Source organism: Notamacropus eugenii, chromosome 1 (genome assembly GCF_028372415.1).
Source record: "Notamacropus eugenii isolate mMacEug1 chromosome 1, mMacEug1.pri_v2, whole genome shotgun sequence".
NCBI lineage: Eukaryota > Metazoa > Chordata > Mammalia > Diprotodontia > Macropodidae > Notamacropus > Notamacropus eugenii.
This window is the reverse complement of record NC_092872.1, coordinates 106979928-107508358: the sequence shown is the minus strand read 5'-3', so window position 1 is coordinate 107508358 and position 528431 is coordinate 106979928. Positions and strand designations below refer to the sequence as shown.

At 36.5% G+C, this 528431-nt stretch overlaps 4 protein-coding genes, 1 long non-coding RNA gene and 2 pseudogenes across 11 annotated transcripts; 5 read left to right on the top strand and 2 right to left on the bottom strand.

The window, feature by feature from the left end:
• Positions 1-7250: 7250 nt before the first annotated feature.
• Positions 7251-19213, bottom strand: DIRAS2 (DIRAS family GTPase 2). The gene is made up of 3 exons (XM_072611746.1): positions 19098-19213; positions 18625-18725; positions 7251-8015 (listed from the first exon to the last, which is right to left on the bottom strand). Exon 3 carries the CDS (start codon positions 7976-7978, stop codon positions 7379-7381), a length of 600 nt encoding a protein of 199 aa, XP_072467847.1. The 5' UTR covers positions 7979-8015; positions 18625-18725; positions 19098-19213; the 3' UTR covers positions 7251-7378.
• A 119444-nt stretch (positions 19214-138657) lies between these two features.
• Positions 138658-400412, top strand: MCC (MCC regulator of WNT signaling pathway). Of its 5 annotated transcripts, none has more exons than XM_072611670.1 (17): positions 138658-139222; positions 279952-280065; positions 286777-286919; positions 292259-292401; positions 303299-303462; positions 309447-309653; positions 332954-333100; positions 334053-334142; positions 335255-335403; positions 339370-339510; positions 341372-341472; positions 344368-344551; positions 367126-367360; positions 376082-376288; positions 386941-387041; positions 397812-397934; positions 399312-400412. In XM_072611670.1, the coding sequence occupies exons 1-17, from the start codon at positions 139166-139168 to the stop codon at positions 399490-399492; spliced, it is 2487 nt and encodes an 828-aa protein (XP_072467771.1). In that variant the 5' UTR covers positions 138658-139165; the 3' UTR covers positions 399493-400412. The 5 variants fall into 5 exon arrangements, with proteins under 5 accessions (XP_072467771.1, XP_072467763.1, XP_072467756.1 ...); XM_072611662.1 differs by having other exon boundaries at positions 332939-333100; XM_072611655.1 differs by having other exon boundaries at positions 138658-139237.
• On the top strand, positions 157994-158583 carry LOC140505589 (large ribosomal subunit protein uL29m pseudogene; annotated as a pseudogene).
• Positions 260900-261810, top strand: LOC140505579 (kidney mitochondrial carrier protein 1 pseudogene; annotated as a pseudogene).
• An 11816-nt stretch (positions 400413-412228) lies between the features above and the next one.
• On the bottom strand, positions 412229-474223 carry DCP2 (decapping mRNA 2). Of its 2 annotated transcripts, none has more exons than XM_072611691.1 (11): positions 473656-474223; positions 467989-468140; positions 456745-456872; positions 456072-456170; positions 438092-438244; positions 437777-437889; positions 437586-437693; positions 424060-424195; positions 421245-421358; positions 418801-418852; positions 412229-413535 (listed from the first exon to the last, which is right to left on the bottom strand). In XM_072611691.1, exons 1-11 carry the CDS (start codon positions 473706-473708, stop codon positions 413372-413374), a joined length of 1272 nt encoding a protein of 423 aa, XP_072467792.1. In that variant the 5' UTR covers positions 473709-474223; the 3' UTR covers positions 412229-413371. The 2 variants fall into 2 exon arrangements, with proteins under 2 accessions (XP_072467792.1, XP_072467801.1); XM_072611700.1 differs by having other exon boundaries at positions 412636-413535; positions 424060-424192.
• A 34-nt stretch (positions 474224-474257) lies between these two features.
• LOC140505596 (uncharacterized) lies at positions 474258-517348 on the top strand. Of its 2 annotated transcripts, XR_011967574.1 has the most exons (4): positions 474396-474512; positions 476247-476345; positions 513824-514003; positions 516149-516606. It is a non-coding gene; the product is annotated as an uncharacterized lncRNA (long non-coding RNA). The 2 variants fall into 2 exon arrangements; XR_011967573.1 differs by lacking the exon at positions 476247-476345 and having other exon boundaries at positions 474258-474512; positions 516149-517348.
• Positions 517349-521783: 4435 nt separating this feature from the next.
• LOC140505231 (large ribosomal subunit protein eL43-like) lies at positions 521784-524575 on the top strand. The gene is made up of 2 exons (XM_072611053.1): positions 521784-521800; positions 524252-524575. Exons 1-2 carry the CDS (start codon positions 521784-521786, stop codon positions 524553-524555), a joined length of 321 nt encoding a protein of 106 aa, XP_072467154.1. The 3' UTR covers positions 524556-524575.
• Positions 524576-528431: the final 3856 nt, after the last annotated feature.

Below are 528431 nucleotides of genomic sequence, written 5' to 3'. Positions count from 1 at the left end.
AAGAAATAAATGCCAATTGTTGACTGACTGTGAATATTTTGTTCACTAAGATAGGATATTGTAATAAGAATTAATGATTAAATATGAGGTAGGTTGGTCTCTATTGTTATACTCAGTGTATGAGTTGAGAAAATGAATAAGTATAATAAATAAGGATATCTACTTGCATATTTTAACATATTTATTTACTATGCTGCAAAATGAAATAAGAAACCATTATCTAAATAAATAGCATTTCACAAGTCCTTTGACAATACCACAGATCTAAGCTAGAAAAATATACTATTAGGCTAATGGGCAGAGTGCTATGTCAGAAATTCAACCAAAGTTATTTCTAAACAGGATGCTTATCATAAACTCAGTCCTGATCAGAAGTCTAACTGTTCTTCAATCAAAAGAGCAGTTACCACTATTAGACACCAGATAGCAAAGCAAAGAAGATAAAAACATATTCACTCTTCCCCAACTACAATTTGCAAGTTAGAGCCCTAGAGAAGAGATGCAAAACTCACATAGCAGAAATTTCTTTTCAAGAAACAAGTGGCAGTCTTCCTAAACATCAGGAGTTAATTTAGGTCATTTCACTGAAAGGTACAAAGGACCAGTGTAATTACATCTATTAGCCCATCCCTTTTCTACGCAGACACTCATTTCTCTTAAACAGTTCCTGGTCATGTTGTCCTGCACTGGGTCCTACAAATCACATTCGTCCTCTCAATGAAATGCAAGATCTTGCTGCTGTCCCCAGTCTCCATGTTTAGCAGCCGGGTACTTTGAGTTTTCCCCCACTACTGACCATGATGAACACTATTGACTATATCAAGAAATCAAACTCAACGTCCAGAATTAATTTGAATAGGGTTAAACACAATCAAATCAACAATCTTTAAATATACCTCGTTGAGGACTCCATTTCTGTAGGCCTTTCTGTTGTAAGCAATATAAAGTGTAAATAAATATATTCTAAAAAACTTATATGTGGATTAAATAGGAAAAACCAAGTAGAATTTAATCTTCTGTTAGAGAATTAGATAAAGAGCTGGCCTCAGAGTCAACATGACCTGAATTCAAATTCAGCTCTGATTAATACTGACTGTGTGATCCTGCCAAGTTACTGCCTTCTCAGTGATTCCAAACAACTCCCTAAAGCTAAAGTTGCAAATCAGGTGCAACTCTACAGTAGTGGGAATAAAAAGTTCCAGTCCAAAACAAATTTTCAGTCATCCAGGAAATATATTATTCTTTGAGGATTTATTCCAAAATGATAAACTACTAAAGTATTTAAAATATGAGGAAATAGTTCAAATATGGAATTAATCTATAAAACGAAAGGATTATACTAAATGATCTCTAAGATTCCATTAATTATAATTTATACATCTGATATTCAAATACAAAATTTTTCTTCCATTATTTTATTGTTATAGCTCAAGTACTTGGCAAAAAATAGGCAGATGGAGGCTGAGGGGTAATGTTTTTATTTTTGTTTCATCTATTATACTTTTTCACCTACTGCATTTTAGCTAAAAGCAGACAATTCAATCGTCTTATAAAGAAATAAATTTTTGTCTAACTGAATTGCTAATTAGCAGGAGAAAATAATTAATAAGAAATTAATACCAGAAATATAACATGACCCAATATAGTTCATTTTCTCAGTCTTGCTAGAAATTCAATTGATAATCAAAATGATCTGAAAAGCAATCCTAAACTAGATGCCCATTATCTTCTTTTTTCAGCTGATGAAGTCAAGTACAGAAAACACAATGAGTCATCATTCTTTCTGCCCACACAACTGTCACCATAGAAACTACTGTAGCAACTTGAACATTTTATCAGACATTATAATTGTTCTGTCCACTTTAAGCAGATCAGAAATCTGCTTAAAGAAAAAAATCCTAGCTGCAGTCTTTCTGGAAACATTTCAAATATATTATAATCATATCTGACATTTAGCTATATGTGTATTATCTTATTATTGATTGTTGTACTTAATGTATATGAATTAACATAATAAGGATGTAGATAAAAATGCCTGCCTACATATTTAGACATATTTAATTATTATCCTATGAAAAGGAGTTGCCCTGGTAGGTATCATTTCCAAAAAGGAGTATGCTTTGTGTATATATAATCCAAACAAGAAAGATTATTTGCTTAAGATTTTAATATTGCTAAAAAGCAAAGGAGAAACAATAACATTTTTTTTACTTTTTTTCAAGAGCAGCGTTTCACTTAAAATCAGTGTTAAGTCAAATGGAGCCCAAGAAACATTCCTGAAATATATAGTAAAAATAAAAGAAATAGACTATGATCTTAAATGAATTTTATTATAGTTATTTCAGAAAAATTGTCAAAAAAAAAAACCTTTCAAATTCTTGTTTTAGAAAATTTGAAAGGTGCTAATGTTAAAGAGTAATTTTCCTATTTGTGCTTGGCTTTAAAGAGAAGAACTAAGGGCAACAGGTAGAACTTGCAGAATGACAATTTTTGACTTGGGGGCAGCCAGGTAGCGCAGTAGATAGAATACCAACCCTGGAGTGAGGAGGACCTAAGTTCAAATGCAGCCTTAGACACTAGCTGTGTGACCCTGGGCAAGTAACTTTACTCCAACTGTCTCCCCCTTCAAAAAAATATGAAATAAAAATAAAAATGTACTGAATCCACAATTATAGGAAGTCATTAGGTAGAGGTGGCTTGACCATCCGCTATTATTGTAGAATGATTTGGTTAAATACGATCTGGCTTAGAGGACTTATGAGGTCAATACCATCTCCTCATACTGTCGTTCCTTTCATCTCTGAGATTATATAATTCTGCGACTTAAAAATTCCTGCATAAGTTTTGACCATTGTGAAATTGAGTAAAGATAGATCAACACTAATTTCATTGAGAACGGAAAGTGGGAGCATTTTAGACTGTGAGTAAGTGTACCCAAAGCATTTGTGACCAAAACTTTATTTCAAGAAGTACAAACATGCCATATTTTCATAATTTAAAACTTTATTTCTTTTGGTCTTCTCATAATCAGAACATCACTGGAAACTTATAGGCACAGATAATTTATAGCTATAATCTGAGTTAAATATAATAGACAATAAAATTACAACAATAAATATATCTGAAAGATAAATATATGATTGGTTTCCTAAATACATGTCATCTTCTTTGAATACCAATTCATACAATGTCTCTATGAAGTATTGCATTCCACTGAAGATCTTTGAGGTTTTACGTGTGTTCTGGTGCCTATGTGCGTTTTCAGAGAATATGTGTCCATTTCAAAATAAATCACATGTAACAAAGCAATGTAGTTTCCCCCTCCCCGCCTTGTTTGTCCCACAAAATAGATAATTGTTTCAGAAACTGCAAAACAAATATTTTATCAGTCTACAGATAAGATATACATTGTTAACCTTCAATGAGTGCAAGGGTATACAATACATATTTAGAGTGAATGACTATGCTGCTTTTGTACTATTCATGCTTTATTCATGCAAGCTTTGAACATAAAAAATTACTTATCATATTATGGGAAAGACATCAATGGCAGAGCAAAGTAAATGATTCTTGAAAACCATTTCACTTTATTATCAATACTTGTTTCTTATAACTCATGCTGGACTCTTTTCAGTGTCCTGGCACTAAGCAAGGCTGTATCTCATGGCAGTTGTATACATTCTGTATGCAGAATAGCTACCAAATGTTTTGGTTAAAAATTCTGTTTATTTGTGGGTAGATTCCTTGTCCACTAAAAACATTTAATTTTGTGGTGTTTTCCTCTTTGGAAACTGAGACTATTGTATGGTGTAATAGACCAGTTTAACATGAGATTATACAGTCATGGCTTCACTTTACCAAAAACAAAACAAAAATATTATGTGTGTATGTAAAATGTGTGAGAGAAAAAATTTATCATATCTGTTAATCATTATCAGTCAAGCCAACTCAGAACCTGGAGCAAGTGGTGGGAGATAAGTTGGTCTATTAAATTTGAAATTTTTAATTGGATTTCACTTGTCAGTGTCTGTTTCTTCATAATCTTATGATCTATAAATTAAAATTGTTCTGTCATTTCATTTTCTACCAAATCCATCAACTCCACCTGAATTCCCCCATTCAAATATTTTAGATTTATGTGTAGCTACAGCCTGGAAGTTCTACAACCACTTCTTGGCAATTATTGTTAGCTCCAATACATCTCCAAGGGACTCCTTCTTTTTATAGATTATCTAAATCAGGAGTTCTTTGTTAGTTTTAAGACTCAATCTCTCTACTGTGCCCAGGCTGAAAGTACAGAGGATACCCACAAAGCCAGTCTCACTCAGCATGGGAGCATTTACTTGCTCCATTTCTGAAGTGGACTGGCTCATTTCTTACATAACCTGGTCCCCCTCCCAACCTGGGAACTCATCATAACACTTAATGTGGGCAGCAGATCAGCTTATCCTACTGTAGATCAGAAATCCGGAGCTCAAGAGATCTGCCAACTCCAGTCTCTCTGGTTCCAGAGATTACAGATGTGTGCCCCCATATCTGGCTATCAGGGATTCTTAACATTTTTTTTTGTGTCATGGAATCCTTCCAGTGTCTGGTGAGATCTATGCATTCCTCAGAACGTTTTTACATGCCTAAAAAGTGAAAATCACTATGGAAGTCAATTATATTGAAATACAGTTATGAAATTGTGAAGTACCCACAAAATCATGGACCCTGGGTCAAGAACCTCTATTCTAGATAATATGAGAAACTTCACAGCTCAGCACTAGAAGGATCATGCATTTATGTTACTTAAATCTCAGCTACAACTTTTAAAATTGATAATTATTTTTCAAAAGTCTTCTTACAAACCTTACCTAATGATATAAAATGGTACAAAATGTTTTCTCAATTTTACTTGTAAGTTAATATTTAGATGCTCTTTTGGCTGATGAAACACTAAATTTGATATTAAGTGGAATATCAATGAATGGATAGAAAAAAGGTGATGCTGCTAGCCAAATATATCTTTTTGATTTAAAAAACTAATGGAATTCTCTTGCTTAAGAGCAATATACATGGGAAAGTCTAAAAGGTTTTGAAAAGATTTAGAAATATTTCGATTTAGAATATTTATTCAATCTCTATTGAATAGATCTATAGAGAAATTTAAAACATATATATTTCTATATCTTGTTATTGTCTTTATCTTCCCTTTCCCTAAACCCTTCCAAGAGTTATATATGATATATGAGAAGCTTTAAATACCCTCAAAGATGAGCACTGGAAGGGACATAATTAAGGATACTGGCAATCCACAAACTAGAGAGATCGCTGCATAGAGACTATATACATGCAGCCACTTAAAACTATGCTCTTCATTATCAAAAGGTCCACAGAGTCTTGTTACTTAGAGGAGGGGTAGTTACCTACACAGTGTGATTTGATGAATGCCAGACCAACCACTTGAGAAAAAAATCTCTCTCACTGGTCCTTAATAAATCCACCATCCGTCCTTCCTCGCCAGAAATTCCCACCCTAGGCATTGTGCTGGTTTAAGTGAGAGAACCAGGGAATATTCTTTAGGAAGTCATTATAAAACTATGGACTAGTTCCCTCTTAAAAATGAATTATCACTCCTATCAGACACTTAATAAATGCATTGTTGTTGAATTAAAGTAATCCAGATTTACTAACCATTACTAAAGGCGTATGAAAAACATTTAAGTAATATGTAGAGAGGCCAGGATTAAAAAGCATACTGATGTGGGGGAAGTGATTCCCTAGGCAGCTAGGGAGAGAGCCTGGGAATATCAGGTACCTGGAAAGTATAACTCTAAGGAAGGGTGGAAATGGCAGGAACAAAAAGGATAGAAGACAGACCTTGTCTCCTTTGGGACTTCTGGAGAGATTCCTGGCACTTCATTTTCTTACTTGCCAACTTGCAAACAGGAAATATTTTTGAGAGGGACATTTGAAATTTTTTGTCTAGCATCCATTTAACTGTATTGAAATTAAAAGAAGCATTAACAGATTCTGCTGAATGGGAATTTTCAGAGAGAATGTCCAAATAAATACAGTGATGATGACCAAAACAGGATTGAGTGTCCTCAGCCTGGAACAGAAGATATTAATTGCAATGTCTACCACCCCATTAGCACTTTTGAAGAAGCAGCAATATCTATAATTGAGTTTGGAGAGTGGAAGATACTCAGGAAATCATCTGAAGAATGTGGTAATTGTTTCTAAAGTGAATACTACAATTGACAAGTTTGAGAAGGCATTTGTAATGGAATATGCTGGCTAATTTGCTATCAAATGATTCTGTTTTCCCGTAATACACTTCTGAGATACCTTTTGCCAAAAAGAAATTGAACATGTTTTTTAAATTTCAAAGCATTTTGAAAAATAATTGTGCTTCTTTATCTTGGTTGATTTTTATGCTTTTGTCATCTAGGAGTATATAGCTAGAGATATTGATGTGAAGTATTTTTAAAAGTTCCTTTAATTTTTTTAGCCTGAAGAAAAATTATTGCCCTGTAGGTCAAACTAAGGAATTTTTAGTATTTTTTTCAGTCCTTGAACTGAATTCAAATGCAACAGGAAATGGAATTTCAATTCACACATATATTAGAACAATCTGATAATAAAACCAAGAAACTTCATAAAAGTGCTTATCACTAAATATTAAATCTAAAAAGTCCTGACTAATAGGAATATCCAATTCAAGAGAAACATCATCACTAGCTATTAAAACTCACAACAATGCATTTAGTCAGCCTCCAGCTAGAGAGGCGTTAATGTGAAAATGAGAATCAAGCACCTTTTGGAGAGGGATGGGTAGTGTATATCATTCTTACTCATTAGATGACACAATATCATGCTTTTTTCTTCACTCTAAACCCTACCATGAAAATGAGGGCTCCATATGCTGAGCTGAAAGAAATGCCCATGTTGTAGGGGGCAACCTTGAAATAAATAAATGTTACCTTGCTTTGACATGTATTTTAGATATTTATATCAATTTGTATAATCATCATTTCCATTTTTCATCTTTAGAATTTGAGAATCATTATTCTAATTTAAAATAATAGTCCTATGTATCTGTTTCTGGAGCATACAATTAATTAACTAGAGTATTCAATCTTTTTGGTTTCCTTTATTTCCTGACAGAATTTGTGATCTTGCAGAATGATTAGTTGTTATTTATGTTATTCATGAAGTCAATTACCCTCTTTGTGAAAAAGAATAGATTTCTGTTAAAGCAAACATTTTTAGTCAATGGGCATCTTTAATCACTAGGTATTTTTATCTTTAAGTTTAACATAGACATCAGTGAGGATTGGGGAGGGGCATGTAAAAACAATAAATATAGACTTGCTTGAAACAGGCAGGGCTTTCACATGACCACACATTTACCCTTCAGTTTCTCTTTCCTTTTCTGCTGCTTACTCTTCTTTCCATCAATCTGAAGACTCACAGTCCTGCGTTTCTCCAGGTTTAGTAGCTCTTGAAAGAGTTCTTTGACATTATGATTCATCTTGGCTGAGGTCTCCATAAAGGCACACTTCCATTTCTTCGCCAAAGCTTCACCCGCACTGCTCTCCACCTCTCGGTTTGGACTCTCGTCATTCTTGTTCCCCACTAGCATGATTGGAATGTTTTCCACATCTCCTTTGATCTGACAAATTTGTTCATAAATGGGTTTGAGTTCTTCCAAGGACTGTTGACTTGTGATAGAATAAACCAAGATAAAGGCATGGCCTTTGGAAATAGAGAGGCGCTGCATTGCTGGGAACTGATGGCTACCTGTTGTGTCAGTGATCTGCAAAGTGCAGATACTTTTATCACAGCTGATCACCTGGCGATAGGTATCTTCAACAGTGGGGATATAGCTCTCTCGGAAAGTGCCTTTCACAAACCTCAACACTAAGGAACTCTTGCCAACACCTCCTGCTCCAAACACCACTACTCTATAATCATTGCTTTGTTCAGGCATGTTGTTTGACAGCTTTAATGCTCAACTTGGAAAATACCTAAGGAAAAAAAGATATATTTGACACAGTTAATCAGATTCTCCCGAGGAAAAAAAACTTAGCCATTTCTGAAAAAGCAAACAATTAAGTTCATTGATTAAATGTAGTGAACTCTTAGTTTTAATAGGCTTATCCAAGGGTAGGTTGGCAGGTCCAACCTTAATTTCATTTTTTTGTTGCTCTTGATTCAGGAGCTAGAGACACTAGGACCAAAGCAACAATTTTATCCTTGGTGGTTACTTGGTCTGAGGTGTATTACTATGTGAAATTCTACTACCCTATTTAAGAATTTCAGGATATAACTTCAAGACTAATATTAGTTCTTTCTGGATTTGAATCTTGGGTTTCTAACTTTCTCCTAATCCTTCTTTGGGAAGAGATTTCTAATTTAGGGGACACAAGGTAACCTAAGGCACAGTTTCACAAAAGTAGCATGAAATTGTTATCTTTTCTGCTTAGAGAAAAACAAAGTTGAAGGAGATGCAATGTGGCACAGAAGAAAGAGTAACGGCTTTAGAGTTAGAAAACCCCAGTATGAATCCCTGCTCTCCTATTTATCTCTGATGTCTTGTGGTACGGTGATAGGACAAACTCTTCCACATTTTTCAAAATCACGTTACCAAATGACATTGGATTTGAAAATTACTTAGAAAATGTCTTCCTTTTCCCTTGATATTCTCAGAATTCTCCTAAGGTTTTTCAAAAGCAAACAGAACAAAGTGGTTTCTGACTCAATATACAAAATAGAAACACAGAAGGTGAAGAAAATAAAGGGCTAGTAACACACGCAAGACATAGCTAGAAAATTACACTATACAGATACCTAATTCAACAGCATTAAATAAAACTTCATGGCACATGAAAATGCCTCCCAGTACAAATGATGCGTGAGAGAAGACAATGTTCTTCTTATTGAATTAAAATATTAAAGTCATGTAATTTGGGATTTTTAATCCAAAAGTACATTTAATCCCAAAAGTACATTTTTAATGTACTTTCAAAGGCATCCATAGAGATTCAAAATTAAGCATTAAAATATAAATTAAACATACAGTAAGCAAAACCTTTGCACACTATATCAACTATATTATTAACTATCTTGGAAGTATCAAGTCAGGAAATTGTGCAACTCCAGAAGACTATAAGTTGTAGAGAATTTTCTGATCCATACTGGCAGAGTAAGTTTCCTCCAATGCAATAACAGCTCCAGTTAAAATAAAATTGGAGTTATATTTAGTGTTTAGTCCTGAAAATGCGGAGGGCAAGAGTGAAAGAGAATATATGTTAGACTAGGTGGTTAGGGAAGAATAAGAATCAGTAAGCAGATGAAAAGCCCATGGACATGCCATCTGGTACTTCATTTTTGACATTCTTTCCAAATTATACCTGGGCTGGAACTGGGTAACTCTGAACACAGACGATTTCAACCAATCCTGAACCAAAGTCCTTAGGTTCTCATAAATAGCTATGGAGCAAATCCAACTGTAAGTAATTGGGGGAAAGGGAATTAGGAAAACTTTTCTAAAAGCCCCTCAAGGTATGCCAGAAACCAGATACTACAGAAACAAATCCAACGTTTCACTAAGCCAAAAATATTAATCAAATTAATGACACTCGTATTTATGTTAGGCTTTTGCTCTTTGTACCATTTTGATGTTTAGGAAGTTCCATTTGCACTGAATATATTGTAATTTTTTTTATAAATGGAAGTATTCAAGAATAGTTGGAATTGTGAGTCAGTAAATGAGAATTCTGATCCCACTTCATCTAGAGCAGGAGTTTTTAACCTTTTTAGTATCATGAACCTCTGATCGTCTGGTGAAGTATATGACTCCCTTGTCAGAATGTTTTTAAGTAAGTTAAAATACAAAGGACTATAAATGAAAACAGTTATATTAAAATATAATGATCAATTTTTTTAAAGCTCAAAGACCTCCAGGTTAGAAAAACTTGATCTAGAGCTAAGGGACTCAGAGCAAAATACTCATTCTCCTTAGGTCTCAATTTCTCTGATAGGGGGTTCAAGTAGATCATCTCTAACTTCCCTTAAGCCTCTAAATCTTATGTTTAAAGACCAGGGCCATTTTTTTTAAAAGGAAATATATTCTTAGGATATAGTTACACCCCTTTCTTTTCTAATCACAAACTCATTGTGTGAAAGGTGCTGAAGAAATTAACATAAAAAAATAATTGCTGCTCTAAAGAAACTTACATTCTATTGGGAGGAAATAAAATGTACACCAATAAACCACTTTAAAAGGTATGCAAAGTGACTGGCATTTACTTTAAACCCAATCTTACACATAAGCATTCTTTATAATGATAACCTTTTTAAATCACTTTCGATCTTAAAATTAATTTACCAAAGATTTCCTCAGCTTCCTACCATCTGGGCTTTGGGCTTGCTTTTCTCTCTAGAAATCTCCAATTGTCTCCTTTTGAGGCAAACAATGCAGGGGATTAAGTTCTTTTCTAGTGCTACTATGCCTCTCCCTCTGGCTCATAGGATAAGAGAACATGAGAAACAGAAGGATCTTCTGTCCAAACACAAACACAAAAAGAATCCCCACTATGTAAGCAAAGATTTTTGCTTCCTTTTTCTTTCCACAAAGAATCAGGAGAATAAAAAACATCCATGACTTTGAAAGGTACAAAGCCCATTGCCTCTTTCTACTGTGTTTTTCTGATTCCTTCCTTTCTTTCATTTGACAGAACTCACTTCTCTCTCTTCCTTTCCTCCAGTCTCTGCTTGAATAGCTGTCCCCTTGCCAAGGCCAAACCTTTAAGATACAACTTTCACTCCATCCTTTCCACCAGATTGCTCCCTTAATTATTGTACCTCTCTCTCTATTTTTTAATCTCTTCCAGTCAATTGATTCTTTCCCCACTTACTTCAAAAATGTCAGGTTAAAAAATCTACACCAGGCCCTATAATCCCCTGAAGCTATTATACTATATCTCTCCTGGCTTTCTCAGTGACTGAACTTCTACAAAAATTTATCGGTACAGTGCTTATTCCCCCTCCCACTTCCTCAGCTTTCCCTTCTCATTTGAAGATGACTTACAGTTCTGTACATCCAACCCCAGTTTGAGTTCCAGTCTCACATCACTAGCCACCTATTGGGTATTTCGATCTGGATGCCCAAGAGACATCTCAAACTAAAAATGTTCAAAGCAAATCTTTTCTCCAAAATCCTACCCCTTTTTCAAAATTCCCTATATATGTCAAGGGTACCACCATTCTTCCAGTTGATAAACTGGGAATTATCCTTGACACTTAACTCTCCCTCACTCTATATATCCATTCAGTTGCCCAAACCTGCCATTTCTCCATCTCCTTCAAAACCATCTATATCTGACTCCTTTCTAGTCATACAGCTGCCACAGTTGGATTACTACAGTAGCCTGCTAATTGATCTCCCAGCCGTAAGTTGTTTCTCCCACTCAATTCATCCCTACACAGCTGTCAACGATTTTCCTTAAGAGTGTATCTGACTATGTCATTTCCCTATTCAAAAGCTATAGTGATTCTCAATGATTTCCAGGAAAAAAAAATGTCCATTATTCTATTTGATTTTTCAAGCCCTTCAAAACCTGACTCCAATCTGTCTTCGAGTTTCCCTGTATGTTATTCCTCTCCAGACTCCATTACCAAAACAACAAAAATTCTGAATATTTATAATCTGGCCAAATTTTCCATAACAATCTCAATTTTAAGAAAATATAAATAAATCTACCAATATATATAATATACATAACATATATAATATAAATGTAATGTATGTATGTGTGTATATATACATGTATATTACATATATATCATTTTTTTTTAATGAACCCATAGAAAGAATATTTTTCATTCAGTGAAATGCAGCTGCTGTGGCTGTAGAGGAGCCAAAGAAGATTATAGAAGAAATACATTAGCAGCATGCTTTTCCACTGCTGTGGGCTACACCCCAAATGAAGATTCCTTTGGACTTTCAAATGTGTATTTAAATCTGGCCCCCATTTTAGTAGAGAAATAAAGCTTCTTTCTCTTTTCTCTTTAATGATTGCTTTCATTAAGTTAAACAAATCTACTTTAGTAGCTGAAAAGAAATATATTTCTCCAAAAAAAATGGAATCTTGTAAGTATGAAAGTAGCTTTTCAAAATCTAATTGCCTTTGACAAAAACAAGGTCAGGCCAAATTTTTTTACTTAAGACATCTAGCAACATCGAGTGGCTTCAAAGAAAGTAAAACTACTGTAGGAAAATACACATTCTTAACAATCATTTAAATGTATTAGCAAACATGTAACTGCTCTTGCCAGGACAACGGCATTGTGGCATCATTTAATTTGTCCAGTTTACTCCCTCAAATTCATAGCACCTGGACTGATGAAAGAAAGACTACAAAGAGAATGCGTTCTGGAAGGCAAAATGTGGGGAAAGCAGAATTAGGTGCCCAAACTGCTTACCATCCTCAGACTTTTCTGAAAACAGAACTTTTGAAACAATGATTCAAGAAGACACAGTTCAAACAGAATTGCTAATTGTTGGGAGACAAAACTCAGTGATTTGATTGATGGATTCACACATATACAAGCACAGTCCTATATACATAGATGCTTGAACATTAGGATGACCCACACTGATGGCACAGCTAAGGCGTGACTGACAACCAGCAGCCCTGACAACTAAAATAAGGGGGACAGGTAGTTGTGTTTGGTTGATATAGCAACCTCTAGAGTTGGGTGATGGTCATGACAAATAAAAAAGAAGTTGAGATGATAACATTTCCTTCCCTTTTTCTTTGTGAAGAAGGAAGGGGTGGGGGAAAGGCTAGAAGATATTATGGAGCGGAAAACATTTAACCATCATAATTGTAACTATGAATGGAATTTATTTATTAATAAACTGGAAGAAGATAGGAAAATGGATTCAAAAGTAGACACCATCAATATACAAGAAACATACTTGAAACATAAAAATTCGTAGTTTAAAATGAGTGGCTGAAGCAGAATTTATTTTTCTCAAGCATGTCCCACTGTTACAGAGTAAATCATTTCTCATTTTTATAAATTGCTAAATAGCTAGGTGGTGCAGTGGTTAGAGTGCTGGTCCTGGAGTCAGGAAGATCTGAGTTCAAATCTGACCTCTTCTGCTTGCTAGCTCTGTGACCCTAGTTCAGTCATTTCAGTTTCCTCAAGTGTAAAATGGAGATAATGAGTATCTACACCACATGGTTGTTGTAAGGATCAAAGGAGAAAATATATTAAATAATAGACACTATGTAAATGTTATTCCCTTCTCCATCTAGCACCCAAAAAATACCACAGAACCAAAAGATTACTGGCTGCAAATACCGCATATTTTGCATATATTGCAAATATGCTAGAATAAATAGTGGCAAAGGAATGGACAGAAATCATGGGAGAAAGAGAAACCACTGTGAGCATACATTGGGTGCAGCCAACTGCCACAGGAACCAGGGCTTTTCCTGTTTAGACACCAAAAGTGGGGCATAACCGAGAGACTTTCTCCATAGTCAGTTGGAGGAGGAAGAATGTCTCTGAGAAACAATTTCCTTATTCAGATATATTAAGCACTGAAATGGCTCATCATCTTCAACACAGATCACCCTCAGCAGTAATCACTTCATGGTCTTTCTTAATGAACCAGGCTGTGTTGGTGCTAGGATCTCCCCATGAGTTCTCAAGGTAGAGGACACACTGTGCCTCCTCACCCTCTGTCTTCTGGCATTTTTCTCTCAAATCACTCTAAGAACAAGCCAGCAGCATTTATACAGTTCATGACTAGCAGCCAGTGAGATACTGGGGAACTGTCCACACCTCCATGACAATCCTGACATAGGCACAAATTTCATCATGTTACAGTAGTCTAAATATTACTCTTATGGCTAAAAAAAAAAGCTGAAACTCAGCCAACTTGAATCACACAGCTTGGAAACAGTAGAATCAGGAGTTTATTTCAGACTTCCTTTTTCACTATACCATGAATTTTCATCTATAAAGTGAGAATTTTGGATTAAATGATTTCTTAATGCACTAAAAATAAAAGTACAAACTTTGTGAGGATTTTGAAGACTCTGCTCTATATCCAAAGGATGAAGCTTACAACATGCCACTTCCTATTCTCCAGAGAAGTCTGTGTGTGTGTGTGTGTGTGTGTGTGTGTGTGTGTGTGTACTGTTTACTTAGTATATATAATGACACTTCAGTATATAGGCAGAAAAGTGTGAAGAATATAATCCTTACTCCCAACGCAATACGTTATAATGTTACGTACATTTAGGCAGCTAGGTGGTACAATTGATAGAGTACTGGGTCTGGAGTCAGGAAGACTCATTTTCCCGAGTTGAAACACCTCCTAGCTGTGTTACCTACAGCAAGTCACTTAACCCTGTTTGCCTCAGTTTCCTCATCTATAAAATGAACAGGAGAAGGAAATGGCAAACTATTCCAGTATCTTTGCCAAGAAAACGCCAAATGGGGTCACAAAGAGTTGGACAAAACTGAAAAATAATTGAATGGTATATATTCATATATGTGTGTGTGTGTATACATACACACACATATATAGTGTTATATATCTAAATGCCACAATAATGTTATGCATATAAATGTTATAATGAAAACTCTTAGGTGCCACATCATTTGACTCTTCCTTTTTTTTTCTTTTTTTCTTTTTTTTTTGACAAACTGGAGTCACTGAAAACAAAACAAAGCAAAGAGGAAAACGACAATTTTAGAAGGTTGGATACAATTTAATGTAGCCTACTATATGTCTTCTAAAAACTCCATGGAAGTTCATGACATGCTTTGAATCTTACAGTACCATATTGTCTGATTCCTTTTTCAAAAATCTGATCCCAAAATGCCTTTCTAATCCTCTTTTTTTTAAATAAGCAGACCAAACCACAGGACTCAAATTAAAGCAATTTTTAATTAAATAGAATAGTAATGGCAGCAAATAATCTTCTTTCCTTTCTCCTTACAATACAGATTCACTTTCCTACAGATTGCCATCTGGAAGAGGGAATTTGAGTAGCTTGGATAAGTCATATTCTGAAGGCATAACCCAGCTGAAGCATTCCTCTGATATCATCAATATGATATTTCTGGGAGCTACTATTTAAATTAACTATGACATTCTACCAGACTTTTTGGCCTGAAATTTCTCCTCCATTTAATTTCTTACCATATAAACAGTTCAAAGAACCTAATAAAGATAAAATGGAACAAAAAATATGATGTCATTTGAAAGTGTTTACAATCAGTTTCATGGCCTCAGATAGCATATAGCCTCAGGTACATTGAAAATAATGTCTAAATTAGCTTTAAAAGAATTTTGTGTGCTAATAAAAATGTGACAAAAATAGAAACTATCAAAGATGTCAATGATAAGATTATTTAAAAGGAACAGATTGAGCAGGGATTTTGTCAAACCACTGTTATATAGTTCCAGCATAGTCTTATATAACCTATGAGCTTTTGAAAAGTGAAAGAAATATAGTGGAGAGGAAAAGAGACTAAGGCAAATACCCCAGCATAAAAGTAAGCTGGGAGTTCAATACCCTCACCTCAGTCAGTTAGTCAACTAACAGAACTGATTAGATTTTTAATTTTTTTTAAAGGTTCCTATCTGTGATCCTTTTATCAAGTTTAAATTCCTCTTTATTTGGGTTAATAAGAGAACAGCTGATTGGCTAACCAAACAGGTTAACTATGGATCTGAGGGCTTAACATGGTAAAGAAATTTCAGCCATTCAAAGGGGTCCAGCCAAGTGGTGAAAAATAGGGAATTTTTTTCCAGCATGGAAATTAAAGATTACAAACGGAGAAGAAGCCATTCTTGAAAGGAAGAGGGAGTTTGTACCTGTCTCTCCTCCTTTCCCACCATTGACTTTCCTTGTAGAAAAGGGACCAACAATGTATAATGAATCCAAAAAGGAGTAGACAAGTACCAATGACAAACACAGATAAATATTAATACAACACAGGAGGATAACCACATTATAGAGGAAGAAATATGACTTTTTGGTGGAAAGAATGCCAACTATCAAAAATTCTTGAAAGGTATCAGTTATCAGAATCTAACAGACCTTCAGAATCTTAACTCTACGAAAAGAGAACAAGACTTCTCCCCACCCCCAGTGCCAACCAAGATTCATAAAGTACTTCTTTATCTTGTGTTCATTACACATGTGTCTCACAACTATTATACCTTTAGTTTGTGCCTCTCTCCCCAAGGACCTCCTGTTTTCCTTCATAGATGAGTATTTGATTATAGGAACACTTTTATACTGTAACTAAGTCTCCACACTTAAGGAACAATTAGAAATAGAGCTCCACAGGATGATGTCATTTTGTCTCCCCAAGCATTTATTCCAAAATAAAGACAGTAGGACAGAAATGCCTATCTTAGAAAAAACAGATTTGATAGTTATAATTGAGCAATAACTGTGTTTTTAGTTCATATTTTTATTGATTTCAAAAATTCCTTATTTTCTATACCTTACCCTTTTCAAAAGAGATAGAAAAGCTCCTTCCTTCTCCACCTAAAATGATTCTGTAAATTTTTTTTAAAAAATAAATTCACTGATCTTGAATAATGCATCATTTACCTCTGGGAAATATGATCCTTTTGTCTAACATTTTGGTTTGGAAACATATATTCTTTTATAATTCGTTGGTGTGGCACCTTTGGCCATAAAATACAGAAAATATAATATATAATTCCCTTGTTGGTAGAAAGACTAAACATATTTTGAAAAGAGGGTCTGTTTTCAGTAGGCCATCAATAAGTGTATAATATTAACAAGGTCAGTTTCGAATCAGACTGAGTTGAGAGGTTCATGACCAATAGCAAATTTATAAAACAGCTTGTTTTCCTCTCCTCACTGAGGAATGACATCAATTTTTCGTTCTGTATGAAGTCTCTTCAGCAACCCAGAATTAGATCTGTGCTTTCTGATGATGCTACACAACCATCTTAAAGCTGTAAGAGGAAAGGAGTCCCAGGATTTCTATATTTGCCAGCAGTGACAGAAGAAATTCATAAAAACAACAGTGACTTCTGTGGGAGCACTTATTTACCCATTGTCACGGTGGGCAGAAATAAAGCCACAGCCAAGAGAGGCAGCATCTCATCACGCTGAGTATGTGCTAGGAGTTAATAAGAGAATCCCCCTTTTTTTCATTTTACAAACTGGTTCATCTACTTTCTTCTCCAATTAAAACTCAATGTGCCAGATTTTAAGTGGGTTATCAAAATTTCCTTGCCTTACCTCAATTTGCTCATCTACAAAATGGGGGAAAATCATACCTGTAATACTAACCCAACAGGGTGTAAGGATCAAAGGTGATATAAGTCAAAATGGCTTGCAGATTTTAAAGCTATAAGTATCAGATTTGTAAACTGATCAATTCTGGGTCACTTTGAACTCCAGTCCATAGGATCAGTGCACACACTGATCAACTAACCCCTAACAAATTGCTTTAATTCTAATTCCATTCTCCCACTTTCATTCCCCCTTCTCTGGCCCAGATTCCATTAAAGAAAACACTCATTGGTATGTTTATGAAAAGTCATGTTTCAAACCTTCCTGGGATAGAGGTGTTAGACAGAAAATTTTTAAAAATAGGTTTTCTTTCAAAAAAAGCAAGCTGATGAAAAAGGCCAGCTGAGACACAAATACAAATTTATGAAAGAAAATCCTACCAAGACAGTTATATCTTATTGTTGTCTTTCTTTACCCAAAAGAGCTTATAGGCTCATTTTCACCTCAACAGGCTTGAAAACCTCTCAGATTACCCAGGAAATAAAATTAGATGTAGTGGACAAACCATACCTCAATTTTTCAAAAGGCAAATATCAATATATTTCCTTTTCCAAGGGCAAAGAACTAGCATGGATCTACATTCCTTAAGCTCTAAATAGCATATTTTTTTAAAAATCAGTTTAAAGGTCTCCTTTTTTTGTCTTCTGCACTTACCTACAAGCCAAAAGAGATCTATTAGTCTACCTGTGTGAACATATAGATAGGCAGAGAAGAAATACTTTTAAAAGGAAATGAAATATTTGAAAAGAGTAAGGATTAAGGAAAGGTATCTGAGGGGGGGAATCCAATTAAGCTTTGATTTCTGCATGTCTCTACATGAGTACAAATGGCATGTTCTATTTCTGTACTGGCAAGCTGTTCTGTATCTCCCTTTTGGCTATGGTTTTTAGTACCTTTTTTTTTCAACTGAGTAACTCAACTTCCTCATCAGCAGGAGCAACTGTCCACAGAATGTGCTTTCCCAAAACACTAAATCTTGTTTTGGAAGGAACAGCATTGGAGATACTCTCACTTTTCCTCTGTAGAGTATTTTTCTTTTTTGAGACAAAATGTTTTGAGAATACCAAATTATAAGAAATGCAGTTTTTAGCTAGATAAAACTCGTCACTATATCCCTGACCTGCCTTTTCAGATTTCTAAATGCATTTATTTTAATGTAATCACTTGGAAAAAAATATAAAACATTTTATCATATACATATACAGTAAAACAATAGTAAAATGATACAGTAAGACAATAGTAAAATGAATAAGAAATTATTTACCTGAGAAGGAACACACTGTTAAAATATTCTTCAAGATATTTCTCGCATAGCAAAGAAACTCTCCCCTAACCCTCACTGCACCCCTCCAAAAGCAAGGTTTCCTGTAAAAAAAACAAAAAACACCTCAGTTATGTGGTTTGATTTTCATAAAAATGTAGCCTTGGTTGCTGCTGCTGCTGTTGCTGCTGCTGCTGCTGCTGCTGCTGCTGCTGCTGCTGCTGCTGCTGCTGCTGCTGCTGCTGCTGCTGCTGCTGCTGCTGCTATGAACCTTCTGGGTACCTAGTCTCGGAGGATCCTCTTCAGCTGGTTTCCACAATGTGATTCTAGCTTTCACTCCTGCACTTGGTAAATGCTCCTCTCACTTTCTGTGTGTGGTCTATAGTCAATCTTTTTGTTGGTTTATTTGTATTCTGCCTCTATAATTCCTCATTCCCACCTTTCTTCCCCTTCCTCCCTCTCTTTTCCTTCCTTACCTTGGCCCTCCTTTCCCATTCACCGTTTGTTTCTTGCAATCTTTGTGCTTTCAGGAAAGGATTAACTGTAACTGCTGCTTTTGATGCTGTTTTAATGGCGACTGCAAAGCTCAGCCAAGCTTTCAAGTGCCACCTACTGAATGTTTTAGGAATATTTTTTGAAGAACTGGAATTTTTTGGTCATGTAAGCAAAGGTAATCATTTCTTTGCAAAGCATTTTACTTATGTTGACTTCTTTATATTCATTATGATGCATCACTACCTTTATGTCATGATTGTTTCAAATATTTCACAGAAACGCGTACCCCAATCTTCCAAAAGGCAGATATCACGTAGAACTATCCTTATTTTATAACTGACTTTAACCACACGAGCTTTCTTTTCTGTTTTCAAATATGGAATTCATGCCCACTCTTTTATATGGCACATGTTACTCCATTAAGTATATAATTAATAAATATGATAATCCTTCTAAAGGAAAATTGGGTAGGCTAAGATTAATAGAATGACTAAAGCTAATAGTACTAAAAATTCCTCTCCATTCAATAGCTTCACAGTAAAATTGCTAGAAAATGATAGTAGGGCATATTTTTTAGATTCTATTTTTGCAGTCTTTTATCACAAGAAGATTTATTAAGATTCAGAAATATAGAAAGGTAGTCCTATTTATGAAAATTTTTCCATGGTTAAAAATATTACCAAAATACATAGCCCAAATGGCAGAATTTTCCTTTTTTGTTAAAATATAACCTCCTTTAAAAAAATCAGTCAACATTAAAGTATCACTGAGTAGCCGTAACAAGTCTTTGCTATTACAAATCTGAAGGTAATCCACAGTAATCAAATAAATCAAATCAGTTGTCAAATTGATTTGATTAATAATTTGATAAATTAATTGATAAATAACAATTAATTTGATAAATAATTAAATTGATTTGATAAAGAAATTATTTTTCTTTACTTAACCCTTTCACAAGTTAGTTTCCTGATCATTTTTAGATCAGAAATGAATATTTTCTTGACTTTTTTAACTTACAGCTTTGCATTTTCTGTACCATGATATTTGGGAAGGCAATCAATAGCCTATTAATTTATCACTGTGTCAGGAATACATAGAAAGACAAAATACAATACCTGATCTCAAGGAGCTCAAATACAATGTCAAATGTGACATGCCAACACACACACACATACACACATACACACACACACACACACACACACATAGAGAGAGAGAGAGTCAGTCAACAAACATTTATTAAGAACCCACTATGTGCCAGGCACAGTGCCAAGCCCTGAGAAGACAAAGAAAGATACTAGTATCAAAAGATAACAGAATACATAGCATGAAGAAATGAAAGGTGGGAAGGGTCAGCTTATGAAAAGCTTTAAAAACTAAACAGAGTTTTCTATTTGATCCCAGATGTGATAGAACACCACTTGAATGTATTAAATGAATGGTGATATGGGCAGACTTGCCTTTTAGAAAAATCTGTTTGACAACTGAGTAGAAGGTAGGCTTGGAGTGGGGAGAGATTTGAGGCACAGAGACCAACCAGAAGGCTATTACAATAGTTCAGGCATGAGGTGGTGAATTTTGTACCAGGGTGGCTGCAAAATCAGAGGACAGAAGGGAGCACATGAGAGAAGAGATGTAAGGGAAGGAAGAAATAACAGGACTTGACAATTGATTGGATATGGGATGTAAGAGAGAGTAAGGAGTAGGGAATAACACCTAAGTTGCAAGTCAAGGTGACTGAGAGGATGGTGGTGCCCTCAACAGTGATAGGAGGGTAGGAACTGAAGGCAAAGATAATGAGTTCCACAATATTGAGGGAGAAGACAAAAGGACTCAGGACAGAATGTGAAGGAAACCTGTGGTTTAGAGCCTGGGTAATGACCCAGCCAAAGAGACTAAGAAGGTGGGGCAGTTTTGCCAGACTGTTAGGCATCAAAAAAGTATTTATTAATTAAAGTGTTATGTATCAGAGAGTGTGATAAGTGCTGGAGACACAAACATAGGCAAAAAAAGTCTGTCCCCATCATTCTGGAGCTTACTTTCTGATGAGGGAAGACAGCACATAAATGGGAGCTGAAAAGAGGCAGGGATAAGACAAGATGTCAACTCTGAAGTAGAGCCAGGAGGAGAATGAAGGATGACCGGCCTGAGCCCTTCTCCACAAAAAATAATATAAAAAGCTTCAGAAGGAACTTACCCACATGAGAAGGGAAATGACATGGCAAAGGGAAGTTAGGGTCTGACAGAGTCAGAGGCATAGACAGGAATGGAACAAAGGACAGAAAAGTTTCATGAAAACTAGTAGAGAAGAGAGTATCTTAGAGAAGAGGTGATCCACAGTGAGAAATATAGAAAAATATACAGCAATTGAGATATCATTGTTAGTTTTTAAGAGAGCAGCTTGACTTGAATGATAAAATCCAAAGGCCAATTGCAGGGGGCTTGGGAAATGAAGAAGAGGTACCTAGGGCATTTAGTTTTCCCAGGGATGTTAGCTGATCATGGCACATGAGCTATAGGATCCCTAAAGGATTTTTCAAAGGTGGAAGAAATGTGAGTTGGTAGGTAGGTAGCAGGGAAGAATTCAGTAAATAGGGAGACATTAAAGATAAGAGAGAATGGGATGATAATGAGGGAAATTTGCTAGACATTTTAGGATAGAATAGGAAAAAGGATACATATAGAGTGGTTTGCTTTGGCAATGAGAAGGGTCAATTCTTCACATGAGAGAAAAGTGAAAGAGGAGATAATGGGAAAAGGCACTTGAGTGATGTAAGCAAAGTAGGAGGAGAGAATTAGGAGCTCTTGGTGAAAGGCCTCATTTTTGCAGGGAGGGAGACTTAAGGTCCTATTCTTAATATCTTTTCAAGATATCTTGAGACAACAAATTGTCGGGAAAAGAGTTATAGAATAATTAAAGTGGAGTTAGAAAGGAACAAGCGTTTATTAAGCGCTGACCATGTGCCCGACCTTGTGCTAAACACTTTATAGTTATTATCTTGTTGATCCTCATAACAACCCCATGAGGTAGGCACTACTGCTGTTGTTCAGTTGTTTCAGGACTCTTCATGATCCCATTTGGGGTTTTCTTGGCAAAGATATCAGAGTGGTTTGGCATTTCCTCCTCCAGCTCATTTTACAGATGAGGAAACAGTGGCCAACAGAGTTAGGTGACTTGCCCAGGATCACACAGCTATTAAGTATCTAAGGCCAGTTTTGAATTCAGGTCTTTCTGACTATCCACTGTACCACCTAGCTGTCCAATGCTGCATTTGGAATCAGAAGGCCTGTATATAAGTTCTGAGTCTGCCACTGTTTCATGGGTAGCTAGGTGGTACCCTGAATAGAGTGCTGGACCTGGTTCAAATCCACCCTTAGACCCTTACTAGCTGTGTGAACCTGGGCAAGTCACTTAACCTTGTTTGTCTCAGTTTCCTAACCTATAAAATGAGCTAGAGAAGGAAATGGCAAACGTCTTCAGTATCTTTGCCAAGAAAACCCCATTTGGGCTCATGAAGAGCCAGACAGAACTGAAAATGAGTGAAGAATGACAATAACAAAGGTGTTTCATTTCAGAAGTCTATTTTAAGTTGTTTTCTTCAGTGGATTTTTTTTTACCTCCTTTTCCATTTGGCCCATTATACTTTTTAGGGAGTTGTTTTCTTTTTCCATTTTTTCATGCTTCCTTTTCCAAACCCCTGACTCTTTCTTCATGATTCTCTTGCATAACTCTCATTTCTTTTCCCATTATTTCTTCTGCCTCTCTTATATGATTTTGAAAATCCATTTTGGATCTCTTCCAGGAAGGCTTTTGGGGTCTAGGACCAAATCATATTTCTCTTTGATGCTTCAGCTGTAAATCTTTTGACATTGTTATCCTCCAAGTTTGTGTTCTCATCTTCCTTGTGGCCATAGTAGCTTCGTATGGTCAAAGGTTTTTTTTTTTTTTTTGCTCATTTGGAGCCTGTTTTGTTGCTTTTAAAGCTGAGTGCTGCTTGTAGGGTAAGGAGGAACTGTCTGAACAAGGAGTCAAGGGGATGGTCATTGGTTTGCTGTGTGCCTTTGGGGTAGGCAGTTCACTTGACACGGTGGAGTCACTTGGCCTAGTCTAGCAGGCTGTGCCAGGGCCCTCCACCAACCTGCTGCACTGGGGCTGGAAGCCTCACAGATGACCCACTACACAGCTGGCCTGTTGAGCCAGAAGCACAGGGCTGATCCGTGCTGGTACTAGGGGACTCCTGTTCACTTGCCTGGACACTCACTGCCTATGCTAGGCTGCACTTCCACTTTACCTAAGTAAAACACACCTTTCTTGCAGTCCTTTTAAGTTATCTTAGTCTGGAAAATTATTTCAACACATCCTTTTTGGGTTCTGTCACTCCAGGATTCATTTTGAGGTGTGATTTAAAGTTATTTCAAGGGAAATTGGGGAACATTTGGGCAATTTTCTACCTTTTTGCTACCATTTTGGCTCCACCTCCTCAGAATCTATTTTAACATCTGTAAAATGAAACTGATAATCCTTGCATTACTTCTCTCAAAAGACTATTGAAAGGCTTAGTAATGTTATCTTGCCCTACAGGACAAGAGAGAAGATGGGGATAAGAGAAGGGAGGGATGTGAGAAGGGAGGGCACATTGGTGGAAGGAGCAATCAGAACGCAAGGCATTTTGGGGTGGGGGAGGGGAGAGATGGGGAGAAAATTTGGAACTCAAAATTTTGTGTAAATGAATGTTGAAAACTAGAAATAAAAAAAAATTTAAAAAAAGAAAGACTTAGTAATGTATAACGTATGCAATAAACACAAAAGTACTTTCAACAAAGACACAGCGGCACTTAGATTCTGTAGGCATGTCTCTCCTCATCCCCATATGGGAATGAGTCTGCTCAGCCAGACAGAATGTGGTGATTCCTGTAATTTTCAGGCATTCACCAAGTTGGAGTGTTCTGGACTACACATGTGCTCCCAGAGAATCAAGAAGTTACATCAAAAGAGGATGGAGCCAATCAGATACTGGGGGCAACTCTGTTGCCTTTAGGGAAAAGCACTTCCTGTTGCAGGTGGGAGAGTGAAAGCCTGATAGATATTCACTCCCATGACAAGATTACTAGCAATATTTTCCAGAATGAATTTACTACCTAAGACTCTTATACTGACTTGTTCCAGTGTTCACTGACATTAGACAATCCCGATTCTTTTGCTTAGTATTAAAAAAAGTAAAGGGAGGATGGGATAAAATGCAGTTTATCTACAGTTTGTAGAAGCTATTGAATACTTATGAAGGCAGCTAGGTGGTGCAGTATAGCACTGGACCTGAAGTCAGGAAAGCTCATTTTCCTGAGTTCAAATTGGCCTCAGATACTTAATAACTGTGTGACACTTAGCAAGTCACTTGACCCTCTTTACCCTCAGTTCCTCATCTTGAAACTGAAATGAAAAAGTTAATGGTAAGGCACTCCAGTATCTTTGCCAAGAAAACTCAAAACGGGGTCATGAAGAGTCATACAAGATCGAAATGACTGAAAACCTACTACTGGGTAACTATGTGGTTAACTCAATCACCTAGGTCATCCCAATCTACTTAAAGTGTCAGTATGTTATCACTCACACTTAAATCAAGTGAAAATATTTCTCTGCTGAATCAATCATTATAGATTGGAAACTCCCTTGATCAATTTAGATGGACTTAAATAAAAGCCATTGGATCAATTAGTGTGATCAGATCAGGTGGAGAAACTTGGTCATACCCTGTGAGTTGCCCATAAAATATTAGACCAGTTTGGAGCCCAAAGATTTAAATATGCAGCACTAGCAATCCTGGTTCCCTGAAGGCCAGGTAGGTTAGATTTCACCACTCCCCCAGAGTTCCCTGCTAGTTATCTAGTTCTTTCCCTACTTTCTCAGTTAAAAATTCCATTAAAATCCACTTCCTCTCCTTCTATTCAACTGTTTTGTCTGTTAGCTTTTACAATTCATTGTCTGCTCCTATTTCTAAAATAACTTTTGAAATCAGTTACCTTACTTTTTCTTCATGTTTTTCAATCTTTTGATACTTGGATTCAGTAGAGTTGACTAGAAGTAATTCTTTCTATTTCTTACTAAAGAGGTGCATCTGTAAGCCAAAATGGAGTTTTTGTTGGGGATCTGGGATGCTCTGCATCCTAGAATGCCAACATCTTCCCATTCTCACTAATTTTGAATTTTTCCTAATGGTGGCTTCCTTGTTGCCTACAAACACACCCATGTCTCTCCCATTAAAAAAAAAAAAAAAAAAACCACTCCATCCAACCACTTCTGCTAGCTATCATCCTGTATGTCTCCTCTCCTTCATGGCTAAATTCTTGGAGAAGACCATCTACGATCAATGTCTCCACTTTTTTTCCTCTCGCTAAATTCTTAATTCCCTTCAGTCTGACTTCAGACTTCATCATTCAATTGAAAATGCTCTCTCCAAAGTTACCGGTCATTTCAAATCTAAAGCCCTTTCCTCAGTCCCTATCCTTCATGATTTCTCTGAAGCTTTTCCTTCTTCTAGAGTTGTTCTTGACCTTGTGGACTTCAAAACTATGCTCCCACGTGAGGTACCTTCATCTCTGACCTTCTAGATTTTAAAGTCCATTTGATGTATTGTCTCCTCCAATCAGAATGTAAATTCTTCGCAGTCAGGAACTATCTTTTTGCTTCTGAATCCCCAGTGATTACTTAATGTCTGGTGCCATTAATGGAAATAGGGAAAGAGTAGGTTAGGGAGGAGCCAGATATGAGATCCATTTTATATTAAATTTGAAGTACCTTTGGTAATTCAGTTATAAATATTCATTTGTGTCTATATATGTGTCTAAATATCCCCTGTGTCTAGCACATAATAAACACTTAATAAAACTTTATTTCATTCCTTCCTTCATTCCCTTCTTCCTTCCCTTTTCTCCCTTCTTCCTTCATCCTTCTTTTCCTCTCACCTTATCTCCTTCCTTACTCCTCCCCTCCCTCTTTCCTTCTTTCCCTTATTCTAATATTTCTTGCCATCACATAAAGTGGTTGATTCTGTTTAATCCATTATAGTTTTCAGGGCATCTATTACATGAACAAGTTTTACAATGTTCTTTTCTATTTAATTTCCCATTTTTTTCAAAAGAATTTTTACTTCATTTTTTATCATTGTTTCTTCTGAGTATTCCGTAGTCCTTGTAGAAAGTTCATTTTTCTCCTTTGAGTCACTGCTACAGTTATGGTGAAGTGATCCATTCCCTCTTTGGGGGGCTAGCTAGATCTAAAAAAATCTTATGTTGGTTAGTATTTCCTTTGATTGTCTCCTCTCTGGTTTTAGTTCCTCAATTAAAGTTTTGTAACAATGCTCTGGTCCCTCCTGCACTTCTGGATGGTGATAAAGTTCAATATAACTTATATTATCTAATATCAACTGGCTCTTTCCTATGATACAGTGATTTTCTTAATTCTTTCAGGATTGAGACTTAATCATACTCCCCACAATATCTATTCCAAATCTCATCTCCTCTGTCCCTCTACAACAACTACTTCATCTCAGCTTAGTTCAAAAGAAAAAGCCATCCCCAGAAGGCAATCTACTCCACACCTTAAAATTTATAGCCAATGTCCTCCATTTTCTTTTCATTTGCTCCTGAGGAAATGACAAATAAATATTTATAACTGAATTACCAAAGTTACTTCAAACTTTATATAAAATGGAACTCATATCTATCTCCTCCTTAACCTACTCTTTGCCTGTTTCCATTGATGGCACCAGACATCAAGTATCCGAGTTCAGAACTTTAAGGTTATGCTTTGATTCTTTTCTCTCTCTCCCCTCCCCTGCTACAGCCAATGAGTTATTCAGTCTTTCTGATGATAGCTCCGTAGCCTCTTTAAATTTTCATCTCTTGGGCCACATAGGCACTACTGAATTCACATCCTTTTTACCTATATTTTTTAAGAAAAGAAATCCAAATATCCAAGTCAATAGTAAAACAGAAATCAGGAAAAGTAAACATAAAAGAATATATACCAAATGATAGAGTGTGAATGAGCTCTCTCCCAAAGGAGAAATTCTATGCAAATCTCTAGTTTAGCAGGTGGTAGACAGGGATATAGTAGAGAGTGACATCTTCTGTCATATCTCCTTTTCTTCCAAGTTGTTGTTTTGGTTTTTTTGTCTTCATGGTTCTAAAAAGAAGTTGGAATCCTACACATATTCTCTTTTACTGTCGGAAAGTAGTAGATTCAAAGAGAATGAAGAGAATGAATCTCTTCTCCCATCAATCACGAAGTCTGTCCCACTCTTCCCCACCCCCAACCCCTCCCTGGGACAAGTTCTGAGCATTGATCTCCATCTAGGAGGAAAGAGTTTTGTATGAATGGGTTTTGGGGCTTGGGTTATATTTTTCCCCTGGGGCCAAAATTCTTTGCCATCCCTAGCAAAGCTCAGCTAGGGCACCCCAAAACCTGATGCAGTAGCCAGGGGCTATTTCCAAAACCAAGCACTGAGTGGATCTGTTGTGTTTTTTTTCCAACAATATCTACCTTTTCCCCTCCACCACCTACACACACACACACACACACACACACACACACACACACACACACATACTTTCAGCACTCTCAAAATGATTGTTGTCCTCTGTTCTCAAAGAGGACCAAAATGACATCACCATGATAAAGTGAAGTTTCAATGTGTCTGACTGTGGCTGATCAGACCAATATGAGTTTGGAATGCTCTACCACAGATTGGGCAGATAATCTACGTGAACATTTGAGGTGGTTACTCCAAATTTGCGCATCCTATATTTCCTTTGTGCTGTTTCAATTCTGCTTTGCTCATAGAGCACAGCACCTTTTCTGATGTGGGCACACCATGCTGAGCGGTTCTGTGCCAGTGTCTCCCATGTCCTACAATCAAACCTAAAGTTCTTGAGAGAGACCTTGAGAGTGTCTTTGTATCCCTTCTTCTGACCAGCATATGATCACCTGCCCCATGCAAGTTCTCCATACATTTTGCATTTGAAAAATGTGGCCAGACCATCAGAGCTGTGCTCTCTGAAGCATAGTTGGCAGTTTAGTTTGAGCAAGGACTTCAGTAATTGGTACTTTATCCTGCCAGGTGATCTTCAGAAACTTCCTAAGGAGGTTTTCTAGCATGGTGCTGGTAGATTGTCCTTGTTTCACAGGCATACAGAATCTTCCTAAGACAGTTCAAATGGAAGCAATTCAGTTTCCTGGCATGGCTCTGGTAGACTCTCCTTGTTTCACAAGCATATAACAATGAGGTCAGCACAATGACTCTATAGACCTTCAGTTTGGTAGTCAGTCTAATAGTACTTCTTCTCTCCTAAATTTTTTTTCAGAGCCTCACAAACACTGAACTAGCTCTGGCAATGTGCGCATCAACCTCATTGTCAAGACATCCCTGGAAAGTACGCTACCAAGGTAAGTGAACTTATTCACAGCATTCAAAACTTCTCCATTTGTTGTAACCGATACAAACTGATATAACCACGTATGGATGGTATAGTGTGGTATAGGCTGTGTTCAGGGAGGTATGATGGCTGCTGAGCCCTTTTCAGGGCTCTTTCCATCTTTGGTGTCCACCTGTTCCACTCAACTCTCACCTGTGGCTCCAAGAATCTGCAACATGTGCAGTGGCCACACCCAGGTAAACCACTTTGGCACATGGGCCAAACCAGGTTGAGAGTAACCAATGGGTCTCAATCCCATTGGTGAGTTAGGGGGGTGTCTACCCCAAGCATATGAAGACTTTTCCTGCTGGAATGGGTGGATAAGAACTCTCCAAATAATCATATAGTTAAGGCCATTGATGTACAAGTTTTATTCATCAGTGTAGATGAATTAGAATATAAATAGGAAGTGAACAAAATAGTTAATGAGGAAGAGACAATTCACAGTAAGAATGCAGCGGCTGATTTTTTTTTATAAAAGGGAGCAGGAAAGCCTCCTTACTTAGCTATAGACAAGGGTAATGCATCAGCACCTTCTCCTCAACATAGCAACTGGCTGGAAAATGGTTAACAACCCAACAAATGGGTTGTATCACCCAACCAAATATAGTTCATAATGCCGCAGTAATACCACAGAAAGCATCTCTATGATCATTGTCTCTTACCATCCCTCTGAATGCAGTCACTAGGAGGATATGTCGGGGATATTAAGGAGATTCACGTCTCCTCTTAAGATGAACATCATTTGCCTTTTGAATAATGTCTTTCCTTCTGTCCTTTTCTTTTCAGGAATCAGTCTCTGCAAAACAATCTTGTCTCTGTCTCTCTCTGTCTCTGTCTCTCTGTCTGTCTGTCTCTCTCTTTCAATGCACACAGACACACAGACACACACACACCTCAAAAGCTTAGGGAATTTTTCCACAAAACATCTTCTGCTTCCCATCCTGGAATTGCTGAGCCTTGTAATGCAGGGATTATATAAGATCCTAACTTTGCTTTTCTTTTAGTAGCTAAGCTTCTGGTGTGGTTTTTTTTTTTCCCACTACAAATGCAAGGCTGCTATTCTGGGGAAGTTCATCTTTGAGGAAGTTTTTCCATTGACATTTAAAAGCATATTACATGGAAACTGGCAAGGGAGAAGAATAACTCCCTTGACGTCACAAAAGGAGGTCTTTGTGTGATGAATACATCAAAAATATGTGTTTGAGATAGCAAGCAGTCTTTGGTGCACTCTTGCTCTATTATCCAGACAGAACTTCTTTTGTTCTCCAAATAAGCTGCTTTCTGAAGGTCCCTCAGTTATTCACAACAACAAAAAAATATTTACCAAAGCAAAAAGTTGGCTCCCAGAGGGCTGATGCCCCTTGCAATTTTTCTGTCTTTGGACGGACTGAAAAATTTTAATCATTGAAACATCTGAAGTTACCTTGAAAAAATAAGACAGAACTCAGTTGGGAAGTTCTATTTCTGGGCCAGTGGCCTGAGAATGCCTATAAATGTAGGTGCAAATGAAACACAGATGGATCTACCGAAAGGGTTATTTTTGGCACATACAACATTATGTACCCAGGCTTGGGATGTCACATCTCCCCTTCTGGCTATATGCTAGGTGAGCTTAACAGTAGAGAAAGTGTGAGGTAGAAAACATATTTCCAGCATTCTTCCTCCACACTCAAGAGAGAATTTTTGGGTTGCATTCAAGTCATTGGATGTAGGTTGCACATTCTCACTACTCCAGAGCAGGCAATTTCAAGAAAAGTAATTCAGTCTTGGATTAACTGGATCACTGATAAAAAAAAAAATTTAAAAAATTTTAAAAAAAAAAGACATCTAGACCATCCAAATACTTCATTTGTTAGGTGAGAAAACTGAGACCCAGAGAAGCACCTTGCTCAAGATCAGCAATGAGATAATTTGTGGCATCTTAGTTCCAAAGAACTTTATGGATAATTAGGATCTTAGAGCAGTGGCTGAATAGTAAAGCCAAACTAGTTTCTAGGCTGTTTTGGGTCTCAACATGACAAGTTTTCATATTGTATTCTCTATATAGATTGAAAAATAAAAAAAGTTTAACTTTTTGTGGCTAGTCTGATGAGAATAGACTTTAGTTACTCAAAGACAATATCACTTCTTTATTGTTAGAAGTTATGCCTCTCTTAATGCAGCCCAGGATTGCATTTCCTTTGGGGGGGGCTGTCACATCAAACCACTAACTTACTTTTAGTTTACAGTATACTTTACCCCAAGTATCCATTACCCTACCCCTCCTAAAGAGTCACCCATCTAAGAAAAAGTATTTTTTGTAGAAATGAAAAAAATCAGCATGATTAATCAATACACTGAAAATGTCTAACTACTCTGGAGCTCCCACCTCCATGATAGGGTAGGTTGGGAGTGTCTTCTTATATATCTTTATTGGAGTTCTGCTTGACCTTTATGAATTTGTTAAATTTACTTTTGATTTTTTGTTACGTGGTTGTTCCTTCCATTTATATTGTTGCTCTTATTATATACATTGCTTTCTTGGCTCTGCATCAATTCATTTAGATTTTTCCAGACTTCAGTTTTCTAGGGGGCACAGCTAAGAGAGGTCTGGGCCTCAAGTCAGAATAGACAATTCGAACTCAGTCTCAGAAACTTAGTATTTGTGTGACCCTGAACAAGTCACTTTAGCCATTGTCTAAGTGCCTAAAAGGCCAAGATTTCCCAGGGCAAACTGGGCCATCTCCAGTCATCCTGAGGAATATCAGGTCACTGAATTCAGATGGCTCTGGAGGAGAAGTGAGGCTGGTGATCTGCACAGCGCTCCCTCACTCAAAACAAGTCAAGTGCAAGTCATGTCATCATTTCTCTGATGTCATGGTTTTCTTTGACAAAGAAGGTCAAACACGAAGTGATGGGCATCAACTTTGTTTCCAATTCTTAGCTAGCACAAAAAGTCCTACTATAAATATTTTGGAGTATATGATGACATTCTCCTAATTGATGGCTTCCTTGGGGTATAAGCCCAGTAACAGAGTCCGTAGTTCACAAGGTATGGATATATTTTAGTCACTTTATTTGCACAATTCCAAATTGATTTCTGAAATGGTTATACCATTTCTTTTTACCAGCAATATTTTAGTGCACCTAGCCTTCCACAACCCTTCCAATATTGACTGTTACCATTTTTTGTTATTTTTACTAATTTTCAGAGAGTGAAGTGAAACTTCAGGGATGTTTTTATTTGCATCTCTCTTATTAAGAGTGATTTGCAGCATTTTTACATGGTTGTGAATACTTTGCAATCTTTGGAGAACTATTTGTTTATATCTTTTGACCACTTATCTCCTGGAGAATGGTTATTACAGTAGTTGGTATTGCTACTGTTTTTGTCTTTGATACCAAACTCTTATCAGAGAAATCTGATATAAAGATTTTTTTCCCATCCAACCATTTCCCTTCCTATTCTCGATGCATTAACATCTGTGCAGAAGCTTTTTAGTTTCAAATAATCAGTTCTCTATTGTATCTTTTGTCATTAACTTTATCTCTTCTTTAGTTAAGAATACATTTACCCATGATAGTGAGAAGCATATGGTCTGTTTCTCCTTTCATTTTTTAAAATCTGTGTGATCTTTAATATTAAGACCAAATACCTATTTAGAGTGTATTGTGGAAAATGGTGTAAAGGTATTGGTCTAAGCCTAATATCTATCAGATTTTTCAATTTTTTCCGAAAGATTTAATCAAGTAGAGAGCTTTCCCCTTAGGTAATTTGTGTTTTCCACTTTATCAAACACTGGATTATTGAGTTCTATTGTTATTGAATCTCCACATTGTTAAGGAGTATTGTAGCTTGGCTTCTGATCTAGAAAGTGAGAAACCTTCACTTTTTTGTTTTTATTTTTTGTTCATAAGTCATTTTGAAAAATGGGTTTTTTCTTCATTTAAACATTTTTAAGTTTCAAATTTTCTCTCTTTCCCTTCCCCCCTTCCTAAGCTGGTAAGCAATTTGATATGTTATTTATGTGTAAACATGTAAAACATATTTGCATATTAGTCGCATTGTGAAAGAACAGACAAAAAATAAATAAAAATGGAAATAGAATGATGCAATCTGCATCCAGACTTCAGCAGTTTTTTCTCTGGATGTGAATGGCATTTTTCCTTATGAGATCTTTGGAACTGTCTTGGTTCATTATGTTGTGGGGAATAGCTAAATCATTCATGTTTGGTCATCTTATTTCTGGGGGCAAAGAATTAGAAACTGAGAGATTGTCCATCAGTTGAGGAATGGCTGGACAAGTTATGGTATGTGATTATGATGGAATATTAATGTGTCATAAGAAATGATGAATAGCATGCTCTCTGAAAAACCTGGAAAGACTTGCATAAGCTGATGCAAAGTGAAATGTACTGTGTACAAAGTAATAGAATCATTGTAAGATGATCAGGTATGAATGATTTAACTATCCTCAGCAGTACAATCAATGATCTAAGACCATTCTGAAGGACTTACGATGAAAAAAAGTTATTCATCCCCAGAGAAAGAACTGGTGGTATCTGAATACAGACTGAAGCATAGTGTTTTCTTATTTTTCTTGAGGTTTTTTTTGTCTATGTTTTGTTTCACAATATGACTATATATGTTTTGGATGACTACACATGTATAACCTATATCAGGCTGCTTCCTTTCTTAGTGCAGGGTGGATTGGGTAGGAGGAAAGGGAGAGAATTTGAAACTCAATGTTTTTAAAATGAATGTTAAAAATAGTTTTTACATGTAACTGGTGAAATTTTTTTTGAAATTAATTTAGAAATAAATATTCAAAAAAAGAAAGAAAGGAAGAAAGGTAGAAAGGAAAGAAGGAAGGAAGGAAGGAAGGAAGGAAGGAAGGAAGGAAGGAAGGAAGGAAGGAAGGAAGAAAGAAAGATGCTATCCTGGCTCTTTTTTTGCTCATAGCCTTCAGGCAGTCCAGTACTTCTTAATTTATCTCTCCTGGGTATATTTTCTAGTTCAGTTGTTTTTCCAATGAGGTAGTTTACATTTTTCCATATTTTTGATTTTTTGTTTGTTTGTTTCTTGACATATCATAAAGCTATTGGCCCAATTCTAATTTTTAAGGAATTATTTTCCTCAGTTAACTTTTGGATCTCCTTTTCCATTTGGCCAATTCTACTTTTTAAGGAATTTTCTTCAGTGAATTTTTGTAGCTCTTTTTCTGTTTGACTAGATCTGCTTCTTAAAGAGTTGTTTTCTTCAGTGGATTTTTGTACATCTTTTTCCATTTTTTTTTTTGTGCTTCCTTTACTAAGCTATTGACTTTTGTTTCATGATTCTTTTACATAACTCTCATTTCATTTTTCAATTTTTCTTCTTCCTCTCTTATTTGATTTTTAAAAATCTTTTTAAGTGCTTCCAGGAAGACTTTTTGGGCCTGAGACCAATTCATATTTCTCTTTGAGGCTTCACGTACAGGCATGTTGATATTGTTGTCTTTTTCTGAGTTTCTGTTTTGATCTTCTCCATTACCATAGTAGTTTTGTATGGCCAGAGCTTTTTTTTATCTTTTGATTTTTTTTCTCATTTCCCAGCCTATTTCATGACTTTTAAAGTTGAGCTCCACTCCTGGAGCACAAGAAGCACTGTCCAAAACTTCTTTCATCAAGATGTAGGGACCTGGTTGCTGACTTGCTTTGTCAAAGTCTTTGGGTCTGGTGGCTTGCCTATTGCATGGTTAGGGGTCTAGAATTGGTGGCTCACTTGTTGCACTGAGAACTCTGGAGCTGGTGGTTCACCTGCTGCTTTGGTACTGGAAGCCTCATAGCTGGCTTACTGTTTCATACATATTTCTTACATGTGTGCTTTACAACTATTATAGCATAAGGTTAGGTTATTCTTCCCATGGATGCTTGTGGGAGGAATGAACCAGATTTTTAGGATATTGTTTTGTATTAACTGTCTTTACTGTGCTGTTTGAGCAATATCAAATACCTTTGGTAAAAACTAATTGAGATTATTAGGTGACTGTCAATTGAGACTACTGACTTTGTCACTTATAGTCCACAGTAGGAGAAGTATAGTATCTGACAGTTATCTCTGGAACTGTGAGAGCAATAATAGTTGTGCTTCAGGAACCCAACTTGGCAATTCAAGCAGAAACTGGGAATGCCTTCCTCTTCTTCTTCTTCTTCTTCTGCTGCTGCTGCTGTTGTTGCTTCTCCTCCTCCTCCTCCTCCTCCTCCTCCTCCTCCTCCTCCTCCTCCTCCTCCTCCTCCTCCTCCTCCTTCTCTTTCTCCTTCTTCTTCTCCTTCTCCTTTGCCTTCTTCTTCTTCTTCTTCTTCTTCTTCTTCTTCTTCTTCTTCTTCTTCTTCCCTCAACATATGTTCTCTTTCTCTCCTCTTCAGACTCCATATACTTACAGGTGGGCACTCTGTCCATAGGAATACAATTTTTGGTCAGTTATATTTCAAAAGATATTTTGGACTTCGAGGGCTGGATTTTTTTCTCAAAAAAACTAGGCAAATTTACTTGTTATCATGGGTGGCTTTCATTTATGATTTCTTGAAATATAACAGGCTTTAAAAAGCCAGACCTTTAAACCCAAATCACTCTGGCTTTCATTGAATGGTCATTGATAGCCTTTGTTGCTCATTCTTTAGGTTTTAATGGTTTAGAATTCATATAAATAGCAAGTGTTTGATCTTCTGGCTCCAAAATTTTAGGAGTTTTCCTCTCTCAGATTTATATTTTTGTGATGGTATCATCTTATTTTTCAATTTTTGCCTAACCCTTATTCATTGAATGGCCATTTCCTCAAACAAACTGACACCTAAGAAACCCCTTAATTTAGAAAGACTAATGTCACCCACTGTATCCTTGATCATTGCCAGATTCATTTCTTATAAATATTTCGATCCTTAGTGCTTTGCACTATAGACTGAGATTCAGTAGTATTAAACTCCCTTCATCCACATTATTTTTCATAATTTCTCTTGTGATTCTCATTCTTTTGTTTCTCCAGATGAATTTTGTCATTATCATTTTTCTAACTACACGAAATAATTCTTGGGATTCTGATTGGTTCTTGACTTTTGTCTTGCCAGTGGACTTCAATGAATGTGGAGAAGAGAGTGAGGTTAACAACTTTGCATGGCTCTGCCTCATTTAAATCCAATTCATGATCTCATTGGTTCTTTTCGAGAACAAAGGATGAATAACAACCTTCTATTTTTAAAATGTTTTTGATCATTTGTGTAGCATGGTTGCAAATCTTACCTTTTTGAATTCACTTGATGCATGGTAATTTTTTTTTCCATTCTCTGTTTTTTAAATATTTTTTAAATGTGTTTTTTTGTGAACAACAGATTGTAAAGCTTTATTTTCTATGCAATCTATCCCTCTTTTTCATTTTATTGGATTGTTTAATCCATTTATATTTAAATTTATGAGTTAGATTTATATTTTCTTCCATATGTCTCCAATATTATTTTTCAAGTTATGATTCTTCCCCTATTCTGCTATAAACACAATATTATGTTCCTTAAGTTATTTTACTTTTATTCCTTTTTTTTAAGGTGGCCGTATTCCCATTGGATCTCTTTGCTCTACCCCTGATTTCTTCCTCTCATTTGTTACCCCTTCCCAACTTGGCATTTTTTTTAATGTCCATTTTTAAAAATTTATTACTTGCTCTTCTTTTGGGTTTTTCTTTTTTGTTTATTAGTTCCTCTTTTTCTCCTGAGTTTATCACTTTCTGTAATTCTCCCCCTGCTTTTTCCCCTCAGTTATGTAGATTCATTTTTAATTTCTTCCCCTTCAATTAGTTATTTCATTAATTTTCTAAACTTCTTTTTTGTTACCCTTTCCAAAACAGAATTTCTCTCATCCTCTTCCTTATCAATCTGTTCCTTCTATCTGCTCAAGGCCTTCATTCCCTAATTTGTGACCTCTATAATTATCTGGCTTCTCTCTTTTTTCCCCTCTCCCTTTTCACATACCCTCTAACATTGTACTTTAGTCTAACAAAAAACAGTGATTTCACCTGTAGACAGGTTGTTGCTAGGATCTGTCTATAATGTCCCCATCTGCCTTTTCACTGTTATCACTACCAGATTTGTATCTTCACTGCTGTCTCTGTGTAGATTTAGAAAGAAGTCTCTTACTGTTATTTCTGTTTTCACTCTGTTATTGTCCTTGGATGATGAATTTAATAATTTCTCTGCATTTCTGCTGTATGGGACTACTCAAGAAGCAAATAATCACTTCACTTCTGGTTTTCTGTCTAAAAATGTTTCCAATTATTTATTGTTAAACATCCCTCTTTTTTTCATGTGTGGTTAAGCTTAGATTTAAGCTCTTCAGAATATATTAATCCATTCCTTTCTATGTTTCCTAGTAGGCACAGAGAAAAGAAAGAAAGAAAGAAAGAAAGAAAGAAAGAAAGAAAGAAAGAAAGAAAGAAAGAAAGAAAGAAAGAAAGAAAGAAAGAAAGAAAGAAAGAAAGAAAGAAAGAAAGAAAGAAAGGAAGGAAGGAAGGAAGGAAGGAAGGAAGGAAGGAAGGAAGGAAGGAAGGAAGGAAGGAAGGAAGGAAGGAAGGAAAGGTTGTGTTGCCCAACTGGTCAGTTCCAGGGGGCAATTCCTACTATAACTCACAGAGTTTGTTTTTTGTCCTTTGTTCTCAAAGTGGATGTGATGACATGACATGTAAGTGAAATGGATTTAAGTGAGGGAAGGCTGTGTAAAGTCACCTGCCTCACTTTCTCCTCCAGAGCCATTCAGTAGCAAAATATAGATCAAGATGACCCTGGATGAAGTGGGAGAACTTGACTTTTTTAAACTTAAGTTTTCAAGAGATCTCAGTTTTACTGAAGCAATGTCCATTCAGTGATTAAGGCTAGGTAAGAAATGAGGCAGATAATGGCCTCTTTTACTGAATTAAAAAAAATCCATCTGGGAGGGGAAGACCCTCAGGGTTTAAAGAACTCCAAATCACTTTCAATCTCATTGACTGGTCAACAATAGGACCCAGGCTAAACCCCACTTGGTCTTTCTTTGGGCCCTGGTTGTCCCAGAGCAAATGTAAACAGAAATTGCTTCTGTTTGAACCAGAAACCCTCAGGTTCTTCCCCTCTCAGATTGTTTTTTTTTTTTCCTTACCAGACAAAAGAGGCTATTTTCTGCCTCATTTCTTACCTAGCCTTAATTACTGAATGGATATTGCTTCAGTCAAACTGAGACCTACAAAAGACCTTAACTTAAAAAGGCCAAGGTCTTCCACTACATCAAGGGCCATCTCCAGTCATCCTGATCTATATCTTGCCACTGGCTCCAAAGGAGAAAGTGAGGCTGGTGACTTTGCACAGCCCTCCTTCACTTAAATCCAATTCACTTGCAAGTCACAGAATCACCTCCCTGATGTCCTGGTCTTCTTTGAGAAGAAGGACAAGCAACAACAGTGGGTGCAGAATATTCTTGCGTTATTTAAATGTCTTTTCCTTTGTATTTCAAGGTCTTTACCTGATCAATTGCAGAACTTTTTGTTTTTGAATTGAATTGTTAACTTTAACCAATATGTATTTTGGAGTTTACAGCCTTGTTGTTTTTTCCCGTGAATGTCATCTGTGAATTCTTTCCACTGGAATTTTATTCTCTACTTTCAGAATTTCTGGGAAATTCTCTTTTATTATTTCCTTTATTATATTGTTAAGATTTTTTGTTCCATCAAGTTCTTCCATGAGACCTATCATCCTTAGGTTGTCTCTCACACTCTGTTTTGCTTGCCCAGTGAGCATATTTCCTCTAAAGTTATTGATTTTTATTTGTCTCCTGATCATCCTTCACTTCTGTGTATTGTGCTCCCAAGCTGTTGTTCTCTCTTTTTCCTTGGTAAGGCTTACCACTGCTGCTTCCAGTTTTCTATAATTCTGTAATAGCAATTTAAATAGAAACATCTTTCTCACTAATTAATAGGCCCATGGGATCTGTTTAAATCACTTGGAAGTCTAAATTACATGTAGTGGGAGGAGCTTGCTGAAGAGGCAGAACAGGAAGGATGGAGCGGAAACGGGAGGAAGAGAATGAGTGGAGTCAGGTTGCGGGGGAAAGAATGCAGGCCAACTGACACTGTCCAACTGACACAGTGTGACAGCTGATAGTGAGAAGGCCCTGGCTGAGGGAGGGGAGGTTTGAGAATGGCTTTGCCCCCTGCTGTGATCATGCTTGTTAACTTCTTGGTCACCATGATGGATTTTGCTTTCCGGTTCTGGGATTTGGCTTTCTGGTGTTTAAATAAATGTTTTTCTTCTGCCTTCTAAATGGAGAGTCTTTTATGCTTGACAATTGAGAACTATGCTGGCATATTCATAGTCACCACCAGCACTATGAATATTGCCTTGATGATACACATCCCCATAATTTTACTGTTGTCTACTCTAAAAACAAATGACCAAGATGTCAGAGAGGTTAGGCAACTGTTATTAGCTTTGAAAATACCAAAGAGCTCACGCAGGTTGTTGTAACCATCATTAACTCTAAGAAATAAAACAAAACAAAGAGTTAACAGTGGTCATAAGTACAAAGCTTTATTTTGTTAGAGGAAGGAAACTAGACACATGTTCTGGGGCCTTCTCTAGGAGAAGACATAAAGCTAAACCTTGATTATATATGTGTGTATATTTTGTATATATTTGTGGCTAGGCAAAGAACCAAACCATGTGGTCTAGCAACAGTGGTGAGGCGTATCAGCAGCAGTGAAATGAGATGGCCTAGTTAGAAAAACCCCATTAACAGTAAGTCCATTAATAGTAGGGCTTCATGCCCAGGCCTGCTGGTGCTTGTCTGAGCTCAGGGACCTATCCGTTCTGTGATTTAGTTGCAGCAGAGTTCATCCAGAGGATAAATACAAAGGATTGTTTTTATGCCAAGCTCAGGGTGCAGCTTGCTCGCTGGACCTTAGCTTTGGAAACAGGGTGTCTCCTAATAGTAAAAAGAGAGGAGTGAAAAAAGAGAGGTGTGGTCTGGGCATGAGGATCATAATTCTCATTTCCCTTTAGAACCACTCGGGAAGAATGCATTTTGTTCCATGTTCATCTCAAATTCCACTGAGTCCTTTCAATGGTTGGATCATCTTCCTTTGTTCTTTAGCATTTTTTTTATAGATGCCTGAACTCGTTTACTAGAGCTAGAAGCCTTGTTTCCTTCTGTTGTTACTATTTTTTCCTGTTGATTTATCTGTTATGTTTAAGGTCTTTTTAGTTTTCTTATTCCTGAAATCTTTCATAATTTCAGTGTTTTCCCCCTCTTATTTTCCCCTAAAACTCAATTTCTGATTTCTTACCCTCTGATTGTGGTTTTCTTGGAAGGGTTGGATCTCAAAGCATTTCAGCCTCTTGCCACATTGGGCAACTCATGGATGACCAGCATGGGTCTCTTCTTCCAGTTGACTTTTGAGTGGACAGAACTAGACCCAGCTGAATGTTGTGCCCTTTCCCTCAGACTTGGTAGCATGCACACACACACACATACACAACCCCTCTATACATACACATCTCCTGGTATCTTGTCTCTCTGTACTTTGACTGACACTGGCAGTTCAAACCATTGCAGCACAAGTACTGCAAGGTTTTAGTACTCCAGCAGGCTTTTGTTTCTAAGAGGCTGTGACTGCCTGGCTGTCCTTCAAAGCCAGGACAAATTTCTGTAGTCTAGAGCTAGGGGTTCCATAGTAGTGAAAAGTGGAGGGGGGACTAAAGTGTGGAAGTGTTTTTTTTTTAATAACCCTGTGTTGTATCTTGATTCTACTTGTTCAAGCTCACTGCTGGTAGCTTTGGAAGTGATGGGGTGCTGAATGAGCTCAGAATCCGTGAACATTAATTCATGGGGTTTTTATACCTTCTTTTGGATTCTAGGTGTCCCAGACTTTGGAGAGAGCTGAAATCACTTTATATTTGATACATAATTTCTTTTTTGTAGAGATTTAAAAGGCCTAGGGTCTAGTCCTCCATCTTCTTTTTCAAATGATCCAGAAGTCCCCACACATCTTTTCCAGAAAAATTGCTGTCTAATTTCTATGGGCTGGTCCTGATTCAGTACAATCTCCTAGTAGTTTAGGTTCAATATTGGAACAAAATGAGACACTCTTAGATAATTCAACAGTTAACAAAAGGAGATTTACTTGGTCATAACAGGACACATATTCAATGGGAACAGACATTAAGCACTTATTGAGTTGATTCAGTTGGGCAAAGTTTCCTTGTCTTAGTTGTTTATCATGATCTGCCAAAAACTTGGAGTTCCTTGAGGCTTAAGCAACTAGGAAGTGACATCAGCATCCTGAATCTTTAGTTCCCTGAGTCTATCAAATCGTAACATAGTCTTAATACTTTTTATGGAAAAACTACTCTAATTTGCATGGGAGAAAAATTGAATATTTCTCCCATACTAACCATACCTTTGACATTGCCATACATGTAAAATTGATTTATGAATACAAATATAAGAAGATCCAATTAGACATTTGGAATTTCTTCTTAAATTTCCTTCAAAGAATCATCTGAAAATTGTATAAACTTTATATACTTTTATATACTTTATATACTTTAACTTTATACTTTATATGCTTACTTTGACTTTAACTTTAACTCTATATACTTTAATCCAAGTCATTGAATTTTTTTAAAGTTATACATTATAGGACCACGTACAAGTAACTGAGCGGAGGCTCCTACCTATGCATATTCTTGTTCTGGTTTTCCAGAAATGGCTTCCATGTGCTTAACTAACCTTGTTAAGTTAACTTTAGGAAGGTGAGACTATCACTGGCTCCAAATCAATCTCCTTCTCCTGCAGCACTCTTTGTAAGTACTTTACAGTCTAAGAAGCAATAGAAAAAAATTAGTTAACGCTGAGGGTTGTGAAGTACCTTTTTGGTATTTTTTCGGGGAACCACACCATTAATGGATTCAGAAGGTCAAACAGAGAAATGAAGTCCACATCCATGTGAGAGGATGTAGATGAAAAATGACTGAACATAAAATTACTTGACGCAAAAGAAATGATGCATTTAATACACACTATGAAATGGACTTGGAGCTTTTTTTCCTTTTTTTTTTTTGTGATGAATTTAGATTGAACCACTCACCTATTTATCAGTGTTGAACCTACAAAGTAAAAAAAAAAAAATGGCCTCTGCTCTTTACTCAGATCTGCTACCTTTATTAATTGTCCATCTAGAAGATCTGTAAAGGTGAAAGAAATTAGAACAGCTTCATAGGATTGTAGATCCAGAACTGAAAGATACCTCAGAGGCCTAACTCTTTGGATAAGTGAGAGTCATGATTTAAACAGAGCTTATATGATTTCAAGGTCAGTTATCTTTCCATTATGCCACAAAGACAACTAATCCCCTTATAAATGAACTTATAGTTTTTTCCACTTTCTCCATTTTCTCACCACATGAAATAGCCAGCCAGATTTTATTGGAATGTTCTCAAATTTTGTGTAACGTTAAAGGACAAACGGAGAAAATGTCTATGGTAAATGTAGGGTAGCATGAGCAATGGTAAGTGGCAGAGAGAGATAACTACCAAGGAAAGAGTAAATGGGAGATGAAGGTTTGCATTGTATAAATGGGACACTGTGTTTTAAAAAACTGGTTCATTTTAGTCCCAGTGTTAATATAATGGCCCACAAAGTCCATGTGTTTCCCTCCTCCGCATTTACTTGGGAGTTTAAAGTTATTAACTCAATCACAATTGCTCTAAACTCCTATTTGGGAAAATTTCTAATATGGGAAAAAGTTGAGCTCTCTGTCTTATTACATTTCTGTGGATGTCTAGTTAACCCCTGGCTTCTTTGTCATTGAGATAAAATCTAAATTATTATGAATATGGTAACAAAAGAGTAGATTATATATCTGTGGATAGACAAGCAATGGAAGGGAAGTTGAGAAAGAGCAGATGTTTTCTCGGAAATTTCCTCAGTCCTTGGATAGGTGGCCATATTACTCATCACCAGCCCAAGTCTTCTACTCCATTTGTCTGCAGATCGGATGACGCTCCTCAGTATCACCCTTCTCTGCTTCAGCTCGCTCCTACCTTCTTTTTCATTGTTGATTACCTTTGCCTTGCTGGTTGTTTCTGGCACAAGTTATGTGACTTAGATCGTTCCTCTCCACTTCCAAACTCTCAGAATCGCTACCTGGTTCTGATAAAACTCCTCTTTTATACAAATTCCTCCATGAATGACTATGTCTGTCACATGATAGCTTTGATTAATTCAAAAAGGTGTTTGACCTCTGTTCATAATCAGTTCTGATTGATTCAAAGTGATTGCTTTTTTAGTGGAGCAGAATACTTACTGAAATCCCCTCCTTATTTTCTGAAGTGTTAATATTTGCTATCCTTATCAAACCTAATGGAAGGTTTAACAAAGTCCACAGTACCTAATTCTTGATCACTCTGCAGTGAAATGAAGAGGTTCTATGTTATTTTTTTGATTCCCTTCCACAGTACCTAAAGGTACTAAAGGCCCTCAAGAAAAGGCTGGATTCATAAGAAAATCTAGCAATGAACATTTTTCCCTCTCCAGTAGACTCCTACTATAGCAGAAAAATGCTCTGCCATCCAATTCCAATCCCAAGATAGCTTCATTTCTTCCAAACTGGAGGAAAAAATAACCCCCATAATCTTAGGTGACAGCAACTCCCTTGAAAGAAAGCCAGTTCAAGTCATGCTTACATTCAAGTAAGAGCATTGGCAGACTATGAAAAATAGCTAGGTTATGGGCACATAGCTAGCACACTGAGATTAACCCACTAAGGACAATTAATTCTACAAGCATGACGCTAATGACAACAACATACCAAAATTTGTAGGACACAAACAAAGGAATCCTTATGGGAAAGTTTATATCTCTAAACACTTTCATTAGCCAAAAAAACAAAAAACAAAAAACAGTAGGGGAATCATCTGATTGATCTAATTGAGATGAAATTAATTAGAATATCAACAATTTTTTTTTAAAAAAATCAAATTTAGCACCAAAATAGAAATCCTGAAAATCAAGGAAGAAATAAAATTGACAATCAAAGCCCATTGAATTAAAAAACACAATGAGGAACTTTTAAAAATTAGATTAATCACTATCTAATTTGATTAAACAGAAGAAAAAGGAAAGTCAAATTATCAAGATTAAAATTAAAAAAGAGGATTCATAACAAATGAGGAAATAAAGAATATTATTAGATGTTATTTTTCCAACTTTATGCAAATAAAAATAACAAAAGAAATAATCGAATATTTATAAATTTCCAAATTAACAGAATAAGAAATAAAGAACTTAACCCAGTTTTAGAGGAAAAAATTGATCGCCATAAATAAACCAAAGTGAGAGAGGGAAGACACAGGACCAGATGGATTCGGAAGTGAATTCTATTAAACTTTCAAGGAATAATTCAATTTCATTTCTTCAAACTGGGTAGCCACTGATTTTGTTTTTATCTTGGCAAATCTTTGCTATCAGTTTTTGGACTGACTTTTTTTTTTTTTTTAGCAACTCAGAAAATTAGCGAAACGTCACTTTCACAGATAAATCATATTGCAATCCAACAAACATTTATAAAGTTATTTTAACCATTTTGCCATACTTTTTCTTGTAGTTGTATTGGCATAACAATGGTGCATGTACACACGCATGCACATTACAAAAATGTTTGCAAAAATACCAAAAAGAGTCTTAAATTCATTCCATCTCACACACACACACACACACACACACACACACACCAACAAGAGTCAAAAGAGAGAAAAACTACAGACTAATACCTCTAGTGAACATTGAGGCCAATTTTTAATTAAATACTAACCAAAAGACTACAACAACATATCACAAAAATTGTATACAATGACAGTGTAAGTTTAATGGCAGGAAAATTTCTAATGTAATATTAAAAATGAAAAATCACATAATTAATTTAATGTATACAGCAAAAGAAAGCTTTTGACAAACTATGACACCCATTTTGGGTTGTTGTTTTTTTTTGAAAGCTAGAAAACAAGAATAAAATAATAAATTGTTTATATCTAAAACAAAAAGACATGACCAAAGTTGAACAACTTTTACCTTTTCTATATAATGCTGGTTATAGCAATAAAATAACAAAAAAGAATTGTGGAAATAAACACAGGCAAAGAAGAAACAAAATTACTGATTTTGTAGATGAAATCATATTTAAAGGAAGCCAGAGGGTTTCTTTGTCAATAATTAATAACTTCAGCAAACTTGCAGGATATAAAATAAATCCACAGAAATCATCAGTATTTCTGTTTAACACCAAGAAAACCCAGCAGGAAGGGACAGAAAGGGAAGTTCTGTTCAAAAGTACTACAGTATACGTGAAATACTTGAGAGTTTACTTACTAACATAAATATAATAATTATATAAATACAACTATTAATCACTATTTACAGATATGGACTGACCTAAATAGTAGATAAATATTAATTGCTCATGTATGCTGTCAATATCATTAAAATGACATTACCTAAATTAATTTGCTTATTCAATGTCATATCAATCAAATTGCCAAAGAATTACTTTATACATTTATTTAAACAATAATAAAATTCACACGAAGGACAAAAAAGTCAAGAATTTCAAGGGAAATAACTTTTAAATGTGGAAACAAAGGGAACCTAGCAGCACCAGATCTCAAACTACACTACAGATCAGTAAGTCTCAAAACAATTTGGTACTATTTATAAAAGAGAGTTGGATCAATGAAAGGTAGTAGACATACAATATACAGAATCAAATGAACTTTAGTAGTCTATTGTTCAACAAACAAAAAAATCTCAACTATTGGGATAAGGACTCACCATTTCAGGTAAAAATAAACTACTGGAAAAATTGAACAGCAGGATGGAAGAACACTATGATTATTTTTGACTCAAGAGAGCCAATGGTGCTGCATGTTATTCACCTCATGAAGGAGATATCATGGACATAGTCCAAAATGAGACATCTACTTAATGGACGAGATCAGTGAGGAAATGTGTTTTGTTTGACCGTGCATGTCTCTTATGAAGATCTTTTTTCTTTTTTTTTTTTCTTTAATAGGGTGGATGTGGGAGGGAGAGAAAATAGATTTCTGTTAATTAAAAAATTAATTTAATTTTTATAAAAGTAAATAAACTGCTGAATACTACCACCTTGTGGGTAAAATGTAACATAGAAGACATTATCAAGCTCATGCATAATCAAGAAAAAGGGGTGGATTGATCTTGTAAAAGATAACAAACAGGAAGCCCCAAATTGCCATGAAATATTAAAAGACCCATAGAACATTCTTTAGTGCATGGGTTAGAATCTCTAAGGAAGATTGATTTAAAAAGACATGGAAAAGAAATTCCACATTGTTGAATTAAGCTTCTAAATTTATGAAAAATGTTAGTGCCCATGAATTGGCTATGAATTTCTCCCCAAATTTATACTTTTATTTTTTAATCCAAGTGTAAGATATGCATATTAGTAGATCATTTTAGTTTGTCAAGTTCCATATTTTGTTGTTTAATATTAATTATCCTTTAAAAATTTCTGTTTTTAAAATTGGATGTCATTAAAATCTTTCTTCAAGTCATAGATAAGAAATTGATAATAATAAATGAATTACATGCATACGTACATACATATAGATATATACATATACATATAGATACATACATATATATATATATATATATATATACACATGCACACACACACACACACACACACACATATTTTGCTCCCTATAGATAGACTCTAAAAAGCTCTACAAAAAGTTCAATGTAGGCTTTGGGAAGTTAGAATAGCAACTAACATATTTAAAACATATAATACTCAATACACAATATGTTGTTATTTAGTTGTTTTCAGCTGTGTCCAACTCTCCATCATCCCATCTGGAGTTTCCCTGGCAAAGATACTGGAAGCTGTTTGTCATTTCTTTTTCCAACTCATTTTACAGAGGAGGAAACTGAGACAAATAAAGTTAAGTGATTTGTCCAGTCACACATCTAGTAAGTGTATGAGGTCAGATTTGAACTCAGGAAAGATGAGTCTTTCTGACTCCATTCCAGGCACTGTCCACTGCACCACCTAGCTGGGCAAAATATAATATACTTCTCTAAATACTTAAGCTTATTAACAGACCCATTCATTTGTTTAGCTTTATTTCATTTTAAAACAGCAATGTCTTTCCATTGTGAATGAGATATTAAATCCTTTACAATTCTCTGAAGAATCTGATCAAGTAGAGTTCCAGGTCATGTTGGAATGATGCAAATACCCTGAAAATATAGTGCTACCTTTAGAAAGATAAATAAACAACAAGAAAGATCAATAAGCAACATTCTCCAAATTAAATTAAAGGTCTGAGCACACCTGTTTCTCCTCAATTGGTTTTGCATTTTTCATTGCTATGTTGTATTCTTAAATCACTTAAATTTTCCCCGTATGTTTCAAATTTCTCCTTCCAGAGAGCCATTTCCATTTATTAATCTGTGCCTCTCACTTCCCCCACTCACTAAGCAAATAATGCATAGACGGGAAAAAACAAATTCCCACACAAGCCTTGCCTGAAATTACATGCCTTTTGTTGCATTGTAAATTCTTCACCTGTCAGAACAGAGGTAAGGTGTATGGAGGCCTGGCTTGGGATTCATTGCTTATCGTTGCATTGATTGGACATCTCAGATCTTCAAAAGTTATTTTCTCTTTAATGTTGTTACTATTGTATCAATTTTCTCCTAATTATGATCATTTTGCTCTGCATCAGTTCATAAATGTAATCGTAGTTTCTTTTGAAACTATCCATTTTGTCATCTATGGTGACACAATAAAAGTTCATTATAATGATCTATCAAAATTTATTTAACCACTTCCCAATAGAAGGATAACCTTTTGGTTTCCAATTTTGGGCTACCACAGAATGTGCAGCACCACTAACGATGTACTAATTTGGCAGTTTTCTAGCAAGCCTTGCAAAAATCTCTTCTCTCATCTGTGAGAATCTGATGGATATGAAGAGGAATCTCAAAATTAATTTGTATTTCTTTAGTTATTAGTGATTTAAAATATTTTTATATGGCTGTTAATAGCTTAGATATCTTTCTTTGAAAACTGCCTGCTCTTGTGATTTATCTATCAGGGAATGTTTCTTAGACTTAGAAATGTCAATCAATTCTGTGTTTATCTTGGATTATTATAGCTTTATCAGAAAAACTAGTTGCAAAGAATTTTTTCCTGGATTACTCATTTCCCTATTAATTCTAACTACATTAGATTTGTTTCTGTAAAAACATCTAATTTTATATAATCAAAATTATCCATCTTTTCTTGATCTCCTCTATCACTTGTTCAGTCATTGATTCCTTCATATATATACAAAAGATATTTTCAAATCCTTGCTCCTCTCATAATTTTATGATGTGACCTTTTATATCTAGATCACGTATATATCCCTTTGGAGCATATCTTGGTATACGGTGTGATTAGTCTAAACCTAATTTCTTCCAGATTGCTGTCCCATTTTCTCATAATTTTTTGTCAACTAGTGAGTCCTCTCCATTAAATGGGTTTGTCAAACACATGGTTAATTATTATTTGTTTGCTTTTGTATGCTATGTGCCTAATTATGTTAGTTATTTAGTTGTCCTCTCTCTTTTTTAAACCAATATCACATTGTTTAAATGAGTACTGTTTTGTAGTACAGTTTGAGATGATACCTTTTCTTTCCACATTTTTTATTAACATCCTAGAGATTTTTAACCTTTTGTTCCTATATATAAATTTCACTATTATCATTTTCTAATTCCACAAATATTTTGGGAGTTTGATTGGTACAAAACTGAATAAGTAAAATATTTTATAGCATTATCATTTTTCTTATTTTGACTCAACCTGCCCCATGAGCATTTAATTTTTCATTATTTATCAGGTTTCTATTTCTGCAAAGAACATTTTATAGTTAAATGTATATAGTTCCTAGAAGAATTTTGTAAGATATGTTACCAAATGTTTTATGGTTTTGATTCCCTACCCTTCTGGTGTTATTTTGAATAGAATTTCCCTATATTAAATAGTATGGACAATGATGGACAACTTTGCCTTACCACTGATTTTATTGAAAAAGTTGCTAACTTATTTTTATCATATATGCTTGTTCTTGGATTTAGAAAGATGTTATTTGCTATATTAAGGAAAGATCCATTTATTTCTATGCTTTCAAGTGTTTTTAAATAGAAGTAAGTGTTTCCCAGAGAAAAGAGAATACATACATAAAGAGCCTTACTGTCTCAAGTCTCCAAACCAAGGTCTGCTCTGTCATGCTCTGTTCTGCTTTTGCATTAATAGGCTATCCAAATGGATGGTTCTTCTCACAAGTGTCTCTTCTCTACAAAGTCCCAGCTACTTGAATTTTCCTGCGGTTATCTTCAGTCACTTAAAATAGAAATAGGTGTTGGATTTAATAAAAAATCCTTTTCAGCATCTTTTGATATCATCATGCTGTTTTTATTATTTTTATTAGTAAAATTTATTATATTTGTAGTCTTTGTTCTATTGAACCAACCTTATATTCCTGACATAAATCTAACCTATCCTATTTGATAATATTTTAAATTATTTGCAATGAAGTACTTCAAGGATTTGTGCATATAGTGCAATTTTTCTTCTTTGTCTCTCCTTGTTTTAGGTATGAACAAGCTATTTGTATCAAAGAAAGTGATTTAAAGTATAATTTATATGTCTATCTTTACAAACAGTTTTTGTCATATTGAAATCTCTTGTTCTATAAATATTTACTAGAATTTATTTATAAATCCATCTGGTCCATGAAGATTTTTTTCTTTGGTACTTTGTTTATGGCTTGTCCAAATTCTTTTTATGACAATGGGTAATGAAATAATCTATGTATTCTTTTGTTAATTTGATATTTTATATTCTTACAAGTATTCACTGATTTCCTCTAAGTTATCAGTTTTGTTAGTATAATATTGGGGTGAAATAGTTTCTGATAATTTTCTTTAGGGTGCTAGAATTATCACAGAGTCCCTCATTAAAGGAAGAAACATGCATGAAAAGGAGATATAGTAGTATGTCATATGTGTGAAGTAAAATATATATATATAAACATAGAGGAATCAGTGGTTGTAAGAGTCAAGAGAAAGTTTTTAGGAGTTACAAATATCATTTTCCCATGTAGGAATGTAAACGGTTTAACCTTATAGAACCTTTGATGATTTTTTTCCTGTTTACCTTTTAATGCTTCTCTTGAGTCTTATATTTAAAGGTCAAAATTTTAATATAGCTCTAATCTTTTCATCAGGAAAGCTTGAAAATCCTCTATTTTGTTGAATATGCATTCCCCCCCCTCCCCCAAAGAATTATACTCATTTTGCTAGCTAGGTGATTCTTGGTTGTAATCCTAGCTCTTTTGTCCTCTGGAATATCGTATTCCATGTACTCTGATAATTTAATTTAGAAACTGCTAAATCTCATGTTATCCTATGACTCTATGATACTTGAATTGTGTCTTTTTGACTGCTTGCAATATAATCTCCTTGGCCTGGGAGCTTTGGAATTTGGTTCAGGTAGACCAATAATTCTTTAATTCTCTCTCCTGGATCTATTTTCCAAGTCAGTTGTTTTCTCAATGAGCTATTTCATATTTTATTCTATTTTTTAATACTTTTGATTTTGTTTTACTGTTGCTTGATATCTCATAAGGTCAGTGACTTCTACTTACCCAATTCTAATTTTTAAGGAATTATTTTCTTCAGTAAGCTTTTGTACCTCCTTTTCCTTTTAGCCAGTTCTACTATTTAAAGAGTTTTCTTCAGTGAAATTTTGCATATCTTTTTATTTTCCATTTGATCAATTCTGTTTTTCAAGACATTCTTCTCTTCATTGGATTTTTGTACTTCTTTTTTACCATTCTCCAATTCTGTTTCTTAAGGTGCTATTTTCTTCAGTAATTCTTGTGCCTCTTTTATCAAGTTGTTGACTCTTTTTTTCATGATTTTCTTCAGCCATTTTCATTTCTACTAGAAAGAAAAAATTTGAGTATTGTGGAAATACAATCAGAATAACACAACATCTAGCAGCTTCTACATTAAGGGATCAAAGGGCTTGGAATATGATATTCCAGAAATCAAAGGAACTGGGATTGAAACCAAGGATCACCTACTCAGCAAAACTGAGTATAATACTTCAGGGGAAAAAATGGTCGTTCAATGGAATAGAAGACTTTCAAGCATTCTTGATGAAAAGACCAGAACTGAATAGAAAATTTGACTTTCAAACAGGCGAAGCATGAAAAGGTAAACAGGAAAGAGTAATCATAAGGGACTTTCAAAAGTAGAACTGTTTACATTCATACATGGAAAGATAATATTTGTAACTCTTGAGATTTTTCTCAGTATTTGGGTAGTTGGAGGGATTATACAAAAAATACATACACACACACATATATGTAGATAGAGAGCACAGGGTGAGTTGAACAAGAAGTGATGGTATCTAAAAAAATAAAATTAAGTGGTAAGAGAGGAATATAAGGGGAGGAGCAAGGGAGAAATGGAATAGGGCAAATTATCACTTATGAAAGAGGCAAGAAAAAGCTTTTTCAATGGAGTAGAAAAGGGAGGAGGTGAGAGGGGAAAAGTGAAGCTTACTCTCTTCATATCTGACTTAAGGAGGGAATAACATGCTCACTCAATTTGGTATGTAAGTCTTTCTTACACTAAAGAAAAGTAGGGGAGAAAGGGACAAGTGGGTGAGGAGGAAGGGCGGGCAAATGGGAGGAGGGAGTAATTAGAAGTAAACACTTTTTGGGAAGGACAAGGTCAAAAGAGAATAGAATAAATGGGGAAAGAATAGAATGGAGGGAAATATAGTTAGTCTTACACAACATGACTATTATGGAAGTCTTTTGCATAACTACATATGTATAGCCTATATTGAATTGCTTGCCTTCTCAGTGGGGATGGGTGGGGAGGGAAGAAGGGAGAGAAGTTGGACCTCATAGTATTAGGAACGAATGTTGAGAACTGTTTTTGCTTACAACTGGGAAATAAGAAATCCAGGTAATGGAGTTAGAAATCTATCTTGCCCTACAAGAAAAGAGAGAAGATGGGGATAAGGCAAGGGAAGGGTATGATAGAAGGGAGGTCATATTGAAGGAGAGGGTAATCAGAATGCAAGGTGTTATGGGATGAGGGAGGGGAGAGATGGGGAGAAAATTTGGGACTCAAAATTTTGTTGAAATGAATGTTGAAAACTAAATATATATATCTATATATCTATATATCTATATCTATATATATACATATATACACATATACACACATACATATATAATAGTGAGGGAACTCAATGTGTAGACATAGACAAATTTAGATCAAATATAAACCAGAAAGAAGTTAATGACCTAAATAGAACCTTTGAATAGTTAGATATCTCTGGAAATTACTGAATAGAAACAAAAGACTTTACTTATTTCTCAACTGGGACTTGTATCTATAGAAAAATTGACAAGGTGTTGGGATAACCTTTTGAGAAAATGCAAAAAAAAAAAAACTTTTGCTGACCAGTGTGCAATCAAAATTATACTAAAAAAAAAACCTTTGAAGAAAAGTTTAAAAATTAATTGTAGACAATTCAATCCTAAAGAACTAGTGAGTCAAAGAACAAATCTTAGACATAAGAGAAAATGTAATCAAAGGAAACCATAATAATGAAACGGTGCACCAAAACTTATAGGATGAGACTAAAGCAAACAAATCATAAATTTTAAAAAGAAAGTAAAAAAATAGAGAAGATTGTGCTCTTAGTATTTGCTGGCTACAGGCATGGATGGGGTGAGGGGAGAGGAAAGGTTAGAAAGCTAAGCCATTACTGAGCACTCAGTGATGCCAGTCCATTCCAACTACCCCCAACACAGTGTTTCCCAAAAATACAGAGGCTATAACTACTGAAGCCATGCATGCAACACCCGGAGTCTAGTCTGTGAACTTGCAAATAAAAAAAATGTTTGTTGGGACCTTCCTCTCTATCACTATTATTGCATATGAATTAAAGCTGATAATAGTATCAGTCCCTTTGTACAGGAAAAAAAAAAGTTTATTGTCTAAGATTACAATTCCCAGAATTCTAGATCAGTTTTCAGAGCATTTCCTCGTTCTCAAGGAAATCTTTCTGAATACATATTTATCTTCTGATTTAAATGGTTTTAAAGTGCATGTTTACATGTTGGCCACAAGGTGGTACTAGACAGCAAAATTTTGCTCTTTTTGAGCAGGTCTTCAATCTCTGAAGCAACTGCTTTGGGCATAATGCAAACTGTGGTTATTAATAGTCGTAATACTAACTGTTATGGTTAGGTTAGTGGGGAAGAAGGAAGTTAAGTGTAATACAGAAATAATGAAATAATAAAAGAGTCACTGCCTTCAAAGAGTTTATAAAGAGTTAAAGGAAGTTTACAAAGAATTAAAGGAAGAAATAAATAAATATTTATTTATTATATATCAGACATTATGCTAAGCGTTTGGGGGGACAGAAAAAGAATGATTAAGAACTCTCACCTAACTACTATCGTTTGTAAAACAATAGTTAAATTATACACCATAGAGATATAAAACTGGAAGAAGAGATAAATATAAAACCACCATATCCTTCGATTTGGTTCAACAAGTGGGCTTTGAGGGCTACTATGTTCAAGGTAATCTGTTAGGGATAAGTAGACAAATATAGCAAATGATGCTTGTTCTCGAAGAGTTTACAGTTTTCCCAATCTGGCTTGGAAAAATGAAAACTTCTCTTGGAGAATATGGCATGTGAGCTTGGCCTTGAAGAATGAATACAAATTAAACATAGATGGGAATAAATGGCATTCTGGGCAAAAGGAACAGCATGAATAAAGACAAGGAGGTGGGAAGCAATCAAATGTATAGAAGGAACAGCAAGGAAATCATCTAGTAGGGGTATAGGTTACATGACAGGAAATATTGAAAAAAATTAATCTAGAAAAGTAGTTTGAAGTCAAATTGTGGAAGACATAAAATGTCAAGAGTTGGAAAATTCCAATATTAATGGTATAAGGAATACAAAGCATGAAATAGTATAAATAAAATAAAAATCCTGTGAAATAAATCTTATTGGTATTGGATAGTAATTTATTGGAAGTAAAATATTTATTAAAATTTTAATTTTAATAAAATAAAAATAATAAAATAAAATTAATAATTTTAATACTAAAATTTATTAAAAGTAAAATAGAGATTGGGACAGCTAGATGTCACAATAGTTAGAGTGCTAGGAAGACTCCCATCTTGAGAGTTCATATCTGACCTCAGATACCTACTAGCTATGAGACCCTGGATAAGTTACTTAACCCTATTTGCCTCAGTTTCCTCAACTATAAAATGAGCTGGAGAAGAAAATGGCAAACCATTCCAGTACCTTTGCCAAGAAAACCCTGATAGGATCATGAAGAGTTTGACATGACTGAAAATGACTCAACAAAAATGGAGATTATGAAATGGGAAAAATGTGGTCCAACTCTGAATATTGCTTGAGAAGGTCTGCATATTCTTTACTACTATTGTTACTGAAAATGCTCTTAAGTCATAAGAGTTTTATTTAGATGAGAGTAAACTTATAGGTCAGTATCAATAAAGTCCAAGATTTTTTTCCCCTGCCTTTGTTTTTCCCTTCTTTATATAAGTTGTATATTGGTCCCTAAGTCCATCAGAATTGTGTGGATGATGAGTTAGGCTAAGAGTTGAACAGTAGGAGGAGAATGAACTTCATTACTTTGGGGAATTGCAGAACCTTAAGCTCCCTCTAAAAGCAAAAAGGCTATTTTTAAAAAATACCAACTTTTTTTATGGTTTTTGCCATTTGGCACAAGTCAACTTTTCCCAAAAAATTACAAATGAATATCACAAAGAGGGTATGGTGGATTGCAACATATGGCCAATGAGGAGCTCCAAAGAAGAACAGGAATATATAAAATATAATATCAAATATTACTAATATTTGTGCTAATAGGAATAAGGAGATGAATTAGACATATGGCAAAAGCAAGAAGTGAACAGCCAGTGTTCCACTGGTACCTTTAAGATGTCAGAAGAGAGAGTTCCAGCACATTGCACTGACCCACTGTGGGAAATTTATCTGAGGATACTATCAAGAGTTTACATGGAATTGGCATGAGATCTGAATCATTGGAAGGACTCCTCAAATAGAGGAGATCATAGATCCATTTGAGTATTTAAAATGCTGAGAATCAGATAATTTTATTACCTTTGGTTACACCCTCTCCTTTGCTTCACGTAACCATCAGTTGGTAAATCTTATCTTAGTAGTGCTTATTGATTGATTGATTGAGAGTATTCAATAAGTGGTAGTTTTTATGGTACACACCATATGGTACAGCATTGTAGATGAACAGAGAAGGAGTTCACTGAAGGCTGGAGTAGTTAGAAAAATCATCATGAAGAGGAAGGACTTGAATTAGGCCCTAAAGAACTCTCATTGTGTAGACAGAAATAAAGAAGCGGTAGTATGGCATTTCAAGTGAGTGGAGCAACGTTTTTGTACATTGAGCTTGTCCTGACAATAGAAAAGAGAATTAAAATTCTTCATTAAATATTTCTAGAGGCAGCTGGAGGTGCAGTGGATAGAGTATTGATCCTGGAGACAATAATACTTGAATTCAAATCTCAGACATTTACTTAGATATGTGGCCCTGGACAAGTCATTTAACTTCTGTTTGCTTCAATTTCCTCAACGGTAAAATGGGAAAAGTAGTAGCAGGTACCTCCCAGAGTTATTCTGAGAATCAGATGAAATAATTATTCCCGGCACATAAAATAGGTGCTTGTCCCTTTGCATATATTTTAGATTGAAGTAGCCCATTGTAGTTGAAAGAAAACCTAATGGGGAATAAGGAGACCTAGGGTTATAGTTCTGTCGCTAACTTGCTGGGTGACCTTAAAGCAATCATTAAGTGTTTGTGCCTCAGTCTTCTCATCTTTAAAATAAGGGATTGAATTTGATGATTTTTTAAAAATTTTAAATTCTCTGTCTTTATATATCAGTCACATTTCAATGACTCCTCTATTCCATGGAATCCTCCCTTGTAACAATGCAGCAAAGTTAAGTAAAACCTGTTTTCTATCTGTGGTTGAAAATGTGTAAGTCGTTCTATACCTGTGGCCCATTATCTCTTTCCTAAGAGACAGATAGCAAGCTTTACCATCAGATATCTGAAATCATCATTTCCCCTACAAAGATCAAAGTTCTGAAGTCTTTCAGTTTTGTTTTGTTTTGTTTTTACCATGCATCACTGGAGTCATCTTTTAAATTTTGATCTAGACAATCCTTTAAATCAGTCCTTTATCTATAAGGTTTCATGATCTCTGGTCTTTCCTTTTGCACATTATTCTGGAGCAAGGGACTTCTACAAATTGTTCAATAGTTATATTTCAATATCATTAATATCCTTTTTAATCCTATATATTTTATTTTATGGATTAAAAAACATTATTTTGAGAGAGTCCTTCTGCTTCACCAGCCTATCAAATGGATTCAGGGTGAAAAAAGGTTAAGGACTCTTGTTCTAGAGGTAACTTGACCCCTCAAAGGCTTCCTTTTTAAAGTAAAAGTATACAATTTTACTTTTTCAGGAATTTTATTTTGCAGCGTGTTTTTAGTATTACATCATTTAAAATCTAAATATGGTATAATCCTACATTTTGATTTGCACCAAACTCCTCTAAGTTCACTATTCTTTAGGTTTCCTTTTTGTCTCCTGTAGAGATTTAGAAATGTCAAAAAAAATCAGTGAGAGTGGCCATCTTTATTCTTCCATTCAAGAATGGAAGGTGAATTTTTTTTTCTGATACTTTTTATTTTAATAGTTTGCACAGGAGAGATGATTTGCTTGAGTTTCAAGAGCTGCATCAGTTGGGGAGACTCTTGTTTTTAAAAAATGAAAATCCCTTTTAAATATTATTTACAAGTGCAACTGTATCATTAGAGAATCATTAATTATCAGCCTTTAATAATTATTACAAAGTGTCGGCTTAAGTATGCAATCTAATAATATCTAGGTTCATGTCTTTAATTACTGATGACCCTAACTACTGGGAGGTAGAAAAAACTAACTGGAAGAAAGATTATTGTAGGAATTGAAATTTGAAGTATATGTATTTGTCAAAAAATACAAATCTGTAAGATAAAAAATTGCTAGAATAGAAATTAAATCTATCTCTATCTTGGACAATGTATATAAAATTTGTGAAGAGGTTGCCATTTTTGTGCTTAGGTACAATGGGAATTGTTATATGCATAGCTATAAAATAATAATGTTAAGCAGCTACAAAATAATTATTAGCAGAATCAAAGCACAGGTAAACTTTGTATTTTAAGAAGTTCAGGAAGAAGAGATGAATATGACTGAAAATTATTTCATTATAATTAAGCAACATTACTGAATGACTTTATTGACTAGGACACATTATCTTGCTTAATAATGTGAGGTGTCACAGTACAGAAATCACTAGAGCATGAGTTAGGAAAACTTGACTTCAAATCCTGCTAATCTCGATCATCTTTTTTTTAATTTTCTGCTTCCTCCATTGATTATTTTTTTATCATTAAGTTTTCAGAGGTATAAAATTTCTTTTGATGACTGCTGTTACATTGTTTCATTATTTTAATTATACTTAATGTAATTGCTTATTGTTTGTGGTTTCAAGTCCCATCCCTGACACTTTCTGTTCTAAGCTTTTCATTTTCAATACAGCATCAATACCAGACACACATCAGCTACCACCACCAGCTCCAGCTCAGCACCAGGTAAGCTACCAACTTCCAACTGCCAGTGTCTGAGACCCCAGCAGACAAAACCTATAACCAGGATACTAGTCTCCAACATGAGAAGACTGGGACAGTGTCCTTGTGCCCCAGAAGCAGAGATCAACTTTTAGAGTCACAAAAAGGTAAACAACATGAGCAAAAAGCAACAAAGAAAAACAATATGACCAAAGAGAAGTATCTTGGTGACAAGGAAGATCAAAACACAAATTCAGGAGAGGCAACATTGTCAATATACCCACATCTGAAACCTCAAAGGGGAATATGAACTGGTCTAAAGCCCAAAAAGCCTTCTTGGAAGAGCTCAAGAAGAATTTCAAATGTCAAATAAGAGAGGTAGAAGAAAAACTGAATAATTCCTTTAAAAATACAATCAACAAAAGGGAGGGAAAATACACCAAATAAGACAAGTCCTTAAAAAGCAGAATTGATCAAATGGAGAAAGAGGTACAAAAACTAACTGAAGAAAACAATGTATTAAAAATTATAATTGGGCTCTCTATGAGAAATCAAGAAATTATCAAAAAAAAACAAAAAACAAAAAAAAGCCCTGAAAAAATAGAAGAAAACATAAAAAAAAACTTTATTGGAAAACCAACTGACTTGGAAAATAGATCCAGGAGAGATAATTTAAGGATTATTGGTCCACTGGAAAACCATGATCAAAAAAAAAAAAAGAGCCTGGACTCCATCTTCCAAGAAATTATCAAGGAAAACTGTCCTGAGGTTTTAGAACCAGAGAGTAAAATAGTCATTGAAAGAATCCACCGATCACCTCCTAAAAGAGATCTCAAATTGAAAATGCCAAAGAATATTGTAGCCAAATACAGAATTATTAGGTCAAGGAGAAAATACTGCAAGCAGTCAGAAAATAAAATTCAAATGTTACTGAACTACAGTCAGGATTATGCAGGACCTCGCAGTTTCTATATTAAAAGATTGGAGGACTTGGAATATGATATTCCACAAGGCAAAGGAGCTTGAATTACAACCAAGGATCAACTACCCAGTGAAACTGATCATAATCTTTCAAGGGAGGAGATAGACATTCAGTGAAATAGGGGACTTCTAGACTTCCTTAATGAAAAGTCCAGAGCTCAATGGAAAATTTGATCTTCAAATACAAAACTCAAAAGAGATATAAAAAGGTAAACAGTAAAGGGGGGAGATGTTATTCAATAAGGGTAAACTGTTTACATCCCTGTATGGAAAGATGATATAATTCTTGAGAACTGTGTCCTTATTATAACATTTAAAAGGCATATACTTAGACAGAGGGGATGGGTTTAAGGTGACTTTGATATGATGATAAAAAACTTAATTAAGTGGTAAAAAGGGATTCTAGTGGGAGAAGGGGAAAGGAAGAGGCAGAAAGGGGTAAATTACATCACATGAAGAGGCAAACAGACATATTACAGTAGAGGGAAAGAACCAGTTCCAATGACAGTGAATTTCAAGCATTGCTTGCCATACTCCCCATTTTCCCCACCATTGTAAAAGTTCTTCCTTGCATGATTCTTATATGTGAGAAAATTTTCCTAATTCTACCTTTCCCTTTCCCCTACATTCCTGTACTCTCCGCTCCCACTACATTCCTCTTTCTCACTCCTTCATTTTTTTGGAGATTATTCCAACATAATCAACTCACACCCATGACCTCTGTTATGTAATGTCCTTTTAGCTGCCCTAATAATGATAACGTTCTTAAGAACTACATGTATCATTTTCCCATATAGGAATGTAAAAAGTCTAATTGTGTTGAGTCCCTTATGATTATTCTTTGATGCTTATCTTTTTATGCCTGTCTTGAGTCTTGTGTTTGAATGTTAAATTTTCTATTCAGCCCTGATCTTTTCATCAGGAATACTTGAAAGTTCTCTATTGCATTAAATATCCATTTTGCCCCTGAAGAATTACACTTAATTTTGTTGGGTAGGTTAATCTTGGTTGTAACCCTAACCTAACCCGTTTGCCTTCTAAACTATCATATTCCAAGCCCTTCATTCCCTTAATGTGAAATTACTAAATTTTGTGTGATCCTGACTGTGATACCACAATACTGAATTGTCTCTTTCTGGCTGCTTGAAGTATTTTCTTTTTGATCTGGGAGCACTGGAATTTATCTATAGTACTCCTGGAAGTTTTCATTTTAGGATCTCTTTCAGGAAATAACTGGTAGATTTTTTCAATTTCTGTTTTAACCTCTGGGTCTAAGATATCAGGGCAGTTTTCCTTGATATTTTCTTGAAATATGATGTTTAGGCTCCTGTTTTTTGATTTCAAGTAGTCCAATAATTCTTGTTATTTCTTGCTCTTCCCTGCCACCATAGTAACTTTTTATAAACACATTCTTTATTATGGTTGTTTGCTCATTTTCCCACACTATTTCTTAGCTTTTAACTTTATGTTAAAATTGGGCTTTGCTCACGTAATGGTGGGGAGGCACTGTCCCAAGCTTTAGCCTTTTTGTTTTTCTGTTTTCAGCCCTGGCTCTAGAGTTCTGTAAGTTTTCCATGTTTTTAGGGTGGTGTGATCTGTATAAAGGTATAGGAAGTGCTCTCCTAATCTGTACTCTGGTCTTTACCCAGGAAGGACATCAGTCTCCTACAGCTGCAGGGGCTAATGCTCCTCTCTGTTTTTGTACTGTAACCAGAGCCCTGCTCCCTTGTGACTGATCACAGACTTTCCTCTCTGCCTTGAAAATGCAACCCAGAACTGCATATTGGTAATAGAATTGGCAATCAGCACCAGTTACATGAAGTGCCAGCAAGGGGTCCTCTGTAATATCTTCCTGAGCAGTTGTCTAATCCCTTTGCCATCTATAGCCTGAGAACTCCTGAAGTTGTTGGTGCAGCAGCTGCTATTGCCACTGACACCATGTGGGGGCTCTGGACAGATCTCCACAAAACCTCCACCCCAGTATCCCATCTACCTAAGTTTTCTTATGTAAGAAAAACCTCTCCCCCCAACTTTTGTTGGCTCTGATGCTCCAAATTTTTATTTGAGGCTTTATTTTAAACTTGATTGGAGGGGAACATTGGGAGAATAGAGCTGGATGACTGCTCCAAACCTGCCATCTTGTTATCCTCTCTAGAAAAGCTCTCAACCTTAGCTTACACATCTACTTTGCTAAATAGTAAACTTTTAGCCAGAATAGATCATTTTACAAGTCAGATCCTCATAAATTCCATTTAAGATTTTTCCTTCAGCCTATTGTTGGCAGTGTCGACAGAGTTTAGATGAAGATAGAAACAGATAAAGATAGGAATGGCAGTTACATAGTGCAATGGATAGAGTACTGGGCCTGGGGTCAGGAAGACCTGAATTCAAATCTAACCTCAGACCCTTACTAGGTGTGTGATCCTGGGCAAGTCACTAGATGAATTTAATCATAAAATAAAGATAAAAGAACTTAAGGAGATTAGTAAAATTTTAGCATTTCTACATATTACCAACAAATTCCAGAAGGAAGAGAAATAGACTTTCCATTTAAAATATAAAATACTTGGGAGTCTACCTGGCAAAGCAAACTCAGGAAATATAGAAGTGAAATACAATTAAAAAACATTTTTCATACAAATAAAGTCAGATCTAAACACCTGGAGAAATACTAAGTGTTCATGAACAGGCTAACCCAATATAATAAAAATAATAATTCTACTTAAGGGAATTTGTTTATTCAATGCAATACCAAAAAATTATATTATAGAGATGAAAAAAATAATAGTAAAATTCATCTGGAAAAACAAAGGGTTAAAAATATCAAGGGAATCAAAAATGTGAAGAAAGGTGGTCTAGCAATACTAGATCTCAAATTATACTACGCAGCAGTAATCCCCAAAATAATCTGGTAGTGGCTAAGAAAGAGTTGGGCAACAGTTTAGGTACACAATACACAGTAGTGAATGACCATAGTAATATAGTCTTTGATAAATGCAAAGATTCAAGTTTTGGGGACCAGGACTCAGTTTGACAAAAAAAAAATGCTGGGAAAGCTAGAAAGCACTATGACAGAAATTAGGCGCAGACCAGCATCTCATACTATACACCAAAATAATTCAAAATGGGTACCTGATTTAGACATAAAGGGTGATATCATAAGCAAATTAGGGGTGTGGGAAATATCTTAACTGTCCGATCTATGGATATGGGAAAAATTCATGATAAAATAAGAGACAGAATAACAGAAAATAAAGTTGATAATTTTATTACATTAAATTAAAAAGGTTTTCCATAAACAAATTCCAGGCAACCAAGATTAGAAGGAAAGGAGAAAATTGGCAGGGGAAAGGGGAGGGAGGAGTTTTGCAGCAAGTTTCTCTGCAAAAGGTCATTTCTCAAATGTATGGAGAATTGTGTCAAATTTATAAAAATATAAGTCATCCCCAGCTGATAAATGGTCAAAGGATATAAACATGCTGTTTTCAGAAGAAATAAGAACTATCTATATAGTCATATGAAAAAAATGCTCTAAATCAATACTGCTTAGAGAAATGTAAATTAAAACCATGCAAAAAATACCACCTCACACCTTCAGATTGGCTAATATGGTAGAACAATAATATGACAAATGGAGGGAATATGGGAAAATTAGGATACTAAGGCACTCTTGGTAGAATTGTGAAAACTGAACCAACTTTTCTGGAGAACAATTTGGAACTGTGCCCAAAGGGCTATAAAAGTGTATACCCTTTGACCCAGCAATACTTTTACTAGGTTTTTATCCCAAAGACATCAAAGGGAAAGAAAAAGAAGCTATGAATACAAAAATATTTATAGCAGCTCTTTTGTGGTGACAAAGAACTGGAAATTAAGAGGATGCCCATTAATTGGGTAACCGCTGAACGAGTTGTGATATGTGATTGTGATGGAATACTATTGTGTGATATGATGAGCAGGATGTTTTCAGAGAAACTTAAAAGACATACATGAACTGATAAAGGAGGACATTGTACAAAGTAACAGCAATGTCGTATGATGATCTGTGAATTACTTAACTGTTCTCAGCAATACAATGATCCAAGACAATTTTAAAGGACTTATGATGAAAAATGCAATCCATCCCCAGAGAAAGAACTGATGTATATGAACACAGATCAAGGCATGCTTTTTTTTTAACCTTCTTTATTTTTCTTGGGGGTTTTTTGTGTGAGGGGGTGGTTAGTCTGTGTTTTCATTTGCAACATGTTAATATAGAAATATATTTTTCATGAATGCACGTATAGTAAAGGATAAAAGGGCTTGGCATGTCTATGGGGTCATGAACAGTCAGACATGATTGAATGTCTGAATAACAACAAAACTTGTATAATCTATATTAAATTGCTTGCCTTTGCAAGGAGTAGGAGGGGATGGAGAAAGGGAGAGAATTTGAAACTCAAAATATTTTTTAAAAATGAATGTTAAAGAAGTATGTTTAATTGGAAAAAATAAAATATTAAAAAAAATAAAAGTTGTTTTTACACGTAATTGGAAAATGTATTCTAGAAAATTTTAAACAATATATGTAAGTGTTGGAGGTATTTAGGGTTAGAGTCAATAATAAGAGAAATGAAAGTCAAAACAACTCTGGGATTTCACCTTTCACTGAGAAAATTGGCCAGGGTTATAAAATATGAGATTAGTCCACACTGGAGGAATTATGGAAAGATAAGTACTCTAGTATACTCTTAGAGGTTCAAAATAGTCCATCCATTCAAGTAAAACAATTTAGAAGTATGCTAAGAATTAATATTAAAAAGAATTAAAATGAAGATGGGGAGAAAAATCAGGGACTTACTTAAGTTCTCCTTGAAACTCTTCCAAAAAACTTCAGGTAATTCCTCAAAACAAACTCTGGAGTGACAAAACGCACAAAAGGATGGGGTGAAAAGATTCTCCAGTCCTAGAAAACTTAAAAGATCAACAGAAAAGGTCTGTTGCACTAGATTAAGAGTAGGATACAGTCTAGCACAGTCCACACCCCAGCGAATCAGCAGTAGGTCTTTGGGACAAATGAATCAATGGAGGCAGTGGTGGTTTCCAGAGCTGTCAGTCCATAGACAGTAAGGGAATCAGAAAACTGGTCAGAATAAGATTACAGGAGTCCCTTTGCTGGCTCTGGAGGCAGGACTCTATTGCACAGACCACGCTTAAATTTGAGTTGAAATCCTGGGTCTTAGTTTCAGGGTTAGGAGGAACACTAGCATACCATAGCCTGTGGCCACAGAGGAGGTAGGACCCTTGTAAAAGCCTAAGAGTGAAAAGTAGTGCTTGTTGTCACTCACAGACCAGAGCACTGGCCAGGGGAGTAGTAAATACACCTCTGCATACCTCATGCCACCTTGGAGGACCTGAAAATTTGCAGGTCCCCAGAATTGTCTCTGAAAACAACTTCACAAAAAACCTGATGCTTTGGACAGTATCTCCTCCACTAGAGAAGCAGTACTCTACTTTAGCATAGAGTTAAAAGTCAAGAAATAAGCTGGAAAAAATGAGCAAATAGCAGAAAAAAAGGATCCTGACTATAGAAAGTTACTATAGTGAGAGAAAAGATCAAAACACAAACTCAGAAGAATATAACAAAGTAAAAATATTACATCCAAAGTCTCAAAGAAAAACATGAATTGGTCTCAGACCATGGAGGAGATGAAAATAGATGCTGGTATTTTATAACCAAGTAAGAGATGTAGAGGAAAAATTGGGAAGAGAAATGAAAATGGCTGAAGAAAATCATGAAAAAAAGAGTCAACAGCTTGATAAAAGAGGCACAAGAATTACTGAAGAAAATAGCACCTTAAGAAACAGAATTGGAGAATGGTAAAAAAGAAGCACAAAAATCCAATGAAGAGAAGAATGCCTTGAAAAACAGAATTGATCAAATGGAAAATAAAAAGATATGCAAAATTTCACTGAAGAAAACTCTTTAAATGTAGAACTGGCTAAAAGGAAAAGGAGGTACAAAAGCTTACTGAAGAAAATAATTCCTTAAAAATTAGAATTGGGTAAGTAGAAGTCACTGACCTTATGAGATATCAAGCAACAGTAAAACAAAATCAAAAGTATTAAAAAATAGAATAAAATATGAAATAGCTCATTGAGAAAACAACTGACTTGGAAAATAGATCCAGGAGAGAGAATTAAAGAATTATTGGTCTACCTGAACCAAATTCCAAAGCTCCCAGGTCAAGGAGATTATGTTGCAAGCAGTCAAAAAGATACAATTCAAGTATCATAGAGTCATAGGATAACATGAGATTTAGCAGTTTCTAAATTAAATTGTCAGAGTACATGGAATATGATATTCCAGAGGACAAAAGAGCTAGGATTACAACCAAGAATCACCTAGCTAGCAAAATGAGTATAATTCTTCAGGGGGAGGAATGCATATTCAACAAAACAGAGGATTTTCAAGCTTTCCTGATGAAAAGACTAGAGCTATATTAAAATTTTGACCTTTAAATATAAGACTCAGGAAAAGTATTAAAAGGTAAACAGGAAAAAAATCATCAGAGATTCTATAAGGTTAAATTGTTTACATTCCTACATAGGAAAATCATATTTGTAACTCCTAAAAACTTTCTCATTATTAGACAATTTTATATGAAGAGGGAAGAAGCATGAATTGAATATGAGGGGATGAGTATCTAAAAATAATTAAGAGATAAGAAAGAAGAATGCACTGGAAAAAGGGAAAAGGTGAGGTAGAATGGAATAAACTATCTGACATAAAACCTGCAAAAGAGCTTTTAAGTGGAGGGGAAGATCTGGGATGTCAGAGGGAGCAGTGAAACTTAGTTTCACCAGATTTAGCTCAAAGAGAGAATAACATATACACCCAGCTGGGTATAGAAATCTAATGTATAGAGGAAAATGGGAGGGAAAGGCGATAAGAGAAAGGCTGGGGTGAGGAGCACTGCTGATAGAAGGGAGGTAAAAGTCAGAAGCAAAATATTTGAGAATGGACAGAGTAAAAGGACAGAGAGAGAGAGTAGGATAAAAAAGAAGGAAATAGGGTGGAGGAAAATCCATAGTAATCATAACTATGAAAAAAATTATAGAAATTTTCTCTGAAAAGGGCTTCATTTCTAAAATATATAGAGAAATGAGTCAAATTTATAGAAATAAGAGCCATCCCTCAATGAATAAGTGGTCAAATGATATGAACAGGCAATTTTCAGATGAAATAAAGCTATCAATAGACATATAAAAAAAAGTCCTACATCACTTGATTAGAGAAATTCAAATTTAAAGAACTCTGAAATACAACCCCTTAGTTATCAGATTGGCTAATATGAAAATTGCTATTACTGTTACATACTAATTACTATTATATACACACATACATAAAATTATTAATATTAAATTAATATGAAAATGTTAAAAAAAGAAAAAGTACAGCTGTTGGAGATGATGTGGGAAAATTGGCAGTGTTGTTGGTAAAGTAATGAACTTATTCAACTATTCCGGAGAGCAATTTGATACCATTCCCTTTAACCAAGTAATAACACTATTAGATCTGTATCCCAAATAGATTTAAAAAACATGGGAAAGGGTCTACTTGTTGTAGTGCCAACATGATATTCACAGAGCCTTTAGTGACCATGAATATCCTGGCACAATTCTGAATCGCAAAATCCAACAGACTATCCACATGGAAGACAGAATCAAAACTTTTATTCAGAAACCAGAAAGTCAAATCCATCATAATCCATACACAATAACAATGCGGAGGACAACATCATCCCCAAGTCTTCCCCATGATAGGTTTCCCACAAACCAGTTCCATTAAACAAATCACAAATAAGCTCTTTCATTCATGCAAGCCAGCTGCCTTCTTGCCTGCATCCTTCCTAGGCGTGACTTCTCTCATGACTAATTTCCTCTCAGCTCTGCTCTAGCTCTGCCTCTTCCTGTTTCATCCTTCCTGTTCCATGTGACTTAGACTCATATGACTCAGACTTCCATGTGACTCAGGCAGGAAAGATCTTCCCATTTAAATTACCATTACTTGTACAAAAATATTTATAGTAATTCTTTTGTGGAAGCAAAGAATTGAACATCTAGGAGATCAACTGGGGAATGGACGAACAAGCTGTGGTGTATGATTGTAATGGAATACTATTGTGCTATAAGAAATGACAAGCAGGATGCTCTCAGAAAAACCTGGAAAGACATACATGAACTGTCGAAATGAGTAGAACCAGGAGGACATTGTATATAGTAACAGCAATATTGTTCAATGAAGAACCGTGAATGACTTGGCTATTCTCAGCAATACAACAAACCAAGGCAATTCTGAAGGACTTATGATGAAACATGCTGTCTGTCCTAGAGAAAGAACTGATGGAGTCTGAATGCATTTCTCAAATCAATTTAGCACATGTTTTCATATGATTATAGATAGCTTTTGTTTCTGCATCTGAAAATTGCCAGCTCATATCTTTCGACCATTTATCAATTGGAGAATTACTTGCATTCTTATAAATTTGACTCAGTTCTCTGTATATTCAAGAAATGCAGCATTTATGAGACATTTGCTATAAAAATTATTTGTAGAAGGTGGGAAACTTTTAGATTCAAATTGAAAACAGCACAATGTGGAAACTGAGTAGAGAAGATCCTGTCACTTTTTTCATAAGGTCATCTTCTCAGCCTTCCCAGCAACTTACATTTACCAGGTGGACTAACATTTGGAAGTACAAAGATGCTCCTACCACATGCAACACATCATGTGAGTAGCTATTAGCATCTTCCTCTCAGAAGCAAAAACATTTTACCTGGAGTAAAGTTCAGACTAAATCAAGATTGCAGTCCCCCAAAATTCTGTCTTATAAAGCAAACTCCACTGTTTACATCTTAAAGTAGTGTTCAACTGTTTCTTAAGTGAACATTAAAGCCTTCAAGTTCATAGCTTGTGGCATAATACTTTGCTGTGGTTTGTCCTTCATTCTTGAAGAGGAACAATGACACCAGGAGGGTGATATCTTGAGTTGCAAGTGAATGTTTAAGTGAGGCAAAGACATCAGTCATCAAAGACCAGAGGCAAGACAAGAGTCAAGATGACTGGTGATGGACCATCATGTAGCCTTTTAATATTAAGCTCTTTCCCAGGTCTCAGTTTATCTGAGGCAAGGTTCATTCACTGACTAGTAGGTAAAAATTGGGATAAAAAATGGCCTAGGTTATCATCACAAAAGTATTAATCTGACAGGGGAAGACCCTCAGAGTTGCTGGCCAGAACAGTAAACAACTGTCTTTTGCACTCATTCTAAACTATAAAAACCCAAACAATGAGCAACAAAGACTTGAGCTGGGGCTTATCATTGGCCATTCAATGAAAGCTGTTATGATTTGGGTTTAAAGGCATAGTGAAATAGCTGCATTTGAATCATAACGGGCTTCTTAAAAGCCTGTTGTTTTTTTTTTTTCAGAGCTATGCTTCAAGAAATCATAAATGAAAACTGCACAGAACAAAGAATAAATTAACCCAGCTTTTGGGGAAACAAAAAATAATAATAAATAGAAAATAGAAAAGTTGCATTGTTGTTTTTTTAATCTAGCCTCCAAGACCCAAGATATCTTAAAAAAATATATAATCAATCAAAAACCATGTTACTTTAGACAGAGCACCCAACAAGGTATAACTCCTGTAGTATAGAAAGGGACTACATGTGGTGTGAAAAAAAGGAGTAGGAAGAAAAGAAGAAAAAGGAGGAAGGAGAAGGAGGAGGAAGAGGTTGAGGAAGAAGAAAAGGAGAAGGAGGAAGAGGAGAAGAAGAAGAAGAGGAACAAGAAGAAGAAGAAATATTGCTCAACTTGAACTGGGGCATAATACATAAGCAGTCATTAAACATATGCATACTTTGTTTAGGGAATGCATTATAATAAATCAGTTTACAAAAGGGCTTACACAAACTACTTTCTATTTCTATTTCTTACTAGTTCAACACTCTGAATCTTTAGAAATTTCAAGTTAGTTAACAGAAACTGAATACTGGAGTTCCACCGAGGAGCAAGTCAGCAGCTATATTGTCTTCACACAAATGAGGATCTGGAGCCTGAAAAGTCCAAGAAGACAATGATTACACCACACACTTGAGTAGATGACAGAGGAAAGTTTATAATTCCCTGGCCTGAGCCACCCCTGTGATCCATGAATAACGCAGTGCGCAATACCTAAAGCATGTAAGACAGGCTACAATTGTACAAGACTGTGACAGTCCTTTCTAGAAGTGCAGAGAACATGACCACACCATAAAATTCCAGTTTAAGAATGAGTAAAAAAAAAAAAAAAAGAACTCATAAGAAAAAAGAAACAAGAATGTGTTAAATATCGACTAACTACTAGACATTATGCTAAGTACTTTATAATCATTCTTTATTTTGTCGTAGCAACTCTAGGAGGTAAATGCTACAATTATTCCCCTTTACAGGTGAGGAAACTAAAGTAAACATAGGTTAAATGACTTTCTAGGAGTCTCATAGCTATCAAGTATCTGAAGCTGGATTTCTACTCAGATCTTCCCCACTCCAGGGCCAGCACTTTATCTACTGTGACACCTAGCTGTTTCAGGCATTTCCAAGGCAAACATGTGCTTGAACAACTCCAAACACCCACAAGCAAAACTTCAAAGGAATACACAGCTTGATCACAATGTCAATTAGAATTCCTAGAAGAAATTAAGCAAGAGCTTCCAAAATAATTTTAAAATGATGCTGTAAATTAGATGAGAATACTAGAGGAAAGAATTGGAAAAGAAATGAGAGTTATGAGAATGAATAGCTTAGCACAAAAGATACAACATCTTACCCAAGTTATATACTCCCTGCAAATTAGAATGAGCCAAACATTATGTTAATGATTCCATGAGATAACAAGTATTAAAACGAAGTCAAAACATTGGGGAGGGAAATAGAATAAAATGTAAGGTGGTGGTTGTTGTGGTTGTTGTTCAGTTATTCAGTCATTTTTGTCTCTTCATGACCGCATGGAACACAGAACACCAGGTCCTTCTGTCCTCCATTATCTCCTGAAATCTGTCCAAGTTCTTGTTCATTGCTTCCATCTCATTCTCTGCAGTCCTCTTTTCCTTTTGTCTTCTCCCTCATTCAAAACAAAGTCAAGTGCAAGTCATGTCATCATTTCTCTGATGGCGTTTCTTTGGCAACGAAGGACAAACATGCAATCTTTCTCAGCACCAGAGTCTTTTGCAGTAAGTCTTGTCTTCTCATTATGTGGCCAAAATATTTAAGCTTCAGTTTCAAACTTCAGTGAATTTGATCTCTTTGCTAACCAACAGACTCTCAAAAGTCTCCTCCAGCACCACAATTCAAAAGTGTAGATTCTATAGTGCTCAGCATTCCTTATAGGCCAACTCTCACAGCCACACGTTGCTGTTGGAAAAACCATAGCCTTGATTATCCAAACCTTGGTCAGTAAGGTGATATCTCTGCTTTCTAGTATGGCTTTTTTATGATAGCTTTCCTATCCAAGAAACAAGTATATATGGTTGTAGTCACCGTTTGCAGTGGTCTTTGAGCCTAAGAATACAAAATCTGACATTGCTTCAATTTCTTCTCCCTCCATTTGCCAGGAGGTGAAGGAAGTAGTTTCCAAGATCTTAGGGTTTTTTTTTTATGTTAAGCTTCAAACCAGCTTCTACACTCTCCTCTTTCACCCTCATCAAGAGGCTTCCTAATTCTTAAATTTCTGCCATCAGAGCAGTATGATCTGCATATTTAATATTAATATTTCTACCAGCAACCTTGATTCTGGCTTTTGATTCATCCCACCTGGCATTTTGCATGATGTACTCTACATATAAGTTAAATAAGGAGAAGATATCCAGCCTTGTCGTATTCCCTTCCCAATCTCCACCAATAAATTTTTCCATATTCAGTTCTATCTTGCTTCTTGACCTGCAGACAAGTTCCTCAGGAGACAAGTAAAATGATCTGATGCTCCCATTTCTTTGAGGACTTGCCACATTTTGTTGTGCTCCACACAGTCAAAATCTTTAGTATAGTCAATAAAGCAAAAGTAGTTTTTGTTTTTTCTGGAACTCCCTTGTTTTCTCCATGATACAGCAAATGTTGGCAATTTGTAAGTTATCTCTCATCAGACACAGCTAACCTGGAAAACTGACCAAGGAGAGAAAATTTAAAAATCACTGCACTACCTGAAAGTAATGACCAAAAAACAGCTTTATCATCAAATAAAACTCATGAAAGAAAACAATCTCAGACATATCACAAGAGGGGAAAATGAAAATACAGCAAATCCATGAACATATCACCTGCTAAGGGAATCTCTAAAAGGAAAACTCCCAGGAATGTCATAACCAAATCCCAATCTAGAAAGGTATTCTTTTAAGGTTAGTCCAAATGTCTCATAAATCACTCTTTACAGCAACGTTTAAACTACAATCTGTATTCAAAGTTGAAAGTCTCCTGGACTTTAGTCTTTTGTGATGTCCTTCTCCCAGAAGACCAATTGCTATTTCCCTCCTCAGTGGTATGCATAGGATATTCTAAATGTGACATTGTAGACTAAATCTAAATTAGGCTACTCTTATGATTCAGATTCAAAATTAAAATATAATAAGTATTCATGGACTATAAAATCCAATTAAAATCAAGTTTACTAATTAGGACATACTCAAAGGACATACTCAAGTCAACTCAGGAAATTCAAGAGACCAACCTAAAAGGCAGTAAGATCTCAGTAATCACCATGGCAACCAGTCAGCTTAGTTTTCCCTGAAAGTAGTAAATACTCAGCACTATTCTCTGACAACAATTTTTCCCAGACTTAACCTTTTGCTGGGGGAAGAGGGAAGATAAAAATGAAAAATCTTGTCCTCTTAAAGACTTAGTCTAGTTCACCTGCCAGTATATGCCAGACGTGGAGAATGCTGGGTGGAGCTATCTATTAAAAATGGGAAGGAAATGTAAAGGCTTAGGGGCAAAAGGAAAAGTATGAAGAAGTTCTCACCTCATGAAGAGTGCAAAATGCAGCAATACTTTCAACAATGTGCCAGTATCACAGCCCTGCAGCTTCTCTCTGATAACAGTTTTCAGCACAAAACAAATATTCCTACCCTTGCTCACAAAAAGCTAGAATATTTTCTCACATCAAATGAAAAACATACAGATGTGAAAGTGGTCTGCTGGTAGGTTTTCTTGACCATTTGTCAACATCAGTAGTAGATGAGACAAGAAAATTTTAGTATAGGCCAAATTAATTGACAATATATCCCACAACTGTCCACAGATTCCATAATGATCAATAATCACAATAACCATTACTCAGGTAGTTCACTATTTAAATAATTTATTTACTGCATAAACAGTAAACAGACTTTACATTATGAATGTTTTACACTACTTCTGGGCTCTCTTTCAAGTCATTCTTTAGATATGTTTAATGTTCTATAATTATCTTCTTTATCGTAGACTCATCATCTTCCATTTGGCAGACAGGAGATGGTATGAAAGTGTATATGGTAACTTAAAGAAAAAAATTTAGATCCCTATTTAAGTACATCACTTTACACAACTCATGTTGACTTCATACAAAACATGAAATCTAATTTCCTATTTATTATAGCATACTTTTTTCCGGATTGAAGATTCACAAAGGCTTTCCTTGTTCCTGTTCCTATAGATCTATCTTGAAGAGTGTATAGCATAGTATGGTATGGTATGGTATGGTACGGTATGGTAGGGTATGGTAAAGTACAGTATGGTATGGTATGGTATAGATAATATAGTATGCTTTTTCAGAGTAAGCATAATGAAGTCCTACATTCATTGAAAAGAAAGGGAATCTTACGTAGCGTATCTCAGTGGTGGTGGACTTTCCATACCCAGATATCATTTCTCCCTGGCTGTTCCTCAGGCAGGAGCCATCTGTATAGCAGATCACCACACTGGAGCTTTTGAATGGGGTCTCCTTCAAACCCTCCCTAGGTTGAATGGGGTTGTGATATTGGGAACAAGTGGTGTCCTAGTAATAACAATGGTGTTAATGGCCCATAAATCATAAATAAGTAGCCATCCTTGACCCCCAGCTTCTGTACAAGGTAGATGGGGGTGTTATAAGCAGTGCTGGAGACAACACGGCCCTTGGAAAGGTAGGTCTCAATTAAGAGGTCAAACACCTTCAATTACTTCAGGATGCAGGGGACATTGTTTCAGTGATGGTAGGGACTTAGAGAGGTCAATTTCTACCATGATTATGCATTGTGAGCATTATAGATGTGTCCTATATCAGCAAAATTGACAATGGAAGGGAGGACAAAATGGAATTGGAAGAAGGGAGCAGAGAGGAAACAGCTAGGAGCAGGGGAACACTCTCACTATAACTGACTAGTTCTTGAAGTGTTAAGAGAGCTCTGTACTTTGAGGAGAAGGAGATGTAAGTTTGAAGTTGAGTTAAGAAGTCCCTTCCAAGCAAATGAGCTGGGGAGTGTGGAGCCAGTAGGAAGGGATCATACTAGTTATCCCTCCCAAGAAGAAGGTCAAAGGATCCAAGACAGGAACAGTCATAGGGTGGTTGGCTATCCTCACAGGAAACACAGTCTGGGAACTCCAAGGAATACTAGATGGAGTGTTTATGGGGTTGAAGGTAGACAGGGTTGTTCCAGTGTCCAAGTGAATACACACTGATAACAGCAAAGACATGGGGAGACAGGCATTTTGGAAAGGTTGGAGAGTAAGTGGAATGGGATTGACCCTGAATGTCCCCCGCTGAGCCTGGATGATTGGAATTCACATGGAGAGGCAATGGTTTTTATTTTATGAACTAAAGATTTACATTCATATTTCTAACAACCAAGTTTTTTACCACAAGGATACATCTCAGATTTTAAGTCAGAAGGTGGGCAGGGGGCAGATGGCTTGATGTTTCATTGATTTGGGGAATGTGTACCGCATATGAGTAAGTTAAAAGGTCAAGATTTTGCTGTTGTAGTTTTATCCTCAATTTCTTTTTATCATCTTCTGCTTCCTTTTTTATGACTAATAAAAATTTTGAAGCAGTGTCTAAGAGTACTGCAGTACCAACTATCTGTCAGTCAAGGACTGTAAGTTTAACTTGCTTAGAAATGTAGGGCAGGAGGGTATTGACAAACAGTGAGTGAAATTGACTCTAATGTTAGCATCAAAAATTTGAACAAACCAGTTGAAAAAATCATAAGCTGACTCATCAGCTTGTTGTTTGGTACTCTGAACCTTGGAAAAATCCACAGGGTGTGGAAAAGCCACAGGTATTGAGTCATGAAATTTCCTTCCCACCTCCATGGCCAAGCAATAATGGTCTTGGCTCTTAGCCTCACTTTCCCAATCAACTTGCAGAGCTTCTTCTGATTTTCTCATTCTACAACTCTACACCAATACTCTGCTTCCCTGGGACCAACAAACACTTAAGTTAACTAGAAAAGATTGGAAAAATCACGTTTATATGAGTAGAGTATTATCTGAAATGGATGGGCAAAGTCTACAGGCTCTCCCCAGGGGTTGGGGAAGTCTGGCTAAAGCTTGAAGTTCTGATCTAGTCTGTGGTTTGTAGGAGTAAATAGTAGCCTCTTGGTGTGCAGTGATTATGGACCTTGAAGTGCAGTCTCTGGCTTTGGGAGGCCAGGATAAAGGGAGTCAGTGTGATGTGTTTGGGGGTCCATGAGGGCTTGGTTCACTTCTAATAACTTTTAAGAGGGACTCAACCTGAATATGACATTCCACTTGCGACTTGTAACTCTTCTTAATCTGTTCCATAAATGACTCTAATTCAGATTTGTGTTCCGTTTCTGTGGCCTCCAAGTGTCCCATTCTGAAAATTTTCCTTTTGCCTCAGATTCAGGTAATTTAGTCTAAGGAATGGGAGTTTATCCCTATCAAAAGATCCCCACCAAGACCAAGATAGGTGGGCATTTCTTTTTGTTAATTCTAACCATTTAGGACCAAAACTACAAAAATCATTCCCATATTTGCAAGACATTTTCTGAGCTTCAGTGTTCTGAGGTGAATTGTTATCTGCACTTGCCCTCAGGCTGATGAAAAGCCTTTACCCATAGCAAAGCAGTGATGATCAAAGGAGACATCTTAAATCTTAATCCAAAAAGTGTCAGAAAATGGGAGTACTCTTACCTAATGGGATCCCCCTAACAAGATCCTCCCAAAAGCTCAGGTCAAAATCTAAATGATAAAGCACATAAGAGAGTCGGCCAAGGTTGGAGTTTCAGAATTGAAGTAGGGAAGGACAGCCAAGTCACCAGGCCAGGGTGGATGTTTTCTGAGACAGATCATGGGTCTCTTTGATCAGTTGGGGCAGACATCATCCATCTATTCTGCTGTCCAATCCCACTTCTGACATCATGGACTGTTGACCAGGAGTCCAGGAACCTTGAATCCTCAGTTCAAGCCCCAGGAATGGACCAAAAACAAAAAAAACAAAACAAAAAAACCCAAAGTCAGAATGCCAGGGAATCTGAAACAGAAGTCAGCTTTATTATGCAGGAGAGGTTAGCTTGCAAGTGGAGCAACCCAGAACCTAGTCTGAGAGCTCAATGGGTGGGGATTAAAGCTAAAAACCACATTGTTGGTTTATTCTAGATAACGGTTCCCAAGAGCATGAAGCCTTCAAGTTTTTCTAGATACGTGTAACCAGGGTGTTGAAAAAGCTGGGACTTTCCAGTGTTGCAAAACAGCATGGCGCCTAGTAACAGGTTCAGTCTTGTGGTTTCCACAACAGTCTTGCAAAGGATCACTGGTATGTCAAGCAGTACTGTTGGTTTATTTAATATCTGGATAATAGGGAAACTCAAGCATATGGTTAAGATTAGTGGGGTCATATTCACAGAACTTATAAAGTCCCCCAAGTAAAATTATATAGAGGAAAGAGAAAAATTCCAGGACAGATCCTTGGGAAACAATCAAAGTTAGTGGGAATAGTATAGGTAAGGATCAAGAAAAAGAAACTAAGGAACTTTCAGATAGGTAGGAGGAGAAGTGAGGGAGAACAGTGTCAAGAAAAATAAGAAAAGAGAGAATATCCAGGAGGCTAGGGGGAACTATTAGTTTCAAATACTGCCATGAGTTTTAGAAAGATGACACTGAATTCCTAGCCATCCTTTCAAGTTTTGGTTTGATGTTCAAAACCCCTGACTTAATTATCCTAGTGGGAAAGTTATTATTGTTGCTGTAGATGGTCATGTAACCCTTTGTAAACCAGTACATCTCTAATCTATGCTCTCAAACTAAACGTTCCATCGTTCTGTTGTTGAGCATGCTTTGCCAAAAGCAACCCTGGGTTATACTCACCACCTTCCACTCCTGTTCCTATTCATGTGTTGCTAAATGTTGCTGTAGAGACTACGTTGGTCCAATACAGAATGAAGTTATATAATTTTGACAGGGTCTGAGAGAAAATTGTTAGTACCAAATACAACATCAACTGTCACTATCTCTTAATTATCGTAGCAATGTCAGAATCCAGCAATGCCTTTCATCATTAAAAAGTGATGTGAGAAAATCTATGACCCTGAGAAGAGGAAAGTATGGTGGAGGACATCAGGGTGAAGATCAGTGTCAGAACATTCCATAGCTCTGGACAGAAGGAAGGCATTGGTCAGAAGTTTAAAGGAAAGATCATGAGTCAGACAGATTTTTCCGAAAATATCTTGCTCATCATTTTTGTGGCACAATAGTTAATCCTTCCACATTGTGGGGTTTAGGGACATGTGTCCCCATGATTGGGAAAATCTGCATAAAAGTTTTTTGTCCCTTGCTTCATACTGGAGAAGTCTGAATTTTTTTTTCTTTTATGGGGTGGTTACAGTACCTTACTGTAAAATTTGGGTTGATATTACACTACACTATACATATATTTTATGCATTTCTGAGTTTCTAAGTTTTTTCTATGTCATCTGCTGGGCTTTGTGTATTATCTATGGCTTCCACAAAACTCCCAAAAGAGTCCCATTTAATTTTCTTATGCCAACAAGCAATATATCAAAACTGCAATGGGGAAAGTCTCAATGTAGAAGGGATAACTGTAGTATTCCATCACAGTCATACACTACAACTTGTTCATACATTCTCCAATTGATGGGCATCCCCTCAATTTTTAATTTTTTGTCATGACAAAAAGAGTTTCTATAAACAATTATGTACATATATACATATATGTATATATATGTGTGTGTGTGTGTGTGTGTGTGTGTCCTTTCCCCCTTCATACACATCTTTTAAAAATCTCTTTGGGATATAAGCCAAGTAGTGGCATTGCTGGGTCAAAGGGTAGTCATAGTTCCAAAGCCCAGCAATGGGTCTAGGGCTATTTCCCAAAGATATCATAAAAATGGGAAAAGGAGCCACATGAACAAAAATATTTCTAGTACCTCTTTTTGTGGTGACCAAGAACTGGAAATTGAGGGGATGCGCATCAATTGGAGAACGATTGAACAAGTTGTGGTATATGAATGTAATGGAATGCTACTGTGCTATAAGAAATGAACAGGAGGACTTCAGAAAAACCTGGAAAGATTTATACAACTGAGGTAGAGTGAAGTAAGCAGAACCAGGAGAACATTGTACACAGTAACAGTCACAGAGTATGATGACTGATTTTGATAGACTTATCCTTTCTCCACTATGCAAGGACCTAAAACAATTCCAAAAAATTCATAATAGAAAATACCATCCACATTCAGAGAAAGAACTATGGAGGCAGAATGCAAAGCAAAAACAAACTATTTTCTTTTTTGTTTTGTTTTGTTTCTCATGGTTTTTCCTAGTTGTTATAACTCTTCTATGCAACATGAGTAATATGAAAATATATTTAATAGGAATATATGTGCAAAGCCTATATTAGATTGCATGCCATCTTGGGGAGGGAAGGAAGAAAGAGGGGGAGAAAATGTAAAACTTATGGAAAGTGAATGTTGAAAACTAAAAATAAATAAACTGAAAAATAAAGACAATAAAAGACAATAAAAAGTATAAAATTTTAAAAATGCTCTCCAGAATGGTTGCATGAATTCACAACTCTACCAGGAGTGCATTACTGTCACAATTTAACCACATCAATATTTGTCATTTTCCCTTTGTCACATTAGTCAATCTGATAGTTATAAGGTGGTACCTCAGAGTTGTTTTAATTTGTGTTTCTCTAATCAAGTGATTTAGATTTTTTCAAATGACTATAGATTGCTTTGATTTATTCATCTGAATTGTCCCTTAATTTTTAATCTCTCCACCTATGAGCCTTTTGAAAAAAAAAAAGAAAAGATGGGGGGTGACTTTTGAAATTTTTTATCTTCTATTTGATTTCCAACATTATGCTGAGTTTCAATGAATGGAAAGCAATACCAGTTTGCAAAATGATTCCTAATATTGGTGAATATGATAGTCATTCAGTCAATTAATAAACATTAATAAACTAATATTGTGCTAGTCACTGTCTTAAGCACTGAGAATGCAAAGAGGCAAAAGAGAGTCCCTTCTCTCAAGGATTTCACAGTCTAATAGAAGAGACAACGTTCAAATAATTCTACATAATCAAGCTATGACATATTTCAGATTAGAACACTAATACGGTTGCTATTCATCCATTCTGATGTTCTGTTTTTTGACATGAAGTGATTACAGATCCATCAAACTCCGAAATGAGGAATTTTGTGCTTGCTGTTTCCATGTGAAAGAATCGTTAGTTCATACTACCAAGCTTTCAACTTCCAGACAGGCTGTTTGTAGTCATCCTTTTAGTAGAATCCATCACTGGATACCCCCTAAAAGAACCTCAGACACAGAAGTAGCTCACTTAATCGATGATGAGAAGCACAGCTCTTCATTTGTCATGTGATTGTGGAGAAGGTGAAAGAGTTAAGGGGGAATGAACAATTAAATAGCACCTATTACGTGCCCGACTCTATTCTAAAAGCTTTACGAATATTTTCTCTTTCTATCCTCAAAACAATCTTGACAATAAAGTGTTATTATTACCCCCATTTTACAGTTGAAGAAACTGAGGGAAGCAGAGGTTAAGTGATATGCTCAACTTCTAAGTATCTGAGAACATCTTCCTAACTCCAGGTCTAGTATCCTATTCTGTGCAGTCAAGCTCCCTGTAAAAAAATCTTGAATACACTATATTGTGTGAATGCAGTCTCCTACTCTTTAGGTTTTGTGTGTTTGTTTGTTTACTTGTTTGGGGGGGTTTTTGTTGTTTGTTTTGGCTTGTTTTGGATCAGGAACCAGTGATTTCATTTCCCATTGAGGAAATTCTACTGGATCAGCAACTGGTCTGTCACTTGTAAAATCTTGGAGAATTGCCTGGGGATTCTTTAATATTTTGCATGAACTTTGTAGACTGAATGACTGAATTGCAGTTATTAATGTACATAGAATAGTTTGAAGCATTACCAATGTTTTTCTTGATGTAGCTATTCATAGTTACTACAAACAATGATATACCCAATGCTCTCCCCAAGCCTTCTCGTTCAGTCTACCATGTCACAATACAAGAAACCATTTTACTCTATTTTCTATCTTTTGGAGAAACTGCAAGAGTTTATATGAGTTCCAATGTATTAGGATGAAATCATGATTAGCTTTCATTTGCATTTCAGCTTTTGTATGCTTGGCTAGTCTTAAGATACTAGAAAAATAAAATTCTATTTGGTTTTCCAGGGCCAAGAGCCTAAGAAAGGAGTCTCTTCATCTCGCTCAGAGCTTGCCCAAAAGTCTCAAGTCCAGACTGAATAATGCTGTTAGTTTGCAGACTAGCTGAAATTTAGGAGAAGTTACTTGATTATTTATTGTAGATGAAATTAAGGTATTGGCATCTATTTAACACAGCTTAGTTAGAAAATATCATGATTCTGATCACTGAATGTCTTGTTTTGGCATTTTTTGGTATTTTGGGCTTTTGCCAGCGATACATTTCATAAATATAGTGACTGCTTGACATACATTGCTTCTCCCATATTAATTCTGTGATAAAAATGAATTTGCAAAACAATTTTTATTAAAATATCCTGAGGGAAAGTTCCAAATGTTCACAATAAAAGTGAACTTTTTGTAAAAATACCTTAGATACAGGGGAAGGGTGGACAAAGTGAATTCACAGCAGGCCAAATGCCTCCAGATCCATACCACATTTATTTTCCAGGATTAGACAGAAAATATAGTAGAAAACAACTGAGAGAATACAATTTGCAACAGTTATGTGTGCTTGGTATTTATAGAATACTATAACCCCTAGATACGTTAGGAACCCTAAAGCATTCAAATTTATTTTTAAAGGGTTTGTAGAAGTTATTGCAGAGAGAATTGCACTCTTTGATTGTGTGTTGTGTGATGGCCTTGTATGCCCAAGGGACAATTTGGGCTTTAATAAAGCTTAAGTTGTTTCATTCCAGGAAGGCAGTCTCCTGACTTGCAACGGAGGTTAGTGTGTAGTTATCCCCTCATCGCCATAATCAGACTTTATTTTCTTTAGTACCAAAAAACCAGATTAATCAGGTACCTTTCAAAAACAAGAACAAAATGTTCCTTCTTTTCTCCATCTAGATAAATTTTTACAGTACTTCGGGGGATAATATATGAGGATTTAGGCTATAAGGAAGACTGTCCAAAAAAGACAATAGAAGTAATGTTAAGAGTAGAAAAAACTGGAAGCCATAAACAGGTTCGTTCGATTTTTTCATATTGCCTAAGCTGGTTTTTCCAACATTCACCTCTGATGATTTAAGAATCACAGACTGCTTTAGGCTACAATTTAATCATGACCTTAGTCAGCTTTGATTTTTTTCAAGCTTGTTTAGTCATGGAATTACCTGGCAGAAGTGAAATGAAAATAATAATATTTGTACACGTGTACCCCACATGACATTTTCTCAAAAAACAGTTTCATAATGGTATGTAATTAACAACACATTATAATCTCTACTTTGAAGTTTCAAAACTCTGTGTTGTATGTAATTTAAATGTAATTTATTTGTAACATATTTGTAATACACCCCTACGCTGGCTTCTACTATCTGAAGGGTAGGTATGCTAGATATCACACACTACCTCCAGGTTGCTCTGGGACCTTTAAGGAGGCTTGGGGCATACCTAGGCTCTGCTATTGGCTCCAGTTCCCTCTAATGATGTTCCTTTGATTGCGTGGGTAGGTCCCCTGTATCATAAGTCTGATTTGCTTTTACAAAAGAATATTTATTTGAAGAGCGTAATCAAGGGTTAAATCACCCCTTCATTATCTGGGAGGGGATGAGTATCAGGTTCCTAGCTCAGCTCTTTTCCTGTAGAGCTCAGTCCCAAGTCACAAATCTAAAGTTCCCCTTAGTCCCAAGTTCCAGGCATCCTGCCATCTCATGGCTTCCCTGCCAGGCTAGTTGGATACCACATCCCACATGGAATCCTGATTTTAAACTTGCCATGATTTGATCTCTCATGTCCAGTAGGGCTTATTTCCTGCACCTAGAAACTGAGAACAAAGTGAAACAAGACAAACACCCCTGTATTCGTGAGGGCAGGGAGGCATGTATCCTTCCCAGGTCAGTTCATGGTATGCATACTTTGGGTAAGCTGTATATGATCTCTACCATCTGGGAGAAGGATGGAGGGTGGCAGGGTGCCTCCATGTTAGGCAATCTGGGCATGCTCCAAGCAAGCCTCATTACATATCTATAATATTGTTATTATGAAATTTACTTCCCCATCTAATTTCTGTTCTCCTAATATGGTACTTTCTTGAAACCAATTAAAATATTAAAAGAGTATACCTGAAATCTTTTTTTTCTTATCTTCTCCATTTTTTTAACCCATTTGTCATTGGGATCTGACACAATGGACTCAAATACAATTTGGGAAATTTTTTTATAAAATCTCTCCAGATCATCTTAGGAAAAATCATTGTCTACCTCAAGGCTCTCATGAAATGAAAAATCTTTACCTTAAACCCTGATGTAGGGAAATTCTAGGAAAAATTACAGTAGCTCATTTATTTTATGCTCCCCAAAGAACCTCCCACTTCTATCCAAGCATTCAGTTTGACTGAAGTTAGGTGGTGCAGTGTCTCCTTCATGAATAGGGTTACCTTAAACTATAATGGCAGATAGAAGGATGTGGCCTTAATGCTTTTCCAGCTTTGAGTTTGGAATTCACTTAAATTAGATTCTATTTACACTCTAAACAGCAGATCTCCCTCCTAGGTGAGTTAGGTCCCACCCAAGATTAAGGAGCTTGTTCCAAGAAAATAAGGACAATCTCATCTATCAGCCTTGTTCTTCAAAAACTGGCTGACTGACCTATGGGGACTGGTCCCAGAATGAGAAAACAAAGAGAAAAAGCCTTAATCCTCTAATAATTGGTTATTAATATAACAGAAAAATAATTTCCCTCACAACTGAACATCAGCAAAATGTATACTTTCTCTGATTTCTGTTTTTGCAAAAATAGAATAACTATCTGGATAAATTGGTGTAGCACCAATGCAATATTCACAGTGCCAGCACAACCATGAACATCCCAGCACAATTCTGAATTGCTTAATGCTGGGGATGGAAGCTCAATTCCATGTGGACAGTCTCAGGCGGGTAAAGGTGGGAACTTCTAAATCTTAGAGTTCTCACGAGGCCCCCCATAATAACAACAGGGAATCAAGGAGGAGACCGAGCTATCTCGTGTATTTCCACCTCTTCCCGTGAGATACGTGATGGGAGGAGCATCCCCGCTCTCGAGGCTGTCCCGGATCTGGGCACACCCATTGTTACCTAACAGGCACGGTATTCAGATGCAAACTATGCGGCTGGAGAGCTTAATTGGAGTCAGGAAAGCCTGAAAGTTCTCTTGGGCGGAGGGGCCACGAGTGTGGACAGAAGGCTCAGCATTTCCTCTTTCCTCTCTCCCCTCCCCCTCTCTCCCCACTTACACTTCTATTTCCAATCTCTTATTGTAAGATCTTTGCCTCCTTAGGAGATCTTTCACTCTCCCTCCTAAGGAAGAATTCCCCCTGCACTTGTAACCAGAACCCTGAAATAAAGCTCAACCCTTGTTCGACTCTGATAGGTCTCTTCTCTCATACAAGTATCCGGTTTGGCCAGCCGAAGACCTCCGATAGAGGTAAGATAAGACTCGGGTAGCCCACAGGCCTCTAGGCCTGGCAGCTTAATACCACAGACTCTCCACATGGAAGGCAGAACCAAAATATTCAGACACCAGAAAGCTGAATCCATCACAGTGACAAAAATCTATACACAATAATAACGCAGAGGACAACACCATCCCCAAGCCTTCCCCCTGTTAGACTTCCTACAAACCAGCTCCATTAAACAAAATCACGATCTCTTTCACTCATACTAGCCAGCTGCCTGTATCCTTCCTAGCTCTGACTACTCTCAAGACTAATTTCCTCTCAGCTCTCCTCTAGCTCTGCCTCTTCCTGTTCCACCTTGCCAGCAAATTTCTCCCACCATGGGCTCCACGTGACTTAGACTCATGTAACTCAGGCTTCCATGTGACCTAGGCAGGTTACATGGGTCTATTAATGAATATGAAAGATTTTCCACTTAAATTACCATCACAATTGGTTTATTTGATGTTTGCTATGTGTGTTCATTGTAGAACTGGGCATCTTGTGGGAAGAGAGTCAAACTTTAGATAAATAGCTTGGTATACTACATCCCCATTTAGGAATAACAGTTAGAAGTATAGCTTGAACCCAAAAATTATTTTTCTTAAACTAACAATATTTAAGAGAATATAACTTATTAAGAGATATAATTCTGGCCAGGTACCCCTTCTCCATGAGCAGAGCAGAGTGACTCTCACTCCAACCTCCTGTTTCCTTTCCTGACAGGAATCAAAGAGAAGGGTAAAGGAGGATCTATTCTGGTCTCTCAGTGAACCGCATCTAGACAAATCCTAGTTTACACAAATAACATAGTTTATATGGACACATATAAACTACATGGGCAAAACAACACCACATATGTCCCTACAAATATACACAGACAAGATATATAGATCAGAAAGACTGGAGATGGTCCTGGATGCAGTAAGAGATGTTGGTCTTTTTAAACTAAGGTCTTTAAGAGGTCTCAGACTGAGGCAATGCCCATTCAATGATTAAGACTAGGTAAGAAATGAGGCAGAGAATGGTCTTTTTTGACCTAGCTAAAAAAAAAAATCAATCTGGGAGGGGAAGACCCTAAGAATTTCTGACCAAAACAGACACAGTTGCTATTTACATTCATTCTGAGCCAATCATGGCCCAAACAAGATTAGGTGGGCCTTGGCCTGGGACCTATTTTTGGTCAACCAATGAGAGCCAGAGTGATCAGGGTTTAAGACATGGTCCTTAAGAAAAAAACTAGTCCATAAACCCCAAGACCTTGGGAGGTTTCAGGATTCAAAATTTACATTCCTTTGGGCAGAGAACCTACAGATAGGTATGATATCCTGTATGGACAGAAGGAAGGGAAGGGAAGGGAAAAGGAAGGAAAGAAAAGAAGAGAGAGAAAGACAGAGACAGAGAGAGAGAGAGAGAGAGAGAGAGAGAGAGAGAGAGAGAGAGAGAGAGAAAGAAAGAAAGAAAGAAAGAAAGAAAGAAAGAAAGAAAGAAAGAAAGAAAGGAAGGAAGAAAAAGAAAGAAGGGAAGGAAGGAAGGAAGGAAGGAAGAAAGAAGGAAGGAAGGAAGAATCCGTGTTGCCCAAATGACCCATATCAACTGGGTCCCCAGTGGGACAGCTCTTACTACTACTTACAAAGGTTGTTATTTGTTCATTGTTCTTGAAAAGGACCATGACATCAGGGAGGTGATGCCATGACATGCAAGTGAAGTGGATTTAAGTGAGTAAGGGCTGTGTAAAGTCACCAGCTTCACTTTCTCCTCTGGAACCATCTGAGTCCAGTGTCAAAATGCAGATCAGGATGACTGGAGATGGCCCTGGATGAAGTGGGAGACCTTGGCTTTTTTAAGCTTAGGTCGTCTACAGGTCTCAGTAATGACCTCTTTTACCTAGTCACAAAAAAAATTAGTCTGAGAGGGGCAGACCCTCAAGGTTTAAACCCAAATCAGACTCTCATTTATTGGCTAACAATAGGACCCAGGCCAAGCTCCACTTGATCACTGCTTGGACTCTGATTGACTCAGAGTGAATGTAAACAGCAGTTGTTTCTCTTTTGACCAGAAACCCTAGACCCTAGCTTCTCAGGGCTTTCCTACTAGTCTGGCTACAAAATCTGACCTAGAATCCTGGGTCCCAAGATCCACCAGATTGTAAACGCCACCATTAGATTATAAGATCCTTGAGGGAAGGATTAACTTTTGCCTCTTTTCATATCTTCAGCACTTAGCACAATGTCTGGCATATTGCAGTACTTAATAAATGTTTATTGACTAATTCTTATGGCTTAAACTCTCAGGTCAGGAATTCCAGTCTCCCAGACAAGAGCAAATGAAACAAGACTGAAACCTGAACATATTTGTTGGGGCTACATTCCTTAAAAAAGTAATAGTCTTCACATGCAACCCTTCATGGTGTCAGTTACTTATATAAATGAAAGGGTCCCCTATGCTCAGATGCAAATGCTGGAAAGAGAATGACTGTCCTCTCAGATAGATTGAAAGATGACAGTGTTTCTGTCAATGCAGCCAGTGAAAAGAGGCTTCTCCCAACCACATAGTAGACCAATGTAGAAAGTCCACTCATGCACCGATTTTCTTGTTTTTCAGAAGCAGATCTTCAGAGCCTGCCAGGTCCTGACTACAGCTAATCACCGGAGCAAGAAGTGGTCCCAGACCCACCTAAAAGGGATTGCTTGACCTTATACAGGGAGCATGTAAAGGTACCAAGTGGAAACTCTGTCATTCACTACAAAACTAGGTCACCTATCCAGGTTAGACTAAAGAGAGGATTTGTAGGGTCATTAAGGGGCAATAAGTAGTCATCTACTTAGGCTACTAAACTATGTACTAAAAAAAAAAGTACAGAAGCAAGCAATAGTTATATGACTGACACCAGGAAGAGTGGAGCAGAGATTTCAGTTTCACCCTCCAGATTACTCTGAAACTGGCAATAGAAGAAACAGGGGAGGAGTCACAGACCAAAGGGGAGCCTGTAGTTCTGTCATTCTGAACCTGCAGATCTTTTCATCTGGCTGATAATGGTTGAGTCCAGAAGCCCAGAAGTCCATTATAGCTCCAACCAGGGGAAAGCCCACAGGTGTGCTTTTCAGACCCAAGTCCTCTTCAGGAATACAGAGCTCAGATCAGAAGGGCAGTGCTCAGACTTTGCCTTGGATCATAACATTTTGGAAGTACTGAGAGCTTGTGGGTCCCATGTCTGAGCTGTTTCTGAGATCCTAGGATATCACAATACTCCATATCTGAAAAGAGCAGAAGCATAACCCAAAATAACATAAGCATAGCTCGGGCATTCTATCGAGAAGTGTGCAGAGTCTGACCCAAATATTAAGTCCAAAATCAGGAAGAGAGCTGAGAGGAAACACGCACAAAAAAAATCCTACCATAAAAAAGATATACTGACAGCAATACTCAAAACACAAACCCAGAAGATAAGGACTCTAAAACATCTACAAGGAATGCACTTTGTGCAAAAGTTCAACTAGAATGCCTGCAAGAGATAAAGGATGAGATAAAAAAAATTAATATCTTCACAAATGAAATGACAATTTAGAGAAAAAGTGGAAAAGAAATTTAAGGAAGAATGAATTGAAAAGAAGCATAAGGTACAAAATTTTATCCATCTTTCTGAAAATTAGAATGGATCAAATGGAACACAGGGACTTCATCAAGATAACAAGAAATGTGAAAACAAAGTAAAAAGACTCACAAAAAGAAGAAACAACTGACCAGAAAAAAACAGATTGAAGAGACTATCTGAAAACCATGACCCTCCTTGCCCCCACAAAAGAGCCCAGATATCTAAGACATCGAAAAACCAGAAGTCAAGAGGGAAATAGAGAGAATCCATTGCTTACCTATTGAGTAAAATTCCAGAGGTCAAATATAGTGCATTTTAAACAAATGGAGAGGGTGGGAATATGGTACACAGGAACTTCAGAGCCCTGACTTAGAGAGCCAATCAATCCTACAAGACCTCTTGTAGTATGAAATAAATTCTATGAATCAGCAGGTTTCTGTGCAGAGATTGCATATGTGAGCTCCACATTGTGGTAACTCAACTGAAGAAAGATATTTAAAACTCACCAACATCAAGTACATTTTCTCTTCATAGTATATATCTTTGGATTATTAATTTTTAGCATGAATATTTCAGTTATACTTTTGTATCATGGACCACAGGGGACCTATTAAGCATTATAATTTTCACTTGGTTGAATGCCATTTCGTTACTAGCTTTACAGATGAGAAAGCCTCTACAACTGCTAGGACAACTGAGGACTTTATCCTCAGCAACAACGAAAGGGTAAACTCCTAAATGGTGCTTCAACTTCATAACTTAAATACTGAAACACTTAAAAAAGGCATCTACTTAAACTGAACAAGCAGTTTGGCACCATAGGTTACATATACACTGAAACCCAGGGTATTGTACCTCTCCCTAATTTAATCAGTATCGCTGAAATAAGGTGATGGAAAGAATTACTCTTCTGTATGTTTCAGGGTTTTCCTTTACATAATTATACTTTTTCACTAATTCAACAAATATTTGTCTATGATGTTCAAGGCACTGTGCTCAGTAGGAACTGTGAGAACAATAGTAATTTTGAGTATTTTATTAAAAGCTAATTCTGAACTTGCCATTTCACTAAGTTCGGTTCTGCGTTTCATTTACATGGAAGTATTGCTTCAGTACAGGGGTCTCTAGAGTGAAAAGCAATTCTTTAATAAAATACCAATTCCATTGGGAAGAGAGGTGGAGAGGGATGTTGGAAAGGGTAAAGAAAAGGGTGGGGAGAATGCCTCCCCAGGACAAGTGGCTGAAACCTCAAGTAGAAAATTCACTTGGAAGATGGCTGGAAGTTAAATGATCTTTCTGTGACAACAATAAGATAGGGAGAACTGGAGCATGTTGAGACAACGTCCCCATTCCCCAGCGATTTTGATATTGACGATGTTTGAAAGGATTTCTTTATAAAGGTCTTCTGGTACAACAGCCCCTTCTTAGTACTCAGAGTGAAGAAAAACTTTAAGGGTGCAATAAGAGGGGAAGGTGTGTGTGCTCGTCCTTCGTTGCCAAAGAAGATCATGCCATTAGGGAAATAATGACATGATTTACACTTGATTTTGTTTTGAGTGAGGGAGGGCTATGCAGGTCCCCAGCCTCACTTCTCCTCCAGAGTCATCTGAATCCAGTGACCAGATATTCATCAGGATGACTGGAGGTGACCCAGGATGAGGCAAATGGGGTTAAGTGACTTGCCCTAGGTCACACAGTTAGTGAGTGTCAAGTGTCTGAGGTGAGATTTGAACTCAGATCCTCCTGACTCCTGCACTGATGATCTATCCACTGCGCCACCTAGCTGCCCCAAGAGGGAAAGGGCAAAAGGTAGGAGAGTGTTTCAGCCAGTTTTAACTGGGCTTGTGAGAGCCAACTATGAAATTTTGAGCATAAGCATTTATTCTTTAGAAAGTAGCAATTGCTACAAATTAGGGCTTGATTCATTGCTTTGTTAACTGTCACTCTAGACTTAAGAAAGTGTTAATAAGGCAGATTAAACTTAAAAGTATGTGAGTGTGTCTATGTGCGTGTGCGTGTATTTACAATGAGCCTGGTTGTCAAACATTTTAGCAGTAAACCCTTGTATTAATCTATAAACATTATTTGAGCTCATCAAGAGTACAATAGAAGACTGGGGAAATTAAGTCATCACAAGACTGGAGGCCAGGTGACTGAAGTCTAATAATATTAACAACAACAATCATAATTGCATTTATAGAGCATGTTAAGGGTTTTTTTTCAAAATTTATTTATTTTCAATTTTCAACAATCACTTTCATAAGTTTTAAATTTTTTCCCTCTCCATCCCCAAGACAGCATGCAATCTTATTAAGAACATACATTCTTACTAAACATATTTTCACGTTAGTCATGTTGCATAGAAGAATTAAAACGAATAGGAGAAATATGTTAAGGTTTATGAAATGCTTTACCACCATTATCTCATTTATGTCTCATGACACCCATAAGGGAAGGAGGGAACGTGAAGTAATAACAAAAGATTTTTGAATTATTTTGAATACAACTCTTTTTCAGTGAAAACAAAATATATGTAAAAGTCAATAAAAGCTGGACAAATGGCAAATTTGTACATCTGACGTTGAATGGAGTGCAATGATTACTTAATATAATTTGTTCAAAAGAGGTAAAAGTTGCATTAAATCTCCATAGGGGCATAAACTGCAACAATCAGAGACAGATAGGCTCATGAGACAGGTTGTTTTGTTATGCAGCTGGCAATGTTTCAATGTAAAGTTGTAAATTCTAAGTTAAGTAATTTTTGAGTGGAAGTCCAAAGTATCATAATATCTTTTACATTTCTCAACATCCTGCATTTTGGTTAGTAGAAAAAAGAAAATGGTTTTCAAAAAATCTATAACCTCTAAGCAGTTAAAACAACTTAGGAATGATTTTGGATAATGTTTGATGTTTTCCACAATACAAATTAAATTTAAAGCAAATATAAAAGAGTGAAGTATGGTATAGATATAAAACTAGCCTCAGAGTCAAAAAGACCCATGTTCAAGCCCCATTCTTGCCACTTTCTGGTTGTACGACCATGAACAAATCATTTAAGCTTTCGGTGCTCCAGGAAATTCTCTAAAGCTAGAAATTTTTGCAAAGGTATGCTATACATGGGTAAACTGGGAATTCCCTTTAGTGAAGAAATCAGAGGTCCAATAAAAAACAAAATGAATTAAATTTTTTTTAAGTTTTATAGCTTCTCATTTTTGAAAAATTAAATAATATTTCTTATTGATAATTACATAACAAGTTGGAAAAGGAAATCCATTATTCAGCTGCAAATATTGCAAGCACACAAAGTAAAAAGATCAGATTCAAAGAATATGATCTACAATATCATTTGGATTCACAAGTCATATTGTTGAGGAGGAGGAGGAGGAGGAGGAGGAGAAGGAGGAAGAGGAGAAGGAGACTGTTCTGATTTAACTTTCCTCTATTTATATTGGGAACCCGGTAGTTAGCCACTTCTATATAACCTTTACCTCTCTTCTTGAATCAGCCTCTTGTTCCTTTATCCTGTTGCCACTCTTCTCAGTTCAACCTTGGATTACTCCCAGAATCCATCTCCTCTGCTCCTATTTATGAGCTACTGACTGAAGTTGAGGAAAGTTCCACATCTGTGCCACCTGGATTTATTTAAAATTCATGTTATCAAGCTTCAACTGGGCTGTTGGAAGACAACGACTTTGGAAGCATAAATGGATAATTGGAAACAAAATAATCTAATCTTGAAGAATGAGTGGGTCAAAGAACAAATCATAGAAACAATCAATAATGTCAGTAAAAAAAGATAACAATGAGACAACATACCAAAATTTGTGGGATGCTGCCAAAGCAGTACTTAGGGGAAAATCTCTAAATGCACACATCAGTAAAAGAAAAACCAAATCAATGCACTGGGCATGCAACTAAAAAAAATTATATAAAAAAAAAAATCAAAACCCTCAATGAAACACCAAAATAGAAATCCTAAAAGTCGAAAGAAAGATTAACAAAAATGACAGTAATAAATTCATTGTGACTAATAAACAAAATGAGGAGCTGGTTTCATGAGGGAGATAATAACAAAATAGGTAAGTCATTGGTTAATTTGTTTTAAAAACTTGTTTGTAATTTATAGAATAAAACAAGCATTTCCATAATAGTACAATAAAAAAGATGATTGCTCATCAAAGTAACAAATCTACTATGCACAATTTGCAATGCAGAGGGTAACACCATCCCCAAGCCTTCTCCAGCTAAAGCCTTCTCGTAAACAAAAAACTCACAGACAGCTGCCTACTTCCTCTCTCCCTCAGTTCTGACTACTCTCTGACAAATTTCTTCTCAGCTGTGCTCCACTCTTTCTGTTCCATCCATTCAGCAAACTTCTCCCACGACAGGCTCCATGTGATTCAGACTTCCATGTGACCCAGGAAGGTCACATGGGCCTATTGATGAATGGGAAAGATCTCCCCATTTAAATCATCATAACAATGATATAAATATAGTTTTGGTGCCTAAACTGGGGAAAGCCAAAAGAAGAAAAAAAATCTAGAGGCCAATTTCCCTAATGAATATTAGTGCAAAAATTTTAATTAAAATACTAGGAAGATTATGACAATATATCTCAAAAATCACATGCTACAACTAGCTGGGATTTATACCAAAAAATCAGGATTGATTCAACATTAGGAAAACTATAAACATAACTGACAATATTAGCAATAAAAATGACAAAAATCATATGATTTTTATAATAGATGTGAGGAAAGCCTTTGAGAAAACAAACCACCCATTTCTACTAAAAAACTCTAGAAAACATAGAAATCAATGGAATCCTTCTTAAGATGATAATATTATCAATTAAAACCAAGAAGAAGCATTATCTGTAGTGGGAATAAACTAGAAGCTTTCCCATTAAGATCAGGGGTGATGCAAAGATGTCCATTATCACTACTATTATTCAATTTTATAGGGGCGTATAGGTGGTACATTGGTGGTACATTGCATAGAGCATAGGTCTAAATTTAGGAAGGCTCATCTTCCTGAATTCAAATCTGACTTCATACACTTACTAGCTGTGTGACCCTGCACAAGTCACTTAATCCTATTTGCCTCAGTTTCTTCATTTGTGAGCTAGAGAAGGAAATGTCAAACCACTCTGATATCTTTACCAAGAAAACCCCAATGGGATCATGAAGAATTGGGCACAATTGAGAAACAATTCAACAACACTTGATATTGTTCTAGAAATGCTTAGCTATAGCAATAGGAGAAGAAAAAGAAATTGAAGGAATAAGAATGGTCAGTAAGTAAGCAAGCTATCACTCTTTGCACATCATATGATGATAAATTTAGAAAACCCTAGAGAATCAACTAAAACATCAGTTTAAACAACAACTTCAGCAAAGTTGCAGGATGTAAGATAAACCCACATAAATCAATATTTCTATATATAATGAAGAAAACAGGAAGAGATTGAAAGTGAAATCCCAATATAAAATATTTTGGAGTTTGCCTGCCAAAACAAACCCAGCGATTATATGAACACAATTACAAGACACTTATCACGCAAATATAGACATATCTAAATAATCTAAGAAATATTTATTACTCGTGAAAAAGCCAAGCACATAATAAATATAATATAATTAATACAATACATAGCAATACAATATATAGTATAGTATAGTATAATATAATATAGGAATCTACCTAAGTTAATTTACTTATTCAGTGCCATACCAAATTACTAAAGAATTATTTTATAGAGCTAGAAAAAATAGTAACAACATTCTTCTGGAAAAGTAAAACATTAAGAATATTAAGGATTTTAAAAAATATGAAAGAAGGTGGCTTAGCAGTACCAGATCTCAAGCAATATTATAAAGTGGTAATTATCAAGACAATCTAGTACTTGCAAAGAAATAGAGTGATGGATCTATGGAATAGATTAGGTACACAGTAGCAAATGACCGTAATAAATTGGTGTTTCATAACCCAAAGATCCATGATTTGGAGATAAAAATTCAACATTTAACAAAATATTGCTTAAAAAACTGGAAAGCAATTTGGCAGAAAGTAGGCATAGACCAACATCTGACACTATGATCAGGTCAAAATGAATAAATGATTTAGACATAAAGGATAATATTATAAGTAAATTAGAGAAACATGGAAAATGAACCTTTTAGATCTATGAGATGAAGGAAAAGTTTATGACCAAACAAGAGATAGAGAGAATTACAGAAAATAAAATGGATAATTTTGAGTAGATAGAATCAGAAGGCTTTTGCATAAACAAGAAACTAATGGAGTCAAAATTAGGATTTTATGTAAACTGGGAAAATATGTCTACAGCAGGTTTCTCTGATAAAGACCTCTTCTCTCAAATATAGGGGGAACTGAGTCATATTTATAAAAACAAGAGCCATTCCATCATCGATAAATTATCAAAGGATATGAACAGGCAATTTTTAGGGAAAGAAATCAAATCTATCAATAATTATATTTTAAATCACTATTGATTACAGAAATACAAATAAAAACAACTCTAAGATACCACTTCACATCTATCAGATTGGCTAACACGACAGTAAAGGAAAATGTCAAATGTTGGAGAGGATGCGGAAAAATTGGGACACTAATGCACTGTTGGTGGAGTTGTGCACTGGTCTATTTCAGGAAACAATTTGGAACTATGTTCAAATGGCTATAAACTGTACATACACTTTGTCCTAGTAATACCACTACTAGGTGTGTATCCCAAAGAGTTAGGCATATGATTGTTATGGAATACTATTGTGCTATAAGAAATAACAAGCAGGATGTTTTCAGAAAAACCTGGACAGAGTTACATGAACTGATGCAAAATGAAGGGAGCAGAGTCAGAACATCAAGTATAGTAACAGCCATATTGTAAGAATGATCAACTGTGAAAGTCAGCTAATGATCCAAGATACTTCCAAAACACCCATGATTAAAAATGCTATTGACCTCCAGAGAGAGAACTGATGAACTGTGAATGCAGATTGCAGCACACTTTTTTATTTTCTTAAATTTTATTGTTTTATTTTGTTTGGGTTTTCTTTTGCAACATGACTAAAATGGAAACATCTTGAATGACTTCACATGTGTAATTGATGTCAAAATGCTTGCTTTGTCAAGAAGTGAGAGGCAGTAGAGAGGGAGAGAATTTTGAACTCAAAAAGTTTTAAATGATTTGAACATTTTCACATTTAACTGGGAAATATTTAACAAAACAAAAATAATTTAAAAAAAACAACAAAAAACAGAACCACTCCCAGGCCCTCTGTCTAAAGACAATGATAGGATTCTGAGGGCACACATGTATCATCTCCCCTTATTAACCAATTTATTCTTAATTGGTCCCTTAAGATTGTTCAGAGATGTTTGTCTTTTTATGTTTCCCTTAAATTCAATGTATGAACTTGAAAGTTTCTCTACATCCAAGGTTTTATTGGAAATGCTTGAAAACTCTCTATTTTTTTAAAAGTTTATTTTCCCCCATAGGATTATGGGTAAATTGTTATAAACCACATAGGATATATATTGTGTGTATATGCATATATATACATACATATGTATGTATATGTATATATGTGTGTGTATATACACACTCAAATGCACATATATAAACACATATATGTAGATAGATAGATAGATAGATAGATAGATAGATAGATAGATAGATAGATAGAGAGAGAGAGAGAGAGAGATAGAGAGATAGATAGATAGATAGAAAGAGATACTTTGCCTTCTGGAATATCGTATTCCAAACTCTCTGTTCCTTCTTACTGTGGCTGCTAAACCATGTGTGATCCCAATTAAAGCGACTTGGTGCTTGAATTATTTATGGAACTGCTTAGAGCTCTTTTACTTTTACCTGGAAGCTCTAAATTTTGGATATTAGTTCCTGGATATTTTCATTTTGAAATTTTGTTCAATTCTTTTTATTTCTGGCTCATAGGGATCTGCGCAGTTTTCTTTGATCATTTCTTGAAATATGATGCCTAAGCTTTTTGGTTTTTTTTTTTTTTTTTGGTCATGGCTTCAGGCAGTCCAGTGATACTCGAATTATCTCTGCTATTTTCCAGATCAGTTGTTTCTGCTATGAGGAATCTTACATATTTTTCTATTTTATTCATTCTGTTTTCTTTGTTTTTATATTTCTTGTCTAATGGAGTCATTATCTTCTATTTATTCCATTCTAATTTTCAGGGAGACTATTGGTTGAATAAGGTTTTGTACTTTTGTGCCAAGCTGTTAATTTTATAATTCTTTTTTTCATAGTTTTCATTTATTTTCTATTTTTTATCTAGCATTCTCATTTAATTTATAAAAATATTTTAAACTCTTATTTTTAGCTCTTACTTCATCTCTTCCAGAAGTATTCTTTGAATTTATATACAAACAGAATTTTCCTTTGAGGCTTTGCTTGTAAATATTTTAGAGTTATTCTCTTCTATATATGTGTCTTGAGCTTCCCTGTCATCACTATTACTTTTTTTTTGTTTGTTCATGCTTTCAGACCTTTTTTTACTTCAGATTTTATATTTCTTTATACTCTTTATACTTCTAGATAGAATATCTGCACTGGTCCTGCTGCTTGTTTCTTGTGGGTATTGGATTTTGATTTATTCCAGGATCTCAGGGATACCTCACACTGTGCACCTGCAAGCCTTTAGCGTTCCCAAAGTAGTTTGATTCAGGGCAAATTAGGATTGCTGCTACCTAGTCTTAATGAAGAGATGGGAGCTGGACCTCTAACAGGAAAAGACTATGTCTGTCCTAAATTATCCCACACTGGTATTTTGCTGGAGGCATCTGGTCCATCCCAGCCTACCTAGATACTCAATAATCCTTTTAAAATTCCTTTCCCTGCAGTTCTCTCACCCAGGTCAGACCACTTAACTCCTTTCATTGTCTGCACTTGGCCCAGCCCAGGCTACTTGCCACTCCTTAATCCCATCCAGATCTTCTCACTGTCTTTTCTTATATTATAAATACCAATCTTACTCCCATTAAGGGTGCAGATTTATTAGGAATCTTTCCCACTCCTATTGGCATTACAATAACACACGTTAATTTAGAATCTAGCCCACTTCTATTGGTGTGACAAATAAACCTCGCTATTTTGAGTGAAAGAAAGCATGAGTGGTCAAATTCTTTCAAGACAGAACCCCTATACTCATGCAGTTCGGGATTCCCAGCACCCCAAACCACAACATTCTGACTTCTGCAATTTTCCTGACCTGATTTGGATCTGAGCAACATATCTTTGTCTGTTTTTGGAGTTTCAGTGGCCTCCTAGACTCAACCACTATCAGTTCACTGGAAAGTTCTTCTGGTTTGATTTAAGAGAACAGGCTGGGGTTCTTACTCTAGTTATTCCATTATATAGTTATTCCATTGTAAGACTTGGCTAAAGACTGCATCTGCAATCCTGTTCTACTCTTTGGGTCAAAATCACACAGCTACTGCTTATTTCTGTTCTTACTTTTTTCTGGCTATATGCTGAATATTACTTTATTGACATTGTCTGAGAGAATATGCTTATTATTTCTGCCTTTTTGGGATGTTTCTATGACTTAATACATAGCCAGCTTTTGCCAAAGTCCCATGCACTGCTGAGAAATCCTTTGGTAGTCACCATCCAGAAGATGTTACAAATCTTTTGGCCCCAGATCCTATAAACTATATTGCGCAATCGACTCAATTCTCTATTTTCCCTTCAGTTTATCTTTCTCCCATATTTGTCAGAAACTGAGAGAGGGACATTTAAATCACCTGCCACTGTATTATTACTTTCTATGTTTTCTTCTAATTCAGTTAATTTTTCCTTTATTAATTTGAGTTCTAAGGCATTTAGAGTAAAAAGTATAATATATATGTGTATATATAATACGCTGTCTCAGCCTTTGGTAGTTTCGTTGTTTATCTTTATGTGTGAATTTTTGTTTTTGTTTCTTCTGATAGTTCAATTCCAATACTTGCTTTGGCATTATAATACATAGTAACCTTTTTCTAAAAGTAAATATTTCTTTTCCTTTGTCCTCTTCATTATTTCTCTTCCCTTTCTATTATAGGCATTTATTCTGTGATTTATAGCCTTTATTCTTATTTCTTCCTTCTTTAGTCTCCATATTCCTCATGGAATTAAAGCTTCTAAGTTTCCTTTTGTAAACAATTTCTATGTTATTGACTTGTAGATTTCCCCTCATCTTTTATTCTGTTGTGCCTCACTCTTAAAAGCATCAATTCCTGAAGGAGATAGCAAAGACAGAATTATTCTCATAACAAGAATATCTTGGTGTCCCTAATTGTGCAGCTCATTATTACCCCTGCTTTCCCCATGAACATTTTTCCCCTTTTAGCATAAAATCTCCTCTGTCAGCCCACGACATCTCACTCTTCTGAATGACAATTAAACATAAGAGATCTGATTTTCCTTCTGAGAAAGGATAGAGTCCATGCAGGCAAAACACTCTCTAGTGATCTCGCTAAACATTAAATCTTTACAAATTTTATTCACTGTAAGGTCCTCCAACTCTAATTATAGAATTTTCCCCTTCCCCATTCTTTCTCCTTGTTTCCCTTTGCCAAATTATCCATTCTCCAGTAGGTATTCTTCTGCCTGAGATATTATATGACATTTTTTTACTCCCTTCATTTTTTATCATTATCTGAATTAAGGTCTCTTCTGTCTTCTTCCTCCCTGCCTACTTTTTCTGTGCCCTTCCATTATGTAACTGAGTCACACACACACACACACACACATACACACACACACAACCCCATTAATTCATCTCATCTCCTTGTATTAGAAAGAAATCTGTTCTTGGTCTTTCTGTTGTTATTTGGATATTGTTTTTAATCTCATACATGTCTGTATCTTTCTACGGTTTCTCCCTACTCCCCTACTCCTGTGTAATTTATTTTTACTATTTCTGCTTTCCGGGGATGATATATTTCTTTACATTTCTAGTATTTCAGTTTCTGGAATATTTACAAAGTAAATAATCTACTCACATCTGGTTTTCTTTTTCGAAATGCTTTGAATGCCTCTTTTTATTGAACATCCATCTCTTCTCATTAATGGTTAGACTCCAGTGTGCAGGGTTCGTCATCCCGAACTCCTTTGCTCTTTGGAACACTATTTCATTGCATTCTGCAGTGTGGAGGGGGTGGGGGGAGGGTCTCGGGTTATTTAAATTTTGTTGTTGAAGGTTTTATCTGGTTGCTTGCAGAATTTGTTGTTTTTCACTGAATTATTTAATTTAGTTACCGTGGGTCTTGGAATTTGCAGCACTTCTTTTTGACTCCTAGAGGAATCTGTAGAAAAGATTCTGTTCTTTTGATTGGAAATCTGTTTTCTTTGTTCAGAACTTTTGGAGAGTTTTCATGTGTTATTTTTTGCATTATGGTGTTCAGGGTTGGGTGGGTTTTTTTGGGAGAGGGGGTAATTTCTCTAGAAGCTGAAGTGTTAGGCTTTTGAAGGAGAGGCTGCTCCATGAGTACATTAGGGATTAGCAATTAGCCTTCTCTGCTCTTAGTTCATTGGATTATTACCTCTTTAGGAATTTTAGTGTTTAAAGCTATAGGGACAGCTGCAATTGTTTTGTCTCTTGTGCATAATTCATATCTGACCAAGAAGTCTTAATAGTGATTCTCCTTTAACTACTTACTGACCTTGGTCACATTTGTTCATTGAATTATACTCATTTATTCATTAAAAATTTTCCTGTAAAGGAAAAAATCTATTGTCAACTATGAAAACAAACGGCCAAAGAGTCACAGAGGTTTTGCAACTGCTGTTAACTCTGAAAATATCAAAGAGCTCACACAGGTTATCACAACTACAATTGACTCTTAAGAAATAAAATAAAATGAAAACATAAGAAAACCAAAAGCTGATAGTAGTCATTAGCAAAAAGTTTTCTTTATTCTGTTGGAGGAGGGAAACTAGGCATGTGCTGGAACTTCCACTAAGGCAGTGAAGCTAAACTTTACATATATCTGTGTGTGTATACACACACACACATACATATGTACATATATACATACATATGTACACACATACATATATGTTCATTACATGAGGAATCAAACTCTGGTGTATCAACAGTGGTAAGGCATAACAGCAATAGTCAGGTAAGGTTGCCTAGTGACAAAAAGTCCATTAATAGCAGGGTTTCATGTCCAGGCCTGCCGGTGCTTGCCCAAGCTCAAGGACCATCAGTCCTGTGATTTAGTTGCAGCAGAATTCATCTGGAGGGCAAGTTCAAAGGATTATTATGCCAAGCTCAGGGCACAGTTTAGCTCTGGAAAACAGAGGGTCTCCTAACAGTAAAAAGAGAGGAGCAAAAAGAGAGGGGGTGGTCTTGGCATGGAGATCCTGACACTATAAACCTAACAAATTATTTAGAGATAGAGGATCTTTTTTTAAAGATGCCCCTTAGAAACAATATTTCTTAGGGAGTCTTGTGGTCTTTTTTTTTTTTTTAGAATATTACATTAAATATTTAGCTAACTTCATAGATAATCATCCCCCCAAAATAAAAATTTTGACTTTATTATATGTAGAAAAATACTGTATTAGAGACGTCGTGGAACACTAAAAGCATAGGTTCTTTCCCTTTAGAAACCAATACTTCTAAAGGGCAAAAATTTAAATATGATACTATGAAGTAAATTTTACCTTATTTTATCGTTTTCATTGATGACTTACCTGAAATGTTCAGCATTCATTCACCTCTTTGGTTTGGTAGTTCACCCAAGATCATCTTTGTTTTCCATGAAATTGGATAAAACACTTCCAGTATTTAAAGTAATCACAAGAAGAAAGCAATCTCTTCTCTATTTTTACATTTTCTTCTCTTCATTTAGCCACAAAGGTAAGCTTATAATTCTCCACACAATAGAAACACATTTTGCAACTGAAATGTTTTATGAATACTTTAGCTTCCTGACGGCACCTTTCTGTCATTGCCTATAATTAGGTATGTTGCCATTAGTCATTGGATGACGTGTTTTGATATTATGTCAGAATTATTAGTAAGATATTGGAGGAAAAATTTACCCAATTTATATGGTGAGTTTTGTTTCCTCCATTCGAGAAATTGTGGGTTGAGATACTAAAAATAAGGCAGAATTACTTCAATAAGGCTATATTGTTTCTTTACAGTTCCAATTCTCATATTGTTTCAATTTTCAAAGCTCAATCAGCTTTGCGCTGTATTAGAGTGTCTTTCTTTGTATTAGAGTGTCACCTTTATCTATTCTTATACACTTAAGTGCACTTATTGTCCAATGACTCATCTCTAGGTAATGATGAAGTTGTCACATTTTGGAAGAATTTGGAAGGAATAAATTTTAGGAAGCAGACAGGTGACTCAGCCAAAATAGCACTGGGTCTGGAGTCAGGAAGACCTCAGTTCAAATCCGGCCTCAGATACTTCCCAGTCATGTAACTCAGGGCAAGTCAATTAACTTATATTGCTTAATCCATCCAAGAGGGAAATGGCAAACCTCTCCAGCATCTTTGCCAAAAAGACCCCATGGACAGTATGGTCCACAGAGTCACATAGAGTTGGATAGGACTGTATGACTTATGAGGAGGAAGCTTCTTCCGAGTTGGATTAGGGATAGGTCTAAAGAGAAAGGGCAAACTAAACTGATAAACAGATGTTATCTGTTATTGCTGAAGTCAATAATATATTACACACATATGCTGTTCCTTTCCATGGAAGGATTAACTATGGTCTGTGGGCTCCATGTAGCTCTCCTTTTCCAGTGACATAGAGTTTAACTATAACGCTACTTTATTTTGTCTCAAGGGAATTTCTACCATTGAGAAAGGAGGCACCATCACTTTTCATGCTAAAGGTAGTTATTAATTACCCTAGTTACTTGATTGTCTAGGGGTGGTGCTGTGGTGGTGCTGTGGTGGGGTGGTGCTGTGCTGGGCTAGTGAGAAACTTTGCCTGGAGGCTGACAGTTTCTCTTCCTTTTTGCCACCATGGTGTGGGTCACTAGGGGGCCAGGCCTGGATCAGTTCCCTTTTTTTTCTTTCTCCTTCCTTTCCCCTCAGCAACCCCCAGGGTGTACCAGTTAGAAACAGCCATAATAGGGTTCTTCTTTCCCTAACCTTCCAGTCAATGATGCTTTTTCTTTCCTTCTCCTGAGTAAACAATGGTCCCTTCATCCTTAGTCCTATAGGAGGGAAGCCAGTGAGATGAATGCAAAGTCTTAGAGACATCATTTCTAGGTAATTAATAAATAATTTATTAATTAGGCTAGTAAACAAACAATAAATTGACATCAGTGATCTCTCTTATAACTTCCATGGAAGTCATTAAATGTTCAAACACCTTTGGAAAAGCGGATGTCCCTGAGGGTGAAAATCAACTCTGATTGACTAATAATTAATGAGGAGATGGACATATTAATGAGGAGGTAGGCAAAAATCCTTTAGCTCCTCCTGCTAAGGATGTAGCTTGATGAGGTTCAGCTATCTCCAGCTATTTGGACAATGGAATCCATTTTCACCCAAACCACTCAAGCTGTTGAACAATGTGCCTGAATTCACTTATATTAGATTCTCCTTACCCTTTAAACAGCAATAAACTCTCCCAGTTAGGTGGGACCTCACCCAAGGTTGAGGAGAATTTTTCATTGCCAGCCCTGTCCTTCACAGGGACTGAGCTTTGAATGAGGAAGTAAAAAGAGAAAAAACCATACTAATAACTAACCTACTAATAACTGGTTTTTAATAATCAAATAGAGGATCTTTGGGGCCCATGTGGAAAATTGGTTATTGATATAAGAACATAATCATTTTTCTAACCAGAATTCCCACTTAACTCAGTCATTCAGTCCTATTCTTTATTTTCAGGTTAGGGAGAGCTAAATTGTTCAAATCTACCCACGTGCCTTGCAGAGCAAATGTGACTGCTCACACAGCTTAGATGAGCTTGAATTTACCAACAATAACCCTTCCATTAAGTTAGAGGACTATCAAGCTTTACCACATGTACTATCACTGTGTCCTAACAGCTTTCATGCCTTACTATCTACCCTAGGACTATATGCTGCAGATTCTTGCGGACTTTCCATCTGACCTGTCAGTGCGTCTTATTGACCACTGGTCCTCGCTAGCCACCTTATCACTGAACTCTCTTATATTAGTTGTCTCCCCCAATCAAAAGTAAAATCATTGAGAATGGAAGCTGCATGATTTTTTCTGTTGGTATCATTAGTGCTTAAGACTGTTTTTAACTCATAGCAGAATAAGGGTTTTTTACTCACTCATCCATTCATTCATCTTTGTTTTACCCTAAACATATACTGGAAAGGCCTCTAGCATTTCTCCAATACAGATGTGCTGGTTGGTTGGTTGTGGTCTTTTGTACTTGAAGAGTACCGAAATGACATCTCTATGTTGGGTCAATATGCAGTATGTCCAGCTGTGGCTGATCAGACCAAAAAGGATCTACCAGTGGTTGGCAACAAACAGTCTGTATGAGCATTTGGATTGGAGGTGTTTCTAAATTTGTGCATCTCATTGTTTCTTTTGAGTTACAGGCATTTCTACTTTGCTCATCAAGTGTGTAATGCAGGGACATCTTGCTGGATGGTTCTGTGCCAGTGTCTCCCATGTCTCACAACCAAAATTCTTCAGAGAGCTTTGCTTCTTCTGACCTCCAAGTGGGCACTTGTCTTCTGTGAATTCTCTTTGAAATAATCTTTTAGGTAAATGGACATTTGGTATTTGAACAATGTGACCAGCCCATCAGACTTGCACTGTTGCAGGAGGATTTGAATGCTTGACAATTTAGCTCAAGAAAAGACCTCAGTGTCCAGTACTTTATTTTGCCAGGGAATCTTCAGAATCTTCCTAAGATAATTCAAATGGAAGCAGTTCAATTTCCTGACGTGGTGATGGTATATAGGGCATAAAACAATATCAGTATAATGGCTCTGTAGGTCTTCAGTTTGATAGGCAGCCTAATACCTCTTCTCTCCCACACTTTCAGAACCTCTCAAACAGTGAGCTAGCTTTGGCAATGCATCCATTAACCTAACTATTTTATGTGTATATCTTTCCAAGTATACTTCCAAAGTAAGTGAACTTATCCACAGCATTCAAAATTTCTCCAACTGCTCAATAATCTTCAGTGATTCCTTATTGCCTAGAATATAAAATTCAAACTCCTTTACTTGGCATCCATGGTCTCCTTGTACCTAACACCACTTCTTTGCAGTCTTATGTCATATTACTTCTTCCCTGAACTTATCCAACTCAACAAAACTTTCAACTCTTACATTTTCCTGCTTTTGCTCAGCCTTTTACCTATATCTGGAATGTCTAATTTCCCTCTCTTCATCTATTGAATCTCTAGACTTCTTTTAAAACCCAACTCAGATGCCTCCTAAGAGGCCTTCTCTGATCCTCCTGGTTGGCAATGATTTTCTCTCTCACACTTTATATTTAATTTTATTTTATTGTTGCTATTTCTAATAAAATGATTTATTTAAAAAGAAATATTTGACTGTATATTCCCAGCTTGGGAATGAAGCAAAACTCATGAATATTAACAATGATTGTTATCTTTCTGCAAGATATATTTTTTAAATTTAGTTATTTTTAAATTTATTTATTTTTAGTTTTCAACATTCACTTCCATAAGTTTTAAATTTCCTCTGCCTCCTTCCCTCTTTATATTTTATTTTTAAACTGTCTAATGTACTTGTATAACATTGTGCATCACACCTCTCTAGCTCAGTGCCTTGTTACCTCAATAGAGTGTAAGGTTCTTGAGAGCAAGCACCTTGCTTTGTATCTTCCTAATGCATAACAGCACTCTATATAGAGTTGGTGCTTAATAAGTCTGGTATATTTTCTTGTATATCTGTCTCTCATTTTAGGGCAAGGGAGCTCCAGAATCGGAGGGAAGTTCCAGGATAAGCTAGCAGTAGAAGGGACACAGTTTTGAAGTACTGTACAGAAAAAGTCAGGAAGAGATCAAGAAGAGAGAAAAAAAAAAGACAGGAACTGTTTTTCTTTTTGCTTGTATTTATATCTCAATTGTTTACCACAGTGCCCGCATGGTAAGCACTTAATAAATGTTTCTTTCCTTCCTTCCTTTTAGAAGGAAGAATTATCTTTTGTTTATTTAAGTTAGACTTGAATTTTAATCTTAAAATAGATAATCATAGATATTAGCTACTCTGCAGTTTTAGCCAAGTGTAATGTTTGACCATAATGGAGAAAACGTTTTGGTTTTTTTTAACATAAAGATTAGAGAAAGAATTCATGCTCATAGGAAATTTAACTCATGTGAGTTTATCAAATAATGAATTATTGTTATTACAACAAAGGATACTACAAGAAGATAGGTAAATCTGAGACTAACATTTTCAATCTCGATTTGGGGCATTCTTAAAGTGCAGGAGGTTCTGTGGTCCAAACAGGACTTAGTATCCTCTTTCAGGAGTGCAGATTGACCACACTGGGTTCTTAAATATTGGAGCTTATTTTATTTTGTGGGCTATGTGGTTGTTGCTGTGTGTGTGTGTGTGTGTGTGTGTGTGTGTATGTGTTTTAATTAGGAATAAATAAGAGTTCCTTACACATATATCCACCTAGGAATAAACAGAACCCTGGCATCTTTGAATATTTCACTTAAGGATAAGTTAAGGTAGGATGCATACAGATAGTAGTAAAATATCTTTATTCTACTTTAAAGTGTTTAGAATTCAAATCTGAAGGTTTGAAGATGCTTCTGAAGATGGAAAAAACTTTGTTTTTTTACTTAGAGACTCTAATGACTTTAAGAGTAATTATATTACTACTATTATCATTATGACTATTAGTAATAACATGGCACATTGAACCCCAATTCATGAACTTGACTATCGCTCTCCCATTCTGGAGTCTTCAGTCAGATATCTATTCTGGTATGCTATTGGACAATGGGAAATAACATTGAACTTGAAGTCAAATGCCCTGTGTTTGTCTTTGCTCTATACTTTAAGCTGAATCACTTAATTTCTCTGAATTTTAGTTTTTGATTAATAAAATTGTGATAATGATACACCTACTACATAAAATTGCCATGAAGAAAACTCTTTGTCAACTATAAAGCAATTGAAAAGTCATTTTAAAAATTATATATTAGATTACCTACATATAGTATATCTTAAAAATCCCAACTCTCACCAAACCTTTCCAGAATTCAGTTCTAATGATTTATAGAAGAGGACTTAAATGATATATTGTCTAACCCTCTCATTTTACAAATAAAGGCCCAAAGAGACAAAGTTAGAGATATTATTTCTATCCACATCTTCCCATTCCTGTTCCACTCTTCTTGCACCCCCTTCCCATTCAGTATTTTTTCCTGCCCCACACTGCCTCAATCAACCCTCTGTCAAATTTACTGATCATCTAAAGATACTATGTGATTGATATACAAAATGCACACAAAACTGATTGTTTCCAGTGCCAAAGGAGATAGGTAGAAGATGTGGAGAAATAAAGACAGCAAAGCAGGTAGAATTTCTTAATATGTTGACAAAGGATATTTAGAATCCTTTCAGATACATATTTCCTTACCATTTGTTCCTTTAGTTACAATTGGCAAATCCCTATTGAAGTCATATTCTCAGTCTTTATCATGATAACCCTATGAAACATTGGCTGTGCCAGTGTCAATTGTTAGGATCATCCATGTAAGTCCTAGGCACTTCTGTTTCTTAAGGTCTTTGTTGGAAGCATGTTTAGCTTCATCATGTGAACCGTGTACTTAACCTGACTACACATAGATAATCTACAGGTTGTAAAATATATATATATATATATATATATACATATATATATATATATATGTATATATATATATATGTATGTATATATATATACACATATATATACATATATATGTATATAGTATATTCAAAAAAAGATATTTATGACCATCTTTATCACACAGAATAGAAAAAGAAAAAAATAGGATCGATTTTTTTCCCCTTAGATCCTAAGTAAACTTACTTTTGTGCCTTTTGGATAACATCCTCTAACATGGTCATACTGGACAGCCTTTCCTTCATGGTTGTAGAGATTGACTGTGTCACCCAGTTTAACTAAGTTTGGAGAGGGAGGCTTATTACGAGAATGTTGGTCGCCAACATTGACCACAGCAACTTATGAAGACCATTTACAAAGGCATAGAAGGATTTCTATGTACATTTATGAAAATATTATCAGCGACACTGAGTGCTGAATGAGTACAATTGGCAAATTAACATAATTTTTAGGAGACTTGTCACATCCATTCAAACACTACTTCTTAATAAACATCTCGTTATGGATGCAATTAGATGCAATTGAACTTGTTTTATCTGTCTCAAAAGAGTCCACCAAGAGAAATGTGGACATAGTATATGATTATAGTTTTCAAAATTTTAATCAAGAGCATTTCTCATTATAAAAACATATCTAAAAAAAAGTTTATTGTAATTTCTCCTTATCATCCATGAGTACAAAAAACTACTGTTGATTTCTTTAATCTCCAGTCATTGGGCATTGAAATGCATTCAATAATAAGGATCACCCACTGATTTGTCATGAAAATCATGACCCCTAATTAAGAAATTGGTTACAATATTTGGTGAAAGTTATCTGTAGCACCAATGCGATATTCACAGTGCCTATGGCATCCATGAATATCCTGGTACAATTCTGAATCCTGAAATACAACGGATTCTCCACATGGAATACCAAACCAAAACATTTATTCAGATACCAGAAAGCTATATCCCAACACCAGAAAGACATATCCCAGCACCAGAAAGCCAGATCCATCATAGTAACAAAATCTATACAAAATAACAATGTAGAGGACCACACCATCCTCGTCTTCCCCTTGTGAAGCTTCCCACAAACCAGCTCCCTTAAACAAATCACAAACAAGCTCTTTCACTCACACTAGCCAGCTACCTGCTTGCCTGCATCCTTCCTACCTCTGACTGCTCTCTGTCTAACTTCCTCTGAGCTCTGCTCTCACTTTGCCTCCTCATGTTCCACCCTTCCTGGTCCACCTATACAGCAAGTTCCCCCCACCACATGTGACTTAGGCTTCCTTGCAATTTAAGCAGGTCACATGGGCCTATTAATGGATGGGAAAGATCTTCAAATTAAGTAAAAAATTACACTAACAATAGATGCATTTTCAATTCACTATCTAAAATTATATTTAATGCAATTATTGTATTTTTTAAGCAAGTCTGCAGTTTCTCAAATGTCTAGAAGTGGGAACTGTGGTTTAGAGATTACTTATCTTTTTCTTTAACAGCTTCCCTTCAGTATAATAGGAGACAGAAAACTGAGCGCTGCTGGTTCCAAGAGCCATTCCTTGAAAATTTAAGTTCATCTTTAAAAGGCTATATCTGTTACCTGTGGTCTTTCAATCCATATGTACAGTGTTCTGTATATTTCTTTTTCTGGAGTTCTGATTTCATTGGTTCTAAGAATTCCTAGTGAAGGAGTTCCAGACTGTCATCTGCAATGTCATTTGTAACCTGAAAGAGTTGCCTAGAAAGATTTGCCAAAGGTCAAACAACCTTGTGTCAGAGGGAGACTTCAACTCAGGTCTTCTTGATTGCAAGGCCAGCTGTCTATCCACTGCACTCATCACTTGGATATAATGGGGCATAATAAATGTTTGCTGAATTAAATTGAACTTGAAGGTCTTACTTCAGTCTTTTTACAATGAATTTTCACTAAAAATTAATATTAAATGTGTTTCATGAGAAGTATATTAATTTCCACTTTGAGTAATGGAATAGAAAGGAATAGAAATTCTATACTTAGAAAATTTAGTAAAAATCATAATTGCTTTTTAAGTTTCTTTCCCCAAAAACATTTTTGCTTGATCTAGAGCTGTTTCAGTATGAAGCAGAGATGGTTACTGATCCTAACATATATTTACATAAAGTTCTTTTCCTTTTAAATAATGATTTCACTTTGGAAAATTGGAGGTGCTATCCAACAATTCTGTTTAATGTTTTAAGCTGCATCTTATGAATATGTAAGGAACTGTCTTGAAAACAAGTAAGAAAGCAATATAAGTGTTATATTGAAGCCATGGCAAAGGGATAAAAAAAAGCTGCTTGTTGTTCATCTTTAAAATACATACCTTATAGCTTTTTGTGATTTTAGGTCTAGTTATATCTTCATTGTGTTCAAGGATAGGAGCCTCATGTCTCAATTGCTCCAACTAGCTGTGGTTTTAACAGCAAATTAGATAGCCCTATTCCAAAGAATTCACTATTTTCTAAAAGCAGAATTTTATTAACAGAGTCCACTTTATAAAGACATCTCCCAAAGAGTTTTATATTTTAAGTATTATATAGTCCACACAATTTTGTCAGCAGCAAAAATATTTGGAACAAGTAAAGGCTACAGAGAATACTAAGTTTGGGTTCTTTTTTTCTTACCATTTTCCCGAGGAAGTCAGTGACTCTTCAGTCTTTCATCACCATGTAGAAAATCTTCTTGATACCTGTTCTGAATTTATATTTTTAAATTTCCATTTGAACCTCAACTAGATTCCTTTGGCCTCCTCTTTACCAACATTCAATACTATATAGAAATAGAAACTATGTTTATACTATAGATGTGCAATTATGTGTCATGCATATAGTATATTTAAATATGTATACAACACACACACATATATATATGTATGTATATAAAATCAGGTGTGTTAATACTAGTGACTCAGATTCTTGCAGATGACCAGCCACATTTGGAAATTTTTAGCCAACACTAAAACAAAGAGTTTTTGTTGTTTTCAATAAGTAATTTCAGTCATGACAACTCTCTGTGACCCCAGTTGGAGTTTTCTTGGCACAAACACAGAAGTGGTTCTTAAAATGCCTTTCAGTAATTTGCTTTGGCATCATCTCTTTCATGCCTAGAGGCAACTTGATGGATAGAACATTGGGCTCAAAGCCAAGAACTTGGTTCAAGTTCTACCTCTAACACATAAAGCTGTTTGATGCTGGACAAGTCACTTAATCCCTCAATTACCCCTCAAAGACTACAAATTGCAGTCCTTAATCTGATTTTATAGCCTTTATTTTTAATTATTTCCACCAACAGTCATTACCTACTAATGATAAGATGGCATTACTGTGCATTTTGCAAAAGTAAGGAAAATCAATGAATTTAAAGCATTTTTGGACACTTGAAGAACATGTTTCATTTCATATCATAGTCTTCTTCAGAGTTTGTCTGGGAAAAAGAGATGCATTACTGTTAAAGGTAGAACCTCCAAGTAAGGAAAAGCAAGGGAGAGAGGAAGACATAAAACAAAAGCAAATCACCTCAAGCAAATCTACCAACCAGAAGAGATACAGGAACTATATACCAGTAGGATATACATGTATGGGTAGCTTTTCTCTCAGTACTTAAATATGACTCTAAGGTACTGCTTGTGGAATTATGGAATTTCATGAAGTCAGACAAAGAAAACTTGATCTACATTCCTTATAACTGTGCTTTGATTTGTTTACAGATTGATTGATATCTCCACCCCACCCACCCCCCCAGTATTCCCAGATCCACTACTTAGAATATCTCCTTCCCTAAGAGCTTTATTGTTAATCAACAGTCAACAAACATTTATTAAGCACCCACTATGAGCCAGGCACCATTAAGTATGGGTATACAAAGAATGGCAAAAGATAGACCCTGCTCTTAAGGAGTTCAGAGTCCATTAGACTGTGAGTCAAAATACAAACAATTATTTACAAACAAGATATTTGGAGGTAAGTAACTGATGAAAGGCACTTGTATTAAGGGAAAATCTTTTTGTAGAGGGAAGTCAGGAGGCAGAAATGATGAAGAAGAGAATTTTAGGTATGGAGGGTTAGCTAGTGAAATTACGTTGAGTCAAGAAATGGAGGGTCTTAATCAAGAAATAACAGCAAAGAGGCCAGTGTCACTAGATAGCAGAGTACATAGGTGATTAAAGTATAAGTAGAATGGAAAGGTAGGAGGAGGCCAGTTTATGAAGGGCTTTAAATGTGAAAGAGAATTTTGTATTTAATCTTAGAAATAATAGAGATCCACTAGAACTGATTCAATAGGGAGGTTATGAGATCAGACTTGTGCTTTAGGAAGGTCAGTTTGAGAGCTGTGTGGAGAATGGATTGGAGAGGGAAAAGACTTCAGGCAGGGAGACAAGCCAGCAAGTTACTGCAATAGTCCAGGTGTGAATTGATAAGGACATATACTAGAGTGGTGTTAGTGTCAGAGGAGAGAAGGCAGCATATATGAGAGATGTTAAAAAATAAAATCAACAAGACTTCACAACAGATTAGATATGGGGGAAGGGAAGGGGAGAGATTGAGGGGGTCAAGGATGAAATCTAGTTTGTGAGCTTGGGTGACCTAGAGGATGACGGGATGCTCAACATAGGAAAACTAGGAAGGGAGATGGATTTGGGAGTTCAGTTTTAGAGATGTTGAATTTACACTTAAGGGACTGGGTGGAACCAAGATGGTGGAGAGAATTCAGGAAGATGTCTGAGCTATCCTCAGTTTCCCTCAGAAACAATATTAAATCAAGCCTCTAAATGAATTCTGGAGTGACAGAACACACAAAAAGAGAGAGTGACACAATTTTCCTGCTTAAGATAACTTAGAAGGATTTCAGGAAAGGTCTGTCTCACTTAGGTAAAAGGGGAATGCAACCCAGCACAGACAATATCCAGGCAAACTAGCAAGAGCTTAACCAAAGCACAGATCAGCAACCAAGGGCCCTCAGTCCTGGCTCAGTAGGCTAGTGTCACAGCAGACTAGCTGTGAGGTCTTCAGACCCAGTACAGAAAGGAATTTGCCACTCCTGGAACAATGACACAACAGGCACGAGTAGGCTGAACCACCCCAGAACAAGTCATAAACACCTGAGACTTCAGCACAGAAAGCTAGTGACCAGACCCCTATCCCCCAGGACACGAAGCTTAGTACAATTCATCCTGAACCACAGGAGCATATCTCAACTTTTCAAAATGAGCAAAACAACAAAAAGAGCCAGAAGCATAGAAAGCTACTGTGATGACAAGGAGGATCAAAACACAGACTCAGAAGAAGACAACCATGTCAAAAGGCCTACATGTGGAGCCTCAAAAGGGAATAGGAATTAGTCACAAGCTTTAAAAGTCTTCTTGGAAGAGCTCAAAAAAGATTTTAAAAATCCAATAAGAGAGGTAGAAGAAAAATTGGAAAAAGAAATGAGAGTTATGCATGAGAATTATGAATACCAACAGCTTGGTAAAGGAAGTACAAAAATTGACTGAAGAAAATAACTCCTTAAAAATTGCAAAATAGAAAAAACATCCGATAAAGAAAACAACTCCTTTAAAAGTAGAATTGGCCTAATGGAACAGGAGTTACAAAAACTAACTGAAGAATATAATTCCTTAAAAATTAGAATTGGGCAAGTGGAAGCCAATGACTATATGAGACATTAAGACAGTTAAATGAAATCAAGGGAAAAAAATAGAAGAAAATATAAAATACCTCATTGACAAAACAACTGATCTGGAAAATAGATCCAGGAGAGATTTTGTTTTTAATTTAAAAATATTTTGTTGCTAAAAAATGCTAACCATCATCTGAGCTTTCAGTGAGTCAGGGAAGGTCTTGCCTTGCTGTTGATAGCTGCTGACTGATCAGGATGGTAGTTGCTGAAAGTTAAGGTGGTTATGGCAATTTCTCTTTTTTATGATTTTTAGAAGTTTTTTCACATTTCAATTTATTTTAACTTTCCATATTCATTTCCACAAGATTTTGAGTTCCAAATTTTCTCTCCATCTCTCCCCTTTCCCCACCCCATGACAGTGTGCATTCTGATTACCCCTTCCCCCAATCTGCCCTCTCTTCTATCAACCTCCCCTCTTCACTTATTCCTTTTGCCTTCTATTTTCCTATAGGATGTGCTAAATTTCTGTACCTCATTGCCTGTGTATCTTCTTTCCCAATTGAATGTAAAAACAATTTTTTAACATTCACGTTTTCAAAAAACTTTGAGTTTCAACTTCTCTCCCTTCCTCCCTCCTCATTCACTCTGATTGAGAGGGCAATCAATTTGATATCAATTGGAAATGTGTAGCAAAGCATTTCCATTATGAGAGATAATTTAAGAATTATTGGACTACCTAAGAGCAATGATAAAAAAAAAAAGAGCTTGGACAGCATCTTTCAAGAAATTATCAAGGAAAACTGCCCTGATATCCTAGAATCAGAGGGGAAAATAGTTATTGAAACAATCTGCTGATCACCTCCTGAAACAGATGCCAAAATGAAAACTAAAAGGAATATTATAGCTACATTCCAGAATCATCAGGTCAAGGAGAAAATACTGCAAGCAGCCAGAAAGAAACAATTCAAATACCAAGGAGCAACACCCAAGATTACATAGGACTTAGAAGCTTCTACATTAACGGATCAGATGGCTTGAAATATGATATTCGAGAAGGTAAAGGAGCTTAATAACAACCAAGAAACAACTATCCCAGAAAACAGATAATAATCTTTCAGGGGAAAAGAAGGACATTCAATGAAATGGGTACTTTTAAACTTTTCTGATGAAAAGACCAGAGCTGAACAGAAAATTCAATCTTCAAATACAAGATTCAAGAGAAGCATAAAAAGGTAAACAGGAAAGAAAAAAACATGCTATTCAATAAGATTAAACTGTTTCCATTACTACTGAAGAAGATGATACTTATACCTCTTGAGAAATCTATCTCTAAGGGCAGTTAGGAGTATGCATAGACAGAGGTTGTAGGTGTAAGTTGACTCTGGAAAGATGATAAAAAAACTGAGGAGTGAGAAGAAGGAATGTACTGGGAGAAGAGGAAAGGGAGAGGCAGAATAGGATAAATTAAATCACATGAAGAGGTGCAAAAAACCTTACTACAGTAGAAAAAAAGAAGAGGGGATGAGCATTATTTGGACGTTGCTCTCATTGGATTTGTCTTGAAGAGGGAATAAAATACATACTCAATTGGATATCTTACCCTATAAGGACATAAGAGGGGAGAAGGGATGGGCACTGATAGATGAAAGGGCAGAAAGGAGGGCAGAAGTAGGGGAAAGGGGAAAGAAAAGGGGGGCTGATAGAAGGGAGGGCAGATTGAGGGAGATGGTAGTCAGAAGTGAAATACTAATGAGAAGGGACAGAGTAAAAGGCAAGAAAAAAAGTATAAATGGGAGGGGGGAAGAAGCGGTATAGCATCCATACTCTTAAAGAAGTTAAGTGAGTTATAGGAAGAAATAGTAAAACTGTATTAGTGGAGAACCTCAACCTCCCCTTCTCAAAACTAAATAAATCTAATCACAAAATAACAAGGAAGAAGTTAAGGAGGTGAATAGAAAAGTAAACCATGAGAAACCTCTGAGAATATGAGGATAGAAAGGAATATATCTTTTTCTCAGTGGTACATGGACTCTACGCAAAAACTGACCACATATTAGGGCATAAAAACCTCACAATCCAATGCAGAAGGGCAAAAAAAAAATACATCCTTTTCAGATCATGATGCAATAAAAATTATGTGTAATAAAAGGCCATAGGAAGATAGATTAAAAATTAATTGGATTTAAATAATCTAATCCTAAAGAATGAGTGGGTCAAATAACAAATCATAGAAACAATCAATAATTTCATCAAAAAGAATGATCATAATGAGACAACATACCAAAATATATGGGATACAACCAAACCAGTTCTTAGGAGATATTTTATATCTCTAAATGCTTGCATGAATAAAATGTAGAAAGAGCAAATCAACTAAAAAAGCTAGAAGAAAGAAGAAATTTAAAATCCCCAATTAAACACCAAATTAGAAATTCTGAAAATCAAAGGCAAGATTAATAAAACTGAAGAAATAAAACTATTGAACCAATAAATAAAACTAAGAGCAGGTTTTTCTGGTGAGAAAAACAATAAAATAGATCAATTTTTGGTTAATTTGATTTTTTTTTTTAAAAAAAAGAAAGAAAACAAAATTTCCAGTTTCAAAAGTAAAAAGGGTGAATTTGCACCAATGAAGAGGAAATTAAAACAATAATTAGGAGCTAGTTTGGCCAACTATATGCCAATAAATCTGACAATCTAAGTGAAATAGGTGAATATTTACAAAAACATAAATTGCCCAGTTTAACAGAAGAAGAAATAAAATACTTAAATAATCCCATTTTACAGAAAGAATTTGAAGAAGTCATCAAAGAACTCCCTAAGAAAAAATCTCCAGGACCAGATGGATTTACAAGTGAATTCCACCAAACATTTGAAGAACAATTAATTCTAATATTACATAAATTATTTGGAAAAACAAACAAAGTAGGAATCCTGTCAAATTCCTGTTATGACACAAATATGGTGCAGATGCCTAAACCAGGAAGAGCCAAAACAGAGAAAGAAAATTACAGACCAATTTCCCTAATGAATATTGATGCAAAATTTTTAAATAGTAAATGGATCCTTTTGCATAAGTAATTTGTATTTTCTATTGCCCTGTTGTGAAAAGGGTAGAAAGTTCCTTCTACGTAGATAGTAGGATTTGTGGATTTGAGAGAGATTGGTTCTTCTCTTGATCCAGAAATTCTATGCGAACTTCTTGATGGTGCATACTACTTAGAGGTCTGTAGAGGTCAAAAGGAGGATGAGGGTGAGAGTGATGAATTTTGTAAAATAATTGAATGCTGAATACTCAGGGAAATGAGCTTGATGATTTTGAAGATTGATGACTTTCTTAGTTACTTTAGGTCTTAAATGATTAGTAAAGGGATGAAATACAAACTAAAAGAAAGATTAGGCTGCTCAAAGACAAGGCTATTTTAAGTGCATTTAACATTTGAGGGTGACAAAGCCTGAAGAAGGATTACAGTGCTGAAAGAAAATCTCATTACTTTATGAAATGAAGTGTTAATCTAATTGACACAATGCAATCCAGACTTCTTAGGGTACAAATTTTCACCTTGAATACTTTTTCATTTAAGAAATAATACCACTTATCTCTTAAGTGGTATTAAGACTCCTTATTTACTTGGTTGTTGAAATTACACATCCTAAAATATACTGCTTTCTTAATTGAAATGAAAAACCCATAGTAACCCAAGAAATTCTTGGGTATTCAACAAGAAACAATTACTTTTTCCTTTTGTGTCCTGAGAGCAGTGTAGGTATTGGTAATGAATTGCATCATTTTGAAATTTGCCAACTGGAAAAGGAGATACAAAATTGTAAAGAAAAAATGGAAAGGGATTCAAAAATCAAATAAGAGAGAACAAGGAAAAATTAGAAAAAATAAAAGCAGTAAAAGAAAAATTATGAAAAGAAAGTAATCAATTAGAAAAGGAAATACAAAATCTTAAGGAAGAAAATAACTCCTTGAAAACTATAATTGGGCAAGAGGAATCAAATGGAGTAATAAGACACCAAAATATATTAAAAGTGAAAAAAATAGAGGAGAATCTGAAATATCTCATTAGAAAAACAACTAATCTGGAGAACACAGAGAGAGACAATATAAGAACTCTCAGTCTATCTGAAAGCAAAAAAAAAAGAATCTGGATACAATATAACAAGAAATTATTAAGGAAAATTGCCTTGAAGTTCTAGAACAAGAAAAAAAAGTAGAGATAGACAGACTCCACCACTCACCACATAAAATAAATCATAGGAAGAAAACCTACAGGAAAGCCATAGCCAAGTTTCAGAATTCCCAAGTTAAAGAAAAAATATTGTGAACAACAAGAAAAAAAACAATTTAAATACTGATGAAGAACAATCAGAATTTCAAAAGACCTAGCAATTTTTACACTAAAGACTATATATCTTGGAACATTATATTTTGAAGAGCAAAGAAGCAAGGGTTTTATCTAAAAATAATTTATCCATCAAAGTTGAGTAATATTCCTAAATGAAAAAAAAATGGACATTTGAGGAACTGAAAGGTTTTCAGGTATTTGTAACAAAAAGACCAGAACTCAATAGAAAATTCAATATAAAAGATCCAAAAGAAATATAAGGAAATCATTAAAGACTAATTATAAGGTAATGATTAAGGTCAAACAGTTTACTTATGATATATGAAAATGTTATTAATATTAGTAATTACTGGTATGATAGCATCCTTAAAACCATTATCATTACTAAGGTCATTTGAAAAAAAGCTTTGACTGAGTTGTGTATGATGGGATGATTCCAAAAAAAACCCTGAAATTGGACAGGAAAAGATAAAAAGGAGCAATTATCCCATAAAATGGGGTGTGAAAGGAAGAATTAATACAAAGGATACAGGTGGATGTAGTATTAGAACCTAACTCTCATCCAGGTTGAAGAGGGGGGAAATGAACATTTGAAGAGATTTAGAAGTTTTCTGAGAGAAAAACTGGGGGATAAATTGGGGTAAGGACTTTTAAAAGTGTTTATAGAATAAGATTAAGAGGGTGAGGGGAGAAGATAAGGGAGAGAATTTTAGAAGAGTGGGTAAAATAAGGAATAAGAAGGTAAGGGGGAAAGATAAGGTAATGAGGATAGGTAAAAAAGAGAGGCTAAGAAGGCAAATAATGAGTAAAAAATAAGATGGAAGGAAATTCAGAAATAGTAATTATAAATTTGAATGTGAATGGGATGAATTTACCTATAACATGGAACTGCATAGCATAATGGATTAAAAATAAGAATCCAACAATATGTTGTTTGTTTACAAGAAACACATTTAAGAATGAGATACACAGAGTTAAAATAGAGGGTGGGAGTAGAATTTATTATACAGCAATTGAACAAAAAAAGGCAGAGGTAGCAATTATGATCCCAAATAAAGTTATGGATAACAAGGTAACTATATTTTGTAGTACTATACACAATAGTATAGTATGTACACAGTAGTACTACTACATTTTGTAGGTACTATAAATAATGAAGCAATATCAATATTGGACCTATAGGCACCAAATATTATACAATCTAAATATATTTAAAGAAAAGTTAAATGAATTACAGATGAAGATAGATAATAGTACTGTAATAGTAAGGAACTTAAATCTTCCCTTCTAAGAACAAAATCAATCTATACTAAAAATAAATAAGAAAGAAGTTAAGGAAGTGAATAGAATTTTAGATAAACTTGATATGATAGATATCTAGAGAGAACTAGAACACACCTTTTTCTCACAGTTCATGTTACCTTTGCAAAAACTGACCATATAACCATTCTGGAGAGCAATTTGGAACTATGCCCAAAGGGCTACAAAAATGTGCATACCCTTTGACCCAGCAATATCGCTACTAGGACTATATCCCCAAGAGATCATAAAAATGGGAAAGGGTCCCACATGTACAAAAATATTTATAGCAGCACTCTATGTAGTTGCCAAAAACTGGAAGTCAAGGGGATGTCCATCAATTGGGGAATGGCTGAATAAATTATGGTATATGAATGTAATGGAGTACTATTGTGCCATAAGAAATGATGAACAAGAAGACTTCAGAGAGGCCTGGAAGGATTTATATGACCTGATGCTGAGTGAAAGGAGCAGAACCAGGAGAACTTTATGCACAGCAACAACCACAGTGTGTGAGAGTTTTTTCTGGTAGACTTAGATTTTTGTAATAACACAAGAACTTCTTACCAAAAAAAAAAAAAAAAATCCCAATGGAGGATCTCAAGGCAAAATGCCTGCCACACTCAGAGAGAGAAATATGGAAGTCACTCACATATTGTAGCAGATCATGTTTGTGTATGTGTATGTGTTTGTGTATCATGTTCTGATTTGTTATACGATTTCTTTCATTTATCTTAGTCTGACTACATAGCATGACTATAGTGAAAATATACTCAATAGGAAAGTATATGTAGAATCTATACAGAATTGTATGCAGTCGTGGGGAGGGGGGGGAGTGGGGGGTAGGTGGGGGGGATAAAATCACAATTGTATGGCAGTGATTGTTAAACATTACAAAATAAAAAAAAAAACTGACCATATATTAGTACATAAAAATCTTATAGTTAAAAGGAGAAAAGCAAAATATTAAAAGCATCCTTTTCAGATCACAATGCAATAAAAATTATATTTAGTTAGGGATCAAAGACACATAGATTAAAAACTAATTGGAGATTAAACACCCTAATCTTAGAGAATGAGTGGGCTAAAGAACAAATCATAGAATCATTAAATCAATTATTAAAGAGAATGATGATATCAAAATCTAAGAGACACAGCAAAAGCTGTGATTAAAGGAAAATGTATATCTCTAAGTGCTTATATCAAGAAAATAGAGAGAGAACAGAATAATGAATTGGTTATGCAATTTAAAAAACTAAAAACAAAAACAAAAAAATTTTAAATCCCCAATTAAACACTAAATTGAAAATCCTAAAAATTGAAGGTGTGATTAATAAAATTGAGAGTAAAAAAATTCCATTGAATCAACAAATAAAAACTAGGAATTGGTTTTGGGGGGAAAAAAAGAAAATAGATGAACTATTGGTTGATTTGATTTAAAAAAGAGAAAGAAGAAAGTCAAATGACTAGTACCAAAAATAAAAAGGGTGAGCATACCACTAACAAAGCTGAAATTAAAGCAATTGTAAGGAATTATTTTGCCCAATTATGTGCCAATAAATTTAATAACTTAAGTGAAATGGAAGAATATTTACAAAAAATATAAATTGCCTAGATTAGCAGAAGGGGAAATAGAATACTTAATTAGACCTGTTTTAGAAAAATAATTTGAACAGGCCATATATGGGCTTCCTAAGAGAAAAATCACCAGGATGAGATGGATTTACAAGTGAATTCTATCAAACATTCAAAGGTCAATTAATTACAATATTAAATAAATTATTTGGAATAATAAGTGAAGAAGGGACACTATCAAATTCCTTTTATTAAACAAATATGATAGTTATACCTAAACTAGGAAGAGTAAAAACAGAAAAAGAAAATTATAGATCAATTTCATTAATGAATGTTACTAGCTAAAAGATTGCAACAATATATTACAAAAATTATGCATTACCATCAAGTAGGATTTACATCAGACATGTAGGGATGGCTTGACATAAGTAAAACTACAAACATCATTGATTATCTCAATAACAAAAGGTTAAAAAATCATATGATTATATCAATACACAAAGAAAAAGCTTTTGGAAAGTTTAACATTCATTTTTATTAAAAACACTTAAAAGTATTGCTGTAACTGGATTTTTCCTTAAATTGATAAAAACCATTTATCTAAATCCATCAGCAAGTGTTATTTGTAATGGGGGTAAACCAGAAGCCTCCCCACTAAGATGAGGTGTGAAACAAGGATGCCTGTTATCATCAATAATACTCAATATTGTATTGTAAATCCTAGCAATAGCAATAAGAGAAAAAAAAGAAATAGAAAGAATCAAAATAGGGAATGAGATAATAAAACTATCTCTTTTTGCAGATATGGTGATATAGATGGAAAATTCCAAAGATTCAACTAAAAAGTTGGTTGAAATAATTAATAATTTTAGCAAAGTAGCAGAACATAAAGGAAATCCACATAAGTCATCAGCATTCCTATATGTAACAACAAAACTCTGCAAGAAGATATAAGCTAAAAAATACACCCCATTTTAAAAAACTTTAGATAGTATAAAATAACTGGGAATACACCTGCCAAAATAAACCCAGGAACTAGTCAACCAAATTATTTTTTTTTAATTTTGTAGAAGTAAAATCAGATTAAAATAATTTGAGAAATATTAATTATTTATGGGTATGCAGGGTCAATATGATAAAAATGACAATTTTATTCAAATCAATCTGTATATTCAACACCATCCCAATTAAATTACTTATTTTTTTACTGAATCATAAAATAATATATATATTATATAATAACATAAATAAAATGTATTTGGAAGAACAAAAAGTCAAGAATATCAAAGGATCTAATGACAAAGAATGTGAAGGAAGGAGGTTTAGTAGTAGCAAATTTTAAACAATATTTAAGGCAGTAATTATCAAAACTATCTGGTTCTGGCTAAGAAACAGAAAGGTAGATCAATGGAATAAAGTAGTGTAAAGGTAATTTAAATGGGAAGATGTTTCCCATTCTAATAAGCCCATGTGACCTAAGTCACATGTGGTGGGAGGAGTTTGCTGAACAGGTGGAATAGGAAGGGTGGCACGGACCTGAGAGGAAGTTGGCCAGACTGGTCAGAATTGGGAAGGACACAGGCAACCAGGCACAGCTAGGCTCATGTATTTATTTGTTTGTGGGAAGGCCTGGGGCCGGGGTGGGGAGGGAAGGCTTGCAAATGCCTTTGTCCCCTGCAGTGTTAATATGTATTAACTTCTTGGTTACTATAATGGATTTGACTTTTTGGTGTTGGGATTTGGCTTTCTGGTGTCTGAATAAACGTTTTTCTTCTGTCTTCTATATGGAGAGTCTGTTACACTTCATGATTTAGAATTATGCTGGTATATTCATAGTTGCCTTTGGCACTATGAATATTGCCTGGGCGATACAAGTAGACATACAATTTACAGCAGCAAATAAGCATAATAACCTTGTATTTGACAAGTGTAAAGACTTACAAGTTTGGAATAAGAATTCATTATTTGGTAAAAAAATAAAATTGTTGGGAAAACTGGAAAGCTACGTGGCAGAAACTGGGCATAGACCAATATCTTATACCATTTATGAAGATAAGGTCAAAATGGATGCATGATCTAGATATGAAGAGAGATTTTACAAGAAAATTAGAAGAACTGGAAGCATATTACTTATCAGACTCAAGGCTAAGTGAGCAATTTATGAACAAACAAGTTTAATGTTTATAGCAGTTCTCTTTGTGGTGGCAAAGAACTGGAAATTGCAGGGATGTTCATCAATTGGAGAATGGCTGAACAAGTTGTGATACATGATGTTGGAATACTACTGTGCTATTGGGAATGATGAGTTCAATGATTTTGGAAAAACCTGGGAAGACTTGCAAGAAATAATGAAGAGTAAAATGAGCAGAACTAGGAGAACATTGTATACAGTAACAGCAACATTGTTTTAAGAATGGTTTTGAGTGAATAAGTTATTTTGACTATTACAAACACCCAAATTAACTATAAAGGAAATATGAAGAAAGACTCTATCTATATCCAGAGAAAGAACTGATAAATAAAAGTATATATAGAATAATTTTACATATGTATATATGTGTGTATATGTGTATATACACACATATATGCATATATGTGTATATACATACATATATATATACACATTTGTGTCCAATGGTAGCCATCTCTAGGGTAGAGGGGGAGGAAAAAAGAAACATATGATAATTTCTTTTATATTTGAAAGAAGTAGCAAGTTGTGCATAATAGATTTTCAATTCCATGTACAATCATCTTTTTTTATTGTACTATGTTAAGGAAATATGTGTTTTATTCCATATATTTAAAATCAAATAATCCCTCAATTTTTATTTTCAAATTATCCATTAGGTTAACAAATTCATACTGACCAAGTCTGAAATTACATATTTTACTCTTTGCTTCTAGTCTATCACTTCTCTGCCAAGAGGTAAGAAGCTTGAGTCATCATTAGGCCTTTGGAGTCATTTTTGGTCACTGTGTAAATCATAGCTCTTAAGTCTTTCACAGTTTTTTTCCCTTTAAATAAATAAATAAAAATTTAGGGAATTTTAAACACCAACAAAGTTGTAGGTAATTTACTAAATGCTAGAGATACCAAAAGGGTCAAAAGATAGTCCCCATGCTCAAGGAGCTCAAAATTTAATGGTGGAGACACCAAGTTAACAACCTGTGCAAATTATACATACATACATACATATATATATTTACACATACATATACATACATACATACATACATATTTATATCATAGAAATGATCTAGTCTTATAAATTCTCCTACTAGTTCTGTTCATTTTATTCTTTATCAGTATCAAAATTCTCCCCAGTTTCTCAGAATCCAACTCTTTAATTCTTATAGAACAATAATATTCACACGAACGTACCACGAAAGGCAATATGTTTTAGTGGATAGAAAATTGGTCTTGAAGTCAGAAAGACTTGAGTCCAAGTCCTATGTCTAACAAATATGGGTTATGTGATCCTGGAGTAAGCAATTAACCTCTCAGTATGCCAGGCTTTAAGATCATAAATTACAAAGAAAGTGTTAACTTGAATTATTAGAGGATATTTCTGTATGTGGGAGTTTCCTATATCAGTTAAACTACAGGTCTAGTCCCTATTTATATACTACATTCATATATGATAATTTTTTGAATATTCCCCAATTGATGCCTACCTACTTTTTTTTACAAAGACATTTCTTCACTGTAATAAAAAGTGCTGCTATAAAGATATTGGTATATTTAGGGTTAGGCTTAGAATCGCTCTTTACCTCTTTTTAAAACATCTCTCTGGAGTATGTGCCTAACAGTAGTAATACTGTGTAAAAGGATATACATAGTTTATTGACTTTTGAGGGATATTTCTAAATTGCTTTCCAAAACAGTAAGAACAGTTCACAGATCCACTAATAGTGCACTAGTGCAGCTACCCTCCTATAGACTCCTGAACAATGTTGGTATATCTTTTTTACATCATGGTCAATATGATTGATATAAGGCAGACCTTAAAAGGTGTTTTGATTCATATTTCTACTATTATTAGGGGGTTGAAGAATTTTTTTTATAGTTGACTTTTTTATTTTTTGAGAACTGCCTGTTCATATCCTTTGATAATTTTACAATTGGGAGGGGGTATAAGTCTTGTGCTTTTATATTTGAATTAGTTCTCATATCTCTTCAATGTATGTGATAAATTTTCTTAATTGGAGAAATTTGCTGCAAATATATTTCCATGAAATATTTCCTTTTTGATTTTAACTGAATTGCTTTACAATCTTATGCAATCAAAATTCTCCATTTTATCTATGTGATCTCTTTCCCTTGTCTGGTGATAAACTCATTCCCATCTATAATTGTATAAAGAATTTGGGTAGAATTGTCATTTTCATTATGTTGGCATGACCTAATTATGACCACTTAATATCTCTCCAACTATTTAAATCTATCTTTAATTCTATAAAAAAGCATTTTGTAGTTGTCTTTTATAATCACTGAATGTGTTTTGGTAGCTAGACTCACAGATATTTGTAGATTGTGTATTTGTTTTGAAAGAAGTTTAAAATTAAAATAATCTTTTTTTACTCTCTTCTCTTTATCAAGCCTCAATGCCTACTTCTGATTCTTATTTTTTCTCATGGAATTCCCTTCTACAATCCACCCTTTGAAATTGACATTTTTCTGTTGTTGTTGTTGCAATTATTCTGTGTCAGACTCTGCTTTCCCCTGCCCTTCTTCCTCTCCTTTAGACCTGTGTCTACTACTCCTCATATTATTTATTTATACAAAATATTCCATTTATAACCAAGGTAGATGCTTTCTTTAGGGAATTTAGATCTTTCTCCCCAAGGGGGAAAGATACCCAGAGAATGCAAAGGTCAGTTCTTGATATCCAAATCCCCTTTTTCCCTAAAGGAAAGAAAACCAGAGTAAAAAAAAAAATGTTGATGAAATTAAAGAAAGATTTTTATTAAGCAGGAAAGTAAAACATGCACATGGTGACTGCCAGCCTATGCTGATAGCCCACCAAGTAATGATGTGGGGAGAGAAAGAGAGAGAGAGATAGAGAGAATGTGTGTGTGTGTGTGTGTGTGTGTGTGTGCGTATGTGTATATATATATGTATACTTATATGTATATATATACACATACATATATCTTTTAAACAAAGGCAAGGAATTTGGGATGAAGGTGGGCTTAGAAAAGAATGAGTCAGTGAACCCCATCTCCAAGTGAGGGAGGAAATGAGGAATTCCTGGTGTCAGAGCTGAGGCTCTTTGATACACAAATCAGAATGCATTCTTGGTGATAAGCAGTTCATAAGTTCAAGTTAAGTTCAAGGCTTAAGAAGCAACAGTAAGATAACAACATTTAAAACAGGATATTTCCTAGAGCCCCATAAGCAACAATTAGAGGAGTCTCTGAAGATAAGCCTGTGTCTTGAAAGTCCACATTAAACATCAAATGACTCAGGGTCTGCTTCAAATCTAGTATGAGTTTTCAGCCTGTTTTACTCTTGGTCACTGGCAAGGATTGTTGGTACATCAAGCTGCTTATTCTGTCCCTTAGTTAATACAGCCAGTCCTCATACAACTCTTCTTGATGACCTGGATAACTGAGGAGCTGAAGCACAAATTCCCTTGAACACATTCAACTTGGAATAATTTTAGGTGCCCATTGCATTAGCAACTGATGGGTGTTCTAGATGGTAGAAGGCAATAGAGTGGTAATATCTTCTCCTCTTTCAGAACTCTAGAAATAACAAACAGGTATTTAGAATTAATTTAGCATGTCCAGTTTCTAGTGAATCTCTTTCATGAATCCATTTTATATTTTTTCCCTTCTTTTTACTCTGAAGGATGATGAATATTGAAGGTGATCATAGGAATATTTTATTTTCTTCTTCATTTGCATTTTTAACCCTCTAGATTCTAATATGGGTTGTTTTCCATTTTTAAAATTTTTGTTTTTCATCAGAACAATAGATATATTTTGAGGAAAGTTGTGGAAAAATAAAGTTCTTCTTAATGCTAAATGGATGGCATAAATGCAAAAAATATTTAGTGCTCAGTGTTTCTGATAAAGGTCTCATTTCTCAAATATATAGAGAACTGAGTCAAATTTATAGCCATCCCTAAATTGATAAGTGGTCAAAAAATATGAACAGGCAGTTTTCAGATGAAGAAATCAAAGCTATGTATAGTCATAGAAAAAAAAGTGCTCTACATCACTATTGATTAGAGAAATGCAAATTAAAACAACTCTGAGCTACCACTTCGTACCTTTCAGATTAACTAATATGACAGGAAAGAAAAATGATAAATGTTAGAGAAGGAGTGGGAAAATCGGAACACTAGTGCCTGGTTGGTGGAGTTGTGAACTGATCCAATAATTCTGGAGAACAATTCGGAACTGTGCCCAAAGGACTATAAAGCTGCATATCCTTTGATATAGCAATACCACTATTAGGTCTGTATCCTAAAGAGATCATTAAAAAGGGAAAATAAACGACGTACAAAAATACTTATAGTAGCTCTTTTTGTGGCAGCAAAGAATTGGAAACTGAGGGAATGCCCATCAATTGGTCAATAGCTAAACAAGTTGTGATATATTTGAATGTAATGAAATACTACAAGAAATGGTAAATGGGCAGATTTCAGAAAAACCTGGAAAGACTTACATGAACTGATATTGACTGAAGTGAGCCGAACCAGGAGAACACTGTACACAGTAACAACAACATTATGTGATGATCATCTTAGCCGTTCTTAGTAACACAATGATCCAAGATAATTCCAAAAAGCTTACAGTGGAAAATGTTATTCACATTCAGAGAAAGAATTATGGAGTCTGAATGCAGATCAAAAAATACTATTTTTTACTTTGTTTTGTATTTGCATGTGTGTGTGTGTGTGCTTTTCCTCTTTTATTCTATTTCTTCTTTCACATCATGACTAATGTGGAATTTATTTAACATGATTACACATGTATAACCTATATCAAATTGTTTACTTTCTTGAGGAGGGGAAGGAAAGGGAAAGGAAAGAGAAAAAAAAATTTGGAACTCAAAATCTTACAAAAATGAATGCTGAAAACAATTTTTATATGTAATTAGAAAAAATAAAATACTATTAAAAATTTGGTGCTCAAAGATTGATAGCAAACAGCCCAGAGGCTATTCAATAATGGTGTGATCTTGGCATCATCCATAACTGTGACCCTCAATAAGACAGGAAACTTGTTGATCTATAAAATTATTTTAGGTTGTCTGAAAAGTTGAATTCTGTGTATTAGGTAAACAGGAATAGGATACTTTATTGCAAAATCTACAGCTTTTCTGCCTTCATTTTGAATTTATTTAAAATTTGAGGAAAGAAGTCATAAATGAGAGATGTGTTTTTATTAAATTCACTCCAATAAGCTTTTACAGACTATACACAGAGCCCTGAAATTACAAAAACAAAACAAAACAAAAACAATCTAATAGCCTAATTACTTGACAGATATTTTTCCCTATCCTCACCTAATTTGATTATGATATCATCTTTAAATTATGTACCCATTTTGACCCTATCTTGATATACAGTGTGAGATATTGGTCTATGCCTAGTTTCTGCCAGACAGTTTTCCAGTTTTCCCAGAAGTTTTTGTTGAACTGCTTGGCCCAATAGCTTAGATCTTTGGGTTTATCAAACACTAGATTATTGAGGTCACTTATATCTGTATATTTTGTATCTGATCCATTCCACTGATCAACCATTTATGCAATAACATTGTTTTGATGGTGACCATAATGAAGTATAGATTGAAAACTGATACCATTGGGCTGCCTTCCTTAAGTTGTTCTTTTCCCCATTGTTTGCATTAATATTTTTGACCTTTGGTTTTTCCAGATGAATTTTACTATTTTTTCTAGCTCTATAAAATAATTCTTTGGCAATCTGATTGGTATGGCATTGAACAAGTAAATCAATTTAGACAGAATTGTCCTTGTTATTATATTGGTTCAGCTGACTGTAATGTTAAGGGAATCTGAAGATCTTCCCTGCCCTTTACTAGGCCAATGTAACCTGCTTTGAGCCCTGGCCCAGGTCACAGCTTGAGTCACATGAAGCCCATGGTGGGAGGAACTTGCTGAATGGGTGGAGCAGGTAGGGTGTAGCAAGAAGAGAGAGTGAGGTGGAGTTGAGAGACAGGGTACAGGCAGAGCAGAGCACAGCTGCTAGCAAGAGTGAGAGAAGGAGTGATTTTGCCTAAGGGAGCTTGTTTGTGGGGAGGCCTGATGGAGGGAGGAAGGTTTGGGGATGGCCATGCTCCTTGCATTGATAATGTGTATAGATTTTCTTGTTACTATGATGAACTTGGCTTTCTGGTGTTTGAATAAATGTCTTGGTTTTGTCTTTGAAGAAGAGTTGATATTTTGCGAATTTACCCTGGAAATATGCATGCATATACATAATGGCTGCTGTGGGTATCACATTGGTGTTACACTGACCTGGAAACAATTAATATTTCTCCAGTAGTTTGGATCCATTTTTGTGTGAAAAGTGTTTTGAAATTGTGTTCTTATAGTTGCCTACATAGGTATCTTGGCAGGGAGACATTCAAATATTTTATACTATTTGCCTTCATTTTAAATAGACTTTCTCTATCTCTTCTTGTTGGATTTTGTTAGTAACGTGTAGATTTGTGCGAGTTTATTTGAAATCCTGCAACTTTGCTGAAGTTGTTAACTGTTTCAATTAGTTTTTTAGTTAGTTGTCTAGAGTTCTCTGTGTATATCATCTGCAAAGAGTGATGATTTTGTTTCCTCATTCCCTATTCTTATTCCTTTAATTTCTTTTTCTTGTCATATTGTTATACCTATTATTTCTACTACAATATTGAATAATAATGTTGATAAAAGGCATCCTTGCTTCACCTTGGATCTTATTGGGAATATTATCTTCATCAAAGCTGTTAGCTTTAGATACTAATTACATTACATAGATACTACTTACATTAAATTACATTACTACACTTACATTGACTGTGCGACATGGGAGACACTGGCACAGGACCGCTCAGCATGGTGTGCCCACATCAGAAAGGGTGCTGTGCTCTACGAGCATAGCAGAATTGAGACAGCACAAAGTAAATGTAGGATGTGCACATTTGGAGTATCCACACCAAAAATTCATATGGACTATCTGTGCCCAACCTGTGGTAGAGTATTCTGAGCTCATATTGGTCTGATCAGCCACAGTTGGACACATTGAAGCTTCACCTTATCATGGTGATGTCATTTGGGTCCTCTTTGAAAACAAAGGACAACAACCAACCACCCACCCAACCATCATTTAAAAAAAAAAAATTTCCATTGATTTCTACACTTTTTTTTTATTAGAACAGCTGTTGTATTTTGATAAAGGCTTTTTCTGCATGTACTGATAGAAGTACATGATATTTACTGTTTTATTATTGATATGGTCAATTATGGTTATGGCTTTTCTAATATTGAGCCAAACCTGCATTCCTGATTGCTGCGGCTTCCTTCCTACTGCTTTATTTAAAGTTTTTGCAATAATATTCATTAGGAAATTGGTCTGTCAGGTTCTTTCTCTGTTTGTGCTCTCCCTGGTTGAGGTACAAAGCCATATTTGTGTCATAGAAAGAATTTGGTAGGACTTCTTTACTTATTTGCTCAGTTGTTTATATAGTATTGAGATGAACTGTTCTTTAAATATTTGGTAGAATTTGCTTATAAATACATCTGGTCCTGAAAACTTTTTTCCTTGAAGAGTACATTTGTGGTTCATTCTATTTCTTTTTCTAAGAACGGGTTATTTAAGTATTCTATTTTCTCTTCTCTCAATCTGAGCAGGCTATATTTTTGTAAATATTCATCTATTTTGCTTAGACTGTCAATTTTTCTTTATAATTGGGCAAAATAGCCAGTTTTTAATAGCCAATTAAAGCCAATGCTTTAATCTCCTCTTTATTGCTGGTGAATTTATCCTTTTCATTTTGGTTACTAGTAATTTGGTTTTCTTCTTACTTTTGAAAAATCAAGTTAACCAGTGGTTTGCCTATTTTGTTAGGTTTCTCTCCCATAAAACTAGCTCCTGGTTTTATTTATTAGTTTAATAGATTTTTACTTTTAATTTTGTTAATCTCTCTTTTGATATTCATGACATATTTTGGTGTTTAGTTGGGGATTTTACATTTGTACTTTTCTGGGTTTTTTGTTGTTATTGCATGCCTAATTAATTTCCTTTTTTTTTTGTTCACATAAGCATTTAAAGATACAATTTTTTTCCCTAAATATTGCTTTGGTTGCATTCTACAAATTTTAGTATATTAAGGTTTCTCTACTAGTATGGTTTGACTGTCTTTCCTCCTGTAATTCATTTAGCTTTTCTTGAATGCTATGCCATTTAGTACATATACATTCAGTATTGATATTACTTCATTGTCTATGGTACCTTTTAGCAAAAATGTAGTTTCCCTGATTATTTCTTTTAATTAGGTCTACTTTTGCTTTGTCTGAAATCATGATTGCCACTGCAGCCTTTTTTTTTTTATTTCAACTGCATCACAATAGATTCTGCTCCAGTCCCTTATTTTTATTCTATAGATGTGTCTTTCTATTTTAAGTGAGTATCCTATAAACAGCATATTGTTGGATTCTGGTTTCTATCATTTTTCTGTCTCCAGTTTTATAGGGAGGTTTGTCCCATTCACTTTCATAGTCATGATTATTTACTGTTTATTTCCCTCTATCCTGTTTCCTTCTGTTTAACTTTATTGACTCATTTATTATTGCTCTTTCATGTTACCTTTTTATATTTCTCTTGAGTCTTGTATTTGAATATCAAATTGTCTATTTAGTTCCAGTCTTTTCATCAGGAATGCTTGAATATTCTCAATTTCATTATATATCCATTTTCTTTCTGCAGGATTATACTCAGTTTTGCTGGGTAAGTCATCATTGGTTGTAATCCTAGCTCCTTTCCCTTCTGGAATATCATATTCCAAGCCCTTCAAATTTTTTTTGACATGGAAGCTGCAAAATCTTGTGAACCTGAGTGTGGCTCTGTGGTATTTGAATTGCTTCTTTCTAGTTATATATAATATTTTCTCCTTTACCTGGAAGCTCTGAAATTTGGCATAATATTGTTGAAAGATTTCGTATTAGGATCTCTTTCAGGAGCTCATCAGTGGATTCTTTAAATTTCTATTTTACCCTTTGGTCTTAAGAGGTTGGCACAATTTTCCCTGATGATTTCTTGAAATATGATGTTACTGCTCTTTCTTTTTTGGAGGGGTAGGGGATGGTTTATGGCTTTTGGCTAGTCCAGTAATTCTTGAATTATCTCTCCTGGATCTGTTTTCCAGGTTGATTGTTTTTCTGATGAAATATTTCACATTTTCTTTTATTTATAGTATTCTTTTGCCTTTTTTTTTTTTTTGGTTTATTTATGTGTCATGGAGTCATTAGCTTCCATACGACTGATTCCAATTTTTAAGAAATTATTTCTTTCCATGAGTCATTGTATCTATTTTTCCACTTGGACAATTTTATTTTTGAAAAATTATTTTCTTCAGTAAAATTTTATGCCCTTTTCAAATCACTTTATTAATTTTGTTTACAAGGAGTTCTTTACTTATTTTTGTGCATCCTTTATCAAATTGCTAATTTTCCTTTCATAATTTTCTTACATTTCTCTCATTCCTTTTCCCAGCTTTTCCTTTACTGTTTTTAATTGCATTTTTAAAATATTGGCTTTTTTAAAAAAAAACCTTCTTTAGCTTTTTCTAGGAATTCTTGTTAGGACTGTGTTCAATCTGAAATTTTCTTGGAGGCTTTTCTTGTAGATATTTTCATGTCATTGTTTTCTTCTGAGTTTATGGTTTAAGTTTAAGTTGGATGACAGCATCTAAGAAGGTTCTTTTGGTCAGATTTTTTTTTTTGTTATTTGCTGATTTTCACCAGTTTTTTCTTGACTTTGAGCTTAATGTTAGAGTTGGGCTTTGCTTACCTTGCATAGGGGTGAGTTATAATCCCAAGCTTCTGGCTTTTTTGTTCTGCTGCTTTAACAGATAGTTTTGGGGTCCTGTAGATTTCTAAGGTAGGTATGGTTACTGCTGTCCCCCTGTGTGCTTTTGTCCTTACCCAGGTAGGGCCCCTGCTCTCTGTTGACCACATCTCCTCTCCTCCCCAGAATTGTGACCCAGAACTAGGTCCCCAGTTTCCTTGTCACTGTAAGAATTACTCTCCCTCCTGGAACTGTGATTCTAAACTAGGTTATAGGCAACAGAATTGACAAATGATATCCAGTCCTATGCCCAATGCTAGCACCAGGGAGCTCTAGAATCTTTTTCTGACCAAGAATTTATTCCACTTAGTACTGCTACTGCTGCTGTCACCACCTCAAAGGCCCACAATTGATGTTGCCACCATGCTGCCCTAATGGCCAGCTCTAACCCCTGTGCCATAGTCTTCTCCTTTTCACCTCTTAGGTTTTCCTGGGTTGGAAAAAAATCTCTCACCCTGACATTTTTTTTTGGACTATGACACTTTAAAATTCAGTTAGATGTATTATTTTAAACTTGTTTAAAGGGTAATGTGGAAAACATTCAGGTGGAGTTAGTTCAATTGAGTTAGTTCTAGGGCAGGCTCAGTTATAGTGAGTATAGTTTCTATAATTATATCAAGAAAAAAATTCCTCAACTCACCCATGGATATCTGAATTGATCTTCTGATAATTAGCCTGGGGAAATATCAATCTGACATCAAGGTAAATGAGCAAATCACAATAAAACCTAGGAGGACAAAGGTGGGGGATGAGTCTGTTGAGAGAATGAAGGAAGTTAGGGAGCTAGATTGGGGAAAATGTTGTAAGCTTAAGGAATGGGGAGGCAAGGGAAAGTAGAAAAAGTTGTTATTAGGTCATCATAAAAATTACTAATTTTTAAGCTCCAGGGCACTAGGGTAGTGGTTTTTCTGACATCCATAAAATATTAGAAGGCTTCTCTATGCCTTACAATCTGTACCAAATTTGAGATTTATTTATAAATATCTTTTTTTGGTTCCTATCAAGATAGTGGCTTGAATGGGTCATTTTTTTTTAAAGGAAAAGTCCTAGGAATGTCATAGCCATGATTCACAGTTCCCATATTAAAGGAAAAGAAAAACTTCAAGCATTCAGAAAGAAGCAAGTCAAGTACCAGGGAAACATATATCATCTGCTTCAATTCTAATTTCTTTTATGTAGTTTGATCTTTAATATTATACTCATGTATCCACTTCGAATGTATTGTGAAAAAAGGTCTGAACATAATTTCTGTTCTCTAGCTTTCTCATAAATTTTTTAAATTTATTTTTAGATTGTGATATTCATTTCCACAAAATTTTGAGTTCCAATTTTTCTCCCCATCTCTCCCCTCCCCCCACCCCATAACACCTTGCATTCTGATTACCCCTTCCCTCAATGTGCCCTCCCTTCTATCACACCCCACCCTTCCCTTATCCCCATCATCTCTCTTTTCTTGTAGGGCAAGATAGATTTCTATACTCCATTACCTGTATTTCTTATTTCCCAGTTATATGCAATAACAATTCTCAACATTTGTTTCTAATACTTTGAATTTCAACTTCTCTCCTTTCCTCCCTCCCCACCCATCCCCAATGAGAAGGCAAACAATTCAATACAGGCTATATATATATATATATATATATATATATATATATATATATATATATATATATATATATATATATATATATATATATATATATATATATATATGTCATTTTGCAAAAGACTTTCTTAATAGTCATGCTGTGTAAGACGAACTATATTTCCCTCCATCCTACTCTGTCCCCCCTTTATTCCATTCTCTCATTTGACCTTGTCCCTTCCCAAAAGTGTTTCCTTCTAGTTATTCCCTTCCCCCATTTGCCCTCCCTTCTATCATCCCCCTCACTCCACTTGTCCCCTTCTCCCCTACTTTCCTGTAGTATAAGATAGATTTTCATACCAAATTTAGTGAGCATGTTATTCCCTCCTTAAGCCAAATGTGATGAGAGTAAGCTTCCCTTTTCCCCTCTCACCTCCTCCCTTTTCTCCTCCATTGAAAAAGATTTTTCTTAACTCTTTTATGAGAGATAATTTGCCCCATTCCATTTCTCCCTTTCTCCTCCCAATATATTATTCCTCTCTCACCCCTTAATTTTATTTTTTTTATAGATATCATCCCTTCTGATTCAACTCAATCTGTACTCTGTGTGTGTGTGTGTGTGTGTATATGTGTGTGTGTGCATGTGTGTATAATCCCTCCACCTACCCCAATACTGAGAAATGTCTCAAGAGTTACAAATATTATCTTTCCATGTAGGAATGTAAACAGTTCAGCTTTAGAAAGTCTTTTATGATTTCTCTTTCCTGTTTACCTTTTCATGTTTCTCTTGATTCTTGTGTTTGAAATCATAACTTGTTTTTTTTTTTTAAACAATGAGGAAGTTCTTTCCTAATTAATTTGTCTTCTGAAAAACTGAATACTGGCTTATTGAGCTTGATTGCTTCTGATTCTCCCTTGGATAGTCTAATCCATTTATCTACTTCTTTGCCTCTCTCTCCACTCTTAACCAATACTAAATGGCTTTGATAACTATTGCTTTATAATATAATTTGAGGTCTGGAAATTATAGTCGCTGTTTATCCCAAACTTTTTGTAAGTTATTTCCCTTAATAGTTTAAATCAGACCTCCACAAATTGACAGTAGGTAGGGGCCAGAATGAAAACAGGCTAAACTTCTTGGTGCTACAGATAGGTTCTCAGTGGCTCACTTTCCAAATAAAAGTATAATTAATGATTAAACTAATTTGCAAATAAACCATATTTTAAAAAGGGAAATTTCAATTAATATTAAATGAATATCAATTAATTTTATTATTAATATAATATATAATGTGTTATATAGTATACTATATCAATTATGTAAATGTATTATGTATATTTATATATCTATGTATATATGTATATTTAAATATATATATATTTATATGTGTATTTATATGTATATCATGTATTATATGAAATGTATGAAATATAATATATAACATAATTAATATTATTACTTAATGATCAATTAAGTCATTGACATCAATTAATTACACTTAAGATTTTTATTTGTCATGAAATCACTCTTAGACTAGAGATAGATGAAGATGATTGGTTGCTGTGGGTCATATGACAAACAGGAAAGCAGGTGCTTAGCTACCTGCTAAGGTATGTGATAGGCACAAATAGTGACTAGTGGAAGGTGGGTTAAGTGGGGCATGGACAAAGCCCTCATTACATCTTTACTTTCTTTAGCATCCTCTACATTTTTTGTGGGCCACCCAAAATCCTTTGGTGGGCCATAAGTAGCCATATGTTGTGCAGGCATAGTCTAAATCTTTTGTTTCTCCAAATGAATTTTGTTATTATTTTATCAAGTTCTGCCAAGTATCCATGTGATAATTAGTATAGCATTAAAACTGTAACTAATTTTTGCAGTTTTGTCATTTTTTTATTTAAAAACTGTAACTAATTTTTGCAGTTTTGTCATTTTTTTATTTAAAAACTGTAACTAATTTTTGCAGTTTTGTCATTTTTTTATTTAAAAACTGTAACTAATTTTTGCAGTTTTGTCATTTTTTCATTTTATTGGCCCACCCATGAGCACTGAATGTTCCTCCAGCTTTTTAAGTTGTTCTTTATTTCTTTATGGAATATTTTGTAGTTGGCTGCACGTAAGTATTTTGTCTGTTTTAGTTGATTGATCTCCAAATATTTTGTATATTTTGTAGTTATTTGTACTGGTATTTCCCTCTCTGTTGTTTACTCTTGAATTTTATTATTATCTAGAAATGCCATTGATTTTTGTGGCTTATTTTGTATCCTGCAGCTTCTGTGAAGCTACTATTGTCTCACTGATATCTTTATTCATTCCCTAAGATTTTCTATGTAAACCAGGTCAGCAGAAAATAAGGTTATATTTATCTCTTTTTTGCCTATATTTTTTCTTCTTGTCTCACTGTTATTACTGGCACTTATAAAACTATGACAAATAATATTAGGGATGGTGGACATGTTTGTTTTAACTTAGTATTTCTTGGAAAAGCTTCTAGTTGTATTCCCATTGTATATGATACATGCTTTTGATAGCTGTTTTTAAATATAATTAATTATATAAAAAGAGGCTTTCAATGCTCATACTCTAAATATTTTTATTACTATAAATGAATGTTATCTTTTCTGCATCTATTAAGGTAATCATATAGTTTGTGATGTTTTTATGCCTATGTGCATATATGTGTGTGTATGTAAGCATGCATGTGTGTGTTCTTTCCTTTAACCAGTTCAGATGAGAATAAGGTTATCAATTTGTCATATACTTCTATCATTCCCTCCTTGTTTATATAAATGTCTACTGTTAATGAGATAATTTTCCTTAACTTTCCTTTTTCACCCATCTCTCCAGGGTATTCTTTTTTTCTTCTCTTTCCATTCTTCTATTAAGATCATCATGACATAACAGGACCATTCCCAGGCCTTGTCTAATTAGACTCCCTCTATGATCCCTTATAATGATAGGTTTCAGAGGAGACATGTATCACCTCCCCATATTTGAATGTGAGGAATTTATCCTGGTTTAGTTCCTTATCATTATTCATTTGTGTTTATCTCTTCACTACTACGTTTGAATTCTGAAGTTTCTATTCATCTCAGATCTTTTCATTAGGAATGATTGGAAGTACTTTCATTAAAAATCGGTTGTTTTTTTTTTTATTCAATAGCATTAAACTAATTTTTCTAAATTATTTTTTGCTCTGTCCCTTGACTTCTGGAACACTTCATTTTTTACTCCTTTACAATGGTGGCTGCTAAATCATTTGTGATCTTGACTGTACTTCCTTGACAATAAAATTTTTTCTTTCTGGCTAGTTGCAATATTTTTTCTTTGGCCTGGAAGTTCTGGACTTTGGCTATGATAATCCTAGGTGCTTTCATTTTGTGTTTTGTTTAATTTTCCCCAAAAGTGACTGGGAAAGTCTTTCTCTCTATTTACTTTCTGATTCTAAGAGACATGAACAGTTTTCTTTTAAGATTTCTTGAAATAGGATGTCTAGGTTATTATTTTTTTTGTCATGGCATTGAGAGCCCTTTGATTCTTCATTTTTTTCTTAGCAATCTGTTTTCTAGGTAAGATGTTTTTGCTATGAGAGTCTTTAGTTTTTCATTTTTCCAATTTTTGATTTTGTTTTATTATTTCTTGTTATCTTCAAGGAGTCACTGGTTTCTAAATTGGGGCAATTTGTTGCTTGGGCAAAGTTCATTCCAAGACATTAATTTAATTTCTGTTTCTCTCTTCCATAGCTCTCATTTCATTTCTAATTTTATTAAGAATTCTCATTTCATTTATTAGAAAAAAATTTAACTCTTGTGTGATACTTGCTTCATTTGTACCAATAATTCTAGTTGAATTTGTGTCCAAGCTTTTTTTCCCTGAAGCTTTGATTTTAGATGTTTTGTAACCAATCTCTTCTGGGTTATTTTGTTTGTTTGCTCTTTTGTTCATTCTTCACACTTATTTCCTAACTTCAGACTTGATATTGGAACTAGGCTTTGCCACATTTCTAGAGGGCTTGTTCATTTATTGCTTTATTGAGCATTATATTATTCCAGGATCTCAGTGACCTGCAAGCTTTCAGTATTTCTCAAAGGGACATGATCCAGGGCAAAGTTTGATTGTTAGCCCCACCCTCACCCTTGTCTAAACTTTGCATGTTCCTGACCTGGATTTGGATCTAAGCAACGGTAGAATGCTGCTGAACTCTGCTTCTGTCAACCAGTTGAAAAACTCTTTCAGTTCTGACCAACAAAACTGTAGGCTTCCTTTTATCTTTGATTCCTGCACTGAGTATTCGTTTGTAAGCTTGGCGCTGTAACCGAAATGCCATTCTGCTCCTGGGGTCTGAGCCACATTGCTGATGCTGGTTTTTGAATTTCCTTTTTTTCTTGGTACATTATCCAAACCCTCCATAACCAGGAACTGGAAGATCATCTGTGGGTATGGATTATCTTCTTAGTCCACCCTGGACCTGTGATCCAGAACTAGGTAGCAAGTAACAATGCTGCCAGTTGACATCAGTCCCTTTTGTGGTATCCCAGAATGGGTTAGGGACATCTTGCCCTGGTGGCTAAACAAATTCTTGGACACCGGAGCACTCAGCATGCATAGTGCTGAGATGGTCTGACCAGTGTTTGGAGATTTGTCTGTCTCTTCTATACAGACCTTTGACAAATGATCACTGTGACTTTCTCAATATCATCTAACAGAGTTCAGTCATGCTTTTTCTAGGACCATTTGGAGGAGTTTTGTGTATGGGATGGCTATACAGCTTGATACCACTTATATCACCTTGATTCCTCCTCCCTGCCCCTTTCAAAGCTAGGACTGGTCTTTCACCCCAAGAACCAGAAGCAAAATTGTTAGTCCACTTGAGAAGTAAAGGTTTAAGAGGATGAGAAACCCCACCCTTGAATGTTCTATTGTTTTACTTGGAAGAGTCAGAAGAGGAAGGGTTGTCTCTAGAGCTGGCTTCTTTCTAAAAGGTAACTATCTCTTGATTAATGAGGCATCTCATTCTCTGCCTCTAAGCATTTGCTATTTTACTCTACATTAGATATTTTTCAGTCTCCCTTGTTTACCTACCAAAGGGAACTGATTTCATGGAGCTAAAGAACCTTGTACTAGCTTTAAAGACACTAGGCTAGGGCTAACCAGTTAGAATAAATATCTTGGAGCATGAAGAGTGATAGGTTTGGTTATGACTAGTTATAAGCTTGGTCTTTCTCAAGGTGGAAGAAAGGAGGCATTCTCTCAATGTGGGTAAGCAAAGTTGCAATGCTTAAGTGTAATGTAGCAATGCTTCTGCTCATCAAAAGGCACTCCCTCCTTCACTTGAGACTGCATAGTTCCAGTTGAGATAGGTGCTTTTTTTTTTTCCTGGGAGGAGGAAGAAGAGGCAGTTGTTTATTTGGGGGAAGACTAATAACTTATTTGATTTTAATCCAAGTAGAAGAAAGACTGTTGCTGTAAATAGGCAACAGAGGAAGTTTTGTCCCCATAAGATAAAGTAAAATGAACATCTGGTTATTATCCACATAATGTGGCAAGTGTAGACAAGTGTCCTGAATAATTCATACACAAAAATAAAAGTTTTCACTTTAATTTTCTTCTGTCAGCTTAAATAAAATTAACTTTGGGCTTCCTTTATTTTTAACCATGGATAACTTTTGGAATAACAAGAAAAACAGCACATATTTTATGCTTTTAAAATTTTGGTACAATGAAGTTGTCTTAACAATTGAAATTTGAGAACTGTCCAAATGAATCCTTCAAAAAAATCTGATCTATCTGGAAAGAAGCAGAAAGACCTATCTCTGGCACAGCCTGAGTTACATTAGACAAGACACTTGACTTGCTTGGGCCTCAGTTTCTTTTTTTTGAAAAATGAGGGGATGGGACTAGATGTTATCTGAGGTCTCCTCCAGCTATGCTCCTCTGTGCTCCTATGATCTATACATGGCTGATTGTGTTAACGTATTACTCTGTCTATTCCATATCTGCAGCACTGTGTTGGCCACCCTGAGAAATGGACGTAATGTCAGCAAATGAGAGCAATAAAATCAAGTTCAAAAAAAATTCTTTTTTATTTTTGATCCACACTCATCTTCCTTATATTGGTCTCACGTCTGTTGCTCTGTAACGTCCAAACCATTGACCTTAGTCCTACGCTTTGGAGCCACAGAGACAAATTCAACCTCTTCCACATATCTTTAGATATTAGAAAACAGCTTTCTTTCCTAAATATAGAAAATGTGTTCCATCTATGGAATAAAGAGGGAAAGTAAATACACACCCTGGATGGACAGTCACAAAATTATAAATTCGAACCCACACTTCAATAGGAATCCCTTTTACAATATATTCTACAAGCATCTAGTCTTTGGAAATTCATTCTTTTTTGGGATTGTGTTAAGAATATTTTTTCCTGCCACAAGTTTTAAATCTGCCTCTGCAACTTTCACCTGTTGCTCTTCTGGGGCCAGAGAGGCTCATCAGATGACAGCACTTCAAATCTTTGAAGACAGCTGTTATAACCTCTTCCACCAAATCTCTTTTCTAGGCTAAATATCATCAGTTCCTTCAAACTAGTCTTCCACTAATATAGTCTTCACTCCCTTGGTCATCTGGCTTTGGAGGGGTTTTCTACTTTGTCAACGGTCTTTTAATTCCTTACGGTTCTTCCTTAATATTTCTTTTTGGGTTGATCTGAGAAAAAATCTGCCTCAAGTCATTGTAAAACCTTAACGTAGCTCATGAAGTGCATTGACTGTCTAAGTTTTTCTGTCAATACCTTAGAGGGAAGGACTTTTCATGACTTCGTGCAGTCTATACCCTTTCCCTTTCCTCTCCAAACCCCAAGTCCACCTCTCTTCCTTGGCTGTTTAAGTGGCTTTTCCTGTTTGTTTTTTTTACCAGGACAGTTTTAGGTACTGTAATTGGGATTACAAAGAACTGGAAAGATGCCTGCAGTTCCAAAATGCTCTCCCTGTCCTCCTCCCTCCTCTTCTCTGCAGGTCCCGCCCCTTCTGCTCACCCTTTAGCCAGCAGCAAGACAGCTGTGTTCAATCAGAAACCACTTACAACTCCAGGCTGGAGAGCAGGGGGAAACTTTAGCGTGCAGCGCGGCGCAGAGCTCCGTGCCTTCGGAGCGCTCTCCTGCTCCACTGGCCCCTCCGCTGGGTCGCTTCTCGGGGGCTGAGCTCCCCGGGTAGGTGCCTGCCCACCCAGCCGAGGAGGACTGCGGACGAGGCATCGCTGGGGCGGGTATTTCGCGTGGACTCTGGGCAGTTTGGAAATGCCGAGCGATCGCTCCCTTGTGGTCTGCGATCGGGGCCGCTGGGTGCTCTGCTGCGTTCGCGAAGCTTTGGCAGCAATGTCTCGCTGCTGAGACGAGAAGCAATCCGAACGTTTGCATCAGGATGTCGGGTTCACAAATTCCTGAGTGAAAATGGCTGTCTAGAGCAAAATGTGCAAAAAAGAAGAAGCGAGGAGAGGGAGTGAATGCTGAGCCCGAGACACAACTTTCCGTGCATGAAAGGCTGGCGCAATAACCAAGCCCCCCAAGCACAACCATGAATTCTGGAGTGGTCCTGAAATACGGGAAGGACGCCTCTGCGGAGCTGAGCGAGGTAAGGGACCTCCAGGTTCGTGCCTTCCTCTGTGTCAGGCGTTCGGGGTTTTTGAAATTGTTTCTCTTTCCCGTCCATCTCCCTCCTCCCACTCCACCCCCTGCGTTGCGCTTTGCAGGCTGCGGTCCTGGCTAGGAAAGATTCATGGATATTTTGTATCTTGTTGTAACTTGCAGGGCTGCTCAGGAAATGACCTGAACTTACTTGTACTTGAGTTGGCAGGCAAGGCTAAGAAAGAGAAAAAGCTGTTCCTCGCTTTACTAAGGATTCCCCTCCCCTTCCTCCCCACCCCCCACATTCCTTGTTGTAGTAGGTAAAACACACAAGAGAGATCCCAGCCGAGATCACGCGGATGGTAACTGCAATTTGATAGAAAGACAGAGGGTGGAAAAGCAAATAACAGCATTAAACAGCTTTGGTTCAATCCATGTGAAATTCGGATTAAGTTCAGCCGAGGGAGTCGTGCTTCTCTTTAGATGAGTTTATCCTTGTTGGGGGATGGGAGGGGAAGGACGGGGAAAGCCATTTAGAAGTTGATTTCCTGGCTGCATGGTAGGACTTGGATTCCATCAGTTTTACCCTTGAAAACACATTGGAAACTCCCAAGCTAACAGAGGCTTTGGCCAGTTGTGTTTAAATAGATTTTAAATTAAGTCACACAAAACGTTATGCAAATATTACAGTAGTACACTGCTTTACTTTGCTTTTTTTTTAATGGCTGTAGTAATGCCTTGGGCACATCTTGTAGTGTTTTTGAATGGTGAAAAGTGGTAATAGGGTTTTAAATGTCCATTTGAGGTTAGGGCATCTTTATTACTAGGTTTTTAAAATGAGAAGGCGGGTATGCAGCACATTTTTTTTTTTAATCCCTTGCTCGATTTATGCACAGCTATAGTCTGCTGGAAGGAATAGAAAATGTGCAAATATAAAGGTAACCCAAAGGCAACTAAGTAGATTTCCAAACTAGTCACATCGATGGAAAATGAAGAGATATAGCCTTCCAGGGGTTAGCAGGATGGGGGCTGGTGATTTGAAAGAACTGGAGGGGAAGAGGAGGAACATCAGAAAGGGAAACCTGAGAAGGTTTAATGTTCTCATGCATAACCACTTACTGCAATTGGCCATGTAGCATGCTGCTTTGATTTAAAGGCCATTCTGTTGTACTGCATTCTGTTATTTTGGTGGGGGAGAAGAGAGGAGAAAATAGAATTGCATCTTACATTTGTAGACAGTTACATTAATTACTTAAGCTAAAATACTTATTCACAATATTCATTTAGGTAAGAGGGAGAAAAAGAAACGGATAGTGACATCAGAATTTTGTAGATGAAGACTTGGGGACAGAGTAATTAAGTAGTGTGCTAAATTTACAAACAGGAAATTATTACTATCGTAGAAAATAAAAGGTGGTAGAAAAAAACAAAGGCACACATTTAAATCCATAGTAAGACTCTAAACCCGTTTCCCCTCTTCTGTCCTGTCAAATCCTTTTGAAATTTTTCTTTATTAAATCATGTCAGTGACAATATTGTATGATAGAATCTTCACTAGGCTCCCTAATCTTGCTGGCAGTATCTCTGAATATCATAAGTTTTTCTGTGCCATCTAGTTTTCTGGGCTTTAAACTTAAATAGTAACAATTGTAAGAGGTTTTCTAAACTGGGACTTTTGAGTAAGCCATCATTATCTACTGCAGTGGTGTCAAAACTCAAGTAGAAATGGGGATGGTACATTGGATACTACATAAAGATCCCTCAAGGCCTCATAGTGACTTAGTTTTAAAATGTAATATTGTCTATGTTTTATTGTATCTTTATTTGTTAAGTATTTCCCAATTACAAGAATTTGGTTTGGGCAGGATTTGATGGCGTGATGAGCCATGTGTTGAGTTGAGAATTTTCACCAGAATCCCTGTACACTTTGATCCCTGAACATAAATTTGTGTGCTGTCTCAGCAAAATTCTTCATATAAGTTCTTAATTTTTGCCTCAGTAGTATCAGTAATTTACAACTTTTTTCAAAAAGATACAAAGAACAAACAACTGATTTGATGTGCTTAACACCCTGCAAGAGTCAGAGCTACAATTTAAACTTGATCCCAAAGCAAAGATAGTTTTGCACTGCCATCTTCTAGATTTTTCTTATATCTTTTTTAGCATCAAGTCATTGTTTATTTTTATTTAACCAATCTGAGTTCCCTGGAGTTTGTTCCTCAAACATCTACCCACTTTCATTTTATTTTATTTTTGAAGTCTGCATCAGTAGGTTTATTCTCCAGGGTAAGTCATTCATTGTTAACGTAATTTAAGTTGTTTTTAAGTATTTTGTAAAAGGTTGCGCTGCCTTGAAAAACCTCAATCCAAAATCAATTTATCCTAGTTGTTAAAAAAAAAAAGATTTTATCTTTCACTTTGTATATACTTAAAAAAAACTTGAAAGTTTGTGTACCAGCCTAAAAATATGCATTTCCATTTTTTCTTAGACTTTCTCCCATTAGATACCTCGGTTTCACCAAGTGTATATGGTTTTTCTTCATCTTTCTCTCCTTTTTTAAGACCTTTTCTCTTTTTAGTAACTGGTAGAGCAAACTCTATAGAGAAATTGCTTTTTAAAAAAAAAAAAATCAGGGCTGAGCCAAGATGGCAGATAAAAAGGCCGGGACTCAATTGACCTCTCCCAAAACTTGATACTCATTGGAATTGGTTCAAAGAGGGAATTAGGGAATTAGCATACATATTCAGGTGTTATAGAAGTCTAGTAGAAGGGGAAGGGGATAAGAGAAGTGGGGAGGGGGTGGGAGAAGGGAGGACAGATTGGATGAGATAAAAGTCAGAAGCAAAACTTTTGAGAATGGGCAGTGTGAAAGGAGAGAGAGTGGTTTCTTTGAAAAAGATCTAATTTCTCAAATATATAGAGAACTGAGTCAAATTTATAGAAATAAAAGCTATTCTTTAACTGATAAATGGTCAAAGGATATAAATAACAATTTTCATGTAAGTAATCAAAGCTATTTATAATTATATGAAAAAATATTCCAGATCACTATTGAATAGAAAAATGCAAATTAAAAAAACTGAGCCACTACCCTACACCTATCAGATTGACTAATATGAGAGAAGATGAAAATGACAAATATCGGAGGTGATGTGGGGAAATTGAGACACTAGTGCAGTGTTGGTGAAGTTATGAACTGATTCAACCATTCTGGAGAAAAATTTGGAACTATGCCCAAAGAGTTATAACGCATGCTTTGACCAAGCAATTCCATTACTAGGTCTGTATCCCAAAGATATTAAAAAACAAAAAAAAACTTAAAAGGAAAAGGACCTACTGATTCAAAAATATTTATAGCAGCTCTTTTTGTGGTGGCAAGGAATTGGAAATTGAAGGGATCACCATCAATTTAGTGTATGTTGGGATGCATCAATTGTAGTATATCATTGTGATGGAATATTATGTGTCATAAAAAATGACAAGCAGGATACCCTCAGAAAAACCTGAAAGACCAGTGTGAACTGATGTGAAATGAAATGAATAGAACTAGGAAAACACTGTATACAGTAACAACAATATTAGATGATGATCAACTGTGAATGATTTGGCTGTTCTCAGCAGTACAATGATCCAAGACAGTTCTGAAGGATTTGTGATAAAAAATTATATCCATCTCCAGAGAAGGGACTGGTGGAGTCTGAATGCAGATTGAAATATGCTTTTTCTTTCTTTTTTTTTTTGTCTGTGTTTTCTTTCACAACATAACTAACATGGAAGTATGTTTAACATGACTGCACATGTATAACCTATCACATTGTTTGTGTTCTTAATGTGGGGAGGGAAAGGAGGGAGAAAGAGAATTTGGAACTCAAAAATTTTAAAAAACGAATCAAAAATTATTTTTACTTGTAACTGGGGAAAAATAAAGTAATGAATTATAAAAAACAAACAAACCTATATCCCAGGGTTCTCAAAATTCTGGCACAAGCAGAATTCTGGTATGGACCTTCATTACCTCTCTCCTATATTACTACAATAGTCTTCCAATTAGTTTTTCTGCATCTTGCCCCCTGAAATTTATTTTCTATTTAACTATCAATGTCGTTTTCCTAAAGGTCCCACCTTAGCTTGGTAAACTTCAGTGACTCCATATCATTTTCAGAATCAAATGTAGAAAAAAAGAAGAAAAAATAAATTTTCATGATAATTTTGTTGTATATTCAAAAGGAATAGCAAATTGTGCTTCGTAGATTTGCAGTTCATCTACAGTCATCTTTTTTTTATTGTACTGTGTTATGGAAATGCTCCTTTTATTCCATAAATATGTATTAATGTTAAAAAATAAAAGGAAAAAATTAGAAAAATTTTAAAAATCAAATGTAAAATTCTGTGTTTGGCATTTAAAGACCTTCACAACTTGGACCTTTCCAATCATCTTATCCTTTATTCTCCTTCATGCCTTCTAGGCTAGTTACACATTCTGTACTTCTTCATAGTTAGCACTCCCATCTCTCAGAGCTGTGCTTTTTCACTGACCTTCCCCCACATGGTTCCTTTCTCACCTCCATCTCTTTGCTTCCTTCAAGACTCAGCTCATATTCCACCTTCCTGGCACCATCCTCCCCAGTGCCTTCCCTTTGAGGCTACCTTCCATCCACTCTGTATATCTTGGTTATATAGTTATTTAAGTAGTCTTTCCCATTAGAATGTGATCTCCTTGAGGACAGAGATATATTTTTGCCTTTTGGTATTTCTCTAGTGTTTATAATAATGCCTGGCATAAAGTAAGTGCTTTATGTGTGCTTGTTGGCTAATTTTGAAAATTCTTCTGTGGCATAGGAATGTATCCTCAAACATTCATCTGTTTACACACTGGGTGTCAAAGTGTGAATCATAGCTCTGCCACTCCAACTTGGTGGAATTAAAAGTATTGATAACTATGAAGCCATGTCTAGCTTGACTCCGTCTGGAATTTTCAGTGACCACTGATGTTGTTCTGGATATCATAAGTTAGCCTTGCCTAATTGGTGTTGGGCCTTGGTAATGACTTGTCAAATTTAATTCTTCAAGTGCCTCCCAAAGCATTTCTGTAGCACTGAGACAGCAGAAGTGAGACTGAATGAAAATTCCCGTTTATTATTGTTGGTGAAAGAATTAGGCTCTTGTCAATAGTGTTGGATACTTACTAATAATACTCAATAAGACATAGTATCTGACTTCAAATGGGTTGCATTCTTAAAACAACAAAAAGGATTGATTCAAACAGTAACCCACAGTAATGAGTCCAATATGTATGGAGATAAATATTTTATTTTAGGAAAAAAAAACATAGAATGTTTGGTATATATGCTATAGGTACCTATGCTAAAATTTCATTCCATATTATTTCATATAAGTCTTTCCAAGTTTTTCTGAAGTCCTCCTGTTTGTCATTTCTTATAGCACAATAGTATTCCATTACATTCATATACCACAACTTGTTCAGCCATTCCTCAATTGATGGGCATTCCCTCAATTTCCAGTTCTTGGTCACCACAAAAAAAAAACTTCTATAAATATTTTTGTACATGTGGGTCCTTTTCCTATTTTTATGATCTCTTTGGGATATAACCCTAGAAGCCGTATTGCTGGGTCAAAGGGTATGCACATTTTTGTAGCCCTTTGGGCATAGTTCCAAATTGATCTCCAGAATGGCTGAATCAGTTCACAGCCCCACCAACAATGTTGGTGTTTCAATTCTCCCACATCTGCTCCAACATTTATCATTTTCCTGTTTTGTCGCGTTAGCCAATCTGTTAGGTGTGATGTGGTATAGCCTTCATTTTAGAAGATGAGCAGTTTAAACCTGGTTCTAACGTGTTATGGCTGTGGGCTAACTAATTTTTCTGTGTCTTACTATTTGATGTATAAAAATCAATCAACAAGCGCTTATTATGTCTCTATTGTGATCCATACACTGAGAAAACAAAGTAAAAAAATAAAACAGCCCATTAGGAAAACAAAATATACACACACACATACATATGTACACACACACATATATGTATAAAAGTATTTTTAAATTACTTTGGAGCAGGGAAGGGTACTAGCAATAAGGAGAGAGGGGAAGTACAAAAAAAAGGCTTCATATAGGAAATGGCATTTAATCAGAGCTTTGAAGGAAGCTAGGTATTTTAAGAAGCAGAAATGAAGACAGGACATGGTGCGCTATCTATGAGGAAAAGCAAGGAGGCCAATTTGCCTCAGTCATAGAGAGGTATAAAGTGGTATAGAAAGCTCTGATAAGTAATGTGGTTATTATTAAGGGAGTGATTTGTGAGACTTAAAAATACTGTATAAATGTGAATATGCGTTAGTCAGTAAAGACTTATTAAATACCTACTATGTGCCACCCCTGTGCTAAGGTCTGGGGGTACAAATGTAAGAAAAGAAAGATAGTCCTCAGGTTCTTCAGGGAGCTTCTAGGTGAATGGAGGAAGAAAACATCGAAGGAAGCTGACAAGTGGTGGGCTTGAGGGAGGGTATGAGACTGCTGCAGCTGCTTAGAAATGAAGTGATCTGAACTGAAGTTTTGTAGTTCATGGCTCTACCCTCCAGTTAGGGCAGAGGGTAGTGTGAGGGGGAATCCCAAGGATGATGAGATCTTGCAGGGTGATTCATTCCTAATCATGAACTTCCTGAAACATGAAGAAGTTAGAAGGCTAGAAGTAATGCATCAGGATGAGAAGTGAAAGACAGGTATCCAAAAAATGTCCTAGATAAGTGCATCTCTTATGCTGATTTTTAACTTAATATTTAGTTAGTTTTGTATCAGCAACTCAGGTGTGAAGCACTTGTTACTTTTGTAGAAAAAATACCCGCATGAATTCTTCTCAACTTCCTACAGTATTGAAGTAAGCTATGAGCAAACACCAAACACATTCATAGGGAAAAGCAGCATTTTTCTTAGGGCTATTTACACTTAGGTGATGAAGAATGTTCATCTCATAGATTCATAGGACCTTGGAGTTGGAAGAGATGACTGAAGTGTTCTATCAGAACAAGAATCCCTTGATAACATTCTCAAGATGAGACCATATATTTTCCACTTAAAGATGTATAGTGAAATCCAGAGAAAGAGCTATGAAGTCTGAATGCAGACTGAAGCATACTGTTTTCTCTTTTATTTTATTGTTTTTCTTTTTCATTTTTTTCCCTTTTGTTTTTATTCTTTCATAACATGACTAATGTGAAAATGTACACGTATAGCTTATATCGGATGGTGTGCTGTGTTGGGGAGGGGGAAAAATTTTGGAACTCAAAACCTGATTAAAGTGTATGTTGAAAACCTAAGATAATGTAATTAAAAAAAAAAAAGATGTCAAGTTAAGGGGCCCCTATTCACTTGTTAGTTTGGTGCCTTAATTACGTGCATCTATCCATGAGCATTCTCTGAAATTTGGTTTCTTGTGAAATGTAGACAGTGGATTCAGATTATGGTTGTCAACATTTATATAGCATTTTAAGTTTTCAAAGTGAATTTTGTCCACAACATACCTGTAAGGGAGATAGAAATATCTATTTATCCAGTTTATAGACAGGGACACTGACGCACAAAGAAATTAACTGACTTCTTCAAGGTCATCCACTAAGTAACAGAACTCTAGGCTTTCTAATATCAAAACTGTCCTCTTCCACTGTAATAGACTGTTCCATATTTTTTCATTTATCCATGATCACTAATGATCTTAAGGTAAAATCTGCACTTTTAAAGCAAAATGATAATCCTTGCCAATAGAAATTTTACCAAAATCTTAACTAGTCAATTGACTAATTATACTATCTTTGACAGTTTATTAAGTGATGGTCTCAAAGAATGAATTCATCAAGAGAATTTTTTAATATTTCAGGTACCTCAGTTATTCAATCACTAAACGTTTATTAAGGAGACATGTTGGAAACTTTGAATATGCTATTTTATGATTTTTCATTCTATTCATCAAGAAGAAATACTATTAAATTGATGGTGGCATTATAGTCTTGAAAATCTTATAAGGTGAAAAATTTTATACCTCTTCTTTCAGTAATTCTTCTCTGTTGGTTTTATGGGCAACTATTGCCATCACTGATCGTGATAAAATTTGTGTATAGTTTTGTCTTTCCTAAATACTACAGGTACATCTCTTGGCTCTTCTAGGAAACGTAGTATGGTGCAGGAACAACTTTTAAGTAAGAGCAATAAATAAGGCAGTGACAGCCCACTAGTTATTATTCATTGTTCACATTTATGTAGTACACCTCACATTTAAAAAGCACTTCACATACAACCTGACAAGATTCAGATGAGGAAACTAAGTCTTAAGTGTTTTGCTGAGATGAGTGATTTTTCCTTAGGCAAAATTAGAATAGTAGAGGTTAAGTCATGACTCAAACCCAGTTTAATGCTTTTTCTACTATACCATATAACCAGGCTATCATATATAAAGATTTTTACTGTGCTTCAAAATATTTCATTTTATTTTCCCTTTTCTCTTCTTCCCTTAAAGATACTGCCTAGATAAATTGGTTCAAAGTCCCCTTTGTCAGGTTTTACCAATTTTGCCTCTAAGTTCTTCTCCCAGATTATACCAATATAGTCTTCTACTTTGAATTCACCCCTTTTTTGTTGCATTAAGCAAAATAGATAGAAATACTATCTAAAACTTACCTTTACTAATTAAGAGGTAGCAATTTTCCCCCTTATTTCAGTCCTTCAATGATCTGGAATCATGGAATTACACAGAATGAAAGGGGTCTTCAGTGAATATCCCACATTAATACCACAAGTTGTAACATAATGTAACATTAAACATCCCACAGTGAACTACCTTCTTTGCTTATACGTATTATGAATATGTTGTTTGAGTTGTGACAAAATCCCGTGGTTTGTACATGGGTTAGCAGAGTTGATGGAGTTCTAGACTTTGAATCAGGAGGTTCTGGTACCTGAATGCAAGTTCTACCTCAGACATTAGTTGTATAGCCCTGGCCAAGTTGCTTAACCTTGGGCAGCCTGTTTTCTCATCTGTAAAATGGAGATAAGAGGACTGCCCTCACAGGGCTGTTGTGAGAAGCAAGTAAGTTTGCCAAGTACATTGTAAACTTTAAAGTGCTACTTAAATATTTATTAGTAATATAAATATATTGGAAACTCCTAGACCTGTTGAATAGATGTTTTTGATAATGAAAAGTGGAGATAGTTAGAAATTAGGCAAGGTACCATTAATAGCTCCCTCTTGAAGTCACTTTTTATCCTACTGTCTTCCAGACTTTCAGGTTGTAGAACTCGTAGAATCTTAAAATAAAATCTAAAGCTCATATAGTTCACCCACCACCTGAATTTTGGGTCAGAATGGCCTCCAATTCTGATTGAATGAAAAGGGTTGTGTGGTGGTCCTAGTTTTGTCCTTTGGTTATTAGTGTCCTCTGGATCCTCAGATACTCCTTCAGTTTCCATCTGTAATTAAAGGGCTAGTGAACCACAGATTCTATTGCTTTTCTTTTGGTCCCTGGTCAATCTCTTCTTTCCATCCTTGGTTAAAGAGATATTCCGATGATAGACAAGTTTTGTCATTTAATGGGTATTTGGTAAGCATCTAATATGTGCCAGGCACAAAAGCAGAATAGTCCCTGCCTGCAAGGAATTGATATACTGGAAGTGGGAGGAAATAATGTGAACATAAAAAAAGCACAAAATATACAAAATATAATTTTGGTGGGGGGATATGATAAGGATAGACTCCTCTATGGGGTCGCATTTGACTGAGCTTTGAAGGAAACTTGGGATCCTTTGAAGAGGGAACACATTCAAGGTATGGGGGAGAGCTTCTGTCAGTCAGTCAATAAAGATTTATTAAATGCCCTCTCTGTGCTAGGCACTGTGCTAAGTGCTAGATGCAAAGAAAGATAAAGATCCCTGTTCTCAAAGAGCTTGCAGTCTAATGGTGGAGGTACGATGCTGACATGTATAAACAAAATTTGTACAGGATAAATTAGAAAAAATTAACAGAGGGAAGACACTGAATTAAGAGGGATCAAAAAAGGCTTCCTATAGAAGGTAGGGTTTTAGTTGAGACTTAAGGAAGCAAAGAGAAGGAAATGAGGAATATCATTCCAGGCATGGGGACAGTCCATAAAAAATGCATAGAGGTGGGATATGGAGTATTATGTCTGAGAATTTCAAAGCAAAGAGGCCAGTGTCACTAGATGGCAGGATATAGGGGAGGAGGGAGCTTTGTAAGGTGTGAGAAGATTGGAAAATGAGGGGAGGTAAGTTATAAAAAGTTTTGAACCCCAAGCAGAATATTTTATATTTGAAATTAGAGGTAATAAGAAGCCACTGGGGTTTTTTGAGTGGGGCAGATTACATGGTCAGACCTGGACTTTAAGAGGATCCCTTTCATAACTGAGTAGAGGATGGACTCAAGTAGGAAGAGACTTGTGGCAGATAGACCAACCAGCGAACTATTGCAATAGTCCTGATATAAGGTGCTGAAGGCCTTCACTAAGGTGGTGAAAATGTCAGAAAATAGACTGGGAAATAAAAGAGAGATATTAATAAGGTAAAATTGATAGGATTTAACAATAGGTTCAATATGGAGGGGATGAGAGAATGAGGAGTCAAGGATGACATCAAGGTTCCCAGCCTAGGAAGGGTGATGGTACATTCACCAGTGCTAGAGAAATTAGGAAGAGGGGAGTGTTTGGGAGAAGGGAAAACAGTAAGTTCAGTTATGGGTGTGTGGGATGGCTCAGGTCCCTACATAAATCAATTACTCAGAGGCCTCTCAAAGTGATGACAGAAAAGAGATTTATTCGATTCTCGAGAAGCGGGGCTCACCTGTAGAAGTAGGAAAGCTGAAGACAAAGAAAAGGACAGTGATTTATATAGACCCTAACGCAAGTCCCTCCTCCCCCCACTGACCATTATCCTCATTAGCTGAGAATATGGTCTTACATTCTAGACACGAAATCTAACCAATCCCTTTTGAAATGAAGACATCGAGGAATTATGTAAGTTTTGTCCAATCTCTGAGACCCTAATACACTACACAGTTTTATATCCTTATATGGAACTATTCTATTCTAAAAATATTGTAACCTTGAGCCTTTAGGCCTTACCTCACCCCTTGGAGAAAAATTACAATCTGAGGAGTCTTCACAAAGTCTATCCCACTCATGGGCATGTTGACTTTATGGTGTCTCTGTTTATCCATTTCAGCATGTAGATGTGAGACTGAGAGTAGCAGAGGGATTAGGGTTGGTCAAGTAGACTTGAGAATTATCAGGATAGAGGTGATAATTGAATCAATGAGAACTTTTGAGATCACTAAGTGAAATAGTTTTAGGGAGAATAGAAGAGAGCCTAGGATGGTAGGAGGAGAACCATGAGATGATAGTTTCCTAAAACCTTAGAGAGAAGAGAGTTTCAGGAAAAAAGTGTCAAAGGCTGCAGAGAAGTCCAGAAAGATGAGAATTGAAAGGGCGGAACCAAGATGGCAGAGTAACAACATGGACTTGCTAGTGCTTGCCCCACAAACTCAGCCAAATACCTGTAAAAAATTACTCTAAATAAATTCTGGAGCTGCAGAATCCACAGAAGGATGGAGTGAAGCAAATCTCCAGCCCAAGACAGCCTGGAAGGTTGTGGGGAAGTGTTTATCCTGCTGTACTGGAAGCAAAGCACAGTCCAGCCTGGGCCGCAGCAGCACAGGCAAGCACAGACTGGACCTGAGCAGGCCTTGGGGTACTGAATCTCAGGCACCTGTGGCAGTTTCCAAACTTCATGACCCCAAAACATCAAGGAGAAATTGGAAGGTCAGTGGAAAAAAACTGTGGAACCTGCGTGAGACAGTAGAATGGTCAGGCTCCAGTCCCAGCGCAGTGGAGGGGGTGGAGGAGCCCACTGAGGAGGAGCCCATAGCAGCACCAGCAGTAGCAGCAACAGCCAGCGACAGTGACTGTGTCTGGAACTCTAGGGACACAGATTGTGGGGGGATCAAGAGGCTGACAGTCTACCCATCACCCCCACTGGAAGCAGAGAACTATCTTGACAAAGAACTCAAAAGTCAAGTAAATAGCTGGGAAAATGAGCAAAAACTGGAAAAAGAATCAAACTATAGAATCTAACTTTGGTGACAAGGAAGACAATCATATAAACAAAAGACAACAAAGTCAAAGTTTCTCCATCCAAAGCTTCCAAGAAAAATATGAATTGGTCTCAGGCCATGGAAGAGCTCAGAAAGGATTTTGAAAATCAAGTAAGAGAAAGAGGGCAAAAATTGGGAAGAGAAAAGAGAGTGATGCAAAAAAAATAATGAAAAACAAGTCAACTGCTTGCTAAAGGAGAACCAAAAAAATGCTGAAGAAAATAACACTTTAATAAGACTAGCCCAAATGGCAAAAGAGATCCAAAAAGTCAATGAGGAGAATACCCTAAAAAACAGAATTGGTCAGATGGAAAAAGAAGTCCAAAATCTCACTGAAGAAAATAACTCCTTAAAGCTTAGAATAGAGCAGATTACAAATGACTTTCTGAATAATCAAGAAATTATAAAACAAAGCTGAAGGAATGAAAAAATGGCAGACATTGTGAAAAACAACTGACCTGAAAAATAGATCCAGGAGAGACAATTTTAAATTTATTGAACTACTTGAAACCATGATCAAAAAAAGAACCTAGACATCATCTTTCAAGAAATTATCAAAGAAAACTGCCCTGATACTCTAGAACCACAGGGTAAAATAGATACAGAAAGAATCCACTGATTGCCTCCTGAAAGAGGTCCCCAAAGGGGATTCCCTAGGAAAACTCCTAGGAATATTGTAGTCAAATTCCATAGTTCCCAGGTCAAGGAGAAAATATTGCAAGCAGCCAGAAAGAAACAATTCGAGTATTGTGGAAATAGTCAGGATAACATAAGATCCAGCAGCTTCTACATTAAGGGATCACAGGGCTTGGAATGTAATATTCCAAAGTTCAAAGGAACTAGAATTAAAACCAAGAATCACCTACCCAGCAAAACTGAGTATAATACTTTAGGGGGAAAAATTGTCTTTCAATGAAATAGAGGACTTTCAAGGATTCTTGTTGAAACAACCAGAGCTGCATAGAAAATTTCACTTTCAAACAATCAAGAGAAACATGAAAAGGTAAACAGAAAAGAGAAATAATAAGGGACTTTCTAAAGTTGAACTGTTTACATTCCTACATGGAAAGATAATATTTGTAACTCTTGAGACTTTTCTCAGTACTAAGGTAGTTGGAGGGATTATATACATATGGATAGAGGGCACAGGGTGAGTTGAATAAGTAGGGATGATATCTAAAAAAAATTCAGGGGTTAGGAGAGGAGAAAGGGAGAAACAGAATGGGGCAAATTATCTCATAAAAGGGGCAAGAAAAAGGTTTTTCAATGGAGGGGTAGAAGAGGGAGGTGAGAGGGGAAGAGTGAACCTTAGTCTAATCACATTTAGCTTAAGGAGGGAATAACATGCACACTCAATTTGGTATGACGATCTATCTTACACTACAGGAAACTAAGGAGAAAGGGGATAAGCGAGGTGGGGGTGGGGATGATGGAAGGGAGGGTAATTAGAAGTAAACAATTTTGAGTGGGGATAGGGTCAAAAGAGAAAATAAAATAAATAGAGGGGGCAGGATAGGATGGAGGGAAATATGGTTAGTCTTTCACAATATGACTGTTATGGAAGTGTTTTGCATAACTACGTGTATAACCTATATTGAATTGCTTGCCTTCCCATTGGGGATGGGTAGGTAGAGAGGAAGGGAGAATAGTTGGAACTCAAAATTTTAAAAACAAATGTTAAGTTTTTACATGCAACTGGGAAATAAGATATGCAGGCAATGGGGTATAGAAATTTATCTTGACCTACAAGAAAATAGAGGGGATGGGGATAAGAAGGGAGGGATGTGATAGAGCTGGGGAAGGCAGATTGGGGGAAGTGGTAATTTGAATGCATGCTGTCTTGGGATAGGTAAAGGGGAGAGATGGGGAGAAAATTTGGACCTCAAAATCTTGTGGAAGTATCTGTTGAAAGCTAAAAATAAATAGACATTTCTTTAAAAAGAATTAAAATTGAGTGAGCTAGAAAAAAAAGAGAATTGAAAAAAGGCCATTAGGTTTGACAAATAGGAGGTTGTTATTAACTTTGGGGAAAGCTGTTTTACATTGATTGATGAGGTCAGATATTTAAGAAGGCATGAAGGCAGGAGATGCAATATTATGTATAGGAAACAGCAAAGATTCCAGGTTGTCCAGAATGTAAATTTCATGAGAGTATAATAAGCCTGAAAAAATATACTGGAGCCAGATTGTGAAGAGCTTTTTGAACAGCAAAGTGATGTGATGAGACCTTGTTTTAGAGTTATCAGTTTGGCAATAAATAATCAGTTTGGAGAGGAGATGGACTGCCTTCAGAAAACTAGATATTTAATGTAATTTATAATCATTTGTATCAATGGAAGGGACCATGGTACAGAGCATTTATAATATGCCAAACTGGGTGAGGGTTCTAACCAGTCACCAGGAATGAGTTTCTATTTTCTTCAGAAGCTCTATAACTTCTATGTCTTGTATGAATAATTTGAAACAAAGAGGGTCCATATAGAGAGATGAGGGTCAAATTTATATTTATTAAAACTATAAGACCTTCATCTTTTTTCTAGTAGTTCTAAGGGAAAATTGGTAATAAATTGAGGAAGGAATATTTTAAAAGGCATATATTTTCATGAGGAGTAATACACTATTCTAAAGCTCTTTGAATTTATATAAATTATTAGTATAATTTTATGATAATTATAAAAATCAATAGTTAGAAACCTGGAAAGAGAATTGTTTTAGGAAAATCAAGAATTGGTTGCTATTGATTGTCTGTGAGGAGACACAGAAAGGTATAGGGTAAAGTTTGTTAATTTGTAAATGAGCAGTAAAAGCCATTTAATGTGGTTAATTATATTATCAAATAAGCTACTTTTTTCCGTGATTGGAGAGACAGCACATTCTACAAAATGATTTGTAGAGTGAATGTGATGTACAAATGAAATATTGGGCTGAAGATAGATATACAGTAACAGAAAATGTGCATGAAAATCTTTGAAACTAGAAAAACATGAAACCTCTGTATGGGTATATTTAATTTAAGGAATTTCAGCACACAGTCTTATGCCAGGCCTAGAGGCCTGAGGGCTACCCGAGTCTTCCCTTACCTCTATTGGAGGTCTTTGGTTGGCCAAACCGGATGCTCGTATGAGAGAAAGGACGTTCCAGAGTCGAACAAGGGTTGAGCTTTATTTCAGGGTCTAGTTACAAGTGCAGGGAAATTCTTCCTTAGGAGGGAGTGAAGAATCTCCCAAGGAGGCAAAGATCTTACAATAAGAGATTGGAAGTAGAAGTATAAATGGGGAGAGAGGGGGAGGGGAGAGAGGAGAGAGGAAAAGCGGAGCCTTGTTGTCCTCACACGTGGCCCCTCCGCCCAAGAGAACTTTCAGGCTTTCCTGATCCTACTTAAACTCTCCAGCAGCATAGTTTGCATCTGAATACCGCGCTGTTAGATAACAATAGTGTGCCCAGATCCGGGACAATCTCGAGGGCGGGGAGAGCTCTCTCCCATCACGTTTCTCACGGGAAGAGGCGGAAATACACGAGATAGCTCAGTTCACCTCGATTCCCAGTCGTTTCCTGGGGGGGCCTCGTGAGAACTCTAAGATTTAGAAGTTCCCACCTTTACCCGCCTGAGACTGTCCACCTGGAATTGAGCTTCCATCCCCAGCAGTCTTATGCCATGAATAACTCTGAAATGATTTAGAATGTTAACTTGGTGTAGAAAGATAACTGTGAAATTAAAATAAAACAATAGGATTACTCACATGGTTGTCTTCATTGTCTATATTTTCTGGTATTATAAGGGAGTGGCCATTGAAACTATGACAGATTTCTGTTCAGGTGAGGTGATTGCAACATCAGCCTAATATTTTATTGTCTATATGAAATAGTCTGAGCCTTGTAACCGTATATGTAGCTACAGTTTGTCTTTGGTGTGAAAAAGAAAAATCAGGATGAATAGCAAAGAGAGGAAATGCTATATGATTATGTTTTCTTTTACAGGGAAGTAAGATTCATCTTGTGTAAGAAGAAAATATATTTCTCTGATAAAATCTCATGAAATGGATTGGCCTGCAAGGGAGGCGGTGTCACAGGGGGAGTAGGGAGGGAGAAGTATGGTGACGAGCATTTGGACAAAGAAAATGGGAAGGAAAACCAGGAGATTTTGTGGTGGGAGAATGCTGCAATTCTCTCAGCCAGAAGGAGGAAATGGTTGATGAGTTCTAGAAACTTACAAAGCCTGCAAAGAGAAACAGTGTAATAGTGATAGTGACTCTACCTGTGTGAACTACTGCTGGAACTCTCTCCTCAAAACAGAGTCGCTAATAATTTCTTGAATTGTCTTTATTATTACTTCATTTTCCAAAAGGCACAAGAAGCAATGATTTACTATTGTGAACTTGATTCTGACTAATGAGGACCTGATTGTTAAATCAAAAATGATGAGAATTTTGGAAAGAGACTCATCCACCTGCTAAGTTAGTGATGAAAAGAGAATGTTAGATGCATTCTGGCAAGATGAATTAGACTTAGGAAGAGAAGATGGAAGAATTTAAAGGAAGAGAAGACTCCCATGGGCTGAAATCTCATGAAAACAGTCAGCCCAAGCTAGATAGGATGCTTCATGGAACACAAAATCAGATTCCGAGGCCAAAGAAAAGGGATATTTGTCTAAAGAACTCTGCATTTTTTGTCTTACTGGCACTTTATTTATTACTGCCACATCCTGATACTTCCCTACATATAACAGTGGTATAAATGGCCAACATCCTATGGATACTTAGGATTGTGAAAAAGTTTTTACTTATTTTTAAATTATGTTTGGGGCAAGAAAGGTCCATGTAGAGATAGGACTTCTACTTGGGATAAGTAAGTCAATAATAATTGACAAAGGGTATAAAGTAGAACTACTTAATTGTTCTTTTTCTACCAAGAACAATGATCTTCAGAGTGGTAAGTATAGAACAACAACATTTAATTGGGAATGAAAACAAGTTGTTAGGTAATTCTAGAACACTGAGTTCAAGTTATGAGACTCGGATGAATTGCATGCTGCAGTGCTAAAACCTCAAAGATAGCACAGGAGGGGTATACTCCAACTTGCAGAGTAGGTCTCCTATACCAGTCAGTCAATATGTACTCAAAACCAAGTTCTTGGGCATCAGTCAATATATTTATCTTAATTATTCAGCCAGAGGACAAAATTAGTTCAAAATAAAGGCATGTAATGAAATTCCATAGGAAGAAAGACAACAATAAACATTTTCTGTAGAGATATTCTTCTAACCCATTAGCTTTGTGGAGAGAGAAACAGTGAGGACTGCAGGTTAACACCACAATTTTAAATCAGACAGAATGGAAAAATTGTGGTGTCTTTGACATCAATAGGGAAGTTAGTAAGGAGGAAGGATTTGAGGGGGAAAAAATGAGTTCTGTGTTAGACATGTTGAGTCTGAAATTTCTCTAGGACATCCAGTTTGAAATGTTCAGTAAGCATTTGGTGATGCAAGATTGAAATTCAGGAAAGAGACAGCAGCAGGAGATACACACATACACACACAGCATGCGTGTATGCATGCTGGCGTGTTTGGAAGTAATCAGGATAAGGATGGTAATTAAGCTCACAGGGGCAAATGGCATCACCAAAAAGTATAGAGATGGAAGAGAGCCCAGGAAAGAGCCTTAGGGAATACCTACAATTAGTGATGATTAGCTAGAAAAGAGACTGAGAAGACTGGTTAGACAAGTAGGAGAATGGAAGTATGACGGAGGTCTGAGGGTGGATGAGTAGTGTTCTGTGCAGCAGATTGGCCTAGAAGAATTTTCAGTAAAAGATAATTGAGATAATTGGTAAATTTGGAATGCACAATGCAAAGTATTGAGTGATAGAGGCATCAAAGTATATAATATATAGACAACTTTTTCCAAGGAATTAGGCTGAGAAAGGGAGGAGAGATAGGAGATGATAGCTTGAAGGAATGCTATGATCTAGTTAAGCTTTTTTAAAGATGGAGTCAACATGAACATGTTTCAAGGCCAAAGAGAAGGAACCAGTAGATAGGGAGAGGTGGAAGATTAGACATTGGAAGATAAGAGTTTGCAGTCCACTGGTGAAGATTGAAGGGCATGGGATCAATATTACCTTTTTAAATTAGAATCATTTTGTAAGAGGCTAGGGAGCCTGAAGGATAACATCAAAAGGTTTTGAAATGAAGAGAAAGGGAAGTAGAGGGAGTTCTTTAAAAAAGGAAAGAAGATGGGAAACTTCCAGGTAAGAGGACAAAATTGTACATTTGTAATGCAGACAGTCATTATCAAATGAACAAACAAATGAAACAACATAGACAACAGAAAAGAAAGCATCGCGTTAGAAATAGAGCAGTATAGGTGACCGTGGCCGCAGGGTCAGCTAGTTTCTTTCTGTCAGGGCTTTGTGGCCACCTTGAAGGTCCTGGGCACGTTGAAGGCCTTGCTGACCCCCATGGCCAGCCTGGGTTTGTTAAACAAGAATACAACCAGCATTGCACCCGTCCACCAGTATAAATTAATTCGTACTATTTTGTCAAGGAAAGGACTAGAAGAATTTTTTGATGACCCAAAAAATTGGGGAGAAGAAACAGTTTAGTCTGCAACTTTATGGACCTGTGAACAGTTAAGGTACAAGAGGAACGAAGATTTGCTTAAACTTTGATATGTCCTACTGATAGAAAGAAATATGCTTCTCACCTTAGAGCAGGAGGCCAAAAGAGAGGTATTGCCAGTGCCAAGTCCCGAATGATTAGACAGAGTCAGAGTCCATAGATGCTTTGGATTAAGTTATTCAGGAAAGAGATGATGCTTTGAGACTTCTTCAAACAGATCAAGAAAGACCAAGACCAGGCGGTTGGAGAAAAGACATTTTTGGATGTATCATCTGGCATAAGTACAGGCAGTGACCAATACCTTGGTACTTAAGCAAAAGATACAACAGGAAAAAGTTTTATGTAATGCCTTATGTGGAATATTTGGCATACTGAGGCTTGAGAAGTACTTATGTGGTGAAACCAAGAAGAAAAATTTGCAGAGGAAGAAACAGAAAATGCTTCAAAGAAAATCTCCACATGTGTCTGCAGAAGCCCCAAACTGAAACCTAACCAAGGATACAAGGGACTCTTTTCCTTTTCCTAGTACTATTTCACCTTGGTAAAATTGAGCTTTTCACAAGTTGTAATTGCAGGCTGGCTGGTAAATATGGCAAATTCATGGTAAGTGGTTTATCAAAAAAAAAAAAAAATTCAATCTTAAAAAAAAGAGATAGGGCAATACATTAGAAATGTGCTGATTTTCAAAAAGAGGGAAATAAAAAGTAGATTCTTCAAACTATGGGACATTGGGTTTGGTTGAAATTTCAGGCAAAACTCCAAAATGTATTGTCAAAGAGATTATTTATTTTAGGATGTCATGTACTTATTGTAATATATTATTAAGTTACGTTTTATAGCTTTATTATAGGTGGCTTATTTAGATGCCCTCTGTTTAGTGAGAAAATGAGAAACTACAAATAAATAACTGTCATGGTCACAGGCCAAGACAAATAAAATTTATTGATTTCTTTTGATAATCTGTGTTCATGGAAAATACTTATGTATAGGTGATTCAGAATTAGACCCTAATTTTCGAATTTCCAACCCTGCCATTAAGTCATTGTCACTTTAGGCAAGCCTTTAATTCTACGTAGGTTCATAGAATGTAGAACCTACAAATTGCCTTTAAGATTATCTTGTTCTCTAGGTGTTTTTAACCTTTCTTTGTTTTAGCTTTTGCAGTCTGGTGAGGCCTATGGAACCCTTCCCATAATCATGTTTTTAACTTCATAAAATAAAGTACATAGAATTTAATATTTTGTCTTAAGATAGTTCACCTTTGGATAGATGAGTATCTTTGATATAATTTTATATCTAGGAAGCAAATTGTTATGAATCCATGATTCAGTTTTAAAGCCATCAAGATAGAAATAACTTTTGAAAAGTTCTGAAGTCCAGATGTTTGCAGATTTCTCTTTTTAAAAAAATTGACAGAGAACTTTGTAGTTTAATTCTGTCTTCCTGCAGCATTTGAAAGTTTGTAAGAATATTGACTTCTCCTTACATATAAGAAGGTTAGCCAAGAAATCCTTTATATTTTCAGTAGCTTCCGTAACATTGACTTCAGGACCTGAAGTTGAAAGACTTATCTTATTCATATAATTAACAATATCTGCTAACCAAGCTATGTATAAAATTGTTTCTTGCAAAGTGTTCCAAGAGTTCCTTTTCTTCCAGAAAAATGCAGAAGTTTCTGCCTGTAGTTCAAACAAGTGCTTTAAAACTTGTCCCTTTGAAAGTGTACTAGAGAAGTTCTTCATACTCTCTTCCCGTTTATTGACCAAATCTTTTAAAATGTAGTGATTCAGAGATCTGCTTTTGATAAAGATGATTTTATGGCTGGTGACAAAACTTCTTTTAAGTTGTTAGAAGAGTCTGTTGATGGTGCATGTTTGTGTAAAAAAGTTAATGAGTTAAAATGAAGGGAGGAGCTAATTTAAAAAAATTTAATTCCTTAGTTTTATTTTTAAAAACATCTATTATCTAGTACTACCTCTTTATTAAAACAATAATTTACCAAAAAAAAAAAAAAGATCACCCTCACAGTAAGTACACAGTCCAGCAAAACAAATCCCTACATTGGCCATGTCCAAAAATGCTTGTCTCATTCCTGTCCATCACTTCTCTGGCAGGAGAGCAATGGTGTGATTCATCTCCATTCTTGGTTTATTATTGCATTCATCAAAATTTCAATGTTATTCAAAGTTTGCTTTATAAAGTTGGTGGTGTTGTGTAAGTAAAGTAAAATATTTACTTTTAAATGAAAGAAATAAAATAAATAAAAATACTTTAAATAGCTCCTTTTACTCAGTTTCTTCTGAAACTGTCCATTCCATTATTTCATATGAAAAAATAATAATACTCATATACCACAATGTGCTTATAGATGATTACCCCATTATGTTGTCTTAATCTACTCATGAGCAACTATAGTTGGCCAACTATTTGAGTCTGTCTTTATTTCTTCAAGAAGATTTTTGTATTAGGATTCATATCATTCCTAGATATATACTGATAAATACACTTTTAGATATTTTTATGCATTATAGAATTAGCTTGAATGTAATTTCTCTTTTTAGCTGTCCTGCTTTTTTTGGGGGTGATATGCAGGAATGCATATGATTTTATATGAATTTACTTTATATCCTCTAGTGTTGCTAAAGTTATTAGTTATTTCAATTAATTTTTAGGTTGACTCTTTAGGGTGTTCTGAGTCTATAATCATCATTTGCAAAAAGTGATAATTTTGTTTCCTGTTTGCCTATAGTTAGTCTCTTGAGTTCTCTTTCTTTTTCATTGCTATGGCTACCATTTCTAGGACTATGTTAAGTAGTAAAGATGTTGATGGGCATTCTTACTTTACTCCAGATCTTACTGGAAAGGTCTGTAACTCTTTGTCTATTACATGCCATGTTTAATCTTAGTTTTAAATGGATTTATTTGTTATGTTAAGGCACAATCCATTTTCCTTAAGCTTTCCAATGTTGACAGGAATGAGTGTTAGATTTTGTCAAAAAGCTTTTTTCTACATCTAATGTTATAATCATGTGATTTTTATTACTTATGTATATAGTCTTTTTTATGTTTAATCAGTAAACGCCTAACCTGGTTATAGTATATTATCTTATAATATGTTGTTTTAGCCTGTTTGTTAATTTAGCCGGTTGGCAGGAGCATACAAGCGTTGACCAGTAACTTCAAACACATCTGACATTGGAGATACCAGTTGAAGTGTTATTTAAAATAACTTCATAATATTGCTAATGAAATGCAGAGTGATACAAGATCATTTACTGTATTATATTGTTTTAAAATTTTCGTGTCAGTGTGCTTAGGAGTAAAAGTTTATAATTTTCTTTTTCTGCTTTATCTCACTGTGGTTTAGCTTTTAATACCATATTTATATCATTTAAAGTGATTCGAAGGAAGCCCATCTTTTCCTGTGATACATAAATATATATATGTGTAAAAATCACTTATATTATATTAGAATGAATTGTTCTTTGAATAGTTAATATAATTCTTTTGCAAATGCTTCTAGTCCTGGAGTTTTTGCTTTTTCTTGGGAGTTAATTTATCACTTGTTCAATTTATTTTTCTAATATTGAATAAAATACTCGATTTCTTTTGTTAACAGATATTTTAGATTTTTTGCAAATATCCATTCTTCTAGATTATTAGTTTGTTAGCACATAATGTAGCAAAATATTTTCTGATAATTTTCTTTATTCATATTGTAAGTTCTTTTTCATTTTTGACATGAATAATTTGTTTCCTCTTTTTTTTTTTTTATCAAACTATTATATTAATTTTTCCAGGAAATCAATTTACATTAATAATTTCAGAATTGGGGATTTTTTTTGCTTTTAATTTTGTTAACCTTTTTGATTTTGGAATTTCTGTTTTGTTGTTTAGTTGAGGTTGTTTAATTGTTTTATCAGGTTTTTTTTTAGTTGCATGCCCGTTTTGCTGATGTTCTTTTTTCTCTTTTATTGATAAAAGCTTATATATGTAAAATTTCCCCCAAAGTTGCTTTGAGGAACTTCCTTTTTCACTTAAACGTTAAAACCTGCTATATTAACAAAGTATCAAGGAACTCTAGCTGAACAAAGAGTATGAAGTCTTTCTTTATATGGAAATTTTATTTTTTTATAATTTCTAAAACATTGATAATCTTTGCTTTTTCCAAATGAGACTCAAAATAAGAAGTTTTCTTTGGCATCAACTTGCACATATTGTACAAATACAAGGAGCTGGCTATCCAGTTGCATATTGAAGGAAAATGATGAGGCTGCCAGTTCCTTCAATGTGAAAAGAAAAATCAAGGATTCTACTATCACCTTCTTTGACAATGGAACCAAATCTAATTTGTTCCAATCCACAAGTGTCCAAGGCACATGGCTTTACTAAAGTCTATCTGGTTGTGTGCTACGTCTTTCATTTGGTTGTAAACCACTTTATAGCATGCTCCATACAGGAGGCTTTTTTCACTGGAAGAGAACCTAAATTTTTTTTCATAATTAATTTATTTGTTTTCAGTTTTCAACAATCACTTCCATGAGTTTTAGATTTTCTCCTCCTCTCTCCCCTGTTGCTCCCCAAGACGGTATGCAGTCTTATATGGAGAACCGGAATCTTTAAATATATTTTTGAGACACATGCAAGGCAGCCTTTCACTTTTGCGGGCTTTGTACTTCTATTCACATGAATTTTTTCTGCACTAAGAATTGTATGACTTTTGTGTCTCATCATGTTCATAAAATAAAAATAAAACCGTATAAATGATTTTCCTTTTATTTTTTGACAATTCACCTAAATTGTTACTGTAAGAAATAAAATAAAGCAAAACTAAAATACGTGATTCAATTAATATTTTGAAATGGTTTTATATGTTAAAATGATTTATTTCTAAATCTGCACAGAAATTAAGAATTTGTATGTTAAGTAAGGTTTAAGATAGTTAATAAATTTATATGACAAGTAAAATAAGGCAGATTTTATAATTTATCCAAAGTTTTAACACTTAATGGTTTTTAACTCTTGGATGTATGTTTGATCATAGCAGCAGTATCCTTCCTGGCATTTGGTTATCATTGTATATGTAGTCAGATGGCTCTTTGTCACTTCCTAGAAACAAGAGTTCATTTTTTTATTTAGTTCAAAATTTTATTAAGAAGATATTTTCATGGAATATCAATATTCAAACACCACTTGTATGAAATATTCTTATACATTTCTTTACTTCATAAATCAGTATACAAAAAGAGACTATGAAAAGAAAAAGCAAAAAACCTTGCTATTCACAAAATTTACAAAACATTGATCTGTATCACTCTTCATTCTGTTAGCAATATTAAGAAGTTACTTCAAATAAACTTCAAGACGTATCTCAAATGTCAGACATGTTTGTTTACATTTGTTGAATACTGCAGTCTGCTTAACAAATACTGTCTTCTGGTAAGTTAAGTATTATCATTTGAACTGCCCAATTTTGCAAAACATAAACAGTGAAAATTACTCACCTCCTTCCATATGTTGATCAGCCACCACTTGTATGTCACCTTTTCTTGGTTAAAAGACTACTAGGGGCTACCATGCTGGAGCATTTCCTATTACTTGAATTGGGCAGCTAATCACTGGGAGTATCTGTAAATGGATACACTGTAATCCCTCTCATGTGTCATCTGTGGGTGGTTCTAATAACTACAGTAATTTAAAAGTAATGTTTAATTAAATAAATAATTAAATTTATTTTATAAATTTATTTAATTTATAAATAAATTAAATAAATGGTATTTCAAGATATCTGATACTATAAGATATCTTTACAAGTGTAATGTGATATGAAGATATTTATGATTTCTATACATGACAAAGTATACATGCCTTTGGTGCCCAAAACTTAGGAGATTTTGTATCTGAAGATTAACAGTCCTTGAACTTTTGTTCAGAAAGGATTCCTTTAAGTGCTAGTTAAAATCCTACCTTCTATGGGAAGTCTTCCCCAGTCCCTCTTAATTTTAGTGCCTTCCTTCTATTAATTATTTCCTATTTAATCTGTATATAGCTTGCTTTGTATATATGTTTGCATGTTACTCACCATCTGATTGTAAATTCCTTGAGGACAAGGACTGTCTTTTGGCATTTTGTATGTCCAGTACTTAGCACAACAGCGCCCAGGACATAGTAAGTAGTATACTTAATAAGTATTGGTTGATTTAAAGGAAGTATTTCCTTTTTAATGGGGAAAACAGAAAGACAGAATGTGAATGTTCTAACAGATGAATCACGACTGTTTATTTGTTTCATTCATTTTGATATATACAAGCTCTCCAGTGTCTCTGATCTCTAAAGTTTCTAGGTATTCTCAAATTCTAACATTCTGTGGGTTGGAATGAAGGTGAAGGAAATGGATGAAGGAAATTAGGATAAAGGATTTTTGATTGAATTACCTGCCATCCCTCTGTCCCGAGAGCAAAGTTATTGCTAAAAAGCACAATGTTCACAAGGGCTTTTCTTGATTAATTTATAGATTTATGGAGCATAGAACTGTGGAAATCATCTAGTCCAGTCTCCATATTTTACCAATGCACTCAGAATACCTCATCTTTTAATATCTCACAGGGCTATTGTAGTTTTATGAAGTGTTTTATAAACTGTAAAGTGTTATACAAATGTTAGGTAGTGGTGTTTGCATTAACTGAAGTCAGCCAAATAGATCAACCACCCTAATCTCAGTCCAGGTTCCTAACAACATAATTAGTAGTTAACTCATTGGAGGGCTAGGCTTCAAGGTTTGGACTTTTTTCTCTAGATGAGTTCCAAAAGATGGCCTGGGACTGACTGGATAAGAACTAACTGGTGAATTCGGCAGTAAAAGGATTTCTGAGATTATCAATGAGGAAGGGAATTGCATGGGCAAGGCAGTGTCTTGAAAAATGACTCCGATTAGGATTTCAATATGTGATATGGTTTTAAGGGATTATTGGGAAAGTCTATATGACTCATGAGTTCTCTTTTCACTGTACCCCCGGGCCTCAAGATTCAGGAATTAAAAATTCATTGGAGTTAAGTAGTCTGTTTTCAAGTGCATATACATATGCCTGAAAAGTGCTGTAAATTCATTTTTATGTCATTTTTCTCTTAAACTCTTGCTCAAAACAGCAGGGAATGATGGTGGGAGAGAAGTGGTAATTCTAGACAAATGACTCAGAGGGTACTGGTTTATTTTTCTGTTAAGTAGAGGGTCACAGTAAATATGGAATAAATGAATGTTAGAGGGTGGCCCAATGTAGGAGAATTTTAAGAAATAAGAGTATATTCAGCAGATGATGTGGAGTTCCAAAAGGTAGGAAAGTGCTGCAGAAAGGGAGGGGAAGAGGGTACTATGGACAAATTTAGCATGCTTTGAAATTTTGCCCAGACCTGGCCCTGCTTGTCTGTTACAGAAAGCATCTGGGAAAAGATGCCTGTGGTCAGAAAGGCCTCTAGGAGATCAAGAGATCTTTTAGAGAGGGAGTGGTATTCCACAGACTCTCTACTCCAATTTTCTGCTTTGGTAAGGCTGACTTTTAATTGGAATTTGGGGGAGTGGAGGAAAAAAGGAGAAAAGGGTATACCAAAGATAAATTCTCTAGTTCAGCCTATGAACTTTATACTGGTTCACCCATTGAGGAATCCTGCTTACTTTACAATGCATAGGCTGTGTAAAAGTTGTTTGGAGTATTTTTCTCTAGTTTTTGATTGTTTGAAAAAGACAAAATGGTGTAGTAGATAAAGCTAACTTTAGAGTTAGGGAGACTTGAGTTAAAGTTCAGACTGTGTGGTCTGACCAGAGCAGGTCACTTAACCTTTCAGTACCCCAGGAGACTCTGAGTTATAAAAAGTTGTTGATGTGTCAAGTGTCCACAATGGAAGTTGTATAGCAAATGTGTAATATATATTTATAAAATTGCAGGTCTGGAAACAGATAAAATAGAAAAAACTCATCTTGGGTTTGTGAAACTCTTAAGTGCTAATTAGAAATAGAATGCTGTACTTAAAGTCAGGAAATTTAGGTTGGAATCTGGAATTTAACATCTATTGTGACACTTGGTAGTCTCTTAATCACTCTAAATCTTGGGTTCCTTAATTGTAAAATGGGTATAATATTTGTACTTTCTGCACAACGGAATGGTTGAGAGGAAAATACTTTATAAACCATGAAATAAATGTGAGCTATTATGAAGTGATAAAGTAGAAATATTCTTAAATTTGAGTTTGTACCTTTAAACAACAAAATTAGAATTCTTACCTAAATTACCTAGAGAGTAAGAGCTCTCTACCAAAGCAGGGAAGTTATTCCTAGAGAGCCAAATTATGTTTGAAATTATAATTACAAAATTGAACTAATAAGCATTTTTTCTTGCAGTATTTCAATACATGTAAAATCAAATACATAATATGCCTCAGAAAAGTATTCCCTCTTATTAGGCACATTTAGAGAATTTAAGGGAAGAAAGGCTATATATTAACCAAGTTATAAAAAAAGAAGAAAAATAAAGAAAATTAAAAGAAATATCCTTCAGCATGCATTCAGAGTTCATCAGTTTGCTGGAGGTAAATAGCATTTTTCCATCATGGGTAGCAAGAGTATTATTTTTAATACAATAAAAATATCTCACTTGTTTAATGATGTTGAAGACTAATTGCCCTTCTGATATTTAATTGCGTATAACACTACTTAATATTACATTAAATATATTTTTGACCTCAGATATTCATTTGATTGACCAGGATTAAAATTATTACTATTCATTAGAAGAGAATTATCATTGATTTTTATTAAGATCTATTTCCAAATAAGAAATAAATTCTGGTTTTTGAGGATTTGGGGGTAGGATGAGACAGGACTGAATTAAATGTAATTGTGCCCATAAGAATAGACATAGTATCTTTATAGATTTGGTTTCTTGATGTATTCTACACATTAATATATTTCTTTATATAATTATGGGAACCCACAAAATTGAATTCAGGTATCTCTTTGCTAAGGCAAAAATGAGTTGTTATTTGGGGTGGGGTGCAGGGCTTGGGGTGTGGAAAAGGAGTATTTCTTAATTTGGAATGAGAAGAATTTAAATTGATTTCAGGAATTGGGGTTTTGAAATTATCAGAGGTCTCTTATGTGAGAGTGAGTAGTGAATGTTTCCAATTACAGGTCTACATTTACCTATTAGCATTTAACACTGGAATAGGGGAATTTCTGTTTTCTACTACTATGGTTTGGCTACTATTTTAGTGAGACACTTAATCTTAAGATTCTTGCTTGGTAGGAAGATTTTTGCACATTATGCAAAGTAATAAAATTATTTAAAGGAGGTTACAGATGTTACTCATTGTAACAGTCAGGGTCAAATAACTAATCTTATCAGAAATGCAGGGTTATGCAGTTTGTAACTTAAAACCTGTGTTTTTATTCATTTCTGTTCTCACTGCCAAATACGTCATTTAAGGCTTTGAGAATGATTTCCTGAATGTTGTTATAACTTTATAACTTTATAAAAGTTATAACTTTTCTTTCTCTTTGAGAATTCCTCAAGTATTTGACTGGTTTAAGGCTTTGAGTCAGTGACTCTACCTCTCTCTTGGCCTCAGTTTCCTTATCTGTAAAATCAAGAAGTTTGACTAGATTATCTTTCAAGTTCATTTTTAGCTCTAACATTGTATGACTCCTAATTGAGTTTTATAAATACAATTTTACATTATAAACTTAAAGCAGAAATCGAATCTGTATGGTTTTCTTAGTACTTACCATAGTGCTAAGCATCAACAGAATTTTAATTCCCTTAGAAGATGACAACTAGTGAATTTCATCTATTGTCTGTGAATTTGAAGGAAATGACTTGTTGCTGCCTGTGATCGAGGTGACATGACAACTCTGAGCATCCCTTTTTTGAAGGAAGGAACTGAGTTAGATTTATCTTTTTTATCTTTGTGTTTCCATGGCTTTTCACTTAGAAACTGTAAACACTAAATTGAATTGAATTCAATGAGTTGAAAAGCAAGGAACTTCATACACGGTAGCCAACTTGTGCTCTAAAAGTAATTTATTCAGAAAATTACCCAAATAGCTCAGTGTTCCTATCATGGATGATGACTTGACTTCTGAGGTTCCTTCTGTTTGTTTTAATGATTTGTTTTCCTTGATATTGGCCTGGAGACCTACTCACGAACAGTACTCTTGACAGTAGGATAATTAGAGGATGATAAGATTCAGTTAGCTATTTCTGAATGGAGTGCTTGCCATTTTTTTCTAGAGCTTCTATCACTGTATCATATAATTAAGAAATACTATTATTAAAGTGCCTAAATTTTGCTATGTGAATTAATAGAAAAGTAGGTTGGAGGAACTGCATAACTGAAATGTCAGGGGATCCTGGAAATTAAACACCTTGTCACTCATTTTGCATATGAAGAACTTGATTCATTGTAAGGTGTTACCAGAGGTCCTAAACAAGTGAAAGAGCTTAGAATCAAAGCCAGGACTATTTCCCTGTGTCAGATCCTCCAATAAAACAATTTGGTAATTAGAACAAAAGCTCTAATGAGAATTCTCACAATTATCATGCCAAGTATTAGAGCTGTTATTTTTTTTAACTTGATAGCTGGCTTTTCAATGGATATTTAAGAGGATCTGTCATCATCATTCTAAATTCTAGAGCAGTTCTTAGGACAGAAGAGTTTTCCAGAGGCTTCATGACCTGTGAATTAAAAATTTACCTTCAAACTTGAAGAATTGTACTTCTGCCTTAGACATGGAGAAATTTGTAGACTTCACCGTTTTCCCTTCCTTATGGGAATGCTTGGCAGCAAACACAAATGGTGCTACAATATTCAAAGTAATGAATAATCTTTTTGAATTTTGTGTTTTGTCCTGGGACAACAGTGTTGATACGCATGTGTGCTGGTGATTCAAAGATGTTCATGGGTAAAACTGTTGGTGCCTTAAGCAGTGATGTAGGGGCATCCCAGCCACTGCATTCTCTATCACCCTATACTCACAATAAGAAAAGAAAAAAAAAGCCAATTTCACTTAATGTCCTTGATGAGTCAATCAAAATTATTAACTTTATTAAATTCCTACCCTTCAGTACATCATTCTGTGTAATGAATTGGAGAGTGAGCGTAAAACTCTTCTGCTACATACCAAAGGAAAAACACTTGGGGGTTTGAGTTGAGCTTTTCATGAAACACCATTTTTACTTGAAAGTAGGACTGACAAACTAAGATTATTCAGACCTTGGATATTTGGCAGATACTTTCTCGAAAATGAACTAAGTGAACTTGTCACTTCGAGGAAAATAACTGACAGTATTTGTTGTCAGTGATAAACTTTGAGCTTTGAAGTGGAAATTAGATTTTTGGAGAACTTGTATTAACCATCATGAACTTGACAGCTTCCCAACACTTAAATATTTTTTTTTGAAGAGAAAAATAAGTGGAAAAAAATCACAGATCCATTGATACTAATGAATGTGTTTTTAAAAAATATTAAATAATAAAGTGTGTCATCTTTCCAAAGGACCATTGCATGATGTTACAAAATCACACAGGGGTAAAGCATCCATTCAAAGCTCAAGAGAGACCAATGGATTTTACTATAACGGTGTATGAAAAGTTCATCTATATAATATTGATTCCACATTGCAACTAACCTTTAAGAAATTACCACTTGTTGAGTTTTGGTGTAGTATCAAAGAAGAATATCCATAATTTTCAGAAAAGACTATTAAAATACTCCTCCATTTTCTTGAAACATATCTGTGTGAAATCAAATTTTCTTCATATTCTTCAGCTAAGAAACCTATAACAACAGATTAGATATAAAAAGAGAGGCAAGAATCCAGTAGTCTTTTACTAAATGAGATTTACAAACATTGAACATTGCCATTCTTCTCACTAAAATTTTTGTCTTGGGAAAAGTTATTTTTCATGAAAAATGTTTTTGATGTTAATATATAATACATTTTTGTTATTTTAAATTAATAAATATTTCAAAATTTGTCATACATTATTTACAGTACAGTAAACATCAGTGGATATAACCCACATAAACAAAAGCTCTTTGAGGTCCTCAATTTTTTAGAGTGTAAAGGGTTCCAGAGACCAAAAAGTTTGAGAATCTCTTCCCTAGACAATAGTTTTCTAACCAAACCCCTGCTAAAGAAAGAGGAAAAGGATTCACAGAATAAAAGATTATAGGCATATGTGTGCTTCTGAAATGAGAGAAAAACAATCATAAACATCTTCTAAAGGTAAGTGTTTGGTCTTGAAAGGAAAATATGCTAAGGGTTTAAAAGCAGAATCTATATGCCAGAAAGGCCCTTTAGAATAATGCACCAGGTGAAATAAATGGCTAGCATCTGTTGTCTCATCCTAAACCCTTTGAGCTGGTCTGCTGCCTATTAATTATTTAGGGATTTCCTAATGATGGCACATGTATTGCCAGTGATCTCTGAATATAATAATGGAGGCAAAGTAGAGAAAACAGAAAACTTAAAGATAAAATAAAATAATGGTAGCACTCTACTTGCTTTTCAGAGCTATTCTGAGATCACATCTCTGTTTTGAAGCATGTACCTTGACTAGAGTATCGTAGTCCAATGGGATTCCTAAGAGCTCACATTTGTTTGTTTGAATCCGTTAAAGCTTTTGTGTGAAAGGCTGAGTCACACCCTGAGCCATTTGTACAAAAAGGAATTAGCTGGAGAAAGACTTTGAGTGCATGGATTCAGAGGTTAGAGCAAAGGGAGGATGAAGTTGGGAGAGAAAAGGGAGATATTGAAGGAAATCATTGACTCTAGAAGCAACCCTATTATGTCTGTCTGTTTGATTAGACTCATTTAGGTACTCTCAAAAGCTTGACCTAGAAGGTCCATCCAATTTGTCTGGAAGCCCTCCTCGATTTTACCTGGCATCTGGAGGGGTACTTAATGAAACACTGGTTATTTGGGTATCATCTGTAAGGAGATGATAATTGAAGCCATGAAAGTATAAAGATGAAAGTAAAGAACTGGGCCTTGAACAATGCTCACAATTAGACAGCAAAGGTAGAATAGGAACCTCAGAAGGTGACAGAGGAGGAGCCACAGTTCTGGGTGGTATGTACAACAAACGTATTGATTTAGATCAACAGAATGTAAGTATTACCAAAACAGGGTAATAACTAATCTTTTGACTACCCTATTAGACTGACCCTATTAGAATAAGGTTGCTTTTCCTATTCATGTAAATTTGGGAGCATTTTCCAAGTGGCATAAAAGATATCAAATGTTAAAAAATATATATTAATATAAATTGCTTTGCAAATCTTAAAGATGTATTATATCAATCATCAAGGACACGTGCTACTTGAAAAGGAGACTGGTCTTGTGGTCATGAAATGTTAAAAAAACAACAGCGTATAGCTTTTATCACATAGATTGACTAAGGAGGATTTGTAGATCAGTTAAAAAGCGTTTATTAAACAAACAGTACCAATAAAGCTAAACTTAGAAGATAAGTAGGAAAATGGGGGAGGGGAACCTTTAAGACAATTTTTTTTTTTTTAAAATAGGTCTCATTTCTAAGATATATAGGGAACTGATTCAAATTTATAAGAATAACAGCCATTCCCCAGTTCATAAATGGTTAAAGGATAGGAACAGTTTTCAGAAGAAAAAATCCAAATAGTCACATGAAAAAATGCTCCAAATGACTAATTTTACAGTAATATGAACTACTTTACTGGGTGGAACTGTGAACTGGTGCAATGATTTTAGAAAGCAATTTGAAAATAAGTCCAAAGAGTCAGTATAATCTCTGACACAGTCTTAAGACTACTAGGTCTGTACCCCAAAGAGATCAAAGAAAGGAAGTTACCCATGTGTACAAAAATGTTTACAGAAGCTCTTTTTGTGGTGACAAAGAATTGGCCTTATAGTGGCAAGAATTGGGTGCCCATCATTTGGTGAGTAACACAAGTTATGGTATGTAAATATGATGGAATACTATCATAGTCTATGAAATGATGAAGAGGATAGCTGCAGAGAAACTTGGGAAGACATATATAAACTGATGCAAAGTGAAATGAGCAGACTAATGTATATAATAATAGTATACTAAAGACAAACAACTTTACCCACCTCCTCATAGAGAGATAATGGACCAAGGGTACAGACTGAGTACAGTAGAACCTCGGTTTACTAATTTAATTCCTTCCGAGATTCTGTTCATCTTGCGATTTGTTTGAATTGCAAAGAGAATTTTCTCATAGAAAGTAATGTAAAGTTGGATGATCGGTACCATGTCCCCAAGAATATAAAAATAATTATTAAAATAATTATTATATAATTATTTATAATTTTAAATAAATTTTTATTTTAAAAATAATTATTTATAATTTTAAATAAATTTTTTGTCCCTAATGTGCCTGGAATGCAATGACAATGATTAGTATGCAGTATAAACCGAAAATAAAATAAATTAATGTGCACTTTACCTTTGAAAAGAGTTGTGGAATTGTGGCTGGTATGAGGGAGACCACAGAGGGGAAGAGGAGGAAGGGTTATTGCTTGGAAGGAGAATCTCCTACTCTGAGAACACCCAGGATCTCAATGTCAGAAATGTTCTCTCTAATACTACTTTCACTAAAATAAGACTAACACTACTCCCTTTGCTTATTTTTCGTTCTTTAGAATCACATTCAAGTTTTGACTCACTGATTTTTTTTCTTTATATTCACTTCTGACTAGGAATCTAACGAACTTGTTTTTGATGTTTTTTAAAAAATTAATGTTTTCAATTTTCAGCAATTACTTCCTTAAGTTTCATATTTTCTCCCCTTCCATCCCCCCACCCCCAGACAGCATGAATCTTATAAAAAAAAAACCATTGCCCTGGTTGAACATCATCCTTTTGCAAGCCATTCAAGTCCAAACATGATGTTTGTACTGCAAATTTTTGTTCATTCTGCAAGACAAATTTTGTGAAAATTTTTTCCTCATCCAGTGAAGCATATGTAAATCAGGTTACTTGTAAACCGAGGTTCTACTGTACTTTAGTTTTTTTGGACAAGATTGAGTATTGGAGTGAGAGAGAGAAGGTGGAATTAAATTAAAATTAAAAAATAAGCATTTTTTAGGCATCTGTTATGCTTAGAATACAAAGCCAAATAAAAGGAGTTGGGGAAAATAACCCTTATTTTCAAGGAACTTACATTCTATTGATGAAAACATGTATGTATATACAATTTATATGAAGCATAAATGGAAAATAAATATCATTCTCTACTCTAGTCCACCTTCTATGAGGTGACAAGGTGACTTTCTTTAGGTGCAGTTCTGACTTGGTCATTTCTCTAGTCAGTAAACCTTCAGGGATTTCTCTCTTTCTCTAGGATAAAATGTAAACTACCTTGTCAGATTTTTTAAAGTCCCTCACAGTGTAATTCCAACATATCTTTCTAGACTCATCGTATCCTTCTAGCACTCTCCGTCCCCAACCCTTTGCCCTCACCATCCCCATGTCTGAAATGTACTTCTTTCTTAGCTCTACGTCAGTCTCTCACTTTCTTTAAGACAGAATTCAAGTACTACCTTCTGTACAGTTCTGTTCCTAATCCCAACTGCTCTCCCTCTAGCTACACTATTCTGCCTTTCTTTAGCTATCGTTTTATAAAGAATAATAATAGCCTAGTATGTTGGAAAGAGCTTTGTACTGGAATGGACGTCACAAGTGTGCATGAGTCCTGGCCCTGCCACTTAGGAGCTATGTTACTTTTGAGCAAATGGGGCAGTTAGTTGGTTCATTGGATAGAGAGCCACATCTGAAGTCAAAAAGACTCATCTTCAAGTTCAAATCTGGCCTCAGACATTTACTCGCTGTGTGACCCTAGATAAATCACTTAACCCTATTTGCCCTAGTTCCTCATCTGTAAAATGAGCTGGAGAAGGAAATTGCAAACCACTCAAATATCTTTGCCAAGAAAACCCAAATGGAGTCACAAAGAGTTGGCTGTGACTGAGCAAGACCTTGAGCAAATCCCTTAATCTCCTTCATCAGGTGCTGGGAGAAAAGGGTTGTCTGTATGCTGTATCTCAAAACTTAATAATGTACTTAAAGCAAATTTTTGAATAGGATTTTGAATTCCTGATACTAGCTTCTGTTCCATAGCATCTATTTAAACTTCCTTTGCATATGGAAGCTGTGAGTGAATGCAAAGATTAAAGGACCCTTGAGAAGGTGACTTAAAATCAGGGGTGACCTAGAGCCAATTCATGCAGGCTTGTGAGAGCCCGTTGTTAAATTTTCAGCGTGAGCGTTTATACCTGGGAAACTGGCAAACTACAAATCCGAGCTTGACTTACTGTTTTGTTGATTGCTTAATACTGAAGGTGCTGGAAAATATGTTAATAATGCAAATTAAATGTAAAACTTGGTATGTACATTTCTTTTTTTTTTTTTGGAAAACAACTTGCTAAATATTTCCCAGTACACCACTTTTAAAATCCTTCCTTTCTTCTAATTGCTTCAGTTCCCTGAGATACGATGTTGCCCTATGACTAAGAAATGTGGTAGACTTAAGTATGATGAGGAAGCTCTAAATGCTGATGTGCTTTTATGCTGCATTAATAGAAAATAAGTGTCTAAAACAAGTGGTAACAGGGTCATTCTACTTTTATTGTGAATTAGCCCAAATCTGGAGTTTTTCATTCTTTTCTGGGTGCAACATTTTAGGAATGTTCTTTAACTGCAATGTCCTGATGAAAGTTATCCAAATGAGGGAAGTTTGAATCACACTTTAGGTATATTGGGTTGAAGACACGAGGGAGTGGTTAGATGGGATTAGATGGGATGCTAGAAGACTTTGGGGGAGAAATGAGAATTGACCTCAGATATTTGAAGGGTATTGTTTGGAAGAAACATTAGACTTGGCTCTTTTCAGCTTCTGAGAGGAAAAGAAGGATTAAATGGTGGAAGTCACTGGAAAGTAGATTTTTACTTAGCATAAGGAGAAGTTTTCTTACAATATCCAGTTCTTTAAAAAAAGCTTCTAAACTGTTCATATCCTTTAAAGTGGGATTCTAATACTTTCTAAGAGCAAGAAAAGACTAAATACTATACAAAAATTATTTGTTATCTATAGTAACAGAAAAGATGGAAACAAAAAAACTGTGCCCATTGATTTAGGAACAACTGAATAAATTGTAACATTAATGTAATAGAATATTATTATAATACAAAGAATAATGAATTTGAAAATTTCAGGGAAATATGAGAAGACTGACGTGACAGAATGCAGAATGAAGAAAGGTAGAAATTGTACATCATTTCTGCAACGTGAATAAGAACAACACTTAAAGGCAACAAAATTCACTTTGAAGACAACACTATTAGCCCTAAATGATTCCAGCTAAAACACATACATTTGCAGATGGCTTAAAACTAGGAGAGATCTCTACCCCACTGAATGAATTTTTGGAATTAATCCAAAAAGATCTTGACATGGGCTAGAAAGTTGGGCTAAATCTTATAAGATGAAATTCAATAGGGATAATTGTAAAGTCTTAGAATTCGATCTAAGGAACTTCACAAGTACAAGATGGAGGAGAAATGGTTAACATCCATTTGTCCAAAAAATATTTGAAGGGATTTAGTGCACAACAGGTCTAATGTGAGTTTAGAGATATGAATGTCCTGCCACTGACACATACTGGTTATGTGACCCATGTGGTCAAATCACTGAATCTAGTGGTTTTGAAACTTTTTTTGCACACAGCACCATATTCTATTCTGTGCAAAATCATTATATGCTGCAAGATATTTGGAGAATTCCCCATGTGAAAATTGCCCATTTGATGGGCTGCACACCTTTTGAAAAACTTTGACTAAAGCTGCTTAATGACTGTAAGCAGTAAGTTACAGAATGGTTGTGGGTCTGCATTGGTAGAAAGAGTTTAATTAAAAGGAGTTCTCTACACTTATAAAGTCATAGGTCTAGGCTAAAAATAATTTGGAATTTAGAGGTGATAGTCATAGCCCTAGTTCAGGCTGTCTTTGATACATCTCATGTGGAGTATGGTGTTTATTTCTGGACACCACATTTTAATAAGGGCTTTGGTAAATTGGAGAGAGCCAAGAGGAGTCCAACTTGAGAAGGGCCATTTAAGAATTGGTAGAAGGAAATGGAAAGATGTAGACTGAAGGAGAAAAAGAGAAGACCCACGTTAGTGTTCTTCAAGTACTTGAAAGGCTATCATGTGAAAGAAGAGTTGAACTTGGACTGTTTTGTTCTAGGGCAGAACTACACGCAATGGGTGGCAGTTGTAGAGAGGCAAATTCAGGATTGATGTTATGGAAAACTTCCTAATAATTATAGCTGTTCAAAAGTAGAGTGATGCCTACCTGGAGAGGTGATGTGTTCTTGCTTCTTGGTGGTCTTCAAGCAAATCATATTAAAAAAAAATTATTAAATGCCTTCTGTGTGCCAAGTACTGTGCTAAGTGTGGCAATACAAAGAAAAGTGAAAAGGGGATGGGAAGGGCTTCTTGTAGAAAGTGGGGCTTTAATTAAGACCATAAGGAAGACAGGGAAACTGGGATGTAGAAGTGAAAAGGGTGAATATTTTAGGCATGGAGGTAAAACGTGAAAATGATAAAGTGTCACGTGAGGAACAGGGATTGTCATGGGATTGTAGAGTATGTGGAGGGAAGTGAGGTGTAAAAATGAAAAAGCAGGAGGAAGGCAGGTTATGAGGGACTTTAAAAACCAAAAAGAGAACTTTATATTTGATCCTGGAGGTAACAGGAAACCACAGGAGTTTATCAATAACGTGATCAGATCTGTGCTTTAGGCAGATTAGTTTGACAGTTGAATGGGGGATGGACTGGGGTGGGGAGTGGTCAGTTTTCTGGAGAGGATAGAAAGAAAAGGGATCATTTGTACATTTAGAGGAATTTTCCTTGGCAAGAAGGGACATTTTTTCATGTGAGATAGGAAAGAAGGAGACTGTGTCTGACGGCATCTGAGTTATGGGAGATGAGAAGGAGAGGAGAAGAGGGAGTTTTTGGCAAATGGCCTCAGTTTTCAAGTGAAATAAAGGCATGATGCTCAGCTAAGAGAATGGAAGTCGTAAAAGTGTGAGGGGGGATGAAAAATTTTGGAAAAGCTGCTGTAGTGAGTAGGATAACGAATCAATTAGAGAACTTTAAAAGAACTGCATTTCTGCAATGAAGACTGACGTGAGATTATTTAACATACATTTGTAGTGGAACCAGAAAACACAGTTTTGTTATTTTCCTCTGCTTTGTTTAACAGACTGTGAGGAGGATGGAAGGCAGAAGGTGGTGGGGTCAGTGGTAGTTTAAGGGGACAAGGGACTCAAGTGAAGAGGACAGTATAGAGATGAACTACTTAATTACCTGGGTCTGTTGTATATAATGGGAGTTTTTTTTTTTTCAGGTATGAGTTAGGTTAGATGCCTGGTGAAATGCTGAATTTCTTTCTGTTAATTCAAAATAAGTAGAAAGTAGCATGCATTCTTAGTCACAATAATTATTAGGTAGATTTAGGCAGATTATACTTGGAGTGGGATTGTTGGGTGCTTTAGAAACAAATCATCTATAAAAGTAATTATCACAGTAATTATTCAGAATTGGAGTGGACTGCATCCTAAGACAGTGAGTTTCCCATCCCTTTAGTTGTTACAGCCTAGGCTGATTGACAGTGTATCATGGATGTTGTATAGAGAATTAATGAATTAAGAATTTTGCTTGGAAGACTTTCAACTTCCCTTCCACTTTGGAGACTGTGTTATTCTATAGCAAATAGACATTTGTTAAGTGCTTACTAAAGTACTGAGAATGCAAAGGCAAAAGAAAGTGGGTTTGACCTCAAAGAATTTACATTCTGGGGAGGGAATCATGTACACATACATGCATAATTATGTACATAGGATATACAAAGTAGTTTTGGTAGGGAATGTATTAGCAAATGAAGGGGAGGTGGGGGATCAGAAAATGCTTCATGTAGAAAGTGGCACTTGATCTGAATCTTGAAGGAAACCAGCATTCCAAGTGATAAAGGCAGAAAGGGAGAACATTCTCAGACAGAGAGAGATCTGGTGCTCAGTTCTCAGGAAGTGCTGGTTGAGATTCAAGTAAAGTGATAATGTGAGATAAGGAAAGAAAAATAGACTGAAGCCAGAGAAGTGAATTTGAGGACTGGATGTTTATATTTTATTTGTTAGTCAATATGGATGAGTGGTACATTAGGATGAATAACTTTTCAAGTAATGGAGATACAATATAAAAGATAACATGTGTACAATGTTTATATATGTATTTGTATATAAGTAGTCTTCATATTTATATACACACTATGTACATACATATATGCATGCTTATTTACATGTGTAAATATAAGTAAATGGACATATACAAACAGCACAGAATATTTTTCTTATCTTAATACTAAAAAATGTATAGGTTACATATTAGAGTATGCAGTAGAGGCTCCTGCATAGATGTTTGTTTTTCAGGCAGTTTTCTTCAAGACTGGGAGCTCTGGGAGGTTAGTTTTTCAGAGATGGTTAAGCATGAGGATTTTCCTGCTTGAGCTCTTGTTTTCCCATGACCATTGTAGACTGGGGTGCATTGTAGACTGTAGACTAGATTGGTCTTTTAAAAGGATTCAGCATATTTTGAAAATTGTCACATGTATGCAAAAAGAAAGTGAAAGTGATTTGCCCCCTCCACCTTTTAAGTAATGTGTCTATTTTTGAACTTCAAGTTTAAAAAAATTGTGTGATAGAACTGATTTTGCCATTCTAAAGGGTGCAGTTTTTTTTCATTTAAAAGTGCTATTTTCCACCAAACTCATAAAATGAAAATCTGGGCTTATCTTTTCATTAATAGAAAGTTTGGGGATCTGATTTGTCCATATAGAAGAGTACAACTTTCTTAGGATATGTGGTCCACCATTTATCTGATGTTTAGTTGATAATTTCACCCTTTTGTTGCCCTTTTTGAAATAAATTTAAGCCTATGTAATTTACTGTGGGGTTTGGGTCTCACTATTTTCCCACTTATGTTTCTATGACATTTTGAGACTAGTCATTGAGACTAGTTTTGAGACTAGCTCCTGCACCCATAGTTGGCTTCTGGGCATACTTGAGTGGCAGCTTTATACCTCAGTTTATTTCCTTAAGAAAGAAGTACAATATGTCCAGAATATGTTAATCTTCATTTGGGACTTCAGGCTTTTTCTTAGTAGGCTCCTTTTGGAGCAGAAGACAAGACTAGTTTCTCTCTGACTCTTTGTTTTTCCCTTTCTGCCTTTGGGAAAGTATTCGCTAGAATACGCAGAATGCTGTTATTGATCATGCAGTGTTTGTGTGTTTAGCTTTTAATGGTTTGTGATAAGCAGTTTGATAGGGAATAGAGATTGCTGAGTTGGCGTAAAGAGAAAATAGAGAGGTCATTCTCATCCTCTCATTCAAGTTTAGAATTAGGCTGCATTTTCGTTTTCTTAAAGGACCAGCTGGACCATATGGAAGTTTTCATTTTTCTTATGGGATGGATCATCCCTAGTACGAGTCAACAGGAAGGCAGCTAAGAAAATTGTGCTTACTACTTCATTTTAAATGATGATGATGTGTCAACCCTGATCTCTAGCAAATAGCTTTCAAGAGCTATAAGGAGTTCTATGAGTAAAAGGTTTCTTTTTGAATAAAAAAGGATTTCCTTCCTGTTGAGTCAAAAACCTATTTACTGTTTTATAAACAATGAACACATTTTGAAGGAGAAAGCAACTAGATGTGACTGATATAATTTATAGTTAATCTTTTTTTTCTTCTTTCTGTCATTTAGGTTAAAATGACTTCTTGATCTAAATCTAATGTTTAATTAAAAAGACAAATAATGTATTGAGTAAGATTTTTTTCTGCTAGAAAAATATTTTCTAAGTTTGGCTAAGGTTAACATATGAGTATGTGAATATTGCTTTTAAAAGATGATTTCTTTTTCCAAGTTTAGTCAGTACTTCTTCCTTTCCCTTTTCGTTCCATAATTTGTTAGAAACAATCTCTAGAATGGTGTCATTTTCTTAGGTATGCCTATGTCTAGTACTAATTTCACATAGTTTTGAGGATCAAATGAACTCATGTACTTAAAGCAGTTTGTAAAAAGCTAAAATGCTACGCAAGATTCAGTAGTAGAAGTAATAGCTGCAGTCATCGTAGTGATGGTAAAATGTTGCTCTAGAAAAGTTAGGCACAATGGATTCTAGAGCTGGCCATTTTCTGCTGAGTACAGGAAGAGCTTAGTTCCAATCCCAAAACATATTGTAGAGGCATTGTGGTGTACCAAAAAAGAAGTATTATAGCCGAACTTGGAGTCAGGAAGATACTGTACCTGACAGTTACTAGATGAATAGTTGCCCATGTGATGATTCAGAGTCACTTGCTGTCTCTGTTTCTTCATTTGTAAAGTGAAAATAGCATCTATAGTACTTACCACACAGGGTTGCCAACCTTAAAGTGCTACACAAATATCATATAATTGTTATTGTGGTAATATCATTGTTTTTATTTCCTTTGGTGGTTATTTCATGGAAGTAAATAATAACAAAAACCACATCCTTAAAGTCCAGCCTACTATCCAAATCCTGGGGAGGGTGGGGGGGTTAAGGGTAGGTAATGGCTACTGAGGAGAGTGTTCACTAAGACAATATATGGCAGAAAGTCATGTGCTCTAAAACAACATTATTTGTGAAGGTCTAGCGGGGATCCTGAAATGTTGACCAACTGGGCTATGATGATATGACTGATTGGGTTAACACCCTAGTAACTACTTCTAAGAGTCAAAAGCATAGATGGGGAAGCTTAGAATTGTTGACTGGTGCTCTGACATAGATATTCCACAGTTGGACTTATCTATCCCCCAAGGAATTCATTGTTAAGAAAAAAGTTCTTATACACACCAAAATATTTATAGCAGTACTTTTTGTTGTAGTGAAGTATTGGAAGCAAAGTAGGTGTCCATCACTGGGCAATGGTTAAACAAGATTGATGCATGAATGTAATGGAATATTATTGTGATGTAAGAAGATGACAATCAGTACTCAATAAACGCTTATTAAATGAGTACTATTTAACAGTCAATAAGCTAAGCTCTGGGGATACAAAAAGAGGCGAAGAGACATTCTTAGCCTTCAGAAAGCTCACATTCTAAAGGGGGGAAACAACATGCAAACAAATATATGCAAAATAAGCTTTATTCAGGATAAATAAGAAATAATTAATAAAGGGAAGGCACTGGAATTAAGAGGGGGTTGGAGAAGTTTCCTGTAGAAGATGGGCTTTTAGTTGAGATATAATAGACACCAAGCAAGTCAGAGCAAAGGAAAGAGAACTTTCCATGCATGGGAGACAGAGAAAATGCTTGGAGATGAGAGATGAAATGTCATGTTGGAATAGCCAGGAGGGCTATTCCATCAAAGAGTTCATGTTGGGGAGTAAGGTGTAAGAAGACTGTAAAGGTAAGAGAGGGCTAGGTTATGAGGGACTTGTTAGTGCATTTTGGATTTTGCTCCTAAATGCAATGGGAGCTTATTAAACGGGAGTTTATTGAATGGGGAGATGACATGATCAGACCTGCATTGAGGAAAATCACTTTGATAGGTCAATCGAGGTTAGAATAGAGTAGGGATAAACTTGGGGCAGGCAGACCACAGAAAGATTTCATGATCTGAAGGAGAATGAATAAGTAGAACCAACAAAACAAAACAATATACATGACTCAAACAATATAAATGGGAAAAAGAGTCACGAAACAACCCAGGTGAATGTTTCAAAATTACAAAGTATAAGCATGGCTCAAAAGAGAATTGAGAAAACACCCCTTCTCTATTCCTCTACCGAGGTGGGAGATCTGTGGGTATGGTACATGGCACATATTTTCAGACATTTTTCAGTGTATTGATCACTTTTACTGATATCTTTTTCTTTTTCCCCGCTAAAGATTATTTTTGTAATGTCTCTTTGGATGGGATGAGAGGGAGGGAGAAATTTTGATTATGTAAAAAAAAAATAAAAATTTTCAAACAAACTTTTTCATTACTGGCATTTGAAATACTTTTAACTTCAATGTTTGTTGTTTTGATATTTAAGTATGTATAAATGCATGGTTTTATACAATAAGTAAAATAAAATCTACATAAAGTGAAGGTTCTGGGGCTCACTTTCCCAAACTACAATGATTCTAATGATTCATTAGAAGATGCCTAGTTAGTGGTCACCTTAGCTTTCTAGGGGGTAGCCTTGGTTATTTGGAGTTTATAATGATATTACTCACTAGTTCCCTTTTGAGTTGTTCTGTCTCCCAATGTCATTTAACCTGTGAACATATCCTTAATATCAATTAACCATTTACCATCAGCTTGCTTTATAAAGGGAAGGATAGAGAGAACAAAGACCCAAGTACAGCAATATTCTCCCTAACCCAGGTTTCATTCTGTCTTGTATATACCCACTTGGTCCTTGCGGAGATTAGACTCAAGCTTAAAGTTTTTGCTACAAAATCCCACTCTTCATTCCTCCAGAAAAACAGGTACTTCCTGACAGTGTAGGCAATTTTTTTTCCCTTTGTGGAGTCTTGTCAAATTCACTTTTGAATGTGAAACACCCAGTGGAGAGAAGTCACTTCTTTGTAGTATCTTGACTGCTGAGATGATTCATTGTTACATTGGGTGATGTGGTGGACTTAGGTGTGGTCCTTCACTAGACTGAGCTGTTATTGCTACTGGCTCCAGTTGTTGAGGGGACCTTTGGTGGCTTTTGAATCTCACAAGGTCACAAGATCTTAACCTGATCTGTTCCATTTCTGATTCAGTCATCTTTGACCAAGAAAGAATTAACAAAATGAGACGAAAGAAACAGAAGCGTGATGTGTTCATGGCTACGTGACTGCTGCATAGGTACATAAAGTAGTCATGAGAGGCCATCCCTGCTACTACTTACTTAGCCTTTTACTTGAAGGTCCACAGAATTTTTCTTTTCTTATAGGAAAGTGAGAGATTGTCCTCCCAAACCTTTTATATGTGTATATACACATGCACGCACATATTTATGCATATGTGTATAACACACACACACATAAACACAATTTTGACTCAGGAGCCAATTAAAAAGGCCTTTCATCACCCCTCGATAGGTCAATAGGAAACAGATCACCTACTTGTATGCTTTGAACTGTACTCATGAATTTCTGGAAATTCTGGAACTGGTTCAACAAGTCTCCCTGTGAATTGGCAGCAGGAAGCATTTATTTTACATACCTTAAAAACTTGGTCTTCATTGGCCAATCCCTCTCATTTCATTAAAAAAAAAAAAGTGATTTTTTTTCCAAGCTTATGGTCCTTTCTAATTATCTAAGTTTGATCTTCTGACCTAACCTAATCGATGGTATTTTGGGCCTGTCATTCATATGTTGGGGTACCATACTGACGAAACTTATCTTAGTCTGTAGTAAATTTTGGAAGTTTAAAATTTAATGAAATATGTAGCCAAGTGTAATATGTAATATTAAATTACTTACACTGTTATTGTATGTTAATGCTGAGAATGAAGTTTGGATTGCATCATTGAAGTATTCAGGATAGCATTTTAACCTATTATATTAAATAGCAAAAGTAAAAAATCCTTTTTGTAATTTACCCTTTAGGGAGGATGTTGTGGTTTGAGACGTTTTTTTTCTGAGCAAAATGCCCAGAACTTACTTTTGGTTCTGTCATTTTAACATCATTCTAAGGAGAGTTCCATCTACGCATGGAGTTTAACCTTGAACTAACCTCAAGGCTTCTAGTCTCTGGGATATAGGAAGTGGATGGTATAGCATTACATGTGCTTGGAACTCTGCCACATAACAAAGCCATATGTGCTTTTCAGTATTGGATAAATGCCTTAGTCTCAAATATTGAGCGTTTGAAAGAGTTGAGGTCCCCAGACTTCATCTTAGCAAATATTTCCATTCATTTCCTAGGAAATGTGCTTCATAAATTCTTGATTAAAGTCCATTTTTTCAACAGCAAAAGATTTTTCTTTCCCTGAGGTTTGTAAATGATACCAGGTTGCTGGCAAAATGTCAAAAAGGAAATATGTGTTCTTCATCTTTTTGTTCTTTAAAACTAGACTTATAGTATCTTAGAGTTGGGGAAAATCTTAGATGTTGTCTAATCTAACCACTTGCTAATTTAAAAATGAAGAAAGAAGCTCAGAGATTAGGTGACTTTGCTAATAGTTAGTGGTGCTCAAGCTAGTATTAATTGACTTTTGTAATGAGAAAAAATTTTCGATTTTGGGAAAAGATAAAATTTTGTTGAATTCAGGAGCTTTAATGAAATTTTTTTAGGATTTTTCCTTTTTGGGCTACAATTCTATGTATTGAAATTGATTCTGACTTACGACCTAACTGAGTTAGGGTGCTCCCTTTGTCCCTATCAGCCAGTGTCCTTGGGATTAATCATCCTATGCTAACTGGTAGAGATGGTCAATCTTAAATTGGTAACAGTGTTGCATTTAAACCCTTTAAGGCACTACCCTTTCTTCTGTTGCAATTTGGTGCCCAAAGGGACAGAAAAAGAGTTTTATATATGTAAAAAAGAATTAAATCAACTTTTAAAGGATGCGAAGTATTGCCTCTTCCAGATGTGAAGAGTGGTGCTTGGAAAGAATAAAGAAAAGATCTTTAATTTAAAAAACACTGCTAAAATCTCTTTGTAAAGAAACAATTTTCGGATAAACTATGAATAATTTAGTTGCAAAAGTGATGGAAAATGATTTTGTGCATAAAGAATCACCTTACAAAGGATGTATATGTTTTATATATGTATATATTTTGTATATATGAATGGTTTAGTAGTTTAGAAGGGCAGAAATAAAATTTATTAAAAATAGATACATTTGAATTTAGAGAACACAGTTGCTATTGGTTTGAACTGTTTATTGAGAACCTCTTTTAAGACTACAAAATGACAAGCTTCAGCACAGTGTTTCCTAAGCTTATTTGCCTGTAACTGTGTAATGGTAATTTAAATGGGAAGATCTTTCCCATTCATTAATAGACCCATGTGATCTGCTTAAATCCCATGGAAGCCTAAGTCGCATGTGCTGGGAGGAGCTTGCTGAATAGGTAGAACAGGAAGAATGGAGCAGAACTGGAAGCAAGTTGATGAGAGTGGTTAGAGGCGGAGGAGAGAGGACACAGGCAGGCACACCTAGTCTTGTGAGTATTTGTTTCTGGGAAGACCGCAGCAGAGGGGAAGAAGAGTGGGAATGGCTTTGTCCCCTTCAGTGCTAATGTGTATTGACTTCTTGGTTACTATGACAGATTTGGCTTTCTGGTGTCTGAATAAATGTTTTTCTTATGCCTTCTATACAGAGATCCTATTATACTTTGCAGTTCAAAACTATGCCAGCATATTCACAGTCACCGTAGGTGCTGTGAATATTGCCTTGGTGATAAAAACTGTCCTGAGAATTGTGAGGTAGAAAAATCAGATGAAATATAACTGATGATTGAGATGATTATAAAAGGACTGTTGATTTCATGTGCAAAGGAAGTGGCAGTCAGAGCAGGTAGTTGGCAGAAGACTTTAAGTTATCTGTTGTTCTTTGGGTGCTTCACAGAGTTTGGTAGATATGAACTCTTAGAAATGTATTTGCACACTGTTGCTATGCTGGGTTTTAGGTGGAAAAATGAAAGAGCAATACAGATGTGTCAGCTGTTTTATCTGTTTGATTTAAACTGATTGAATGATAACAAATCTTGATCAGTAAATAGCTAGCTAGCCTAGAGAGCCAGTCTGATGAGCCTTGCAGTTATCTGGCTTAAAGGTATTGCTAACCAAATTAACAATGCAACCCTTCCTCAGTACCCTTTCTAGTTTGATAGTAGAAGAGAAGATTTGCTCAGCTAGAAAGAAGTGAGGAGTTAACCCTAGGACCTTTGAGAGAGTGTGAGTGTACATGTGTGGTAAAGGTCCTTCTCTGGAAACCTAGACCTACCATGGTGAAGGCAACTGTTGGGGTGAGTGGATGCCCACACTCTCTAAAAGAGAGTTGTGAGGTACTCCTTGTGAATTAAGACACCCCACACATGCCCTTCATTTTGGAGTTCCATGACAGAGACAAGTCACATAAGTGTTAGACCTGTTTATATACAGATAGTACCAGAGCTGAGAGTAGAAGCCCAAGGACATTTCTCCTTCACCAAACCACTTTTTTGATTTCACGGTTTTAGCTTATTTGTAGATTATTCAGACTTTGGTCTCTTTCTTTCTATGCCTATTTTTTGAACATTTTACTTCTCACTGTCTCCATCAGGGGGAGGATAAGAAAGAGGTGAACCAACTTGTTCTCCAGTTGAACATCTACTCTCCCTTAGAAACCTTCTGTTCTTGAATTCTTTAATATGCTATATTCTTCTGGGTCTTCTTCTGTATGTTATACCACTCCTTCTGTCTCCTTTTGCTGAATTCATTTCTTCCTCCTACTGAATTTTAAATACATGTGGCAGTATTGTATAGTGGAAAGAGTATTGTACTTAGAGTTAGGAAAGACCTGATTCCATGGGGATGAATCCTAACTCTAAAACTTATTATGGCTATGGGCAAGTCTTTCAGCTTCAATTTTCTTATTTGCAAAAACTGAGCGTAGTGCAACCTATTCCACCTACCTTGCAGGGTTGATGTAAGAATCAAATGAGATAATTTATGTATACCCCTTTGTAAACCTTAAAATACTGCCTAATTGTCAGTTCTTGTTGAAAATTATAACCTTAACCACCCCCATACCTCACAAAGTTTGGTTGGCACTGAAAAAAAATATTGGTGGAACACCCAAATTAAACCAACTGGGGGCATCAAAATTGTGAGAGTATAAGAGGGATCATTTCTCAAGTTATATAAAAGAGAGAGAATAGCAAAGAATTGGGAAAGCATTGTTTTTTATTTTTATAAAAAGGGAGGGGGCAACTAAGGCCATATGAATTCTAGGCCTGTTTATTTTCCTAATTCTAAAAGCTTTTTATGAAACTAATGTTTGCAAACCTTTCTCCCTATCTGTCTTTCCCTCTCCATCCCCTTAGACGCCCAGAGCCTCAGAGCTTTGGCTCGAGTACATACAAGGAGGCTTCTGGGGCAGAATGGTGTTGCACTTAAGGTTGGAGAGAGTAGTGGCTCTGTTCCTTGCTATAGGGCTTGCTGCTGAGTTTGGCAGCCTGCTCTGTGATGGACTCAGAAGTGTCAGAGGTCCCTGCCAAAGACAAGTTGGCTGAGCCGTATAGGTTTCAGTAAACACTGGTTCCTGAGTTCCATGACTCAAAAAATTAAAAAAAAATTTGTGCCACTGCTCAAGTGCTGGGAAAACCCATGAAGTCCATTACATGCTCCCCAAATGCCAGGGGATCCCAAATGCTAGTTCTTGTGGCCCGCCATGAACATTTTTTGATGGTTTCCCTTCTTCCAAACTCTTCCATCAAGGACCCCCATATCTCCAAAGCTTCTTCCTGTGGTACTAATTGTCAGTCCCACAGGATATATGTTAACCATCCTATGGAAATTGTTTCCTTGCTTTTGCCCTCTCACAGGGGGCACAATCATGGGGAGTTAAGCAAACTTAAACTGTTTTCCAGAACTCCTGGTTCCAGATTGTTCATATATCTGGAAGATAACTAGAATTTAGGAGAGGGTGTTCATCTTCTTGGTAGAAGTTTTATTAACCTTAACGCTAATCCTAACCCTGACTCCAAAGATGAGAAACATGAGACTTATATATGTTAAATAACTTACTCTTGGTCAAGCAATTAGTAAGTTTTGAAGTTGTCAAACCTAGCTATCCTGATTTTAAGTCCAGTGACCTTTCTTTAAAAAATAAACAAACCAAAAAGTCAGGTTTAGCAACCTGGAAAAATTTACCCAATTCTTGGAATTGGCAGTAACCAGTAAGTTTCAAAAAAAAAAAAATGGGAATTGAGAAATCAGGGGCAAAGTAAAGCTTTCTCTTGGCTTTTGAATTAAGGTAATACTAAGGTTGTTGTTGTTAAGTCATTTCAGTTGTGTCTGACTCTTCATGACCCTATTTGGGGTTTTCTTGGCAAAGATGCTGGCATGGTTTGCCATTTCCTTTTGCAGTTCATTTTGTAGATGGAGAACTGAGGCAAATAGGGTTGAGTGACTTGCTGAGGATCACATGGCTTCTAAGTTCCTGAGGCCAGGTTTGAACTCAAGAAGATGAGTCTTCCTGACATCAGGCCTGGCACTCTATCCACTGTGCCACCTAGCTGCTCTAATAGTAAGAAAGGCAGAAAAATAACGAAGACCCAAGTTTTCAAAAATTATATTTATTCATATCTGAAAGAGATTTGCTCATTAGCAGTTTGTCAAAAAAATACTCCAGCTTATTAGGCAAACTTTCTAGATGATTCAAATACAATTGATTTTTTAAAATCTAACACAAGAAGTTGATTTTCATCCACAAGACTGTCTTAATATGCCTCATTTTTAAAGATACCAACAATTAAAATTCAAAAGCTTGGGTATGCCAGCAAGTATAATGTTATATAGAGAAGAAATTCCTTTGGCTTTTCCAATTCAGGGCTGCACATGTGTTTCTTGGACTGCTGCTAATACAAAAGGAAAAGCTGAATATAGCTGCCTAAGTCTTGGTGTCACATATTAATTTAACAGTCAAGAAACATTTTTGCTCTGATTAGTACTGAAGGGAGGGAAAGAGAAGTGAGAATTAACAGACTGGACTTCCTCTTTCTTCCCTTCCTTTTTCTGTCACCTCCACTCCACTCATGGGATTTTTTTTTTAATTGCTAGGATGCTGAGGAATTGTGATCATGGAGGAGGTACAGGACAATCATAGTAAGCTTTACACTTAGCTTGTCTCTTGAATAATTGTATCTTTTGCAGTAGTTAACCGTTTACATCAAAACAGCACACATACACACACACATATATATACATATATATGTATATATATATATAAAGTTTTTGTCTCCCTGGGTTCTCTGAGACAGTGCAGATGGGTCTTATAAACTACAGAATTAGTCAGGAATTTTTGTTGAGCTGAAGATTGACTGGTAAAATAATGCAATCTTTTATCTCAAATACATTCCTCTTCTTGGAGTAAGTAAGTATGGGTGTACGTGGTTTCTCTAAATCATATTTTCCTGTTTTTTTTTCTTACTTTATCATAGGTGTGATAAATGTGTGATTGTTTCTTCTTTGACAGCTTACGTTTCTCAGCTATGCACCTTTGTAGAAACTGACCATCTACTAGGGCATAAAACCTCATAAACAGATTGAGAAAAGCAGAAATGTTAAAGCATACCATTTTTTATTGACTACAACACAATAAAAATTATAATCAGCAAGGGTAAATAGAGAAGAAATGGAAGCCATGTCAGATTTTATATTCTTGGACTCAAAAATCACTTGTAGACAGCAGCTGTAGCCACGAAATTAAAAGATGCTTGCTCTTTAGTTGAACCAAAATGGAAACAGAACCCATAGGATCAATGCTTTTGAATTGTGGTGCTAGAGCAGACTTTTGAGAGTCCCTTGGTTAGCAAGGAGATCATCATTCAATACTTAAAGAAATTAATTCAGATTATTCACCATAAAGTTAAATACTGAAGCTGAAGCTTAGATACTTTAGTTACGTAATGAGAAAACAGGACTCGTTGAGGTGGTGAAAGATAGAAGGACTAGGTGTGCTGTGGTCCATGGGATCACAGAGTCGGACATGACTGAATGACTGCGCTACAAGCAATAAAAAAGCCTTGGAAGAAAGTATTCAAACATAAATGGAAAATAAATAGTTTAATCCTAAAAAACCTGTTGGTCAAATAATGAACCAAAGAAACACTAGATAAAATTATCAAAGAAAAACAATGAGACAATATACCAGAAATGTGTATCTCTAAACACATTTGTCTACAGAGAGAAAGAACTGATCAGTGAATGTAATATGCAATTAAAAAAAAGAACGATAAATAATAAAACCTAAACAGACAACGGAAGAGAAATTCTTGAAGCCAAAAAAGAGGTAAGTAAAATTTAAAGCAAAAGAAAAAAAGCATTGAATTGATAAAGTAGCAGCTGGAATGGGAGAGGGGAAACTAAATGCGATTCCTTTTTCCACCCAGACTAGTGAGAAATCTGGCTTTGTTATTATTACTTGATTAATAGTCTTTAGGAGAATTGACTTTAAAGGGAAGTAGCTGTCACTCTGTAACTAAGTTAACAAAATTGTTTCCTTTTTTTTACTTGATGGGGAAAAAAGTTATTTGATGAACTTTATTCTTTCCTTCTGCCCTGATATTAAATCCTGAGAGGGAGTCAGCTCTTGAGTCTAAGATAGAGGAAGGAAAGGAAGAATCTCCCACTTTTCATATTTTTGCCTGAGACGACCTAAAATATGGAAATAATGATAGCATTTTTTACCTGGCATAGTTGCTCAAAAACTACACAAATGAGTAGGAAATAATTAACAGTTACCATTTATATATCACTTCACGATTTGCAAAGTGCTTTACATATATATTAAATCATTTGATCCTCTCACCAAACATGAGAAGTAGTACTGTTATTATCTGCATTTTACAAACATGGCCACTGAGGCTGAGAGATATTTAGGACCTTGCCCAGTGTCTGAGGCAGGATTTGAACTCAGTTCTGATGGATTCTAAGTTCAGTGCCCTATTCACAACACTAGATAGGCTCTACATTAATAATCGTATCCTGCTACAATTTTAGGACATTACTTAGGGAAAATACAAAGCGCAAAACTGATGAATTTTAAGTATTTTGCTTTATATTCTTTTGGAATTTAGCTAAATTATTAGGGTTATTGTCCTTATTCTTATGGCAAAAAGCCCAAGAATCTTTTGAAAGTGATCAGGATCTTTTCTTATATGCCGTCATAAGGTTTTAATGTCTTTTTTTCATCTCTTTTTGGATGGGAGTAATATTTCCCCAATTAGAATTGCCTGACTCGTGTACTCACTGCCTGAAGGGATCTGTGGCTGTTTTCAGCCAGTTCTGGTTTTCTTTGCAACCTCTATATCCGGAATCCATGAAGAAGTAGGGTATTATTTTCAAGGCTGGGTGGGGGAGAACTGAATTTCCTTCAGGAAATGGGTCAGAGATGAGTCCAGTTACAACTGTTTTCTATATATACCTATATCCAGTGCAGTACTGCTTCATTTTACTGCTTGTTTAGCCTTCTAAATGAAAATTGAAAACTATGGGAAGAGAATTTTCTTAGTTTTTCTTTAGCATTTTTCAATTTTTAAGAAAACTGTACTGGCATATAGCAAGAAAAATATGCTTCAGCATGTACTTTTATTCTGATCTGATAAAGATTTGGGTTCCAAGGCACAGTCCATGAAGGAAGAGCTTGGTAAGCTTTGGGTTATTCCATTTTACTGATTTTTTTTGAATTCCTGTGTTCTCTTAAACTGCATCTTAATAGGAAGCAAACAGTATCAAAATATATATGTTTTTTAAAAAGTATGCCAAAGTGTTTCATTTGGGGGCAAGAAAGAGACTCCCTGAATCTTCATCTCCTCCTCTGTAAAATGAAGGTATTAAAGTAGATGAGTTGATGACTCCTGAGAGCAGGGCCACTTCAGTTCTACATGTGTGATGTGTTGTTTTGGTATTATTATTACTTAGGGTTTTTTGTGAGAGTCAGAATGCATCAATATAGTTGACTGCATGTGTTTGGTCATGGATCACAGAAGCAGGTACACTTTGAGGGGTGGTTTTGTAAATGTGGTGGTACGTCGGTATTAGTGTAATAGTCATGGTGGACATTTAGCAGTTTTTCCTTGAGGATTTTGCAGTGGTTACAAGGCAGTGTTACTTAATGAACCATCATAGCATTTTTGAGAAATAAGCAAACGCCATTCAAGTTAAAATTAATCATTAACTGCCCCAGTCCATATAGCTTAAAGTAATACGGGCAGTGCTGAGTTGTTTCTCTCCTTTTAAAATTGAAGTGGAGAAGGTTTACTCTTAATTTTCATGTTGGTTTTTGCTTGAAATATATTTCTATATACACTTCCATAAATATGTCACATGTCTTTTTTTCATTCTTTTTCTTTCTTTTGGCTAACCTTCCAGTGTTTATACTTACCTAAATATAAGAATGGATAATTTTTTTTTTACTGATATATGATCAGTTTTGTTAGTGTCTCTGTGACCATGGGCAGATCTATGGGTCTCCAGTTACTTCTCTGTAAATAAGAGGATTAGGTTAAATGATCTGAGACATGTTTCAGTCTAATATAGTAGGGATAGGGACCAGGATGTTTGTGGTTTCTCACTATATCACTAGGGACAGGATCACAGTCATTGGGTAGTTGTGACCATGATTCTGATATTTAGCTATATGTCCATGGAAGTATTATTTAACCTTGAACTAGTTTCCTCACCTGTAAAATGGAGATAATGCTACTACTCGTAGTACCTAGTAGAATTTTTAATACTAAGAAGGTCAGATAAGATAATGCTGTCTGTTGTTAGCATCATTAGTATTCTGTTTTTAGAAAGTTCTGTTTTCAGAAAAACTCTGAAATTACTAAAAAAAAAAAAAGGTTCTTATTACAGTTATTGATGCTTGTCACCTTGATGGCATAAGAAATATTATTTCTTACATCAAAGTCCCCTACTTAAAACAAAACAAAACAAAACTCCCCGTATTTTTAGTTTAGAGACCTGTTACTGAAAATTTATAAGTTTTATTTTGCTTTTTTGAAGATGCAAGGTAGTTATAATGCATCTGAACAGGAAACAATAAACTATTTGATTATTGTGTTTTATGGTTTATTAAACTGCTTTATGGTGAAATATAAAAAATGTATACTAAAATTAAAGATTATATAAACTATGGAATTTGCTTCTAGCTGATATAAATTGTTGAGTGTATTTAAAAACTAGAGATTACTGAGGAAAGAGTTGACAGACATTATTTCAGACTATATCTTGGATGTTTATAAGCTACATTGACCACATAAAATAATATTCAAGAAGATATAGGACAACTGAAAAAAAACGGTCTATGATTACTAAGCGAGGAGTTCCATATACATCTATTAATCTCATTTTTTTCAAGTCATAGACATTGACAGTAGCCATTATATAAATGACATTACTTTCACTTTGCACGTGCAGTGGCGCATGTGTACCATTGACAACTTGCTTTTCCTATTTTCAGAGCTGTTTTGCTTTGTCTTTGTTTCTAAGTAATACACCTTCTGAGCAGTTTAAAAAAGTGCTTCAATGACCATCTTTTTTTTTTTAACCCTACTGATTTAATCCTACCCTCCAGCTCCCATCCTATTCCTATTGAGAGAACGAAAAGCAAAACCTTGTATCAGATATCCCCATTGTCCATATCTGAAAATGTCTTGCGTTCTATACGACTTCAGTTCGCCAGCCCTCTGTCAAGAGGTAGACAGGATGCTTCATTGAGCAATCTTCTGATAATTGTGGTTGGTGATTACTTTGATCAGATTTCTTAAATTTTTCTCAGTTGTTTTCTTTAAAAAGTTGTTATTATTTAAATTATTCTCCAGTGTTTGCTCACTTCGGAATTCGTCAGTTCATTCAAGTTTTATTTTATATCTTGAACTGAAACACCAGAAAACCCCAAAATAAGATTTTTTAAAAGAAACTATTAACTGCCATTTAATGCTGCTTGCTTCAAAAAAAAAAGGATATAATGATTCCATGCAGTATTTTTAAAACAGTTCTCCTTGTGTCTTTTTACCATCTCTAGATAGTAGTCTACCCAGGCGTATAAAACAAACAGACAGACATCCCTTTTGTCATTTCTTACAGCACAATAACATTCCCTTACTTCTGTGTGCCATAATGTGTTCAGTCATTCTCCTATGGCTAGTGACCTCTTACTTTCTGGTACTTTTTTTCTCTTTTGAAAAGTTATTTCTTTCTTTAAGTATTTTCCAGTTGCTTGTAAATTTTTTTAAACAATCATTTAAAAAAATTTTGAGTTCTAAATCCTCACCCTCTCTTATGCCCCATTCACTTCTGTTTTATGGGTGAGTTTAGGCCATTTACATAAAATTATGATTGCTGTGCATTTTCTTCTGTGGTTATTTTCTTTTGTTTATCCTCTTTCTTGTTCTTTATCCTATCCTTCTTCTAAAAACTATTTTGCTTCTGACTGCTGCCTTCTTTTCTCTGCCCTCCCTTTTATTGCTCCACCCTTTTCCTTATTCTCTCCCCCTCCCATTTCCCTGTTAGACAAGATAAATTAATATTATCAATTGAGCATGTGCATGTGTATGTGCATATTTATGTATGTATTTTACATATATATATATGTATATTTCCCTCTTTGAACCAACTTAGATGTAAAGTTCAAGCATGGCTCACCTCCTTTTTCCCCTCCATTGTAAAACTCTTCCTTATGTGAGAATTTCACTATCATATTCTTGGAAGTTTCATTTTGGGATATCTTTTAGGTCGTAATTGGTAGATTCTTTCAATTTCTATTTTACTCTTTGGTTCTAGGATATCAGAGTAGTTTTCCTTGATAATTACTTGAATTATGATATCTATGCCAATAATTCACATTTTCCCTCAATCTGTTTTCCAGGTCAATTGTTTTTTTTCCAGTGAGATATTTCTTTAAATAGTTGGTAGAACTCACTTGTAAATCTATTTGATCCTAGTTCCCTCTGCTCTTTACGGAAGTCATTTATGGATTGTTCAATTTCTTTTGCTCTGAGATGGTTATTCAAATATTTTATTTCCTCTTCTGCTAATTTGGGCAATTTAATTTTTATAAGTATTTTGCTTATATTGTAAGCTTTATTGGCATATGATTGGTCAAAATAATTACTTCAGTTTTGTCTTCATTGGTAGTCCATTCACCCTTTTCATTTTTTATATTGGTTTTGGTTTTCTTTCTTTTTTTTAAAGATTAAAATGAGCAATGGTTTGTGTATTTTCTTACTTATTTGTTTGATTTTTTTTTTTTTTAATAAAACCACATCTTGGTTTTCTTTATTTGTTCATTTTTTTTACTTTCAAATTTAGTACATTTACTTTGATTTTCAGGAGTTCTATTTTAGTGTTTAATTGGGGATTTAAACTTTATTCTTTTTTATGTTTTTTTCTTTTTAGTTGCATGCCCAATTCATTGATATGCTTTTTCTTTTTTAATTGATGTAAGCATCTAGAAGTATGCATTGTACTGCTTTGGCTGCATCCAACAAATTTTGGAATATTGTTTTGTCATTACCCATAATGAATTTATTGATTGTTTCAGTAATTTTTTTTGACCTACTCATTCCTTGGGATTAGATTTTTTTAGCTTCCAAGTAATTTTCAATCTATGTTTCAAAGGGCCTTTATGGAATTATGGTCTGTAAAGGGTACATTTAATACTTCTGCTTTTCTTCATTTGGTTGTAAGGTTTTTATGTATTCTCATACATGGTTACTTTTTGTTAGGGTGCCATATCCCACTAAGAAAGTTATACTCCTTTTTATTCCCATTCAGTTTTTTCCAAAGTTCAGTTATATCTGTCTTTTCCAAAATTCTCATCTCCTTAACTTCATTTATGTGTGTGTGTGTGTATACATATATATATATATATATATATATATATATATATATATATATATATAATGATTAGAATTACTAATAGTATAGTTTTGCTGTCTATTACCTTCTATAATTTGTTAACTTTTCCTTTAAGGATTTGGATGCTATTTTATTTTGTGCATGTATGTTTAGTTTTATATTAGATAATTGTCTATGTTATATTTTAGCCAAATAAAGATTTTATTAGATCTAGTTTTTTTTATCCCTTTTAATTAGGTCTATTTTTTTTTTTTTGCTTTGTCTAAGATTATGACTACTACCTCTACCCTTTTTTTACATCAACTGAAACATAATATAGTCTGCTCTAGTCCCTTATATTTTAACTCTATGTGTGTCTTTCTGTTTCAAGTGTTTTTCTAATAAACATTATGCTGTTGGATTCTGGTTTCTAATTTGCTATCCCCTTCCTTTTTATGGGTGAATTCATCCCATTCACATTCACAGTTATGGCTACTAACTGTGTATTTCCCTCTGTCTTATTTTCTTCTCTTTATCCTTCACCCCCACTCCCTTTTTTTTTTTTAACCCTACACCACTGTCTTGCTTCTGACAGCTGATTCTTTAATTGGCCTTCCTTCTTATTGGTCCTCCTTTCTATTAGCCCCTTCCCCTCCTACTTGCCTTTTGTGTAAGATGGATTTTTGTATCCAACCGAGTGTGTATATATATGTTTCTTCTTCCCTTCTTGACTCAGTTCAGATGAGAATATATTTGAAGCTTTGCCAGGTCTTCCTGCATTTTCCCTTCCACTGTAAAAACTACTCCTTGTGTACTTATTTTATGTGGAAATATTTTTCCCTATTCCATCTCCCCCTTTCTCTTTCTCCCAGTGCATTCTTCTTTCTCATATTATTTTTTCATATTCAACTCACACTTGTGTCCTCTGTCTGTATGTACTCCTTCTAACTTCCCTAAAAATGAGAAAGTTCTTATGAGTTACAAGTATGATCTTCTAATACCGAATATAAACAGCTTGACATTATTAAGCCCCTTCTGATTTCCTTTCCTTCTTACCTTTTTATGATTCTGTTGAGTTTTGCATTTGAAAGTCACAATTTCTATTGAGCCAGAGCTCTTTACATCTGTCTTTATATCAGGAATATTTCAAAGTCCTCTACTGCATTAAATGTCAACTTCTTCCCCTGAAAAATAATACTTAGTTTTGGTAGGTAGGTGATTCTTGGTTGTAATCCTAGCTTCTTTGCCTTTTGGAATATCATATTCCAAGTGTTCTTATCCTTTAACAGAAAAACTGCTAAATCTTGTCTTATCCTGACTGTGGGTCAGTACCACAATATTTGAATTGTTTCTTTTTGGCTACTTGCAGTATTTTTTCCTTGACCTGAGAGCTCTGAAATTTGGCTATAATATTTCTGGGAGATTTCATTTTTGGACCTCTTTTAGGAGGTGATTGGTAGATTTTTTTGATCATGGCTTTTAGAAAGTTCAATAATTCTTCAGTTAACTCTCCTGGATCTATTTTCCAGGTCAGTTGTTTTTCTAATCTCACACATTCTTCAATTTTTTTTTCCATTCTTTGGTTTTGTTTTATTGTTTCTTGATGTCTCGTGAAGTCATTAGCTTTCACTGGCACAATTCTTATTTTTAAGAATTTGGTTTAATTTAATTTAATTTTGTTATATCTTTTTCCATTTGGCTAATTCTGCTTTTCAAGGCATTCTTCTCTTCATTGGATTTTTGTGCAGTGTTATTTCCTTCAGTACTTTATGTGCCTCCTTTACCAAGCTGTCGACTCTTTTTTTAATTATTATTTTCATGTGTTACTCTCATTTCTCTTCCTAATTTTTCTTCCACTTCTCTCACTTGATTTTAGAAATCCTTTTTGAGGTCTTCTGTGGCTTGAGGTCAATTAATGATTTTATTTAAGGCTTTGGATGTAGCAGTTTTGACTTCATTGTCTTGTTCTGAATTTTGTGTTTAGATCTTCCCTACATGGTAATTTTCTGTAGTCAAGCTCTTTTTGTGCTGTTTGCTCACTTTTCTAGCTGATTTCCTGACGTTTAACTCTATGGTAAAGTGAGGTTCTGCTTCTGGAGTGAAAGGGGCACTATCCCAAGCTTCAGTGTGTTTGTGTAGCTCTTTTCAGACATAATTCTGGGGACCTGGAAGTTCTCAGTTCTTTCAAGGTGGCAAGATCTAGGGAGAGGTGTTTAGTAATTTCCTGTTTTGTGCTCTAGTCTGTGAGTGACCACAAGCATTATTTTCCACCCTGGAACTATGACCAGTATCCCAGCTCTCTTGTGGCTGCAAATTTTGGTGTGCTGGAGTCCCTCTTCACCCTGGGATTGAGACCCAAATCCAAGTATGTGCAAAGCCAAAGAGTCCTGCCCCTGATGCCAGCCCCTGTAATCTCCTTCTCTCCCTCCCTCCTTCCTTCCTTCCCTCCTTCCTTCCCTCCCTCCCTTCCTTCCCTCCTTCCCTCCCTCCCTCCCTTCATTCCCTTCCTCCCTTCCTTCCTTCCTTCCCTCCTTCCTTCCTTCCTTCCCCACAGCCACATTCTACCCCATGCCACTATTCTACTATCTTTTCCACAATTCCCCAAAACATTCTAGCAATTTGCTTGACCTTCTAATATGTTTCACTTAACCTTTATCTTTCCTTGTCAAGTACCTTTTCCTTCTGTTCTTATTTCTTAATCCTTCTTGATCTCCTTTTCTCCAGTCTTTTCTTACAGAAGAGGGAAGTACAATCAGGACCTAAAGGTTTTTATCCTTCAACTTTTCCTCTCTTTGGTTTTTGCCTCCCATAGTTCAATTTCTGGCCTTCTTTATAAGTTCAAAGTCAATCACTCTCCTTGTTCAGCTTTATTTCTTCTCCCTTCCTCTGCCTTTTCTTCCTTTTTACTTTTCCCATAGAAGCTGTGAAGTAGTAACCTATAATTTCTTGCCCATTAAGGTATAACCGCTTTCACTTTCTGTGATATTCAATGCAATTACTTTTAGTGCCTTCCAGCTCTTTTGAAGAAAATATTCAAGATATCCAGATACAAGGCATTAGAGTGATAAACAAAACAGACCTCTTTCATTTCTTAATCTTGTCCTTATTAGAATTTTAGTGTACTTTCTTGAAATTTAGCTTTGAAAAACTAAGAAATATATTTGCTGATCCTTTTGTGCCACCAGGAAATGAGATGCACTCTACATGAAGCACCTCATTATATAATATTCTTAAAGAAAAATCTTTTTAAAATGGAATAATTTAAAATGTTTTAAGAGATCTTTATGTTTTAAAGATTTTTTTGATGAATCTTTTCTTTTATATATATATATAAATAGATATAAAAATATATATAAGACCATAAATCTTTATAAATCTTTATAAATTTATTTCTATTTATAATATTTGTTTTAAATATGTATAAATATATAAATATAGGTTGCTTATGTATACATATATAAATGAGTACACATATATATATACACACATACATATGTATGCCGTTGAATATGTTACTTTCAAAGCCATCCAATTTTTCTGCATTTATCTTTGGAGTTGCTTCTTTTCTCTTTTGTGCTTTTAAAAAAATGCTTCAGTGACTTTTATTTCCTTTTTCCCCTTACACTTTTATCAATTCCCTTTCTGGGAGTGGATCCTTCCCCCGCCACACACACAGCCCCCGTTCCCCAAAGACAAAAAACATTGTAATAAATATTCTTAGACAAGCTAAATCAATGCATACTTTTGCCTTGTTGAAAAATGTGTGGCTTTTTCTGTCCCATGGCTGCATCAGGAGAATGGGTAGCATGTTTCATGTTAATTCTTTCATAATGGGGAAAATCTCCCAATACTTTATCTGTATTATAAAACCTAGATTTTTATGTTAGGTTTGTTTAAAGTAAGACAGTTTTGGATAATGAAACTGTCTCTCTCTTTAAGGTTTGTATTATCTTAATGGAATAAGAGGATTTATGAACAGAGGGTGTAAAAGCAACTAATGCACTTAACTGATTATCTTGACCCACCTTTTGCCCTCTGGTTTTAGTCTATGACAATGTCAGTAACAAAAAAAAAAAAAAAGTAGAGATACTCCCATCCTATTGCCCTTTCACCTTCTTGACATCCAAACTCAGTTCCGTGAAGCATCCCCAGCTTTTTCACTTCTGTGCCTGTAGCAAACATTCTCAACAAGACTGGAGTAAGAGACAAGTGAAAAGGTATCCTCATTAACTGTCAGAAGTTTTTGAGATGCTGAAATCTATAGATCAGCCAGAGAGCCCTGAATAGTGGAAACCTTTCTTCCTGGTTGGTTCCATAGCCCAGAAAGATTTCATTACAGATTTATATACATTACATGGAATGGCAGTGTAGTGTGTTCAGTGGAAGAAGCATTTCAAGATTTATATACACATCAGGGGATTGGTGTAGTCTAGTATTTACCAGGCTATGTAGAGCATTTTATGAATCCCTGTACTTCTTTCCTCCAGCTGCTGATAGGAGGAACACAAGGTAAACTCATTAAGGATAATATTCTTTTCTACTCATTCTCTCTTTAAAGAGTCTTTAACCCTGATTTGGGAGAAGTGATTCTTTTTAAAGAAATTGTATAAAAGACTTGACTTTTTTTTTTTTTACCACTACTCTGTTAATTTCACAGATCACAAACTTTTAAAAATCTGGTCCTTCTTTGTATTCTAATATTTGCAAAATCTGGTTTTGATATGGTATGAATTGGGGAAAGAACTAGAGAATTCTGTTTTTTGTTTGTTTATTTCCTCGTCACATAAAATAAAAAGAGTGTCTACGTATGTGTGCATCAGACCTGTTCTCTCAGTGTTACTATTCTTTCAAGAGGATGGAAAGGATAATGCTTTCATGTCAGATGATGCAATATACTGCCACTAACTTTTCTTCTTTTAGTTGGCAAAAGAAAAGACAAGGCTGATCTTATCATGTTCATGTGATGTAATCAAAACTTCACTTTGAAGGCTAGATACAAGACAGAGCTCTCATCCTCTTCTGTGTACTCATTGTGCCTCAATCTTTTGCATTTTTAAGTGCTAGTTGGTGTGTGTTTTTAGTTATCTGGTAGAAACTTTTTAAAAAATGAAACAATTTTTGCACTGAAGTAACTCAGATAGTTTGAAGGCCAAATCTGTAAAATGACTAAACCCTTAAAACTGAATTTATAAACTACCCAAGTGTAGCACAGTGCCATTTTCTAAAAGATTTGGGCCCTGAACACTGACTTTGTGTTATGGTGAAAAAGCAAACAGTTAAAAATCTGTCAGGTAAGAAAAATTCACAAATTAGACTTTGATCTGTATTTTTATTCATTTGTAGTTCTAGTGCTTTTTAGTTGGTAGGAATCTTGACTACCATTTTACTAATTTAATTAAGTCTTTAGCAAATGTAGGGTAATAGATTTAGTTTTTCTTAAATATCTCCCTTCACTGTCAGTAATGACCTGAGAATCAGGATGCCAGAGGAGAGGATAACGATGTTCCTCCCTTACATCCTTCAATTGTGAAGAATAGTTATTTGCTAACTTATGGCCTAAGGAATCTTTGAGCTTCAGAAAAGAACCTTAGAGATCTTTTATCCCACACCTTTAATTATTTTTATAAGGAAACAGCCCACAGAAGATCTGAGTGGACTTGTCCAAGAGCACAGAAGATAAGTAGATGTCCATAGTGTACGAATTATCTCAGTACATGAATTGATTTTTCTGAGCTTTGATTCATACTGGAAAGTGAAAAATTGAAATTAAGCTCAATTCAACAAATGTTTGTTCTGCCTATTTGTGCAAAGGACTATGCTGGGTGTATTAAGTTGAAAAATACCACTTCTAAATTAACGTTAGTAATGGAGGGTGGGGAGAAGAGACATGAAAAATCTATTAGTGAGAACTCATGTTATCATTTACTCTTTGGGGTCTTTTAAAGCATATTTTTACTTGAAACAAAAAAATTACCCTGACAGTAAAATTATAAATAGAAATCTATACTTGACTTTGCTAATTCTTGTTCTCTGGTCTACTTAGTGAAGGTACATTTATAAAAATGCATACTTTGCAAACATTTGTGTTCCAGTTAATAATGAATGATGCATCCATTCCCTAATTTTGTATACTGAGATTAAATGAATTTTTTCTTTATACTTTACTATAAGCTTTTAAAATCTATAAACACTCTAAAAGTATTCATCCTGTTGGACCATTGGTTATGTGGTCAGAGATTTCTTTCTTGTTAAATTCTGATTTCTGAAGTAAAAAAATGAGAAAAATTTAGGGTTATAAAGGTAGAAGAGAACAAGCTAGACTCTATTTTAAAAAATTTCACAGCATTTAAAATTATTTCATGCTGCTCTCTAACAAATCCATTTTTAAGACCATTTATTCTCCTGGTGATGTTTAATGACTGTAAATAAACCATGGAAGACCATAGTCTCTGATGAATTGAAATTACATCTGACCCAAAAGGCAGCAAACAGACACATTATGGATATTATAAATGTGTACTTTTGTGCAAGAAGAGGTCATCATGGGTATAATAGAAGAAGGAGGTAGGTGGATTATATAGCAAGAGAAAAAAAGACGGCCATAGTGCCATTAATGTAGCTCTTGCACTAATACCTCTGAAACATAAAAAGGCTTTAGATATTTTGGGTAGATTCTCCTTGAAGGATTTGTGGGACTATATGAATGAGAGTTATAGAGCATGTGAGGGTCTGAATGAGCCTTCGGGAAAATCAAAAGAATTTAGTGCCATAGGGACCTTGGAAATCATCTAGTACAACCCCTTCATCCTATGAATAAAGACACGGAGACCAAGAAAGTTGAAGTTACTTGTCCAGGTTCTCAAAGTTAGAGGGCACAGATTTGCAACTGGATATTCTGAGATGAAATTCTTTGCTTTCCCCATCATACCATACTTCACTCTTTTAGAGACTGAAGAAAAATATTACAAATGATTAAATGTAAACTTCATCAAAGAGGGAAGGTAGTATTCCTGATGATATAATTTTTGTAGATATTAAATTTTAGTGTATTTCTCTGTTATTTGCTACTATTATTTGGCAATTCCTCCAATACCTGTAATATGGAAAGATTCATGTTGGTTCTACAGTATTCCAACTTCTGGGAAAAGCCTCACAATTTTGTCGGCTAATTCACACATATATTAATTGTATAAATTCAAGTTAATCTTCTTTTAACTCATTGGCCTGGTTATTTACTTGTAGTGAAAATGCGTGGGACGGTATTGCATTCTAAAATCATGTTCTTGAGAAAGGAAGATGAATTGTTGTTTTGACTAGGTCTTACTCAGGCCAGTCTCATGGTTTAGGATCAAGACTGAAACAAAATAAGATTCTCATAGACCATATAACATTTAACAAAATAGATTTACTTAATGATAACAAGAAATTCAACCAAGAACTTAATTTGGTTCCACTGAGTACAGTTCCCCTTTCCATTGCATTAACTTCCATGACAATGGGACATCAGCTAAGTCTATATTGTTCCTACCCTGGGCTTTTTCGTTCCATAAGTAGCAAGAAAGTTGCATCAGGAGTCCAAGCCTTGCTCCTCTGAACCAATTACGTGTCCAGGAAGATTTCATTATCTTTATAGCAAAACCAGGCTGGTTGTCAGAGACTATTCAATTTACTTCTACCACGGTTGGTAGGGCAATAAGCACCTTTAAGTGATTGGAGCATACAAAGGGATACATGAACTTATCTGTTTTCATTCGATCTTTTAAGAACAAAAGTAGAATTGGCATTTGCATGCCCTGCAGGAGCTCTTTCTCCCCCTCCCCCTTATTAAAGTTTAAACTGGCACTTATGCATCACTTTTGAAGTAAATGAGTATAATTACTTTTTTGTTTTTAGTTCAGAATAAAACCAGAGGTTAAGCCTATACTAGGGGTTTGATTCGCATCCAGAAAAAGAAGGGAATTCTGAACCAAGGAATAAATTTAGAGGAGGGGTTAAGTTCTCTCCCTACATAAACTGGTAGAGAATTTTTGGCATTTATTCAGTTTTCTCACATGAAAGATTACTCAGTGCATTGTCTTAAGTGAGAGATTGGGCTCTGATTTTGAAAGGTTAACCATCTAAGTAAATATCAGAAGGAAATTGGCAAATCCTGAAGCAGATGCACTATATTAAGTGCTCTTATTTTTTTTTTTCAGAGTCCTTTTCAAAGTAATATCATTTACCCATGGGTCTCATATCTTTGCTTTCTGACATGCCTTAACCCTAGATATCAGTGAGCACTTAGCACCAGGTCCATTGTATCCACCACTTTGCTACATTACCGAACGCAATGGTTATCTTCAGATTAAACCTTTTGACTTTTACAACAAAATATCTTAATAGTATTGCATTCTATAAAATATCCCTACAAAATGGAAAATGATAGCAGAATGTATTAGAAAGATAGAATATGTTGTTTAACCAGAAACATGTTTGAGCACAAAGATTCAGAGTTAAAAACAAAGTCTGTACGCAAAAGAGGTAGCAATCATGATTTCTGATGAAGCTACAGTAAACACAGATAAAATGAAAAGAGAGAAGCAGGAATATTATAGTATGTTTATATGATGAATCAATATCAAAACTTAAAATTTATGCACACTTAATGATGTTGAAAGGAGAAATTAATTGAATTTGAAGGAAAAATAGATAATAAGACTACAAAAGAGGAGATCCTCAGCATACCCTGTTCAAGCCTAGACAAATGTAACCAAAAGATAAACAAGAAAGAAACCAAACACTTGAAAAGACCTTTAGAAAAGTTACAGATGATAGATCTATCTGGTGGTTCCTGAATGGGAAGAGAAATGAATTCATATACTCTCAACTCTGTATGGCACATTAAAAAAACCAAACAGCTGACCAATGCATTGAAGTATAAAGATTTCACCAAAAGACATAGAAGTACAGATATACTAAGTATAACTTATTGGTCACAATTCAAGAAAATTATGTTTTTAAAAGGCCGTTAAAGAAAAACCAAAAAAAATTAATTGAGGACTAACTAAATTGTTATAAGAAACGAGTTGGTTTAAAGAACAAGTTATTCAAACACAGAAAATTACATTAAAAAAAGATGATATTGAGATAATATACCACAACTTATGAGACAGAACTACAGCAATTCTGAGGGGAAAATTTCTATCTCTAAATGCTTTCATCAACAAAAGAGAGCGGATAAGTCAATGATTCAGGTGTGTAATTTAAAAAAAATGAACAATAGTCCTACCAAATTAAGAAGTAAAAATGCTGAAAATTAATGAAGATGAAAGTAAAAAGACAGTTGAACTGATAAAATCATGTGCTAACTTTTCAACCACTAAACTAATAAACAGTTACCTAACTCAGTAGTTATACACAGGCTTAATGCCAGCACCCTATTAGTTGGAATTCAATGTTAGGGCAACATTAGGCACTCCCAAGTCATTGAACAGTTGAAAAAAAAGAAAGTTTACTTTGTCCTAACATAACAGGATATGCAACAAGGATACAGTGTTCCTTAGTTTCTCTGCATATCATGAATGAGTTATTGTAAATTAATGTAAATTAGTCCATCCATTTTAGAGAACAGCTTGAAAATATGTCCAGAAAGTTGTTAAACTGTGTGTGTACCCCTTAAACTTTTATGTACAAAAAATATTTATAGAAACTTTTTGTGGTAGAAAAAGTTTGGAAACCAAGGTATATCTTCCTATTGGGGAATAGGTAAAATATTGTGATGTTTGAACACAATGGAATATTATTGTGCCATAAGAAATGATAAAATGGTCAATTTCAGAGGAAACTGGGAAGACTTTTATGAACTTAAACATGGCAAAGTGAGCAGAAGTATGAGAATATCATAGAGAAAAACAATTTTTCAAGTCTTTAGAACTTTAATCAATGCAATAATAAAACAGGTCAGAAAGAGTAAAGATGATACATTCCATTTGTCTGTCAAAAAGGTGATAAATTTGTAATACAGAAAGAAATTACATTTTTGGACATGGGCTAATGTGGGATTTTGGTTTTGGTGGATTATCTTGTTGTGTTTGTCCTTTGTTTTCGAAGAGGACAATGACACCAGAGAAACGATGACATGACTTGCACTTGACTTTATTTAGAGTGAGGGAGGGCTGTGCAGGTCACCAGCCTCACTTTCTTCTCCTGTGCCTGGTAGATTATGTACCTAATTTTTTTAAGGGATTTGTTTCTTAGATTTTTTTTTTTTTAATTGTTCAATGAGATGAGGAGGTAGTAAGAGGAGCAGATTAAAAAAATATTTGTTATAGAAAAAATAAAATTACATTAAAAGGGGGGAAAACTTTCTAAAGAAGACTCATTAATGTAGCTGGTCTTATTTGTTCCCAGTTTTTTCCAAAGCAGTCTCTTCTCCTACAGGTTTTGGAGCCTCATATCTCCCCTGACTGACATGCATTAACACTGGATGTCAGCAAGCACTGTTAAATAGCACCACATCCATTTTCGTACCAGTTGGCTACATCACTGAAAGCAATGGTTTTCTTCTGATTAAGTTATTTTACATTTATAAAAACAGATTTTAATAGCACTGTGCATTTTACAAAGTGTTTAAGATGAATATTTATTATTAACATTTGCTGAAAGCCACTGACAAAAGAAAATGACATTTATCAGACTGTAAGAGATGGATCCAACAGAAGAGTTGGCAATCCAGTCTGGGGAGTCATCAATAAACTTCCGAGGCCCCTGGGGAGAAATGGCAAGTTTGCATGGGAATAACAGAAGTTTCAGTTTTCATTATCCCTTTTTGTACAAAAGAACCCTGACTTTTTTATACTAAGATTTAAGTCAAAGAAGAGTTTCAGGAAGATATGAGTTTTTAATGGGGATTTTAAAAGGAATATTAAGTGGCTCTGTTCCTTGATGACTAGCAGATTGCCCCAGGCAAAGGAAAGGAAAGTAGCATTGACAAACCCATGATAATGTGGTTAGAAAGAATGAGAAAAGGCTTCCTTCTCTTTGCCTTATAATGTCATGTGATTTATTTATGGATACTAAGATATCTTTATATTTTAAAGCTGCCTTTACCTTCATTTATCCAAAATTATTGTAGAGTAGGGAGTTAAGGTTAATTGAATATTGTGATGAAATAATAATTACAGTATATGTAATTTCAAGGACTTCCTGTTTTCAGAGAATTAGAATACAGTAAATTGTGCTGAGCCTACTTTAAACTTTCTTAGATTGTTTAGATATTACATTGCCTAAGAGCCATCGTTAGGGCCAACAGTTTATTTTCATTGTATAGACTATGCAATAGACACTTGTGCTCCTTAGCTATTTAGGTTCTGGGTGAAGGACAGTTTTCGATGTTGTTTAAATTTCTAAAAACTAATGCATGGTTATGGCATCAGTCTTTTCTCTAGCACCTAAAACTTCATTCCTTTTCCATTGCTACTTAAATGAATTACTATTAAATTAAAAAAAAAACATTTAATAAATTCCTACTTTGTACATTCCACTGTGGTCAATGCTGAGGAAACAGATATGACTATGCCCTCATACTCATTTCTGCCACCATGCTTTTGCCTATATTGTTACCCTTTCATCAAAATTCTGTCTCGTTTCCTTCACCTATCAAAACCTGTCCAGGTAAGTCCAGTTTTTTTTTCACAAAGCATTTTCTATCTGTTCTAACCTCCTTTTCTCTAACTCCTAAAGCATTTATGGTCTGATCCTCACATAGTGTGGCATATTTCTGGTGTGGCACTTTTGTTTCTTGTATATACGGTGTCTTCACCAGTCTCAGTCAAATTACTTCTTGTCTAAAATGAAGGGGTTAGACTAGATTGCCTCAAAATGTCTCTTCCAACTCGAGATGTTGACCTATGATCCCTTTCCTTTGAATTCCTATAACTTTGGATCGGTATCACAAAACTTCACAACATAACTTTATGATCAGTATTAATTGTTGGATGTCTCCCTAGCTACCTCCTCAAGAACAGAAACTGTCTTATTATGATTAGCAGTTTAATGTTTAATGAGGAGAACATAGCTTCAAATTAATGCTTGGTGTTGCTAATTTTAAAGGATTTAGAAAAAATGTAGATAAGTTACTTGGGTAGGTGTTTTGGTGTCCTAGATGGAGCCATTTGTCTGAAAAATCTTGGCATGCTGTTAAGGGCCTAATATTGTAGCATCCCTGTTCCTGTCTTTGTCACTGCGTTTCCTGCACCGATTTACCCTTCTGTTAATGCCCAACTCTGGGCTGACTAGTCTTAGTGAACTTAATAGATCAGATCAGATTACTCTGACTGGATAAAAGGAGGTAAAAATCATACACACACACAACCATTCATCTGAGTGTCTTATAATAAGCAGACCAGTAAATCGAGTGTGAACCATGCCTTTGAAATCCTGACTCCTCTGAAATGTGACCAAGAGAAAGAAATAAGCTGAGATAACATTTCCAGAAGTCACTTGACTTGTTCAGCAGTGTGTGTAGACGCCAACATCGTTTTGCTGGCTCGTCAGTTTTCTTGTTTGTACCTGTAGAACAATATGGACTGATGCATTCTGATCAAAATATGGTGTCACAGGAAGAGATTGTGTATGGTATCCCTGCTGTTGAATCATTCAGAGCAGAAAGGGCAAATACGTCAGCCAGAATAGCTAGCTGCATCCCAATATATCTAAGAAAGCAACAATTACCTTACTCTTAATCTGGGCTTGGTAGAAATTTTCATGGTATAGGGAAAAACTTGTTGGATAGGTTAATATAATAAAAATAATATAAAATTCTTTCCAAAAGGATCTTTCCTATTTGTCCTTTAAAAAAATTAATCCATAAAAACAGGGAAGTACCTAAAACATGTAGGAAATCAAGATGCATTTTTAAGAAAATTCCTTTTCTTTCCTTTCTATTTTTTTTTAGTGTCCATTGAAATCTTCTCATGGAGGAAAGCAGTACATTTGTTTTAGGCTTAAGTTTTCTGTCTTTCAGTAGGGGGGATTAGGAAAGCAGGTTGCCAGTTATTTACATGTAGATGGGTAATCAATGACATTTGAGAACTGGAAGCAAATTTGGAGCCCTAATTTTTAGTGGCTACTTCTGAAGTATTTATGCAAAATAAATTTCTATGTGACTGAGTAAATACGTCCAGTTTTAGCTAAAATTAGATGTGCTGTTCTTGGAATGAGAACTTATTAGAGAATCTTGAAGGGCAAGTTCCACCCCTGTCTATTTTGTACTTGTCCTTATCTGTTTTTGGAATGAAGATAATGCCTTAATAAATCTCTATAAGGTTACCAGAGGAATAAAATAAGGGGACAGAGGTGTGGGGTTGAACAACAGACTAATGACCTGAGAGACAGCATGGTATAGTCAGAAAAGGAGCAGACTGGCACTTGAGAGGCTTGAACTATAATCATTGCTCTTCACTTGGCCACATTACTTTGGGCAAGTCACTTTGGTCCTTTGTATTTAAGTTATTTCACCTGGAAAATGAGACTTGAGTTTAATCTCTAAGATTTATTCTAACTCTTATTGTGCAAATACCTTATATATGCAAGCCAAAAGTAGGAGAAACCATATAGTGTCATAGTATGTCAGATATGGATAAGCACATCTAATCTAGAAAATCACTTTCAATGAGGAAATGCATCCTTCAATCAGTCAGTAATCAATAATTAATTCAGCTTCTACTCTTTGCCAGTTACCATGCTTAGAGTATTTTGGAGCTACAAAGACTCAAGTGAAACAATTCTGACCTCAAGGAACTAATATTCTCTTTATGTGTGTGTGTGTATATATATATATATATATATATATATATATATATATATATATATATATATATATAGAGAGAGAGAGAGAGAGAGAGAGAGAGAGAGAGAGAGAGATAATATACATATAAATAAATACTAAAGATAAATAGTAAATATACAATTATTTTCAGGGAGCACTGATAGCTGGGATGGAGAGGAAGGGAAGGCTTCCTTTCGGAGGTGGGATTTGAACTGATCTTTGACGGGAGTTAAGAATTCTAAGAAATAGAAGTGAAGAAGGTAGACATTCTCCCTGTATATAGGCAGGAGGCAGGAAGTGGAATGTGTTATCTGAATAACTGCTAGCACGTTAGTTTGGCTTGAATAGAAAGTTTATGAAGGGAATTTGTATGTAATAAGCCTGGAGTGGTAGTCTGTAGCTCAAATGTTAAGAGCTTTAAATGCCAAACAGAGATACTTACATTTTATCCTAAAGGCAATAGGAAGCCACTGGTGTTTTGTGGGGAGGGTTGGATCTATGCTTTAGGAATATCATTTTAGCAGCTGTGATCTGGATGGATTAGAGAGGGAAGAGACCTGAAGCATGAAGATCCAATAAGAAACTATTGCTGTAGTCCAAGTAGGAAGTAATGAGGGACCAAACTAAGGTGATGACTGTATGTGTGGGGAGAAGGGGAAAACTGTTAGATGTTTTGTGGATGTAGAATCAAAATGACATGGCAATGCATTGGGTAAATTGGATGAAGGAGAGGGAAGAGTCAGAGATGATTGAGTTTGGGAGCTTGGGTGATTGGTAGAATGGTGGTACTCCTAATATGAAATTTGGAAAGGAATGGGTTGGTGGGGGGAGGATCAGTTGAAATTTGGACATTCTGAGCTTAAGATGTGTGAAGAACATTTTCTAGTTGTTTGGTGGTGGCTGTCCTTTGTTCTTGAAGTGGACCAAAATGATGTCACTCTGTTAGAGTCAAGTTTCAATGTGTCGATTGTGGCTGATCAGACCAATAGTTCAGGATGGTAAATTCTTCAACTTGAAAAGGCTACAAGCCAAGATCAAAGTGGAGAGAGTGTTGCTGCATCATGATTTTCTGTTTGCAGATGATTGTGCACTCAATGCAGCCTCTGAAGCTGAGATGCAACGAAGTATGGATCAGTTCTCTTCTACTTGTGCTAATTTTGGTCTAACAATTGATCTAGATGTCCAAAAGGTAGTTGGCTAAGTCTGGAAATCAGGAGAGAAGTTATGTGAGGTGACGTTTCATTTTTGAATTGCTTTTGGGAGATAATAGGTAATATCTATTTCTATTAAAATATTTCTTTTTTTCCCTTTCGTTCTAAGAAATCTAGGCTGTTTTTATTGAAATACAATATGTAGGGTCTTTTTGTTTATGGCTTTTAGGTAGTTTAGTGATTCTTAATGTGATGATTTGGTCACAGGTTTGAGAAGACAGTTTCTGAGTTTAATAAAAGGATGGCCATTTGGCCATCTCTCTTAGATCAAAGACAGTTATGGTGGCTGGCTCACAGTTTATATACCTTTGGAAGAGTAGGCATTTCCTTGGGTAGGAATCAATCCTGATTAGTTAACAATTAATGATAGAAGGACCAATGCAATGCAGGGCCAAGAGTGACATCTTGTCACCATTAGACAGAGAAACTATCTTTACACCTAGACCATCCCCAGCCTTGGCAATTAAGCAAAGTGGTCTGTCTCCACCCAAACTTGCTTGAATGGAATTCATCTTAGACTAGAGATTCTGTGTAAGGTTGGGTTTGGTCCAGTTGAGTCCTATAGAGGAGAAGTTTAGCTGACCTATAAAGACTGAGTTCTTGAAGTGAAGATAGAGAAAAGGGGGAACTCTGGATCTTTCTAAATCATTGGTTATTAATAATAATTTCATTAAATAATTTCTCAGTTTATTTTCCACATCAGTTCTTGTTATAAGATTTCTTATGTTTTCTTCTAATTTTTTTTCAGTCTTTTGACTTTTGTTTTAGTATTTCTTTTTGTCTTATGGAGTCATTATTAACTTGTTTATTGGTCATTTGTAATCTTCAAGGTGTTTAATTCTTGGGTAAATTTTTGTACCTTATGTTCCAGTCTGTTAAAATTTCTTTCCAAATATTTCTTCAGTAGTTTTCATTTACTTTCCCATTTTTTCTCTGGTACTCTAACTTGATATTTAAACTTATATTTTAGCTTAAAAAATCTCTTGCTTCATCTCTTCTGGGAATTCTAATTGAATTTCTCAAGCTGTTTTTCTTTGAGGCTTCACTTATAAATAATTTGGAGTCATTCTCTTCTGGGTTTGTCTCGAGCATATTGTGGTGACCATATCACTGTAATATTGTGGGCTTATTATTTTTTATTTGTTTATTCTTCCAGATGATTTCATGTCTTTGGACTTTATATTAGGGCCATGGTTTGCAAGCTTCGGGGAGAATATCTAGGCTGACCATTTGTCTTGTTGGATCTCATTGTTGCTTTCCTGGGAGTACTGAGTATTGTGCTGTTCTAAGCTCTTGTAACTAAACTCTGTAACTTAGAAAACAACTTACTGGATCTCCAAGCTTTCAACTTTATCAAAGTAGTCTGAGCCATGGAAAGGTCTGGTCATTGTCTTCCTCTTCTGAGGTCTGCAAGTTACTGACCTGAGTTTGGGTCTGAGCAACTCATTTCTGGGCTTGCCGCTTGTTAGAGTCCCAGTAGATTGATGCTAGACTCAGCCACTGTTATCCATCTGTAAAGCTCTGCTGGTTCAGAGTTGCAGGTATTCAGGCTTTGAAGCTTCAGACTGGGCTGGGGTCACCTCACTCAGCAAAAAGGGTCAGAGCCACACCGCTTTGTTTGTTTCTGAACTTATTCTTCACTCAGTACACAATATGGGGCCCACAACTGTTCCTTATTCTGTAACCTCTCCCCTTGGCACAGGTCCCCTCTTGAATCCACCCTGGACTCAGAACTAAGTAGTGAACAACAAAATTGCTGATTGGCACTGTTAAGCTAGAGTGCTCTGTTTGTTGGGCACATCCCCAGTGCTGAGACCTCCCTGTCTGTCTCCTTGTGCAGACCTACACTGGAAACATGGTTCATTGAGATTTTTTTTTTTAATTTCATGATCAGCCCTGGGTCTGGTGCTTTTTTGAGATCTTTGTGTTGGACAACTCAGTTGTAATTCTTGTCTCTGCTGTCTTTAACTCTTAAGATTTTTATAAAGGTAATTTATAACGATCATATCCACTTTCCCTTCCCATTCCCCCTACTTCATGGAGAACTAGGAGTTTTTTATCTGATATGCAGTGATTTATAGGGGATGCCTCCCACTCAAACCTCAGTATCTTTCCTTGTCCATGGTGGCTCTAAGTATGTATGTGTTAGGAATTGTGGAAAGTGGGGCAGCTCTGGTTGGGCAGCTCCTGAAAATACTGGCCCAGAAAGTTCTGTGGAGTGACTGAGATATGTTCTTTCAATAGTATTTTTAGTGTGCTGTCACCCCAGAGCCTGCTGAGCCACTGTTTTCTAATAGGTTGTAGTGTTAAAGCCAGTTTTTACTAAATTATTATAGATTTTAATTGTCATATTAATGATGTTAATGCAAAAACAGTGTAGATCTGGGTAGCTGTTCATTTGTTTGTGAAATTTTGTATGCTAAAAAGTACTTAACATTTGTAATCCTTCCAACAATCCTTTAATTAGACAGGAAAGTAGTATTGGGATAATCTTTTATTTTCACAGAAGTAGAAATTAGCCTAGAAACATTTAAGTGACTTTGGGCTAAAACCCAGGTATTCTGGTAAAAGCCTTTTGCAGCTTCCAGAATTATATTTTGTGTCTTTCTCTGAGCACTGAAAAAATAGATTAGTATTCTCTTCAGACAGGGGCAATTTAATTTTTGCCTTTGTATCTCCGGTAGCTCACAAATTGCCTAGAACTTAATAGGCCTTGGCTGTTTAATTAATAGTCATATACATGGTTCCTAGTACTAAAATCTCTTACCATGATTTCTACTTTGGTAAAATGAAGATTGCTTCAATAAAAGCTGCCTTATTCATAACAAAAGGTGATTGTAAGGATCAGGGCTGGAAAATATTTTGTAACTTAGAAAATAACTTAGTTTTACAAATACATGAAGAAACTGTATTTACAGCTACCCAAATGAACAAGTTTTTTTTTTTTAATAGCATAATTAATACACTAATAGAGGCTTAAAACTTATTCTAACTTGGAACTACAGAATTCTCTTCACTTTCTGACTGGTGAAGGACAGAATCAATACACCTGGGAACTTAATCAATAGGGGCCAATCAGTCTGAACACACTTGTAATGTGTTTTTGTTTTGGAAGTTGTATTATTTAGAGTTAACCCATTCTCCCTCTGGAGGCGCATAGCACTTTTTATCATGAGTCCTTGGGAATTATCTTCAATCATTGTATTGCTCAGAGTAGCTAAGTCTTTCACAGTTGATCATCATTACAATATTAGTATATACAGTGCTCTCCTGGTTCTGCCCATTTCACTTTGCATCAGTTCATCTCAGGTTTTTCTGAAAGCATCTTGCTTGTCATTTCTTATAGCACAGTAGTAGTCCATCAAAATCATATGCCACAACTTGTTCAACCATTCCCCAATTCATTTTCCAGTTCTTTGCCACTATAAAAAGAGCTTCTGTAAATATTTTTGTACACGAGTCCTGTTCTAAGTTCTTTTTTTGATTATGGTTTTCAGGAAGTCCAGTATTTCTTAAATTATCGCTCTTTGATCTGTTTTTCAGGTTGGTGGTTTTTCTGATGAGACTTCACATTTTCTTCAATTTTTCTTCATTCTTTTGACTTTATTTTATTGCTTCTTTATGTCTCATAAAGTCATCAGCTTCCACTTACTGAATTCTGATTTTTAAGGAATTATTTTCCTCATTGAGCTTTTGTACCTCTTTTTCCATTGGCCAATTTTCCTTCTTAAGGAGGTTTTTTCTTCAGTGAGGTTTTGTACTTCTTTTACCATTTGGACACTTTTTTGAAGATGTCATTTTCTTCAGTATTTTTTGTGCTTTTTTTAACAAGCTATTATTTCTCCTCACAATTGTCTTGCTTTGCTCTCATTCATTTTTTTTAATTTTTTCTTTGTCTGATACACAGTTTAAGTCAAGAAGCACTTACTGTGTGCCAGGCAAATATTTTGTGTTTCTCATATATATATACATATACATATATGTATATGTATATACATATATGTATATACATATACATATATGTATATGTATATGTATGTACGTATGCATACTTATACATATATTGTATAATTGTATCATAATCCCTGACCACATTATTGATGGGGCATCAGGATATGGCATAAAAGGCTAACAGTATACTAGGTAAGAAGAATGGAGAAGACCTCTTCCTGTTGACCTTCATCCAATTCTGGTCTTTTAATGACAGATAACTGAAGTCCTCAAATGACTGCACAAATTTTAAAGGCTCTGATAGTATTCCTGTAAAGTAAGTGGTATTCAATATGTTACCAGAAAATTTACATGGAACAAAAAAGCAAGTCCTGAGTCTTTAGGAAAAACCACTAGCAGCACTCTCAGATTTTAAATCTCATGTTATCCTGGGATTTAATTGTTTTTGCTTCATTGACAAAGTGAATTCCTAATGTGAAAACTCCCTTCATAGATGCAGATAAATAACTCATCTGTAACCTAAGAGGGTGAGAGGTTATGGGATTTGTCCATAGTTCATACATTTATTATGTGGGAGACAGAACTTGAACCAGATCTAAATCACTCAGAGGTGTCCCAGGACTGGCGGCTCTCTCGAATTTCATATGCAGTCATTAAAAAAAAAAAAAAGATAAAGGTACACAAGAAACATTGTATAATACTAATATGCAGTAATTTTCCATATTAATTTACATAAAATTTTGTATGTTTTCATATCTCTCTGCCTTTTGTCATTTCATGTAGCTGGTTGAATGTTGTTTATTGTGCCGTTTTGTTAAAGCCTTAGAAAACAAACCCTCATCACACTAAGCAGTATAGCCAATAAAGAAGTTTTATTACAGCATTCTGTAAATAGTGTCTACTTAGGGAATATTCTTTGGTCCCTGGAGGAGGTCAACAGAGTGGTATTAAGACACAGAGTACTCTGGTCTGAGTAATGCTGAAAGCTCTTATTGATATGAGATTAGTCTCAATGGAAGCATCCTGCTGTCACTAGCACAAGCACATCACACTAATTGAGAGGAGGGAGAAAGGGATCAAGGAACAGGAAAGTGAAGTTGAATTAGACTTACTTTAAGTTCATTAAAAGGCTGATACGATATGTAAGAATGAAGGGAAAGAACCTCCAGAGTAACCCACTGCTGGTTCAGACAGTAGATAAGGTTTGTTACATTGTTTCAGAAGAAATAAAGCTGTCCTTTATAAAGTAGGAACACTGTCTTTCAGAGGTAAAATCCTAGAAACTTTATTTTACACTCTTTCTATACTTTGTGTGTGATTGAAGTTGTCCCCTGGACAAGATCAACACATGCGTTGTCAGATTGAGCAGCTGGAATGTCAACTGGCCTTTGCACTCCCTCCAGTCTTTGTGTGCCTGTATTGGGCGTGTCTGTTTTTGAACAAAAGGGAGGAGAACTGATTACTAAAGGTTTCCTGATTGTGTGTGGATTTGCAGTAATAAAAGGGAAATAGAAGGAAAAAACGTCACACAAAACAAATGCAAACCTTAGTAAGGACAAGCAGGGTTTGAGCTGTATAGTAGGCAAAATGAAATTTTGATAGCATTTAATCTCCTTAATATATAAACTGTGCTAAATACTGAAGATGACACTGATGAAGAAGCAGCAGACTAGTTCAAGTCACTGTTCCTTAAATAGATTTCACATTCTTAAAAAAATGTCTGTCCACAGTTCATAGTCCTGAAATTTACAAAAATGGCAACCTGCTTTTCCTGTATAGGGGGCTGGGGGGAGTAGACAGAAGAGTCCTGAGGCAAAGAATTCTCTTTTTCTTTGAAGCATGACAGGAGTTTAGAGTGGATCTGATGGAGTAAGTAGATCTTTTCCCTTTATTGTCTCTTCTTTGCTTAGTACTCTGCTACATTCTTGTATGCACACAAACCATGTTTGTGCCTTTGTCAGTGTCTGCAGACACAACACAAAGGAATTTGATTAGACAGTTTCTAAGGTGTATTCCAGCTTTACTATTCTGTGAATCTTTGAAAAGGTATGTGTATACATGTTGGTGCCAAAGTAATAGCTATGAATAAATTTCACATATGTCAACTATACGTATCAAAATGAATTGAATGCTGGTGGTTAGAAAAGGAAAAACCTTTGAAGATAAACTCACATAAGGAAATAGGGAGCTAACAACAGGACTAATGCTTTATTGCTTATTTCCTTAATTAATAAGGAAACTGATTTAGATCATTCATATCTGGGATTTTGTTTGGTGAAGAACAGGAATAGATATTGTTGCAACAAGAAATACTTATCTGGTCTAAAAGGGAGCTACCTGTATGAGGCAAATCTGTCAATTTTTCTGGAAGTAGTGAGTGTCATTATTTCCTGTTAGTCCTCTCTTTCTATGTGAACTAAGGCACTTTATGGGTTTCTTTTTTATTTGTTTGTTTGTTTGCTACTTTATATTGCTTTTTAAAACAAAGGGCAAAGGAGAAAGTCTTATCCAGAAAAAAAAAGTTTTGTGGCTTCTTTTGTTTGTAGTTTAAAATGACCAGTGAAGGTATTGGCTGAGCAAAGACAGCCAAAGAACTTATGAGAAAAGGTATCAATAAAGGAACTCTCTTTAGTCCAATAAAAATTTGGTGTTTATGAGGATGAGCAACTAGCAAGAATTGTGAATGGGGCTGGGGGAGGCAGAGAAGAGAATTAGCTGGTAGTATAATTAATATTCTTCTAACCAAGAGGAGATAGGGATAACCTCCTTTTCAGTAAACTGCTAGGGTCAGCTTGTGCGGGAAACCACTTAATTCTCATTTTGCCTTTTTGAACTTTACTGTAAAAATCGGAACAACCAACCATCCTAAAATATACCATACCATCTGTTACTTTACCTGATTAAAACTTTCCCATTTTGAAGAAAAAGTAGTGTCTGTTTGGACATCAACAAACCTTTCCTAAACCACCATTCTGTGTAAATAAATTGGATACCTGTAGATTTAATAAGATGCCGTTGAAGGTCATCAAAAATTTAAGAAAGTTAGTTTCATCAAGTGCTAATAAAAGTTTACTTGTACAGCAAGCTTCCGTGTAAGTCAGATGAAAGAAGAAACCTCACAGATTTTCTGTGATTGGATGTTACTGAATCACTGCCATAGACCACAAATTTTGACCTTATCTAATAGGGAGCTTGTCTTCATAGTGGGGAGGAATGTGAAGAAAGTAATGGTATTTTGACTCTTCAATGATATTGAAGAGTTCTGAATTTGGATGATTTCATGCTCACCCTGGCTCTTATTAAGTAAATGAATAAAAACAACCAGGGTGAGACTACATATACACACATGTACTCGTATATGTATATATAAATATACATATCTGTGTATACATGCATACACATACATACACACATGCATACATGCATGCATCCAATAAAAAAACAAGAATCTATTCTGTACTAGGCACAATGTTAGGCACTGGGCATATAGGAACCATCTCTTTTCATAAGATTACATTCTAATGGGAGAGATAAATGCATATATAAATTGTATGGAACAAATATAAGGTAAATGTGTGTGTGTGTGTGTGTGTGTGTGTGTGTGTATGTGTATGTGATAAGTAGGACACCAGCAGTTGAGACAATCAAGAAAAACTTCATGCTGAAGATGGTGTTTGAGCCATGTCTTAAAGGAAGAAAAAGACTTAGTGGCAAAAGTAAAGAACAAATAAGTTCCACATGTATGGGAACTGTCAGTGCGGTGGCACTGATAATGTCATATGTGTAAGGATCAAAGAGAAGGCCAGTTTGGCTAGGTCTCAGGGTATGATAGAAGGAGTGATGTCCACTGAGGCTAGAAAGGCAGGTTGGGGCCAGTTAGGTAGGACTTTAAAAGCTGAACAGAAGAGTTTTTATTTTATTCTTGTTCTTCATCCTTCGTTTTTGGAGGATTGATGACATCACTGGATTATGTCTTGACTTGCACATGAATTGGATTTAAGTGAAGCAGAGTTGCAAAAATGGTCAGCCTCACTCTTGCTTCCAGAGTCATTGAAGTCCTGTGGTGAGACAAAAGTCAAAACAACCACTGAACACCCAGGATACGGTGGAAGAACTTGGCATCTTCCATGTCTGAGGAGGCTCTAAGTGCTCCAAGGTACCTGCCTCACCTGCCTGTAGGCCATTGGAACAAATTGTTCTTATCCACCCTTTCTGCCTGGGGAAGTCTATATTCTTGGTAGACATCCCCTAAATATATTTGAGGCCCATTGGTTACCCTCAACCTTGTTTATCTTGTCTACTGAGACAGTTTTATTGGAGTGTGGCTGCTGTACATGCTACAGCTTCTAGGAGCCACAGGGGAGAGCTGGATGGGAGGTAGAGACCAAAAACGGATGAGCAGCCCTGAAAAGGGCTTGGCAAGCCTTCACACCAGAGATGCAGTCCTCCCTGAACATCGTGCACCTGAGTGACATGGTACAATAGGAAGAGATCTGGCTCTGGAGCCAAGAGATCTGATTTCAAATCCCTCCTCTGATGTGGACAAGACTGGTATTTTATGCTAGACAAAATAGGAAGCTATTGGAGCTGATAGATATAGTTCACATATGGCCATTGTTTCTGTATGTGAGCCAAAAGAGAAAATTATTCTATTTATTAGCATGTGTTAAAGTCATTTAGGAAGATTTTAATTTAGTAGCTTGTTTACTAGGATAGACTGGAGTTTGGGAAACTTGAAGCAAGGAAATCACTTAGAAGGCAAGTGCAGTAAATTAGGTAAAAGGTGAGGGGGACCTAAGCTAAGGTAATAGTTGTGTAAATAGAGAAGATGGGTCAGATTTGAGAAACATTGTGGAGGTAGAAATGGTAGGATTTGGCGATTGGATTTGTGGGATAACCGAGAATAAGGAGTTGAGCATAATGCCAAATATATGAATCTGGGAGACTGGAAGGATGGTAGTGTCTTTGTCAGAAATAGTAAATTTTAGTCATTTTGTCTTTTTCCTCCATTGTTATGTTTGCCAATATGATGTGTGAAGTGGGACTTGAGTTATTTTCTTTTATATTTCTTGAATTATTAGTTATTTGGAACATTTTTCCTGTGATTGTTGATGGTAGTTGGATTTCTTACTTTGAATACTGTCTATCTAGTAAGGAATATCTCTTAGTCATATATTTGAATCAATTCCTTATACTTTGGATTTGAGAACTTTATCAGAGAAACTTGTTGCCAAGATTTTCCCCCAATATGAGCTAGCGTTGAAATTAATATTTCAAAATAATTTTATTGGTATGAAACACTTTTTAATTACTCTAAACTATTAATATTGGAAGTAAAAATCATGTGATTCAATACACATAATTATTTTTAAACTATTGGGCTAAATTGATTTTAATGGTTGTCAGAAATGGAAAGGATTTATAGATGATTATCCCAACATGCACAAAATATCATTTTAAAGGAAATGGTGTAATTGGTAGATTAAAAGATGTTTTAATTCACTTCCCTGTTCATGAAATCTGAAATTCCTTTATCTGATCATAATCTTGTCATTCCCCCACCTCCCTTTCTCTGCCTTGTATCACCTAACTTATAGTGAGTAGCCTCACTATACTTTCCATTTCTTCCAATTTTCAATTTTTTCCCAGGTCATTATTGGGAAGTGTAGCTCTGGCAACACTCACCTTTCCCTCTTGACTCCTTAGAGGACCTCTTTAACTCTACACTGTCCTCTTCTTTCAAATCCCTTGCCCCTTTCTCCTATCAAAGATCTTGTCCTGCCAACCATGAACTTTGGAATACTCCCTCCATTTACTACCTTAGCTTCTACTGATGTGCTGCTGAAAAAAGCTAGAGAGAAATCTCTGAAATGTGATGACTGAATCCACAACAAATTTATGTTACATAACGTCAACTGGACCTTCACTGCAGCATGGTGATGTTTTTATACTTCTGTAATCCATTTACTATTCATTCCCCACAGCAACTTTTCCAAACCTTGTCATCCCTTTCATGGTTCTCCCTCCACCCATTCCCTCACCTCACCCAACTCTCTCAGCTGAGAACCTTGCCTCATATTTCACTGAAAAAAAAAAAATTGATACTGTTTTCTGAGAGTTCTCTTTTGCATACTCATTGTCTTACATAACTCTGATGACTTCTGCTCCTTTACCCCTGTCTGACATGAAGGGGTACTCCTTGCCCAATCAATCCTCCCTTCATGCACAAGTGATTCAGTTTCATTCCATCTTCCATAGCAGATGGTTACTTCTATCATCCTTATCCTTTCTTTTCTTCATTCAATTCCTCTCCCTCTCCCTCCTGGCTGTTCTCCTGCTGCCTACCAATATCCCCATATCTCCTCCATCCTCAAAAAAGGCACTTGCTTCATCCATTCATTCCCAATAGCTATTATAGCTCTCGTTTATGGACTAAACTCCCCTAGAAAGCTGTCTGCAATCAATGCCTCCACTTCATTTCCTCCCTATCCTTAACTCTTAGCTTCTGATATTCAATTGAAACTCTTCTCACTCCAGTCCATCTTCCACACAGCCATCAAACTGTTCTTCGTAAAGCCCAGATTCTGACCATGTCACTTTCTATTCTGTAATCTCCAGTGGCTCCCTGTTAAATATTAAATCTTTTATTTGGCATTTAAAGTCATTCATAAACCTTCCACTAACTCCTTTTTCATTCTTTTTATGCTTAACTCTTCTCTATGGACACTGTGATTCCTTCACAGTAGCCTTCTTGCAGTTTCTTTCACAAGATATTCTATCTGCCATCTCTGAGCATTTTCCTTCACTGTTCCTCATGCCTGGAATGCTCTCTCTACCCCCATCTGCCTCCTTACCTCCCTGGCTTTTTTCAAGTCTAAAGTCTTCTTCAAGAAGCCTTTCTCACTCCTTAATCTTCTTATGTCTCCTTTAAGATTGCCTCCAGTTTATACTTTTTATATTACATTTTATACACAGTTCTTTGCTTGTTGTGTTTACCATTAGACTGTGAACTCCTTGAGAAAAAACACTATCTTTTGCCTTTTGTATCCTTGTCTAGACCTTGTCACATAGTACTGGGCAAGGATACAAAAAGCAAAAGACAGTCATAAATATACGTACATAATTTTATTATGCTTATTGATTTGTTGACTTTTACAATCCATCTCATATCATCTAGAACTCTAATCTTAGAATCTCCATGTCACAGTGGGTTTTTCTTCTGTCCTTGTAGAAGAAAAGTTTCTTATAATTGATTTTTTGCAAGTCTTTAATAATTTTCGTTTGCTATCCTCCTTCCCTCTTCAGTACCCTTGATTAGTTGGATACCTTGCCAAGGTAGTTTTAAAAGCTGTTTTTACTCTCCATTGCTTCTTTCTGCTTTATGAGAAGTTACTGCTCATAATTTTCCATCATCCTTCTTCCAAAGATTTTGCAAATGAGTTTATGTTGTAAATTGGTATTGCCTTTGGCAGCCATCCCCCTCAGTTTGCACAGAGCAAGTCATATATTTTATGACTGATTGTTTTTGATATCATTTTTTGGGCTATTAATTTCTATTAGTTAAACTTCTATATAAAATTTTTATAATTAGTGCAGCCATTTGTTATTCACTTCCCATTGAAAACAGGGTATATCTTTGTTTTATTATTTTTTTTTGTCTTGATTAAAAAAAACCAACTAATTCCAATCCTTTCTCTGATAAGGCAGTGAATCGACTATACACAGACAGCTGACTCAAAGTTAATTTCCACATCCTGTCCAATTATTGATTTCATTCTTGTGATATTATTTGGTACTTATTTGGTTATTTGGTACTTACCAAGACTAGCATGTCACAGTGGCTAGAAAGCCAGCCTTAAAGCCAGGAATCAATCAGTCAGTTACCAATTATTAAGCACCTACTATGTGTCAGGCACTGTGTTAAATTCTGGAAATACAAAGAAACAGGAAAAAAAAAACGTTGCTTCTTTTGAGGAGCTCATAGTCTGATGGGGGGAGACAATATGCAAACAACTATATACAAACAAGAAATATGCAGAGTAAATTGGGGGTAATCTCAGAGGAAAGTTACTACAGTTAAGAAGGATTAGAAAATCCTTCTAATTTGTTGAATAACAGCCTTGAAGGAAACTAGGGAAGCTAGGAGTGGAGATGAAAAGAGGCATGGGGGATAAGCAGTGACAATGTTCAGAATCAATTGAGGACTGACTCATATTCTTATAGATTTGACAAAGTTTTTTTATGTATTTGACATGAGATCTTTATCTGAGAAACTGCCTATAAAAGTTTTCCTCAGTTTTCTGCTTTCCTTATTACCTTATCTTCATTCATTTTATTTGTACAAAACCTTTTTAATTTAATGTAAACAAATTATCCATTTTATACCTAACTTTGTTCTCTGTCTCTTGTTTATTTGTCAATTGTTTGCCTATCTACAAGCCTGATAAGTAATATATTCCATATTCTTCAGATTCTTGTAATACCTCTAATTATATCTAGATCATTCATTTTGACCTTACTGTGGTAAATGGTGTAAGATGCTGGTCTATGCCCAGTTTCTGCAATAGTGCTTTCGAGAATATTTACCAAATAATGAGTTCTTATCCCAAAATCTTAAAGCCTTACGCTTCTCAAATACAAGGTTATTATATTTATTTGCCATTAAATTGTATTTCTACTCTGTTCCATTGATGTCGCTGATTTCTATTTCTTAGCCAGTACCATGTAGTATTGATAATTAATGCCCTATAACAAAGCTTAAGATATTTTACGAAACCTTCTTCCTTTACATTTTTATTAGTTCTTTTGATATTCTTGAGTTTTTGTTCTTCCAAATGAATGTTGTTATTATTTTATCTATTTCAGTAATTTTTTTGTTAATTTAATTGGAATGGCATTGAATATATAAATTAGTATAGGTAAAACTGTTGTTTTAATTATATTGATCCTGTCTAACCATGAACAATGAATATTTCCCCAATTACTTAAATCTGATTTTATGTGTATAAAATTTTTTTAAAATATAATTTTGTTTATATAGTTTCTGGGTTTGTTTTGGCAGGTGTAATCCCAGGCATTTTATACTGTCTAGAGTTATTTTAAATGGGGTATCTTTTACTATCTCTTCTTGCAGGGTTTTGTTTGTGATATATAGGAATGCTAATGATTTATGTGGATTACTTTATATCTTACTACTTTGCTAAAATTATTGTTTCAGCTAACTTTTTATTTGAATTTTTGAAGTTTTCCAAGTATATCATCATTTTGTCTACCAAAAGAGATTGTTTTATTACCTCATTCCCTATTCTGATTCCTTCTATTTCCTTTTCTTCTCTTATTGCTGTTTCCAGTACAATATTGAATAATACTAGTGACAGTAGACATCCTTGTTTCTCACCTGATCTAACTGGGGAGACTTCTAATTTATCCTCATGACACATAATGCTTACTGATGGTTCTAGGTAAATGCTTTTTTATCAATTTAAGGAAAAATCCATTTATGCCAATATTTTCAAGTGTTTTTAATAAAAGTGAGTGTTGTACTTTATTAAACTTTTTTTTTCTACTTTGATTTGTATAATCACTGAGATGAGTGGCCATGATGGAGTAGAAGTATATTAATCACTGAGGACTGGGGCAACTAGGTGGCACAGTGGATAGAGTGCGAGGGCTTGAGTCAGGAAGACTCATCTTCTTGAGTTCAAATCTGACCTCATACACTTACTAGCTGCATGACCCTGGGCAAATCACTTAACCCTATTTACCTCAGTTTCTTCATCTGTAAAATGAGCAGAAGAAGGAAATGGCAAACCATTCCAGTGTCTTTGCCAAAAAAAAAGCCGCATGGATCACAAAGAGTTGGACATAACTGCAGCAACTGAATACCAACAACAATTGAGAAATGAGTTTAGCTAGATTATCATTCTCCGTAAGGGTTTATTCTAACGTGGTGATCTCCCATGGCTGAGATGGAGGAGTAGTGTCTGGAGAGGGAAGCCCTGGGGAGCTGCAGATGACTGGAGAGGTTGCCTATTTAGAGCAAGATGGAAGGGCACAGGTAAGGCAGACCCTGTGGAGCTGTAGGTGTCCTCTTTAGGTAGGTAGGTGGCACAGTGCTAGAACTTTGGGTTTCAAGTAAAGTAGATCTGGGTTCAAGTCCACTTCAGATGCTTATTAGCTACTAGATCTGAGGCAAGTCACTCTGCCTCATTTTCCTTAACTGTAAATGCGAATAACACCTATCTGCCACAGTTGTTATTTTTTTTTTAATTTTTTTATTTTTTTAATGTTTAACAATCACTGCCATACAATTGCGATTTTATCCCTCCCCACCCACCCCCCACTACCTCCCTCCCTCCCCACGACTGCATACAATTCTGTATAGATTCTACATATACTTTCCTATTGAGTATATTTTCACTATAGTCATGCTATGTAGTCAGACTAAGATAAATGAAAGAATCCGTATAACAAATCAGAACATGATACACAAACAGATACACATACACAAACATGATCTGCTACATTATGTGAGTGACTTCCATATTTCTCTCTCTGAGTGTAGAAGGCATTTTGCCTTGAGAACCACCACTGGGATTTTTTTTTTTTTCAGAAGTTCTTGTGTTATTACAAAAATCTAAGTCTACCAGAAAAAACTCTCACACACTGTGGTTGTTGCTGTGCATAAAGTTCTCCTGGTTCTGCTCCTTTCACTCAGCATCAGGTCATATAAGTCCTTCCAGGCCTCTCTGAAGTCTTCTTGTTCATCATTTCTTATGGCACAATAGTACTCCATTACATTCATATACCATAATTTATTCAGCCATTCCCCAATTGATGGACATCCCCTTGACTTCCAGTTTTTGGCAACTACATAGAGTGCTGCTATAAATATTTTTGTACATGTGGGACCCTTTCCCATTTTTATGATCTCTTGGGGATATAGTCCTAGTAGCGATATTGCTGGGTCAAAGGGTATGCACATTTTTGTAGCCCTTTGGGCATAGTTCCAAATTGCTCTCCAGAATGGTTGGATGCGCTCACAGCTCCACCAACAATGAATTAGTGTTCCAACTCTCCCACATCCTCTCCAGCATTTATCATTTTCTTGTTCTGTCATGTTTGCCAATCTTATAGGTGTGATGTGGTACCTCAGAGTTGTTTTGATTTGCATCTCTCTAACCAATAGTGATTTAGAGCATTTTTTCATATGATTATAGATAGCTTTAATTTCTTCCTCTGAAAATTGCCTGTTCATATCCTTTGACCATTTATCAATTGGGGAATGACTTGTATGATTAAACATTTGGGTCAGTTCTCTATATATTCTAGAAATGAGGCCTTTATCCCCGAGCTTAGCTGTAAAAATTTTTTCCCAATTTACTACATCCCTCCGGATTTTGGTTGCATTGGGTTTGGTTGTGCAAAAACTTCTCAGTTTAATGTACTCAAAGTTATCCATTTTGCATTTCATTATGCATTCTATCTCTCCTTTAGTAAAGAATTCTTCCCTTCTCCATAGATCTGATAAATACACTATTCCTTGCTTCTCCAGTTTATTCATGGTATCAATCTTTATACCTAAATCATGTACCCATTTGGACTTTATTCTTGTGTACGGTGTCAGGTATGGGTCTATGCCTAATTTCCGCCACACTGTTATCCAGTTTTCCCAGCAATTTTTGTCAAACAATGAGTTCTTATCCCAGAAGCTGGGGTCCTTGGGTTTATCAAACAGAAGGTTGCTATATTCCTTGCCTACTGCATCTTGAGTGCCAAGTCTATTCCACTTGTCTACCTCTCTGTTTCTTAGCCAATACCAAGTGGTTTTGATAATTGCTGCTTTATAGTACAGTTTAAGGTCTGGTAGCGCTAGGCCACCTTCCCAAGCATTTCTTTTCATTAGTCCCTTTGATATTCTGGACCTTTTGTTTTTCCAAATGAATTTTGATATTATTTTATCCAGCTCTAGAAAGTAATTGTCTGATAGTTTAATTGGTATGGCACTAAATAAGTATATTAATTTGGGTAGAATTGTCATTTTTATTATATTAGCACGGCCTACCCATGAGCAACTAATGTTTTTCCACTTACTTAAATCTGACTTTATTTGTGCAAAAAGTGTCTTGTAATTGTGTTCATATAGTCCCTGGGTTTGTTTTGGCAGGTAGACTCCTAAGTATTTTATACTGTCTACCCTAACTTTAAATGGGATTTCTCTTTCTATCTCTTGCTGTTGAACTTTGTTGCTAATATATAGGAATGCAGAGGATTTGTGTGGGTTTATTTTGTACCCTGCAACTTTGCCAAAGTTGTTTATTAATTCAAGTAATTTTTTACTTGAATCTCTGGGATTCTCTAGGTAAATCATCATATCATCTGCAAAGAGTGATAACTTAGTTTCTTCTTTGGCTATTCTAATTCCTTGAATATCTTTATCTTGTCTAATTGCTACAGCTAACATTTCTAGTACCATATTGAATAATAGTGGTGATAATGGACAACCTTGTTTCACCCCTGATCTTATTGGGAATGCATCTAGCTTATCCCCATTGCATATAATGCTTGCTGAAGGTTTTAGATAGATACTGCTTATTATTTTATGGAAAGTTCCCTTTATTCCTACGTTCTCCAATGTTTTTAGTAGGAATGGATGTTGTATTTTGTCAAAAGCTTTTTCTGCATCTATTGAGATAATCATGTGGTTTTTGTTAGCTTTGTTGTTGATGTGATCGATAATGCTAATAGTTTTCCTAATATTGAACCAGCCCTGTAGTCCTGGTATGAATCCTACCTGATCATAATGTATTAATCTCGTGATAAGATGCTGTATTCGTTTTGCTAAAATCTTATTTAAAATTTTTGCATCTATATTCATTAGGGAAATTGGTCTATAATTTTCTTTCTCTGTTTTGTCTCTTCCTGGTTTGGGTATCAAAACCATATTTGTATCATAGAAAGAATTTGGGAGGACTCCTTCTTCCCCAATTTTCAAGAATAGTGTATGTAGTATTGGAATTAACTGTTCTTTAAATGTTTGATAGAATTCACTTGTGAATCCATCTGGCCCTGGAGATTTTTTCCTAGGGAGTTCATTGATGGCTTGTTCAATTTCTTTTTCTGAGATGGGGTTGTTTAAGTATTCAACTTCCTCTTCTGTTAATCTGGGCAATTTGTATTTTTTAAAATATTCATCCATCTCGTTTAGATTGTCGAATTTGTGGGCATAAAGTTGGGCAAAGTAGTTTCTAATTATTGTTTTAATTTCCTCCTCATTGGAGGTGAGTTCACCCCTTTCATTTTTAATGTTAGTAATTTGGTTTTCTTCTTTCTTTTTTTTGATCAGATTAACCAAAGGTTTATCAATTTTATTAGTTTTGTCATAAAACCAACTATTGGTTTTATTTATTAATTCAATAGTTTTCTTTATTTCAATTTTATTAATCTCTCCTTTGGTTTTCAGTATTTCTAATTTGGTATTTACTTGGGGATTTTCAATTTGTTCTTTTTCTAGCTTTTTCAACTGCAAGCCTAAGTCATTGATCTCCTCTTTCTCTATTTTATTTATGTAAGCATTCAGAGATATAAAGCTTCCCCTAATAACTGCTTTTGCGGTGTCCCATAAGTTTTGGTACGTTGTCTCACTATTGTCATTCTCTTGAATGAAGTTGTTGATTGTTTCTATGATTTCTTCTTTAACCCAATCCTTCTTTAGAATTAGATTATTTAGTTTCCAATTGATTTTTGGTTTCTCTTTCCATGGCCTTTTATTACATGTAATTTTTAATGCATTATGATCTGAAAAGGATGCATTGATTATCTCTACCTTTCTGCACTGGATTGTGAGATTTTTATGTCCTAGTACATGGTCAATTTTTGTAAATGTTCCATGTACCGCTGAGAAAAAGGTATATTCCTTTCTATTCCCATTTAATTTTCTCCAAAGATCTATCATATCTACCTTATCCAGAGTTTTATTTACCTCCTTAACCTCTTTCTTGTTTATTTTAAGGTTGGATTTATCTAGTTCAGAGAGGGGGAGGTTGAGGTCCCCCACTAGTATAGTTTTGCTATCAATTTCTTCCTTCAACTCCCCCAACCTCTCCTCTAAGAATCTGGATGCTATACCACTTGGAGCATACATGTTTAGTAATGATATTGCTTCATTGTCTATGGTGCCTTTTAGTAGGATATAGTTTCCATCCTTATCCCTTTTGATTAGATCTATTTCTGCTTTTGCTTTGTCTGAGATTAGGATTGCTACTCCTGCCTTTCTTACATGAGCTGAAGCACAATATATTCTGCTCCATCCTTTGACCTTTATCCTATGTGTATCCCCCCGTTTCAAATGTGTTTCTTGTAAGCAGCATATTGTTGGATTATGGCTTTTAATCCATTCTGCTATCCGTCTCCGTTTTATGGGAGAGTTCATCCCATTCACATTCACAGTTATGATTACAATCTGTGTATTTCCCTCCACCCTCTTTCCCACCATTTGTGCTTTTAACTCTCCCGTCTCCCTTCCCCTCCTCAATAGTATTCACTTTTCTCCCCCTCCTCCTGCAGCCTTCCCCTCCTTCTTTTAGCCCCCCTCCCTTTTAGTCCCCTTTACTCTTATTGCTTCTTTCCTCCCTTTTAGCCACCCTCCCCTTTCTTCCCCCTTCCCCTCCTACTACCTATAGAGCTAGTTAGGATTATCTGCTTAAGGTTATTGTTCCCTCCTTTGAACAAATCAGATGAGAGTACCTCTCAAACAATGCTCATCTCCCTCCCCTCCTTCCCTCTACTATAGTTTTGTACTTCTTCCTGTGATATAATTTGCCATTTTCTGCTTCCCCCTTTCCACACCTCCTATTACATTCCCTTCTCATACTTAAATCAAATTTTTACATGACATCATTTACTTTATGCCCGTTCCCTCTACATATATCCCTTTTATCATAATAGCTGCACAGTTCTCAAGATTAACAGGTATCATCTTCCCTTACAGGGAGGTAAACAGATTGCCCTAATTGAGTTGCAAGTTTTTGTTTTTGTTTTTTCCGCTCTGTTTACCTTTTTATGATTCTCTGGAGACCTGCATTTGAAGATCAAATTGTCTATTGAGTTCTGGTGTTTTGGTCAGGAAGCTCTGGAAATCCCTTATTTCGTTGAATGACTTTCTCCTTGCCTGAAATGTTATGCTGAACTTTGCTGGGTAGTTGATCCTCGGTTGGAGTCCCAACTCCTTTGCCTTACGGAATATTGGGTTCCAATTCTTTCGATCTTTTAATGTAGAAGCTGCAAGGTCCTGTGTGATCCTGACTGTGTGACCTTGATATTTAAATTGTTTCTTTCTGGCTGCTTGTAGTATTTTCTCCTTCACTTGATAGCTCTGGAATTTGGCAACTATATTTCTTGGGGTTTTGAGTTTGGGATCCCTTTCCGGTGGGGAACGGTGGATTCTTTCGATGACTATTTTGCCCTCTGAGTCTAGTACTTCTGGGCAGTTTTCCTTGATGATTTCCTGGAAGATATTGTCCAGACTCTTTTCTTCATCATGGGTTTCTGGCAGGCCAATAATTCTTAGATTTTCTCTCCTGGATCTATTTTCCAGGTCAGTTGTTTTTCCAATTAAATATTTTAGATTTTCTTCTATCTTTTCATTCTTTAGATTTTGTTTGACTGATTCTTGTTGCCTCATTGAGTCATTAGTTTCTACTTGCCCAATTCTAATCTTGATCGTATTGTTTTCTTCAGTTAGCTTTCACATCTCCTTTTCCATCTGGCCAATTTTTCCCTTTAAGGAGCTATTTTCTCCATTTAATTTTTGTACTTCTTTTTCCATTCGACCAATTTTCCCAGTTAGGTTTTGGGTTTCCTTTTCCATCTGATCAATTTTCCCTATTAGGTTTTGAGTTTCCTTTTCCGTTTGATTAACTCTTCCTTTTAGGGAATTATTCTCTCCAGTTAATTTTTGAACTTCCTTTTCCATTTCTTCAATTTTCTTTTTCAGAGTGATGTTCTCATCAGTGAATTCTTTTTTTATGGTTTTAAAATCATTGGCCAGTTTTTCTTTTATATCCTTCTTCAGACGTTCCAGGTAATCTAGTTGTGCTTGCGAGAAATTCATAGTCCCATCTGAGGTTTCAGATGGAAGTACAGTCTCAGCTCTGACCTCTTTGGTGTTTGTGTTTTGGTCCTTATCCCCATAGAAAGATTCTATGGTTTTTTCACTTTTTGTCTGCTTTTTCCGATTCATGATGTTGGCTGAGTGTTGTAGCTTTTGGTTCTTTCAGTCAGAAGATACAGATCTTTTAAGTTGAGTTGATGTTTGTCTAGGCTGAAAGCAGGCTTTTTTGTTGTTGTTGTTGTTTCCCAGATCAACCCTGGGGTTAGCTTGATAGGTGTGTGGGAGGTGTGGTCTGGTCTCAGGATATCTCCTCAGCTGGCCTGAGGCAAAGGCAAGGTCCGGGGATCGTGATCCCAGCTTCCCTATTGTCTTCCCTTTCCCCTGGAGGGCTGGGGCACGCCTAGAGGCTAATGCGTGTTCCCGCCCCTCCTGGGGCTCGTCTCCCGGGCTGAGGCTTGCTTGGGTCTCAGTGCGAATTTTCTCTGCCCTGGGTCGTCTGTCCCTCCAGATAGCCTCCACCACGGTGGGAAGAATCCCCCTTTGCCACTTTTCCAGCCTCTGGTGTTATGAGACCACCCGCCCCCTTCTGCTGCTCCCACTGATCCAGGATCAATCTGGGGAAGAATTTTATGGTTCCCTCACGGTCATCGGGGGGGAGGGGAGAGCACTTACTGATCACTCTGGCATCCCAGCTTCTGGATGTTCAAGTAGTGACCCACTGAAGTCCCGTCTTTAGGCTGAAGATTTCAAAGGCTGTTGCGCTGATATCGTTGGCTCGGCCTGGCTTATCTCCTGCTCCGCTGGTCTCGCCCGCCACTCTCGGGCCCCTCAGGTCCCCTTCGCCCTGCCGCGCCGACTGCGCTGCGCTGTGCGCCGCGGTCTTACCCCCGCGGAACAGATCCCTCCCGTGGACCTTCCAGTCCAGCCTGGGCCCCGAATCTGTCAAAGTCCGTCTCCCACTGGATTCTACACCTCCAAAGTCTGGTCAGACTCTCCCCCCAGATATATCCAGAGGAGTTTTTCCAGGAGCTTAGGTGAGTCGTTGCTTTCACTCCGCCATCTTGGCTCCGCCCCCCCCCCCCCCCCCCACAGTTGTTATTAAGAGCATAATATTTGTAAAACGTTTAGCATAGGCACTTAATAAATACTTGTTCTCTCCTCTTCTTCCAGAGTGGGCACCTGTAATACAGTGTTTTTAGTGTAGACAAAACAATCCCTGTGTATGTAGGAAGACCTAGATTCAACTTCCACCTCTTAGGCATACTGACTGTGTGATAGTGGACAGGTCACTTAACACCTCAGGGCTCTAGTCACCTCTGTAAGCCTGTGCGTTGCAGATAAGATGTTGAATTGCACTGCTAAAGATTCCTCACCTGGGACCTGTCCATACTAAGGAAATTACATTTTTAGTCCCCCCATCCTTACCATATTTGGTTTTTATCATATTCAGCACATGAAAATTATTTTTTCCCTAAAGAAAGTGTTCATGATGAAAAGCATGAGATTTAGCTGTAATCTAAAAGTCTCTGGAGTTTTCATTCTGTCTTCATGAACTATACTTTTCCCTATGTTTCCCACCTTTATCTTTTCACGTCTCTGTTGAAATTACCCAGTATCAAAAGTCTATGTTGATTTAATTTGAAGAACATAATCAAATTCTTACTATAATTTCTTTAGCTCCTCATACTCAGCAACCAATGTTTTGTGCACAAATTGTAATTATTGTCATGGAGGTCCTCTTGAAAATACTAACCCTTTAGCACAACATATGATCCCTCTGCCAATTGACAACACTCTCTCGCTCTCTTTCTACACACACACACACACACACACACACACACACACACACACACACACACACACACATCTATATCTACCAAGATTACAGAGAGAAAGAAACAGCTACATGGCTCAGTGGATAGAGTTCTAGACCGGGAGTGAGGAAGACCTGAGCTGAAATCCAGCATCAGACTTTAATGACTGTGTGACTTTGGACAAATCACTTAACCTCTATTTGCCTTAATCCACTGGAGAAGGAAATGGCAAACTGCACCAGTATCTTCACCAAGAAAACCCCGTGCAGGGTTATGAAGAATTGGACACAACTGAATGACTGAACAACAAATTATACATACTCTACCAACATTTATATACATTTATGAAATTTCCTACTTCTCTCCTATATATACTACCACCCATTGCCATCTCTTCTCACCCCCACTCCAACTGCATTTAATCCACTAAGGATGCACAAAAATTAATATTTAAATGAACAACCAAATTGTCTTAGAGTAGCAGTTCCCAAACGTTTTTGTTTCCAGACCTCTTTATACTCTCAAAATTATTGAGGGCCTCTTCCCAAAACTTTTGTTTATATATGTTGTATCTCTCACTGTGTACTATATTATAAATGAAAAATCTAAAATTTATCATTATGAAAAATATTTTATCATGGACACCCTGAAAGGATCTTCTGGACCCCTAGGATTCCCTAGTCTGGACTTTGAGAAACTGATTTCTTTTGAAACAAATGACAAAACAGAAAGAGAATTTTAAGGAATAAAATTTCATGCCTTCCTTGAACAAAAGGAAAGAGCGGAAGGGAAAAAAGTATGAGAATAGGAATCACTAGTTCATTTCTCGGATCACCATCATTTAGTTTCTGTCTTCTTGTCTCATCATCTTCCTGTTCTTATTCCCTAGAATGCCCATGTCCTGAGATCAGGCATGGAGATTCAGACAGGGGCATTAGTAGCAACAGGTCTTACTCTTTCTTTCTTGAAATGTTAAGTGTTGAGTTATTCCAGCTCAGGCTGAGCACCTGCATGCTTTCAGTGCTTTGAAAGTGGTCTGACTCAGGGCAAGGTCTGATGTGTGCCCTCCTAATTTGTGTTCTTCAAACCTAAATTTTATTTGAGTCTGAGCAACACACCTGCATTCAAATCATTCACTATTAGGAGGCCCAAAAGGTATTCATGTTCAGAACAACTGAATTGCAGGTTCCCATTCTGGTCTAAGATACCTAACCTGGTTATGCCACTGAAAGCTTCAAAGTGGTCTAGAGGCTAGGACTGAGACTTTCATACAATTTCTGAGGTCAGAGACCACTACTACTTGCTTCTGAACTTGCTCAGTACATTGCCTAGGGTACAGAACTTCTTAACGCAGAATGTCACCCTTTGGTGGAGGTCCTCTTCTCATTCTACTCTGGATCTGTGATCCAGGTTTGGACTTTAATGGATGGAACTACCAGTTGGGACAGAACTGTCAGTTGGTGCCTGTTTCTGAATCTTGCACATGGTTAGACTCGTCTGTGCTGGTTTAATGTCTTTTTTCTTTGGTATACAGATTCTCCCTACGTTAGAATACTCTAGCTAGACCACTACCCCAGTGTCCACAGACTTCTCTGATTCCCTTTGCTGACCTGGGCTGAAAAACAAATTGATCTTTGTAATTTTAAAAGAAATTTTCTAACCAGAACTAGGTCTAATGCATTTTCTAGATCTCTGTGGAAGAGATGTGAAGTCCAGCTCATCTACTCTTGCTACCCTACCATCTTGACTCTACTTCCTCAAGACAATGCTGTTCTGTACCAAGCTACTTCCCAATCAGAATATGATTTAAAGTGAAAATTGCTATTTCAGTTCAGTCAGCTATTTAAAAAAAATCATAAGAGCAATAATAGTTTCATGGAATCACTGCCCTTATTTGTCACTCAGTTTTATCCTTACCTCTCCTGACCCTTTCTTTTTCTGTCCCTCAAAGACCCTGAAGAAGACATCTTCCAGATGGTTTCCTGTTTTGCTTAGTCTTTATGTGAGTTTAACCCAGCCCAGAATATATGTGGGCTCCAGTCTTGTGGGTCAGTGCTAAATTTCATGTCTAATTTGCAATGCATTGAAAGTAGTGTATTTATATTTTTAGGAGAGTACAACTTGTCATACAGATGGGAAATATGTCTGAGGCAGCAGTAAATGATGTTGGACTGAATTTGGTAGTCTGTTTCAGACAAGACTTTAAGTATGATTCTTAACTCTGTTCCTATTAACCAATTTTCACTTTGTAAGCACTCACATAAAAAAACTTTTTACTCTTTCAGTAGGTTTATGAGGGAGAGTTAACCGATTTCAAAGGCAGTATGCTTAAAAAAGTTGTAGATGAATATTTATTAAATTTCAACCTAGGCTCAAAGTAGTCCTTATACCAATATGATTGGCAAGCTGTCTAGAGTTGGCTACATTTGTACTGCTGCTATAAGTTTACCTACTAAAAGAAGAGGTTTGTAGATCTTGATGTAGGTACATAGTACTTATTTTGAAAAACCATTCTTTACTAACTTTTGAGGTAGGGCAGAACTTCTGTTAGTTGGAATGATCCAGGCCCATTTTCATCTGTAGGTAAATTCGATTTCTTTTGAGGATTAATCCACCACAAGCACTTTCCCATTGCTGTTTCAGTACAAAATGGTGAACGGGAAACCCAACAGATAGACTGTGAAAACTGGCAGCATCTTCAGTCAGCTGTGCTGGCTTACCTTCTATTTTATTTGTTTATTGAGTTTGTAACTATTTTAGACTTACTTGAAATTTCTGTTGATGTTCTGCTTCCCAGATTTAGTTTTAAACTGCTGCAATAGAAATTACTTTTGATGATGGAATTCAAAACATTGGAAATGTTCTGTATTAATTACTCGTTGTTCAGTCCCATGACAACAAAAAGTCTTTGGAACAAAGACTCAGGCAAGGCTCATGTAACCTTTTCCTCAGTGGCCTAAGGATCGTAATGGGATTCTGATGTTTTCCCCCAGAAAAATAATATTGAATGGAGAGGAATACATTCTCAGTTATTGATATTCTCACCTTGACAAATTCACCAATTAGAGTAGGAAGGAAGGTTTCAAATCAACCAGTTCAGTCCCTTCATTTACTGAGATCCCGAGAGACTAGGTAACTTGTTAAAGATCTCATAGTTTAGTAGTAGAAGTGAGATTTGAAACTAGATCATCTGATTCTCCTGAATTGGTTTGCCTAACCAAAAAAAAAAAAAAAAAATTAATAGGATACACTGCATTGTATGGATAGGTTTGGGTTGGCAATCTTATCCCTTTGGAGCTGGTAAATTGCTCTTAGGTAATACCTCTATCTTTCAATGTCTGCTAATAGGTAGATAGGCTGATCAAACATGTTTTACTTGAGTCTAGATAGCTGAGAGAGAAGAGTATCATATAAGATTTGGTCAGTTGGTAAAATAGCATAAATTAAACACAGCTGATGCTTTTGTTGATTTTTTTTTAAAGATGATTCAATTTACAGAAAGATTGAAAGAAATATAAAACCTAAATGCAGCCTGATATCTTGCTGATCTTAATTTCTTATATTTAATTTTTTTATTTTCAACTTAACAGTCATCAACAGATATTTAACAATAGAAAGAGAAGATACTCATGAAAGAAACTGTGAACTTCTGCTCTGCATAGCTTTTTAAAGAAATTTGTATTAATTTTAATGATATAGTAATAATTGCTCTATTTGTATTTTTATCTGCACTTCTTTTTTCCTGTTTATTAAAAAGTTTTATTGATAATCACTTTTTTATGTCAATCACACCTCATTAACCTAGTATCACTTATCTACCTTGAAGAACAGAACTCCTTTTTAGCAAATATATATACTCAAGAAAAAACATCTACATATTGGCCAAGTCTAAGAATACATTTCACTTTTTACCTCTAATCCATAACTTCTCTGACATTAGGTAGGAGAAAAATTTCATCACTCTTTTGAAGATATGATTGGGAAGTTTTGGACAAAGATGGGCAAATTGGAAATTAATTCAGCCTTATCTCATCATAAAACAACCTTATTACTAAATGAATAAGCAGTAAATATGATTCAGATTCCCTTAGGTGTGAAAAATTTCAGACCTTTGCTATAAGAAAATCCTTGTAAGAAGAAAATGAAAATGAAAGACTTTGCTCTAAAAGCTGCAACTACTTCAGAAGGAAGAAATATACTGAGAGATGAAAGTGAAATTGACAGATTTTAGCTCTAAGATTTAAAAAAGTCTGGTATGACCCCAGACCTTTACTAGCTCTGTTGCAATCCGCTGGAAAAAAAATGGCAAACCACTCCAGTATATTTACAGAAAACCCAATGGACAGTATTGGCATGCTCATGCTAATGAGCATGACAAGGTCATGAAGAGTTGGACACGACTGAAACACTGAACAGAAGGGGAAAAACAAATCCTAAGTGAAGGAAAAGAAAATGTCTCCACTAGGGCTGACAGATTAAAAAAAAAAAAGATTGTGGAAGGAAAAGACCTCAACTTCCCTCTTTCTCTCCCCCTCAAGGAAAAGTCATCAACTAGTTCTCTCTCACCAGAGGAGTCAAGCTCAACTCTAATGATTAAAAAAAAAAAAGACCTCCTCCAAAGGCAAGGGCTTTATGTGAGGATGATTACAGGAGAGAACTGTTGTGTCTGTGATGAAGGCCTAAAGAAAGACCACAGAGATTAAGGCAATGTTCTCAGTTTGATTTTATCCTCAGAGTAGTGGAGAACTAGAACTCAATTTCTGAGATCTCAGCAATAAAAATGATGAGACAATTAAAAAGAGATTTTTTATGTTAGCAATGACAGTGACTCAAACCTGGAGAAGAATGCAAGACATTCATAATTAGAAGCATAAAGAAACACAGCTTGCCCATAAGAACAATTAGAATTCTTTGAAGAAATGATGTAAGAGTTTCAAGAAGATGTTATTTTAAAAATGAGAGCTGTGGAGGAGAGAATTGAGAAGAACTCTCAGGATCACATAAGATTTAGCAACTATCACTTTAGAGGAGTGGGGAATGAATATGGAAAAAGATATTCCAAAACTCAAAATACAAAGCTCTGTAACAAAGAATAAGTCATCCAGAAAAATTGAAACAATCCTACAAGGGGAAAAAAAGGAGCTTTAATGAAATAGAGAATTTTAAAATATTTCTCATGAAAAAACCAAAGCTGCAAAGGAACTGAGTCATTTACAAAAATAAGAGCCATTTCCCAAATTTTGGTGTATGATATTTTAAAATATCTTAATATAGCCTCTTTGCTTATATTTTATTCAGTATTTTCCTATTTATATGCACTGGAGATATTGTTTTCTTCCTCTGCTTTATCTTTCCCTGCTCTTGAGTTTTAGAGTCATATTTCTCTCATAACAGGAATTGGTAGGAGTCTTTTTTTTCTCTACTTTAACTCAACTCTAGTATTCTCATAAGGATATATTGCAAGCATACCCTTGATCTTTTCTTAGAGTCAGAAACCTTCCTGGCTTTACTTTTTCATTGATGCTTCTTAAATGCCTCTTGCATATTAAGTCTTTTACCTAGCTACTTATCTAAGTAGATCCAAGTACGTATCATTCATGGTATTTATTTAGTTCAACACAATGATAGTGTTGAATTTGTGTTTATAAGACTCTGTGCCATCTGAAATGGATAGTATGCCATTAGGTTTCTTTTTGTGTGTTTCACTTGATATAATTATAATTAGTTATAATTAATAGTTAATAATTAATTAATAATAATTAATTAAATAAAATAATAATAATTAATTAATTAGTTAATAATCTATAATTAGTTTCTGTCACCTTAACCATCATGTTGAAAAGAAATCAGAAAACACTTTACTCCACTTCTATAGTCTTTGAGTTTATTTTCTTTATCATTCTTCCTGATGTAGACCATAATGAGACTTTAGAATGCGGAGGTTCAAAGTGAAAAGCTTTGACTGACTTTCTTTTAAATCAAATGGAGTTTAATAAAGACTCCTCACTCCTCTGTTTCCTCTCTTTACCTTATCTTCCTCTCATTGTTCAACCATACACAATTATTTGTTGTCATTTATCTGGGGTGAAATACTTCCCAGTGAAAGTGGATGGAGCCAAACAGTATTATCCTGCAGGTTCAGTTTGGATCGTGTTCCATCTTGCCCGGCGCTCGCTCAAGGAGAAGGGAAATTTAAAAAAATGATTAGTACAGTGTACAGAAAACAGAGTGACATTTTTTAAGTGGGGGAGGCCTAACTGATATTACATAAACAGGTTATGAATCACTGACTGTAAAGCTGAGTGGATTACAAGCATTTAATAAGGGCTCTTGAAACATAAGATGCCACTGGAGTAATTGCCAGAGAAGACTTGGTATCCATTTCCAGAGGATAATACAGATAGAACGCCTTTTCCCAAACAGTTAATAATTCTGACATCTATGCTGACTATGGGAAGAAATCAGGAACATGGATACATAAGTTGTCAGCAGACTCCTACTTAGCGACATTTGAAAAATGAAATATCTGTTGGAGAGAATAGGGAATGAAAAGTTTGGTGGTACCTATTTCCCACTACCTTAGCCTCAGTTTCTCACGATCTGCCCCCTAATTAACACTGAATTTGTTGATGAAGTGTAGGATCATTGAGACCCTTTTCCTATCTTTATCTCTAAGGAAATTTGACTGTTTCTTTGTTTCTCCGAGTGAACGAGTCTGTCTAGAAGAAGTTAGTTGATCATTCTTACCTGAATGTTTTCTCTAGGGATCAAAGCTACGAAGTGTTACTTTGATCTCAGTACGCTTCTAAAAACACGGTAATTGTGATTTTCAAACAATTTAAAATATTTCTTTAATTGTTATTCCATCTGTTCTTGGTAAAAATGACTAGAAAGATATAGGAGGTCCCAAAAGACAAAATAAATAATTTTGATTACATAAAATTGAAAAGTTTTTGCACAAACAAAACCAATGCAGCCAAGATAAGAAGGTAAACTGTTTATTAAGAGTGTTAAAGAGAAACCCCCATGAACTGTTAAATCGAAGGAACCATTCCCAGGCTCAAAAATGGGAACCTAGAATGAACCAGAATCTCATCACAGTTTACACAGATGCATTTATTGCCTGAGAATAAACTTGCAAGCTGGAGCAGTGTCTTTTCTGACATATTCAAGGCCTAGTTGGAAAGACTATGTTATTTATACTTTTCAAAGAAAGGGAGACAGGGAATGTGGGGAGGAAGGTGGGGATTAGTCCCTGTTCTCAAGGATGAGGAGATCCAGGAGGGAGAGTAAGGAATCCCAGGTGTGAGATATGAGGCCCTTTGATATACAAGTTAGCCTGGCAGTGCAATGCTTGAGCACAGACAGTAAGATCATGGGATGTGAAACAAGCAGTCTGCAGATAAGGATGTCTCTAGACAGTCCTTAAGCCACCAAATGGCTCAGAGTCTGCTTCAAAGCTGGAATAAGCTTAATTGATTTCGGAGTTGCTGATTTTCTGCATGTCCAGTTAGCTTTAACCTGTTACCATAAAGGATTGTTGGTATGTCAAGCCAATATAGCCAGTCCTCATACAGTCCTTCTGGTTACCTGGATAATTGGGGAGAAGGGGGCACCCACAAGGGGAATAGCGTGACATAAACCTCTCCAATGAGAGTCTGATATCTAAGATATATATTCAGTTTATACAAATATATGACCAAAAGCCATTTCCCAAAGGATTGGTTGTTAAAGGACAAACAGTTCTCAAAAAAAGAATAAAAAATAACTTTCCCTTTTTCTTCCTCACCTATTCTCCCATGGTTTCTCCTCTCCCTGAGAGACCAAAGGAGTAATTTTCCCTCTGTTCTTAAACTTTGACTTGATTAAGGTATGTCACACATTCCCCGCTAACTTCTTCTTCCCCTTCCCTTTTTACATTCTCTTATTTTGACATTTTGACCTCCCAAAAGACATTGATTCACTTGTAGATAGGGTGCTGTGAGGTTGATTCCATAATATTTCCTGTGTCTTTTCCCACCATTATTTCTATTTGCCTTCTTTTCTCCTTGTGTGCATTTAGAAAGAACACTCTTAATGCTCTCTCTGTTATTTTGTTTTCTCTATTGCTGTATTTGTTTACCCGTCTTATTTTTCTGTTGTCTAAGGTTTTGCAGAAGCAGTTACTTTCTTCAGGTCTAATTTTCTTTCTAGGAATCTTCCCAATACTTTTATTTATTGAATGTCAATCTTTTTTCTTTAATGTGTAAGCTCAGATTTCCCAAGTAGATCACTGTGACATCTTTAATACCTTTTTAGGAAAGCATTATTCCATTTCTTCCTATAGTTTCTGGTCAGTATGTTCTGAAAAATAATCTTGTGTTATTCAAATTTCCTTTCTTTTATAGTTGAAGGTTTTTCTTCTAGTCACTTGCAGAATTTTTTTGTTCCAATCCCCTTTATTGAAGTATAATTCTTTTCGCATTGTGATCAGCAAGGAATGTTTAAGTTTTCTACATTTCTTTGTTACATTTTTATTCCTTAGCACTTGGTCCATTCTTGTAAAAGTGCCAACATAGCTGAGATTGATATTTACTTTTTTAGGTTCTGATTCAATAAGTGTCATCCATCTCTCATATCTAACTTTTAAAACATTAGTTTAAAAAGTTTCCACATCTTTAAAAACTCCTTTCTTTCTTTTTTCTTCCTTCCTTCCTTCCTTCCTTCCTTCCTTCCTTCCTTCCTTCCTTCCTTCCTTCCTTCCTTCCTTCCTTCCTTCCTTCCTTCCTTCCTTTCCTTCCTTTCCTTCCTTCTTCCTTATCTTTTTTTTATTCTTTGGATTTGTTTAGGTCTTAAAGGGGCATATGTAGGATCCCAACTATTATAGTGTTTTTTTTTTCCTATTTTTGGTATTTAGATGTTACATCATTAGGTACATATATATTAAACACTATTATTATTTACTTATCTCTGCTGCTTTTGATCATATGTAGTTTCTCTGCTTGTGTCTCTGTCTCTCTTTGCCCCTGTTCTTTCTGTTTCCCTCTGTGTCTACTTATCTAACTCAAACTGAAAGTGCAATGGTCACTCAAAGACTTGGTCCTAATGTTGATTGGCATGGAAATTCTACCCATTCTGTTTTTCCCACCTGAGCCTATTCACCCCCATTAGACATTCTGGCGTCCCTTCCCTTGGCTCACTATATTGATGCCATATTTAGTGAGGACATCTTATTGATTTTAGCTCCACATTAGCTCAGAATTCCTGAATTTACACAATTCATCATCCTCAGCTTCCTCAGCAGCAGGAACTAAAGGCATAGACCCCCCACCCCCACCCCAGACCCATGCCTAGCCTCTGCCTATCTTTTTTAAAATTCCTTTTACTGTTGCTTTGTTCAATATTATGAATTCTATCCTAGCATTTAAAATTGTTCTCGAATTGTAATACATCCTTTTTCTGCCCCTCATTTTACCTGTAAGAATTTTTATTATCCAAAAGTGTTTCTTATAGATAGCATATTGTTAGATTTTGCTTTCACTTCAGTATACTACTCTCTTCTACTTTATGGATAAGTTCAGATCATTCATGTTTGTGATTATAAATGTTGATTATATCCCCTCATCTTAACTCCATACACACACACACACACACACACACACACACACACACTCACACTCTTTCTCTCTCTCTTCTTCTCCCTCTGTCTCTCTCTCTCTCTCTCTTCCTTCCTCCTGCTTCCTTTTTACAAAGAAGAAAAGGGATGGAGAAGAAGAATGAATGTGTTCAACACAAATAATCTACAATTGAAATGACTTGTTCCTGTTCTTCTGATTCTTCTCTCTTCCCCAAGCCCAAGCCCCTATTTCTGGTTCTTATACTTTCTTTTTTTTTTAATTTCCTCATTATGAGTGTCTAAAATTGAAGTTTATTTTACTTGTGACTATTGTCTCCCCAGTGCTTCTCTCCTTCTTAAATTTCTTCTCTGTTTCCACTTTTTCTGTGTATGTGACCATGTGTTCAATTAAGGTTGAGGTATACTCCTTCCTCCACGTTTATATGCACTTTTTGCATCCTCAATTATGAGAACTAGTAATCCTACCCATACCCTGTAGTGGTCTTTTTTTCCCCTTGTATCAACTTGATTTCTATGCCACATGCCTATGGAGAAAGAACATAGGCAATTGCCCATTAATCATTACTTTTTCTTTCTCCATCATTGCCCATCATTGTGATTGTTGATACTCTGAAGTTAATGGAAACTAAAACCCTGATGAGGCTTGGAGCATGCTAAATTTATTGATTAAGTAGCAGAGCATTACATAGAGGACAGGAGCTGATAAGAGAGACCTAGGTTTAAGACCTACCTCTGACATATGGCTTGTGACCTTGGTTGAGTCATAGGATTGCTATTCTCTAGGCAACTCTCAAAGACTGTGAGTTGCAAAGATGGTACAGACCTGCATTGGTTAATGGTGCTTACTCACCAAGGAGTTCCCCAAACAAGTGAAATTAATGGTCCTTTTTCAATACCTGTCTCTAATTTGGTGACTGGCGCAGTGTTAGACCAAAGATATAAACTGAAATGGTTTCTTGCTCTCTAATCTCATAAAAAGACATATAAACCCCCGAACATGTTATTGTACAGTACAATGAGTGTTTATTTTTTTATACCTACTGTAAAAAGAGCATGTACCAAATAGTGTTTGTTAGGTTCTAGTGTTATCATTTTTAAACTGAGAGGAAGAATGTAGTTTGTCAACTGGTTCTTTTTTTATGGTAGCATCAAGTCACATGACTTTAATGTATAGAAATAGGGTGTTCTGAAAAGGCCAGAGTTCTGAAAAGGCTCATGGGAAAGGTATACAAGCTGCAACTAACATACTATAACTATAATGTCAATTCCCATCTGAATCCCTTTCTTAAATATAAATAATGGATAATTCTTTCTGTGTCTACTACTGAAAGCATTGGTACTTGGTGGGGCTTGTTTATGTCTTGGTTTAGGATAATGGGATCTGGCTCAAACCTAATGTTAGGCAGAATACACTCTGCTTAGCTTTTGTTAGCTGAGTATAGTGGCTATTAGTCTTCCTTTATTGGGGGAAATTCTAGTCACTATACCTTAGGAATGAATCTGAGGCAGGGTTTGGTTGCCTAGAGATTTGCATTAAGTTACTACCCCTCAGTTGTGTGAAACCAATTGTTTTAAGTTTCCTAGAGTTGGCACCTATCTGTGATAACCTACTCATTTGGAAAGGATCAATATTTTCTCTGGGCAGATACATTTATTTTTCCTAATATGCTTTCTGCTGCTATAGGAATGACCGGAATAAATGACCTGAGTAACATACATTACTAGAGTTATTAGAGGCTGTACAGAAGATAAAATAACAGTATTTGCACAATTAGCTTTTGATTAAAATTATAACCCACCAAAAATTCTATATATCTTGAAAACTGTAACACACAAATAAAATATAGGATGATTAATCTTAGGATGATTCAGTCATTGATCCTATTTACAAAAATTGAATTATGTCAATTTATTCAATAATAGAAATTCTTCAAAAAATAAGATGTGTCAGTATCATTGAGTGTATATTTTGCTAAGTGGGAAAAGCAAAGAAAAGTAGGTTTGACTGATGAGAATGGCAACTTATTCATTTGGGAACCATTTGTCACTGAAAGTTTGGGAGCTCCATGAACTCCCACTGATGTGTTTCCCTTATCTTTAATTAGCCAGAGGACACTTCATTGAAAGCAGAGGCACTTAATGAAACAGCATAGTAATATTGGTAATAGAGCATTCTCCCCTAAAACTTAGAACATAGTCTCCCCCAATTCTACACATGATCAGTGGAGTACATGATATGAAGACGCATAGGAATACGTATGCAGGAAGAACATACTCTTGTAACATAGGATTCCTGATTCTTTCAGGTCATATCCTGCTGTTTTCACCAAGCCTTTGCCTTGATTTTCTGCAAGCGAAGTTGATCCACTGGTATCTCTTTATCCGTGTTGATCTGGCTGTTGGCCTTCCTGTCTTTAATGGGTTCTTGTGTATTAGTTCTTCCTTTCACTCCCCATTTTTGTGAGCAACTACAAGATGCTGTCTTAACTGCAAAGCAATTTGAACCAGAGCAGAACCAAAGCTAAAGGAGTAAGGTCTGTATTCATTCATCTCGCGAATTCCTGTCTTTGTTGTACAAGTTTGTTAGCAGCAAAGCCCGAATACTTCAGTGCTACATTTTTGCCAGTCAAAAAAATTCTTTCTTCCTATGTCGACAGTTTCACATATCTCCCTATTGAAAATCACTAGATGGCTGAGGTTGCTAGGTGTTTAACTTTGGGATAAGTGTCATGTGTATAACAGCTCTTACTATTCACATTCTCTTCTTACCCCTGGATTTAACTGAAATCTATATGACAGTTTCTGAAGATTCCTCTCCCTCACCTCTGCCTGTCCAAATGTAGTTCTTTTAGGTTGACCTTGAGATAATCAAAGGTAATGCCCTTGCCAACATCTTCCAAACCCCTTTAGAAAGGCACAGGGAATGGGGTGGAAAGGTTTTCAAACCATAATTTAATGTCTAGGGAACTCCCAGTATGGAAATTCTCTATTGTGGACATGGCCTACTCATCTGTAACTTATAGCTTCAAAGAGGGGGCATGGAGAGGTCAAATTAATCATTGGACATTTATTGTACACTGGGGATAGAAATACAAAAGTGAGGGATAGTCATCCTTGAGTTTGGGTTCTAATGAGAAAATGGGGGTGGGAGGAGGGGAGGTACAACATAATCATATAATAGCAGGGGTGCGTTGATAAATGTTTAACAAATCCATCTCTCCCTTTAAAGTTTAATTGGCGTTTTCAACTTTTTTTTTCCATCCCTTTCTTTAGTCTAGAGTGACAATCAATAAAACAATAAATCAAGCCTTACTCAATGAGAACTTACTCATTGGCCAGCAGTTTTAGCTGGGTCCAGCTCACTGCTGATGTAAATAAATATGAAAAATAAACATGCAGTGTCTGGCAGGTCAGAGCTGGGGTAGGGTTGATGATAACAACTAAGCAATCACTGGAGACAGCCTGTGTGAAGGCACAGAGATAGGAGATGGAATGTCATGAGTCTGGTATGTGGGGTGGAGGATGTAATATATTATGTGCCTGGAAAGCTAGAGTGGAGCCAGATTGGAAAGAACTTTCCATACCAAGGAGAGGAGTTTGTATTTGAAAACAGGGGCAGGAGATTTGTGAGCAGGATTCTGATATGATCATTGCTGCGCTTAGGACTATGAGGTAGCTTTGTGGAGGATGGATCAAAGAAGGAAACCCGTCAGGGAGACCAACCAATTATGTAGTGTATGATCATGATGGAATACTACTGTGCTATAAGAAATGAGGAGGTCATTGATTTTATACAAACATGGATAGCCTTGCATGAAATAATGAAAAGCAAAATAAGCAGAACTAAGGGAATATTGTATACAGTAACAGCAGTATTGTTTTAAGATCAACTGAGTGACTATGAAGGAAGATGCTGTCTGTCTCCAGAGAAAGAACTGATAAATAGGAGTATGTATAGAACGATTTTATGTGTGTTTATATATATATATATATATATATATATGTGTTTATATATATATATATATATGTGTATATATATATGTATATGTATGTATACGCATACACACATTTATTTCTAGTTGTAGTCATTCATAGGGCAGGGGGGAGGGAAGAAAAAAAAGAAATTTACATATTTAAAAGGACCAGCAAGTTGTACATAATAGATTTACAATTTGATGTGCAATCATCCTTTTTTATTCTGTTATGGAAATGCTCGTTTTAGTTAATAAATTAAAAATGAAATAAATATAATTTTTAAAAATGAGAATGTAGGCTTGAACTAGTAGAGTGGTCATGGGACTGGAGAAAAGGATGTTGTGGAGGTAGAGACAGTACATAGCTACTAATTGACTCCAGAGGATTAGGGAGAGGGAAGAGAAAAGTCAAGAAAGACTCTGAGATTGAATCTAAGTGAGTAGAAGGATGGTAGGACCCTAGTCAGAACCCATTTACACAATGATTTCTTAAGACAGGGTTTACATAATAGCTGCTTCTTCCTTGTTTTCTTAGGGTTTCTTTGTTTTTTGCTGAACCAGCAAACCAATTAATACTAACCCTGTAACAAACATGGAGTTTGTTACAAAGATACAAATCGCAAAGAGTGCTGTAGAAAATTGTATTTTTTCCAGTATTTAGAATTTAATTTGAATCTCATATAATGTGGCAAATAAAGATTATTTTTTATTTGCACATGTGTTTTAATTGGTTTAGAGAATCAGTAACTTGGAAAGGCCTTCCACTTATACCTTAGTTGATTGAAGAACAGGGACAGTATTTGACCTTGATTGCACTGTTAGTATGTGTTAGATGCAGGATTTAAACCTGGGTCTTACTGACTCTGAGGCCTATCTATTGTCATGTCACTATGCTCCTTCATAAATCATAGAGTTGTTAGTAATTATGATTATTCTTTATTAGTGATTATTCTTTATTATAGTAGTTTAATAATATAAAGTGGGGCAGCTAGATGGTGTAGTGGATAGAGCACCAGGGCAGGAGTCAGGAGGACCTGAGTTCAAATCTTACCTCAGACACTTGACACTTACTAGCTGTGTGACATCCTGGGTCATCTCCGGTCATCCTGTTGAATATCTGGTCACTGGTTACAGATGGCTCAGGAGGAGAAGTGAGGCTGGTGACCTGCACAGCCCTCCCTCACTCAAAACAAAGTGAAGTGCAAGTCATGTCATCATTTCTCTGATGGCGTGGTCTTCTTTGGCAATGAAGGATGAACACACAATAATTCAAAGCACTTTCATGTTATCTTCTTATCTGATCCTTATAAAGATTCTGAGGTAGTAATGTAAATATTATTCCAAATTCAGTATTTATAATTTGAGTTTCATTTTATAGATGAGAAATTTGGGAATTAATTCAAAGTGAAAGACACACCTAAGAAATGGTAAAATTATTCTTCTGACTCTCAGGCTATGTATGGCTGAGTTGTGATGAAGACTTCCTTTATCTTTTAAGTGATAGGAAGAGAATCCTTTCTCATCCCAGACATTCCATTCTTTATAGAAAAATCAGGAGTCAGTATGGTATAATGCAGACCTGCAAAGCTTGGCAGTAGCTGGGGCCAAAAGTAAAATGGGCTAAACTTCTTTGGGCTGCAGATAGGAGAGACTGGAGATAGACAGATGTTGATTGGTTGCTGTGGGTCACTTGACAAACAGGAGAGTGTGCAGTAGCACACCTATATTTTTGGCTAGCTGCCTGAAATCTTTTGGTGAGCCATAAGCGACCTGTGGGCCATATGTTATGTAGGCCTGGTATAACAGAAAGACATTTGGCCTTTGGACTTCCTAGTATATGATTTTGGACAAGTCACTTAAACTGTTTGGATAACAATTTACTCATATTTAAAATGAGATGGTTGAACTTAGAAGTCTGAGGTCCCTTCCACTTCTATATGTGTGATCCTATGATCTAATATAAATAATATAAAATAATACCCACTTTGAATTACTCCTTGTTTTGCCCAGGCAATATTCACAGCACCGAAGGCAACTATGAAAATGCTGGTGTAGTTTGGAATTGCAACGGATAACAGACTCTCCATATAGGAGAAAGCCAGATCCCCAAACCAGAAAGCCAAATCAGTCATAGTAACCAAAAAGTCAATACACATTATCACTGCAGGAGATAAAGCCATTCCCGAGCCTCCCTCCATTGCTGGGGCCTTCCCACGAACAAACACTCATGATCCTTCTCACCTGTGCTCTCTCTCTCCTTCCTAAATGCTCTCGTTCACTTCTTTCCAGCTCTGCTCCACCATTCCTGTTCCACTCATTCAGAAAACTCCTCCCACCACATGTAGCTTACTTAGGCTTTCATGTGATTTAAGCAGGTCACATGAGCCTATTAATCAGGGGAAGATCTTCCCATTTAAATTAGCATTAAACTCCTCCAACTTGTACTTTCACAACCATTCATGAATTGGATCCATAGAAAGGTGACTGTAGTCACCTTTGTCAGAACTATTCTATACAGCTCACAAGTTCCCACCTGTGTGTTTCCCATTAATTGCTAGCCAGGAGACTCAATTAACTCTTCAAGCAAAGATAAGTAAGATGGTATAGTAAAAAACAGTAGCTATAAAATATTCCCCTCTAAAATCCAAGGCTCACTCTTTCACAAATACAGATAGTATCCATAGGAAGAATTTAGAGTAGTGCTCTCGTGGGTGTAGCTTTTCCTTTTTCTCTCTCCCACTGTGCCTCCCTGCACCCCCAGTAACAAACATACATGGTCAAGAAAAACAGATTTTTGCATTGTCCATGTCTAAAAATATATACAAATCATTCTGTCACTGTCAGGAGGTAGATAAGATGTTTTGTCCTGCAGCTCTGGAATCATGGTTAGTCACTGTGTTGATCAGAGTTCTTGAGGCTTTCAAAGTTATTTTAAAATATTGTTCTTGTTGTATAAGTTGTTTCCCTGGTTATGCTTACTTTATACAAATCTTATGTTTCTCTGAAACTGTCCCCTTCACAATTTCTTATAGCATAACATCAACACATTAATATTACTATAACATCCATATACCATCACATTTTACATGCCCTAACTTATTCAACCATTCTCCAACTGATGGGCAATTCTCTTAATTCCAGTTCTTTGTTGCCTCCCCTCCCCCTCCCCCAAAAAAACCTATTATAAATATTTTGTGCATGTGGGTTCATTTTCTCTTTCTTCGATTTCTTTGAAGTATAGACCTGTAAGTGGTATCACTTCGTCAAAGAGCATGCACGCACAGTTTAATAACTTTTTGGACATAGTTTCAAATTGTCTTCTAGAATGACTGGACCATTTTATAGCTTCACCAACCATTCAGTAATATCTGTATTTTTCCATGGCTCCTACAGCATTTGTCTTTTTCTTTTTTTGTCAACTTTCCAAATCTGATGGGTATAGGATGGAACTTTAGAGTTATTTCAATTTGCATTTTTATAATATTGAGTGTTTAAAGCTTTATTTCACATGGTTTTTGATAAATTAGATTTTTCTAAATGAAAACTACGTCTTCATATCCTTTAGCCATTTTGAGGAATCTTATTCTTACAAATTGGAATCAGTTTCCTATGTAGCTTAACAGTGTGAACCTTTATCAAAGAAATTTGCTGCAAAGATTTTTTTTTGGCGTAGTTTCTTCTCTTCCAGTTTTAGCTGCATTAATTTCATTTGGTCAAGTATAGAGATATCACCTTGCCCACAAAGGTCCATATAATCAGAGCTATGGTTTTTCCAATAGCAAAGTCTGACTCCAAGAGTTGGGCTGTAAGATCCACTTTCCCTACGTTTTCAGGGTTGTTGTTGTTGTGTGAAGGAATGTGTATTGCATCTTGTCAGAAGCTTTTTCTGAACTGATTGGTATGATTTTTGTTGTCCTTGACATTAATATGGTCGATTATATTTATAGCTTTCCTAATATTAAATCAACTGTAGATTTCTGTATAAGTCCAAACTGATCATAGTATATTATATTTATATGTTGCTATAGCCTTCTTGTTAATATTTTATTTAACATGCTTGAATCAATGTTCATTAAGGATATTGGTCCATAATTGTCCTTTTCGACTCTCCCTGATTTGTGTATCAAGATCATATTTGTGTCATAGGAGGAATTTGGGAGGATCTCTTCTGGAATTCTCTAGTGTCCTCAGACTCAGTTTCTCTCTCTTAGGTGACCTGGGCAGGAAAAATGATTCATTGTCACTTTCTTTACATTTTCTGATCAGGACTGGGTGTGGTGATTTTTTAGTTTGAAATTAAAAAATTTGACTTTAAATGTTGAAAAACATTTAAAGAAGGATGAAAAGAAACATCATTTATTAAGTGCTTACTGTGAGTCAATCATTGTTCTAAATATTGTGGCTACAAATAAAAGTAAGAATAAAAGATAGTCCTTGTGGTCAAGAAGTTTGTCTTTTAACAGGAAAAGACAAAACACAAAAAGGAGCTAGGAATTTGGAAAGGAAGCTATGAAAGAGAAGGCAATGAATGTAGGGTGTGGTTCTGAAATCCAGAGGAAGACAGGCTAGGGCTGGAAGGAGACTAAAAATAGTTTAACTTTGCTTCTCTCTCCCCCCCCCCTTACTTCTCCTTCCTCCCCCCTTACTTCTCCTTCTTTCCCCTCCTCTCCCCCCAAAATGGAGGATCCAGGAAGAACTCATCAATGGCAGAAGGGGAGGGGGAAAGTCTTTCAGTCTTTCATGATGAGTGAACTGTCTGAACCATTTGGGTTTTGGTTAGATGCCTAAGAACAACTTGGGAGTTAGGTCCTAATTTTACAGTCCTTAGACCTCCATGTAATTTGGTACCAAAGGAATCTTGAATGTTCTTCCTTTTCATTTAACCTTAATTTTGTAGCTAGGTAGGCATGATAATTCAATAGAGTTCCAGCCAAGGATTACAAACTGGGATAAATCACTCAGTATTTCTGAGTCTCTTTTTATAATTATTTTCTTGATATCCTTATTTAATTGCCTTATAAATATTAATTTTAAAAAACCTGCCCTCCTAGAGAGAGCAAAAGGAAATGTAGGTCAGAAAAAAAATTGCTTGCATATTAACCAGTTGTAGTTGAGGTATTCTGAATCTGTTCTTGATAGCTTGTTTAATGGTTAGAATTGGTCCAAAATTTCTAATATGTTCATTGAAAATAAATGAGAACTTACATGTGCAAACTGTGCCTCTTTTTTAATAGCAACAGATCCATAAAAACTTCTGCTTGATGACCCAAGCTCCTCACACAAGAGAACTTTTAAAAGCAAGTTTGTTTTTTGGTTGTCTAAATTCTTGGTGGCTTTTTAAGATATGATTCTAATGGGCCATAATCATTTTGTCTGCGTCAATTGTATAAACATAGTTTAACATCTCCTTTGGGTCTACTTCCAGAACTTCCACTCACATGGGCAGGCCACGGCCTTAGAGGGTGGTTTTTACTACTCTGTGTGTGTTCTAGAGATAACCTTGGAACTGATGGAGTTTCTAGTACTCATGCCAATGCGCTCCAGCTTGTATACTTCCTATTCACTGTTAACTGGTCCTCTCAGTTAGCTTTTAGTAAAAGAATTTGCTGAGATGGCATAGTAACAGTAATTGGTAGAAATCTCTCCCCTACACCCTAGTCTGGGACACACTCTTTCACAAGTACACCCAAATCATGGGCTCTAAGTATAGAGTACAATGCTGATGAATCACACATACAGAGAATTCACGTGGCAATTACTGGGAATACTTTCTTGAGTTCATAGCTATCATTCTTTTCTGGTTCAAAGCCCCTTGCCATAAACTGCTTCATCCCTTGGGTGTGCCTTCTTTTTGTATTTGTCTGTCTGTCCTATTTATTCTTAATATATTTCTCTGTGCTTCCAGTAAGATGCATGGCTACGTCCTGTTCCAGTCTCTCCAATGACATGGTCGTGGAAGAAGGGAGATGGGTTAGCAGTATATACTCCTTTTGGGCTCATTCTTTCCCCTGACCTTGCAGCCCCTTGTTAATGGTATAAAGCCTGCGTACTTAAGGAATTCTGGAAACCAAAGCTCCCAAAGCATGATTGTTTCACTAAAGCTGGACTTCCGCTAAATTTCTTCCAGTAATTAAAAAACTCCAGAGGTACACGCAGCCAATCAACTGTTCCTTTCTTGACAATGCAAGTGGTTCACATATTATAAAGAAATAACAGAGCAGTTTAAAAAAGAAGAAATAGCAACATGAACATTTCCACATTTAAAATTTTACAGGATTACATTATATTAAGTGAGGTAGAGTTGCGGAAAATTTCCTTTCAATAGCAATCAGAGTTTTGAAAGAGATCTTTACAACTTACACTAAGCAGACAATGATTGTCAAGTTCAGTTTCTCTGTAAATGATAGTGTACATCTGTAGCTGCTAATGTTGGAATTCTGAATGATGCTAGTTTGCTAAGAAACTTAAACATGTGTGGTTCTCACAGAGCAAAGTCTTGGGAGGAACAGAGACTCCTTATGTTTCCTTTCCAGTAGGAATTTTTCATAAAAATATTTAGTTAACTACCAACAAGACAATAATACTTGGTAACTAAGTACTCTTACTTTTCTTTAGTTGTGGTTTTAATAAAATTGAAGTGGAGGGCAAGATCCAACTATTATCCCAGTTGCTACTTGTGGGACAGTCATTTGCAGTTATATATGTGGGTCTTTCTAATTTAATTTAATTAATTTCTAATTTAATTAAGTAAATTTGCATGGTGGAACATTGTATTTATTTTTTCATCAGATAACTTTAATACCATTCCTCTAAAGAACTCAAGGTACTGCTCTGAGAAACTGAATTTGTGTTATTAACAGAGTAGGAAACTGAAAAGAAAAACTGGTCGAAGAGAGTAGTTTTAGGCAGATGAAGTTTACATAAGATTTATCATCTCACTTTTGGAGGGCAACAAATGGCAAGTAAAAATGGACCATAAGAATCTCCAGGATAAATAGGTAGGAGTGGCAGAGGGTTATTAGCAACATTTCTAATCTTTGGAGAGTATCTGGTCAAGGTTTCATTTCCTTGACTTCAGTAGGGACATCACTGGTGAACTAAGTGCATGAAGTCACTTTTGGATTCCTTAGAGTCTGAATTTTAGAAATGAACAATATTCATGTAGAACCAAAAGTTTAGAACTAAAAGGAACCTTAGAGTTCATTTAATCCTCTCATTTTACAGATGAGGAAACTGAGGTCCAGAGTTAGTGACTTTTATTAAGGTCACCAAAATTCCAAGTGCCAGATCCAAGATTTAAATCCTAGTCTTCTGAGTCCAAATTTAGTAGTTTTCATTGTGTCCCATGTGGATCCTTTTGAAGCACACACTTCAGGCAGAGTATATTCTGCCACTCCTTATTCTGTAAGAATTAATTACTATTTGTATTTTGAATCTATATGGTGTATGCTTATAACGTACCTAGAGCTTCCAGTTTGGCTGTTAAGTTGAAAATCAGCAAGATTCTCTTGAGTGTGGTTGTTCCTGTCAGAAGCCAGAAAATATGCCATGATATTTTAACAATCAGTAGAAATGCCTATATCCCACTCTCCTCTTCTTCCTGCTTCAATATATATATATATATATATATATATTTTTCAGGGAGAATGTTCTTTTAATCCTCCTGTTAAAGCAAACGGAAAAAGAAATCTAGCAGGTAGTCACTTAGAGTGCTGAGTGTTGCTGGCTAGGGTACTTGCCTCTTAACAGTATCTCAGAAGACAAATGTTCCTAGTGCCAAGCAGAAAATAGATTATAGCAGTGCTGATTCTCCTCTGTCGAGACAATTAACATGAGCAAAATATTTGCCCTACTTAAAGCAGAGGAAGAGGAGGAGGGTTAAGAGTGTTATGTTTTGCTCTTTTAAAGATTAATGCTCCTATAGGGATAGCCCAGTCCAAGATTTATTCCTGAGCTGTGCTTAGATTTACAGAAGTGGTGTCAATGAGGGCTAAAAGGACAAGCCTCTGTACATAAAGGGACTCTAGTGGTCTGAATGAGATTGAAAAGAAGGTAATGAGACTTGCAGACTCTTGTGTTCACCTTTGATTTTTTTGTTTTGTTTTTGGATTCTGTGTTACTGGACTTAACTGGTACCCATATTAAAGAATTTATATTACTCTTAAGAGATTATTTGATGATAGAAATATGTACTACTGGTTTCCTTCCTGCCACCTGCAAATGTGCCCAAGTTTCTCCATCTTCAACACCTTATCCTTCTTGACCTTTGCACACTTTGACGCTGCCCATCACTCTGTCCTAGATACTCTTTCCTTTATAGGTTTTCATGACAGTGCTTTCTTTTGACTCTCCCCTTTGATTTTGCAATACTGCAACTAGTTCTACCCTAAAGAGATTAAAGAAAAAGGAAAAGAACCCATGTATACAAAAATATTCATAGCACCTCATTTGGTGGTGGCAAAGAATTGGAAATTGAAAGGGATATCCATTAATTGGGAAATGACTCAACAAATTGTGGTATATGATTGTGATGGAATACTATTGTGCTATAAGAAATGATGAGTAAGAAACTTTCAGGAAAAAAACCTTGTTTTTCATGAACTGATGCAAAGGAAGAAAGCAGAACCAAGAGAACATTGTATACAGTAGAACAGTATTGTGTGGTGATCAACTGTAAATGACTTTCTTGACAATGATACTGGACTGGTTTTCCATTTCCTTCTCCAGTTCATTTTACAGATGAGGACCTGAAGCAAACAGAGTTGAGAGACTTGCCCAGTTTTGTTTCAGAGGACTTTATTACTGAAACAACAAATAGTTGTAATCATCCCTAGTAATTCTACTGTGAAAATTGCTTTAAGGAGTGAGATTTACCTCATTTACTGAATCATGTGGACTGAAATTTTATTGGCATTATTTATATCATATCAAACTGAATTAAGCTGACTTCTAAACTCAGTCATAATCATTATGAAGGCAAATGTATATCACTTGTTTATGATGTTTATTGAACAGTACTCATTCAGAACTAAGCTTCTCTCTCCCTGTCTTTCTTAAATTTCTTGATGACTTCCTTTTGGAATAGCCCTTTTTCATATACGTGCCTTGATGAGTTATTACAAATGTACCTTCTTTTTCCTTTCAAAGTAAAACTTTTTCAAAATAAATTTTGATATGTTTTATTCTTAAATTCTTAAATTGCATAAATTCAAGATACATCACTCTTCTTTCCCATCTCAGTCTATTAAAACCTTCAAATACTTTTCAGACAAGTGATATCTAGCCAATGGGTGGTGCAATGGGTAGGGGAAGGTGCTTGTCTTGAGTCAGGAAGACCAGAGTTCTAATCCTGCCTCAAAGACATACTAACTGTGTGAACTTGGGTAACTTACTTAAGTTTTCTCAGCCTCAGTTTCCTCATATGTAAAGTAGAGATAATAACAGGATTTTTTTTTCAGGGTTATTGTGAAGATCAAATGAGATAAGACATGTGAAATGCTTTACAGACATTTAAGCACTACGTAAAAAAGAAGAGAAAAGAATAGGTCACGTTAACTCACTGGTTCAATTCAAAGAGCAGCTGTTAATGGTTCAAAGGCAGTGACAGGAAATAACCAGCAAAATATCCCAAGGATCTGCCCTTGGCCCTGTGCTATTTAACAGTTTTATCAATGTTTGGATAAAAGCTCTGGGCCAAGTACGGATTTCTAGGATACTCCACTAGGAGCTTCATCAGTTTGTCTGAAAAAAAAAATGGGTTTTGATATATTACAAGGTCAATATGAGCCAAGGTCAGTCAGTTTTTCATTGGTATACTTTTTTCTTTTTTTTCTATTTTTGCAACACTATCACTACCCATTTCTGTGCCTTGTCTAATAAGCTGGTGTTGAACTTTGTCCTAAGAGAGAAAATAAAAGCTTCTTTAACTGCTTTTCTCAAGATAAACAAGTCATACAGATTTAAGACAGAGTTCAAGTGAATGGACACTACTCTGGGTTAGAATTTTATTTTAAAAGCACAGGACAAGAATGTGTGAATAGATGTGGTTGGAGATGGTCACAAATGGCATCCTGTATGGTCTCACAGGGCAGCATACTGTAGGCATTTGCCTGGAAGAGTGGGATATGCCCTCCAATCAGAGGCACAGAGCCACTGGGGCTCTAGATTTTAGGATTTTCAGATAAATGGTCTGCCATGGCAGCTGTCACATCACCTGTGAGGGCCAGACATCATGTTCCAGTAGCAGAAGTGGAGGAGATATGTCTCTAAGAATTAGCCGGGAAATTTTACTGAGGATGAAAAAGGTGTAAATAAAACTGTCACCTCAGCAAGCTTGCTAGAGGATTTCAGCAATCAGTTCTGACTAGAACGGGGTGCAGCTTAAACCTGAAGTTTGCCAAAGTTGTGTAGCAGGAGACAGCCCAAGTACAGATTAATCTGGCTGTTCTGTCTGCTCCCCTCCCCCAAACCCACTGTCTTCACCCACTTCAGCATAAGCCTTACCATCAAGGTGATTCACCACAACTAACGAGACATCAAATGAATGAGGTAGTGTCTATTCCATACATCACAGGACATACTGTACCAGCATTAACACTGTGACATTGAAGATGAGGATTAAGGCAGCTCTGATGGTGAAGACCTCTGAGCCACCCCCACTGCCTCAAGAGTTTAGCTTGGAGTAGGAGGAGACAGCTTATGGCTCTATTTGTTCAATCTTAGCCATGTGGCTCGTTTCCTAATATTTTTCTGACATTCTCCACCAAAAGCAACAGAAAGTGTTGCAGGGTACAAGATGCCACCTTTACTAGCTAGCAGATAATCCAGGGCATTGCTATGGTTGAAAACTATCAGAACCAGGGAATTTAAGGCTTCCTTTCCTGAGTATTTGCCTTTTCAGTTTCATTAGCTATGAGGGCTGCAGTGACTGTTCTGAATCATGCATTACCACAATTAAAATCTGTGGTAAAGAGAAACTGAGACACAAAGTTCTGAGCATGATCAATTTATTAGCAAGGCTAGCAATTGCCAATAAAAAGGATCAAAGACTCTTCAGTAGCCAAGGATCCACATGATGGAGTAGTTCTTTTATGTAGCTAAAAGGGTAGCAGTACCAAAAATAATCTTGTGATGCAAGCTAAACTAAGACTGATTGATCTGACACAGAAATAGAGAATTGGCATATGCTTGGCCTGACTCCTTAAGACAGAGTTCAGGTGAATGTCAGAGGAGGGATTTCCTTAACCCTTCCATAAACATCCTCTGGAAAGTCATCCATCCTATGACCAAGTAGATTCGTCTCCTGCCATGGTCAGCAAGTTCACAGATTAGAGTTACATGCTTAAGGGAGTTAATGTACCACATAATAAGTGGTATATTCAGAGGAAGGCCAAAGAGTAGTCATATGCCTGCATGAGTCTGTTGCCAAGCAACAGGCATCTACCATACATAATGGATTGATTAATAATACATAGTGAATTTACTAAGCCTTATTAAAATAATGCAAAATAAAGCAGGATATCAGTTTTCAGTTTCTCAGTAGGAAGACCCTGACAAATCTGTGGAATACAATGTTATCATATCCTTCTCCACTCCAAAGATAACTCTTAAAGACCCCATGTAGACCAATATGTTTAGATTCAGGGGGCTCTTGTGTGTGGTAAATGGCCTGTTCTTGATATTGGGGGTACAGTCCTCAATAGGGACTAGTGAGGGGGGCAGGGAAGGCTATGACATCAAAGAGATACATTTCCATTAGGTTCTTGCCAAAATTGAGACTTTGCATTAAAACTAATATCTGAGGAGGGGCATACCTACACGATTAGGGGAAGCCTCTGCCTGTTCCAAACATTTGGGATTAAGCATCAAGCAGTTTTTTAAAGGTGCTGTTAAAATATCTGCCAATCTCCAAATGGGTACATGATTTAGGTATAAAGATTGATACCATGAATAAACTGGAGAAGCAAGGAATAGTGTATTTATCAGATCTATGGAGAAGGGAAGAAGTCTTTACTAAAGAAGAGATAGAATGCATTATGAAATGCAAAATGGATAACTTTGAGTACATTAAACTGAGAAGTTTTTGCACAACCAAACCCAATGCAACCAAAATCCGGAGGGATGTAGTAAATTGGGAAAAAATTTTTACAGCTAAGCTCGGGGATAAAGGCCTCATTTCTAGAATATATAGAGAACTGACCCAAATGTATAATCATACAAGTCATTCCCCAATTGATAAATGGTCAAAGGATATGAACAGGCAATTTTCAGAGGAAGAAATTAAAGCTATCTATAATCATATGAAAAAATGCTCTAAATCACTATTGGTTAGAGAGATGCAAATCAAAACAACTCTGAGGTACCACATCACACCTATAAGATTGGCAAACATGACAGAACAAGAAAATGATAAATGCTGGAGAGGATGTGGGAGAGTTGGAACACTAATTCATTGTTGGTGGAGCTGTGAGCGCATCCAACCATTCTGGAGAGCAATTTGGAACTATGCCCAAAGGGCTACAAAAATGTGCATACCCTTTGACCCAGCAATATCGCTACTAGGACTATATCCCCAAGAGATCATAAAAATGGGAAAGGGTCCCACATGTACAAAAATATTTATAGCAGCACTCTATGTAGTTGCCAAAAACTGGAAGTCAAGGGGATGTCCATCAATTGGGGAATGGCTGAATAAATTATGGTATATGAATGTAATGGAGTACTATTGTGCCATAAGAAATGATGAACAAGAAGACTTCAGAGAGGCCTGGAAGGACTTATATGACCTGATGCTGAGTGAAAGGAGCAGAACCAGGAGAACTTTATGCACAGCAACAACCACAGTGTGTGAGAGTTTTTTCTGGTAGACTTAGATTTTTGTAATAACACAAGAACTAATGAAAAAAAAAAAAAATCCCAATGGTGGACCTCAAGGCAAAAAGCCTTCCACACTCAGAGAGAGAAATATGGAAGTCACTCACATAATGTAGCAGATCATGTTTGTGTATGTGTATCTGTTTGTGTATCATGTTCTGATTTGTTATACGGATTCTTTCATTTATCTTAGTCTGACTACATAGCATGACGATAGTGAAAATATACTCAATAGGAAAGTATATGTAGAATCTATACAGAATTGTATGCAGTCGTGGGGAGGGAGGGAGGTAGTGGGGGGTGGGTGGGGAGGGATAAAATCGCAATTGTATGGCAGTGATTGTTAAACATTAAAAAAAATAAAAAAATTAATAAAAAAAAAAAAAAAAAAGAAATCTCCCTAAAAAAAAAAAATATATATATCTGCCAATCATATCTAAAACTTTCCACCCCATAGGAGATGGTTCATTTGCCATCAAGTTGCCAGCCTATTGGTTTGACTTTCCAATAAGGAGTCAAAACCTCCATGTTAAATGCTTCTCTTGAGTGGGGAGAGATGAACCCTAAATGGTGTTAAATGGAAACCTTGGATCTGTCCATTGGGGTTGGAGGAGAAGGGAGACGTTTAGGCTATAAGGTTCCCAGTTGGATCAGTCTCACTAGTATATTCTGGTTTTAAGACAGATCCCTCTAAAGAGCCCAGACCAAGATTGTCTCAGGAGTATCATAATCTTCCATGCCCTTTGTTCTAGTAATGTGAAGGTGTAGTCTCCAGTAGAGAGGCAATAGGAGGGGTCACCAATCAGGAAAATCAAGGCAGCTATCAAAAGGAGGGATCTCAGTCAGTTTCTGTAGTGTGTAGGTCCAGTCTGTGTTGCTATATGAAGAGAAAAGCAGAGGAGACTCAGACAGGACTCATGACTGGGACTGGTGCCTTCCTGTTCCAATAATCTGTACCTCTCCTCTCCTTTCTTCATTATCCACAGGGTATTGTCTATCCCTGGTGCCAGGAACTTAACTATCCCCTGCAGTTTTTCACAATATTGCTCTACCTGCCTCTGAGGGTGGAGGATTATGTGCAGGTCTCGATGTCCTCAATAGTTGCATGTGTCTTGTGCTTTCCCTGGCTGAAGGTTGGGTGCTTATGGAAAAAATTAACTGAATTCTGAGGAGAGAAACCAGATGCCTGTCCTCCAAGAGTGATTATAATAAGGTTATTGGGAGGTTTCAAGATGTCTAGGTTTGTGTTTGTGGGACCTACTATAAACAAAGATCCACTTCTCCCCCCCCCCCCACCCCGCTTCCTTTGTTGGTGTGTGTATGTGTGTGCGCGCGCATGCAAAGAGGGGCATATGGCTAAGGATTTTTGCATGCAGAAACAGCTGTCCTCCTGACTGAATTTCATCATTGGTAATGTGTGTGTTTTCCCCTTCTCTTGTGTAGTGGATATACAAGGAGATGGGTGAGGGATGACTCTCTCTTAGTATTACTGTGTTGAAGGTGAAGACTGCTCTTGGGAGTCTGTCATCTTAGTCTTTCAGACTTTGCTTAGTATCCTATGCTTTTAGAGCTTGCTTGAGGCAGTCACTGGTCTATCTTTCCACAATCCCTACTGCTCATGTATGATATGGGCCATAAAATGCCCATATGAGAAACCTGTGCCATAGTCACTGGAGCTCTAATCAAGGTATTCATTCTAGCCAGAGGTCGATGTCCTTTTCTAGAACTTTAATGATGGACTTAAGCATTAGGGTGATCACATACCTTGGGTAGGTATCCACACCCATCAGAATATACTAGATGCCTCTTTAGCATGGCAGTGGTCCAAATAGTCCAAATACTAGGAGTGTGCTGATTGCATCCATTGTGAGACTTCTTAGGCAGGGGGATTTATATATGGTATCAGATCTGACAAGTTTCAGTTTTTGCAGGTCTAGGTTGATTCATCCTGGGTGATGCAGAGACCTCTCCAAATTCAGGGACAGAAAAATGACATCAAAATTAAGGAAATTTGATACTGTGGAAGATCACATGCATGAGTAAAGATATGCAGAGAAGACTGATTGGAAGCTTTGTACTCTGGTATTGCCCCTGCAGTGTCACACCAGGCTTCTTATGGTATAAGGAAATCATTTATGGGAGCATGAAGAGAATTTTTTTCTGATCAACCAAAGGATGATTTTTAACCTCCTGTTAAATGTCCTACGTGGCATTCTTCCTGGATTATTTCCTCATCCATTGCCATGGTAAAAGGTGTTTTGAAAATAAGAAAGCAGGCTCAGAGCAATATGATTTAAAGAGAAAGGATAGGCAACTTCGTCACCATTTACCTGTGAGGGAACAATAGCACTGTGGACGGGAGTATCCCTTACTGCCCAAAGAACTGTCCTAGGGGTAGGAGTACAACTGCCAGTCTCTGATATCACCAAGAAACATCTAATCCCCTCTGGTCTGATGGGAGACACTGTTTATTCACAATTTCTGTCAAGGTTTACCTGTGGTTTGTTTACCTGAGGCTTTTGCTTCAAACTCTGTTGATGTCGGGAGAATATGTATTATTCTGTATGTTGGGACAATATGTATTATTGGGAGAATCAGTCTTACAGATGAAATATTGTGGTTACAAAAGCACCCTGGATTGCTTGTTACAGGCTGCTGTTCAGACCTTCTCTGCTATATTATGAAAACCACTTCAACTTGAAAGTTCGCTCTACCCCTGAACTTTACCCACTGGAAGTACCCTCCACCGCTCAGTTTTTCCCTCCAGTGTGTGGCTGCTTCCAAATTATCCATTTTCCCCCCAAATGTATGTTTCCAGTTTTTAACATTCACTTCCATAAGTTTTAAATTTTCTCCTCTTCCCTCCCCAAGATGGCATGCAATCTTATGCTCTACACATACATTCCTATTAAACATTTTCATGTTAGTCATGTTGCCTAGAAGAATTATAATGAATGAGAGAAACCATGAGAAAAACAAAACAAAACATAACAAAAGAGAAAACAGTCTGCTTCATTCAGTGTTCTGACTCCGTGGTTCTTTCTCTGGATGTGGATGGCATTTTGCATCATGAGTCCTTTTTAAATGTTTTAGGTCCTTGCATTACTGAGAAGGGCTAATTCTATCAAAAACAGTTCTCACACATTGTGACTGTTACTGTATATAATGTTCTCCTGGTTCTGCTCCCTTTAGTCAGCTTCAGCTCATATAAGACTTTCCAGGTTTTTCTGGTCTGTCTTTTCATCATTTCTTATAACACAATAGTATTCCATTACATTCATATACCACAACTCGTTCAGCTATTCTGCAATTGATGGGCATCCCCTCAATTTCCAGTTCTTGGCCACCACAAAAAGAGCTGATAAATATTTTTGTACATTTTTGTACAAAATTTTTGTACATTTTTGTCCTTTTCCCATTTTTATGATCTCTCTGGGATACAGCCCTAGAAGCGGTATTGCTGGGTCAAAGGGTATGCACATTTTTATAGCCCAGATCATCCATTTTAAGGAGGATTTCCACAATAAATATATATTCGTTCCTCTCCAGGCTACGGTCCAGACTCTCTGGACCACCCTCCTCCCACACACATCCATTAGAATGTAAGCTTATCTTTTTTCCTTTGTATTCCCAGTATTTGCACAGTGCCTGGCGCATAGCAGTGTGTTAGCATAACTAAGAACAGTGCCTGGAACTTAATATTTTGTTGACTTGACTTGATTATCTCATGGGTCCATTACTGCTTTGTTTTCTCTTTACTGTGAGAAGAAAGCACAAATCAGCTATGCAATTGAGATTGTTTCAGCTGCATAGGCCCAGTCAGCATCCTCTTTCCCAGTGATTCTTCTGAGAAGGTCCCTTTCTTGTGGGCAGGAGACATGAGTTACATAGAATGTCCAATTGTTGAGCTTGGTGGCAATGCTTTCTCATTTGGGAGGCTCACCAGACAGGTGATGAGTTGATCATCAAGTCAGTAGACTGACACTGGCCTGACCATTTAAGCAAAACCATTAGCAACCACCCTGAAGCTGATGAAGAGAAATATGTCCTTTGCAGTAGACCATTTAAGCATGCTCAGAATTCAGCTTATTAGGGAGAGTGCTATTGGTAGTGTAGACTGCTCTGTCTGCTGCCTAAGCTACTGTGGCATTCCAATGAGTTTGGCCATTTTTGTTGTAGGCTATACCACCTGTGTCTTCTCCTCTTGAGAGTTCAGCAAAGTAAGGGACCCAGGTTAAAGACAGCGTTTTATTAGAGGCCCACCAGAATAGGATTGGTAGATGCCTGTTGCTTGACAATACCCAATTCACTTTCTTCTTATTGAAGGTGGAACTCGAGAGACAGGAACTTGTTTTGATTTTCTTTGCTTAATTCTCTTTTTCATAGGCAGCTAGGTGACACTGTGGATAGAGAACTGGATCTGGGGTCAAGATGGTTTGAGTTCAGATCCAATCTCAGATACTTATTAGTTATGAGAGCCTTAAAAATCACTTAACCTCTATTTGTCTCAGTTTCCTCAACTGTAAAATGAGGATAATAATAGTACTCACTTCCCAGGGATATTGTGAAGATCAAATAAGATGACATTTGTAAAGTGCTTAGCATAGTACCTAGCACATAGTAGCACACATGGAGACTGCTGATAGGTCCTTCCTTCCTTCCTTCCTTCCTTCCTTCCTTCCTTCCTTCCTTCCTTCCTTCCTTCCTTCCTTCCTTCCTTCCTTCCTTCCTTCCTTCCTTTCCTATTTTAGTAGTCAACCAGCCTGAGTTTATATAGTTTTTCATTTCACTTTTACCAATGCTAACTGGGAATAACTCAGCTAGAATTGGTTGAAAAAGAGAGAGCCATCTTTGGTGCGTACTGCTCTTCAAGGATAGAGCAGAAAAATTCTTTAAACTTGGAGTTCCCATAGCAAAAACAACTGCTAAATGGTATCACTTAGTAAATTATCCATAGCATGTTGACAAGTAGATGTCCCTGAAGGCACCAATACTGCTTACCAACACCTTACAGCTTTGAGAGGGCCCCATTGTCACAGCCAGCTGTGTTGCTCTTAGTCTACTGATAGGTACCACTATTATCAAAAAGTGATATGGGAGTGGAATTGATGTTCCTACAGGCCTGGTTGGAGAAGTTCCTAATATTTTCTGTGGTTTTTGTGTATATGTGATCTAGTTCAAACAAGACATTCTATGTAGGGCAGGGACATGTTAGACTAATACTTAACCTTTTGTGTACCCATCAAATCAGTGGCAGTTCTGTTTTCTCTTGTACTGGTAAGAAATCCCTATTTTCTTGAATTCAGCACATAATTAAGAGGAAAAACACCTCTTTTGATTTCCTGGTCTTGACCTCATAACCAGAATGTAGGTTCCTGTACCTCTTTTCAGAGACTCTTGTGGTCAGGCTGTGTTCTCCTCTGTACTCCACCAACTAGGCCCCTGACTTTGACAACGAAAGAGAAATATAGGCTCAGGTAACTCATTGATTTTCAACAAGAATCATCTGAGTTTTTTCTTTCAAGTTTGTTTTTCCTTTCCCTTCTGTAGGCTTTATTTTCTAAGTCTCTGAAGAGGATCTTTCCCAATATGAAGTATGTCTGAGGATTCTAACCTAGAAGAACCTGAGGAAAGGGGAAGGGAGTAAGCATTTATATAGTACCAGGCTTTGTATTAAGCACATTTTCAAATGCTTTGCTCCTCATAACACCCTGAAAGGTATATATTGAGGCATGGAAAGTAAGAGTATTTAACTGAACTAAAGTTAATGCAGACAAGTTAAATTAGAATGGAAACCAAATCATGTATGCCATTCCTTATAACAGTGTGTGTCCTTTGACTTTCCCATCTTCAGAGTTCCCTCCTGCTCTCTGAATTGCTGCTATTAGAGAAATGAGGCATTTTGTTTTCTAGACAGCTTCCACTTGTTCACTGTAAGTATATGAGAAGTGAATGAAAGAGAATAATACATAAGAAGGGTGGAAAGGTAAGTTGGAGCCACACTGTGAAAGGCTTCAGATGCCAAACAGAGGAGTGTATTTGATCTTAGGAAACTCATATTTATTGAAGAGAAGCCTGAGCTGGTCAGGACTGTCTGTGCTTTAGAAATATTAGTTTGGGAGCCCAGGGAGTTAGACTTGAGAAGGCAGAGAACCCAGTATAAATGTGTAAGAGGTGAAAATTCGTAGATCATAGGGTCATTGATATAAAGCAGGAAAACCATCTTGTGCAACCTCTCCTTGTTGTATTTTCCTAAGGGAATACATAACATTTACTCTCATGAATGTCTTTTCTGGAAAAATATTGGAGGAGAGGAAAAGGCTTTTTTTTTTTTAAAGATAGACAGGACTGAGTAACTTCTGAATCATATTAGATTATCTGAAGACAGTTACTTAAAGGGTCAGTTGGTGGTTCTGTGTTAAGTATTTATTCCCCAGGGATTGTATGAAGCGAGCCTTTTTTTAAGGGAACTGGCCTGTAGTGACAGGTTTGAAGAGATGATGGTGTCTTCACTTTTCCCATTCTAGCACTCAGTATTCCCAAGTTAAAGTGAGTCCCAATTATGTTGCATAAGTATTTTCGTGGATTATTGTATCAAAAAAAAGAACACTAAAATGAATTATGAAAGTGAAGATAAAAATTGTAGAAGGGAACCATTCATTTATGTATCCATCACTTTAAATCAGTGTCCTGAAAGACAGTATTTATTTCCTACGCATTTCTCTCTACTGTTTGTAAATACAAAAATAGAATGTCCAGTGACATAGCAGGGACCAAGGATGTGATATGAAGTATAGTTGTGGATAAATGGTGTTCGTAAGCTTTTTGCTTGTTTTGTGTTCTCTGTCTGTCTATTGAGTCTGCCCTAAGTCATTTTCCACTGTCTCTCTTCTGTCACTTTGTTACCTGAAAGAAATACCTTCTCCAATTGCTTAGTGGAATATCTCATGTCCTTGTTCATAGAGTGTGTTAATATAGATTCGTAGGGCTGGAGAGGATCTTGAGAAGTTTCACATTTAGGCAGGATGATCGCTGTACCGTTCCAGTCAGGTGAAGACTGTTCATATCCTTTCACAGCTTACCACAGAATGGCTTAGGCTTATATTTTGTCACTACATTAGGATATTAGACTTTTATTGGTGATATCTAATACAAATATTTTCCCCACTCTACAGTTTCTCTTATTCTATCCAATTGATTTCATTTATGCAGAAGGTTTTGCATTTTATGTAATCAATTTTTTGTCTTTTATGATTTCCATCCTTCATCTGAGAATTCTTTACCCAGCTATATTTGTAAAACAAACAAACAAAAACCCCCCAATTTCCTTTTGTTCTGTTCTAATATTTTTTGGTAAGGATATAACTTTTTATATTCAGGTGTCATATCCATTTTGGGCTTGTGGTATATGGTATGAAATGGTGATCTAACTCTAATTTCTGCCAAAATTATTTCTAATTTTTCCAGCAGCTCTTTATCAGAAAGGGACTTGTTCTACTAGTTTTTAGGTTTATCAGTTGTTTGATTCTTGCTCATTTAATTTCTTTTGCTCATCTAACTTCAGTTTTTTTAACCAGTAGCAATTCTTTTTATTTTTGAAAAATTTTTATTGATGTTTTTTTAAGTATCACAGTTTCTGAATTTATTCCTTCTTCTATTCCTATCTATTACTTTTTTCCATGTAGGAAAGAGATAAAAGGAAAGTGGGTGAACAGGTTAGCAAAATTAACAAACACATCCACCACCCTTCACCTCTTTAATAAAGGGAAGAAAGTACATTTTCTTAACTCTTCTCCATTGCCTGGCTTGGTCACTGTAATCACAGAATGCACATTTTCATTTTATAGTTATTTCCATTTTCATTGTTATAGTCCTCATGTATCTTAGTTTCCTGGTTCTGCTTATTTGAAATGTTTCAGTTCTGACAGTTTCTCAAAATTCTTTTTATTTCTCATTTCTTATAGACTGGAGATTATTTTTAAGTTGCCCCTTCCTCCCTAAAAAACATTGGGTAAATTTTAGCAAATTATAAAACCAAAATCACATGTAGTAATGTCTTATAACTCTTGCAGTTATGATCTCCAGGCAAATATGTATGTAATTCATAAACTCAAATATAGCCTGTCTGGCATCCGTTCATTATATTCATGCATCACAATATAATGAAATTAATATTTTGGTATATATGGGACTTTTCTAGGACTTGCTTGATGTATGCTTGATAGTGGGATCCCTTGATTAAAGGGTATAGACATTTTAGTTTATACACTTTAGGTTTTGGGGGGCATAATTACATTTTTTCTCTAATGGTTGTACCTATTCACAGCTCCAACAATAGCATACTTATGTTCCTATTTTTCTTCAGCCCCTCAAATATTGACTACTCCCATCTTTTGTCATCTTTGCTAGTTTTCTAGGTATTGGGGAAAGGTGTGATAGAACAGGAATAGCCTTGTGCAGAACGTGATGATTAAGGTAAATCTTGAAGGAGACCAGAGATTCCAAGCAAGGGAAATGAGAAAGGAAAGCATTATAGGTATTATAGACAGCTAGTTTGAAGATCCAAGAGGAAGATGGAATGGAGTATCACATGCAAGAGAGAGGAAGGAGGTCAGTTTGTCTGGACCATACAGTGTGGAGGGGAATAATGTATAAAAAGGTTAGAAATTTAAGATAGGAGCAATATGTGAAATTTTTAATGCCAAAGGCATTTATATATGATATATCACCTAGAGATGATAGGACATTATTGAAGTTTAAAGGGAATGGGGTAGGATGAGGACAGTAACATGGTCAGACTGGGTCTACTACAAATTTATTACACAACCTCAACTGAACCCTCACAGTTGCTAGAGCAATCCTCTTATACTTCCCTTATCAACTCACAATCCTACTCTCCACAATGGCTCTTCCAAACCTTTCATCCTTCCTCAAACCTTCTATGACTCTTCCCAACACAGGTGAGAACTTACCACATGTTTTACAGAAAAAATTGAGGTCATTCACCATGCACTCCTTCCCTCAACCTCATTTCCTATAATTCAGATGCCTCCTCTTTCACCCCTGTCTCACATGATGAAGTAGTCTTTCCTTACCGAAGTTAACTCCTCTACTTCTTCAAGTGATCCCATTCCATCTTATCTCCTCCACCATATTGCCTTCTCTGTCACCTTCATTTTCTCCGTTATTTTCAGTCTCTTCTTATCTACTGGCTCCTTCCCTACTGTCTACAAATACGCCCACGTCCATCCCATTCTCAGAAACCCCTCCCTTGATTCTTCCATCCCTGCTCACCATTGCTCTATATTTTTTCAGCTCTTTGTAGCCAAACTCCTCTAAAGGGCAGAGCCTCCACTTTCTCTCTTCTTACTTTCTTCTTGACCTTTACAATCTAGCTTCAGACCTTATTATTATACTGAAATGACTCTCCAAAGTTACTAATAATTTTTTAGGTGCCCAATCCAGTGGCCTTTTTGCAGTCCTCATTCTTCTTGACCTCTCTGAATCCTTTGATCACTCCTCCTTAATACTCTTTTCTCTAGATTTTTGGAACATCACTTTCTCCTGACTTTTTTCCTACCTCGTTGACCTCTCCTTCTCTGTGTCCTTTGCTGGACCCCCATACAGATCATACCCTCTAATTACAGGTGTCCTCAGCCTTCTCTTCTTCTTCTATACTGCTTTGTTTGGTGATCTCATTAACACCCATGGATGGAATTACCATCTTTATGCTTATGTTTTTCAAATCCACCTTTCCTGCCCTACCTGTCTGCTGACCTCCAATCTTACATCTCCTGTTGCCTTTTCAGACATCTCAAACTGAATGTTCGGTAGACACTTTAAACTCAATATATCCACAGTGAAACTCATTATTTGCTTTAGAGGGATACACCATCCTCCCTCAGGTTGGCAGCCTAGGAGTCATCTTGGATTCCTCACTTTCTCTCCAACACTCCCCCTCCAATATCTAACCCATTGCCAAGGCTTGTCAGTTTCACCGTTGCAACATTTCTCTCTTCTGACATTGTCTCCACTCCAGTTCAGTCATTCATCCCCTCATGCCTTGATTATCGCAATAGCCTGCTGATGAGTCTGCAATGCTGAATCTAATCCTACACTGATTTAAAGCTTGCTGCTCTTTGAGCAAAGTTCTCTATAAAATAAGAAGGAAAATATTACTGTCTGTAAAAAAAAAAAAAAAGACTTCCGCTCAGTGAGCACTGCTGTAAATGATATTCAATGATTTTCAAGTTACCGTATTATAACTGTACTTTCTTGTAATACTACCCAGCAGATGCCACCACTGGGAGTTCCAACACTGCATTGTGTTTGATTGCTTTACTATTTGAATAGTATGGATTTTATCCTATTTCACTAATTAATAAATAAATGTCTGTGAATTGAATGGGATTCCTTGGGTGAGTTTCATGTTTTCTGCCTCTGAGGCGCAGGAATTAGAGGTTACCTTTAATTTTTTTTTGTTATTTTGGGGGCTCTTCAGTTTCAGCAGGGCATTTTGTATTAGAAGAGAAAGAAGGCTGAACTGAGAGTTAAGATCCCTGTTTCTTAGTCTTGGCTTGGTCTAGAGGTGGGGAACCAGCGGTCTCAAGGCCACATGTGGCCTTCTAGGTCCTTGGGAGTGGCCTTTTGACTGAGTCCAAATTTTACAGAATGTAAGAGTTAAACATAGCACACAGGAGGGCTGCTGGCACAGGTTCACTCCTGATCTGGTCAGACGGGAAAGATACTAAGACAGCTTCAAAGGGTTAATAATTTTACTTTATTCTAGTCTAGTTTTCTCAGAAGAGGATTGCTGATAATGGCAGGACAAACTCCTGTAGCACTCCCCAATCCCAGGTTACTCCTATGTCTTCCAGTTTGGTTGTTAAGTTGAAAGGCAGCAATATTCTCTTGAGTATGGCTGTCCCTGTCAGAAACTGGAAAATGTGCCGTGATGTTTTAATAGCCAGTGAAAATGCCTAGGTCATACTCCCTTCTTCTTTCCCCTTCAATACTTTTTTTCAGGGAGAATGTCCTTTTAATCCTCCTGTTAAAGCAAAGGGAAAAAGACGTCTACCAGACAATAGCCTCACAAGTTTACATTACCTCATCTCTATCTCGCTGCGCAGTTGCAGTGGCTGTTTATAATTTAAGCATAAATGTTTATATTATTTGCCATTATATTACTCTGCACAAGTGTGGTGATGTTTTGAACCATAATTGTGGAAATTCATATCTGATATCTGGGAACAAGAGATTGTTATGACTATGCATCCTGGGAAACTGAATTCTAAGAAGTAATAACAAAAATCTGCTTTACACACACTACAATCCACTTTACTTACACAGAGCAAATCCTTTTATTAAGGGGATTTGTTCTGTGAAGTTTGGATTCAGTCAAAGGGCCACACTTGAGGACCTAAAGGGCCATGTGTGGTCTTGAGGCCTCAGGTTCTCCATTCCTGATCATTAACATACTATTATCTTACACAGTTTATTTAGCCCCCCAGGTCTTCAACATGAGGTCTATATTTGCCATCTGCAAATACAGATATTTACTATGGTAGTATGGTGAGACTAATTAGTACAAAACATGCCCCCAAAAGTCTGTGACACACTCCCTGACCAGCATGGAGAGAATTCAAGGAAAGTGGGCTCAAACTTAGAACATGGAAGTCCTTTTGGATAGCCTCTGGGGAGCCATCATGACATTCCACTTAGGGGTGGTGTGGCTTTCAGCTGAGTTCCTTGTGGATACCTAAGGCTGCTTTTCCTTAGCGTGTCTAGCTTGGCATCAGCTTCCAAAGTAGACACTTCCACAGTTGTTTCAGGGATGCCGGTGAGGATGCTGACGGGAAGTCCAAATCATCCAACTGGTCAAAGGTCATAGTTCTCTTTTTGGAGGGGGGGGGGGGGGACAGAAAGTGACATAGACTCGTTTTGTCCACTCCAATCAAGTAATTTACCTATACTATTTTCTTGTCTAGATTTCCAGATACTGAGAATCAAGTTCCAAAATGGCTTACTCTTACAAGGTCCACAGGGTATGATCGAATCTCTTTAGTCAATCCAAGCAAACCTACTATGTAGTGTTACTTTTTCCTTCAATGGCTTTCATATCTTCCAAAGTGATCAAACATTTCTCAATCTCAAATCTTTGAATGATTGATTCAATGAAAGTGTTGTCACCTGGTTAAAGTGGCTAATTTAAGTGGGGTGAGATGATTGATTCCTAGACTGTGATTCTAAGTAAGTTCTTAATTAAATGCTAGAGGAAAATATATTGTATTTATCTTTATTTTAAACATAGTTACTTCTTTATTATCATGTTTTTACCATTTTTATTCTTTACTTTACTATTATATTTCAGTGGGACCTCCTCAGACTTGTAGAATAATCAATAGGTAAGCATATATGCAGACAGGGTCAGTAAATTTAGTTTCTTTGATCAGTGCATGGTATCATTGATGTGGATGTTCCCTTTAATGGTACAGGTGGCAATTTGTCTTTGCTTTCCCACTGAAATTGCAGGGCTTGAAGTGGGGATTCAGGGACTCCCCAAAGATCGGAGTATAGGATGGGGTTGTCTGGAATGAATTCATGGACTCAAGCATTCTTGAAGTCAAAGTGGCAAAAATTTATTGTTATACTTTTCAACAGACAAGAGTTCTTAGGGAACCTGCAACCTTAGAGGGATACAATTAAAGTTTATATAGGCTAATCTATAGTAAAACATGTGCCAAATATGCTAATTAGGTAATTCAGAGTGGGATTAGGGAATGGTTAAGAAGTGGTCATTTCTTAAAGGAATATGCACATTTAGTATCTACTACCTAGGTGTTTTGCTCAGAGTTCACTGGGAAATAGTCCAGGTGTGAGGGCTTATAGGGAGGTGTGGTTTTGGACCTAAAACTAAGTCATCTAATGGGCTAGCTACGAGGTACCTAGGCTGCTCTCCATCAATGTCTTGTTAGATGAGATAAACCAAGGGAAAATATACATATATCTAAGTCTAGGATACATATAATGAGAGGTCCAGTATACATAGAATAGGGCAATGACTAGTAAGTATCTTTATGGACCAGAGCCAGTTCAAACTAATAAATTCTATAGGTGCAACTGACTACTGTATCAGGAAGAGAGAGAAATGTTTTGCTAGGGCATGCTGTTCTAGAGCTGGGGAAAAGCTGCCAGGGATAGTGTTTTGAGGCTACGGAGAAGTGTGATTTTGGAATTGGGGTCCAAGCACAGGCCCCCAAGCATCCCATCATTATGAGATCTTTCATATGTTTCTCCAACTCTTTGTGATTTATTATAAAAATAGCTTTACAGCAAACTTCACATACTTCATTTCATGTGCTCTTCATAATAATCCAGTGAAATATGAAGAATATTAAAATACTGGTGGTGTGACCATTATAACAATTTAACACAGGTGTGAGATGCTTGAGGTGGCTTTTGACATGGATTCCCACAGTGTCACTCTTTATATAGGTTACATAAACACATATTAACTTATTTGATTTGTTTTCTCATTCTAATATGTGAAAAAGAAAATGCTAATCTAATCCCAAGTATAATCACAAATACCCTCCTTCTTTCCATCTTCCTTCCTTCCTTCCATCTCTCAAGGCACATCTGGATTTTTAAAAGGAGAAAGGGAGATCTGCTTGAGAATGACCTTGTTTTTCCATTGTTGTAAACACTTGGCATCAGCTGTCTCAATTAACTGGGAGCTATCTTAATAAGGGAGTGAATCTATGAAATGTTCCTACTTCCTGAGAAAGGAAGAAAAATGTTCTTGTTTCTTTAGCTGTACTATTTCTTTTTTCTCCCACCCTCTAAATCTATTTCCACTTCAGTTTTATTGATTTAGCAACTATATAGAATCTTTGTTTCATTATGACTGATAAGAAAGCTGAGATCTTAGAAGTTCATGGGGGTTTTAAAGTTCCAAGTGAAGTATTGAGGAACAAGAATTAGATGGTCATATCTAAAGATTCATCTGGCCAAAATAAATGTTCATCATATTTCAGTTTTCAAATATGCACGTGATTTCTCATTAAAAATTTCACACTCTTTAATCATAAAAAGATATATACAAATAAGCTGAGGACTGCAGTTTTAACTTCCCAACAGCATCATTCAACACAACTCGTGTCCATGAGCTGTAGTTTTTTGTGCTCATGTTTTTCCAGTTTTTAATAAAATAAATAAATAAATGAAGCCCTTTGGTTTATATTAAGCTGTTCCTGTACTGATAAAAAAAAAATCTTTCTCATCATTCACAAGGTGAATTTGAGTCTTTTTGTAGCACATTTCATTTTTCATCCTAAACTTCTCATTTCTTATTGGAGAGCTGTTTTCCACACATATATTTTTACAATTTTTATTAAAATATCAGGCATCAAAATATTCATGCATAACAGTGGCAATGCCTTATGTCTTTTCATAGTTTATTTAAATCTTTTCCTTTACAAAAAGTACACTTTTTAGGCACTTTTCATCACTAAACTGCACCATATGAAAAGAACCTAAAAGGTAGAGTACAATATTTATTTTCCCTGTTTTACAGATATGCAAAGCAAATCCTAGAGGAATGGTGACTTTTCTAGCTTTTCAAAGCTAATAAATGTTAGAGATGAAATGTGAGTCCAGGTTCTATCTTTAATTACAGTTTTCTTTATACTATACTATATTGCCTCTCAACATATTAGAAGCCTTATTCAGGTTCCTTCAGTATACTACAAGTCCTACTTGGATTCAGGTTACCTACCTTTTCTTTTCATGCTCTACATGTTTTTCCACCTATCATGGCCATGATGTCAGACATGCACAAATAACATAACTCCAACCATGGATTTTTCTGCTTGAATCAGCTGCCATTTTTATCTTCAGAGCTGATAATATCCTGTCATTCACAGTTACGTAGAATCATCTGAAGGACTTGGGTATTAAAACAATAATTTTATTAGAAGCAGGCCACTTAGGATAATTGGGCACAAGTTGTGATTCAGCTTGATCTGTTACTCCTATTCAATTCTGAATCAAGTTCATTAGCAGTGTTTGTGATTGTTTGTTTATATCTACAGACATGCACATACAATCAACATATGATTTAAAAATAAATCGTTGGGAATTAATAATTATGTACACATACATATGTATACACATATCCATCTGTCCATTCGGCCTCAGACTAAAGGGGCCAAGGTCTCCCACAGCATCCTGGGCCATCTCGAGTCATCTTGATGAATATCTGGTCACTGGATCCAGATGACTCAGGAGGAGAAAGTGAGGCTGGTGACCTGCACAGACCTCTCTCACTCAAAACAAAGTCAAGTGCAAGTCACGTCATTATTTCTCTGATGTCATGATCTTCTTTGAGAATGAAGGACAAACACAACAACAACAAAATTGTATCCTTTGGACTAAAATTGTACAGTGGAAATTAGTGTTGGAAGGATAAGAAAATCTCAAGAATGAAATTCTAAAGACATAAAAGCAAACAATTTTAATAAGGAAAAATAAGCGCTGAAGAGCCCGATATACATACACAAGGAACTTACTGATCAACTTGCATTTTAAAGATGGAAGGAAGGGAAGACAGCAGGATAAGAAAAGAGGGAAGCATTTATTAAGGGCCAGGTACTTTGCTAAGCACCTCACAGATATCAACTCATTTGATAAAACCACCCTGGGAGACAGGTGCTGTTATGATCATCCTCATGTTACAGTTGACCAAACTGAGGCAGACAGTGATTAAGTAACTTGTCCCGTCACATAACTTGTAAATGTCTGAGGCCAGATTTGAACTCAAGATTTCAGATTCCAGAACTAGGACTCTGATCTACTCAGTAAGTAATATATAACTAGAAAAGGCCAAAGACTCAGTTTTTTTTTAAAGAAAACAATCTTCAGCCTTTGAATTTAATTTGTCAGTGTAGTTAGATTTTCATGTTTTACAGAATATTTTAGAGATAGCTTGAATTTTTATTCCCTGGAACTGACCAAAACCTAGGAAAGACATTTTTCTCTATCTGAGGGATAGCTCAAAAATCACATTGTTTCCAGAATTATATAGATATTTGGTTCATTACAGGCGATATGACACTGTATTGCCAGTTGAAAAGTGAAAAACTCAAACAATTGTCTGTTTGCATTAAAATAGCAACTATAATTGAATTTTTTAAAACGTTGAATTGGCTGATTGCTTATCTATAGGTAGAGCCTGAAATAAGACATAAAAACAGAGTACTGTGGAGGGAAGAAGCTTAGACAAGAGAATTATTGCTTGCTTTTACCTCCAGAGACTTAAGTTTCAGGTTCTGATTTATATCTATGACTACCTCTGCTGTGCAAGATTTAATGGAAGTAAATTTCAGATCCTATCCCGACCTCCATACATTCCCATCTTTCAAGGTTTTGGATACTGTGGACTCTTTAAAATAAATGAGACATACAAAAAGATCTGACAGAGCAAGGCTGTATCTGTTTTTGATCATTTTCTTAGCTTTTGAGGAGGACCATGCACTCAAAAGATTTCTAAGTGATGAAAAAGAAAGAAAAAAGTAAAGAGTTTCAGTAACTCTGTGTTTCTGATGCCTGTTCTTCCGTCAAACCTGAGGGAAACCCAAGTACTTAAAGGACTAAATTAGGAGTATAACACATCCAGAAAAAAATGAAATCATAAACTGCGTTGAGAGGCATGGGTTCTAGGTCTAGGTTAGCAGTAACCTCATTGTAGCCTCACTCAAAATAAAGTCAAGTGCAAGTCACGTCATCATTTCTCTGATGGCATGGTCTTCTTCAGCAACGAAGGACGAACACACACAGTATGACTTAGGTATTCCTTGACTTTGAATTTCTGAAGCAATTCCTATCTCTGCCTTTCTTTGTAACTCTGTGAGAGGAAGGAAGATGCAACCCATAAGTGAGGAACATGGTGTCATCTCTTGATTGTTCTTAATGGTGGTCATGGAGAATAGGTGAAGCATGAAGCTCATTTTCATCGTTGGTGAATTACTGCCTCCTAAAAAACATCCCTTATTAGAATGAGACATATCTCAAATCTTCAAGTTGTAAACTCCTCAGTGATAGGGAGCATGTCTTATACTTATTTGTATTCTCCACAGTACCTTGAGTATATAGATCCTGTAAGTAAGGAGGTTTTGTTGTCCTTTTTAGTTTGGTTTATAGATTGCCATGGCAATCTCTTAAGTTTCCAGGTGTTAGATATAAGTCCCAGAATAGCTCCAAGGATCCTAGAGAGTAATTTCTAGAATCATAGTGATAAACAGTCCTAGTGCAACTGCACAATGAGATATGGGATGACATAATGTGATGTTTACTACGCTTGAACAGAATGACAATATTGCTAAAATTAACCTGTCAGCTCAGTGTTGGTAAGTACCTTTTTTGTCTGTTGCCCTATAAAGCTAGTGGACACTGGTCAGTAAGTAGGGGAACCCATTTGGGATTTGGGTAACACATAGAGGAATGCATATACCTGTCTCCACTGAGGCTTGAGAGGATTTAAGGGAGTGCACAAGCTGGAAAGCTGTGCCTGTCTCAATTGACCCTCATTGAGATGTAGGGGTAGTTGCCCCCGCTTCCTGTTGCCCTCTAGTGAGAAGTGTTGTTAAGAAATGCTGTAGGAGTTGATGCTCCCATTATCAACAGCTCCCTTTGAGAAGACTAGACTAGAATAAAGTAAGATTATTAGCCCCTCTGAAACTGTCTTTCTGTCTGACCAGATGAAGAGTGAACCAGTTAGAGGCTGGAGTCCAAAAACTCCAGTGCTTCCTGTGTGTTATTTGTGAAGCAGATCTTTATTCTGTTTTGATAATGTAATATTAAGTAATTTAATTTAATTTTATTTCTCCTGTATCACCTGTCAGAACTGTTTGTGACAGTGAACTCAAGAAAGCAGTTAGAAAACGAAACCCTGGATAATCTCTTCTTGTCGTAATAATGATAACACAGTTGAGTAGCACTTAAAGCTTTTCTTACAATAACTCTGTTTAGTAGGTAAGGTGGTACGTCCAGTATCACCATAATATCTGCCATACAGGGTAGGTTTTTGGCCACCAGGAAGCTACATAAGTGGCCTGACCCTTCATCGCCTGAACCAATTTAGTCTCAAGAATGTTTTCAGTACATTTTGAGAAAAAGCTAGACTAGCCTATTGGCCACATGGTAGTTTACATGGTATTACTTTAACAGTAGCACCCAATCTTTGCTTTTTAAATGATGAAATAAATAAAAGGATATGGAATTGGAAGGTTGTCTATACATTCTTCTTTTCCATTCTCTTCTGTTCCTTACCACTTTCAAATCTGCCCTTTGTCAAAAGAGGACACAAAGATTTTATTCAGTGAATAAAGGTACAGGTACAAGGCCAGGTACACATAGCTGGAAGTCCTTCACATCCCTTTGTTTCTTAAAGATAAATTACTTTTTTATCATTGTATCCTTCTTCCTAGGAAATATTACATTTTCTCATGAGATTCAAATAAGACAGGGTATTCTGCCTTAGTATCTGATATTGAATGAATATATTTTGACTGAATTTGTGTCTGAAAAGGGGAATCCTGCCATCTTGTACTCCACCCTGTAGGATCATTTGGCTGAAGTGAATACCGAATAGTTAATTTTCTGAGAGATTATTCACATTAAAAAGAAAGTTTTCTCTAAAACCCAGTCATCTCCTTTGTCAAGCAGCCATAGCACTGTTTGAAGGACATGAATATTATCTTTTCTTCTTTAAAACTGAGACTCCTGTGCTTTTAGGTCAGCTATTGATTTGTTGTTTTGCTGTGCAGTATAATTACTTGATTTGAATCCCCTCTAATATTTGAATGTATCAGTAAATAATGTCTTTTAAGGCCTAATCTCACTCCCAATGTCTTGTTTTTCCTCTTTTCCTCGCTCAAATTGTCATAAGATTTTATCAGTTGAATGACATTAAAAGAAACAGGTTCACACGGAGCATTTTTCTTCAATATGAAGAGAAAACTCTTTAGTGTTTCTTAAACTATGTATATCCTTGAAGATCAATTTCATTTGTTTAATCAGAATTTTTCTGATACTTTCCATAGTCATAGTGCAGAATTTTAATTGGCAGATATCTTTTTTACTCTTCACTTCTCTCACCTACCTACACATAAGATGTGGGATTGATACAGGGCTTTAAAAAAAAAAATTGTATCTAGTTTGGATCATGAAAAAAAAAGGAAGATAGTTGGTAAAAGATTCTTTTCCTGGCATTCTGGGAGGCTTATAATGTCCTAAAAGTTACCCACTTCAGTCTGCTGAAAAACTTCCAGAAAAGGTAATTCCAAAATATTTTCTGTGTAGGAAGTTTAGTTTTCAAAAAATTAAGAATAAGTGAGTTGTGATTCTGAACATTCCTGAGCTCTGAGGTTCCATCACAGTCACAATTATTTTGGAAGGGCAGAAATGTCTCATCCAGTAAGTCTGAATTGTATAGTAGTATTTTTAGTCATACTATATGATGACTTTACGATATCAGGTATTCCCTCAAGCTTTAGATGGAAGCATAGGTCCTGAAAAATGAAAGTTGGGCAGGGGAAGTTGTTAGATGGATTTTCAAATCTCAAAGGAAGTGGGAAGAAGCCTTCCAAATAAAGAACAAAAGAAAGCTATTGGTTCTTCACAGAGAATTTCTCTCTAGAATCAGCTTTTCTTCCTTTTAAATTAGTTCCTTGAAAATATCTGACTTGCCTGACAGCTTGATACTATGACAGAACCACAAGTTATGTATTATGCATTTATTTCGTTTTCTAAAGTTAACAGCTAATTCTGTATTGCCCTTCTTAACAGCCTATGAGAGTCAAAAAGCTGGAGTATCTAGGTTCCTCATTTCTCTGTACTTTCTTATACTGTACTGTGAGAAATGTGCCTGACACTGAATTTCAGTATCAAGATAATTTTTATTGAGAGAGTCCAGAGGATAGATACTCCTGGCCGGAAGTGGGCAGTGCTCCTCTTCAGGAGAAGAGAGCACTGAGGACAGAAGGGAGAAGGCTTTTAAGCAGTTAGCTGGACGAGATTCCTCCCTTCAGACACGGACCGGATTGGTCCAGCTTCTTCTGGGTTACAAACTTTTTTATACTCCCCTCCCGTGTTCCCTCCTTAATATGTGTAAGCATGTCACTCCCATCGTATAGCCCATGTTCAAAAATGGTGGCAATCGCTGCCTTTACGGTGTGTCAGTTAATATTAATGGAGCATGCATAGTTGCAATTTGAGCTAGTTACCTAGTTAGCAAGCATTCATTCCTCAAGGAACTTCCTATCATTGTGCTGACTGTGGGAAAAGTTTTTGTCTGAAGTCCAACCTTCTGACCCACCAACAAACCCACGCTGGAAAGAGACTATATCAGTGTCCTCAGTGTGGGGACAGCTTTGGGGATTACACCAGTCTCCCTATCCATCAGAAAAAAAGATCACTGTGGAGAAAGGTCCCACACCTGCCCAGAGTGTGGAAAATGCTTCAGTGGTGCTACCATTCTCAACACTCACCTTAGGGTTCATACAGGGGAGAAGCCCTACCAGTGCCCCGTGTGTGGGAAATCTTTAGCCAGAGCTCTGGTCTTATCCAGCACCAGAGAACCCATGCTGGTGAAAAGCCTTGATTTTGAGGTCAAAGCAAACCCACTAACTTTAATTTGATTGGCTATAGGCACCTGCAAGGAAATGGTTTCTTTGTGTTGGAAAACACCTGTGGGTGCTCAACCCACATTTATATCCTATCTTACATTCTGGACTTTAGTCTTTTCTGCATACACTAATGATTTTTTTTTAACTGTTGCAAAAAATAACACAAACATTTTGGGGTGGGGAGTACTATGGTTTAACCTTGTGTTTTTTTGTTTCTCTTTTTTGTGTTCCTGTCTCTACAGCTCCATTTAGCAGCCCTGGCATCTCTGAAAGGAGACATAGTGGAGCTTAATAACCGTCTACAGCAAACGGAAAGAGAAAGAGATCTCTTGGAAAAGAAATTGGCGAAGGCACAGGTGGGTGATGGAGAATGTTTCTGAAAAGTGTTTATATTTTACAATCAGAGTTTTAAATGTATCTTAATTAGCATTCATAGAGCGCCTGAAGGTTTGCCAGTTCAATTAAATGACTATTTATTGGGGACCTATGGGGAAGGCGCTCTGCTAGGCACTAGCATATAAAGACAAAGCCATCAGTGCTTTCAAGGAACATATGTTCTACTGGTGGAAATAACACAAACAAAATAATACAATGTAATTTCAAGAGCAATAGCCCTAACAACCAAGAGAGTGAGTATAAATTTCCTGTAGGAGTGTGGCCCTTGATCTGTGCTTTGAAAACTGAGGTAAGATGGGAGCGTTTTCCATAGTTGGTAGGTCCCCTATGCAAAGACAGAGGAGGGCAGTGCAATGTTTTTACAGGGTATGGCAAGCTTGGTAATTTTATTAGAAGAGAGCTGATATTCACGAGGACTGTGAATTATCTGAAAAGGAAGGTGGCAGCCAAACTGAGAATTATGTATTTTGTCCAAGAGGCAATAGGAGCAATTATTTGTTGTATTTACAAAGTACCTTATGTACGTTACCTCATTGGTGCCTCACAATACTCTGAGAAGTAGGTACTACAGAAATTATTGGTTCCCATTTTACAAATGGGGAAGCTGAGGTTCAGAGACATTAAATGGTTTGTCCATTGTCACACAGCTTAGTAAGTATCTTTTGGCTCAAGAATTCTTTCTAGTGGAAGCCAGACTTCAACATTTTACTAGTAAAGAAAATGATGTACAGAGGGAGGAAGAATGTCTCCAGCATTATACTATATTTATGACAGCTGGGATCCAGATCTTTTGACTTCCATCCAGTATTGTGTTTAAGAAAAAAAAGTTATGATGAACATAATAACCACCATAAAAACAAATAAATATTTAGTATATCTGTCATATTATCTATATGGAAATCACAACTCAGTCTCACTTTTTTGCCCTATAAAGTTATTACATGTCATGGGTACCAGTACATATCCAGGCTATACTTCTTTTATCCCGAGGTCTCACTACTTGATACACTCATCTACTTTTCCAGTCATATGTTTCTGAGATAAACATTTCTACATTGCTTATATCACCTCTTGAATGTAGGTTATCATATTTTACAGCTTTCTTATGCCCCACATATATCTCATCTTTGCTCTGGATAAAGGACAGCTTTTGTTTTCTCAAAGACATACTATTTCAAGATTTATAACCAGTCAGTATCATTGTGTTGAGATTTTTTTATGTAGGGTGTAATAGATGGGTGTATCGCCAAGGCAGTGTTCACAGCACTATGAATATGCCAGCATAGTTCTCAGCTGCAAAATATAAAAAACTCTCTATATAGAAGGCAGAATAAAAACATTTATTTAGTCACCAGAAAGCCAAATTCCAGAACCAGAAAGCAAAATCTGTCATGGTGCCCAAGAAGTTAATAAACATGATCACCACAGGGAGTAAAGCGATTCCCAAGCCTCCCCCTCTCAGCCGGGGCCTTCTCACAAACAAACACTCACGAACCTGAGCCTTGCCATGCGCTTGCCTGCCTGCATCCTCTCCCCTCTGACCCAACTGTGCCTCACTCATTTCCTCCCAGTTCTGCTCCACCCCTTCAGCAAACTCCTCCCAACAAAGGCTCCATGCAACTTAATGGGCCTATTAATGAATAGGAAAGATTTTCCAATTAAATTACTATTACATTGGAGTGTGACTCCAAGTTTGCTTAGCTATGGCCAAGAAAAGATATCTAGCAAGGATACTGCAACACTTAATTTGATTAGATTCAACCTCACTCCTGACCCCTCCATTTGGAAATGCAACTAGTCAACATGAGGGGAGAAGGATGGTGTCTCATTGTGGTCTCATACACTGATGGCCCTAACTTCAAATAGGTGGACCTTTTATGCCTTTTGTCAGTATGGCCAAAGTCTACCTAGAAATTGTGTCTGGGAATGAGCAACTCTAACCTTACCACCCTTGACCAGTTGCCTTTCAGGAAAAAAAAAAACAAAACTAGTTTACCCATGTGTCAGAGAGGGACAGTCCTAGTCTTCTCACAGAGAAGAGCATCTTGTGATCTTTAAAAGCACTGTTCTTTCCCAAATTCAATGTAGGCCAATGTATACCGATTTCAGATTTTTTTGTTCATCTTCATTGCTTGTGCCTAAGATTCATCCTCAGGTAGAACATCCAACTGAACATCATAGGATGGATAAGGAGCACTTATTTTTTGTGTGGCATATGATTGTGATGGAGTACTATTGTGGTATAAGAAGTGGAGCGCCAGATATTGTCAGAAAGACTTACATGAAATGATGCACGTGAAATGAGTAAAGCCAGGAGAGCATGGCACGCAGTAACAGCAATATTAGAAGATGACTTAACTATTTTCAGCAATCCAAAGATCCAAGACAATATTGAAGGACTTTTAAATGCTGTCCTTTTCCCGAGAAAGAACTGATGGAGTCTGAATACAGATCGAATTATACTTTTAAAACTTTATTTTTCTTGGTTTTTTATTTGAGTCTATGTTTTCTTTTACAACATAACTAATATGGAGATGTTTTGCATGATTCCACATGTATGAGATATATTAAATTGCTTGCCTTCTCAAGTGTGGGGAGAGAGTAAATTTGGAATTTGGAATTCATTTTTAAAATGAATGAATTAATTTTTAGTTTTCAGCATTCACTTCCATAAGATTTTGAGTCGCAAATTTTCTCCCCATCTCTCCCCTCACAGCACCCCAAGACAGCATGCATTCTGATTACCCCTTCCCCCAATCTGCCCTCCCTTCTATCACACCCCTTCCTTCTCTTATGCCCTTCCCCTCTATTTTCTTGTAGGGCAAGGTGGATTTCTATACACCATTGCTGGTATGTCTTTAATCCCAGTTGCATGTCAAAACTTAACATTTGTTTTTAAAACTTTGAGTTCCAGCTACTCTCCCTTCCTCCCTCCCCACCCATCCCCACTGAGAAGGCAAGCAATTCAATATAGGTTATATTTGTGTAGTCATGCAAAACACTTCCATGACAGTCATGATGTGAAAGACTATGTTTCCCTCCAACCTACCCTGCCCTCTGTTTATTCTCTTCTCTCTTTTGACCTTGTCCCTCCTCAAAAGTGTTTATTTCTAATTTCCCCTCTTCTGTCATCTGTCCTGACCCCCACTTCTCCCCTTCTCCCCTACTTTCCTGTACTGTAAGATAGGTTTTCATACCAAATTGAGTGTGCTTGTTATTTCCTCCTTAAACCTAATCCAATGAGAGAAACATTCATTCTTTCCCTCACACTGCCTCCCTCTTCCCTTTCACTGAAAAAGCTTTTTCTTGCCTCTTTTATGTGAGATAATTTACTCCATGTTATTTCTCTGTTTCTCCTTTTCCAAATTTATTCCTCTATCACCCCTTAATTTTATTTTTAAAAATATCATCCCTTCATATGCAACTCACCCTGTACCCTCTGTCTACATATATAATCCCTCAAACTACCCTAATACTGAGAAAAGTCTCAAGAGTTACAAATATTATCTTTCCATGTAGGAATGTAAACAGTTCAGCTTTAGAAAGTGCTTTAGGATTTCTCTTTCCTATTTACCTTTTCATGCTTCTCTTGCTTCTTGTGTTTGAAAGCCTGATTTCTATTCAACTCTGGCTTTTCTTCAAGAATGCTTGAAAGTCCTTTACTTCATTGAATGTCCATTTTTTTCCCCCTTAAGTATTATACTCAGTTTTGGTGAGTAAGTGATTCTTGGTTTTAGTCCTAGTTCCTTTGACCTTTGGAATATCATATTCCAAGACCTCCAATTCTTAATGCTGCTAGATCTTCTGTTATCCTGATTATGTTTCCACAATACTTGAATTGTTTTCTTCAGCATTTCTTTGTGTTTTCTTTAACAAGCATTGGCTCATTCTTCATGATTTTCTTGCATCACTCTCATTTCTTTTCCCATTTTTTCCGCTACATCTCTTTCATGATTTTTAAAATCCTTTTTGAGCTCTTCCATGGCCAGACACAGTTTCTTAGAAGGGGATTAATTTTGATACTGCTATATGAGACAGACTGAACAGCATGACCCATAGCCCAAAACACAACACATTATTCCTAGGAATGCTTAGGAAAAAGCCCCACAGCTCTCACTTTTTCAGACATTGATGCTTTACCAGAGATCTCTGCTTGCTATAAAAATATCCTTCTGCTAATGTAAGATCCTTATAAAAAGATATAGTTTTGTTCGTTGACTGTCTTTTATTTCACTCATGAGTGGATGCTGACACTATGAAGATCATTCATTTAGAAAGTCAGTGGTTGATCAAGGTCATACATGAGGGAAGGGAAGGGTATTCATTAGAGATGGTCCCAATAAAGCACTGGCAGGTAAGGGAGGTGAGTGGGAATAGTGAGATGCTTCAAGAGAGGAGGCTGCCATTTCTGTCTGGTGTGTTTGATTCCAGTCCAGAAGACTAGATTCTCTGTCTCTCTCTCTCCCTCTGTCTCTCTTCCCATAAATATATATATATATATATATATATATATATATATATACACACACACACACATATATGCACATTTATATATAAAACATATGTAATATAGCATATATTAAATATTGAGATATTTATATAAGATTTTGTAAGTAGCCATATGATCCAAAGTTATTGTCCCTTTGATCACTTTTTTTGTGTACTGATATTGTCTTCTGATTTTATAAATGACTCTTCTATTACTGAAAGTATCTTTGTGGCCTGGTAAGAGGTTGGGGTTGAGATGATCCTGTGGTAAAGACAGCTCAGGTGGTCATGGAGCCCTCAAAGGCCAACATCAGAGGGCTGTGGCAGAACACCTGATAGGCAAGCTGACTGCCTGGTTTCAGATATCTAGAACTGAAACATGTTTTAATAAACATTAGTAGAAATTTGAAGGATTTTTTAAAGCACACATTTGTATCACGTTAATCTACTTGGATCAGATCACTTTTATTGAGAAACAAGTAGTAACTCTCTTACCTACAAAGTGATGCATATTCCAAGAAAGCAGAAGCAAAGTTTAAGAAGTTAGAAAAGCAGTGAAAGATTATAAACTTGAGAATATACTATTTCATTCAGATAAAAAATATTAATTTAATACTTAGTACTAACCTCTATGCTAAATGTTAAGGCTACCAAGACAGGAAAGCAAACAACCTTTTCCCTAAAGGAACTCACATTCTAATGTAAATAGCTAAGTATTCACAAAATACTGAATAAATGAGAGGTAATCTCAAAGGGGAAGGCACCGGACTCTGAGATGATGAGGAAAAACCTGCAGAAAGTGAGGTTTCAGCTGAGTCTTGAAGTAAACTAGGGAAGAAAGATATAGAGGTGTCAGGGGAGAACATTCCAGGCATGGGAGGAGTGAATTCAAAGACAGAGAAATGAGAAATGGAGAGTCTTAGGCCACTTACACTGGATAAAGGAGGAGAAGGAGATGTAAAAAGATTAGAAAGGTATGAGGGGGCCAGATGATGAAAAATGTAAATACCAAATGGAAGATGTTCTGTTTGACCCAGAAGTACAGGGAGCTTCTGAAGTTGGAGGAGAGAAGAGTCTCTATGGGCAAAAGTGCGCTTTAGGAAATCCTCTTGGCAGCTGAGTGGAGAATGGATTGGAGTGGGGACAGATGTGAGGCAGCTAAAGCACTAAATCTGCCAGGCTCGTTGGCTGCAATGATAGTGTGTCATTAGCACTTCACACAAGGCCTTGCTTATTAAATCTTAGTCATGAATAAATCATGAATAAAGGAATTCAACTGTATTGGTTTTTTGGAAATAATGACCCTTGGTAGTGAGTTTTTCGAACTGTTAAAAATTTGCCTTACATTTGTGGCTGGGAAACATTCTTTTATGCTTTACAAAGTATTTTCTTCACTACCCAAGTAGTAAATGGCACAAATACTTTTATCCCCTTTTTCCAGATGAGGAAACTGAGTCTTAGAAATATAAAGTAACCTGCCCTAGCTGACACAGTTAGTAAGCCCTTGAGCCAGGAATCTAACCCAGGTATCCTGACTTCCCAGCCAGTGCTCTTTCCACTGTGCCATACTGTCAATAAGGTTTTGAAATAAACATGTCCATCAGCCAGAAAGTGAAAGAAAAGTATTTTATCTTCCTAATGTCTTCCTCAACCCTGGAACTGGCATGGTCTTCTTTGGCAAACACACATATATTTGTATTATCTTAAGGCAGAGAAAGAGTTTTGACAGGCAGAATTATATTAGTTAGAGAGCTTCTCTTAGAGTTAAGAATACCTGGGTCCATGTACCAGTTGGCATAGACTGAATATGTGTATGCCTGGATAAGTCACTTAACCTCACAGTGCCCCAGGCAGCTTGGAGATTAATCTGCTGCAGAAAAGTGCCAGTCTGCTTTGGAAGAGGGAATTTCCTGAGTAGGAGTTTCCTGTACCAGGAAAACCACAGTGGACTCTAGACAAGTGTGAAATGATGTGAATTTTGACTTTGGTTGATCGTACCATGGGAAAATAGCCAAATGATCAGATTTGGATTTGATTATGGCCTCTTTAGCCTTTCCATTTGGTATTTGAAAAGACTTAAATCTAGTAATTGAATGAAATCACATACCAAGATGACCAAATGAGACATAGTAGGTTCTCAACTCACTCATGCTTCTCTTCTACGGTTCCTTTCTCCGAGTTAGGGAGAACAGTCCCATCTCATGAAAGAACATGAAGATGTTCAGGAACAAATGACCTTGCGCTACGAGGAACGCATCACAGAGCTCCACAGCATCATTGCTGAGCTAAATAAGAAGATTGACCGCCTACAGGGAACAACGATCAGGTGAAGCATTCCAGATTGGTTTTCCAATTTTTGAAAAGGAAATGATCTCAGTTAAATATAGGCTGTGTGATTACACAGGTATAAATAGAGCTCCTTCTTGTGGGAGTCCTGTATGACTAATAACTATTTTCCTTTATCATCCCTATTTTGGCTGTGTTTCACATAAATGTAATGTTCCCCTCTCAGAGTTTAAACAGGCTTGTGTGTATTGTAGCTGGGCATCTTTCTGTTATAATCTTTTAATTATAGAGATGTAAGGAGCTGGCCACAGGAAGACAAGTTCAAGGCCTCTCCCTGACACAGTCTTACTGTTTGGTTTTTATTAAGTCACTTAACATCTCTCAGTGCTCCAAGACTATAAGTTACAGAGCAGTTTCTGGTCGGTATTGCTAGATTAAATTTTCTTTACCAATGAAATCATGAATGCAGAGTAGATACTTCCCTCTTTCATCCCCATCCCTCAAATCTAATTGGTGGTAATGGATTCAAACTATCTGCTAAATGTGGTTTTCTCAGTCATCAAAATGGAGAATGAAAAAACTTAAGCTTGGAAAGGTTAAGTGACTTTCCTGGAGTCGTTGTCATTGGTCGTCAGAGGTAGAATTAGACTCCAGAATTTTTTTTCCTTCACTCATTTCTACAAGAGTTATTGATATCTAAACCATTGGGGTTTTGTCTACTATTCCAGGTTTATTTGGTATGATTTCCATATGTTTTATTGGGTTAAAGATGAAATTTCTTGTTTTCTTAACACGGCTCATGAAACAGCCTTAAGGAAAGTAGATAGTTGGTGCCTACCTCTGTAGCAGTAGCAGAAGGTCTATATAAGTATTTTCTTGCCTGGAAGTCTGCATTAGGGCCATAGAGAAGAAAAAATAAAACAAAAAAACAATGAAATAAAATTCTAAAGATCTCCCTGAAGAATCACAAGGGAGAGGAAATTGATGGATTAGTCATTAATCAGAATAGCAATAACAGTGCAGACAATGTCTATTCTTCTCTTAATATTTTCTTTTTAAAAAATTGTACAAAAAGTTGAAGGTTGAACTAGCCACGTAGGAAGTTATATGTCCTCATTGAGAATGTAAATTACCCATTTTTTCATCTTGAACGATTGAAAATTAGCAGGGTTTGGGCAATACCAAACTTTTGGTGTTCACAAGTAAGTTATAGCAAAATTAGGGAAGATTGAGGATATAAATTCCATTTTATATGCAAGCAGTCACTTTTCAAATAGCTCTGAATGTGAGGTCAGATGGATTCAGGAGGCTGTTAGAAACTGAATTGCATTTACTGAGCCCTTGGAATTTTAATGAATATGAATCATGTGATGGTGAAAAATGACATGTTAGAAGAAGGAACATCATCTAACTAAAAGAAAGACTTAATTTCTACAGTGCTTTGAATTTGAAAGAATGTTACTTACATATCTAATTTATGGTTATTTAAACATGGAGACCATGATATTAATAACATGAGAATTCCTTTGCTATGTTCTATTTGTTCTAAGAAAAGATGAAAAAACGTAAGGCACATAGGCTAGTGGACAAGTTTTTTCTTCGAACTACTGTGGCTCAGAGATTATTCCTCCATCCTAAAGGCTCATGCGCTCAACCATAATGTGATGTTCTTCCAAGATTTTGAAGTATTGTTTTATCCCAAAATACTTAAAAAATATCCTGTTAGCTTTTTATGGTTCTTAGGATTCATATCAGCTGATATGAGTCAGATATGACGTTGAAGATAAAGGAATATAATATGACCTTGGATAATACTGAAACAGAAACCATCCATATTATTGTGATTTTTAAGTGCTAGAGTATCCTTACATTACAGAGTTTAGGGAAGAATTTTCCAATCCTGGTATCCCTGGCCTTTTCCCAATCAGTGGATGAGCATTTCAAGTTCTTACTGTTTGCCAGGTCCTGTGCCAAGGACTGCAGGTACAAAGGAAATACAGTACTTGAGCTTTTGTTTTGATGAAGAATGCAATATGTACATAAATAAATCCATAGAAGATAAATACAGAGTAGGAGAAAGGCAACTTTAGAGGACAAGCTTCTAGCAGCTGGCACCAGGAAAGATATACTGCAGAAGGTGGTGCTTAGCTAAGGCTTAAAGAAAGCCCAGGTTTGTAAAAGACAGAGCAGAGATGAGGAGGGAAGACTTGGCAGGTGTGAAGGACAGCCAGTGCAGAGAGAAGAGAAGTAGAGTATACGCTGTGTGAAATGATCTGTAAAGTGGGTGGAGGAGAGTCAGAAAGCTGGAAAAAGAGAAAAAGAATGGGAAAAGCTTTAAACCCAAATGGAGGAGTTTATACTTGAACCTAGAAGTAATAGGGAGTCACTGGAGTTTGCCGAGTATGGGAACTGGAGAAAGGTGGAAATGGGCAGAACTGTGGTTTACAGAACTCATTGAATCATTTATCCCCTTTGGACTTCAGTTTCCTCCTCTGTAAGATAGTGCCTTCTAGCTCTAAATCCTACAGTCTTGTAAAATTGTGAAAGGTTCTGGTTCAGGTAGATCTGTAGCACAATTAAAAGAAGTTCTCTTTATTCCCTCCAGAAAAGGTTTATTTAGTATAAATTAAAGACAATCCATATGAAAATCACCTTTCTTAATATGGAACAGATTAGAGTAGGTTCAAGAAATATTTTTATGAGTCTGTGAACAATAGATGGTGTAATTAAATTAGCTTGTTAATTTGAATTGCATTGAATTGCATTGGTAAGTGGAAAGCAAGAACCTCTGTGTAGCATCATATTCAACAACCCTACTTAACAGTTTATGTGCAAAACATTGTACCCATTATTAAGAAAATTTAAGAGATAAGACACAGTCCCTAATTTCATTGAGTTTATGGTCTAATAACTGGGTTTTATAGGATGCTCTAAGGTTTTTGTTGTTTTGAGTCATTTCAGTTGTATCCAATTCTCTGTGACCCCATTTGGGGTTATCTCAGCAAAGATACTGGAGTGGTTTGCCATTTCCTTCTCAAGCTCATTTTAAGGATGAGGAAACTGAAGCAAACTAAGGCAAATGACTTGCCCTTGGTCACAAAGCTAGTAAATGTCTGAAACCAGATTTGAATTTGGGTCCTCCTGACTGGCCTCCTCCTGGCTGGTGCTTGCTCTATCTGCTATGCCACCTATCTGCCCTACTCTAAGGTTTACAAATAATTTTCCAAAAAAACCAACCCTATAGGCAATGCTAATATCCCGTTTGTAAATTATTTGAGCTGTGTTACATTCTTCTCCAAACTGCAGAGATCAATCAATAAGAGATTGATCCCTGGCTCAGATATTCATGCATTATGACATACAAATGCACTTTGATTATTCTGGTTTATAAAGTTTAGGTGATTCACATGATGGGGTTGTTTTAGTTTATTTTAGGAAGAAAGAACATCTTTTGTCAGAGCGTTGGTACTTATAGCTGAATGCCCTCATGGTGATTCCAGATACTCATTCCCAATTACATATTTCCTTGAACAATGTTATTTAAAACAGTCATCTTAGAAGTCAACCTCTTCTTCATGTAAAAGAGGGAAATGAAGAAATATATCTGCAATTAACTCTGGAATTTGGTTTTGATAAATTCTGTCAGAGCAGATTTAACCGGAGATCAACCTCCTTCCTCAAGGAGACTTATTTGTTTAGAAAAATCACTTGTCACATTGAAGTGTGTTTTTAGCAAAACAACTTTCAGACTATGGAAAAAGGCAATAAAAAAATCCTAATTCCTCGTAATTCCCTTAGAGCTGGGAAAAGAAAAGACAGATAACTCATTTTGATCAGTTTAACTCATAGTATCACAAGAATGCTCTGCTAGAGTATAACTGGTGTTTCAGAGCAATATGGTATAAGGGAAAATTCAGCGTTTTGGGATTTGGAGGATTTAGGTTTGAGTCCCAGCTCTGTTATGGTTGGTATGACCTAGGACAAGTCACATCACTTCTCTCGTCCTCAGTTTCCTCTCCTGTTTGGACAAGATGAGCTAAGACTAATGTCCTTTGTTTCTCTAAATCCTGTTTTATCCAACTTAGAGCTTCTGAGCCAGGGCTGCCTCAGTTTAGTCTGGTGAGTTAGGTTTGAAATTGGAACAAAACGAGACACTCTATATAAGAAAAGGAGTTTACTTAACAATAGCCTGCAAAGGATTTAGCAAGGAAACAGTGGTGTACGTAATAAAATTTTAAAAATAAACAAAAATAAGTCTTCTTTTGACCAAAAATCTCTAGAAACAGTTGTTAATTTCTTTTTGTCCAGAGATATTTATTGTTTGCTACCTAATAATAGCTTATTTTTGGAACCTGAACCTATATTTTTGTCCCATAATTGACACATTTCTAGTTCATGTTGTTTGGGGTTAAGTGTTAGGAATGATTCAGAAGGATTTAATTTTGCTTTGTTTGTACCTGTGTTCAGTGGTTATAGGTTTTCTTCCTGAATCATCAGTTCAATACTGATACTGTAGTTATGTAGTTATCAGTGCCTTTAGTTACCCATATAATCAGTGTGTGTGTGTGTGTGTGTGTGTGTGTGTGTGTGTGTGTGTGTGTGTGTGTGTTTATGAGAGAGGGAGGGAGGGAGGGAGGGAGGGGGAGAGAGAGAGAGAGAGAGAGAGAGAGAGAGAGAGAGAGAGAGAGAGAGAGAGAGAGATTTTAGAAAGGAAACATGAATGAGCTTATAAGTTTTCCTCCTTATTAGTGAATACATGTGAAAATTGATATCTCATTTAATATATCTTGAGGTTAAATGTTTTCCCATTGTTTCCTTTTCTCTACCATCTCCCTTTCTTTTCTGCAACTTTCATGGGACACTCAGTGGAGTATTTCTTGGAATTACTTTTCCATATAAATCCTGCAGCATCTAGTTGAGTTTGAAATGTTGAAGTTTGAAATATAAGAGAAAAGTCCTATCAGCAGGAGATGTTGGGAAACTGCTCGATATGTCCTGTACATATTCTGTGTTTTATGTGCTGGAGTGCTAGTGTATACAGCCTTCCCCCCACTTGAATTGAAATTATTCAGTAGCTATAACTTTAGACTCCAGGTTAAAGTATTTTCCATTTCAATAATTTATACTCCATTTTATTCCATAAGTGAATATGTCGGCCCATATTGCATGTTTGTACGCATAACATCAGTCCTTGTTCCACTACCTAAGTCTGGAATGTAGGCATTTATTTGTTAGAAAAGGAATCTTCCCTTATCTGTGTGAATGCTTGGGAAAGAATTCATTACCATGTGTGTCTCTAGCCTCATTTTCTCTTGCTCCAGTGACTTTCTCCTGGTCCTTCCACTGTGGGTTATCTTACTGACTCTTTCCTTTGTTTAGGGAAGAAGATGAGTACTCAGAGTTTCGATCAGAGCTCAGTCAAAGTCAACACGAAGTCAATGAAGATTCTCGAAGCTTGGATCAAGACCAAACATCCGTCTCCATCCCTGAGAATCAATCTACCATGGTTACTGCCGACATGGGTGAGTTTCTTAGCAAAACAGCACTGGATTTGGAGTTAAAGTACTTGAGTTTGAATTCTGCCTCTGTCACTTTGTGTGTGACTTTGGTCAAGTCAGTTAACTTTTGGGCCTGAGTGTCCTCAGATGCAAAGGGAGAGCATTAATCTCCAAAATCTCTTCTACCCCTAAATCAGTGAGCTTATAATACTTACCAACATTACAACAAGACTGGAACTGTTTATAGGGGCAGTGCATGTTATGTGTAGGAAATATTGATCTGAGAATTTAAACCAGGAGGGCAAAGAATAAATAATGTCTTCAGGTGAACTAACAGGAGCAGGTAAACTCCAGATAGATACATGACCTTGACGTAAAAGGCTGTATCATAAACAGTTCTTTTAGACTTTGTCCAGTGTAAAGAAAACATAAGGAAGTATTTATACATCATTACTTTTTCTGGAGGTTTGACGAAGTTTCTCAAACAACTCCCTATAAAGGAAATATAGGGAGGTTTAGCCATTGACATGCTGAAGGATTAGCCACAGCCTTAGTGGTGTTTAAGAAGCAAGAGCCAGCTCTGAGAAGTTGGGTTTCTCTGGCTCATGAGAAGAGGCCTTTCCGTAGAGGAAGGAAGAATTGAGTTCTTTGCACTTTTCGTTGCACCTCTGTAAGAGTGCAGTGGAGGATGGGAGAATTTCTTTTCCCATCAATTGGCAATATCATCTTGCAGCTTAGCCATTTACCCATTGAGCCCAAAAGAGAGCAAGCCCAAGAAGTCCAGCTAGGAGACACTAGACCCCAGGACTTTATGGTAAAGAGTGAAGTTATCAGGATCCTACAGTGTGAGGTGTGAGTTGGATTGGCAATGTGTGTTCCCTACATGTCTACAATCTCTGCTAGTGTGCTCTGCATTTGTATCTACTCTTGCCAGTGATGATATGTGAAATTGAGAAGCTCTACTTGGTTTCCATGCTATGGAACATTATTGCTTCATCCTCCCCCAACAAGATAAGCTGGTCACCTGAAAGCTCATCACCTTGTAGATGCACTCAACTTTTGATGTTCAACATCTCAGCTCCCTCAGTTTTTTCTCTGATTGGAGGGCTGGAGGGAAGAGCAATAAATTCTTCCAAAAACCTTCTTTTATAGAAGATTCAAAATGTTTCAAGTAACTCCATTTTCCATCAACACTTCTACTTAGTTTACACTCAAAATGAGTCCTTGATTATCATAGAAACTTACTGTAAAAAAAAATCCCGTTTTCTGCTTTCCTTCTAATTTTGGCTGCATTGTTTTGGTTTGAGCAACATATTTTCAGTTTATTGTAATCAAAAATATGTTTCATATCCCATGATCCTCTATCTCTTCTTTGGGAATGAACTTTTTTTACCTTCATAGAACTGACAAGTAATTTTTTCCCCATATTCCTCTAATATCTTTATTATATCATTCACTGTGTCTAAATCATGTACCAATTTTGAGTTTATCTTGGTATACACTGTGAGATGTGGGTCTCTATATAGTTTCTGCTCTCCATTTTTCCCAGAAATTTTTATCAAATAGTGATTTCTTACCCCAATAACTTGGATCTCTGGGTTTATCAAATACTAGGTGCCTATAGTCCTTTCCTGCTCTACCTAATCTATTCTGTTGACCCCCTACTCTGTTCCTTAGCCTGTACCAGATTGTTCTGATGATTATCACTTTGTAATATTCTTTGAACTCTTACACTGCTTAAGCTACCTTCTTTCACTTTTTTTCGTTGATTCCTTTGCTATCCTTTCCCTTTTGTTCTTCTGGAGGAGTGTTATTATTTTTTCTAGCTCTGTAAAATAATTCTTTGGTAGTTTGATATAATAATAAGTAAATTAATTTAATAAGTAAATTAATTCAGGTAATATTGTCATTTTAGTTATATTGGCTTGGCCTACCCATGAGCAATTAATGTTTCTCCAGTTGTATGTTTGTTTTTATGTGTGTGAAAAGCATTTTGTAATTGTTTTCTTTTAGTTGCCAGATATGTCTTGGCAAGTAGATTCCCAAGTATTTTATACTGTTTACCTTTATTTTAATGGAAACTCTTTCTGCTCCTGATGGACTTTGCTGGTAATGTATACAAATGTTGATCATTTATGTAGGTTTATTTTATATCCTGCAACATTGCCAAAGTTGTTAATTTCTTAAAATAGTGTTTTAGTTGATTGTCTGGGGTTCTCTAAGTGTACCATCATATCATTTGTGAAGAGTGCTAGTTTTGTTTCTTTACTGCCTATTTTAATTGCTTCAATTTCTTTCTCTTCTATTATTACTATGGCTAGCATTTTTAGTACAATATTGAGGAATAGCGTTGATAATGGGCATCTTTGCTTCACCTCTGATTATATTGGGAACCAAACGGAGAAACAGAAATTGAAAGAATCCACCAATCACCACCTAAAAGAGATCTCAAAATGCAAGCTCCCAGGAATATTATAGCCAAATCCGAAAGCTCCCAGGTGAAGGAGAAAATGCTCCAAACTGCCAGAAAGATATAATTCAAATACTGTAGAGCTACAGTCAGGATCACACAGGGTTTAGCAGCTACCATAGGGATGGAGGACTTGGAATGATAATTTTGAAAGGCAAAGGAGCTGGAATTTCAACCAAGAATAGCCTACTCAGCAAAACTGAATATAATCCTTTGGGCTGTTTTCAGGTCATATCACTTTTTTCTCTGGAGGCAAATAGCATTTTTCATTATGTGTTCCTTTGGAATTGTCTTAGATCATTGTATTCCTGGTAATGGCTAAATCATTCACAGTTGTACATCATACAGTATCGCTATTACTGTGCATGATGTTCTCCTGGTTCTGCTCACTTCATTCAACATCAGTTCGTGTAAGTTTTTCTAGGTTTTTCTGAAATTATCCTGTTTGTCATTTCTCACAGAACAATAATATTCCATTAAAACCGTACATTACAATTTTTCCAACCCTTCTCCAATTGATGAGCATCCCCTCAATTTCCAATTTTTTCACCACCACAAAAAGAGCTGCTATAAGTATTTTGGTACAAATAGGTTCTTTACCTCCCTTTTAATGATCTCTTTGGGATACAGACCTAGTAGTGGTGTTACTATAGTAATAAGAAGTATGCATGGTTTGATAGCCCATTGGACATAATTCCTAACTGCCCTCCGGAATGGTTGGATCAGTTCAGAACTCCACCAACAGTACATTAGTGTCCCATTTTTCCCACTTCCTCTCCAACATTTATCATTTTCCCTTTTCGTCATATTAGACAATCTGATGGATGCGAGGTCATACCTCAGAGTTGTTTTAATTAACATTTCTCTAGTCAATAGTGATTTAGAACATTTTTTCATATGACTATAGATAACTTTGATTTCTTTGTCTGAAAACTACATATTAATGTCCTTTGACCATTTATTAATTGGGGAATGACTTGCATTTTCTAAATTTTACTCAGTTTTCTATAGATTTGAGAAATGAGGCCTTTATCAGAGATATTTGCTATGAATTCTCCCCTCCACCAGTTTTCTGCTTTCCTTCTAATTTTATTAGTCTTGTTTGTGTACAATGTGTTAAATTTTATGTAATCAAAATTACCCATTTTGCATTTTGTAATGCTCTCTATATCTTGTTTGGTTCTAAATTCTTCCCTTTTACATAGATCTGGCAAGTAAGCTATTTCACATTCTCCTAATATGCTTATGTGATCCCCCTTCCTATCTAACTTGTGTACCCATTTTCACCTTATTTTTGGATATGGTGTGAGATGTTAGTCTGTACCTAGTTTCTGCCATACTATTTTCCAATTGTCCCATCAGTTTTTGTCAAATACTGAATTTTTTCATCCGAAACTTGGATCTTTAGGTTTACCAAATGCTGAATCAGTATAGTTATTTACCACAATGAACTGTGTACCTAATATGTTCTACTGATCCAGCACTATTTCTAAGTCTGTACCAGATTGTTTTTAATGTTGCTAATCTATTACTGGTAATATTCTTGACCTATAACAGTAAAATACCTCTCCATTCTGAAACTGTAAACATGAACTTGGTAACATGCAGTGGAGTTGCCAAATGCCTCCTTGTTCTGCGTCCTATAATCTCTTTTTGATTAAGTGTTCAGTTCCCTTACTGTCCCTGGGCACAGAGCATAGCTGTTCCTGCCATAACCTCCAAAGCTCAAAGCTCACAACTGCTGCTCCACTCTACCATGCTTTTAGGCAGATTTTTCTGTCCTCCTAAGCTCTCTTGACTAGGAAAAATGACACCCCATGCCTTTTTTTTTTGTTAGTTATCCCACTTAGAATTTGCTTTGATGCACTTTTCAAATTGTTTAGGTAGAAATGTTGAGAAAACTTGGTAATTATGTTTTCTTGACTTTGCCATCTTTACGCCACCCCCTATAAAATTTACTTTTGATCGTTTCAAGTTGTTCATTCCTTTTACATTGTAATGTCATCGCATATATTTTCTTACTCTCCTTACTTCTCTTTACACCAGTTCGCATTAATCTTTCTTCTCTGTATTCATTATCTTCATTGTTTCTTATAGAATGGTAATATTCCTTTACATTAATGTCCCATGATTTGTTTTTCCATTCTCCAGTTGATGGATATATCCTTTATTTTGCTACCACAAAAAGGGTTGCTATAAATATTTTGGTCTATTTAGAGACATTGTTCCTATCAATGATCTCCTTCTGTTATAAGCCTAGTAATAGAACCTCTGGAACAAAGGGTATGGACATCTTTGTCCCCTTATTTACAGTTTCTTTCCAAATGTCTTTATGGATTCACAACCCAACCAACATGCATTGATCTTTCCACAAACTCTCCAGAATATACTATTTCCGTCTTTTGTAGTTCTTGCTAGTTTACTGGGTGTGAGGTGGTTTTGAATACATTTCTCTTATTGGCGATTTAGAGCATTCTTTCATATGGTTCTTAATAGTTTGCAATTCTTTCAAGAATTGTTTGTCCATGTCCTCTGACTGCTCATCTATTAGGAAATGGATTTTGGCTTTAGATACACGCATGCACACACACATATACACACATGTATACATATACACACACGCACACATGTGTATGTATGTTTGTGCTACCTTTATATTGTCGATATCAGACCTTTATCTAAGAAATATGTCAGGTAGTGCCCAGTTTTGAGAGCATATGTAACATGATCTGCTTGATATCAGCCTTTAGGAAAGCTTGATTATTTTAGCTGAAGAATAAGGACTTCCAGGGATCTTCCATAATTGTAGCACATCATTTAAAAAGAGAAAAAACACAGCCTGGTCATTCTAGGTGTGTTGTTTCTAACATTGTATTGACCTTTGGGAAGGATATCTGATACATCCTAAAGAACTTCCTCTTGATGCCAATGATAGGTATCATGTGTTCATATAGTCAAAAGCACTTTTCCCCCAAGCTCATCCCTCAGAGCTTGATTCTATCCTAATTATATTAACTGTTGCATCCAATAATTGACCCCACTTTTCAATATCATAATGAGGAAAATGCTTGAGGACCTTAGGTGCCTTACTGGATTGAGTGCTGGCCCACAACTTGTTCCATCATTCTTCAGTAGATGGACATCCCTTTGATTCTCAATTCTTGGCCACCAAAAAAAGAGCTGCTTTAAATATTTTTATACAGACCTACTAGTCCTATTTCTGGGTCAAAGGGTATGCAGAATTTTATATTCCTTTGGACATTGTCACAAATTATTCTTCAGAATGGCTGGACCAGATGATTACTCCACCAACAGTTCATTATTGTACATTATTTCCCTCATCCCCTTCAGCATTTGTCATTTCTGCTGTTAGGTAGTTTCTTAGAGTTATTTTAATTCCGATTTCTCTAATCAATAGTGATTTTTAGAGCTTTTTTTTTTTGACTACAGATAACCTTGTTTTCTTCTTCTGAATGCTGTCTGTTTATATCCTTTGGCCATTTAACAATTGGGAAATGCCTCCCTTTTTATAAATTTTATTCTTTTATTCCCTACACATGTGAGAAATAAGCCTTCATCAGAGAAATTTGTTGTAAAAAATTTTGATATGACCTCATCGTCTATGATGTGTGTTCATCCTTCGTTGCCAAAAAAGACCATACCATCAGAGACATGATGACATGACTTGCACTTGACTTTGTTTTGAGTGAGGGAGGGCTGTGCAGGTCACCAGCCTCACTTCTTCTCCAGAGCCATCTGAACCCAATGACTAGATTCATCAGGATAACTGGAGATGACCCAGGACGAGGCAATTGGGGTTAAGTGACTTGTCCAAGGTCACCCAGCTAGTGAGTGTCAAGTGTCTGAGGTGAGATTTGAACTCAGGTCCTCCTGACTCTGCACTGGTGCTCTATCCACTGCACCACCTAGCTGCCCCTTTGTCTATGGTACCTTTTAGCAAAACATAGCTTCCTTGATTTTCTCTTTTAATTAGGTTTATTTTTGCCTTTGCTTTGTCTGAGAGCATGATTTCTGTCCCTCCCATTTTTAATTTTTCCTTCAGCTTAATCCTATTAGATTCTACTCCAGTCCTTTATTTTAACTGTGTATGTATGTCTGTTTCAAATGTATTTCTTGTAAACAGCATATTGTTGGATTCTGGTTTCTAATCCATTCTACTATCCACTTCTCTTTTATGGGCAAGCTCATCCCATTCACATTCACAGTTGTGATTACTGTGTATTTCCCTCCATTCCATTATCTTCTTTTTTCTTCCTTTTTATCCTGTCTCTCCTCAGAAGTCTATTTTGCCTCTGGCCACACCCTCCCTTCATCTGCCCTCCCTTTTGTAATCTCTTCCATTTCTCTTGTAATCTTCATTTGGGTAAATTACATTTCTATATGCATCTGAATATATATATACACCTATTCCTCCCTGCAAGAACCAATTCTGATGACCGCATTGCTTGCCACCCCCTCTCCATTTTCTCTTCCATTGTAAAAACTCTTCCTTGCATGCATCTTTTTTGTGAGAAAAATTTCCCCATTCTACCTCTCCCTTTTGCTTTTCTTTCTAACATTTAATGTTTATCTTTTGTACTACTCTCTCTTTGAGTAATGAAAATGAAAAGTTAGCCTCCTACTCTGTCTTTCATGGCCTGAAAATTCTGAAATAGAATTCTGGAACTATAGTTGTCTCTGGTGCTGAAAGAGGCATTTAGTGGAGCAGTTGTATTACCACAGATACACTATTTGTGGGTTAGATTTGGCAAACATACATAATCAAACACATTATTATTATTTGATATACTGTAACAACACGACTTTCCATAGGAGATAGGCTTTGATGTGCCTGCTTTTAAGTAGACTATTTCAGTAGAAAATAATTAATAATAAACATTTATAAAATGCTTAGCATAGTACCTGGCACATGATAGGTATTTAATGTTTATTGATTGATTGATTAATCGTCACAGTAACCCTGGGAGGTAGGTGCTATTAATCTGTAGGATTGTTTTTCTAAATTTGCTAAACGGAGTAGCACACATTAGTCATTAATCTCTATAAAGAGAACAAATAGAATTCTTAAAACCTTTAGAATTTTGTAAATCTAGTGAATAGTTTTAACTAGGACTTTTGAGATCCTGTGTTTTCTTACTTTTCAGAATTTTAGGGCTCTTGAAATACTATGTCCTCAGGATGGAAGCTAAACACATACAATGCCTTTGTTGGTTGTTTGATTTTTTTTTTTTTAACAAAACATGTGCTTGGTGTATGAAAATTTTGGAACGCAACCAAGGAAATGACATGTGGGCAAACCTTGGTTCTTTGCACATTTGTAAGTAACCATTTAAGCATTCAGTAGGCATTTTTAAAAAACCCTGGCACTCAAAAATGCTCTCCTAAAATTTCTTAGACTGAATAAACTTGTATAAATAAGCTTGTGTCTCAAGAATATTTTGGCCTTTAATTTTGGCCTTTAAATTGGGTAACAAGTGTTCTCGAGCTAAGACTCTTTTTAAGAAATATATTTTTATTGATATTTTTATATAAACTGAATGTCTTCTAGTTTTTTTTCTCCCCTATCCCAGAGAGCCGTCCCATATAAGAAATGATATATTTAAAGAAAAAAAGAAGAAAATCAGCAAACCCAATAAATTTATTGAAAAAGTCTGAAAACTTCCATTGTTCCATGCCCATGGACCTACCCATTGGCAAAGGAGTGCAGTAGAAGGGTATTACTTCTCTTCTTTGGAACCATGTTTTTCTTGTCTGAGTAATTTTATAACATTCATTGTTATTGCTTTTAGATTGTTCCTTCTATTTACACTGTTGCAGTCGTTGTGTTTATTGTTTTCCTTGCCTTTGCTGACTTTCTTCTGCATCAGTTCGTATAAATCTTTCCATGATTTTCTAGTCATTATATTCATCATTACTTATAGAACAGTAATATTCCATTATATTTCTGTACCACAGAAATGCTGCTTATACATAGATAGATAGATATGTAGGGAGACAGTAACTTCTTGTCAGTGACTTCCTTTTATTCAATCAAAATTATCAGCTTTATCATTTGCAATCATAACTATCCCTTGTTTGGTTACAAATATATCTACTTATAGCTGTTAAAGATATATGATCTGTTTTTCTTCTAATTTTTTTAAAGCAAGATCTTTAATATTAAGAGGTCACCTATCTACGTTCAATTTTTTGTCAAAAATGGTTTAAGATGTTTGTCTAAGCCAATTTTCATCAGGATGTTTTCCAGTTTTGCCAGCAATTATTTTGTTTTTAATATCAAATAAAGAGTTCTTTCCTAAGGAAATTACATTTTCTAGTTTATCAAACATTGGGTTCCATTGTTCCTTCTTCCCTCTGATCTAGTCTACTCCATCTATCCAGTTCTCTATTTTTAGTCAATGTTAATTTTTTTCCTTCTTCCTTTTTCCTTGGTTTTCTCTCTCTTTCTCTCTGTATGTATGTATGTGTAAGTATATTTATATACATACATTCATCCATGTGACAGTGGTTTTGTTTTTTTTGTTCAATGAGGAGGAGGATTGGAGGGGAGAGGAGAGCATAGGACAAGGGAAGGGAAGGAGTGATGTTAGGGAGGAAGAAAGGGGTGATTGAGACCAAAGACCAAAAAGAACCACTGACAAGCAGGAAGGCATTGGAAGTTATATGTTGAACATACTTAAGAAAAGCAAGCTATAATATGAGACTCATATTTTCATATGCAATGTTTTCTGTGTAGTGAAATAATTATTTTATGATTTAATTCAGAATTTTAAAAAATAAAAATAAATTTAATATAAATGTATACACCATAAGTCTAGTACAAAGTAGTCTATTTAAATGACTACAGGTCTAAATTATATTAGGGAAACTAATATTACATACCCTTGTTACAACAGTAATGCATATTAAAACAAGCAGCTAACAGGATTAGAGGAAATATACTTATCAGTGGCATACAGTGTAATAAAATATACAAAACATCAAAATTGTGTAATTTAAAAAGAAAATTATGCATAGACTAATTTCACTATAGTACATACAGAGAACTAAAACAAATACAAATACAGCAAGAAAATTATAAAACAAGAACATACTTAATGCATAAAGTAATTAATGTGTGTAAGGGATAGGCCTTCCTTAGATGGCTCTCCTTCTTGTTTAGTTTCAGTGTTGGAATGAAATGAGAATCCAGTAGGTCATTCTTCACTTAACAAGAGGAGTTTACTTAGCCGTAGTATAGAAGGGATATTTAAGGCATTGCAGCACTTAGCTTAGATAAACTTGGCCCCCCCAACCCTCATCCCCATCTCCATATGGAAATACATGTGGTCATCAAAGGAGGGTGTCACTTGGTCTTGGGACTCTGGCCAAGTCTTAAGGGCCCTGACTCAAATTCGTTGGTAATACCCTCAAATAATGAGAAAGTCAAAGTCATTGCCAGATGCTACCAGGAAGCTGGATCAAGGAAGGCAGCTAGAGCCTTAGCTCCCTAGGGCAAACAGATTACAAGGACAGCTTTTGTTGCTCTTCGGGAAAAACTAGCCTGACCTATAGGGGCTGAGGGTGGGGTGAATGAAGAGACCTTGTTGGATATTTGTTCCCAACACAACATGCATCAGTGAAGACATTTAATTACATGCAATGCATTGATTCTATGAATAAACATTAGCATTGTCATCTGACTACATTTCTAACTATTTTGCAGATTTCATTTGGGAAGACAAGTCTGGTCACTGTTTTACTAATTCTAGTTCTCCTTTAATATGCTGACTCATCTGCAGCATCCCTCTTCTGGCCGATGGGACTGGATAATCATAATCCTCACTAGATTTATAATGCTGCAATTCTAAGCCTTTGGAATCTCATGAAGCACTCCAGTCACAAATATAGGCCATGGGATTTTAGAGTTGGAAAAAACCTTGGAAATTATCTTGTGTAGCTTCATTTTACAGATAAGGAAAATAAGGCTCAGACAGGTAAAAGTGACTTGCCCAAGGCCACGCAGATAACAAGTAGCAGAGCCAAGATTGAACCCAAGTTCTCTGATTTTACATCCACTGTTCTTTTTTGCATATTCCAACTGACTCCTGATTTTGAAACTTGTCAAAGAATCCTGCAAATCTGAGGCATAGCACTAAAAAGAGATCACAAAAATATCTGTTCAACTGTCAGTGAAAGGAAAGGGGAATTTAAAAGGAAGGTATGGTTGTTTGCATAGCAATCCAGTTCTGGAACTGTTGGCTTGGGAACAACAGAAGGCCTTTAAGCTTAAATTGGTGGTTGGGTGATTGGATGATATTTAAATCTCAGCGTGTCAAATTGCCATGTGACATTTTGAATTACCTTCATGGGTACCTTTTGCAACAGAGGGAAAGAAAGAGGAAGCTCCTTGACATACATGCCAAATGCACTTAATTCTCCTTTTTACAGATAATTGCAGCGATCTCAACTCAGAACTGCAAAGAGTACTGACTGGGCTAGAGAATGTCGTCTGTGGGAGGAAAAAGAGTAGCTGTGGTCTTTCAGTGGCTGAGGTGGACAGACATATTGAACAGCTTACCACTGCAAGTGAACACTGTGATTTGGCTATTAAGGTAACCAGAACAAAATCACAGATCTGTGACGTCATTTCAAAGGTTATAATGAGAAGGCATCCTCTCCCACATTATTCACACTTCCATTTGGGTAGCAGATATAATAAAGAAAACCATGCACAGTGTATTGTGCCACCAAGCAGAGAACAGATGATCAGTTCATTAAATTAAAGTAGTAACGTCCATAAAGTAGACAGCTGAGTTCATTTATTGTGCAGTCAATGAGCAATTTACACAGATATAATTAAGTTATTTAAATGTTGAGCCAGATTCTTTCAGTGTCCTAGCAGTTGCTATGTTATATTAATCACCATGGAAGCCCTATTGCTTCTTTCAAGAATATCATTTAATTCATGGTGCTACTAAGACCAAAGTAAGTTTGAGTCTAGCTTTTAGATTAGTTATAGTCATAAAGAGCCAATGCCATGTTCCAAAGTCTGCAGACTTCGTCCCAGCTAGCATTCTGATATGCTCTATGATAGGACCATAGACCTGAAATTGGAAGGTACTTCAGATGTGCCATCCAATCACTACTTTACAGAAGAGGAAACTGAAGCCCTGGGAGGTCGAGTAATTTACACAAGGTCAAATAGGTAGTAAACATGAGAAGAGGAATTTGAACCTAGGCCCTTCCTTGGACTCCAGAGCCAGTGTCCGTTCCATGATATCTCCATTTATAAATGCATATCAGAATTTACAAGAGAGAAAAATCTGCGAGTCAACAAGCATCTTTAAAGGACCTACTAAGGTAGTGGTAGGTGGATAGTACTAAAAATGCAAACACAGGCAAAAATGGCCCCTGTCCTCGAGGATATTCTAAGATTACATGAGGAAAACAACATACAAGATTAGATGATTAAGAATAGATGGAAGGTGTGCTGAGAGAGGCAGCTGGGGCAACTGGAAAGGTGTCCTACAGAAAATGGTATCTGAGCTGTCTCAAAGGAGGCCAGAAGAACCTCATAGACAGATGTGAAGCAGCACAATATTCTAGACTTAATAAATAGACAGCACAAAGGCACAGAGTTAAGTAGTGGAGTATTACAATTAGTCTAGCATTGCTGGATTAGAAAAGGGAGTAAAGCGTAAAGAAATTAGAAAGTTAGGAAGGGCCCAGATTATAAAATGCTTTAAATGCCAAACAGAGAACATTATATTTGATTCTGGAGGTTAAAAGGAATCTATTGGAGTTCATTAAGCAAGGAGGGGTAAAATGGTAAGACAGATCTGAAGAACTTTAGAAAAGTTACCTTGGTAGTTGATTAGATGAGGGATGGTAGTGGGGAAAACCTTGAAGGAAGGAGACAAGTTAGAAAAGTACTGCAGTAGTGCATTTGAGAGACCTGAACTAGGGTTGTGGCTAAGTGAGTGGGGAAAAGTGGACCCTTCCAATAAATACTGTGAGGTTAGAAACAAGACTTGACAGCAGTTTGGATATGTGAAGTGAATGAGAAGAGTTGAGAACTATACCAAAGTTGTGGATCTGGGTGGCTTTAGGATGATAGTGCCCTCCATGGTAATAGAGGAGCTCAGAGGAGAGGAGAGTGTTAAAGAAAAGATAATGAATTCTGTTTTGGACATGTTGAGTTTGGAGCTATGAGACATCTAACTTGAAATAATCGAAAAGGAAGTTGTTGATAAGGAGAGACACTAGGGCTGAGGATCATCACTGAACACATAGGAGATCACCAAGTGAGATAGTATAAAGAGAAAAAGGAAGGAAGCCTAAGACAGTTCCTTAAGGGACACTTTTGTGCAGTAGACATGGCATGGATGATGAACTAGCAAAGGAAATTGAGGACTAGTTAGAAGAAGAACAGGGGAGAAGAATGTCACGAAAGCCTGGAGAAAAGAGAGTGTACAGGAGTAAATGGTAATTAGTATAGTCAAAGGCTGCAGAGGGATCAAGAGGTTTGAAAATCAAACAAAGGCCATTAGATCTGTCAATTAAGAGATCATTGGTAATTGGAGAAGACAATTTCAGTACCATGATGAGATCAGATGACATATTGTAGAGGGTGAGAAAGAATGTGGCTAGATTGGTGAAAAGTCATTAGCTTCATAACAAAAACAACTTGGAATATATATATATATGTATATATATATATACATACATACATACATACATACATACGTATGTATATATATATGTGTGTACGTGTCTATGTATATATACATGCATACATGTATATAAGTGTGCATGTGTGTATATACATATATATATATATACATATATCCTATTGACAGAGGATATAAATATACAAATACAAAAGGGAGCCCTTTAAACATATTATTGCCTACTCATACTTGGTATATAAAACCGAAGGAGTTTCCTTGCCCAAAATCACATAGCTAACGAGTGTCAGAGGAAGAACTTGATCACGCTTCCTGATTCCAAACCCTGTCATCATATATGATGTAGCTTCTGAGCCTCCTAACGTAAGAATCTGAATAGTTGTAAAAGATGTTTAAGTTATAACCAGGGGGCTGCTTATATCAAGGCACCATCTGGTTCAGCGTTTGGAAAGGAATGACCATAAATTAAAGAAAATGTTTTTATCAAAAAATCTTCACTATCCCAAAGAAAACTAGCACATACAATGATTGATCTTTATTACTTACCTTAAATAAGTATTTAACCAGTACAGCTTCAAAACTTAAAGGCAGGGCAGAAGAGCAGCAGTGGTGTCGATTAGGTAGGAGGGAATGCAAAAAGAGGCCAGCAGAGCTTTCTGAGACCCCTAAAACCACTGGACTACAATCATCCCTAAGCACAAGTCAGAGAGAGTGACATGGACAATAAATTGTCTTCACTTGGATGAACAGGCCTCTTTGAGAAGAGCATTAGGTCTAAAAATATGAGCTCTTAAAACTGGAAGTCATGTTATCATCATTGCTCTCATATACTGAAAGAAGACACAGAAGTATGTTTCTTTCTTTCTTTTTTTTTAATGTGGTGATACCCAAACATAGCCCTGTGGACATGATTTTGTCCTAGCCTTGTTTGTTTGAAACCTACCTGCAAGGTATTCACTGGAGCCGCTTGGAAATTCTGGTCTCCTAGACTATCCTGTTTGGTAAATATGTTTCAGTATAATTGCCTTGCCCGTTAGTAGCTTATGATTATCATTACGTGATTTATTTTCTTTGCCCTTCATCTAAACTAACACAGTATTTCAAAAAACAAGAAAAATTGTTAACTTTTTGTCCCAATTTCCCACAAGTTACTTTCCTTTTAAGAACACACATAATAGTGAACTCCCATTTCTAAAGACTATTAAGGAAGGCTTTGTAATGACACAAATCCATCAAAGACCATGTCTGTCTCCTATATCACAGAAGGCCATTTTGTTTTTGCCTGTTTCAGAACTGAAGCTTATTCATGCAATCTGAGTTCCTATGATGCACGAAGAGCTCTATTACAGTGAAATAGCCTATCTTGTCACTGAATTGGTTTTAAAGGACCTATAAACAGGGAAGTTTCCAGTCAGATTTTGTATGAGGCATTCAACATATTTTTCACAGAATTTAAGGATTACTAATTATATGAGGAAGCAGCTTGTTGATGAATTATATGATCCTGAGTTTATATATTTTTGAGATTCTTAATCTAGAGTTTTAAAGGTAATAAGCATCTCTTAAGTGCCTACTGTGTTCCAAGAAAGGTGCTAGGGATCCAAAGACAAAAATGAAGCAACTTTTGTTCTCATAGAGCTTAGGGTTTGTTTTGTTTGTTTTTTGAGAAATGTGTACATTAAATTATATTTTAAAATACAGAACAGGCAAAAGATAAATTTTTGTAGAAGAGATTACTAATAGCTGGGGGGGACTAGGAAAATCTTCATTTTAAAGGTAGTGCCTTAGCAGAGTTTTGAAGGAAACAAGGAATTCTAAGATGGGAGTGTGGAAGGAACATATTTCAGGCATGGGGGTATCTAATATAAAGGTACCGATATAAGACATAGAGAGCTGTAGGAGAGAAACAGCAAAGACAGTTTGGCTGAACCATAGAATATGAGACAGTGATATCAATAAGGTTTGTGTGGTAGTTTCGAGTTAGGTTGTAAAGTTCCTAAAAAACAAACAGGAACTTAATATTTGATCCTGGAATCCATAGAAATTGACAGGAGTTTGTTGATTAAGGGGGTACCATGGACAGATTGGCACTTTAGGAAATTGACTTTGACAATTATATGTAGGATGAAACTGTGTGTAGATTGTAAGGGGAGAGACTTGATGCAGGGATCAGTTAGCCTAATGCAGTAGTATTGACAAGAGGTGATGATAGCCCAAACTAGGGTGATAGCCATGAGGGTAGAGATTAAAGGGACATTCTAGAAATTTGGGTGTGGAAACAGCAACATTTGGCAACTGATTGGATGTGTGATATGACGGCAAGTAAAACAAGTATATCCTTGGATAACATTAAGGTCATGAACCTGAGTGACTGGAAAAACGATAATACCTTTGACAAAAATAAGGAAGTTCAGAGGAGGGGCCTATGGCAAAAGATGAATTCAGTTTTTTTACATGTTGAAACTGAAATGCCCATGGGACATCCAGTTTTAAATACCCAGTGGGCTATTGGAGATGTGCAACTAGTTTTTTATATATTTGGTGAATATCTGTGTAGAAATAATTAAAATTGCAGAAGGTGATGAGATCTCTAAGTGAAAGATCAAATAAGATAATATTTATAATGCACTTAACAAAGTGCCTGGCATATAGTAGGCACTTAATAGTTGTTTATTCCCTTTCCTACAAAGAAAAGAGAAGATGATCCAGAATAAAGCCCAGAGTTAGGGGATGTGATCCGGATGATGAACTAGCAAAGGCAACTTAGAAGGAGGCAGGATGGAGATGAACCAGGAGAAAGAGCAACCTAATAAAAACCCAGAAAGGAGAAGGCATCGAGGAGGGAGGAAAGTCAGTGGTGTCAAGTGCAGCAAAGAGTTTAAGAAGAATGAGTGTGAACTTTGAAAATGCATGAAGATTTGGCTATTAAGAAATCATTGGTAACTTTAGAGAGAGTAGTTTCAGTTGAGTAATGAGACTGAAAGTCAGATTACTAAAGGGTGAGAAGTGAGTGAGAGAAGTAGATATAAAGGTTGTTGATGGCTTTTTCTGAGAGCTGGACTGTGAAAGAGAAGAAAGTCATAGGATGATAGCCTGAGTGGATGACAGGGTATAATGACATGTTGGGTTGTTTTTTTTTTTTCCCTCTAGCATGCAGATTTGTGTAAATTTCAAGAAAAGAGCCAGTAGATAGGGAAAAATTGAAACTTAGAAAGTAAGTCAGGATGATAATGAGTCCAGTCTGCTCCAGCAGCTGGGAGGCAGTGGAATGAAGAAGGGTTAGCCTTATTAAGGAAAAGAGTCACCCCTTCATCAGAGATTGGAGTAAAGGAGGATATAAAAAAGTTTGAAGTCAACATTTTTTAAAATGTAGAGGAAGAAAAAAGGGAGTTTTTGAGCAGAGGTCTCTATTCCCACAAGTAATGTATGAGGTATGTTGAACTGAGAAGATTGAGGAAGGAATAATGTGAGAAACTTGAGAAGAAAAAGATTAGAACAATCTCTATGAAGGGTAGGTCACACAATTGGGGAAGAATAAACGAATTGACTTACTATGGTGAGGACCCAACTGAGATTACATAACACAATTTAAAAAGTACTTATGTTGAACATTACAATTGCCTTTATAGATGTAAACCTAGGAAAAAGAATGTTTTTCCCACTCATTAAATTTTTGAACATAGTTTATGACTATACTGCCTCTCTCTGCTGGAATAAACTCATTTGTAAAATAGGGAAATTATTAAAAATTTTAAGTTTTGTAAGAATATAATTAATCTTAAATACCATTTTAAAAGCAATCATTGTACCAGTCTCAGGTGGGCTCTTATTTATTTATGACGCTTTTTTTTCTCTCTCCTTTATCTCCAAAGTTAATCTTTCCTTTTTTCTGCGTTGGGTTTTTGTAGACAGTTGAAGAGATTGAGGGAGTATTGGGTCGGGATCTCTATCCCAGTTTGGCTGAAGAGAGATCTCGATGTGAAAAAGAACTAGCTGGCCTAAGAGAAGAGAATGAAAGCCTGACCGCCATGTTGTGTAGCAAAGAGGAAGAACTCAACAGGACCAAAGCCACCATGAATGCGATCCGGGAAGAGAGAGACAGACTGCGAAGAAGGGTGAGAAGTCTGATCCTATAGATAGCTTTTAAATCTTCTTTTGAAAGTATGTTTCCAAGAAAAATTGGTGCAGAGAGACTCCATCTTAAACTTGTATAGCATTAGAAGTTTTAGCTTTCCCAGACCATTATTTATAGAGTAATCTTTTGAAAATATGCAGTCTTAAAGTATGAACAAATTGAGATGTTTTTTTTTGTAAAGCACTCATGGAGAGGTATTTTCACCTTATATCAGGGAATGTATCAATAATGGTTAAATTGATCATTTCAAGAGTAAAAAAGTATATCAAATTTGTTTTTTAGAAAAAGTGATTTTCAAAGTTACGATTTCTCCATCAAAGACACTTTGTTTGTCTTGTTTTGTGTTAGATCTGGTTTGAAAGAAAAGAGAGAACTAAACAAAAGCAAGACATCTCTCAGTAAATATTTTAATTCTCTCTGAGCTTAGTTCTCAATCTCCTGGCTATCCCCAGTTTCATTCTCCTTTTCTGAGTGTCTTGCAGTAGTGTGCCAATTTAAAATCTTTATTTTTTGAAACATGTCCAGTAGGAATTCAATTGGGAGAAAACTGAATTACTCCAAACAAAAAAATTTAGAGAACACAGTTAGCCCCTGTAGCCACTTAACTCTCATTACCTTCTAAAAGACAACTTTGAAAGGTGTGATTTTTCTCTTAATGTCACCACTTGTGATCATCACATTCATTTCCAAATTGTATGCATGTTAATTTTCTTATGAATTTTCATCATACTTGAGTGAATACAGGAAATTTTTAATTGGTATTTTTTTTAACAACAGTCATATTTCTTAAGGACTGAGTATAACAATATTTCTTAATTATTCAACTGGGTGGTCTCTAACATTCTGGGTTTTTGTTTTTTTTTTAGTGTTCTAATATTTTATTTTTTCCAATCATACATATGAAGAGTTTTTAAGAGTCCTTTTTTAAAAATTAGGGGTTTCAAATTCCCTCCAAAATTTGTCATTTTCCTTTTCTTTCATATTAGCCAGTCTGGTAGGTGTGGAGTGGTACCTCAGAGTTGTTTTAATTTGCATTTCTCTCATCAAGCCTGATTTAGAGCATTTTTTTCATATGACTAGAGATAGCTTTGATTTTTTTCTTCTGAAAACTGCTCATGTACTTTGGCCATTTATCAATTGGGAAATGGCTTGTATTCTTATGAATTTGGCTCAATCTTCTATATATTTGAGAAATGAGGCTTTTGTCAGAAAAACTTGATGTAAGTTTTTTTTTCTCAGTTTTCTGCTTTCCTTTTAATCTTTGCTGCATTGATTTTTTGCAAAGTTCTTTTAATTTAATGTAATCAAAATTATCCATCTTTTATATCCTTTAATTCTGTTTCTTGTTCGGTTATAAATTCTTTTCTTATCCATAAATCTGACAGGTAAACTATTCCATGCTCCCCCAGTTTTTATGGTATCACCATTTATGTCTAACTCATGTACCCATTTTGACCTTATCTTGGTATATGGTATGTGATGGTGTTCTATATCTAGTTTCTGCCAAATTACTTTGTGATTTTCTCAACAATTTTTGTCAAATACTGAGTTCTTGTCTCACAAATGGGGATTTGGGATTTATAAAAACTACATTACTATGGTCATTACCTACTGTGTATTGTGTACCTAATCTATTCCACTGATCCACCACGCTTATCTCTTGGCTAGTACCAGATTGTTTTGATGATTACTGCTGTGTAATACAGTTTCAGAGTGTTCCTTCACACTTTTTTCATTAATTCCTTTCATATTTTTGATTTTTGTTCTTCCACATGAATTTTGTTACTATTTTTTGAGCTCTATAAAATAATTTTTGGTAGTTTGGTTGGTATGACACTGAATAAATAAATTAATTTAGTAGAACTGTCATGTTTATTATATTAGTTCAGCCTACCTAAGATCAATTGGTGGTTATCCTTTGTTCTAAGAGAGGACCAAAATGACATCACTATGTCAGGGTCAAGTTATAGCCTGTTGGACTGTGGCTGATCAGGTCAGTACAACCTCAAAAGGCTCTACTACAAGTCAGGCACAAATAGTCCATGTGAACATTTGGAATGGAGATGTTTCTAAATTTGTACAGCTCATGTTTCTTTTACACTACTGCAGTTCTGCTTTGTTCTTAAAGCACAGCACCTTCTTTGATATAGGCACACCATACTAGGCACTCTTGTGCCAGGTCAGTTGTTTTTTCAATGAAGTATTTCAAATTTTTCCCTTTTTTTCATTCATTTGATTTTGTTTGATTGTTTCTAGATGCCTCACAGAGTCATTAATTTCTACTTTGCCAGTTCTAATTTCTAAGGAATTATTTTCTTCAGTGAGCTTTTGTACCTCCTTTTCCATTTGGCCAATTCTACTTTTTAAGGAGTATTTTTCTTCAGTGAATTTTTGCACTTTTTTTCCCATTTTTTTTGTTTTCTTTACCAAAACTGTTGATTCTTCTTTCATTATTCTTTTGCTTCACTCTCATTTCTTTTCCCAGTTTTTCCTTCATCTCTCTTACTTGATTTCTGAAATCCCTTTTGAGTTCTTTCAGTAAATGTTTCCAGGCCTGCCACCAATTCACTTGTTTTTCTTTGAGACTTTGCATATAGCTGTTTTGACTCTGATGTAATCTTTTGCGTTTGTTCTGAGCTTGCTGCCTAGGTTCCTTTTTTTTTTATTGCTTGCTTATTTTTCCAGCCTATTTCTTGATTTCCAACTTTATGTTAAAGTTAGGTTCTACTCCCAGGGTGGAGGGGCGCTGTCCCAAGCTTCAAGGTTTTTGCTCTGCTGTTTTCAGAGCTAGTTCTGGGAGCCTCTACATATTCAGTTCTTCCAAGGTGATATAATCTAAGGAGAGGTGCAGTCACCACTCTTCTGACCTTTGCTATGGTCTGTGTGCAAATTCCAACTCTTTTCCACTCTCAATTACCAGAGTCCTCTCTCCATTGTGGCTGTGAGATTAGTGTACTAGTGCTTTTCCTTAAAGTACAGCAACTTGGGCCTGTATCCCAAATTCCAGTATGGAAAATGCAACAGAGTCCTTCACCCAGTGCCCCCAAAGGGTCCTCTGTAATCTCCTTCTGATCAACTATTTGACCCCCTTACTGTCTGTGGCTGAGAACTCTAGAAGTTGCTACTAAAGATTCAGTCACATCTGAGACCTCGCTTCCTTGGTACACTGTTGGCTTGAGGGGCACAGCCTGCTGCTGGCTTTTTAGGGTGTGGCCCATGCTGGACCTCCACTCTCTGTGAAGTGATCCAGACTTTTTCTGTTGACCTTTTCAGTCTTGATTGGAAAATTGTTTCACACCATCCTCTTGTTGGTTTTGCCACTCCAGAATTTGTTTTGAGGAATTATTTTCAAGGTATTTGGAGGGAAATTTAGTAAAGGTCAAATGAGTCCCTCTCTTTACTCTGTCATCTTGGCTCTGTCCTCTAAAACGCTTAACATTTTTTTCAAATAAAAATCTTTGATTTTACATCAGAAGCCATTTTCCACAGGCCAGGGTAAGTCACCTCAGTCAACAAAAGTTTTTATCTATGCAGAGTAATGAATTTGCTTACCCCTAAAGCTTATACCACATGTAATTTCCTGGGTGTTTCACTACTAGAGAATTATGACTAATACCCTATTTAATTACACTTGCCCTTCTGTATATGCATTTTATTATGTGTCTCTTTGTGGATTCTCCCAGACAGGAGAGTCCTGTCTTAAATTGTAATTACACACTGTGGAAAGCAATAAATCCCCTTCCCCTTCCTTGACCTGAGATATCAGAGGTAGTGAGGCACTGGAAGAGTCCTGGCAAAGAAGAAAATTCAGCTAGGTCAACCTTTCTGCAATGTCCTCCCACACCTCTGATGTCAACCTCATTCTGGGTCAAATGCCAACTTGTACATGCCTGAACATTACTTGGACACAACCATTTTCAGAAATTACAGTGACTCTTGTTGGGATATGAGAATGGATCATTCCTGCTTGACGAAATTTGTTAAGTTCATGTTACATTCTTAGAATTTAGAGCTGGAAGATACCTCTCAAGGGCCATCTTTCCCCACCCCCTCTTTTTTACAGAAGGGAAAACTGAAACTCCAAGAGGTGAACAACTTGCTTGTTAACTTGGTCAGTAATTTTTTTTTAAGAAACCCAAGTTGGTATTTTCCTAATGTTCCCCTCACAAAAGAATGTTTTCAGGACATATGGTCTATCTCAAATTCCAGTCTCATAGACTTAGACAAATATCAGTGTTACTGACTGATTTATTATTAGAGTAACAAACTATTTATAAACCTATTTAAATAGTTCAGTAGTTTTATCAGGTGTAAGAAATATCACAAGTGAAATCACACTATTTATCATATACAGCTGCTACCTTCTCCTTAACACTAATAGATGCACAGCCTAACACTTTTCTCATCCACAGAATAAACTCAGATCTGTGTCAGCTCTTGCCAGAATGACAGTTAAACTGTAACTCCTGAACTTAATTTGCTTTTAAAGATGCAGTTACAATGTCATTAGTCTTTGCGGAAGAGATGTATATACGGGTTTACATTTATTTCAAACTGTTCTTGGGGAAGGAAGCAAGCATTTATTAAGTACTGGAAGTAAGCATTTATTAAGGACCTATTATACTCCAGGCTAAACTCTTTGCAAATATCTCATTATCCTTATAACAAGGTACGATTGTTATTATCCATTATATTTCACACGTGTACATGTGTATATATACATATACACATATGTATTCTATATATGTGTATAATATGTATTATATGTATATATAAAACATACTATATGTGTATATATAATGTGTTCTCTATACGTTTGTTATTTTTATTATTAAATACTATTATACCATATGCCTGTCTCTCCCATTTTACAGCTGAGGAAACTAAGACAACAGTGGTTAAGTGATCTGGTCAGGGTCATACAGTTAATAAGTGTCAGAGGCCAGATTTGAACTCAAGCTTGTGAATTCAGGATTTCTGAATCCAGGGTCAGTACACTACCTCACCTAGAATAGTTTACTAGTTTACTTTGAATATCATGTTCTTTCCTTTCCTTGACTGTATATGGTCTATTTGTCCATATTATGCCAATTATTCCCCATCAATCAATAAGCAATCTATAACACTTATTAAGCACTGGGGAAGCAAAGAAAAGGAAAAACAGACACTACAGTCTGCCTTCTATATATATGGAGTAGATAAAAGGTCACCTTAGAGGGGAAGGCTAAAGCAATGGGAAAAGTGGTGGATTGGGAGAAGACAGAGAGAGGAAGAGGAGAAGAAAGATGACATTTAAGCTGAATCTTGAAGGAAGGGTTTCTAAGAGAAAGAGAAGTTAAGGGATGGAAAGGCATGGAGATAGGAGATGAAGCATGTTGTATGAGGAACTCTGGAAAGTACAACTGATTTTGCAATTTCTTTTATATCGTCATAGCCTTTATATAATATTTAGTGTGTTTTTTTCAGATGGGTTATGATTTCCTAACAAATTTGAACCTGAAGTCACTTTAGCTTGTCAGCAACATGAGGCTATTTAATATCTATATTTTTATTCTACCCAAATTTATTATGTAGAGAATATAAGCTTAAATTTACTAGATCAATAGGTCTGGTATTTTCTTCTTGTATACCTATAATTAAAAAAAAGTGCCTTCTGTAGGTTTTCTAAGACTTATTAGAAATTTAATGAAATCATTTATTAATTCATTCAGTTAAGCAGTTATACTGATTTGAAAAGCACAACATTTTCATTATTTCAGACAGATCATTAGGAAATGGAATGGTTGATTATTTCTATAGTTTTTTAAGTCATAGCCATTATATTCTTCACTTATGAAAGTGGATTCAACCAAAGTTTCAACTTATCCTCACTATATGTTTATCAGATACACTTTTTAGTCTGGCTTGTAGCAAAATGTCCATGCTCTTTCCCCAGATTGCTTAGTGAAGCAAACTTCACATCACTTGACACATGAGTCTCACTGAATCACTGACTTCAGTAAGAAGTAAGCCATTTTCTTAGCCTATACCGACTCCTCTTTAAGTTTTAATATGAAGACTTTGAAAAGTTTCATGGCTTTTAGTCTCTCTGTTTATTTACAAAGGAAGTGAGCGACGCACCTTCCCTACTGACGTACTTCTGGAGTCTAAGAAGGAAGCCATCTGAGAAGATGGCTCCAGTTGCTGAACTTCACCAGTTTATTTGAGTCTTGGTCTCTTTCCTTTGACTGTCCACTTAACTAACAAAGTGGGTGTTCAGTCATTTTCAGCCACATCTGCTCTTTGGGGTTTTCTTGGCAAAGACATGGGAATGGTTTGCCATTTCCTTCAACAACTCATTTTTATAGATGAGAAGACTGGGGCAAAAAGGGCTTATCTAGGAAGCGTCTGAGGCCAGATTTGAACTCACAAAGATGTCTTCCTGACTCCAGGCCCAGAATGCTACCCACTGTGTCACCTAGTTACTCCAGTCTTCAACAGCAAGTGACATTTATTTCTGTTGCTGTTTCCAACTCCATTCCTCCCTAGAACTCCCTGCCAAGTCTGGTAGTCTGAGCCTACTCTAGCATATCACCCAGAATTATAAGCTTGTCCTCTTTTGGCACATTGATGATAAGGGTCTCTAGGTCTTCATAAAATTTTTCTTTGACCTCCTCAGTGTTCGTCATGGTGGGAGCATAGGCACTGATGATGATGGCATGGCATTTTCCTGCAAGTGGCAATTGCATTGTCATGAGCCTGTCATTCAGTTCTTTTGGCAGGCATACCAGCTTGCTGACTAGATTAGTTTTAATTGCAAAACCCACATCAGCTTCACGGTGCTCCTCTTCACTGTGCCCACTCCAGAAAAATGCATATCCAACTCCAACTTCAGTAAGCTGGCCTTCATTTGCCAACCTTGTTTCACTCAGGGCTGCTATTTGAATGCAATACCTGTTGAGTTCTCTTGCAACAAGAGTAGTTTGTCTTTCAGGTCTACTGGATTTTGTGTTGTCTAGAAGTGTGTGTACGTTCCATGTACCAGTGGTGAGTGGAATCATCTTTGCAGATATTTTTGTACATTTTGTACATTTCTTTGTGTTTTGACCACAGAGTGGGATTCCCCATCTGCTGTGGTAATCAGGTTGGGGTTGGGTAAGTGGACAATTTTTAGGGCACCTTTTCTAGCCCCTTCCTCACACCAGGAGGTGAGCAGTACGATCCTTAAAAGGCTGATCAGATACCTGGGGGCTGCTGAGTGCCACTGCTGCTTCCAGTGAGAAACGTCTCTATGGCCTGGGCCACCTGTGTGCAGGGTTGTGGCTACAGCTCCCAGTGTATGCACACCTGCTGCTTCATCACTTGCCTGTTGCCACAGGACTTTGAGGCATAATAGTGAAATAGTATGGGTGATGTCTTTTGATTTGTGCGTAAATTGGATTTAAGTGAGGCAGAGTTGCACAAAGTCATCAGCCTCGCTCTCTCCTCCAGAGCCATCATAGTCCAGTGGTAGAACAGAGTCAAGATGACTGGTGATGGCTCAGGCTGCAGTGGATGACCTTGGCATCTTTGGTGTCTAACCATGCACATTGCCTGCTTCAGCTGCCTTCATGGTCGTTGGAAAAAATTGTTCTCATTCGCCCACTCCACCAGGGGAAGTCTTCACATGCTTGGGGTAGACAACCCCCTAACTCACCAATGGACTTGAGACCCCTTGGTTACCCTCAACCTAGTTTGGCCCATCTGCCAAAACGGTTTACCAGGGTGTGGCCACTGTACATGCTGCAGCTTCTTGGAGTCACAGATGAGAGTTGGGTGGAACAAGTGAACACCAAAGGTGGAAAGAGCCCCAAAAAAGGGCTTGGCAGCCATCATATTAAAGGTATTGGTCCTCCCTGAACACACCCTACACCCCAAGGATGCCTCCATTGTCCATCTCAATAAAGATAATGGGAAAAGATTGTCCTGTGACAATCACAGCGGGGTGGTCTCTCTCTCAGGCATTGCTGGCAAGATTCTTGCTGAAGTTCTCCTTCAGAACTGAAAGCTGATCCTTCACCTGGAAGATGGTCATCTACCTGAGAGCCAGTGTGGCTTCAGAAAGGGCTGAGGAACAGTTGATATGGTGTTTGTTGTCTGACAACTCCAGGGGAAATGCCAGGAGCAGAACAGAAGTCTATACACAATGTTTGTAGATCTGACCAAGGCCTTTGACACTGTTAGTCATGAGGGCTTATGGAAAATCATGTCAAAATTTGGCTGCCCAAAGAAGTTCATCAGTATTGTACATCAATTTCATGATGGCATGTTTGCCCGGATTTTTGATGGTGGACAAAGCTCTTGTGCCTTCCCAGTCACTGATGGAGTGAAACAGGGCTGTGTGCTTGTTCCCATGCTTGATGTTTTCAGCCATGTTATCAAATGCTTTCAATGAAGGTGAGTGAACACAGCATCAAGGTCAACTACTGTACTGATGGTAAGTTCTTCAATTTGAAAAGGCTACTAACCAAGACCAAAGTGGAGGGAGTGTTGGTGCATGATTTCCTGTTTGCAGATGATTGTGCACTCAGTGCAGCCTCTGAAGCTGAGGTGCAGCAAAGTATGGATCAATTCTCTGCTGTCTGTGCTAATTTTGGCCTAATAATTAACACCAAGAAAACACAGGTGCTCCATCAGCCACCACCACATCATCCACACATGGAATCATTGATTACAACAAATGGAAAAGTTTTGAATGCTGTGGATAAGTTCACTTACCTTGGTAGTGTGCTTTCCAGGGATGTACACATTGGTAATGAGGTTGATGAACACATTGCCAGAGCTAGCTCTGTGTTTGGGAGGCTCCAAAAAAAAGTTTGGGAGAAGCGGTATTAGACTGACTACCAGACTGAAGGTCTACAGAGCTGCTGTGCTGACCTCATTGCTGCATGCCTGTGACAATCTACCAGCACCATGCCAGGAAACTGAATCGCTTTCATCTGAACTGTCTTTAGAAGATTCTGAAGATCACCTGTCAGGATAAGGTACCAGACACTGAAGTCCTTGCTCAAGCTGAACTTCCAAGCATTCAAACTATGCTTCAGAGAGTGCAACTCCAAAGAACTGGCCACGTTGTTCAAATGCAAAATGTACACTTGCCAAAAAGACTAATTTATGGAGAACTCACATGGGGCTGGTGATCACATGGTGGTCAGAAGAAGCGACACAGCGGCACTCTCAAGGTCTCTCTCAAGAACTTTGGATTTGACTGTGCAACATGGCAGACCCTGGCATAGGACCACTCAGCATGATGTGCCCACATCAGAAAGGGTGCTGTGCTCTCTGGGCAAAGCAGAATTGAGACAACACAAAGTAAACGTAGGATTCACAAATTTGGAGTATCCACCCCAAAAATTCATACGGACTATCTGTACCTAACCTGTGGTAGAGCATTCCAAGCTCATATTGGTCTGATCAGCCACAGTCGGACTCATTGAAACTTCCCTTTATCATGGTGATGTCATTTTGGTCCTCTGAAAACTGGCAACAACCAACAACCAGCTAACAGAGGGAATATGTGTGGCTGGTAAGACTGAGTGTTGGTTTAACAAACACTGAACAGGTATGATATGGTCGTGTTTTTTGTCCTAAATGACCTAAGTTAAGTTTGAACTATGAGAAGAGCCATCATCTCCAAGCCAATGCTGAATGACTGTTGTTTTCATTTTAGATAAGGTATAACAGATCAGAGATTGTAAGGGCCTTAGAAATCATGTAATCAAATCCATTTAAATTTGAAAAGCTGAGGTTTGGGGTGGAGTTGGAAGGGAAGGAATGACTCCTGTAAGGTTACATTTTAGAATTTGCAGAGGCCTTTTGAATATTCGTCTTAATCTAATCAAATTGACTAATAAATAAGTAAATAAATTTAATTATCTTTAAAAGGCCATGAAAAAATGTTAATTTGTTTCCTTTATGATTTTACTTAGCCATTTCCTACTTAATTACACATTTATTCTTCTTTGTTTCCTTAAAGCCAATTGCTAAAGATTTCCAAGTTTTTATTATATAAACAGGTTTTGGTGCTACGTGCATCCTGGGCATAGAAGTACCTGAATTTACCTAATAAGTGGAATGAATAGATTTGGCAAGTTCTAGCTAAGTTTTATTGGATTATGAAGTTAAAGCTAGGAGGAGACTTAAAGATTATCTAGTCCAACTTCTTGCTTTACCAATGAGCTTTTAAAATATTTTAGTGAGGAGGACCAAATCATAATTTTCTATGATGACTATTTGTCAATTGTATTTTTAAAAGACCTGTTCAGTTTTTCTTTTACCTCTCTAATTTGACTTTCAAAATCTTTATTGAACTCTTCCAAGAAGTCTTTTTGGGCTTGGGACCAGTTCGCGTTCTCTAACCAGTTTTGTCCTCTTCTGAATCTGTGTTTTGATCTTCCCTGTCCCCATAATAAGAATCTATGGTCTTTGATTTTCTGTGTTGCTTCTTGCTCATGGTGTTTGCCTTTTTCCTGGCTTTTAAAGTTTATTTCTGCTTCTGGGATAGAGGATGGACACTGCCCACACTTCTTGTGCTGGGGGCTAGAGATGTGGTTATTGGCATTGTGTGCTGGGGCCTCACTTCTGGCAATTGGAGGTTGTAGCTTACCTGGTGCTGAACTGGAGCCAGTGATGCTGGCTGGTATGTGCTTAGGCCAGGTGGAGTTTTACTGTATTTCTTGGGTTACACCGAAGTTGCTGGGGTGAGGTGTGGGGGTGGGGTGTTCTTGCCTCTAGAGGTCACCTCCTGAGGGGAGGGCTGTGCTAGACCAGGGGTAGGTCCAGCTGCTAGTGGACATCTGTCTGCCTCACAAGTAGTGTTTCTCCACGCTGATCTCTGCCTGTTTCCCTGTCTGTGTGATGGCACACAGGGTGAGGGGAGACGTGGTATTGGAGCTTGCCTACTCTACCACCCTGGAGCTTAGGATCTCCCTATGGTTTGCTGAGATGGGGCTTGTTTGCTGGACTTCTGGGATGCTTCCCACTGTGTACTGGTTCCCTCCAGCTACAGCAGGAGGAACCTTTCCCATTAATTCCCCCTAGCCTCAGAAGCTAAAAATCTGCTGTACTTTATCTTTCTGGTGACTCCATGGTTCTAGGTTTTTGCCTGGGGCAGTATTTTCTGGGTTTTGCAAGGTCAGTAAAGAAGAGTAAGAGTAACTTACTGCTTACTCCACCATTTTGTCTCCCAGAACTCTATGACAATTATTTTTGGATCACTTCGTCTTGTACATTTTCCAACCCTCTCATCTGATTCCTTCTTATTAAAAAATCCATTGTGGTTACTTCTAGGATGATGAATTTCAATTTTGTTGTTGTTATTAAGGGAAGGTAGAAGTAAAGAAAAATAGAGGAAGAGAAAGCCTTCTTAATATTTATATTTTTAATTTCTTCACTATAACTTCAAAAAGTAATATATAATACTATCCACTCTTATGGGCCATTTTGTTTTTCTTCATTCTTATGAGTGTAAAAGAGCTCAGGTATGTCTGTCCAAAAAGCATTTTTTTTAATAGATTCTCCAGAGACCACAGATGGTTTCCATTTCTGTTTGGCTTTGTTAGACTTGAGAGGGACCATAAGAGTCAAGTGCCTTAAATAATGAACTTGTCAGTTATGTTAATTTGCAAAGGATCTCCATAATATGCTTCACAGGTATTCCACTAATGCCCTTATTTCTCAATTCATTGAAGTTAATTGATTATAAATACTGAACTCAGTAGCATGTTTTTGAAATTCATCTATGTTAGCTCTAGAGACATATCCTACTTATTCATGCTGTTAAAAGGAAGCCAGATATGGAAACATATCAATATTGACCAGGCTTTATGAGCAATGGACCCATCTGAAGTCTGTTCCAATATTGGTTGTATGTGCTAATTGTCAAGTGCACCAGCCCCTTACTCCTCAGCCTGCTTTATGACTCATCACCTTATTAATTCTCATCTTGGGTTCTAAAGAAATCACTGGATATATCCCAGTTTTTGTCAAAAATAATAGAAATGTACAGTCTAATCAATTTAACTCTGAGCCCCCATACTTTTTCTCATAAGCCTTTGTTCTTCTCCACTATTTCTCTCTCTCTCTCTCTATCTCCTTATTTCTCTCTCTCTCTCTGTCTCTGTCTCTGTCTCCCTCTCTCTCTTCCTCTCTCTGTCTCCCTAGTCTACTAGGCTGAGACATATACATTTACAATTTTTTATCAGTGTAATAAGATAAACATATATTTAAATATTTCCGGAGTCGATTTCAGTGAAGAGAATCACAGTCCGAGTTTACTCTAACCATCACCAATAATGGCCGAATTCTTCTCAACTCTCTAAACATACTCCTGTCATTCATCTCTCTCAGATTGTAAGTCAAAGTTGCTCATGAATTCTTTTTTTGGTATACCTTCACAACATAAACTCGTTTCTCTCAGAAAGTATTTCCTTGTCATTAACAATTAACTCACTCATTCCTTCAGAAAAGAAGTTCTCCTAACCTGTTCTGTCTACAGTCTCTCTCAAGTCATGAGAGCAGAATCCAGCCAGCAGTTAAGCTGCCAGTGCCCAAGATTCTACACACTCATAGTATATGTCTATATCTATATCTATATCTATATATGTGTATATATATATATATATATATACTCTCTATGGGACAGTATATTGAAATTGGATTTGCATAAATATACAAATGTCTGAGAGCCAAAAATGTCTGTGAATAGTGAATGTCACCTGTTTGTCATGTGTTTCATCCTATCAATTCACAGTTAATAAGTATTAACACGTAGCACAGCAGTTAGGCTATCTATAGACCCATCAGGCTGAGGTCACAGTGGCTCAGAATCTTTGCCAATCCCTGCCCTTTACCTGTGTAATAGAAAACTCGACATACACAGGAGGGCCTGCTATCACAGGTTCTTAGATCTGCATTTATAAAAGGAAAGACAACTTTTGAGGGGTCAACAATCACTTTACTCAAGCCCATGTATCATTCACTTAGATCAGGGAAAAAATAATCAGCACCCTGAACTTCAGAGAAAATACAGAGATATCAAAGGTCAACAGACATGCTTCCAACTGTCTGATATAAGCAATAAATGCGTCATAGATCAACAGACAGATCCAGCTGTCTGACCATAGTTACCAGAGAGAGAAACACCAATATCTGAGTTTTCAATGCTGGGGGGCTCCTTAGCAACTTCCCAGAGTCTTGTCTGGCCAAACAAACACTTCCGGTCAGTAGTAAAACCTCACCCTCAGAGTTTTTATACACTTTTTTAAGCCAGAGGGCCTCACAACCCTTGAAAACCAGAACCTCATTAGAAACTTAACAAGGTGTGTGCCTTCCTACAAATCTTCCCAGGCCTATCAATGGGGGGGGAAGGAGAAGATTGTCTTTAATCACATTAAAATAGTTAACAATACAAATACTTGTATTGTTTCTGATTAAAGAAACTCTGGTTGATAAAGGCAAGATTCAGTCAGAGGCACTTGATTATACTAAAACAAAAACAGCAAAAACTCCTGTTTTACTTGTCATTACAACCTGCTGTATGGTTTGCTCTGGGTTCATTACTCTGGGGTTGTCTGTCCTCTCAAAAGCAGACTTAGGATCCCTGTTGTTCCACTTCTGTGCCCACTTCAGATTTCCTTAGAACAATTCTATTTTTATTCTAGTATTAGAAGTCCTTACCATTAAGAGCGGGGAGTTGGAGCAGAGAGAAGAGGGCTGCAGGGAAGAGAAAATAAAACATAGTATAAACATGAATCAAGTACTGAATAAGTGGTTTTATTCTCACACAGGAAGGGAAATGCTAAGCCGTAAAGAATCATAGAAAGATCACAATCAATTAAAAGGCTTTTTAAGCTTTATTAGAATATTTTTCATATCTCATTAGCTATTTAACATTTCACCCTCACAGAGTGTTGCTTGATCAATGCTCACTGGGCTCTTTCTTTCAATTGGCTTCTCTGTGTGTGAGTAACTCTTTGTCTCTTGAGTGGTCTGATTCTGCCACTGTTATGGTTGATGTTGCAACCACTCCAACAGTGGACGTCCCACTACTCATGTTCCCTTGAAGGGGGCAAGGTGCTAGCTTCATTTAAATGTCTCACAAGGTCCTTTACCATAGGAAAGAAGACACAGAGAGAAGGTAGCCCCATCCCAGATTCTGTCTTGCTTCGTAAGCCATGCATTCATGGGGCTGTAATTGTTATGCAGAAAAATATTCCGCCTTTTCTCCTTTGGTCTATCCAGAAATTGTGGCTCAACAGCCAATTAAAATTGGTGACATCATGACCGTTTGAAAGTAGTCAGAGGATATCTGTGTGTACTCTGAAGTTGGAGGTGAGAGGACTCCATCACCTCCCCAGGGTACTATATACTGAGGGTGTTATATAATGAGAGGCTGCTATCTATGATTAACAGATACTCTAAGCATAATAGTAGTGTTATGACTCTGTGTCAAGAATGTGTTACTTCTGAACTTAAATTGAGCCTTGTTATATATTAAATTGGTGGGACTTCAGTATTTATAACTTAAAAAGCTGTTAATAGGAGATATGTATTTATCAATTAAAAATATTTGGTAACCTTTATTGTTTTCAGACTTGTCTCACTTGATTACTTTGTGATTTCCATTTACATTAGGCTCCATCTTTTGATTGAGGAAATTACTCTTAGATTTCAGTTTCTTGGTTTATATGATGATGAAGAGGAATAGATTGTCTCTAAGATAATTTCCAGCTCTAAAATTCTACAGTTCCCCTTTGTGTGAGAGTTCTTGTCTGCCTCCACTTGTTTTTTGTGTCCTAGAATCATAGAATTTTATAGCAGGAAAAAAAAACCCTTCAGAAATAATGTAATTAAATATCTCTCTTTTATATAAATGAGTAAACTAAGGCACAGAAAGTTTATATGACTTGCCCCAGATTAAACAGAAAACCAAGGGAAAAGGATTGCAGCCCTGATTTTAGGCCGCCTGATCTGACATTGATCCCACTAAACAGTACTGTTTTAAATTGCTTTGTGGTGGCTTTGCTTGTAAGTACCATGTAGAGTCTTCCATTTAAGGGCTTGGACTTTTGTAAACAGAGGAGAAAATGTGTGGGCATTGTAAACTATATTGTTTATAGTTAAGAAACCAAATTTGCAAAAATGCAATTAAAAAGCTTAATCTATTCACTGTCTCTATGACAGTTTTTTCAGCTATAGGAATATATAAACATGAAGGTTAGAGCCATAATCCTAGCAATCTAGAAATTCTCTCCCAGCTTAATGGCGTTGGGTCTTAGAACATACAAAATGGAAAGGCATTCAGACAGTGACTCTCTTAAATGAATGATCTGTGAAAAACATGATAACGTAATATCCAAAGAAATATCTGGACTAAGTGCTATAAGAAAATTTGAGAAGAGATATCACTTTCATCTGTGAGATTCAGGGAAGGCTTCATGAAGGAGGTGTTGCCTGAGGTAGGTATTAGAGGAAAAGGAAGATGTTAATGGGCAGAGAGATGTGGAGATTCTGGTCTTCCTCTCCCAGCTCCCATTTGAACTGGCTGTGAACAACCAATCCTGGAAAGGGTAACCAAGGAGTTATCCCCACCTAGAGGCAAAAAGGAGGGCCTGCCTCACTTGCTGCCGAGAAAGAAAAAAAAATATATCACTTCTTTTGTATGCCCACCCATTTGAGACTCAGCAACTCATGGGTTATCAGTTCTTCTGGTTCCTCGGCCAAACAAAAGACTTTATTGTCCCATAGTACTAGCTCTTTGGACTCCCCTGTCCAGAAGTAGACTTACCAAGTTTCCACACATGGTTGAATTGAAAGCAGGCAGGAGATATATGTATATGCCCTAAAGACTGAAACCAGAAAGGAGATATTTGTAGCTGCTTCAGAAACTGTGCTGCTCCTGTCCCCCACTGGTCAAGCTGCATTATACTCTCCCACTGTTAAAAAATTTGCTCTTCTCAGCAATTGGCTAGGGTAGAATTTGAACTCATTATCCACATCTCCAATTCAGAATTGTTTTCTGATGTACAAGGGAGGCTTAAGCATTGGGTTTTTTTTAAATGCCTTCTCTACTGCCTTGTACTAGAGTGGAGTCTCATAAAAGTTTATATGCCACAGATCTTTTGATACCCCAGACTTGCAAGTGGAAAGCACAATCGCTGCCTAAAACAGAGCTTGAACAAACAAGGAACATTTTACAAAGCTTATCAGGGGCCAGTGCTTGTCTAGTACTCGTACAGGCCCTGTTTGGGAGCTTGAAATGTCCTTCCCCAAGCCAGAGGCTTCTGATAAAGAAAAGAATAAAGAAAATGAAAATCAGTCTTCCTATCTGGAAAGGTAAGCTTGCTTGCTACAGAACATTCCACAAGATAGGCGCCTCTCCTCTCAGGAACCTGAGGTGAACTTCCTCTTTATGCGAGAAGCCAAGCTTTTCTGGATGAAAATTCTTTGGTGTTTCTTTCAATGCATGGAACCAACCAGCTAAGGACAACAAATTTTCTAGGTGTCACTCTCCATTAGGGTAAAACACAATTTCTCCAGGGTACCTGTACCATAGGCTTGGAGCTCCCAGCCAAATTTCTTCTGGGTCCAGGTACCAAAGGACCCAAATTTCCCATATATATTCCTCCCACTTTGAGTTCAAGTTTGGCTGTCCAGACTTTTATCCAGCAGCAGTCAGGCTCAATTTCAGAAGAAAGAGATGTGGTTCATATACACGTGGGGCTCCCAAAATGGATTAAATACATGTGGTTGCTTATTTCTAAGCACACCTTATCTACAGGGCTCTCACAATAAGTCATGTGGTCTAGGTATACTTAAAAGAAAAAAAAAATGAACATTTACATACCATCATAAGTGAGCTTATAGATACCACTATTTTAGGGATATAAAACTAATAGGGCTCATAGTAGTAGCAGTGGGTGACTAATTAGTTGGATGATCAAGAACAAATGGGTACAGGAATAGAAGAAATATCTGTATATAAACATTCAAACCAGGAAAAATAATCACAAAGAAACTAGTCGGACTTGTTTCAGGAAATTCATGAATGCAAGGTAAAGCATTTTAAAAATATTTCTTATGTCCCAGACACTTTACTAAGCAGTGGGGATATGAAAACTAGAAAATAACGTGGTCTCTACTTTCAAATAGATTACATTCTAGTAGGGGAAGACAAAACCTAAAAGGAACCTGGGAAAGGTGGAGAGTTTGAGGGATTAAAAGGGAGGAAAATAAGAAAGAGAGAGCAGCAGTGTGCCTGAGCAGCACGCACCTGAGGGTGGAGTTGTCACTAAGGGACCAGACGTTGATAAAAAGGTAGAAAAGGAGCAGCAGTTAGTCTAGTTTGTCTGGAATGCAGAATTTATGAAAAGGGTAATGTGCAGTAAAGCTAGAAAAGTAAGATAATAGATAGACCTAGGGCTGGAAGACAATATGAAATTATCTAATCTAGCTCCTTTATTTTACTTCAAACCTAGGTCCTAGGACTCAATCCAGCTCTCTTTTGACTACAGTGTAGAATGTCTCTAACGTTTGTTGGAACAAAACGTGGAGGTGGGAATCCTTAAATATCAGGGCAAGAAGCTTGCAGTTCATTCTAGAGACAGTAGAGCCACTGAAGATTTTTGAGCAAAAAGAGTGATATCAGACGTATTTGTAAGGATGATGCATTTAGGAATTCTGTGAACTATGTCCTGGAGAGAGGAACGATTAGAGGCAAGCAGACCAATTAGAAGCCTATGTCTAGAATCTGGGGAAGGGATGATGAGTATCTGAACTACACTGGTGTCAACAGAAATAAAAAGGAAAAGGGAAATATATAGAGCATTAGTGTAAAAATGCTAATGTACCTAATTTAGGCACCAACCCAGAATGATATATCTATGGCTCCAGCCCACTCACACCATTACATTGAACAGATTTCCTGGCATGGGTCAGGTCCTGACTGGTTCATTATAGAAGAGCATAGAACAGATCTAAGGGATCCACTTTCAGGGCTGGTAAGTGGAATTATGATGGTGACTTTGTGGAAACAGGTTCATTTATCTTTCTATCCACACCCTTGAAGAAGAGGGTATGGGATTGGGAAGGAGCCTTGTTCATCAATCATGATATTATACTGTGATTCTTCATATTTAACACAAATCTATCATGAGTCTCATTATTTTTCTTGTTTTGGATCATTTTCCAGTGTTCAATTTTTTTTTATGTTCTTTCTCATAGCCTCAAACATAAACAATCTTAATGTTTATACAACATCCTGCATCTGGATGAATCATTTTTGGTTCCATCTCTTACCTTCTTAGGATCCTAAGAAAATACAAAGTTGGAGTAAAATTGGCCTCTTTCTGAGGGAAGAAATTGCTGTATTTATATCCTTCTTCAGCCATACTGGAAAATTGTTGGTTTAAACCCATCATCTCCACTGGATTCTGTTTGAGAATTTTAAGAGTGACCTCTGGCTCGATAACCCTCTGAACTTCCTTTCTTTACAGAGAGTTTCTATTGACATGTATCAGCCCCTAGGAATGACATTGTAAGCATTAGCTTCATTTTTATGTTATTAAAATCAGTGTCTGCTTTATCAGATCAACAGATAAAATGAGGAGGTACCAAATATTGTTTTTATTTAATGATCATATTTAAAACTAGGACCAATTCTCATTGGAACACAAGCAGTCAGACAGCTGGCATTTATCAAAGTCCAGCTATGTGCCAGACATTGGGCTAAGTGCTGTGGATACAAAGAAAAGAGGGGGAAACATCAGGCCTGCATCTGTAAAGAGATGGAAAAGGGAGTCAGTTGCTTTCCTTTTATTTGTCACTCATTTGTCCTTTCATTCATTAATTATCTTGAGAATTATGATTTATTCCTTATCTCTTCCTCCCTCCCTGCTCACAGTATAATTAGTCATTTTTAATACCACTTAGCAAAGGAAAAATACTGTTGGAAATATGTTTGGGATTTTTTAAGGCACATAGCCAGTGTGACTTCACAATATTTGCCAGCCAAATAAATACCTATTTATTTAAGTGGAGCAAATAAGCATTGGCTTCTCTTGTTTTTCAGATTCCTAAAATATTCTTACGAAATTTTGGTAACTAGAGTCCTATCACCATTGAAACAACTGTTGGGCACTACATCCAAACTAAATTTTCTCAGACTATTGACTCACTTTTCCTAGTGCAGATTTCACCTTATCTGACAAACCAATTGCCAGAATTATCATGTTAAGAAATGTTGCTACAAATCATAGACTGAACCAGTCATATTCTTTTATGGTAATTATAGTACATGCAGTGTTTTTGATCTTGTAAATGTTCTACAAACACTGATACTTACAATCATCTAATTTGAGACCTGAGGATGTAATTATTCATTTGTATTTTGAAATTGTTTTTTGTTCAGACTCTTCCTTTCCCCAACAGCATATCCAGTTGATGTAGGTTGAAGCTTTTTTTGAGTCTTACTCATGTAACTTTTTCATGGCTCCCTCCTGTATTCAAGCTGTTCTATTTTTTTAGCTTATCTGTATTATAAAATTGCCTAAAGATTTTATTCATTTCTCTTCTCCTAGATTCATTGTAGGGATTTTTATTCACTGTTCAATAATAAAGCATATTTGTTATTTTGTTATTTTAAATATTCCCTGGGCCCAAACATATAGAGAGAGCAGAATCCAGTTTGCACTGTGCAACTGAATATTTTGTTTAAAAATCAACAGTATAGGAGGATGGTTGGTATTTTAGGAATAAAAAGGAGGAAACACTTCATGTGTGATTTAGACACTAGGCTTTAACAAAAGGTTGTTAAATTGTTAATTATTTAGTTCGTTATTCATAGCACATAAAAAGCCCCTAAAATAACTAGTCTGACATAGGGAGAAGTATTTCCTTTTAAGCTCTATATTTCTTTGTGGTGCCAGGAGATAACTTTTGTGGAAAAAATGAGCTCCATTCATTCATTTGCCATGTGGTAAAATTGATCTATCCAAGCAGACCTCTTAGTCTTTGCCTGTTGGGTGTTATTACAGAGCAAACCATGTAATCTCTTACCAGCATTACCATTTGGCCTTGGAAACCATATATTTTTCTAATCTTCAAACTCTTTTGTGGTCAGCTCCCCATGCCTTTGGCATATTACTAGAATGATGGAGATTTCTACAAATACAAGCTTATTGGAAGGCCCAACAGAACCAAAGGTAATTTATAGCTGTATCATTGCTAGATGTGACTACTTTGAAGGGATTTTTCTCATTTTAATTTTTAATGTGTTGACAGCATTGGAATTTCAATTATTTTTGGTTCTCTTTTTAGTAAGATGGAGATATTAAAGGTATTTTCTAAAATAAGCATTTCAGAGATAATGTGTGAGATACTCTCTATTCTGCATCTTGAAGGAGGTTGGCTAATCGTTACTGCTTCAGATTTTAATTGTTATTTGTGCTTCTTTTTTTATAACAATGTGAAACTTTGGTCAGGTTACAGTTATACTAGGTTGCTAAGTTATTTGTAGGGGTGGAGATTTATTTGTAAGTTCCTTTTTATCCTCACTGTTATTCTGAGTTGTTGTGGCATAGTATATATTGTTAATGTCCTGGGTATGCTTGTGTTAGAAATGGTAATTTAATTGTTTAAGCTGGCATATTCTACACCATCTTGTCTTTGAAAATTACTGAAATAACCAGAGTAAAAGAGAGACAGCATTCAAATGATACACCAGTAGCCATGTTAAGAAAAAAAAATAGGATACCTCCTCAACATGGCAGAATAAATCAGAGTAGAGCAACCCAGCTTTCTTTACATTTCTTTTCTTTACTACAACAAAAATGGGAAATAGCACCAGAACAAGTAATTATTAATAAATCCAAGAAGAGACTGAAGTAAGCATATTTTTCTAGCTGAGGGACATAGCGATACAACCAGAGGCTTTCAGAGCACAAAATACAAAAGCTTTCAGATGGACAAAGGTGGGTGGGGCAGGGAAAAACCTGGAGCCTATAGCTGGGTATCCAAGGCAGAAAAACAAGAATGTGGATACCTGGAGCCTGCAGCTACGTCACTGTGACCTGAGTCCAATGGTCAAGAGCCTACAGGGCTTGGAATGGGAGTGTGGTGATTGTCTGGTACTGACATAGTTCACCAACATGAGACTCCTTTGAAGTCCTTGAAGAAAAAAATTACTCAGTACCCAGAGAAATCAGTAAGATAACAGACAACAGAGATCACAGTTATAGCAGGAGCCACTGTTCTTTTCAGAAGTGCACAGAGCCTGGCATAATTAAGAAGTAAGACTGGCAAAATAAGCAAACCAAAGAAAATGGTTAGAATGAAGAAAAAAATATGGAACAAAGGATGCCCAAGGTGTAAATCCTGAAGAAGGGAATAATTCCATGGTATCTATAGCTAAAGCTTTAAACAAAAACAAAAACTTGACCCCAAGCTCTACACATTTCCTGGGAAAAATGAAAAGATTTTAAAAAATATTATATGCAGATGAATGAGAAATGAAATGAGAGTTCTAGAGGAAATAATTTGAAGGAAAGTAAATGGTTTTATACATGAGATGCAAAATCTTACCCATGTGACAGACTCTCTGAAAATTAGATTGGACTAAACAGAAATAAATTACTTCCTGAGACAACAAAAATGCCAGAATAAAATCAAAAGACTGGCAAAATACAAGAAATTGTAAAATATCTCTCATCATATCAGCTGGCCTGGAAAACATTTCAAGGAGAGATAATTTAGAAATCACAAAGCTTATGTGAAAACTATGGCCAAAATAAAATTGAAAGGCTACATTTGATATTCTAAGAAAATCATGAGTGAAAACTGTCCAGATCTATTAGAATTAAAGGATAAAGTGAAAAGAGAAAGAATCCACTGATCACCTCTTAAATAAAATGACAAAATGAAACTTCTCAGAAATGTCATAGTCAAAATCAAGAGTTTCTAGGTAAAGATACTGTAAACAACTAGAAAGAAAAAGTTCAAGTGTTAAGGAGCCATCGTCCACATCAAACAAGACTTGATAGTTGCCACTGTGAAAGAGAAGAGAACTTGGAATGTACTATTCTCAAAGGTAAAAGATGAAAGATTTACAACCAATAATTACTTACCTGGAAAAACAGAATATAATCCTATAGGAGGAAACTGGAATTTTAATGATGTAAAAGACTTTTGAATATACCTATGCAAAGACCAGAGCTAAGTAGATACTTTGAAGTACAAACACAGGTTATCAAGAAAGCTTAGGAAAATAAATACATTTGTACAACTGGAAGAGTTTATACAATGATGAAGTGTTTATTTCTAATAGGGAGAAAAGGAACAGGTGTCGCCTCAGAAGACTCATGTCATCAAATGCCAAATAAATAAATAAAACAGAGGCCTGATGGTGGTTTTGTTATGTTTTAAAGGTTTTAGGAAAAGAGAGAAGAGAGAGCCATAAATAAACACACTGGGGAAGAAAATAAAAAGAGATGGGAGAACCTTATTATCTCAGAAAATCGAGATATTCAAGAAGAAGAGGAGTATATAAACACAAAAGCAGGAATGAGAGGATAGGTTACACAGGAATCTCACTTTCATCTTAAATGATCAAGGAAGAGTTGAATGTACACAACTGCACACGTATTCCACATAAATGCATGCAGAGAGCTGGATGTAGAAACATGTTAAACTCAATAGGAAATTAGGTTGGTCAGAAAGAAAGGAGGTAGGTATTAAGAGGATAGATTTGGTGAGGGATTAGCCATAGATTTCAGTTTTAGAGGATAGATTGTGAAGGGAAAGATAAGAAAAATTTCCCCTCTGTTTGGGTTCTGGGCGAAGAGGAAAATCATTGTATCGCTTATAGATCATTAGTGTTGAACACATTCCTCTCACTGTTTTGTTTACAAAGAGAGGACGGGGGGACAAAAAAGAAAAGATATAAAAATAAGTTGGAGTAAAATACAGAATAAATTATCAGATCTGTGAATATGAGTGGGATAAACTCATCCATAAAATGAGGAAGGGTAGAAGAAATTATTTGTCCCAAATAATTTGCATAACACTGTAGATCTACCTAAGACTTGCCTGGAACTCTAATTTTTTGTGGTTTTTAATCCAGTTTAAATTTCCTAGCTCAGTCATTGGTGGTCAGTCTTTAACAGGAATGAGAACTATCCCATCAAGACATCCAGATCATCAACTCAGAGTTAAAATTCAGTTTCCTAACAACTGTGTCATTTGTATCTAAAGATATTGTTGTTTCAGGTTCGAGAACTACAGACACGCTTACAGAGTGTTCAGGCAGCAGGGCCCTCCAGTCCAGGGCGTCTCACCTCTACTAACCGACCAATTAATCCCAGCACTGGAGAGCTAAGCACCAGCGGTAGCAGCAATGACATCCCCATTGCCAAGGTGAACTATTTTGGGTTGCAATGATATCTCTCCTTATCTAGGAGCAACCGTTACTGTTGTACACCACTATTGTGATTAGCTAGAAAAAATTCCTTGCGTCCCAAGAGAATTTTCCTATTACTCACATTTGAGCTACAGGGAGAGATCATTTTAACTCTCTTTCACTTGAAACATAAATACCAGCTCACATTAACCATAGCAAGGACTTCCCACTATGGTAACTCATTATGGAGACAGGAACTTGCTGTAAAGGCTTGCAATGCTTCAGGTGGATTAAGAGACTTCTCTTTATAAACTAGATTGAGCTTGACAATGGCTAGCATTCAAGTCCTTCCCTGGTAGTGAGTCCAAAGAGGCTACCAGCAGAAAAATGGTGGCAAATAGGTTATGACCAGAGTGAAAAGCTTGTCTAAGCCATTTGTATCATAACAAGAAAGAAAGTTTGTGTGATAGTCAAGGCAGCTAGGAAAATGACATCACAGACAGGTCCACTGCTCACTGTTGGGAAGTCTATTATAAAGGGAAGGCTTGTCAAGGAAACATGTCAGCCTCTCCAGCAGGTGTATTCAATCACAATGCTATGGTTAAGTTTACTAATAAGTTAGTTTAGTCAAACTGGTTATAGGAAAATCAGTAAAAATGGTTTTTAAAACATAGGCACAAATTATATTAGTAAGCATCTATTGTGGCTTGGCACTTGTAGAGAAATCAAGTTTTGCTAAGGCATAGCCCATAACCATAACCTCACAGTCTAGTAGGGGGACAAGATACCAGTGCATTTAGCTGTAATGCATAGTATTACATAAGTACATCGGTGTCTTTTGAAACAAAATTCTGTGTTAAGGCCTGAGGAAGAAACCTGAGGGAGTTATGAATGAAATACTTTGAGTCAAGATGGTTGGAATAGTAACTGTATATACACACAATCTAAATGACCTGTGATTTTCTTTAGATTGCTGAGAGAGTGAAGTTATCGAAGACAAGGTCAGAGTCTTCCTCATCTGATCGGCCCATCTTAGGATCAGAAATCAGTAGTATAGGGGTGAGTGTTCTTAAGAAATGCATCAGAAAATACTTAAAGTCCTATTTAGAGATTTTTAAAAACCCAGTTTAGAGTTTATTTAGTTGACATTCCAGTGTTTGATCCAACAAACCAATGTACTATAATACTGAATTATTTTTTTGTTTCCAAAAATCAGAACCAACATTGATTTCAATATGGCAGATAATATTTGCAAAAGCAAGTGATTTTTTTTTTGTATTCCTTTATGAAACTATTGAGAAAGAAATTGTCTAAGTCTGATCATTGGATGCAGATGAAAAACTGGAACTTTTTTCTGTCATCTAGATTTAATGGAAAACACATTGTAGCTACCAAGCCCACAAAGAACTATATCTTGGTATCTCACTCTTAAAAGGGAATAAATTCTTTAGCAAGGATGAATGTTGCTTCTGAACGATTAACTCAACATCATGAAAGGTTGAAAAATTGTACTTTGGTAGTAGAATTTTCATCAGTGAAACCAATGAAGTCCTTCTAATTTGGAGCAGAGTAGATAGATGATAGAAAATGGAAAAGGAACATGTCTGGTGTTCCTAATGGATTGCATGGTGACAAGGGTTCACAGTGGACTCCAGTACTATCTGATGGTGCAGTGTGCTGAGACTGGTCGTATAGTTCTCATGTAGAATTTTACCTTTTGGAAAAATTTCACTAAGCTGTGGAAACTCAGTAAATTGAGTGTGCAGATTATAAAAGCTTCTTTTACCTAGCCTGAAATCTCAGAACTCTAAATTGCAAAGAGCAGAAAGAAAAGAAAGTAGCCCAGATCAGTAGATCTGGGCTATTCTAGGGCTTAGAAGGGAGGTTTGGATCTGTTTGTGTCCACTACCAGACACCATTGATCCTAAACATTGAATATTTGGGTGTACTTATTAATTTCATTTCTAAAAATTATTTTTAACTGGCTTTTGGAACTATAGTGAAATTATACAGTCCAAAAAAACATGGCTAAAGTAATTGCCTGCCCCTTATATGGTACCAGTTCTCTAAGAATATCAGTTTACAATAATTTGTCACTTCCATAAGTGTCCAACTTACTGCAGTACCAGCCTATAGCCTTATCAAAGAGAATTTTTTAATACCTACGACAGGTATCTGGCAGTGTGGCAGAGCACCTGGCCCATTCCCTGCAAGACTGTTCCAATATCCAGGAGATTTTCCAGACCCTCTATTCACATGGATCTGCCATCTCAGAAAGTAAAATTCGAGAATTTGAAGTAGAGACAGAGAGATTGAACAGGTAAGTTTGAAAAAAGACACCTAAAGATACAAGCACAAAAGTGTTTCTCCCCCCAAAAAAAGTCTTCCACGCTCTGCCCTCTCCTTTTCACATCCCCCTCTTAGCTCTTGTTCTCTCTGTCTGTGTATCACGTGGAGTTGTGTCATCGGTCACTGCAGTCCCCTTCCTTGAGATAGCTAACATCATAGAAGAGATCTTACTTTTCAAATAACGCCCAGATTGGTTTTCCTGTTAACATATATTGATTTGCATATAAATTGTAACAGTGCAGAGTCTCAATGGTATTTTCTCATCCCGGTCATAAATTTGAATTGGTTTGAAGCGTCTTTTCCTATGTTTCTTTTGTAACTGCATAAAAAATCTGAGAGAAATGCTGGAACCAATTTTGTCCACATTGATCATTAGTGCAGAAACTTCTGTCGAACTGTTTTGAGGTCAGAGGAAAAGACATGGCAAGAAGACATCTTTTTAAGTCTTAGTTACTTATATTGGCTTTCTAATCAATTAGGAAAGAGTAAATGGGATTAAATCTGAAAGTTCCCTTTATTTAACCAGGCAGAATTTTGGCAGTCAGTCCTGTTTTATGCTTGTCTGAATAAGCCTGATTTAAGACTGTTACTTTGTATTAAATCAGAAATATTTCACAAGCCCACTACAGTACATGGTTGTCGTCTATACGAAACAGGCAAGGCAGAAGTTAGAAGATCTTCAAAGTTTTCTAATTCTTGCTAACTTCAAAACTGGTGACATCATGTTATAAATGGTAACTCTTTTGGGCATGGAAATTTTCAAAGAGCAAATGGAAGAGCCAGAGCCAAGGCATAGTTCTCCAAATGATATAATGGAATATTGTGCCTTCAAGCATAATCACTGCCTTGACCTACACCTTGGGATGGGTACCTGTGGTAAAAATTGTGGAAGCTGGTAAACTAACTAGGAAGAAATGTTACCTAATATATTTACTGTTTAATCTTTGTCAAAAGTTAATTGAACAATCATGTTACCCATCTTTGATTTGAAGTCTTTTAATATGTTTCTTAAAAACTAAGAGACTATGGGCATATAGGTCTTCAGAAAATTTAAATTAAATGCTTTTTTGTTAAATCAAGATTAGAGGAACAGAACTGGTGGTGATTTTATTACAGAGCTGTGGTCCCTAAGTTCACTTAATTGATAATCAAAGAAGTACTGGTCCAAAATTGTTTTTGAAAACATTGATTCAAATATACCTTTTATAATCTGCTAAAATCAGATGTCTTCTCATAGGTCACAGCATAATATAGCTTATAGGATTTGAAAATTCTGCTGTGTAAACTGAGATTCCTTCTCCATTAAGTGCACATTTTTAAAAGTGACAAACTGGCTTCCACATGTGGATACTTATAAATAACTCACCATTTCCTGATAGTTTTGTATTTCTTGTTTTCTAACATTGGGGAATTTATTGCCCTAAAACATGATAGCTAATTAACTTTGTGAAGTAGGAAGTAAATCACTCTGCCATTCTCGTTTACTATAAAAGGAGCATATTCCTGAGGTCTTAATAACACTTAGCCTTGAACTGTCCTTTGAATTCCCTCAAATGAGTCACTTGCTTTAGCCAAGTTGACTGTAAATAATTTTCCTCTTCTTGACTTGGCAACACTCTTGGCCAAGCATTCTATCTGAGGATTGTTTCTGGCCATTTAATGCTCAGTGTGCAGAACACAGATTATTCATTCTTTTAAATAGGTGTTTTGTAGTTACCCCTGTGCTTGATATCATCCCCTCCCATCTCCCTCAGGAGCTTACCACTGTGTCTCCCTAATTTTCAAACTCTTCTAGTCATTTGGAACATTTTTCCTGTTGCCCAGATCTCCTTTTTATTCATTTGACCCTACTACCTCCTCAAAATTTATGCAATTTCTCTCTTCTCCAAATTCCCAGGAAAAAACCTGCTATACCTGATGCCTCCACCTCCTTTCCTCTCATTCATTCTCAACCCCTTGCAATTTGTCTGCCTTTCTGACTACTCCATTGAAACACTCCCTCCAGGGTCATCTGCTGAATTAAGTGACCTTTTCAAAGTTCTCACTCTGCATGACCTCTCTGCAGCACTTGACAATGTTCACCATTGTTCCTGCTAAATACGTGTTATCCTTGGTTTTTCATAACAGTGCTCTCCTAGATCCCTTCCTATATGTCAAATTCGTCCTTGAGCCTGTTTTCTTTATAGATTTATTCCCTGTCAAGGTGAGGGAATGTATACCAAAAAAAGGTCTCTGTCCTGTCTCTTTATCTCCCTACACTCCCATCAACTACCATCTGTTCACTCCCAAATCTGTTTATCTGTCCCTTATCTCTCTCCCTTGAATGTCAGTCCTGCCTTTCCAACTTCATCTGCACCTGAATAGGCACCTCGAAATCAACATACACAGAACAACTCATTATTTTTCATATACATACTCCTATTTCTTATTTCCCTATTTTTGTAAGGTGACTATCATTCTTCCAGTCACTCAGATTTACAACCTAGGACTCATCCTTGACCATTCACATTCACCACCGACCATTATTAACCATTTACCAAGGCTTTGATTTTCCCTCTGTCGCATCTCTCATATCTATCCATTTCTCTCTATACACACTTCAGCTCTCTCCTGGATGATTACAATAGCCTCCTAATTGGCCTGCTTGCATCCAGTCTCTTATCACCAATTCATATTCAACACTGCTGCCAAAGGAATGTTTTTAAGTGCGTATCTAACCATGTCACTCCTCTGCTTAAGAAGCTTCATTAACTCCCTATTGTCTTTAGGAAAAATTCTTCTATTTTGCATTTGAAATCCTTCACAATCTGACTCCAGCCTACCTTTCCAGGGTGATTACAGATTACCCACCTCATGCTCCCTACAACTGGTCTAACCTAGTTGCCATAGGGCTGCTCTCCATATCAGACATTCTGTCTCCCACATCTGTGCTTTTGTACAGGCTACAAATACTCCCTTGTTACCAGTTAGTCTCCTACAAGGCTCAACTCAAGTGCTGCCTCATTCAAGAAGCCTTTCTTGTTAGTACCCCTTCCCCCCAATAACTCTGTATTTATTTTTCTTATATCCTGTATGTACATACAATAGCATAGTAAGTTAGCGTTTATGTACTTCTTCAAGGTTGTCAGTGTCATACTACCTAGCTGCCTCGTATTTACTTATCTGTGTCCTTCACGTAGAATGTACTTGTCTTAAAGGCAAGGATTTTCTACTCCCCTGAAAGCTTACTTTTACTGATTATCGTAGTCTAGTGTCCTACTTAATTTAAATTTGCTATTAATAGCCAGCATTTACTAGTCTTTTCGATCCCTAAAGAATTTCTAGATAGGTATTTATATCTATAGATATCTATCTGTCTATCTGTATCCCTTTTTATAGATCTGTCTATTTATATCCCTATCTGTAGAGCTGTCTAAGTATACCTATCGAGAGATCTAGATCTGCACACACATATACACTTATCTAGAAATTGCTTAAAGACTGGAAAGACCAGCAAATGCCAACTTCAGCAACTTTAAATTAAGTAGGATACTGAATTAGGACAATCAGTAAAAATAAATTTTCAGGAGAATAAGAAATCCTCGACTTCAAGAAGCTTATATTCTATGTGAAGGATATATAGATTATTTACTAATATGTATAGCCATCAATATCTATAGACTGTTCCAGGGATTCATTGAATGATATATACTAGCTGCTGTTTGCCTTGGCAGAAGTCACATCATCAGGAACTCCTGTAGAATTTAAGAGTTCGGTTTCCTTCATTATCTGTGTGTCTCATTTGTTAAAATGTCCAAATATATTAAAATATTTCTTCCATCTGAACATTTAAAGTCCATGACATTAACATATATATGTATATATATATATATTTTAAAGAGTTGGCAGATTTATTAGCCTCAGGAGGAAATTTGAAAATGAGTTTGTTTCTTTGCAGTCGAATAGAGCACCTGAAATCTCAGAATGATCTGCTGACCATAACACTGGAGGAGTGTAAAAGCAATGCGGAGAGAATGAGTATGCTGGTGGGGAAATACGAGTCCAATGCCACAGCTTTGAGGCTTGCACTGCAGTATAGGTAGGTCAAGTAATTGTGGTGAAAACAATAGTAATAAAGCCACCCTTTATATACCTTGGTGTATATACTTTTTGGGTAAGAATAAAGACACATTGGTGTTTGGTGCATTAGTGTATTGAAATCTCTGTTGCATTGAAAGGAGAGAAGTCTTGGATTAGCTCTTAAAATAGTTGTGGCACCTTCAGGAAGTCAGTGATTCACTTTATTCACTCACTGGGTCAGTGATGGCATCTGACTTGACTCTTCATTAATCCAGATAATATGGAATGTTAGTTCCCTGCCTCCCCTTTCCTCCTAAGACACACTAAAAGAAAAAAAGAAAGGTAATCTGTTTTGCATTGATCCTTGAAGCAAGCCGTCCCGTCTCTCTTTAGAAATAGTTGAGGATACAATCTCGCTCTTAGCAAAGTGAACCAAATTACAGTATGTGAAATGGTGATTGGTCCTCTGCACCCCTCCCCCCCTTTAATCTATTCTATGGGGTTTTTTTGTAAATAGTATTTTATTTTTTCCAATTACATGTAAAGATAGTTTTCAACTTTAGTTTTTTAGAAGACTTTGAGTTCCAAATTTTTTCCCTCCTTTTTCCCCTCCCCAAGACGGGAAACAATCTGATACACATTATACATATGCAGTCATGTTAAACATATTTCCACATTAGTCATGTTGTGAAAGAAGAAACAGAACAAAAGGGAAAAAACATGAAAAAATGCAAACAAAAAAAAGTGAAAATAGAATGCTTTGATCTGCATTCAGACTGCATCAGTTCTTTCTCTGGATGTGGATAGTATTTTCCATGAGGAACCTTTTGGAATTGCCGTGGATCAATATGTTTTCATCCCTTTTTCTTGAAAGCATTAAGGTAAATGGAGGAGGCACAAGGGTCTTTTCGGGGAGGGGCTATCCCTTCCTAGCAATAGTTATCTAGCATTTTTTAAGAGTAGGCATTCAAGAAATAAGAAGGTAAAATAAGTTGCTGTTATCATCCAAATAGGTTTATGGTTACCCCATTTTTATACTCTCTGGCTTAGAATTCGTGTCACAGAGTATTTGGATAAAAAGTCCAAGAGGATTTCTTCAGGCATTTGATTTATACCCAAGCAAGTGGTAGCATTTTTTCTATCACACCACGTATGTGCTCGTTGTGACGGAGCTTTATGTTCGGCTAGGAGTGTTACTGACTGTCAGGATTATCCTTTACCCTTTCTGTTGGTGACCAAGATTCAGAAAGGGGGACATCCTTCATCTAGAAAAGGGAGTCAAAAAGTAGGACCCCCCCCCCCCAAGTGCAATTTCTCTTTGCTTCTGTTTTAGTGTTTATTACATTTCCATCAAAAGAAAGGCAAATTCATCCCTCCCAGTTTTATTTTATTGCATGTTTTTTTCTAAATCCTAAAATAAGGGAGGAAAAAACAAGTAGCATGGTTAGTGTTGATCCCAGTAAATATTTGTGGGGGGCTTTTTGCTCATTTGTTTTGAGCCAGAGGAGTTGAGAGATAGAAAGGGAGAAAAAGACTAATTAATAAATTCATGTCTTGGAGAAAAATGTTCCCAGCTTCATCTCTCACGGTGATAATAATATGACAAATAATAACTCTCATGTGTGTAATGCTTATTATTTGCAAAGCACTTTCTCAGACAACCTGCATCACAGTGGTACATTAACTCCTGTTTTACAGATGAGGATAATGAAATTTAGATAGAAGGTGTGACTTGTCCGTGTTAACGTATTTATTTAGCGTCAGGTCTCCTGACTCTAAGAACCAGTGGTTTTTCTCTTGTGCTGCACTGCCTGTGTTCTCATCTCTTTGACTATATATATTTTTTCTTAGTTGAGGACTCCGAGTTTTATGTTTTACAGTGAGCAGTGTATAGAAGCCTATGAACTCCTGTTGGCACTAGCAGAAAGTGAACAGTCTCTTATCCTTGGACAGTTCCGAGCAGCAGGTGTGGGATCTGTCGGTAAGGGCCACATGAATATATTTCTGTGCTTCATTGATTGTATGTGTTCCCCTCTACTCTGTTAAACTGTGTTTTTCTTTTTTCTTCTCTTCTGAGTAAATTGTTTATTTGGAATGAAACAAGAATGGTAATTGAAACAGAATTATAGACAAGTTAAAATAAACAATCCTTCCCTGTAAATGTATTTTCATGAGCTGATATAATTGCTAGACATTAAAACTGGTACAGCCATAGAAATGATTCAACTTTCTTCTGTCAAAACAGGGACCCTGTCTCCCTTCCCTATGTGACATTGGCTTCAAGGGTCTTATTCCTTTGTTGACTGAATTTTTTTCTAAGTTTTCCTTCCCATCATCAGGGCTTTATAGTTTAGTGTGAGTGAATTTTTTTTTTTGCTCTTTATTTTCAAGTCACCCTTTCCCAATTACTGTTCTATAAAACCCTGCTTCCTCTGAAATGTGAATAGAGTTTCCATGAGAAAATTAAAAAAACTTTCAATGTCTTCTCCTTTAAAAATATGTGGAAGCATGTATATGTTTATATATGAATTTCCTTGCATCCCCCCCAAATATTCCTAGTCTCCCTTTGTCCTGTAGTACTGTCTTTTCCAAACTTTCCAATTCCATTGGGCCATTCTCAACTTTTTTACATACTCTTTTTAAAAAATTAAGACAGTTACCTTTTCCAGCTCTAAAACAGAGACAGTGCCAGCAATTCCATTAGAAACCTCATTTTTCAGCATCTTTTAGTTGATCTATAAAACTTTATTTTTCATATGAAACTGATCCAAAAATGGTCTTGGCCAGCGGTCAAGATTTTTAAAAAGCATACCTATTAACAAATATGATCAGTTAAAGGGAAAAAATCATTTGGCTTATTTTTAGTTTATATTAGAAAGAACTCTTCATCTTAAATTTCAGGAATATTCTTTTGTAAGCTTGTAACCCAGAAAAATGAGCACAGCATAGCTACTTTGTGTAGTAGCTGGAATCATTCAAGTAAATGTTTAAAATCAATAATAAAATAGTTCAAATTTACCTGGTTCCAGGTAACAGGCCTGTATTTATAAGACAACCTTCTTAGTTATACCATTTCTTAAGAACTGAACTTAAAGAATTCTAATGCTTAAAGGATACATTATTTCATCAGGTCATACCATTTCCAGCCAACCCAGATTGCAGCCCCTAGTCTTCATGAGTTTCTTTGGCAGGGGAAAAAAATCATTAACTGGTGAGCCAAGTTGAGCTGCTGAGCTCTCTGAATGCTCTAAGCTTAGTCCTTAATACACAAGAACAGTCCATTACTAGACCCATATCTGAAACCTTTCCATCTTGGTATGTCCTGCCAGCTCCTGTACTCTACTGGCATAGCCTTTGAGTACCCAGACTGAACTCTACACCACAGTGAGGTATTAGAATAGGATGGTAGTGGAAGAAGGAGAAATGAGTTAGGATTTTTTTTTTAAATATGTGATTTGTAAGACAAAAAGATAATAATGGAAAAGTTAATTTTCAATGAACAAAAACCAAAAAGCGTTAGGGACCATCCTGCCTACGACTTTGTCACCTGGTGTTTACTAGCTCCCAATACAACTTAGAAGCCTCAACGGGTCATTTTAGTTTTGAATACTAAAATAGTGTCAGATCCATTTTTTTTTTCTTTACCTCTCTCAATTCTTTGTATGCAGGAAAAGAATCATAATGACACTGAAAGTATCACATTATGCCGACTTTTTTTTCTCCCACAGACCTGCGTTTTTGTTGATGTGTACAACTTCTAGTGGAGAAACTCCCATTAACCTATACATATTGGCCACTCGTCTGCAGTTTAAAGCCTTGGACAGTTTTCTGAGGGCAGTTAGGTAGTACAATAGATAGAGCACTGGGCTTGGGATCAGGAAGACTGATGTTCATGAGTTCAAAGCCAGCCTCAGACTAGCTGTTTGACCTTGGGCAAGTCTCTTAACCTTGGAAAATGAGGTGGAGGAGGAAATGTCAAACTGTTCCAGTATCATTTCCAAGAAAACCCCATGTGAGGTCATGAAGAGTCAGAGACAACTGAAAAATGACTCAACAGCAGTAGTTTCCCAAGGCACCAAAAGTGTGGTCTCACAGCCAGAAGGTTTTAGAAAGGGTAGTTGGATTCAGCCCTAGACTCTATGGCCCAGTTTGCTGTCTGTATTACATCATGCTGCCCCTTATTTGTGCCAATGAGAAGGAAATGCCATTGTTGTGAATAATGTTTGATCCCAGTGTAACATTTTGGTTACAATGTTTCTTGTAGACTTCAGAGAAGTTTTTTTTTAAATTTCATGCTTTATTTGCCTTTTTTATCTATAATAGTAGCTAGATTTATATCATGCTTTAATGTTTGCAAATCTCTTTACATATACTACCTCATTTGGTTAACTATAGATCAGCTAAACTAATAATAGAAAGGAAATAGCACAGGTAAAGGAATTGTAGAGATAATTCAGTGCTTTCATTTTGGCCACCAGTTCCTTCCCCTTTCCCTAGTAAACCTTTTAGCAGGGAAGTGAACTCATAATAACATTTGTTTCTCTTGCTTGCCCTCATAAAGAAGAACCATTGTACTATAAAAAAAGATGATAACCTGAGCCTAAATAGGATAATTCCTGAATAACTGGATGTTAGAAGTGAAAGGGATTTCATTGCATAGATGAGGTAACTGTGGTCAAGAAAGAATGTTACAGAACCGAAGAATTATATAATGAGAGAGCCAGAATGGGAACCCAGGTGTGCTGACATTTAGTCTAATGCCTTTTTCCCTACAGCACCCTACTTCTCCTCCATTGAATAATTGAATATTGCTTGCCTATGTTCCTCCCCAGGCTTATGCTATGTCAATTATTCCACTGATTACTTTACAACTTAGGGGACCAGACAAGAGATGAAAATGTTACCCAGATGCTCAAGCATGCTCATGATTGCCGGAAGACAGCTGAGAATGCCGCCAAAGCCCTGCTGATGAAGCTGGATGGGAGCTGTGGGGGAGCGTTCGCTGTCCCTGGCTGCAGTGTGCAGCCTTGGGAGAGCCTTTCTTCCAACAGCCATACCAGGTAACCAGAACACATTTCCTCTGCTGTCTTGTCTGCATTTTCTTTCAGCCTTAATAAGACTGTTGATGTTTCAGTCCACTTTTCCATTCAGACTGCTATGCAGGTGTGTGTGTGTGTGTGTGTGTGTGTGTGTGTGTGTGTGTGTGTGTGTGTCTGTATGTGTGCACGCACACAGGTAGGAGCATGCTTTCAGCCATCACCAGACTTGTGTGACCTATTTTTTTTTTAACCTTGGCCATCCCTCATTCAAAAAAGAAAAATTAAAATTTAGAGCTGTCAGGAATTTCTTTAGCGATCATATAATCAAACCTTCCCCTTTTACAGATGAGGAAACTGAGGCTCAGAGGGACAGAGTTAGAGTATGGTAGAAGAGGCCTAAGTTCAAGTCTCACCTTTGGTGCTTATTTCTTGGGTGACATTATGCAAGTTACTGAACTTCTCTGCCTCTCATTTTCCTCCACAGTAAAATGACTTCAAGGGTCTCTTCCTCATACCTGAATCATTAAAAGGTTCAAATATACATTTAAGAATTATGTCTTTGATGTTTTTATCATCAAAGGATGGTACTACTTTCTATATAGCTGAAATACTCATGTTCTCCATCAGATATGTTTGTGAGGTTTTCCGATAAATATTTGTCATATATTAAAGTAGTTTGATTCTGGCAGAAACCTTTTCTAGTCATTTCAATATGGAGGAAATGTTTTCTAAATTATCCCTTCTTTTTCCACATGCAGATCAAGTGCCTAGAGCCTTATAGAATATAGATTGAATTTATATCACAAGGTGGCAAGTTCTATTTGTGTTAGAGCTAGAAAGTATCTTACTGTAAGGGTTTCAAGATGTGCCTCACAGAGGTACAGCCATATGGGATAGGGCATCTTGCCTCAAACTCCAGAGGAAGGCAGAATCCCCCAAAATTCACTTGGCCGGTTGCCCACAGTCATGTCTCCTTGTTTCAATTTATTCCAACAGTTGACTTCCTCTAATGTACAGACTGAAATTTTATTCAGACTTTAGCTTCAATACAAAAAGCAGGTGTTTTTCCTAGTAGTATGTCCAGATGTGCTGTATCTAGTTTGTATATTAATTTGGCATAGGTATATGCATCTACTTTGTCAGTGACAATTTATCTACTTAGAGCAATGATTGGGACAGTTAAGATTGACAGTCACTTTGTGCTATAAATCTTCTACTTAAGTGGCCCAGGAGAGTTACCTTTCTCAACAGTTTTAGATCTAACACCCAGAAGTAAATTTAGAGGTATGTGAGGAGAAGAAGTTTTATCACCATCTGTTTGGAAAGGAGAAAATAAAGATGAGAAAGGAGATAAAAATTTCTAAAAAGCCTAGTTCTATATGCAAATTTAGCTTTTCTCAAGGTATACATATAAGCCTTAAGTTTGGTTGTACTGCTATTTTAGCAAAAAAAAAAAAATTCTTTCCATTTATGAAGGGTTCAGAATACCACAAAATATTCTCTGTACTAGGGGACCTGTACTAGCTCTCGGGAAGAATGGTCTCTGCAGCTTGATTGAACTAAACAAATTTAATGCTATGTGGCATGAACCAAACAAAAAAAAATCCCCAAATGCTTTCATCATTATGGTAATCACTGTTATTTGTTGATCCTGAAAGCCTAACTCATGGACCGCTAGACTATTGGAACCAGAAGGAATCTTTGATATGTTCTGTTCCCAATCTTTTCGTCTTATAGATGAGAAAATTACAGCCCAGAGTGGCAAAGTGACTTGCCTATCACCAAGAGAAGAAAATTACTAAAATCAATTTTTTTATGACTTGTCTAGAATTTTTAGGAGTCTTTTGGATTGAAATGGTGAAATGGTTGACACTTAATTTTTGTTCTAAACCTAATTTCTGCCAGATGGCTGTCTAATTTTTATAGGAGTTTTTGTCCAATAGTGAGCCTTTCCTCTCATAACTGGAATCTTTTGCAGTTTCATATACGATCATCTTTTTTTGTACTGTGCTCTGGAAACGCATGCTTTATTTTATTGATTGTCTGCCCCGCTCCCTCCCTTTCCTTCTTCCTTTCTCACCTCCCTTCCCCAGTATAAAATCGTTTTTACTGTCTATTGCTTTGCAATATAGTTTGAAATCTAATACTAATAGATCCCCTTCCTTCTCAGTTTTAAAAATTCTTACCCTTGAGAGTCTTGAATTTTGTTCCTTCATGTAGATTTCACTGTTATTTTTGTAATTTTACAAAATATTCTTTTGTGAGGCTGATTGCTTTAGGACTGAATAAATTAGTTAATTTAGGTAGCATTGTCATTTTCATTGTATTAGGTCAACTTAATGAAAATAATGTTTCTCAAATCATTTAGTTTCAAATCTTTGTTTCTGTAAAGAGTGTTTTAGAATTTGGTTCATTTAGGCCCTGGGCAAATTTTGATTGATAGAGTCCCAAGAATTGCATAACTTATGTAGTTTTTGAAGGAACTTCTCTTTCTGGCTCATCTTTTCAAAGTTTGTTGGTCATATATAGGAATGTTGATGGATTTTGTGGATTTATCCTTTGTCCTACAACTTTATTGAGTTAATTATTTCAGTTAATTTTTATTTTACTTTCTGTGGTCCTCTAAATCATCATATCTGTAGAGAGGTAATTTTATTTTTCCTTTGCCTGTGTTTATTTTAATTTTTGTATATTATTTATGGTTTTCATTTCTAGAACAGTGTTAAATAATATTGGTGATAATAGGCATCCTTGCTTTACCTTTGCTATTACTGGAAAGGTCACTGACTTTTTTCATTACCTTTGTTTGCTCCTGGCTTTTGATAAAAACTGTTTATTCAATTAAGGAAAGATACAATTAGTTCTATAATTTGTAATAGAGTTTTTAATAGAAATGATTATTGGAATTTGTCAAAATATTTTTATCTCTATTGATGTAATCACATTTTAAAATTATTTATATTATTAAAGTTATACTTCTAATCTTCCTTATGTTAAGTGAGCTCTGAATCCCTATTATGAACTCTTATCTGGTATACAATCTTTCTAATATGTTATTGTAGCCTCCCTGCCAATAAAACGTTGTCAGGGAGGTTACAACAATAAAACATTTAAAAAATTTTCATCTGTGTTCATTAGGGATATTGGCTTACAGTCTCTGCTTTTTTAGGTATCAAGACCATATTTGCATCATGGAAAGAAATTGAAAGGGTGCTTGCTTTTCTTATTGTTGATTGAATTCGATATTGTGAATGTTATCTGATCCTGGAAGTGTATTTTCCTTTGGAAGATTATTTATGGTTCACTCAAATTCTTTTTCTGGCATCATGCTATAAATAGTCCAATTCTTCTTTTGTTCATCTATTTTATATTTTTCCAAGTTATTAGGGCTATTAACAACAAAAGTTTCTAATAATATCCTTTTTTCTCATTAACTGCTGTAGTTTCTCCTTTTTCATTTCTATATAAACAATTTGTTTTTTGCACCCTTTTAAAACTCAGGTTACCTATCTATGTCATATTTTCATATTCTTATATTCTTCCAGGTGAATTTTATGATATTTTTCTAGTTCTATAAAATAATTCTTTGGTAGTTTGATTGGTATGGCACTGAATTATAATTTTTGTTATAGCTGTTCAGCCTACCTACGAGCAATGAATATTTTTCCAGTTTTTTAGATGTCTTTATTTGTGTGAAAAGCGTTTTGTAATTCTGTTCGCATAGTTGCTATATTTGTCTTGGTAGTTAGACTCCCAAGTATTTTGTAGAGTTATCTCTTCCTGCTGGATTTTGTTGGTAATATCTGGAAATGCTGGTGATTTGTGTGAGTTTATTATACAACCCACAACTTTGTTAAAGTTTTGACTAGATTTTTAGTTGATTCTCTAAAGTTCTCTACGTTCTTATCATATTGTCTGCAAAGAGCAATAGTTTTGTTTTTTTCAATGCCTATTCTTATTCATTCTATTTCTTTTCCTTGGTTTTTTTTGTTCTAGCTAGCATTTCTAGTACAATGTTGATTAATGATGGTGATAATGGACATCCTTGCTTTACCCCTAATCTAATTGGAAAAGCTTCTAATTTATCCCCTTTACAGATAATGTTTGCTTTTTTTTTTCTAATTTAATTTTTTCCCAAGTACACGTAAAAACAACTTTCAACATTTGTTTTTGAAACTGAGTTCCAAATTCTCTCCTTCCCTTTGCCCTCCTCCAGTTGAGAAGGCTAGCAATTTGATATAGGTTATACATGTGTAGTCATGCAAAACATATTTCCATATTAGTCATGTTGTAAAGGAAAACACAGACCAAAATAAAAACCCAAGAACTTCAATCTGTACTCAGATTCCATCAGTTCTTTCTCTGGGGTGGATAGCATTTTTCATCATAAGTCCTTTGAAGTGTCTTCTGTCATTGTGTTGTTCCGAATAGCTAAGTCATTCACAGTCAGTAATCTTACAGTACTGCTGTTATTATGTACAGTGTCTTTGGGTTCTACTCATTTCATTTTGCATCAGTTCATGTAAGACTTTCCAGGTTTTTCTGAGAGCATCTAGGTCATTATTTCTTATGGTTTAGTAGTATTCCATCACAATCATATACCGCAACTTGTTGAGCCATCCTCCAGTTGATGGACATTTTCTGAATTTCCAGTTCCTTGCCACCAGGAAAGAACTACTATAAATATTTTTTATGTGCTTTACTTTTTTTTAAATCTCTTTTGGGGTGCAGACCTAGTAGTAGTACTCCTGGGTCAAAGGATATGCATTTTATAGGCCTTTGGGCATAGTTCCCAATTGCTCCACGTAATTGTTGAATTAGTTCACAACTCCACCAGCAACGCGTTAGTGTTTCATTTTTCCCACATAGCCTCCAACATTTGTCCTTTACCTTTTCTGTCCTATTAACCAATCTAATATATATGAGGTAGTACCTCAGAATTGTCTTAATTTTAATTTCTCCAATCAGCAGTGATTTATAGCATTTTTTTCATGTACCTATAGATAGCTTTAATTACTTCATTTGAAAATTGAATGAAAATTGACTGAAAACTGAAAGAAATATTTTTGATCCTTTATCAATTGGGGAATGGCTCCTGTCTTGACTTATTTCTCTACATATCTTAAAGATGTGGCCTTTGTCAGAGAAACTTTTTCAAAAAAATTTTTCACAGTTACAATTGCTAACAATATTTCCCTCCATCCTACTCCCCTCCTGTTTATTCCCTTCTCTCTCCTTTCATCCTGTTACTCCTCAAAAGTGTTTTTCTTCTGTCACCTCCCCCAATCTGCCCCCCCCTTCTAAGAGAACTCCCCTCTTCTCTTCTCCCCTTCCCCTCCTACTTTCCTGAAGGGTAAGATAGATTTCTATGCCCAATTGAGTGTGTTCATTATTCCCTCTTTGAGCCAGTTCTGATGAGAGTAAGATTTAAGTGATCCCCACCACCTCTCGTCTACCTCTCTGTTGTCAAAGCTCTTTCTTGCCTCTTGTATATGAGATGACTTACCCCATTCTGCCTCTCTCTTTTCCTTTCTCCCAGTGCATTCCTCTTTCTCATCTCTTAATTTTATTTTTTTGGATATCTTTTCATCATATTCAACTCACATCTATGTGCTTTGTCTATATATATATGTAATATATGTATATGTATATATATGTATGTATGTATGTGTGTGTGTGTATGCCTTCTAACTGCTCTAATAATGAGAAAGTTCTAAAGAGTTACAATTGTCATCTTCCCATGCTAAACATTGTTAAGTCCCTTCTTATTTCTCTTTCCTCTTTACCTTTTTATGCTTCTCTTGAGTCTCATATTTGAAAGTCACATTTTCTCTGCTGAGCTCTGTACTTTACATCAGGAGTGCTTGAAAGTCTTCTGTTTCCTTAAATGTCTATTTTTTTCCCCTGAAAAATTTTACTCAGTTTTGTTGGTTGGGTAATTCTTGATTATAATCCTAGTTTTTTTGCCCTCAGGAATATCATATGCCAAGTCTCCTGTTCCTTAACTGTAGAAGCTGCTAAATCTTGTGTTTTTCTGACTGCTGTTCCACGATAATTGAATTGTTTATTTTCTCCTTGACCTGGTAACTTTGGAATTTGGCTATAATATTTCATTTTGGAATCTCTTTCAGGAGGTGATCATTGGATTCTTTCAACTTCTATTTGGTTATAGAACAGCAAAGCATTTTTAAAAATAGAATTTATTTATTTTCATTTTCAACATTTACTTCCACACGATTTTGAATTGCAAATTTTCTTCCCATCCCCTCCCCCCACCCTAGAACAGCATGTACCCCAACCACCCGTTTCTCCAATCTGCCCTCCTTCTATCACCCCTTTCTTCTCCCATTCCCCTCCCCTCTGTTTTCCTGTAGGACAAGATAGATTTCTGTACCCCATTGCCTGTACAACTTATTTCACAGTTGTGTGTAAAATTAATTTTTAACATTCATTTTTAAAGCTTTGAGTTTCACATTCTCTCCTTTCTTCCCTTACCACCCACTCTTATTGAAAAAGCAAGCACTTCGATATAGGTCATACATGTAGCCATACAAAACATTTCCATAATAGTCATGTTGAAAAAACTAACTGCAGTTCCTTCTATCCTGTCCTGCCCTCCATTTATTCCATTCTCTCCCCAACCTGTCCTCCCACATAGTGTTTGCTTCTGATTACTTCTTCCCCCAATCTGCTGTCCCTTCTATTATTCTCATTCTCCTATCCTCTTCCTCCCTGCCTCCCTGCAGGGTAAGACAAATTTCCATATCCAATTGAATGTATGTTATTCCCTCCTTATGCCAGATCTGATAAGAGTAAGGCTCATTTATTCCTCTCAGTTCCCCTGCTTTTCCCCTCCATTGTAAATACTCTTTCTTGCCTCTTTTATATGAGATGGTTTACTACATTCTACCTCTTCCTTTGTCTTTCTCCCAGTACATTCCTATCAACACTTTATTTTATTTTTTTAGGTATTCTCCCTTCATATTCAGCTTACCCTGTGCCATACATATATCATATATATGTATATGTATATATGTATATGTATGTATTTAAAAAAATAAAATTAATGCTATGTGTATATATATACACATAGCATTAATTTTATTTTCTAGATGTCCACCCTTCATATTCAGCTCACCCTGTGCCCTCTGTCTATACATACATACATACATATACATATGTACATGTACACACATACACACATGCATGTATGCACATACATCTACACATGTATAATATATACATACACACATACACCTATATATATTCCCTCTAACTACCCTAATACTGAGAAGGGTCTCATGAGTTACAAATATCATCTTTCCATGTAGAAATGTAAACAGTTCAACCTTAGCAAGATCCTTATGCTTTCTCTTTCCTGTTTACCTTTTCATGTTTCTATTGATTCTTGTATTTGAAAGTCAAAATTTCCAGTCAGCTCTGGTATTTTTAGTAAGAATGCTTGGATACTGCTTGCCATTTTATGAAAAGCTCCATTTACTCCTATGCTTTTCAGTGTTTTTAGTAGGGGTATGTGTTGTGGTTTGTCATTCTCATTGTCTTCTAATCCTTTTGCTTCCATTCTTCCAACCCCATCATTCATCTTAACCTTTGAACTCCAAAGTCAATTGGTTACCATTTTTTTTTTTTAAGTGCCTGCTATGTGCCAGACTATACTCAACTCTGGGGTTACAAAGTAAAGCAAAAATAGTCCCCACTCTCAGGGAGTTCACAGTCTAAAGAGGGAGACAACATGCAACAATTAGTTGTAAACAAGATGTATTCCAGACAGATCAGGCATAGTCTTACAAGGAAAGCACTAAGTTTGCAGAGACCTGGAAAAGGCTTCTTGCAGAAGGTGAGACTTTAGCTGAGACTTGAAAGAAGCCAGGAAGTGGAGATAAGGAGGAAGTCAGCTCCAGGCAAAGGGAATTAGGAGATGGAGTGGTATGAGTAAGACACAGCTAAGAGAACAAAATTGCTGATCTCAGAGTATGTAAGATATAAGAAGACTAGAAGGCATGAAAAGGTTAGGTTATGAAGGGCTTTAAATGCCAAGGAGAAGATTTTATATTTGATCCTTGAGATAATAGGGAGGCACTAGAATTGATTGAATGGAGGCAGAAAGGTGTGATCTGTGCTTTAGGAAGATCAATTACCAGTCATCTCTTGACTTCCTTCTCTCAATCTTAATCCCTCTTGACCTCTCTGAAACCTTTGACACTATCAATCACTTCTCCAGGATACTCTGTCCTGAATACTCTATCCTGTCATGGCATCTACTTCTCCTAGCAGCCCCCTCTCATTCTTCTTTGCTGGTTTTTCATCTGTGTCACTCACATTAACTGTGGGTTTACCCCCAAGGATGTGTCCTAAGTCCTATTCTCTTTGTTCTATATACTGTCCCACTTAGTGATCTCATCAGCTACCAAAGTTTCAGTCATCATCTCTGCAGATGTAGAGCTCCAATCCTAGACAAAAATGTGCCTATTTCAAATTTGGGACTGCATTTTGAACATTTTACCATTTAAACTGCCAGTAGGCACCTCAGAATCAAGATGACCAAAATAGAACTCATTATCTTTGCTCAAACTTTTTCCCTCTTCTGAACTTCTCTATTACTGTAAAGGGCATCACAGTCTTCCCTTTCATCCAGATTCACAACCCCAGTATTATCCAAGATTCTTGATTTTCCCCCTCCCCACATATAAAATCAGTTGCCAAGGTTTGTAATTTTTACCTTCTCGATATCTCTCATTTACATTCCCTTCTTTCATTCTACTCCAATTTTGTCATTGCCCCATTCTCATAATCTCTTGCCTGGACCCTTACAACAGACAATTGCTCTCCCAGCAGCGAGCCTCCCCACTCTAATCCCTCCTCCACACAACTACCAAAGGAATTCTCATAAGGTCTAGATTTGCCCGTGTCACACCTCCCCCCCTCCCTGACTCAGTACACTCCAATGGCTCTGGTACCTCCAGAATCTAGTATGCAGCTCTTTGTGTAGCATTCAAAGTCACTCTCTTCATAACCTGGCCCCTTTCTAGCTTAACATTCTTACCTTCTACTTCTCCCCCTATCCTCTAGGATCCAATTATACTTATCCACTTTCTGTTCCTTACATGTGATACTCAGTTTCCCATGTCTGTTCCTTTGCCTTAGCAAAGTTCTTTTCCATGTTTAGAATGCTTCACCTCAACTTCTGGCATTTATTAAGATCGCTCAGACACCCTGCAGGATCTCCATACCCCTCTGCCATTCTAGACTTCTCATCTAAGGTTGCCATGTCTGCTTTGGATGTATCTTCTATATAATTATTTATTTACATGTTGTCTTCCCTTCAGAACTGAAGCTCCTTGAGGGCAAGGATGGCTTTCTCCTTTTTTGTATCTCTCCCAGTTTCTGACACAGTACTTGACTTAATGACTTTTTCTTTTTACTTCTATTGGACATTGAGCATAGTTATTTTAGGAATGAAGATAATGAAGTTTGAAATTAACTGCAAGTTCAGATAATCTCATGTAGTCTATACCAAATTAATGGTGGTAATGTAGGGGGTGTGGGTTCAAAGAAACACTGAGGAGTGTCTTTGTAGCACTGTCAGTAGTGTTTCCTCCTTGATTGCACAGTGACTGCTATGCTCCGAAAGATCCACTGGCAAGTAACCGATGCAAGTAAATGCAGCATAATGTGAAATCAAGCCAAAACCAAAAGGAAAGGAGAAGGCCAATCATCCAGTCCTAGCTGCCCCATGTTACCTAGGCTACAATGAATATATAAATATATATGTGTATGTAATACACATATGTACACACACACACACACACACACACACACACACACACACACACACATTATTTTAGTAATCCCAGCAAGGGAGCTCAGCTTTTCTTTATCCACTGCTCATGCCTGCATTCCCTTTGCTTCCCCCAATACACACAGCCTTGAACTCTGCCCCAAATGACTAAGATATACTACAGCCCCAAACAGAATATTCCCTTGCTGACAACTGAGATCATCCAGGATTCCTGACAAGCAGAGTTAATGGATGACTTAACCCTCACCCAGCAGCTGACAGCCTGTCCCTAGGAGACAGACCACAGACTGCTTCGTCTGCAAGTGTCCATAGAAAGTGCCATATTACATTTCTTCCCTTTTTTAACATTATCATAATCATATTCAGCCATGGAGCATTAAGAACATAAAGCCAAGTTGTAATTAACCTTACTTGATCTATTTCCCTTGCTGAAATTCTGGAGGGGGAGGGGAGAGAGTTGGGCCGGCAGGGAAAGGCTCATCTGGAAATTAAACTTTCATTTTGTGAAAGCAGTTTGTCTTGGTGACAGGATGTCTACAAAGTGGATTTTTTTTCTTTTAAAAATTGTACTTTTAGAAACTAAAGGCAGCCAGGCTTTCTTCTATTGCTTCTTCACAGAGTCTGGAATGGGGATAGAAGGGTAGGGGTGGGGAGGAAGGGCTGCAGAAGACCAGTACTCTTTGAAAGGATTTGACATGCATCCAAGCTTTTCAGCCCTGGGCCTCATTGGTTCAAGTTCTCTGGAATCATTTTAAATGATCCCTTTCAAGTCAACAATTCTAGGATTTCTTTTGGATGGAGGTTTTCTGGAATATGAGGATGGATTGGTATATTTTGTTTCCCACAAAGGGAGGTAATGTGAGTGTTATTAGTATTCCTTCGTGCATTCGTCTAACATTTCATTAAATATCTACGATGTGCAATGCATTCAGAGGCAGTGTGCCCTAGTGAATAAAGAGATGGCCTTGGAGTAAGAGCTGTGTGCAAGGGGCAAACTTAACCACTTTGTGCCCCCGACAGTTCTCTAACGCTACAAGTTACAGTTAAAGTATCCTACGTTGATTAAGTCCAGACAAGTCTAGACGTGAATCTAGGGGGAAAAATATGTAATGTGATATACACCAGGAAAGAAAGGATACATAAAAAAAAGAAATAGTCCCTGCTGTATTTTATCATAGAGGCATTAATGTCCTATATTTAGATGAAATGTAAAACAAATTAGGAAGTCAGGTCCTTGTGAATGGGGATGGTTTCTTTTTTGTCTTTGTAGTCTGAGCACCTGTTTGCACATTATAGGCACACAACAAATGCTTATTGCATGAATATAGTGTAAAATCCTATAAGACTAGATGAAAGAAAAATAATGTAGTTAGAGGTGTGGAGAGATGGGGAAAACTTTGTGGAGTGTGTGATATTTGACTGGGGCCTTAAAGATGGGTAGAAAATCAACAAAATCTATTTAGAAATAGTTCTATGGAAGACTGATCATGTCCAAAACAGTTTAAGAGGGACTTTAGGATGATAGTTTCAGACAGTTAACTCTGGTGTAGAAAAATAGAGAATTCAATCAACAAACTTTGTTAAATACCTATTATGTACCACAAGCATACAAAATAAAAATGAAATCGGTCATGGCCTCGTGGAGCAACACGTTCTGTTGACACACAGTCTCAATGAGGCAAAATCAGGCAGGCAGCCGATAAATATTTATTAAGTACCTGTTCAGATCGGTACTGTTCTAAGTTCTGGAGACAGACAGAGAGACAAAAGATAGTCCCTGTGTTTGAGGATCTAGCAGGGGATCTAGTCAGGGAGGCAAGCAAGCAACTGTCTACAGACAAGCTATCTAAAGGACATCAGCAGAAGGAAGGCACTCAGATTAAGGTGGATCAGGAAAGGCTTCCAGAAGAAAGTAGGATTTTAGCTGGGACTTGAAGGAAGCCAGGAGACAGAGCTGAGGTAGAGGAGCATACTAGGCATGTGTGAGCCTGTTAAAATGCTTGGAGTTGGGAGGTGGAATGTCTTATTCAAAGGAGAGCAATGAGGCCAGTATTACTGAATGGAAGTGTACGTGGGGCTGAGTAGGTTGTAAGAAGGCTGGAAAATATGTGGGAGGTGGCGATGGGATTTTGAATCCCAAACAGAGGATTTTATATTTGATACTTGAGATTGTATGGAGCTCATTGAGCAGAAGCATGACATGATCAGACCTGAACTTTGGGAAGGTGATTTTGACATCTGAGTAGAGGATGGACTGGAATATGAAAGCACTTGTGGCAGGCAAACAAACCAACAGACTGTTGTCCAGACATGAGGAGATGAGGACGTGCACTAGGGTAGTAGCAGTATTGAAGGAGAATATGGGGTGTATAGGTACAAAGGTAAAATTGGCAAGCCTTAGCAACAGATTATTTGTGGAAAGTGAGAGAAAGCAGTAGAGAGTGATACCCAGGTTGTGAGCCTAGGTAATTAGGAGGTTGGTGGTACCCTCAAAGTAATAGAGAAGTTTGGTAGAGGGAAAGGTTTGGGGAGGAGGAAAGAAAATGAATTCAGTTTTGGATATGTTGAATTTAAAATGTCTATGGGACATCAAGATTAAAATGTCTTAATAGGAAGTTAAAGGTGTGAGTCTAAAGATTAGGTCTGGTTAAATAGATCTAAGTAAGTGTAGAGAAGATAATTGACTTCCTGGAAATTGATGACATCACCAAGTGAAATCATACAGAGGAGACAGAGAAGAGGGCAGGGGATAGAGCCCTAGGGAACGCACACAGTTAGTGGGTATGACATGGATGGAGATCCACAGGAGGAAACTGATGAGCGGTTAGAGGAAGGTAGTGTCTAAGGCAGAATGTTAACCCAGGACCTCTGGTTCCATAACCAATGATCTTTACACTGTCCCACATCATTTCTATTTCATTTGTAAAAACAAAACCTGAACAAAAAACAGGAGAAGAGAGTGATCAGAGGCTGCAGAGAGGTCAAGAAGATGAGAATTGATAAAAGGTCATTGTATTTGGCAATTAGGAGATTAGTAACTTTGGAGAGAGCAGTTTTAGTTGATGAGGCTGGAAGCCAGAGTTAAGAGAGAAAGAGGGAAGGATGTAGAGGTGCCTATTGTAGATGGCCTTCCCAAGGTTGTTAGCCATTAAAGGGAGAGACATGGAACAATAACCAGTGGGAATGGATGGACTAGTTGAAGGAGAGGGAAAGGTAAGCCAAAGTTGAGGAGGGAAAGCAGACCAGGCATGGGGGATGGACCTTACAAAAGCACAGGATGGGAAACAGCAAGGTCAGTTTGTCACTCTAGACAATAGAAAGGGGAGTAATATTTAATGCGTCTGGAGTATGGGAGGTGTGAGGAAATAAGAAAAGGTTTGCAACCACCTTTGTAGGTAATTGCATACAAAGTCATGGATGAACAGAGGGATTGACTTTCTCAGCTGAGGCCCAATTGAGCTTAAATAAGATAAATTTTTGTGGACTGAACTCAGTTGCATGACTTCTAGATCTATTCAGAAACGTTCCAAAGGAGCGATCTATTAGGGCTGGTGTTGGGCGAGCAGAGTAGCGATTAAAAAGGGAGCAGTGGATTAAAAAAAAATAATTATCCTTTGCTTTTGGCTCAGTCGAACTTGGGGGACATTTCCTCATCACTACCCATGGTGGTATTAGGCAACTTTCATCTCATAGACTGGGCAAATTTCACTGATGATGTTGTGATGTTGTAAGTGTTCAGTTGTGTCTGACGTCATGACCCCATTTGGGATTTTCTTACCATTTCCTTCTCCAGGTGGTGTAGTAATAGGGTCTTTAAGCTGTGGCAATTCCTACCTATAAAAACATTAAAATCAAGGCAAGTACCTAATTGCCCATTTAGGGTAGAGGGAGGGTGCTTGGTCCTGGGAAATGCTAGAAGCTATCAGACCACTTCCAGATTATTAGAGTGATAATGAGGACTCTTTTTTTTCCTGACCTTTGTCATTTTAAGAACATTAAAAAAACCCCACCAGATTTTAAAAAACACAAAAGCAAAGTCACATATATATCCTCATAAAGCTAAAAAAGTATCGCCAAAGATTGTTTAGCTTTGCTATGAATTTTTTTTGCCTGAACGCCTGAAATTTTTCTGAAATTTTTTATAACTAGAAAAGAGACAGTTTCCTTGAACCCCACCCAGTCTCAACATGCAAGTGTTATTCTAACTCCTTTATCAGCAGTACACATACTTAAATGTGTTTTTGTTCAATTGTCCCTATGACTGCCACACCCATTTTACAAACATGGAAGCAGAAATGGTGTGGTACACTTGGAATGAGCCCTGGCTGCGGAGTCAGAGGACCTGAGTTCCCATCCTGCCTTAGGTATAACCTGTGTGACTTTGGTCAAGTAATTTCACCTCCTCGCGCTTCAGTTTCCTCATTTGTAAACTGAGAGGGCTTTGGCTTTTTCATGGTTTAAAACTGTTTGATAAAAGCTGAACGACTTGTCCAGACTCACATTATGGACGGTTTGAGGCTGTAGGCTCCAGAAATCTCTGAACAATTGCTTAGTACAAGGGCTATGAGAAAACTCGTTTTAGGTAATCATTTAATGAATTAGTTAGGTGATGAAAAAAGAGAATATGTTTTGTTCTCCTCTCTTTTAAAGCCTCCATTGTTTATTTGTGTCCAACCTTATCATCTGTGTGTAGAAGAACATTGATTGACCACACTTACTGTTTAGCCTAGCATTCTTTTATTAGGTCATTTTTATGTGCTTGATCACCTTTCATTTCTAGGTAGCACCTATTTTACTAGATTCTCCAGCAGAAGATGCAGTAATATCGCTGATCCTATAAGAGCCAAATGGAGGTTACAGAAAGGGCATTTTGTCTGGCAGATTGGAGACAGGGAGAGTTCAGGCCTTCAGGAAAAAAATACTTCACAGCAGAGCTAGACATTCATTGGCAATAATTTAGCTTCATGGGAATGTATGTGACTTTGCTTTTGTGGTTTTAAAAATCTGGTGTGTGTGTGTTTGTGTGTCTGTGTGTGTTTAAGGGCAAGAAAAACCATAATCCTTCTCACTATCACTCTTTGGGTATTGTGTCACTCTTAGGTATTGCTTTTAAGTTTGATTTATGGAGATCTGTAAGAAATTTGTGAGGTCAGAGGGAAAGAAGGCAAGAGGAAGCTTTCTTTTAGAATTGTCTTAATTACTGTTTTACTGTATTTCATGTTTGTTAGATTATTAGAGGCAAGCCTGATGCCACACCATGCTTCAGTTTTGATGTCTAAGATCATTAAACAAACAAACCAAAAAGTCATTTAACATAACAGAAGGAGGTTTGTTTGGCCTTAGCGTAGCACTGGTGTGTAGCAGAGCTACAGTGGCATTTAGCTTTGGCAGATGTGCCCTCTTCCTTCCAACCCTTTGTCTTTATACATAAATATCTGTTCAGCCTGGCAAGCAGGGGCACTAACCCTATGTGAATGGGACCTTTTATGCACCTAAGGGACCAAGAAGCCACATTTTGAGCTTTGGTTCACCCTTGAGCCAATCACGTCCTGGCTTTGTCACCTTTTAATGGAAACCATCCCTTACCTTTATTGTTAGGAGTGGAACAGAAGATGGAGGGAACCCTGGTAGATATTGCTCCTATCATAGGTATTTATCCTGACTCACACTGAGCTCCTCAGGGTCTGTGGATCTCCCTGAGAGTGTCTTTTTTTTTTAATATTTATTTTATTCTGAATTTAAATAAAGCATTTTCGTAACATGATAGAACAGGAAAAAAACGATGATTGTACATGAAACTACAAATCTATTATGTAAAACTTCCTATTCCTTTTAAATATATAATACAGTTATCATGTAACCTTTTTTTAATTCTCTTCCCTACTCAACTTTCCTGCCTCAAAGTTTCATCCCAACTTTACCCAGTCCTTCCACTGTGCCCTCTGGAATGCCCCTTCCATAGGCAACGAACTGATCTTCATCTTAAGACTACTCCTCTCCTACTCTTTCCTCCTACTAGCTCTTAAATTAAACTTGGCTTCCCCCTGAAGACACAGCCTCCCTGGCCACTCTTTGTAGGACTGGCTGCTTCTTCATTCATTCTCCTCAGTCAAGGTGGAGGACCTGTAATAGTCCTTGCTCCCTATTGCCACTTCCAGGTTCTACCCCTTCCTTCATCACTTATGTGATGAACAAAAAACCCGAGAGACAGAGTTTCTGGCAAATTAAAAGTAAATTTATGAATGAGGCTAGCAAATAATAAATTGATGGTCTGTGATTTCTCTCTAAAACTGAAGACAAAATCACAAATGCTTTAAATACCTTTGAAAAAGGGGGATATTCTGGCAGGTGAAAATCAGCCCTGATTGGTTAACAATTAATGAGGAGATAGGCTAAGAGACCTTAATTCCTCTTTCTGAGACTGTGGCTTAATCATGAGATCACTCTGGTTGGTTTTCACCTTCATGAGCTGGGTCACCCTAAACTCCTGCGGAAAGGTATAAGGGTATGGGTAGGAATTCACCTAGATTAGATTCTGCTTATACTCTAAATAAAGTAAAGGTCTCCTAATTGAGTGGGGTCCTGTCTAAGAAGAGCAGTGTATTCCCAGAAGATTAGAGATAATCTCATCCATCAGTCATGTCTCTCAGAGACAAATGACCAATTAGGGCTAGGCCCTAAATGAGGAAATAAAAAATTAAAAAAACTGGATCCTAGTTTAATAATTGATTATTAAAATAATGGAAAAATAATTTCACTTAGTAACCTTTCTTCCTTTGAGGTTCTTGTTATTCACTGGTAGCTGTTGTTTGCAGACCCCCAGGGTGTTCTCCTTCTTCAATAAGTTTGATGCCTGACTTACATTTTTTCTCTCCTCCTCAGCTCCCACCTCCATACTGGGAACTTCAGCATACCTACTGATTCTCCCTCAAGTACTCGAACTACTCATTCCCTTGACCTGTACATCACCCATGAGCTACTCCTTCGCCCCTCCTCAGTCATATAAAAAGATGGCTGTCCCCTTGCTCTTGCCCCCATGCACAAATTTAGCAAAGTCATGTTAAAAAATTCTGAAATCATATCTGATCATAATCTGATCATAATCTATTATCTGATCATAATCTGATCATAATCTATTATTTTTTCCCCTCCTCACCCTTTCTTTCTTCCTTTTCTGCCTTTCCTTATATAATACTACTTTTCCTCTTCACCATAATCTCCAAACCCTTAATCCCTCCCCCAGGCTGTCTCCCCTAAACTAACCAGTGTTAGTCTTTCCTCTTCTCCCCATCTTGACTCTCTAGTCAATTCTACACTCTCCTCCCCTCTTGTGTCCTTATTTCACTGGTCATGTCCAGCCAAACCTCAGTCTTGGAACACTCTCACCAGTTGTTTCCTTTACACCTATACATGTGCTACTGAACGAAAGTAGATAGAATTGCACAACTGTTCTGACTGGTTCCACTACAGATTTGTTATGGAAGCTCAGCTGAGGTTTCACTCACTGCTCCTATACCTCCCGTATCAATTCACTATCTCACTTTCCACAGTCACTCTTCCAAACCTTTTCATCTTTCTTCAAATCTCCCATGACTCCTCCTTCCCTTCACTCTCTTGGCTGAGAACCTTTTTCATCTATCATTCAGGTGCCTTCTGCCATTCTCTCCTCTTTTATCGTTGTCTTCCCTTAGGTGGTGCAGTGGATAGAGCACCAGTGTAGGAGTCAGGAGGACCTGAGTTCAAATCTCACCTCAGACACTCACTAGCTGTGTGACCTTGGGCAAGTCACTCAACCCCAACTGCCTCATCCTGGGTCATCTCCAGTCATCCTGATGACTATCTGGTCACTGGATTGAGATGGCTCTGGAGGAGAAGTGAGGCTGGTGACCTGCACAGCCCTCCCTCACTCAAAAACAAAAGTCAAGTGCAAGTCATGTCATCATTTCTCTGATGGCATGATCTTCTTCGGCAACGAAGGATGAACACATCCTTGTCTTCCATCGTGAAGTGGCCTTACTCCTTACCAAAGCCAACCCCTCTATTTGTCCAAGTGATCTCATTCCAATCCCATCTCCTCCAACAGATTGTCCCCTCTGTAATCCTCCTTCTTTCACTTATTTTCAAACTCTCCCTGTGTCTACTGGCTCATTTACTACTGTCTACAAACATGACCATGTCTCCCCCATTCCAAAAATAAAAGCCTCACATGACCTTTTCATCTCCCACTAGCTCTCATCCTATATCTCTTCTGCCCTTTGTAGCTAAACTCTAGAAAAGGCCTTCTACCATAGATGTCTCCAGTTTCTCTTCTCTTACTTCCTTTTACTATGTGACTTTTGACCTTATCATTCCGGTGAAAACACTCTCTCCAAAGTTATTAATGATCTAGTTGCCAAATCCAATGACCTTTTCTCAGACCTTATTTTCCTTAACCTCTCTGTAGTCTTTGACACTACTGAACACTCTCCCCCTTGATATTCTCTTTTCTCTAGGTTTTGGGGATACCATTCTCTCCTGGTTTTCTTCCTACCTATCTTATTGCTCCCTCTCTGTCTCCTTTGCTGGATCCTCCTCCAAATCATGCCCTGTAAAACGTAGGTGGCCTTCAGGGTTCTGTCCTAGATCCTCTTCTCTCTCTCTAAACTTGGCGAGTAGCAAGAATGAGGTTACTTGGTATTCTTATCAGTCCCCATGGATTTAAATACCATCTCTAGGCTGATGATTCTTAAGTCACCTTTCTGCCTCAGTCTCTCAACTAGCCTCCAAACTATGGCTTTTAGACATCTTAAACTGGGTGTGCAGTAGACAACTTAAACTCATTATGTCCAAAGTAGAACTCATTATCTTTCCTGCTAAAGGATCCCCTCCTGCCTTCCCTATTATTGGGGGGGGGGGGGGGGCGGGGAGGGAGGCAAAACCATTCTCCTAGTCCCTTAGACTCACAACTTATGAGTTATCCTGAATTTCTTATTCTCTCACCATCCACCCCTGCCTGATCCAAACCCTTGCTAAGCTCTGCTTATTTTACTTTTGCAACATCTCTTGACTATGTCCCCTTATTTCCCTTGACATTGCCACCACTTTAGTGCAGGCTCACATCATCTCATGCCTTGATCACTGTAAAAGCCTGCTGGTGAGTCTTTCTGCCTCAAGTCTCTATCCACACTAATCCATTCTCCATTCAGCCACTAAACTCATTTTCCAAAAATTGAAAGTCTGATCATATCATCCACATTCTATCCCCCTCTCCCCACCTCCCTACATCTTCTCCATTTAATACATTCCAGTGGCCTCCACTTGCCTCTAGGAACAAATACAGAATTTTCTATTTGGCATTCAAAGCCCTTTGCAACCCATTTCTCTTTCCAGTCTTTTTTGTACTTTTACTCCCTGAGAAGTCCTTTGATGCAGTGACACTGACCTCCTGGCTGTCCCACGAATAAGATACTCTGTCTCTCGCTTCCTGTTGTTCTCTCTTTCTCTCCCTAGGGCCAGAGATGCTCTCCCTTCTCTGTTCTGACTCTTTTTAAGTCTCTATCCCCATTCCCTCTTAATTCTAATGCCTTCCTTTTATTAATTATTTCCTATTTATCCTGCATATAGCATGCTTCGTATATATTTGTTTGCATGTCTTCTCCCCCATTAGATTGTAAGGCCCCTGAGGGCAGGGACTGTCTTTTGCCTTTTTTTGGATCTTCAGCTTTTAGCACAATGCCTGGCACATAGTAAGCACTTAATGAATGTTTATTGATTGATAGGTTGACTTATGCCCAAAAGTCTGTATCCCCCACCAGTACCTGTAGAATCCAGGGAAAAGTGCATTCAGGCTTTAAGGGCAGATATTGCAAAGGGATCATTCACAGCTCCTTGAAGTCCTTTTTGCTTAAGTCCTCAAGATGTTCCCCTTAGGTATGATATGGCTTTTCTCCCAGACTGTCTTGTAGGACTTTGAATCTGCTTTTCCTCATTATATGCATTTTGTCCTTACACTGCCATCAGCTGTACCTAGAAAACTTCTAGGACACTGAGTAAAAAATCAGAATCCTCTGAAGTGCATGAAAGCCTCTTCCATTCAAGCCAGGAGCACTAAGACAAAGGCTGAGGTTCTTCTCCTCCCAACCTTCCAAATAATTCCTTTCTTAGGGACTTTCTCTTTCCTGGGTCATCATTCATTAGAATCTTCCAATTTCAGCTAGCTTGAAAGTTTTATATAAGCCCCACAGGGTATGACAATATCCCTCAACCAATCCAAACAAATGTTCTGTTCCTTGACACACAAGTTCATCCAGTGGCTTTCAAAGACATCTAAATTGATGATAGACTTGCCCCACTCTGTCAGTCTAAATGCCATGACTGATTGAAAGGAGATATCTGGGCCCCTTGGGTCCATGTCTAGTTAACAGACTAACATTTTTGTGGTAGAACGTTTTGCCATTTAAGTAGAGTGATTGTCTAGATTTACTTTTGCCTCAACCATTGAGAAGCATTGTTATAAAGTTACATTTATGAGGAAAAATATCTGGAGAGACATTATTGGGTGAAGGCTTGACACTGAAGAGACTTTTCCTATGATTTGAAAGAAGCCATGGATGACCAACAAGGGCGGGGGCGGGGGCTTCTTTCTCTATGGAATTTGTGTGACAAAGAAAATGGAAAGAATTTTTAAGAAATGATTTTATATGATGTTTTGGGTGATTAAATCATGCAACTATTGCCATTATAGTGAGGGTTTGTGGTGACTAGTTAGAGTGGTTCAGATAGCTAAAATATTATAAATGCTTATGTTTTTGTTTTATTAATTAGTTCATTGTTAGTAAATTTTATGTCCAGTAACTTTACTTACTCCTGGAGATTGTGATGAGGGAGAGAACAGTTAGTAACTACTGTTGCAAAAGAAGATTTCTCCAGGATATCAAATAATATTTGCATTTGAAAAGGGCTCTAAGTTTAGTTCATTTAGAGATATATTGAAATTTTATTAATGAGGAAATAAATTAACATACCCTGTTGGCACAGTAGGTAGAGTGCTAGGCCTGGAATCAGGAAGACCTGAGTTTAAATCTAGCCTCAGACCACAGGCCCTGGGCAAGGCATTTAACCTTATTTGCCTCAGTTTGCTCATCTGTAAAATGAGCTGGAGAAGAAAATGGCAAACCACTCCAATATCTCTGCCAAGAAAACCCCAAATGGGACTGACAAAAGTCAGTCATGCTTTAAAAAAATGTCTAAGATAATCCCAGATCTTGGAATGATATGATTAAATGATATGATTTACGATCAAACATTATTTTAAAATGTAAAAACCATTCTTAGCTTGTGAACCTTACAATGACAGAAAGCAGTGTGAATTTGGTTCATGGGATGTAGTTTGCCAACCCTTGGTCTAGACCAGGGAGGGGAAACCTGCAGCCTCACGGTCTTTGACTGAGTCCAAGTTTTACAGAACAAATCCTTTTATTAAGAGGATTTGTTGTGTGAAGTTTTAGATTCAGTCAAAGGGCAGCACTTGTCTAAAGTCTAGACAGTCAACAAAACAGTAAATTGAGCTCTGATATCTGCTGCTTATCAATTTCTAAGGTATAAATGCTCACACTGAAAATGTGGTTCTCCTGCACTGCTATGAGTTGGCTCCTGAACACCCTTGGAAATCACCCATCTAATTCTATTTCAGACCCTGAAGAAAGTCTTATTTTTCTTAATACTAACAACCAGCTACTTCAGGGGAGTTTTCCTGCCTGTCAAAATAGTCCTGTCTCCCCTTCTTTTCACTCCCCTCCACCAAAGATCTCAAAGGAGACAAACCAACAGCAGAAGTATAGTAGTACAAAATAATGTGTAATTTATAAAAGTACAATAAAATTTAAAATGATTAGTCCAGCTAGGTGGCACAGTGAATAGAATGTTGGAGTTAAGGGCATCTGAATTCAAGTGTAGCCTCAGTCACTTAACTGTGAAGGCCAAGTCACTTAACCTCACTCAGCCAGTTTCCTGTTTTAGGTGCATAATAATAGCACCTAACCTCCCAGGATCACTGTGTGGAGGAAATGGGCTAATGTTTGTAGCACACCTTAAAGTGGTCTATAAATGTCAACTCTCATTATTATTAAAATGAATGAAGGGATGGAAGTTGAGAATACGTGCTTATGAAAAATTCTATTTTCATTATTGTAATAATATAATAAAATAATGTAATAATCCTAGCACCAGATTACAGGGTGATGATCCAGCATTTGCTGGAGCCTCCTACTACATAGGCAGTCAAACACAGATGAGTATATTTGTTGGTCATGGGCTCTTAGGTTGTGCCAAATGATTTATCTAACTCCTTGGATTGGTCTGAGAGTCAATACAAAGACTGTGTTCACCAGAAATATAGATAAGAATTAGACGGGCCCAAGGGCCCTACCATAACAAATGGCTGCTGGAGAAAATTCACCCTATATCTGCACTGGTTCTAGAACCTAGACTATTTGCTCTAACTCCACCTCCAGGTGAGAAATATTTGATTTTAAGTAGATGAAAATCTCCAAGTGATTCTGGACCCTCTGGGCTTTGTGCTCCTGGCTCATAGAGAAACAAGTGTAGTTTTTGTAATAATGAAGCATATTCCTTGCATGGTTTAGTCCATTGAACCCGGATGAAGTCCTAGGACCTCTGGTTGCAGAGCCTGTGTGCTTCCCTCTGGATGCTATCTAATGTTCTCATTCTTATCCCATTGTGACCAGCACTGAATCGTGGAAACATGTGAAGGACATGTATGATTTTTTTTTTCCAGCACAACCAGCTCCACCGCTAGTAGCTGTGACACGGAGTTCACCAAGGAAGATGAGCAGAGGCTAAAGGATTATATTCAACAACTCAAGAATGACAGGGCAGCCGTCAAGCTGACCATGCTAGAGCTGGAAAGCATCCATATTGATCCTCTTAGTTACGACGTCAAGCCTCGAGGAGATAGTCAGAGACTAGACCTAGAAAATGCTGTGCTGATGCAGGAGCTGATGGCAATGAAGGTACATATTCAGTGACTACTGTTTCTATTTGTCAGGCTGGCATTGGATCGGAGAATTTAGAGATTTCTCCCCACAAGTGACACTGACAAATGGTGGTAACAAATCAACGGTAAGCTTAGTTTTTGAAATTACAGTGGTTGTGTATGGACTCTCTTTCCTGTCCCATGAAAAAAGAGGCAGTGGCTAAAATTAAACAGGTTATGAAAGTACGTGGCATGTTTGAGTTATTGAGAATATGAAACTAGAGCAGGCTAGGACTAATCTGGAAAGGGATGATAGTACAGAGAGAGGTATCAAGTGAAAGGGTTTCCACCTGGGTAAACAATTGATTTGAGAGTGCATGAGCAGGATAGGGCTAGTCTAGAGAGGGATGATAGAGAGAGGTATTAGGTGAAGGAGTTTACACCTGGGCAAACAATTGATTTAATAGCCAATAAAGTAAGGGGTTGTACCAAAATCTAAGTACAAGGTTATAGAATCCACTAGCCCTAAAGTAATTCTCATTCTGGATTATGTTAGGTTAATTTATGTGTGTTCCATCCCCCTATTAAATCGTAACTCCTTGGAAGGCAGAGAGTATCATCTCAGTACCTAACACCGTAATTTATATAGTAGGTATTTAATGAACTTCCTAAGTACCAGATCTAGTTGTACAGAAGTTTGTCTGAAAAAAATCTTTAAGTAGACTATAAATTCACTATGAGTCAAAAGTATTCTGACAGCCAAAAATGCTATTATAGATAGCGCTGAGAAGCAAAATGATAGACCCACTGTACTGTGTCTTCCTGTGTCAGACCACATCTGGAATATTATGTTCTTGGATAAATTGCAGCGACTGTCAGTAGCCCCAGAACAAATTTTCATCCTTGGTCTCTGTCACCTCAAAAATTAGCCAAGCGGATATAGTGAGTAGATCAGGTGGGCAGGATCAACACATGACTCCTCTCCACTGGGAAAAAACCCTGCTCCCCTACCTAGGAGTGAGAAAAAATTGCTCTGCTTTTGGCAACTTCACTTCTTGTTTTTCTCCCTTGATGATGGTTGAATAATTCCCCAAGATGATTCTATGGCATACGGCTCCAAACTGCTAAAACAACTGCATGTCAGGGACCGTCCTCTACCTGATATCACACTAAGCATCTATCCATCCTTTGCTCTGGGCCATACTGCCCTGCCTTCTCCTTGTGGCATGCTCGAGCAAAGATCTGAGTTACTTAGAAGACTAACACGAGCACATCTCCCTTCCCAGACTCTTCGCAAAAATACCCTCTCTGTTCAAATTCATTGTTTGATCTTTCTGGATCACATATCTGCCTAAGAAATCTAATGAGATGATATTTATAAAATGCCTAGCACAGTACGTATCACATAGTAGGTGTTTAATAAGTGCTTATTTCCACTCCACCCCAATAGAATGGGGAACTTTAATACATTATCCCCATGTCACTGTTTGCTAATTTAGACTGAGAGGTTGGACTATTTTTCTGTGCTGTTTTGAAGTATTTAGGAAGAAAGTAAAACAATCCATATTAGCCTTCAATTTCTGAGGGAACCTAAGGCTAGACCCACTTTCTGGGTTCTACAGACATGAGGTCAAACGCTTGATTTACTTGTTCTGTATCATTACCTTCCCCTAAGAATGAAATATGTAGCATGCTTATTAAATTAGCAGGTGATGTACAGCTAAGAAGGATAACTAACACACTGGATAACATTCAGAATCTAAAAAGATCTTGCCAAAAAAGTGTAGCCTAGAGCATTGGGCTTAATCTAATAAGATAACATTAAGTAAGGAGAATGTAAAATCTTACACTTAAGTACAAAAGCAATCAACTTCACAAGTGCATCAGGGAGACATGATCAATCAGTCATTTATCTTTGGGGGGGGTGACATTTTAGGGAGCTACGAGCTCAGTACGAATCAGCCATTGAAAGAGGCATGGCTTTCAAGAGTAGAGAGATGGTAGTAAAAGTCAGAGCTCTCCAGTAAGTAGAATGGGTTGTTGTGACAGGTGGTGAATTGCAGCTCCTTGGAGTCCTTCAGGCAGAACTTGGCTGAGCTCTTCTTGGAGCGTGGGTTCACCTAGACTGATGTTGAGAACCCTTCTATATCTCAAATTCTGTGACTACATTTAGATTAGCTTCTTAAGAAAGTTTTATAATTCTTTGACAAGCAGCTAATAAAAATCAAAGTAAAATGTCAAAATAAAGCCTAGATTCATGTGTAAAAAATTAGATTACATGTTCATGGTGCCAGGCAGTGTGATATACAAGAACGAACTATAGTTTGGGGACTAGGGAAACCTGGGTGCAGATCTTGATTCTAAGTTGCCCAATTTACTTTGCCTTTGGGTAAGCTAGTTTTTTGCTCTGGGCTTCAGTTTCCTCATCTATAATATGGGGCTTATAATTTTTACACTATATACTTCACAAGGTTATTGTGAGGAAAGTGCTTTGTAAAACTTTAAGTGTATAATCATTGAAATTATTATGTGTTTCTAACCAGCCCATAGCTTGTTATTTTGAAAATCAAAAAGTAGGACTCTAGCTGTGTAAACTCTCAGCCTCAGTTTCCTTCCTTGTTAAATAGGAATTATAATAGCACCTTGTAAGGAACAGATAAAATAAGATATGTAAAACATTTTGCAAACCTAAAGTGTTATCTAAGCGTTTGGCAGTATAATTATTCTTATCAGCTGGAGAATATGCAGAAAAGAATAATCCGAATGCTGAAGGTCCTGGGGTCCAGGCCAGATGCAGATTGTGTGAAATAACTGGGGAAACTTAGCCTGGAAAAGAGAGGACTAAGGTGGGCGAAGGGTAGGAGAAAGGAGTGAATGGCCGCAGTCTTCCAGTGTATAAGATTGTCATGTCGGTGTATAAGACCAGGTTGTCCCGTGGTTGAAATGCGGTACCTCCTCATCTCTGGCCAATAAAATCTCAAGTAACCTTCAAAGCTCACCTCTTACAGGGTGTCTGTGATTCTTTCCCTAGAAATTACTTTGTATAGACAGTATTTTGCATTTAACTATGTATTGTGTAGTAGGGTTCAAGTGTGAACTGAACAAGATGATGCTAACATACCTTAGAGCTGTAAAATTCTGTGAAACATCTTGCATCACCCCAGAATCACTATAAAACTAATTCAAGAAACCAGTACTGGAGAATAAAGGGTATCCTTTTGAGTTACTCAATAATAGCAATTTTTGTTTCCATTGATGGTTAGCAAACAAGAATTTTCTGATGACAAAAAGAATCAATCAATCATCACTTATTTAGCAGTTCTGTGTGCTAGACACTTTGCTAAGCAGTGAGGATAGACACAAAGAAGGACAAAAACACAGCCTCTACCCTTAAGGAGCTCATATTCTGGTGGAGGGAGTGGGAGAAAACGTAAAAAACCAGGAACATCATAGACACGTTCAGTATAAATGAGAAGTAATCTCAGAAGGAAGGAACTAGCCATGGGCATGGTGGGTAGGAGAGAGTGGGAAGGCCCCTTACAAAAGTTAGGATTTAAAGTGAGTCTTGAAGAAAGCTAGGAGGTGGTGTTAAAAAGGGAGAGGATTACAGGTATTGGAAGAGTTGATGAAAAGGCACAGTCTGAAGATGGAGTATCATATACGAGCAAGGAGGACAGTGCCTGGATCGTAGAGGACAGGACAGGGAATGAAGTAAAAGAAGACTAGTCGGGGACAGGTTGTGAAAGGCTTTAAAAGCTAAACATTTGATCTAGAGGTAATACGGAACTCACTAGATTGTACTGAGAAAGGAAGTAACATCGTCAGACTTGCGTTTTTAGAAAGATCACTTTGTCACTTGACTAGAGGATGGACTAGAGTGGGAAGAAACTTGAGGAAGGGAGACCAGAAAGCTATTACAATAGTCCAAGTGCAATGTGACCTTGCACCAGGGGTACTTGCTGTGTGCATGGAGAGAAGGAAACATAGAAGAGTGATCATGAAAGTAGAAATGATAAGATTTGGCAAAAATTGGATACGTTGAGTGAGTGTGACAGAGGAGTCAAGGATGACATCACATTCAGACAATAAACATTGATTAAGTGCCTACTGTGATGGGGATCCAAACTATCCATGCCCTGAAGGAATTTAAAATCTAAGGGGGAGACTATGCTGACAAATATACAAAGCTTTATATATACAAAGCTATTCTATTTACAGGATAGATAGGAAATAATTAAGAGAAGGCACTGAAATTGAGAGGGTTAGAAGAGGTTTCCTGTACAAGATGGAAATTTACCTGGGACTCAGAGGATGCCAGGGAAATCAATAGCTGGAATGAAGGAGGGGGAGAACATTGTAGGCAGTGGGAATGGCTAGATTTCTCTGGAAACCTAGAACTGAGAGCCAAGAGAGAGTATCTTGTTCATGGAACAACAGGAGCCAGAGGGTATTAGAGCCAGGCTCAGATATACCAAGGTAGGAAAATGTCTTGTTCAGCAAAATGGAGAAACTAAGTTAAAAAGTTCTGACCTTTACCTTCACGAGGTCATCTGCTCAACTTTCCCACAGATAAACTTTCACCTGTAGCAGCCCTCAGCCTGCAGGAGCATATGGCATTTCCCTTGAATGATGGACTTTCATGCTATAAATGTCTGTTTAGATCCTCCCACTATCCCATTTTTTATGCTTATTCTGAAAGTCCCTCTTTTTCTTTCTGCAGTCTCTAGTAAAATGACCCCTTTTTGGCAATAAAAGCATTCCCATTCCCTGAGGTTTCATGACTAGGCCAAAATAGGCGCCAGAGACATTTGGGCAGTGGCCAAGATTGCCTGAGGTTTCTGCCCAGGTTCCCTCTTTTCTTTATCTCTTCCTTCATGTTGGGCAGTTTCTGGGGTAACAAGATAGAATCTTAAGCCCATATTTCTGGGCTGAGTGACAGGAGGTTTTTCTCTCTTTTGGAGAGAAGACCCATCAGTAACTGGTGTGTCCTACGGTTAGATCTCTTACCCTAGTAGAGGAGTAATAGGGAGGTAGAGCAGAAGAGGAGAGACTCATAACAGAGCAGTCAGAAGTGGGCATGGGCCATCAAACAGGGTTGCCCAAGACCACGTAGTTTGTTTGTTTTAGGTGAGATTAAGTGCCCTTCCTATTTTCCTTAATGTGCAATAATCAAAAAATGTCTCATTTAGGTGAAAATACTTTATCAGCTGAATCTCTGGTAGCCGAGGATACTCAGAATGACAGAACAGTCCGTGCTTCCTTCATTCCCAGCAGGGGCAGGGGGGAAAGCCTGTTTTAAAATCAAGATTTAAGCAGTTTTCTCAAGGTGAAGTTCCTGGGACCTGACCTCATTGTTACCTGTAAAGGGATATTAAATGGGAAACCAGCAGCAGCCATCGTAAGTGACTCGGGGAGTGTAACTATTAGAAAGCTGCCCCAAGTCACGCTAGAGTGTCACCATCATGGAAGAGGGCAGAGACTAGTGGGACATCCCCCACTCTTCCCAGTCAAGACCTAGAATACAGAGATTCTTGGCAGGCCTTCCTCATTTATGAATGAGCCAGTTTAGACAAGCCAGTTAAACATAATGAATTTAACTAGCCCCTTGTTTTATCAGCTGAAAAGCTATTTTACTTTGTCCCACTACCACTTAAAATAAAGAGGGAACTTATAGCTGAAGAGATGTTTTGCTTTGGCCAGCTGCCACTATGAAGAGGAAATTGCTGGTATTGCAAAATTTTCTTCAGTCCTTATCTTTTTTCTTTATGAATTTTGCTTTCTCTTTGAAATTTTTGCCAAAAATCTAGTGTGTACTATCAATTTTAAGACACCCCCCCCTTTTTTTTTATCAGTTTTTAATTCTATTTGTATGATAACTGTGTAGGTGCCCTAGAGACTTTCCTGGTTTGTGAATTTATTTACCTTGGCTCACAGAAAATTTGGCTCAAAGCTGAGGGGAAAGTCCAGTATATCCTCAGGGAATAGGGGAATCCCCTTGGAGAGGGCATCCTGGGGTGGAGGTCCCATAACTCAGCTTCTGACTGGCTTGCCAATGACAAAGAGAAACTGAGGCACAAAGTTCCAAGCAAGATCAGTTTATTAGTAAGGCTAATAAAATAAATGACTAAATTGCTAAATTATCAATTTAAAAAAATCCAAGACTCCCCAGTGGTCAAGGATGCATCTGACTGTCAGAGCAGTTCTTATATACAGTTGATTACATGATAGTCCAATGATGCAAACTAAACTAAATCTGTGATTGTTCTGACAGAGAGAGACAGGGAGTAGGCTTACACTTGATTTGACTGAGAGGGGATTTCCAGAACCCATGGCAACAGGGAAAACAGAGTTGGTTAGCATCCTCAGGAAAGTCTCATGGTAAACAAACATTCTATGGCCAAATTAACTCATCATCCTTTCCCCTGCCCCCTTCCACAGCTAGCAAAACCTCCCAAATTTAAGTCTTTGTGGTTAGACTTTAACCCATAGGAACAGGGGAAGTTAAACTCTTCCAAACCATATCACTGACACCTATACAATCAATTCCACATCTGATCCACAAGTATTGATTTCGGTGATTAGTAATCAGTAATTAATAAATCATACAAAATAAAATAAGGTATCAATTTTCAATTTCACATATTCCAGACAGGGGGGACAGTCAGAGAAAATGAATGGAACCAAGAGACAGTGTCTTGTTCAAGGAACAGCAAGGAGACTCATATCAATGGACCAAAAAGGACTTGGGATGTTGGGGTGTAAAGTGTAAGAAGACTAACATGGTTGGAGGGGGTAGGTCATGATGGGCTCTGACCTCCAAATAGAGGATTTGCTTTTTGATCCTGGAGTTAACAGAGAGCCACTAGAACTTATGGAGTGTTATAGGAAAAACAGTTTGGGACTTAATGGAGAGGATGGACTGGAATGGGAAGAGACCTGTGAAAGACCAACCAACAGTCAGGTTATTATTGTAGTACAGGCATGAGGAGATGGGAGCCTACACCAGGGTGATGGTGGTCTCAGAAGAGAGAAGAGATCATGTTCAAAAAGTATTGCAAAGGTGAACTCAAAAGCCTTGGCAACATATGGGGGTTGAAAAGCAGTGTAGAGTTAAGGATGATGCCTATGTTGTGAGCTTGGGGGACTGGCAGGGTGATAGACCTCAGCAATAAGGAAGTATGGGGAAGAGAGGGTTGGAGGGGAAGACATTGAGTTCAATTTTGAACATTATGTTTAGGACATCTAGAGGATACCTCATTAGAAATATCTGAAAGGAAGTTGTAGATGCAAGACTGGAGATTTGCAGAGAGGTTAGGGCTGGATAAGTAGATTTGAGAATGGTCAGTACAGAGATAATTGAATCCATGAGAGCTGATGAGATCACTAAGTAAAGTAGTAGAAAGGGAGAAGATAATTGATTTATTGATCTGGGGAACAGTCATGATTAGCAAGTATGGTACAGATAAAATTTAAAAGCAAGAGACTGAAGACTGGTCAGAGAAACAGAAAAAAAAATAGGAAAGATTAGTGTCCCGAAAACCTAGAAGAGAGCATTTAGAGGAGAGTGATGCACAGTGTCAAAAGCTGCAGATAAATCAAGAACGAGGTTTGAGGAAAGGCCCATTGAATTTGCAGTTAAACAATCACTGGTAACTTTGGAGAGCGCAGTTTCCTTTGAATGCTGTAGTTGGAAGTGGAATTGTAGAGAGTTTTGTGTTCATCCTTCGTTGCTGAAGAAGACCACGCCATCAGAGACATGATGACATGACCTGCACTTGACTTTGGTTTGAGTGAGGGAGGGCTGTGCAGGTCACCAGCCTCACTTCTCCTCCAGAGCCATCTGAATCCAGTGACCAGATATTCATCAGGATGACTGGAGATGACCCAGAATGAAGCAGTTGGGGTTAAGTGACTTGTCCAAGGTCACACAGCTAGTGAGTGTCAAGTGTCTGAGGTGAGATTTGAACTCAGGTCCTCCTGACTCCTCTGGTGCTCTATCCACTGCACCATCTCGCTGTTAAGAAGAGCATAAAAGAAGAGAAATTGGAGGCACTGATGGCCTTCTCAAGGAATTTAGTCCAGGGGTGGGGACTAATGTGGCCCTCTAATTCCTCAGGTGTCAAAGGGCCACAAGGTGGCCTCGAGGCCACAGCTTCCCCACTCCTATAGCCACTATAGGCTGGAAAGACATGAGATTATAGTTAGCAGGGATGGTGAGAGTTTTGTGAGGGTAGGGGAAACATGTGCATGTTTGTAGAGAGTAGGGAAGCAACGGGTAGATGGGGGAGATTCTAGATAATGAGAAAGTGAGAATGATAGAGACAGCCATCTGCTAAGGGAGACGGGACAGAATGGGGTCACTTGGGCAGAGAGAGGCATTTGCCTTAAGCAAAGAGAAGGGCCACCTTTTCATGTGAGACAGAAATAATGAAGGAAACAGTGACAGAAGGCACTTGGATGATGAGAGGAGGAGGGGGCAAGACAGATCTTTTGATGGATGGCACAATTTTTTCAGTAAAATATGAGTTAAGGTTCTCAGCTGAGAGGGTTAGAGGAGGAGGTACCATGAGAAGTTTGAGGAGGGATGAAGAGATCTGGAAGAGCCATTTTAGAAAGTCAGTTAAATAGGGAGAGATAGAAATATTGACTAGCAGAAGTGAGGGCCCAATTGAGATAAGGTAACATAAATTTGTAGTGGATGCAATCAGAATGACTGTGTGATTTTTCTCTATGACTTAGCAGAACTTTTGTTATATAGGAGGAAATGGCAGAGCTGAAAGCCCAGTTATACCTTCTGGAGAAAGAGAAGAAAGCTCTTGAACTGAAGCTGAGTACTCGAGAGGCCCAGGAACAAGCGTATTTGGTGCACATTGAACATCTCAAGTCTGAGGTGGAGGAGCAGAAGGAACAAAAAATGAGATCACTCAGTTCCACCAGCAGTGGAAGCAAAGAAAAATCTGGCAAGGTAAAGGAATGCAAGATACTGATCCCTAACTTGAATGGCAAATAGATCTGGGTGGATAACTAGAAGGGTAGTGTAGTGGGAAAGGGGAGGGGTGGAAAAAAGTAATTTACATTTCACTACTATTACTAGGACCCTATTACTAACCCTAAATACAGAGGTTTAGGGGGTCATAAACTGCCACCACCTCACACATTTTTGTCTCCTACTGCACTTTGCAGACTTTACCTTTTATTCTGATTTCTCTAATAATAAGAGTTTGATTTTTTTATAAAATTGTTTTAATTTTTTTTTTTTGTTAACAAACATTTCTTTTTTCTCCATCCCACCTCTACACAGCCACTGTGGGCGTGGTTGGAAAGGCCAATACGTAAGCAAAACAAAAAATGTTCAAAATTTTTTTTCCGTATCTCAGTTTTCATCTTGGGTCCCTCATCTCTCCATTAGCAGGTAGGTAGAGAATGACTTTGGTGGCAGGCCTCCAAATGGTTTTTCAGCATGGTTGAATCAGCTGACAGCTACAAAACAGTGCATTTAATGTGCCTGTTTTCCCAAAGTGTCTCCAACATTTGCATTTTCCTTTTTTAGTCATTTTAGCCAATCTGATGAGTATGAGGTGAAATATGAATGTTGCTTTAATGAGCGTTTCTATAATTATTAGTGATTTGGAGAATTGTTTTTTAACATGGCTATTGATAACTTTGATTTCCTTTTGAGAATTTCTTGTTCATCTGCTTTGACTAATGCTTTGACCTAATTGGGGAATGACTGTCATTATGATATAACTGAGTCAAATCCTTATCTATTGTGAGACTGAGACCTTTATCAGAAAAAGCTGCTGCAAATATTTTTCATCCAGTTAACTATTTCCTTCCTAACACTAGCTGTATTGGACTTTTTTGTGAAACTTTAAAATTTTATGTCATCAGAATTGTTAATTGCATCTTGCTTGATCCTACCTCTTTGATCGTGAAATCTTCCACATATTTTCTTCCTTGATATTTTAAGTTATGATATGGGCTTTTACATTTAAGTCATGTATCTATTTGGAACTTATCTTGATATATCCTTAGTCTAACTTAATTTCTTGGGGACCTTTTTTTCAGCTTTCCCAGCAGTTTTTGTCAAATAAGTCCTTATAATACCAATAGCTATGGTCTTTGAGATTATCAAACACTGACTTGAGATGTAATCATTGCCAGACTCCCTTCTTTCCTGCCTTTTTCCCCCCCATTATTTATCTTAATGAAGTAATTCTTTGGTAGTTTGATTGGTATGTCACTGAATTAACACATTTAAATGACATTTTCATTTCTATTATATTGTCTCAGTCTGCATAAGCAATTAATATTTTAAAAATTATTCAAATGTATCTTTATTTCCATAAGGAGTATTTTTAGCTGCGTTCATTTAGTTACTACCTTTTCTCTATGTTTACTGTGTTTGGATAGGTGCTTAAATATTTTTTTACATTCTGTACTTACATTAAATGAAATTTTTTTTCTATCACTTCCTGCTGGGTTTATTGGAAATACATAGATGATGATTTATTTGAATTTATTTTTCATCCTACAACTTTACTGAAGTTATTATTTTGTTTAATTTTAATTGACTCTAGGCTTTTCTAAGTAAGCTGTATCATTTCCAGAAAGTAATAATTTTGTTTCCTGTTTGCCCATGCTTATTTCCCCAGTTTCCCATTGGCATAGCTAATTTTTCTAGCAGCATATGAAATAATAGTGGAGATTATAGACTTCTTGCTTTTTCCTTGATCTTACAGGAAATGTCTCTAGTTTTCCCCCATTATTGATAATGCTGTCTCTTGGTTTTGAATGCTGCTTAGCATATAAAGAAACATCCATTTTTTTTTTTTTTAGCATTCTTCACATAAAGGGATGTTGTATTCTGTCAAAAGCTTTTTTCCCTATTTATATGTAATCGTGCCATTTTTTTTATTGTTCTTCTTATTACTATATTCTTTTATGTCTATTATTTTCCTCATATCAAACCAAACCTTCATCCCTGATATAAATCCAACCTGGTTATGCGTGTAAACTTTGTGATATGTTGATGTAGCTTCATTGCTAATATTTTATTTAATATGCTGCATTTCTTATTTTGGTAATGTAGGCATTTTGTATTTTCATCAATATTTATCTATTTCTCTCATTAATGGCTTTGATGTATAGTTAAGTAAAATAGTTTATTAATTTCCCTTATTTAATTTTTAGTTGCAGTGAATTTTGCTTTTTAAAATATTTGATACTGATAATTTAGTTTTCCTCTTTCTCTTAATCAAATTAGCTAATAATGGCTTATTTGTTTTATTGGCTCTTATCTTCCCCCAAAAAAAACAGATCTTAATTTTATTTATTTATTCAGTAGGTTTTTGTTCTTTATTCTGTTTCTTTCTGTCTTCTTTTCAAGATTTCTATTTTTAAATTATTCTTTTCTGGGTTTTTAAAAAAAATTATATGCCTACTTCATTCTCTCTCTTTCTTTTTCTGATGAGACTTTTGAAAAAGATGATTTTCCCCTAGGATTTCTTCACTGACTTCATTTTGAAAAATGTCTATTTTCTATTTGTTGTCTTTTTCTTTGTTTTTGTGATTTGTTTTTTGGCTCAATAATTACTTAGGATTAATTTACTTAGTTTCCAAATTAATTTTTAGTTCTGTTTCCAATGGATAACTTTTATTATATTGTAGACAATAAACATTTTTTTTTGAAATTTTATGCCATAATACATTGTCATTTTGAAAAACTTAAATTAGAAGATCCTTGAATTGGAGGAGAATTTTTTAGGATCCTGTTTTCGTTACAGGTTGTTCTTGCTGAAAGACAAAGATGTAACAGGGACAATAAATGTAACAAAAAAGTAACCAGAAGGTTGTAAAATTATCCATAAATTTCAGTGATAAAAGTTATTGATATTATACTATCAGTAAATTATGCAAGAATTTTTGGGAGCATTTTTTGGTAGTAGTATGAGAACAAAATAACTTATTGGAGTATAAAGATAAAAGTTGAATGAGCATGTCACTAATGAAGAAAAGTGATATTTTGAAACAATCCTTTTGCATTTCACCTCCCTGGCTCTATCTGAAGTTCATCAAAATTTGGCATCTGCCATTAAATTTTAAAATACTAATTATGCCTATGAAATATTCCAGCAACTAAATATATTATAAAGGAGTGGAGATGGGGAGACTTCCAAGTCAGATAACCAACAAGATGGAGTGCTTAGACATTTTCTTCAGTATTCACAATCTCTCAAAGCTTTCCAAAATATGAAATAGATATGAGATAAAGCAATGCCCTTCTCTCCGTGGTCCAAGAAACCAAGGAACCTATCAAGACAACAATATAAATTAAAAATAAGACTTAAGACAGAGAATCCTAAACCATAATCTCTAATGTAGTCAGTCACTCACTACCCCCCACCCCTATTGGGTGCCATACTCTGACAGGGCTGCACAGGCTGATCCATGGCCTTACAACAGAATCCAGTGCTACACCCCCTTCATGCTACATGCAAAGCCCCAAGCCAGCATCGTGCTCAGCCTAGAAGGTGAATGTCATGATGCACTGGGCTGCTGAAGTGCCAACCTAGAGAGCTGAGGAAAAGAAAATGCAGGCCAGGCACAAGAGGCTAGTTGGGGCACCCTGGGACCCTACACTAAGGAGAATGGTGTCTAGCTGAGGCCAGTTCTTTTTTCCCAGTCCCCAAGTGATCTCACGAGGTAGGGACCGAGGTGGATGAAAAGTAAATTACCTAGCAATGAAGGAGACTGAGATAAAAATGAAGCCCAGCCCTCAGGTGATCTTGCCATCAGAGGAGAAGAACCCAGAAAAGTGAATGGTAGGGAAATATGAGGGAAAAAAGACTAAAATTGCCAAAGACCTAAGGAAAAAGGAAATTCATAAAAGAAAAAAAAGTTGACCACAAACAGATGTTAATTAATAGAAGGTAAAAAGGCCTCCAGATCATCTGAAGGAAAGACAATATCTCTGAATAATTTTGAAAGACAAAGAAAAATGAGGACATTGGATCACTAAGAAAGCAAAAAACCAATGTAGGATGTTTCTGAATAGTTTAAGACAGAGATAAGATTTTCTTTTCTTTTGGAGGGGGTAAGGCAGGGCAAGTGGGGTTAAGTGACTTGCCCAAGCTCACAAAGCTAGTAAATGTCAAGTTTCTGAGGCTGGCTTTGAACTCAGGTCTTTCTGACTCCAGGGCTGGTGCTCTATTCATGGCACCACCTAGCTGTCCCCAGAGATATGATTTTTGGAAACATATTCTGTGGCCTACACAGCAGAAATAATTGACTGAATACAAAAACTTGAACCATGGTAGCAAACCTTCACCAAAGGGGAGAAAAAAGAGAAAACAACTGGCTGGAAACACAAATACAGAAATAAAAGACAGTCTGTACAAAGAGAAGCAAAAAGTAACATTATTCAAAGAAAACATGATCTCTGTACTACCAAAATATATTGATCTTGAAGATAGGATACATAGAAAAAATTTAAGGCAGAGGTCTCCCAAAAAAAAGCAAGATTTTTTTTTTTTTTTGCATTATGGCAAGAAAAATGCCCATAATTGCTGAACACAGGCAAAAACAGGGTTGGGGAAGTGGAAGAGGGAGCAAAGAATCCTTAGATCATCTCCAGAAAAAAAAATTACACTGCAAACTCTCAGATACAAAACCATTAAAATTTAATAATTCTAGTGACAAATTATTTAAATAACTAGGAGAAAAATACTCAAAATATAAAGGAGATAAAATTTGAATAACACAAGATTACTCTGTATCCAACATAAACTGAAAAAGGGAATGGAAAAATGTAGTCACCGTGACATACCTTGCAAACAGTAATATCATTTTAAAAAACAAGATTTTCAATAAAAGAGAAGCATTGAAGTATTCCTTCAAAGGAAGTCAAACTTTTAAACAAATTATTTGCTTTGCAAAAAGTCATTCCAAGCATCAGAAATGCAAGGAAGATACATACACACATAGACATGGCCAATTGGTATTTCTAAGAGTGAGACACAAAGTTTGGGGCAAAATCTTTAAGGCAATAATATTGGGGAGGGGGCAAGGAATACAAAAGGAAATTAAAGCAGGAAGAATCCTATACTTTTTATTGTTTTCCTCTCAAAAAGCTGGTACAATTTACTCATTCATTGTCTTGTGCAATTTTCATTCATTTATGATTTTTCTGAAGTATAGTTCTGGAGGGGGAAAGGTTTTAAAAAATCCCATTGCGAATAGGAAGCTATTTGACTATGCCTTTAAACCCAAATCACCCTGACTTTCATTGAGTGGCCAATAATAGGCCCCTGTCCAAGCCTTTGCTGTTCATCGTTTAGGTTTTGATGGCTTAGAGTGAGTGCAAATAGCAATTGTTTTCTGTTCTGTCAATAAACTTTTTCCCTCCCAGATGGACACTTGTGATGGTAAATGAGGCTGTCTTTTGTCTCAGTTCTTACCTACACTTTAGTCCTTGAATGGCCGTTGCCTCAGACAGACTGAGACTTAGGAAAGACCTTAATTTAAAAGGTCATGTTAACCCACTGTATGCGGGGCCATTGCCAGTCACTTTGATTCTTGTCTAGCCCACTGGACTCTGATGACTCTGGAGGGGGCAGCTCTGCCTCACTTAGCACCCAGTACTTTCACTTGAAAGATAAGACAGCACCCTCATGAAGTCATTGGTCCTCTTTGAGAATGAAAGGCAAACCACAAGTAGCATATACATATATGGCGACCAAGATGCTGAAGGTCATAAACTCACTTAGGGGAATTTTTTTTTTTTAATTAGAAAGAGAAATATGGGGCTCAAAACAAAACAAGAACAATCACCCAAAAAGAGAATGTCCCTTGAGATATTTCTTTCTAAAAGTACATGAGGAGACAAAAATAAATGAAAGCTGATATCAGTAGAAGACAATGGAGGAACAGACCTGGAAAATCAGACTAAACTTTTATGTGAATCTGTGTTTACCGTGGGGCTAACCTACACAATGGAAGGGCACATTAATCAGAAGAGAGGAGAAAGAATGTATGATGTTCATTGATCAAGTCAGTGATCAACAATGAAAGGAAAATGTCTTCTGTAATTTTTAATATTCTGCAGTGAGTGATAAGAATTTTATGAGGGGCATAATCTGCACAGATTTGGTGCAGACCTCCACCTCTGAGAGGTACCTCCATGAACAGAATCTTGCTCCAAGAGAAGGTGGGTCAGAGCTTCTGGGGGCGACTGACAACCAGGGGAGTTGGAAGACATAAACCAAAGAGGTCTCATGGCAAATTGGGGAGAAATAACCATAGAGAGGGCAGGAAGTAGCATTTCTTTTTAACCAGGGTATGGCACTTCACATGCTACAGCTTCTTGGAGCCACGGGTGAGAACTGGGTGAGAGGTGGACACCAAAGCTGGATGAGCAGCCCTCCAAAGGGCTTGGCAAGCTCTCACACCAGAGGTATTAGTCGTCCCTCAGCACTCCATAGACTCCAACAAAGATTTTCAGGAACCAAGGCAGAGCGATGTAAGCTGACCCAAGAAAACAATGTATAAAATGACTTACAACAGTATACACCTGGAGACAACAGCAACACAATTTCAATTGTGAATGTTGCTAAATTAAAAAAAAAATCCAAACAATCAAGCATGACCACAAAGAAAAGATAAAACACTTCTGTCCCATGAAGCAACTGCTAAAACTGCATACTATCTGCAAAACACTGTGCTAAGTGTATACCAAACAAATAGAAGAGTAACTCAAGGAGTAACTCACCACACAGATACAAAGTTTCAGCTAGAAGTTAGATGGGAAAGTCCCAGGCAGCCACAAAGAATATTATAATGTCTCTTCTGAGATGAATGAAAAACCTGAGAGTAATTCTGAGTAATTCATATTCAATTTATTAAGCTTGCTAATCAATAAATTCATAGTCAGTGGTTTCTTTTTAAGACGTGGAGGGAGTGGATGCCTTAATGTACTTTTAGAAAAGAGGTGAAAATCAACCCTGATTGTTGAACACTTAATGAGGGGGTGGGCTAAAAGTCTTCAGCCCTTCCTGCTGAGAACATGGAATGATCATGAAATCCAGTAGCTTCAGCAGTCTGGACAAGGGAATCCATTTCTATCCAGACCACTCTGGTTGGTCTCCTTCATAAGCTGGGTTACTCTGAATTCCAGTGGGGTGAGGGGCACGAGGGTTCAATGCTTTGAGACCGGAATATACCTAGATTAGATTCTGTTTTATATTTTAAACAAAAGTAAGATCTCCCAGTGGAGCGGGGGCTCCAGTAAGATCAAGGAGCATGTTCTGAGAGGATTTGAACAATCTTCATCTATCAGCCTTGTCCCTCTGAGACAGGGTCTGGGGTCTAAACAAGGAGATAGAAAAAGAAGAATCTGGATCCCAATTTAATAATTGATTATTAATATAATAGAAAAAATAATTTCCCTCACTTCTTTTATTTCATTTCTACTGATAAAATCTTATCAGTTTCTAATGCTAAGCCATTTGACAGTACCAAGGATTTTGGTGGCAAAAACTTTTTTTCCTCTGAGTCTTCAACAGATGTAGCTAAAGCACCTTCAGGAACATTGGCCAAACTACCTGTCCAAAGGTTTACTTAGGATGATGATCACCTACCTTGGGCCAGAAGCTTTGCTATTCCCAAGGCTCTTTGGTTCAAAGTGCTGGGCTGTCTCCATTGGAGACTGAGGGTAATAGTGGGCAAGGTGTTGGTGGTGGTATGCAGATTCTTTTCTGCTTCAGGTTGCCTTGCTGCTTCTGCTAGGCCAACTTGCCTGTTGTGTGAGTGGCAGCTGGTTAGCAGTATGTGAAAATGACTGACCCCTTTTCTACAGGAATTGCTTACCTAGAAGGAGTGGTGTTCTGAGAGGTACAGCTATTCTGAGGGCTGCTGTGACTTCTCTGCCTGTTGGTAGCAGTTGGTCATCAGTTTTTGCTGGAGAAAAGAGAAAGAAAATTATGCAGAATAACATCTTCCTACAGTGAGGACTGTAGGAGCTTTGTTGGAAGTAGGTCTGGTGGTTTCAGGTCACTGCTATTCCAAAGTCTCTTGGGTTCAGGGTCCAGAGCTGTCTGCATTAGGGTCTGAGGAGAGATGGTGGTCAAATTTAGTGATCTCACTTGCTTGGCATATCCTGCCTTCTGTCTCTCCCTCACAGTGCCCTGCTGCTTTAACTAGCCTATCCTGTTGTCTTTGAGTGGCATATGGTGGGGAGGGCTGGCCCCCTAAACACAAAAGTTGCTAAGATGGTTATGAGGGCTGGACTGAAAATAGGACCAGTGGTTTGAGTGGTACTGTCACTTCTAGGACTTTTATGCTTATTTCTTTATAGAGGCAGGAAGTCCACATGTGTAGAGCAATGCATATATTTTCAGTTGATAATTTTTGCTGTTTTTTTCTCTTCCTCTTTTTCATTAAAAAAATATTTGTTATTTGGGATGGTTATGTGGGAAGATATTACGGGAAGAATACAGAAAGTAATTTTTGTGACATAAAAGCAAATGATATTAAAATTTATTTAGAAAAATAAAAATTAAATCCTTGTGACAAATATGCATAGTCAAGTAAAGCAAATTATCACATTGGTCATGTCCAAAAAAAGTCTCATTTTTGTACCCTGTGTTCATCATTTCTCTTTCAGGAAGTAGGTAGCCTTTTCTTTATCAGTCCTCTGAAATTCTGATTGCTCATTGCTTTGATCAGAGTCCTTAAGTCTTTTAAAGTTGTTTGTCTTTACCAGGTGGTAGTTATTGTATAAACTACTTTTGTTTCACTAACTTCAGTCTGCATTAGTTCAAAATGAGGTATAAGTGATACTCCTACCATTTGAATAGATTTCTGTGTTCACCCCTAGTCATGTGAGATAAATCTCCTGCATCCCATTCCTCTTTTCTTCTCTGGTGAAACTTTTTCCCCCTTCCCTTTTCTTTATCCACTTAAGATAATCAAAACCTAGTAAAAATCACTCCCAGACCCTCTATCTTATTTGACTCCCTCTATGATCCCTGCTGACATCACAGTTTTTAGGGGATGCGTATTTCACAGTCACTCCCCTGTAGGATGCAAGCACTACCCTTTATAAAGGAGAAAAAGTCTTTATAAAGGCTTCATAAATCTTTTTTCAATTACTTGCTTGTATTTACTGTTTTATGTTTCTACTTGCTACCAAGTTTGTGCTTCAAAATTTCTATTCTTATATTTTCATCAGGAATGTTTATTATTATACTAGTTTTTCTGGGTTTGTAAGACAATTAATTATCTTTGCCTTTTTGAATACCGTAGTCCAAGCTCTCCACTCCTCAGTAGTTGTCATTGATAAATCTTTTATGATACTGACTGTGGTTCTGTAGTGCTTAAACTCTCTATTTTTAATGGCTGTTTGAAGTACTTTTTCATTGACTTGGAAGCTCTAGATTTTGGCAATGACATTTCTAGGAGGTTTCATTTTGAGATTTATTTTATGAGATAACTGTATTCTTTCTATTTTTACTTTTCTCTGTTTATAAAAGGTCTGTGCAGTTGTCTAATGATTTCTTGAGATATGTCTAATGGACAGTGTTCTCTGTTAAAACAAATTTCCAATTTGTTGCCTTGACGATCTTGCCCCTTCTTTCTTTTTCTTGTTCTGTTTACTCTTAGGAAAGTATCAATTCCTGGAGGAGACAGAGTACTGCCCCATTGTGCAAATTTTCCTGCATGTTTCATCATGAAGTCCATTTCTGTCTCTTCCTTATAATTGTTTTTCCTATCTTCCATGAAATAATCTCTCCGATTCCATGACCCTCCACCCTTTTGAATGTCACTTTCCCTCTTCCCTCCCCAACCCCTGCCTGAGTTATAATTCCTCATCTCCTGAGGCAGGATGCCATCCATGGAAGCACAATATTTTCAGAGGTAATGCTTTCTCTGAGCAAAAAATCTCTGCAAATTACACACATAGTAAAGTCCCCAGCTCCCGTTATGAAATACTTCTCTCCCCACATAGGAGAGTTCTTCAGGAGAACTTCTCTGAGCACTAGATTAATAATTTCCCCTTTCTGCTTCTTTCAACCTTTACTGCCTTACCCATTTTCTCCTATTCCTTCTTCTTCCTGAAATATTATAGGAGTTATTTTCTGTTCGTTTTTTACCATTTACTTGAATAAGATACATCTTACATTCCTCTCATGTCCAAAGTACATGTGACATATGTGTATATGTATTCACATAGACGTACCTACATACACATATACATACATATCTCCATCTGCATCCTAAGTCCATCATCTATAAGATGATCATTAGCATGTTTCCTCATAAGTCCTTTGGAATGCTGCTGGTTGATCATCTTAAACTTGTTCCTAAGTCTTTCAAAATATTTGTCTTTACAGTGTTGCTGTTATTGTACAAATTATTTGGTTAAATTTGTTAATTTGTTAAATTGTTTAAATTATATTCCCTGATTCTACTTATTTCACTCTGCATTTGTCCTTCTTAAGATGTAAACAGACTTCAACATGACCCTTGCATTTTTTGCTACTTCATTTGTGTTTTCTCTGCTTCAGAGCAAGTTCAAGTTTCTAAGTTATATTTAACAGCCAGTTGTATTGTTTTCAGGAGTGTACGGATGGAGCCTCCTCTGTGGTATCATTAGCTGAGCTGAGGACGACATTCAGCGAGAATGATTTGGCAGCAGAAGTTACCAATGCACTGCGACGGTAGGTAGACGTTATCAGCACGTGAGAGCAATGACTTATTCTACTAGAACCAAATTTCATCTTGGGTTTTACTAACTAATCAGCCAGCTCTTTCTGCATCACTGGGGCTCTCCTTGTAGAAAGGGTGGTACAGCTGGCACCTACATAACTATTTTGCCATTGACTTTTCTACTTTGAAAAAGTGAATCTTTATGGAGAGGAAGTTGAAAATAATGTTGAAAAAGCATGAAGTACTCTGATGCTGGGCCTTTCAAAAAGAAAAAAAAGTGTGTCTGTCTTCTAAAAAATATGAGAAATAATTTTTGCTATGATGGTGATTTCTCCTACTTTTTGTTCCAGCCCCTACTTATTTTTTTCCTTTTATTTCAAGTTATGGGGATATTTTGTTGTGGCTGCCAGCTTTCCTGACTATATAGTTAACAATTATAATTACTTTTCTGAGAGAGGAAAAAGCCAGTCATACATCCTATTGATTTCCCTGCAAGGAGTAATTGCTACGTGCTGGAGAACCAGGATCAGAATCCATCAGCTGGTTCCAAGTGAGCCATTTGGCTTCTGTCTTGTAAGCCCCTGACTTTTCAAATCTCCCATATACCACAGGCCAACATAAAATAGGCATGAAATGCGGTATCTGCATATCATAAACATAATAGGAACCATTTTTTCTTTCTGTACTGTGTATCTTGGGCGACCATCTTAAATCAGTTAGCATGAATTTCTCGTTAAAGAGCCAGGAAATCTGGAACCAAAAAAGATCCAGCAGAACTAAAGAAAGAAAGAAACTTATGTAATTATACTGTAACTGAAATAGATATGTTTAGAATAAATATGGCAGAAAAACCTGAGAACTGTTTGTTTTGTTTCGTTTTTAGTTTTGTCCTTTTATTTATTTTCATAAGCTGGAAAAGTTTAAGAAAATATATTAAATCGCATCCGAGATAGAATTTCATCCCTCATTGCTTTTTATTTGCCTTGCAGATAATTTTTAAAATGTAAACTGAAGTCATCCACAGAAACAAACCTTCAAGTGGATAAGCAAAATAAAAAGAAAGATTATACCTAAAGCCATAAACTCCAAACTATTAACCATTTAAAATTTTTTACAGATAGATCTTGCTTTGATACAACAGAAACTTCCCCACAAACACCAAACAAATCCCCCAAAAGTACATGCACCAAGGGAAAAAGCCCAATTGCTAATGACGCCCGTCCTCCTGCACCTTTGTGGCTTCGGTCATTAATGGAAAGGAAGACTTCTTCCTTCGACTTTGACAGTATGGCATGAACATGGAATATTGGTTTTGACCCAAGTCTCGCTCCTCCTCAGTGTTCTCTTTATAAACCACGTCGTAGTCAGTTTGAGTTTTTTAAGTGTATATTAGCTATAACAGAATTATAATGGGAACCTTTGTGCCCTTCTGATCTTCTTGTTTCGTGGATTTTTAAACTTTATTGCCCTCATTAATCTTTTACATTGTTGTTATCAGTGCTTCATTGTTCCAGTTCGTACTGCACCTTCATATAAGATTCTACACTTCTTTCTGTTCTTCTCCATATTCATCATGGCTTCTAATGTAATAATAGTCCCTTATATAATATGTGGTGTAATTTGTTCAGCCTCTCTCTTACTAATGAACAACTATTACTTTTAAAAAATAGTATTGATGGGGAACACTAATAGGCAGATAGGTGGCAAAATGGATTGAGGGTCAGATCTGACATGAGGGAGATGAGTTCAAAACCAGCCTCAAATCTGCACTAGCTGTATGAACTTGGGCAAGTCATTTAACCAGTGTGCCTCTGTTTCCTCATCTATAAAATGCAGATAATAATAACACCTATCTCCCAGAGTTGTTGGAGGTTAAAATAGGATAATATTATTAAAGCACTTTGAAAACCTTAAGGTACTGTATAAATGCTAGCTAGTACTCTTGTTTTTCTAGTTTAGAAGCTGTGTTGCATAATGGATAGGGAGCCAGAAAAACCTGGACAAATCAGTTAACCTCCTGGTGTCTCAGACCACCCTCTACCCTGTAGTTTGAAAAACAGTTGCTGATCCACAGCAGATCTGATCCACAGAGGTCTGTTCTCCAGAAGTTTCCTAGACCAATGAAAAAGCAGGTCCAAATCTCTCCATCCCATCCCCTTTAAAAAAGAAAAGAAAAGAATTGCTAGGAGAAGCTGGTAGTTTTTGATCCATACCAATCAGAACTAGGACATGTTTTAATCCAGAAGGAAAGATGCTTAGATAAGGTCAAAAATCATCAAAAAAAGTGAGATTTTTTAAAAAAATTACCAAAAAGGCCAGGTAATATTGTTTTGAAGAAGAAAGACTAAATATGAAGTCAGACAATCAGGGTTTGCTACCCTACTTCTTTATGTATAAAATGAGGGTTTAAATTAAGTAATTTCTGAAATCCCTATTTATTCTTGGGCCTCTGATCTGTTGTACACTGAGCTTCGGTAGCGATGGTAGGTAATCAGATTGTTCCAGTTTTGGGTAAGACTCATCTTTAACAAAAACAGCGGCTTCTTGTCTTGAACCTTCAGCGTCAGTCAAGGCCAGATTGTTCAGACCTTTCTGGACTAGTTTGTGTTTTGTTTTACTATTTTCTTTACTAATTTTTCTGATGCTGTCTGGAAGGCTACTTGATTAGATGAAAGCATTTCTGAGATTACACATAGAAAGCAAAACTGCCATCTGTTCTCATTCTGCTTTTTCTAGAGTTTCCATTAAGGTGCATCAGGATTATCAGATTTCTAGACATGCGTGGTGAGGCTTTTGTTGTTAGAGTGTTTGGATTCAGCCTGGTTCTTTCTGTTGTTTGTTCCAAACTCTGAGTTTCTGCCCAGTGTCTAGGCTGCCCCTGTTCTTTAACCCAAATAAAATTCTACCAGTTATTTGATATATTACAACATAAACACAAAAGTCACAAAAGAGATGTTTTTTAAACTCTGCATTCCTCGTGGATGGAATATGTCCTTGTGCTTACATAGTACATTCCTAGGATCTCAAGACAATTAAAAAAAGGAAAACAAATGAAACCATTCAATCCAGAAACCTTGCTCAGGAGGTATTCGATATTCTGTCCTTGTAGACCTCCATATCTCTGTTGTGAGGAGAAAGGTCTATTTTATTATGTCTTTTCCAGAAATATCATTACTTTTTTTTTTTTTATTACCTGAGCGATCATCTTCCTTTCAGTTATCTTTTCATTTCTATATTTATATGTATGAAGTGGTTTTGGCTCTGCTTATTTGAACTAAGTTCCTACAGTTCGCTTCCCATTTCTTTGAATTTCTTTTTTTCATACAATATTATTTCATTACATTTCATATGTCATAGTTTTTCACCTTTTCCCCAATTTGCTTTTAGTTCTTTGCTCCAGCAAGGTATGGGTATTTTGGTCTGTGTCAGACCTTTGTTGCTTTTTTAGACTTACTTGTCTAGTAGTGGGATTGCTATGGTTTGAGTGAGGGTCTTCTTATTCCAAACCCAGAGCTTTTTCTTCTTTACTACACTTTTTGCACCAGTTCTTCTTGATAACCTGAGCCAGAAATGAATTTTCTTTTTTTTTTATTATTTTACTTGTTTTCAGTGTTCTACAATCACTTCCATTATATCTTAAATTTTTCCCCCTCCTTCTCCCCCTTTCCCCTACCTCCCTACTCCCTCCCTGGGATGGCGTACCATTTTATATAGGTTCTACACATACATTCCTATTAAATACATTTTCACCTTAGTCATAGTGCATATAAGAATTAAAATGAATGGGAGAAATCATAAAACAAATCAAAACATAATACAAAAGAAAATGATCTGCTTCGTTCTGCGATTGAATGCCATAGTTCTTTCCCTGGCAGAAATGAATTTTCTGTTGCCTGAATTCTAACAGTATTTAGCATCTTCTGCTGTAGAAAATTCTGTAGATTGCTAGATTTTGCTTTACTAGATTGCTAGATAAATCTCATCTAGGCAAAGATTGTTGTATTCACTTTTATAGCCACCTAGCACTTAGCACAGTGTCTTGTATATTTTAGGTGCTCAATAAATGCTTTCTGAATGCAAGAGTGTCTGCCCTTTGTTATCCTCTCTGATACAAATGTATGCCTTGCCCTCCCTGGCCATGCCCATCTGGGTTAACCAGTTATGACTTAGCCTCTACTACATTAGCCAACAATCCCCAGAGTCCTCATCTAGTTGATTATCTTATCTTCTCCAAGATAACAATTGAATCAGATATCTAAGATTTCCTTCTCTCTTATCCCAGGCTTTTCCCTCTTAGGAGATTTTGAGAAAATCCAAAGTATTTATTCATCAGGAAAATGTAATGGTAATTGAGTAATGACCCATTTGTATGCAAGGGTTCAGCAGCTGCTCAATAAAGCTAAGCAAGCTAAAGTAGTCTCTCTTTTTTAAAATTAATTAATTAATTTTTAGATTTCAACATTCATTTCCACAAAATTTTGAGTTCCAGTTTTTCTCCCCATCTCTCCCCTCTCTCTCCCCATAATACCTTGCATTCTGATTATCCCTTCCCTCAGTGTAACCTTCCTTCTATCACACTCCACCCTTCCCTTATCCTCATCTTCTCTCTTTCCTTGTGGGACAAGATAAATTTCTATACCCCATTACCTGTGTTTTTTATTTCCTAGTTATATGCAATAATAATTCTCAACATTCATTTCCAATATTTTGAATTCCAACTTCTTTCCCTCCCTCCCTCCCTCCCCATCCCCAAGGAGAAGGCAAGAAATTCAATATAGGCTATATATGTGTCATTTTGCAAAAGACTTCCATAATAATCATGTTGTGTAATACTAACTATATTGTCCTCTATCCTACCCTGTCCCCCCCTTTTTTTATTCTCTCATTTGACTTTGTCTCTTCCCAAAGGTGTTTACTTCTAGTTACTCGCTTCTCCCATTTGCCCTCCCTTCTACCATTCCCCTCACCCAGCTTGTCCCCTCCTCCCCTACTTTCCTGTAGTGTAAGATAGATTTTCATACCAAATTGAGTGAGCATATTATTCCCTCCTTAAGCCATGTGTGAAGAGAGTAAGCTTCAGTTTTCCTCTCACCTCCTCCCTTTTCTCCTCCACTGAACAGGATTTTTCTTATGTCTTTTATGAATTATAGCCTGCCCTATTCCATTTCTCCTTTTCTCTTCCCAGTATTTTCCTCTCTCACCCCTTAATTTTTATTTTATTGTTTTTTTATGGATATCATCTCTTCTGATTCAACTCAACCTGTACTCTGTCTATATGTGTGTGTGTATAATCCCTCCACCTATCCAAATACTGAGAAAAGTCTCAAGAGTTACAAATATTATCATAAACAGTTCAGCTTTAGAAAGTCTTTTATGATTTCTCTTTCCTGTTTGCCTTTTCATGCTTCTCTTAATTCTTGTGTTTGAAAGTCAAATTTTCTATTCAGTCCTGGTCTTTTCATCATGAATGCTTGAAAGTCCTCTATATCATTGAATGACCATTTATTCCCTTGAAGTATTATACTCAGTTTTGCTGGGTAGGTGATCCTTGGTTTTAATCCCAGTTCCTTTGACTTCTGGAATATCCTATTCCAAGCCCTTCAATCCCTTAATGTAGAAGCTGCCAGATCCTGTGTTATCCTGATTGTATTTCCATAATACTTGAATTATTTCTTTCTAGCTGCTTGTATTATTTTCTCCTTGACCTGGGACCTCTGAAATTTGACTACAATATCCCTAGGAGTTTCTGTTTTTGGGTCTCTTTCAGGAGGTGATCAGTGGTTCTAGAATTTTGCCCTCTGGTTCTAGAATATCAGGGCATTTTTCCTTGATAATTTCATGGAAGATAATGTCTAGGCTCTTTTTTTGATCATGGCTTTCAGGTAATCCCATAATTTTTAAATTGTCTCTCCTGGATCTATTTTCCACGTCAGTTGTTTTTCCTATGAGATATTTCACAATATTTTCTATTTTTTCAAACTTTTGGTTTTGTTTTGTAACTTCTTGGTTTAATCTCATAGTCATTAGCATCCCTGAACTCAATTCTCTCTTTTAAAGAACTATTTTGTTCAGTGAGCTTTTGAACCGTGTTTTCCATTTGGCTAATTCTGCTTTTTAAAGCCTCCTTCTCCTCATTGGCTTTTTGGACCTCTTTTTCCAGTTGAGTTAGCCTCTTTTTAAAGGTGTTATTTTCCTCAGCATTTTTTTGGTTCTCCTTTAGCAGGCTGCTGACCTGCTTTTCAAGCTCTTCTATGGCCTGAGCCCATTTCATATTACTGGAGGCAGAGGCCTTGACTTCCTCTGATAGTATGCCTTGTTCTTCCTCATCCGAAAGGATGGAAGGAGACACCAAGAAAGTAACCTTCTATGGTCTTATTTTTTTCCCCCTTTTTGGGGCATTTTCACAGGCAGTTACTTGACTTCTGAATCTTTTTTCAAGAGGAGGGTCCTAGTGCTTCTCCTCTCCTCAGTACAAGACTGAGATTCAAATCAGCTGCTCAATTCCCTCAGGGGGCAGGGCTGCCACTGAGGACTGAGATTCCCCCAGAGGCTTTAAGCTGAGCTGCCTGGACAATGGACCCAGGCTGTTTCCTTGGCCACTGCTCCCGCCTCCTGCTGCTGCCCTCACCTGGAGCTAGTGCTGGGGGACCCCCATTCCCCTTTCACCCAGCTGGTAAAGCGCTTGCACGCTGACCTTTGGAGCTTTCTTTGTCACTTGTGGATTGAGGGATCTGGGACCCTCCCTTCTGGGAATTCTGCCCCAGAGGTCTGTTCGGCTCCTGTTCCTCCCAGTGCCCTGCAGCCAGAGCTGGGCTCCGCTCCACTCAGCATCCCATGAGATAGACCTTTCCTGTCAGCCTTTCAGGTTACCGTTGGCTGGAAACCTCTTTCACTCTGTTGTTCTGTGGCTTCTGTTGCTCTGGAATTCATTGAGAGTCATTTTTTACAGATATTTTGTGGGCTGGGGGAGAAGCGCTTGAGTATATGTGTCTTTCTACTCTGCCATCTTGACTTTGCCCCATAAAGTAGTCTCTTATAATGATGTATAATATCCCCAACAGTGGTTATGCTGAGAAATTGTTCTCTATGGGTTTAAGACCAATGCACAACCCACAGGTTCTTCTGAACTGTGCCCTCAGAAAGACTGCTCATTCTCTCTTTGTTATGTATAAGCCCCATCTTACACCTTGAAGACATATCTAGAATAATGAGGAATCCAAGGCTCTGTGACAACCACAATATGGCACCAAAAAATATAAATGCTAGCATGGTAGTAAAACAATCACCAAATTATTGTGCTGTCATCTACACATTTTTTGTAATACAGAAAAATGACCGAGTCATAATCAGGAGATTTAAGTTCAAATCCTGGTTCTGACTCTTAACTTATTACAGGATCAAACTGCTAGTCATTTCTCCAAGCCTCAGTCAGTTTCCTTATCTCTAAAATAGGGATAATAAGACATCATACAGTTGTAGTGAAGAATTTGCTTCATAAACTTTGAGGCACTGGGACATAATGGAATGAGTGCTATACTTAGCAGGAAATCCTAGCTTAGAACTTGCTGTGTGATCATGGGCATGTCATTTGTAACAGAATCAGAAATGTTAGCATTAGAAGAAAACTCAGCAGCCATCTCTTACAACTCATATCAAACAAGACTGAGGATTCTTTTTAGGTATATTTTGCAATGGATGGATACTACTACTTCTGCATAGCTCTTATATTTATGTTTCGTTTTCTTTTCTGACATAAAGCCTGAATTTGTCTCTTTGCAACCTCCACTCATTGTTCCTTGTTTCCATGGCCAGATAAGTCCAAACTTTCTCCACACAGACATCATCATGTTCCAGCCCTCTTTAATTTTTTTTTTTCCAAGCTAAACATCTAGTCTTTATATGGCATGGACTCAAGACCTTTCACAATTCCAAGTCCTCCTCTGGATGTTCTCCAGCTTATCAACAACTTTATCCTAAACTTGCATCTAGACCTGCATGCAGTATTCTAAATGTACTCTAAGACATCTCTACAATATGACACCCTTACTGCAGCCCCAGACTTCATTTCCTTTTTTACCTTGGCCCACCCTACTGCTGACTCACTTTGAGATCTTAGTCCACTAAAATCCCCAGATCTTTTTCAAACTACTATATAATTAAACTTCTTCCCCGTACCACCCCCCCCATCTTGTATTTGTAATGTTGACTTTTCTAACCCAGAAATCAGTTTAGGTTTTCTCTATTGAATTTAATCTCATTAGATTTAGCTCTCATACCATAAAGTCTGTCAAGATTGTGTGTTACCTGTTCCTCCCAGCTTTGTGTCATAATGTGAATTTGATAAGCATGGCATCCATGCTATTGATAAAGAGGGAGCAGAGTATAGAAAATATAGCACTTCCTTTGGAGTCAGAACACCTGGTTTCCAGTCTTCCCTCTGACATTTACAGCCTTTGTAACTTTAGGCAAGTTATTTAGCATTGAGAGGCTTCAGTATACTCATCTGTAAAACTGATGGGTTTGAGTAGATGGTGACTGAGGTCCCTTCTAGCTCTTGATCTATAATCCTGTCATCTGTATTGTGTTAGATAGCACTATGTTTCAGTAGCTGGCTGTTGTGCAGATTCTTTGGTCTCCCTCAATCCTGTAGTAGACCCTGATGAACTTGCTTGCCATGAGATGGGCTCTTGTCAAATCTGGGAAGCTGTTAGAAGATTCGTAATGTATGTGTAATGATTTTTACAACTAGTTTTATATTATTTGTCCCTGAGCCAGGTCTCATCACGTCATCACCTCATCACTTAAAGTTCTGCTGAGCTTCCCAGAGGACCTAAAGCAAATTTAATTCCAAGAGCAGAGGGTCACATAATTGATTCATCCTGGAAATGTCCCTTAACATGCTAGAATGTAAAGTAGAGAGGTGGTAACACCTAACTCCAAGGGTTGTTATAAGGACAATATGAGATAATATTCGTAAAGCACTTTGCAAACTTTAAAGCTCTATTTAATAAAGCACTATCTATCATCATCGTCATCAACCCTGTACCTGCTGCCTCTGATCTTGGTGAAGTTATGCTGGCATTTTATAATCACCTCTTCCTTTATAGACATTCACTCTCTGTGTGATGATCCATTCTGGAATTTTCCCAGGAGTTGAAGTCAAACTTACTAGTTCCTAATTTGTAAGCTATATTCTTTTTCCTTTTGTAATACGGTTTTGTATAGTTTCATTCTGTCAGGGCCAGGCCTGTTATAGGATTGTTCAGTACTCTGAAAGTGTGGAAGAAGATTTTTCCTTTGTTATAAGCTCAAGTCTCCAGCAGCTGTGTTCCCTTTATTTTAGGTTAACACCCAAATTTAATCACTTAACATTGGATTAGCTCATACAAAGGGAAATTTAGTTCAGAGATGTTGTTTGTCCTTTGTGAGTAACATCACTATGTCATTTTTGGTTTTATTCAACTCTTTGTGACCTCATTTGACATTTTCTTGGCAAAGGTACTGGAGTGGTTTATCATTTCCTTTTCCTGTTTATTTTATAGATGAAGAAACTGAGGCAAACAGGGTTAAGTTACTTGCCTAGGGTCACTTAGGCCGGATTTGAACTCAGAAGATGAATGTTCATGATTCTAGGCCCAGCACTCTATCCACTGTACCACCTAGTTGCCTCTGTGGGAGGTTTGAGGAAGAATGAAGAGTTTGTGAAAGGATTGCCTTGCAGAAGTGAGGGCCCAGTTAGGGTTGTGTTACATAAATTTGCAGTGGACCCAGTCAGAATAGTTGTGTGATTTTCTTCAACTTAGTTTAGCAGCACATGTGTAGGAGTGAAGGCCACAGATTGTGGGAGTGATCCAAGTCTGAGGCTTGGCTAGGCCAGGCGTAACCAGAAAAATGCTAAGGAGGTTAGGGATCCAAGAGAGGAGGACAGTGCAAGGTTAAATTGGTTCAACAAGGGGTCAAGATGAGGAAAAGAGGAGATAGACTGGAGTAGAAGTTTGCTGGGGAATACCAGGGTTGAATTATGCCATTACCACCCACTAGCTTTATCAGCACGAGCAAGTAATTTAACCTCTTTGAGCCCTGGTTTCCTTATCTATAAAAATGAGATTAATATATCAGATTATTATATCATATTATCATATTATTAATTCACAAGGTTGTTGTAAGGAGCATATAAAATATTGCGTGGAAAGCATCTGCAAACCTATTTTTGCCATCTCTTCTCCCTTTTGCATGACATCCACAGTTGTTCCATGTTTCTCTCTTTTGGAGATTAGTGCCACATCTGTTATTTCCCATAAACTAGGTTTAGCGCAGAGCGGACAGTGGAGATTAGTTGGCCTTTCCTTTTTAGTAATTACTGGGTAAAAATAGATTTAGTCTCTAGACGATTAACTATATTCCTGGTCCAGACCATCTTGCCCCTCCTGTGGTTCTAAAATATTGCTGGGTCTTCTTTTCATTATAGTCAGCTGGGCCAATAGCCCGGAGAGCCTGTGTGTAGTCTAACACACTGTCCTGTGGTTTCATGGGAGATGTCCAACAGATGTGATGGGCCTCATTTAGCCCAGGCCAAAGCCACTCTGTGAATGAACACTCTGTGTTCATTTCTGTGACTCTTGTATCTGTCTGAAATAGAATCAGGTAGTAAAGCATGAAAATATTCTGGCGGGGAGGAGGCATCATGATTAGAGCTCATCTGCCCTCTCCCTCGTTACTGATGCTCTGTAGCACTCCCACTCCCGTCCTCAGGCCCTTCAATGCCTCTTCCTCTGACACAGGGAGAAGAAACTGAAGACCAGAGTCCAGGAGCTGGTGAGTGCCTTGGAAAGATTGACCAAGAGCAGCGAAATCAGACACCAGCAGTCGGCTGAGTTTGTTAATGATCTGAAAAGAGCTAACAGGTAAAAAGTCATCAAACCTCAGTTTGATTCCTTACAGGTTGCCAAGTATACTCCTGCCTGTAGTTTCACTTTGGTCAGTTTACAAAGAATTGTATGAAGTGGTAGAAAACCCTGTCTCACCCAGGAGGCTGGTTTTAGATCTAGCCCCTCCACTCAAACGGACACACCGCTTCCTGAGATGGGGCAGATGTTCCAAAGGTGAAAAGCAAGGCGAGGTTGGCCCCATGTTCTGCTTCTTTAGTGCCCAGATAAGTGGTCCACATTCAGGAACTGCTTTGAGTTTTAGAGTCTGAAGAGGATAACTTGAGTACAAGTCCTAGGACGCAGGGTATGGTAGAAGGAAACCAGACATGGGAATCAAAGGGACTGAGTTTGAATCCCAGCCCTGCTACTTACTAACTTCTGTGACTTTGGACAAGTCACTCACTTCTGTGGCCTGTTACCTGTCTGTAAAATGAGTAAATGACCTCTACAATCCTTTCTGTCACTAGATCTGTAATATGGACAGTAGATCCTGTCTCCTCTCAGACCAGGAGTGAGCCTGTTTGGTTGTTTATTGAATCAACTGTAACTTTGCTGGAAATAATCTTTTCTGCTTCTTTCAATCTGTCTTTTGCTGGAGCTGCCTACTATGAATCATTAAGGGAAAAGAAAAAGCTGGCTCTATCCCTCCCCTGCATCCCCCGCCACCCTCAGTGTCTAACTTTGGCTTCTTTTCTGCCTTCCATAACTGTTTTGGTCTCTTCTGTTATATCAGATTGCTAGTATCACTTCTAGCCCTGCTGGAGGTAATTTAAATGACAGGATCATGGAGAATAGGATTTTAATTACAAAAACCCACATGCCATATTTCTGAGTATTATCAATTAAGGGAAGGCCAAACTTGTGTTGCTCATAGGGAGCATGAAGAGACAGAGAATTATGTATTTTTGTATATACTTTCAATTGGTCATTTTTAATCATTTTTTTCATACTGATTTGATATGGCTCTTTTAGGGCAATTCAGTTAGATTCTCTTTAATTCACCTTACGGAGGGACACCAGGATGAACGAATAGAAGCTGATGTCAGATCTAGGAAGACCATTGTTCAGATCCTGCCTCTGATCCTCATTACCTGTGTGACTCTGAACAAGTCATTTAGCCTCTCAGCGTTGTAGGTAGCTAAGATTTTAAGTTGCAGAAATGGTCACTACCTGCATTGGGAATGGGAGTTTCCTATAGCAAGGAAATCACAGGTCTAGTCCCTCAGTCTATCTGCCCTGCTTTCTTTCAGATCTGTTGCCCTAGGTTAGTTATTATTCCCTTTTAACTTCCCTCACCCAATGCCTGTTTTAGCTAGGTTGTCTTCATACCAACTTCTTTCCTTTCCTCTATAGTAACCTGGTGGCTGCATATGAGAAAGCCAAGAAGAAACACCAAAATAAACTGAAAAAGCTGGAGTCTCAGATGATGGCCATGGTGGAGAGACATGAAACCCAAGTGAGGATGCTCAAGCAGAGAATAGCTCTGCTGGAGGAAGAAAACTCCAGGCCCCACACCAATGAGACCTCACTTTAAAAGGCTCTCAGGCACCAACATTCTGCCCACAGAAGCTAATCTGGAGAGAAGGACCAGGAGAGTTCAAGAATACTTGCCAGGATCTACCCTAGGAAGGCTGGAAGGTAGGAGCACTATCTGCCAAGTTGACCTCCACTCAAGGACATGGTCTTGTCATGTCCTCTTAGAGAGCTTCCCAAGAGACAATGGTGGTTCTCCACATATGTACTGTGCTTAAAGGGAATGCACCTCACACCAAGGTCCAAAGGAAAAACTATCAATGATGAATACATGTTTCTTATATTCTGGGCACCCTGGCCTACCATACTTCACAGGTAATTGACCCCAACAGATTTGTTTTCATCACTTTCCCTCTTACCACCTCCCCCTTTCTTGCCCCTGCAAAACAACAACGGAGAAACACCTTTTGCTGTCTTGGGATATACTGTATAAACTGAGTTATTTGATTTTCAATAATTTCAACATCTTCCCTTTTTTTGTCCAGGCTTTGGGCCGACCCTGCCCTGTAATCCCAGTTCCCTCAGCTTTCCCCTTAACATGAGGATGTGATATAGATATGGGGCAGGTGTATGTTATGGTCTCAGGTATCCCAAGAGGTGCTTGTTGAGATGAAGGCTGCAGTTCTCTGGCTGTCCTTCGCATTTGAAGTTTATTTTACAGCTCCAAAGGGTCTCACCTAAGTGGCCTTTCATATCTCTGAAGCCGAAACAGAGTTGTCAGCATATCTCATGTCATTTGGAATGTGCTTCACAAAAGACAAGCCCAGGTCTTTTAGTGGAACAGTATAATCAGGAAATAATAGACATTTTACATCTGTCCTTGCTAGCCCCTGGGACTGAGAAGGGAAGCCTGTGCGAAGCCTTGCTTTGTGAATTTGGGATTTGCGCTCCCACCTCACCCCAATTCTCCACCGAAAAAAAGTAATAAGTAGGTTACTCCTGGGCACTACAGTGTAAGCAAAATGTGGTATTTTTGTGGATTCCTCAAAAATGGCATCTCTGCACTTTCCTTGTAGAACTCCAGGGTAGGACATATTAATCCAAGACATTAAATATATGCACTCATAGCTCTGAGTATGGTGAACTAAATACATTTTGGCAAAGTTGTGCTAAATGAGGCAGTTCAGGTGGAATCCCCAAATCCAAGGCATTCTTCTCCATATTTTCCCATTATCCCTGTGAGCAAGATCCCTGTGACTTCTTCAGTCAGGGAAAGTGGAGATGAGCACAGTTACTGGAACAGGTAGGAAGAGATCAGAGGAAGAGTTTTCTCTGGTTAAATTTGGAATTATTTTGGTTTTTCCTAGTGAGAGTTGTCTACTCTCATCTAACATACAGTAAATGTTTAACAACTGTTTTGAATTCTTAACCTTTCTACCATTTTAATCTCAATTCTTTTGATTAGCCCTCCTTCACTAATATTTTCAAGTTTAATTTGTGCCTGTGATACAGTGATTTTTAAAGGCCCAGTCACAAATGAGCCAACAGCTAATCCTGTAAGAGCAACATATGAAGATTCCACACCAAGCTATTTATGAAGCTTTTTGTACTACCACAGCCTGGTGTGAACTGAAATGCATGTAAATGGTGAGGGACAGACTAGATAGCAGAAGCTGAAATTGGTCTGTAGTTCTCCCGGTTAGGAAAAAGTACAGGAACTATACTGAATGAAAAAGAACATTGACGTTCCTAGCAATAGAGGAAGAATTCAATTGAACAAATGTTTATTAATCACCGAAACAAGACAGCCTATGCCCTCAGGGAGCTTCTAGGAAATGTGTAGAAATAAGAGGAAATGTCTTTGTTTTATTTAAAAGGAAACTGTGCCCAAGAGCTTATATCTAAGATCAAAAACAGGGAGGGACCAGCTCTTGGTTTCTCTACAAAAATAATCAGCACTGTGCTCAGTCTCTCAAGACGAGAGTTAGGAAGCACCTCAGAGATCTTCTAGACCAATTGTCTTATGTTTGTGGGGAAATATAAGCAAAATGGCAGGCCTTAGAGCCACTACATTACAAAGAACTGAAGTTGCTTACCACATGAAGCCATCTGCTCCCCCAAAAACTACTAGTTGATTAGACTCGATTGGTAATGCAAGCCAACATTAGTAATCCTTCCTATTCTCATTAATAATAGCTAGCGTTCATATAGTGCTTGAAGGTTTTACAAAGCACTTAACTAATACTTGATCTTCATAACAGCCATGCTGATGGAAACTGAGGCAAACAAATTATATGGCTTACCCACATCAAATAGCTGAAAATGTCTGACGATAGATTTGAACTCAGGTTTTCCTGACTGACATCAGGCCCATCATTTTGCCACCTAACTGCCTCTGTAAATATACACTAGACTTGCCAATTTACATATTGGGTGAGAAACTTCCAGGAAAAAATGGAATAGTGTTGCTTTCACAGTTGTCTAAGGAAATAGAGCACAAAAGGGATAATTTTTCTTTCCCTTTACTTTCCAAATACTTGAAAAGAGTAATCCCCAGCCAAAGCTAGAACTTTTAATAGTTCATTTAAATATATATAGGTGTGTGTGTGTAGACACACACTTTTTAAATTTTGGGGAGTGGTCCAGACTTGTACTTTCAGTTGGGTAAAAGTTGCTTCATTTATACATACTGGCAATTCTTGTATCTGCATCTTATGAGTCAGTTTGCCCATGTTCATACATAGCATATGTCAGAGGCAGGAATGGAACTCATCTCTTCCCGATTCAAGGCCTGTCCTTACCTTGCTGCCTCTTTCATGGTTAGATTTCCTCAAACAGTGATTCCAAATATTAATGAAAATTGGTGCTCAAGTCTTTCGTATAATAAATGGGGTCCACTTAATTTTTTTTTTAAGTTAAGCATAACGTATTATGTTTTACCTGCTTATGTCTGTTTTGGTTAGGATATAAACAGCAGGTAGAGACAAAAGTCTATGGTACCTTCCAATTTTAGGATTCTTTGACAATTATTTGGCTGGGAGACCTTTATTTCTGTTTTTCTAGGTTTCAAACTAATATCTGTCAGATAAGCACTGTGTCATTATTTTAGTTCTAATTCACTATTATCAAGGTGTGTAAAACTTTAGAGCTTCTCCCCACTCTCCAAAAAGTAAAATAAACAAAATATGGGGTTTTTTTACTTTCTGATTTCATTTTCCTTATGTTTAAAGTAAGCTGCCCCTGCCTCCGTCTTTTACTATAACCAGGCTGAGGTGGGGAAGCAATCTTGGCTGCCTGGGTCCCCAGAGGCCAAAAAGGGCATCAAGAAAAGATCCTTCCTTTGACCCTAAAGTTAACAATCCTCAACCCTTAATTGTTTTTTTTCCCTAGACTAGCCTTTTATAGATTAGAATGGTTAAGAGAAGAAGTGTCTAATTTTGTTTGGCCTGTTTAAAAAACAAAACAAAACTAGAAAGAATAGATCAACACAAGAGTCTTTGGTTCTATACCCTTGGATTGGTTTTGATGTACTGTTAAGACCTTGATTTTACTAGATTTTAATAGCCTTTAATACTTGTTCTCCCTTTGAACTGACAGAATTGGAGGGTAACTCTAACCCTAAATGTGCTTTCCAATGAAAGAGCCTTTAGGGGGAACAAAAGATTTACACAATATTTACAAATCTCTTACCAGTATTCACATGCCCAAATCTAGGTGCCAGGCTCTAGCTCTTTGCTGCATGTTTGGTGATAGACAATACCAGTTAACTGACTCATCTGTCCTGCATCAAATTAGGTGCCAATTAAATATAATGGTTTAATTCATCTTTCACTTATCCTGCATATGTCCATAACTTGATCTTATAGAGGGTATAATGAGCAGGATTCTCTGATGAGATCCTAGAAACTCAGCCTCAGTTTAGAGTCCCTCTTTCTCTAAAGCTATTAGGGAATATGGAAGATATTTTTAAAAATAAGCAAACCTGCAACTGTTTGAAACTATCCTGATTTTCCTGGCTGTAACCAGATTAGTTGCTTTTCTTAAATAAAAAATTGTCCCACATGTTATTTAGAAAGCATACTTCAGTGTATCCTTATATCCTAGGAGCTATTTTATAATACCTTCCTTATAGTTATTCCCTGAAGGATGCAAAATTATCTTATAATTCTTTCCAAATTCCTGCTGGTTCGTCCTTGCCACAGTAACTGGGTTACATTTTTTTTTCTTTAAACAGTTAAACTTAATGATTGAGTTAATTCTTTTTTTGATGGGGAATGCTTTGGGCAGATAGAATTTTTCAAACTCCACAGGGCCACATAAACATTTCTGTGATTTTCTCTGGTAGCAGCAGATAGCTATGCTGGAAATGATCCTTCAGACAATAATCATTTCCCCCAGTTTTTACTCTGTGGAACCTAAAAAAAATAATTCATTTAAACACATCAATTAAGAAAGGAACTGACTGATGCTTTACACTGAGATTTGCAAATACTGTCTAATAATTCCAGGAGTCAGCTATTGTTGGGGGGTTTTTTGCTGTGAAATAAAGAGAAGTGTTTATTGCCAAAATGTTTTTACAAAAGTTTACCTGCGACTTTTTAAAAAAATATTTCTTTTATTAAAATACACCTGTGTGTTGACAAGTCAACTTAAAGGGTATGGTGTTCTCCCTATATGTTAAAGCTTAAGTTAATTTACAGCAACTTTGTTCTATAATTATTTATGTTTAAGAGGAAAGTTATTCTAGTACCACAAATATCAGTCTTTAGATTTAACTGACAATTTTAGATCAATTCCCATTTAGATTTCCTTGTGTTGTTTGTTCATTCACCCTTTGGTTACAGGATCTAGGAACATTTACACATAAATAAAATAAATGCTCCTATGTGCAGGTACTCTGAGTAAGTAGTGTTCTCCCTGAAAATTGAATTAAATATATGTTAATGGTTGTGAAATAGTGAGATTTTATGAAGTAAAGTAATGAAACTTGGCCATCAGTTGCATTGTCTTACCAATGAATACAACTTGATGCATTCAGTAAATATTAATAAGGGCCTTTGTTACCATGAATAACCAATCATCTTAAAATAGCAGCTCAGCAGGACAGGAATATTAACTGGAGTGCATGTAGACAAATCTTGTGTTGCCACAGTGGCAACGACTTTAGTAATGATGTGCTGTTAGCTGGAATATATAAAGTTCATTTAATTTTCACTGAGTGGCTCACAAAGCAAAACCTCCTATCAATCTTACTAATACAGTCAATGAAACTTCACTTATCTATTCCTAATAAAACTTTAAAATTGTTTGTATCTTATTTGCTTTTGCATGAAAGCTTAGTTTTCCTGTTTTTTTTTAAAAAATGTTCTAGTTTTATATCACTCAAATTAGAATTGTTAGAAAATTTACACCAGCTTGAATGTATTGTCTATGTTATTAAAGCACATGTGACTGTTTGGATTTGTCAGTATTGTTCAGTTGTATTAAGTGTTTCATTTACAAGTTGTCACTTTACACTGTACTATACCTTGTAATTTTTGATTCTTCACTTGTATGTTTTAAGTGTTTCCAATTACCCTTAGTTTTAGCTGCTGTATAATAGCTATTGTGTTAATATAGAACTGTAAAAAAAACAATCTGCATTTATTTATACAGAGACATTTATAATACTTATTTTACAAATGTTCTTATATTCTGAATAAATATTTCTAATGCCATGATATAATTTGTCAAATATTCATCCTGTCTAGAACAATTTAAGTAAACATAATTGAAGAACCCAGGATAGGCCCAGGAAAGTAAAATCAAGAGTTGTGGACCATTTAATTAATATGGTATGTTTTATACACCGTCAAATACCAGCATTTATCTTAAACCTAAAGGAATGCTCTAACTAGAGGACAAGACATATCAAAATGGTTAAGCCCACAGGAACAGTATTTTGTAGCACATACAGCGCATCTAACTCCTGCCAAGCAAAGTACTCCCCTGACTTGTTTTACTGGAATTTGACAGAACAGATCTGTTCCAAGGGTCCTGTCCCAGAAAATTAGTGAGCACATGTATAACGGCTATATTGTTTGCTTTCTCTGTGGGTAGGGAGGAGAATGGAAGGGCAGAAATGAGAACTCAAAATTTAGAAAGAAAAGAATGTTAAAAATAATAAATTAAAAAAGTGAATGAGTGGCTTCCCCATTAAGTGAGGGGCAGTTAAAATCTTCGGAAGAAAGCCGTTCATAGCTTCTAGCACATGTAATGGTTGTTCTGGTATTTGAAACACATTAGTAAAAGGAGAAACCATTCAAGTATCACACTGCCAGAGATACAAACTTTATTGATGTATCACGCTGCAAACAGTAATCATCTGTTCTCTCCAAGTTTTTAATACAGTAATGAGTATACAGAAAAGAAGTAATACTTGAATACTCAGCAGTAAAAAAATGTTTTAAAATACAAAAAAAAATCATGACTAAACATTTACACAAAATATGAAAATATGTTTTAATTCTGAATTGGTGCTGTTTACGTAGAAGAAAACACTTAGGAAATAATCGGGATACGCTAATACATGCTTTGCTAAATGTGTTGAGATGAATGGTACAGAGTGGTCTTCAGGACTCGTTAAAGTCTTATACTGTAGATATAGCGTTAAATATCCTTGTTTCATTAACACAATTTCTTACAAACAGTTTGAGAGATTTCTACTCAATACCTTTAAGCAACAGTGAGTCTCTTTCTTACAAAGCAACAGAACTTCATTAAGATTTAGGTAAATGAGAAAGAAACCCTACAGGTACAACTCAATCATGAGATCTTGCCTTTATCTGACACTTAACCAATTACAAAGATTAAATATAACAACAACATCTTCCAGTCAGTACTCAGCCTCTCTCCAAGTTGACACTGACTGGTTTCACTAGTTCCTTTCCTGGTGTCTGTGCTGATGAGTCAGGACACCTCTAGTAACAAACAAAGTCATGGAAGAATCTGATTACTGTCTTGGAGAGATCTGTTTAAATGTTCTGTTTCAAACACTCCTCCTCTAAGGATCTCCTTACCCTAGAGAAAGCAGGAAAAAAACAAAAACAAAACAACCTACGGCTGTAATTTAATTAGAAAATAAATGCCAAATCATTTATTATAAACCCAATTGTTATGGGAAAACAATGAAGTGTGTAAACTTGCCTTACTCTTCCTTAAAAAGGTCTCGTTTACTTCCCTATTGATTCTATACATGCTTTCTAGTGAGACTGCATTTGTTAAATGTTTAATTACAAGACACATTTTCTTTCTGCATTTATAGGTTTCTAAATGAAATGTTTCACTGAACATAGTTCAACTTCAACACTTTCAATTTATCTAAAACTACAGAAGCTTTTTTTTAAAAATGTAGACTGACCTATTCCCATATTCTTGGGAAATAGAGAAAAAAATTTGTTTTTCCATGAACAGGGTACCACATTGCCATAACACTCCAGTTTCATTACTTTCTCCCTCTAAACCAAACCTGCAACTTCAGTTTGTTTTAGAGGTGAAAAGAACTTCTATTGATCATAAAAGGGCTTCATTTGCCACCCCCCCAAAAAAAGATTTATCTCAATATCTAAAAAAAAGCTAACAGGAAAAAATTTAATTAGGGTTCCAATTAAGTAACCTTTGATGGTTTTAAGACCCGCTTCCTTTCATTACATTCAGTGAGGAAGTAAAAATTCCACTTGCATTTCATAGCTAGTTGAATGAATGGTGGCACTCCTTGTTGCTTTTTATAGGAGGGATCCAGACTAAGCCTACTGACTTAGTTTTCTTTTCTTTAAACTTATGAACTGTAGCCTTTACAACAGTCACAATGTGGTCTATTTTTTTGCACATTTTCCTTCCATTAGCATTAAAATATATATTTTTTAAAAGACCTGTGCAGCTTTAGAGAGCTGACACACAGAGGCCTCCTTCTTTATTTTCTTCCCAGGTTTTAATCTAAATATCATCAAAACATGAAATGCAAAGCTCCGTTCTCTGAACATGTGCAATGAGAGTCTTATTTTTTCACGGTACAGATGATGAGCATAAAGTACATTAGAGAGGCAAAAGCATAGAGAGGCTCAGGAAAAGCCACGGCCTGCTTGAGCAGCACTGGAATGAACGAAGGGGAACCAGCATGGCTTGTGAACTTTTTCCCATCAGTGCCTTTGGACAGGACATGAACTGTGCCACATAAATACCAGCTGCTGTTCACGTGCTCTAAGTGTCATACACACAAAAAATTGGGCAGTAGTTATTTTCTAAATTCCATTTTCATGTAAGAACCCTGATACTGCTAACGTAAGCACCCTACAAGGTGCTACTGGAAGAGTAGGATCCCTCATTCAGCAAGTAGGACACCTGCTTTCTCCCAGCATGAGGAATGAACAGCCGTACAGACGGCTACGCACTGAGTTTTTACACTGTAGTTTACACTGCTGTTAGAGTCTTTAGAGCCTAATATGTACAATACTAAAAAAAAAAAAAAAAAGATTTAATAAAATATCAAATTCTACTATAATACAAATATACTACCCCAGAATTTGTGGGAAATGTTAGCTGGGTTTTCTGAAAAGGAAAGATTTTAACATTTTTCGGTTACTGGATAGACAAAATATAGCCAAGGATCTGACCACTGGAAAACAGAATTAGGCTGCTCACCCTGAAATCTCAGAGATTTAACCACTTGCCACCCCCAAATAAACCAGACTGACATCCACTGTCACGGATCCATTGTCATGTCATCCATCCAGACTGACATGCAACACTCAATAGTGCAGGGTGACTTCTCCACCAAACTACTTGCTATCAGAAGCCAACAGGTTTTTCTTCCTTGTAAGGGGATGTACAAGCACATTTCTCACAAGGTGGAACAGAAAGCTCCCTGCCACTGTGCTACACACATGAAGAGAGAAAGTGAAGACAATACAGCATTCTACAACCTGCTTCTCTATACCACTCAAGTCTGAGTTGTGTTGTATTTTGCTTGTTGGGGTGGGGGTAGAGGGGAGAGAAGGGGATGTGGAGGAGAAAGGTGATAAAATGTTCTTAATGTACACTCACACTAAAGCTCTTCTAACGACTATTCAGATCAGAACATACTGAATTTAAAAGGATCCATTAATCCTTACAGCTGGAAATTTGTGGCTTCCACCTTGTTCTTCCAGGGGAATGATTAGTGCTATGTTTATTTAATCTAAAGGTGGAGGTGGTACAGTAGGTCCACAAACAAATGACTAGGAAACATGGTTCCCTCACCTGTTCCTTGCCACTGAATAGGAAGCTGACTAAAATAACACAAAAACCTTCTCCTGAGCTCCTTTTACCTCTACCCACCTTAAAAAGAACTATAGACCTATATATGGAACTATAGATTCAAGCCTTAATTCTCCCACCAAATAAAGTAGCCTAAGGTGTTATCAGCTACCTTTTCACCATTGGCCAGCCTTACATATCATTTTTTTCCACAACGCTCTCTAAATTAGAGGCTCAACCACTAAGCTAACCATAAGAGATACAAGAAAGCAGTGTATCCTTTAATCCCTAGTCATTTTCTTATTCTAGAAGCTTTTCTTTATAATGTGCAGATTAAGGACCTTGCCATGTAATAGCTACAAGTGTTAAATTTTAGAGGTATGTCTCAACCTTATCTCAGTATTTTCTTACTCATGTTTATATGTTATAAAATGCCAACCAACTTGAGTGAAGCCAGGATAAATCCAATTCCCATGTGGGCCAGTTAGCTTTGCCCTACTCAGCGCCCACTAACCACACTTCTAATCCTTTAATCATTTCTTAAAAATCACAAAATTGGTTCCCAAGGGGTACAGAGTGAGTGTTTGTGAGCACATCAGTACAAAGGAATCACCACCACTGGAAAAACAGCTCTACAAGTATCCAACAGATAGTGAATATGGCATGTTAGACACAAAGGACAGCAGCATATTAAAAGTCTAAATGTACCTTTCATTAGCACAAAAGCTATGACTAAAGCCAAGATTACAAATAGCCTGCAGGCTGCTAGTTCACAAATGCTATATGTTGAAAGGGAAAATGAACAAAGGAGAGTGGACAGTTCAGCACAAATCCATGACTATCATTATAAAAATAACTCAAAGCACTTAACTGCCCATCATCATTTTCCTTTATGAAGGATAACACAGTAATTAAAAGCTCACCTTAATTTTTAATTCTAGTATTTCAGTTTGGCTCAAATGGTCCAGCATCAGCACAGAAAAGAATTAAGTCCCAAACACTGTGATGGTCTTTAAAACAAAAAAAGTTACCTCCCATTAGACTCACTTGGAGACTGAATTACATGGCAACCATAGTTAATAGTAATTTTATTCAGAGCTGGAGAAAGCTTGGCATTAGTCATACATTTTACCATTATGTTCACTGGGCTGGTATTTAAAAGGGGAAATTAAGCTATCATCTAGCTTTAACAGAGACTTTCAGGCACCCACCAAGTAAAACCATAATGGTTACAGAATAAATGTGCCCCCTGAAATTCCTCTTGCAATTCCCCAAAACAACCTATTCCTTCTACAAAATCTAGTCTGTCAAGTATGGCCTTCCCAAATCTCCAGGTTTAAATCCATAATAGCTGCTAACCATCCTTTTCCAAATTTGAATTCATGCTATATCATCATAATGTAAAAGCAATCTGAGCTAAGTAAGCAGTACTTAGTAACAATAACGAAGCTAGCATGTCCGGGATTGGGCTGGGCTTGTTTGCTGGAAGGCAAGGGGGAAAAGGAGAAGATAAAAAGTTTTTAACATACACTACGCTGAAGCCTAGGACTCTTCAAGAAGCTATTCAAACCACAACATCCTGAATTGAGCAGGACTCATTCATCTTTATGATTGCAGGTACTGATATTCAAACTTATAAATTGCTGAAGTCTTTTTAAAAAATGCTTACCAACACTGTCAAATATTACTTCTACTACAGATTTTCATAATATGAAATCAACTATTTAACTATTGTTATTTACTAGAAAAATAAATGCCTTTATATTTAAAGGCTCAGATAAGCAAATGATCATCATAATTCATTTGTTAATACAGAATGATGCATAAGTATTTGAAAAAAAGTTTTAAATTCGATTCCCTTAGTTTTTAGACAACTTCAAACTCTCAAAAGGGACTCATCTATTCACAGTTAATTCACCTGTTCAAATGCCCATCTCTTACAGAAATGTGTCATCATTTGAGAAATCACTCAGCTGCTATGTCTTTACATAGACTTGCAGAAAAGCATGTCAATGGTACTTCTGCCTTTTGGAATATGCTGGTTAAATATAAAATGCTTTATCTAACATCTTCAAATCATAAAAGTTCTACATTAAAAGCACCGACAAAACAATTTTTTTAAATGCAAAATATTCTCAGTGCACTGCATCTCAGAACACATAAGGCTGACTATATTTAACATTCCAAAAGTGAATTAAGAGAAGTCCTCTCCCAGAGGAATTTAAAAAAAATGAAGTCAATAACTGAGCATTTTTCAACTAACTTCCTGAAATTCAACACACTAAAGAAGTCGCTTACTGGATTTTCCTTGAAATCAAGGTGGAATCCAGTTTCTGTACTAAGTTTGACCTTTCCCAGGATATTCTCATCTCTGAAAAACTGGTAAACCTAGAGTGCAAGGAAGTAGGGAAAGTGCTGTCTGGTATATACCCAGCTCGGACACATTCTGCATAGTTATTTCACGTCAGCTAAGCTCCATCTCACAGTATTAATTTATTCATGTTTAATCCCAAACTGTCTAGTGAAAGCTACAAGACTAAAATGAACATAATCCCACCCTAATTACACCACCCTTATTATGTTCCATGGTATATTAAAACAAAATAGCAGAAAAGCAATACTATTTAACTGGAGTTAAAACTAACTCCATGTTTGCTGACTCCATGAATAAAGAAAGATCCGTTTCTGGTAATTGCTGATCTGTATTGTTTAATATTGTGATTGGGGAAATCCAAATACTGGCATCAGGAATACTGACCAAGGCATGAAGTAACTTTTAAAACCAAAACTGTTTCTGAATGACAACGAAAAAATGGAAACTATTTGTCTTCGGGGCAAACCAAGATTTCATTCTCTTATTGCTCATACATAACCAGCTATGTAATATGGCTCATGAAGACACAAAGAAGCAGTATTTCTGAGAAAATTACAGAACTTGTTTCGAAACACATTCATTTAAAGCATAAAAAAATAAAACTACTTATCAAAGGAGAAGTTCACAAGTTTGTCATATGAAAAGATATAGACATCTACATGACTTAATACTAGACATACCAATGTTAATGAATGCCTACTTGCCTAGTACCGAATAGGTCAACAACTTTCCTCAGTAAATATAAATTTCCCATTTAAATGTCAATGCATGATAAATAGCTCCTATCTTAAGCTCTACTTGGTTTAAAGAGAGTTCCTTCTAAATGGGCTAGCTATATAGAATGAAGCGTGCCTAAAATATGATTTGGCAGTAGGGACTGTGGATACCACACATAAAATGTTTTAAAAAACCATACAAGGACACTAATGAACTTGTGTACTCATATGGCCAACCACTTCCAGCCTCCTCTAAATCTTCTTACACAAAAGCCATACTTGAGGTCAGACACAAAATATTAAAGCACCTTCATCCCTGGTGATTGTCCTCAATTAAAGCCAAATATTCACTAAAAATGCGTATTATCTTCTTAGATGTGATTCAATAATCCTGAAGTAACAACATACATTCCTAAAAGAATGAGATGAAATTACAAAATACTCAGTTTTCTTTATTTCCTAACCATACATACAGTCAAAATGAAACAAATGCCCTCTCTCCTCTCCGTCTATCATTCAGGGTCTGTAGTATGCCTGATTTTGTAACTCTAGATCACACTACTACCATTAGGAAATGGAACCACCCTGAGATGTAATCCTTACATAAAATTCAATAATATTGGTTTTGTACATATAGATATTATCTTTTAGGGAAAAAAAAATCATAGCAAAGAAGAAACTAAAGTACATACTAGAGTAAAAAATTAGAGTTAAGATGAGGATGAGACAAAAGCAGCACCTGTGCCAAGACCTTCAACTTTCACTCCACAAGCCTCACAAGGCTCAGCCACCTGCAGTACAGAACTTAAATCTTTAGTTCTGTTATGCTTCACAAATTCAATTCCTCTTTTGTAAAGATTATTTGTCTTTATGGAAAGAGAAAGTTGGACTGAACTCTGCAACTTATATTTTCTAAGTATAAAATTTCAAAGAAGTGCAAACTATGGCATTATAAAGATTTGAGAAAAAGGAGCAGGGAATTCATTATAAGCATAGATATCAGGCTCCAATAATATCTCAACACAAACCCTTTTTAAGGCTTTCAATAGCCCAAGGACTTGGAGGCAGAAAAGTTTTATGAAATATCCCCAAAGCAGATGACGAGATCTTGAATTTGATATCTTTACCAATCACAATCAGAGACCAGTAATTACTAGGCGCAGTCTATATGACTCTCTTGTGATCCGCCCCCAAAAGGAAAGAGGGGTATTACCTTCCAATTCTGCCATCTGCCTAAGCATAAAACTTTTCTAAGGTCTAAGTAAAATATATAATGCTATTTCTTAACCCAGAACACAAAATACCTCACAGTCACACAGAAAGAATGCCCTCAAAAGTACAATGCTGAGCTAGTGAGCTGAACACTGAAAAGGTAAGTTTATGTACAAAAGCCATATTGTGCATTTACAATGCAAATAATTTTTACATCATTCTTCTGAAAAGACAATAATCTCCTCAGAAACACTACTGCCTCCCTGTATTTTTTGGTCACCTGAGAAAGGTAAGGCTTAATTAGATGAGCATTCAATGGCAACAGATCTCTTTGATCCTGGGGCTTTCTAAACATCTTGTCTCTCTCAAAGATCAAAGTTCTTCATTATGGCATTGTGGTCAAACTTGAAGCTCAAAAAAGCTCTTGACGAAAACATGAACTTGCAGTGTCCATTACATGCTGCAGAATGCCCCTCCACCTGGTCTAATAGCTGGTCTTCACTGGAGCAAGAAAAGTCATATACTGCATCTGTTTAAGAAACAAAATTAAGCAAGTATTAAAAAATACTGCATCCTAGAAACAATTATGGACAATTTATAAGAAAATTAATATATTAAAGTATCTTCCCACACTAAAACATGCCATTTCTTTCTACAATTTGCCACTTTCCAATGTGCCGCTTGATCTAATTTTTAGAAAGATTTTGAACATTCCTAGCATTCAAGGTTAGATCTCTATTCTGAATCCCTCTCTATTTCCCAAGTATTGATGGTTTACTTCTTCACACTTCTAATTTTGTATCCATACAATTAGAGCTCCTTGTCAGAGACCTGAATCCTAGGCTAAAAAGTGTATAAAAATGGGTAATAATAAAATTATGTGACTAAAATAGTGGTGGTGATGGTGGTGGTAGTAGTAACAGGAGGAGGAGGAGGAGGAAGGGGAGGAGTAAATTGTTGTAGTATTTTACCAGGCTTTTGATTTAGTCTGATAAATTTTCATTAAGCATCAACTATGTGCAAAGCATTATGCTAGGAGCTGAGATGCTACAAAAATAAAAACCATCCCACACTCAAGGGGTCTATACTCTAAGTATTAAGGAATAAGGCATGTACAAAAATAAGTTATCATACAAAGAAGAATATGATGAAGGCAAAGTAGAGATTCAAAATGTTGATAAAATAAAATTTGAAGAGCTCATTTTAGCTGGGACAATTAGAGGAGGCTTCATTGGAGGAGCTGAAGTCTGAAGTAAAACAAGTCAACAGGTCGAAGGGTTAAGGGAATACAAACCTTCCCTGTTCATTTACAGGCCTATGTGACTACATGTGTTCCCAGATCTAAAGGTATACAGGTATTTCAATCACGGATGTCTGGCTGCTTTGAACTCCAGCCCCCTTCACAGCTGTGACACATCCCATGCTGAGTAACACAGAGTCCTGGCACAGAGCCAATCAGGTGCTGAGTCTTTGTTTGAAAACCACATATATTCAATAAAATATATATTGCCTTGCAGGAAACATGCCTTAGGGAGCTTGCTTACGGGAAGGACACTTCAGATTGTGGCGCTCCCTGGCCTGGTGATGTGTATGGATATTTCTGTTACTTTGTTAAGTTTCATCTTTTTATAGTTCTGTGATGATGTTTTGTCTCATCTTAGCAGAATAAACGTGCTGGTTTAGTTTTGGGTAAAGAGTGCTTATTATACTGTGCATTCAATCCTTAAAATACACATGTATATTCATAGCAGCTGCTCATATCGCATTGGTGATACATAGGTGAACATCTGAAGGAACAGTATTCCAGGACAGACTACGTAACACCACTAAAGATAAGATAAGAATAGAGCTAATGATAGACTTTATTGGAACAGAGATCCCATGAAAAGAACTTGTATGAAATAGGACTGCCATTGGAGCCAAACTGTTAGGGACTTAAATACTAGTATTTGGGATTTGTATTTCATTTTATATCATTAATCAATGAATATTTGTTAAGCCAGACACTGGGGCACTGGGGATACAAAGAGACAAAAGACAGTCCCTGCTGTCAAGGAGCTTACAATCTAATGGATGATAGGAAGCTATTTACTATTTTCAAGAACTATATATAGTAGGAATTATGCATTAGGAAGTGTAATCTGACAGCCTAGTTTAGGGAAGGGAGACATATGGAAAAAGAAGACCAGTTTAGAGGCTTTTATAGTTAACGAGATAGGAGGCCCTGAACTAGGCTGATGAAAGTCAGCAAGAGGATGAGATGGATGTGAGAGATTTTGAGGAGAGAGAAATGAGAGGATTTTGCAAGTGATTGAGCAGAGTCTGGGAGAGAGAAAAGTCAAAGATGATTCCGCTGTATTAAGCCTGAATAACCAGAAGGTGAATGGTGGAGCATGTCATCAATATAAAGAGAGAAATTTGAAAAGCAGCTCAGTTTAAAGTCGGTTAAGTGTGAAATGGTAAACTACTAAGTAGAAAGTGCAGTGAGCAGGTGGAAATGTGGGGGAAATTGTGACTAGATAGGTTTACGAGCTATCAGCATAGAGATAAGGAGTAGATAAAAGGGTCAAAAAAAGTCTTAAGTGACAACCATACTAAAGGTATTGGAGAAGGAAGATGAACTACCAAAGGAACATGCTGACAGACAGGAGGAAAACAAAGAAATGAATGTCAAAGAAGTCCATGAAAGAGAAAGTATGGAGAAGGGTCAATAGTGTCAAACACTGAATTAAGTTCAAGGAGGGCATATTAACCTACCAAGAAACATACAGCTATAAAAAGTAACACCTGAGAAAAAGAAATTGGATTTGATTTAGTGATCCTGGAGCATGCAGTTCCAATGCAGTAACAGAGACAAAACAAAACACAAAGAGTTGAGGAGTGAATGGGTAGTGAAGCAGTGTAGCGTAAACTGCTCTTTTTAGAGGCTAAATAGTGAAGACAGGAGTTTGAGGACATAGCTGACATCAAGGGAAAGAAGTTTTCTTAAGGACAGGAGAAAAATGAACATACTTGTAGCAAAGAGGATAATGAAGATGACAGAGAAAAAAATGATTCATGGGATACAATTCTAGGAAATAAGAGAAATAATCAAGGGCAAAAGTGGAGAGGTTAGCCTTGGCAAGGAAAATGTCTATCAGCTTATTCCAAAGGAAGAAAAATACTATCAAAAGTCAGAGTACTGGGCTATCAAACTGAGCGCACCCTTTGACCCAGCAACATCATTACTAGGTGATCAAAGAAGAGGAAGAGGATCTATATGTACAAAATTATCTATAGCAGCACTTTTTGTGGTGGCAAAAAAATTGGAAATTGAGGGGATGCCCATCAACTGGGAATGGCTGAACAAGCTGTGGTATATGATTTTCATGAAATACTATAGTGCTATAAGAAAAACCTGGGAAGACTTATTTGAACTGATGCAAAAAAAAGGGATTTAAAAACTAATTTATACATTCAATTCCATCCGAATTAGATTACCAAAAAATTATTTTATTGAATTAGAACTATACTACGAGACAGGAATTATTAAAACTATCATTTTGTAGAGCAATCTGGAATTGTGCCCAAAGAGTTATTGAACTATCTATATCCTTTGACCCAGCAATACCACTACTAGGTCTTTTTCCAAAGATGATTAGGGAAAAAAAGAAAAGACCTATATGTTCTAAAGTGTTTACAACAGCAGTTCTCTTTGTGGTGGCAAAGAACTAGAAATTGTAGGGATGCCCATCCATTGGGGAATGGCTGAACCAGCTGTGGTATATGACTGTGATGAAATACTACTGTGCTAGAAGGAATGAGGAGCTTGTGGATTTTAAAAAACATAAAGAGACTTGCATGAAATAATGAAGAGCAAAATGAGCAGAACCAGGAAAACCCTGCATGTAGTAACAGAATAGCGCTGAGCTAGTAAGTCCAAATTCAATACAAAGGGGCTACAGAGGAAGATGGTATCTGTATCCTTAGAAAGAACTGATGAACAGAAGTATATATAGAATGATTTCACACATATATACATATTTGCGTCTAATGTCAGTCATTTCTAGGGTCAGGGCACAGGAGGAAAAAGAAGAAAAAAGAAAAGAAATTTACAAAGAAGCTACTATAGATTTAAAAGGAATAGCAGGGCGTACATAAGAGATCTGCAGTTTCATATGCAATCATCTTTTTATTATTCTACTGTGTTATGGAAATGCTTTTTTAGTTCATAAATTAGAAACAAATAAAATTTATAAAAAAAAGAAAAAGTGAGTAGAATCAAGAAAACATTGTACACAGTAAGAGAATACTGTAACAATGATCAACTGTGAAATACTCGCATGATGCAAAATGCCATCTGCCTCCAGAGAGAGAAGGGACGGACTCCCAGCGCAGACTGAAGAACTCTCTTTCACTTCATTTATCTTGCTTTTTTTCCAACATGGCTAATATGGAAATACCTTTTACATGAGTTCACATGTGTAATTAATATCATAATGCTTGCCTGATCATTTTGTAGGGAAGGGGTGAGGGAGAGAATTTGGAATTCAAAATTTTTAAAAATGAATGCTAAAAATAAATAAGTAATTTTTTTCTTAAAAAGAGTAGTAGAGTACAAATTCATTTATCCAATGTTCTAATTTATGCAGACTCCTCAACCTTCACCTTCCCCCTAAGAGGGGAAGGGAAAAAAAGTGCAGAGTCAGGGCAGACAAGGCTCGAACATGGTCACAGAACATGGCAGGAAAAGATTTGAAGAATGAAAGATTACATGACTAGAACCCATTTATCACTCTCTAGATGTTAAATTTTTGTAGCTTCAGATCATAATCAGATAATCTGAATACACAAGGTTGTCCTGTGGTTTTGAGTGTTTATAATCTGGCTTCTGAAGAATGAAGCAAAAAAACTCTTTTAGATTCAACACTGAATGAAGATTCTTCCCTAACCCCAACGAGTTACAAGAACTATTTTATAGAATGGAATTCTACAGTTTTTAAATATCTATATACTTAACTCAGGTATTTCCTACTACTTGTATTTAGGCATCAATTTATCAAGTATGGTAAAAACATCCTGTTTTTATTACAACAGCTTACTTTGCTCAAAATCATAGCAAAGACTAGAGAAAAAAGAAATATTACTACACAGCTTTACATCCTTCCACATGGAAGTCTTAAATTTAGATGCTAAATGACTGCATACCTATTAAAAAGGAAACTTCGTATAGATCAGGAAAAACGGCCATTCCATTTTCCAAAGAACAGCTACTAAAGGGGCATTAGAAATAGCTTTCTACATAGTTTTCATTAATTTCCAGTTCTGATCATGACATCTGGACATGTGAGGATCAAGAAAGCCAGATTTTCATTCTTAATAAAAGCCTATTCTTATGCAAAATTTTGGCCCTATCATCAAAAACAATACTGACAATATTTGATTTCTAAGCTATCGTTGGTTCAGCTATATCATATAACCTTCAGTAAGTCATCAGTCTATTTATAATCAATGTAATAATACATATGCATAAAAGGTCTAAGATCTATAAAGAAACAGTGAAGTGGCATATAATAATCATCTCACCTTCATCATTTAACTTCATCACTTATCATATTCATTTTTCTTATTACTACATGTCTCAATTAAAAGGCCATTATTACATAGAAAAAATGTACAAATAATTCGGTCAATTGCTCTATTATGGCTATCCCAATAAAGAGAAGGCCCTTTTCCCTAAAAACTAAGCCACAGTCAGAATAAGTACTGAATGATGTCATACCACAATGAGAAAATCAAAAGGTAGAATACTTGCCTGTTTCATAATTATCCTGTAGCTTCCTTATATGAAGTTTTTTTTCACATTTCTATTTAAAAAAAAAACCAAACAAACCATCAATGATTAAGCTCTTTATACTAACCCCAAAACAGAATTCTAACATAATTAGTATTCATTACTAGTAGTAAAATTTTCAAATTAAATTCTCCATGACAATTATGTTCCCAAGTCAAACCATCTTTTATTTATGTCAACACATTTAATTTGTACTCGTAAAGGATAAATAGTATGATACAACATTTAAACTGAACTTTCTTTGTTGCCAGAAGTGGGAAATTTAAAATCTCACCCATCATGTCTACTTAATGAAAATCTAAGACAAAAAAAGATGAAATTTAAAAATAGACAATTATCTGCATTTTTCAGAAGAATTATTTAATTTACCAAGAGTCAAAAAGTTTTCTTAGTGAATTTAAAATAAGCATTAAAAAAATGTATTTACACGAAATTTCTCAAGAATATTGTCATCTGAGAAGCAGTGCAAAAAAACAGTCAGCCTCAGAGTCCAGAAGTCCTGAATTCAAATCCCACTCCTGACATATACTGTGGGGCCCTGGGAAAGAAATAAACCTTGAAGTGCCCCAAACAATCCTCAAGGACTAGAAGATATATTAGCAATAGTTTCTTTATCTTGTAGCTCCTGTACTAATGATTTCATAATGTTATAAAATATCAATAGACAGATAACATACACATGTATACATATACACATATATATTTTTAAATCTTGCTGTGAAATACCAATCATATTTTGTAACACACACACCGAGTGCCAACCATTTTAAACTGCACTAAGACTCTCAGGCCATCATGCTAATGCTTACGTAGGGAGATAAATCATACTCTGCAATGTATATATCTATATCAATATCTATATAAAAAGGTGAAAAAGTCTACATTTATACAATGCCTAATAGTTACAAGGCACTTTTACTTGTGCCTCACAAAAAAGCAACTTGCCAAGGTCATTCAGTTTTCTAAGTTGTTGATTCACTCCAGAAGCCTTCCCCTACACTGGGTTCCCTTCTCAACATAATCATTATTTAAATTTGGATAAACATATCAGAAAAGCTTTTCCTTCTCCCTTCATCACATAATGACACACCACTGACAAAGGGCCCATATTAAAATTAATACTGAAACAGAGGATGTTCATGTGTGCAGCTAATTCAGGAAAGCTGTAAGGGTCAAAGCAGAACAAGGCTCTCAACTTTTCCTCTACTTGGTCAAATTGACAGTAAAATCCATTCTATAAATAGTGGCAGTGAATACATATAAGTTAATACAATTCAACAAACTTCCAGGGAAACAGATTTTTAATGTCTGAACATAAGGGTGTTATATGATGGATAGGCCCACAGAGCCTGTCACATGTCATGTGTCAACTGAAATATGAATGATACAAACCCCCAAAATCCCTACAACATTTAGTAAAGCTTAAGTAACTTCCCATGTCCCACTCAAAAATAAGACAAACAAAAACTATCTTATCTTCCACAGGACCCAACATGTAATTAATTAGGCAAGTCAAAGTAGTATGTGTGAGAAGGTTTTACTAAATCATCCTCAGAAAGAGAATTTGCTCCACACAGCTCTAACTGCTACTTCTATTAGGTTCCCAATGCTATTTTCAAGACACAAGGGTAGCCTCAGAAAGCAGCCCTGCCTGGCTTGCGCCTCAGCAATAGAGATGGAAACAGACAATAAAAATACTCACCACTTTTCACATCAAACTAAAATGTCTTGGACTCTGAAGCTGGCATTGATCACTGATTCCACAAGCACTTCTTTACCAGTGTACACACACCACATCACATTGCGTCACACAATACCACAAAACCACAGGTTTATGACTGCATTTAGACTGTGAGCTTCTTAAAAGCAGAGAACTGGGGTTTTTTGCCTTTCTTTATATCCACTGTTTAGCACAATGCCTCACAAATAGTATGTACTTAATAAATGCTCCTTGACTTGGCTTGTCAGAGTCATGTTTCTCCTGATTTGATTAGGGATTTGGCAGGTGACACCAGGAAACGAAAGGCTAACAGGCAGATCATCTTTTTTCCCCAATCTTGTTCCATGATATACTGGGACTCCTCTTAATAATGCTTATGGTTACAAGACAGAACTAAAACCCACTTAACAGGCTAACTAACCTTATCATTTTTCACCAATATGATAATTATATGTCAAAGGACATTATATGATCAGCAATGTATCTAAAGTCATGTAACAAAAGAGCTATTATAACTTCCAATTTTAAAAACCATTAACAGTTCAGGCACCACCAAAGTTCTGCCAATTTCCACTGTCCTCTTGCCCCATACAAACTATGCAAAGAAAGTATTTCCTTAAGACAGAACAGCTCGAAGAAGCTTGCCGACAGAACACCGCAAACCTGGATCTCCATTGCCTCTTACCAACGTGTGGTTCTGCTGCTTTGGCTGCTGGCCATGAACTACACTCGTCCTCTTCTTTTGGTTGGGGGAGTCTTGATACTGTTTTCTGCCATTTCCTCTCATATTCTGATTTTGCTATTCCAAAAAGAGAAATTCAATTGAAACATGCATCATTGCATAACAGGGGAAACATCAGATTAATGCCCCTTTACTTCATGAAGTTTATCTGATTGTGTGTGAATTTAGCAAAACTCAAAGGGCTTTCCCACTACACTGTGAACTACATGGTAAGAAAGATTCAAGATTCCTAACGATCTGACAGAGCATATACCAGGCTATCTATGAATCCTTCTAGAATCTGGATTTCCCTTCATCTCTGCCACCAGATTCTAGTCATTAGATATAAATGAAAGACATGCAAATGTATAAGAAACAGGAAAGAGATTTAGAAATTTTAATTGGTTGCCAAAGAGAACCCACCTGGAAAAAAGAACTAAAGCAATCTTGCTATGGTCTCATAAAAACCTAAGAATTACAGAATGTGAAATTTACTAGAACTGGAATCATGCGGTTGTACCTCCTCATCTGACAGCTGAAGACAGCATGTGGAATAAGGAGTAAGACAAGAATGTCCTGGATAAATGACTATGTCTATACCCCAAATGAGAAGGGTTGTTTAAAAACGTTCATGACCCTCAAATACAGAACAGACTTCATTATCAATAACATCAGAGTGACCTAAACATTGCTCTGAATGAACTCTAAATTGTTCTAAGGCTGAAATGTTATTTTTTTCCCCTGAAATCAGAGTAAATATTTTAGAATGAGAAGTCTTAAAGTTAAGTTAAATGGATATGGAAATTTTGTTCATTTAAAATTGGAGATATTGAAACAGTAATTAAAAACCTAAAATGCTCTCCTGTGAATGCTTAGCTACAGCAATGACACTTTAAGACAAGGAGTGTTTTTTGCTGATACTAATAAAACATGGCTTACCAAAAACAAATTTAAAAATTCTTTAATTTTAATTCTTTAATTTTTGATTGATTCTAAACTGGAAATTAATATCCAAGTCCACCTTGGTTATGATAAACAAAATCTGTCACCTTCTGGGTTTTTACAATAGTATCATCTGTTGTAAGTTTTTAAATTTGGCTCCAACAAGGCCATTTTATTTATAAGGAAAATCATGCAGCCAGCAGAGCCTATGGAATTTAGCTGGCACTTCTAGTAATTAATTCCAGATGATTAACTGGTTAAGGGTAAAAGAACTCTAGCTCCATTTTAAGATAACCATTCACTTGACTAACTCTTGTCTGTGTTTGACTATCAATTTGCAACTGGATCTGATGTTTCTCCTGTTATTTTTTGACAAGTAAATTTCCTTCCTCTACATTTGCCACTATTAGTTTTACAAGTTTATCTTGAAAACATAAATCTTTACTTCTTGCTTTTGGCAGCTGTACCTTTTTTTCTTTGATGTAACTAGTAACTGAATATGCCTTAAAAGCACTTGTCTATTGCCCAGAAGTAATTTAGAACCCTGAGCAGGGCATAATGATAAAACCTGTTTTGAAAATGTCTGCATGTTGACAAGTATGACTGGCAGTAATACCTACCAACATAATGACTAGATATTTACATAAACCACCCTTTGTTCCATGTAAAAGGAAGACACTACCTTTCTGTTACATACATGATCTTACCCTGCAGACCAACTCAGACAAATGGCTACAAGTAGTTAGTGACCACCTCCTACACTGGTGCTCATCATGGCCAATACCTTCAGATCCTCAAGAATCCTCCAACCAGAAGCCCTCACTCTATTCCCTCCCCACCCAATTCAAATCCACACAACATTTTCTTCTTCAGTTATAATATTAACCCTATCAATGATCCATTCAAAAAACTTTAATGGCTCTTTATTACCTCCTGAATGATGTCCAAATTCTTTAACTGGGAATCCAAAGCCCTATACTATAGGCCCCCAGTCTCTCTCTTCACAAGCCTTGTTTTATTTGGTTTCTAACCAATAACAATTCATCATTTCCTAAATATCCTAAGCTTTCCTACCAGTCCTTTTCTCCTTATTTTCTCTGCCAGTAATAACCTCCTTCTCCCACCACTGTTTCTGAAAATCCTAACCACCTCCCCATCAAGGCCCAGCTGAAGTACCCAACTCTACCTTCCTTAAAGCCCCTGAGCTCAGAAATAATTCTTCCCTCTGTCTACATAGCACTTTATGGGTACTTTTGGATAGCACTGGCTAATTATACTCTAAAGCAATATTTATATATCTTATAAGTTCCCTTAAGGAGAGAGATGGTGTATTATTCAACTTAGATCATCTACAGTGTTCTTTATACTAGTATATATGTAGTAATACAGTAAATATTTAATGAATGTTTCTTGAAATGAATTCTAGACCACTTGATCAACTCCCTAACTACTGTTATTCTTCTTGCAGAACCATGCAATGAAAAGAAGGATGAAAGTAATATCTCAATTGTTTCACATGGGCCAATGAGTCCTTATTGTCCTTCCTTTGTAAAAAGTCTCTTCTGACTCATTTTCTGAAGAGACCTTTCTCCAGATAGATGAATCAAAACTAAATATGTTATTTGCCATTACTTACCAGTCCTGGATTTATATCAATGATGAAAAAGTTAAGTATTACGTATCTTCCGTACAAAAAACAGGCCGCTAACATATATTAGTTTTTCTAGGCAAGTCACTACTTCTTCTAAGTTCCTTAATTCAGATAAGATGAGGAATCAAAGGGTTGTGAAGGTCAAAATTTCAAAGGTCTGAAAACTTTTAAATGTTGCCCACTTACCTTTGTTTTTAACAGATCAGATATGTCAGAATGATTATTAAACGGCTTCTGTTGCTGTGACTGCCTGTGCTTTGCCCACTGGTCACCTGGAGAACTATCTGGAAACAACTGCTGGTTGTAGCGAAATTTAGATCTACTATATACAACAAACCAGAAAAAGAAAAGAAAATCCAGGTTAGGAAAACTCATTTTTAATATAATATAAATCTATCATACACAGCAAATTAGAGAAAGAAAAAGTAGGTCAGAGAATTTTTTAAATTACCTAATAAAAATTATTTTTTCAATTAAATTTAGTTTACAATTAGAAGGTTTTTTAAAAAATATTTAATTCAATTAAAACATGCTCCCACTTCAGTCCTCAGAGAAAAAGCACAAAAGAATCTAATTTCTTTTTTTGGTCCATGCTTCAAGGGTAGGTTCATAGCATAGTGGATAGATAAGAGTGCTAGGCCTGGAGTCAGGAAGACCAGGGTTCAGATCTGACCTCAGACGCTTAGTAGCTGTGTGACCCTGGGCAAGACCCTGTTTGCTTCAGTTTCCTCATCTTTAAATGAGCTAGGGAAGAAAACAGCAAACCAGTACCTTTGCCAAGAAAACCCCAAAAGGGTCATGAAGAGTCAGACATGACTGAAAACAACTAAATAAAAACAACAAAAAACGCTCAGTTTGGTGTAAGAATTGTTTAGTTGCAGTCTGTTGGTTTCTGAAGCTGTTCACATACACAAACCTGAGAACCTTTCCATCCCTTGGGTTTCCAAAGTTCCCAAGCTTCCCCTGTCCTTTTACCCTTGATATCTAATGTTAACAGAACTTTAAATACAGTCCAACAGGACAGGTCTCTAACCTGTGAATACCTGGAGCCGCATGAAGCAGGCCAGAGACATAAGTGCCACAAACAAGTAGCAGTTTAATGACTTTCAGGGTGAGGAATGCTCTACATGCTAGAGTAAAGGCACAGTTTATATACATAAATTACAAGTGGGAAAGGGAAAATCATTTCCACAGCCTGAGTAGTTTCCCAAGATCAGCCCAGGAGTGTAGGGCAATACAGGTATTCTGGAGTCTTATGGGAGTGGCAATGTTTCAAGTCTTTGAGGATCATTACTTGGTGGGGCACAGGACCAGAGTTCTGCGATGGGAAGAGGTTCTACAATCTTTGATTCACTACATTTAATGTACACAGACAGAGGAATGTAGTGATTATGAGAGCACTGTCAAGGATCTGACTGATCATTTCAAGCTGCACTGTAAGTTTCTGACTGCCAAGACAGAAGAGGCAGCTTTGAGAAATCTAAATTATTACCATATACATTACACATATCATATTGATTGATATGAAAGTCATTAATCCCTTCACAGACTCTGATGAGAATGAACTCCTTCCTCATCTCTGCCCCTTAAAATCTCTGGCTTCCTTCAAGACTCAGTTCAACATCACCAGATTCTATACAAGACAATTCTTGATCACTGATTTCCTAAGGAACAGTTTGGCATGGCAGATAAAGTACTGGATTTGAGGCTGGAAGACCTGAGTCTGAATCCTACCTTAGGTATTTATTTGCTTGTATGACCCTGGGCAAGTCACTTCCCTTATCTAGAGTTTCCTCATCTAGAAACAGGGGATAATAACCTACTTCAAAGGGTTGCTATGAGCATCATATTGTCTCAGTAAGTCAACAAGCACTGATTAAACACTATATGTCAGGCATTATCCTAAGCTTTGGGAATATAAAGATAAAAACATGATTCCCTCTCTCAAGGACCTCACATTCTAATGGAGGAGACAATATGAAAATAACTATGTACATACAAGACAGAGATGCTGTAAACAGAAGGTGATCTCAGAAGGAAGGTACAGAGAGAGGGGCAGAAATGTGACTGAAAAAGGCATCCCAAGATGGGACTTGAGCTGCTTCTGAAAGGAAGCCCAAGGAAGTTGGAAACTAAAAGGAAGGAGAAAGGGGAACAGCTAGTGCAAATGCACAGTGAGGAGATAAGTGTCATGTATGAAGAACAGCAAACAGGTATATGAATCATCTATAATGCTGTGCAAACCTTTCAGTGCTATAAAAAGGCTGCCTATCATCCTTCTCCTCCTCAAAAACTGCCTCGTAACTACTCTGTATATACATACACGCTTGTCTCCCCTGATAGAATGTGAGCTCCTTGAAAGCAAGGACTTTTTTGGCTTTTGTCTTTGACTCTTAAGAGTGGATTATTTATTTTCCTTCTGTAGTTTTATCATAAATCTATGTTAGCCTTAATTGGAGAGGACTAGGAGAAACTGTACCACTTTCTCTTATTAAAAAAATCTTATTAATATATTTAGGCTTGACACTCAAGACACACTCCAGAGAGTCTATTCCCAAGATGTGAATTAAGAATACCTAAAGGGGGCGGAGCCAAGATGGCGAAGTAGAAAGACGCACATACACATAGCTCCGAACACACAAACCACAGAACGGCTAGAGGGGACCAAGCCAGGGCGAATTCTGCACCCAGAGACCACGGAGTATTGCAGCGAGGGAGATTTCTGCTCCGGAGAGACCTGCGGACCTCTCGCTGGGAGTCCTTCGCGCCGCGGACTGGGCGCCGGGACGGGGAGCAGAGTGCGGCCCTGCTGCGGCCGCGACACTAAGGGGAGGAGATCCGAGAGGGCTACAGGGACAGGATCTCCAGCGGCCACGCGGGTCCCCCCACCCACAGAGGGACCTGCAAACCTCTCGCAAAAGGTCCGTCGCGCTGCAGACGCGGAGCCCAGCCCGGACCTGCGGAGGCAGCGGCCACGGCTCCGAGAGGCACAGATCTGAGAGGGCTCCGGAGGCGGGATCTTCAGCAGCAGCACGGGCCCCCCCACCAACAGGTGACTGACGGGGGTGGGTGAGAGAGTCTCTTTGGCGGGTTGAGAGGAGAGTGGGGTGCCCCCAAGGCTCGGGCCCCCCCGGGAGGTGGGGGCTGAGAGGCAGCTGCGGACGGGGGCTCCCCAAACGGGCAGGAGCCTGGATCCATTGTGGAAGGTCTGTGCATAAACCCCCCAGAGGGAACTATGCCTGAGAGGCGGCCCTGCCCCTGACCACCTGAACTTAATTCTCACACTGAAAAGCAGCCCTGCCCCTGCCAAAAATCCTAAGGCGGGAAGCAGCATTTGAATCTCAGTTCCCAAACGCTGGCTGGGAGGACCAGGAGGCGAGGTGGGTGTGAGGAGAACATTCAGAGGTCAGGCCACTGGTTGGAGAAAATGCCAAGAAAAGGGAAAAGAAATAAAACTATTGAAGGGTACTTTATCGGAGAAAAGACACTTCCTCCCTTCCTTTCTGATGGGGAGGAACAATGCTTGCCATCAGGCAAAGACACAGAAATCGAGGATTCTGTGTCCCAGCCCACCCAATGGGCTCGGGCCATGGAAGAGCTCAAGAGGAATTTTGAAAATCAAGTTAAGAGAGGCGGAGGAAAGACTGGGAAGGGAAATGAGAGGGATGAGGGAGAAGCATGAAAAGCAGATCAGCTCCCTGCTAAAGGAGAACCAAAAAAATCTTGAAGAAATTGGCACCTTGAGAACTAGCCTAACTCAGCTGGTAAGGGAGGTGCAAGGGGCCAATGAGGAGAAGAATGCTTTCAAAAGCAGAATTAACCAAATGGAAAAGGAGATTCAAAAGCTCACTGAAGAAAATAGATCTCTCAAAACTGGAATGGTACGGATGGACGCTAATGACTTTTCGAGAAAGAGATATCTCAGAATATACCGCGCAGATTCGAAAAATGGAAGATAATGTGAAATATCTTATTGGAAAAACAACTGACCTGGAAAATAGAATCAGGAGAGACAATGTAAAAATTCTGGGACTACCTGAAAACCATGATCAAAAGAAGAGCCTAGACATCATCTTCCATGAAATTATCAAGGAAAACTGCCCTGAGATTCTAGAACCAGAAGGCAAAATAAATATTCAAGGAATCCACAGAACACTGCATGAAAGAGATCCAAAAAGAGAAACTCCTAGGAGCATTGTGGCCAAATTCCAGAATTCCCAGGTGAAAGAGAAAATATTGCAAGCAGCTAGAAAGAAACAAGATCTGGCACCCTCTACATTGAGGGATAGAAGGGAATGGAATAGGATATTCCAGAAGTCAAAGGAACTAGGACTGAAGCCAAGAATCACCTACCCAGCAAAACTGAGTATAATACTTCAGGAGAAAAAATGGTCTTTCAATGAAATAGAAGACTTTCAAATTTTCCTGATGAAAAGACCAGAGCTGGAAAGAAAATTTGACTTTCTAACACAAGAATGAAGAGAACCATGAAAAGGCGAACAGCAAAGAGAAATCATAAGGGACTTACTAAAGTTGAACTGTTTACATTCCTACATGGAAAGACAATATTTATAACTCTTGAAACATTTCAGTATCTGGGCACTGGGTGGGAGTACACACACACACACATGCACACACGCACACATACATAGAGACAGAGTGCACAGAGTGAATTGAAGAGGATAGGATCATATATTAAAAAAAAAATGAAATCAAGCAGTGAGAGAGAAATATTGGGAGGAGAAAGGGAGAAGTTATATGGGGCAAATTATCTCTCATAAAAGAGGCAAGCAAAAGACTTATTAGTGGTGGGATAAAGAGGGGAGGCAAGAGAAAAACATGAGGTCTACTCTCATCACATTCCACTAAAGGAAAGAATATAATGCACACTCATTTTGATAGGAAAACTTATCTCATTATACAGGAGAGTGGGGGACAGGGGCACAAGCAGGGTGGGGGGGAGGATGGAGGGGAGGGCATGGGGAGGAGAATGCAATACGAGGTCGACACTCATGGGGAGGGAAAGGACCATAAGAAAATAGAAGTAAAGGGGGACAGGATAGGAAGGAGGGAAATATAATTAGTCCTATACAACACAACTAGTATGGAAATCATTTGCAAAACTAAACAGATATGGCCTATATTGAATTGCCTGTCTTTCAAGGGGAAGGGGTGGAGAGGGAGGGAGCTAAGGAGGTTAGAACTCAAAGTGTTAGGACCAAATGTAATGTTCTTACCACTGGGTAACAAGAAATACAGGTTAAGGGGTCAAGTAAGCTATCTGGTCCTACAAGACAAAAGAGAAGACGGAGACAAGGGCAGGGAGGGAGGATAGAGGAGAGAGCAGATAGGTCACAGGGGCAATTAGAATGCTTGGGTTTGGGGGGGGGAGGGGATAAAAGGGGAGAAAATTTGTAACCCAAAATTGTGTGAAAATAAATGTAAAAAAAAAAAAAAAAAAGAATACCTAAAAAAATCTCAATGTTCTATATACCACTCTTACTTTTTGATAGTTCATCAATTTCGGACAGAAAGGATGTTCACTTTAGATTTATTAATCTGGTACAAATATTGTCCCAAATTTCATGGTCATTCCGTGTGCTCATTTACTCTGTTGTGGTCTGTTGTCCTCTCGCCTCCACTGCCATGTTCTCCATCAATTCAATCAAGTTTTCCCACGTTTCTGTGAATTCTTGTGCACGGTACTTTACGGCACAAAAATAAATCTACTCATATTCAGATGCCATATTTTTGCTATTCCTCTATTATTAGGCACATAGTTTATCCCCATCTATCAGCTATTAAAATTAGTGCTGTTGTGAATATTTTTGTACATGTAATCTTTTCTTGCTGTCAATAACCTTTTTTGAGATAACCTCAACAGTGGAATCTCTGGATCAAAGAAGATGAACAGTTTAGTCGTTTTTCTGTGATAATTCCAAGTTTGTTTTCAGAATGATTAGATGAACTCACAACTTCACAAGCAGTGACTTAATATCCCTGTCCAGTATAGTGAAGGTATACCATATGAAGATCACTGGACCTGGAAAAGAAAAGATTCAGGGGCACATGACAGCCAAGCTGTTCAAATATATAAAGAGCTATCAGGCAGAAGATGTAAGATTAAATTGGACCAAAAGGGCAGAATCAGTAGCAACTGACAGAAGTTATAATGAGGAAAATTTAGGCTTGATGTCAGGAACAACTTCTCAAAAATTAGAGTTGTCAAAAATAACACAAGTTACTTTAAGAAGTGGTAGGTTATTCTTTCTTGGAGTTCTTTTTGGGTATATCAGAGAGGAGATTCTGTTCAGGTATGAGTTGGACTAAATAAATGGACACTAAAGTCCCTTCTAACTCTCAAAATTTTGTAATTGTATCTTCTCACAGCCCTTCCAGAACTGACTTTTTTTCTACCTTTTACTATTTTTGGCAATTTGATAAATATTAGGTGACACCTGAGTTATTTCAATTTGTACTTCTGTGATTATTAGTTATTTTGAACAGATTTTCAGATGGTTGATGTTAATTTGTATTTCTACTTTTGAAAACTATATTTTCAGACCACTTGATGTTGGGAATCTCTTTTAATCTTATACTTTATTCCTTTAGATTTTTGGTTGTCAAACTTTTATTAGAGATGTTTAATACAAAGATTTTTTTTCCATACATTGTATCTTTTCTTTTTATTCTAGTTGCATTAGTTCTACTACTTTAAAAACATTCCTTTTTGATAGAAAATTTAATCAGTATACAAAGAACAAGTGGGCTACATAAGAAACTGTAAACTGCTATGTACACTTTTAAAGAAATATCTCTATACATATATTCACACACACTTTCACAAGGTAGTAACAAAATTGCTCTGTTTGCTTGTGACTTCCCTTATCCTCTTCTATATTTGTTTTGTTTTGTTCTGTGCACTTTAACAGGTTTCACTGATGCCAGGTATCTTTTTGGGGGGAGCGGGAAGGAGTACCTTGTAACCTTTACCTCCAAACACTGACAATGTCTTATAATGAAACAGATCAATAAAAGATTGCCTGTCTGTTGTTTCATCACCGTTTTCTGAAGTCACTGTAGTTTGTTGCTTTCATCAGAGTTCCAGTCCTCAGTAGTTTCAAAGTAGTTTTTATTTACATTAGGGTAAAAAGAAAGAATGCCAGAACAATGAGCTGTGTAAACGAGGTAAGGTACCTCAAGAAATCCAAATTTGTGGCTTTATGTAAGATTAGACAACATGAATTATGTCATTTCAGCAAACGTTAGCCTAAAGCATTGTTCCAGAGAACTATATTATTACAATAAATTACAATATATGAAAAGTACTACTTTAAAAACTGCTTTAGAATTATAGCCACATTTCTCTCTAGAAAAGGGTTTTATTAATGTATTTTGTATCACAGACTTCTCTGGCAGTTTGGTGAGGCCTATTAAATGTATAAAATCATATACGCAGAAATACAAAACAAATCAGTTACACTGAAATAAAATTATCAAAATTTTATTAAAGTTCAGAGGTCCTAAGTTAAGAACCTCTCTTTTAAAGAGAATCCTGTCACATCCTTTGAATATAATATCAGAAACTGTAGTCTGTAGGCTCAAAAAGTAGAAAACAACCTTCTTCAACACATTAAAATCTATTTGGAAAAGATGCTACTTAATCATCAGATTGCACTAGAATCCTTTAAGATCAAAATGTGATCATTACAGTAGGTACCCCCAAAGTGACATATCCTTTAAAAAGGACATTTTTAAAAACATAGCTAACTTAAGTTAGATGGGGAACCATGACGGCAGAGGAAAGGAAGCACAAACAATAGTGACTTCAAGTCAAACTCTCATCATTCCCCTGCAAACAACTTTAAAATAACTTGTCAATGGTCATTCCCCAACTGTTGAATGATCAAAGAATATGAACAGTTAGTTTTTTGAAACTTAAATTAAAGCAATCTATAGTCATATGATAAAATGCTGAAAATCACTGATTATATAAATGCAAATTAAAATAACTCTGAGGTACCATCTCACACCTATCAGATTAGCTAATACGACAGAAAAGGAAAATTACAAATGCTGGAGGGGATATGGAAAAATTGGTACACTAATGCACGATTGGTGGAGTTATGAACTGATCCAACCATTTTGGAGAGCAACTTGGTACTATGCTCAACAGGCTATAAAATCCTTTGATCCAGCAATACCACTACAAGGTCCATATTCCCAAGCAATCAAAGAAAAAGGAAAAGACCTATACATACAAAAATTTTTACAGCAGCTCTTTTTGTAGTAGCAAAGAACTGGAAACTGAGAAGATGTCCATCAACTGGGAAATGGCTGAACAAGTTGTGGTGTATGCTTGTGAAGGATTACTCTTGTGCTATATGAGATGACAAGCAGCATGCTTTCCGAAAAACCTTGGAAGATTACTGATGCAAAGTGAAGTGAGCAAAACCACGAAAACATGACACATAGTATCAACAATACTATACAATGATCAACTACACAATCAAGCTTTTCCCAGCAATAGAACAATCTAAGGCAATTCTAAAGGACTGATGGTAAAAAAGTGCTAGCCCCTCTGTCCCCTGCCCCAAGAAAGAACTGATGGGAGCCTGAATGGCGATCAAAAAAATACTTTTTTTTTTAACTTTTTTGTTTTTCTTGGGGCTGGTTTTTTTTGGTCTGTTTTCTTTCACAACATGGTTAATATTGCAATAAGTTCTGCATAACTGCACATATTTAATCTATACCAAATTGCCTGCCTTTTCAAGAAGGAAGAGGAGGGAGAGAATTTGAACTCAAAAATCTAAAAAAAAGAAAAAGATGTTAAAAATTGGTTTTACATGTAATTGGGGAAAAATAAAGTAAAATTTAAAACAAAAAGAGTAAAATTACTCATCAAACTGAACTACCCAACAAGAAGTCAGGATTAACAATCCCATACCATGTAGGAGTTTGGAAGGAGAAGTTTGTGACACTCAGGTGGAGGCTGGACTGCTCCAGCTCAGCACAGCAAAACATCAGCTGTGGGGTCTTGGAGCTTGTGGCAGCAGGGACTGCAGCAGCAACAGTTCTGAGAGCTATCACTACTGAGAGATGGTAGGACAAGTAGTCAGAAAGAGATTACAGGGACCCCCTGTGTAGTCCCTGGGCTCAGCACTGTCCACTACCCAGTTCTAGATCACAGTTCCTAGACAGGGAGAAGAGTCTGTAGTCACAGAGGAGTAGGGTCCCTTCAAAGGCAAAGGGAAGAGCACTGGCACTAGTGGTTGCAAGAGAACAGAGGGTCTTCCAAGATAAGAACACAGAGCAGTGACTACATCTCTGCCCAGATCATACCACCAGAACTAGCTATAAGAACACCAGGGCAAAAAAGCCAGAACTTGGGACAACGATCACCCCTATCCCAACCCCCCCTCAAAGGTGAGGTGAGCCCAACTCTAACATAAAGCTCAAAATCATGAAATAGGTGGGAAAATGAGCAAACAACAAAACAAGAATCTCAACCATAAAAAGCTACTATGATGGCAAGGAAGCTCAAGTCACAAACTCGGAAGAAGGCAAAAATGTGACAGCATCTATAATGAAGCCTCAAAAGATAAAATTCAGCTAAAGAACTAAATGCCCAACAAGAATCCCAAAAAGAACTTAAAAGATTTTTAAAATGGCAAAAAAAATTTTTTTTAATAATCAAAAGTGATCCTCTGTCACTGTGGTTAAAGTAAAGAGTGAGGGGCAGAGCCAGGTGGCAGAGTAAAGGCAGGAACTCACCTGAACTCTTCCAACATCCCCTTCCAAACAACTTTTAATTGTGACATTGGGGTAGTGGTTCAAAGTGGGAATAATATACATACTCAGTTGGGTACAGAAATATATCTTACCCTACAGGGAAGTAAGTGGGAAAGGGGATAAGAGAAAGGGAAGGGGAAGATTAAGGGAGGGAGGGGTCAAAAGAAAAACACACTTTTGAAAAGGGACAGGGCAAAAAAGAGAGAGAAGGACAAACAGGGGAAAATAGGATGGAGGGAAATACATAGTAATTGTAACTGTGAGTGTGAATGGGATATACTCATCAAACAGAAGCAGATAGCAAGATGGATTAAAAACCAGAATCCAACAATATGTTGCTTACAAGAAAAACATTTGAAACAGAGAATGAAAATAAGAAGGTGGAGCAGAATCTATTATGCTTCAGCTCAGGTTAAAAAAAGTAGAGGCAGGAATCATGATCTCAGACAAAGCAAAACAAAAATAGACTTAATTAAAAGACATAAGCCACAGACAATGTAATAGTATCAGTACTAAACATATGCAACAAATTGGTATGACATCCAAATTTTTAAAGTAAAAGTTAAATGAGTTATAGGAAGAAATAATAAGACACTACTGAGGGAATTAAACTTTCCCTTCTCAGAAGTAGATAAATTTAGTCATAAAATAAAGATGAAAGAAATTAAAGAGAATTTTAAAAGAAGTTAGATATGATAGATTTCTGGCACTTTCACAAAAATTAACCATGTATTAGGGCATTAAAACATCACAATCAAATGCAAAAAAGCAGAACTATTCAATGCATCCTTTTCAGACATACTGGACTAGAAATTACATTCAACAAAGGGCCAAGGAAATATAAATTTAAAATTAACTGAAAACTAAATAATTTAATCTCAAGAAAGAGTGGGTCAAAGAAAAAAAATCATAGAAACAATCAATAATTTCATTAAAGATAATGAGAACAATAAGATAACATGAAAATTTATGGGAAGTAACCAAAGCAATACTTAAAAGAAAATTTCTCTCTCTAAACACTTATATCAATGAAATAGAAAAAATGCAGATTAATGAATTGGGTATGCAATTAAAAAATTAGAAAAAGAACAAACTGAAAATATCAAATTAAACACAAAATTGGAAATCTTGAAAATCAAAAGAGAGATTAATTAGATTCAAAGTCAGAAGGCTGTAGAACTAATAAATAAAGCTAGGAGCTAGTTTTATGGGGGAAAAAAGTCAATAATGAAACATAAACCACTGATCGGTGAACTGAATTTTTTTCCTTTTTTTTTTGTTTTGGGTTAATTACACTGTAAAAAGAAAGAAAACCAATTGCCAGGGTCAAAAGTGAAAAGGGTGAATTTACCACCAGTGAAGAGGAAATTCAGGCAATTCTTAAGAGTTTTTTTTTACCAAGTTTATGCCAATAAATCCTACAATCTAAGTGAAAGGAATATTTACAAAAATGTAAATTTTCCAGATTAATAGAAGAGGAAACAGAATACTTAAATAACCCTACCTTAGATGGGGAAACTGAACTAGCCATAAATTAGCTCCTTAAGAAAAATCTCCAGGAGCAGACAGATTCACAAAATAAATTCTACCAGTCATTTAAAGAACAATTCATTCCAATGCCATATACGCTATCTGGAAAAATAGGCAAAGAAGGAGTCCTGCCAAATTCCTTTAAATATAGTGCTGATACATGAACGAGGAACAGCAAAAACACAGAAAGGAAACTACCGACATGAATGAATGCTGATGCCAAAGTGTTCCATACTAGCAAGGACATGTGTATGACTAGCTGGGATTTCTACCAGTAAACCAGGTTCAATATTAGGAAACTCTAAACATAATTAACCAGAGCTAACATAACCAATAAAAAGAACATGATGATCTCCAAAGATGCAGAAAAAGCTCTGGACACAATGGAACAGCCATTCCTATTTAAAAAACAAACAAACCAACCTAGAAAGTAAAGGGAAAAAATGGCACCTTTCTCAAAGTGATAAAATATTATCTGTCTATAACCAAGAGCAAGCATTATCTGTAAGGAGTAAAGACTTCTCAAAAAGTCTTCTCAGTAAGATCAGAGGGGATTCAAGGATGTCTGTTATACAACTATTACTCAATATTGTATTAGAAATTTTAGTTGTAGCAACAAGAGAAGAAAGAGAAATCCGAGGAATCAGAACGTCAATGGGGAAACAAAACCATCACTTTCTGCAGTCAATATCAAGGTATACTTAGGGAACTCTAGACAATCAACTGAAAAGCTAGCTAAAACAATTAACAACTTTAGCCAAGTTGCAGGATATGAAATAGATGTACATAAATTATCAGCATTTCTCCATCACCAATAACCTAGCAGGAAGAAATCAAAGGAAAAATTTCAATATAAAATATTTGGGTATCCATCTGCCAAGACAAACCCGGGAATTATGTCAAGACAATCTCCTTTCCCACAAATAAAGACAGATCTAAACAACTGGAAAACATTAATTACTCACGGGGAGGCTGAAAACCAATCAAAATGGCAATTTTACCTAAACTAATTTACTTAATCAGTTTACTAATCAAACTACCAAAGAATTTTTCTATTTAGCTAAAAAAAAATTAACAAAATTCATCTGCAACAACAAAAGATCAAGGTAATCAATGAAAATAAATGTGATGAAAGTTGACCTAGAAGTATCAGATTTCAACTATATTACAAAGCAGAAAAATATTCATTTTAAACAGAATTCTACTCCAATAAGATGATATGGATGTCTTGTGAAATTCATTATGACATTTTATCTAATTTTTTTAAATCACTTCATCACACTTTTCTTTCTTTATTACTAACACCATGCATTTAAATGAAGGTGCCAGTTCATTTAATTCTTTATATTTCTAAAATACATTTTAGTGATGTATTCCCCACATCATTGCCAACTAACTCAGCTCTGCTGGCAGAGAGGAACTTATATTTTCACAACCAAAACATTTTTGGATTTAAAAATCAGAGATAAGCATCTTTAAGCTTTTACGTTAGAAGAAAGACATCTTCTCTGGAATCCTGAAATTCTTTTAGTTTCCTCCCCTGTAAAAACCAATACAAATTATACAAAATTCCTTTACCATAAAGAATACTTTTCAAAATTAGGCAAAAGGAAATATAGACCATGATAAAAAATGTACTAGATGCTGTGGAGGACAAAAGACATTATCAAAGGATTCCTTATGAAGCAGTTTACGGTTCAGGTACTACAGGTATACCTTATGATTCAGGTATTACTGAACCTAGACTAATTAGAATGAGAAAGTAGGCTAAAACTTCAGTTTGAGAAATAGTAAAATCCCAAGTTAAATCAAATCTTTTGTTAGCTAATATGAACTTGGAAAACAAGAGTAGAACATTATGTTTTTTACTATCTGAATCAAATACATTTGTGTTCTACCTATTACCATGTGAACAGAACCTCAGGAAATGAGAAAGAAGGAAATATTTCATTTCCTAACTGCATCTTTTCATCTTAAAGGGATCATCTTAAATTTGCCACACTCAAAACATGCCTAAAATCTACAATTAATCTTAATAATCTCATCAAAGACTTCAGCAACTCTTTTATAATAATGTTAGAGAAAACTCAAGGAATATTTTTCTAGTCATAAAAGTACAATCAATAGATACAGTGCTGGGCCTGGAGTCAGGAAGACTCACCATCCTGAGTTCAAATCCAGCCTCAGACACTTACTAGCTGTGTGATCCTGGTCCAGTTACTTCACCCTGTTTGTCTCAGTCCCTCAACTGTAAAATGGACTGAAAAATGAAATGGCAAACCACTCCAAGTGGTGCTAAGTCACAAAAAGTTGAACATGACTAAAACAACCAAACAACAACAAATTTTAAACTACCAGAAAGCAAGAGTCATAAAAATATGCTTCCTTACCTCATTTTCTCCACACTAGGTTTAGCTGGTGTCCCACTGGCTGATGAAAATCCATTATCACTGTCTGAGGAATCCCCAAACCTTCGAGAGATCCAATCCCTTAGTGGTCTGTGAAAATAATTGTAGCTTTTATCTTTCAATTATTAGAATTATAGCATGTAAAGCCTATATTTTAAATACCAAAAACATACTTGATAAAGGGAATGGCCATGAAGAACTTGTTAGGTGCCAAACCAAGTTTTGACTTTGGGGTCATGTCATTTCTATGGCAAGGTAATTTCTCAATTGAGAACCAATCAATATTCTGAAAGAGAGTAAAAAAAATTCCTTTTTTTAATAAGTCAAATACAGCTGAGATTGAAGAAGTAGCAGTACCAACCTAGAGTTTGCTAATCTTTATATAAAAGTAATCCTGTACTCTATTTTTTTTAACTACTCTGTACCAAAAAAAAAAAAAAGCACTGGCATTTGGTAGAAACACATAAATATTTTCACTTGCTATATACCCGAATCTCTCTTCTGGTTTTGGGATTGAATTTTGTATCCTTTGGAATTCCTGGGATGATGTACAAACGAGCTAGTTGGTCATTGATTCTCAGTTCAATGTAATCATCCTTGCAAATGTAATCTCTGATATCAAAACCAGTTTCTTCAAATACCTAAAAGTTAAAAAATTTAGAAATATTTAAATTCAACCACAACATATTTTGTAAAAATGTATTCATTTTATAAACAAGTCATTACTATAAAATACCTACATAATGTTTTTAATAAAGTCTTTTTCACTTCACCTTCGAATTCATACTTGAACCTGTAGATTTACAGTGACTGGATCAGGATATATTTAAATAACACTACATAGCAGTGCTCAACCAGTGTACAAAGCTACTCTAAAAACACATTATGAATTCACCAGGAGCTGGAGCTTCCTCAAAATCTGGGCTATCACTTCTCCCTTACATGGTCTACTGCAGAAGCCACTATTATGGCTATGCATTCACTCTAGGGATAGGTAGATAGCGCAGTGGACAGAGTGCTGAGCTTCAAGTCAGGATGACCTGAGTTTAAATAAGGCCTCAGACTGGATGACCCTGAATGACCTGGGCAAGTCATTTAATCCTGTTTGCCTCAGTTTTCTCATCTCCAAAATGAGCTGGAGAAGAAATGCCAAACCATATCTTTTCCAAGAAAAATCTCAAAAAGGGTCACAAAGAGTTGGACACAACTGAAAACGACTAAACAATTCATTCTTTCCCTTCCCTTCTCCACTTGCCTAAATAAAACACTCATTGTGTGTTTTCTAAGCTGAGTCCCAACATCCTTTGAAGCTGAAGCATAATTTTTGCTGATCTTAAGTTATTAAATCTCTTATTTGCAGATTTATCACTAGATGAACATCAAATCTGAATTAAAACCTATAAAATCACAAGCTCTTTATGACACTGATCCATGAAACAAACAGGTGAGAATATTAACAATTTCCACCTATAAAACATTAAGGTTTGCAGGGTACTTTACATATTATCTCATTTGATACGTATAACAATCCCATGAAGGGGATATTATCATTTTAGAGAAGAGGAAATCGAGCCCGAGGGAAAGAGAAAGTATAGGAGAAATACATGCACTTGATCTATATAGCTACACCGTGAAATGGTTGGGAGAATCAAGTGAAGACAAACAGCTTTATAAATAAACATAATCCATTCTGTTTTCTGGTCAATGTCCTCCTGTGTCCTCCTGCATTACTTGCAGGACTAGTCACTGAAGCTTCTAAATTCTGAGGACTTGCTAAAGGATACTTCATCCTTTCTATTCTTCAAGGACTTATGAGTAAATCTGTACAATTTCAGTTAATTGTTCATGTTTATTTCACTTATGTTTCATGTGCAGTATCTAACTTGGTTATTCTATTAAATTCCTTGATTTTTAAAAATTAAATGTTTTATTAAGTGTTCTATCCACTATCCCACCCACTGCCTCTAGAATAATTATTCCTTCTCCATCATGGGATGGGGGGTAAGTTAGGCATGTGGTACTGCTGTGATCTGGAAAATCTGAATAAAATTTTTTGGCCCTTCCTTCAGACCAGAGAAGAAGTCTGAATTTTTTTTCTCTTATGAGGTGTTTATAGTACCTTACTAAAAAATTTGAGTTAAGAATTAGGTCACAGGCATATATTTCATGCATTTCTGAGTTTCTAAACTTTTTCTGTGCCATCTGCTGGTCTTTGCATGCTGTCTTGTTGCATGTAGCTTCTGTAAAACTCTCCCCCCAAATTCCCATTTACAGTAATTTCTCATGCCAGTCCATGATATATCAAAACCATAATGGGGAAAGTCACAATGTTGAAGGGATAACTGTATTTATATATTTGTATGCCTCTGGAATACTTATAGCAGCTTTTTGTTAATAACCCCCAAATGGAAACTAAGTATGTGCCCTACTGGGATAGCTAATTATGACATATGAATGTAATGGAATATTATTATGCTGTAAAAATGATGACAATGAACTGTTTCAGAGGAAACCAGATAAACCTCTAAGAACTGATACAAAGTTGAAGAAGTAATACTGAAACAATTTATACAATATCATAGAGAAAAACATCTTTGTAAGACTTTAAAATTCTAATCAACTCAATGATAAATCATGAGTCCAAAAGAACAAAGATGAAACATGGCATAAAGTGACACATTTTTAGACATGGCCAATGTAGGAATTTGTTTTGCCAGACTATGCAGCTATGTATTAAAAGCTTCATTTTTGGGTTTTTATTTTTTATTTGTTGGAGGAGCGGGAAAGAAGAAGGGAGTGTAAGAGGCAGATTAAGTATTTTAAAAAACAAGGCATGTCATACACATTTATTGCAACATAATTCATTGTTATGCAATGACTGAATTAAAACTGAGAAACTGAACCAAACAGCTAAAAAAGAACTATGAAAATACACTACATCATCCTACTACTAAAAAAAAAATCATTTCAATGAACTGTTTGTTGATATTACTGTTATTGAGAATGAATGAGAAATATTTATTGAACAAAATAATGTACTAAGTATAGGGGATTTGAAGTAGACATCACTTGTATTTTAACTCACTATGTTGCTAAGACATATAATGTGTAATAAATCATAAAAAATTATTCTAGACATGTCAATAAACACTGGTGTCCATTCTTAAACAACAAAGATGAAGCAAGAAGATCAGTAAGGATGGAAGTACTAAAGTTTTATACCCATGAACCCTATCTTCTCAACCATTCTAGAATTCCAAGCTTTCCTGGGATTCTTTTGTCTTTTGGGCTGGAATGCTGAAGCAGACTCTGTTGGGCAATTAATCATAACTGAATAATCTTTGAATTTTCCAACTGAAATGCTACTTCAGTAATTGCAGTAACAAAACTACAGTATAATATAAACAGTCAAATAAAAATGACAAAAAGCCCAAATTAAGGTAAGAAAAATCCATGCCATAAAAGAAGGCAAAAGACGAAAGGATAACAGGGTAAGAGATTCAGAGCTTGAAGGAACTTAAAGGCTATGGAGTCCAACCCCCCACATTTTACAAATAAGAAAACTGAGGTACAGAGGTAATGACTTGCCCAAAGTCACACATTTAGTAAGTATGAGGCAGAATTTGATGACAAATGTTCCTGACTCTAAGTCCATCCACTAGACAAGCTACTTCTTATAAAAAACAAAGTGCTGTGGAATCAAAATATACGTCATAGGGGTACTTAACATCCAAATTCGATTACTGTTAAAGTACATAAGGAATAAAAACAATACAACTAAAAACTACCAAGAAATTCTACTTACATATTCTTGGGAAAAATTATTTAATCTCTCTAGGCCTCAACTTTTTCAGCTGTAAAAGGAGTGAATTGAACTAGATAACCTCCAAAGTCCCTTCCAGTCCCAAATACATGTCCCCAGCAATTGAGCTGTACAGTGGACTGGAAAGAGCAATGGCTCAGAAGTCTGAGAACCAGGATTCAAATCGCACTTCTGCCACTACTTCAAGAAGTGTGAGTTCACTTAACCTCACTGGGCCTCAGCTTCCTAAACTACAGAATGAACTATATTACTCTCCAGCTCTAGATCTATAATTCCATAAAAGTTTGCTTACTGAGCTGAAAAATCAACTGGTTCAATTCAAAAGATACAACAGTACCACCAAGTGGCAAAAATACATATTGCTATTGTAGGATTAAAGAATACATATTTTTCAGCAAGCCACAGTACCTTTAGAAAAAAATGTCCCAGGGCATAAAATCTGTTCTGCCTCAGCCTCTCTGTTGACCTCCAATTTCATATCTCCAATTGTGTTTCAGACATCTTTAACAGGATGTCCAGGAGATACCTTAAACTCAACACTTTCATTACCTCTAAATATTCTCCTTATCCTATTATTGTCCAGGGCGATGCCATCCTCCTAGTTCCTCAGGCTCACAACCTAAGAGTAAACCTGGTTTCCTCACTATCTCTCACCTTCCACAGCCAATGTGTTACCAAGGCTTGTCGACTTCATCTTGGCATAATTTCTCCTACATGCCCCCTTCTCTACGCTGACACTGCCACCCCTGTGGCACACACCCCTATCACTTCACACCTGGACTAATTCCTGCTGGTTGGTGTGACTACCTGAAGACTCTCCTCACTCCAATCTATCCTCCATTCAGCCACCAAAGTGGCTTTCCTTTAGGTCTGACACTAGTCTAACCATGTCATTTCCCTACTCAATGAACTCCTGTGGCTTCCAATTGCTTCCATGATCAAACACAAAAACTCTGACTGGCATTTAAAGTTATTCATAACCTAGCCCCCTCCTATCTTTCCAGTATTTTCATATCTTACTTCCCACTGTTAGACCCAGTGACACTGATTTCCTTGTTCTTTGTTTTGGCTCTTCCTGGATTAGCTATCAGCAGCATATTTATGTCATAAAAGGAATTTGATAGGATCCCTTTGCCTATTTTCCCTAAGTTTATATGGTATTGGAATTAATTGTTCTTTAAATGTTTGGTAGGATTCACTTGTAACTCCATCTGGCCATAGGGATTTCTTCTTAGGGAGTGCATTGAGGGTTTATTTCTTTTTCCACATTTGGGTTGTGTTCTATTTCCTCTTCTGTTAATCTAGGCAATGTACATTTTTGTAAATATTCATCCTTTTTACTTAGATTGTCAGATTTAATGGCATATAGTTGGGCAGAATAGCTCTTAATTATTGCTTTAATTTCCTCTTCACTGATGCTAAGTTCACTCATTTCCTTTCTGATACTGATATTTGGGTTTTTTTTTAAATCAAATTAACCAATCATTTATCTATTTTGTTGCAGTTTTTTCCATAAAACCAGCTTAGTTTTATTAGTTCAACCATTTCCTTACTTTCAACTTTATTAGTCTCTCCTTTGATTTTTCAGAATTCCCAATTTTGTGCTTAATTGGGGATTCTTAATTAGTTCTTTTTCTAGTTTTAGTTGCATGATCAATTCATGGATCTGTTTTCTCCATGTCAGCACTTAGAGATATAAATTCTCCCCTAAGTACTGCTTTGTCTGTATCTCATAGAATTTGCTGCTATCATTCTCTTTGATGAAATCACTGTTTCTATGATTATTCTCTGACCCATTCTTTACAATTATTTAGTTTCCACTTAATTTTTAATCTATCTTTCTTAAATGTAATTTTATTGGATCATGATCTGAAAAGGATACATTTAATATGCCTTTCTGAATTTGTGAGGTTTTTATGCTCTAATATATGTTCAATTTTTGTGTAGGTGCCATGTACTGCTAGGAGAAAAGGTATATTCACTTCTGTTCCTATTCAGTTTTCTCCCGAGGTCTAGCATAACTTTTCTAAAATTCTATTCACTTCCTTAACTTCCTTCTTGTTTATTTTGTGGTTAAAGAAAGAGGCAAAAGTTGAGTTTCCCCACCAGTATAGTTTTACTGTTTCCTCCTGTAGCTCACTGGACTTCTCCTTAAGAAATCTGGATGCTCCACCTTCTAGTGCATATATGTTTAGTACTGATATTGTCTCAGGTACTTTTTAGCAAGATGTAGTCACCTTGTCTCTTTTTAATTAAAAGACATCTATTTTTGCTTTTGCTTTGTCTGAGATCATGATTGCTACCTGCATTTTTTTTTACTTCAGCTGAAGCATAATATATTTTGCTCTAGCCTTTTATCTTTACTCTGTGTATGTCTCTGCTTCAAGTGTGTTTCTTGTAAACATCCTAGGACTTTTTAAATCAATTCTACAATCTACTTCCATTTTATGGGAGCATTCATCCCATTCATATTCACAGTTATGATTATCACCGTGTATTTCCCTCCATCCTATTTTCCATCATTTATACTTTTATCTCTCGCTCCTTTTAACCTGTCCTTCCTCACCAGTGCCTCTCTTAATGGGCAATTCTTTTTGCTTGTCCCTTACCAGAGACAATTATCAATACTAAACATACATGCACTAAAAAGTGGAACATCCAGATTTCTAAAGGAGAAGTCCAGCGAGCTACGGGAGGAAACAGTAAAACTATACTAGTGGGGAACTCCAACTTTTGCCTCTTTCTTTAACCACAAAATAAACACGAAAGAAGTTAAGGAGGTGAATGGAATTTTAGAAAAGTTATGCTTGACCTCTGGAGAAAATTAAGTAGGAACAGAAAGGAATACACCTTTTCTCCCAGTAGTATATGGCACCTACACAAAAACTGAACATATACTAGACCATAAAAAATAGGTCTTTTACACCTCTTCATGTGATATAACTTATCCCATTCTGTCTCTCCCTTCCCTCTTCTCTCAATGCAGTACTCTTAATTTTGTTTTTCATTCTCCTATCAAAATACCCATGCCCTCAGTCCATACATATATTCCCTCTAACTGCCCTATCAGAGATACCTACAGTGCTTGAGAGTTACAAGAACCATCTTCCTGTTGGGATATAAACAATTTAACTATTGACTAACTTATGTTATCTTCTTTCCTGTTTAATTTTTTATTCTTCTCTTTAGTCGTGCATTTGAAAATAGGATTTTCTGTTCAGCTCCGGTCTTTTCATCAGGAATGTTTGAAAGTCCCCTATTTCATTGACTAAGCTTTTCTGGGTAGTTGATTCTTGGTTGTAATTCAAGCTCTTGTGCTTTCTGGACTATCATATTCCAAGACTTCCAATACTGTAACATAGCAGCTGCTAATCCTGTGTAATTCTGACTGTGACTCCTTGACATTTTAATTGGCTTTTTTCTGGCTACTTATAGTATTTTCTCCTTGACCTAAGAGTTCTGGAATTTGGCTATAATACTCCTTAAAGTTTTCATTTTGGGATCCCTTTGAGGAAATAATCAGTAGATTCTTTCAATGACTATTTTACCTGCTATTCTAGGATATTAGAAGAGTTTCCCTTGATAATTTCTTGAAAGATGCTGTCTAGGCTTTTTTTGGAAGGGGTGGGGGGAAGAGATCATGGCTTTCAGATAGTCCAATAATTCTTAAATGATCTCTCCCGCATTTATTTTTCAAGTCAGATGTTTTTCCACTGAGGTATTTTACATTTTCTCCTCTTTTTTCATTCTTTTTATTTTGATTGATTCTCAAGGTCTCAGAGTCATTGGTTTCATCTTGACCTATCTTAATTTTTAAGTAATGACTTTCTTGAGTGAACTTTGGTACCTCCTTTTCCATTTGGCCAATTCTACTTTTACGGAGTTATTTTTGTTCAGTGAATTTTTTACAGCTTTTTCCATTTTTTTGTGCTTCTTTTACCAAGTTGTTCCCTCTTTTTTATGGTTCTCTTGTATAATTCTAATTTTTTGCCCCAATTTTTCTTCTACCTCTCTTACTTGATTTTTAAAATCCTTTTTCAGCTCTTCCAGGAGGACTTTTGGGCCTGAGACCAATTCCTATTTCTCTTGAGTCTTCACATGTAGGTGTTTTGACACTGCTGTCCTCTTCTGCATTTGTATTTTGATCTTCCCTGTCACTAAAGTAGCTTTCTATGGTCAGGACTTTTGGGGGGGGTTGTTTTTTGCTCATTTTCCAGCCTATTTCATGATTTTTAAAGTTGAGTTCTCCTCCTGAGGTACAGGGGGCACTGTTCCAAGTTTCTTGCATCCAAAGCCAAGGACCTAGTCACTAGCTTGCTGGGTCAGGGCCTTCAGGGCTGGAGGTTCACCTGCTGTGCTGAGGTCAACTTTCCTAGTTGTTCCTGCTGTACAAGGCCTCTTTCTTGTAATCAAAATTATCTATCTTATCTCCTGTAATCCTCTCATTTTGTCATGTATTTTTCTGTTATCCATAGATCTGACAGGTAATTTGTTCCGCGTTCCACTGATTTGCTTATGAGACCATCCTTTATGGCTAAATCATGTATCCATTTTGACCTTATCTTGGTAATGCTGAAATGTTGGTCTATGCCTACCTAGTTCCTGCCCAAAATTTCTGTCCCCCCCCCAGTTTTTCTTTTATCAAATAGTGAGTTCCTACCACAACAGCTCAAATCTCTTGAGTTTACCAAATATTAGGTTGCTGTACTCATTTACTTCTGTATTTTGTGTACCAAATCTATTCCACTGATCAACAACTCTATTTCTTGTCCAGTATTAGATTGTTTTGATGATTACCACTTTGTAGAATACATACTTTGAGATCTACTACTAGTAGGCTGTCTTCCTTCACTTTTTATTGGTTGTCTTGATATCCTTGAAAGTTTATTCCATCAGATAAATTTTATTATTTTTTCTACTTCCATAAAATAAATCTGTGATAGTTTGGTTGGTAGAGTACAGAATAAGCACATTAACTTAAGTAGAAACTGTCATTTTTATTATAGTGTCTTAGCCAATACAAGAGCAACAAATATTTCTCCAATTATTTAGATGTTATTATTTTGCAAAAACTATTTTGTAATAATGTTCCTAGAGTTCCTGGGTGTGTCTTGGCAAGTAGACTTTAAAGTATTTTGTAATATGTGCAGTTATTTTAAATGGAATTTATCTCCATCAAGTGGGTTCTGCTGGTAATATATAGAAATGTTGATGGGTTTATTTTATAACCTACAACTTCACTGAATTTGCTTTGATTAGTTTGTGAGTTGATTATTTATATCAATTTGTCATATGCAAAAAAAAGCGAGTTTTGTTTACCCATTGCCTATTCTGATATCTTCAATTTCTTTTTCCTGTCTTATTGCTGTAGCCAGCATTCCAAGTATGATATTTAGTAATAATGGTGAGGATGGATATACTTGCTTCACCTCTAAAAACATATTTTCATGTCAGTCATGTTGTGAAAGAAACAATGACAAGAAGAAAAGGAAAATTAAGAAAGATTATGCTTTGATCTACATTTAAACTTCATCAATTCTTTCTCTGGAGATGGATAGCTTTTTCATCATAGGTGCTTTGGAACTGTCTTGGATCACTGTATTACTGAGAATACCTTAGTTCTTCACAGTTAATCATCACACTATATTACTGTTACTGTTCTTCTGACTTCACTTTGTATCAGTTCATATAAGTCTTTCCAGATTTTTCTGAGAGCATCCGGCTAGTCATTTCTCATATTACAATCCCATTCCATCACAATCGTCTACCACAACTCGTTCAGCCATTGCCCAAATGATGGGCATCCCCTCAATTTTCACCACTACTAAAAGAGCTGCTATAAAAATTTTTGTACATGTGGGTTTTTCCTTTTTGTTTTTATCTCTTTGGGATACAGACCTAATAGTGTTATCTTAGTCAAAATATATGCATGGTTTTATAGCTCTTTGGACATAATTTCAAATTGCTCTCCAGAATGGTTGGATGAGTTCACAACTCCATAAGCAGGGCACCAGTTTCAATTATCCCACAAGCCCTCTGATGTTTGTCACTTTCCTTTTCTGTCATATTACCCAATCTGATAGGTGTCAGGGGGTAGGTAAGAATTATTTTAGTTTACAGTTCTCTAATAAACAGTAATTTTAGGCATTTTTTCTTATAACTATAGATACTTTTGATTATTTCATCTGGGAGGTGCCTGTTCATATTCTCTTAACATTTGTTAATTGGGGAATGGCTTTTATTTTGACAAATTTGATTCAGTTCATGTAATTTTAACTTAATTGGGAAGATCTTTCCCATTCATTAATAAGCCCATGTGACCTACCTGGATCACATGGAAGTCTGAGTCACATGGAGCCAGCGAGAGGAGCTTGCTGAAAGGATGGAGCACGAAGAGGCGTAGCTATAGCAGAGCTGAGAGAAAGTTAGTCATGACAGCAATCAGAACTAGGAAGAATGCAGGCAAACAGGCGGCTGGCTGGTGTGAAAGAGCTTGTTTGTGATTTGTTTAAGGGAGCTGGTTTGCGGGAAGCCTAGCAAGGGGAAGGCTTGGGGATGGAATTGCCCTCTGCATTGTTATTGTGCATAGATTTTTGATACTATAATGGATTTGGCTTTCTGGTGTTTGAATAAATGTTTTGGTTCTGTCTTCCATGGAGAGTCTGTTATATTTTGAGATTCAGAATTCTGTGGGGAAATTTCATGGCTGCGATAGGCGCTGTGAATATTACATTATTGCTACAGTTCCCTATGTTTGAGAAATGTGGCCTTTTATCAGAGAAACTTGCTGTAATTTGTTTTGTTATGATTACTATGTATTTCCCTTCACCCTACTTTCTCATTTATCCTACTCTCTCTTGCCTTTCACTGTCTATCTTCAAGCATTTTGTTTCTATTGCCTCACCCAATCCATCCTCCCTTTTATCAGCTCCACTCCTCTTCTCCCTCCTAGTTTCCTATGTGGTAAGATTTCTATATCCAATTGAGTGTATATTATTCCTTCAGACAATTCCAGAAAATATAAGGTTCACTCTCTCCCCTCAACTTCCCCCACACTGTAAAAGCTCTTTAATACCTCTTATATGTCAGATAGTTTACCCCATTCTATGTCTTCCTTTCCGCTTCTCCCAGTGCAATCTTCTTTCCCATCCCTTAATTTTTTTAGATATTATCCCATCATATTCCATTCACACCCATGACCTGTATATATGCTCCTTCTAATTGCCCTAATAATGAGAAAGTTCTTAGGAGCTACAAGTATCATCTTCCTATGTACAAATGTAAACATTTTCTTTCATATTTTCCTTTTTATGCTTCTCTTGAGTATTGTATTTGAAAGTCAAATTTTCTATTCAGCTTGAGTCTTTTCATCAGAAATGCTTGAAAGTACTCTATTTCAGTGAATATCCAATTTTTCCCCTTAATACTTATATCCAGTTTTGCTGGGGAGGTTATTCTTGGTGATAACCCTAGCTTTTTTGTCCTTTGGAATACCATAATGTAAGCCCTCCATTACTTTAATTTAGATGCTGTTAAATCTTGTGTGATCCTGACTATGGCTCTTATGATTTCTGAATTGTTTCTTTCTGGCTGCTTCCAAAATTTTCTCCTTGACCTGGGAGCTCTGAAATTTGGCTATAATATTCCCAGGACTTTACATTTTGGATTCTATTACAGGAAGTGACCAGGGGATTCTTCCAATTTCTATTTTACTCTCTGACTCTAAGATAACAGGGTAGCCTTCTTTGACAATTTCTTAAAAAACTGTGTGTAGGCTTTTTTTTTTTTAAAATCACATCTTTCAGGTAGTCCAATAATTCTTAAATTACCTCTCCTGAATCTATTTTCAAGTCAGTTGTTTTTCCAATGACATATTTCATACTGACTTTTATTTTTCCATTTTATTGCTATCTGTCTTGATGGTTTCTTGATAGCTCATGAAGTCAGCACTTTCCATTTGGCCAATTCTAATTTTTAAGGAATTATTTCTTCATTGAGCTTTTCAATCTCCTTTTCATTTGGCCAATTCTACTTTTTAAGGAGTTCTTTTCTTCAGTGAATTTTTGTGCCTCTTTTCCCATGTGACCAATCCTACCTTTTAAGTTCCTGTGTTTTTTTGTGCCTCAAACCATTTGGTCTACTCTATTTTTTTAGGTGTCAGTTTCTTCAGTATTTTTGGTGTCTCCTTTACCAAGCTGTTGATTTTTTTCATGATTTTCTTTCATCACTCTCATTTCTTTTCCCAATTTTTATTCTACCTCTCTTATTTGAAGTGCTTCCAGAAATTCTTTTTGGGTCTGAGAACAGATCCATTTTTCTATGAGGCTTTGGTATAACAGTTTTGACTTTGTTTTCTTCAGAGTTTAATCTTCCCTGTCACCACAGCAACGTCCTATGATCAGATTCTTTTTTTGTTTATTCTTTTTTCCAGTCTATTCACTATTACCTTTATTTTTAAGTTGGGCTCCACTGAATGGAATGGGGGAGAGAGGAGGGACACATTATTCCAAGCTTAAGGGTTTTGTGCAGCTGTTCTCAGAGCTTATTTTAAGGGTCTGTAAGTTTTCAGTTCTTCCAAGGTGGTATGATGGGCCTTGGGTACCATCTTTTGACCGAGTCCAAGTTTTACACAACAAATCTTCCTACGGGGATTTTTTCTGTGAAATTGGGATTCAAAGGGCCACACATAAGGTCCTAGGTGGACCCATGTGAAGCCCTAGATTCCTCAACCCTGATCTAAGGAGAGATGTAATTACTATTCTCCTGGCCTTGCTTTGGTCTGTGAGTGACCACAAGCACTCTTTTCTGCCCTGTAACAATAACCAGGGTTCCTCCTCCCCTACAGCCACAAGCTCTGGTGTGTTAGTGTTCCTCCTCACCTTGGCACTGTGACCCTGGACTGCACCCACCTGCTTATGGGCAATGCAAGAGTCTTGTACCCAGTGCTAGCCACAGAACCATGGTAATCTCTCTGACCCTGTCTGTGTGCTGAAAATTCCAGAAGCCAGCCCTGATGCAATCATCACCAAAACTGGCTGGTGGTTTGCTAGAACGCACCACTCTCACTCCAGTAGAACGACCTCTATTGCCACCCTTCTAAGTTCTCTTGGTCTGGCAAGTTATTTATGGGTTCTGCTGCTCCAGAATTCATTTTGAGGTGCTGTTTAGAGAAGAGTTTGGGAGAGCTCAGGCAAGTCATTCCCTTTTCTCTGCCATCTTGGTTCTGCACCCAAATAAATAACACTTCATTTTAAGAAAAGCTCCATTTATTCTTATACTTTCTAGTATTATTTTTTTAAAGGAATAGGTACTGTATTTTGTCAAAAGTTTTTTTTCTCTGTTTGATATGTTTGTGGGGTTTTTTGTTTGTTTTTGATATGGTCAACTGTTTATAATTTTCTTTATATTAAACTAGCCCTGAATTCCTAATATAAATCCCATCTGGTGCATGATCTTTGTGATATGTTGCTGTGATCTCCTTGCTAGTGTTTTACTTAAAAATTTTTTCATCAATATTCGTTAGGGAAATTGATCTATAGTATTCTTTCTGTTTAAGTTTCAACTTAAATATTGAAATAATAACAATTAATTAAATAAATAATTAAATAGTTGAAATAAACTTTACAGTTTAAGTTTCAACAGAGTTCATAAGTCTTTCAAAGTTCATTATCTTTACAATACTGTGGTGATTGTATAAACTGTTCTGGTTCTGTCCACTTAATTTTGCATCAATTCACCCAAGTCTTCCCAGATTTTTCTGATGATATCTCTCTGGCACATTCATATAACAACTTCTTTAGCCACTCCCTTATCAATGGGCATCCTCTCAGTTTCCAATTCTTTGCCACCATAAAAATATTTTTTAAACATATGGGTGTCATTTTATTCTTTCTTTTACTTTTTTGGAGTATAGACCTAGTAGTGGTATTTATAAGTCAAAGGGTATGCACAGTTTAATATCTTTCTGAAAAAAAATCTGAATTACTTTCCAGAATAGTTGGACCCATTCACAGTTAAGCAACTGTTTCTACAACTTACAGTGTCCCAGTATTATCCAGGATTCTGAGAGGATAATTCATCTTCCCAGAGTCATATCACTGGCATATGTCACAGGTAGGATGTGGACTCTGGGTTCTCTTGAATCAGACATCAGCTCTCTATTCATTTTGCTATCCAATATTTGTTGTTAACAATAATAACTCATATTTCTACAGTGTTATACCATTGGAAAAGCAGTTTTCTAACAACTCTGTGAGGTAGGTAATAGGGATTGGGACTGCCCTTTCATATGACTTGTATAGATAACCCCTAGAGAAGGAAACTCCCTCTATCAACACAGGTCAGCACCTTTTCTGCAACTTTTAGAGTACTCATAACTGGGGGCATCAGGAAAGACATCAGGTAGCATGTGGCACCTGCTTTGAAGGAAGGTTGTGATTCTCAGAGTTGGGAGTAGAGATGAAATGCTTTCTAGATATGTTGTAGGTGACTACTCATGCAAAGTCAGGAAACGGAATGTTGTATAAGAGGAAAAGGTATGGGACAGTTTGATTAGAAAGAATGTGAGAAGGGGACTGATATGAAATAAGACTGGAAATACAGGTGGACATCAGCTTGTATGAGACTTTAAATGTCACGCTTACAATTTTGGATTTTATCCTATAGTTAATAGAAAGGCATTGAAAATTTGTTTTTTAGGGGTCATGTATCTCAAAGAGATCAATAACAAAAAGGAAAAGGACCTATATGTACAAAAATATTTATAGCAGCTCTTTTAGTGGTGGCAAAAGATTAGAAATTCATGGGATGCCCATCAATTGGGGAATGGCTGAACAAGTTGCTGTACACAATTGTGATGAGAAAGAAAGAAAATAAGAAAGAAAATGCAGTATGCTCTCAGGAAAACCTGAAAAGCTCTACATGAAATGATGCTAAGTGAAATGAGAAGAACCTGGAGAACACTTTATACAGTAACAGCAATACCTTGTGATGATCAATTGTGAATGACTTAGCTAATCTTAGTAACACAATGATCCAAGACAATTCCAAAGGACTTACGATGAAAGACGCTATCCATCTCCAAAGAAAGAACTGACGGGAGTCTAAGTGCAGATTGAAACATACTCCTTCTTTACTTTCTTCATTTTTCTTTCACAACATGACTAACACGAAAATGTTTTGCCTGACTCCATTTGTATAATTTATATAAAATTTTTTGCCTTCTCAATGAGGTGGGATGGGAGGGAGGGAAGGATAAAATTTGGAACTCAAAAATTTCAAAAAACAAACGTTAAAAATTGTTTTGATATATAATTGGAGGAATAAACTATTAAATTTAATTAAAAAAAAAAAAAGAAAACACAGAACAAAATGCCAAAATGGGAGAGGCAAAGTCCCAAAGATAGTTATTTGACCATAGGTGGAAAGAAACCTGGGAAGAAAGAAAGAGGAGATAATACCTACAATGCAGATCATACTGATGCACTGAAACAGGAAGAAGTTAAGATGCCAAAGAAACCTCAAGGTACTGCATTTTTACTTCTCTATGTATGTATGCACTGGACACTTGGCCATGTAAAATAGGAACTCATGAAACAAAAATATAAAATGGTATTGACTGAAGACCATCAGTTATAAGATTAATTTCCATTTCCATCTGCAGTGGCAGTGACAGAAAAAGGGGAGAACATCACAAGAGTAAAACGTTTATAGACAATCTGTAAACATTAACTCAGAAGTTGGTATCTTAAATTCTAGATTCTTATCCAAAGACGAAAGAGGCAATATACTGAAAGAACTTAAAAGACAAAAGGGAAGTAGTAACTATGCGGAAAAATGGCTCCCAGGTTCTCTTTCGACAGGCAAATAAAGGAGTCAAAAGAGTTATTGTTACTGCACATTCACAGTCGGATAAAGTTGTTTTAATTTTGGTAGCAAAATTTAGAAACAAATTAGTTTAACGACTAGGCAATGATTTAAATAAATTATAATCTATTACTGATACATGAAAAGAAATGACAAATTAACATGTAATATATAGTGAAATAATAGAATGGAGAAAGAAGAATCAGAATATAGGTAACTACCTAAAGAAATGACAGCAACAAAATTTCTTAATGTACAAGAGAAAAACAGCAAACTGTGACATAGTAACCACTAATAAGCCACGACGCGGTTAAAGTTCACATGCTATTTTAAAATCTTAGTAGCTTTATGGCTTTATGTATTAGTCTTTAAATGTTACTTTCTTTCAATGTTGTTTTCTTATTGACAACTAAGTTTCATGCTAATCATGAGGAAATGATTTTTTTTTTTGATAGGGATAAAGTCATATCAAACTTCTGATGGAATTCTCTCATTCCATAAGATAAATCATTCCTGAAAACAAATGACCTAAATTAATTTAGGATCAAATTTTGGAGGGACTGAGTGCCAGTAACTTAGCAGTTTGCCTCCTTTAATCTGTAGGCAATAAATAAACTTTGATTTTTTTTAAAGCAGGAAGTATACATTTTTCAGTCTGTCACATTACCATATGGCTTTCACAAACTACGCAAAAAAGAAAAGGTTTTCTTGTCTGGAAAGCACCAGCAATCCAAAATAAGAATGAACATAGTCACCCGACCAGTATGGTGTGTTGGCAAGGGTTTAACAACCAGTTCTTCAAGTGGAAAAATATGTGTTTGTGCAAGTTTATTATAAAGATGTAAGTTCATGTGTTTATTGTAAATTTTATTGATATAAATAGTGTAGCACACAACTCAAATAATAATAAAATATACAATACTTCTTATTGTAAATTTTCTATAGATAATTAGATTTGGCTAATAGAGTTGCATCCCAATCCACCAATGAGATGTACACTTGTACTATTTCTCACCTTTATACAAACTATATTAAACTGAAACTTCTTTCAGCTTTAGCATGTCTGATTGCAATAACGGTAACAATTTTTTTTAGTTTTTTTGTACAGATGCGGAGATTGGAATATTGTTTAATTCTACATTGTTATTTACAAAATCCTGAAAATTGTTCAACTCAATTTCATGTTTCAAAATTTCACATAAGTGATACAATTTTTTGTCACCTGTAATCCATAGAGAAATTAGTTCTTCATAAGGCCACCTAGATGGTTCTAATAAATCAAAACAATTAAAAATGCTTTCAAAGTTGTTTCTGCTCAATAAAAGATAAAAGTTCATGCACTGAATTACATTTTTAACATGTGTGTGTTCATCCTTCTTTGCGAAGAAGACCAGGCCATCAGAGAAATAATGACATGACTTGCACTTGACTTTGTTTTGAGTGAGGGAGGGCTGTGCAGGTCACTAGCCTCACTTCTCCAGAGCCATCTGAATCCAGTGACCAGATATTCATCAGCATGACTGGAGATGACCCAGGAGGAGGCAATTGGGGTTAAGTGACTTGCCCAAGGTCATACAGCTAGTGAGTGTCAAGTGTCTGAGGTGAGATTTGAACTCAGGTCCTCCTGACTCCTGCTCTATTCACTGCACCACCTACCTGCCCAATATTTTTAATAACATATTCCTAGGAAGAATATTAAGTTTTAAACTTTTATTAAATGGAATGTCTTTAAATTTAATCAAATCTTCCACTTGAGATTGCTTTCTAGTACCAATCATTGGATTTTCCAAAGCTCTCACAGAGCATTTGATTAACTTTTGCACTTTCTGAATGTTAGGTGATCTTGATTGTAATACAGTCCAAAAGATAAATGAACGTCAATCATTTAGTCTTGCAAGTAATTAATGTCATCTAATCTCTGTGCCTAACCAGAATAAAGAGAAATATATATATATATATAATAATGCAAGATATATGAAGCAGACAGCAGTTGTAACTCTTGAACTGTCTATGCCTCCCATGTGTCCCTAGCACTCAATCTATTTTAATAATTTCAATTTCAAATACTTCAGCTACAGTTTCTAGTTCAGCTTGACTTTTATCAAATTGGTGACAATAAATAATATCTGGAATTATTTTCAACTGATTAACTCATTTTATTTCAGATATTGAAATAGTCAAGTGATAACTATAATCAATGATTTAACAACTTCACAGCTACTCCAGATTTTCTTCCCAGAATTGTATTAACACCCATCATAATAAAATGCAATTGTTTTTAAATATCATCATTTAAACCACAAGCATTTAAAATAGACATTAACATTTTGAAAATACATTCTACTATTGCCAATGACCATTCATTTAAAGCAACAAATAATATTACCGGTGTGGAAGCTGACTGAAATGCACACCTATTAAACACTATCAGTTAGTTCACAAAAATCCTGAAAATCCAACAATTAGCTCTCTTGAGCCAGTGTAAGCCAGTTGTAGCACATCACTGCCTACATATCAATGGTATTTTCTCCTGATTTAACTCTAAAATTGGAGGGTGGGAGGAGTGTGAAATAAAACTAATGGTCAGTAAATGGTAGAAAAGCAGAAATGTATAAAAATACATGAACAGGAAGTGTATATGAAAAAACATCAGAAGGCAAGCACACAAACAGATTCGGGAAGAAATGATAAAGGAATAATTTATATTATTAAAATGAAAAGAATAAAAAACAGATTACAATAGCCAAATAATAGCATTTACCTGCATGTACATAACTTACCTCTCTTGCAGCACAGTCATGTGGAGCCTCTTCTTTATTTACTTTTCCCTTTGGAAATCCCCAGCCTGATTTTGCTAGATAACCCTGAACCAATAATACCTTAAAAAAAACAAACAAACCACACAAATAAACGTAATTCATTGAGGTTGAGGACTCTTTCACTGCTGTATTAAGTACAGTGCCTGGTGCACACATGTAGTAGTTACTTAATAAATGCTGTGACCGATTCACTATAAGAAAAACAAAACATCCTCAACTGAAAACACTGAGTTGTTTGGGAATTTCTCTGCTAAGTGTCATCAGAAAATCAGAAATGGAATAATTTTCTTAAATCTAAATATAAAACTACACTGCCAGTCAGCAGCAAAGACAAAGGACACTGTCTCTTTTTTTCTACCTCAGCATTTGCTACTTAGTGCCACTGAACCAAACAGCTACAACTAGAAGACTAGACTATCAAACCAGAGAAAACAAAAAGTTGAGGTGGGGATGCAAGAATAAAAATGTAACACAAAATTTCACTATCCTACAGAATACAGTATTATTATTTTAAAACCTAAATTCAGAACATTAACACAACACATATATTTGACGAAGCTAAAAAGTTACTCAAGTTCAATGCTAACTAGTTCATTTAAAATATTGCATGTCATCTTGACTCAGTTTCACTCACATTTTCAAGTGTTTCATCAAGAATAATTGCACCATACGTTGGTACTCCCATTTTATATTCCTTCCATTCATCTAAAACTTTCTGCACATCTTCACCTTGAGGCAGTAAAAAAGGACAATGACTGAAGAGTACAAGTAATGTCAAGGAAGTGAATTAATTTTTTCGCCAAAAAATGCAGTCTACAGACAAAAGGAACAGAACCATTCATGTGAAAAATACTTTTTTTATTCTATGATGTAATCTTTAAAAGCCTCATTCTTGGATGCACCAGAGTTGGTTTTTTCTACTTATGTCCTCCTGAAGATAGTTGTAATCAAAAGCAATCTTGAGGATATACACAGCTGTAGGTAAACAAAAGACAATAAACAGATGCTCTAGTATACATGAGAGACTAAAAGAGTAAGAGGAAGGCTTTCAAAGAATTAATGAAGTTTTACTTTACATCTATGTTGCTAAAATTATTGTTTCAACTAACTTTTTCCATGGAATCTAAAGAATTTTCCAAGTAAATCATATCATCTGCAAAAAGAGAGTTTTATTACCTCACTCCACTCTATTTCCTTCAATTCATTTTCTTTTATTACTGCTATTGCTAGCACTTCTAAGATAATACTGAATTATAGTGTTGATAACAGACATCCTTGTTTCACTCCTGATCTAACCGAGAAGGCTTCTAGTTTATCCTCATTTCAAATAGTTACTGCTGATGGTTTGGGCTAGATGCTTCTTGTCATATTGAGAAAATTCCATTTCTGCTGATGCTTTCAAGTGTTTTTAACAGGAATGAGTATTTTTACAAAAATGATCAGTTTTTATATATCACCAACAAAATCCTGCAAGAAGAGATAGTAAGAGAAACCCCATGTAAAATACCTGTAAATTATATAAAATATCTGGGAATTTCCTGCCAAGACAAACCGCATGAACATAATTATAAAACATTTCTAATACAAATAAAATCAGATTTAAATAAGTGGAGAAACATGAATTGTTCATAGGTAACAATTCTACCTAAACTAATCTGCTTATTCAATCCCATCCCAAATAAATTACCAAAAATTATTTTACTGAACTAGAAAAAAATAAAATTCATTTGAAAGAAAAGGTAAGAATATCATAGCAATTAATGAAAAAATATATAAAAGAAGGAGGTTTCGCAGTACCAGATCTTAAATTATAAGGCAATAATTATAAAAACTATCTTGTAGACTAAGAAATAGAAGGGTGGATCAGTGGAACACAGTAGACATATAATATGCAGCAGCAAATGATTAAAGAAACCTTATGTTTGACAAATGTAAAGACTTAAGTTTCTGGGATAAGAATACACTATTTGGTTAAAAAAGCTGTTGGGAAAAGTGGAAAGCAGTCTGGCAAAAACTGGGTATAAATTAACATTTTATACGATTTACCTAGATAAGGTCAAAATGGTTACATGACCGAGATATAAAGGGAGACAGCATAAGAAAACCAGAAGAACATGGAACTTATTATGGACTTAAGAAAGAAGAATTTATGAATAAACAAAAGATAGAAATCATTGTGAGATGTAAAAAGGCTAATTTTGATTGCATTAAATTTAAAAGGGTTTGTACAAATAAAACCAATATGGCCAAGATTAGAAGGAAAGCCAAAAATTGGGGGGAAATTCCTATACATACTTTCTCAGATAAAGGTCTCATATCTCAAATACACAGAGAACTCTGTCAAATTTATAAGAATACAAGTCATTCCCCAAAGAATATGAACAGTTTCTTGATGAAGAAATCAAAATCATATATGGTCATATAAAAAAATGCTGTAAATCCTTACTGATTTGAGAAATTTGATAAATGCAAATTAAAACAACACCTTACACCTGTCAGATTGGCTAATATGACAGAGGAAGAAAACGACAAATATTGAAGGGGATGTGGGAAAATTGGGACATTAATGCACTGTTGGTAGAACTCTGAACTGATCCAACCATTATGCAGAGCAATCTGGTATGCCCAAAGAGTTATAAAACTGAACAATCTTCAACCCAACAATACCACTATTAGGTCTGTTTTCTAAGGTGATCAGGGAAAAAGGAAAAGATCCATATGTTCTAAAATATTTATTGCAGCTCTCTTTGTGGTGGCAAAGAAGTGGAAATAGAGGGGATGTCTGTCAATCGAGGAAAAGCTAAACAAGCTGTGGTATATGACTGTGATGGAATGCTATTATGCTGTACAAAAATGATGAGCTGCATTTTGGTGAAGCTGTGAGCTAATCCAACCATTTTGAAGAGCAATTTGGAACTATGCCCAAAGGGCTATAAAAATGTGCATACTCTTTGACCCAGCAATACCATTTCTAGGACTGTATCCCAAAGAGATCATAAAAATGGGAAAAGGACCCACATGTACAAAAATATTTATAGCAGCTCTTTTTGTGGTGGCCAAGAACTGGAAATTGAGGGGATGCCCATCAACTGGGGAATGGATGAACAAGTTGTGAAATGTTATACTACTGTGCTATAAGTGATGGCAAATAGGGGGATTTCAGAAAAACCTGGAAAGACTTATATGAACTGATGCTGAGTGAACCAGGAGAACATTATATGCAGTAAGAAACACAGTGTGCCAGGACTGTTTTTGATACACTTAGCCCTTCATGGCAATGTAAGGACCTAAAATATTTCCAAAGGACTCTTGATGCAAAATGCCATCCACATCCAGAGAAAGAACGACAGCGTCAGAATGCAGAATGAAGCAGACTATTTTTTCTTTTGTTATGTTTGATGTCTCCTATTCATTTTAATTCTTCTAAACATGACTAATGCGAAAATGTATTTAATAAGAATGTATCTGTAGAACTTATATAAGATTGCATGCTGTCTTGAGGAGGGAGGACAGAGAGAAGGGGAGAAAATTAAAAATTTATGGAAGTGATTGTTGAAAACTGAAAACAAATTAATTTACAAAAAAAATGAGGAGTTGGTTGATTTTAGAAAAAGATAGAAAGAGTTGAGTGAAGTAATGAAAAGTGAAATAAGCAGAACCAAGAAAATGTTCAGTAACAGAATAGAATAAATAAAAGAATAATTCTGAACCACCAAGTTATTCTGAGTACTATAAACAAATCAACTCTAAAGGACCTATGAAGGAAGATACTATCGACCTCCAGAAAAAGAACTGACAAAATAGAAGTATGCACACTATAGTTTTATACATATTTATAAATCTCATTAAACTGTGGCCTGTGTGGGCTGCAGAGGAAAGGAGGGAGACAGTTTGGAACTGAAAATTTGACAAAATAATTTAATTTAATTAAAATAAAAGAACCTAGACCCTCTATAATAGGAATTCTTAACCTTTTTCGCATCATGGAAGCCCTATGGCAGTCTAGAGAAGTTTGTGAACCCCTTCTCAGAATGTTTTATATGCATAAGATACATAGGAACACAAAGCAAAATAATTATAATGAAATACAATTATCAATTTTTTAAAAAACAGATCCCAAGTTAAAAACCTCTGCTCTATGAGAAAATATGGGCAAAAAATTGCACCAGATAAGAAGCTATGACGAACTAATAATCTGTATTACTAGATGGAGGACCTATACTGATAAATATAAAGATTTTTCAAAGTATCCAAATATTTTCCTTCGAAAAAAGCTCTAAAATGACTACTAACAAATTATATATATATATATATATATATATATACATAATGTATGTATAAAACAAAAAATAACAACAAATTCTTTAATGACAGATTCAGCTTCACATTCCCAAGAGTATGCAAGTATATTCTCAAATATGTCCTCTTAGATGTTATTTTTTATGAATTAAAAAAACAACATAAAAGTTCTCCAGTTGGACAAATTCCAAGCAAGTCTCAGAAGCTGAACCCTACCTGCAACCTAACAATCAAGTGGTAAAGGCACAACACTAAAAGCAAAGTTCTAGCAAAATGAATCTTTCACTCCTGATAAAGTCCTTACCTATATATGACAGAGAGAATGTGAAGATTTGATGTCCTTTTTGGATAGGTCAAAATCAACTATGGTAAATAATCTAGGGTCCTACTACTTGTTTTATGGGGAAAAACAGAATAAAGTAACTCACATAGTTTAAGGTTTGTAATTCTCAACTCAGATGTTCAATATTTTTTAAGTATATTAAATACCATCATCTATCTCATCAACACTAAATGTAATGGATAACTTATAGTACTTCCTATTTAATCCTGTGATCATTTCTTTGTATTATAAAAACCAACAGTGAAATTACTAGAAAATAAATTTATTAGGGACTTAAAAAAAAAGTGTCAGTGTAAGAAATAATGAGTATTCAGATTGCAAAAGAAATTAGGTCAAATCTTAGAGAAATCAGATAGCAGATTAGCTATTACAACACTAGCTATTAATATACATGCATCATTCCTATGACACTGGTTAAGTAAGAACAGAAATTCAATAAATCAACTTATCTACAACAATGTTTAAAAATGTATAATTAAGCTTTAAAAAGAAAAATTACTTCCAAACAGATGTGCTTGAGTAATTTTTTCCCTAAAAATATTTTGCCATACGTACGTATAAGGTAGTTAAGAGTATCCACTGACTTTATAATACAAATACCAAAAACTTAGTATCAGTAGACTAGCTTGTAAAAAGCCCAAAGAGGAAAAAAGGAAATTAAGTATGTAGAAGTAAAACATAAGAGTGATAAAATAATATGCTCTCATTCGAGGGAAAAGGATGAAATTTGGATAGTAAAATAACCATAATGCAATTGATAAAAAATAACACTAGAAGCTTAAACCTAGCCAACTCATAATTGTTCCAATTCTTTGCCTCCCTGATCCTAAGTCACTGTTCCTTCAATTTTGGACAACCAAAGGATAAGATAACAAAAGAAGGCATAATTTCTATTGTCTTCTCATTTTTCTCCTTGTTAATCATCAATTTAAAATGTGTGTGTGTATAATCTGTGTGAATACATATATGTGTATACTATATATATATGTGTATCTGTACATATACATGCACATAACATGCATACACACACACACCCCAAACTTATAAGTGAAGTTGTCCAGCTGTTTGAGTGAAATTGTTTGGAAATTATTCTTTATATTGCCAACTCTACCACAAATAATTGAGTTGACTGTTCAACTGAAGGCAGTCTCTAATACCCTTGAAGAAAAAATTTTTTTAAAAACTCACATTGCACTTTTGTTTAACCTATGCCTAATAGTAACAGCAAAAATGTAGCTATTGGCAGTGGGAATTTGTAGGAAAAAAAGTATTATTCTCTAGTTACCAAAATTCTTACTTGCCTGTATGCCTGATTTCTTTTAAGACCCAACAAAATTTCTTTCAGGTCCTGAAATCTGGACTTACTTTGGCTGCCTGGTTATTCAAAAAGATGCCAGTTACATGAGAAAAAAGTCAGTTAGAGCAAAATAACTGGTATTATTTATTTGTTGTCCAGTCGCTTCAGTTGGTTCTGACTCTTTGTAATCCCATTTTGGAATTTTCTTGGCAAAGATACTAAATTGGTTTGCCATTGCCTTCTCCAACTCATTTTATAGATGAGAAAACTGAAGCAAACAAAGTTAAGCAACTTGCCGAGAGTTACATAACTAATAAATGTCAAAACCAGATTTAAACTCACAAAGATGAGTCTTCCTGACTCCTGGTCTGGGGACCCTATTCACTACACCACCTGGCTGCCCTGGTACTGTACACTTATTCAACTACCCTCACTTGAGATGAGAGAAAACTTGTTATAGTCATTTGGAAGTTAGCAGCAATATTTTTAAAGTTACATTTTAAATGTCAAAATGAAACAAAGCATCTAACTGAGAACTTTATAACCACAGGACCTATTCCCTACCATGAAAAACAAAATCAGTAATAAATTATTTGCCACAGTAGACTCTAAAGAACTTTAATTTAAGCACCTGGTTGAAAGAAGAAAGGAAATATAACCTATTTTAAACATGTATTAAGTATGATAAGAGACTACAATAAAACTACGAATTTTGGAGCAGTTGGGAAAAGTGGACCGAATTAGCAAACTGGTTTTAAAGGGGGGGGAGAATTATAGACCCACTTAAGAGAAATGAAATGGTATTTCTCTAAAGTAAAATACTACCAAAGGAGTAGTTTGATTAGATCTGTTTTCACGAAGACATAAAAATGACTCATAACCAGTACATTCATTCAAATAATTTTCTAATACCCATGTGGTCCAGTATTGCTGCAAGAATAATGTAAGAATATGGAAACAATAAAAGAACCAAGTCTTGACTATGAAGTCTATAAATTTAGAACTGGAAGTGATCTGTTACAACCCGATTATTTTACTGATGAAGAAATTGAGAAAGGATAAGCAGTTATACACAACGCTTGGCACATATCAGGTACTTAAAAAAGACTTCATGATTAATTGAAGGCATGCTTTCATACATTTAGCAATTAAAAATTATAAGAAAGTATACAATCAAATGCAAAGTTAAGGCTGTTTGGCACAGATCACAAGGGCTCTAGGAATTCAGGGAATGCAAAGATTTGAGTAGTCAAGGAAATCTCATGGAGGTGAGATGCTAAACTGCAAAGTATTACAAAACAATCTGTATAAAAAGTGTAAAGTTTACAAGGGAATAACTACCAATGGCTTAGCAATTACTTATTTTTTAATTTTGCAAAAGTTAAGTTCAGCCTAATCCATTCCAAATTTTTCACAAATTCTAAAATAGTCCAAATAGTTCTGCCATGCTGATACAGATATTACTGACTTCATCTAAGGAGTTAATGTCAAAAATTGATTTTAACATACCTAACAATTCCCCAGTTGATAAATGGTCAAAGGATATGAACAGGCAGTCTTCAGAGGAAGAAATTAAAGCTATCTATAGTGGAAAAATGCTCTAAATCACTACTGATTAGAGATGCAAATCAAAACAACCCTGAGGTGCCATATCAGGTTGGCTAACATGACAAAACAGGAAGATGATAAATGTTGGAGAGGATGTGGGAGAGTTGAAACACTAATTCATTGTTGGTGGAGCTGTGAGCTGACCCAATCATTCTGGAGAGCAATTTGGAACTATGCACAAAGGGCTACAAAAATGTGCATACCCTTTGACCCAGCAATATTGCTTCTAGGGCTGTATCCCAAAGAGATCATAAATATGGGAAAGGGTCCCACATGTAGAAAAATATTTATGGCAGCTCTCTTTGTGGTGGCCAAGAACTGGAAATTGAGGGGATGCCATCAATTGGGGAATGGCTGAACAAGGTGTGGTATTATGAATGTAATGGAGTACTATTGCGCCATAAGAAATGATGAACAAGAGGACTTCAGAGAGGCCTGGAAGGACTTATATGAACTGATGATGAGTGAAAGGAGCAGAACCAAGAGAACTCTGTACCCAGCAACAACCACAGTGTGTGAGGAATTTTTCTGGTAGACTTAGCCCTTCACAGCAATGCAAGAACCTAAAAAAATTCCCAATGGACTCTTGAGGCAAAATGCCATTCACATCCAGAGAAAGAACTATGGAATTGGGCAGCAGATAGAAGCACACCATTTTCTCTTGTGTTTTGTTTTGTCATGGTTTCTCTCATTCATTTTAATTCTTCCATGCAGCATGACTAAGGTGAAAAATTTAGTAAGGACATATGTGTAGAACCCATACAAGATTCTACCCTGTCTTGGGGAAGGAGGGGAGAGGGAGTGGGGGATGAAGGGGGCAGGGAAGAGGAGAAAATCTAAGATTTATGGAAGTGATTGTAGAAAACGGAAAACAAATTAATTAATAAAAAACCCTAACATTATAACATTATAATTTAAAAACAAAACTGAACAGAATAAAACACTCATTCATTTAATTTAACGTAATACTGAATTCCTTTATAGGTCAAAAATTGAAGAGGGACAAGGACCACAAGAGAAATTTTTTTCTTAATTTCATTCTAATTAATAGTATTTTTCCAATATAAAATAGGATATGATACTTTCAGGTTATCAGGTAAGTGACAGAATGAGTCTATAAAATTTCATGGTTGTAGAGAAAGGACTAACTAGGAATCAGAAAACACTAGTTCTAAAACACTTAATGAACTTCCTTGGGCAAAGTACATCACCTTTGGTTCCTTCATATATGAAAAATGGGAGTAAGTCCTGCCTCTTTCACAGCATTATTGTGAGAATTACAGAATATATGTCAAAGCACTTTATAAGCGGTAAAATATTACACAACTAAAAAGTAAACAGATTACTACATGAATTCTATATATTAACTTACAAAGACTTCTCATTGTCAAGGGGACATTCCCAAAAGAGATGAGTTCATTTGGGCAATTGGTAATGTTAAAAAGATTTATACATGATTTGTGACAGTCTCCTCAGTTCTTTGCAAGCTTTATAGCCAATAAAATCTTTAAGTATCTTCTCTTAAGAGATTTCATCCATTAATAACATGAGCACTCAATTTGGTATGAAAATCTTGTCTTACACTACAGGAAAGTAGGGGGTAAGGAGATAAGCAGGGGGTGAGAGGATAATAGAAGGGAGGACAAATGGAAGGAGGGGGTAATTAGAAGTAAATACTTTTGAAGAGGGATAGGGTCAAAAGAGAGGATAGAATAAATAGAGTGCAGGATAGGATGCAGGGAAATATGGTTAGTCCTTCACAATATGACTGTAATGGAAGTGTTGTACATAACTACACATGTATAACCTATACTGAATTGCTTGCATTCTCAGTGGGGATGGGTGGGGAGGGAGGAAGGGAGAGAAGTTGGAACTCAAAGTTTTAAAAATGAATGTTAAAAGTTGTTTTTACACGCAACTGGGAAATAAGATATACAGGCAATGGGGTATAGAAATCTACCTTGCCCTCCAAGATAAAAGAGGGGATGGGAATAAAGAGAAGGCAGGGTTGTGATAGAAAGGAGGGCAGATTGGGGGAAATGATAATCAGAATACATGCTGTCTTGGGGTGGGGAGAGGGGAGAGATGGGGAGAAAATTTGAAACTCAAAATCTTGTGGAAGTGTCTGTTGAAAATGAAAAATAATTTTTTTTAAAAATTAAAAATAAAAAAAGATTTCATCCATTATCATGACTTCAACTATCATGTCTAGGTAGCCAGTTTCCATAGTTCTATTTCCAATCCTTACTTTTCTCCCAAAAGAAATTTCTAACATTTCCAGCTACTTGCTTCTATTTGTATTTTCTTGATCTTAAACTCAACATATCTATAACTCATCTCTTCTCCTTCTCAACAAGCTCACCACTGAATTTTTCTGTTTCCATTAAGGGTAGCAACATGTTCTCCCACTTAAAAGAACTCTAAAGTCCCTTCTCACTCTAAATGTATAATCCTATGGATCTTTGAGTCTTTTCTTGCCTTCCCATTGAGAAGTGTAACGAAATACTTCTTTTATAATGTCCCTTAAAACCATCTCTCACACACACACACACACTCACTCTCTCTCTCTCTCTCTCTCTCTCTCTCTCTCTCTCTAAACCAACAAAGAAGTTAATAGTACTGACTACCAACAGAACACCCTAGGTCCCAGGACATTCCAAAATATAGGTAGTAAAAAGTGGAATATTACAGAAGGTTTTATCTAGGCATATTCATATACCTACATTTATACCAAGTGACAGAGAGAAAAATATTGAGCCAACAGAACGAGAGCCATGAGTGCAGCAACGTAAACGACGTCAAATTGTAAAGCAACAAAATTCTAGTCAAACATGATTCTTCAGTGCTAATACTTCTCTCCTTTTTGTTAACCAACACTAATCAATGTTAACCAGTTTTTGAAGACCATATGAGAGAGAAAGAAAAGGGAGGAGATTGTGTCATAACAAAATTCACCCAAAAATTTTTAAATTAAAGCAAAGGTTTAAAGAACCAACCCCATGAAAAGACTGAGATTTTTCTTTGCCTGAGAAAAATCTGCTTCACGGCCATTAAATGACCCAATACTTTTCTGAGACTATGACTAAAAAAAAATGACGGCTAATAACTCTTACTACTCACTAACAACTCTTACTTCTACCTGGTTTTCCTGCTCCAATCTAACAACATGTTGCCAACAGAGGAATTTTTCTGAAACAATGATTTGCTCATAACCTCTTTGTATTTGTATTCCCACTGCTGAACACAGTGTCTGGCATGTTACAGGCACTTAATAAACGCTTGTTTAATTGAATGATCATGTCACTCTCTTGCCAAAAACCTTTAAAGACTCCCTCTCTGTTCCATGATAAATAAAGTTTAAACTCTTTAGCCTAGTATTTAGAAACATCTACAATCAAATTCAATCTACCTTTCCAGCTTTATTCCATACTATACTAACTTTGCCTCCAAATTGATAGTGCATATCCTGCACCCAAACATACCCTGACCTTTCTCACTTCTAACCTTTTGCTCAAGTATTCCATCTAAAATGTCCTTTTTTCTACTAACAGCTACCTATCATTTGAGACTCAGCTCAAATCTTATCTCCTCCACATAAAGTTTTCCCTGTCTACCACAACCTAAGTAAAATTTTCTCATCTGAATTCATATAGTACATTTTTGCAATTAATCATATGATATATCTTGAGACTGTTCCTCTATTTTATCTTGAACTACTTATGCCATGTAAAAGATGTTTTATATCTAATTTCCAAAATTACTGTAAATTGCTTGAGAACAGGGACCAAGTCTTAAGAATCATTTTTATACTATGTAGCACCTAGCACACAGTACCTTGCATTGTTGGATACTAAGCTATTCCATATTTTTTTTCTGACTTGACTTTGATTCTAATGAAAAAGTGTTTTTAATGATTTTTTGGTCTGACTAAAGACGCCAATCTGATTAAAGTAAACCTTGTAAAATACAGCAACAACAAGAACGTAGATAGGGAATGAACCTGCGATTTCACTGAAATAGGCAATGTCTGGATAAGGGAATCTTTCAGGGCAACAATAAAAACAGGCAAAGGTAAATGAGTTCAGAGGTCAACTTTAACTGTTCTAAGAAAAGGAAAAAAAAATTTAATTTCAAGCCTCATGTAAAGTTTTCCAAAAAACTTCAAAACTTTCGCTTACTATATGTTTGAAGACTCAATTTTTTTTCTTTCTTAATCATAAGCTACATGTTTTGGGTAGGTTATAACCCTCAAAGACAAGATGAGGAAGAAAACTTTTTAGTGCAACAACATTTTACTAGCAAAAATCAAAAACACTCATGAAAAAGGATATCAGCTTTAGCAAAGTCTCTTATCCCACACTGAGGTAATCCTGGTGTGTTCTGCATGTAGAAATCCAAGTAAAACCAATGGGCAAGTTCAATCTGAAAGCACACTCGGATAGCATTGTCTCTTTCCTCACTGGGAATATGCAAAATAAATCGGCTGCCAAAAAAAACAAAACAGGCAAAAATTACATTTATAAATAGCAATAAAGATAAAAGAAATACATTAATCAGACTAGAAATGGGACCAACAAAGCTGATAGAAATGAAAAGATTAACCAAAGAAGACTTAGTGGCACAGAAGCAATCTGTATCATAAAAGAAAGCTCTACTCCTCAAGAAATCATAGTGTCATACTTTCTGGGAAGAGGTAGTCACAAAAAGAAGGTGCTACATTTACCATATCATTATATCATGATGTGCAAGTTCAGATAGGTAAGGTCTCATTTGAAAAAAAAAATCAAACAATAACAAATTATTATAGAAAGAAAGCAATGCTGGCAAAAAATAACTGTTGATTCAAAAATAGTTCAAAACTACTAAAATAAATACCACTAAATCTACCTGCACAGCTACATTTCCAAGAATACAAAGCAAGTTCACATTCACAAACAGAAATAACATCATAAAATTAACCGCAGAACTTACTACAAATATAAATAAGCTTGTGACGACTAAAATATGACTACTGTGACATAAACAATCTTAAAAGACAAGTATTTAGCAAGCACTTACTTATTAATAAGTAGCACAAACTCTAAGGTTTCACCGCAAATCTACAAAACTGACAGAAGGTGGTAAAAGACAGATACTGTCATGTCAGAAGACAAGCACATCAACATGTTGTTGGTGGAGTTATACAAAACAGTTCTGTTATATAAAACAATTTGAATTCATACTAGAAAAGTGACTAAATTGTTTATAATCTTTGAAGCACTGGACTCCTACTAGGCATACGCCTCAAGCAGGCCAAAAACAGGGGGAAAATAACTACATAAAATATTTATAGTACTACTTTTTTTATGATAGGAAAAAATAAGCAAAAACTGGAAATGAATTAAGGGTCCATTAACTGAGAAACAGCTAAACAAATTATGGCATATAATGCCATGGTGTATTACTGTACTGTTTATAAATGAGAGATAAGAATTGTAAGAAACTTAGGAAGACTTATGAACTCTGGGGAATGAAGTAAGCAAAACGAAAAGAAAATTATACATATTAGCCACAAAAGTGTAAAGAAAAACAAAAATTTTAGCATCCAATTTTGATTGTTGCTAATATTTTTTCCATGTTTCCTTATTAACTTTTTCAATTAATAAACATTAAAAATAGAGTTATTAAATATTCAGATCAATGCAATGACTAATTTTGACTACAGAGGATTGGTGATCAAGTAAGCAAGAATGTACTCATTAAATGCCAGGCCTGGAATCAGGAAGGCTCATCTTCCTGAGTTCAAATCTGGCCTCAGACACTTACTAGCTATGTGATCTTAGGCAAATCACTTAACCCTGTTTGCCTCAGTATCCTCTTCTGTAAAATAAGCTAGAGAAGGAAATAGCAAAGCACTCCAGGATCTTTGCCAAGAAAACCCCAAATGAGATCACAAAGAGGTGGACACAACTGAAAACAGACTGAACAACATATGCCATGCTAGGGAATACAAAACCAAAAGTGAAACAGTCCCTGCCCTGAATGTGTGTACACACACACACACATGCACGCACATACACACACACATACACACCCTTTAGAATGTAAGTTCCTTGAAGACAGAGACTATTTTACTTGTGTCTTTGAATATATGTGTATACATAGGGATAGGAACTGGACTTCAAATCTCCTGAGGGAAGAAACTTCCTCTACTAATACAGATCAGCACTGAGGTGTTTAATGACTTGCCAAGTCACAGTCAATACAACTGGGAGGTATAAAACACATATAAAGCTAATACAAAGCAAGTTTAGAAGGGAAGGAACTAACAGCCTTCAAGCTGAAGGAAGATTCTGAGAAGTGGAGCTGAGGAAGAAGACCACGACAAGCATGCAAGTGCAAAGGCAAAAAGGTGGGAGATGGAGCATCCTAGGAGGAAGAGAAATCAGACTGGTGTAACTGGACTGTGGGATACAGAAATGCACAAGAAAGCTGGAAAAACAGGATGACCTCAGGCTGTGAAGAACTACAAGGGAAGTCTCTATTTGATTTTAGAGTCACAAGAGAATACTGTAAATGAGATGGTCAGATTTTCATTTTGGGGAAAAATCACGTTTGCAACTATGCGAAGAACGAATTGGGGAGAGGAAATTCCTAAGGCAGGAGACTCATTTGAAGGCTATGGGAATAGTCCAGGTGAAAGCTGATCAAGGTCTGAAGTGGGATGTTGGCCAGGAGTATAGAGAAAAGAGCCCATGAGAAGGGTTATGGACAAAGAACCAAGATTTGGTAACTGTTTAAATATGTGGGATGAGAGAAGACTTCCAAAAATGAAAGTGAGACCGCAAACATGAGTGACAGGAATCATGGTGGTAGCTTCAACAACAATAAATACAAAAGTGGGGTGAGCTTTAAACATATCCCTACTTGCTGGGCCACAGGTGTGGAAGAAGTCATATATTGTCAAACTCAGAACACTTTAAAAAAATATATATATATATGGTACTTCACTTTTATTTGTAAAACGTAAGTTCAACCATTCTTTCCTACGCACTGTTCCTGACTGATACTTAGACCAAAATCTTAAGTTTACTCAGACTGTAGTTATAGTGAAGCTTTTCAACCAAATCTTATCCTGATTTTTTTCCCTAATCAAGAGACTGATCATTTCCAAAAAACCTAGTAAGTATGGCAGGGAGAAAGGGAGGCAAGATAGAAGTCCATAATAAAACTAAACAAAAGCTATCTAACTCCAAAGCCACTGGCATAGAAAAGGGAAAAAAGGGGACACCTAGCCTGAATTAGCTATAGACTGAATTGTTACAGAAAGCAAACAATTACATATATGATTTCATTTTAAAATACATCATAAATAATATTTTAGCAGCACAAATATATTGAAATGAGATATGTACAACCAAAGTCTTAAATTAAAAATCTTAATTTAGCAACTTAAAAATCAATCAACATATATATACACACACACACATACACACACACACATACACACACACACATACACACACACACATACACACACATACACACACACACATACACACACACATACACACACACATACACACACACATACACACACACACATACACACACACATACACACACATACACACACATACACACACACACACATACACACACACATACACATACACACACACATACACATACACACACACACATACACATACACACACACACATACACATACACACACACACACATATACTGCCTCCTTTTTAATTTAATCTTTTTTTTTTCTTAATTCAAGTTGTGAAGAACAGTTAGGTAGGTTCCAGGAACCAACTATTAAGCAGCTGTGTGACCCTGGGCATATGACTTAACCTGTTTGCTTTTAATTCACTAGAGAAGAAAATGGCAAACTACTCCTGTTCCTTTGCCAGAAAAACTCCATAGATGATACTAGGGTGCTACAGTCCATGGGATCGCAAAGAGTAAGACAACAAAACACTAGTTTCCCTTCAAGTTTTAAATATTTCAGGCTTAGGCAGCCAAGGGCATAAAAGAAATAAAATGTTAATTTAAAAAAACACAACATATCACTGATCATAGATTTTTGAGCAGGATAGGACCATCAAGTCCAACTCTTATATTTTATAGATGAGGAAACTGAGGCATAAAGAGATCTTTAAAAGATAGGCATCGTGAAGAAACAGCTTTCCGTTTATCCTAAGTGAAAAGACAGATATGCTTCTTTAGCATCTTTGCTGGCCAACTTGTTCAGCTGATTCCCAAGGTCTAGTTCTCTCCATAGCTGAATTCTGTTGCTACGGCTAGCTCCCTATAAGCTGCTCCACCCTTCACCTGACTTACTCTCTGTCTCTACAGCAGTATTGTTGTCTCCTACTGGATGCAATGTTTCCTACTGGTCCAATGGCTTCCCTTCAACACTACAGGCTTAATATTGAGGGTTAAGAGGGGGAGAAGGGGTAGAAAAAGTCTTATTTTTCCCACCCCCCACAAAAGTTTCCTCCATAGCAAACTCCTATCTTGCAATGTCTCCAACTATCAAAATAGAACTGCTGAAACCTGTTCAGGCTTTATAATTTTACACCTCCAAAGGCATGGCTAATTTGCTTGCAATCAAAGTCATTAGAAGTTGTTCCTTTCTTGACTCTGGTAAGCAGAGAAGTGCTGAATCTCATAAACACATAAAAGCAAGAACGCTTTACAGTTAATTTAATACCTCATTAACACTTTGGGCCTGCAGCTATATTAATTAATATTACATTAAACCTATTACATTAGAATTTTTTTTAAATCCTAATTAGTCTTGAAATAATGACATGAATACTTTGAATTTTTATTCATTTTTATGACGGCTGGTGGTTGTTCAAACTCCATTTGTGGTTTTCTTGGCAGATACTGGAGTGGTTTGCCATTTCCTTCTCCAGCTCAATTTAGTCAAGCACTGAGACAAACAGGGTTAAGTGACTTGCCTAGGGTCACACAGCTGGTAAGTGTCTGAGGCTGGATTTGAACTAATGAATGAGTCTTCTTGGTTTCAGTCCCCCACTCTATCCAATGCACCAGGTGTTGGATTACATGATTTAGGAAACAATGTAGCAGAGTGGATGGATACTAATCAGCAAGGACTGAGTTCTCCTCCTGTCTCAGGTGCTACATAGCTTTGTGACTCTTGGCAAGTCAGTTAATTTCAGTTTGCCTCCGTTTCTTCCTCTGTAAATTTAATAGCACCGTACCTCCCAGGGTTGTAGTGAGCATCTAATGAGAGAAAAACTGCACAGTGCCTGGTACGTAAATCTTAGCTGCTACTATTATTCTATGTTTTCGTTTCTGAAACAACTATATCAAACAGCTAAACTTAGAGTTCATGTAAATATATTCTAATTAACTGATCAGTACAGTTATAAAATTATCTAACCCTTCTCTGAATCTATTTTCTTCACCTCCAAATTCATGATTATTTTAACTTTCAAAAAAATGCACCTTTTCAAATACTTAAAAGTACGCTTACTATGCCATCCACAGAGGGTCGTACCCTTGCACCGCTTACATATCATAATTCCGAAATGCCCTCCTCGGACTACAGAAAAGGGAGAGCATAATTTCCCCTGCAGAATGCGGACAGGAAATAGGGTGGAGGAAGGAGAAAATCCTATTTGAAAAGTGTTTTTAAAAAAGGGGGGCTTGCGATGAAATGTGGTTGCTAGGAAATATGAATTAAGTGGTTTTGACGGAAGTACACACGCACACGAAGAGAATCTAAAGTTGAGGTAAATCAATGGGTCTTGGGGACTCGGAGAGAATGGGGACAAGCAGAGGACCGGAAGGAAGACCCGAAGGCGGAGAGGAGGGCAGAGGGGCCCGGAGGGTTCGAAGTGAATGGACACAGCGGGAGCAGGGGACGAAGGGCGGGAGGGGAAGGCGCGGGGGGTCTGGGGGGCACGGCTACAGGAGGGGCGGGGGGAGGGGTGCTGGGATGGAGGCGGGGAGCCGGGCGGCGTCTTCGGTACCTGCAGAGATCGTCCAGTACGCTGCCCGGAATCTCGACTCGTTTGGTCTCCATGATGAGCCCCAGCGGCAGAAGCAGAGCATCCCGGCCGCGCCGGGGACTCGGGGAGTGCCCGCGCACGCGCGCGCACACAGTCACACAGTGACCAAGTCACACGTGCGAGCTTGAGAAACACAACAGCACCCAGTCCACACCGACGCTGGCCCCGAAACGCAAGCAGGAGATGGGGAACGGGGGGCGGAACCCTTTCACTTCCGTCCCCACTACGTGCAGATTCCCGGCTGCCGCAGTGGCCTTGACCGAGGGAGGGGGCGGAGTGGCTCCGATAGGCTGGCCTTCGTCTTTCCTTAGGATCCAATGAGAAGCGGACATATGGGAGAGACGAAAGACTGGACCAATAGAAGCTTTGTTTGTTGAGGCGTCAGCGCCAATCGGTGCTCAGGGAGTCTAGTCGCTATCCTAGAGAACCAAGTTCCCGCCGCCAGTGAAAGAATCCTGGGGTTGGAATGCGCATGCGCATCCGCAGCTCTGGGAAGTCTTCGTATTAAGCGCTTTTTGGTGTTTCGTTTTCTGGGCGCTCTCTGCATCTGGGGAAAGGAAACAGACCCTCAGGGCGTTGACGTACTGTCTGGAGAAACAACATGTACGCATATAAGTTGATACAAAGTATCCACAAAACAAGCTAAGGGGGGCGTGGCCGGCCGGACTGAACACTAAAAGCTGGAGGTGGAGTTTCTGCAAAACCTTGAAGGGATCTAGGGATTCCTAGAGGTAGAGGCAGGGAGGCAGTGCGCTCCTGCCTGAAGGACGGACTGGACCGAGATATGGGAGAAGAACTGGACTGTGCAGGACCGGAAGGTAGAGTGTGCAAGGGGAAGCCATGCGTAGCGAGTCCAGAAAGGTAGCAGGGAGCTAGGTTTCCAGTGTCTTCAAGTGTCATGCTGAGTTACGACTGTGATACATTTCTTTTGTATCCCCAGCACACACAGTGACAAGTACATAGCCAATGGTTCTTCGTTTATTTTCTACTATAGGCAGTAGAGAGCCACTGATTTTTTTTTTTTAATCAGGGGAGTCATATGGTAAGATCTGTGCTTTAAGAAGTTTGTTTGGCAGCTTTGTGAGTTATGGTTGGGAGAAAAGCTAGACTGGAAACAAAGTAGTTCAGGTCATAAGGTAAATAGCCTTGTGAGTGATAAAAAGGACACGGATGAGTCAAATACAAATCTTCAAAGCTCACTTTCTTGATTTTCCCTCCTTTCCGACTAACAGTGCCTTTCCCCCCAAAAAATGCATTTTATTTATTTTGAATGCACACACATGTAACATTTTTGCATTCTTTTATAACAAGGGTTGCACCCCCACCTCAGTGAGCATTCCCACAGCTGCCCTGCCTTCTCCAGCTGACTATGGATGCTGGTTTAGTGCTTAAGGATGCTAGCTAGCATCCCCCTTCTTGGCCAATAAGCAAGACAAGTTGCTGATTCTGTGCATTTTTAAAAACTTCCTGTCAATTCTCTTCAAGATCCATCTGTGGATAATATGTCTATTCTTGGAGGGACAATTGGTGATCTTTAACTCTAGGAGACATGGTAAACTGTGAGTAAGTGGCTGCTAATACACATATATGGGCTCAGGCAGGCCTGAGCCTGGACTTTAGGGACCTCCCTACCCTTTCTGCTTTTATGTTCTTCCCTGAATGACCAAACAGCAACCCAAAGATGTTCTTGTCCAGCCTTGGAGGAAGCCTTGTGAGTTCAGAAGGCCTTTAGACACCGGGTCTCTTCCTTGGAATTGACTGACAGCAAAGTAGAATTTCTTCTTTGGAGAGAAATGACCACTGACAAGAGGAGCTCAATCCCCATCTCCTACAGTCTAAACAAAAATCAAAGGAGAAAGGAAAGAAGTACCAACAAATTTATGGTTTGGGCAAGAATTCTTAACCAAAAAAGGCAGCAGTATCCTCAGATTTGGGGAATGAGTGGGAGAATGTATGCACAATACCACCTTTAAGCTTAAACTGCATTATTAACATTTTTTCTAGCATTTTCTTAAGTCTAGACCATCAACAAAATAAATTAAGGCCTGATTTGTAGCATTTGCTTATTTCCAAGGTATAAATGCTCACACTGAAAATTTAACAGTCAACTCTTTTGAGCTGGTACAAGCTGTCTCCAGCACACTCATGGATAGAAATGATAATAGAGACATTGTCTGGAGGTTCTGCTTTACTGAGGTGACCTCATTGTCTTTGGAAAGACTTGAGAAAAACATGCAGAAAGATTATGAAAGTGTTAATTTAAGAAGAAACTGTTTTGAAATTCATGAGACAAGTTGTAGTTTTGCAAACCCTTTGTCAAGTACATGAGTCACCTAGTACATGAACAAAGACTACGCACTTATTCTAAGAAAATAGAAACAATTACCAATCTTCCCAGTCACTTCATCCTTTTTAGAAAAGCTGCCAGAAACCTACGCATTGTATACAGATCACATCTAAAAACCCAAAGTTATCAGTATGAAGCAATTACATCTAATTAAAGAAATAATAAAAAAACAGTTAACATTCATATAGCACTTGCTTTATTCTAGGCTCTGTGTTAAGCACTTTACAATCCAGTTGTGTGATTCCTCACAACAACCTTGGGAGGCAGGTGCCAGTATTCTCCCCTTACAGAGTATTAAACTAAGGTAAGCAGATATAAGGTAACTTGTTTGGAGTCACACAGCTAATAAATTTCTTAATGCCAAATAGCAGATGTTCTTTATATTAGGTTCTGATTTAACATAATTATCCTGATAGGAGAACACACATTCTGATTTCTTTCAGGACAGATTTTAGACCAAATCAAATCAAATCTGGATTTATATTTACTAATGGTAACATTTTAATTTTACTTTGTCCAAGGCCTATCTATTCTTAGCACTTCAAAAGAAAAAATATTATTATTCATATATGCATATTTCCTGCCCTAAAAGACACATGGTAACAATTCCCAATTCCCTCTTCCCCCATTTCCTCAAAGAGCTGGATCAAATCTCAGTCCTCTTCCTCCTTTGCCTTTCCTTGAGACTTTCCAGATAAAGGGCAGCCTAAGTACTTAGTTTCTAATTCCCAAAATAGATATATACTCTTAGAAATGCATATAAAGTTTTGCAAACAGTTTTAATTCACAGCTGTTGTCATTAGGTTAGCTTAAAGTGTGCTGGGCTTTAAATACTGTAAGATTCTAGTTGAAAAGATGGTTTTGGCCCAGGCAAAAAGAAAAACCTGAGTTTGATCTGATGCTGGCAAGGCATAGGGAGAAACCTTCAAGAGCTTTCACAGAAGGAGTTAATTAAATAATTCTCAATTTGAACAGTACAGGGAAACATTTAAAAGCCTATATAATAGTCACAGACCACAATAATCAATATTTTTACCATATCCAATATCTATATAGTGTGGGATTTCATATGGGTTTCCTACAGGTTATGCTGAAAGGTGGATAGACATTACTAACCAGATGCTTATCCAACCTTACTCATAGACCAAAGCTGGTTAAAGACTGATTTTTTTAATAGGAATAAAAATTTTTTTCATCAATCAGTTGGGAGACAGAACCAGGATGGCAGAGTAAAGGCAGGGACTTGCCTGCTTTTGTCCTTTACCCTTCAAATAATCCAATAATTGAACAAGACTCTAAACAAATTCCAGAGTAGCAGAACCCACAAAAAGATGGAGTAAAACAATCTTCCAGTCAAAAACAACTTGGAAGTTCAGCAGGAAAGGTTTGTTGCACCAGGGTGAGAGGCGCACAGGCCAGCACACACAGCCCTGGCCCCACCAAACCAGGAGAGTGACAGGATTAGCAGTGACTGCTTCCAGAGCATCTAGCCCACAGACAGTGTCAAACAACTGGTCAGAAGGAGATTACAGGAGTCTTTTTGTTTTTCCCATATCCAAGGTGTCAGTCCCAGGGTGAGGTGGAGCACTAGCACAGCAGAACTTGTGGCAGCAGTGGAAGGGGGACCCTATTCACAGTTCCAGGGCAGAAAAGAGTTGGTTCTCACAGTCCTGGAGAGGAATAAACACACCTCTCCTTAGATCATACCACCTTGGAAGAACTGAAAACTTACAGGCCCCTAGAAATATCTCTGAAGACAGTCACACAAAACCCCTGAAGCTTGGGAAAGTTTGCCCTCCACCCTGGAAGTAGAGCCCTACTTTAATAAATAGATAAAAGTCAAGTAATAGGCTGGGGAAATGAGCCAGCAATGGGGAAAAAAAAGCAAAACTCTGACTATAGAAAGTTATTATGGTGACAAGGAGGATGAAACTCAGAAGAAGACAAAGTCAAAACTCCTACATCCAGAGTCTCCAAGAAAAATATGAATTGGTCTAAGGCCATGGGAGAGCTCAAGAGGGATTTTGAAAATCAAGTAAAAGAAGTAGAGGGAAAAATGGAAAGAGAAATGAGTGGTACAAGAAAATCATGGGAAAAGAGTGAACAGTATGGTAAAGGGGACAAAAAAAAATACTGAAGAAAATATAACACTTTGAAAAACAGACTCAGCCAAATGGCAAAAGAGGTCCAAAAAGCAATGTTTCTGTTTTATAATGGTCTCTCAAATTTTACAACATTAGAGTTTAGAAATAATGATACATTTTAGAAATGCAATAACACAAACAATGAGCATCAGATGACATCAGTTGCATTTCCAAATAATCACGTATGGAAATCATTGATCTTACTGCCTTTGGCATTTTAAAACCACTTGAAAGTTATCAGGTATGGAACAATTACATTAAATTAGAGAGATGATAATAATGTAACACTTAGCATATGCCAGTAACAGTGTTAAGCACTTTATAATCATTACATCATTTTATTCTCACAAGAAAAACCATTATAATTTTTCTCTTTACAAATCACGAAACTGGGGCAAACATAAAACAACTTCCCTAAGATTACACAGACAATAAGTTTCTACAACTGGAACAGAGAAGGGTGGGCTCACCAAAGGCAGGGCTTCCCTCATCTTGTACTGCCATGTTAGGTACTTCTTAGGAGCACCTAAGACCCTCCCAAGCAGCAGCTGGGTCAGAACCTACAAAGAGCTAGGTATGCCCTGCATACTAACTGGGCTTTGGGGTAAGGGATACAGCTGAGAGCACTGCCTAGGGGCTGGGGTCACTATTGTCAGGACCTTTCCATTGGTGTTGGGGTCACTGGTGGCAGGACAAGGCAAATGCTGGTCCTGGGGCCTGACCTGCTCCCTACTGCCCCCACCCCATAGCTGTCTGACAAGGTAGAATCAGCATTTGCCCTGACCTGTCGCCATAAACACAATGAGCAGGAATCCACCCATTTGTGTAAACTTTTTTTTTTCACTGTCTTTGATTAGATCTTAGCCTGGGTAAGTCTTTGAGAAAGATTTTCCACACTGGTTGACATTTGTATGAGGAAGTAGAAAAGGGGAAAAACCTCAGTCTTATTTCAGTAATTAGTTATTAATACATGAGAGAAATAATCGTTTCTCTCATTTCACATGAATTCAAAACTATAATGGTATCATATTGCTTGCCTTCTCAATAGTTGGGGAAGGGACTGGAGGAAGAGAGAAAATTTGGAACTCAAAATAAAAAAAATTAATGTTAAAAACTAGGCTTCCTCATCTTGCCCAGGTTAGAAGTGAAAAAGCTACTTACATATCTAATACCACTACGGATACTGCGTTCCTGACCAGGGCTGGTTTGCCCCTCCTTAGAGAACTCCACATTCCTCCCCAATCTCATCCCTCCCCCTGCTCCTATGGTCTCACCATATTGATGCCTAATTTAATGTAAACACTTGAGTAGCATAGGACCCTCACAACAGCTCAGATCTATTACACTCGAAGAGGTACTTCAGCTTTAGTTTCCATGGTAGCTGGGATTATAAACATGTTTCCAGGTTTGGAGGTTTCTTTCAAAAGATGATCAATGGTTTTCTTTCTGGTTTTACTTTGTCCTCTGATTCCAAAAGATGTGGACAGTTATCCAGTTATGATTTATTGAAATATTATATCCAGAATTTTGGGAATTCACGATTTTCATGTAACCCTATATTTCTTAGATTATTTTTCCTTAATGTTTTCCAGGTCAATTGCTTTGGATAGTACATACCACATATTTTTTGTTTTTTCAGTGCTTTGATTTTTGCTTTAAAATCTTTTATTTTCTCTAGGATATATTTTTTCCTGTTCAAACCAATCTAATTTTCAGGAAGTTTAATTCTTGGGCTTAACCTAATTTGTTCTATTAAGTTCTTAATTCTCCTTGACATTCTTTTCTCCCTAGGTGTCCTTATCTTTGTCATTTTATTTTAGCTCTCTTCTTTCTTTTTCTAAATGGTTTTGTAACCCTTATGGAAAGGACGTATTTACATCTCAGTTTTTAGCTGGATTTACTGTATACTTTTCTTCTGCTTTTACGTCTTAGGCTTCTCTTTATTGCATTTAACATTTTCTTCTATTTAATTACATCTCCAGCCTTAGTTTCTAGGCTTGGATTCTGCTTGGATCAGATTTGGCCCTCCTGACGGTGTGGGCAGGTCCCGTTGGTCCTGAATGTGGTGGCTAACACTAGGTCCTGTCTTTTATAGGGCCTGTCTTCTGCAATTCCTGGGATTTGACTTAGACTCTTGGTGGTTTTGGCCTTAGATCATTCAGTGTTCTTGCAAGTTTTTTTTTAATTTAATATTTTATTTTTTCCCAATTACATGTAAAAACAATTTTAACATCTTCTTTCAAATTTTGAATTCTAAATTTTCTCCCTCTTTCTCTCCCCCATCTCATTGAGAAGGCAAGCAATTTGACATAGGTTACACATATGTAGTCATGCAAAATACATTTCAATGTAGGTCATTTTGCAAATTTCTGAATTCCAAATTGATTTCACCCCTTCTGATAGACCTCAGTCAGAGGTTGTTGATAGTGCTGGTGGCAGGCCTATCTCAGGGACTTTGTCTCCTAGGTGTTGCTCTGAGCTTTTCTCCTGCTTTGATATGAATTTTAGGATATGCAGTATTATAAATGAAATATTGTTACATATGCACATGTATGTGACTTTAATATTGGTTATTGTACATACCTGTTACGTACCGTGTGTGCTGTGTGTCTTTTACTGCTAGAGACTTGCTCCAATTGCAAGCAGCATATTGTTTCTATTGAATTATACTATGACAAGTTACATACAATTTGATGTGAGTATACATTTTATTGTACTTACCAGAAATGAACTTAACTTTGTTGATTGCTGTATTAATTTTTTCTATTATACTAACTTCTATAAGTTGCATATTATGTTGAGTGTCATGTCACCCCAGGCCAGAGTTGTTGTTGTCCTTCATTCGCAAAGAGGACCAAAGTGACATCACCGTGATAAACTCAAGTTTCAGTGTGTCTGACTGTGGCTGATCAGACCAATACGAGTTCGGAATGCTCTGCCACAGGTTGGGCACAGATAGTCCATGTGAGTATTTGGGGTGAATACTCCAAATTTGCACATTGTACATTTACTTTGTGCTGTCTCAATTCTGCTTTGCTCATAGAGCACAGCACCCTTTCTGATGTGGACACACCATGCTGAGCAGTCCTGTGCCAGTGTCTCTCATGTGGCACAGTCAAATACAAAGTTCTTGAGAGAGAGAGAGTGTCCTTGTTTCACTTCTTCTGGCCACCAGGTGATCACCTGCCCCATGCAAGCTCTCCATAAAATAGTCTTTTTGGCAAGCCTACATTTTGCATTCAAACAACGTGGCCAGCCCATCGGAGTTGCGCTCTCTGAAGCATTGTTTGAATGCTTGGCAGTTCAGCTCAAGCAAGGACTTCAGTGTCTGGTACCTTATCCTGCCAGGTGATCCTTCCTAAGACAGTTCAAATGAAAGCAGTTCAGTTTCCTGGCATGGTGCTGGTAGACTGTCTGTGTTTCACAGACATACACCCAAGCCTGAGGAGACCACAATAGCTTCCACTAGGATGGGGTATTGAAGGAAAAAGTTAGTACAATCTCATAATCAGCAATATCCCTAAGGGACAGAATATCTTAAAATTAGGACTTTGGAAGAAGAGAAGAAAGCTCTGAATCTTCCCAAACTATTGGTGGTTAATAGTCATTTCTCTCAGTTAAATCATATGTATGTGTATGTACTTTATTATTGGCCACATATACATATTTATTTTGTATTTTGTTTTCCCCCAATTACATCTAAAAATAATTTTCAATATTCATTTTTAAGACTCAGTTCCAAATTCTCTCCCTCCCTCCTCCCTTCCTCATTGAGAAGGCAAGCAATTTGATATAGGTTATACATGTATAGTCATGCAAAACACATTTCCATATTAGTCATGAGGTAAAAGTCCAAAATAAAAACTCAGGAAAAATAAAGTTTAAAAAGTATGCTTCTGTGTTCAGACTCCATTAGTTCTTTCTCTGGGCTTAGATAGCATTTTTCATTGTAAATCCTTCAGTTATCTTAGCTCATTGTGTTACTGAGAATAGCTAAGTAGTTCACAGTTGATCATCTTACAGGGTTGTTGTTAATGTTTAAGAAGCTCTCATGGTTCATTTTGCTTTGTATCAGTTCATGGGAGTCTCTCCAGGTTTTTTGTGAGAGCATCCTGCTCATCATTTCTTAAAGCCCAATATTAATGCATCACATTTTTTCCATGTGATTATGGATAACTTAGATTACTTCATCTGAAAACTGACAATATTTTTGTAAATCATTTATCAACTTGGGAATGGCTCTTTTATGAATCTGATTCATTTATCTGTTTGAGGGATGAGGTCTTTATTAGAGGAACTTGCTTCAAAATTGTTTTTCACAGTTATAATTGCTTACTTTATTTCCCTCCATCCTATCCCCCCCCCCCCCGTTTATTCTATTTTCTCTCTCCTTTTACCCTGTTTTTTCTCAAATGTGTTTTGTTTCTGACTACTACCTCCCCCAATCTGCCACCCCTTTTCTCATATCCCATTTCCCCTCCTACTTTCTGGAGGGCAAGATATATTTCTATACCCAACTGAGTGTACATGTTGTTTCCTCTTTGAGCCAATTCTGCTGACAGTAAGGTTCAAATGTTCCCTGCCACCTCCCCCATCTTCCCCTCCTCTAAAAGCTCTTGCCTCTTTTTATGTGAAATAATTTGTTCCCAGCATATTTCCCTTTCTCCTAATGTATTTCTCTTTCACACCCATTAATTTTTTAAAAAATATCATTCCATCATATTCAACTAACATCTGTGTCCTGTTTCCATATTTTTATGTATATATTTCTTCTAACTGTCCAAATAATGAGAACATTATTATGAGTTAAAAGTGCCATTTATCCATGTAGGAATGTTAACAGTTTAACCTAATTAAGTCTCTTCTGTTTTCCCTTTCATGTTTACCCTTTTATGCTTTTCTTGAGTCTTATATTTTGCTCTTGTCTTTTCATCAGGAATGCTTGAAAGTCTTCTATTTCATTGAAAATCTATTTTCTGCCTAAAGGAATATACTTAGTTTTTCTGGGCAGGTGATTTTCAGTATTAATACTAGCTCCTTTGCCATATTGAATATCATATTAAAATCCTTCTGTTCCTTTCTTGTAGAAGTTGCTAAATGTTGTTTTATCCTCACTGTGGCTCCACAGTACTTGAATTATTTCTTTCTGGCTGCTTGTAATATTTTCTTCTTGACTTGGAGACTATTCCTGAAAGTTTTCATTTTCAAATCCCTTTCAGAAGGTGATCAGTGGATTCTTTCAATTTTTATTTTTCCCTCTGTTTCTAGAATATCAGGGCAGTTTTCCTTGATAATTTCTTGAAAGATGATGTCTAGTCTCTTTTGTTAATCATGGCTTTCAGAGTCTAATAATTTTTTATTAATCTGCTTTCATTTTTTACAATCACTTCCATAAGTCTGAGATTTTCTCCCTCTCTTTCCCTCCTTGAGATGGCATGTAATCTTATATGGTTTCTATACATACATTCTTATTAATCACATTTTCACATTAGTCATATGGCATAGAGGAATTTAAATGAATTGAGGAAACCATGAGAAAAAACAAACCAAAACAAAACATAACACAAGAGAAAATACTCTACTTCAATTGGTATTCCAGTTCCATACTTCTTTCTCTGGATGTGGATGGCATTTTGCCTCGAGTCAAATAATTTTTAAATTATTTCTCCTGGATCTATATTCCAGGTCAGTTTTTTTCTTAAATGAGATATTTCACATTGTCTTCTATTTTTGTCATCCTTTTTGTTTTTTGTTTTATTGTTTCTTGATGTCTCATAGTCATCCACTTCAACTTGCTTCATTTTTTCAGTGAATTTTTGTGCCTCTTTTTCCATCTGGCCAATTCTGCTTTTCAAGGCATTCTTCTCTTCATTGACTTTTTGTGCCTCTTTTACCATTTGGCCTACTCTTTTTTTTTTCAAATGTTATTTTCTTCATTTTTTTGTTCCTCCTTTACCAAACCTTTGATCCTTTTTTCATGATCTTCTTGCATTCTTCTCATTTCTCTTCCCATTTTTTTCTACCTATCTTATTTAATTTTAAAAATCCTTTTTGAGCTCTTCCATGGCCTGAGACCAATTCATATTTTTATTGGAGGTTTTGAGTGTAGGAGTATTGGCATTGTTGTCTTCTTTTGAGCGTGTGTTTTGATCTTTCTTGTCACCATACTGACTTTCTGTAGTCAGAGTTTTTTTCAGTTGTGTGCTCATTTTTCCAGCCTCTTTCTTGATTTTTAACTCTTTGCCAAAGTGGGACTCTTCTTCCAGGATGGAGAGCACACTATCCCATGCATCATGGTTTTTGTGCAGCTATTTTCAGAGATAATTCAAGGGACCTGTAAGTTTTCAGTTCTTCCAAGGTGGCATGATCTAAAGAGAGTTGTGTTTTCTATATTCCTGGCCTGTGCTCTAGTTGGTGAGCTATCACAAACACTCTTTTCATTTTTAATGATGAGCACGTTCTTGAAAAGGATAAGCATAGTCAAGAAAGAATAAAGTAAAAGACCATGAATTCATTGTTTCATTTGCCATGGAACAAGAATTTGATGTGTAAGACTAATGTTAAGAGAAAAAAATGGTATGAAGCACATCCTATTTTGTTTCAGTACCTTTTCAATTTGTACATGTGAATCAATGAAAATCTATAGTTGCTACAAGGGAAACCTTTTCTTAGAAGGTTAACAATTGAATGAGAAAGATTATATTCCATCAAGACTTTTGTTTCATTGGATTCAATATATTGCAATAGACCAAGACTGTGGAGTTTCTAGCATTTTGAGTCTAGTTGAGACCTTCTCTTTAATTCAGTTAGAATAATGGATTTTTCTTGGTAGAACATTTACTGAAAGAGAAAAAACTTTTTTAAACAACTCAAAACTAATGGTACCTTAATAGGCTTGATGCAATGAAGAGAATAGTGAGGATTTAGGAAATCAAATAAGTGCCCTGAGTAGCAACAGATGTTCCAGCTTTCTGTGGAATTGTATTGATTTGAATGGAAACATTCTCTGCTCAGAAAACTTTTAGCTAGATATAGAGGAAAGCAAGATACAGAATTCCCATTCGTTTATATTGAGGCCAACACAACATTGGGTCCTGTAAGTCTTACACTGGACATCAAAAGGCAGCCTTTCAAAACAGTGTTATAAAGCTTTCAAGAAGATCCCTATATGATCTGCTGGAATGAAGCAATGTATTGAGTGCCTTGGAACATTCCTTTACAAAGAGACTTTTGCTCTAATTCCTATGGAACAGTACCCATTTCTTAGGGCACAAAAAATATTGGCCATGTAAGTGTTAAAGCTTTCAAGAAGAACCCAGCAAAATATCCTGGGATGAAGCAATGTCTCGAATGCCTAGAATATTTCCATCACAGCAGGGATTTTTTCTCTAATCCCCATGGTTTAGTACTGATTGCTTAGGATGCTCTATTGATTTGACTGTGGTCATTACAGAGAAAGAAAACAGGTCTTAATGAAATACAGCCTTTCCCATTCAGTGGTTTACCTTCTAAGGAAAGACTTCCCCTTGTGTCAACCGTATATAGTTAATGATTCACCAGCACAAGTTGAAAAGGAACTCCAACACTCTAGGATTCCTTTATACAGTTCTTCCTCCTAACACTAGTCTGAAACATCAAGTTGTTGTTCCTTAGAGCGCTGCAAAGGCTACACTGAATTCAATATCTTTTACTTTATTCTGTCTTGAATATGCTTATCCTTAAAAGAATATGTTCTTCATTCAAACTGATCTATTTGTTTTGGCTATGAGGTAAAGAACTCTAAATGCCTTGTATGCCTTTGCTTTCTCTGTAATGACCATAGTCAATGGAATAGACCTGAAATCTAAGCAATGGGTACTGAATCATGGGGATTTGAAAAAAAGTCCCTTTGTGCAGGAATATTCAAAGGCACTGAAGACATTGCTTCATTCCAGTAGATTATACAGGAATTTTTTTTGGAAGACCTGCCATGCTTTTTTGGAAGGCTGCCTTTTGACATCCAGTGTAAAACTCATAAGGCCCAATGTTGCCTGGGCCACAATGTAAATGAATGAGAATCCAGTATCCTGCTTTCCTTTAAAGCTACCAATTCAGATGACAGTGAGGTTCAAGCATTGAGATAATTTCCCCCATTCTTCTTCTCCCTTCCAAGAAGACAGTCTAGTTCACCATAGAGTCAAAAGGGGAAAGAGGAGAGAGTAGCAAGTCAAGTTGAGATGCCCTGGGAGAGAACTGAGGTGTTGAGCTATTAGAGGTCATAATGTGGATGAAGAGTAGGGTTTGGTAAAGATAGGCAGAGGGAGAGATGGAAAGTGAATAAATGATGGTTGGATAAAGAGATTTTGAATTTTTTGAATGTAGGGTGGTGTATATGTGCACGTTAGTATGGTCAGGTGCATGACCATCTTTCTGTGTGTTTGAGGAAAGGTGGAGAAATAGGTCATAAGGAATGAGTAGGTTGAGGAACTGAGAGGTTAGAGTGTTTGAGGGAGAGTAATAAGTATGCTAAAGTCTCCAAGTATGAGGGCAGGAGTTAGGGAGGAGAGAAACATTGCAAGCCAGGTATTCAATTCATTGAGGAAGGAAGAAGTTGTTGTGTTCATTCTTTGTTTTCAAAGAGGACCATGACATCAGAAAAATGATGACATGACTTGCACTTGATTGTGTTTTGAGTGAGGGAGGGCTGTGCAAGATCACCAGCTTCACTTTCTGCTCCTGAGTCATCTGGATCCAGTGACCAGATATTCATCAGGTTGACTGGAGATGACCCAAGATGCAATGGGAGACCTTTGCCTATTCAGGTACTCACTTAGAGTGAGGTAATGCCCATTCAGTGACTAGGCCTCTTTAAAAGGTAGTCAGGGAGATGGCCCTTTTAATAGAAAAGAAAAAATAAATAGATAAATCAGTATGGGAGGGACAGGAGCCTCAGAGTTGTTGTTTCAAAGAGAAACTGTTACTGTTGACATTCACTCTAAGCCATGAAGGTCCAAAACCAGTCATTGAATGGAAGTTGGGCAGGGACCCTTCCCTGTTCAATCCATGGGCTTCAGAGTGCACCAGGTACAGAGCTACCAAGATTTTGATTAGATAGTAAACATGACCAGGATGAACCTCAAAAGGAGAGAGGTTACTGAAGGAGGGGGAGAACTTGAAGTGGCAATAGGGAGCATGGAGTTTTACATTTTTCCAGTGTTTATCAATGACACAGGGGAAAGGAGTGAAGACACAGCCAGTACTGGAAAGGCCTTCTCATCAGGGGGAGTCTGGTTCCAGTGATAGCTAGAAGATGGAATGAGTGAGAGAATTAAAGTTTTAGAATAAAGGGAAGTTTGTTGCTTATGGAACAGGCATTCCAAAGAGCACAGTAGAAGAGATGAGCAGTATTTGGTTGGAACTTAGGAGTGGAAGGGTTAAGAAGGATGGAAATAAGGAATTGGGTAGGGGGGGAAAATGAGGGATGGGGTTTTGATAATGACCTATAGTGGTTCTAAATCACTGAGGTGTGAAGGATATGACCAAGTGTGAAAATCGTCTTTCCCAAAGAAGTCTGGATGTCAGGTTGGAAGCAAATACAGTATGAGATCAGAAGCACGTGGTTAGATGATTAGATGGGAGATCTTGCTTTACTACTCCTCTTTTCTCCAAAGGATGATCATTAAATAGGAAACAGTACATCAGGGCATGAAAGGTCTGAGGTCAAAGGGAAGGTTGCTCCTTTTTGCACTGGAAGTCCTCTACATCTTGGTTGGGAAATCAGGATGGCAGTAAGAAGTGAAAGTTACCTTGTGCTTGCACAGATGTGAAGTGTTGTGTTTTTTTCCTTCTGAAGTGAGGCAATGCCTTTTTTTTTTTAATCTCAACATAATAAAGTTTTCGAGTGATAGTTGCATTGATAACAGAACATAACCTGTGGATTAAAGGTTATGATACTCTGTTTTGAGCATAGTTCATTAAATCATAATAACAAATAAATCATAATCATAATAAAAATCATTCTGATTTTTATAAAAGAGGCAGAGATTATTTTAAGCAGAGTACTTAGATATTTAAGGAATATCCTGATAATTGGAATTCAGTAGAAATTTCCTGAGATAATTTTTGCTGAAACTTTTTGTAATGTCAACAAGCATCTATTAAACACCTATGTGCCAAGACACTAGGCTAAATGTTAATCTTATATCATATAAATATTTTTGTTTTTATGTTTTATTAATTTCCAAACATATACTTTCTCCCAAATCCAATGAGCCTTCCCTTGTAATAAAATTTTTTTTAAAAAGAAAAAAAAAAGACTCAATAAAACCAACCAAAACACTAAGTGCAACAAACAGAAATTTTCCACCAGCCTCAAACCACCTTTTCTCAAGGGACAGTAGCAGTAGTTTTTCAAAAGTTTTTTCTATATATATTGATATAATCATGATTTTTGTTGTTTCTGTTATTGTTGATCAAGTTTATATTTTTCCTAATATGAAATCACACCTGTATTCCTGGTCATGGTCCATAAACTCTGTGATATGTTGTTTTAGCCTCTTTGCTGATATTGTATTTAATTCATTTATACACACACATCTACGTTTTTGTTCAACGTGAAAGAATTTCTAGTTACAATTCTGAACAGAAGACTTATTTCTGTTGGACCTTACACTTTTGGTCCTAAGAACTTTCATTACATTTCTGGCAGTATCCTAAAACCAGCAACACATTTTTTAGTCTCCATTTACAAAAAAGAAAGTAAGAAATAAAACACCTGTTAAAGTTATTCCTGTGAACTAAACAACAAATATAATTTGTTTAGATATAGCAGAAAGAACCTTTTTAGACACAGATTCCTCAGGTGCAAATTTATAATTCCAGTTTTTAAGTATAACTCCCACAGAGACATAAGCAGGATTGTGATAAAGATCACACTAAGAATCATAGACAAATCCCAAGGTAAATAACTATAACTGAAAAAACTTACCATTCTATCACCTGAAAATACATAAAACACATATATTTACACCTTACTCAGTATACTAGATATATTACTGAAAGGTTGTTTGTAAAACGAAAAGTAATTCTGCCATTTGTTAGTAAAGTGATTATGAGCAAATTATTTAAACATTGGGGGTATTTCCTTATAATAAAAATAGGTATAATAATACTTGCCCTGCCTTATATAGTAGGTAAAGGCTCTTGAGTATAGTAGATAAAGAGCTGACTTTAAAGACAGGAAGACCAGGGCTCAAATCTGTCCTCTGACTGATACCAGCTATGTGACTTTGGCCGAATCCCTTAATCTCTCAATGGTCTAGGCAACTCTATGGGATGGTAAGTGCCAGAGAAGATGCTACCACTATTTCTGGAGGGAGTTTCCTCACAAAGAAGTTCCTTATACCAATGAAATTAAAAGTTTAATCCCAATCCCTCTCCCAGGGCTCTTGTGAGGAAGTTGCATGATGTGGTAGAAAAAGAGTCAAAATTATTATAAGGAAACCTGGGTATGATGCTCAGCTCTTAGACTTATCAGCTATAAGACCATGAGCAAGTCACTTAAGTCTCAGTTTACATTTGGAAAATGAGTATACTGCTTGTATTATCTAATTCACAGGGTTGTTGTGAGGAAAATTTGCTTTGTCAACCATAAAGCTTTATATGAATACAAATATTTATTATAGCATACGAGAAAGTCTCTTGATCCCCAAAATAGTGCTATACAAATATGAGATATTATTAACATATGGTACTTTATAATGAATAAGTTTCTTTTCTTATTCAGTAAGATTATTAGTATCAATATGATTTATAAATAGTTTAAATTACATATGCAAAAGATGGAGCTCAAAACTGTGAAGTGACTTCTCTTATGTCACCCAGGAGAGTCACTCCTGTTCAGGTTGTTGGAACCCAGCTCTTCTAAGTAAAAGTTCAATGTTATAGTAATGTTTTCCATGATAATATACATTTAGAACTATAATGAATAATGAAGTGCAGCATTGCATAGTGAATTGTTGTGAGCTGTGTTGCCAGAGTTTGGTGTGAAAGGCTCTGCTAGAACAAACAGGACACTTGGAGTCAAAAGATGCATTTCATAAATTTTTACTTGATTACAGTTTCAAGAGAGTTTGGCTCTGTATAGGCTATTTTTGTAAGAAAATTAAACTACAAATTAGAATTTTTCTTCTTTTGCTAACAGGAAACTTAGAGGCAAATTTAGTTACTAAATGTACTATTAAATTTGCCTCAAATGTCTGCCAGCATCTACTCTTTGTTCCAGTTAGATGGTCCCAGCTATTTTTTGCATTTATTTATCCTATTTTTACATTATGTTTAATTTTTAAACATATAGATTAAATATAGAAAATAACTTGTAAGTATTTTTTGTCCTAGGGAAAAAGAGAAAGGAATTCAAATAACCTAACTGGACTGTCATCAGTGTTGTAACAGAATTACAAAAGTTCTGAATTGTGTGTATCATACAATGTGTTGAAAGAGCAACCAATAGAATGTGCCCTTCTTCTTTACCTGTCCAGAGGGAAGTATTTTTCTGCAGACAGAAGGCTTTCATTCTTCCAGAATAAGTAATTTTATGTTTTGATTCCTTGCTTAATATTACCGTATGGTCCCTGAAAACACTAACAAAAATTTCATCAGACATGAAATTCATAGCAATTTTTTTGTATCTAAATTGTGTAAATTTTAAAAAGGTTTTTAAAGTACTTTATATAAATGCAGAATGCAGAAGAACAATAGGTTTCACTTTCACTGCAGGGAATATTTAATGAAAAACAAGAGGAGACTTCAAAGTAAGTAAGATGGAGTTGTTCTAGGAGCCAGTATTTACAGGAACCAAAGGGACATAGAGCTATGCTAATGGGGAAGTCTATCCAATAGTGGGGAAAATAAAAGCAGTAGTTTTGAAAGGCTTTGTCATTTAAATATCTAATTGAAAAGAAATCAACATAAACCTTTTCAATTCTGTCCTGAATCCATGTAAAATCTCTTTCATGATAAAGCTCAAGTGAGGAAATGAAAGGGGAAAAAAGGATCACTTTACATATTATTTGAAAATAGAAGATACAGAAACACTAGAACTTCCATACCTAACAATTCTTCATATCTTCAAGGAAAGATATTCAGAAATTTTCCTATGGGAGTAACTACCATATTCAGCATAGAGGTCTATATGCTTGCCTTTATATGCCTCCCAACAGCCAGTCTATATGGGATAGAAGAATATATAATCAAGAAAGAAAAGGTGGTGGCAGCAAAGACCAGAGTTACGAACAACCAACACAACAGTAAAGGTCACTGAGAGAGAGGGCACAAAAAACAGGATACGGTAGTTCTTCATGAGTGTTGTTATGAAGGTGGTCACATATAAGAAAGGCAGATTAATACAAAGCTTTTGCATATTGCAAGCAGATCCTCAATAAATAGAATTGATGATAAAGCACTAACCAAATGACCATTAGAAGGAGTAGGCTGAGGAGAGAATAGGGCTTTTTCGACAGATACTTCCAAAACTCTTTGAGCCAAAACAACTTAAACCATACTTTTGCCAAGGCTATAGGAAGTAGTTAAACTCTGGAATCCCATACAGAGTATACCACGAGAGGTTTATTATTCTGTAGGAGATAGGGTAAGGCTGTAATAACACACAGTGCGTTTACACATGGTAAATATTCTAACTTTACTATTAAATGAATGAGTGACCAAATAAAAATCTGTACATAAACTAAAGTTAAAATTAAACGGGGCAGTTGAAATGGAAAGAAAACCTCAATTTAGTCCTAGATTTTATATTTCTATTCTCTCTCCCCTTCCCTTAGAAACTTCCTATCCTCTTTTTGTTTCTATATTTCCAATGCCTTTCATACAGGGGGCATTCAACTATGTTAAATTGAATTGAATTGTCTCAGCAACCAGTGCCTAGAATTTTATCCATTAGAGATATTTAATACCATCAACTAGTGAGGGCTAGATCCAACATATCAAAGGCTTTGATTTCATTGTGTTGAAATCTCTTGTGATGAGCATCACAGTATATTCATAACTAGGACTTTTAGATTTGGACACAGAATACTAAGTATCAAAAACAGGATTTGAACCTCAGCTTTCTATCTTCAGGTCCAGCAAACTATGCACCGGACCACACAAACTGTCATCTTAAATATCATTAAATAATTAATAGAAATTATAATTAGCATGACTAACAATTAAAAAGAGCAGAATATAAGGAAACTAATAAATTTGTGATTTAACTTGAAATAATTTACTATTGATTTGTGTTTATCTCAGTAAGTTTCTGAGTGGAGAAATCATTAGAAAGAAAAACATCTTGGTGCCACATCCTCCCCAGATTATATTTATCTTATGAATATATGGATTGATTTAAACACACTAGTGTGGCGCTGACATTTCCCATATTTAATGTCTTCAAAGGAGAAGCTTCTTCAAATTTGAAGAAAAAGGGAAGAAAAAAGACATTTTCAGGAAAGTAATACATACATAACTTAAATCCAAAAAATTAGCTCAAGTTGTCTAAGAATGATCCATAAACAAAGTAATTAAAGCCAATATTAATAATTCAGAGGAAAGAAAAAAACCAAAACATGACATCAAACTAAGTGTTAATTAGTTCTTAAATTGTTCCCAACATAGCATGTTTAACTAGTGACCTATATGATATAGGTAAAATCTTAAACCTTAGAACATGTATTTTTCATGACATTCATTAAGCATTTAAGCTACTAAATGTTATAGTTTAGTTGGCTAGAGGACTAATTATCACAGGTAGGTGTAGGAATTTCAATTCCTAATGTTACTTTCTTTTTTGTTATAGCACTTAATGCTTTCATCATTTTCCTTCAAATACAGTAAAGGGTTCATAGCACTACATGTAAAAGTATAGTTTAGACATTCATATTTCATTGGCATAATTACCGAGTACCAATTATATCCATAGCACTATAATAGTGATATGAAAGATACAACAGAAGTTCACTTCAATTCAATTTGACCAAATTCAACAATTTTCCTGGATAAACATGGTCACTGGTAATATGTTTCAATATGTCTTCCCTTAATCTTTGCCTAACTCAGTTTCCTCAAATATAAAATGGGGATAGTAATAGCAGTTCCCTCCAAGGGTTGTTATGAGATTCAAATGAGACAATACTTTTAAAGTGCTTAGCACAATACCTGGCACGTGATGCTTTTTTCTTCCATCCTTCAGTTGATCAAAGATCCAGCAGAATGTAAACTTCTTGGGAGCAGCACCATCTCATAATTGTATTCATAGTCTCAGCTACTGATATAGTGTTTAGCATATAGATGCTTAAAAAATGCTTATGAATAGATAACTGACTCATGCCATATTGGCACTTCCTCCCATAATACAGATGACATATATTTAGACCTGATTCTACGTAATTCTTTTTTATTTAATTAAAAAAAATGTTTATTTATTTTTGGTTTTCAACATTCACTTCCACAAGATTTTGAGTTCCAAATTTTCTCCCCATCTCTCCCCTCTGCCTAACCTAAGACAGCATACATTCTGATTACCACTTTCCCCAATCTTCCCTCCCTTCTACCACACCGCTCCCTTCTCTTATCCCCATCCCCTCTATTTTTTTGTAGGACAAGATACACTTCTGTGTCCCATTGCCTGTATATCTTATTTTCCAAATGCATGTGAAAACAATCATTCATTCTTAAAACTCTGAGTTCCAGCTTCTCTCCTTTCCTCCCTCCTTACCCATCCCCACTGAGAAAGCAAGCAATGCAATATAGGTTATACATGTGTAGTTATACAAAAAATTCCATAACAGTCATATTGTGAAAGATTAACTATATATCCCTCCATCCTATTCTTCCCCCCATTTATTCTATTGTCTCTTTTGACTCGATCCCTCTTCAAAAGTATTTACTTCTATTACTCCCTCCTCCCATTTGCCCTCCCTTCTATCATTCCCCGACCCCACTTATCCTCTTCACCCCCCCCACTTTCCTGTAGTGTAAGATAGATTTTCATACCAAACTGAGTGTGCATGTTATTCCCTCCTTAAGCCAAATTTAACGAGAGTAAGATTCATTCTTTCCCTCTACTGAAAAAGCTTTTGTTTTGCCTCTTTTATGTGAGAGATAGTTTACCCCACTCTATTTCTCCCTTTCCCCTCTCAATATATTCCTCTCTCAACCCTTAATTTTATTTTTTTAGATATCATCCCTTCCTATTCAACCCACCCTGTGCCCTCTGTCTATATGTATATAATCCCTCCAACTACCCTAATAATGGGAAAAGGCTCAAGAGTTACAAATATTATCTTTCCATGTTGGAATGTAAACAGTTCAGCTTTAGGAAGTCCCTCATGATTTCTCTTTGTTGTTTACCTTTTCATACTTCTCTTGATTCTTGTGTTTGAAAGTCAAATTTTGTATTCAGCTGTGATCTTTTCATCAAGAATGCTTGAAAGTTCTCTATTTCATTGAATGACCATTTCTTCTCATGAAGTATTATACTCAGTTTTGCTAGGTAGGTGGTTCTTGGTTTTAGTCCTAGTTCCTTTGACCTTGGGGATATCATATTCCAAGACCTCTGATCCCTTAACGTAGAAGCTGCTAGATCTTGTGTTATCTGGATTGTATTTCCACAATACTCAAATTGATTCTTTCTGGCTGCTTGCAATATTTTCTCCTTGACCTGAGAGCTCTGGAATTTGGCTTCAATTTTCTTAGGAGTTTTCCTTTTGGGATTTCTTTAAGGAGGCAATCAGTGGATTCTTTTTTTTTTAAATATATAATTTATTTATTTTTCAGTTCTCAACTTTCACTTCCACAAGAATTATTCAAATTATTCAAATATATATATGTATACACACACACATTTTTTATATATATATATATATATATGTATATATATATATATTCCCTCTAACTACTCTAATAGTGAAAATGATCTCATGAGTTACAAATAGCATCTTTCCATGTAGGAATGTAAACAGTTCAACTTTAATGAGTTCCTTAAAGCTTCTCTTTCCTATTTACCTTTTCATGTTTCTCTTGATTCTTGTATTTGAAAGTCAAATTTTCTATTCATCTTTGGTCATTTCAACAAGAATCCTTGGAGGTCCTCTATTTAATTGAAATTTCATTTTTTCCCCTGAAGTAGTATACTCAGTTTTTGCTGGATAGGTGATTCTTGGTTGTAATTCTAGCTCCTTTGATCTCTGGAATATCATATTCCAAGCCCTTTAATTCCTTAGTGTAGAAACTGCTAAATCCTGTGTTATCCTGATTGTATTTCCACAACACTTGAATTGTTTCTTTCTTCTCCTTGACCTGGGAACTCTGAAATTTGGCTACAATATTCCTAGGAGTTTTCCTTTTGGGATTTTTTTCAGGAGGTGATTGGTGGATTCTTTCTCTTTCTATTTTACCCTCTGGTTCTAGAACATCAGGGCAGTTTTCCTTGATAATTTCTTGGAAGATGATGCCTAGGCTCCTTTTTGATCATGGTTGTCAGGTACACCAATAATTTTTAAATTCTCTCCCCTGGATCTGTTTTCCAGGTAAGTTGGTTTTTCCAATGAGATATTTCACATTGTCTTCTATTTTTTTATTCTTTTGGTTTTGTTTTTATAATTTCTTTGTTTCTCATAAAGTCATTAATTTCTGTGTGCTCCATTCTAATTTCCATTTGGCCAATTTTGCTGTTCTCCTCATTGGCCTTTTGAACTTCTTTTGCCATTTGAATTAGTCTATTTTTAAAGATGTTATTTTCTTCAGCATTTTTTGGGGTCTTATTTGGGAAGCTGTTGACTCGCTTTTCATGATTTTCTTGAAGCACTCTCTTTTCTCTTTCCAATTTTTTTTCCCACTTCTCTTACTTGATTTTCAAAATCCTTTTTGAGATCTTCCTTGACCTGAGACCATTGCATATTTTTTTTTAGAGGTTTTGGATGTAGAAGCCTTGACTTTGATGTCTTCCTCTGATGGTATGCATTACTCTTCCTCATCCAAAAAAATGGAAGAAAATAACTTTTCACTAAGAAAGTAACCTTCTATAGTATTATTTTTTTCCCTTTTTTGGACATTTTTCCAGCCAGTTACTTGACTTTTGAGTCCTTTGTCATATAGAGAGTATACTACCCTAGGCTTCAGAGGTTTTGTGCATCTGTTCTCTGAGATATCTCTAGGGACCTGTAAGTTCTCAGTTCCTCTAAAGTGGAACATTCAAGAGAGAGAAGTTTACTCATTTTGTGGCCTGCTCTCTGGTCTGTGAGCAACTGCAGGTACTCTTTTCTTCCCTGGAACTGCACGTAGGGTTCTGTCTCTACCATGCCAGTGTTCCTCTTCACCCCAGGATCACCACTCAAGACTGAGACTCACATCAGCCACTCAATTCCCACAGAGTCTTTAGGCCCTGGCTCCAAAAGTGGACATTGCTGCTGCCACCCTGGAGCCATGGCTGGGACCAGATCTTGCTCCCCTCTTACCCAGGTGAAAGAGCTTTCTTACTGATCTTTGAAGCTGTCTTTGGGTTGAGAAATCTGGGAACAGCAGCTGCTACTCATGATTCTGTGCTCTGAAGCCTGCTCCAGTCCTGTCTATGCTGTCTGGCCCAGGCTGGGCTGTGCTCCACTCTGAGCCCAGTGCAATAGACCTTTCCTGTCGGCCTTCCAGGCTGTCTTGAGCTGGAAATCTGTTTCACTCTGTCATTTTGTGAGTTCTGCTTCTCTAGAATTTGTTTACAGTTACTTTTTACAGGTATTTGATGGGCTTTAGGGGGAGAACTAGAGCAGATCCATCCTTTAAACTCCGCTATCTTGACTCCACCCCTGGATTCTTTCAATATCTATTTTACCTTCTGGTTCTAGAATATCAGGGCAGTTTTCCTTGATAATTTCTTCAAAGATGGTGTATAGGCTCTTTTTTTGATCGTGGCTTTCAGGTAGTCCCATAATTTTTAAATTGTCTCTTCTGGATCTAATTTCCAGGTCAATTGTTTTTCCAGTGAGATACTTCACATTTTCTTCTACTTTTTCATTTCTTTGGTTTTGTTTTATAATTTCTTGATTTCTCATAAAGTCATTAGCTTTCATCTGCTCCATTCTAATCTTTAAGGAATTATTTTCTTCATTGGGCTTTTGGATCTCCTTTTCCATCTGGCCAAATCACTTATTTATTTATTTATTTATTTACTTATTTATTTTTAGATTACAGCATTCATTACCATAAAATTTTGAGTTCCAATTTTTCTCCCCATCTCTCCCCTTCCACCACCCCATAACATCTTGCATTCTGATTACCCCTTCCTTCAATGTGCCCTCCCTTCTATCACACCCCACCCTTCCCTTATCCCCACCTTCTCTCTTTTCTGGTAGGGCAAAATATATTTCTATACCCCATTATACCTGTATTTCTTATTTTCCAGTTATATGCAATAACAATTCTCAACATTTGTTTCTAATACTTTGAATTCCAACTTCTCTCCCTTCCTCCCTCCCCATCCATTCCCACTGAGAAGGCAAGCAATTCAATGCAGGCTATATATTGTGTTGTTTTGCAGAAGACTTCCATAATAGTCCTGTTGTGTAAGACTATATTTCTTTCTGTCCTACCCTGTCCCCCCTTTATTCTGTTCTCTCATTTGACCTTGTCCATTCCCAAAAGTGTTTACTTCTAGTTACTCCCTTCCCCCATTTGCCCGCCTTTCTATCACCCCCCCTCATCCCAGTTGTCCCCCTCTCCACTACTTTCCTGTAATGTAAGGTAGATTTTCATGCCAAATTTAGTGAGCATGTTATTCCCTCCTTAAGCCATATGTGAAGAGAGTAAGTTTCACTTTCCCCCTCTCACCTCCTCCCTTTTCTCCACCATTGAAAAAGATTTTTCTTATCTCTTTTATGAGTGATAATTTGCCCCATTCCATTTCTCTCTTTCTCTTCCGAATATATTCCTCTCTCACCCCTTAATTTTATTTTTTTATAGATATAATCCCTTCTGATTCAACTCTGTTGGGATTGGAAGCTCAATTCCGTGTGGACGGTCTCGGGCGGGTAAAAGTGGGACTTCTAAATCTTAGAGTCTTACGAGGCCCTCCATGAACAGCGGGGATTCGAGAAGGTCAGACTGAGCTAGCTCGGCTAGCTCGGGTATTTCCGCCTCTCCCCGGGAGATACGTGATGGGTGGAGTCTCCCTGCCCTCGAGGTCGTCCCAGATCTGGGCACACTATTGTTATCTAACAGCACGGTATTTAGATGCAAACTGTGCGGCTGAAGGTTAAGTAGGATTGAGGAAGCCTGAAAGCTCTCTTAGCACGTGAGGAGCCAAGAGGACAGTAGGCTCCGTTTCTCTTCTCTTCTCTCTCCCCTCCCCCTCTCTCCCTGCTTGTACTTCTATTTCCAATCCCTTAAGATCTAGCCTCCTTAGGAAATCTCCCCCTCTTCCTCCTAAGGAAGACCCCCCCGCACTTGTAACTAGACCCTGAAATAAAGCTCAACCCTTGTTCGACTCTGGAACGTCCTTTCTCTCATATGTGCATCCGGTTTTGGCCAGCCGAAGACCTCGGGAGGTGTGGTAAGAAAGACTCGGGTAGCCCAATACAGGCCTCTAGGCCTGGCACAACTCAACCTGTGCTCTTTGTCTATATGTGTGTGTATCCCTCCACCTACCCAAACACTGAGAAAAGTCTCAAGAGTTACAAATATTATATTTCCATGTAGGAATGTAAACAGTTCAACTTTGGAAAGTCCTTTATGATTTTTCTTTCCTGTTTACCTTTTCATATTTCTCTTGATTCTTGTGTTTGAAAGTCAAATTTTCTCTTCAGTCCTGGTCTTTTCAGTCAAGAATACTTGAAAGTCCTCTATGTCATTGAATAACCATTTTTTCCCTTGAAGTATTATACTCAGTTTTGTTGGGTAGGTGATTCTTGGTTTTAATCCTAGTTCCTTTGACTTCTGGAATATCCTATTCCAAGCCCTTTGATCCCTTAATGTAGAAGCTGCCAGATCCTGTATTATCCTGATTGTATTTCCACAATACTCAAATTGTTTCTTTCTAGCTATTTGCAATATTTTCTCCTTGACCTGGGAACTCTGCAATTTGGCCACAATATTCCTAGGAGTTTCTGTTTAGGGGTCTCTTTCAGGAGGTGATTGGCATATTCTTTCAATATTTATTTTGCCCTCTGATTCTAGAATATCAGGGCAGTTTTCCTTGATGATTTCATGAAAGACGATGTCTAGACTTTTTTTGATCATGGCTTTCAGGTAGTCCCATAGCTTTTAAATTGTCTCTCCTGGATCTGTTTTCCAGGTCAGTTGTTTTTCCAATGACATATTTCACATTATCTTCTATTTTTTCATTCTTTTGGTTTGTTTTGTAATTTCTTGGTTTATCAGATAGTCATTAGCTTCCCTCAGCTCCACTCTCATTTTAAAAGAACTATTTTCCTCAATGAGCTTTTGAAAGTCCTTTTCTCTTTGGCTGATTCTGCTTTTTAAAGCCACCTTCTCCTCATTGACTTTTTGGACCTCTTTTTCCAATTGGGTTAGCCTATTTTTAAAGGTGTTATTTTGTTTAGCATTTTTTGGGTCTCCTTTAGCAAGCTGTTGACTTGCTTTTCAAGCTCTTCCATGGCCTGAGGCTACTGCATATTCATTTTGGAGGTACTGGATGCAGAAGCTTTGACTTTCTCTGACATTATGCATTGTTCTTCCTCGTCCAAAAGGATGGAAGGAAATACCTGTTCACCAAGAAAGTAACCTTCTATGGTCTTATTTTTTTTTTCCCCTTTTTTGGGCATTTTCCCAGCCAGTTACTTGACTTCTGAATCTTTTGTCAAGAGGAGGGTCCCAGTGCTCCTCCTCACCCCAGTACCATGCTCAGGTCTGAGGTTCATATCAACTGCTCAATTCCCCCAGGAGCTTCAGATGGGGGCAGGGCCACCACTCAGGGCTGAGATTCAGATCAGCTGCTCAATTCCCCCAGGGGTTTTAAGCTGAGCTGCTCCCACAATGGAAACTGCTGCCTGCCTTGGCCACCACCACACAGTGCTCCTGCCCTGCTGCTTCCACCACTGCCTGGGGCCTATGCTGGGGGGGACCCTGCTCCCTTCTTGCCCAGCTGAGAAAGCCCTCTCACTGACCTTTGAAGCTTTCTTTGGCACTTGTGGGTTGAGGGATCTGAGACCCTCCCTGCTGGGGATTCTGCCCTGCAGGCCTGTTGCGGTCCTGTTCCTTCTGGTACCACGTGGCTAGGGCTGGGCTCTGCTCAGTGTCCTGTGGGATAGACCTTTCCTGTCGGCCTTCCAGGTTACCTTTGGCTGGAAATCTCTTTCACTCTGTTGTTCTGTGGCTTCTGCTGTTCTAGGATTTGTTGAGTCATTTTTTACAGGTATTTTATGGGCTGTGGGGGGAAGAGCTAAAGTATGTGCATCTTTCTACTCTGCTATCTTGGCCTCTGATTTTTAGGGCATTCTTCTCCTCACTGGCTTTTTGGACCTCTTTTTCCATTTGAGTTAGTCTATTTTTAAAGGTGTTATTTTCTTCAGCATTTTTTTTTTTTGTGTCTCCTTTATCAAGCACTTGATGCAGTTTTCATGATTTTCTTGCATCACTCTCATTTCTCTTTCCAGTTTTCACTCTACTTCTCTTATTTGATTTTTCAAAATCTTTTTTTGAGGTCTTCCATGACCTGAGACCAATTCATAGTTTTCTTGGAGACTTTGGATATAGAAGATTTGACTTTATTGTCATCTTCTGTTTGCATATTTTGGTCTTCCTTATCATCAAAGTAAGATTCTATAATCTGATGCTTTTTCTGGTTATTGCACATTTCCTCAGCTATTTACTTGACCTTTAAGCTCTCTGTCAAGGTAGTTCTCTGCTTCCAGTGGGGGTGAGAGGGTGTACTTTCAGCCACTTGATCCCCCCACAATCTGTGGTTTTAGAGCTCCAGAAACAGTTGGTGCTACTTCCCCTGCTCCTACTGCTGCTGCCCTGGGCTCAGACTCCTCCTCCCCCTCCATGGTCCTGGGACTGGGTCCAGACCACTCTACTCTCTCATACAGGTCCCACAGTTTTTTTCCACTGACCTTCCAATTTGTCCTTGGAGTTTGGGGTTGTGAAGTCTGTAAACCACCACAGGTGTGAAATATTTAGTCCCCTTAGACCTGCTCAGGTCCCATCTGTGCCCAGCCCACACTAGACTGCAGTCTGCTCCCAGCATAGTGTCCTTTCTGTTGACTTTCCAGGCTGTCTTGGGCTGGAGATTTGCTTCACTCTGTCATTCTGAGCATTCTCCAGTTATAGAATTTGTTTAGAGTCATTTTTTATAGTTATTGTCTGAGTGTGGGAGAAAAGCTCTAGAAAGTCCGTGCTGTTACTCTGCCATCTTGACTCTGCCCATAATTCACAATTATACCAAGAGGCCATCAGGTTTGCAATGCATCTCAGAAAGCAGAGCAGCCATCTATTTTCTTTGGTATATGAAAAGCAAGTACAATATATTAAAACAGTATCAAATATGCCTTGTTTCCCTGAAAATTGTTCTTTTAATAGAGTTAGACAGTTGAAAACTGTTTTCCCCCACTATGTTCAAATCTGTCAAGGTACCTTTGCTTAGAAAAAGAATTACATTATAAACAAGTAACAGAATCAGTCATCCTTTGAAGCATGTGGCTCTTTTTAATCATCTTCTGTTCTGACTGCCAATAAGGTGCCAGACTGTGTTCCTGCCACAATCCAACTTTCGTTTTCAACCAGAAGATTTGACAAGACACAATATTCGACTCTCTTTCACATCCTACCAATGGAATGCAATCAACTTTTAAAATAGTTTTCAGTGCCAGTTTAAATAAGGAAAACTTGAATAATCATGTAAAACCTAACAATTTTGTTCCTAACTGAAGATAAAATTAAATAACTGCAAAATGCATTCTGAATCTTGCAAGACATGCCAATAAAAGACTCTGGATATAATTGAATGAAAATTGTATTACTAGAATTATTCAAGCTTAAAAGAAAAGTCAGGTACACTATTTGTTTGAGTAGAATGGCCATAGTAATATATTCTCTTCTAGCTATAGATTTCATTATCTTGCTAACTAATTCAATTTTATTATGTACATATATGTACTACAGATGTAACATAATATAACCTCCCAAAATAATTCTTAGTTATAAAAAATTATTTGATAAAAGTAGTTCTATTGTATTCATCTATTTCTTGCCAAGCAACTTATCAAGCTGGTATGTTAGTTACCCAATATTTTCAAATTATTTGAAAAGAAAAAAATATTTTAAGAAACATAATTTTGCAATTTTTTAGTACATTTGTTACAAGCAAACCTACCTTAAAGATATGTCCTTCAACATTTATCTCAAGGCTGGATAGCTGTCATATTTCATTGTTCCCACTACCCTGCCAGATGACTACATTCTTGCTTCTTTGATTTGTAGCAACCATGATTTATGCTAAAAATATTTTGGGCATTAAAATATATCTTATTAGACATTTTAATTCAGCTGAGTTTAAAATTGCATGTACTTGCAGGGGAAAAATTATTTGAAACATCCTGAATTAATTTAAAACACTTTGCCTTGAGAAATCTTATGAAAGTATAACCAAGTAAACCTTTATCAAGCAAAATCTATATCTCATAAATTAATCTCTAATCAATCTGTTTTCTCAATACATAAAGATTCTATAAAGTAAGGAATGACTTTCTGTACCAAGAGTTAATAATTACTCCTTTGCCATATGTATTCTCTATCCATGTACTTCGCTACTATTGTACTCTAAATCTGAATCTCCTCTTTCTATGGATGCTATGTGTATTTGTGGAAAACTGCACCCCAGGTTTTTAAGAGAAATGCTCTGTGCTAACTGTTCTTACTATGGCATCTTAGTAAATGCTTTTGCTAAAAGTTAATTAAGTTTACTGACAATGGAAAACACACACATAGGGACTCATGAGCTATAGCAGTAGAGCCACTCAAAGGATTGGCACTAGAACCGAACATCTTCCGGTATGCACATTCAATCTTTGGGTATGAGTTTTAGTTTAAGGAAGTAACCCAAAAGATTTATATAATGATAGATTTTAGATTTATACAGTAAATGTAAGTATAAGCATGTAAGTTTATGTATATGTTTCATATTAATATATATATATACATACAGTATATACTTGTATAAATATAAGTAAATTTGGCATTGGGGGCACTAATACCTGAGCAGCATAGAAAAGCACTTAGCATAGTGCCTGGCACATAATAGTCACTTAATTAGTGTTTATTGATTGACTGATGATTGAAAGTCCTCATTTATGAAGTGGTCTTTTCTTAAGCTTTAAAAGAAACTACGAATTCTGGAGGTGATGTAAGCTGGGTATAGTGTCAAATGCTTATAATCCCTGCTATTTGGGGAGACTAAGGTGTTCTGAGCTGCAGTAGATCTAAAGCCAGTTGAGTGTCCATACTACATTTGGAATTAATAAGGTAAGCTCCTGGTAGCAGAGAGTGGGGAGAGGATGGGAGGGAAAGGGAAAGAGGGAGGGACAGAGGAAGGAAAGTGAGAAGATAATTCATTCAAGGTATAAATGCAAAGGAATGGAGAATATTTCAAGTGAGGAATCGCAAGGACAGTTTTGTCTGTATTGAAGACTGAGTAAAAGGAAACAGTGAAAGGGAGTCCCACCTCCTCGATGACCTTTACTCCAGTTCTCTGGCGCTGGAAGCAGCATGAACATGACCTTCCTTCCTCTTTGAGCTCCAGGCCTGCAACTGGTAACATGGCTAAAGGTACCAAGAAGGTCAGAATTACTGGTAAATATGGAAAATATTATGGTGTGTCTCTCAGAAATTGGAGAAGAAAATTGAAATTAGCCAGTATGCCAAATATACCTGCTCCTTTTGTGGCAAGACCAAAATGAAGATACTGGCCATGGGTATCTGGCATTACGGATCTTGTACGAAAACAGTAGCTCGTGATGTATGGATGAATCTACAATACTATCTCTGCAGTCACAGACAAATCTTCCATTAGAAGACTGAATGAACTGAAAGATTAGTAAAATCTTCTCCTTATCAAATATTTGTAGCTCATAGTCCAACAATAAATGGGTCAATTTATGGAATAAAAAAAATAAACCTAGAAAGACATGATAGCTGTGAAGAACTTTAAAAGACAAACAAAAGACTCTTTACTTTTATCCAAGGAGCAACACACAATGGAGTGATGTGGCCAAAACTATTTTAGGAATGTCACTTTGGGAACTATAAGGACAATGAAGAGAAAGGGGAGAAACTGGAGGGAAGGAAATCAATTAAAATGCAAAATCACAGTAGTCCAGACAAGAGATAAAGAGGTAAAGTAGGGAGATGGTTATATGACTGGAGGGAAAGAGGACAGATAAGAGATATTATACAAGTATAATAGAAAATATTAGTCTACTGATGGAATGGGGGGAAGAGGGATCAACTGATGATAACTCCAAGGTGATAGAAGGAAGAGATGGCTGTATAATTTATAGAAATATGATAAATCAAGAAAGTGGGAGGGAGTGTTTGGGGAAAGATAATGGGATTTGTTTGAGATGTCTATGGGACATCTCCTTCAAAATATCCAATAAATATTTGGTGATGTAGGACTGGAGTTCTGGAGAGAGACTAAGGCTAGATATATGTTAGGGAGTCACATATATAAAGGTGATACTAATTGAACCCCCAGTAACTGATGAAGTCACCACGTAAATATAGTGAAAGAAGAGGGTCCAGGGTAGAGATTGGGTTATATTTAAAGTTAAGGAGCAGCATATGAGTTGTGTTTCAGCAAAGGACACTGTAAAGCCAACGTGATACCCATAACAGCTGCCATGAATATACATATGTATCTCCATGGTTGGTTCACAAAATATAACAAACTCTCCTCCTCCAAGACAGAATCAAAATATTTATTTGAAACATCCCTATTGGGATATCAGAAGGCAAAATTTAGTAGGGTACTCATCACCAATCCAGGGAACACCCACATTTCTCTCCTTCAGGTCTCCCCATGAGCAAGTTCCCCTAGCAAGTTCTTCCCTCAGCCTCTCTCTTCTCTCCCTCTCTCTGTGCTTGCTTCTCTCTCCACCCACACCTTTCCCTTCAAGCAATACAGTATGTGTACTGTTTGCAATCAAAGACTCAGCACTTGATTGACTGAAAGCTGAGAAGCTTGGAGATCAGCACTTAATTGGGAAGGTGTGGGAATCCCTGTGGCCCAGAATCTAATTGGCTCTGTGCCAATACTCCATGCCTTTTAATGGGCAGGGAAGATCTTATGTACCCTTAACCTTACAGACACTGAGAAGAGTAGCTAGCTAAACATCTGTGAGAAGAATGAAAACCTAGAGATAAGTCAACAAAAATGTAAGTGCCTTATGTGCCAGGCACCATGTTAAGTATTGGTAATATAAAGAAAGACAGAAGATAGTTTGTCCAGTTTGTCCCAGTTCTTGTGAGGGAGACAACATGTAAACAACAATGTAACGAGATATAAACACATGACCAGTATGCTTTCTAGCCTTGTCTCTCTATCTTGCTATACCTGTGTGACTGATTTTTAATCTAGTGCTGAAATTCTATTTTTGTCATTAAGTATCATGGCATTAAATTTGGCTGGTAGTCTGTTGAAATATTTTTTGATCTCAGTGCTCTCATTTAATATGTCAGCTAATCTACCCAACTTTATGAGACATATAAACTTAATAAGAAAGTTTTCCCTGCTTTCATCCAGCATGGTTCAATAGAAACTGTGCTAGATTTTTAGCGAGAGTATTTGAGCTTGGATTCTGTCTCTGCACTTACTACTTGAATGCTATGCAGCAAGTTTGGCAACCTCTCTGGGATCCATGCCAAACAGTGGAGTGACAGCAGTCTCTGCTCATCGTAGGACCATAAAATCAAAGATTAAAGGAGGGACCTTAGAGCCCCTCTTTTTACAGATGAAGAAATGCCAGTTCTCTAGAAGCTTCTGAGGTTGTTTTATTCTATGCAAATAGGCAGTGTGATTTAGTAAGAAGACAGTGGGCCTTGGACTCACAAAGACTGGAGTTTAAATTCTGCTTCTGATTCAGGGCTGCGTGTCTTCTGGAAAATCATTTAACCTCTCAATGGCCTCAGCAGTTTCTAAGAGTACGGGCTATAAAGCAGCTGTTAATTGACTTTCCTCACTGGGAATTTCTTATACAAATGAAACCACAGTCCCCTCTTTCCCTCCAAAAATAGTAAACAGACAGAATCTAACTTTTATGACATACCTGCTGTTCCTTCAGATGTCTTTAGCCTCATTCTGTAGCAGTACTGAACAATTCCATAATCTGCAATCTTGGTAATGAGTGCAGAATTAGGATACAGGATAAAAAGCAGTACATTATGAGGCTTCAGATTGCAATATATGATCATTGATGCATGAAGATGTCTGATAAAGTAGAAGTGACATATTTTGAAAAAACATGTTAAGTTATAATAAAATATTCCTTCATAATTCTTACATTAAAGTATACATACTCATAAAATATTCCATGAATTGATTATTTTATATTGAAGTTAATTTTCCAAGTTAAAAGAAGGTTACAATGTAATAGTCATTAGACTATAATATTAGTTACAGTGATAAATTATGACTTCTAGATACATTTTTATACACAAGTCAATGAGACATTAAAATCTACAATTAAATGACCAATTCAGTAGAGATTTTTTTGTATCCTATAATTTTATTTAAATAATTATTGTATACTCAGCTAAGAAGGAGAGCTAAAACACTGAATGGCAATCAGCATCCATAAAGGTCTTGACAAATGAGAAAACTGGGCTAAATCTAATAAGAATAAATTAAAGAGAAATAAATGTAAATTCTGCCACTTAAGTGAAAAAAATTTCAAAATATGATATTGAGGAAGCATGGTAGACAGCAGTTTGGAGGTTTAGTGAGTTAACAATATGACATGGAAGCCAAAAAATAAAAGGAAGTGAGTTGTAAGGTTCATTTTAAAGGAATAATGAGGTGATAATCAATCAATCAAAAGCGCCTGTTAAGAGCTTACTTCGTGCCAGGCACTATGCTGTAAACAATAATAGCAGTTGGGATTTATACAGTGACTATGTGCCAGGGACTATGCTAAACGCTTTACAAATATTATCTTATTTGATCCTCACAATAGTGTGGGAAATATCTCCATCTTACAGATGAAGAAACTGAGGCAAATACTTTTCCAAGGACACACAACTAGTAAGGGTCTGAGGCTACATTTGAACTCAGGTCTTCGTGGTTCCAGTCCCAGAGTTCTGCATCACCTGCTGTCTCTAAAAACTACATAATCCCTGTCCTCAAGAAGCTTGTATTTCTTTCTGGGAGACGTATGTATACTTAAGTATAGAAAGTACAGAAAATAAATACAAGATAATTCTGAAAGTGAGGACATTAGGAGTTTGGGAGGATCAGGAAAGTGTTTCATTTAGAAGTTGGAACTTGATCTAAATCTTGAAGGGAAAAAAGTTTCTAAGAGACAGAGATAAGAGCAATGGCATTTCTGTTGTGGTCAATAACCAATGCAAAGTCACAGAAAGGAGAGATTGAATGTAATGTGTGAGGAAGAGCAAGAGTGTGAGAAGGCTGGATGATAGCACGTGGGAAGAGGAATAGTATGTGCTTGGTCTGGAAAGGTAGGTTGGGGTCAGTGAGTGCCAAACAATAAAATTTATATTTTATTATAGAGGCAATTGGGAGTCATAGGTGTTGGGGAAGTGAGGGAAAGTTGGGATGGTTCAAACTGTATTTTTGGAAAAGGCACTTTGCAATATTATGTAGAAGATGGACTGGAGTAAGGAAAAATGGATGTGGCAGGCCAGTTAGGAGGGTATTGCAACAGTGAAGGTAAGAGGCAAGGAAGACCTGAACTGAAGTGGTAGATATGTGGTTAGAGGGAAAGGATCAGGTGTGAGAAATGCTGGGATGGCAAAAATGACAAGATTTGGTCAATGAGGGTATGAGTGAAGAGTCAAGGGTAATTCTAGGTGACTAGAAGGTGGTGCTCTTAACAATGAAAGGGACATTTTGGAGAAGTGTGAGTGTGGGGAGAAAGAAAATGAGTTGAGGAGGAGAAAAAGATGTGAACCAAACACTGAACTCACTGAGGAAGGAGAATGTCCTGGAGGTCTGTAGACAATAGCTACCAGAATCTTGATTGGGTGATATAGAATGAATGAATCTCAAAGGAGGAAGTGTGTGTGTGTATGTGTATGTGTATGTGTATGTGTGTGTGTGTGTGTGTGTGTGTAGTTCATACCTAGTTGATTTGTGTGTGTGCAGTTCATACCTAGTTGATTTGCGTATTTTCTCTCCCATTATATTACGTGCTACTTGAAAGTAAAAAACTGTTTTTTGACTTTCTTTGTGCGTAGTCTAGTGTCTGGCACATAGTAGGTATTTACTAAATGCTTATTCTTAAAGGATCCCCTGAACTTGTTTTCTTCAGTTGCCATATTTTCCAGACACACTTGATCCAGGGTATGCAGGAGGTGCTGAACGTATCAAGGACCAATCCTCCCCACCCCCAACTGAATATAATTTGTTGTTTGCACCGCAGGCTAGATTCCCTGTGAATCCTTGGGAGTCAAGGCAGGTGTTAGGCAATCTGTGCCAGACTGAGAAACTGTTTTGTGCAGATAAGCACAAATTTTGTAGATAAGCAAAATCCTCTCTTCTGTACCCAAGGGGGGAAAATGCTGCTTTTGCTATCGGCTTTCTTCTCCTCTTCAGAAGGGAAGTAGTCCCTTCCCACCATTCTTCCCCCCACTCAAGGTTTTTCCTTTACTGCTGGACTTTTTGGTATAAGGAGTTCTGACATGCATGTGCTTTTCTCTTGCAATAAATCCACTTGCAATACATCCCATGGACTTGTGATTTTTTTTTTTGGTTGTCTTACACAGTCTGGAGAACAGTAAGAGAAATATAAATTTGAGAATAATTTGCATAGATGTCATTGCTAAAAACTTCAGATTGAATGAGATTGTCAAATAAGAGTACAGAGGTGTAAAGATAAAGAAAAGTGGCATTAGGTGCTATTATTATTTAGATTTTTAAAACAAGGAAACTGAGTGATTTGCTCAGTGTCACTCAACTATTAAGTATCTGAGACTAGATTTGAACTCAGATCTTCCTGACCTCAGATCCAACATGCTATCAACTATACCACCTAGCTCTTTACCTTAGGTACAGTGGCAAGATGACTGACTGGTGAAGAGATTGTGGCGGAGGTGGCTAGGAGACAGAGAATGAAGTGAAATATGACTGGAGCTTTCCAAAAGTACTGTCTCTGAAGATATAGTCACCTTTCAGGAGAGGGGACTCTAAGAGAGAAGTTTCTCCAGAGCATGATGTCTGGTGTAGGTGTTCCTGAGGCTGTTGTCAAGGAAGCCATTGCAACAGTGACCTGACTCACCAAACCCGGCCCCTCCACCTGAGCCCTCGATCTCATCCTTTCCTGTCCTCTCCAGAATTGTCCCCAACAATTATCTTCTCTCTCCAGTCTTCAATCTCTATGTACTGACTCCTTCCTAATTGCCTACACGCATACCTAAATCTCCTTCATCTTTAAAAAATCCTCTCTAGTCCCTACCATCTCCTCAAACTATTGTTGTATATTCTCTCCTCTCTTTCTCAACCAAACTTCTAGGGAAGAAAACTGTGTACATTCACTGCTTCTTTTTATTTTCTTACTAACTTCTCAGTACTTTGCAGGATAGGTTCCAACCTCATCATTCAACTGATATTACTCTGTCCAAAGTTACCAAAGACCTTTTAATGACCACATCTCATTTTATATTCTCAGGCCTCATCCTTCTTACTTCTGTGCCACAATTGACACTGCTGACTATCCTCATCTCCTGATAATTCTCTCTTTTCTGTTTCCATGGATGGATTTGTCTTGGTTTTTCTTCTATCTACCTGATTGATCTTGCTAGATCATCTATATTATTTGCACTAGTTGTTGGTGTACTTTGAGGCTCAGTTCTGGATCCTCTTTCCTTCTATGTCTACATTTTCTCACGTGATAATCTCACCAACTCCTCTGAGTTTATTTATTATCTCTCTATAGATGACTTTGAGATCTATATATCCAGCTCTATTTCCTTTCTTTTTGCTCCAGTCACAAATCACCAGCTGTATATGGTAATTTTAAACTTATGTCCCATAGGAATATTAAACTTAAACTCATTATTCTTCCCTTCAAATCCATTCTTATTCTGAATTTCACTTATTGCACTGCCAAAGGCACCATTATCCTCTGAGTTCTAGAGGTTCTCAACTTCAGTATAATCTTAATTCTTCACTCACTCCAAACATCTAATCAGCTTCTGCATCTTGCCAGTTCTAACTCTACAACATCTCCATCATTTGATGTTTTCTCTCCACTCAAATATCATTCTAGTCAAGACCCATACAACCTTTCACCTAAACTTATTGAATTGAGATTCTAATTGGTCGACCAACCCACATATCTCCACTTGTAACCCATCTTCTACCCAGATACCAAAGAGATTTTCCTAAAGTAAAGGTTTGACCATGTCACTTTCCTAGTCAAAAAAGTTCAGAAGCTCTGTATTACCTCTAGGAAAAATGTAAATTCTTCTGACATTTAATGTTCTTAACAGCCTGGTCCCATCCTACTTTTGCAGCCCTATTACTTATTACTCAATCTTCCTGACCTTATATATTAGTTGAGTACATTCAGTAGAAAGCAATGATCATATCATTCATCTTTGTATACTATATTATTCTCAATGTAGAATGTATTCAATAAAAATTTGTTGAATCAAAATTCCTTTATTACAGATATGGAGTCCTTATAGATGTAGAATATTATCTATAATGTCAGGCATAGAAAATGCATTGGTTGGATTTGCTAAGCTGTTTTTTTCCCTTTCTTTTTAATCTTTATTGCAAAGAATAGCTTCCTGGAAAGGGGTGTGTGTACATGTGTGTATGTATGTGTATGTGTGTATGTGTATATGTGTGTGTGTACGAGCACATATATACATGTATATGCATATATAGCATATATACATTTATTTAGAAATGAATGTGATTAGAATAGCAAAGGTATCAGTAAAAATTAAAATAATAATATCATACCTGTTGAATGAATAAATGTTACTATATATAGAATTTAAGGAATGAGAAGAATGGAAACAGTGGGATCCAAAAGTGATGGAACAGAAAAGAGAAATAAGAAGTAGAAACACTGTATGTATAGATGCTTATGGATGGGGGATGGGTAGAGAGAAATATGAAAGAAGTTTCACAAACTAGACTATTTATGAACTCTCACAAAATAAAGCAGTGTTATACCATGAAAACTAGAGATACTAAAGTATACAATTTACTTTGTATTATACCTACAATCTTGCTGCAAATCCATAGCTCTATATTGTCTTGATTATTCCATTAAGTAAATTAAATTCTGAGACTTGGATAAACAATTGCAACAGCCTCAGGCATGCTTATCCTGGATATTAGCTGAGATTCAATTTGTCAACAATTCATTAAAAGTACAATTGTAAAAAAGAAACAAATACACTATACATTAATGTTAATTCAAGTCTTCACAACATATCTTTCAGATGACTCAATGAATACCTGAGATTTCCTGAAGTTTATGCTTTGTGCAACTAATTTAACTTATATAATATTCCAAATCCAAAAGTTTTTTTTAAGTTTATTAATTTATCATGTAAACACTTCCAGGAAATTGTTTAAATATTGTTAAAATAGGTGACCACTTTACATAAAGTATAGCCTCTATTTGCATAATTTCTTTTGAAATTGCAAAATCTCTATTATACAAGGATAATAACCTCAAACCTTCATCATATCCTGAAATAAAGAAGACTTCAGAAGAGCTTTCTTCAGGTAGTTATGTGTTTCTTCAATAGACTATTTCATACCCCCTCCACATCACTGAAACTCTAACGTCACCAGGAGACAACATTACACAAAGTAGAAAACACCATCTCTAATGAGAGCATCCAAGTTCAAATCCCACCTCTGATGTTTTTAATTACGTTAGTAATTGGCCTTAGTTTCCTCAGCTGTAAAACAAGAGGGTCTCAACTTTCTTCTAGTTCTAGGTCTATAATCTCATACAAGTCCATTTTTTTAATGAAAAAAGAAGCATCATCAAATATAAAATGCCAAATACAAATTATAATAACAGAATGTACATAATGATGATAAATCTACAAATAGAATTGTGAAATGTTAATGTATTCAAAATTCAGAGGCAAAAACTAAGCAACTATACACTTAGAGTATGTTTGATTTTTGTGTGTATAGGGGGCATCTACCTCTCTATACCTTCACTAAATCATAAAATATTTACCTAAAAGAAATTCTGGCACTTGTTCAAATTCTAACTCATCGTTATTCAACATGATATTTCTAGCCAGATTGACCAGAATTAAATCAGGAGCAATATGGTCTATTGGGATAGTAAGTTTTAGTTGATTTGGATTAATTAAGAAATCTGTGAAGAGAGAAAATGTGACATTTTTGTTAAATGTGCCATTTAGTTAAAAAGTGACTATATTCAATACTTATTTTTGACTGATTAGGTGCTTGTTAATCCCACTTTGATCTACTTATCCCATTATTAAATGTTTGTACTGATGGATCTGATTTTGTTTAAATGTTACAGTTCACATATTTATAGACAGATAAAAATATAGAATTAGACATAGATGTATGTAGATGTATGTAGACATAGATATATGTAGATGAGTATGGATGTATACACATTTGTATGTATTTACTCTGCCATGACAATGTTTAACCTCTAATTCTTTCCTTTTTTTTTTTCCCAACCATATATTCCATTTAAATCTACTCTTTATTGTCATCATTACTTCATTCTTTCCATTTGGAAGTTTTGAAAAATTTTACACTGACTATTGACTCTAGCTTTTAAACAGTCCACAGCTATTTTGGGAAGCCAGTGACCTCTGAAAGGCAGAGTCTTATGACCCCTGGCATAGCCTTAGAGTGAGACAGTGGTTTAGAGTTGCTTTCTCTATACATGTCTTTTCATCACAATCCATCCTTTTAGATGCAGATATGCAGATGAACACATTTCCTACCTTGAGGACACAGACATTCTAACTCTCCTGATGCTAGTCTACATAGGAGGGCAATCAGGAAAGCACACGTAGGTACAGAAGGGCCTGACTGCTGAGTACATGTTGTTTAGCTAGTCTTTGCTTACAAACACATATACATATTGGCCCTTGAATCCATTGAAAATATATGCTAATTGGCTCACAAACACACACATCCATTGGTGGATATGCTACAGAATATTCCTACTGTCTTCGGTGCTTAAGTATACTAGTTACAATAGCTTCAGGCAGAATTCTCTTAAAGTTACACATGCCCTCATATAAATTCCTCTTCCATTTCCCTGCCTAGTTGAGTTAACTCATATTGCTAACTATCCTAAGCCATCTAAGGAAAGATAACTAATTAGAATATTCTCAGCTTTAAATTATTTTTTCCATCATAAATTCTTTTCATTAAGTGTATCTTTGTCCTTTACAGATTTGTAGAGTATTGAGATCCTGAAGTCATGATGGACAATAAACATTTCTACTTTTATTTTTTCCTGTGCTCACTACTATCAGAGAATAAACTGCATTTCAAAGACTTGTTTAATGTACATATGCATGGCAAAGGAGTAAGAACTGGACCTGAAATTTCACTGGTAGAGGGAAGTCCCAGGTAAGGAAATTTTCTCTAGAAAATCAGTTAGTATATTCTCTGCAACTTCTAGTCTTAGAGAAGGTTGCCCAGAGTACTGATAGCCTGAGACTTGCCCAGGATCACATAATTAGGAACTGGAATTGAACCTAAGAAAAGTGGAATAGGAGAAAAGGAGGAGAAATCTGAACGCAAGAGTTGGGGCAGAAAGACCATAAGGGAATACGAAAAGATGCTTACAGAAGACAGCTGCAAGCTAATAGTGCTAAGTGAATTTACTGCTCTCTGGAACCAACGGTAGCCTAAGAGAAAGGAAACCTCTCAGGGGTGTTTGTGTTGTTCTCTACTCACCTCTTTGCTTTCAAAAGAGAAAAATTCGGGATCTGAGGAGCTTGACTGTGTGATTTGTCCTTCGTTCTTGAAGAATATCATGATATCAGGGAGAGGATGACATGACTTCCAATTCAATATGATTTGAGTTGAGGAAGGGCTGTGCAGTCACCCCTTCATTTTCTTCTTCAGAGTGACCAGATATCAATCGTTATGACTGGACGTGACCCAGGATGCATTGGGAGACCTTGGTCCTTTTAAGCTAAGGTCTTTTCAAGTTCTCACTTTGAGTGAGGCAGTGCCCATTCAGTGAATAAACCTCTTCAAGGATGGCCCTTGTGGAACTGTTTATCACTGCAGTCTCCTGCCAAAGGAGTTCTAAAAGTGTGTGTTACTACGCTAACAGCCCAAGAATAGCAGAGAAGCAGTTTCACCTGGCAGGAGAGCTGTGAGGACCAGAAGGGAAATAATTAGCAGAAAAGTAGTTTCATGACAGATAGAGTTCTTCAAAAAGAACAAGAGTAATAAGGTTTGCCATTCAGAGCCATGAGCTGCCCTGGGCACATGGGCACCTACTCTTTATTTTTCTCCTAGGCTTCTTTAAGTGTGTGCCCACTTTTCTCCAAGGACACAGCCTAGTTAAATTTTCTCTAAAATACATGGTGATGATGAAGTCTGAGGAGTTACATGTATTACCTCCCCAGTATTTACTCCTTGACCTAGTATCTCTGAATTTTATTATATTCCTGGGATTTTTCTCTCTCTCTTTTTCAGGTGTATTTTTTCAGTTTGCCCTCTGGTTCTAAGATATCTGGACAGTTTTCCTTTAATTTTTTTTGAAATATTATATCTTGGCATGATTGTTCAGGCAATCCAACAATTCTTAAATTCTTCCTCCTCAGTCTTTTTTCCAGGTCAAGTTTTTCTTATGAAATATTTCATATTTTCTGTCTTTTGACTTTGTTTCATTATATCCTGAGTCATTAGCTTCTATTTGACCAACTCTAATTTTCAGGGAACTATTTGCTCCAGTATGATTTTATATTTATTTTACCAAGCTACAGATTCTCTTTTCATAACTTTCTTGTGTAGCTCTCATTTCTTTTCCTTTCTCGTTTGCTTATAACTGCAAAGAATATTAGAGCTATCCATCCAGTCACCCAGGCCCCTACCATCAGCATCATCCTTTACTCTTTCTTCATTCTTACTCATGCAGCATAATTAATCCATTCCTAAATGTTATCATTTCAACCTTCACAATATTTCTCCTATGTATTCCCTTCCCTCCATTGACACAGCAACAACCTTAGATCAGGCTTTCATTACCTCTCACGTGGACTACGGGCTCTTCCCATTCTAATCCATCTACTACTCAGCTGCCAAGATGATCTTTCTAACTATCCATGGCTCATTAGGTTCCAGCTGTTTTCTGTTAGCTCTAGGATCAAACCTAAATGCCTCTGTTTGACTTTGAAATCATATCATTAAAACCTGGCTCCTTCCTTCTTTGCTAGTCTTATTATAACTATTCCCTTCCACTCTCTAAGATTTGGCTGCATTGACCTCCTCGCCTCCACCTCCCCTCTGTGATTCGCATTCGCTAGCCTCCCCCCATAACGGAACTGCTCCGGTTCCTCACCTCCATCTCTTAGTTTCCCTAGTTGTCTAAAAGACTTCATTATGAGCAATGACACAAAGGGAAAAGGACGTATTTTGTTAAAAAAAAATATAGCAGCTTTTTTTGTGTTGGCTTAGAATTGGAAATTGAGATAATGCCTCAAAACTGGGGAATGGAAGAACAAGTTGTGATTGTGATGTCATGTTATTGTGCTGTAGGAAATGACAAGCAGGATGATTTCAGAAAAACCTGGAAAGGCTTACATGAACTGATGCAGAGTGAAGCGAGCAGAGCCCGGAGAACATTGTGTATAGCAACAGCGACGTTGTACAATGCAGCCGTGAATGACTTCAGCTGTTCTTAGCAATGCGACGATCCAAGACAATCCTGAAAGACGCATGATGAAAAATGCTGTCTGCCTCCAGAGAAACAACTGACGCCATCTGAAGTTAGATGGAAGCATGCTGTTTTTCACTTTCTTTTTGTTAGTTCAAGTTTTCTTTCACAAAATGACATAATTGTACATGTGTAATCTATATCATACTGCTTACTGTTTCAGGGAGGGGGAGGAAGGAGGGATAGAATTTGGAACTCAAAATTTGGAACTTAAAAAGGAATATTAGGAATTATTTTTGTATGTAAGGAGAAAAAATAAAATATATTTTTGAAAGACAGATCAAATCCCATCTTAAAAAAAAAATCTTTTTTGCCCTTGCTGGAAGTGCAAAGGCTACTGACAAGCCTGATCCTCCTATTGCTCAGCAAAGAAGCTTTCATATGCTACGTTTCCAACCTGGGCCAGCTTTCTTCTTCCTTAGACATCCCTCCTTCTCCCTCCCCCCACTCCCATCCCCAATGCTGATGCTGAATATAGTGCAGATACTGTACTATGGCAGAGCCCACTGAACCTTAGAACTCCCAAGTTCAAAAGATCAGCCTCCCTGGCAGCTGGAACTCTAGGCATGTGCCATTGTCGTGGGCCTTCAAATCCTGCTTTCTGTAGGAGGCCTTTTCCAACCCCCTGGCAGTTAATGTCTTCCCTTTTCATATTACATTCATCTGCTCTCTCTCTTTATATTTTTGCATGTACCTAGTTCCTTACACATAATCTCCCCCATCAGAATGTACACTCTTAGAAGGTAGAGTTTTATTTTTCCTTTCTTTATATGACCAGCACTTAGCATAGAATGAGATAACTTACTTTGATAAATACTTAAATGCTTGTTGACTTTTACTGAATGACTGAAAAGGCTTTCAGGAGATGACTAGAAGGAGTCTTTCTTTTGTCACTTTGCCATCTGATTCTATTAGATAAGGGTACTTTTATGACCTCAAAATTTAGCATCCATGTATTTGTTTATCACAATTTTCAAAGATTAAGATGATTCTCTATTAAATAAATTCAAACAGTTTTCTCAGTTCAGTTGTTTTGGATAGTAGATACTGTCTTCTAATATATCCTTTTTTTAAAATTTAATTTTATTTATTTTTTAATTTTCTACAATCACTACCATAAAATTTAGATTTAAAACCCCCCACACCTACCCCCCACAACCTCCATCCCTCCCCAAGACGACATACAATTCTATATAGGATCTACATATACTTTCCTATTGAATACGTTTTCACTGTAGTCATGCTGTGTAGATGAACTAAAATAAATGGAAGAAATCATATAACAAATCAAAACATAATACACACAAACGCACACACACACACACACACACACACACACACACACACACACACACACACACACACATGATCTGCTACATTCTGCAAATGAATTCCATAGTTCTTTCTCTGAGTGTGGAAGGCATTTTGCCTTAGAAAACCATTGGGATTTTTTTTTTTTAAGTTCTTGCGTTATTACGAAGTTCCAAGTCTACCAGAAAAAACTCTCACAAACTGTGGTCGTTGCTGTGCACAAAGTTCTCCTGTTTCTGCGCCTTTCAATCAGCATCAGATCATATAAGTCCTTCCAGGCCTCCCTGAAGTCTTCTTGTTCATCATTTCTTACAGCACAATAGTACTCCATTACATTCATATACCATAATTTATTCAGCCATTTCCCAATTGATGGGCATCCCCTTGACTTCCAGTTTTTGGCAACTACAAAGAGTGCTGCTATAAATATTTTTGTACATGTGGGACCCTTTCCCATTTTTATGATCTCTTGGGGATACAGTTCTAGTAGCAATATTGCTGGGTCAAAGGGTATGCACATTTTTGTAGCCCTTTGGGCATAGTTCCAAATTGCTCTCCAGAATGGTTGGATGAGCTCACCAACAATGAATTAGTGTTCCAACTCTCCCACATCCTCTCCAACATTTATCATTTTCTTGTTCTGTTCTGTTTGCCGATCTTATAAGTGTGATGTGGTACCTCAGAATTGTTTTGATTTGCATCTCTAATTAAAAGTGATTTGGAACATATTTTCATATGATTATAGATATCTTCAATTTCTTCCTCTGAAAATTGCCTGTTCATATCCTTTGACCATTTATCAATTGGGAAATATTTCCTTTTTTTCTAAAATTTCTCATTGAAATACTGGGATCTGTTCTCTCCATTTGATTTTTCAGAAGCTTGTTTTCTACCTTCTGTTCTAAGCTATTTTTTCTCCTTACATTTTTTTCCTCAAGAGACCTAATTTCATTCTTTGAAATTTTCTTGCTTAATTTCTTGCATTCATTCTTGGAATCCTTGGTAACAAGCTATTCTTTTTAGTTTTTCCCCTGAGGCCCCACTTGTATTTATTACAGAGTTATTTTCCCGTCCTGGTTTTATTGCTTGAATTTCTTAATCCATAATATTTTTGCCATCACATTTGAGTTTTTCTGTTTACTTTTATCTCCTCGTTAAATGTCCTTGGCTAAGATTTTATGGTAGGGTCAAGATCTGACTAAACCCTCTTGAATTTTTGGGTAGTGTGGGTGGCTGTTCTTGCTTCCCCTCTTTGACCTCTTCTGCAACTCTGGTCTGGCATCCTAGAAAGCTGGGAACAGAGCCAGCCCCCACATTCTTTCTCAGTCCCTTTTTCTTCATCTCCTGACTGCTCATGACTGGAGATAACCTTGTTCCCATCTCAATTTCTTTCCTCTTGCAAAATTTTCAACTAGATATTAGCTTTTTTTGCTATAGCTACTACAGGTTCCAAATAAATTTTAGAAAGTTTCAGGCTTTCTGGAGGACCTTAATGCACATTTGTTCTGAGTTCAACCTCTTGATCTATTCATGTGATCAGAGATCACACTGGTCTCAGGCTCCCCTGATGTGTTTCCATTTAGAGTGCCTATAGATTTACTGGTCTTCTCTTTTGTGCAGTCCTGGACCACATGGAATAACTTTATGGTGTAGATCCTTGGTTTTATTGATCATTACTTCTGCAGTGTGCATTTTCCATATTGACAAAGGGATCTAAGAATTATCATCTTAACTGAAAGATTCAAATAATTTTCCAAAGCAAGCTTGTTAAATATAAAATCCTTACCCTAGGTTTTATTTTGCATATATTTATCAAACATAAATCTGTACATTTCACTGAATATCTGTTCTAACAATAGAATTATTGTTCTACTTAGTGTATTTAACTGATCTACTTTTCGAATTTTTTCCCACTGCTAAATATTTTGATAACTGTTCATAATCTCAGTCTTCCTACTCTACGCTTTCTCTGAAGAATTCAAGACTGCTAACCACCGGCTCCTTTGTGCATCTGTCTCTTCTCTTGGATCCTGTTAGAACTTTGCTTTGATTATTCACTTACCCCTCTGAATCCTCTGTGTCCTTCATTGACTTTTTTTCTTTTCCAATCCCAAAATATAGGCGTTCTATCCTTATCATGTATATATGTTTTAATATGGCTCTTAATTGATGTTTCCTGTGGATCAGTCCCATTCAAAAAAAAAATTCTCATCCCTGGACTAGATGACTGCCAAGACCTAGCTTATGATCTTTATTCTACCTCTGTAAGCATGGATGTCTCCTAAAACTCTTTCTTGCTTGGTCCTCTTTTTTTCCTTGATGATTTCTCAAAGTTAAAATCTATATATCCAGTCATAATCTCTCCCTAAAAGTACTCTCATTTGTCAAACTAGACACTTTGCTTTTTATATCCTATAGAACTTCATATTCAGTGTACCTAATAATAACTGTTTAAATAGTGCTTTTAAGTGAGCAAAACATACACATATTAATCTCATTTGCCTCTTACAAGATTGTGATGTAGGTATCGCAGATCTTTGTGATTCTACGTCCAATACTCTAAATTATACCATTTTATCTCTCAACCTAGCTCTAGATGATTATCTCCCTCACCTCTCATCTCCAGTTTCAGTATTTCCCTTGACAGTAGGTAGTACCTTTTGTTAGTGACATAACCTCAAAAACTCATTGCTTTTGTCTTTTATCCTTCTCTCTCATTCCCAACTTCCAATCACATGCCAAGTTCTAGGGCATGATCCCTTAGTGGCTAGAATGCTGGAAAAAGAGTCAAATGGCCCCAAGTTCAGATTATATCTGTGACACTTGGTGGCTTTGTTATACTGACATGGTAGAATACTCAGGCTTTCACACATTGCCTAGGTTTGATAGACTCTGTGACACAGATCATATTTCAAGAGAGAAGGCCTAGGCCAGGGCACAGATAGTATTATAAGTCATATGAGAATTTAGGAAACAGTGCTGGACAGTAGCCCCTGTTACCTGCCATAAATAGTTTGTTTATTTCATGCATCATGGAAGTATTTGCATGAGTGACAAGGTCTCAAGCACTCAGTGAGGCAGCCTGCCATCTTCTCAGATGTCAGGTGGCTTCTTCCATTCTGTGTGTGTTGCATATGCCTCTACCTGGGCATCATCTCCGTGCAGAAAAAGGGAGAGAAGAGAAAGTATTGTTACCTGACTGCACTAAATCCGAATCAAAGCCAGAATAATCCATACACATCTTTGTCCTGGTGCTTGATGACCGTACAATCTAAGTACACAATTTTCTATACTTTTTGTTATGATCAGTCCATCATTTACGTTATTGGAATATCTAAAGTTAGGACAGGTGCCAGTGGCAACTATCACCTACACCTGATCAAGGCATTATGTTTTCTAAGTCTTAGCTTCCTCATCTGCAAAATGGGGCTAAAAATACTTAAAATGCCTGCCTCATTGATTGCTGTGAAACTCAGATGAGATAACATTTGTAAAGCGCTCTGCAAATTTTAAAACACCATCAATATCACTCATTATTATAATTACCACTAGCACATCTCTCCTATTTCCCCTTTTCTTCACCCCCACTGCTTCCACCCTGGTCCCGACCCTCAGATATCTCTCACCTTGACTACTATAACAACCCATTAACTAGTCTTCTTAACTTTAGCAAAATAATCTTGCTGTTGCGCTGGTCTGGCTGTATCACTCCCTGCTCCAAACACCTTCAGTGATTCCCTACTATTCTTATTATTAATACAAACTCTTTCAACCCTGTCATTTTATATTCCAGCTAAGCTGACTACTTACTGTCTCTGAATTTGATGTGCTTAGAATGTCTTTTTCTTCTCATTTCTGCATCTTAGAATTCCAAGGCTCCTTTAAGGTCATGCTCATTTCTGTTCAGTTTTTCCCTGATGGCCCCAGCTGTTTATTTCTGCAACTCTCCTTAAATTGTTCCATGTGTGTTATTTATCTGTTTACATGTTGTATCCACTCAGTAAAATACAAGCTCCTTAAGGCAGAATCTGTAGTTGTTTGTGAGGTTGTTTTGTTTTTGCTTTGCCTAAATCCGGAGCCTAGGCGAGTGCCTTACACATAGTAGGTCCTAAAGATAATGCTTGTTGGTTTGAACTGAGTTGGATCATGGCGCTCTATATCCGGTTCCAGCCTACTGGCTTATTTAACATTACATACAGTCACATAACTTATGTACCAGTCAATTAGACTATTAGCTGTACTCTGATTTCATTCATGTGAATAAGAATCTCAATAGTATTAAATCATGGTAACAAAAAAATATCATTTACATAGCACTTGAACATTTTCAACATGCTTTACATGTGTTATTTGATCCTCACTGTTGTAAGGTATGTGCTATTATTATACTTTTTTTCAAGTAAGAAAAATCAAGCACAAAATGGTTCAGTGACCTGACCAGGTTACTCAGCTAATAAGTATCTGAAAGATGATTTGGATTCAAATCTTCTTGAGGCCAAATCTAGTAGTTTACCTACTTTATTGCCTAGCTGCCATGATGGAAAATGGGTCTTGAATATATTGATAATTTTTCATCTTTGATAAATTTTTATTCTTTGGAGAGGGTCAGGGCTATTTCTCCTAGTTAGGAGGTTATTGAGCTTGCTGAAACCTGTCCCATGGGATGTGAAAATTTACTTAAGGCCTCAAACATTTTTTGGATAAGAAGCCAAAAAGTGAGTTAAGGCTTCCCAAAGTACTTTGACTTAGCTTATTTGTGGAAGGATTTACCTAATAATAACTCTTTAGGCATATAAATCTCTCAGTCATCCTGTAGTGAGTCTTCTGAATGTAATTTAATCTATAACCTAATTTAAACTCCTTTGTATGAGTTTTATATAAATCCAAAAAGTTTACATGGCATCCAGCCTTGAGTGACTTGTAACAGATCCATTTTGTTTGAATGATGCAGCTAATACTTATACAGAAACGTTCCATGAGAGCAGTTCTCTTTTTCTTCATGTGAAAATTCCTGTCAGAAAATTTCCTAGGATGATAAGAAAAAAGGAAAGTTTTCTCTAAAAACAGTATAAATAGAACAAAATAATCCAACATCTATTCCTAAAAGCATTATTCTGAGGGATCTTTTTCCCCCAATAAATTGAGAGGATGGTGCTGTAGTTCTTATTGATTAATGATGAAGGAATGTGAAAAGAATAACGATGTATTAGAAAAGAGAGTGGCACCTGGAATTCTGTGTATTGGTGGACTTCCATAGGTAATAAGTAATTTAAACAGGCCTGCTAGGTGGCACAGTAGATACAATCCCAGCTAGAGTCAGAAAGACTCATCTTCCTGAATTCAAATATGGCCTCAAACACTTATTAGCTTTGCGACCCTGGGCTAGTCACTTAACCCTGTTTGCCTCAGTTTCCTTATTTGTAAAATGAACTGGGTAAGGAAACCACTTCAGTATCTTTGCCAAGACTCCAAATGGGATGAAGAAGAGTAGGACATAATTGAAAAAAGACTGAACAGATACATAAGCTCCTTTATATAAACTTCTTTAAAGGTTTTCCTAGAGAGTCTGTTATAGCGATCACATTTTAACATAAAATATAATTTACAAATAACAAAATGATAGTATATGAAAATCTGTTTCTAAAAATATATATTATTATCAATCAATACAATTTTCATTTTTAAGCATGTTTACTAGTGTGCTGGAGCCATATTCTAGTGGCTCTAGATTCTTGAGCTGATAATTAAATTTTCAATGCTAACATTTATATCTCAGAAAAAAGTAAATGCAAACCAAAGTTTAATTTATTGTTTTGTTGATTGTCTAGACTTAAGAAAGTAATGGAGAAAATGTTAATAATGCTGATTAAACTTAAAAATGTATCATACATATAATTTCCCCCAAAGAATCTGTTTTTAAATAGTTACCAGCATACCCCAGTGTTCCTCTAAAAAGTTTTATGTACTCTGACTTCACCATAAAAAAATATGACTGATTTCTATAAGTTGCATAGTAAAGTAATTCCACTTCTTTATTGTTAGATAATAGAAATGTCACAGGATTTGAAATAGAAAGCGACTTAGACATCTAATCCAACTTTTATTTTAGAGAGGAAAAACTGAGGCCCAGGAAAATCTGATTATGTCACATTACCTATTAGTGATGTCATCTGAATTAGAATGCAAATGTCCATCTAATGATTGTTATAAAACAAAAGAGCCGTTGTTAACTTGGTCAATTAATCTCTCATACTCAGTTTCCTCATCTATAAAAATTTTGGAATTGAACTACAGTAAATAATCTCAGTTCTCTCCCTTTTTCTAAAATTCTATGAGTCTTTCTCAATGAGATTTTGTTTTTCTGGCAACCCACGTTCATGACTTCCTTTAAGAAGTCTTCTCAAACAAAACAGCATTATAATCATTTCAGCACTCATGTTCTCCTGTTGCTTTTCTATTTTCTGCCTTATAGAAGAAAACAAGGAGACATATGACTGAAAAATAAAAGACCTCATGAGGTTTCTGTTGAAAATTTCATGTAAAAAGAAAGAATGGATGGTCAGCACAAGTGTTATACTGGTAACCTTAAGAAAGTACCCTTAACCCTCTCCAAGTTCCAGCCCCATAACTGGCAACTCACGTACTAAGAAACGTACTAAGAAAGTCGGAATCAGTAAATACGGAACACATTATGGTGCATCCCTCAGAAAAATGGTGAAGAAAATTGAAATTAGCCAGCATGCCAAGTATACCTGCTCCTTCTGTGGCAAGACCAAAATGAAGAGGCAGGCAGTGGGTATTTGGCATTGTGGATCCTGTATGAAAACAATAGCTGGTGGAACATGGACATACAATACAACCTCTGCAGTCACAGTCAAATCTGCTATCAGAAGACTGAAGGAATTGAAAGACCAGTAAAATCTTCTTATCAAGTATCTGTAGCCTGTAGTCCAACCATAAATGGGTTAATTTATGGAATTAAAAAAAAAAAAAAAAGTACCCTTAAGATAGACCTAAAGAAATCTCTAGCACATTGGATTGATCCTTAGGAATAATTTACAGAAAGAATAAATAATTTATAGAAATAACAATTTATAGAAAGATCTTCTTAGGAAAAATTTACATGAATAGCACAGAATGTAAGGGCTGGACTCTGCGTTGGTAGAGAGAATACCAATACAAGTGAAATCACAGATCTATCAGAGCATTTAATTCTAATGTCCATATGACAATTATCTAGCAATTTCTTCTCTTCAACAAGATGCAGTCTTGAGAAGATGTACTACTTTTGCATTCTCTACAGTTTTTACATTTTCTACATAATACTGTAGGGGAAAAGCAGTTGTTTAATACATGCATTGGACAATCCAACTTCCATGATTTAAAAAATGAAATGAAAATTTATAATATTCTATATTGTATTTAAATTTAGAGTTTACCAGCTTGGAACTAGCAAATGTTCTCCTATTGGCAAAGCAATCTGAATTTTTTCCAGGAGTTTAAAGTACTGAGACATGTAGTTCTTGGGAAATCTGTTTTTCTTTGAAGGGAACTTTTCCACATCTGAACACTAAATAATACCTTTAGTATATTTAGCAAAGCCTTCTACTTTCACTGTCAAAATCTGAAAGGAAAAAAGTTCAACTTCAGTAATTATAATTGAATTCCATCTTCTGAACATCTTCAACTCTATAATATTTCGTGTTTTATTCTTAAGAGAAAATGGTCTGAACATTTTCATCTGTGTCAACTTAGGATGTTTCACTGGTGTTAATAACTTCATCCTGCCAGAAACAGAACATGACATATGATATAAACATACTTGTTAAGAAGTAGAGAAAAATGAGTATATACTCTTTTTTGCCTCCTTAATTCCTTGTGACAATCCATAGGGAGCCCAGCAATTTACGTCTCCTCACATATAGTGGAAATTAGCACCTATAGATCCATCTCCTATTCTGTAGTATATATACTCTCATATTGGTCAATTCCAATTTCATAGTCTTTCATTCTTCTTATTTGGTTCTACTTGCACAGATAAGAGGCATATAAGAAGACACATATAAAAACTAAAATTCTCTTCTCTCATTATAACTTCCATCTCTTCTGCTTCCCTCTGTTTAAAAAAACTTTTCTTTTTTACAGTCATAGAAATAACTTTGTTAAGATCAGCTTTACTTCTTTCATACTATAAAATGCATCCCTTTCTGGGTCCTCTATAATCTTGCTTCATTTTTTTGTCCATATATTCCCACGTACTTCTTTCATCTTTTCCACTATAGTAGATCTAATAAAATTTTTGTAGGATTCTAGAATAATCTACCTGCATCACAAAGTCCTTCTTTTCTGGCAGAGTTGAGGAAAGAGAACATTCCAAGGATGGGAGAAAGTCAGAAAATACCCAGAACTGAGAGATGGAGCATCTTGTTAGTGGAACAACCAGGCAGCCAGTGTCACTAGAGTAGAGCGTATGTGTCAAGGAGTAAAGTGTAAGCAGATGGAAAAGATAGGAAGGGGCTAAATTAGGAAGAACTTTGAATGCCTAATAGAGCATTTTGTATTTTGCTTCTGGAAGTAATAGCTAGCCACTGGAATTTATTGAGTGTGTGTGTGTGTGTGTGTGTGTGTGTGTGTGTGTGTGAGACATGATCAGATCTGCATTTTAGGAAAATCTCTTCAGAGACTGAATGAAGATGGATTGGAGTGGGGAGAGACCTGAGGCAGCAAGACCTACCAACAAGCCATTGCAGTAATCAAGACAAGATGATAAGGGCAGACACTGCAGTACAGAAGTGACAGTGGTAGTTGGTTGATTTGGTTGTGGTCCTTTGTTCTTGAAGAGGACCAAAATGGCATCACTGTGTTGGAGTCAAATTGCAGTGTGTTTGACTGTAACTGATCAGAGTAATACAAAGTCAGAAAACTCTACCATAGGTTGGGCACAAATAGTCCACATGAACATTTGGAGTGAACATGTCTCTAAATTTGCACATCTCCCATTTCTTTTGAGCTACTGTAATTCTGCTTCACTCAGAGCATAGTGCCTTCTTTGATGCAGGCATGCCATGGTGGGCAGACATTTGCCAGTGTTTCCTATGTCATGGAATCAATTCCAAAGTTCTTTATAGAGAACTTAACAGTGTCCTGGTATTGCTTCTTCTGATCTCTATGTGAGTGCTTGCCTTGTATGAATTCTCCATAAATAGTCTTTTAGGGAAATGTACATTTGGCATTTGAAAAACATGTCCAGCTTATCAGAGTTGCACTCTCTTCAGTAGAGTCTGAATACTTAGCAGTTCAGCTATAGAAAGGACCTCAGTGTCCAGTAGAGATAAAGGAAACTATATTGTACTAAAAGCTACCATAATCAGTGAAGTAATATATGTACCAAGTAGCATAGAATTCAGATTCTTAGAGGGAAAGCTAAGGGATTTACAGGAAAAAGTAGAAAGCAAAACTATACTAGTGGAATACCTCAACCTCCCCCTCTCTGAACTAGATAAATCTAACCACAAAATAAACAAGAAAGAAGTTAAGGAGGTGAATGGAATTTTAGGAAAACCTACCTGCCAAAAGAAACCCAGGAACTACATGAACACAATTACAAAACACTTTTCACACAAAGTCAGATATAAATAATTGGAAAAACATCAGTTGCTCATGGATAGGCAGAGCTAATATAATAAAAATGACAATTCTACCTAAATTACTTTACTTATTCAGTGCCATGCAAAACTACCAAAATTTATTTTATAGAGCTAGAAATGTTCTAAATCACTAATGATCAGAAACATTCAAATTAAAGCAACTTTAAATTTCTAAGTCATATACATCAGATTAACAAAGATGATGAAAGAGAAAAATGACAAATGTTAGGACTATGTATGTGGGAAAAGAGGTACATTAGCTCAATATTAGTGGAGCTGTAAATTTCTCTAGCCATTCTGGAAAGCAGTTTGGAACTATGCCAAAAAAAAGTTACTATTCTGTGGATATACTGACTCAGTCTAACTCTCATACCCCTTCTAAGCCTATGCTGGGGAAAAAGGAAAAGGATGTGCAAGCATACTTATGGTAGGTCTTTTCATGGTTCTTAAAAATTTGAAACTAAAGATGTCTCCCCATATTGGGGAACGGCTAAACAAATTGTGATATATGAAGGTAGTAGAATATTGTTGTGCCTTAAGAAATTATAAAAGGGATTGTTTCGTAGGTGGGAAGAACTTTGTGAACTAATGCAGAGTAAAATGAGCAAACTAGGAGAACAAATTATGCAATGATAACATTATAGAGAAAAACATCTTTAGAACCCTTAACACATTAGTAAAACACAGGTCCAAAAGAAAGAAAGAACAGATGATAATAACTAGCACTTATGTAGTACTTTAAGATCTGCAGAGTGTTTTAAAAACATTATCTCATTGTAAACTCACAGTAATCTTGGAAAGGAGGTGCTATGAGTACTCTCATTTTATAGATGAAGAAATTGAGGCAGGCATTCATTGAATGACTTGCCCTAAATAGTAAGTTTCTGAGGCTGGGTTTGAACTGAGGTCTCCCTGATTCCAATCCTCTTGCTCTATCTACTGTGCCACCTAGCTGGTTATTCATTTCCTATTAGAGAGGTAATGAATTTAAAGTATAATACATACATATATTTTCAGATATGGCCAATATGACAATTTTTTTGCTGACCTATGTAGCTATTTGTTCTGGGCTTTATTTTTCTTTCTTTCCTCTTCTTTTCTTTTTAAAGAAATATTCTTAGTGAGTAATGGAGTGTGGTATAGTGAG

What these genes read in the sequence shown, in the direction of transcription:
- DCP2 (XM_072611691.1), bottom strand. Translation starts at nt 473,708, where the DNA reads ATGGAGACCAAACGAGTCGAGATTCCGGGCAGCGTACTGGACGATCTC. An exon ending in CTGATCTGTTAAAAACAAAG is followed by an intron (nt 421,359 to 424,059) that starts GTAAGTGGGCAA and finishes TTTTTGGAATAG; the next exon opens with CAAAATCAGAATATGAGAGG. An exon ending in AGCAGCAGAACCACACGTTG is followed by an intron (nt 418,853 to 421,244) that starts GTAAGAGGCAAT and finishes TTTTTTAAATAG; the next exon opens with AAATGTGAAAAAAAACTTCA.
- MCC (XM_072611647.1), top strand. Translation starts at nt 139,166, where the DNA reads ATGAATTCTGGAGTGGTCCTGAAATACGGGAAGGACGCCTCTGCGGAG. An exon ending in CATGGTTACTGCCGACATGG is followed by an intron (nt 292,402 to 303,298) that starts GTGAGTTTCTTA and finishes TCCTTTTTACAG; the next exon opens with ATAATTGCAGCGATCTCAAC. An exon ending in AGGCTTGCACTGCAGTATAG is followed by an intron (nt 339,511 to 341,371) that starts GTAGGTCAAGTA and finishes TATGTTTTACAG; the next exon opens with TGAGCAGTGTATAGAAGCCT.
- DIRAS2 (XM_072611746.1), bottom strand. Translation starts at nt 7,978, where the DNA reads ATGCCTGAACAAAGCAATGATTATAGAGTAGTGGTGTTTGGAGCAGGA.